This window comes from Camelus bactrianus, chromosome 10, assembly GCF_048773025.1.
Source record: "Camelus bactrianus isolate YW-2024 breed Bactrian camel chromosome 10, ASM4877302v1, whole genome shotgun sequence".
NCBI lineage: Eukaryota > Metazoa > Chordata > Mammalia > Artiodactyla > Camelidae > Camelus > Camelus bactrianus.
This window is the reverse complement of record NC_133548.1, coordinates 22,414,010-22,921,339: the sequence shown is the minus strand read 5'-3', so window position 1 is coordinate 22,921,339 and position 507,330 is coordinate 22,414,010. Positions and strand designations below refer to the sequence as shown.

Genomic DNA, 507,330 nt, shown 5'->3' with positions numbered 1-507,330 from the left:
GGAGGGGTAGACATAATTTCTGGAAAGATTCTCTGACAATGGATAGTTCACCTAAAGCATTGTCACAGGGCTAGACAGGAGTGAAGACTGCCAGGTCAGGGGAGGAGAAGTATCTGCCTCTCCCCATCAGCTTGGTTTGGTGTTGATCTTTGACCTGGCTGGTACCCCTGTTCTCACCTGGCCCTGGAGCTACAAAAAGGAGGCTTACTGGCACCATGGGTTCTCTTGTACCCAGCAGCATGTTGGTAAATGTTTAACATTTGGGTTTGGGTAGAAAGAGGAGAGAGGGGCTGATTTGTAATGTTTGCCAATTTCCGTGGTGTAATATTCCCACTGTAGGCATCTTCAAGCTACCAATGTGCCGTCACCGAAAACAGAGTTGGGAAGAGCTGCGTACCGTTGGATCTCCCAAGCAAGTGTGGGCCAGCTCCGCCTCCTCCCCTCTAATTCTGACAGCTGCGTGGGAAAGCTTCTGGGTAATAACAGTGGCTAATATTTATTAAAAACTTTACTTTGTGTGGGGTATCACTCTAGGCATTTCATACGTCTTATCTCATTTAATCTAATCATGACCTCTGAGGCAGGTAGAAGTCTTATACCCATTTTACAGATCAGAAAACAGAAATACAAAGAGAATAAGAAACTGTTTAAAATCATAAGACTTGGAAGTTGAGGTGCCATGACTTGATCCCTGGTAATTTACTCCAGAGGCATCCTGGTTACCCAAGAGACTCTGCTGACAGAGAAAGTCAGATTCTGAAAGGCTTCTGTCTTCTAGAGTGTGGGAGGTGGCATCAGACTCAAACATCCCAGCAGAAATGGCAGTGACAAACTCAATACAGATTTTTTTATCTTTGAGTCCAGATTTTATTCTCTGTATGTATATTCTAATTATTTATACCCTATCTACCATCAAAAAGATGGAAGGCAGCTTGAAATAGTAATATCTAACAGTTGAATACCTACTATGGACCATTTACTTATCTCACATTTTATCTCATCTTCACAACAGTCCTTTAGAGACAGGAGTTATTCTACCCACTTTGTAGACAAGGAAACTAAGGCTCATTTAAAGTTGATCTTCCAAAGCCTACATCACTAGTAAGTGGCCAAAACAAAGTAAATTTTTTTTAAATCCTCTTCATTTCATTAATGAGGAAACAGGTACAGAGAGGTTAAGTAACTTGCCCCACGTGACATGATTCGTGCAGATGCAAACCCCAGGCCACCGCTGCCAAAGCCCCTGATTGTCCCACCATTCCAGTGGCCTCTTCCTTTGAGCAGACTCCCTGACAACACAGCCAGACGTGATTTTCCTAGAAAGCCCTGTCTGGGTGACTTAGGAAGGCGACTCTGCCAGGTGCCTATTGAAGGACCCACTGCAATTTGACGGCTCAAAGGGCTCCCTCCTAACCTCCTGCCACTTGCACTAAGTCAACGCTTTTTGCTCTGAGAAGCTCATCTCTCGGCTAAGATCAGCAACAAGTGGAAAGCAACATCAAAAGAATGATGAGATTGCTTTCTGAGTAGTGGTGACTACTGCTCTTCTCCTGGAACTTACCCATGGGGACTGAGCTGGATGGGGAGGTGCATCCCCAGAGTGCAGGATTCTCCTCGTGTGTGATGCTAGCGCTGGCTTTTTTGGATACATATGAGACCCAACCTGACTGCCGTGACAGGTGTGATATGGATGAGGTGCTCCCGTTATTGGAGATAATGAGACTTTTCAGTGTCTGTCAGTTACGGAACAATTGATGTCATCAAGTGACTGGCAGCTTCTCAGCTAGCTTACTGCTCGGAGGCAGGGCTGCTGAAACACGGAATGCCTTGAGGAAGTCATTGTTGCTGCTTTGGGAAGGGTTAACACAGCCTTAGCTCTTCCAGCAGAGAGAGGAGGGGGTGGGCTGGGGGTGGAATATGTGTCATATTCAGACACATATCCATAGCAAAACAGTCGAGAAACAGTTTTAAACCATCTTGTTCCTTGTTCTGGTTTGCATATTAATATCTTCGGGATTACTTTCTGCTGCTCTGGCAAAATGTCACCTGTAACTGGGGAGGAAAGGCAGGCAGCGGAGGGCTTAAGTGACCGGGTAGCATGACCTTGTTTTTATGGCCCTTGTTAAGTTGCCTTGTAGGTCTTTGAACTAATTTGGGCATTGATGGTGGGGCAGACCTGCAGGAGAACCGGAGAATCCCCCAGGGTACCTCTCAACACCTCTTTTGCTCCCAATAATAAACACAAGAGACACGGCTTCAAAAAATTAAACATAAAATTACCACGTGATCCAGCAATCTCACTTGAAAGCAGGGACTCAGATATTTGTACACCCATCGACGGATGACTGGATAAACCAACTATGACACTTACACACAACAGACTATTATTTAGCCTGAAAAAGGAAGTTCTGACACATGCTGCAGCATGAATAAATCTTAAAGACATTATGTTAAGTGAGAGAAGCCAGACACAAAAATACAAATATTTTGTGATGTGATTCCTCTTCTAGGAGGTACCTAAAATCATTAAATTCATGGAGACAGAAAGTAGAATGGTGGTTGCTAGGGGCTGGAGGGAGGGGTAAATGGGGAGTTCCTGTTTAATAGGTGAAGGAGTTTCAGCTGCGAAAGATGAAAAAAATGAAAACATTTATACATTTATTACACAACAATGTAAATGTGTTTAATGCCACCCTGCACTGGACATTTAAAAATGGTTAAAATGGTAAATTTTACGTTGTGTATATTTTACCACATATTTAAAAAGAAAGACACTCAGCACACTGCGTGTAGTTAAAGGGCCTACAGAGCTTGGGATTCATTGCCATAATCTGTAAAGTGTCCTACAAATGTCAGCTAAATGTGCACACCTACCTTATCTTTGTTATTCTTTAGGGAGGTAGCATCAGCTTTTTTTGACAGAGAAGGAAATTGAAGTTCAGAGAGTAAACTAAGTTGCCCAGGTTCCATTGCAGTGATGGAGGGTTTAAGCCTTGATCTGCCTGTCATCAAATGCAGTATAATTTACATGCTCCAAAATGCCTGGAAAAAATCCCACTCTTTCAGGGTGTTCATATGTCAGTCAGATGACACTGATTTTACCTGCTCTCTGAAACACGGGAAACCCCAACTGAGAAATACTATAGAATTCATCAGTAGAAGTCTAACATAATTCACAGAACTAAAATATACAGATGCTCTGATAATAGCTAAGGGGAGAGAGACCTGAAGAACTTCCCTAATAAAGATGCAACTATCTGCCATGTGTGGCTTTGGTTGGCTCATAGAAATAGTTTCACAGGATTCAAAGCATTCCCTTGTAATCAAGAGAGCCGTGCCTGAACTGTATTGGTAATAACCGCAAACAACTGGTTGTTGTTCCAAACCCAATTGGAGTAAGTTATGCCAGGTCAGGTCTCTCTCTTGATTTGAAATGGTTACAATGTGTCATTCTTAGTATGTTTTTCTTATAGCTTTGAAGATCTTGGGGATGTGTGTTTCACCCAGGTATTTATGTCCCTCCCCCAGCATTTATATTAGATTGCATTTTATAGTCTAAACCAGACATACATAGTACAGTGGTTAAGATCATGAGCTCTGGGTCCTACTGCCAGGGCACACATCCTGACTCCACTGTTCATTGGTTATCTGACCTTGACCTTGGGCAAGTTATTTTGCTTCTCTGTGCCTCAGTCTCTTCACCTGCGATATGGGCATGATATTAGCACATACATCGTTTGATTATTGTGAGATTGTATTTCTTTATATACATTGACACCCCTCATTTCCCAAATTCCAGTGATATAGAAAAGGTCGAAGACCATTTATCTTCAGAAGTGGACCCGTGACTATTTCAGGAGAGGGAGAGGTAGGGACTAGAAGGTGAGGAAAGGTGGCTTTGAACCAAATATAAGCATCATACATTCTCCTCTGGTACCAATTACTGTGATAAATTGAAGGTGACAAGTTATTTTATGACATAAATGCAAATCAGCATTCACTTCACTGTTATTTTCCAATGCCCTGGCACTTTAATGGTCCCCATAAGTTTGCTTCACTTGCAGCAAGTATCGGTATGTTCGCAGTCAGCCAGAGAATTTATTTTTAGGTGGGGAGCGCAATGAACTGAGCCCACCTGGTGACTTAGAAAAATGGTCACATTCCTATCCGCAAATCATTCACAAAGCTAGTTAGCATTTGAGCCTTTGAAGGTGAAATAACACAATAAACATAGATTTGTCAAAAGGGCTCATTTCCACCTGCCAGACTTGACTTTCTAAATATTAGGTAGGCATTCACACATTTGTGGGTGCATGTGTGTTTATGCCTGTTTATTAGAAAAATAAAAATCTGCCCCAAAATGCAACATTCCCTGCAAGTGGCAAGGTGTTGAGACCTTCTGCTCCTGAACCAAATGCTTGTGAGAGAAGAGGATGGCTTCCCATCTAGTCCTGAGCCGGTGAAGCTTCCGTATACCTGAAACTCTCATGCTGGTGAATGCAACAGGATTTTCACCACTGAAGTTGGCTTCTTATTCTGCCAGTTCCTCCGGGCTGTCATCCCTTCTTTTTTGATGTTGATGGGGCGGGGTGGAGGTGGGGAGGGGACCAAAAAGTAAAAAAGAAAGAAAAAAAAACAAAACAAGACCAAAGCAATTGGCAGCATTGTCACTGTAAACAGGACTGCACCTCCCCACCTGCCACTCTTGTGTCTGTTGGCATTGACAGTGGAAGCTGTTAAATACACTGCCTAATTAATTTAAAATACAACTTCAGAGAGACAGCCCCTAATTGTTAAAAGTGCTTTTATTAGAGCATAAAGATAATCACAGAATTAAGTCATTAAGAGTCATAATAAGGAAACTAGTGCACAAAATGAAACGTGATCCCCCATGTCACCCCCCCCCCTCTGCTGAGGAGCTCGTGGCTACATTGCTTCATTTATTTATTAACCAAATATTTAGTGAGCACCCCTGATGCTGCCCCTACCAGGAAGCCACAAAAAGATCCTACATTCTTAAGATGGGTGGCTTTTTTCCCCCTTAATTTTTCTGTTTCATCCTAGAATTGCTGTTTGACTGTGTGCACAAGTGTGTGTGTGTGTGTACACAGTTTACATTCTGAGATGCAATCAGCATGAAAGGGCAGGGAAGGCTGAGGGAAACAGGAAGTGAGAGACATTTTTTCTGCACGACACAAAGCAAGGAGTCTCTGTAGCCACACCTTTCCTTAAGTGCATTGCATTAGGCATTCTGTCTGACAAGTTGACACTTGGAGACGCAGTGTTATCCCCTCCCCCACCCTCCAACCTGAAACCTGACATTGCTTCACATCACATTAATTTCCCATTGTTTGAAATAAAATGGTATGTAAAGCATGCGTTGCCATGGATGCAGAATCCAACGATGCATATGGAGGTTCCTGAAGCGGTAACTTTGGATCTGCCCAGGGAACAAGGTGCTAAATAGGGCAAAGGAAGACCTGACCCTCCCAAAAAAAGCTTCCAGTGGAACGTTCTTTGGATGCAGCCATGCACTTGTACATTCACCAGCACCAAACTCTTTTCTTCCGCCTGTGTGTTCTCAATTATTTCCTCATCTGGCGTCACTTTCTTCTCCATAGAATGTTTCCAAGGTTTAAGTCCTTGGCTGGAAACTTCTCTGAAAAAGTTCTTGAGCAATATTGTTGTGATTTCTGAGGGATGAAACCAAGGAAGCTTAAGCTGCACCCAACACTTAAGGTTGGGCAAAGTCTGCTAAAGCCGGGTATACTTTCAGTCCCACCTCTAGGCACACACCCAGCAGAGATGTGTAAGTTGCTTCACAAAGACTCCCACTAGGCTGTGATAGCAGCACGATTCACGAGAGCCCCAAACTGGAAATTGCCCAAATGTCCGTCATTATATTCTAGTGCCTAAGTACCAGAAAACGGAATACCAAACAGCAGTGAGGATGAACGGGCTGTAACTACTCACAGTGCGGATGAATCTCACAAGCCGTCTTGGGAGAGGGCACTCAGACCCCAAAGAGGACCTATTGTGTGATTCTATTTATACACAACTTCAAAGTAGGTGAAACTAATCTGTGGTGAGGATAGTGACTGTCTTCAGGGGAAAAGGTCTTTAGGGAGAAAGGGGAGTCTTGATTGGCCCCGGGTGCGAGGAGGCGTTTCTGTGGATGCTAGGAACGTTCCATTTAGTGACTATGTAGTTGTTTGATCCACTTTTTTGTTTGTGTGGTATATTTCACAAAAGATAAAAAGTTTAAAAATACCCTTCAGGTTGGCCTTGAAGTTAGCAGAGGCCTTTAACTCTCTTGGTTCTGTTTGAGTCTGCAGTTTCCTCAGGATCACTTTGGGGGAGACTGAGAGGCCAGTCAAGGTGGTCCATGCAGGGCAGGAGCGAGGCAAGCCGTTCTGCTCCCACCCAGAGGGGATTCTAAGTCCTGACAGCGAGTCGGGCTGTAGCACTGCCTCTATGTCCCTAAGATGCACGTTCTTTTCAAAATTAAGAGTTCAAAACAGCCAGTGGTTATTAACTTTTCTTTAAATTTTTTAAAATAATCAATTATAAGAGGCACTCCCCTTCCAAACACAAACACATTTTTATGTCTTTGAAATGAGGATGTGCCTAACTGTTGATGACAAGAAAGCCTGTGCCCGTGTAATTGGCAGCATTTTACCTTTTTCAGTGGCACATAAAATAATTGTGTCTTCGATTTGATCAAACACAGTATATCTCTTATACAGTGTGATGTTTTCTTATGCTATCTGCACTTCACGGAGAAGCCAGACCCCCTTCCCTGCATGGTTCCAGGTTCAGGACAGCCAATGAGAAGCCCTCAAGGAGGTATTTGGAAGGCAGGAGAGGAAGGTAGGAGAAGCCATCCCCCACTCCCACCCCCACTCGCCCAGATACTGTGAGCAGGCTTGCAGACTGAGATCTGCAGGCAGACCTCAGAGAATCCCCTGCTTGGGGCAGTCAGACCAGATGGTCAGAGACTGTGGAAGGGAAGACAAAGTCTTCCTAAACCCTCGAAGGGTCCTTGACTGGGTCTGAAAATTAAACTGACAAAGACAGATTCACAGGAGAAAGCACACACATTGTACTGATTTTTCACATGGGCATTGGTGCCTTCATAAGAGAATGAAGACTGGAATAAGTGACCAGAGCAGGAAGTTTTTGTATCTTTTAGACAAGGAAACAATATATTTGTGAAGAATTGACAAGACAGAGGAGTTTGGGCTAGGGGTGGTAAATGGTGACAAAGTACCTTCTGGGAAGATAAGGGTGAGTTTAACACGGTTTATTTGTACAGATTTCTTGGTGGTAATTCCCCATCTCTGGTGATAAGACTCCTGGTACAGGGAGGGTTCCTTCCACCTGGAGTTTTCTGATCTGTTTCAAGGAAGAAGAGCAAGGGAGGTCAGATGCCCTTCCTGCTTTGCTGTTTTCTCAAATTCCTTCAATAAGCCAAAGCACCATATTTGGGGGCAGTGTGTCTTGTACCTCACCAGCTGCTTCTCTGACCTGTGCTCCACATCCTGTCTCCCTTCCCCTCAGTTTTGTAAAACTCTAATTCCCTGTATTATAACTCTCCAGTCTGGGAATATATTGAGTGGCCTTTGTTTTCCCTGACTGAACCCCTGACTAGGTAGAACTATATAAACACACACACGGAGGATTCTGCCACCGGGGTGTAATGTCTAGACTTTAACAGTGCTTCGAGGCTGCTGCTAATCTCTGGTCCTCCTCACCTAAGGTGCTGGCTCCCACAACGGGACTGTGAAATCTCTGTAATTCCCCATCCGCTTCTCTCTCTGACTTTACCAGTCATCCCGTGCTTTCTGAGTTCCAGCCAATTTGGACCACTCTGGCTGTCAGTTCTTTGACATATCTCATTCTACACTGACTTTGAGACATCACCCCAGCCCTTCCTTGACCTGGGAGCCTCTTCCTCCTTGGTGCCCCTGCCCCTCATTCAGCTAACATTCATCCTTACAACATTAATTGTCCCTTCCTCAGTGAGGCGTACAGTCTGGTGAGAGTCAGGATTGCAAATAGTAAGTAAAAAGGAGGCAGTATAGGGTATATTGGGAGTATGTTGCAGAAGCCCTAATGTATTCTGGGAGTCAGAAAATACCTCCCGGTTTTTTGCAAAACCAGATCCAAAGAGAGTACTTCTGTATCTCTAGCACCCAGAACCCTCCCTGGGACACAGAAGACACTCAATAAATATTTGTTGGTATTCAAACGTTGGTAAATAATGCACTTCCCTCCAGACAGGTGGGACTCAGTCTTGTAACAGATGAAATTGACAGGAAAGTGGAAGAGAGCATTCACGTATTTTAGGCACTATCTGTGCCCAGTGCTTGGTACCAAGCGCTTTGCCTACATTATCATCTTTTAATCCTTGCAAGAATGCTAAGAGGTAGACACTATTAATATCTCCACTTTACAAATGAGGGTACTGAAGCTCAGAGAGGTTAACTTGGCCAAGGTTATACAGTCGCCCCAAGTCTCAATTTTTCCTCCTCTGTTTTGTCAGTAATTGTTTACGATGTCATATGCCCCTCACACGGCTGGCAAAAATGTCTCAGAAATAGCAACAGTTGATTTCCATAATAATTAAGTGAGGTTGTTTTGAACGTGTCCTGATATTCTATTTTGTCACTTTGACAATGACAGTTTGCATTTCTCCATCGTCGCTTAGCCACTGTGGCTTTATCTTGACCTCTGACCTCCCCTGACTCTTTGAAATTGCTTCATTTCTTTCCCTTCAAAGGGAGCCAGCACTGCTTTGGTCAGGAGGCCCCATAACAATTTTCTTCCAAATCCCTCTTGTCTCAGGCTGTATGGAGGTGGCTGGTTCTCTTAGAGTGCCCCCCACCACCACCTCCCTACCTAGCTGGACTCTAGGGTGCACAGCCTGCCTGCAAAAGCAGGCGGGTACTTAGCAGTGTAGTGTCATGGCCAAGTGCATGTCTGGGCTCTGGAGTCAAATATCTCTTCAAATCCTGGCCCCACCCCTGACTGTGTGAACTTAGGTAGTAAGTTCCTTTCTCTGCCTGTTTACTCCCCTTTAAAATGTGAATGATAATAGTACCCATCTTATGGGGTTGTTGAGGGGATTAGATGATACAGCAAATGCATGTGCTTTGAGAAGTGCCTGGCCCATAGTGAATGTTGGATAAATGTCATGTGAATCATTTCTGATGCCGCATAGGTAAGAGCTTTAGACAGAAGATAAGCAGCTTTACTATATACAATAGCCAAGACATGGAAACAACCTAAATGTCCATTGACAGAGGACTGAATAAAGAAGTTGTGGTATATTTGTACAGTGGAAAACTACTCAGCCATAAAAAAGAAAAAATAATGCCACTTGCAGCAACATAGATGGATCTGGAGATCATCATCCTAAGGGAACTGAGCTAGAAAGAGAAAGAAAAACACCATATGCTATCACTTACATGTGGAATCTAAAAAAAGAAAAGAAAGAAAGAAAAGAAAAAAAGGAAAGAAAAAAGGAAAAAAGAAGATACCAGTGAACTTATCTACAAAACAGAAACAGACTCACAGATATAATAAACAAACTTATGGTTACTGGAGGGAAAGAGGGTGGGAGGGGATAAATGGAGAGTTTGGGATTTACAGATACTAACTACTATATATAAAATATATAAACAACAATTTTCTACTGTATAGTACAAAGAACTATATTCAATATCTTGTAGAAACTTATAATAAAAAAGAATATGAAATGAATATATGTATGTATATGTATGACTGAAACATTATGCTGTACACCAGAAATTGATACATTATAACTGACTATACTTCAATTAAAAAAAAAAAAAGAATTCAAGCAGCTTTATCTCATGTGCAAACTGCCATCCCAGACCTCCTTTCTGTTTTGTTTTGTTTTCCTTCCATTGATGAACTAGAAGCTAAGTACCCCTGGGCTGTTGAGCAGTGGATTCAGGGAAGTTTGGCTCCTAGCAGGGAGCACATATCCTGGTGGGGTGAGACGTTTCTTTGTTAAGTTTTCTTTCCCTCCACAGCCCTATCATCTCTCATCTCTCACCAGAACTCCTGTGGCAGAAAAATTCATTCCCCTTTCTAACTGAATCACAGCTTTAATAAAGCTATTGTATTTGACCACAGGCTTAGGAAACAGTAATATAACATAAGAAGAGAAGATCATTAAAGTTCTATAAAGCAAGCTTTCAATTCCTTCATTTCCAGTGTCCCCGAGCCTTAGATAAAGGATAAACATTTTTTAATCAAAATCTAAATAACAGTAAACCTCACTTTTCATTTCATTTCGAGTATTTTTCCATTAAGTTGAGTATGTGGTGTTTTCTAATTTCCTGTGTAGATTAGATACACTATAAAAGTTGTGTTTGTTTTTTTTTTTTAATTTTTCAGGGCACTTTTCTGCGATTCCAGCACGTGTCTTTGGTAAGGTTGTCAGAGAAGTGAGCCAAGAATGATTAAAATTCTGGAGACAAATTTGTAAGAGAACAAGAACAAATGTGTACTGGGAGGTAAAAGCTCTTATTGGAGAGATAACTGGGTAATCAGCTTGGAAGGACTGAGAAGAAGCAGACATTAATTTTGTGATGCAAAGGGTGATGGTTGTGGAATTTTATTTTTTCAGTGGAGGTCCTGGGCATTGAACCCAGGACCTCGTGCGTGCTAAGCATGAGCTCTACCACTGAGCTTTACTCACTTGCCATCCCCGTGGAATTTTTTTATAGAGAAAAATAGAAGTTCCCCTCAAGCTTTTTGCCAGATGAGAAACAGCCATTAAGGACACAAACATTGAAGCCCCGGGTAGGAACTGGAGTCTCCTCTCTGCTATTTGCTAGCTGGGTGTTCTTGGATGAGGAAATAAACTTTGCGCCTCAATCGTCTCGTCTGCAAATGGCAATAAAAAAAAAAAAAAAACCAACTGTTCATAAGATGATCATGTGCAATCAAGAGGGATAGTGCATTTAATGTACTCAGCACAATGTCTAGCATAGAAAAATTATATAGTTCCTTATTAATGTTTGTGAAGATACTTTTAAATAATACCATATTTTGAACAATGAAACACATCCAAAAGAATTGTCCAAAGGGAATTTACTTGAGACATTTTTAAACAGTCTGGGTTAAAATATAAGGAACCTAAATCATGGGTAAGCCTGGGAGTGGGTCAGCCAACTAGAATTTGACACTTCATCAACATCATCATTAAAAAAAATTTTTTTACTCTATTTTATGGACCCCTGAGATGCACATTTTCCCACATTTTGACATCTCTCGATTGAGAAGTTACAGTTTCTGGCATGTTTTCTTTCTTAGTGCTATATGGAATGATGGTGCATATTCCAACTGATGGCACCTAAGATTTGATGAAATATGGTCTTAAGCACTAAGCTTCCTGATGCTCTGTTCCGAGTAAATAAGCCCAGACAGTTCTGGCTACCAAATAATTTATAGTGTGAGGTGCACAGTGTACAAAGAACACTGAAACAACTAAGTAAACATTGCATGGAAATAGGAGATATGCGGTTCTTTGCTGGCAAAAAAAAAAAAGTTAATTAATTTTTAAAAATATTATTTCATCATTTACTTACTGGTGAAATTTCTTCATTAATACTTTCATGTAATCAAATTTCTTAATTTAATTAATATTTAATTTCTGTGAGCCTTGATTTCTCCTCTGTGAAAGGGGCCTAATAACATCTCTGGAAAGTTGTGGTGAGGGTTGACGCCATCAGCACTTGGCATATAGAAGGTGTGGCTTTCAGGCCTCTCATCCCCTTCTCATAGTCCCCTGCTACCAAACCTGATGTCTCTCTCTTCACTGAGCCTCCTATACAGATTAACCAGACCAGTGTAACCTTAAGAATTTCACCTGAGACGGAGCTCTAAATATCTACTGTTTCAGCTTTTGTTCCAATTAAGAACCCATATTCCACTGCTCCTTTCCCTCTCCATAGGTCTCTGTCCCATGTAGCTGCTTTGACTCACATCTTCTAATCCTCACTGGTAAATCCCATGCTTATTACCAAATAGGATTTCATGAACCCTGGGTACCACAGAATACACACCTCATAAACTCCATGAGGGTAGAGCCATGAGTTTCTCATTCATTGTTGAGCCTATGGTAGCAGGTATGGGGGGATGTAGAAGATTGCTGCTGCTCAGTAGCAGGTCTCACTGGCTAAAGTCAAGGTGTTAACATGGCTGCATTCCTTTCCAAAGGCTCCAGGAGAGGACTTGCTTCCTGGCCTTTTACAGCTTCCAGAGGCTGCCCACATCCCTTGACTCAGAGCCCCTTTCCTCCATCTTCCAAGAAACAGCAGACTGAGTCCTTCTGACATCACATCACTTTGACTAACTCTTCTGTCTCCTTCTATTTTTAAGAACCCTTGAGTGTAGGATATAGCTTGGTGGTAGAGTGCATGCCTTGTATGCATAAGGTCCAGGGTTCAATCCCCAGTGCCTCCATCAAAATAAGTAGATAAATCTAATTACCTCCTTACCAACAAGAATCCTTGTGATTACCCTGGACCCACTTAAATAATCCAGGATAATCTCTCTCCTATTAGGGCACCTGATTAGCAACCTTAGTTCGATCTGCACCCTTAATTCCCCTTTGCCATGAAACGTAACATAGTCACAGGTTCTGAGGATTGGGACAGGGTCATCATCATGGGGTTATTACTCAGCCTATCATGCTATGTTAGGTTTTTCATTAACAAAAATTTGTGGAAGCCTCTGTGCCAGGCATTATGCTGGCTAAGCATTTTGCATGCATTCTCTGCTTTTATCCTCACAATAACCCTAGGGAGGCAGAAACTATTATAGTTCTAATTTTAAACATGTTAAAGCTAAAGAAAACAGAAGTTTGAGAGACCTGCCCAAGGTCACAGATCTAATCAGTAGCTGAGCTGGATTTGAGCTCAGGGTCAGGCCTAGTCCCAAGGCATTATTCTTCATGGCTAGACACTATACTTACAGGTGGTGGAAAATATATCTATAGAAGTGAATGAGCTTAGATGAGGAACTGAGGTTTAAGATTAAAGTTCCAGAGAATGCCCTCAAGTCAAAGTGGGAGTTTGGTGAATGGTTTCTTAATGATTATCCACACTTCCTCAGGTAGGAGTCTTTTCCTTGCCAATGACAAAAGTCCCATCAGGACAGCTTATTGCAAAAAGAGTGGGGCAAAAATGCAGGATTAGGGCTTCAGGCATGGCTGGATATAAGACTCAAATGATCTTACCAAGAATCAGTTTTCCTATTTCCTCTTGAGTCTTCCTCCCTCAGAGCTGACTCTTCAAGTCAGTGAGATAGTAACAGAAAAGACAGCAGCTCTAGCTGTTACACCCTGTTAGGGTTTAAGTTCAACAAGAAAAAAAAATGGATGCCTATTTCTCAAAGTCCCAAGGAAAACTGCAGTGCCCCTCACCGGCTCTTTCAGAGTCCCTGGGCTATCTTTGAAATGACCACTGTGGTGAGGTTAATGCATGTGACAATTGCTTATTTTGGGGTTACGTGTTCTTTTCTGGAGTCGAGGGTGGAGTCAGAATCATTAGAACCATATAGACCAGTGGAGTAGGGGAGGGAAGCTTTTGACTGTAGGTAACATACTCTCTTACCTATAGGGGCTTGTTATTACAATAACAAGAAATCTAGTAGTGGGCAGTTCTCGGTTGGATAAATCTGAAGTTAAATAATGTCAGGGATCTGGATGCTTTTCTGTGGTCCTATGGGTTTACCCCTCATGATCACAGGTGGGTTCCACAGCTGGTTCCACACAACAAGATCCTGAAGTAGGAAGGAAGGGACAGAATTTTCTTCTTACAAGTCTCCTTCTTTTGTTCAACAAAGAATATTTTCTCCAGAAGCCCCCTCATGAGACTTGCCTTGATGGGTTATTGGCCAACACTGTGTCACATGTTTAGTTCTAAAAAAGGTTGTGTCCCCAGACACATCTAACTATCTAGAAAAATTAGGATTCTACTCATGAGGGAGAATAGGGGGTGGCAACTGGGTTGTAATCAGCTGTGCCTGCACCAGGTTCCTGGAGGGAAGTTGGGGTGTTTGGTTACCAAGAGGAGGCTGAGAAGACACTGGGTAGCAAAAACAATGGATTTGTATTGGGGCAAGACTGAGAGCAGAGAGGGTTTTAAATCCTGGCGCGTACTAGGAGCTCACTGGGGAATTCGGAGAGTCCGTAATCCAAACTGAGAAGTAGGATTGCCTTAGAGCTTTAGGTTAAAACGTGGACTGTCAGAACCAGCATGAAACATAGGCATGGCAGTGATTGCTCTGAAAACTAGTCACAACAAGCCCTCTCATTCTGCATCCTCTTTTATAATGGGACTTTGAGAGTCTTCAGGAGGTGAAGTCTTTTCTCCTCCTCTGAATCTTGCCTGGCTTCTGACTTCCTCTGACAAACATTCTACAGTGAAATTAATACTGTGTGACCTCTGGCCTAGGCCTTAAGAGACTTTGAAGCTTCCACTTTTGCCAGCTTCTTGGAAGCTGTCTGCCAGGTAGAGGTCCCGGTCATCCTGCTGGAGGGGCTGTGAAGGGAGAGTGCACTCCCAGAGGATGAGTTCACACAGAACCAAAGCTAACCAATACAGCTGCCAACCAAGCAAGAATGTTCTGGATAGTACAGCTCCAGCTGAGCACCCAGCTGACAGCAGCTGCATGAGTGACCCCAGCCAATGCCACATAGAGCAGAAGAACTACCCAGCTGAGCCCAGATAATTCACAGGATCCTGAGCAATAATGAATCATTATTGGTTTAAGCCACTAGGTTTGGGAGAGGCGTGTGACAGAGCAAGAGGTGGCTGAAACAGGAGATAGGAGTCATCATCAGTTCCCTCATTTCACAGAGGAGACTGAAAAACCAAAGTTAAATGACTTACTCAGAGCCACATGGCTTAGTGGGGAAAGAGGAATAGCAAGAACTCGGATTCCTGCATTCTTAGCCCACTGCTCTGACCATCAAACCTGACATAACTATTGTCATATAGGTAGAATGAGTGCTTTTGCAACAATTGCTGATGTGCATATAATGTAATAGCTTGCACTGAGCTGGTGTTTATTAGGTGCTTGGCACGGTGCTAAATGCATTATCTCATTTAATCCTCACAGGGAGCCTCTAAAGTAGGTCTGATGCAATCCTTTATTTTACAAATAAGTTAACTGAGGTTAAAGAGGTTAAGTAACTTGCTCACAGTCACCCAGCTAAGTAGGTGATGGAGTCAGGATTCAAGTCTAGATCTGTCAGTTTCTAAAATGCTTGCTCTTTTAATCATCACGGCACATAGCTTCCATTGACTCACAAGGGCATTTTCCCAACAAATCAAGTTTTTCTGTCTTGCATGATGCAGTGATTCCATTCAGCCCAACTCTGCATCACATGTCTTAAAGCTGCCTTCAGTTCATTATGGATTTCAGGGTGAAGCCAGAGAAGACAAGTTTGGATCATTCTAAGACTTTATCCTGATTGAGCCTTTTCTTGGAGTCACTAGGGCTCAAGGAGGGAAATAAAAAATCTTGAGCTATTAACCCTCACAAGAGTTACATTCAAGGCACTTCCCACTGTGCCCCCACACACTGTGTACTCCACTCAGGATTCCTGGACTCTTCTCGCCCTTACATTACCTTGTGAAGTGATGGATAAGAATTGTAGCTTTGTGGTTTAGCAAGTTTTTATGAGACTTGCTGAGCAAGGAGAGAGAAAATAAGGCTGGGAAGAGGAATGGGAAATAAGGGATACACAGGAAGGAAGTTGGACACATGAAGGGTAAGATATTGATCTATTATTTTTGGACTAGAAACCCACGGTTGCCTGCCCTGGTCAGCTTATTGGGATGACTACATCCCAGTTTCCCCAGGACAGTTCTGGCCCATGCCTAGTGTCCTAGCATAATTGTCAATAGTGCTCCATTTCACTCTCAAAGTGTCCCAGTTTGGACAGTAAATCATATGGTGACCTCCTTAACCATGTTCCACTCCCAGCCCACCACTTCAGGTTTCATGCAAGAGAAATAGGCACTATTTGCTATGAAAAGTGCTGAGGACCTCAGGGTCATCAGGCACAGCCCCTGACCTCAAGGAGTCCACTGCACAGTAGGGGAGACATGTAACAGCTTTCTGATGTGTGAAACCCAGTGACAGAGGTGCTGTAGGCAGAAGCTGAGGTAAGAGATGAGGCAGTGCATTATGGGTACAGAGAAAAGCAAGTGCAAAGGCACGGAGGTGTGGGAACCCTAGTAACCAGTCCCCTGGAATGGCCAAATGTAAGGCAAGATTCTTCCCCAATTATTTTCCAGAAAAGGGTCATCTTATATTTTTTTTTTCTTCCAAAGTCTATTGTTTGATGAGGTGTTCTCCTGGTTACTTTATTTTATCTTTTAATTTTATTTTACTGAAGTATAATTGGCTTAACAGTATTATATTAGTTTCAGGCATACAACATAGTGATTCAGTATTTTTATACATTATGAAATGAGCACCATGATAAGTCTAGTTACCATCTGTCACCATACAAAGGTCTAACAATATTATTGACTGTATTATATATGTTGTACATTACATCCTGATGGTTACTTTATTTTAAATTTAAAAAATTTATGATCTGGAGAAGAAGACGACTTTAGGGGAGAGAGAGAGAGAGAGAAATTTAAAGATTTCATGTATATTTAGTATTATTCTTTGCCTGGAATATGTTCTCAAAATTGTTAGTGGTCAATGTCAGTGTAAACTGGCCTTTTAAAGGTCATTTTAAAAATAACACATGGCTACATCATGGAGAATACATATATACATACGTATGTAGGAGATGTATATGTATATGTATACATATGTGCATATACATAAGGAGACTTTTTGAAATGTCCCGTTGTCCTATAAAGGGGTTTGGGTATACATGGCTTGTGATAAAAATTCTAGTGGCAGCATCATTCACAGTTTCAAAAAGTTCTGTATTACAAACAATATACAAAACTGTAGAGATGATATATTCTGGAGATCTGCAGTCTATGACTCAGAAAGTGGCTCAAACAATGACAAGGACAAACACTGCTGTCAGAGCTGCCAATGAAGAGTTAAAATATAATTATTTCATGGAATTTGAGAAACAAAAGGAATCAATATTTCTATATTAATATTTTGTGTATTATTTAAGATGTGTTTAACATGTTAAATATAACACATAGACATTTAAAAATTTCAGTTATGTCCCCAAACATTTATAATCATTCAAGTTGGCCATTAGAGCTTTTTTTGGTGGTCCTCTCATGAGAAAATGGGGGACTCACCTTACATTTGGGGTTGCCTTAGGGGTCACATATTCAATGGCTTGCTCTCTTGGGGACCAGATTGTAGAGTCAGGGGAGCAGCAGGAGATGAAGTTGGAGAGGGAGGCATATGGTCAAATCGGGGAAGATCTGGGACATCACATGCCAAGTCTGCAGCAGCCAATGGAAATCTACTGATGGAAGTTCATAAGATCAGTATATCTTAATTCAATTTGCCTTTTGGAAGAATTATTTTGGTGGCAGTGTAGAGGGGGAACCAGAAAGGTAGTAATGTCAACTTATGCCAGAAATACAAGTACACTGGCAGTAGCAATCTCATCAGTCTTGTTTTGTGGTTGAATCCTCAGAGCCTAGAAGAGCGCCCTGCCTATGGAAAGCAATCAAAACTCACTAAATGCATGAATGAGTGGATGAATGAATGACCCACTCTGAGACTACCTGTTCTCATCCCTCATTTCACCCACATCAGACAAGCCTATCTCAAGAGCTGTCAGGATAGCTCTCCCACTTTTGACTGTGTCTATGGCCCTTCTGGTTTATCTGTCCTTCCTGAACTAAAGCCTCTTTTTCCAACCAATTCTACTCCTGTAATGTCTTTCCATTAGAGTCTTTATAATGATTATAGCAATCTGTTACCTTAAAGATTTTTTTTGAAAAGGCACCACTTTTAGGGAGCACACTTAGGGGGAATAAGTCATCTGCTACTTGCCCCTCACCCTCTACTCCTAGTCACTTCATTATGATACCTCCCAAAATATAAATTTCTTCATTTATGGTTAGAATTATAAATTGAGTCAGGATATTGACTGTCTCACGCTATCTACCTCAAACTGTATACAAAGATGACCTCCAGATGGAGTTTAGTGTGAAAAATAAAAACCACAAAGATAAAAGAAGAAGATATTGGAGTTAGGATGTTATGATCCTGGAACAGGACTTCTCTTAAAGAGGATGGATTTGATTACATCAAACATAAGATCTCTATTCAAAAGGACCCCACTATATACAATGTTCTCGGACAGGTGACAGATTGGGATAAGTTATTCACAACGTTTAAAACTGACCAGGGTTAATATCTGGAACTTACAAGAAAATATTGCAAAACCATAGGAAAATGGCAGAGAACTCAATAAAAAAATAGGCAAAAGCTAAAAATAGGCAATTCACCATTGAAATAAATTTCTAAGCCCAAGATGGAGCTGCTCCTGCCTAGGATGCCAAGTCAGCAAAAGGAACTTTTGTGTTCCAGTAAATTCTCCGCTTGACTAGAAACAGAGTATATCCAGTCAGCCAATCCCACACACCAAGCTCTACACTTATTTTCTTGTTTCTTGATTTTTCTCTAAGTAAGCTCAGATATGCATCACCAGCTAATCATGCCATTTCCACGTTGCTACTTCTAGTGCTCTATAAAATCCACTCTTGCCCAAAATCCCTCAGCAAGAGTAGTCCCTGCTTATGAGGCACTGTAATCCTCCAATCTATGGATTGTTTTACCTCGAATAAAGTGAGGTGGGAAGCCTCCATAAAAAAGACCAGCAGGACCCCCAGGCAGGGCCACTACTCTCCTGCCAGCACCATCTGGTTCCCTGTCCCAGCAGCTCTATCTCACTTTCTGCCTCTGAACCGGCTTACTTCTAGTAAAGTGGAACTTACCTCTAAAATTCTATTGGTTCCCTGAGCCAACTCCTGATTGGTCCATTTGTAGTACTTCATTTGCATGGAGCTCACTCCTGATTGGGTATTTCTCTCCCTCCTGATTGGTCCATTTCTACAAAGCTTGTTCCTAATTAGTCAACTTTTGTTATACCTTATTGCATATGATGTTGCAAAGTGTAAACTGGCAGCCTATAAAAGCCTGTGTAAACCCGCAGATGGGATCCAGAGCTTGGAGTGTTAACTCCTCTGGGCCCGCTGGCTTAATAAGCCTGAGTTCTCTAACTCTCCAAGTGCTGCTTGGTCTCTTGCCCGGATCCAGGTGGCTGTAACTGAGCTGTAACACTGATCTGTAACACGTTTTTTCTGCAACAAAAGGACATCAAACTTGCTACTAAATTGCTTCTGTTTTGTAGTCTGACATCACATAGCAGGTGTATAAAGAGCTACTCATCTTTGCTAGTAACCCCCAAAATGCAAATATAATATCACAATGAGTTATCACTTTATACCTCTTAGATTGGCAAAAATTAGAAATTCAGATAATACCAAACGTCAAGGAGTAGATATCCAAGATTTTAATAATCACAGCACTCAGTGAAAAAAAATGAAAGAAAGAGAAAGCATTCTTGAGCATCACATGTGTAAACACAGAAATAAAGCAATAGAATACTTTTAACAGAAATGTTTATTTAAGGACATTTATCAAACAACATTAGAGAGAGATTCTGTGGAAAGAAGTTGGAGAAATGGGAGTGGAGATTGGAGATAAAGGCAAAATAAAGTTAAATCAAAATGAAATGAAATAACAAAACTGCCTTACAAGGGCTGAAGACAGGTTATGATCTGAAGAGTAAGATTAACTAGCCTATGTGCACCCGCGTTCCAAAATAAATACGTAAAAGGAGAGAGCAAGCCTCAGGGAGATTTCCCCTCATAATCCCTGATTTACAAGGGCAGCGCACTAACCGCTGATATACGAAGTCTTTAATTAGTTCCTGTCCATAGATGACTGATTTTCTGACTGGAAAGGAAAGACAAATTTAGGGGTTTTGCTCACTCCCAAAGAGTACTGATCTCACGGATGATTAAGTGTCTGCCCTCATTCTCTGCAGCCCACTCAGATTAAAGCCAAGACCACCCCTAAGAAAACATTCCCAAGGAGAGAAATTTGAAAGACATAATTTTGCCAAAAAGAATTAGTATCACCCAGGGATTAGGGAGCTGGCTTGAAGACCAGGAAGGAAGTCAGAGATTAACTCACAATTGACTGGATGTTCTTTCAAATAACCCTCTTGGCATTAGTTTCCACACTGTCAAAAATAGACAAGGACTTTGTAGAAAGTATCTGAAGAAAAAACTGGAAACAAGTCTCAAGGGAATCTTATGAATTCTTGTGGTGAATGAAATGGTGGCTGTGAAAATGAGATATTTTTTTTTATTATTATTATTTGCTGTGGTGACAGAAACTATTTAACACTATTTGGCAAATAACACACTAAAAGAGTGTAATTAAAATATCTTGATCATAGTTTACCTAGGGTTATCTTTACATATAGTTATTTTTTAAGAGGTCGGGTGTTTAGAGAATTATAATATTAACAAGCAGTGAACCATTCACTTATAAGAACTGGGTGAAATGAACATGTTCAGAAGGGCGTTGGGCCCAGGAATCATTTTGGTATCCATCTCCAATAGGCTTCTGAGGGACCGAAAGAGAGTGGCCCAGCAGCAAAGTCTTCCTTCTTTCTATTCTGGCAGGGCTGCGATTGGCCAGGGGATATCGTATTTCACTGCACTGACCTTAATAGGATAAGATGTTGGCTAATATGATAACAACATGAGATGAGATTTAGGAGATCTCAGGAGCTTAGAGCTGGGGAATGAAATCAGTCACTAAAGTGACAATCTAATTACATAAGAACAGGATCAGCTGAAGGGGGCAAATACCTTCCCTTAAGCAGTGGACTTAGAAATTCCACCCCGTTCTCTTTTCAACTTCTAGAGGTTTTTCTGAAATTGAGTGTACTATATTATAAATCTTACTAAACCCGGTTTGTCTCTTTGGAACAGGTGAAAGAGATAGAAATTGACTTCATAGACGAATGGTAAAGACAGGTAACATTAGTAGGAAGCAGTTAGGCAATCTGGGGGTGTCACCTATTCATACTGCAGGTGGATATGTTAAGACTGTGTCAAGTGGATCTGAGTTTTAGCTACCTTATGGTGGGTAAGCTTTACAAAATTTCTTCACCTCCCTAAACCTAGGTTTCCTCATGTGTAGAGAGTTCAAATGTCTAATAAGAGCTATCCTTCACACAATTAGCAGATACCTATTTATTTTAGGAATACATGATTTATTTCTCAAAGTTCCACATGTACTCACAAAACAGTCTCAAATGCCAACTGCCCTGTTCATCACATGTACTGCCTGCTGAGTATCTTGGAGATGGCTTACAGCCATTGCTAACCACAATGAGAAGACAATGCCAATGCCAAGTGTGGTAGCCCCAAGATGATTCAAGGTTTTGGGGTAATTTATTATGCATTAATAGACAACTAATATATATTTTGTTATGAAGAGTGAGGTGCTTCCATAACAAAAACCTAACCTAAAATGTTGAACTGGCTGTGGAACTAGACAGTAGGAGGATCTGGAAGGACTTGGCGGAGTGTTAGTGAAAGTCTGAAGAATCTTGAAGAAACTGCTGTTAGAATCCTGATGGCTTTTGTGAAGACTGTAGATAAAGGCTAAAGGAAAAAATAAGGAAAATGTTATTGAAACTGGAGAAAAAAGGGGCCTTGTTTTGTAGTGGCAGGAATTTAGCAACACTGTCATCTGCAGAACAGTGGAATGTGGAAAGTAGAAAATTTGTCTAATTAATTGGGTGTTCTAGCTCATTCAATCATTCAAACAATAGGGCTTTAAAGAAGCTTATGAGTGTTGTGCCTCAGCACAGAACAGAACAAACAATTCCAAAATTTATATGGACCGTAAAAGACCCTGAATTGCCAAAGCAAAAAAAAAAAAAAAAAAAAAAAAAAGAACAACACAACAATAATGACAACAAAAAGACACTCCTCCCTCCCCATCAAAGATCCTGGACACAAAAACATGTTAAGACAATAAAAAATTGTTTTCATTGAAAAAACATTTTCTAAACGTGGTAACATTTCATTTGTAAAGGCTAAGTTATTTCCTCTTTAAACCTGAGGAGGTAGAAATAATCAAGCAAGAAACACTATGCACTGGGTATCCTAATGTTGATGTTTGACTTGACATTTGTTCAACATTTTTTTTCAAATGATCTGGAGAAAAATAAATATTCGTATGGAATTGGAACAAAACAAATCTTTGGATTTCCCCCCCTACATTCTGTATAACTGTTCTGGTTAATAAAGGTTAATAAAACAAAAGACTTTTCCCGAAATAAAATATCTGACAAAAGCTGTACAGAAATTAAGCATTCATTAAATGCAGAGATTTTAAAACTATTTTAGATGATTTTTACCCCACCCAAGCCCCTGGCTTTTTTGTGACAATCAGTTGGAAATCCTAACTCAAAAGTGTCTAAGAGAATCAATGAAAAACAGACACTGTCCCATCTCCCTACCTTCTTCTCAGCCACATCTTAGCCTCTCCCAGGATTAGGTCAAAATGTTCATTTCCTTTTCAAGTACAAATCAAAAGCTCTTCTACGAATGGAGAGACACAGATATGGGATAGAGGAGGGGGATTGCTCACACTACCAGCAGCCAGCCAAAATGCCCAATGTGCTAAAAATGTTTAAAACATCCTTCGAAGGGTCATTATATGCAATAAATACAATGTGTGCCAATAATAGCAGTTAAAATGTAGTGAATACTTCTATAAGGCAGGCACCTTTATATTTTATCCGCAAAACAGCCCGATGAGGTAGGTATTACCATTATTTCCATTTGACTTTTTTTTTTTTAAGTGGAAAACAGAAGGATACATGGTGGTTAGGCCACTAAGTTGTAGTAACAGGATTTGCGGGCCCTCGGACTATGGCTTTTCTGAATCTGGCTTTTAAAGGGCCACAAAAAGATCTAGCCCGATTCTTGGCACTTTAGTATTGGTTAATAAGTAACGGTCCCCTTCCTTTCTGTTGGAGTCCAATCCGAATTTAGATGATGTCCTTATATAAAGGATAATGACTGCACACTGGAACTCTCAGTTGACAAATACTGGTCTCTCCCCACCTACTTTACCTTCCATCTCAGCCAAACCCAAGGCAAGCTCTCAAAAACAGGCGCACTTCCAGGGAGGGAGTGGAGGAGGTGGGGCCCACCTTAGAGTTTCTGAGTCGCTAGGAGAGGAGGAATGCAAATAGATTTTGCAAACAGACAAAGCAGAGTATTGCTTTAGATCGAAAAAATGTCTGTTTGCTCACCCTGACTGATTCCCTGAGCCTAGGAGAACAAACATAACCCTTCTCCGGGCCCTCTGGAAATCGCAAGCGGTCAGGTTCAGTCTGGTAAACAACACTCTGTCCTGGCACCTTGCAGAATAGGGCAGCAGCGGGGAACTGGGGCGGACAGCAACAAATTGGAAGGAGAGAGACTGAAATGCACCTGTCCACCTGCCTAGTGGCCTTGGAAAGTCAGACGGACACCTTCAGGGAGGGAGGGGAGGAGGCGGGGCCCAAGTCCCGCTTCCGGAGAGCGCGGGAGTGAGCGGGAGACCTCATCCATCTTCCCCCTCCTCCCGGGGATGCTGAGCCCCCGCGGGAAACGCTGAAAAAGGCCATTGCCACTTTAAATGACTCAGGAAGTGAAAGGAGGCCGCCTGACGGGGGAAGGGAAAGTGGAACCGGGGCGTTGCGGGGGCCGGCGGCGCCGAGATCTCGCCGAGGGCAGCGGGAGGCCGAGCTGGCTGTGCGGCGCGGGGGCCGACGGGGGCGCGGGGTCTCCGCGCCGGAAGTGCCTAGCCCGCCAGAGGAAACGCAGCGGGCGCCGAGCGGCCGAGCCGGCGGGAAGGCCCGGTGCTTGCTCCTCGGCCCGGCGGGGGCTCCTGGGAGCAGACGGCAGCGGCACCGCGGCTGCGGGACACGCCGTGGCCACTTCCCGGGACGGGCCCCGGGTGGGGAGGAGGACCCGAGGAGGCCGCGCCGAGGCCAGGCGGCGAGCTCGGAGGCCCTGAGGCCCGGGCCGCGGCACAGCCCCCACATGGCCTCCGGAGGGGGCGCGGCCTTCGAGGAGCTGCCGCACGACGGCACATGTGACGAGTGCGAGCCCGACGAGGCTCCGGGGGCCGAGGAAGTGTGCCGAGAATGCGGCTTCTGCTACTGCCGCCGCCACGCAGAGGCGCACGGGCAGAAGTTCCCCCGGCACCACCTGGCCGAGTACGTCCACGGCGCCTCGCAGGCCTGGGCCTCGGGAGCCCGGGAGCGCGGGGCGGGGGAGCAAGAAGACGAGGCCCAGGTGGAAAACGAGAAGGCCGTAGAAAGCGAGGCTGGGGAAGAGAGCGAGTCTGAGGAAGACAGTGAATCTGAAGAGGAGAGCGAGACGGAGGAAGAGAGCGAGGACGAGAGCGATGACGAGAGTGAGGAAGACAGTGAGGAAGAGATGGAAGATGAGCAGGAGAGCGAAGCAGAGGAAGACAACCAGGAAGAGGGAGAATCCGAGGCAGAGGGAGAAACTGAGGCAGAAAGCGAATTTGACCCAGAGATAGAAATGGAAGCAGAGAGAGTGGCCAAGAGGAAGTGTCCGGACCATGGGCTTGATTTGAGTACCTATTGCCAGGAAGATAAGCAGCTCATCTGTGTCCTGTGCCCAGTCATTGGCGCTCACCAGGGCCACCAGCTCTCCACCCTAGACGAAGCCTTCGAAGAACTAAGAGTAAGTATTGAGCATTCAAGCATAGGCCTAGATGTCAGGACACCTGGGTTTCAACTCAGGTGGTGGCCTCCCTGTGGTCTCATTCATTTTCATCATGTCCCTAAAAAGCTGTCTGTTCAACTTGTTGGGGGGGGGGGCAGTGCTTATTGACCCCTTTTGGTTGAACTCCTTTGAGAATCAGATGAAAGTTCTGGACTCTGACCTGAGAAAAACATGTACGCAAAAACCTAGTATGCAATTTCAGGAAAATTGCAAGCCTCTGGTCTCCGGATCCCAGGTAGAGAGCATTCCTTGGGATTTTGACTCCACTTAAGCCTATTTCCACAGCATCTCCATTGTTGAGACTAGTCGCCTTGACTTAAGGCTCTCGATAAGGCAGTTTCTTTGCTTACTTGAAAACATGGCGAACCATGGTTTAGTCAGATAAATCCAAGCAGGTAATTTCTCTGTAGTGAAAAGACTCCCTAAGGTTATGGTTTTGATAATTTAATGTGTTCCCTGCGTTCCTTTTAGGTTCTTCATGTTTGGTACTTGATTGGAAAGGAGGATGAGAAGGTGGAGGCAAAATTGAGATGAGAGAGGGAGTCCCATGTCCTTCATCTTTTCCAAGAAGCCAGGGTCTTTATCTGTCTTGAACCTTACTGGCTCCCTGGAACAGTGTTTGGAAATATTATAAATATGAGTAAATATTTGTTGAATGAATGAACTTGAAAATGATTTTCCTTTTATTTATATTGTGGATGTTCATAATCAGTGAGAGAGATTGCTGGAGTTTACCAGGGAAGAAAGTTTGAGTGATCAGTTCATTGGTTAATATCATTATGATGCCTTTTGTTTCCCTAAGCAACCTTGCAATTGCTGGCACTGGGATAACAAATACTTTGATAATGAAAATCCTCTATGTTAAGATTTTCCCTTTCTTTTTAAAAAATACGCTCTCAAAGTGTGTAAAAATATATACACAGTCTGAAAAATAATTATAAAGCAAATATGGATGTAACCTTCACCCAGATTAGGAAATAGAATATTAGTAGCAATAGGGAAGCCCATGCTCTTTTTATAGTTTTCCAGTTATAACCATCTCGCTTCCCCATAGGTAAGCCATTATTCTGGTTAATTTCCTTGCTTATCTTTATATTTTTATCACATATGTATGCATTTCTAAACTTAACTTGAACATGACACAATTGGTGTTGTATTGTTATCATGCGTTCTTTTGGCTTTTGCCTCATTTTTTCAAAACACTGTGTTTGTGAAATTCATCCAGTGGGTTCCTGTGGTTTGTTTATTTTCATTGTTGTATAGAATTCCATTTTACAGATATGTGACAAGTTACCTATTTTGTCAGAGATGAACATTTTATTTCCAGATTCTGGAGCTTCTGGTTATTATAAACAATGTTGGTGTAAACATTCTGTTCATGTCTCCTGCTGCACATCTACATATGTTTAAATAGAATATAAACCTACGATGGAACTGTTGGGTCATAATATTATGCATATCTTCAAAGATGCTAGATGTTGCCAACTGTTTTCCAAAGTGGTTGTACCAGTTTGCATTGCCATGAAGAGTGAGAGTTCTTGTTGCTCAGTGTCTTCAACACTTCTGACTGCGGAATTTCAAATTTTTTTTAGCCTTATAAAAATGTAATGGTATCTTCTTGTGGTTTAAATTTGCATTCCTCTGGTTGTTGATGACCTTGAGACTCATGTATTTCTTTTGTAAAGCACTCATTCACGTCTTTTGTTCATTTTGCAATTGAGTTGTCTTTTTCTCATTAATTTGCAGGCATTTTTGTATATTTATTTTTGACTTCTGTTTTGTTTATATAGGTTACAAATATCTTCTCTAATTTTTCATTTTCTTTTTTTAAAAATTGTGCCTTGAACAGAGAAGTTCTTCATTTTGATATAGTAGAATTTTATAAGTAATTTCCTTTATAGTTAGTACTTTTTGTGCCCTGTTCCACTTATTGTTGATTTTGGGGTAGTGGAGATAGGGGCTCAATTTCATTTTTTTTTCCTGTCAGGTAGCCAATTGCTCTAGCAGCATTTTTGGAAAAGCCTGTCCTATCTGCATGATCTGCTGTGCCACTTGTCATTTATCAAGTGCCCATATGCGTGTGATGTGTTTCTTGGCTCTTCTGTTTTGTACCATTGATCTGTTAGTATATCCCTGTATAAACAACATGTTTTCTCAGTTACCATAGCTTTGTAACATATCTTAATATCTGGTAGAGCACATCTGTCCACTGTGTTCTTCTAGAAGAGTGTCTCAGTCAGTCTTGACCTTTTACATTTCTTAGAATCATACCATGAAGTTCTATTTAAAAAAAAAAGTCTGCAGGACTTTTTTTGTATTGTACTGAAATTATAAGCCATTATATGGAGAATTAATACTATTACAAAATAAACTCTTCTGATTCATTTATTTAGGTCTTTTGTATTGCCTCACAGTAAAGTTTTATAATTTTTTTCCTGAAAAATCTTGTACATCATTGTGAAATTTATTCCTGGATACTTAAATTTTTATAGTATTGTTAAAGATGTTTTTAACTTTTGTTTTCTAATTGTATATAGGAATATGATTAACTTACTGATTTTTGTATTGAACTGTCCACTTAATTCTAATAATTCTAATTCTAATAATGAATCTATAGGTTTATTGTACACACATGACCATATTATCTGCAAGAGGCACAGTTTTTATTTCTTTCCAGTCCTTATGTCTGTTATTATTTTTTCCTTGCCTTAATGCTTTGGATAGGACCTCTATTATAACATTGAATAGAAGTGATAGTGGGTATTTATGTCTTGTTCTTAATTGAGGGATAATTTTTAGCATTTCACAAGTGTGGTAGTTTTTTCTTCCACAGATGTATTTCATCAGAGTAAGAAAGTTCCCTTCTAGTCCTAGTTTGTTAGGAGTTTTTCTTAATATTGAATGGATACTGAATTTCATCAAATGCTTTTTCTGCATCTGTGGGGTGTCCATGTGATTTTACTCTTTTATTATGTTAATACGATTTGCATTAATTGATATACTTATTAAACTAGATTTAAAAATCAGTAATATGTTCACATGTCTCAAAAGCCTCTCACCTTTGCCCCTTTCACCTGGTTCCCCCAACAGATATTGGTAACCAGTTTTACTAGTTTTTTGCTTATTCTTGAAGTGTTTCTTCTTGCAAGTACGTGTGTGTGTTATTATATTTTATAATTAAAACAACTTGGCATTTCTGGCATAAACTCAACTTGGTCATGATGAAGTATCCTTATGTTTTTGAATTTAGTTTATTAGTGATTTATGTAGGATTTTAAAATTTATATTTGTGGGAGAAATTAGCTTGTAAATTTCTTGTACTGTCCTCATGAGATTTTGCTATCAAGGTTATATTGGCTTCATAGTATGAGTCAGGATGTATTGTTTCTCACATGCTTTCTCTCTCTTTTAATGCTCTGGAAGAGTCTGTATAAGATTGGAATATTTCTTCCTGAAATGATTGGTAGAATTGACCATGGAAGCCATCTGGAGCATCTGGATAAGACTCTGTGTGTGTGTGTGTGTGTGTGTGTGTGTGTGTGTGTGTATACTTTGTTTTGTTTTGTTTTTTTGTGTGATATTTTTGATTATAGATTTTTTTTTTTGATGGTTAGAGGGCTGTCCAGGTTGTCTATTTTTCCTTAAGTCAATTTTGTGAAGTTATATTTTCCTAGAAGTTTGTCCATCTTGTCTAAATTTTCAAATTTACTAGTATAAATTTGTGAATCTAATCCTCCTATTATCTTTTTTCATAGTGTAGCTATACTCTTCATTCCTTTAAGAAAAGGAAGCATGTTGATTTATAATCTGTCACTGATAACTCCAGTATGTGAAGCTTTTGTGTATCTCTCTCTGATAGCTATTGTTTTCAGTGGTGTTTTTCATGTTTCTTTATTTCTTTTTGTGCTTGTTATGTTTGAGTAGCTTCTCATTGCCTTTAAAAAATTATTTGTGGGGATTTCCCAAGCCTTGGCATGACACTGTATTCTTCGAAAGAGGATTTGAGTTTGCTTCTGCTAAGGCCTAAGAATACAACTTGTTTAGAACCCCCTTAAACTAAGTTAATTGCTTGAGATTTCTTCAACCAGATTTTCAAGAGGTGCCTGCCCTTGTTGACAACCTCTTAAAGATTTTTTTCATCCCACTCTGCACACCTCCACCCCAACACTCGCCTCATTTTGTTCAGCTCCAAAGCTTCACTCCCCACAGTCCTCTTTGGAGGGTAAGATAGTGGCAAGTTTACCTTAGTTTGTCTTTACTCTGGGTCTCCAAGTCTGTATGGAAAGGGTCCTCTTTATATTTCCCACTCTGAGCATGCTGTAGGGTTTGCTTTGTATGACTTTCTTTCCCTTCTCACACCTCACTTTCTGCCTATAATCAAATGTACAGCCCAGTTTCTTGTGAGCACAGTACATTTCTTGTAACTCTACTCAGATGAAGAGCTGCTTCCTGTGCTCTGCTTGTGTTAACATTGAAACAGTGTTACTTAACTATAGACCTTGTTAGAATTTCACTGATTTTTCCTCTAATGACTTCTGTACCAGGGTCCTCTGGCCGCATTATATTTTCTTGTTTTTGATAATCGTGATAATTGTGAGGAGTGCTAGTGAGGTATTTCATAGATTGTCTCTCAGTTTGGATATGCCTGATGTTTTTCTTATGGTGAAACTGGAATTGTGGGTTTGGGGACGATGTAAATTCTCTTTTATGTTTTTTTTTTTTTTTCGCTTAGCAGTATGTCTTAGAAATCACTTCACATATCTACTCATTTATTTATTTATTATAGCTGCAAATACTGCAGTGAGTGTTACTCGTTAAATTCTTAATTTATGAGAATGCCTATTTGGTTATTTTTAGGGTACTTTTTTAAAAAATGCCTCAACTCTGGAATGCCTATTTAGTTATTTTTTGGGTACTTAAAAAAATTTTAGGGGGGGAGATAATTAGGTTTATTTATTTATTTTTAGTGTCAGTACTAGGAATTGAACCCAGGACCTCAGTACATGCTAGGCACACACTCTACCACTAAGCTATACCCTCCCCTCTATTTGGTTATTTTTTAAAAGATCCATTTCTCTATCTTTTGGGGTCTGATTCTTGATTATATAGCCAAATTTTCATGATTCTTCTCATCTCTCATAATTTTTCAACCAGTAATAGATACTGTGTTTAAAAGAACTGTAGACATGAAAGTATTGTCTCCCTCCCCACCCAGAAGGAGCATACCATTTACATTGTTAGGCAGCTAGGATGAGGGCCTGATCATTTTGAGCCAATAAAAATTTGAAGTTGGTCAGATCTTGGCTATAGCTTTAATTAGTTTCAGTTCACCTCTGGTTTCATGTATTTTGAAGGCAATGTGCATTTGCTTATTGACAAGAGAGTAGGTCTCTTGGAATGTTAAAAGTGGCTCAGCATGATGATGGTGAAAGAAGAGGATCTTTGTTACACTGCATTCATTCATTCAGCAAGTACTTACAGAGCACTGGCCAAGGGCAGGTGCTTTCTAAGCACTGGGAATATAGCGGTGAGCAAAAGGGGAAAAGTCACTACTTGTATTGGGGCGTACGTTGTATTGGAAGGAAATAAAAAAGAACAAATAAGCGAATAAACATGTAATAAGTGTTATGAAGAAGAAAATGAAACACAGTGTGGGATTAGAGAGGGACAGGAAGTATCCTAGTTCTGCCACTTGCTTTTTGACCTTGGGCAAGTTAGGTAACAGTTTGCCCTTGTTTCTATATTTCTAAAATGGGTATAAAGTTAAGATTAAACTAGTGTTTTTGTGAGAATAAAATAACTTACTTTGTGATAACACACTTTAACAATGCTTAACACATTGTAAGTGCTCTTTAAATTTTAGCTGTTATTACCATTAATTGGAGGAGTCTAGTTAAATGTACAAGTTTAGAGTTGAGAGGAGTTTGAACAATTGTGTTTTGATACTTAGTCCCAAACCGGGCTGTAAGTGACCAATGTTGGTGGTAGAAGGCCATATTGTTCCCAAGGGCTGCTGGTACTTTGAGTAAAGCAAACTTTGAAGTAGTCTAGAATGGACAGAAAACCAGGGTGGCTGTACAGCAAGAGGGGATTAGGGCAGAGGCCCCTGAAGGCTATGCCAAAAGGACTAGGGTAAACACCTTGGAGGGATAAATTTAACCCTTAATTACTGAAGTGACTTTTAAAGTACTGCCTTTCTTCCTGCACATGTTTCCAGTTTGGCTCCAGAGGATTTGGTCTCTAAAGGATTTTGTGGGTCCAAATTTGAATTGAGCCTGTGCTCTAGCTTTATCATAGAAATACAGTTACACAGCCCATATTATGATCTCTCATCTGGGTCATAACTTCCCATCTCAGAAATTCAGGTTTCTTTCACCGTGACCATAATTTCTGGTTCTGAAAATGGGTCATTGGGTCTGACAAAAGAACTTGATCTAGTTCATGGATATTTTCATATGAAAATTCTTGTACTGTCAAGGGAATTTGCATCCTTAGCAACATTTAATGAATCATTTTTGTTGAACAATGTTAAGTGCAATTAGATATATTCAAAACTCTAGACCAGTAGTTTAAAACATTATTTTGAACATAATCTATAGTAGGGGAAATATAGTTTACATTGTGGCCTAGATTACAGACACACACACACACACACACACACACACACACACACACACACACACACACACAGATATACCTTTAACTAACTCAAATGGAACACTGTGTACCTTACTGCATATGAGGTGTTCTGTTTCTGTTCTGTTCAAAAAAATTTCTGGAGTCTCTCAATAAATTGATTTCATTGCACAATAATGAATGGGTCATGTCCTATGGTTTTAAAAGCACTTGTCTAGTTCACTCTAAGATCACCTGAAGAAAAGGTGGAGTCTTGTAAAATGGCAAAAGGAAAAGTGGTTGACAGAGTTCAGCAAGTACTTGTAAGTATCTTTGTAGTTCTTAACGTGGCTTTGTTACGGACAGATCCAAAGGTTTTGAAGCCACACCCTTTGCCCTTGAGTGTGACTTTGAGATAGATATTAGGGGAGAAGAATGGTTAAGTGATAGTGGGGGAGCTGTGAGGGGATCTAGTAGCAGCGTGGTTGGAGGGATATAGGCACATGCTCAGACAGCTGTGACGCTAGAGGGGCTGGAGGTGGAGGTGTGCCACTGCTGTATCTCCTAATGGCCAGTGGCTCTGGCTCTGTGGTCAGCTCGTAAGAAGTAGCGCTGTAGGGAGGCAGAAGGTTGACTGCTGTAATATCCCTATTTATATTTTTATTATTCGTATCTGAAAGTGCCTTCTATTGAAACTTTGAGGTATTGGCTACACAATAGTTGAGTCAGTGTCTTATTTATTTGTATAGAATAAGACAAAAGCCAAGACCAACATAAAGGGAATGTCTTGGTGTCAGCTGAAGCTGCCCCAAATGGTTCATAGAAAATTAAAATGAGGCTTGCAATTCTGGGATTCTCCATCTCAGTCTCCCCTTCAAAATCTAGTTTCTTTACCTATAATAAGTCTGGGAAGTATGCAGTGAAGAGGACGGTCAGGGCCCTAGCTTTCGTGGAGTTTACCCTTTAGCTGGGGAGGACGGTAAGATAGAGTAATTGGGAATGGTATTACATACTACAAAAGCAGTAAGTCAGAGTAGTGAAGGAGCGAGTGGTGTGACAGGAGGGAGCTACTATTTGATCATGGAAGGCATCTTTGAGCATATGACATAAGGACAGACACCTGAAATGTGAGATCTTGCTAAGATCTAGGGAAACCCTTCTACTGTATTGCCATTTAGTGCTTTTTGCCCAAAAATCCAGTAATTCATAGCAGAGATGTTTGGTTTGGTTCATACAACTCTTTGTAAAGGGATTAGATGGCTCTTGAAGTGAGAGGAGTAGCGTAGTTATAGCAGTTGTAATGCGCTGTTAACACAGGTGAAGATACTATTCTATGGAGGGAACATGAGCTTATGGAGATCTCTTTTACAACAGCTCAGTTTTTCAGGGGATTTGACATTCATGGTGATGTAATGTCATTAAAGAGAGCCTAGAGGGCTTCTGTAGTGTTAAATGGATGGGAAAGGCCATCTAATTGTGTTCTTATAAGGGCATGGACTCTTCCCACAATCTTCATTATTAAAATTACACTTCATAATCTAAGAATTAAGAAGAAGTCTGGGAGAAGCATGGTTAAGGCAGAAAGAATGGTGAATGCAAAGGCTCTAAGGTAGAGGTGAACTTGGGGTGGTGAGAGACAGCAAAAAGGTCTTTATGGAGTAGAGTGGAGTGAAAGAGGAGTAGGAAGTATGTTAACAAAGTAAACTGTGTTTCTCGCCTTGTTGCCACATTTTAGAATCACTTGTGGAAGGAGATTCTATAAGAAACACCTGTGATTGGCCTCATCCCAGCCATAAATCAGAATCTTTAGGGATGGTCAGGTGTTTTGTAGAATATCTTTCTATTGGAATTTATCTTATGTTCATCTCATGGTTAGACTGGAGTTACTGATTTTGAGGAGGAAGACCACAGAATTAAGGGTACATACTATCAAGATGACTTATTGTTGATGTCTGGGAGACAGAGAACAGAAAGTCCTCTGGCACTTTCTGTCTCTGACTCTCTTTTATGTCATGTCCCATGAACAAGGATCATATAATGTCTGTATTATACTATAGGCTTTTCAGGGGAAGGTTGCTGATGCAGTAGGCATAATATTCTTAAGCTCCTCTGGGGATAAAGGACTGTGTGCCTGTGGTACCACCTTTTCTTGACCACAGCCCATGACACGGAGGTTGCCCTTCCTTCCCATTGTTAATACCCACCTTTTCTCTTCCCTTGCATCTGACCCAAGACTGAGAAGCCAGAGACTGATCTGTGTCAGTGTGTCTTCTGCTTGAAGTTACAGTTCAGCCTGGGATAACTAGCTTAGTTTTATGCTCCTGTTCCTGTGGTGTATTTTAATATCCAGAGCCTAACAAGGGGCTAAACTTGTGTGACAGGAAGGAGCACAGATGCTCACAGGTCTCTCGGAAGAGGAGACAGTATAAACAAAGAAGGGGTGAAATAAAAACTTTAGTCCTGATATATAGAGTAGAGATGAGAATCCTTTGTGTGTTTGTGTTGTGTGTGTATCACTACAATAGGGATCAAACCAACATGGCATTAGGGGATTAAAAAATCAATATTGATGCCCTCTCAGATGTCAAAAACAAATCAAGAATGGAAAGATAAAACCAAACAAACAAACCAGATCTTCCAAATGAACTAAGTGCTCGATCCATAACATGGCAAATAACCACGTGGGTAATGACTCTGATATACATTCTGATGTATTAAGTTATTCTTGTTGAACATTTAATTATAAGTTAAACACACTTCAGATGTATTTAGCTAGTTTTTGACTGGGTAACAGTAATCTGCTATTTCAATTGAATACTAGAGAAAACATTTATTCTATTATGTCTACTGTAGCATATAGTTAGCTTTATTGTCAAAACTGATATTTTTAAGTTAATTTTATTTATGTGAATGATTTTTGAGTACTTATGGTGAGCTGTGTGATGGATATTGAGAAGATTTCTGACATTAGGAAGCTTACAGTCTTTCCATGTGCTTATTTGTGTGTAAATATTAGAAAAGAGGTACAAATAGTATGACATAGGGGCTCAGAGAAAAGAGAAGTTAATTTCAGCTGGAGGCATGGAATCAGGAAAGATTTCCTGGATGAAGTGGTATTTGAGGTGGACCTTCAAAGATGGATAGGATTTTGCTAAGTAGATACGGCTGAACTGTGAGGCAGCTGTCCCCTGTGTTCCCATAGCAACAGCCTGTGCACCCTTATTATAGCATTAAATACAGTATACTGTATCAATATTATTTTTTCACATGTCTCTGTCCTACATGGGTTATAAACTCTTCTTCTAGGGTTAGGACTATATATTTTTCGTCTTTGTGTTCACAGCACCTAGCACAGTGCCTATTGGAGAGTAGACGTGCATGAAATATTTGGTAAATGTATGATACGCAGTATAATCTCAAATAGTCCCAGGGCATCAGTGAAGACCTGAAAGAGACAGTATTGCATAGTGATTTAGTATGTCACTGTTTACATTAAGTTCAGCTGCATTTAAAATAATGAAATAATTTGGAAAAATCCAAAATAAGAGCAACTCAAACAAGATAGATGTTTTATTTCTCTCTTGTGTAGAGAAAGTCTGGACATTGGCAGTCTAAAACTGGTATGGAGGAACCATGAAGTTACTAGGAATCTAGGCTTTCTATCTCTTCTCTGTCATCCTTAGGGTCTAGTCTTTGTCATGGACCAAGATGCCTGCCAGCAGTCTAGCCAGTACATCTGAGTTCCAGGATAGCAGGCATAGGAAAGAAAGGAGGGCACATCCCTCTATTTTAAGGGAACCCTTCAGAAGTTGCACACTTTCCTGCTTATGTTTTATTGGCCTGAGTTTAGTCCCAAAGTCTTACCTGGTTATAAGGGAGGATGGGAAACAGTCTTTTCTTCAGGCCATGGTGTGTCCAGCTAAAAGCTAGAGTCTGTTACTAAGGGAAAGTGGGAGAATGAATATGAAGGACCAAGCAATCTTGCCTTAGTTGGCTTTGCATTCTATGGGTTTGAGTAGCTCTGCTACTTATCAGCTGTGTCATGTTGGATAATTCACTTAGTTTCGTGAGCCTTGGTTTCTTCGTCTGTAACATGGGTGCATTAATTATTTCTCCTTTTTGGGTTGTAGTGAGAAACAAACAAGATCATACATGTAAAAAGCTTAGCACAATGCCTAGAATATAATAATCCCTCAGCAATTAGTGGCTCTTACTCTTATTACTGTTATAGAGCTATCTGATGTTCTATGCTGAGTTCAATTCCAGATCAGTTAGTCTGGCAGAAGTAGAAGTTCAGACACCAAGTTTCTTTGGGTGAAAACTGTTCAGCCCCCACTCCTTCTGTTCCTTCTGCCTGCTCTATTCTGGTGGGTAGATAGGCTGGTGAAAAGCTTGTCTTCAGAGGAGAGGCTCCTGTATATTTCAGTGTCCTGCTGGTGCCTTATGCACTAGCTAACCAAAACACAGCTGGTAGGTCTAATTTTAGGTTCACAAGTCTTGCTGGTTGTCCTCTTTAAATTCTGTTTTACATTCTGAACTGTGGGAAATTTTTATAGAAGCAGAGGGGAGGCAGGGGCAATACACCCTTTACTTTCTGGTTAGAAAATAGCCTCCATTTTCTTTCCAGCAGGCAGTTGGGGGAGAGATGGTATAGGCACCCCTGCTGTTCTCCTCTCTGTACTGGGGCTGCGTGAGCCCTGGCAGGGTATAAGCTGTCTGACTTCATGTGTGTGAAGAATGGAAATGCTAACCTTTAGCTGAGGTTATAAAACTAAGGGGGTCTAGAAACACTTCTCTGCTGCTGAAATTGTGAGGCACTTTCCACAGAGGAGAATAATAATAATAATAGTTATTAAGTGGCTTTAGGTCACTTGATTCTTATTCATTATTTCAGTTGATCTTGATATAACTCCCACAATAAGCCATGCTATGCTGATTCTCATTTTAGAGATGAGAAAACTGATACTTAAAGAGGTTGAGCTTTGCAAAAGATCACCTAGTTAATAATTCAAAAATCCAGGTCTGACCCCAAAGTACATTTTCATTCCCCCATCCCATTTTGCCTCTACTCTCAGTTATTCCCACTTCCATTTAACATTTCTGAGTTGTGCTGATGTTTATAATCTGTATGAAGGTATTTAATAAATACTTTCTGAATATCTTAATCAGACTATTAAAACTATTCTTTCCCTTCTATCTGGGATTTTCTTCCTAGATATTTTACAGAGTATTTTGGTTAGTAACAGATTGTTTTGTTCATTTTTTCCATTCAGCACTTCTCTAGCTCAGTACTTGATATTTAGTAGTCAGTCACTCAGTATATTGTTACTCAATTAATAATAACAATAACAACAATAACTAAAATTTATTGAGGTTTTTCTATGTGCCAGGCTCTACTATAAACTTCCTTCGTATTACCTCACTTAATTTTTACCACAATTCTTAGAAATAGAGTATTTGTTAAAATATTTTTATGTACTGTTTGAAGTTAGTGGCATGGTGTTTTTTTCCTTTGATCTATTCACTTAATCAGGTGGAGTATTTGGGGCTGTAGAGGATTTAATAGTAAGTCGCCAGTCTCATGGAGCTTTTATTGTCTGAGCAAAACAGACATAAGCAAGTTAAACAGTAAATAACATTTCAAATAACGATAAATGCTGTGAGTAACTAGGGGAAGGAGAAGAGAGTGACTGGGATGGGGGAATGGGAGAGAGGCTGTTTAAGGATCTGAGGAGGACTTTTTTGAGGTTGTAACCTGGGTATAGTTAGAACCAGTGGTGGGAAGATGGGGAGGGAGGCATAGTTGTCTGAATAGAGAGGCTCTGAGATGGAACAGGCTTACTGAGGGATAAAAAAGATGGCTGGAGTATAATGAGTAAGGGTTCCAGGTTGAGGAGTAGTAGATGAGGTCAGATTACCAAGTAAGCCATGATAAAGATTTTGGACTGCATTCTGAGTAGCCATAGACTGTTTAAGCAGGGGAATGAGTGATCTGATTCATGTCCTTAAAATTTCACTCCAGTTCCTGTGTAGAGAATAGACTGTAGGATGGTTGAGTGGGAGCAGTGTTGCTCCTTGGACTAGGAGCAAGCAGAGAGTAGTAGAAATGGTGAAGAGTAGTTATATTTGCCATACGTTTTAGTGTTAGATCTGAAGAGACTTGTTGATAGGTTTTCTCAGTCTCCAAAATGATTTTGGATCTGAGGAACTATATAAAGATGGTTGCCTAACATAGGAGTGGATTTGGAGTTGGAAAATCAAGTCATGTGAAGAAGATGAAGAATTTTGGACATGGTGTGGTGATACTGAAATTCAGTTTCATTTCCTTTTGTCAAGACTTGGCTTTCTGATTGGATGCCTTAGAATCTTCCAATCCTTTTATATTGCTTCTCTCAAACAGAACCTTTTTGTGAAAATGACAAAGTTGGATTGATTTTTTTTTTTAAGCATGATACCAACACAAGGGCAGCCAATATTCTTTATGAATTCAGCATCTCCTGATTTTTTGTAATATAGAATTCAATATTTAGGAGCCAGTTTAGATATTTAAGCGATTTATACTGACACATGACTTTTCTTTTGGTGCCCAGGTGGTTATTGGCGTTAGACTAGACTGACTCCCATAGAAGTACAGAGACCGATTGTCAAGAAGTACTTCTTATTCTTATGCCACTTTACCAACCATATTTCACCTTTGTTTCTGCTTCTTGCCCATATTCAAAGGATGTTTATGTTAGAATGAGCTATATTTCTGTGTTTTGTAGTGAATGGATGAACATGTGTTTATGAGGTATTCTAAACTCCTCTGAAGGACATTCCAACTTTCAGATACAAGGACCCTTAGAGTTAGGAAACTTTCAGAAAGAGTTGCTTCCAGGGGTAGCAACTTTAGATGTCTACAGGGACCAGAAAGGTAATGTAAATGAGAGAAGCCAGCCAGGGCAACTGTGGCCACCTGGAGAGAGCTTGCCTTGCCTAAAGCAGGTTAATTGCTGCTCAGTTTCAGCAAAAAAAAAAAAAAAAAAAAAAGAGTTATGTAGGGTGTAGGCTGTGAATGAATTTGTAGGTTCTGATTGGGTCCATTTTCTTCATTTAAAAATTGAGAGACAAACCCAGAGATGTAAAATGACTTTTCCAAGCTCATACAGTGATTAGTAGGACTGGAACTAGGAACTAGGAATGGAATCTGGGTCTCCTTTCTCTTTATGCAATGCTCTTTACTCTAGGAAAGTTAAATTTTAGGGGGACTTTGAGGAAAGCTCAAGTCTCTTTTCATAGAAAAGTGCATGTACATTCCAAATTTTACATACAGTTTTGGGGATTTCAAACTCCCTGAAGTCAGTATCAATACATGAACCCTAGGTGAAGAACCCTCTTTTATACTTGTTGGTTCATGTGTTTGCTTGTGAAGGGAACAGTGCTCAGTGCTCCAGTATTTATACTTAGGCAAACTCATGGAGAGAGGCGCTTGAAGCAGAAACCTTAGGTCTGTCTTCCCTTCCTCCCTCCCTCCCTTTTGGTGTACTGAATCTTAATTAGACAATAGGGATACATATATGTAAGTTTAAGACTCTTCCTACTACTATCCCCACTAGTCTTTTCAGTCATTGCTTTTCTGGTCTTTTACATACATATGCATCACTCATAGAAAATAATAGTTTTATTTTTTTAATAAATGATATAGTATGCATTGTTTTGCAAGTTTATTTTTTTAATTCAACATTATGTCTTGCCTTGTACCCAGGTACATACAGATCTACCTCATTCTTTTTATTTGCTGTCATATCCCATAGTTTGTTAATTCCATAGTATATCTAGCCACCCACTATTGATGGATGCTTAGGATGTTTCCAGCTTTTCAGTATTACAAACAGTGCTGCAATAAATATTTTTGTGCATGCTTCCTTGACACATGTGTTAGTGTTTCTCAAGGGGAGAAAGTGAAAAATGGGCTTGCTAGGAGTGTGATTTCAAAGTGGGTTTATGATTTTATATCAGCAACATATGAAAATCCCCAACTTCCTCAGTCTCTCATCACTTGGTATTATCAGATCAAAACTTTTTTTTCAGTATGATGGATAAGAAATGATACCATAATTACAAGTGAATTTGAGCATCTTTTAGATGTTTTCATGTGTTTATTAGCCATTTCACATTCCGCTTATGTTCATACTATTTGTTGGAATTTCTTTTGTGCTTTTTGGCTTTTTCTTATTTATAGGAATCCCTTATGTATTTTTTCGTGTATTCTTGATACCAGCCTCTTCTTTTGTATAAATCTTTTTCATTTGGACCTTTTTGATCTTGGTTTTGCTACTGACCAGCTGTGTGATTTGGGTGACATCGTTTGCCTTCCACAGAACCATTTTTCTCCATTATAAAGTGAAAATACACTGCCTTTAATGTCAGCTAAAGAGTGTATGAGCTCCGTAATTTTTGGATCCTCATTTGATTTCTACCAGCCATTTTCTCAGCTGTAAAGTGAGAATACACTACTTTTTAGGCTTACTGTGAAATGCCAATGAAAGAGCATATGAAAGCGCTTTGGAGAGTAAAGAATACCTTCAAATGTAGGCAGTTTGTCCTTTCTTTGGCTTTATTCTGGTTAATCCCTAGGAGTTAGCTTTTATGAAGCATCCTACGTCTCAGATTGATCAGACTCTGAAGGGTGGGTGTCACTACATAGCACTTGTCTTGTTTTAATCTACACTGTTCTTGGGGGAAGAAGGAAGCACATAAACACCTATGTACAAGGCCTCTTGAGGTGCAGAAAGTGACTGGGATGTGAGAAAAGAAGGGAGGTGGATTTGGGGCCAAAGTCCTCCATTTGTACTCTTGCCCCAGCCCTGCAGCTGTCAGATGCAGGTCTGCCCAGAAGAGCCTTTCCTTCTGGCCAACTGCATATTTGGGGGGGGGGGTTAACAAAAGCCATTGGGGAAGATTTACTTCACCACCCATTTAGAGGCTAGCTCAATATAGGCCCCAATTAATCTTTGAGAATAATTCTCAAAGAGAGCAGGGTGGGGAGATAAAATGGGTGAATTTCTTGAAGGGAGAATCTGTACCTTTCTTCTGTCCCCTGAGTAGGCAGTGCTGCTGATGCTTTGTGAAAAGGAGGAAGGATTCTGCTGACACACTGTATTTTTATGAAAGAAGGCTAAGGGTTCCCTTATCTCACCACACAAGGCATATCTGCCTGCAAACAGGCTGTCTGCTTCTTAGGGATTCCTTCGTCGTCCTGTTCTGAATGTTTTTAAGACACAGTTTGGTGCATTCCTTTCTGTTCTCTAGAGCCAGGGGGAAAGTCATAATACATCAGGGCTCTCGCTGAAGAGCTTGAAATGGGCGCTGGCAGCTGGGATGTGGGGGAAGAAAGCTTTCTAGGGACAAGTGACCTGCTTGTTCAGCCAATGGGAAGCAGGTTAGAGGAATGATATCACCAGACAGGCTGTATTGTCTAATCATCTCATAAAGCAGGACTGTGTCTGGCAACTTAACCCTTTTTTTAGGTACTTCGGGTCTCACCCACTCCCTGGTATGTGACCTCCAGATTCCTTTTCCTTTGTTGGCTGTGGTACCAGAGATTAAAGATTTAAATTGGTGAAGCAATTTGGAGAGTTCTAAACCATTATTTTAAAAATACAAAGTATTAAAATTTAGACCCACAGAATAGGAATATCAACAAAGCTGTGTTTGGCGAGCACATGTAAAGCAGATATGGGTCTTTGTCGTGTTACATCAGACTTTTACTGTATAGACTTGAGAGAGAAAGGAGATTCAAGGGAAAAAAGGGTTTAGGCTTTAGTCTATTTTAATCTATGTGTTGAGGTCTTACTAAGTATTTCCTGTTTTGGAGGAATTGGAATTATCCACCCAAATTTGGAAGATATCACTGATTATGAGGCCAGTTTTGAAGAACAGATATTGTAGTGTTTGTTTATATTGTACTTCTTTATTGTCCCTTCCCCCCATAAAAATGGCAGTCATTTTACTTCTTCATACTTCCTTTCCACCACTGGTAAAATGAGGTTGATGACCCTATCTTTTCCACAGGAGTTGAGGTAAGAAAATAAACTAATTCATGTGACTTTAGATTATGCTATGCACATGTATTAGAGCATTCATAAAGATTGCATATTCATTCATTCATTTGTTCAGCAGAATTTTTCAAACATCTTCTTGATGCTGGGCACAGATACAGAGATAAAAGATGTAGTTCTAACCCTAAAGGAATTTAATATATTGTGAGGGAGACAGACAATAATAATAAAAATGTCTCATACATCTATTGTCTCTACCATGTGCCAGGCTGTGTTCAAAGCACCTTGGCATATATGAGCTCGTGTTATCTTAATACAACCCTATGAAATAGATACTATTATTAGCTTCATTTTACAGGTAAAGAAATTGAGGTGCAGAGTGGCTAAGTAACTTGCATAATGTCACACAAATCTAATGGTAGATTTGGGACTTGAATCCAGGCAGTGTGGCTTTAGTCTTTACTCTAAATCTGTGCTAACCAATACAGTAGTCAGTAGCCATGGATGGCTTGGAGCTCTTGAAATGTCGCAAATCCAGATTGAATTGGGCTAGTGAAATATACACTAGATTTCAGAGACCTAGTATGATAAAATACCTCATGTTGAAATGTTACAATGGTAATATTTTGAGTATACTGAGTTAAGTAAAATATATTAAAACCAATTTCACTTAATTTTTGTGACTACTGGAAAACTATAATGCATATGTTGGGTTGCATTTCTGGTTCCCATTACATTTCTATTGGACTGTGCTGCTCTAAATCATTACAGTGCAATAATAACAACAATAATAATAGGTGACATTTATTGAGCACTTACTATGTGCCACATACTGTGCTGATTGCTTTTACAAACACCATTTCAATTAAGCCTCAAAATAACCCTGTTTATTATCTTCATTTTATCAAAAAGGGAAAAAGTTTTGAGAAAGTCAGTACTTTCCCTGAGGTTAGTCAGCTAGTTAATGCAGACCCCAAATTTGAAACCTTTTATGTCTGAGTCAAAAACTGCAGCATACACTGAAAGGAGCACACTGAAATATACTGAAGTGATTGGAGAGGTGTGATTGTGTCTGGTGTCTCAGTGAGTGGGACCTCTCCAATCACACACATATACTTCAGCACACTGAAGTATAAGTAGTGGAGAGAGTCCTCTCTAGACACACACACACACATACACACAATAAATTATTGTTATTGGATTGTCAATTAAATCTTGGGGCATTTTCTTTGTTTTTATTTTTATAAGAATATTTAATATTGTATACTTTATTTGGTATGTAGACGTTTAAAATAAAAATCACCAGGTCATAAAATAGACATCCTGGATGGAAATCTCTTTTTGCAAAGCTCCAGCCCTTAGTGAACATTGGTATAGTTGAGCCCTGAAATGAAGCAGTGAGTCAGCCTATACAAATTGCATTTAATTTTCATTCTAATTGTTCTCTCAGGTCACTGGGAAATTTATGTCCTGCCCCTCTTTGTCCACAGAGAAGAGGAAGAGGAGCAGCATTGCTCTTTTAAGTCGTTTAGTTTTTTGGCTGATAAGAAAAAATTGCTTTCCATTTCACTGTCCCATGAAATGCTGTTTGTGTTTGAGAGAGCAACAAAATACTGTTTAATGACCCCAACTTTTCTTTCTTCTAGAGCAAAGACTCAGGTGGACTGAAGGCGGCTATGATAGAGTTGGTGGAAAGGTTAAAGTTCAAGAGCTCAGACCCTAAAGTAAGTATTGTTTTAGAATTAATTAGGTATTGATGCCCCAAGTATTTCATTCTCCTTGAGCTAAATTCAAGGGATGTTAATGGCCATCTATCTGAACATTGCATCAAGGTCTAATTAAGCCTGCCCATCAAAAACAGTGTTCTAATATCTAGAGATAACTCATCTATTTTTCCCTTTCTCTATTTTATGACTTAACAACACATAATCATTAATTGTTTCCTCTGAACTGCAGACAAGTGCATTTTTAATTTTCCTTTACTGGGCCTTTGAGAGTACTGGCCTGTGTGTCCATTAAATCCAGCCAAAGGCATCCAAGATATAATCAGCTTAATGCTGGGGACTGGAATAAGCTCAGCCCTATCCAGTTCAGTACTAGCGTCTTGTCACACCCCCACTTACAGAAGCCAGTTGCCACTGTGCATGCTTTTGTCCTCATGACCTGGAGTCTGGTCTGGGAAATAGTTTAAGCTTCCTGCTTTCTCTGCAAGATGTTGGGGGCTGTCTGATTGATATTCCGGGAGACTCCATGCCAGGGTTATACCAGGGTTGGGGGTGGGCTGGGAACTGAGCATGCCGGAGGGATTATGACTAACACAGCCTCCCTTCTCCTACCCAGACACTTGCTGTGGCACTGCCTGGTATTGGTGCCAGCTGGCTCTGCCTGAGAATCAAATCCTCTCACAGTTAAATACGGAAAGGAGCATGATTTTGTTTGGCTTTTTGTGTTGGTTTTTTTTTTAATCTCAAGATTTTTATGAGAGAAATAAGACTAGCATTTCTTGAGCACTTACCAAGAGCCAGGCACTGTGCTAAGAACCTTACATGCCTTTTTAAAAAATTTGTAGTAAAATATACTTAATGAAGTTTACCATTTCAACCATTTTTAAGTGTACAGTTGAGTGACCTTAAGTACATTCACATTGTTGTACATCACCACCATCTATCTCCAGAGAACGTTTTCCATCATCCCAAACTGAAACTGTACCCATTAAGCACTACCTCCTGTTCCCCCTCTCTTCTTACATACTTGTGATCATTGCAGTAACCTTGTAAATAGCTTTTATTCTCATTTTATTGATAAAAACACCGAGGCTCAGAGAGGTAGGGCCTGTTGTCCCCAGTAGAGTATAATTTAGAGCTGAGATTCAAATTCTGACTGCAGTGCCTGTGCTCTTTTATATGATGCTGCGAGCACTGGGCTTCATCTCTTTTCTGCCGTATAATCACATTGTGCCTCCGTCTTCTAATCCGAAGCACTGAATGAGGCAGAGCCACAGACAATGACAGCCTCTTCAAAAGGTGGCTGCAGTTACCAGTCTACATGATAATTTTCTCTTCGTACAGCATTGAAAGTATTGGGACGTTGGTAATATTGCTTGTCTTCTGGTGTAGTTAGGGACCCAGAGGTAGGAAGTATCTTGAGAGGAAAAAATTGGGGTAACCTTTACCAATTTTCAAAGTAGAAAGACCCCTTTCCCCCCTCAAAACTATTTATACCAAAGTAGTTTTCCTCTAGTGAAGATGAACTAATTAATTATTAGAGACAACAAAGTTTTTTTTTTTTTTAACTGAGTTTCTCTGGTTTCTGGGACAACAGCTATCTTGTTTTTTCTCTTTCTGCCACACCCACATGCTTATAGACAGTGAAGAGTGAGAGAATGTGTACAAATCACACTGAGTGGTTTCTGTGCGTAATGATGATACAGGTAAAGTGCTTTGGGATCCTTTATGTATAGTACTTCTGATGGGAAACTTGCCAGAGGTGAAAGAATTGAGTGGTCCCAGGAGAGCAACCTGTGGAAGCCTCAAGATTTTCCCATGATGTATCATAAGCTAAAGGATATTCACTAAGGCCACACTTCACCTTGGATATGTTTATACACACTTACTTTTCTTTTATCTTATCTTTATCTCACCCTGTTTAATTTTCCACCAATCTATTTTATTTTCAAGCCACTTTTTAGTCTACCATTTGTGTATGGAATTTTTACCTGGAGCCAGCTTGAAGAAGGACCAACATAATTGCAGAATGATTGCCAGATCACAGAGGGGGTGAAAAAAGGGGCTAAATAAATGCATAATTTCTGCAACAAGGAAAAGTTTCCCAGAAATAAATTGGTGTCTTCCAAAAGAACCTATAAGTTTTTAGTCTGTTCTGTTTTCCCTTCCAACCCCACCATCCCCTTTTTAAGTTGGCCTATTTAAGAAGGGCAGAATCTCTCAGGCTTTATGACTTGTCACTTCCTGGCACAGCAGCTTTACATAGAAGCACTGATTGACTCATGGAGCACTGAACACTGTCTCTGCCTCACTTCCTCTAGAATTCCCTAAAGCCTCGCAAAGCTTGATTAGTCCAGACACTGAGGTCTGCTGGGGACTGAGTTAATTTTTACCTCTCAGTTTTGCTGGAGAGGGGTGGAAGATGCTTAGATTAACCATTTTTCAAAATTATAAAATAATATATGCTTATAGATTAAAAATATGAATATCCATAGAGGAAAACTAAAATGAATTTCCCTAAGTTAACCACTATTAAAAGTTTGGCATGTAACTTCTAAACAGTTTTTCATATGGAAATATACTTCTAAGATATTTTACAAAAATTTTACTATAGCTGTGGTTTTATTACACAGAATATCTTCAATATTCTTAAACATTTTATCAGTAATTCGGACTTCTTTAATGAGATGCCTCATTTTGTCCAAAATATTTGTCAGACACCCTCTTTTCTTCAGCTTGGTGGTTCTTAAACTTCAGTGTGCATGCAGATCACCTAGAGGACTTGTGAAAATGCAGTCCCGGGCCGCCTCCCGGCGTTGCTGACTCGGTTGGCCTGGGGGAGGGGGCCTAGGAACTGTGCTGTTTTTCCTGCCCGCTTGTGTTTTTGGGTTTTTTCATTCCTTTCAGCAAATAGCCAGAAGAGCTCTTGTAAGTAAGTCCAATGATTTCAACCTTGAAAAAAATGAAATACATAGAAGTCTAGGCTTAGAAAACAGATCAGTTGAGCTGAGGTAGCAAAGGAGGAGTAAGGAAGGGTAAAGGGAGGTAAACTGAGTCATCAGTCCCGGCTGCCTGAGTGGAAGGATTCCTTTAAAGGTTATGTCCAACAGAGAAGTAGCAAAGCCAAAAAAAAAAGGGAAAGGAGTCCTGGTCAGGTATTAGGATGATCAGGGCCCATGCTGTGGTCCAGGAGTAGGCTGAGTTCTAAAACCAGAGGGACAGCAGGAGACAGCAAATCCCAGCCACTAGGGCCGAGCCTGAGGACAGGTATGAGAGCCAGTGGTGGCTGGCAAATAAGGCACAAATCCAGATGGGGTTGTGCGCTTGCATGCTGCTGTGGTGAGCCCTGCTTTAAAGGGTACAGACCTCCAGGGGTGTAGAACTTGCATACGGTGGAAGGAGGTTATTTTTAATAACACTCTTTATTTTGTTTAATTGAAAGTGGTCTATTAAATAATCCTAATATGTCTGACATGATCCAGTTTGCAAACTCTTTTGTTCAGCCATACTTTTCAGAAACATCTGTTGCACAAAGCAAGATTTTAGTCTCTAGGTTTCTTACATTTGTGCTAGATTTTAGGGAAGTTAAAAGATGTAGTTAACTGAGGTGTGTACATGTGTATATGTCTGGACCTGGATTTTTAGGAAATTTAATGCGTCTGAGTTCTTTACAGCTTTCCTTTGTAGTGACTATGCAGTTATCTTTCATAGTTTACCCAGAGGAAACTGAAACTTAGAAAACACATTGATTCCCTTCCCTTCCTTCCCCCTGCCCAGTCTCCCAGGAAGCATTGAACCAAAAGCATAACAAGCTAAGCTCACACTAACCTGTTATTAGGCAGTTAATAATAACCACTTTCCTATTATGTATTGATTGCTTTTCTTTCCATCTAAGATGCACCATTCACTGATTACTATCGCTAGTGTGCTTGAAACAAAACAGTTAAAACCACATTTGTGTATCTTGAATTCATACTAATTTAATAAGAAGTGATCCTCAAAAAAAGCATCTTAAACTTGAGCCACGTGGCTCACATTTTTCTGTCTGACTGGAGTGGGATCTAATCATGCTAAGGCTGTCTAGAACATAATCAGGCTCTTTTCCTTCTTCTTTTCTCCAATCTCTAAAGATATTCCTACTGAAGCGTGAAACTAAAGAATGTCTAGCAACATGAAATCAGTTAAACAGAACTGAGAATTGTTTTCCTATTTTATTTTTATTTAGCATTTAATAACTGCAAGAGAATTTTACAGTCCTTTTTAATAGCTGATATCACTGACATGGAACACAGCCCAGTTCTTCACTCCTGGGCTAATCAGACTGTTGTTAAAATGATAGGTTTTACATGTACAAATAGTGATGGATATAAGCAAAACCTAACTTGAATTCTTGGTGTTAGTGTCCTGTTACTCACCAGAATCAAGTCAGGTCTCGTGCTCGTCCTTGCCCTGCCCTAAGATAAAAGTATTCACTGGGGCAGTGTTTATTCAACCGACTGAAACAGAGAACTGAGATGCCTCAGTTGTCAAGCTGATTCATCCAAAAGTATTCCTTTGGTTGGAGGGTTATTAGAATTATTGACCTATTTCTTCACTTTGCATTTTAAAAAAGAAGTTGTTAAGTAGTAATCTTGGAAAGCATGAATTGTGTTTATTTTATCTCTGTATTCTCAAGCCCTTCTAGCCTGGTACCTGGCACATAGTAATAGCTACGCATTATCTATTACAACAACCATATGAAAAGAAATATTATTTGCCCTGTTTTATGGATAGGCAGTCCAAGACTAAGGGGGTTAAATAACTTGCTAGTAAGCGATGGGATCAGGACTTAACTTCAGATTTGTCCTACTTTATGTTATGCACCCCCACACTATTGTTGAACCCATGGATGAGTAGATACTTATACATAGAGCCCGTCATCCCTAGCAATATGACTGTTATCTTTGCTAACTATTTTCTCCTCATACCCTTCTTTTTTTTAATTGAAATATAGTTGATTTACAATGTTGTGTTAATTTCTGGTGTGCAGCATAGTAATTCAGTTATTTATATATATAAATTCCTTTTCATATTCTTTTTCATTATAGGCTGTTACAAGGTATTGAATATAATTCCCTGTGCTATACCGTAGGACCTACCTTGCTGTTTATCTATTTTATATATAGTAGTTAGTATCTGCAAATTCCAGACTCCCAATTTATGTCTCCACTCCCCTTCCCCACTGGTAACCACAAGTTGGTTTTCTTTGTGAGTCTCTTTCTGTTTTGTAGATAAATTCGTTTGTCTCTTTTTTTTTTAGCTTTCACATATAAATGATATCATGTGGTATTTTTCTTTCTCTTTCTGGCTTACTTCACTTAGTATGACAATCTCCAGGTTCATACATGTTGCTGCAGATGGCATTATTTTGTTCTTTTTTATGGCTGAGTGGTGTTCCATTGTATGTATGTATGTGTGTATATATATGTGAGGACACCAGAGTAAAGGTTCTTGCCCAAGGTCACCCAGGCAATTTCAGCAGAGCTGGAGAAGGTTGACAGCTTTTAGTACTATAGCTCTGTAGTTTTCCCATAAGAGTAGTTTTGTCCATTTGACAAGGATATGGAAAAATTGGAACCCTCATACATTTCTAGGAGGAATATAAAATGGTGTAGTCACTTTGGAAAACAATCTGGCAGTTCCTCAGAAGGTTAAATGTAGAGTTGCCATATCATTCAACAATTCCATTCCTGGTGTATACCCAAGAGAAATGAAAACACCAATGAAATGAAAACACACCAGTGTTCATAGCAGCATTATTCACACTAGCTAGAATGTGGAAACAACAACGTGTGGATAAATGAAACGTGGTATATATGTGTAAAGTGGAGTACTGTTTGGCACTGAAAAGAAGTGAACCACTGACACATGCTGCAACAAGGGTGACCCTCAGAAGCATCATGCTGAGTGAAAGAAGTTATTCACAAAAGACCAAGTGTTGCATAATTCCATTTATATGAAATGTCCAGAAAAGGCAAATTTTTAGAGAAAGAAAATAGATATGTTGCTTGGGGCTGAGGGAGATGGAGAAATGAGGGGCAGTGACTACTAAAGGATATGAAATTTCTTTTTGTGGTGACGAAAATATTCTATTGATTGTGATGATGATCACACAACTCTGAGTATACTAAAACCACTGAATTGTATACTTTAAGTGGGTGAATTGAATAATACATATTATGTCTCAATAAAGCTGTTGAGAGAGAGATTACTGTCTGAATCACTTTTTTCAGCCCTTTACTTGAATTGTCATAGTGAATAGTCTTTTTTCTTTCTCCTTTCCTCTTCTGGATAGGAATGAGGATCAGAAATCTAATGTTAACCTCTGTCAGGGAGAGGAAGTATTTTACAGTTATTAAAAGCTCAAACTGGTAGCAAACTGCACTGAGACACATCCCCTCCAGAGTTGATAACTAATAAAGTCGTGGGCAGGTCCTGTTCTTAACCTCTCCATTTTTCAGGTTTTTTTTGTTTTTTCAGCTGCAAAATAGATGATAACAGTACATACTTCATTGAGTTGTTAGGAAAATTAAATGAGATAATCCATTTAAAATGCTTACTACAACATCCTGTAAATGGTGGCTGCTACTAGCTTTTTCCTGGTGCTCAGAACCACCACTGTTTCCAGCAGAGGGGCAAGGGTACATGGGCGCAGTTTCCCTCCTCGCCCATCTCCGCTCACCTGTCTCCAAGAGTTCAAGAGACCTTCCAATCCTGGTGGAGAAAAATAAGCCACCTGTTTATAACTAACTCAGTTCTGCACTTTGATCAGTTAATACTTCCAGGATCAGTGACCCTTATGGATTGCAATTTTTAAAGGGTCATGGCTACCTCTTTGAGTGATAATGACAAGCAAATAAGTTGAGTTATGTCTCCATAGTTGAGACCCCTCGACGTTGCTGTGTGGCTCTGACTGTGGGCCTTGCCTGCTGCTGCCTTGCCGGTGTTAGTTCAGTGTAGCTCTGTTGCTCATTCAAGTCAAGGCAAATATATCTTCCTTGGGGAGTGTGCAACTGTGTGTCCATATATTCCCAATAGAAACAAGAAATCAATTCATAGAAGCAATTATGTTTATTGTTATGGAGAAAACTCTCTAGTTAACAAAACTGCCTGGTGCCAACTAAAGAAATTAAAAGTCACAAAAGAAATCACGTGTGGCATTTAAGAGACACATTGGGAGATATAGCCTCACTTTAAAGTAAACACCACTGAGATTCTGGTTCCCTTTCTACTTCCCTTTCTCCCTTCCCCTGCGGCTTTACCCTTTATCTGTTTTCTTCCTAGTGGAGCCCCAGAGCTCCTAATTGAAGCACTGTAACAATTGACTCTAGGCATTTAAAAACCTGGGTGGACATGGTCTCTGAGCTGCCTGGTGGGCTAGAGCATTGTTAGAAATCAAAGGGATTGAGCTTTAAATGGCTTAATAAAATTAACACATTGTGATGTCCTTCTCCCCCTACTCCAGCTCCTCTGCACTGACAGGAGCTTGATAATATACTCTCTGCCAAAGCTTAAAGGGCTTATTATGTGGCCAATGTGAAGAAGGGAGTGGAGCTGTCAGGACTCCCCCATAGCAGCCACGCTTCACATTTCCAGTGCAGGATTGTATTTGACGTTTAATTTAGAAGCCTGGATATCTAGATATAAAACTTTACTGTAATAATAGTGATAAAAACCACCCAGACTTTAAGGGCCTCCTTCTTTCTTATCCCCCCTTTCCCCCTTTCCTCTTAGTTCAAAACTTGGGTTTGCTCGAGGAGAAATGTGGGTTTTTTCTTTTTTGATGTCTTAAGGCTAAAGCTACAGAATGCAACTCTCAGCCAATCAGGTTTATATAGATGCCTGTATGTATATATGAATGTAAAATTTGAAAACCAGGCCTCTCCCCTGATTGACTCTGCATTTAGCCAAAGGGCAGAATCCATCAGGTCTCTACAGTTGTGTAGAGAGCTTCATTCAACCCAGTGTTCCAGTTAATGACCATCCATCCCTTGGTTGAATGGCTTTTGTTTACTTATTGAGCAGGTGAAATAGACTTGATGATATTGCCTTAATTCCTAACTCAGTCTATTAGTTAGACATTATAATCCCCATTTTACAGATGAAGAAACAAATATTCAAAAGGCTTAATGACTTGTTCCAAGGCCACAGGGCTAATAATGCAATAAATTGCCTTTCTATGATTGCTATATGGAATTATTAATAGTTGTAGGAAGTTATTAACTTTTTGCTTATAGAAGATGGGTTTGGAAGAATATACCAACATAGAGTTTGTTTAGACTTCCAGGGGAAAAAGATTGAGTGTGCCATGCTTTCCTTTCCTGTTATGATGAAAGAGCGCAGACTTCAGAGCCAGATAACCTGAGTCCATATACTGGTGCTCATCACCTCTGTGACTTGATTTGTCTGAGCCTTCAGCTTCATCTGTAAAATGGGACCAGTCATATTATGTTTTTAGTAATGAGCCTTTAATGCTCTGTGTGTGTGTGTGTGTGTGTACGTGTGTACTTACGTTTGTATGTAAGGGAGGGAAAACCATGAAAGGGAGGAAATTCAGAAGAAGCATATTGCAGGGTCATACGCATGGAGCTGGTGAAGAACACGCAGTACAGTACTTAGGCTCGAGTACCAAAACGTACAGTCTCAGGAGAAGCACTCTGACAGATAGAGGAGGGCTGCAGTGTCCTGACTGACATCTGGGTTCCTGTCTAAGAGACTGTGATTCTGAGAGTCAGAGCTTCAAGCCAAGCCAGAGACTGTCTAAGGCAAATCTGAGGTCTGAACACCAAGAGGGAGAGAGCTTGAGGGTATGTTTAGTTAGAAGGGCCAAGGGTGGGGTTTGAAGTCAACATTAGAAAGCTGGGGATTCAGGGCCAAGTGGAGTTGAGAAAGGAGAGAATGCTAGCCTAGGACAAGTTGGAGGTCACATCAGAATCCTAAATAGTTTCTTCAAATCACTCAGAAGCTCTTTGTGACTTGGAATTTTGCTTCAGCAAGCTACTAGTGCAAGGTGAGTGGGGCTGGGTTAAAAGGTCTAGGTGAAGGGGCAGGTGGAGCTTAAATGGAGCATTTGGGTCTAGAGAATGGGTACAGTTGCTTAGTGGAAAGTAGTGGGAAGGGGATGCAGGAAGGGGTGTTCATAGATACAGGGCAGACCTCCCCAGCCAGATTGTGGCAGAGAGGCAGATGTGGGACGGCTTCTGACACTCAGTCACAATATGTTGACTGCCATATGTGCAAGACCCTAAGCAAAGATGTCATAATTTCTCCTCCAGATATTAAGTCAAGAGACCTATTATCTGGTGGAGAAAATAAAACAACTCCGGAGTTTAGAGCCTGGGTGGTTGTCTAAACCGTGGTATCGTTGAGGAGGAAAGGGGGAACAGGACAAGGTCTTAAGGGAAGATATTAAAGAACAGTGTGGTTAGAAGGCAGACTATGTAGTCAAACTATGTGGGTTCAAATTCTAACTCTGCCACCTACTATGTATGTGAATTTGGACAAGTTTCTTACCCTGACTGTATCTCAATTTTTCACCTATAAAATTGATATAATGATAATTGCCACCTCATGGTATCATGATGATTAACTGAAGTAACACATATAAAGTGCTTAGAATATTGCCTAATATGTAAGTGCTTCAAATATTAGCAATGACAATGATGAGGAGAAGGGAGAGGATTCAGTTTGAGGCTTGATGCTGTAAGTAATAGAAAAGTGTCCAGGTGGAGATACACATCAAAAGGAACTGTGGGACTGGAGACCTAGAGAGAAAATCCAGGCTTAGCAGCCATCTCTGTGGGGGTGGTAGTTGAATTGCAAAGATGGGATGAAGTTGCTAAGGAGGAGGGTTTAGAGAGAAGGTGATTTTGCCCCCAGAGGACATTTAACAATGTCTGGAGACTGCGGTTGTCACAATTGGGAGTGAGGGAGCAATGCTACTCTCATCTACTACATAGAGGCCAGGGCTGCTGCTACATATTTTACAATGCACAGGCCATTTCCCTCCACAACAAAGAGCTATGAACTCCAAATGTCAGTAGTGTTGAGGTTGAAAACCCTTGGGGTTTCTCAATCACAGTCACCTGGAGACTGTGTAAAATTGCAGAGATGAAGCTGATAAACAGAAAGCCAGAGAAGTCCAGGGTCACAGAAACCATGGGAGGAGAGAAGACTGGGGGCATCAGCAGTGCTAAATGATACAGACAGATCAGCACTGAGGGCAGATGGAGTTGGGGACTAGTGGACTCCTAGTGCTAGAGGAGACTGGCCAGCAGGTTTTATGTGACTTTCTAAATAAGCCTGGTTAAAGGTAGGAGAGATGATAATCTCTTGATAGGGCAGCATTGCCAAAGGTAAAGGAGGGTTCTGCATTCTTTTTTACTTCTTATTTTGACTATGTCACCTTAACAACTTCTAGCTCAGATTCCTGGTCCCCTGATATCTGATCTTGTTTTCACAACAAATGTGATTAGAAGCTAACTTGGGTTAGTGAATTAGCTCCAAGAGTGTAAAATTTGTGCAGCTGTATCATATTAGAGATCAATGGGAGACTGAGTTTGGCTTTTCATTTTTAGTAGCTCAGGAGCCTGAGGCCCTGAGAGATTCAGTGACTTGTCCAAAGTCACACAGCTGGTTGATTCTGGAAGACAGGTCTGACTAACATCCAGGGTCTCTGACTTCCCATTCCGAGTACTCTCATCTGTGCCAGGTTGCTTTCCAGTGGTCTAAATCCTCGTTCTCAGAGGCTCATTTTTCTTTTCAGAAGGAGGTTACTATATTGAGTGGTTGTCAGAGGTTGATCCAAGGTGAATCTTTGCCCCATAGCTTACCTGCTGCATAACACTGTTTACATGTTGTCACCATTGTGGGCTTCAGTTCCCCTAACACAAAATGAAAATATTGTTGCCTACCTGAGAAATAAATCAGAAACACATGGGATGCTGCACGCATATGGTAGCTCTTAATATTTTCGTTATCGTTATTCATAAAATCCTGTCTTTGTCACAGAATAAAAGGCAAGAGAATGCCCAGTGACAGAAGCTAGGCCAAAGTTAAGCATGCCTTCTGTTTCACCCAGCCTTGCTCCTAACTCCATCTCCTGCTTTATGATCAGAGCAGTATCATGAGGGTTGGTACTGCCATGGTTGTACAAGGTCCCGAGGCAGCTGTCTCTTATATTTTGATGATGTTGGTTTGTCATTGATGAACCTGGGTATTTCTCAAAAGTGAATGACTTCACACTTAAGGTCACTCACTGGACCAACTAGTTAGACATTTTTCAGCATTTTGCTCTTCTGAGGAGCTCTTCTGAGGATGACTGAGAGTCCCATAGAGGAACCCTCAGATGACAGTAGCAGCATGTGCTCTCAGTGCCTAGATATTGTGGCAGCCATTATTTTAATGGGCTTTAGTTGAAAAGGACTTGAAAAACCTTTGATTTGTTGTAGAAAAGGGGAATTAGATTAGGAAGGAAGGGTCTGGTATTAATTGGGAAGACAGAGAATAAAATGTTGACATGTTTGGGACCAAGGTTTAAGCAGAAGAATTATCCTGCCTAGCCCTTTGGATGCTCACCTCACCCCTAAACCTTCTCTTGGCTCCATTCCAGTGGCTATTTAGTTTTCTGTTTCAATTGTATTAATTTTTAAAAATAAACTTTATTTTTAGAATAGTTTCAGATTTACAGCAAAACTGAACAAGAAATAGTTCCCATATACCCTCTCCTTCCACATACTTCACCGCCAATTTACCACACCAGAATGGTACATTTTTTTACAATCAATGAACCTACATTGACTCATCATCACCCACAGTCCATAGTTTGCATTAGAGTTCACTCTTGGTGTTATACATTCTGTGGATTTGGGAAAATGTATAGTGACATGTTATCTGCTATTATCATATCATACAGAGTATTTTCACTGCCCGGAGAATCTTCCGTGTTCTACCTGTTTGTCCTTCTCTCCCCAAACCTCTGACATCCACTGATCTTCTACTGTCTCCACAACCTTTTCCAGAATGTCGTATAGTTGGAATCATAGTGTATAGCCTTTTCAGACTGAATTCTTTAAACACTTTTTTTAAACATTGAATAATAATCCATTGTCTGAATGTATCAAAGTTTATTTACCCACTCATCTACTTAAAGACATCTTGGTTGCTTCCAAGTTTTGGCAATTGTGAATAAAGCTGTAAACATCCATGTGTAGGTTTTTGTGTGGACATAAGTTTTCAGCTGCTTGGGGTAAATACCAAGGAGCATAACTGCTGGATTGCATGGTAAGAGTATATTTAGTTTTGTGAGAAATTGCCAGACTGTCTTCCATAGTGGCAGGACCATTTTGCATTCTCATCAGCAGTGAATCAGAGTTCCTCTTGCTCTACATCCTCATCAGCATTTGGAGTTTACATAGTTCAGATTTTGGCCATTCTAATAGGTGTGTAGTGGGATCTCAGTGTTGTTTTAATTTGCATTTCCCTAATGATGTATCATGTTAAGCATCTTTCCTATGACTATTTATCATCTGTATATCTTCTTTGGTGAGATACCTGTTCAGGTTATTGGCTCTTTTTTTAATCATGTTGTTTTCTTATTGTTGAGTGTTAAGAGTTCTTTGTATATGTTGGTAACAGTCCTTTATCAGGTGTGTTTTTATAAATGTTTTCTCCCAGTCTGAGTCTTGCCTTCTCATTCTCTTAACAGGGTCTTTCTCAGAGAACAAGCTTTTAATGAAGTTCAGCTTATCAATTATTTCTTTCATGGATAATGCCTTTGGAATTGTATCTAAAAACTTGTCACCACCCCCAGGGTCATCTAGATGTCCTCCTATGTGATCTAGGAATTTTATGGTTTTGCACTTTACGTTTAGGTCTATAATCCATTTTGAGTTAATTTTTGTGAAAGATGTAAGATCCATGGCTAGTGTCATTTTTTTTGCATCCGTCCAGTTGTTTCAGCACCATTTGTTGAGAAGACTGCGTTTTCTCCATTGTATTGCTTGTGCTCCTTTGTTCAGGATTAACTGACTACATTTACGTGAATCTATTTATGGGCTCTCTGTTCTGTTCCACTGATATATTTATTTGTTTTTTCACCAGTACCACACTCTCTGGATTACTGTAGCGTTATAGTAAGTCTTGAAGTTGAGTAGTGTCGGTCTTCCAATTTTGTTCTCCTCCTTCAATATTGCATTGACTATTATGGGTCTTTTGCCTCTCTCCATATAAACTTTAGAATTAGTTCGCTAATATCCACAAAATAACTTATTGGGATTTTGATGAGTATTGCATTGAATCTATAAATCAAGTTTGAAAGAACTCACATCTTGACAATATTTAGTCTTCCTATCTATGGACATGGAACAACCTTTACATTTTTTTCTCCTTTGATTTCTTTCATGATAATTTTCCTCATATAGATTTTACACATAATTTGTTAGGTTTCTACCTAAGTATTTCATTTTTGGAGTGCTAATGTAAATGATACTGTGTTTTTAAATTCAAACTTGTTTGTTGATGGTATACAGGAAATTGATTGATTTTTATATATTAGCATTGTATCTGGCAACCTTATTATAATTACTTATTAGTTCCAGGAAGTTTTTTGAGGTTCTTTTGGATTTTTTGCATAGATAATCATGTCATTTGTGAACAAAGGCAGCTTTATTTCTACCTTCTCAATCTGTAAATCTTTTATTTCTTTCTTTTTTTTCTATTGCATTAGCTAGGACTCCCAGTATGATGTTGAAAAGGAGTGGTGGGAGGAAATGTTGCCTTGTTCTTGGTCTTAGTAGGAAAAATCTGGTTTCTCATCATTAAGTATTATGTTAGCTCTAGGTTTTTTGTACATTTTTTTAAATGAAGTTGAGAAAGTTCTCCTCTATTCCTAATTTGCTGAGAATTTTTATCATAAATGGTTGTTAGATTTTGTCAGGTGGTTTATATGCATCTGTTGATATGATCATGTGATTTTTCTTCTTTAGCCTATTGATGTGATAAGATTATAGGAACTGATTTTCAAATGCTGAACCAGCCTTGCATGCCCAGAATAAATCCCACTTGATCATGGTATGTAATTCTTTTTATACATTGTTGGATTCAATTTGCTAATGTCTTATTGACACCTTAACTTTTTCTTTGAACCATATTTCTTTTAAAAAATTACTGTTCAAGAAAAAAATAAGTGTTGCACATTACTATAGAAAATTTGGCCTGGAAAGTAAAAAAAAAGAAAAGTACTCTTAATTCCAGCACTCAGAGATAACCACTCTCCAATATTTTGGTGTATTTCTTATCGTCTTTTATAATAGAAATAATAGCAGCAGCAGTAAATATCATTATTACTTCATTGAGTGGATATTTGAAGTAACTGGGGAATAACTGAGGTAGAGATCCCATGGCATTCTATTAACAAAATGAGAAAGGAGGTAAAGAGGATACAAATGACTGCTTTTGTCTAGAGGCTTCTGAAGATGAGAAAACTGGTTTAGGGAAGAGATTAAATGTTCATTTTAATAGTCTTTTCTCTACCCTTCTTGATACCCCACTGAAAAATCCAAGCAATTCAGGCTTCTCACCAGGTTATCAGGAAAATGTTTGACATCACTCAGCATGTTGGTAATAGATTGTAGTTTATAATTCTTGTCTGGTATGTTTCTAGGCAACTGGATAATTTTACAAGCCTTGGGAGTGGACAGTTATCTTATTCACAAATAGTGGCTATTCCACTCATACACAAAAAATACAGGAAATGGGAGGTCCAGCCATCCACTGAAAAAGGACTCTGTCCTCCTTGTTGACAAAGCTCTTGCCTTGCTTGCCCTCACTGCAGCCTGGCAGAGGTTTGCAAGGAGTTTTCTTGGAGTAAAATGCCAGAGTAAATTCTGCAGGCTATACAGAGGCCTTAACTTTGAGATTCCCTACCTGAAAGTCTCCATGGACACTGGCATGCTGAAAGGGTCCTGTGCTGTGGGAGTGAGGACAGATTACAATATTCAAAAAGTTTCATTTCCTGCCTTTTTACTCTTCTCTTTTAGAATAGTGGCCATTCAGAAGAGAGAAAGGGGAGTAAAAATGGACTTTTTGACCTTTGGGGGAGGGATTTAGAGTCTTCACACTCTACGTCATGCAGTCTACAATTTTGTTTAGTCACTTTTGGAATGGGCTTCTTTAAAGTTACTTGCCGGAAATTTGGCTAAAAGAACAAGTATCCCTGAAGGCTTCAATCAGTGTGGATATGGATGCTTTTCTTTTGTGTAGCTTCCTGCTCCTGACCCTGTTCCATCTTTCTCAGTTCATCTCATTAACACTTTTCTGGAACAAATTTTTCTTAAGCCATCATGCTTTCTAGCTAGTATGCTTGTTGTTTTTATAATCTGCCTGTAATAGAAAAGTGAATAAAACCTTGGTTTCCTGCAGGCCAGCTAGCTGGGAGTTAAGGGCTTCAGCCTACGTCAAACACACTGAATGGTGGTGTTTTTAAGTACAAGCTCTTAATTCCGAGTTTAATATGTTTAATTATGTATGTGTAAAGTGCCAGTCTGCATGCCTCTTGGGTCAGGCCTAGCTTAGAAATGTTAACTATAAGAACGTCTAGAAAGTACTTAACTCTTCACATGTACACCCTTTATTCCAAGATTCACTTGGAGGGGAATCACTTCCTAGTGAGGATAACAACAGAAGCAACCTGTTAACTGAAGAAAAATATCAGTTAAAAAGAAACAAATTTAAAGAACCTGAAGCAGGCAAATGTACACTGGACTGGACTGGGCCGGAGGAAAGTTGGTTTCTAAACGGGACTTTACTACTGCATCTCTCTGGGGCCTTTTTTTTTTTTTTTTTTTTTTTTTTTATCTGTAAAGTTGGACTCAGCTCTAATAAGAAAAATCAGATGTTTACTAGTTAGTTCTCACCATTCACAAATAAGTGCATATTTTTAAAAATCACAATACTGTGTTTAAGTAATTTTAGTAAAATACTATGTTTAAGTAATAGCAGCTTTTTACCCTAATGCAACTATAACAAAGATATATCAACTCGCTTGTAACCTAGGGCTTTAAAGCTTTAACAACTTAGGAGCCAATCAGTTGACCAAAGGAAGCAAACTCTTTTTTTGGTTTCATTTGTATAGAGGACCCAGGTGAGATTTTCCTGGGGAGCACTACCAGTGCCCTAGGAGGTGCATCAAGGAGGAAGGGGAGATTTTTCTTTTAACCAGAGTAGATTTACTTTTGACTCTATTTTACGTTGGGATTCTACATTAAGTCTCTGCTTAGGGAAGGGACGTTCTATGGCTTTGACAAGATTTGACAATTACTAGTAGATCTTATAAAAAAGAATTATTTTACATCACCAGTTTTATCATTCTATGATACATCCAGCCTTTTGGGAGCTGTAAGATAGAGGCTGAAGAAGTTCTAAGAAGCCTACTCAAAAGTTAAGTCAGTGGCTCCCAGCTAGCAGGTGCTGATGTGAAGAGTCTGCTGCTCTTGGAGAACTCTGAAGTTTATAGCAGAATGGAGTTTTGATGAGGAGGAGGGGAAATGAAACCTGAAAGGGAGTATGGAAAGCTGTTTCATTCCTGCTATTGTTAGGAGTTCTTCCTCCAGAGTACTCAACCTACCACTTGCCCAATCTTCCAGGGACTCTCTCCTTTGGCCTCTGAATTTAAATGAATGCCAAGACCCAGAAGTTGATTCTTACGATTTTGAACTAGGTTGGAGAATGCCTGTTTGTTGGCTAGTAGGGAGCAGGAGTGAGAAGAAGGCATATAAAGCTTTTACAGAGTAAATTATTCTACTTTCACTTCTCATTTGTGGCCTGATCTGTATAAAAATAAACTGCACAAAATAAAGGTTGAAAAACCTGTGTAAAGCAAAGGAGAGTAGAGATTTTTAAAAAACCATGATTTATTAACCTACTGCAGTGGGGTCCCCACCTTTCCTGACTGTAGTGTCAGCTTCCTAACTTCAAATCACATATGTACGTGATGTCTAGTCAAATAGGCTGAGAGTCAGTTCTTATTATGTTCTCCATTTTAGTCACCTGGAAGAGATTTTCTCAGGCATTCAGAAAAGTTCATCCCTTAGCTAAAACTTCCTAGGTTTAGTCTCCAAGAGAAGAAGAGAAGGTCCTAGTTCTTGTAAGTCCTAATTTATTTCAAAGGTAGAGATCCACTGATAAATAATCAACATAAAGCATAACAGCCTTGAAATATATACACTAAAAATAAAAAGAAATTATATAAATAAACGCAAATCACAGTTCTCAATCTGATAAAGAACTTGCAGAGTCATTAATAACATTTAACACTCCCCCTCCCCTTTTCTCTAGCACCAGGGGGAGTACCTGCAAAGAGTATATGAATTTCTGAGGACTTGTGCCACTTAGTCACTTGATGTGTGAAAATGTCATACAGGCCTTATTTTGCATTGACGTTTTTATGGCAGTGTTACAAAAGCTACTGAAAGTATCAAGCCTCTTTCAATTTTTAAGAGGCTAATAAAAATGGCCTTATCTTCCCCTCTCCTATAGTCTTTCTCAGTCTTCTTTTTTAAGTTTTCCCAGTTTGACTTAACCTTCTGACAGACTATTAAAGTGTACAGAGCCATAAACTGGGAGCAAGAAGATTGGAGAACTCTGTCTCCTACGAGTTTGCAGCTAAGGCTCTTTCCTTATCTGTAAAAGAAAGGTGTTCACTTAAAAGACAATTGCTTTCTCTTTCAGCTCTAAAATTCTCTACTGGCTTTTCTCCTTTTGTCTACTGTTCTTCCTTTTCCCTGTTCCCTACCTCAGCTACCCAACATGCATAGCTGTTTAAAAATGCTCATAAAATAAACATGATTGTGAGGAAACATCAAGAAGTGTAGTTACTGGCAAAATGGAGAGTTTAGAGGTTCTTATGTGGGTAGTTCATTACTTTACTTGCTTTATGCCCTAGCCAAATACAGCCGAGAGTCATATTTTATGTAGTCTACACAGTTATTGCAAGATAAAACAATATATTTTCACCCATCAGAGAATAAACATTTAAAGGCTTGATATTATCCAAGATTGGTGAAGGTGTCGGAAAAGGCTTACTTTCACACATTGTTGTGGGAACGTAAATGGTGCATCTTTTTTGGAGGGCCGTTTTGCAGTGTTAATCAGTACTTTTAGAATATATATAAATTGACTCAGTGACTCCAGAGGTCTCTAAAGAAATTCATATGCAAATATTAAGAGGTATGGCCATGATGTTCATTGCTGTATTGTTTATGAAAGCAAAAATTTAGAAATATCTTGTGTTTCCATTAAGAAGAGAAATATTTAACAGATGCATTTATCCTTTTATCTCTTTGTATAAAGGTACATATCTGTATATATCCATATCATACAAATGTTAAAAATAATACGAGAATGAAATTGATTTGTAGATACTAACATTTTTTTAGTAGAAAAGCAAGACACAACCATATGTTCACCATGATTTATTTACATAAAAACAACATAATTGTCTACATACATACAGGTATACCTTGTTTTATTGCACTTCACAGATACTGTGTTTTTTACAAATTGAAGGTTTGTGGCAACTCTGTTAAGCAGTGCTATTTTTCCAACACTTCGGTTCTCTGTGTCACATTTTGTAATTCTCACAATATTTTTCAAATTTTTTCATTATTATTATATTTGTTATCATGCTCACTTTGGCAGCACATATATTATGTTGATCTGTGATCAGTGATCTTGATGTTTCCATTACAGAAAGATTATGACTTGCTTAAGGCTCAGGTGATGGTTAGCATTTTTTAGCAATGAAGTATTTTTAATTAAGGTATGTACATTGTTTTTTTAGACATAATGCTGTTGCATATTTCATAGACTGCAGTACAGTGTACACATAACCTTTGTATGCACTGGGAAACCAAAAAACTCGTATGACTCTCTTTATTATGATACTTTATTATGGTGATCTAGAACAGAACCCACGGTGTCTCCAAGGTATGCCTACATATGTATATAATTAAAATAGAACAATGACTGGAAGGACATGTATCAAACTATTAATAGTAATTACCTTCTGAGGAGAAAAATGGTATTGGGATGGAGAAAGAAAAGGAATTTCATTTTTTATGACAGATACTCAGCTATTAAATTTTTAAAAAGTAATCATGTATTACTGGTATAAAAATAAACAAAAGAAAAAGAAAAAAGGAAGGATAAGGATTTACTAAAGAGTGAAAAAGGCAAAAAGATTAGCAAGAAATATATAAAAAAAATTAGGAACAATATTCAGAGGATATTTCCAGAACTTCAAGATCAGATAGGACCCATGGTTGTTTGTATTTTGGTCAGGGCTGCCTAGCACTTATAGTAACAGCTCTACCTTTCCATTTCTTTTTGTGTTCAACTTATTCTTGTCTGTGTTCTCCAGGTAACCCGGGACCAGATGAAGGTGTTTATACAGCAGGAGTTTAAGAAAGTTCAAAAAGTGATTGCTGATGAGGAGCAGAAAGCCCTTCATCTAGTGGATATCCAGGAAGCAATGGCCACGGCTCATGTGACTGAGATACTGGCAGACATCCAATCCCATATGGATAGGTTGATGACTCAGATGGCCCAAGCCAAGGAACAACTTGATACCTCCAATGAATCAGCTGAGCCAAAGGCAGAGGTAAAAGAAAATGCCTATAATGATTAGTAGCAGGAGAAACAGGAAGACACTGATTGCCATGTTTGTCAACTCTGGAAATTCCCTATTTTGGTTTCTAAACATGAACGGATTGAAAGCTTAGATAGGGCATACGTGTTTAGACCAGTGTGTAAACCAGTATGGAAGTATTAGCTGCTAGGGCCTGTGCTCAGCAACTAGGCCTGGCAAAATATGTACACCATGGCAAATACTGTTTACAGTTACTGGGGGAAGCCAGAAATCGGAGCCAGAGAAGAAGACAATTGACAGATCCCAAATTGTGAAATGAACCTATAGATAAAGTCATCAAAGGGATGAGAACTGGGCTGCATGAGAATGTCAGGAAGTGGAGCATAAAGCAGACCAAAATAAAAGATTTTTGACTGATTCTGTGAATAGTGAAACAGTGCCTCAGGCTGGTTTTTATATGGAGCTAACTGTAAATTGGAGGCATAATTGTTGGATTAAGAGGAGCATGTGGGCTAGGGCATTGTAAGGATCAAAAAAGTGTGAATGAAAGACAAGATAAATATTGAATCACTGTACATATTTTAGTCACTACACTCATTGTTATTTTGTAACAGGAATGAAAGGGTCTTAGACATTTTGCTGAACAACATACTCAAACATTCAGAATCTATTTCTAAGAAAAAAAATTAAGGTGGCCATTTAAAAATACATATAATATTTTTATATTTCAGCCACTGAGGAGAGGCTACTGTTCATCAGGTTTCCTACCATTATGTTGAAAATTCTGGTCAAGATTATGCCAGATAGGTTTAGGGTAGGCCCTTCTAGAAGAAAACCTAGGAGAGTCCTGTGAACTTTCCAGGACAGCTGCTGACTCAGTGAGTTCAGCCTTAACTAACAGTTTTGCCTTGGCCATGAGAGCCTAGCCACAGACTGAACCAGCCAGCAGAAGGGTCAAGCTATGGTCCAGGAGGCAGGCAGTGTCTGTGCCGTCCTGACAGGAAATGTAAGAGACCACTGGACAGTCATCTTCACTCATCTGGGGTTCTGGATTAATTTTTATCAGCGTGTGAAAAGAATGGAACAGCTCTTGTTCTTTTCATTTCATCCTGCCCAGGATTAAGAAAGTGTGTGCCTAAATATGTTTCTAGATAGGTAAGAGAGCACTTTATATTTATCATTTCATTTAATCCTTATTTCAGCATTCTTTGTCTCCATCTTACAGATGGGCTGTTGAGATGCCTAGGACGGCAAACACTGACCTGTGTCATCTAGTTAGCAGAAAAGAGAACCAGGATTCAGTCCATCCTTTTCTCATGCCTGTGCTTTTGCCCTACTGTATGCTGAATGCCAAACCTTCTGTTTGTATCTGTGAGAGGAATGAGGAGAATCGGTGTCCTAGACACCTTTGCATTCCTGAGACCTTTCACAGTGCGCAGGTGGTCACCTTGTGCCTTAATTAACAAAAAGTTCAACCAGAGTTAACTCAGAGGATCATTGCCGTATCTCTGTCCCCAGATCCCTTCACATTGCAACTCCCACATGTATTCTGTGGATTGATTAGGTTGTTCTTTCAAAAACAAAAATTTAATTTTAAGAGAGATCTCCCTCTCTTTTATTTTCATTTCAGATAATGAATTTAGTCCCTACCCAACATTAACTGCCCTTTAAGTACTTCAGCAGCTCAAGTGCACTATGCTTGTTAACTCTGATGGAATTACTCTTAGGAATGCAAAGATGACAAGGCCTGAGGACTAGGCAATGGACAAAATAAGCTATGAAAAATGAGAAGTAGCTTTCAGCTGGCTAGAGCTTTTACACAGAGTAGTTACTGTCTCATGGCCTCTCTCTTGTTCCAGCTAATCTGGTAATTTATTGATTAGAGCAGATTTCTAGTACCTGTCTTTCACTCAACAGAGGAATTCTTTTCTTCTTTTTACAAGGTATAGATTTTTTTAAATCACCTGCATTTTTAATTTGACCAAAAGATCCCCCCAATGTTTTATTATGAAAATTTTCAAATACATAGCAGAGTTGAAAGGATTTTACAAATTATACACATATACCTCCACCAAAATTCTGCCATTAACATTTTACTGTACTCTATTCATTTTATATACATAGCTGTTTTTCTAACCTTCTGCTCCTCAATGCATCTTATCTTTGATGTATTTAAAAACGAATTGCACCTTCTGGTTCTGAACAAGATCCACTAATCGCAGCAAAAATTCCTGGACAAAATACTAAGTCACCTACCAGAAGACTCTTAAAAGCAGAGAAAAGATGGCAGACTGACCATGTCCAAGGACCTTGGGCTATGAGGAACCACACAGCAATGAGTTCCCTGGAAGGATAGGGCAGTTTCTTGCTTCCTTTACATCCTGGCCTGGTGCCCTACAAGCTGGGAACAGTAATGAGCACCGACAAATTTAACCATACCTGCCTATCTGGTGGCCAACACCATGAATAAAGCTGCTCCCATTCCCAGCCCCAATTGATACCGCAGTAGTGAGCCAGTGGGGTGAAAATTTATTTTATAGCCTTGCCTGTAGTAAGAGCTGTCATTCTTCTTCCATGGAACCTTTAGGTAAAAGTCTAACTTCTGCCTCTTCCCCTGCCCCCCTCAATAGTGAGTGGTGCCCACCTCCCCTGGAGCCTAAAGGTGGAACTCTGCTTTTACCCCTCCCTTGCAGTAATAGGTAGAGAATAGTATCCCTCCTCTGTGGGGACTGTAGGTGGAGCTTTAACACCTCCTTCCCACCTCTGCAGTAACTAGGCAGGGCCCCACCCCAGCTGAGTCAGTGGGTGGAATCTTACCTTCCCCTCTTGCTTTGTAGTGATGAGGTGGTACCCCTCTTCCTCCTGAGCTAGCACCATGGAGACTATAGAATGGAATACTTTCATCTGAGGGGGCGACCAGAAAGAATAACACTGCAGAAGTTTTATAAACTAAATTGACATTTGAACCGCAAGACACAAAAGTGATCTAGGACTGGACCCAAACAGGTTGACTACCTGCTAGAATAGATTTAATGAGAATCAGATCTTATGATGTCCAGGATATAGGCCAAAGCTACTCTTTATACCAAGAACCAGTGAAATCTCAACTCTAATGAGAAAGAAAATCAGTAGGTGCCAACACCAGGATGACACAGATTTTGGAATTATCAGACAAGGATTTTAAAGCCACTAATAAAAATGTTTCATTGAGCAATAACAAACACTCTGGAAACAAATAAGAAATAAAAAAATCTCAGCAAAGAAGTAGAAAATATAAAGAAGGACCAAATGAAATGTTAGAACTGAAAAATGCAATTGACTGACATGAAAAATTCACTAGACTCACTCAGTGGCAAATTGAAAATAGCAGAGGACAGAATCAGTGAATACTGATCCAGTCTGAACAACCAAGAAAAAAGAATTGAAAAATAATTCAACTGTTGGAAATGACAAAGGAAAGAATTAGTGAATTTTGAAGACAGATCAATACATATCTGATCTGAACAACCTAGAAAAAAGATGGAGAAGTAATTGAATTGAGTCTCAGGGACAATAAAGAAAGATCTAACATACATGTCGCCTGTGTCCAGTAAGGGGAGGAAAAGGAATGTAAGGCTAAAAAAATTCAGGAAGTAATGACTCAAAACTTCTGATATTTGGTTGAAAGACATGAACCTACAGATTTAAGGAGCTGAATGAACCCAAGTGAGAATAAACCTAGAGAGCCATACTGAGACTTTAAAATCAAACCTCTAAAAACTAAGGACAAAGAAAAAGTCTTGAAGTCAGAGTTGCCAGAGAGAAATGACACATTGGATATGGGGAACAATAATTTGAATGACTGTGGTACATGTAAGAGGTCTCTTCTATAGCTATTGAAAAGATTGTGTAGATTTCTACACTATGCTGTTATGTGGTTGATTACTTCAGTTGATTTTATATGATTGAATCAGTGTTGTTTTCCTGCGATGAACTCCCAGGTGGTCATTATTATTATCTGGATTCTATTCATTAATATTTCAGTAAAGATTTTCACGGCTGTGTTCAATGAGGGATATTTATTTGTAAATTTATATTTTTATGTAATTGTTAGGCTTTGGTATTAGAATTATGCTGGCCTCAGAAAACTAGCTGAGAAATATTTCCTCCTCATCTATTTTTTGGAGGAGTTTATGTAAGATTGGTGTATTTCTTCCTTAAATATTTTGTAGAATTTACCAGCAAAACCACCTGTTCTGGAGTTCCTTAATGAGAAGGTTTTTGATAACCAATTCAATTTAACATAGAGCTATTCAGATTTTTTCGTCTTATTTTGAGAATGTTAAAATTTTATATTAGTTTTAATTTTAAAGGAGTTTGTCATTTTCATGTAAGTTGTTTTAGTTTTTAAGTATAAAGTTACTCACAATATTTTCTTATTTTCCTAGGTGTCTGTAGCCTCTAGAGTGATAACCCATTTTTCATTTCTGATATTGATAATTGGTGAATTTCCCCTTTTCCTTGATCAGTCTAACTAGTATTTTATTAATTTTGTTTGTCTTTTTAAAGAACTAACTTTTGTATTTGCAAATTTTACTCTTTGCTTTCCATGGAGTTTACCTTGTTCTTTTTCCTAGCTTCATAAGTCATGGATTTTACTACTTTTATGTAAATTTTTAGAGCTATGCATCTCCCTCTAGTCACTGCTTTAGTTGAGTCATACAACTTTGAGTTGAGTCATGATGAACTTTGGTCATGTGTTTTCATTGCCATTCAGTTTGAAATATTTTTTCCATACAGTGCTCCTAGATAATTGTGTTTTAACACCCAAAGATAATTGAAAAATTGTGTTGAGGTTTAATTATGTCATTGATAGTTATATAACTCATATTAAATTTAAATTATATTAATTTTTGCTTTCCAGATTATAGTTCCCATAAGACATGCCAGTCAAACAAAATGCAGAGGAAGCTTCCACCATCCCTATACCCTCCTTCCTCCACTTGCCCCACTTCTCTCTCATTAGAGTGCGGATGATTAGTGCCCTTACCAATACTGCAGATTCTGAAATCTGCTAAGAATGCTCTTTTTGTCCAGCCTCCAGTGTATATAATCTATTTTAAATCACTTTTTGGGCAGCAGTTGTCTTTCATAGGCTTGGGCCCTACAGCCTCCCTTTACCTCTGGTTGCATTCCCAGCCCCTCGATCCCACACCATTGCCACCCGACATGTCCTGCCCAAGACACATACATACACATCCCCATTTTATCTTCTGTTGTCGGCCTGGGAGAATCTTGCTTATCCCTCAAGTGGCAACATAAATGTCACTTTCTCCAGGAGAGGCAGTGTTTATCACTTCCCTTCTGACTTTCAAAGCATTCTGTTTGTGTCTTGGGTAGAGCCGTTAAGACATTTAGTCATAATTCATTTTCTATCTGTTTCTGTCTGTTTCTCCTGCTCCTGAATGGGAGCTCCTAGAAGGTTAGATCATTATGGGTTATTTCTCTTTTACCCTTAGTACCTACACATAATAGCTTCTTAATGAATCATACTGAATTGTTAATGATATTGATAATAACCTTTATTAAATACATTCTGTATCTTAGACACTGTGCTTGACATTTATACATATTATTTCACTTAATCCCCACACGTATCCTGTGTTACAGGGACAATTTTTACCCCTATTTTACAAATTAGAAAATTGAAGTTAAGAGAGGCAAAATAATTTGCCCAGTGTAACAAAGCAAGTAAGTGATGAAGTCAAGATTTAAACGCAGGGTATCTGACTCCAGAGCTCATTCTCCTTTATACCTATAGGATCAATCCATCAATCAGTTCATCAATCAAATAAATTCTCTAGGAAGTTATCTGCAACTAGGAGATATAGTCTTTACTGAGACCAATCCTAAATGACTAAGAGGAGGATGTAAAAGATACTCTGTCACTAAAAGGATGAGTGAGGTCCCTTGGAGAACGCTTGAGTATTTGAAAAATCTTGTTTGGTCACAAAAAGAGGCTCGAATAAATCTGCTGTGATCACTGGTAGAGTTAGGTTCAGAGAATACAGTGCCTGCAAAAATCACCTTCACACATTGTTTTGGTGAAGAGTGAATTAGAAGACAAAAGCCATTGTTTGGCTGAAGAATGATGTGGCTCATCAAATGCCAGAACTACCCTTTTACAAAGAAGACCAAGGTCCAGATTAATTAGCTTGCTCAAGGGCACCTAGCTAATACATAACAGAGCTTGGACTAGAATTCCAATTTCCTGAGTCCCAGTTCAGATCCTTTTGCACCATAGTGTGCTCTATATTAGAGTTTCTGTGTTCATATTTGGAGAAAAAAATGCTAGGCCAAGTCAGAAATGAGTCTTTGAGGGAAACAGCTTGATGCTTTTGGAGCTGGTCAGCTTTTGCCTAAGACCTGCTGCTATTTTGGGCTCTCAGTTTGCTCAGAACTGAATACTGCCAGCCATACAAATAAAAAGGCAAGGCTATTATTTAGGCCTCCTAGGTCTATGCATTCACGTCTCTGCTTGCAAGGGCAAATTATTAGTTCATCTCTGCTGGGCAGTTTGAACGTAGGATTATATTAGCCCTTGTCTTAGCCCTTAGATGTCTACCGGTTTGTCTCTGTAGCAATAAATGCGCAAGCCTTGCTTTCAGGTTAGGAGAGAAGAGAAGAGAAGGAACTGTAAATCAGTCTCCACTGATCCCAATTTCTAATGCTGTTTCTTTCTGTTTCTTTCAGGGTGACGAGGAAGGACCCAGGTAAGATCACATTATTGTTGCTTGTCTGTTCTCAGAATTGAGGTAGAGTGACATTTGTGGCCTTTTAATGCCCCGTGAAATATGGACAGCCAAGGAACAGCACAGAAAAGGGTTCTCCATCTTAAGCCAGGGCTTTGAAGATCTTATTTTGTAAGATTCTCATCACCCTCCCTATCTATGCCATTTCCTGTCTGTAACCTTCAGATAAAGGTAGGCTTTAAAGTATGTAATGACAGCAACTTTGCTTTATTCTTTAGCACATTCAGAATATCTTGTTAAGAAGAGTAGGCACTATATTTGAATGGTGATTAGGTATCAGGCGGACTGACTAGATAAACTTTTGCATTGTTCTTTTTTGATTGGAATTGGATTGCTTTTTTTAATGGACTCTACATCCAATATTCTTTATTTCTGACCTATAACATGTTTGTATCTGATTCAAGACACCTATGCAGTGAATCCAAGGTCATAGGTATACAAAATTTTGTTTAGAAAAAAAAAGTGTTCCTTTTTGCTTCTGTATCACTGTATGAAATTTAAAAGTACATTTTATTATTATTGCCCCTGTCTTACAGTGAATCTGGACTTTGGTTTACTTAACTTGCTATCATTCTGCTCAGGCAGTGAGAACAGGCCCTAGGAAATGCTATAGCTATGCCATAAACACAGTTGAGGGGCATTTGTACCAAGTAAAATGTATGTCTGGATGGGTTCCCTGTCACTTAGGATACAGGACTGTGTAGACTGGGAGGTACCAGAAAGGTCTTCCAGGCCACTGCTATTCAAACTTCAGTTTTGCTAGAAACGTCCTTCTTTCAAATGGACTTTAAGTAGAACTCCAGTGTATACAGAACATTTTTTTTCTGGTTAAAGTTGGGGGCTACATCTACTGGTGAAATTTCTCACTTCCTTTCAACAGACCTGAGGGACTGCTGCAGAAACCTGGGGTTCCTCAGAACTCAGCTTGAAAATCACTTACCTAATTCAAGTTTCTCATTGAAAGATGCTTAACAAATTGTCCTAAAGTTACCTTACTTGAGCCAGGATTCAGCCGTTGTTTAGTTTTATTTACAAATCAACAAATATGGTTCTTTCTTCCTTTCTCTCTCCCCACATCCTGAGCCCCTTTCTTAGTGCCAAGCGTTGTTCCACATCTGCATCGCCTGCTGCTTCCCTCCCTTGGGAACTGTGGTTCTCAGCCTAAATCTAATTCCTTGTCATTTGTGGCTAAAGCTACAGGTGCCCTACTTTAAACCTACAGAGCTTCAGGGAGTCCCTTCAAACTCCATATTCCAGCCATTCTCAGGCCCCCTCTGTGTTGTGGTTCATTTCTTTCCTCTCTCCCTCCCTCCCTTCCTTTCTCATGACCCTCCTGTGTGTCAGGCTCTGTGCTATGCACGGGGTATATAATGATAACTAAGACAGATATGGTCCCTACCCTTGTGGATGCTAAGTCTAGTAGGAGAGATAAGCAATTAACTGGGTACTTATACTTTGGGGGATGTGCTATGATTAAGTGAAGTTTAGTCTGCTTTAGGGAGAGCTCCTAAGTCGGTCTTGGAAGATAAGAGGAGGCTTACCGGAAAGGTTATGTATAAATGAAGGTCTGAAGGGTGAGAAGGCAGGCAAAGCAGGGGCAGGGATAGGGCTGTTCTAGGTAGAGGGAGCAGCTTGTGTAATAGCTCCAGGCAAGAGAAGAGTGGAGGAAAGAAAGCAGAGTCCAGATCATTTAGCGCCTTACAGGCCTCCTTAAGGTATTTGAGCTCTCTGAATTATTTCCTTGGCACTCCACCTCTTCTACTTTTCAAAACTAGCTCTGGCTTCTTAAAATCCAGACCAAACAGAGCCCTAGACCTTTTATTCCCCAGAAAGAGATTTCAAATAAGACCAATAAAAGAAAAACCCCTTAGCACAGGTGTAATGTGCAAACTCCACAGGATAGAAATGGCATTTCTGTCTTGGGAGATCCTGGCTAGGATAGATGCGTTCATCTTGTCTCTGTGGCCACATGCCAGAGTCAGGTTGATTAGAAGAATACAGGGACCTTACGAAGAGATGAACTCCCTTCAAAGATACTATTCAGTGTGAGGTACTGACTTTAGAGTTGAATTGCAGATTCCTTCATGTCATTTTGACAAGACAGTGGTAAAGCATGGAGTTTCTTTACTAGCAACCAAGATGTCAAGCTGTCTTCCTAGAGCCAGGCTGCCATGGATGTCAGTAAGGATTCTGTTGGACTGGAACTTGAGAGAACCCTTTTTTGGTACAATGAGCACTTGAAAAGCATGCTCCAATCTGGCAGAAAGAGGAAAGATGAGTCAAATTTTCCTTTTACCCTTTAAATTCATACTTACTGGTTCCATTCAGTTTGTGTTGAACTACCACTTGGCTCAGTTTATTTCAGTTAACACTTCGGGGCAGATTGCCTTTGATCTGAAATTTCTCTCATTTATGATATACACTTTACCATCTGAGTAGGCCAGCGTTTGTTCCAAAGGCTTCTGTATTGCTGACAGTGTTAAATGAGCATTTGACATGTAAGGGAGAGAGACAGAAGCATGGGTCTGCCTGCACAGGGCATGGAAGAGGAATGATTCTGGAGACCCTGTATACCAGATCTACTTGGATTTTCAAACCTGTGTCTCCTTCGCGAGCGTTCTTTCCACACTATCTGCACAGAAGTCCAGGGAGAATTGGATTCCAACCACCCTCCATGGTGGTAGGAACAAAGGAAAATTCCTATCCTTTTGAAACATGTTTGTCTGTAATAGATCTGTGTTCTCCTCCATTCCTACCAGCTAGTCTCCCTGCTTCTTTTTTCATTCAGTTTTGACTTTCCAAGCTGTTTGACATGAGGTGGCCAACTATTTGTGCTTTTGGTTGTGTCTCTTCCTTGTTCTGAATTTTAATGTGTAGTTATCCTGCTAATTTACAACAATGATAATCATAGCTACCATTTATTGAAGGTTTACTGTGTACAGTGTTTTATATATACTCTCATTTAACCCTCATGTAAACCTTATGATGCAGTATTATCCAACCTGTAAAATGAGGAAACGAATGCTCAGCAGGATTAACTTGTCCTCCATCACACAGCTGGTGGTAGCAGAGCTGGGGCTTGCATCTAGTCTGGCTTCAGAGCTCATGTCCTCAGCCACCATTCGGACTGTCTCCACGCGGCCAGTGCACTTGTCTCCATGCCCTGGAATGAAAGGCAGGAGGATTCATGCACACACCTCAGAGGATCACTTTGGTCTTGTTCCTCTAACCTCAGAGTTCTTCTTGCTCTCACACTGAAATGCTGTGGTGTCTCTTTTCTACAAGCTACTTCTCCTCTCCTTAGCCTCTGTCATTCTAAGGGGATATTTCTTCGTCTCATTTTCACATAATGTCATCTGAGGGTTAGCAGCAAAAGGGGTGGCTTTTAGACTCCCTGGGGAGCTGGCAACCAAGCCTTCCTTTGACCCTGCAGAATTAGCTGCCTATCACCCCTCCACCCAGGAGTTTACTCTTTAAATCCATGATACAGTCATACAGATGACGAGGATTCTTAGAGGGCGGAGGAACTAAATCTTAATATGTAGAACATGGATATTAACCACTGTAGAGTCATCTTTTAAGAGGGTGTCTTTGAAGCTCAGAGTGATTTTTTTCGAAGCAAAAAAAAAAAAAGCAATTTACACCTTTGGCAGCAATTTTCTGACTTCTGTATGCTATTATGGTAGATCTTGTGTTTGCTCCTTCACGGATTGGCTCCTTCCCTACTCCTGCTGGAGCCTGCTGAGAAGTAATATATATTCAAGGAAGAGGGGTGGCAGTGGGGTCTGCTGCCTTGAAAGCTGTTGTATAGTGGGAGGAAGCCAGAGAGTGAAGGGCCCTTAAACTCTTGTGCTCAGAGGAGAAAGGAGCGAGATCAATATTAAATTTTGATTTGCTATTGAGATTTTCTGTGATTTTGTTTAAACTAAGAGGAAAATGGCTTTTTAGTAGTAACAGCCATACTTAGGACTTCTGTAGAATTTTTCATCTTCAGAGCTGGCTCTTATTCAGGCAAAAAGCTCCTGCTGAGATCAGTGTGAATCTGACCCATGCCGATGCTGTGATCAAACAGGCAGTTGAGTTCTGAAGGAGTAGGCGCTCAGGGAGAGTCGGCAGACCTACCTCCTATTCTTGGTCGGCCTGGGATGACTGTGTGACCTTGGGCAAGTCATTTAACCTCTTTGCCTCTTTGTAGTCTGTTTTTATTTGCCCGTAAATACTAGCTTTTCTTTCCCCCACTTCCCACTCAGTTTTTTTGAGATACAGTTGTGTGGAGGAGTACAACTTACATTAAATGTGGAATGAAAAGAATCTGTTTATAGATTCTGTAATTTGGTAGATTTTTTTCCTACTCTTCTCAATTTTGTTTCTTTAAAAATTTTCTTGGGGCTGTATACTAGGTACTACCCCCCCCCAAATAATAACCATTTGTTCTTAGATATGGCATTTCTCTTCCTGATGACTTAGTTTGTAGAGATAAGAGGGATACTAAGTCAGTGATACACTTAGGTTTCTTTTGTCCTCTGATTGCAAGTTTATGGTTTGGTTTTTACATTATCTTCATTTCAGAAGACCTAGCTGGAAGCCAAAGAAAATGGCTGATACTTGTGACATGGAGTAGAACTATCAGGAAGTGGGATTCTAGCATATAAGTTGACCTTCAGTGCAGAATTTCTTAACTGTCATGTTTTCCTCTTATGGAGCCTGAGCTGACTTTGTTTTCCCCTGCTGATGTGGACTGTTTATCCTCTACTCACCCAGATTAAGGATGAAGCCATGCTATGCACTGTATTGCCTATCTATAGTAAAAGCAAGCCTTCTTTCTAAAGTAGTTGATTTTCAGATATTTACCTGTGAGAGTTGCAACTTTATGTTATTTTGTGCATATTGGTCTATAGAGAATCCATTCACAGCTGGAAAATTCAGCAGGAACGTCTAGCTTATTCCATCTGCCTCACATTTGGAAATGCTGGCTAGGAGCAGCCCATATTCTAGCATATATCTTCCTCCCTTTTCTAGATTCATAATGCTAAGAAAAAAAGGCCCAATATGAAGGGACCTGGATGTCACTTTGCATGGTGTGGTTTTACACTGATCAACGTTTGTTTACCATCCAGTATGTAGTTATGTTGCTTGGCAGGCTTACCTTGTTTGTATCTTTGACCTCAGAGCTTATCAGGGTAACATTCACTTCTAGGAGCTCTGTTTCCTAATCTCTTTAGCAGGAAAAATTAAAAGAGGAATTCTTTCATTCATCTGTTCCCAAACATTTTCAGCTCTCTAATGCGTTGCCAGGCCCCATACTAGGCCTCAGAGATATGAAGATGATAAAGACTTTGTCCCTAAATTTAAAAATCCCAAAGTCTAGGTTGACAGAGAGAACTAAGTAAACAATTTTAATTTCACGTTTAAGTGCAATATTTATTATAATTATAAATTGTTATAAAGAAGCATTTATTGAATGCCAGCTGCGTGCCAGGAAGGATTTAAAATATTTACATATATTATTTACTTCTCACAACAGTCCTAAATAAGTGGTTAATACATTATCTTCATTTCTCATCAGAGATGAGAAAACTGAGTTGCAGAGAGGTTATACATACACGAACAAGGTCACACAGCTAAAAAGTGGTAGAGCCGGCATTCAAACTCAAGTAGTCTGACTTGAGAATGGGGACTTTTAACCACTACACTATAATATTGTCTATAATAAATATGTTGAATGTAGAGAAGGGTACAACTAACTCAGAATAGAGAATCAGAAAAGATAGCATTTGTGCTGGACCTTGAAGGATGGGTAGGGTTAGGCTTTTCTAGATGGAAAGGGTAGGAAGGCCATGCAAGCACAGAGACCAGCATGTCTAAAGGCTCAGAAGAATGAAAATGCATGTGCAGTATGGGGAATGGTGAGTAAGTGCATGACTGGACTGGCAGGAGATGAGACTGAAGGGTGGTGAGTCTACCTTGTACAGGGCTGTGTATGCCATTTGAGGTACCAGAAGGTTTGTACCATTTCCTGTTAGACTTTCCCTCTTGGCTACAACATTGTCCTACCCATAGAAGAAAGGAACAGACTTCTGAATGTTGTTACATCTCCTGAGTTGTTATGGGTGAATTGTTTGCTTTCTCAATGCCTCAGTTTCCCCATCAGGCAGCACATCTTATTAATCTTAAAGGATGAATATTTTATGAAGCATTAAAAGTATTCTCCTTTTGGGTTTCTTTGCGACAGAAGAACAAGCAACTGAGATAAAGTAGTTGCCAAAGGAAATTGTTTCGTTTGATTTATATCTTATTTATACCCTTGTTTTGACAGCTTCTGCCTGCTTTTAACTTAAAATCAAGTTTGAAAAGTAGATATCTAGTTTCTTCTAAATTAATGGAGAAGGAATACAAAGCACCAGTGTTCTCCAAGTAGATTTAAGGCTATAGATATTTTTTAGAAGCTAGTCAAAGAATTAAATTGATGTCACATTTGTCCCTGAGTTAGATCCGGTGCTGAAGAGTCTGGTTGGCGCCTACTTCTCTTCTGCCTTGTTTGTCTTCTTGGCCATTTTGGACTGGCACTAAGCATAATAGATTTAGGAAGTCACAGAACTCCAGTCTGTCTTTTAGAAAAACTCAATGTGATGTCATTGGTTATGTACCCCTTACCTGTGGCAGCCACAGCAAAATTGCTGTTAGTGATGTCTTTTTCATTTTAGGAGAAATCTACTGAACTCTAGCATCTTCTCACTTCCTCTCAGTGAGAGGCAGGCAAGGGGTCAATAATTCCATTTTCCCAGTAGCTTCCAAGGATCTTTCCTTTTTTTGTAAGCTCTATGTGGCTGAACTGCATTCACCCATTTACCCAGAAACCAACAGCAGGTATCTGTAACAGATGCTGGGAGCAGAAGCTCGTGTGTGTGTGTGTGTGTGTGTGTGTGTGTGTGTGTGTGTGTGTGTGTGTGTGTTTGGTTTGGTTTTTTCTTTTTTCTTTTTTCTTTTTTCTTTTCAAGATGGTATGAACTTTAGAGTCAGTGAGTGCTGGTTTCTTCAAAATTAGAACCGCAGGGAGGTCACTTCAGATCGTTAAGAAAGGTGGCCAAAGGCTGAGATAAAGCTAGGGTACCCTAAATGGTGAGGTCTTCGCCAAGGACTGGTTATTCATGTGCCTCTCTTGTTTGGACCCCGGACCTAACTGTCAGTGGTTGTTGGTTCATAAAAGAAATACTTCTTTTCCACACACGGCAGTTTTAGGGAAGAAAAACACTTTCTTATATAAACACCTCATTCCCCCTACTCCTTAGCACCACTACCAATTGTTCCCTGTAGGTTGCATTGTGGTTGTAAAACAGAAAAGCATTTTGTTTCCTTGGTGAGCACATGTCTTCTTCCCCTGTGGTTCTATCAATTCTATTTAAAGTAAAGTGAGATTGAACATGAGAAGAACAGTACAGAGAGGGAGGAGCTGACAGAATTACAGAGAAGGCAGGCAGAGAAGCATTTCTCACCCCCTTGGCTGCTAGATACATCTTGGTCTAGATGCTGTTAGGCAGTGTGCTGTTTTTTTCCCTACCTGCACAGGTACTGTCACTCAGACGAGGACCAGTTAAAACTGACCAAACTGCCCAGTTTGCCCTGACTTTCAGCATTGTACAGAATTAACAACTAGACAGCTGTAATAGTGATAACCTGCTTATATGTTGAACATTAAATAGGAGTTTGACCTAAATATATTATTTCAAAGCTTTAAAAAAGACTATGAAATATAGTTATTCTAATCTTCTTTTTACAGATAAGGAAATTGAAATTACAGCAGGTTGAGTGATTAAGCCATGGTCACACAGTTAGAAAATGACTCAACGCAGATTAGAACCCAGACCTGTCAGGCTTGACACTCTGTGCTTTCAACCACCACACTATACTCCCTTTCTCAGGAGCTGGAGGATTCACATCTTCCAGTATCTTGTCTGGGAATACGTAAAGGTAATGGATGGAATTAAGACAAGCCAACAGGGATTTGGCATTTTTATCAGAAAAATTTTTTTGATTTTCTTAGTTGAATGCCAGCAAGCAGCTTGTATGAGACGGAAGTTGAGGTGGAGCTTGCCAGGAAGATGCCTAAGGTGAAATGAACAGGAACTTCTCTCCCCAGACAGGTAAACATTAGTTTACTCCCTGGCTTTCGTGGAGCCGGCAACTGCCATCGCCTCTTCTCAAAGAGCCACTGTTCACCCAGTGGCAGGTGCAGGCCAACTGTTGTCATGACAACGGCAGGAGAGGCAAGCAGTTTAATTCCAGAACTGATAATTAACTAGGGGCTGGGGTGGAGGTGGGGAGAGAAATGGGGGGATAATTGTTTCAGGAGGGAAAACTTAGCAATTACCAGCAAGCTGCATAGATAGAAAGGCCAGGCACAGATGCTCCAGCCCAGCATGCCCCTAAAATTCAACACTTATCCCCTCTGGTTAGGAATTTTTGATAAACTAAAGTGAAGGGTCGAGTCCCCAGCAAACTGAGACTCTTTAAGGAACCAAATGAGGAAAGAGTAATGTTAGTTACATAGGCTATGAAAAGAAGTGCAGGGGGCCAGATAAATGACTACCCTAAATGACATCACCCAGCCAGAAGCAATCCAGAAATGCTGTCTAAACTCTGCAGGGAGGATTCACGCTTGGGGATAAAACAGGACCCACAAAGCATACCCGTGGTGAGTTTCTACTTCTGTGCATGGAATGGTGGGAGAGTGGCTTATTAGAAAGAAAATAAAAAGAGGACTTACAGAGGTGATGAACTTGTTCAGATACTTGATCATCATAGCTCTTAGCCTGTCAACCGCTCAGAGATGGTAATACTGAAAGTACGCTAAGCATTCCACATGGTTTATCTGTCTCATTTAATCCTTACAACAGTCGAGAAGGATAATGCTAGTATTATTATTATTCTCATATCAGACTTAGGTACGTTCAGTACCTTGCCCAGGGTCACAGAGCTAGTCAGTCAGTGTACTGAATCCTATCATCCTATTGATTTGTATTTATAAAATAAAACCTACACTACTCTATAGGAAAGTCATGGTCCCAGTCCAGAATAAAATCAGACTTAAGTAGATATGAACAGTTTACAATAAAAAGGAAAATAATATTTTTTCTAGTAGAATAAGGCAAGCTACAAAATAAAAATTACTGAATGAGCAATATTGGAGAATATCCTATTACGCTTTTGAGATCTGTTAGACTCACGGTTCACAGATTAGCCCTATGTCCTGAGCTCTGACAGGTGAATTAAGTGTGAGTCATGATTTCTTCCTAACTTGTTCTGTTGGCTTAGGGCAGGCTAAGTCTTGGAGGAGGCGGGACTTGGTGACATTACACAATGCAAAGTAACTGTCCAGAATTGCTCTAATGATCTGTTTTCACCAAACTTCCACAGTGTATGTATTTTTCATGGGGAGGATACTATAGTATATAGCAAGACTCTCCTACATCCCAGATGTGTGTGTGTACAAGAGAAAGACAGAAAGAGTTGGTAGTGGAGAGAGGGAGAGAGTTTACTTTAAAACAGCGAGTCTCAGCAGAGGAGAAACGTGGCATTCATTCAGCAGTATTTATAGAGCACTTACTTTGTTCCAGGCATTGTCTTTGGTGCTAGGAATATAGTTTTCAGTGAAACATTCAAGGTCTATTCCCTCAAAGAGCTTACAGTCTAGAATCTCAAGTAGGGATTGAGGAGTGTTAAGTTGCCTGTAATTGAAAAACACATTTTAAAGAAGCCCCTTAGTTCTTCTCTTAAAACAGAATAAAACTTGCCCAGTCCTTCTGGCCAGTAGGAGAATGCGTGGAAGGTAGAGTACAAGAGAAGTATAGGTTGCTAGTCACTACTTAAAACTATGAGCTTCCCTTCAATTTCCAGAGGTCTGACAAACTAGTAAGTTGATGTTGCCTTTGCAAGTGAAACAATTAATATCAAAATTTGGGAGCTCGACTGACACAATAATTAAGCTGGAAAATGTAATTTTGTCTGCATAATGGAAGTGGGATTATTTCAAGAAGATCTCATTAGTGTGCTGTTCATCTACAAAGAGCACTGTAACCTTTCTCTTATTAGATTAGTGCAGGGTCATGATGCAAAAGGCTGTTGGAATAATTCTCTGTCTTTTGTTCTAAGAAAATAAATTAAGCACTGTCTAGAAGTCTAGATATGGAAATTGGAATCACTGAAGACAGAAAAACAATGTGGCCACTCATTCTGTAATTGACATAATCTTTCATTCTGTAAGTTTCACTCCTTTATCCATTTATTTAAGAAATTTTATAAACTGTCTGCTATGTGCCAGGCTGTGCTATATGTTGGAACTGTCATAGAAATCAAAACCAAAAACAGTCCTTATTTTCATGGTGCTTACTGTGTAGTGATTGGTCCCTCCTCCACATTTCAGGGCCATGGTTGTTCTGTGTCTGCTCAGCTCTCCACAAGCTCAAAGAATCAGCACACTGCTAAAAAGATGCATGTCATGTGCAGTTATAAATCCCCCATACAGGGCTTCTTAGGCATATTAGACTGAACACTGATTAGCTGAGTTGTTGACTTAGTCTTCTAAACTAGGGTTTTATGGTCCAGTACATTTGGCAAATGCTGCTTATTTACCCACCTCTTACAATTCCACAGGTACCTCAGTATTATAAAGGCTTTGAGCAGTTCAGTGATAATGAGACCTTTTTACTTTGTTTAACCCAGCATTCCCAAACTTATTGACCATAAAGATCTTTTAATCCCTACCACATAAATTTCCTTTAGAAACAGTATTCCACTCTTGGAGCAGTGTGGTGCATTATCCAGTAGACGCTGAGACCTGTTGTTGATGATTTGCTGTCCAGGAAGAGGGTATGAGAAACATAAGGCAATGTAGTAAGAGTCCACATCTCTTTGGTTGCAATCTCTTCATTATACTTCAGGAAACTAGGACTTTGAACCATTTCTCTACTGTTATTGATGTAATGTATTTCCAGTACAAATGGAAGTGTAGTTATCAGAGGTACACATTCCTGGGGAAAGAAAGCCTAGAGAGGGCCACTGGGATATTTTTTTAAATTGACATGAAAATGAAACTTGGATGTCTATGATACCATTCAAAAATAAGATATCCATCATAAATAAGTTTTTTGGTTTTTTCCTTTAAATAACATAGTTTCTTTCACTTATCAACAGTAAAAAAGTTGTAGTACCAATGTATGCCAAGCACACAGCACTTTGCCTACTACAGAGTAGACCCTCAAGTATTGGTTGAATGAATGACTGAAAGGGACAGTGACAAGGAACATTACCAAATACAAAGCAATACAGAACAGTGTCATTTTCCCAGTTTTAAGTCATTGTATAAAGTGGGCTTATCCTTTTGTCACATAATAGTGCCCCTTACATCTAATGGCTATCACATGCTTCTCACAGGTTGGGAGGAACCAAGAAAATATAATATAATAATAAAGTATCCTGCAGACTGTTAAATACTGCATCTAAGGGATAGTTGTGTTGTTGTTGTTGTTGTTGTTGTTGTTTTTACTAATGATCATGGAAGTGCTCAGCATTCTGTGTGTTAGAAATTTCCCTGATAGGACCATGCCCTAATGACAAGTGGATCATACACCAGGATCGCAGTATTCTGACTTAAAGGCCAAGAGAGGAAGGCTATGAGATTAGGATGTCAGGCCTTCAATAGAACCTCTCTGTCCCTCAGTTTTCTCATCAGTCATCCAGGGCTGTAGTACACAATCGGTCTGTAGGATCAAGTGAGATAGTGTATGTGAATGACAGTACGTAAGAAATACAAATAAGAAATGTAATTGATGCTTTATACCCTTCAAAAGTACAAGCATCAAACAAGCAAAATAGAACTGAATGATGTAAAGTTAAGCCTTTTCATAATGGCATTTGCTAAGACATAATTGTATTTACAACCTGAGGTTCATATATGAGTTATTTAAACAAACATTTATCAGAAATAACAAAGGAAACAAGATTACCCTTGATTGAGCACCTTTGTCATTGACAGGGTATATACACAGACATCTCACCTCCTTATTCGAACAAACCTGTGTCCATCGTAGAACAAGTTCCATTTCTTATACACCTAGCATTTCACAAATAAACAGAATAGTGCTCCTTCAACCAGCATATGGCTCCTAACAGCACCTCTTTTTCTCATTTGCTGTGGCCTCTTATAGGTCAGGGTGTATGAGAAAAACTATGAACTTGAAGTCGTTGAAGTTACTTACATCTCTTGCTAATTTGGTGACTATGAACCAGTTTCAACTTCTTAGAGCCTGTTTTCTGATTCACAAATGGGATTAACATGTTGCCTCCTCCTCCACCATGGGTGCTAGTGAGGAGCACATGATAAATCTGTGTTGAATGATTTTGTGAATAGTAAAGCACCATACAGATTAGTTCAGTTATTGATAAATTATGTTAGAGGTAGCAACAAAGATACAGTTTTTTGGTTAACATTTAGCATGAGATACTAAGGAATAGACCTTCCGGCACTTGCTCACCTAAGGCAGGGTATGGCTTTAGGCAAGACTCCTAAACACACCAAGTTTCTGGTTCTCCAGCTCTAATTTCAAGCTGTTATCCAGCACTTCCTTGATTGAAAGATGTAATGGAAATGGATCACAAATTATTCCTATGGATCACAAAGTCCCATTTGTTTTGCAGACAAGTAAAAGATGCTAAATGATGTGTTAAAGTTCACTCAGCCAGTAAGTTGAAGAGCTAAGATTCAACCCAGTTCTGTCTCACTCCAAATCCCACATTTTCCCATTATGCCTCTCTGCCACCAGATCTTAGAGCCTGTATGTTTAGTCCAATAATTTCTAGTTGGGCTCTTCAGATTCCAAAAGGATCTATGAAGATAGAAATAAAAGTCTGTGAACTATTTTCAGCATTTCAAAAATTGTAGTGGGGAATCTTACACTTACTTGCAACAAGGCAGAGTTATGTTAGCAGTTTTCCCTCCATGGTGACCTAATTTGTCAGTTATTGATTATTCAGCTCATACAAGAAAACTAATGAAATATTCAAAGATGTTGTTTGTTAGACAAAGAGTTTTAAATTCTGAAGCCCTAAGGAGGATACACGGGTCTTTGGTGGTGAAAAGATTGTGAAATATAGCCTAATCCAAAAACTGCAAACTGATGGGTCATCAGCCAAATCTAGCCTAAGGATGTGTTTTGTTTGCCTCATATAGTATTTTTTCAATGTATGAATTACTGACCAGCATTTAAAAATTAGAAGATTTCACATCAAAAAGCAGGTTTCTCCAGCTTCTTTTGAAAACTCAAAATTTTTGGCAGTACTGGATCTACGTTTAACCATGCCATTGACCAGCTGGCTCCTTAGATGGGGCATGCACTTCCCAGTTTACCAGGCTCCACCTGGCCCAGTTTATTCACTTCACTCATTCATATTATCTAGCAGGCCCCTTTAAATATTTGAGTCTGTGATGTCTAAGCTAATCCGGTCTCCTCATTTTGTTGCTTGGTTAATAGAGTTAAACCTATTCCCTAGCTGTAATCACTCATACCTTTTGTAGTCTGTACAATTTTACGTCTTGGGTTTCTTATTATGTCGTAAATTTGTCTTTCATGCAAACTCATCTATTTGTCTCTACTATATCTTTGAGGACAGGAACCACATTCTCATTAATATCATTCTCATTATTGTTTGAGGGGCTGGCAACACAAAGAAGAGTTGAGATGGAGCTTCTACCCCAAGAAAGGTCATATAATCTAGCCTTGTTTCTTTTTAATTCATGAAAGTGTCTAGCACCCTGATAAATACCAAGTGCATGTTCCAGACCTACTTGCCAGAGTAATGTGGTAACAGAATGGGATTGGTGTCAGAAAGACCTAAGTTAACGTACTGGCTCACCATCTATTGTCCCCATAAGTTTAACTTATGAAACTCAGTTTCAGTTCTGTTGTCTGTAAAATGGGGATAATCATAATGCCTGTGGGGTGGAATGAAGATTGAATGACCTGATGCTCATAAAGTGTTAGGCACAGCACTTGCCACTTACTAACTGCCAGGCACTGCTAGGGCTAGACATGAAATTGGCACTCAGTTAGTGCTTTGTTGAATTAGCAAATGAATGGGTAGAATAAATTGTAAGGCATTAAATGTGTTCAGATGGGTAAATAGCTGTCAAAGAAGATGTCACCAAAAGTGTCTCTAGCAGGCCTAGAGACCACAGATTTCTGACGGCTTTGCTCTGGTTTTGATGGGGCTACAGGAAACACATGTTGTGGCAGAGTCAGTACCCAAAGCTGTCTTTAAAACAGATTTACTTAAAAAAAACAAAAAAAAAGCAGATTTATAATCTTACCTCTGTGGCTTAACATCAGCCCCAGTTTAATGTAAGTTCAAGTAAGGTTGAGAAGAGAGAAATAAATTTCTAATAATCTTGCGAGGTAGACTCACGCTCAGTGTTTTGAGAATATACTCAGGACTTCAAAATTGGCCTGTGGGCTAGGCTCCGTGATACAGCAGGTTGAAATTGTCTCTTGTGAGGAACGATTGTGGTTGCTAAACTGACTACTAGAACGGGAAAAAGCATTAGACCACTTTCCCGGGGCTCCTGGGCTGCTTCCTCTTTTTACACCCTGAAGGGACAGGCAGAGGGGAACTAACTTACTTACTGTGTGCCATCACTGTCCCATTTAATCATTACACTGATCCTCTGAAACAGTTTACCATTCACATGACAAAACTGAAGCTCAGAGAGATTAAAGGGCATGTTCCAGTTAGTAAAGGGCAGAACCAGAACTCTGGCTCTTTCCATAACTCCACATAGCCTCCCAAAGCCAACCCACCACTTCTGAGGATTCATGATGACCATCAACCCCATCCTCAAAGCCACTCCCAAAGGGAAATTCAAGTAAAGGGCAGCAGAATGGAGGTACTGCATGAACACACACTGCCCACTTTTTTCTTAGTCATTTTCAGCACCTGTTTATCAGGCACCTCTATTATGCCAGGCACAGCTCTTGTTGCTGAGGATACAGGGTGAGCAAGACAGATGAGATTCCCTCTCTGATGGAATTTAATTTTAGTGGGAAGAGATAGACAAAAAGCTAGTAAACCACTAAATGAAGAAAATAATTTCAGATAGCAGTGTTAGAAAGGAAATGAAACAGGGTGATTTGATAGAAGGGGGCTGGGGAGAAGAAGCTGCTATAGATAAGATGTTCAAAGAAGGGCTAAGAAGGTCACTTTTGAGCTGAAACCTGACTGAACAAAGGAGCCAGCCAAGCAAAAATGGGCCCAGGCAAAGTGGGTGGGAGTTCAGATTGAGGCTGGCTACTGGGGACTGCACAGAAGACCACTTCACCTTGAAAAAACCACTTTCATTTTTGTATTTTTTTTAATATAATGCGCTTAATATAGAGTGTGTTTCTGATTTATCATCTGAATGGTAATATTACGTTGTTTAACATTACTGTTTTTCTGGGTATTTTGGCAATGGGGTTAGTAATCTTACTTCAAGAAGGCTGTGATCTATACAAGTCATGGAGACAAGCTGGCTTAATAGGAAGAGAGAGGGCGCGGGATTTTCTATCTGTTTTCTGGCAGAGAACCACATACCTTATCTCAGCCTGGTAAGGACCTGAATACGGCAGAGTCAGCGGGAAGGCTCCAGAAGCCCTAGTCACACAGACAGAACTCAGACACCTAGGAAGGGAGCTGCTGAATGACATGAACATTTGTTTTGGTGCCAAATAGCATTATTCTTAGGATGTCTTTAGTTATCACAAGGGTAAATTCTGAAACAACAAGGAAGGAAGTAAAATTATTTTTGTGTAGATAAGCATGGACTAAATAAATACACCGCAAAAAATAATTTAGGAGGTAGGCATAGGGGAATGTCATGAACTCAAACAAGGATCAAGTGGAGTAACTTAAAACAATAAGTTAAGAAGGTAAATCACTGCCTAAGACCTATGCTTTTCCAAGCTAGATACCCTGAGAATAATAACAGGAATTAAAAAGCTATTTGCAGTGTTTCAAAAATATGAATGGATAATAAGGCTACACAGGCTATCATTTACTTCATGCCCTTTCAGGTCATTCTTTCGTTGGTTTATTCAGTATTTCAGCAAATCCTTAATGAGTTATCTGCTGTGCGCCAGGTATTATGACAAGTGCTATGGAATTTGTTAAATGGCTAAAATAGGGATCCTTGCCTTTGAGACGTTTTAACCATCTGGTGGAGCAAAGAGACAAGAAAATGGATCGTTACAAAGCAGCATAACATGTACTGCTAGGAGTGTTTGTGGAGGCTTTAAGTCCAGAGGGTGGGAGAAATGCTAAGGATAGGGTGTTGGAAAGCTTCCTAGAAGAGCTATTACTAAGTCTAAGTTTAAAGGATATGTGTAAATTAGCCACGCAGGTTCAGGGGAATGAAATTCCTGGCAGAGGAAAGATCGTATACTTATATATATATAGCTTTTTTTAGAGGGAGGTGACTGCTGGCTTTAGTTTAGTGGCTAGTGATGTCAGTACTGCCATGTGCCTCTGAGACTCCCTGGGCTTTTCCTTTGTGCTTACTGCCTTATGACTGAAAAAGGGCTGCAGCTTTGGGTATCATATCCATGTTCAAGCATGAAGAAGGGGTCAGAAGAAGGGCCGTGTCTGTATTAATCAAAGAGTAAGCGCTTTCCCAGCCAACAGCTCCCCACCCACCACCAGAAGACTTATCCTTCTGTCAGGGGCTTGAACTCAGCTACATGCCTCCATCCCCCTACTGCAGTACAGGCTTGGTATGTAAATATTTAACCCTTCCACACCCCAGAGTAGAAAGCAGCCAGGAGAACGAGTTGGGAATGACTAAGTCAGCCAGTCAGTAGTGTCTGCCAAACACTTTTCATTTCACTTGCTCTTCATAGTAAGCTCATGCGGTAGGGAGAGCAAGTGTTATTAGCTCTACTTTACAGAAGAAGAAACCGAGATTTGGAGAGCTAGATGATGCCTAAAATCACAGAGCTGTACATTTATTTAGTGATAACAAAAAGCAAATGAAAGCTAATGTTGATTGAATGCTTATTATACACCAGACTCCAGCTGAGCACTTTACATGTGTTCTCCCATTTCCTCCTCCTGCAGTCCTGTGGTGTAGCTCTCCTCATGTTATAGATGAGCAGTCGAGGTATTGACATAACTAAGGAGATATTGACATAACTTGCCCAGGATCACAGAGCTAACATTTAGCAGATCCAGAATTCAAACCTCAGTTCTCCAGGATGTCAGCCTAATGCCCCTCTTGCCTCTCCTCCCTTTAAACTGTCATAACTTTCTCCCTGTGGATCCAGTGAATGTGCCATCCCACTGACATTGCCCAGAGCCCTTGAAGCTGCCCCATGCCCCTGTTGCTCCTTTTAATTTATTTGACCCACTCCTGTTTCTTCATTATTACTTTTACGGACATAGAATCCAGCAACACACTATTTCAAATGTCCTGCCATTATGAATGCATTTCCTCTCATTGTAATAGCACCGTCCATAATGAACACATTTTGTATCTGTGCAGATGTCACTGGTATTTTCAATGCTCCATTCTAATTTATGTTGGAAAATGAATACTTAAAGTATTGCCCAGGCTCCCATTACTCCAGAGAAAATGAGGGACACCCTGTGTGTGTGCATATGTTTTTGCATTCATGCAGCAGATAGGATGTTTGGGTCAGAATGAATTGTGTGCCTGAAGTGGGAGTCTGGCCCTTTCCTAGAAGGGCACATAGGAAATAATGTGCTGTGTGCATCAGCAAACCTGTGCAAGCAGGTTTCCTTAGGAGTGGAAGGACCTACTTAATGGGCACAAGTTACAGTCAGATGTTGTTAGAAAGGCAGAACAGAAAGCCTTGCTGATTTAGGGGTCCAGGTTTAGAAGCACCTCAAGATTTTCTTGCCTTCATGTGCACAACCAGCAAGGTTGATGTGCTTGGTACCAGCAAATCACCCCATCAGTCAGCCATACATGGTCATAGTCTTTTTGCGTTGAGGATGAGTAGTGAGACAGGGCAACCAGGGAGCAGAATGTGTACAGTTTGAGATTAGTTATGTGACCTGATCTTTATGGTGAGAGTCTGTGAAGTAGAGGGATGGTAATAGTCACAGAATCTGAAATGCCAGGTTGTAGTAGAAGTAGCCCCTTCGTGGAGAGAGGCTGGAGTACTCAGCTATCCAAGAAGTGGCCTTCCCTATGCATGAAACAATATGTGGGCCAAAAGGGTCTAGGCATTTATCCTGACTATCTGCAGGCAGTTCTTGGAGTAATATGTTTTTAGATATATCCATGCCAAACATATCTTTTCCGAGGCTTGGGATTTCAGCAGTTAAAGGGTACCTGACCAGTATTATGAATCCTCATTCACAGGTTCTAGAAATTAAAAAGGAGGTGATGTGGTTTACAGAATGTAAGAATATCCTAAATTTCTATAAAATCCTGTGTTTTTATACCATACCTATTCCAGCTAAGTCTTTTAAATATGCAGGAGTTTCCCCTTAGTAAAAAAAATTGGCTACTCAGTTTAGGATCACTGACTCAGTAATTGCAAGGCAAATTAAAGAAGGAGTAGAGGTTGCAAATTGAATTTAGAATGGGTTTGGGGGGGTGGGGGGGGCTTGTGTATTTGTACACATATATGCAATGCGCAGTATATTTGGGGGTCTGGAAATGTTTGTTTTTGCCTTTAACAAAAAATGGCAAGCAAGACTCTTTTTAAAATTTGGCTTGGGGGACAGCAAAATTTCTTTCTATGTCTCTAAGTGATCTAAAATCTCACCAGCTTTTTATTATTGAAAATCTACTATCAAGAAATGAGGCTGTAGAATTTCAGTATCTGTCCTTTTCTGTTGCACAGGGAATGCTTTTTCCTCTGAGTCTCTGGAGCTTTAATTTTTACACAGTGCATCACCTGACTCTTTTGTCAATACCTGAAAGATAGACTTGAAAGAACTAGTTTCCCCAAATCTACCTAGAAATACAAGCCTAGATAAGACAGTGCAGTAAGCTTAAAGAAGTTATTGTTCTTTGCTTCCTTTATGCCAGAAAGCTCCTTGCACTTGTCCTATACTGAAAAGTTTACTATTTTACAGGAGGTTCTGTACAACCAAATACACTGTTTGGGAGATTAGTTAAAACACGAATGAATCTAGCTGAGTTGAATCTTTGAGCCCCATATTTTCCATTCTCGCAAATTCAATGACAGTAATAGCTTGTATTCTGTGAAAGAAAAACAGTAAAACAGTAAGAGAAAAATCGTTCACCGTTTTCTCAGGGGCAGTGATTAGAAGCACAGTTTACTTTTACCCTGGGGCAGGGTTTAGTCTGACTTCAACCTAGAGAGCCTTTCTGAAAGGGGTGCAGAAATGAGGATGCAGATAGAAGCTTTCTCCTGCAGCAGTGGCTTCGGGTCTCCATGGACAGAGAGCAGAAGGTGATGCAGCTTACCACTGGAGCAGCTTTGAGTCAGAACTACAGGAGATAAAACCCTTAAAGAACCTCTGGGTCTTTGTGCCCTTGTTAGGGTCAGAGTGAGGAGCAGGGGCGAAGACGCAGTGTCAGCCTGATTCTCCTTCAGTTCTCTGCTCCTGCTCAGCTAAGCTGGCTGGCAAGCCAGGGAGCCAGCCTGAACTGCCCTCCTGAGGAGCGCCCATCTTAAAAGAGTTCCTCTAGCGAATGTGCCTTTAAGGGACTGTATAACTAGAAGCAAAGCCATTTGCATTAATTCACCCTACACATGTCTTTTGCCTCCTAAAATGCTCAGGGTTCCTGCCATATGTATATATAGCATATTTCTAGTCTCTAAATAGCTGCGCTTGTAGTCTGCTCTAAGATGATTGAAAGAAAGGGAGGGGACCAGCCCGAGAGAATATGGCTCTCTTTCCTCAACTCACATTGTCTGTGCTTCCACTGCCATTCTTTTCTTATAGTTGTTCTTAGCTGTGAAACAGACTGAAGATTTTTTTTAAAAGTGTTCAATGATAAATAGCTTCTACTGAATGAGAGCAAGTTGATGCTAAACCTATGTATTTTCCAAAACTGTTTACCTGAAATAAAACAGAAATTACATTAGTAGCTATCATTTATAAAGTATTTAACTTGTGCCAGATATAGTATTAAGGACTTTAATGAGGTGTCTTATTTAGTGTCCACAGCTACTCTATTACATAGGTTTTATTGGATCCATTTTACAGATGAGGATACTAAACTCTGAGAGGAGAGTGACTTTCCCAAGGTTATATTTTTCGCTTATCTCAGAACCCAATCCTTCCCTTTTAGATAATTATTGACACCTAGAAGATTGAAAAATGATTCCATCACAGACTCAGTTAGCCCACTTAAGATAGATAGGTTTACTCTTCCTTTAATCAGGTGGACAGGAAAGGCCACTGTGAGGTACGGACCACCATACTACCTAATTAACCCAGCAGTAACAACAGGGTAGGTCAGAATGATGCAGACCTGGCAAGGATTCACAGTTCAGCCCAACATTCTTTTTGGTAGGAAGAACATTGGCTTTGCAATCAAACCTGAGCTCCAAGCATGGTCGAGCCACTGACCTCTCTGAACCTCAGTTTTGACATCTGTAAAATGGGGAATCATCATGTCTTCTCTACAGAGATGCAGCCCAAATTGGATGAGAGACTATATACAAGTACCTATTGTAATGCATGCTCATTGAATATTTTTTTAAGTACATAGTTGCTTAAAAATGTCATTTTACTCTGTATTAGCAGAAGGTTTCCCAAGGCACCCTGAAGTGTTTTGGCCCCAGCAGGAGCGTGGTTGAAAGATACAATGTTCTACAGTTTCCCAAAGGAAGGCGGCCCGTTCTTTAGAACCAATTTTGCTTTTAATGACCTATTTTTTTTTTCCTTCAAGATAGGAGACGGACTGATGCTTTCCTTTCTGCCCTCCCTATCCTATACCTCCCCAAAGTATTTTCTCACCTCCCTTTGTGATTTCTTTAAGTGCTTTTAATGGCTGCTTGACACTAGAAAGATATTCCCAGCAGGCACTCAATTTGTAATCGCTGCTTGTTGCTTGATGTGAACTTGTGGCTGACCTCTGAGAAAGCAGTGGGGACTGGAGGAGGGAGCCCGGCTCTGCTCCAACAAAGAGAGATGATGGGTCCCTGAGCAGCTGGCAGGCAGCGGGAGGAGTGGCTCCAAAGATTCCTCTCACACCTTTTGCCACCTCTATCCAGTGTGTCTGGAAATATGATCAGTAGAGGATTATGGGATGGGTAAACTTCCACATTCTTAAACAACACCAATCAAACACAAAATGAAAGCAAAGATAACGAATACAGGGCAGCTAGAAGTACATTCAGCAGTGTCTCTGTGTTATTCCTCTAGAGGTGTGCGGTCCCTGTGTGAGCATCCTGCACACACTAGAGCCAGCCAGCCATTATCCCACAGCCGGCCACCTGGGGACCTAGACGGCCTCCCACTTTTTTTTAACTTTGTAATTGTGACTGTCTTCACCTAGAGGAAGGTGATTGAGGTACAGGAAATGGAGGAAGGATGGAAAGCTCTTATATCTTCATTTCACAAATCTTAGACCCAAAACTGCTGATCAGAATTGTAAGTGGTAAGTCACAATACATGCCTTTGAGCTGCTGCTTGCTGTCCAGACAAGGAGAAGGCAAGCATCCTATCAGATTAATAGCACCACAGGAGACACCTGTGGTAGCAGGGGTCAATGCCAGGTTCATGGATTTCACATTGAGTGCTTCATGGCCGGTCTTGTGTGATGCTCTTGAACCTTTCAGGCGCTTCGCCCCAAACCACACAGCCAGGACTGCCTAAAGGGGCTTCCAGAGCCTGCCACTGTTTATGACCTCCACCCTGAACCTTTCGGTCCTGCTGACCTTGCATTCCACTCTTAGCCTTCCTGGACCTTTTGAGGTGTGGACTTTGCAGTGAATTACCCTGTTCACAGACGTGGCTCATGCTCTGACTGCCACTCTGCCCCTCTTGCCAGCTCTGGCTCCAGCCTTGCCTCCATGGCATTTTTCAAGCGTGTTTTCTTAATTAGGCTGCTCCTAGCACACCTGGCCTCACCAGCCTCAGGATCCTCCATTCTCCCAGTCCCCCATGAACGGTATAACCGGTAAGTTCCCTTTGGCCCTATAGGCAGAGCCCCAGGCTCTGAGGGTCCGAAGGGGAATGATGAGTAGTCTCTGTAGGCTGGACGGGCCACACAGCCTCCTGGAAGACATAGACTTGTAGGCTGGTTATGATGTGGGTAGGGAAAGAGGGGGTATCGATATTCCAGGCTGGAGCAAGAGAGGTCCTTGTTATGACTTGTTAACAGCTGTTAAAACCGTCAGTGTGAAGGAGGAGTTTAGAACTGGAGCTGCCACAGAGATTTAAGGATTATCTGTGGATTTCAATGCTATTACTGTTCTTTACCAGAGGAGAGGGGAGGAGGGAGTTGGAATGAAGGAGAGAAAACAAAGCCTCTAGTATGGAGTGATGTCAGATTCATGGAGTTATTCTGCTCTCCTCCTCCAAACAATTTTTACATTCCTCCGCTAGACCCCATTTGAGAGTCTCATTTTGACCCCTAGCATCAGTGCCCTTTACAGCCACGTTGTGAGCACTTGTGCCATTTAAAATGAGTAAGAGCTAAGTAGGTGATCGTATCATCTTTCACACAGACCAGTGATTCCTGCGTCGGTTACTAGGCCCCTATGGTTCGTCTAACCCCATTTCCAAAGCCTGGTCTCTCAGTTGCCACCCGAGCACCTTTTCCTGCCAGGCTCTGAGCACTGTCAGAAATCAGACTTAGGTCATAGCAGCAACAGTAACAAAATGGTGATTCTGTGTGGTAAAGACTGTGTTAACTAACCTTATTGTGGTAAACATTTCACAATATACACGTGTATCAAAGCACATTGTATACCTTAAACTTAGTCAGTGTTACATGTCAATGATACCTCAATAAAGCTGGTGAAATAAAAAAGAAATCAGACTTCAGAGAGATAGGAGAAGCAGTTTGAGAAAAAAATAGAGCTTTCTCTTTCCAGCTGAACATAAAACAAGTAGTTCCATAGGCTTTTCTTAAAGTCTTACATACAAATTTATCACCTTCTTTTTGACTTCTTTCTTCTATCTTGTATATATTTCAGGCAAGGGCCCTAAAAATAGTTTTTAGAGAGGAGTGGCTTTCTTGTCTCACAGCAAATGTTTTTTTAATTTAAAAACAATCTCTAAAGGAATTCTCTCATCTCTTCCCCAAAGTGGTTAGCTGAAATACTAATTTTGTTGTCATTCCATCCCTCCCACCCCTCTGTGCTGGGCTGAGTGAGGACTGTGTAGAGTGTTTTAAGTAGTGAGTGGGTAGGTGGGTGGGGAAGGCAAAAGATGTGTACACTGTTTGTTAACCTCTAATGCTGGTGTAGAAGAGCCATCTGAGACACTTACTGTCCAGCATAAAGTTTAATTCCAGCTGGGACTCAGAATGTGGAGCCTGAGAGAGCATCTAATCCAGGTCAGAAGAAGGGAAGAGCACCATGTGTAGTGAAAGTCTGGCCATCCAGGCACTGTCTTGCACACCATTTCATGAGAGGAGTGGCCTCTTAACGATCACTTGCCACATGCCATTGCCTTTATGTTCATAAAGAGCCTGCAAGCCATCCACGCTGTTTCACCACTGAGGAAACCGAGGCTGGCGGAGTAAGTTTTGCCCAGGAGGACCTAGGTAATAAGTGGAAGGACTGGATTCAAACCTTGGTTTCTCTGTGCTCTTCTTGCTCCTCTCAGTTGTAAAGCCAGGGCTGAGAGGCTGACAGCAGGGAAACATCTAGATTGCTGACAGGTGCCCTCAGCTTTGCAGCCTAGAGGGTAACTGAGCCTTTCGATACTAAGGGGAACATTCCCCTGGTGCCTGGTGGGGTGTTTGGATTGTCTGCTCTGCTGGGCCCTGTAATTGGGCCAGTGGGGAACTCTTTCCAGGTATCATAAATAAATCTTATGACATCTGATCTGTGTTGAGACTGAGCCATAAACAAGTTCTTCTGCAAGTAAGTGAAACAGGTCTGAAGTGGTAGGATTATGTCATTTCAGTCACAGCAGAGCTGGCTTCAGGAAAACCTAAGAGGAGGCAGAATGTGTCTTTAATAATCTTTATCTGCTTCCTTCAGCATCCTGTACTTATACCCTAGTCCCAGCTCTTTAAAAAGTATCATTTCTTTTTCCCCAGCAAAACTTCACCAGCCATCTCGTCCCATCAGCCTCTAAGATGACAGCTGTCTCACCCAGAAACTCATCTGTGCTCAGGTGGTTTGTGGGGATCCCATGGCCCACTCTTGTCTTGTAATATCTACTGATTTTTAACTCTAGAGGCTCAGCCCAAAGTGCCGTACCTTAGACTAAAGGAATGTCTTTGATAAAGTCTTTAGACTTAATGGCTTATAGGGAGATCTTTTGGATGTGACAAAGGCCGTGGCTGCTTTTTACATGATGTCATGTTGGGTATCTATTACTTCCTCCAGTGCCAAGGGCAGCCCTTCGATTCAGAGCAGTGGGCTTTGTTCAGGCTTGAGATTGGGCAGTTATTAGCTAAAGGACGTAGACCCGTAATATTCAGTTCCTCTTTTCTCACTTTACTTTGGCACTCCTGTTTGGTGTGTTCACGTGTTTTGGGTCATCTTCCTCTCTTCTGGCTAGACTAGTGTGCTCTCTCATCTGACAGCACTGACTTGGAATCCAGGGAGAGCCTCTGGTAAGATTGGCTGAATGCATATTGGATGTGATGTTCGTCTCCTCGGCTGTCTGCATCAAGCAGCATTCCTCCAAGTAGGGGCAGATTCCTACAGTCCAGACCTGTTGGCTGTAACATAAGCCTTTGGAATATTGGGGGCGGGGATGGCTTCCTTAATTTCTTCTCCATTTCCTGGGGAGACTCATAACAAGAGGGTTTACTGCAAGGGCAGGGATAGAACAGCTGGGAACCAACCTCTAACTGAATGGTTCACTTTCACAAACATCTCCTCAGTTACGCTCATCTCAGAGAAGATGTGCTGGCAGAGATGCCTCAATTATTAACTCAGCACTGGAAACCTCCTTGTAGTTTCCTGTTTCCTTATTACAGAGTCCTCTCACTGTCTTTGGCATGGGCCTTAGACTCTTGTACAAGTGAGTCTGGCTTTGGCAAAGAGGGAGTCCCTGGCTCTGCTTGGGAGCAAGCGTCCATTCACTCCAGACCCCCAGCATATACACTGACACCTGCATTCCTCTTCCAGGCTGAGTCTCAGACTTGTGCTGGTGATACAGTCACATGTGAGCAGCCTGAAGCCTGCCTCCCCGTCCCCCCCACGGGATTTATATCTAGTTACCACTGGGTGTTTGGTTCTTTCCCCCTGAAACATCTGTTTGTGCTGCCTTGGGGAGTGTCACACAGAACTCAGGCTGAGTATTTTCATCTAGCTGTCATTCACGCTTTGGCTTGTTAGCAGTGAGTAGATGCCATATGGAGCCCTGACACGCTCGTCGTCTCCTGATCTTGCCCATCTTAGGAGACGCCTGAAGCATGGCCCATGAAGATGAGCCCGGGGAGCTGCTGCTGAGCTCCTTTTTCTCTCAGTGTACCCTCTCACACTTGATCTCTAGCCATTCTGAATTGTTCGCAGCTCCCTGAACATGCCAAGCCGTTTTGCATCTTCAAGGATTTTTTCAAGCTGTTCCTTCCACTTGGCATGCCCTTCTTCTGGCCCAATAGTCGTCCTGGAAAATACCGATCCATCTGTCAACATTGTCTTTTCTGACTCTGGAGGTGGAGTGTACTACTTCTTCCTCTTGTCATTGCACACAGACTACTTTCTCTGCCAGACTGAGCTCCTGTCTGATTCCCCTCTGTGTGCCCATCACTGGCGAGGAGTCGGGGCTCAGCTGTGAGGTGGAGGAGAAGGAACTGACCTCGGGGTGAAGTATAGAAGAACAGCTGGGTTTGGGGTGCGTGCTCATTACTTTTTAGTAAGCGTGCTACATGTTTTACATCCATTCTCTCCTTTAACACTCATATCAGCTCTAAGGGGTAGATCCTGATACTTCCCTTTCCTGAGTTGGCCCCCAGCACACAGGCACCCATCATTCTCTGTCTCAGCATCTTGCATTATTTTCCTCATAGTACTTTCCACTGTCTGAAGTTATGTATTTGTTTATATTAGTTGTCTCCTTCACTAGAAAGTAAGCTTCATGAGAACAGGACTTTGACAGTCTTGTTCACTACCATAATGCCAGCACTGATTACAGTGCCTAATATAGTGAATGCTCACTGAATATTTGTCCACTGAAAGAGTGGATGAATGAACGACTCCCTGTTTAACAGATAGGGAGACTGAGACTAGGAGAGGTTAAATAGCTTCGCCAAAGTCACAGGCTCAGAAGGGCTTGGCTGGGAATTCTGGTCCTACTCCAAAGTGGGCGATCCTAACATCCTATACTACCTCCTTTAGACATTCTCCTAGTGCTCCTAGGAGAGAGGTCGGCTTTCCTGCTGGACCTGCCTTGAAGGTTAGCCTTCCCCCTTCTCACTTCACTAGCTAAATCCCTTCTCCTCGGCCAGGGTGAACTGTGAGAGATACTGTATGCCAGCCACCAGTTGCGTCCAAAGTGCCAGGCATGTTGTTAAACACTGGGGATAAAACAGTGAACGAGGAACGGATTCAGCCTGCCAGGAGTTCAAGTGGCAACGACTGACATTTACACAGCTGTACCGTGGCTCACTGAGTCCCTGAACGCGTGGAGACTGCAAGGGCAGAGCAGGCATCTAGCCAGACCACCTTCATCCCTGGTTCCCTGAAGGCAGACAGGGAGACATTAGCTCAACTTAACTCCAGTTGTCTTCTCTAGTGGGGTGGAGTGAAAAATCAGCTGAGAGCTTGAAAGATATTTTTTGTGCAAGTTCATTAAAACAGTGAGACCTGGGTGCCTTTCTCCTCAGGACAGATGGGACTGAAATTGAAACCAATGTCCGACCCAGAGAGACTCTGTCCTGAGTCCAGGGAATGGTGTCTTGGTGGCAGGCCCTTTCACATGACTGTTTGCTGGAGCTCACAGAGCCAAGGCGCGAGTCTGAGGGGAATGGCTAACTTGCAGCCAGGTTGCTAGAGGGAAGTCGCAGACTGGCTGTAGTTGAAAAAACTGGAAACACCTGACTACAACTTTTTAAAAGAGATATTGTGATATCCTGTAGCAGGAAGGTAGTTTTCTAGTAATTGGTTTAGAGTTTGAGTCTGTCGAGACCTTGGAAAAATCTTTAGTGATGAGCAGAGGTTACCACCTATGCTACTGGAAGTGAGGCATTACCAGTAACCTCCTGGATAAATGCAGCCATGCTGCCCTCACTCAGCACTGAGTCCCCCGTCCATGGTTACAAACAGGGGCCAGGCCCTGCTTGTCGTTCCAGCTCTGCCGGCTGTGGGACTTGGGATGCGCGTCATTTCTCTGCTTCTCACTCTTCTCATCTGTAAAATGGAGTGGAAATGCTATCACACAGGGTTATTATTATGAAAACTGAATGTGAAAATGTCAGTGAAGTGATTAGTTCCGTGCCAGGCAAGTAATAGTAGTATCCGTTTGGTGAGTACTTACAGATAGCATTATCCTCATCTTACAGATGTGGAAGCTTCAGTTGAAAGAGGACTTTCACCCAAGGTCCTGCTGCTGATGTATGCTGGAATGAGGTTTAAAGCCGTGTCCCTGATTCGTAGTTGTGTGCTTTTCTACTCTGGCATGACCACAGTAACCACGCCCGCTCCCATATCTGGAGCCACACGTCCGCTGACATTTCATCTGTGGGAAGGAGAGGAGCAGCGAGTCAGCAATCCTTTATTCCTTCCTGGCCTGGATGACTCTCTCCCTCCGTCGACCACTAGGGTGAGGGGGGAAGGTTGGAGTCTTGGAATCCAGGCCTACCCTGAGTACAGCTCACAGCTGGATTGTAGGGGGCTGGAAGTTGCCAACGTGCAGCTGTTTTATAAGGAAGATGAGAACATTTCCTCTTGGAGGTGAATTGGTTCTTCAAGTTTCCTTGCTTGGGGAGGGCTGAACATGAACTTGCTTCTGCTTTGTCCTCAGTGACACTTGTCCATCAGACACAGTCTTACTTTAGCAAAAAGGCTTAGTCATTTGTAAGAGTAATCATTTATGATACAGCATTTTAATCCGTACCAGGTGCCCCAAGTGGTTATATGTGCGTGGTGATGGAAGTGACAATTAGGAAAGAAATGGAGCCTGGGCTCACCTGTAGAGTAAGCTATCCATGAGATTCTGCAGTATCTCTAAGACCAGCAAGTTGCCCACAGTTTGCCTGGGAAGACTTGGGATGTTTCTAGAGCAATAATTCTTTATGGGGTTGTTTTGATCACTCACCTGTTCATTCATTTGGAAGAATAGTGTTGAGGATTCACTGGTGCCAGGCACATTATCAGGTACTGATGATACAGCAGGGAACTAAATAGTTAAGTACCCTTACATCTCAAAACAATTTTAGGCAGTGATCAGTGCTGTGAAGACCATACACAGCCTAATGTAATAGTACAGGAGTGAGGTGGCTACTCTAGGTTGCTTGATCAGGGAAAGCCTCAGAGAAGGTAACATTGGAGCTGAGACCTAAATGTTAGGAGCCAGTCATCCCAAGCCATGAGAGGGAGAGCTGTTTAGGTGTAACAGCAAATGCGAAAGCCTTAAGGCAGGAATAAATTCTGCTTACTTGAGGGGCAGAGAGAAAGCCAGTGTGGCTGGCAAGTGGCATGAAATGGGGTAGAGACGGAGGCAGGGGCCAAACCATGTAGGGATTTCTGGGCCATTGGCCTTATTCTAAGGCTCTAGAAAGCCATTGAAGGATTTTTAAGCAGGGCAGTGGCATAATCTGTTGCACATTTTAAAAATATTACTCCGAATGCAAACCTACACAGTAGTGAAGTTAAGTATAGAAGTAGGAAAACCAGTCAAAAGGCAACTGCAGCAGTTCAAGCAAGAGATGGCGGTGGCAGTGAAGAGGAACAGCCAGACGTGGGGTGGAAGTGCGGTGGGAGTGGGTAGAACTTGCGGTGGACCCAGCTGGATTGGGGATGGTGCTTCTAGGGTTTTGCACACAGTGGTTGGCACGTGTAAAGCACTCAGTAAATTACAGCTGTTGACTTACTGTTATTAGCCAACGGCCTATTATCAAACACCAAGAGGACAGGCTTGAGAAGCAATCTTGAACCCGTTCAAATGACAGAAAGATGCCTACGGTGCATGTGTGCCAACAGTGTTAGCTCTTCTCTTTTGTTAATAAATGGCATTCCGAGAGAAAATGGGGCTTGCAGGTATGATGGTGTATTCAGGAACCAGAAACTCTGAGTTTCAGTTAATCTCACTGCCATCAACATCAACTTAGCTTCTCTTAGCCTTGATTTCTTCATCTATAACTATAAAAGGTGTTGAGCATTTTCTGGGTGCCAGGTACCATGCCAAGCTCTTTCTCTATATATTCGGCACTTTCTCTATATATTGATCCTCATTTAATCCTCCCAACAACTCTTCCAGGTAGGTACTAAGTTGTCCTCCATTTCTAGGTCAGAACACTGAATTCAAAATCCCACAGCTAGTAAGTGGCAAGGCTGTGACTCAAACCTAGGTTTTTCTAACTCTTAAATCCACATTCATAACCGTCTGTGATACGAGAAGTAGGTTTTGAGAGTTGGTGTGCTTCCAGTTTCCGACTGTCTGCAACTTCCAGACCTCAATTTAAGGTCATGGTGGAACTCAGAACTACTGAGAACTAATATGGGATACTTAAAAAAAAGCCTCCTATTTATACAGAGATTAGAGATTAGTGTCAAGAGTGTATTTATTTATTGATCCTTTCTCCTCTCCCTTTGGTAAGGTACAGCAGCTGAGGCAACAGGAAATTTGAAGTCCAGCATTTTATTAAATCTTATGTTAAAGATTTCTGTGGAAGGAAACTGCTTGAGAGAGATTTGGTTTCCATTATTCACTTGCCAAGAAAAGATGAGGAAACTGGGTCGGGTGGATTTCCTGAAGGTGCAGGAAGCAGGGAAGGTAAACCCTTGGGCTATTTTCTGCATCTAACCTCCCAACCCCCTGGAGTTGCCTGAGCCCTAACAGAGTTTGGGAAAGGTTCTGGTTCAGCCCTCACCACAGGAGGTCGTCAGTTCTGTGAAAGCCAGCAGCACTAGGGGAGGGGAGGGAGGTTGCGGAAGGCCAGCAGAAAGGCAGAGAAAAGGGAAAGCTTACAGCTCCCATGGCATTTTCCTCTTGAAGTTCAGCAGTAAACCGAGTAATGTCATAGAAGTTATTTCATTGAGGAAAAAAACACAGTCACACACACACACAATCTTATACCCACAGACACTTTGAAACTGCCTTGTATTGGCCAAGGGTGTGGGAAAAATGGGCATTCTCACCTATTTGAGTAACGATTGTAAATCAGTACAAGGTGATTTCTGGAAGGCAGTTTAACAATAATATATAAAATACTTTTAAAAATATATATCCTTTGCTTGTTGGAGAAATATCTGATTCTAGGATTAGGGCAGGAAATATACAAGATGAGCCTAGAGCATTTTGTAGTGCCAGAAAGTAAGGAGGTGCTCCCCCAAAACCTCAAAACAAACCTTACATTGATGGGGTGTGTCGGGGCAGCAGGCCCTGACTTAAAGGGCTCCCAAAGGCCAAAGCTGAACAATTTGAGCAACAAAATAAATAAAGCAGTATGGGATTATAACCCAAAGTGTAAAAATAAACATCCATGAGTCCATATGATATAAATAAATGATTAAATAAATGAATGAATGAAAGAGAAAAGACAAATCTCTTGTTGAGAAGAATTTCAAATAATTTATGTAGATACTCCACCTTCAAGGATGGGGAACACGACTCCTCACCCCTTAGGTGTGGTTGCCCATCGTGACTTCCTTCCGAAGATACAGTATGTGAAGGAGGAAAAAGAGTAACTTTACAGTGGAAGAACCTTCACAAACATAACCTCAGCCAGGTGGTCGAGGTCGGCATCCACAATCCAAGTCATATCAACGGTGTGTGCCCTTGATGGGGTGCGATGAGCACAGCGCTTGGGTTCTGTAGTTTTCCTTTTCAAGGCCTGTAACCATGCCCAAATTGTGAAAAACACTAGACAACTTCCAGGTGAGTGACATTCCACAAAATACCTGACCAGTACTCCTCAAAACTGTCGAGGTCATCAAAAACAAAGTCTGAGAAGCTGCCACAGCCAAGAGGAGACTAAGGAGACATAATGACTAAACGTAACGTGGTGTGTTGGGTGAAATCTGGAGCAGAAAAGGACATCAGGGGAAAAGCTAAAGAATCATAGAATGCAGACTTCAGTTAATATTATTGTACCAGTATTGATTTATTGCAATAAATGTACTATACTAATGTAAGATGTTATAACAGAGCAAACTAGATACTAGAACCCTCTGTACTTAATCTTTGTAATTTTTCTATAAATCTAAACCTGTTCTAAAAAATAAGATTTTTTAAAAATTGCCCTTTGACCCAGAGATTTCCCTTCTGGGAATTTTCTATTCAGAAATAATTAAGAATGACCCTGCAGATTCATCCACATGGATATGTGTCACAGAGTTATAAGTAATAGTGAAAACAGAAATAATTTGTGTCCAGTGTTAAGTATGATAAATCCATACAATTTAACCATGAATCATAGTCTTATAGAAATACATTTCTTGATAAGGGAATGTATTCATGATTGCTGTTGAATGAGAAAAGTGGATTATGAAAGAGGTTGTGAAGTATATATTTTTACTTCTGCATAGGAGGGATGTAGTTGAATATATTTCAGTGTGTTAATGGTGATTATCACCAGTGGTTAACACTGTGGGGTTTTTTCTTTTTATAGAAGCGATACTTGTTTCTTACAGAAAATACAGATCAGCAAAAAAGAAAAAGTTACTTTCTGAATTAAAAAAAGAAGGCTGAAAATGATTCCATTGTAAATCCAGCAGCAGCAGTAGCAGAAGATTCAGTCCTAAAGAAGAGAGCGCTGAGAGCAGATGGGACACTGGCAGGCTAACAAGCTTCCCGTTAACTTCTGTTCAAGTGTCTCCCTGTAGAAGGGCACTGCCTGAACAGGCCTGCTGGCACCTTTCCATCCTCCACAGAAACAGGCCGCTACCCACACCGCCCCTGTGGAGTGCAGGGAGGGAGGCCACCTATGCAGACGGTAAACAGGTTGCAAGGTGCATGGAGATCAAACTTAGGCCTGTGGTCAGTGTGGACCTGCAGCCACGCTGGACACCCAGGCCTCTCTCAGAGGTGCCTACGTAGGTCTAACAGCGGCAGAGGCAGCTAAACCCAGTGTCTGTTTCCTTCTGCTTCTCCATTTATCTGGCACTTTTTCATCTTAAAGAACTTCCCTGTACCTTCCAACTCATTACAACAACCTACCTTGGAGGTAGGTATTATTTACCTATTTTGCAGATAAAAAATTGAGCCTCAGAGATCTTAAATGGCTGTCACTTATCATGTGGGTAACCAGGAGTCAAGATCAAGTTTACATCTCTCCTCTTAGACAAGTTTCATATCTGAGGGTTCTGGAGTCTGTATAATTTAGATTTACCATTTATAAGCTGTGTACCTTCAGCAAGTCATGTAGTTTCCCTTGGCCTCAATGTTCTCATCTGTAGGATGGAGGTAGTAATTGCTATCCTAAAGCTACTTTAGGGTTTAGTGAGATTGTGCATTTAAATTGCTTAACACAGTGCATGGAACATTAAGTCAGCCATCTGACTTGCTGAACGGGAGACAGTCCATGGGAAGAAGTATAATGTGAGCTATGGGGAGGAGAGCCCTTCTCCCAGTTTCCCGTGATTTGCAAAGGAAGATGCAGCAAGGCTGGTGCCACCTTAGACTTCGAGAACCATGATGAATTGAGGAATCTTGGGGCTCTTGGCCATACCAGAGTTTACTGTATGAGGGTCCATACTAGGTACTAGTCAAACAGTACGATTCATCAACCTGGCGTGTGGGCCCTGCCAGAAGAAGAGGTCAGAGAACTTGGAATGTTGAGGTCAGCCTTCAGATTGAGTTGGAGAGGAATGGGGAAGGAGAGGCACACAGGAAGCAAGAGAGAGAAAACGGTATAAACTAGAGCTAATTCACTAGCTCAGCAAATGTGTGAGTCAGAAAGGAGCTTAGCTTTTGTATTTCCTTAAATTTCACTTACAATGCAAAGCATCCTAATTTCCCAATTGAGGAAACTGGGTCTCAGAGTCACACAGCAAAGCTAGGACTAGAACTCAGAAGTCCTCTCATGTTTTTCTCAGTTAACCCACGATAAACTGAAGACATTTAACCTTATTTTGTATCTGTATCTCTTTTAAATTTATACTTAAATCTATTAAAACTAATTTATATTAGCTCCACAGGTAGCAGCTAAATATGTAAGTTTGGATTCCTTACAGCCCAGTAACCCCTCACTTTCAGCCGAGGCTGCTGGGACAGGTGACGTGGGAGACAGAAGTGGCAGTTCTGCCCTGTCGAGTGGAGGAGTGTTTCGGTATTTGGCCCATCCCCCAAGCTGGGCTGATCACATACCCTTACTGAAGCTGGGCAGCCACAGCTCCGATGGTGAATGGAGACTTTCCAATTAGTTCTTTATACAATACTTGCACGGCTTCACTTTTGGAGACTACTCCATCTATCTTTTTGAATCTCAGCTGAATCTAGGCTTCCTCCCATGTTGATACTTCTTAATTTCTCCATCCTCTTGAGTGAATAATCCTTTTATAGCAATAATTAATAAATAGCCAAGGTTTCAGCAGTAGGAGTAATGCCAAATCAAATTAAGTTGTATTATATTCTCAGGAAAATAAACTATTTAACTTGGAAGAGCAGAGGACCTACCACCTCATTTAACTTCCTCTCATAAGCCTCCATCTCTGGGGACAGAAGCTGAAAAACTGAGCTGCCAATCCATGTGGACTGTCTAAAACTTGTCAGGCAGTGAAATGCTCCTTGATCATAATAATTTTATCAGCAGGTGTTTAGGGGCTGAATATGATGGGCCTTGAGGCATGCCTTGAACAGCTGTTCAGTTTCACAGGCACCACTAGACAAAAAGGATGTTCCTGAGGCCATGTGCCCACCTGACAGAGGGGTCACAGCAGTCTGCTGGCTGGGCTCCCAGTCCCGTTCTGTCACCTAGACCCCTGTCCCCACCCAGGGAACTGTTAAATGTCACACCACTCTCCCATCACAGTTTAGGGACTCTCAGTTCCTTTAGCTGAACTTTTTGTTCTTACACCCCCTAAAATAATTTAGAAAAGATTATATGCCTCCTTGCCCATTTTTAAGTTAACTCCTGAAATCATATATCAAGTTTAGATAGTTGGAAAGGGTTTGATTTCTGACATACTATACAATATGAGCTTTATATACATTTCTGTCAAAATTTTGGCACTACAGATTTAGCTTATTAAATTTGCAGGCAAGATTTACTATATAATTTTGTTGGCAAAGGTGGTTTATATGGTCAAACCATCCAGCCAGATCAGTCTTGCTGCCTGTCAGATCCACATCTGATTACATATTTTCAATTAAATATATTAGTATACACTTCGTGACAACCACCTCACTTCTGAATGTAAATTCTTAGATCTGTGGAGAGACAGATAAGGGCACACAACTTTGCCAAGAGTTTATTACCTGCATGAAATAAGGGATTATATCCTTTACTCTTTCTTACCCTGCTCTCTTAGGACTCCTCTCAGAAGTAAGGAGTTCTAAAATTGTCCCATGGTGAGGTTCAGGAGGATGAGGGGTATGTATTTCTCTTCTGAAGCGGGAGTAAGGTGATTGTAAAAGTGAGAGTGGCTGAGGAGAGAACCTGTAGATCACAGACACGTTCTAGGAAAGGTCAGTTTTAGGAAAGAGTATATATAGAAGGTAAGGATCTGAACATTTATTTCCTTTGAATCAACGATGACCAAATACCTCCTGGACAGCCGTTAGGTACCACAAAGCTACGTGTACCCCAGTTTTAAAAGCACTGCTTTTAGACAAAAGAGCACTTTCAAACTAGATCAGCCTGTGACTGAGGCCAGTTAGCTGGGCTTCACTCAGTATCTGTCCTCACCAGTGTCGGCAGGAACTGCCTTTTCTAGAGACTTGTCAAGTAGGAGGGTCAGAATCATGGAACTCAGCCTTTCTTTCTATTCAGTATCTGTATGTCATTAAGTCTGAAGTTGTCATTAGGAAAAAAAACAACTCTCCAAGCAAGCAAAGAAGGGCACTGTTGTGCTCCAGAAATTTAAGGACATTTTGGGACAGGAGCTCACTTGCTCTGGAGCATAACATTTCAGATGCCAGAAGAGCAACATTGAAGGAAAGTTAGGAGGAGGCAAGTGTAGATTCTGGAAAAGAAGGAAATCAGGTTGAAGAAGGGAGCCAACATTTTTAGGCATTTATATTGCATAAAATACATAAAACTTTCATTATAACGTTGTAAGATATACAGTGTTACTGTGAGGAAACTGAGACTCAGAGAGGTTGAGCTACTCACCTAAGGTCCCACAGCTCATTAGTGCCAGAGCAGGGATTTGAACCTAGTTTACTTTGGTGACTTCAAAGCCATTATATAATGCTGCTTCTGTCATGGTAAATACCCACTAGAGAATTGGCTGTCTATCTGATACCCTTAGTTTATTCTCAAAACAGCAGTAACAAAACAGACACTTTTAAAATTTCAATACCTTATAATTATAACTCCAATTATAAATCTGAGCGTGAATGGTTGATGTTTCAGAGGATGGTAAGTGGCTGAGTTAGAAGGCTGTGTTTCTTCTCTTAGAGAAAGTAAAGACTCCTATTGACTAGTTAAGATAAAATCTTATTTACACAGACCAGCTTATATACAGAGTCAAGAAAGAGCATTCAGGAGATGCTATCTCACACTAATTAGACTGTGTGACCTCCAGGAGAGACCACACACAAGGTGAACAAAGCTCTATGTTACAGATTCAGTTACTCGTTTTTCTTCTTCATTGTGAAAAACAGGTTATTAATTATGAAAATGAATGTTTTATTTGAAGCTGCTATTCTGGACAGAAATAATTTTCCATCTCCCCTTCTCCCCCATCCCTCACCTACTAGGCTGTAAAGTCCAGGAGGACAGCTTGTGTGATTTCATCTTACTCATTGTTGTGCTTACTTTCATGCCTGACAGAGTAGATGGTCAGATTAACCAGTGATATGCCAGGATCCCAAGGTCTCATGCTTTTAAACTATGAGGGGAGCTATATTGTTCAGCCCAAGAACAGATCTCTTTTAGGGTAATGAGAAAAGATTTCATCAGGCAGGGCTTCTGATCTCTTCCCCAAGTCAACTCTACAAGTCTTATAGTAAGGGACCTGGCAACTCAAAAAGAATTTAGTTTATCTATAATTTCATTATACTCAATTTTGAGGGGTTGTTAACCTCTTTGTGAATATGATGAAAATTATGGCCTCTCTCAGACGAAGGCAGCACAGACAGAACTTTTGTATACAGTTTCAGTAGGTCCATGAACCCTTTAACTGTTCACGTCAAGTTAAGAATGCTAAAGAGTGAACCGCAGTTTAAGGAGAGGGCACATGCCTATGCTAGACCTCTCATATTTGAGGGAAAATTGACAAAGAACACTGAGCTTGCTTTGGATGTAATACCAAAGGGGAGACTGTGGCGCCAGTTCCAGCTGTGCCTTGATTCTGGTGAGACACTTTCATGAAAGACTCTTTGTTCCCTTTGGGACAGATGCCACCAAACAGTGTTCCTTAATGAAGGTCCACTGTCCAGCCCTTCCTAATACTCACCCTTCATCCCATGATTAGACAATAGGCAGGAAAATGGAATGGAAAAGGGCAGAGTTTGGAGAGTGAAGGTTTCTGAGTTGGTTCTTTTGGCTCTTAGAGTACACTTACCTAAATTTCAGGCTCTGTGTTTCGAAATGTTTCCACCCTTAGCAGAATTAGTCCATGTTTGTTTCCTAGAATATTTGCCCTTAAAGTCTTTCCCAAATGGATGTGAAAAGGCAGAGACTTTACATACACAGATAATCCCTCATGAGATAAAAAGTTTCTAGGTCATAGCTGGGAGCTACTTTCCTCTTCCCTAGCTCCTGTCTCTACCAGAGGAGGGAGAGCGTCCCTCCCTCCCTTCCACACACCCCAGCTTTGTCCACACTAAACTGATCCTTAAGTTTTAAGGAAACAGAGCTCACTATGTGACTGAGGATTTTACATCTCTCAGAGCTTCACTTTTTCCATCTACCAAATGGGGATAATAGAAATCGTAATAGTCTCCACGTGCTAGGCTTTCTGTGAGGAGTATTAGAAGGAGTGGATGGGGCGCGCTCAGCCCAGTGCCCCGGCACAGGGTAAGCACGCAGGCAAGTTGGGTCTTCTTATTGTTCCAAGGACAGTAGCCTCTAGAAGTGGTAGAGAAGGAGAAACCTGGCAAGTTTGCTACTTTTGTCCTTCTGGATGTCCTTCTGAGTCTGTCTGGCCCTACCTTTTTCTTGCCCTAGTTCCTATATTGACAATGTTCTCTCTTAGAACCAAGCTAGGGAGGCTCTAATCCTAAGCAGCTGAGGTTGGAGCCATGACTCTGGGACTCACAGCTCATTTTTTTCACCACTGAAGTATCACTGACGTCTAGGATACCCTGGTCAGGGCAGTAACGACTGACTATTCCTTTTAAATCCTTCCCCCTTTGTTTTTATTCCTCACTCCTTTTTTTAAAACAACTATTTACTGAACACTTCTGTATATTCCCAGCACCATATTAGTGCTAGATAAACAGTAGTTAATAAAATAGACAGGATTGCTACTCTTTTATGCTCTGGTGGGGCGTGGAAGGGAGAGTAAATAGCAAACTAATGATTCACTGGGTATGATAAGGACTATGAGAGAAATAGATGGAGACAGAGAACAAGCAGGGATCAGACTTAGAGTGCCTTCTCCGAAGAGGTGACGTGAACCCAGCGGCAGTCCCTGTGGCGTGAATTGAAACCTTGGTTTTATTCCTAGTGAGAAGTGCCATTGGGTATGCAGAATGATAGCTTCTTTTTGTTTTTCTCTTCTAACAATAGGTGACTTTAAGGTTTAGTGGAAGTCAAACTTTTTATTTTTACCAGCAATTTATTTTTTCAAGCTAAAAAACATCATGACCCTCACCTGCTCCTTTAAATAGCTATTCACATACTGTGCATTTTATATACATTATCCTATTTATTCCTCCAATAACCCAAGAAAGTAGGTTTTATTATCATCATTATCTCTGCAGTCAGAGAAATCAGAATGTAGAGAGGTTAAGTAACTTGCCTCTGGCCACAGTGCCCAGCAGTGGAAGGGTCAGGGCTGGAATCCAGGTAAGTCTGGCAACAGAGCCTGTGCCTTCAGTCAGGAGACTAGGCAGCCTCCCTTCTCGTGATGTCTCAACTTACCTGGTTCTCCTTTCCTTTGTAGTGGTGCCAGTGAAGAAGAGGACACATGAAGGCCTGCCATCCCCAGTGGAAAATCATCCCTTCCCCGTGTATGTATGTGACAGCGTGTATGTAACGGCTTCTGATTCCTGATTCCTGTGAAAGCTGCCCAGCAACAAACGTACTCCACCAGATACGTCCCCAGATCCACAGCAGGCACTGTCTCTCCAAGGGAAGACCAGTTTTAACTGTTACTGACTGTGCTTCTCATTCTCTTGTCGTGGTAGGTCAAGGAAAAGTGCCCCTTTGATCAACCAGGATCAATTAAAGGGTCTTTCAGGTAATCCCTCAATGGCTGCTTTGAACTTACTCAGGAAAGGCAGCCCCTGTAATATGGTGTACCCAAACAGTATCACTTCATTAGGAAGGATCTGGAATAATCTTGAAGGGTGGTCAGAATTTATTTCTCTATCTGCTAGTAAACCCCACTTTATTCATATTGAAGCATGAAATAAATGAGGGCAAAGTAGGACCAAATCAGCCCATGTAGGTAGTCTCTAAAAGTCCAATTACACATCTGTGAAAATGTGGTTTCATGAATTAAGATGGATGGCTTGAAAACAGAGAAAGAGTTAAAAGTTAGAAATATATAGAGGTATTTTTAGTACATGAGGTTATCCAGGACTTCAGATTCATAATTCAGTGCTGTGGAAATGAAAAAAAAAATTGAAGAGGTAGAAAGGAAATGACTGTTTAAAAAAGCCGGGGAGTTGGGGGGTGTTGGGGAACCAAAGAGAACTGATTAAAAGTTGAAATCAGTATTTCTGAACTCAAATTGCCTGAATTTCCAAAGTAATCACTAAAGGATCTGATGGAACCTGACTTAATTTGTGTTGATTCCTAGGCTTTATGGGTCTTGTCACAACATGAAAGGCTAGAATGTGTATTACCCAATGGGAGATTTCAGTGTAGGTTTTTGCTCCCACTCCTCTAGCTTAGCCTAACTTGGCTGAAATGCCTTGGGGGAATTCTTGGCCCTCTGTGGTGTGCCAACCAAGCTCCGCCTCCCAGCAGGTACATCTTCCTTTTACTCCAGCCAGGACCCCCTTCCCCTAGCACCCCTCCCCACAGACCTCCAGGTCATCTCCCACACCCTAGCTCTTGCCTCTTAAGTAGCATGAGCAGAGACACACCGTGGTTGGACTCTGGCCTTTCTGCCCTCCCAAATCATACTTCCTTACAACCACATTTTTTACTCTCAAGCAAGCTGTGATGTACCAGGGAACACAAAACTGCAAGCCAAAAAACATGCATCCCCTGAAACATCAGTTCTACTCAACAAATGGTTTGGAGTCAGAGAATGACGTTATTTTTGGATAAAATGAGCAGTTACATTATGAAATAGAATGTTCATACACATAAACAGTGAAGATAAAATGGGAGATTTCACAGAGAATTTTTATTTGCAATTAGAGTATGTGTTCCCTTTCCCCTGCCTTTAGTGGTATTTTGGTGTTCACTTCTGAGAAGTACAATTGGAAATATATCCAAGCAGCCTTGGGGTTTCTGCTGACTCAGGGCCTAGACTTCAGTGCCTCTGAGGCAGAACCAAGGGAGTCTGCACTGGGGGAATCCCTCTCTGCCTGCCCGCCCGCCCGCCCGCCCGCCTGTGACTGTGTACCTATCACAAAGCTTTAGGGCCAGCTGATGTGTGTGTGCAGGATGGTTTTGAGGCAAAAACAATACTTAACTGAATGAATCCTATTTATATCATTGTTCAATCTTGTGCATGCTATGAAATGATTATTTCTTTGAGGCATGTATGCTTCTGGGTTAGGATTACACTAGCTCACTAACATGTCAGGATGTTGGGACTGAGGGAAGTGTGGGCTGATTTTTTTTTTAAGTACTTTTCTCTCAAACTGGTGGCCAACAAATGGCTAAGACATTTCTGGTGCTTCACCTTTGTGCTTGCAAAGATGGGAGAATTTGGCATACTGCTAATTACAACCCCAAGCCACATCCAATGAAACTACTCTTAAAGGACCACTGGCCACTCTTAAAAGAGCTTAAAAATCAGAAGATTAATAAGACTTTAGGATTTAGAAGCTTGTGTTGTCTTTCCCCAATAATTATTGTGTAATCTCCAAGTAGTAGCCTTATCTTAGCAGTGGATAGATCATTGGCTCCTCTGTACCTGATCATATGTTATTACTTTAAATCAGTATTTGGGAAACCCACGCATTTATGCAATGGATATGAACGGAAATATAAAAATACGTGCTAGCCTGTCTCAATGAATTATCGTATATGTAATCCTCAAGGAAAGCACTTTTGCTTTTACTTAGAAAGGATTCCAGATTTGCTTTATGGGCTCCTGCTGTCTTCAGCACCTGATAAAACTTTAACCAGGGAAGCATTAAACACAGTGCAGCAGCTTCTGCCCAGGCTCCTGAGTTCCTGCTGGCAGCATTTGTCAGTATAAGAACTAGGATGCTGCCTGCAGTGGCACCAGCTTCTCCTAAAGTTGGAGCATGTTGCTCAGCCTTACGCCCCAGTGTGACGAGGCTTCCCTCCTGCCAGGGCTGTGAGAGTTAGAGTGCTCAAAATTGTGTCCTGACTAGCTGAAGACTGGGTTTGTAGAAATCCCTAGAGAGAAGTCATCTAGGGAGGCAGGTAAAGAATGTCTTCTGAATGAATTGGATCCTCACAGCAATCCCTGGCTGCTTCCCAAAGATTGGGTATCTGGAGGCCAAGAGGGGGTTTGTCCTTTGATTTGATGTCATTAAATCCAGGGCACATCCAAGAAATGCTTAGAGTCTTTGCTCTGACAGCCCAAAAAGGGAAATGACTTATATTGAGGACCAACTGTGAGCCAGACCCTGTACTCAGGCCCCATTTCTCAGATGATAGTACAGATTTGGAGGGCAAGAGTCACTTGCCTTGAGTTACGCAGCTAGGAGATACTGGAGCCAGATTTTGTACCCAGCTCTTCCTAACTCTGTGTTTGCCTAAAACACGGGGAGGAAAAAGGCTGCAGTTTGCCCCACTGCAGTCTGACCATCTCACTTTATGGATTCTTTTTCAAAATTACATTTCATGGCTTGTAGTTCAGGCTCTGAAATGGCGTTGGGGTAGCCTTCTTCTTCCACTTTAGCAGACACATTAGGTACACATTGCTAACTTGAGCCTGCCCCCAAGAGTTGGGGTGAGGGGGGCCTTTCCTTTTTGGTGTCATCCCCCATAAATAAAGTGTTTCTAGGCTTCCAGGTATAGAACTTCTCAGAAATATGGAAAGCAAAGGGTGTTCTGCTAACTTGAACTGAAAATGTCTGCTGCTACACTGCTGCAGAAAGGAAGTCTTCATATTTTAGTAAACCTAGCCAGTCTGTGCCCAGTGAGGATGTGGTCATTCAAAGTCCAGTGACTCTAGACTTTCCTACTAATACCTGATGTGTGTTTGTACACACACACAGAGATGATATGTGTGTATGTGTATATACACACATACATACACACATGTAATTTAACAACTAAGGGAAATTCAAAGCAGCCCCCTCATTATCTCGCATACAACTGCAGAGGTTTCTGCCAGCCCTGATTACAAGTGTCACCAGATAATTGGAGCTTAGGAGCTTGCTTACAAGATGCTTACAAGAAGAGCAACTCCTTGGCAAAGGTTGTCAGCTCCTAAAGCACTGAGCCAAAGTGACAGCCCTGAAGGAAATTGCACTCCAGACCTACTCCAAGATGTCTAATGATATGGGAAATTTGGATACCTGACCATTTTGGTGATCTGAGAGTCTGATCACTCCAGTCAGGCCTGTGGGCACAGCTGCAGAATTCACAACTGGTAGGATGGCAGGGCAGGGCTCTGGAAATCCTCTCCTCCACCTAGAAAATACTCTCTTGCCGATACCTGAAATTTCACGCTCATGTAATATCTATCTGTTCAGTGCATGCTTTTCCATAAGAAAATCAGTTGCATGTTTACTGTGTGCCTAGCACACCTGGAATTTTCTGTTTAAAAAACAAATCTATCTCATTATGGATGGACTCAGCCCAGCTCTGAGAGAAAAGAAGGCCTATAGGGGAGGCTTCAGATCTCATTAATATTACCTTACTAGGCGGTGTTTCTGAACCCGAACTCCAGCCTGTTCTACGAGCCATAAGGCCCATGCAGCCCTGCCCTCTGGGGGCCTGCCTAATAAAACAGTAGCATTTGGAATTTAAGAACACACCGGAAACAGCAGGACAAGTGTCAGAGCAGGAAAATAAAAATAAATTAAGACCCCTGTGGGTATAATGGTGCAAAGAATGCCACAGAGCCCATGCTGGGCTTGATATGACCTTGAGGGGACAGTAGATTTATCCTCAGTGGGAGTTAAACCTGCCCAGTCTTTCTGTAGTGACAGGCCACTGCGTGGGTGGGAGAGCCAGCAAGCCCGCTGTCCTCTGCCTGCTGTCCTGTGCAGTCACATTCCCTCCTCAGTCATCGTCCCCTTTCACCCTTTACATTAAACAAGGGAACACTAAATCTTTCAAGGGAATTACACGTTTGAGTTAATGTTTCAGTATATCATTTTCATACTGTAAATTATTTTGTAAAAGAGATTTACCGCTATCCCAGAATGTTTGGACTCAGCGCCCCTGTGCATTTGGAAATCAATAAACTATTACTGGAAATACCATTTGTCTCTCAGAGTTGTGCACAAAGGACCCTGCTAGGTGTAAATATTTATGACGATCTGCCTTCTTAACTGTGATAATGCTGGAGATGATGGTGTTTTGGGTATGAGAGTTGGGAGACTTACTCGCTCCTGACTTCTCCAGAGTGGCTTTAGGAGATCTCTGGGAAGTGACAAAAGAACAGACTTAAATTCATTGTTATTTAGAGAGGTGTTTTCTCCTCACAGTGAAATGACTCATGCATAGGTTAAATTTTCTGAGCAAAGTAGGTTATAAACTAAAGAATTCTGGGTCATGAATGATGTTTTCAAATAACATTAAAGCTTGGTAATTTAAATTAGCCAGGGGGAGGTCAGATTTTAATTTTTACTGTATTTTCTAGGAAAAAAAAAAAGTCTTCATACAGCAAATTACAGTTAGGCCAGCAAAATCATCTTTGTGGAACCTTAGAAGTGCATATTTGATATAAATGATGACAAGATAGAATTAAGCTATAAATGAAGCAGTTCTAATCTAGTTTGTAATATTAGGAGCAGAGGATGCATTAAAACCAAGAGGCAAAATGAGAAGACTCAAGATAGTAGATACTGTGTGCATTAGAAAGTACAAGTCCTACCTAAAGGCATTAAAATTCAGTCTTTAAAAATCCATCCTTAGAACCCACCAGCAAGTGTGTCTGGAGGAGCTGCGGTTTATGAACCCTGCTCTGAAACAAATTTGTCTCCATCCATCCCCTTTAGTTAGCGGGGGGCTATGTGAACTTCAGAGAAATTCTTCAAGATAGGGTGATGGAGCGAGTCAGTCAAGGTCACCCAGTGAGCCACGCTGATAAAGCCAGGCCAGCAGACTCTCTGTCTCCTGTAGCAGTCATTAGGCCCTGCTTCCTCCCTCCCCAGTTGCCCAGGAGACTTCTGCCTGGTGGGATGGGATTGCCAAGCGCTGTAGCACTTGGGAGGCTCGGTGTTTTAACGAACCACAATGTGTTTGGAGGTTTTCTCCCCTACTTCCAGGTGCCAGTATCTCAACACCACATCCCATTGCCTCAGCCCTTTCCCATTTTATTGTCTTTCCTTCTGAAAGCTACAACTCTTTGTTTCATTGATCTTTGCTTGGTCCAACTTACAGGTGGCCCCATTTCCTTTGCACTCATAAAAGCATGAAGTTGCGGCTGGTCTGGAGTATCTCCTGGCCTTAACAAGGCACCCGAGGTAGGTACACCCAGCCGAAAGTCAGGCTGCCAGTATTAATAAGAGAAGAAGATGTCACAGAAAAGAAAACAAAAAGAAAGGCTGCTTGAAGTCAATAACTGGCTCTGCTGAGTATCTGCACTTATTAAGTATTGCAGCCTCCAAGTTAAATCACTCATTTTGTTAATAATAATAGCTACAATTTAGTAAGCTCTTTGTCTGGGCCAGGCACTGTCCTAGCTGCTTTTTATATTATCTTATTCGATTCTCATAGCACTAATGTTATCATCCCCTATAGTCAGGAATCAGAGAGTTAAATACTGGGCCCAAGGTCAAACCCTAATAAACGAGAAGCCAGGATTTAAACCCAGGTCTAGCAGACTTTGTGCCCCTACTCTTAATCTCTTCCCTCCTTCCTGGCTGCACTGATTCCACCTTACGCTAGTAAATAGTATCACCCACCACCCCCCTCCCCACGTACACCTATAGTTTGGCCTTGGGGCAAAGGAGTTTGCCTTTTTTAGGCCTTGTTTTGTACAGTTTGCAAAATACAGTGTTCAGTGAGGGAAGGAAGGCTAAGGAGAGCAATGAAATCCTCTTCTGACCTGAAACTGCGCTTTTGGAAGGAGGGAACGATTAGACTTGCTTTATCTTTTTTATTTCAAGGCCATAAATAATGAAATCACCAGAAGACGCAGAGCCATGGCTTCTTTGGCCATAGTCTTAGAATCCCAAAAGTCAGCCAACTCTGGCACTGAGTCTGTAATTTAATTAAACATCTTGAAGGTACCTCCAACAGCTTGACAGTAGTCCAGCTTCATATTCTTGGAAAGGGACTGCGAAAGGAGCTTGTCTGTTCACCGAGTCGAGCCATCATGGCCACAGCACACCATTTGCCTTACAAAAATGGGCCACAACCTTCACACCATTTTAGGGAGTCAGTAGCAACTCATTTACCCAGGGATCAGCCATCTGTCAGCTTCACCTATCCCTATTTCTTGAGCATGGAATCCACAGGAGTGGTTTGACAATGAGTAATTGAGACAGAACTGGGAAAATCTGAAACCTCTGCCGGGCCCTTTCAAAAATGACTGAGAACTGGAAAGTAAGCAAACAAGGCTTCTGACCAGTTGAAATAAATACTATGAAGCACCCCCGTAAGGGAAAGGCCACGTACCTGCCCATAAAGCACCCACTCAGAACCTGTTTATTCCTACTTCACACGTAATGCTAAATGTCTGATGTCTGGTTTCCAAGCTTACAGCAGATTAAATTTAAGGGTGAGAAATAGAATTCTAGAGGAAACTTAGGTCAATAAGGAAAAAGAGCTGACAGCAATAAAGAAGACAAGACATTTTAAGTAGACTGAAGAGCTCAAAAAGCACTGTTTTAGGGGGACACATAATACCAAACATAGCTCTGTAAACACATTACAATTTTGAAATACCTATCATAGAACTATATAATTTTATTCAAAGTGCTGACCCTGAGCATCACACCTAAAGAAACTAAATTGTGCTCAGAAGAAAGAAAAACATTTGCATATCAACCATTTTAGAAATATTTGTATCACAAATGGTAAACAAAACAAAATCAAACCCCCTTTCCGGAGTTAAGAGGAATAAACCTTTGAGTATGCAGAACATTTAGCTAAACAAAACAAAACATCCCACTACCTGAGGTTTTATTGTTCCAGGAGCCTCTTGTTTTTCATGGCTTTGAGAGTGACTTTCATGCTACAGTGCTTTGTGTAGAATGTCATGAACAATGGAAGTGCCAAGTTTCCAATGTGATGAATAAAACTAATAACCAGAATACAGGTCAAATTCTGTTACAACAAATACTGCTAGTATAAAAATCATTTAAGCATCCCTGTTATCTCTAAGCCTCTGTCAATTAACTACCCATTTATTTCAAGCAGTACTCATTACAGCAGAATTGGGGTGTAATAAAAAGAAACGGGACCCTCACCACAAGTTGGGTGTAACAGTTTAACCTGTAATAACAGGTTCTCACTTGTATTTCTCCTATTCTTTGCTGCAAGGAGAATAAACCTTGTGTAGACGTAATACCAGCCTAGGAAGCTGATATTTAGTAGTTGTTGCTAGGAGAAGAGAGAATTCAGAAGCAAAGGACACATGGAGTTGTGTGGCAAACTCTCACTAGGGAATTTGGTCTCCATGGTCACTTTTGACCTGCATCCACTTTGGAGCCATCAACCACAGAGTCGCTTGCTTCTAACAGTGATGTAATGCATATATGAAGCCCTGGAATGAAGACATGATTCATTTCCCGTGGATCACTGAACACTTTGTGGCAACTTGGCCCTGATCTAATGACCCTAAGATAAAGACGTTTAGAAGCATGTGACTAGAATAATCCTTTCTCCCAAGATGCACTGCTTTCAACACTGCGTGATTGTAAAAGCACACGCCACATTGATTATATGTAGAAGTGACCTAAGTTAATCAGCTGCATTCCCATTGGTATACAGGCAAGGAGTTTTCCCTGCTTATCCATCTTTTGCTTGTGGTAACGATGAGTTTTGTCATTTGCTATAATTTTTTTTTCTACTTTCTTTTTTTTTTTTTTGCCTTTTTTTTCTTTTACTTAAACACTTTTCTTAAATGACTACATTGCAATCAATATTTTGTAACACCCTTAGCAGCAGAAGGGATTAAATCATAGTTCACATCTGAACAGTACAATCAGCAATAGGAAAGGAGTGGGGAGGGTGAGGGAAATTGTCCACCTTTTCCTGATGATAATGCCTGGCTCAGACCCCAGATTCACATCATGCTCCAAAGAAGTTCATAAATTCTGGGCACCGCTCAGCCCGAGGAGGCAGGCAGCAGCCCTCGTACCTTGGGGTGAGATGAATGGTCTGTTGAAGTCATGCCATTACAGAATATGTTCACCTCTGCTTGCTTTCTCCCCAAAGCCAGAGTGTAGCTCCACATTTACATGTCCTAGGCCAGGGGATCAGGCTATGAAGAGCCTGAATGCTTTGCTTGGCTCTTGAAAACATTGATTCCAAGTGTAGTTCTCTGGCCTGAAGGAATATTTGCTGCCTCACCATTTTTATTAGGGCATCTGGAAATTGCAGGTGTTGACTGGAAGTAACCTTTCTGTGTCTGGTTTCTCTGTACACATTCAGGCTTCTGGGACCTTTTGACCCAATTGGATGGCTGTGTCCTAGTAACACATTCAGCCTGTTCCAAGTGTGAAGAGCCACGATAGATGAGTAAGATTGCGGTTTGGCTTGGTGGGGGGTGGGGAGGGGCGGGTGGTGTCAGTGGGGTGATTATGGGTGGAGACGATCATAAACTACCGATAACAATAAAAATGGGTATTTTCTCAGCAATTAAACCAATTTCCTATTTGCTAACAGGTGAGTTCTCATCTATTTTCCCCAAACTCCTTTTTCCCCTGGAAGATACTGGCCTGTCTGGTCAAAAAAAGCGCATTCCTTCTGAGACCACACTTAGCTCACTTACGGCCAGAGTATACTTGTCTGTTAATTTACTCAAAACTAGGTCACCTTTTAAACCCCTTTCCCCACTGGCATGAGGACAAGACACGTGGAAGAAGAATTAGGTTACCTGGGGGTCCACTGTTGCCTATGGTTAAGTGGTGTACAGAAGCCAAGGTTTCTAGAATGTCTTTTGCCATTTCCCAGATGGTGAGAAAATCCATTTGGAGTGTTTATGCCCCTCTTGATAGCCAAGCCATGGGCTTTCTTTTATGTTGTGCTACCGAGGTTAGTCGCTGCCTTCACAAAAGATAATTTTGCATTTCATGATGACTGACTGACTGATAGTCACTGGAATAGTCTCAGGAGGGGGTGTGCACAGCTGCTGTGTTTCTTCGGGCCCGGCGCCTTGTCAGATGGCAAACTTGCAGAACAAATAAGGCGCTGGCCTCGTTCACCAGGCAGGCAGAAGTGATCCAGAGTTCAGGCTTCCCTCGCCTTTTATCCTCCCACCCTCCTTCCTCCCCTCCTCCGCCTCTTCTTCCGGTCTCTCCATCTGGAAACCATGAGCCTCATGGATTCCAGGCATAAATTCTCAGATTTCAGATGTTTGGGAAATTTCTTTGCTTGGGTCATTCTTTCAGAGTAAGAGAATTCAATTTGGGAGGAAACACAGCTGAGACCCTTCCACAGAAGAGAAAGTAAATAAGGTGTGGTGTGTATCTATCGTCTCGCCAACTCAGCTCCAAACCCACACACAATGTCTCATTTGAGAAAAAATATTGAGGTTCCCTCCTGGGAGGGAACAGAGTAGAAAAAACCAAATCTCCACTCACAGAAACATACTGCTGTCCCTGCTGAGGTGTAAACATGACTGGCATCAGATAACAGGATGGAACTGATGTTGTGTGTGTCGTTGAGGAAGAGGGGTGTCTCTGGAGGTGAGGCCTCAGAGTGATGGAATGAAGTGAAAAGTACAAATGTAGCCTGAATTGTTAGGGAGAAACTGTTAACGTTATGAACCACTTAACCCCAGTATTGCATCTCCAGGAAAAAGCAATGTGTGGTCTTCTGTCTTTGGAAAAATGGAATGACCTTCCTCCTCGTGCTGGGTTTTAGAGGCAGACAGACTTGATTCGAGTGCTGGCTGTGTCCCTAACTAACTCTGAGGAGCTGAAGGAGCAGCTGGACCTTTGGGTCCTAGTACAGTGCCTGACACACAGGAGGAACTGAGTGAGTGGCAGCTTGTGATCACTGTGTATCGTGACGACCATCGTCCATCAAGATGGAGTCCCCTGAGGGCTGTGGACGGTGCCTGCCCCCTGCAGCCCACCCTGGCTTGTCCACTTGGCCTGTCTGGAGCCTCTCCAGGGCTGCTTCTCAGCTCTCTCTGCCATGCCCTCCCAGTCACACTTTCATATCAACTTTGTAAGTGAGTCAAATGATACGTATTTATTTGTTCACATGGTTACTGTCGGTGCCTTTTTGGAGCTTGTATTGTTTGTTCACTCCTATATTACCAAGGCTGATAAAATTGCCTGACCCAGAACAGATGTTCAAAAATACTTGTGGACTTGCCGACTGACATCTTGATAGCATCCGTATCCAGAGTCGCTCCAGATATTACATCTTGATGCAGAAAACTGGGAGACACCTTTAGCTACATCTACCCCAGCATGAGTGTCCAAAGCACGTGGTGCCACCAAAAGGTATCTGCTCTTCAGGAGAAAAGGGAGGAGAGCTGGGAAATCTAACTGCCATCCCGGCTCGGCCACTAACAAGCCGGGCAACTTGCCTCTAAGTACCCCTGAAATGAGGGGTGGAGTCAGCTAGATGGGAGGATGTCTCTGGCTCTTCCAGCTCTCACATTGTAGGCTCTTAGCAAAGCGAGAAGTGACAGTGGGAACAGAAAGATGCTTCCTCTAGGAATCCCAGCTCTTCTTCCTCTGTGTGTGTGCATATATGTGTGTGCATGCACAAGCATATGTTCACGCGTGTGGGGATGAATATGCATGTGTATGTATGTGCACAGACACGTGTGTATGTGTGCACAGATACACTAGGGCTGGCCATAAAGGTGGACTTTATGGAGAACGACATTTCTCCAAATGCTTTGGACTGAATATTCAAGTTCCCCAAATTCGCGTGTTGAAATCCTAACCCCCAATGTGATGGCATTAAGGGGTGGGGTCTTTGTGGAGTAATTAGGACACGAGAGCAGAGATCTCACGTGAGGATGCAATGGGAAGTCAGCAGTCTGCAGCCCACAAGAAGCTGACCAGGACCTCAGGCTCCCAACTCCCAGCTCCCAGAGCTGCGAGACATACATTTTTGTTGATGAGCCCATCCAGTTTGTGGTCTTTTGTTTTAGCAGCCGGAGCAGACTAAGACACCTGATGTGTAGAAGCCATGACAAAGATGTCCTATAGTTGAGTGAGCTGGGAAGTGGAACAGTGGACACACAGCTTTCTTTCCTGTGGGACTTCTCCGAACTTTATATGCTCAGTTGCATTGTGGAACTCTAAGAAGGGAATGAGGTATGGTTTTCCTGTGTTCCATCTAACAATTTTAGGAAACACCTATTTAGGGATGAGTCCAACTGACCTCATTTAACTGCTGAGAAAACTGAGGCCCAAAGAAATTAAATTGTTTGTCTAAGGTCATACAGCTGTTGGAAAACCTGAGTTCTTGTCCAGATTTGGCCACTGTCTCCCAGAGAAGAAAGTCTGTTTCATGACCCAAGAGCATACATTAGAACATTCTAGGAGGCACCCCAAGATTCCTTCTTTGATACTAGAGGGGAGCATTGCATAGGCGGGAGTCCTTCGTCTTGGCCTGCACAGACGTCAGCATTCAGCACAGTGCAGGCTTCCTAGTCAGGGGGCGCCGTCTGGAATGTGGGGTGCAGCCCTCGCGGGCTGTGCTCTTCTCTCGCTCTCCCCACCCCCCAGCTCTCTCTGTCTGTGTATGGTTCTCTCTCCCCCTACCCCATCTCTCTGGCTCTTTCTCTCTCTCTCGCTGGGTCTCTCCCTCCCCTCACCCTGATTCTCTTTTCCAGGCTGCATTCTGAGGTTACTGTCATGGTGAGTCAGGGCAGCACTGGCCGCTTGGCTGAGACCTCTACACAGCAAAACACCAAGCACCCAGTGACGGTGCTCAGGGAGCCTTGTGCAATGGCAGGCCTCTTTATTCCAGCTTAACAGCTACATCCCTTTTCTGGACTAGGAAACTGAAGTGTCAGCTCATTAAAAATGGGTGTTTGTGCCTGGCCTCGTGCAGAGTTGACCATGATCGTTCTCAGGTGCCTTCCCTGGCACTTTAGCATTGAAACTTCAGGTGCATCAGTGTGACCTGCAGGAGCAAGGGGGTGGGGGAGGCCAGTGAACGTGTGTGTGTGTGTGTGTGTGTGTGCGCATGTGCAAGACACGAGAGGGAAATGTTGGGCACATCAGGAAAAATGAGTTGGCACCCCCTCCAAACTGCTCTTTTTTGACTGTTAGGTAAGCTTATTCAGAGGACAGGGTGGTAGGCACCCGCTATGAGTGTGGCGTGCAGGTAGTGGTGGGGGTGGGGGACACATTGGAGGCTGTGCCCCCCACCTGCATACCACACTCATAGAAACAAAAGCCCTGACCCCCCCTTTTTAGAAAAGACCATTTAGCGGCCATCTGTTGTTATTCCAGCTTACTCTTTTGGGGGTCTCATTCCCTCCCACTTCCAAATGGCTTTCAGAGTATTTCTTTCCACTCCACACAATTATTTCCCTGAAAGGAGTTCTTAAAAAGTACAATTTTCTACCTCATTACAAGTCTAGTGAAATTTTTACACCAGCCCTCACCCCCCAACAGACGGGTCCTATGTCATGTGTTGTGTGCACGTGTGTGTATCATCAGGCTGATGATTTAGTGATGACCCTGTTCCTAATATAGGAAGTGTGCGTGACACCCTCCATGTGGTCACAGGCTGTCCCCTACAGAGTTCACGCCCTTCCTGGTAAAGAAGAGACGCAGGGCGGTATTTTCTTAGGGGATTATTAGATCCACTGGAATGTAATAAGAGCAATGGGCAATGGTAGAGAATTAATATCCCCACTTGCTGGAGCAGCTGTCTTCCCTCTGCCTCCTCCTTAGCCGCCTCTGACCCTTTCTCTCCCAAGGACAAAGGCATGTCATCCAGAGGAGCTCAGGGACACAAACATGCCTGGAGAAAGCCACTGCCTGAGTGGTCCCCAGTTCCCATCATACTGTTTCACACCTATCGAGGGGTTCCGTTTCTTAGGAATGCACAACACCTGTGGCCTTAAACCATCCCGTTTCTAGTGCTCTTAGCCTGACACAATAGAACACCAAGACAGCCAGTTAATTGGGGGGAAAAATCACTTCAACCAGTTGTTTGGCAGCGATTAAACAGAACAACTACTAGGTCAGTTGAATGATGCATTTTACAAAGAAGTTTTGTAGGCACAGCTGGAATGAAATCCTCTTGTGTCCTTGAGCTTGATGTCCTTGTACCAACACCAAACTCAAAGATTTGCTAATGAAGACTCAAGACGGTGACACTTGAAGTTGGATTCCTTTCCCCACAGTGGTGGCCAAGATCACCGCCCATTTTACCCAAGCTCTCTTTCCAAAATAGAGGTAGGTTCTCCTTTTTGTGAAATAATGGATCAGACTGCCTGGGTCTGGCATTTACTAAGTCACTTTAAACAAGTAACTTACATGCCCTGAGTCTATATTTCCTCATCTGTAAAATGAGGATAATAATAGAACCTACCATTCTGGGCTAATGTGATGACCAACAGGATGATGCATGCAAAGTGCTTAACACAGTATCTGGCACATTGTAATCCCTCAAGAAATAAGATAGTTATGATTAATATTAGCATTATTGTTATAAGTTGATAAAATTTTGAAAGGAAATTTGGTTGTATCCAATCTTATGTCTAGAAATCTCTCTAACTGAAATATGACACGTGTACAAAGCTTTTTGCAAGAGAATGTCCATGTAGCATTGTTTTTAATGCAAAAATGTGGTAACGACCTTGTATCCATCAACAGGAGACTAGCTAAGTATTTGAGAGTTCTTCCATGTAGAGGACTACTCCACAGAAAATCCAGGGTGGGTTCTCTCTGCCTGCTCAGCACAGCCAACAGTGCTTTTGAAAATCACTGAGGCCTCTGTGTTTAGATTGATAATCAAAGCTTTCCTTCCTGCAATCACAGAATATTCTCTGGGATGCTAATGAGATGATGATTCTGTTTTACGAGGAAGAGTGGATTTGCATCACTCAAGCCAAACTGAAGAGGCACAAGCCCTGAAGAGGGAGGAATCGAGGCACTTAGCTGAAAGATACCCTGGTTCCTGGTACAATTTCATCTTCTTCCTGTGACCTTCAAGTCATGGGGCCACTAAGGTGGACCAAATGAGTTAAGGACCTGACTTCTGGCCGTTAGAAACCCTCCTCAGCGCTTTCTACCATGAGAGGAAGAAAAATTTATCTCCCAGGCCATGTTAAAATCGAGAAAGTGGAATGACTTTCTCCATCTGTCATGGCTCCAATCCCTTAGTCTGCTCCCTGGGGTTTACCTGTTCACTGTGGCCAAAAACACTAGCTTGGGAGTTGAGCCAGGCACCTCAGCCATCTTGCCGCTTTGCTGCCTCTGCTTCTCCAAAAATGAGTCCTCATTCCTTCTGTGTCTGATTCTACCACCGGGAGCACTGATCAAGATCCTCTTCCTCAAAACCAGAGCTCTGCATTCTTCATCTGAGCTTCCTGTTCTGTTTGGCTTTTTTCTCTCCATCCCTGGGCTTCTCTGTGCTTCCTTTCCCTGGACCCCATTTTCCTTGCAGGGGCAGGCCCCATTTTATTTTAGTTTCACGGAAGAAGAGGAGGCGCACACAGACCACCAGAAGAAAAGAATTGTCATTCTGGGCGCTCCTTATACCTGCAAACTCCACCACCTGTTATAGTGGCCCCATCGCATATATCCTTGAGCACTTCATTTTGACCTTGACCCTTCAGATTTTCTTCCCCCTTGCCTTTTAGAGGCAGAATGAAAACCTCTGCCCTGCCCCTGCCCCCACCCCCACCCCAGAGGTTAGACTATGTAATGAACCCTGAGTTTGAAAGCACAGTGAAAAACAAGTGATACACTACCTGCCATTAGCTATGAAGAGCCAGCTCATGGGACAGGCAGATTCAAACCCCAAACTGCCCTGAAGGGAGACTATGCCCCCTGGTTACCTCTTAAGAGCCATTGTTCTCCATTGTACGTCAAGCCTGACCTTTCCTCTTGCTTCCATTTTGACAGACTTCTTGGTGAATATTGACACCTACACATAAAGTGAGGCAAGACTGAATCCTTGGAACCTCAGCTCTCTTGCTCATATAGCCAATTTCTCCATTAATAGGAGCTGGAGATTGTTTCCCCCTGCAGTACCAGACTAGGCCAGCAGGGGTCTGACATTAGTTGCTTTTAACCCAGGACGACTGAGTCTCCATGGTGATGGCTATGTGAACTTGAACAGGAGCTAACAGCCATGACTTGAGATGGCAGAACTCATAAGTATAAATAGTGATTCCATTTCTGTAGTAAGACTATAAAGAGTTCAGCCTACAGGGCATCAATTTTCCTTATCCACAGTGAAGGCTTGGTTTAATCCAGTTTTCACGTTTACCCAGAAAATACGTTCTGTGAGGGAGCTGCCTTAATCCAGGAGCTCGGACCTCCCAGATTTCTGTCTGAAACAGTTCGCCAATTGCTCAGTCCCTAAAGAAGATGCATTGAGATCCAAAGGTGATGTTAACTTAAAAAGACAGTGTCTAAAAAAGCAAAGTGTCTTCAACTTGTAGACACTACTGTAAAGAAAAGCATAAATTTAGTATTTCTGGATCTTTTTTTAAGGTTGGTATTTCAAACAGTAAGTCTTTACATTTTCCTTGAATATATTTTTATTGTGGATGATAATTAGTTACAATAATTATTAAATACCTAAGGAAAGTATTGTGCTTTCCAGTTTTCAAAGCCCTTTCACACATTACCTCGCCTGGTCCTTTATTACAAGAAAGAAATTATTAGTCTCATTTTACAGCCAATAAAATTGAGGCTCAGAAAGTTAAAGAGAGTTGCCTGAAATCACGCAACTAGTGGTGACAGAGTCAGCAATTTTCCATGCCAATGCAGCAATTAAAGTCCACGTAGACTAAAAGACTTTCACATGTGCAAGTATTTATATAATGCAATTCTATTATGAATTGTACCTTTTTCAGTAATTAACCTGATTTTACTTATTAGCATCTATTTATATCTTACAGCTATGCTGGAAAGTAATAATACTGTAATTTCCTTAAATTATGAAATACATGCTTTTCATTAAGTTGCACATTCCTTCCCTTCACATGGCCCTATGCTCTGCTCTGCTCTTTGATGAGATGGCAGGAAGTGGCAAGAATCCAGACTCCCAGGATTCACAAAAATCTCCATATCTTCAACAGGCTACCTCTGCCAGACACAGAAGACGAAACTATTTTTTTAATCATCAAAACAACCCGAAGAGCTAGGATATTATTTTTCCAGATGAAGAAACAAGCACAGAGGCTATGACATGCTGGAGCTGAGATTTGTATCCAGGTAGCCTGGCCCGTAAGGGGTTCACAATCGCCGTGGGCACCAACCTCCAGAGGCACAAAGAGGTAGCAGGAAGGACTCTGGAATGTTCCCGCAAGGAACAGGGTGGTTGTGAGGACTAAATGAAAAGGCGTAGGTTGCTATACCTTGGAGAATAGGAGAGAAATGAGACAATTTTTTGTTTAAGCCATGAAATAAGGATTTAAAGGAACTTTATAGACAATATTATGATTTTGATGCTAACCCCTCTGAGCTGCTTTAGTTCTCTCAGAATCTCACTTCACTTTCTCCTCTCCCTTTTATTTAGAGGTTTAAGGACCCCAGACACAATTAAGGAAAGACACCTTGAGCGCAGTTATCTGTGGCCTCTGCGGCCTGAGAACTTACTCTATATGGAGCATTTTGCAAAGTGTCTCTGAAGTGGGTGCTTCAGGAAGTCTGTCTAAGCAGGGTACCGCAGCCTCTGCCCTCTCCTCCCATGGGGCAGGAATATGCCCCACCTCCCAGCTCCAGAGAGGGGCTTAATTGGTCTAAGGGAAGTCCCGGCCCCTCTGTCAGTGAGTGGTTCAGAGGAGCGTGTGAATTGCTGGGGCTCTGGGAGATCTCCTCATACCTAGGAGATAAGCCATGAGAGAGGCCCCAACTCTCTTTTTTCCCCCAGGTGGTGTGTAAAAATTAGTACGTGGGACCCTCATTTAAAATGGAGTCAGGAAGCCAGAAGAGGGCGCTCTCCTGTCCTGGTACTCAGGGTTAGCTGCATACCCCACAGAAGGAAAGTGCAACTACTGGCCTACCCCCAAGAGAGAATTTCTCCTCGCTCAGCAACAACCCAGCCAGTGAGCAACCACAGCTCGGCCAACGAACGTCTGCTCTTCTCCAATGAACCTTCATTGAGAACGGCCCCTCCCAATTCCCCCCTTTCCCCTATAAAAGCAGGCTCCCTTCCTTTGTTCTCTGGGCAGGACTGTGGTTCACCACAGATTGTGTGTCTCAAATTGCAATTCCTTGCAAAATTTTGCTGGTAAAATAGCTTGCTATTTTAATAATTTTAGGTCAATAGGTGCATGGATGTGACCCAGGCTCCTGAGGAGGAAGCCAACCTAGAGAGGCAAAACAGAAGACCGGGCGACTTGGGACAGACCTGCTATGACCTGAGCCCAGGATGCTCTAACTGGCATAAGGCTCTAACCCCCACAGCAACCCCACTAGGGAAGCCTGGTTAAGGCTTTCTGCAAATGAAACCGAGGCCAAAGGAGGTAACAGAAGTGCCTTAAAATGAGTCAGCCACTGAGCTGGAGTTCAACCCAACCCATATCTGTCTGCCTCCAAAACCTGGGCCACCCTTCCTCACACCTACCTGTCACTTGTCCAGGAGGAAAGGAGGTTAGAGCAGGACCTTTCTGTCCTTGTCAAAGCAGGGACTCACCCAACCCAGGCATTCTTCCTTCCCTCCTCCCCACCCTTTTAGGGCAATTTCTTCTCCTCAGAATGCCTTTGGCCCTCCTCTCCCACCAAGGACATTCCTTCCAACATGCAAAGCCCACCTCTAGATTAAATTCCTGCTCTGCCCTTGAAACACATTACATTTCCTCCAGCCCATATCAAGCTCTCTCTCTCAGCTGAACTTCTAACCTCATCATCTGTGTCCCAGCTTTGGTGGTTCCCCAAGTTTGTGTCATTCTTTGGGTTTTGATTTTTCAACATTTAACTCTTGATACTGGCCGTCATCAGGTCTTCCTGGGACCTATTTCTGGCTTATGTATACATCTCCTTATCTCTGGGAATGAGGTCTGACATCAGGGGGTACTTCCTTCCTGCTGGGAGCTGTGTTCTCTGTTCCTTTGTTTCCATTGTGCCCTCCTGCCCCAAGTGCACTGGTTTTCCATCCTTTAGATCTTTACTCAGGCCACCTCTCCTGCTTGGAATGCTCTCCTTTCTCCGTTTCTACCCAGTAGTATATGACTTTTTATGTCTTATCTTCTTTGATGACCTGGAGACTTGATGAGGAAAGATCCTAGTCATTTTCATCTTTCTTTATATCCTCACAGCCTCTAGCACACGGCCTGGCCCACAGGCGACATTCAATAAATGTTTGTGAAGTGGCTAAATAAATAAATGAATGACTTTTACTCAAATACACAAAGACTGAACCTACATATATTTGCAGGATCTAAGAAAAAGCTCTTCTTTGGAATGAATCTCCCAAGGAGGTAGTATTTTTACAGCCAGTGGGGGTCCCATACTTTTTAAAGCTATTTAAATGACTGTTGGTCTCTCTCCTGTATGTTAAATAACACTTTCATTTTGGTGCTTGCCCATAGGCAGTTGCAAAGCATAGCTTTTTTTTTTTTTTACAATCAGTAACACTGATAAATTAAACCCAGGGTGTGCACATGTGTGGTAACACCACTCACTGCACTCCAACAGGCTCAAGCAGCCTCACGCCTCCTGTATCCTCTGAGCTAAATTCAGCCAAATACTGCTGGGTTTGTTGAGGACGAGGGTGAGTTTTTGGTGGTGAATTGAAATCCACAGACACCTCCAAGACCTTGTTGCACTTAACAGCTTTGACCTTCTCTCCTGAGTAAGTGTTAAGGAGCAGGAAATATGGGACACTGAAGTCTGGCTCACTCTCCCTGCCTTAACCCCAGCCAAACAATAACGGGAAGTCGAGAATACTCAAAAGGCACAGAAAGATTCGCAACCACCTACTTCCTACCCCTGCCAGCTCCTGACTTAAAATAATCGTATGAAGTGATTCCATGTTTTAAGGAAGTCCTCCTGCAGAAGCAGTGTTGCCTTGTGGTGAAAGCATAGGTGCTGGAAACAATTAGACCCGAGATCAAGTGCAGACCCTGCCACTGTGAACGTGGGGGAGGGGTGCTGCAGTCTGCATGTTTGTGCCCTTCCCCCAAACTTTGTATGTTGAAATGCTAATCCCCAGTGGTGATAGTATTAGCAGGTGGTAGCTTTGGGAAGTGATTTGATCATGAGGGTAGAGCCCTTGCAAATTGGATTAGTACTCATATAAAGGAGGTTTCACATGTTTCCCTAGCCCCTTCCATCATATGAGGGTACAGTGAGAAGTCTGGTGACCGAGAAGAGGGCCCTCCTCCAACCATGCTGGCATCCTGATTTGGGCCCTCCAGCCTCCAGGACTGTGAGCAGTAAGTTGCTGCTGTCTATAAGCTTCCCAGTCTGTGGTGTTTTGTTACAACAACCCGCAGGGACTCCGGTGGACATTGGGCAGATTCCTCAGCCTCTCAAAGCCCTAGTGTCCTCATCTGTGAAGACCTCCCTCCCAGGTGTTGGCACTGAAGCTGTAAATGCAGGGATGTTCCATAAACAGTAGCTCTCAGGACGTGCACAGCCTCTGGCCCTCTTCCTGCTGGAATCTCATCTTGCAGTCAGAGTGGATACGGAGCCCCCTTCTCACCTCCCTCCCTCCCCACCCCAGGACAGGAAAACCACACGGAGAACTTGTCCCTATATGCGAGGCTCTTTCCCCTTCCTCCTCCGGGTGTCCACTGCCTGTCACACTGCACATGCCCCCGTGGCTCTCGCTGTCCTCCCTCAAGGCACTGCGGGAGAGCAGCTCAGCACATGGGCTCTGGAGACAGATGGCGAAGTCCTGAGTTCCGGCTCCTTTGGGGATGTCTGTTCTTTCCCACTTGCCTTGAATTGGCCCACATCCCAGGGAACCTTTCAGTCGCAGGCAAAGCAGGACATTTGGTCATCCTCACTCTACTCCTTCGTGGGCTGTGATCTTGCCTAACATTACCTTTCTTTCCACACCTTGGGGATTTGAACAATTCCACAACCATCTTTGATGACAGAAGGAACGAAGTATGTGCCTGGAGCATCCCATCCCAGAAATTCAGACACCACTCAGGGTCTGTCTGACCCTCTGAGCCCACCAAAGGGCCCACCCTGGGAGGTCTAAGCCCCCATTCTCAGGCAGAGCTGCCCTTGAGAAGCTATGAAGTGCCTGGCCTCAGGGTCACCTCTTCCCTTCTGGTGGGTGGGAGCTTTGACATGACCATACCAGGGCAAGCACTCCTCTGACACCGTCCCCTGTATTTCTGAGTACCCCCTGCCTTTAAACCTCAACTCCCTCTAAGCCAGAATGAACCCAAGAACAAACGAGGCCAGTGGAGTTGAAGGAAATGGGGAAGTTTCTCCCCAGGATACCAGGTGTAGGCTGGAGGTGAGGGGAAGGTGAACAGAAATGGGGCAGCTGCTCCTCTTTAACGAGAGCAGAGCGGTTGTCTGCCCCAGGAGCACACCAACAGCACTAATAAACCTGAAAATCAATCCTTGTTGCTGGGTAGGGGGTTGGACCAGGTCAGCCGGCAGCCCAGGCTTTATGACTGGACACCCTACGGGGAGCCTTCCAATTCCCCTTCCAGGTTGACATTAACATAAGAGGAGCAGCCACCACGTGGCTGGCTGTGCCAAGTGACTCCTCCCAGGACGGCTTTTCTGCTTTTATTGCTCAGCACTTTATAGTTTGCTGGAGGTTTAGAATTTTGAAGCAACTCTTCAGGATAGACAGTATCAATATCTCTACTTTCCAGTGAAAACAAAATCTAGGCCTAGAAAGTCAAAGGGATTTTCACAACGTCTTACAGCTTGTACAAAGGTAGTGATTAACAGCAGTAATCTTTCAACTTTTCTATCTCAGAGCCCTATCAGAAAAACGGTTCTGAGCAAATACCCCCAATATATATGCATAATTTATTTATAAATATGGCCATGACTATTGTATTGATAGAGTAAGTATGTTATAAAACATTAATGAGATCATACATATTGTTAGAAGGTCCAATGTTTGCTTCTCTCACTCCAGTAGATGAGCTTGTATCATCAATGAAGTGGGCATTTTGGAGACGCAAACCGTACCAGAGCCAAGCAGGCAACATAAATCAGTGAAGTGGACTAAGTATAAGAGACCCAAAGGTACAGGCAGCTGATTCTCAGCCTCCATGTTGGGCACAATAGGGAGTGGTGGGGACTGTGGCAAAAGGGACACCAATCCTTCGTTATAAGGAGGCAGCTGTTACCCAATTTTAGTCAATCATTGCCTTGTGAGAATGTGAGCCCAGGATTTCCAGCCTTCCAGTTATTCAGCAGAAGTCAGAAATTCAGGCTTTTATGTGAAATTGTAGAATTTAAAGATGTTGACCACTGGTTTCATTTTTTTACAAAAATACTGGGATCCAAGGGGATCAAAATCAGTTTTCAGGCCTCCAAAGGCCAACTACTGGAGTAAAGGAAGGAGCATGGCCTTTGCAGCCAGTCTTGAGTTTGAATCTACCTTTAACAGGTAATTTAATCTCCTTGTGCTTTTGTTTAGGGGCCAGAGAATGGAAATAATAGTAAGTGCCTTTGAGGGTTTGCTATGTTGTATATGAAGCATTTAGCACATGCCTGGCACATAACACTGGCCCATTTTATTGTGCCTCCAATTCTAGTGGGGCCCCCTTAGAACTCAGCCCTCCTGATTGCTGACCCAGTTCTCTTCCATTTTAAAGAGAAAATCTCCATCCCTGGCATCCAAATTCCAATCCCGCGCTTTGCAGAATTGATTCTCCCACCCAGAAAGGCAGTTCTTTCCTACCCTGGTCTCATCATTCCTGAGTAGAATCTGGAAGCCAAAGGAATGAGCAGGCTCTCCTCCCTAGCAGGCTGGGGCAGGAGGTGGCGTGGAACCAGTCACGAGCAATGGAATGAGAGTCACACAGCCCGAGCTGTAGTCCTGGCTTGGCCACTAACAAGCTGTGTGAACCTGGACAAATGACTGAGCTACACTGAGCCTCTGTTGTCCCATTTAGGAGTGGACACAGTAATATCCACCTCAAAGAGTAGTCATGTGAATGTAAACATTGTGCGGGATAGTCTCTGTCTGCTCCACCCCAGATTCTCTCCACCCTCCCCGGCTGCTCTGTGCCCCTGAGTCTGATCTCAATAGACTGTTTCAGCGGGGCCCTGCTCTGGTCCCCAGCTCAGCAGATAAGATACAGCAACCGGTGAGCAGTGGATGGGAGGAGAGTGTGAGGTGTTTATTCCCCAGCTCCCTCTGTGCCGGGGCCCCAGTCCGGGGCAGTGGCCAGTGGCAGGTCTCCTCTATGGAAGGCCACAGCCCTTCCCAGGCAGTCCAGTCCTGTAGCTCCAGCTCCAGCCAGAGCTCTCCTCTTCTTTTGGAATTCTTTCCCTTCCTCCATCAGCCCAGGGGTGTTAACAGCTCCCCAGCATCACCAGCCCTGGGGGACTTCACTACCCGCGTTGGTTTCTCTCAACCCTGCCCACACCTTTGTGGGTCCCTCACCGTGCTCTCCTGAACTACCCTGATTGGGCCATCTGTCCTGCCAAGATCCTGACCATTACACACATATAGCACATGAGTTTTGCCTCTGAGCCTTGGATGTGGAAGGCACTCAGTGTTGCCAGAATTAATTTGAAATCATAAGCTTTTCTGCTTCACCCTCAGGCTGCCAGAAAATCCAATTGTATAGATCCCTCGCTCCCTGAGTGCCCCAGCCCACTGAAATCCACACTCATTGATGGGCAATTCGCTAATTCACAGAAGTTTGCCACGCAGCTGCAGTGACCCAGACCCTGCACCAGGTCCTGAAGCTCCAGGTGAGATCAAGCAAACAAGTAACTTATAGTCCCATGGGATTATGTGGGACCTGCTCCCAGGGGTACAACCTCTCCACAGGCCCCCATGAAGCCAGCAGACTGGCCAGATCTCCTTGTGGGTATGAGGATCCAAGGGTACCCTCTTGGGGCTTTATGAATTAGTAGTTACTGTTTGCAGCCAACACCACGGGGAAGAGTGCTGGCTAATAATATATAAGCATAAGTCATCAGGATGGGGCTCCCAGGGAAGCCCTTGCTTCCTTTATGAGAAGAGGCTGGCTCCACTGGTGTGAATCTTTGTTCTCTTTCTGCCTTTTCCTTTTGATGCTTAAACAAAGATGTGGCATTTGGAGGTGCAGTGATCACCTTGGCACCACGAGACAACAAGCCCACACTCGAAGGGCAGCAGAGCAGAGAGACAGAAAAGGACTTGTTCTTATGATGTCACTGAGCGGTTACATCAGTCCAGACCACCTAGCTCAGGGTTTCTAAAAGACAAGTAATCCCTTATTTATTTGTTAAAGACACAGGTAGGTAGGCAGTGTTACATACATTCAGTAGAATTCATGTCTGGAGGAAACCCTCAAGATTGTCTGTTCCAACTCTTTCCCTCATAATATGAGGAAACTGAGGCACAGTGGGGAAGGGAACTTGCCCCAGATCACACAGCCCAATTTGAACTCAAATCCCCCAGGCAGTCCTAGTCCACCCATACAAACTCCTACAACCTGTGCAAAGGTTTGTGAGCTTTGTGTGTGTTTCCACTGTGCCTAGTGTACAGGCCCTTTGGAAATAGAGCTCTTCTCTTTTGCTCCTGATTGGTCCCCTAAAAAAAAAAAAAGCTGACATGTAGATTCATGAGCAATAATATTGAGCTTAATATTTTCAGCCTCTGGGTTTTGGGGAGGGAGCCGTTACACAGCAAAACTAACCAATACATCACATTTATGGACCATTTACTATAAGCCGAATCTATGCTGAGAGCTTTACGTAAATACTTCATTTAATTCTCACTAGTGGCCCATGAAGTAGATACTGTCATCTTCATTTTGTAGATGAAAAAACGGAGATTTAGACAACTTAAATAACTTGCCCTAAAGTCACACAGTAAGAAGTGGGTCCAGGATTTGAACCCAAGTGTTCTGACTCTAGAACTGTATTAGAATTTCCTTTCTTTCAGTAGCTTTTGCCTTTTGCTCCTCCTAAAACTGGTTTGGCTCCAAAGTCTTAGTAGTTTTTTTTTTTTTTTTAAAGATCTTGTCTCAGTACCCAGAATCTCTTGGGGGTCATGGTATGAATGACTTTAGCCAGTGCCTGAGTGGACATTCAGAACAAGCCTGACCTTGCCAGCAGGTTTAATTCCTGTCTTTCCCACAAGTCCTGTTGGCTCTGCCTGCAAAATCTACCTGATCTGTTCACTTCTCATCACCTCTTTTACTTCCAATCTGGTCCAACCCACCATCCCCCTTTACTTGGATCATCTCAGTATCCTCTTAACTGGTCTCCTTGACTCCACTCCTCCCCACTACAGCCTTCCTCTCTATCAGCCTGAGTGATTGTTTGAAAATCAAAGTCAGGCTGTGACAATCTGTACTTCAATACCCTTTGTATTCACTTATAAGAATAAGATACCACAGAGTGGGTGGCTTAAACAACAGAAGTTTATTTTCTCACAGTCCTAGAGGCTGAAAAGTTTAGGATCAAGGCATGAGCAGGTTTGGTTTCTTCTGAGGCCTCTCTCCTTGGCTTGCAGATGGCCACCTTCTCACTGTGCCTTATGCGGTGTTTTGTCCACACACATGCATCTCTGGTATCTTTTTGTGTGTCCAGATTTCCTCCTATAAGGACACCAGGCATATTGGATTGGGGCCCACCCTAACAGCCTCATTTCAATTTAATCATCTCTATAAAGTCTGTCTCCAAATACAGTCACAATCTGTGGTAGAGGGAGCTAGGGCTTTAACATGTTAATCTGTGGGGGATACAGTGCAACCGTTTTATAGCACCTTTTCATGGTTTCCCAACAAACCTAGACTAGAATCCCAAGTAACTAGCACGTTCTCTAAGGTTCCATGTGCTCAGGGCCCTGCCACATCTCTGGCTTCCTCTCCCTCCACTCCCCGCTCTGCTCCATGTGCTCTGGTCGCACTGCCCCCCACCCCAAGCTCCTTGTACCCACAAAGCACGCTTCTGCCTGCAGGGTCTTTCACTTTCTATTTCCTCTTCCTAGAACATTCCTTCACCCCCAGATCTCTTCAAAGGCTTACTCTGCCCTTGCTGTTACTTTGCCCAAATGCTACCTCCATAATGTTCTAGCTTCTTTATTTTTCTTTGAAACATTTATTGCTATCTGCCATTGTCTTATATTTGTTTATTGTTCAGCTGTCTGCCTTTACCACCTGAATATCAGCTCCATGAGGCAAAGACTCCATATGCTTTGTTCCCAGATATATCTCCAAAGCCGAAATACAGCAGAGCTACACACAATATAACACCCAATAAATGTTTGAAAGAAAGAAATTGAAAAGAATGAATAAATGAAAGAAGTAAATAGAATGGAATAAAATGAATTGACTGAGGAAATTTTTAAATAAAAGAAAACCCCATGCAACTTATAAAAAATTCTTTTTCGTGCCACTGTGACCTCTGTTCTTAATTCCAATGTTTGACCTAAGAGTTAACCACTTATCTTCTGGAAGCTTCTTAAGCATCCCAGGACATTAAGCAGCAGGAAATCTCTCCCAGGTTGTCATCAACTGGCCCTAAATGTAAGCACTCAGAAACTTGCAAAGGTTTCCCCCCTCTTTATCTCCTTTCTCACCTACAACTGACAGCCCCAAGCAAAGATGCACCCCGCAACTTTGGCAATGAGACAGGTGAGAAACTAATAGGCAAAAAGATTCTTTCATTACGGGTAAAGAAATTCAGATCATTTGAAGACAGAAAAATGGAGAAGGAATGTATAAAAAAAAAATCATGCACTCGTCAAATGAACAGCCTAACGTATGGTTCACTGCAGTTCTGAGTCGACCCATCGCTCTAGCCCTAGTGGCAGCTTATGAATTGCAAGCAAGGGAGAGGAAGTGGGAAGTAAAGAAAACCAACATTTTTTTTTATTTCAACAACTGTTCTAATGGACTCAAGATATAACTGCCTCCCCTTTGGGAAATCAAACCCTAGTCTCCAGAAAAACAGGATCTAGAAGTACCACTCTCAAGGGTATTTTGACACTCTCTTTTTTCTGGTTCTATAGATGCATTTGATGGGGAGAATCTGATTGAAACCTCACAACAAACATGCAGGGAAGAGATCTATCCTATTATTGGTGAGGAAGCTAAGGCTCAGAGATGTGAAGTGTTCACAGAGACGAAAAGGGGCAGCATTTGCACTGAGGTCAAGCTGATTCAAAACCCTGTGATCTTCCCAGTACTGACCAAAGGGGATAATTTCATTTCAGCCCACATCAAATTTCCCAAGTCTGTGGAATTTGAATTTCCCTTCCAGTTACAGTCTCATTAATTCAAGAACCTTTATTGATTGGCTCCTAGGTGCCAAGAACTGTGCTTTGCTCAGTGGCTTCCAGAGAGTGACAAGTGAATGATAATAATGATAAAATATAAGTGGTGAGACAGGAACTCCTAAGGGTGTCAACGCTCTTTCTCAAATTGAGTTACTTTCTCACTATTGAATAAATTGTAATTTGAAAAGCTGGTAAAAGTGCCTTCTTTTGGTGAGCCAAGCCGATCAATATGTGCCATTTAAAATTCTCCTTTCTGCTTTTCTCCTATTCAGGCAGGCTGGAGAAAAAACAAGCATTTAAGGGCTGAGACTACTGAGCTGAATTTCTTAATGGAGTGGTTTTTTTTTCTTTTTGGAGTGATTTGTTTCTGAAGAATAGGCAGTCTAGGGCCTGCTAACTGAACTGTTTTCCTGGAGAGAGGGGAAGTCGGGGCTTGCCAGATTCCTGTCCAAGGTCATGGGGGAAGATGGGGGAGGGGGAATAGCCCCTGCAGGAATCTGCATTCCCGCCGACTGGCCCCAGGGACCCATCCCTGACAGCTGTTGTAAGTAATGATCAACCACAAAAGCAGATTTCTAGAAGAGTAGGTACCTGTTATAGGACACACATTCACATACAAAACTTGGAAACTCTGGCTCCAAAATCTTAAAAAGGGTTATTTCTGCCTGGTGGGACTGAGTGAATTCTCTTCCTTTCTGCTCCTCTATAATGCCTCATTTTTCTTCTGTAGTCTTGTATCCCTTACAATCAATAGGTGTCACTGAGGTACTAGATAGACTAGAATTGAGGTCCTTGGGCTACTCCACACACCCTTTTACTCTCTTTCCACATTTCCCCCACCCTCTCTTTCCCCTTTCATTCCTTTTTTAAAGTGATGATTTTTTAGAAATTTAAGAAGTTCTCCCCATCTCCCCCATCCCCCACCTCTCCCACCGCCCATCTCCTTTCCACTTCACAAGGATGAGCTGCCCCCTCTCTTCTCACTGCCTCACTGAGAATGCAGGGGGTTCTAGAGGATGAAAGGAATCTGTCCTACCCTCAGCCACATGTCTGTCACTCGGGTCCCCCTGGATGTTTCACTTAGGAAGGGACTGCCATGGGCACAACAAGGGTAAATGACAATAACAGGGGTGGTACACGATAATAAGGCCATAAATCTATGCTCCACAATTTCCTTTTCTTGAGCTCCAGGAAGAGTGGGGCTGAGTCAAGTGCCCAGGATCACAGATCCAGGGGATGACCTTTGAAACACAGAGATGTTTGACAACTTGCCAGTTTCCTATTTGTCAAAAAGGAGAGAATAATATCTCTGTCTCATAGGTGTGTAATGAAGAGCAGATGAAATAATGGATGCAAAAGTGTTCCAAAAGGTCAAAGTCCTACAGAATGACTCACCAGGCCTAGTAAGTCTCTCTTCTTAATTTCTTTCCTATCTGTCTTCTCTCAGCTTCCCCTGGGCCTGCCCTAGTCTAGGCCATCATCATCCCATCCCTGCTCTTTTGGGCTCCCTGTCTTTACTCTTTCCTCACCTCGGTCCCACCTGTACACTAATGCCCAGCAATTTTTCTAAACCCCACAATTCAGCCATGTGCATCCCTCTCCAAAAACTTTTTAACCAAAACAAAGCCCCAGATTCTTAGCCTAGTGGTGATAGGCAGAGTTCTAAAGCTGACTCAGTTACACTCATCCTTGTATAATCCATTCTCCTTTGTGTGGGTGGGACCTGTTAATAGGGTGAGATTTCACTCCCATAACTATGCTACACAGCAAAAGGGGGATTATCCAGGTAGCCTTAATTTAACCAGACAAGCCTGTGACAAGCAGAGCGTTTTCTCCAGCTGGTAGCAGAAGAGGAAATCAGAGATTAGAAGCATGGGGAGGATTCAAGGACAGCCAGCAAGGAAGCAGGAACTTCAGTCCCACAACCACGAGGAGCTAAATCCCACCAGCAATCTGAAGGAGCCTCTGGATGAGAGCCCAGTCTGGTCAACACCGTGAGTTCAACCTTGTGTGTCCCTAAATAGAGACCTCAAATGAGCCTGCTTGGTCCTCTGACCTGCAGGACTTTGACAGAATAAATAAGTATCCTTTTAATCTGCCAAATTTTTAGCAATATGCTATGTAATGTGTTAGTCAGTTCAAGCTGCTTTAACCAAATACCATAGACTAGGTGGCTACAACAACAACAACAAAAAAACTAGGTGGCTTAAACAACAAAAAGTTATTTCTTACCGTTCCGGAAGCTGGGAAGTCCAAGTTCGGGGTGCCAGCATGGTCAGGTTCTGGTGAGAACCATCTTCCTGGTTTGCCCGTGGCTGTCTTCTTGCTGTGTCTTACAATGTGCAGAGAGAGAGCCTCTCTCTGGCCTCTCTTCTTGTGAGGGCGCTAACCTTATACCTGAGGGCTCCCACTCTCGTGACCTAATTACCTCCCAGGCCCCACCTCCTAATACCAGCTGGCGGGGGTTAGGCCTTCAACATAAGAATTTTGAGGGAGATTCAGACTTTCAGTCCTTAGCATGCAGCAATAGAAAATTAATTCGTTGGATATTTCAAGGCCTTAAGAGTTCTTGTTCAGTCTGCTTCTCCAACCCACCTCTTAAATACAAGCTCTGGAGTGATTGTGGGTTTCAAAGCTGGACTTTTATCACTTGTTGACTAGTTACGTGGCATCTGTGTTCTTCCATCTCCTCACCTATATATTTAGGCTATTTATAGAACCTTCCTCATGAGATTGTTGGGGGGATTAAGTAATCCAGCAAAGCACTTTGTACAGTATCCAGCAAAAACTAAATGCTGGGTAAATAATTTTTTGTGTGTGTCGTTATTATGTTCCCTGAAGATGTTCCCCTTAAGTCAAATGGGTTTATTTATTAACCTAGGAAAATACACTATTTCCCTGGCTCACTTCGTGCCTCTTTCCCCCCACTGCTCTACCTCTCACATACCTATCTTTCCAGACCTTGCTCAGATTCCTCCTTCCTCTGTAAAATCGTCCTGGATCCTTCCAGCTCATGGTGGATTGTTCTTTGTGTTAGTGGCTCAAAACCCGGAGAAAGATGTAAATATTTAGACTATCTCATACCTGATCACTTAAAAGGGTGCTTTTTACTATAAAAGAAATACCTGTTTGTTGGAGATAGTTAGGGAAATCCACAACAGTTCGAGGCAGGAATTAAGTCATATGATTAGTATTCTCTTCCGGTCTTCCTGTGTTTGTTGCTTATAGATATAAAAACATACATATAAACAGTTGCTTGCTAGAGAATAAATCTCTGCCCTAGTCCACCCAAGGTGGTGCATCTGCCTGAAAAGAGATTAGGGTGTGTTCACAGAAGGAATTCAAAACAAAAGTAAAATATGACATTCAGCTTTAGTCATGCAAAATAGGATTGTGCAGAAAACCCGGGTATTAAGGGACACTTTAGCCAAGGTTCTTGCATTAGTTTTCTATGGCTGCTGTAACAAATTATCATAAACGTAGAAGTTTAAAACAGCACAAATTTATTTTGACAGCTCTGGGTGTCAGAAGTCTGAAATGAGTCTTCTGAGGCACAAGGTGTGGTTAGGGTTCCTTCTAGAGACCCCAGAGGAGGCAGTTCCTTTCTCTTCCAGCCTCGACAAGCACCCACATTCCTTGGCTCATGGCTGCAGCACTCCAATCTCTGGTTCCATCATCACATCACCTCCTAGCTCTAACCCTCCCGCTTCCCTCTCACAGGGGCCCTTGTGATTCCATTGGGGCTCACCTGGAAAAGCCAGAATAATCTCCTCATCTGAAGATGCTTAACTTAATCATATTTGCAAAGTCCATTCTGCTATGTAAGGTAACATAGTCATAGGTTCCTGGGATCAGGACACAGGCGTCTTTCAGGGACTGCTCTCCTACCCACCAAAGTACCCTAGACAATAGAGCCTCAGGTAAGGATTACATGCTGACAGTCTTATTGTGATGTAGGAGCTGTCAGTGGAAAGAAGGAATTTATCTGTCAGGTTCCCTCCCATCTTTTATTTCCCATCCATCAAAGGTTGCCCCACATGGAGTGGCGTGAATACCTGCACATTTCCAAGCTGCTTCATTTGAGCCCCTCTGAGAGCTCTTTGGGAGGCCAGATCCTGTGTGTGGTATTGTATCTGAGTCCAGAAGTGCTGGGAGGAACCAGGGATTCTGTGTGCGTTTGGTCAGCCTTGGGAAGCCTGCAGGGAAGTGATGGCCAAGACAGTGCAATCAGGTGAGGGGCCAGGCTGCAGGTAGAGCCAAGAGTCTGAGAAAGCAGGTGAAGTGAAGAGAATCCGAGGAGGTCCCTAAGATGTACCCAACACATCTCACGCCTCGAATCCCTCAGATCCTTCGGACCTTCCTTTTATATCCTCTTCCAGATTATAATATGAAGCATGCAGTTACTTTTTTGAGAAAAAGAAGTCCTCGCTTCTCCCTGGGAGGGGAGGTAAAACTCTAGTGAGTCACACTGTGCCTTCATGGTTATGGCCAGTCTGAATTTCCAGTACAACTGAAGGCAAGAAGACTAACAGAGCAAACTGCAGTCCCACTGTGCTGGTCCCATGGCCAACATTCACTGTTCCATCCTCCACCGCCCCTCTCACCCCTGGCCTGCACTTCTCCTTGTCTACATCCCTAGAGCTTGGCCTGCCCCATCTGGGGAAATGGGAAAAGATGATCTGACACCAAAATTTTATTCTCCCCCGAGAGACTCCGCTGGGGTTGGAGCTCCAATCTGGAAAATTGGCTCTGTGTCGTGTCAAAAAGACAAATCAGGCTCTCCCTCGCCTGTCCCCTGCAGAGATGAGGTTGCAGTGTCCTGAGGCACAGGAGCTTAGGGCCAGGCACACCCACCTTCTGCAGCTCAATCATTAGCAACCGTTTCAATCATGGTTCCTGCTGGCTTAGTGTTGCAGGACTAAAACAGGTCTGCAAACAGGAACAGTCAGCAGATATGCCGTGCAGGAGAGAGGGGGTCAGTGAGGGCTCCTGCAAGGAGGTGTTCGGGAAGGGACTCAAGGGTGGGAAGCCGTTAGCGAGGTGGTTCTTGTAATAAAGTTGTTTTAGCAGTAGCCACCATTCATTGAGCACCTGTGTGCCAGGCGCTGCGCTATTCGAGGCCCTTTTTAAAAACAGTTGATAGGAAGAGCAACACTGAAATAACTGGGGGACCTAAGAGAAAAACTGCCTCTACTTTAGTCACCTAATTAAATCAGTATTTTAAATTTTTTCCAAACACATATATAGTTCTTTCTCATTCCTTATAACATTATAGATATAACTTAGACTATTAATGTCTACAGTTTTGCTTTAATGTTTACTATAAATAGTATTTGCATTTTGGAAAATCAGTTTCTCTTTCTCCCGACTTTCTCCTTCCCACACTACAACCAGACTTAACCGCCTGAGAACATCTCTCTGCATCTGTCTCTATGTTCATTGAAAAAAACAACAGTAGTAATAATAACGGCAGACACTTAAGGCTTACGACAAGGGAGGCATTATTGATTTAACCACATTTCCAGCTGTAGCTCATTTAATCCTCACAACAACTTTATGAAGGAAGTACTAATGTTATCTTCATTTTACACATGAAGAAACTGAGGCCCAACATACACAAAATAAATATAAACAAATATGCAGATACAAAGGAAGTTTTCTGGTTATTTAAAATATGTAAATAGGAAAAGTGGAACACAGCACACACTTCACTGCAGTAGCGTTTGCAGAATAGTCTATCACTGCCATCTCTCCAGGTCAACAGGGCTCACTCTAACTAATTTTATAAGAGCAGCACAATGCCCCATTGTTTGACTGTACCATCATTCACGGGCCCTGCTGATGGGCATTTATGGTGTTTCCATTTTTTTTGGCCACTACAAACGATGCGGCAATAAATATCCTAGAATATAAATCCTTGGATACCAGTGCTTTTATTTCTATAGGGCCGAGTCTGTGGGTGTTAGTGCTGAATCTGGAATCCTCCGTGTGAAATGATAAGCATAGCCGTGAACTGAGCCAAAGCACCAGGCTCTTGAAATATATGAGCTCCCCGGAGGTCAGGGAGAGAAGATATACCATTTATATAGCCAAGGGGATGGTAGCCAAAGAAGACACACAGCCAAGGGGGTGCTGAGCTGGCCTCCTCCTGAGCCAGCTCAGGGCCCAGCCTTCGCATAGACCCCGTCAATTCAGTTTCCTTGCACATCTCCAGGGCACACAGAGCTGTGGCAGCCATGCTAACCTGAGTATGGAGGTATCCACCTTGTAGCCTCAGAGTGCTCATTCCACAGAAAGAAAGGGAAAAAAAAAAAACTACTTACCTCCTTTTTCTGCTTCTCTGAGAACTCCTGTTACGCCCTGGGGGCACCCACATTAGACTCTGCATCAGATCCTGCATTTTTACAGCTGCCTTGCTGGGTAAGGATAACATTGTGGTGAGGGAAAACAATGAAAGGAAATGTAAGAAATAAATGAGAGGCCTGACAAATAGTGGTTGGAGAGAAGGAATAGCTGTTCTTGACTTGCCTAGTAGAAGAGAAGGACATTTAAATAAATATTTACAGTAGTCTGATGTGTAGAAAAACATGTGTATATTCGAGTAGGAAGTATCTTCAAGTAACAACAAAATTTTAAAAACTGATTGTAGTAACTGATAGGGTTTCTTTTTCTCACGTAACAAGAAGCCCGGAGGTGGGCAGCTGCCGGGTCAGCAGCTCAGCAATGCCAGGTCCAGTGTCTGTGTAATCGCTGGGTCAAAGGGATGACGCATTAGTAAGTTTGCTCGATGTTCCCAAATTCCACTGTATAAGGGTCATACCATTCGCCTTCTCTAAATACAAATATATTTTAGACAAAAGATAAATATTCCTAACAGGTTAAAAAAAGATCTAAAAATTGAGAAGAAAAACACCAACAACCTTAACAGAGAAAAGGGCAGAGTATATGAATGGTTTGCAGGGGACCCCAGTGTAAAAATATGGTAAGATCTCAACTTCCTCCGAATATGAAAAATGCAAGATAGCACTATACTGAGAAGTCATTTCTCAGCTATCAGATTGGCAGGAATCCATACTCCAACAGCATATTCTGTTAATAAAACTTTCAGGAAACAGATTCTCTCATAAGTTGCTGGTGGAAGTGCAAAAGGATACAACCCCATGGAGGGGAATTCAGACCATCCAGTAAAATTACAAATTCAACTAACATAGCAATCCCACTTCCAGGAATCTATCTCAAAAAGTAAACTGGTGAAAAAAAAATACAAAATGATACAGTATAAGGATATCCATTGCCAATAATTGTCAATAGTGAAAAGGTGGAAACAATCCAGATGTCCATCAACAGGGCACTGGTTGAATAAATTATGGTGCATGAGTACCATGGAGTATCACACAACTGTAAAAATAAATAAGAAAGATCTCTATGTACTTATGTGAAATAGTTTCCAGGATATATATTGTAAAGCAAGTTACAGAATAGTGTATAGTTATGCTGTCTTTCATTTAAGAAAGGAAGGGTATATGGATATAGAAACATGTTTGCTTATCTTGTCAAAAGGTAAAAATGAAAGGATAAACCAAAAACCAATAAAAATGGGGACCTATAAGTAGAGAGAAGGAACAGGATAGATGGGCAGGGATGGAACTTAACTGCATGTAACTTGTATAATTTTGACTTTGTAGCCATGTAAGTGTTTTAAATCAAAAATAAATAAAGATGAATAGGAAATATATAAATGTTGAAAAATGGAAACTCATGAGAGTAACTGCATATTAGGCTGGTGGTTTAGCCACCTAAAGAAGAGTTGTTGCAAATGACTCTATAAAACAGTACATTAACACTATGTCCTTAAAGGGATATGTCCTAAGGGCTAAAAAGAACCATGAAGAAATCTTAAAACTGCATTAGTGGTTTATCAATCAGGATGGACTAGATTATGTTCTATTGTAATAACACACCCAAATCCTGGTGCCTTCAGCGACAAGTTTCTTTTCTCCCAGCTCCACGTTTATTGTATGCTGGCTGCAGCTCTGAACTGTCATCTCTCCTCTGTGACCCAAGCAGGGGAGGAGCATCTGTCTGGCATATTTTTTCAGTCACCGAGGCAGAAGACAACTTCCTGGAAGTGACCATCACTCTTAATTCCACTCTAATTTTATTGGCCAAAGAAAGTCACATAATCTGAGCTCAAAATGTCAGGGATATATAATCCTCTGTCAGCAAGAAGCACTGCAGAGGCTGGCAGCAAACATAGGTGAACAGTAATGCAGTCCAACACAGACAGGGGTATGATTAGTATTTTTATTTTGAAACTATCACTTGCATATTGTAGAATCAAGACAAAAGTACTTTTGACAGTGCCATTATGGAGATTTTCAGCACAAAAGACAAAGACAAATATAAACGCAAATAAGTTAAGATGCTGTAACCTTACACTTTAATTGGAAATACCAATATGAACTCATAATTTATCTTTCCCAAAAAGAGGAAAACATCCTAGCTGTCCAATGAAAAGGTTTAGAAGCAACAGCAACCTTGTAGCAATGAATACGTCTTGTGTCTGAATTGTGATCTAAATGCCATTTCCTTCCTAAAGGACCCAAGGGTGCACCTGACCTAGTTTACGTGTACCCTAGATCTGCTCAGTCCTGCTTACCCTCCTTACTCTGGGCCTCAGTCGCTTGCCGTGCTTCCTGGCCAGAGCATCCCTGTGTAGGCTTCTGCTGTTCCTGTGATTGTGAAGATATGGTCACTGTTGCTGCTACTACAACCACTAGAGTAAGGAGAGTGCTCCACAGCACTGACTGATGGAGACAATAATGCAGCTGTGCACGGCCTGAATTAAACCCATGTAAGTTAAGGACTCTCCGGCAGCTGTTTGGAGGGGCCAGTTAACACCACCTAGATGTGTCAGAGTATAACACCATTTAGCACAAACATCAAACAAAGATACAAAGTGAGAAGGAGCCACTAGATAAATTACTTGCCTTTCTTTCTTCCTGGCGGATTGTTCAGATGTGCAAAAAGTTTGTGATGATGTCCAACCACCAGTGTTTTTTGTTTTTTGTTTTTGCAAAGCTCAAGGCAGCTCAGTAATTACCCCTTAGTGATTACTCTCCCTCCTTTCCTGCCTCTCTGCATTTTTCCACGTCTCTTGCTTTCCTGGGATCATTTGCCCCAATAAATTGTTACAGCATAAATATTTGCACCACATTCTATTTTCTACCAAACTCAAGCTAAGACAGTTGTTGCTAGAAGTGGCTCTTAAGAAGCAGCCCCTCAGGATGGGACTTCGGTGTTGCGTTGTCTGCCTGCCTGAATGCAGGAAGCCTCCCATTGCTATTGGTTGGTGGAGCACCTGATAAATAGTGATATTATAATGACTAAAGCTGTCACGTGTGGATAATGTTTATGAGGTGAAATGTTCAATTATCAGGTGACTCTGCCCTTGATGAATGGGGGTGTTTACAATTACAAAGATTGTGGCGTGAGTGACTGCTTTGGAGGGCATTGGAAACTGAAAAAAAGAAACTCATGAGCCCAGGCCTGTCCACCGCCACCTGATGGCGCACTGTGCAAACCGCTTTCATCTCCTACCCTTGCAGGCCAGGCAGTGCTGAAGATCAGACCAAGGATCTGATTATAAAGGTCAGAACTGCAAGGATACTAAATGTGCAACCATAATAAATATGTTACACCAAAGCCAGAGCCCTGATGGGGAAAGAGTGGGGATCTAGACATAGGATGGGGACATTGGGTGGGCGAGCTTCAGGTTCTTGAATCTCAACACTCCTCAGAATTACCCGGGCTGGGAAAATAGTCCCGTTCCTTTTATCAGAGGAGAGCCTCCCCTTTTCTCTATACTGGAATAATCAGGGACCTCACCTGAAGGAAATGCCTCATAGAATAAAGTTTGGTGTTCTTAAGACCCTCTTCTTCTCATCTTACTGTTCCCAGGCTAATAACCAGGGTCGGATCCCAGCACAGTCTGAACGGGGAATGATAATCCTCACTCCAGGAGGAAATTGCCTGCACCCAAAATAAATTCTAGGAACTGGCTGAGTGGTACCAACAGGAATCAGGAAACACACGTGGGAGTGGATCTTTAGGATACTAGAGTAGGAGAAGGGGCAGGACATGGGGCCTAATGTATGAAGGCAGCAACCACCCATGATTTGAGGCACACAGTTTTGACAAGGCTATTTGGAGCCAATCTAGTTACCTAGGATGGTTCCTTGAAACTTGGACATGACAAGGGCATGCAGTAAATGAGATTAAAATGTCAGAATTTCCTTGATGGAAATATTGAAGAAGCCAAAGGATTTAGGGCAATACTAATGGGAGAATGGACTTATGATGTAAGACTAGAGAACCCACTAGCGGGCTCTGTGCTCCTGGAGGACACAGACAACGGCTCATTCACTACGGTGATAGAGATTTCAGTAGTGAGAGGTGCACTGGCATCTTCGAAGGCCAGGTTGACAGTGGAGCATATTACCTTAAAACTAGACTTTCTAGTATCAGTAGGAATGATGGGATTCTGGAACAGCAGAAACCATGTGGCAGCACCTAACACCAGGGGCAAGAGGCCTGATCACAGTAACTGGCAGAAGGCCAGAGTGGCATTCAAGGCACCTTGACCCACAGAATTTTGTGGCATTGGCTGGTAGACTCTGGTGTTTGTAGTGGTAAGGCAGATGAAGGAGAGTGTTGTTCAATTTTTATAATGAAAAAGTACTGGGAGCTGGAGAGCAGGAGGCTGATTTCAGCAGCCCCAGTGGAAAATACCTGTCCCTCATCCAGTTTCAGATCTAAGTCAGTTCACAAACCCCTAAGCCAGAGATGGAGGGGCTGGGTCCCCTTAAAGCAGAACCCTGTGATGCAAGTATATACAGGAAATCATTCTCCAATTTTTCCCCAAAGAGACCAGTTGCCTTTTGCCGGGGTAAGTCTCTGGACCCACTCCTTATTTATTTCTCTGGTCCCCAATGACAGCTTTGCTTAGAATGCATGAATGGGATGAATATCTTTAAGAAACCCTTCACATTGGTTCCATGCTGATGGAGTAAAAGCCATTTTTTTCAGAAGGGCCATGTGGAAGTTATTCCTTGTCCTGGCCAAAACAGTAAATCAGAAGCAATATGTTATTTTGAGAGGAGTTACAAAAATTAGTGCTACTATCGAAGACTTAAAGGATGTAGGGAGAGTGGCTCCTATCACATCTCTACTCAGCTCACTGTTCTAGCCTTTGCAAAAACCAGACACATCTTGGAGGGTGGTGGTGGAGAATGACTGTAAACTTAATCAGGTGGTACCCACAACTGCAGCACAGCTGCTGTGCTGGTTGTGGTATCTCTGACACTTGATATGTGGCTGTTGACATGGTAAATTATTTTCTCCTTTATCCCTAATAATAGGAAGGTCAAAAGCAGTTCTCTTTTACATGGCAAGGAAAGCAATAGACCTCTGTTGTTCCTCTGTTGAGAGATGTATTGGAGCAAAAGAGGCAGGTGCCATGGGCGTCTGGACCACCTGTTCGCGTCGTTTACTTGTGCCGTCTGGATTTGGTAAGGCCAAATCCCGAACGTATCATTTTTATCATACGGGTGGATTAGTGCTATATCCACCCAACCTTATGACTCATTGGCTCTGATAATACTCAGATCATAAGGAACATTTGTGGTTACATAGCCAGTTGGTGTCCCATGGTCAGGCATTTAGTCTCTGATAGAGCCCAGAATCAAGGCACAGCCTTGCTGCAGAACTGCAGGGGTCTGTGCTGCATCTCTTGTCCTGGAGTTTGTTTGACACCCCACCACATCTTGATCTGCCGCAGATGCCTTTAGTACTACCGGAGTTGCTGAGTCATATAGCCCAAGTGTCAGGGAGGCGGGTACTCCTGCCCGGACAAGCTGGGGAGCTCTTCTTGGCTCTGAGCCTTGCTTGAAACTGGCATCCCTCTGAATCACCCAGTAGGACTTGGACTTAGCTCTAGAAGAATGAATAGAATATTGACTCTAGCCAAAAATGGGCTCCTTCCGCATTATAGCCCTACTTAGTGTTGGCCCCCAGAAATAGTGATGGAGGAGACCCCCCAGTGAGCAGAACTGCCAGCAGTGCATTGGCTTAATGTGTGGAAGTGTTGACTCCTTGTCAATAGTGAATGGCTTAGCTTATTGGTCAGGGGCCTGGAAGGAAAAAGACTGCAGTCCACTTACCACCTCCAGTGTCCCAATCCTGCAGAGTGTCCTAGCCTTTTAGTTGACATTTCACCAGGCCATTCCACCACTTTTTATCAGGCTGATCATCCCTGAGTGTTGAGGGACATGGAAAACTGCATCTTTTTTTGAGCCCAATGTGTCATACCTGCTTGGTAGTAAAATGTTCTCTTTGGTTCAGTGGTAAGGTGGTATAGAATCCCATGATGACAGATCAGGCTTTTGTCAGGCCTTAGATGGTGATGGATGGTGGTAGAGATCCTGAATAAGATCAGGAAGAAGGAAGTCTGGGGAAGAGGTACATGAATGGACTTACGAGCATAAGCACAAAATATCTAGCTGGCATCAGCTAGCCTTTCTCCTTGGCTTCTGCAGTGCTTGCAGAGTGGGCCATGAACACAGCAGCCATGGCGGCAGGAAGGAAGGGTATCCATGGGTCCCAAAACATGGAGTCCTTTTCCTCAGAGCTGCCCTAGCTTCGATGCTGAATGCCTAACATGAAATCAGCAGGAACTGACTGAGCCCTCATTGCGGTCCCATTTGTGGGAAGATCAGCTAGCCTCCTGGTGGCAAGTAGATCATATCAGATTCCTTCCATTTTTGAAAGTCATCCTTCCTCACCAGAGTCACCACCGACTCAAGATATAGGTTTGTGTTCTCTCTCCACAGTGCCTCCTCCAGCACCACCATCTGAGAGTTGACAGGATGCTTGATCTATTGACCTAATATCCTACACTACATTGTCCTTGACTAGAGAAAACATTTTACTACAAAGCAAATGCTAAACAGTGGGCTCAAAAACTATGATACACTCGTTTTCCACATATCTCATCAGCCAGGAAGGACCAGCCTGACAAAAACTGGTGAAAAAGCCTGGTGAAGTCTCAGTTAAAAGGCCAACTCAGGGACTCCTCAACACTAGGTGGAGTGTACACCCTGAGCCAGAGCCAGTCTACGGTGCTAACGTGCACGGGTCCAGAAGCCACGTGGTGAAAGCAGTCTTGGCCTTCTCACCCTCACTCCCAGGAGACATGCAAAATTTTAGCTTCATCTTACCACTATAGATCCTGGTGGACTGTGCCTGGGGACCCAGACAGGGATGCTTTCACGAGTAATAGTAAGGATTCCACTGAATTGGAGGCTGTAGAACGTCACAGGTGGTAGAGGAGTGAGATGGTGAATATATATTTTGACTGTTGGACCAACTGTGGCAGTGGGGACTGTGGCTTGGTTTCCTAAACATCTTTAGGTCTTTTTAGGAAATTGCAACTGAACATTACCTTTAAAAAACTGGACTTGTACTTCCCCTCTCAAGAAAGAAATGGGGACGATTTATTTTGTGTGAGATCTGGTTATTATAAGAGGGTGATAGTGTGTGTGTCTGAAAGGCAGAAGAGGTGGAGGTACCAGACCCAGTTAGTGTCCTAGCGCACATCTCCTTAGCCCATTTATATCAATGCACCTTGCACGCTTGCCTTGCTTCCTGGCCAGCGCAGCCCTGACAACTCATACTGTTGTCCTGGTTGTAAAGCTGTGCCCACGACCACTGCCCCCAGCACACACTGAGGAATCCCCATGCATCGCAGTGACTGGCAGGGAGAGGCTGCCTTCACCCCACCCTGACTGGTCTGGACACGTGGAGACTCTGGCTTCCTCTACAGCTGTGATGGGAGCCAAGAAACACAACTCTGGGGTGCAGAGGGGGTCATAGCGTGTGAGAGAGAGCAAATGGGGAAAATACAGAAGATGAACTTTCTCCCTTCCTCCCCCATCAGCAGGCTGTTCGGATGTACCGTAGTTTCACACCTCCTGTCTCAGGAGGTTCTGTCCAGTCAAGCAACTGGTCGTGTTTTCTGTGAAACTATGGGGATGCCCCGCTCCTCATACTCCATCTCCCCTAGCTGTCTCACTTCCTTTATTCACCGTCCTTGTTTCCCTGGAACTGCACTCTTCCCAGTTAAATGTTAGCGTGTATGTTTTTGCCTCAGCCTTCTACTGAACCTGGGCCAAGACGTAGGGCTTCCTGGGAAAATGACTGATTACCAGTCTGGAGAAAGAATACACACCACGGGCCTGGGACATCTTGTTATGTGAAAAAGCAAACACTAATGGCCTCATGTCAAAAGGACACAGAAGCCAAGATGAAGGGGCTCCCACTGGCTGAAGATGGGGCAATTTAGGCATCAAAAGAAATACTGACTGCAATGGATTTAAACATACAAATATTTTCTGAACCATGAGTTCTTCATGATACAAAAAAAAAGTCATTTGTAGCCAGTTCACCAATTCAGTCTGAAAGTTGATCAAGAAAAAGAATTATGTATCTATTCAGTCTTTGCTATGAAAATTATACTTCAGGGGCACTAAATAGCTGATGAGCTGAATTTCTTCTTTATAGAAGAATGCTACCTAATACATGCAGAAGGAGTGAAAGATTTAGAAAATCACTTGTGATGATTAATTTTATGTGTTGACTTGACCAGGCCGTAGGGTGCTCAGAGACTAGGGCTGAACATTATTTCTGGATGTGTCTGTGAGACGCTTTCTGGATGAGATTAACACTTGAATCAGTAGACTGAGTCTGCATTGGGGAGGGCCTCATCCAGTTCATGGAGGGCTTGAATAAAACAAAAAAAGCAGAGGAAGGAAGAATTCATTGCTTCTGCTGCCTGACTGCTTGGGCTGGGACACTGGTTTCCTCCTGCCCTCAGATTGGGATTTACACTACCAGCTCCTGTGGGTCTCAGGCCCTTGGGCTCAGACTGAACGACAATGACAGAGCTTTCCAGGGTCTCCAGTTTGCAGATGGTAGATCATGGAACTTCCCAGCCCCCATAATCACACGGACCAATTCCGCATAATAAATTCCCTAATCGACTATGTTTCTTTGGAAAACCCTGACTAATACTTCACCATTTTGCAAATCTGAATGAAATAATAGATTTGGCAATGATTATCAATAAACACTAACATAATTAGATAAAAAGTCGATAGGAAACTTGTTAGTGGAGAGATCGGGCTGACATATCTGAACCCAGCAATCATTCTCAACATCGGAGAAAGCGAGAGAAGCAGGCATTCTCTTCCCGTGATGTGATGCAATAGCCGGCACCACCCATGGATACTGAGCCTGAGCCTAGCCAAGCCTTTAAATCTCACAATCAGCTTACAGGAAATTCAGGGGACATGGGAACAAGTTAACCAACAATACAATGATTCCATCAGGCAAACCCAGAATGGGAGAAACTCTACAACAGGACAAATGACCCAGTTTTTCCAAAAAAATAATTGTGATGTATGAATTTTGGCTCCTGATTGGAACAAACCAACTATTAAAGGACATTTTTTGAGACTACGGGGAAGTTTAAATCCAGACTAGGATGGGATGGTGCTATTAAGGAATTTTTGTTAATTTTATTAGGTAGGATTTTTTTTTTGATTAGATGTGATATTATTATAGGTATGATAATTTTATTAGGTATGATAAGGCATTGTTGTCATGTTTTTAAGAATTTCTTATATATTACAGATGCATATTGACCTACCCTTGGGTGAAATGATCTGATTCCTAGGGTTTTCTTTAAAATACTCCAGAAAAAAAAAGTGGGAAGATATAAATGAAATAATGGGAAATGTTGGTAATTGTTAAAGCAGAGTGATGGTACATGGGGATTCATTACACCATTCTCTCTACTTTTTCTTGTATGTGCTGGTTATTCTGCTTTTTGCCTCTAGATCTGTTCTCTGTTCTTCTTTGCATTGCTCTGTGCCCTAAGAGGCCAATCTTGATAGATGGAATCCCCCAGACTTCTGTGTTCGCCGGTTTCTGGGTGGGTTCAGCCACTGGGGGCCACCATCAGCAAATCAGCAGTGGGAGAAGACAGCAGTCAGGGCATTTATTTCCCCTCTTTTCCTCTCTGCCTCCCTGAGGTCCGAATAGCTCTATTCTCCTGTCGTGGTGGCATTAGTGTGCTAGGGCTGCCATAACAAATGACCACAGGCTGGGCGGCTTAAAAGGCAGAAATCTGTTCACTTCTAGGTCTGGAAGCTAGAAGTCTGAGATCAGGGTGTTGGCAGGGTTGGTTTCTTCTGAGGCCTCTCTCCTTGGCTTGCAGGTGGCTGCCTTCTCCCTGTGTCTTCACATGGCCTTCCTCTGTACATCCCTGTGTCCGTATTTCCTCTTCTTAGAAGGACACCAGTCGTATAGGATTAGGGCCCATTCGAATGACCTCATTTTAACTTACTACCTCTTTAAAGACCTTCTCTCCAAATACAGTTACATTCTGGGATAGTGGGGTTTAAGACTTCAACATGTGCAATTTAGGGGGGACACAATGCAGCCCATAATAGCAGTGGTCAGCATACTGCTGCTGTAATGAGCCAGACAGTAAATATTTTAGGCTTTGTGGACAATGCATTCTCTATCACCACTATTTAACTCTGCTATTGAAGCAGAAAGCAGCTACAGTCAACATGCAAATGAATGAGCACCACTGCATTCCAATAAAGCTTTATTTACAAAAACAGGTGGCAGACCAGATTTGGCCACAGGCCCTAGTACACTGGCCCCTGAATCTGATGACAGCTCCCGTTGGTCAGCTCTTTTCTCACAGGTTCCCTTCTCAATAGTCTCTGCCGCTTCAGGCCAAAGGGTGGTAACAGCTCCCAGTATTGCTAATCCCTGGGTGCCACACTGCCCCCCACCCCGGTTCTATGAACCCTGATCACACTTTCTTTACCCCTTTCATTCAGTTCTCTTCAGCTAAATGCCTTTTGAGTGTAACATTTGTTTCTGATCAGGACACTGTCTGAAATAGCGTATGTCTGAAATTTCCCATAGAAGAATCATGATGAAAGGAAACAAAAGATTTGAGGTAAAATTGATACGCCTTGGTTCTTGGCTCTGTAGACGAGGGGCTGGATGGAAAATCTGGCAGGCCTGCAAGGTGAGAACCAAGGTGGGGTCCATCCAGGCACGGAATAAGCCCAGGACCTGACCAAGCCAAGAGTCGGGCCAGGTGACAGTCCACCAGCCACGGGCTTCCCTGGCCACCACCTGGGGCCAGGCATGGACAGTCACCCTCAGCAGACCCAGTGGAAGGAGACTGAGGCCACCCCCTCCACCTGCTGCCATGCTTGCGACCACAGTCCTTCTCCACACGCCCAAGCACTCTCAGAGAGGAGCGGGCAGGGTGAGACACTGAGAGGTTTGTTATTTATTTGTCTGTTTTACTAAAGAGGCTAACCATGACTTCTAAAAACTGGCATCGAACTGAGTTGACAGGACTGGACTAGACATTGTTTTGCCCAGCAGCAGCAGCCTGTGAAAAAAAATCCGAGTAGATACGGACAAAGAAACTACATTTTCTCTGTGCCCCCAAGAGAAATGTGGGTAATTTGGGGACTGGCTACAACTGTAATAGGCCTGTCAGCTCAAGCACTAGCTAGAAAAAGGAGACTGAGCGTCTCGGGCTGAGTCCCAGGTGTATCAGATGCAAAGGTTCCCGGGTGAACCCGAGAACCTCAGCCGCCAAGCAAAGCTTCACGGAAAGGTGGAGAGGCGGCTGGCTACCCTCCAGGAGCCAGGCACCAGCCCCGCCTCTTTCCTCTTCTTTATGAATGGCGCTCTCCTCATGTGTTCCTGAGGAAATTGCACAAATTTCCCTGCCTTTGGTGCTGGCTGGCAGTGCAGCTGTGTGTCCCCGTTCACCTGTGTCCGGAGGCCACGGAGGCAGGAAACCAGGAGGATGAGCTCATTGGAAGGGGAAGCCATCCAAGGTGAGGGGCAGAGCTGAAGGGCATCATTTATTTAGGGGAGAGTGTGGGTCCCTCCCTTCTGGAGGGGCCTCAATCCTGGATGTGTTCATAAAGGTGTATCGGAAACCCCTCCCTTCATCCAGAACAGTCTGGTGGTGAGAGGCCATCAGGGGCCTTGGCTGAGGCTGCTGGAACTGAGCGCTGTGGGCTGGCGGCTTGTAAACAGTGGTTTATTTCTCAGAGTTCTGGAGCCTGGACACCAGAGATGAGGGGGCCAGCAGGATCAGGTTCTGGTGAGAGCCCTCTTCTGGGTTTTCAGGTTGGGTTTTCACATGGCAGAGAGGGTGAGAGAGCTCTCGGGAGCCTGTTTGATCAGGGTGCCCATCCCATTCATGACAGCTCCCTGGAAGCCCCACCTGCTAATACCATCACGGGGTGGGGATGAGGGGGTTAGGATTTCAACATAGGGATCTGGGGAATCACAAACATTCAGTCCGTAACAGAGGAATGCAAAAGAAATTGTTAAAAGCAGCTAAAATTAGTTCACTCCTTCATTCAACCAGGGTGTACTGAGTGCTGACTGGAGCAGGTTGGTGTTTTAGGCACACGGGGTAGAGTGATGAGTAAGATGACAGGGCAGGTGTGAGATAATGCACCGTATGTAGGTACGTGTATATATACACACATGTACATACGTATATACTTTGTATGTATGTGCATGTATATATATTTCTATATATATACTCATATACCTGTGTGTACAATGCATATATAACATGAGTAAGGATGAGAGCTTTGAAGAAAAATAGAGCACAGTCAGGGGAGAGAGAAGCTCGGGGTCAGTACTCTGTTCTGTGTGGCAGCATTAACATACCTTTTCTGTAAAGGACCGGAAGGTAAATATTTAAGACTTTCTGGGCCATATGGTCCCTGTCGCCACTACTCTGTCCTGATTACCCCACCCCTTGGGGCTTTGAGGAAATTACTTAACCCTTGTGGTGCTGCCATTTCTGTGCTATAAAATGGGACTCAAAAGAGTGCCTACTTCGGTTGGTTGTTGAAAGATTCCATGAAATAGTATCTTTAAAGTTCTCGGCACCAAATAAACATGAAAGGTTGCTTCTTTTATTGCACCTCCCACTCCCCAAGTCTGCATGTGAGTGGGGCTATCAGGTCCCAGCTTCGCTGTCCCTTCTCTGCCTTCCAGTCCTCGGAGTCAGGAGAGGCCCAACCCCAGAATGACAGCCTGGTCTGAAGCAGCCCCTTGGAGGAGAAGGCAGACTGACTGCCCAACCCCGCCCCACACAGACTCGTCTTATTTATGCTCTCACAGCAATCCTCCTGTTTGGTAGAAAAGGAGACTGAGGGTCATGGGTGACGAGAAGTGCTCAGTCTGTCTCCGTGACACTGTTCTGTTTGACACATCATGATGCCTCACGGACACAGAAGGGTTCCAGTAGAAAAAGCACCGGACCCAATGGTCCCGAGATGGCAAAGTAGGGGTCCCTCCTCTGTTGCCATTCCTTCCCTGCCAGCATTTAATCTGCCCCTGAGATTCCCCAGGATTTGCAGGCTCATGCCTCTCCCATGTCCTCGCCTGCAGCATCTATGCAGACCTTTCTCTGGCTTCATCCTGCTCCATCCAAACCCACCCACTCTGTGCTCTGTATCCTTTTGGGCCTCCTAATCTGACTAATACATTTGAACTGATGAATCATAAAAGCTTATTTGACAGTGGGAAGAACTCCCAGGGAACATTTACATTTCAGCTAGGTTTTCATTCACTTGCAAAGGGACAAGTCCCTGCAAGGTTGTCAGCCACCTTGGCAGCCCCTCTGAAGATATTTCACTTTGGTGAGGAAGGGGAGAGGGAAGCTTTGTCCCATTTTGACAGATGAGGAACTGAGGCTCAAAAGGTTTATAAATGTAGCAATGCCCTCCTATTTAGGCTTCGCCAAATTATATGCCACTTAAAGCAGGAATATAAATGCTATCACATATATCAAGCATACAGTACAATACGTATTGTTTATCTGCCCCTCCCCCTTTCCAATCCACTAGCTTCAAGCTGGAAGAGTATTTAGGTAAAGTAAGGAAGGACAATTGAAGCAGGACACTGAGGAGGAGGCGTTCCAACTGGAGATGGAGAAGATGAAAAAGAAGGGTTATTTGCACAGATATATTACACACTCGCCATATCACAATTTAGAATTTGCCAAACCTAATCCATTTCCCATAAATCCATTTGCTGACATCTAGAACCCCTACTGAGAAATCTATTTCTGATCTCCTTTTGATGACTTATTTAATTCCCAGTGAGCATGGCCCAGTGGCAAGATATTTCCAAGAAAAGGGAGGGGAACCTAATTCTCTTCTTGGTTTAATCTTGTTCTGGAACACTTGCGAAGGCTCAAATCCAAGGAGAGAGAAAAATACTCTCCTACTTCAGGCAGCACAGCAAGGACATAACGAGAGTGAAAATCTCCCTGTAAAAGGAGGCAGGCACAGACGCGCTCACATTAGCACCACTTTACAAACTTGTAATATGCTTGAACTTGGAGGGAAATAGGAATTTTCAAGGGCCAAGGGCGGGTGGAACAAAATGAATGTTTCAGTCTCATCCTGTAAATGATGAAGAGGAAGTATACTTTAATAGTAAAAGAGAGATGGATGGATGGATGGATGGATAGGTGTATAGTTAAGTAAGTGAGTATGAGTGTGGTGGGGGGGGGCGAGTGGCTATGTAGATACAAGGATGGGTAGACAGATGGGTGGATATATAAGTGGATGGGTGGGTGGGTGGGAAGAAATGGACAGAGGAATAGGATGGTTGGGTGGATAGTTGGATAAATAAGTGGGTGGATGCGTGTGTGTGTGTGTGTGTGTGTGTGTGTGTGTGTGTGGTGGGTAGATAGGTAGGTTACTGGATGTGACGACAGTATAGCCAGATAGACAAGTGGATAGGAAGAAATGGATGGATGGATGGAAAGAAGGGTAGGTGAATGGATGAGTGGGTGATGAATGGGAAGATAGGGGAGCTTGGTGGCTAGTTAAATCCTGCTCATGTTTGAGTTTTGTCTCACCTATTTGGTACTCGAATTAGTTCTCATTTTAAAGCACAGAAAAATGTACCTAAAAATCTGGATTTTTGGCCTCTCCTGAAAAATAAGCAGCTCTGGCAAAACTGGGCCTACTTTCCTTCCTGGCAACAACTGAGTGGAGCTGAATCATGGCTGCCCGCTTTAGATGGCTCTGCAGGCTTCAGTCCACCAGAGTCCCCACCACCACGTAAGCTCTGATAACTGCCAACCTCACTCTTTGACATTATCTACCTGCCTGGTAGGCATTTGTTAATTCATCAAAGGACCCTTTAGTAAGCAGGCACATGGTAAGTTTATTATTCAGTGACCCTGCCCTCACGCCCCTGATAACAGGCTCTTCATGTCCCTTCTCATTACTTCCAGTGTTATAATCCAAACCTTAGAGGAGGGAGATGGAGGTCCTTGCCTCACTGCACACCTCTTCAGTGTGGAGATCTAACCTCTTAGCATAACATTGAAAGCATTTCAGCATCCAAATTCCCAGCTACGTATTCAACCATGCACATAAACCAGTCTATCTCCCACTGCAAACTGAAATATCTAAACTGGCTTTCCCCTTAGGCAGGGCATGAGCCAACAGTTCTTTGCCTTCATTTGAGCCAACAGTTCTATTTCCTTGGCCAAGAATGGCCCACCACTCTTGGTCTGTTTGGTGAACTCATCTTTCAAGGCTCAGCTCCAGTATGGCCTCCTCCTTGAAGCCTTCTCTGACCACCCTCTCCGGACAGAACGAAATGGTCCCTTCTCTCTATCCGCCTCACTTGGACAATTATCCAAACCCAGTCCCATGTGATTGTCTTTCCCAGGAACCACACCACCTAATCTGGATCTCAGGGCCCAGCACAGTTTCTAGCCATAGTTGGTCTCCATGTACATTTGCTGCTGAATGTGTCATTAGCTATGCTGCGCTCATCTGATTATTGAGATTATCAAGGAAATGTTTTACCACTGTAGCCACTCAGGCTGTGCACTGCACACCTGCAGGGAGCACTGACGTAAATTAAATAGGAATAGCTCCCCTGGATTGTGCATTCCACAGCAGTGTTGGTGGACCTGCCCCACAGCCCATCCTGGTAGGCAAACCACAAGAACAGAATTACCTCCCCACCCCCACCAAAGTCCATCAGTATGGATTTTTTTACTTATTAGATATGTGACTTTGGACAAGTTATCTAACCTTTCTGTGGCCTCAGTACCTTCATCTGTGAAAGAGGATAAAGACTCCCTTCTTAATAGGGTAGTGTGAGAATTATATTGAACAGTGAATCATCATCACCTTCTTCATTACCAACACCACCACCACCATCATCACCACCACCACCACCATCATCATCACCACCACCACCACCATCATTGTCATCATCACCACCACCACCACCACCACCACCACCATTGCTTAGAAGTTCACAATTACTCTGATCCTAGACTACAAAGATTTATTTGACCCACATGTTATACGGCCCCTGGAGATGTGTGTAGGACTAACTTGGATGCTCCCCCTCCTGCTTCAACAGTCCATGGAAGTTCAAAGCCCTCACTAGGATTTCTCAGATTCCCAGGGTTGGGGGCAGTTATATTCTCAAGACTCTTGCTTCTGTTTGTGCCTACTCTGGTCTGTATCACTTTGAATCTGATGTGAAACTCAACCCCTTCCTCACGCGCACACACACACACACACTCCTTCTAAGCATTTATGGGTATAGCAGATTTTCCTCAATCAGGGTGAGTTGGAGGGGAGAAATGGAAGAGAGTTTAACTGCAGACTTGTAAAGAACTTCAAATTCAACATTTTTCATGCTTTAAAGTTCCCCAGCCACCATCCCAGGAGAGACCTGTCTCCACCAGTCTTCCCTACACATTCACATGGTCACGAGCCTCCCACTTTCTCACGGGCACACCTCTCCCTGCTCCTCCCTGAAACAAAGGAACGATTGATCTCCTGACCTCACTCAAAACAGTTTAGCTTTGTCTTCTGTCACCTTGGTTCTCGCCAACACCCATGTTCCTGGAATACTGCTTCCAACTCAAAATAATTTATCCCCCAAGAGGAATTCTGGGGCCAGTTTCTAAGGCACTAAAATTTCCATCTCTGTTACACTTGAGCAGAGCCAGCTTCCCAGGCCTGCAACCATTGCACATACACAGAGAACTCAGGAGGGTCGTGCTTGGGATTTAATACTATTCGGTCACTAGCTTGAAATTCTTAATAATTTCATATTTAAATGTGTGTTTTATAAGTAAAGGCCAGTGGGTCTTCACTTTAATGAAGCTTGGAGCCTAAGTTCAAGTATGGTGCCCCCTCAAACCACCTTCCTGCCTTCTTGGGACAGGTCCTCACCTGCCTACTCAATGACCCCTGCCACCTGGCCTCCTCCTCCCCACCACGGCCCCATGACTGATGCCGCCTTTCTCCTGGGGTGTCCAGAAGGCCCACACTTACTTACATTGATCAGCTCTTTTGAAGGTATCACAACTTGGCATGTAAAAGATGTTCTATAAAACTTGTTTGTTTTACATTTCCAGGTCAAAGAGCCTACTGGTCCACAGCCCCATGTGTGGACCTCTCCAGGCTTCTTGGCTTTCAATTCTCCCGCTTCTGAGTGGCTCCTCTGTTTCAGCCAGGAGCTGATAACATGGTCCTTCCTCCCACAAATACCCCAAGTTGTCTTCTGTCAGTTGGGTGTCACTTCATCCAGAGGCCCTGACTTGAGTCAGGGACGTCTACTACTCTCCTATTAATGCATTCAGTACAGAGCTCCATCTTCTTCCTCAGAATCCTGCTCGTCTGTCATTTGGCTCCAAGCCTTAATTTCTGACAGCCTCTGAGATGTGTCTACCATCTCTTTTCAACTCTGACTCCAAAGGTGGAGTTTACCAAACTACTCTTCCTGCCCCACACCCATCCTGCCTTCCTTCTCCCCCACAACAAAGCTGAAGCCATGCTCTTCCCATCCTCAGTTCAGCCCTTCTTCCTAAGAGTTGGGCCCACAGTTAGTGGTCTGCACGAATGAGGTTGTCCAGGCTAGGGAACCTCTCAACTTCACCCCTTTGTACAAGATTCCGGTTTGTTTGACCCCGACCCCGTGTTCATGGAAGCATTTCCTCATACCCTACCCCCAACCCAGGTAAGTCTACCCTGGCAGACAATCTTCTAGGAGTCCTCTAGGTCACCTGACTCATCCTTTCCTAGATGTCTTTGGTTGAGGACAGTATTACCTCTGCATCTTTTTCCCTCCACCCAACCTACCTCTTTTTCTCAAATTGTCAGGAGACCAACAGCCTAAGAACTTGTTCAAGGGCTATAGGGCACTGGTCTTGACTCTCCTCCCACAGGGTCTCAACGTAGCACTGAGTGGGGCCCTTTTGAATCAGATAGAGCCAGGGGCATGGAGCCAAGTAAATGAATAGACAACACCCTTGACTTTTAGGAATCCCAATTCTCCAGTGGAGGTCTGTTGCTTTAATCTGTGCTTGATAATTGTCTGTGATGAGTTTGCCATCTTTTCCAATAGAGGGGAGGACTGTACTTACACTCCCTTTCCCACAGGTGCCTAGAACAGGGAGGATTACCAAAGACAGACAGCCAACATGTAGGTCTGTGCGTGACCATCACTGCCTAGCCTCTGCTTCTGGTAACTACAGAGATGGCTCTTTTCATCGTGCCCATCTTCCACTTCATGTGAGCCCTGGGGGCTGCCTGCCTGGCTGCTGGTCTACATATGGGATCTAAGACAGACTAATCAAATAGCCCATCCCCCTAGCCATGGTAATTTCCCAAGTCAGTGGGATATGTGACCCACACAGACCAATCAGGGCCTTCCCTGAGACTTTATATGTGGGCTCTAGGAGAGAGAAGTTCTTTTCTTCTGCTGGAGTTTCCAGCTAGAGAAATGGAAGTCTAGAGCTTACATGGTCTGAGAGCAGACCTCCCTCCTCCTCTTCCTCCCTTTTTGCCACTGAAATGTGTGAATGCATCAAGGGAAGCAGAGTTTGGAGCTGGGAGGAGAAAAAGATGGCAGGAAGGATCAGAGAGAGAGGGAGAACAAGAAGAGCAGAAGGCAGAGGGAGGGCCTCCGGAGCCCAGCCATGCTCGTAACCAGTTCCCCTGCCTCCTCTGATCGAGCCTCAGCTACTCTAGCTCTGCCTCTCTCCTGGCCCCTTTAGCTCCTGAAACCAGGTTTTGAGGTCAAATTCTCCCAGTGAGGGAATCTGACTAGTCCTACCCTTGACCTTGCTGGACCCAAGACTGCTGCATAGACTGATGATTAGCATATGGACTGGCTGTCCTTTGACGAGGTGACCGATCCCCCTATGACCAGGGAGATGGGAGTCACAAGGTGCCACAGGGGGCAGTTTAAAGGAGGTAACCCCCAGAAAGGAGGTGGAGACACAGCAACGTTCTGGAACTGTGGCTATAGACTGCTACCAGCCAAGTAAAAGTTGCATTCTTTAATATTTAGTATTTATTGATTAATGGGTGCAAAGCACTGAGTTGATCGCCTGTAACTAACTCACACAGAGTCCTCAAAAATCAAGGGAGCTAGACATGAGAGGCAAAAGTGATTTCCTAAAAAAATTCAATTTGTTTTGCTCTCTGGGTCTGATTTCCTTTTGGGTTGACCCTGATTTCCTTAAGATCTCCAAACCCCTAGACTTGGCCTGCATCTGCAGCCACCTCTGCAGCCCAGGCCCACATCCTGCCAAGAACAGAGAGCCTGGCTCCGCAGTGAGGTCTCCCCGGGACACATTAACCACTGTCGGGGTGTGAAAGATGATCAGCCACTAGATTAATTCCTCATAAAATACCACTTAGGCCAGAGCAGTTTAGCTAAACATGTGGTCTTAAGAATAATACAGAGCTCCTCTTCTGGCTCCAACAAAGAAGAGAAAGGCAGGGCTGCAGGAGTGTAATTGTGCCGGGACATGTAGGGCTGCTGTCAGGCTGGCTGCCTAGTAACGTGAGGACAACACCATTGCAATGAGAGGGGTGAGGCTTCCTGCCCGCCACTGGACCTTCTCTCCACCTGCTCCCCCTGCAGGTTCCTTTAGCTGAAGTGGTCATCAGTGGGAATCTCGAGGTTTCCACCCTCCTACTCTAGGGACAAAACCCAGCCTCTAATCTCTGAAGACTTGAGTAAAAGATGCCAGGACTGTGGAGTGTTGAGAAATGCTAGGTGAGGTGAAAATGCTTTGTCAGAGGAACAGTAATGATAACACACAGGTCTTTATTTCAGCACAAAAAGGAGCATGATATCCACTGCTCTCCCTCAGGTGGCCTCTGCTCTAGCTATGCCGGTTTTCTCAGTATTCTTCAAGCACAGTTGACATGCCCCCACCTCAGGACCTTTGCACTGGCTGTTTCCTTTGCCTAGAACACTTGCCCCCTAGATAACTGCATGGCTTGCTCCTCACTTCCTTTGGGTCTTTACGCAAATATTACCTTCTCCATGAGGCTCTTCCTGGTCACTCTATTTCAGCCACTCCAAACTGTTGCTGGTCTCCTTCCTTGCTTTATTTTTTTCCTCCTTATCCCTGATTATTATTTACACTTGATATACTTTACTATTTAACTTGTTTATCTGTTTCCCTTATAAAATTTAAGCTTCATGAGGTCAAGGATTTTTTTCTATTTCACTCACTGCCGTATCCCCACCAATCACCCTCTTTGTGTAAGATCCCAGTTGTACCGTGCCTGGCACATAGTAGGTGCTCAAAACCTACTTGTTGAACTAATGAATCCATTGGAATGAGCCCAAGTTTAGAATCAGATCTGGGTTCGGATATGTGTTCAGCCAGTTAGAAACATTACTTCTCTCTGGGTCTCAATTTCCTTATCTGTAAATTAGGTATAATATTTATTCTTTAGGGTTCAGAGGAAGGGTCATGAGATAATGCATGTAAAGGACTGAGCACAGTGTCTGGCTCGGAGTAGGAAGAACACAGCCAGCAGTTATCTTGCTCTTGCAAGAATGTAAGTGGTTGTCACTACCCAGAGAGTGAGAACATTTTAAACAGAAACAGAAAGAAAAAGGAAAACCTTCATATCGCCTGGATTGGGGATCAGGGGCAAAACAAACCTCGTGTGCAAAGAGGCATGGGTATGTGAGCCTGAGTGTGTGTGTGCAAGTGCACGGGCACACTCACATGTATCCCATTCATATAGAAGTTAGGTTTTATGGGTTTTAATACCCATCACAGTTATTCCAAGCTCTATCTTTGGATGTCTGTGTGTGCAAAAGTATTGTGAACACCACATACATACACACACATGCTCAGCACACACATGCACGCACAAGGGGGTCCCTCTTCCCCACCCCCATCTCCAAGGGAAAGGCTCTGTAGTAGGGCAGCTACTTTACTGTTGATGGCTTGGAGGACTCAGGAGAGAAATTGCACCATTACAGCCACAATTGCACTCAAGTTCCTTGCTAGGTGTTCCCGGTCCAAGCATGGCTCGCTGTCCCTCCTTCCTGACCCTCTTGACAATCTCAGACCAGTCCACCTTCTGAGTCTTCTTGAAGGGACTCATTTTTTCAAGACACAGGACCCCTCTAGTGGTCTGGCTGCAAAGCGGAGTGAGGGCGCTGCCTGTTCCAGCCTCAGGCATCATGGACAGAAGACACACATTGAGCAGGAGAATCATCATGGAGCCAGAGTTCAAAAAGACAAAGACTTCCTGAGGGACTTCCCTACCATAGCAAGGCACCCCAAGGTCTAGAACAAGAGGCAGCTTCAAGGGCAGAGCAGCATCTGATGAGAACAGCTGGTGTGGCTGTACAGCCACAAGCCTCTCCATCCCACCCCATCCTGCCTGCCCTGCCACAGTGAAAATAGCGTCCTGGGAAGTGCACCAACTTCAGAATCAGGCGGACTGGGGATTGGAATCTCAGCTCCAACACTTAGTAGCTGGGAGAACTTCAGCAAATTACTTAGCCTCCCTGAATCACAGTTTCATCATCTGTCAAATGATCTGAACTATAACTCCCATGTAGAGTTTGGTGGGCAGATTTAAATCAGCGCCACCATGTATTGCTGCTCAGGTTGTGCACTGCACAAATCCAGGCATCTACCACAAGGCTACAAAGTCAACGAGAGCCCTTGGATTGTGCAGGTATGAAATAATGTGTTAAGAGCACCTGACACAAGGCCTGGCACCTAGTAAGTGCTGAATAAGGTGACCAAAAAATCAGGTTTATTAATCATACTTTTAATTCACACATACAAAAAACCCAAAAACCATGTAGCTTGCAGCTTGCCTAATCATTTCAGAGTAGAAAGTTGTAGCCATGGTAATTTGTGAGGCAACTTCAGTGGTGACGGGGATATGATGTCCTCAGGAAATCTATTTTCATTGTTTCTTAGAGCCCAGAACTCTAGAAGTTGGTCACGGCTCTCTGCTTACTGGATATTTTCTTAGTGAGCAATCAGATTTCTTGCGGTGCCGAGATGTATGTGTTCTTGGAATCATTTGGTCTTAATGAGGTGAGGTTTGATTTAAGTGGAGTGTAATTGCCTTTCCCTATTAAAATAATGTTTTTTTCCTTAAATTAAAACATAATACATAATTTCCAGTTAAATATGATTGACCTTTAAAAAAGAGCCTCTAGACTCCCAGATCTCCAGCCTCAACTCACAGTCCAGCAGAGATCTGCCACAGTCTCCGCTCTGGCAGAGATGGGAGATGTCCTTTCTGGTGAGGTCAACTTGTAGAAATGGGCACAGCTAAGACTGGGAGAAGGTGCCTACTAGCACGGGATGTACATTCTGAAGGGCTGGGACCTCCAGCACACTGCCCCCCTACCTGGATCCTGTATAGCTGACTGCCAGATTTAACCCACCCCACTCCAGACAGCAGCCTCAAGTGTTCCAATTAGCCCAGAAAAGTGGCTTTAAAATATGAACTGGCCAGATCTTACCCAATCTGCCTACAGTGAAGTCCAGCATCTGGCAAGTCACACCAAGAAGCAGAGAAATTCCAAACAGCAGCTCAGAGCCTTTCTCCTAGATGTTCATCAGATATTGAGGGACAGATTTCTGGAAGGCAGAGACTAAACAACAATCCAAAAGAAAAAAAGAAAGGGAGGGAGGAAGGCAGAGAGGGTGGGGGAGGAGAGAGAGAGAAAGGAAGGACGGAAGGGAGGGAGGGAGGAAAATGGAAGGAAGGGATGGAGGAAGGAAGGAAAATTAAACAATTCAAAGCAGGAGGCAAAATATACAATTATTTTCCCCAAAATTCATATTAGTAGTCATAATGAGAAGATGTTACAAGTATAAAACAAGCACAAGGGCTCAAATAAGAGAAGAAGAAAAAGAAAGAACATCTGGACATTAAAAATATTAGCACAGAAATAAAAATGCAATTGATAAATGAGAAGATACATTTGAGGACACACCTCAGAAACTCCAACATAAGAACAGAGGTGAAAAATAGGAGAAAATGATGTGGTCTGTTTGGAGGTCCAAGTCCAAACAATCAAGAGAGAAAATGGAGGGGAGGAAGACGTAATAGAAGAACATTTTCCAGGAGTAAAGAAAGTAAGTTTCCGGGCTGAAGGGGTTTTCAAAGAACCTAGTATAACAAAGGAATTCTCGCACCAAAACTTCATATCACCATAAACAAAAGGAGATCATAAAGGCAGACAAGGAGAAATAGTTAGAGGTCAGAATGGCCTTCAACTACAGAACAAAGCTTTTAAAATTCAGAAGGAAAATGACTTCCAACTTGAATTCTATAGCCTGCCAAATTATCAATCAGGAACAAGTATAGAATAGATACATTTTCAGAAATGCAGGGTCTTAAAAAGTTTACCTCCTATGTACCTTCTTAAAGAAGTTACTGAAGGATGTGCTCCATCAAAATGAGGGAGTAAACTGAGAAAGAGGAATGGAATCAGCAAGTCATCTACCCAGCACAGGATGAGGGAGAAAGGGAATTTTCAGGAGGATGGAAAAAAGACCAGGGAACCAGCTGTACAGCAGCTGGAGACGAAAACCAATCCAGAACAGAGCAGTAGAAGAGAGGTGGTCAGGCAGAGTGACTCTAGGAGTAAAAAATGAAAGTGGTAGATTCTCTGACACGTTTGACTGTGCGAGGAGACATCTACAGTTGTACAGAAGATGTCACCAGAAATTTGAACACCAATTTTTTGAAACCAATTAAGTGCAAGAAAAATAAAACATCCTACAATGGCCTCCTATAAGAACTATTAAATTTTTCTCTCCACAATGTCTCTTGACAAATTATACCACTTTTCAGACAACAAGCATTTTCTGTCTTTCATTTTATTTTTACTTTTGGGATAACAAAATTTCACCCCGAAGCACCCTAAATATATATGCCATAAAGAGTGATAGTCTGACATTATAACTGTAGGCAATGGAACATTTGCCAATTGATTCAACAGTTTCCAGTCAGAGACCGGTGTACTGGACAAATGTGAGATACTTACTCTGTTTGGATGAGCCCCAAATACTTTGTTATGCAAGGACTGCCAAACATGGAAGGCCTTCTGCAACCCTTCAGTCTATGAGGTGTGCACCCTCTTTCCTTGTGCTTCCGAGCACTCTCATGTTTAGCCTTTATTTAGTCCTCGAAGTGTTTTATCACACTCCAAATTAAGTACAGCTTGCGTGAAAGATATCCAGAAACCCAAAAAGTTTTGTGAAAAAAATGACACAGCAAGAACACACCTTCTAAAGAATGACTCCTCCAACTTAAGTCTCCTCTTCCTCCTTTGGTGAATAAAATAAAATAAGCCTTTGTTACATCTCTCTCAGATAGATAGATAGATAGATAGATAGATAGATAGATAGATAGATAGATAGATAGATATCAGACAGACTGATAAACTTGTTCATTTAAACTTGCTTTTATTGTTCAATTGATTAATTTTTCCACCTGTGAAAACTGTTTGGGCACCTGGGGTTGCATTGGGATGCGTCAGTATTTTCCCCATTACAATTAATGGAAATTTTTCCCTTTCATTTAACAGCTTTCCACTGAGTGGTAAGGCTTTCAGGATCAAATTAAAATCTGTAAAAGGAATAGGTACTTAGGAAAGGAAGTGTAAATACAGTACTAAGCTCAGCAGTGAACAGTATTTACGTGGTCCTGATCATGAAAACGACAGATATGAATTTAATAAAAGACGTGATTTAAGCCACATGGGGAGGGTGGAAGAATTATGAGTGAAGGAGCTGTATCAGAGTTGAATCTTCACCTTTCTTATTAGGAAATCAACATGTGATATATGAATCTGAAAAATCAAGAATAGCAATATAAACTAGTGACTCAGAAAAACAGAAGTAAATGCTCGAAGCAGCATCTGAAAGCATGCCTCTGGAAATGAGGACTGGGGTGAAGAGAGGGCAGGGGCTGTTTATTGTAAGCTTCATAGGACTGTTTGACTTTTTAAAGCAGGCAATAACTTTGATAAAAATTTAAATTATATTTTTAAAGGTAATAAATATTCATTAGCAAAAGCTTAGAAAATACAAATATGGAAAGAGAATAAAAGCCATTCATATCAACCCAGAAAAGCCACTCGCAAAACCCTGGTTTTGAAATTTGAGTCTTTCTTCTACACATACACATATGCACATTTTTTTTAAAGTGCAAGATTGAATTGTTAATATTGTTTTGCAACATGCATTTTTCTCGAAAAGTAACTGCAGGAAATTTCTCCATATCAGTATTCATCTACTACATCATTTTAATGGCTGTATGTTCCCCATCATATGGATATACTGTAATTTATTTAGTTCAACACAACATTAACCACTAATTGTTCAATCAGCCTAATCCTTCCAACAGACAAATATAACTTAAGGTTATTTTGGAAAGATGACAAAAAAGAATTTACTCTAGGTTCAAAATTTGTCTTCAATAATTCTATTTTGCTTTACTAGCAAAAGAGTGAGAGATTTTACTCGCTTTGAGATTTTCCCTTGACAATCACACTGTTTCTTCTTGAAGTTTTCTCCTCCATTATAACTGTAAATGGAATGCATATGTGGTGGATGGCTTTTCTTGCCTGCCAGTGTCCATTTTGTGACTTTAGGTAACAGCACGTCAATTTTCCCTGGTGGAATCCCCGTTCCTTCCTTCCACAATGCTCAGCCTGTGTGGTTTGGGTGAAACTGACCCCACCTTCCAGTCCGGGTGATCTCAGCCTAGTTCTTCTGGCCTCAGTGAATGGCTCAGGGATGGACGTGTGCACAGAACTGATTCAATGAGAATCAACCCCAGAACTTTTACTGGAATCTTTAGAAAAGAGGAATTCTCTTTTTTTCTCATGGAGATGGCTGAGCTGAGAAAAGTGTTAAGTCTGGAGTGGCTGGAGGCCATTTGCCATTACAAAGGGAGAACCTGACTCAGGATAGAGCCAGAGAGGAAGAAAGAGGAGCCAAGAGATGCAGAAAGTCAGATTCCCCATGACATCCTTTGTGCACCTGGATCCAGCACTCCCTCGTGGTCTCAGCCAAAGAGCCGTATAAATGAACAGATTTCCCTTTTTCACTCAATCTTTTGAGCTGGGGTTCTGTCATCTGCAAGTGAATGTGTATGTTAATAACACAGACTCAAATAATTCAAACAGAGCAGAAGACCATAAGGTGAAAATTAAGCATTTTCTTCCTTCCCCTCTCAATTTTCAGTTTAAACTCCCCAGGGGCAGTCAGTCCTTACAGCTTCTTACATATGCTTCCAAAATGTCTGTGCATTTAAAATATACCAATTTTTTAACTTATGCAAACAGGATTATACTATCTATTATTATTCTATAATTTGTGTTTTCTGCTTCACCATGAGGTAAAGGACACCTTCCCTCACTGCATCCAGACATTTAGTTAATTCCTCCTAAGACCTGCAAAGGATTCTATTACCTGGACATGCCACACACCCACCAGGCCTATATTGAAGGCCACTGGGTTTCCCAGTTTTTTACCATTAAAAACAAGCTGTGCTGAGCATCCTTCTTATGTAGTTATAGGAGGCAAATCCACAGTGCTGAAGAAGCTGGTGCTTCTGGTCCCTCATTACCCAGAACCCTCCCAGGGGATACATTTAGTTTGGTTTGGCGGGTTTGTGTAAGTCACGGCCAGCTGCACGGTGTAAGAATAGCTTCCAGAAATACTCCTACTGCCCACAGTGCCAACTCACAGGGGTCAAGGTACAAAGGTACAGGGCCCTAGATCACGGGTCAGTAAAAACATGTGTGAGGCTAACAGGACAGAACTGTGTAGGGAGTAGAAGGGAAACGGTCTGAAATGCACAGAGCCAGAAGCTAGTCTGTAGAAGTTTCTTCCAATCATCAGAGGTATGAAAAGGGTTTTGTTTCTCACCAAAATCTGCCAGAAACCTACTGGATAATGTAGCATATATATACAACTATAAACGTACCATATATTTATTTCTTTTTTGATGGGAATCATGGGGAATAGAATATATCAAAATTTCTGTCTTTGTAATGCGCAAGTGTCTACAAATACTACAAGCAGTGAGGATGCCTGTGGGCAGTAGCATGTTTTATGCATCAAAGCTATCAATAATAAAAAAAAAATTCAATTTACCATGCTATAGGACCCAAGACTGAATTATCTTCCTGTTCTCTTTATTAAAAAAATTTAAAATTGTCATCGTAGAAATAAGGAGTGATCAGAGTATACAGCCAAAATTAAAACGTAAGAGAAAAAACATTATGAGGGTGCAACAGGCAGTTAATTTCTGAATTTTGTGATGGGTAGGGTATTTATCAGCTTTTTAGATTTTGCAATTTTTTTATAATTTCTCTTCTCATTATAAACAAATATTCACATTTGTGCCTGACTTGTATATGTAATTTTTTTTAAAAGAGGCTCTCTAAAATTGCTTGAGCTTCAGACTACAAACCTTGGACTCATAGCTGCACAGTGGCTGAACGTATAGGATCTGGAGCCAGACTGCACAAGCTTCAGGTCTCAGGTGAGCCATTGCTATAGACTGGATGGTTGTGGCCCCCGAAATTCGTATGATCCAATGAGATAGAATTAGGAGCTGAGGTGGATCAGAGGTGATTAGGTCATAAGGGTGGGGCCCTCATAAATGAGATTAGTGCCCTAACAACCCAGTTCCTTGCCCTTCCATCATATGAGGACACAGCAAGAAGGTGGCCCTCTATGAATCAGAGAGAGAGCTCTGATCAGAGCTCAACCACGCTGGCACCTTGATATTGGGCTTCAGACTCCAGAACTGGGAGAACTACATTTTTGTTGTTAATAAGCTATCCATAGACTGGAAATTCTGTTATAGCTGCTCAAATGGACTAAGATGGCCACCTACCAGCTCTGTGATGGTGGGTAGGTTACTTCTTCTCTGTGCCTCAGTTTCCTCATCTGAGAAATGGAGATAATAGCTTCAGAGGGTTGTTGTGAGGATTAAATGAATGAACACCTACATAGAAACTAGAACCTAGCAATCAGCAATAGTCAATAACAACTATGGTCATTCTTATGCATTTGTAAAGATATCTGAGCAGGATAGGTTCTTAGAAGTGTAAGTGTATTTATGCCAATTTTAATGAAGAATGCAAACTGCCCTCCAAAAGCAATGCCAACTTACCCTCCCACTATGTACGTTGTGACATATGTCAGAGCTGCGGAGTCAGGAAGCCCATTTCAGATGAACCTATGGCTGTGGTTCTTACCACATTCCAGACTAGTCCAGTTCCCTGAACCTGTCAAAGTCAAGTTGGTTGATGGCTGCTGGGAATGGTGGCCCCTGCTCCCAATTAACCCATCCTGTGAATCCTATGAACAGTTCACATTTACCAAGCACCTTCCCTTTATTGAGCTCAGTGGCCCTGTAGATTAGGCAGAGTGGGCAGAGGTTGTTCTTTTATGGAAGATGAAATTGTGGCTCAGAGAGGTAATGGACTTATGTGAAGTCACCCCAGCAGATAAGAAGCTGGGAGAGGAGTGAGAATTCAGGTCGTCCGAAAGCCTAACGCATTTCCTACTGTACCTTGTTGCCTCTCAAAAATTTTTACATTAAAATGAAACATACTGTTTAAAATGAAATATATGCACAATGAAATATACCCTGTTCTCCAAGTTAGTTGTGAAGAGCAAGCATTAAGGCTATATTATGTACTAAGAGTGCACTTCTTAGAAAAATAAATTTAATTGCAGTCTCTCGATTCAAATCAAATCCACTCTGTTTTAAACTTTCAATTATGGTAAGATATAGCTGTAGAGAATGTGCTTCCCATCCTAATTTGAGACCTCAGATGGCAGCTCTGGTACTTCTATCTTTAAAAACCTACCTCACCCATCCCCCAGACTTCATATCTTTTCTTCGACTTGCCAAACAAATCTTCTCCAAAAAATAGAACTGTTTAAATGCCTAAGGGAAGGAAGCGAAGAGCTCAAAATTAGTCTGTTCCCACATGTTCAGGCTAATTTAACTTTTCTCACATGACAAATTAGAAAGAAAAATAAAAATTTGCATAGAAGGACAATTAAGAATAAACTAGAGATGTCCTCTGTCCCACATTAGGACAGGATTCCATAATTTGTTTTTGCATGGATGGAGTAAGGTTCAGGCATGTGGGAACGAATGAGTGGATGCTTTTGTTCTCCAGTGTCACCCAGCAAGTAGGAGCTTAATCACAAAGTGAGGATCAGCCCACGGTGAGCTGTGCCTCAGGTCTGCTCTTCAGCAAGCTGGGCTGACTACCATGTAAGTGCATCCAGCTGCATGCGGTCTAGCTTATGCAAAACGTGAAAATGCCCAGGATCTAAGAAAGTGCGGTCAAGAAGACAGGTAGATAGGTAGATAGGTAGGTAGGTAGATAGATAGATAGATAGATAGATAGATAGATAGATAGATAGATAGATAGATAGATAGATAGATAGATAGATAGATAGATAGATAGATAGATAGATGAATCGATGAATTAACAAGAGGCTTCTCAGCAGGGGGATTTATTTGAATACACTCCCAGGCCATCTTCTAGCTCACCAACTCTGGTAATTTCCAGTGACTATCTCCTTCCTCAAAGCTCTAAGAATACTCAAAGGACCTGCTCTGTAAGTATAATTATGGGAGTAAGTTTCCAACGTGCAGGACTTGGTACACAGGAGCCACTTACTACTCCAGCTGCCACAAGAAGTTTCTTTCTCTCCTTGGCAACACAGAGATGCATACCCGTAGACAGAGATTCCCAGCTGCTGACAGCCTTAAATTAGCCAGATATTTGCCTCTCAAAATGAGCTTTACAAGAACTCCAAGGTCAACGAACCCTGAATAAGAGCTGGCAAGCTCCCTACCCACTTCCTGCTGAACCAGGAGAAGAGAGAAGATACACAGTGGGGTCTGAAGTTGCGGAGCATCTGGTTATAGTACCAGCTATGATTTTTTCAAATAATAGGGAATAGAAATTATTCACAATTGATTGGCTTATTATTAGGTTGTAGGCGTTCTTTATATAGTCTAGATTCTTTGTCAGATTGTAGAAGCAAATGTTTTCTTCTACCATATGGATTTCCTATTGACTTTTTAAATGGTATTTTCAATGAGGAAAAGCTTTAACTTTTTTATAAGATCCAATTTATTACATTTTTCTATTATGGCTAGTGCTTCCTGTGTCTTTTCTAAGAAATCTTTGCCTTTCTCAAATTAGGGGTGATATTCTCCTATGTCTTTTCTGGAGGCTTTATAGTTTTAGCTTTTAAATTTAGGCCTATGATCTATAGTGAACCAATTTGGGGGTATATCGTAAGGTGGCATCAAGATTCATTTTTTCCCCATATAAATACCCAATTATTCTGGCACTTAGAAAAAAAAGATTTTTCTTTCCTTATTGAATTGCCTTAGTTTTGATATAAAAACTTAATTGGCCATTTATACTTGGATCTATTTCTGGATTCCCCAATCTGTTCCATTGATCTGTGTATCTATTCTTATACCAACACCACATTATCTTGATTACTGTAGCTTTATAGTAAGATTTGAAATCAGGTGGTGTAAGTCAACCAACTATGTACTTTTTCAAGATTAGTTGATTATTCTAGGACCTCTGCGTTTCCACATAAATTTTAGAATCAGCTTGTCAATTTATACCCTCCCCCCAAAAAAGCCTACTGGGATGGTAATTGTGATATTTTTCTATAGATGAAGTGGGGGGACCTGACATCTTAACAATGCTGAATCTTCCCATCCTTGAACATGAAATATCTATTTATTCAGATCTTTAATATTTCTCAGCAGGGTTTTCTAGCTTTCTACATAAAAGTCTTATATAGATTTCATTATCTTTATCCTTAGGTATTTAATTTTGGGGATGCTAGGTAAATGATACTGAAGTTTTCATTTTTTTCCCAACTGTTTGTTGCTCTTTTATATAAATGCAGTTGATTTTTGTTTATCGACCTCTTTTCTTGCAATCTTTCTAATGTTAAACAAATCTTGCATAGCTAGAATAAACTCTACTTGGTAATGAGGTATTATATCCTTTTCATATATTAAATTTCTTTAATTTAAGACATTTTGCATATAGACACAGAAAGGATATGGATCTGTAATTCTTCCCTTGCAATGTCCTTGTAATGTACTTAATGTCCACAGCTCCTTATTTGAGTTACATAGGTCTCATAACATGTGTTTAAAACTGTTCCCTCCGCCACAATGTTCTGAAAAATTTGTATATTATTGGTATTACTTCTTCCTTAAATATTTGACAGAATTCACAAGCGAAGTCATGTGGACCTGGACTTTCCTGTGGCAAAGCTCTTAATTACAAATTTAATTTCTTTAGCGGATATAGAGTTATTCATATCTTATACTTCTTATTTTTTGACTTTTACAGTTTGTGTCTTTTAAAGAATTTATCAGTTTAACTTAAATTTTCTAGTTTATGGACATGAGATCGTTAGACACAGTCTTTCATTTGTCTCCCAGTGACTGCAGAGTCTGCAGCGGTGTTCTCCCTCTCACTCCTGGCACTGGTGGCTTGTCTTGTTTCTTTTTTTCCCGATTAGCCTAGCTGGGAAGGGGGGGGTTGTCTATCTATTTTGTTGCTCTTTGCAAAGATAACTTTTGGTTTTGTTGATTTCCTCAATTGTTTGTCTACTTTTTATTTGACTGATTATTATTATTAAAATTATTACTCATTACTTTTTATTACACTCTATCATTTCTTCTTATTTACTATGTGTATAATTTATTCTTTCTAGTTTCTTAAGATGGAGGCTTAATAGATTTTAACCCTTCTTCTTTCCTGGTGTAAGCATTTAAGACCATCAATTTTACTCTAAACACTTTTTTTTAGCTGAATCTCACAAATGTGATGGTTTTGTCATCAAGTCAAAATATTTTCTTATTTTCTTGTGCTATCTTCTTTGATTCAGGGGTTATTTAGAAACGTTGGCTTAATTTCAAAATATCTGAATTGGCCAAAGATCTTTTTTGTTCTTGATTTTTAATTCTCTTATTGTCAAAGAATACCCCCTTATGATTATAATCCTTTGAAATTTATTGAGATGTGTGTTGAAATGTGTTACTGACTGTTCCACGTACATTTGAAAATAATACATACTCTGCAATTGCTGATTAGTGTTTGATAAAATGCCAATTAGGTTAAGTTTGCTGATAATCCTCTATCTTTCCTGATGTTTTATATTTTATATATTTATATAACATCTATCAGTTCTTGAGAGAAGAGGGTAAACCTCCTCGACTCTGATTGTAGATTTGTCTGTTTCTCCTTTCAATTCCGTCAGTTTTGCAAGCGTGCATTTCCAAGCCTATTATTGGGTGTATACACATTCAGGAGTTGTACGTCTTCTTACTGAACTGACTTTCTTGTCATTATGTAATGTTCCCCTTTATCCCTAGTACTGTTCTTGACTTTGTCTGCTAATATAGCCCCACTCTGTTTTCACAATTAATCATTACATGGTTGTCCTTTTCTATTCTTTTCCTTTTAGCTTGTTTGTGTCTTCATATTTAAAGTGTCTCATAAACATCATATAATTGGGTCTCATTTTTTAATCTGGTCTGGCAGTAATTGCTTTTTTATTAGATTGTCTAGTCCATTTAGATATAATGCACTCAGTGATTTGATTGGGTTAAATTCCACCATCTTGCTATTTGTTTTTTCTTTGCCCCATTTATGCTCTCTTTCTTATTTCCCTCTTTTTCTTCCTTCTTTTGGATTAATTAAATGTTTTCTACCTTCTCCTTTCTATCTTCTCTATTGGCTTTTTAGCTATGCCTCTTTGTTTTAATTTTAAGCAGTTGCCCTGGGAATTAAAATAAGCATACTTCAGTTATGACAGTCTCCCTGTGATAATGAGTTAACTTTATACCACTTCACATATAATGTAACCGCCTCGCAAAATATGCTTTCGTTTTCCCTCTTCCCATCCCTTGTGCTGCTGCAGCTACGCACTCTGCTTCTACACAGATTATTTACCTCACAATACTTTGCCGCTGTTTTTGGTTTAAGCAGTCAAGTGCCTTTTAAAGAAACTACAAAAAAATCAGAATATCTGTTATAGCTGTACGCCACATATTTTCTATTTCTCATACTCCTCTTCGTATACATCTAATATCATATGGAATCATTGTCTTTCTGCCTGGAGAACGTCCTTTACTATTTATTGCAGTGCATGCCTGCTAGTGATTAATCCAACTTTTGCTTATCTGAAAATGTCTTTATTTTACCTTGTTTTTTTAAAAACACTGTTTTTGCCAGATACTGAATTCTAGGTTGATTGAGAACTTTTTGTTTTTGTTTATTTTTTATTTTAGTACTTCAGCAATGTTATCCCATTATCTTCTGACTGGTTTTACATCTAAGGAGAAATCAGCAGTATTTCTTATCATTATTCCTTTGTATGTAACCTATCTTTTTGTCCTTTGGTTGCTTTTTAAATGTTCTTTATCTTTGGCTTTCCAGCTATTTGATTATGATAATACACGGTATGGTTCTCTTTGTGCTTATCTTGAATACATTTCGTTGAGTTTTCACTTATCTGAATGTTGATATTTTGCCACCTAATTTGGGGAAATATTGATCATTATTTCTTCCATTTTTTTTCCTTGCCCCATTTTTCCCCCTGCCCCATTTTTTCCCCTCTCTTCTCCTATTAAGACTCCACTTACACTTTAATACTGCTTAATGTTTTCCCACAGGTCACCAAGACTTTGTTCATTTTTAAAAAGCCTTTTTTCCCTCTCTGCTTCAGTTTAGATAATTTCTGTTGATCTATTTGCAAGTTCACTAATCTTTTTTTTTACATTGTTCAATTTCGTGAATTTTTCATTTCATAAATTGTGTTTTTCAGTTCTATAGTTTCCATTTGTCTCTTTTTAAAGTCTCCCTTTCTCCACTGAGATTTCTATATTGAGATATCCATCTTTTCCTTTAAATTCTTGAATTTATTTGCAGTGGCTGCTTTATAATCATTGTCTGCTACTGACTACATCTGTGTCATCTCTGGGTCTGTTCCTATTGACTTTATTCTCCTGGTTATGGGTCATGGTTTCTTGTGACTTTGCACGTCTATTAATTTTTTGGCATGCTAGACATTATGAGTGCTACAACGTTGAGTTTGGGTTATGTTGTTTTTTTTGAAAGAAGGTTGCATATTAGTGTGAGTATTACTTTGACAAGTGTTTAATTTATTTGTGGCTCATTTTGATCCTGCTGAAGCTTGTTTTTAAGCTTCGTTAAGATGGGTCAAGAATAGTCCATGTGCTAGGACTAGAGTAGCCCTGTTCCTTGGACTGGCCTCTCTGGGGTCTCAGCTCAGTGCCCAGAGTGTTCAGTAACATATCTACACCGAGACTGGCCAGAAGCCCAGTGCCCCCCATCACTGTGTAACCTCGAGAATCTCCACCAGCTCATCGTCCCTCAGTAGCTATTCTTTGCCCAGCCATACAGGGTCTTGCCTTGCACATGTGCAGCTTTGTATTTGGCCAACGCCTGCAGGTGACAGGAATGCAGGTTTCTGGGAAAACTTCTCTGTTCAGTTCTTTCCTCTTTAATACCCTACCCCAATTCCTGTCACCTCAGCAGCCTGAACTCTGGACTCTGTTGACTCCACCCAGTGAGTCCACTGCTGTGTTTTAATATCTAGTTTCCCATGCTGCCATTTGGAACGTGTCCCATGGCAGAAAAGCTAGACTGAATGTGGGACTTACCTCATGTGTTTCCGTTGCTTAAGATTCACTGGCCGTGTTTTGTTGTTTTTGTTGTTGTTTTGCAAATCTTTACAAGCACTGAGTAAACCTCTTGGCACATACGAGGTGCTTAGCAAGATGATTTTTAAGGAGTAGGATGTGATTCATTTGGCTCACGTATGTGCTACTTCTGAAATTGCCACAGGCAATTCAAATGGCCTATCCAGAGAATCAGTCTCCATCTTCTCCACCCACTCCTGCTCCCGCCTCGGAGTAATCAACTTTCTCTTCAGAAGCTGGCAAGCAGTTTTTTGCACATTTGGGTTCCTTAGTTTGTAAAGCTTTGAGCATTCAGAGAATGATCAGAATTACATTCACCCACAGTGAAGATGCACACTGTTCTCTGGGGAATTTCGTATACTTTTTCCAAATCTGCTAAATGTTCTCTGGAAGAATTACTGGTGGGGAGGGGAGGCTGTGGATAACCTTGCATAAATCATCATTCAGAATGTATCTTTGAATTCCTGCATATAGTTTCGCATGGTACCAAGAAAAGAGCTTCTGAGGTTGTTCAAAGAGAGATGCTAAAGAGACGAAGAAGGCAGCTCTGTGGGAACTCCGGGGAGGGGAAACCCAGACTGACGAGGCTCTTGGGCAAAAGAAATCCCCAGCGAATGCCTCCTGGCTCTTTTTATTCACCTCAAACACCCTGCTCTGTCTCATCTTCCTGGGGCCCATTTTCTGGACCAGTGAACCAAATGAAAAACAGGCCATTTTCTTTTGTTTCCATCTTAACTGGGAAGATCAGGTCTCCAAAGGGAGGATTATTTCAACACTGCTTTGGAGATCACATTTGGATTTTTCACACTTCACCATTATCTATCATTCTGCTCCCCACAACCACCCCGTGTACACACTATATAATCAGTGACATCTTTCCTTCTGCAAAAGATGTGTCATTTGGCTTTGTGGCCTAATGACCCCATTCTTGCCTTAGAGACAATGAATGGACAGTTTGAGTTAGGAATTCCTGTATTTTGGCCAGTGGAACTAACCCTCCAAGATTTCCTGTTCATCAACGGGCACCGCTCTCCCCAGGCTTGCATTTTGGTTCAAAAGCACAAGACAAACAAGGGATTGAAAAGACTAAATATGTGAGAGTTTTGAATTTTCCTCCGGGGGGAAGAAAACCAACAAGTTATGATTTTCCTCCAAGCAAACAAACTGTTTTCCATATGTTTCCAAGAGAAAACTGCTTTTCTGTTATTCTGCATGTTCCATGGATGATTCCAGTGGGGGGATCCTAGGAAGCAGCGCATTTTCTCTGGCTGCAGGGAAAAATGTGTTTTCCAGCTCATTCTCTGGAGCCAGGAATGAGGAGGAGCAGGGTTTGGTTTTTGCAGGCTATGAGGGCCATTGGGTGGGGCCCCAACGAGGCCTGGCCTCATGAGCCTGGGGAAGCTGCTGTCCCATCCTCCTGTCCCTGCCCCTAGGCTAGATGAGGGTGAGGGGCTGTGCCCACTGCAGAAAGATGAACTAGAATAACATCTGCAGTGTAACCTCTGGACTCTAGCTCCTGGGGCACCTGTAGCCCCCATCTAGCTCAAACCATAGAGCAGGCGACCCTTCAAATTCTTGCTAGAATATCAAAAACACCTGACCTTGTCATTCCCCTATTTCAGTACCTTCAATAGTTCTCCTGTTGCTCTTAAGATCAAGTCCATACTCCTCAGAGTTTCTCATAAGGTTGGTTCTCAGTAACCAGATTCCGCTGTAACTTTACCTTCATCTCTCACTATTCCCTCTTCAACCCTCTCTCCACTCCACTTCCCAGACCCCCACCCCTTTCTTGCTTCCAGCACACAAAGTGTTTGCAGTCCCTTGAATGCACTGGACTCCCTTTGTTCCTGGGGACACCCTTCCTTGCTAACTCTTGTTCGTACTTCCAATCAACGCAGGATTGCTTCCTCCAGGGAGCCTTCCTTGCAGGCTGGGGTAGGTGTCCCTCCTTGCTGCCATAGTTCACCATGTTTACCACATCATAGCTATTCATTGACAAGTATTACTGGACATGTCTGCGGAGCAGCAACTGGGCTAAACTCTGGGGACACAGTGGAAAGAAAACAGTAATAAACAAGGAGACAGGCAAATAAGTGAGAAAATACCATTGTACTAAGTCCTGGGAAAGAACAGGATATAGAAATGGAATATGAGGAGTGAGATAAATGCCTATGCTATTTTACTGACTTCCTCTTTACCTCTCTGTCTCTCCATTAGACAGCAGTTCCTCTAGAGCAGAGATTTACATTCATCATCTCTCTTTTTTTTTTTTTATCACCTCTTTATTTCTAATGCACAACATAGGATGTGGCACACAGAAGGCACTCAATAAGAGTTTATGGTTTGAATCATAACCATTTTCTGTTCCATTTCTAGGCCTATTTTCAACTCTGCTGGAAATCAGGAATTTCACATCTTTTTCCACGAGGGGTAAACTGGGTAATTAAAGGGGCAAAGAACAAAGACACTGGCTCATTTTTAAATATGTCCTCAAATTCTTTAACACTCCCTCAAAAGATGCAGCCTAATTCCTCTCCCCTTGAGGGAGGGCTGGTTTTGGTGACTGACTTCTAATGAATGGGATAGTGCAGAAAGGATCATGTGTTCATTTTGAAGCTAAGTCATGAAAGATACAGCAGCTTCCATCTTTCTCTCTTCACCTTGCTTGTGGGAAGCCAGCTGCCAGGTTTTAAGATGATCCAGCAGCCTCTTGGGAGACCCACATGGCAAGGAACTGAGGCCTCCTGCCAACAGCCAAATGAGTGACTACCTTGGGAACAGATCCACTAGTCCCAATCAAGCCTTCAAATGACAGTGGCCCCGGCCAAAACCTTGGCTGCCACCTAATGAGAGACCTTAAACCACAGCCACTTAACTAAACTGCTCTCAGATTCCTGATCCCCAGAAACCTACAGGTAATAAATGTTTGTTTAAAACCACTCACTTTGGGAGTATTTTATTATGCTGCAAAAGATAGTTAATATAATTTGTCTGCATGCTTGAATGTATGCAGAAAGACAGAGGAGTTAGCTGGGCGTCCTCTGCGAGGAAGGGCTCTTCCATTCCAAAAACGAAAGGAGGCTTTGTCTGCAAAATCACAAAGGTAGTTATTATTTTTTTATCCTTAGGGAGACTGGGCCTATTTTGGGGTCCTGGGTTTCTAGCTTTCTCCATGGCATCTCCTTATGAATGCAAATGAGCTGTGAACACAAGGCAGGCATGTCATTTCTTACTCACGCTGCCTGAAAACTTTCTATGTGCTTAGCACTGCGATAAAGAGCTTTGCATATATTGATTCATTTAAGCTTCACCACAACCCTGTGAGGATTATTGTCCCTGCTTTACAAATGAGGAAACTGAGGCACTGAGCAGTTAATTACCTTGCCAAGCAGGCTTTTAATGGTGGAAGAAAGGCCCTGACAATGACGGCCTACACTATGACAAGCATCTTAACAGACGCTTTAATATTATTTCACTTAATCCAAAAACAAATCTGCAAGAAATAGATTAAAGCCCTTCTTTAATTATAGTTAATTTACAATGTTATGCTTGTTTCTGGTGTATAGCAAAGGGACTCAGTTATATGAAAAAGAATATATAGAAATATTCTTTTCCATTATAGGTCATTACAAGCTATTGACTATAGTTTCCTGTGCTATACAGTAGGACCTTGTTATTTATCTGTTTTTTATATAGTATTTTGTATCTGCTAATCCCAAACTCCTAATTTATCCCTCTCCCCTTTCCCCTTTGGTAACCATAAATTTGTTTTCTATCTCTGAGTCTGTTTCTGTTTTGTAAATAAATTCATTTGTATCATATTTTAGATTCCACATATAAGTGATACCATATGATATTTGTCTTTCTCTGACTTACTTCACTAAATGTGATAATCTCTAAGTCCATCCACGTTGCTGCAAATGGCACTATTTCATTCTTTTTTATGGGTGAGTAGTATTCCATTGTATAGGTATAGATATAGATAGGTATATAGATATATACCACATCTTATATATAGATATACACAGATATATATATATATATATATATATATATATACACACACACATACATAAACACACACACACCCCACATCTTTTTTATCCATTCATCTGTTGATGGACATTTAGGTTGCTTTCATGTCTTGTCTATTGTGAATAGTGCTGCTGTGAACACTGGGGTGCATGTATCTTTTTGAATTAGAATTCTATCTGGATATATGCCAGGAGTGGTATTGCTGGGTCATATGTTAAGTCTATTTTTAGTTTTTTGAGGAATCTCCATACTGTTTTCCACAGTGGCTGCACCAAATTACTCCCCACCAACAGTGTAGGAAGGTTCCCTTTTCTCCACACCCTCTCCTGCATTTGTCATTTGTGGACTTTTGAATGATGGCCATTCTGACTGGTGTGAGGTGATACCTCATTGTAGTTTTGATATGCATTTCTCTGATAATTGACAATGTTGAGCATCTTTTCACGTGTCTGTCAAAGTCCTGTCTTTTAATGATAAAAATGAAGCCTAGGGAGATTGACTTCCCTATATCCGCACAGGTGTGGCAGGTGTGGGTTCAAAGTCTAGGCCCAGCTGTCTCCAAAGTCCTCTTTGCACAGCACCCAGCTGCCTCCTAGTTCCTGCCACCTCGTCGCCGCTCTCAGCTTCAGATGTGTGCTTGGCAAATCCAGAAAAATCACCCAGGTGCTGGCCAGCTCCCTAAATGGGGAATGAGGTGACAGCCCTGAATTCACACATCCCCACGCACCTCCAAGTAGCTGCTCCCTGCACCCACATCTATGCCAATGTGCTTTACGGCAACCCTGGGTAAGAGATGAGTGGGCAAAGCAGGCAGGGAGCATGCAGGATAAATGGGATGCAATAAAACCCAGCCTGTTTTTCTTCAAGGCAGGAGTTCAGTAAATCCAGAGGCACCAGTGCTTGTGACACTCCTGAGGCTGAAGCTGCCACCAGGCTTGGCTTTGCTTCTTGGGACGCAGCAGGAATTCAGAGGAGATGGACAGAAAGCTCTCTCCTGACTATCAGGCAAGGGAAGAACCCCATCTACAAAGTCAGACAGGCCAGCCTCAGGACAAATCATGAAATGAAGGAAATGTATACCGTGTGTCCGTCCGCCTGCCTGTCTGCATAGGTGGAGAACCTGCTTCCCTGTACAGAGCATGCACTCACTCATCTGTGTCAGTTCCCTCTTCCTTGCTCGAGGCTTCATCCCTAAGGTTTGAGACATGCCTCTGACTTAATGTGGAAGTCAAGGTGGCTTCCTCATGAGCTAGAAACTGTTAGGTCTCCTTACGTTTCTCTTAGAAAATGGTTTGGGGTCTCCTCGTGATACCTGGGATGGTTAAGTCTTCCCACAGCACAGCAGGAAGAAGAGAGCTATGTGGTTCAAACTTGATCACCTGGAGACAGAGCTAGAAATACAGACTGCAGTTTCACAGGAGCAATTCTGATTCACTGGGTGCCCTGTGAGTCTGCATTTGTAAGCCATCTGTTGATCACAGTTTGAGAAGCTGAAAGAAAATTACCGTTTAGAGTAGATCCATTAGCCCTGGATTAATAACAGCTCCAGGCAGAGTTTAAAAAAGCTTCGCAGTGAGGGGGTTCAATGCATATTCATCATGCTTTGAAAAATGATTAAGATCCTGGTTATCTCTAACCAGTTGAACATAAAATTTTGTATTCTAAGAAGACAATGAAAATCTAAAAAAAGAGATGAAGGTACAACTTGTCTGCAAAATCAAAAGGGTAGTTGCCTTTTTATAAACACTGAGCCTGTGCTTAGGGTCCTTCAGTTCCTTCCAAGAGCTGGTTTTGTCCATGTGTTGTTTACATTTGTGGTAGACAGAATTTTGGCCCCCATGACCTTTGCACCTGGCATTACATCCACAAATATGTTATGTTACATGGGAAAAGGAACTCTGCAGTTGGAATTACTTACCAGTTGACTTTAAAATAGGAAGATTATCCTAGATTAACTGGGTGGGCCCACTGCAATCACATGAGCCCTTCAAAGTAGAAGAGGAAGGCAGAAGAGAAAGTCAGATTCGAAGAGCAAAAGTGATTTAACATCTGTTTCTCACTTGAAGATGGAGGGGCTGTGTAGGAATGAATATGAGTGGCAGCTGACAGCCAGCCAGCAACAAAGATCTCAGTCCTACAACCTCAAGGATTCTGCTAACACCCTGAATGAATTTGAAAGTGGAATCTTCCCCAGAACCTTCGGATAAGGGTCAGCTGCCTGACTTCAACTTTTGAGTACACAGAGCAGAACCCAGAGGTGCCTACGTGGATTCTTCATCTACAGAACTGTGAGATAGTAAGTGGGTATTGTTTTAAGCTGCTAAGTGTTTGTTACATGGCACTAGAAAGCTAATAATATCTAAGTGCTTTTATTTTTTGAATGTTTTTGTCTGGATTTTTTGTTTTGGTTTGGTTTTTAATAGTCTAACACTTGAACTCATTGCTAGATGGTATCTCACATCCCAGCTCCCTGCGTCTCTTTGAGGACCATGTCAGATTCCACTTCTTGCAGAAAGCTTTCCTCAATGGAGTCATCTTTTATCATTGGTAGTGATGATCTTTGCCAAAAGAGTCCTATTTTGTTGGTAAATGAAAGTTAAGGATGGGGTAGAGGCAATAAAGGATTGAATGTATGTATGGGGACAGGGTTAATGTTTAGGGGCCAAACAGAAAGATAGGCTAATTCATTCATTCATTCAAGAAATATCACCTGAGCATCTATTATGTTCCAGGTAGTCTTCTAAGAGCTAAAGCTATACTGGTGAATAAGACAATATGACTATTTTAAGACTAACAACTTCTTGAATAGCATAATCACACTGAAGGCAGTGGGTGGGAGAGAAAAGAGCGAACTTAAGTTAGTTTGGAAAACAGGATTATGGTTATATTCTGTAAAGCTAAAGACAAAAAGAACTGTGTGTAAATACTGTACTCTAGTTAAGTAAACGTATTTCTTATAAAGGGTATGGGTTAGGAATTCTGAAACTATTTTATGTGTGTATAATGTTTGAGCAAATAAATAAACACATTGTAGATCATGACAGCCAGGTATTTCACTATCAGAAGATAAAAGTTAGAGAAATGGGAAGGATTAAATGAACTCTGTAGTGTTGAATAGAATCTATAGTATCAGCATGAATTCATGGCTTTTAATAAACACACACACACAAATGCATAGATATGTGTGTATGTGATGTGTACATACTACTTCTTGAAAGAGCCTAGAAGTAATGACACCCTAGTAGCAATAAGCACATCTAGCATCAAGATCTAGTACCAGCCTATAATTCAAGGAGCCAGGGAGCCTTGGAAAAATGACTGAGTCTAGGGCTTGGACAGGAAAAATACAAGGTAAGCAAGGAGCATCATATGGAACCAGAAAGGAAGGAATAGCACCCCCCCCCCCCAAAATAAAGGGATGGGTGATGTTGAAAAGGCACAAGAACCAACTTGAAAGAGCTCCTCTTGATTAAATCTGGGACAATTTGAGGAACAAAATAAATATGAAAGAAAGAGAATATAACCCATAGAATAAAATAAATGTCTACGAATTCTTTTTTGGGAAAGAAAATTAAAGAGCTTTATTGTGAGGTAGATCAGGAGGGAGACAGAAAGCAGGGGGCTCATATCTGTCTCCCCAGTCTGCTATTTGGTCACACTTTCATGAGTTAGGGGAGGATGGATTGGCATGTGGGAGTGCTGGTGGGGCAGGTTTTGAGTTTAGAGCTTTGGAACCTGGCCATTTATGGTGAAGGGGGCTTCAGCACCCATCTCCCTGAACAACAGACTCTTCGTTTCTGAAAAAGTTTTAGCATTCCAGTTCCTGTCATGTCCCAGCCCTTTGGTTCCATGGCGGGAAGAAAGTTTGGTTCCAGTTGACTATGAACCTATATTGGTACACCTGAATAAATAAATGGAAGCAAAAGGACAGCCTTCCTTACAGCAGAATTTCCAATTAATGAATTTGGAAGGAATTTTAGAAGTAGAAAATTATTACTAGGCAAACAGCATACTAATACTTATTGTAGGCAAGAATCAACGAGGGATTCTAAAGTTAGTGGGTGGAAGTACAATGAGAAATAGTATATTTACATAGTCTCAAAGTATCTCCCCACGGAATACTTATTTCTTACAAAGGGAAAACTAGTAACTTTTCCCTGGAGAATCCTGGCACAAGCCACCTTTAACCAAATGATCAAAGTCAACCTGGACATAATAAGACATATCAACATCATGTGCCTTCTGATGTGACGCACTGAGAAGCACAAAATCACATCACAGGATTCTTGCTACTTCCCAAATGCATAACGTCAACTAAGGCTGAGCAAAAAACTACAGTATCACGTACTGCTGAGGATGTGAAGAAACCGGAACTCTTATATATTGCTGGCACAAGCGCTTTGAAAAACTGTTCGGCAATTACTCATACATACAGGTAAACACACACTTTCCATACAACCCAGTCGTTTCATGCCTAGGTATTCATCCAAGAGAGATTAAAGCTATTTTTATGGCATTGTGGAAAAAACAAAACTACAGAGATTAGCAACAGGTAGTTGCCAGGGGTTGGGTTTGGGGGAGGGAAGAAGCTGACTACAAAGGGAATTTTAAGGGATTAATAGGACTGTTTTATATGTTGATTGTGGTAGTGGTGACATGACTGTAAATATTTATCAGAATTTAGAACTGAAGGCTAAAAAGAGTAACAAAAAAATCCCAACCAATAAATCAAAACTTCTTAGAGACCACCTTTATAGTTACTAGTGCTTAGAATGGTGTTAATGATCATATGAAAACATCAGACCAACCCCAATGAAGCACATTTTACAAAATAACTCTTCAAAAGTGTCAAGGTCATAAGAGAAGAGGAAAGACTGAGGAATTGCTACAGGTTGAAAGAGACCGAAGAGACATGACAGTTTAAGGCAATGTGGGAATTCTAGATTGGATCTTGAACTGCAAAAAGGATAGCACTAGTGGACCATTAGCAAAATGAGATTAAGGTCTGTAGATTATTAGTTAATATTATTGTGACAATATTAATTTTCTGGCTTCAGTAATTGCACTATGATTATGTAATGTGTTACTATTAGGGAAAGCTGGGTGAGGGGTACACAGGAACTCCATTATTTTTGCAAGTCTAAAGTTTTTGTAAGTCTAAAATTATTCAAATTAAAGAGTTTAAAGGCATTAATAATTTCTGTTAATCAAAAGATTCCAGAGACTGTAAAAAGGCAACCTGCAGAATGGGAGAATGTAATTACAATATACCTACCCAACAAAGAATTCATTTCCGTAATAGATAAAGAAGTCTTACAGATTAATAGGAAATAAAATAAGTATATATAAAATACATTAGAAAAAGGACAAAAATTGTTCGGGGTACTTCACAGAAGAGAATATCTGACTGGCCAATAAATATAAAAGGTGTGCAATTTCATTAGTCACCATGAATATGAAAAATAAAACCACAATGAGAGATGCCGCTACACACTTAACTGAATTGCTGTAATTAAAAGGCCAAAAATATCAAGTGCTGGCAAGGATTTGTATTAATACTGGACTCTCACACCCTCTTGGTTGGCGTGTAAATTGGGACAATCTACCAAAGGTAAAAATATTTATGCCCTGTCCCCCAGCAGTTCTGCCCCTATGTATACAGAGCTAAAAATATATATGTATATAGCCCAAAGGCACGCACAAAAATGTGAAAGCAGTACTATCTGTAACAGCCCCAAGCAGATACAAACCCAGTGTCCATCAACATAAACTGTGGTGCAGTCACACAATGGAATAGCAGGCAGCAGTGAGAATGAAGACATGACCGCTATACGTGACAACACAACTGAATCACACAAACATAACACTGAGCAAAAAGAGGCAAAATTCATCTGTGATGACAGACAGATGATCAGCTGTTACCTTTGGGGAGAGGCAGGTAGCGACTGGCAGGGGGAAATGGTGACTGAGAGGGGGCAATGGTTACGTGGAGGTGTTCACTTTGTGAAAATGCACTAAGTCGTACCCTTATCTGCATGTTATATTTACAAAATGTTTACTCCTTAAAAATCTTTCAGAAGGCAAATAATAGAGAAAAATAGAAATGTTTTCATAAAACTACTTAAAAGTCCCTTTGTTTTGAAGAAAATACAATTGTTCTATGTGAAGCACTTCTCTGTATGGGTGGAAGAAACGCCTGGAATAGACCTTTTTAAATGTCAGTATGATGTACAATCCGGGACCTCTAGATGCTAACACAGTAGTAGCAACTAAACAAATGCCAAAAGCAAGCAGACCGAAAATTAGAGAAGAAACTGGCCATACACATCCGGAGAAGCAAAAACAGACAGACAAAAAAAAAAACAAAACCTAGTTTCTAAGAAATCAAATTGGAGAAGTGAAATACACATTTTATATGATAATCAAACCACCCTGCCCACGGTGAATTCGGAATCTGCCTTCTCAGAGTGAAAGCCACGGGTTACCATGAGAGGCAAGGATAAAGAAAGGAAGAGATACATTGCATAACGAAAGGGCATCAGAACGAATAGAAGATAATTCCCTTGGACATGAAATGCAATCAAGTCAAGACCCATATTTTATCTCTGCTGGAGGCAGTCTTATTTGTTAGTAAAGTACTGGGATAATCAACCATTGTTCTCCCTGCCAAGACTGTCAAAACAAATACAAGCTTCTTTGCTCAGTGCTAAAAATGTCTGAGCCTTTAGAGAACAGCTGCGCAGAAAGCAATCTTGTTCAATTTCGCCACATTTCTCCCCAAGTATTAGGCTGTCCGAACGCAACCCACATCAAAGCATCCCAGACACCCACTGCAGGGACAGACCTGTCATGCGAACACAGCCTATCAAACCCAAGCAAGCAGAACGCACAATGAAAGCACTTTAAACTTGTCCAACTCCACGTCTAAAGGAGCAAAGACTTTGAAGCATAAAAAAAGCTACTCTAAACAAATAATTTCTTTGAGTTGCTTTTTATAAACACATATTTTAAAAATGTTGGTCTGCTTGCAAAATGCTGTGTCCTGATAAGGCTCTGGGATCATTAGAAAAGATTCATGATTTCTTGGCTATACATTTTAACACTGGATTGCTCAAGGGACACCTTCTCCTAAGCATCTTCAAAATTAGTCTCTAGCTATTAAGTCAGCTTTTATTAAAGTATGTCTTATTTGTGGCTTTGTGATTTGTATTAATTAGGAGGTGCATCAATTAGGATGCTTGGGGATGCAAGTAACAAAAAATTAAGTCCACTGAACTGACTTACACAAGATTTCTTTTACCAAATAACAAGAATCTAGGGTGTAACGTACAATGTGATGACTACAGTTAATAATACTGAATTGCGTATTTGAAAGGTGCTAAGAAAGTAGATCTTAAAAGTTCTCATCACAAGAAAAAAATTTTTAAACTATATATGGTGAGAGATGTTAAATAGACTTATGATCATTTTGCAATATAAACAAATATCAAGTCATTATGTTGCACACCTGCAACTAATATAATGTTATATGTCAAGTATACTTCAAGTTTTTAAATAAACAAACAAAATAAAACAAGAATCCCAGAGATAAAGTGGTCCCAGGTGGATTAACACAGTAGCTCAAACGGGTTATCCAAGGCCCAAGTTTTTTCCATATTTCTGCTCTCTTATCCTCATACTAAGTCCCCTCATGGTTGTAAGACAGCTGCCACAGTTCCAGGCATCACACCAGAAACTAAAGTGTTAGGAGAATAGGAAGTGTTCCTGTGAGTTTCCTTTTATCGGTGAGAAACAATCTCTGCAGAAGACCACTCAGAAGATTCCTCATCATGTTTTATTGGTCACAATTGTGTCACACGCCCATGTCTAAGCCAAAAGGGATCACAGTGCAACCATCAGACTAATTTACTTTCAAACATAGGGGTAGGGTGACCTTTCAGTGAACGATATGAGGGCAGAATGGACACCCAAATATATGGGGGATCCTGCCAGCTGAGAAGAAAGGGAAACAGGCTGTTAGGCAGGCAACCATCTGTGTCTGCTACAATTGGGAAGCAGGGGAAAATACATTTAGCTTAATTGAATTTTTGGCTTAACTGTTGGATATGCCGAAAACCTTTTAGATTGTGACCGTAGTTATTGAAAATTATTCTGAAATGTTAACTCCCTTTTTCCCCTACTATGTAAAGTAGAATGACCCTCCTTTTCTCCCACCCTTTGAGACTTCCTCCTTTACCCTCATCTACAGGATGGCAGGAGTAAGCTTTAGCATCCATGTCTGTACAATGGGCTCCTGCTTCCCTGGGCAGAGATGATTGGAGCAGAGGTGTATACAGTGGACCCCAGCTGGACCAATCAGCTTCTCTTCCCTGTGAATTTGGAGCAGGGCACCATCTGATTACATCAGTTTCTTTACATGGTTGGGCCTGTACCACAAAATCTCCAGAACTGTCTGGCAGCTGTTCTTCTGCCATTTGGGATGTGAGAAAAAAAAACTGATGTTTGGGAAGGTGAAAATGAAACAGATATACAGAGAGAACAGATACACATTTGGGCTCCATATGTTACCTTGAAATCCCCCCACCACACACACACATCCCAATCCAGATCCAAGCTAGCTTGAGGTAGCTTACGTTACTCGCAACCAAAGAGTCCCAACCCATACGTGAGAACACAGCGTCCCTTTTCCACGGTGACTGAGGATTCCGCAGCATTTGAGGGTCATTATTAAGAACTTCCAGTTCTCATTAGTCAGAACTCTATGTGCAGGAAACAAGACACTGAGTCACACCTGTCATAAGTTCACCACAGAAGTTGCTACAAAAGTTGTCTTTGTTTGGTGGAAATCCTCACTATTGGTTCAGTTCCCAAAGCTTTCATTCTTTTCCCTAAAAAAAAAAAAAAAAGAAAAAATATTTAAACAAAACACTCTACAGTAAGGACAACAATTAACTGTGAGTGGTGTGTGTTGTGTTGTGCATTGGAGAGGCAGGGAATGGGACGAACACATATTGAGTTCCAGCTGTTTGCTTTCCATGTGTTGTTTACTTTAATCCTCACCACATACTATGCGGCAATCACGGTAAAACCATTTTACCGACGAGGAAGCGGAGTCTCAGGGAAGCACTTTGATTCTGTGAGGGTTCATACGGCTAGAAAATCAACGGAGGAAGATTTTAAAGCCAGATCTGGGGAGAACCAAAGCTAATGATGTTTTCACTATTCCATGTCATCATACAGGAAAAAAAAATGTACCTGATTGGATGTCCTGTTAGGTCGACTCTGATTATCAGACTTTTGACTCTGGCTGTTGTATTTGCCGTACTAATACTGAATATTATGTATTTCAGGGAAAGAGACAGGAAGGATGACCGCCTAGCACCAGATCTATTAAGGATACTTCTGCATTTTCTAAATTAATCATTGCCACATCTGCTAGGAACAGAAGACCACAAGTTTTAACACCGTATCTGTAAAGGTGGAAAGCCTGGAAGCCAGAGAAGGTAAGTGATGGGTACAGATCGTTAGCGGGACTTAGAAGCACTTCGTAGCCATCTGGTTCTGACTATCTCAGTAGGTGTACATTCCTAAGCTGTTGATTTTTCTTGACTAATTAAAGCTGATTGGAGTTCTGGAGTTTGGCTTTGTTTTTGTTTTCCCCCATCTTCCACATACTCGAATTCACATGCTGTCTTGCTGCTGCCAATTAGCAGTAACGTTGGGAGGCGAGTTAGTCCCTGCTGTTCCCAGCCTGTGTGGGAACCTGTCAGAACGAGATTAGGTAGATTCAGGCAAAACCGTACCCTTCCATGTGGTTTGTTCCTAGCAAGACAATCGTGAGAATGTTTAGCTCAAACTCTTCAAACTCCTCAGAATTGTCAGACATATAAAGCTGCCCATCTGGAATCTCTTGCAAATGGGAACCAAATTTGTATCCATTCCTGCTCCTGTTCTGTGGGCCAGTTAACCCTTCTCCACACTGGGAGTGTTGCCTTTGTTTTATTCGGATTTAAAAAACAAAGCAGTTGACTTGTTTTTCTTCATTACAAAGAAATGTCACATGCTTCTTTTGACGCAGTCCAACATTACAGACTTAAAACGTAGAAAGGGAAAATGTGGCTTGGCGTCTCCAGTACTGTTGGTAGCCCTTCCTGTAAATCTTGCCAATGTCAAGAATATCTTGGGGAACGTAAACTACAGGAAAACTCCCATTAGTCAAAATGCCCAGAGAATGGGAGATTCCGGGTTATCTCAGAGTTACCCAGAAAATCCTTTTCACATCAAGCCTTGATGATGAAATCTTACTGAAAGGTATGAGTCGAATTTCCTGCCCTCAGAAGCACAGTTTACTCTGAATGTGATTTAGTGCTTTTCTGGTAGTTGAGGGTCAGGCTGGACCTCAGGCTAAACATTCTGGACCCCAATTCCCATTGTCTAGAAGACAAAACAGGAGATTGGATAGAATTTGTACTTGACCCCAGGACTTGTTTTTGAAGATCCTTGAATAAGCGTCTTCTTCCATGTATTTTGCTCCTTTTCCCTTGCACAGGAAAAAAAAAAAATGTCTACAAAACTGGGGAGTTTTGCCTATACAAATTCCAGTAAAATCTGGATTTTACTGAATTTAAATTTTTTCACTTAATCCTAATGACAGATTCATCTGAAGTCTCAGCCATCAGAGTTTGGGACCATCCTCCTCCCCCTGGGCTCAGGCCCAGCACAGGTGGAACTGGAGGAGAAGGAAGTCCCTCCCCCAGTAACCTCCCCTCCCCCCCAAATAGAGAACAGAATGGCAGGGGTTCTGCCTTTGGTCATTTCTCCCCAGATCATCTGTCACTGTCTAGACCAGGGTTTTTCAACCTTGGCACTACTGACATCTTTGGTCAGACAATGCTTTGCTATAGGAGGCTGTCTCGTGCACTGTAAGATGTTTAGCAGCATTTCTGGCCTCTACCCACTAGATGCCAGTAGTAACCCCACCCCCACCCCCTTAGCTGTGACAACCAAAAATGTCTCCAGATATTGTCAGATGTTCCCTAAGGGGCAAGATTCACGCTCCCTGCCCACCCCCGGCAGTTCAGAACTACTGGTCTAGACAGAGACACAATTATTCTTTTTTTCCTCCTCTTGTCAAGATTATGAGTTTTCTTGACCTTGCCAAGTAATTTCATAACATGTTTCTCGTGCTGTTTCACGGAAGAACAAAAATAATTCTCTGATGAACATAATATTTTGATTTGAATTGTGTGAGACAGGCCTCATTAAAACAAAACTGCAGGTTCGGCTTTGTTTTGAGCAGGCAATAGATTTATTTTCTGACTCAGTTCTGGTTTTGATTTTTAAATACTGAATTTTCACCCTTTCCTAAATTTCCTTTGAGGTCACTGTCATTATGGACATCAAATCAGTGCCTTAGCCAGAGCCAATGTTCTCACCTTGTACTGTCATCCTCAATTTCATATCTGCATCCATCTCAGAAATATTTCTACTCCTTTTGCTGCTTCCTAATGCTTAAGAGATTTTTAACTCACTGTTTTTTTAAATCCCTTGTTCCCTCTCTCCAGTGGATTGAGTTACATTTAAATTAGACTGTTCTCATTCAGTAGATTTCAAAAAAATTCTGCTTAATTGGTGAAATTTGGGGCTAGTTTTATACCCCCAATTTTAAGCTGACAGAGCTATTTCTGCTACAGAAAGAAGGAGGAGTTAAATTGTTTTGGGTAAGCAGGTTTTCTGTATGCTTTAACGCTGCAGTGAAAGTCTCTGTACATAAATCTTTGCACACACATCTTGGGAGCCCTTTCAGCTAAAACTTGAGAAGATGAGCACAGGGTCAAAGGGTATGAATGTTTTAAGCTTAAAACATATTGCCAAATTACCTCTGGAAGGTAGTGCCCATTTTCAGTCTCTTTATTGGCAATTCTCTTGAAGGGCTTCCATCTTGTTCTGTCAGCCTCTGGGCCTATAAAGACATTTCCCACGGGACATTCTTCAGACACATCAGTGTAATCAGATCCATCTCAAGATATCTGTCAACAGCCTCCCTGGGCCCATCTCAGATCATCTGTCAATGGCAACTCTAATATATTTGGGGAAGATGCTGATGCAGTTGCCAAAAACAAGCCTGCAATTGAATCAGGTTTTCCAATCAGTGAAGTTGCAGGATTGATCTGTGTAAATGACATGTGACAATCTTAGTATAATATCCAGAGACTCCAAGAAGGAATGTGTCCTTGTAAATTTAAAGGCGGCTGCAAGAGAGGGAAAGTGGCTTACCTTTCACATGAATTCTGTAGTGCTCACACCATCTCAACCATGTAAACTTGGCAGCAAGAACTGATTGCCAAGCCTTGGCTTCAGGCAAGACTGGAGAGGAAAACACCGCTTTGATGCAGGGCTGTATGACTTAGAAAGGTACAGTGATGGCCTCTGACTCTCACACATGCAACTGGTACCTTGAGTGGGTTTGTATTCCATGCTGCCAAACAATCTCTGACCATAAGTGTGATAACTTCTGTGCTCCCAGGAGATGGAAAGAATCAGCTCTCTTACAGTGTATGAAATGGTCTGTAAATTGGAAAGCACTATACATGTATGAGTTCATAGCAGTTGTCACTGTATTGTTAGGAACTCTTAGCTAACTCTGAGATCCAGAATTGAAAACATCTAGAATCTATCCATTTTACTTTGGATGTACAAAACTGTAAGAGCCAGTGATGACCTGATGTCATCCCCTCCTTGGCTACTTGAACTCTAAAGAATCACAGAGCTCAAATCAGCCTGTAGCTTGCAAGAGATTGATACGTATTTCAAGCATTCACACGGCTAGTTGCCTCCACCCTCAAATGGATGAAGTGTCTTCTTTTCTCTGTACCACTGGCTAACTGTGTCGCTTTTTGAAGTGTCACAAACAAGCACGGTCCCCAGGTATCCAGTCTGTTCTTTAGCTCCCTGGACCACATCATCCCCTTGGCATCTAGTCTGAATGAAACAAACCACCAAAGCCAGAGCAGACAGAAACCACAAGGAACACCGAAGAGACAGAGCCCGGGGCCCACCACCTTGCCAATAAGGCAGACTGGAAAGGCAGGCCTGACCTGAACAGCTTCTCACTATAAATAACTTTAATAAGAACGGGCTGTTCTTAGCCACCCTCAGACAATCTCAAAGTATCTTAACTGTGTCTCCTGCATGGAACTTGTCAGAGATAAGAATGGCCTGAATTCTTTCTGTTATTGCCAAAATGGGGATTAAAACAGCTAAGATTTCTAAAGTACTTTTACCTAGGTTACCTCATATGGTTGTTCCAATAATTCTACAAGCCAGGACTCTTAATGTCTTTCAGAGAAGAGGAAACTGAGGCCCAGAGAGGTTAAGTATCTCACCCAAGGCTACACAGGAAAGAAATGGCGAAGCCAGGACATGAACCTCAAACTGTCTAACTTCAAGGGCTCTGTTCTTTCCATTGGAACACACAGACCCTTGAGTTAGGACATTTTTCCTGGCTTGGCTTGTGAGATGACCTTGTACCTGCAGACCCGCAATCTTCCATCTCTGCCTCAGAAATGCTGTTGAGCTGCTGGAGGAAAGGGAATGGGAAGAAGGTGGACCACAGAAAGATATGGTCAGAATGAGAACTTAAGAGCCTTCATCATATGGATGAAAAATTACTATTACAAAGCATTACTATTACTATTACAAAGTAATTAAAATTACTATTACAAAAATTACTATTAAAATTACTATTACTATCAATTTGCTTATAAATTTGTGCAATTTCTATGTGTTTGTTTTTCTATCTAAATGAACCCATTCTGTTCTACATCAACTTAAATACTTTGCCCGTGTCTTCCTACCAGTTTTTGTTTAGTCTCACACTCCTAGGACTTGGGAACCCTGACCATCTATGTTACATCTAGAACTGAGAATTGCCTTTCATTTTCCTTCAATCTTGAATCAGTGTGGAATTCAGAAGCAGCGTAGACAACTCAAGAGTGTACGATTGTGGCAGACACAGGCTGCCCAGTTAGGGTCCCATTTCCCAGTCTTCTCTGCCTCTAGTGGGACCCACGCGACTAGATACTGCCAAGAGACTGTGAAGTAGTTAAGAAGCAGGTGTGTTCCTTCCAGCTCCCTCTCTTCCCCTCCACCTGGATGCAGAGAACTTTGGGGCTCATGATTCTCAAACCCAACTATACATCACAATCAACTGTGAAAACACAGATTGCTGGGCTCCATCCTTAGAGTCTTATTCAGCAGATCTGGTTGGGACCTGAGAAGATGCAAGTCTTACAAGTCCGAAGTGTTGCTGATGCTACCTGTCTGGGGACCACGCATTGGAAACCACTGCCCTAGAGCAACGTCTTAATGAAATACTGGGTGCACTTTATACTTCTCTGGTGGCGGGGTTGGGGGGGCAGTGTTTTAAACATTTTGATGCCCAAGGTGCTATTTAAACCAATGAAATCAGAGTCTCCTAAGATGGGACCCATGGATCAGCATTTTTGACGCTCAGCAGGTAGTTACAAAGTGCAGTTAGAAGTTGAAAACTGTTGCCTTAAAGTGGAGCCTTAAGATGGAAGGAACATGGGTTCTTAAATCACTAAGTGTAGGAAAGAAGCCTGTCAGTGAGGAGTATCCACTTCAAACTGTTATATGAACAAGACATGAGCTTTTATTATGTTAGGCTGCTGAAACTCTGCAGATGATTTGCTACTGTAGCCAGTGTAATCCTAACTAATATGATAATGGTAACTATTAAGCTTTCAGAAATTCTCCTTTTGCCTCCTGCCTTGCTCTCCTCGGAGAAGGAAAGTAGTGATCTGACTGGTTCTAAGACACTTACTGGCTCACATTTTCTAAAGATGACATTTCAACAGAAATAAGATTATAGCACATGTCACATAGGCAGAGTCTCCTTTTCTCTCTTCCCTGTGACCTGAATAGCAGGGCAGTTCTACATTCCCCTCTCTCCACCCCTTCATTTTCTCTCTCCTTGGTCAACGTTCCTCCTCCTACCCAGAAACAGATTCAGAGTTCTTGACTCCGCCTGACAGGTGTTAAAGTAGCCAGATGAGGCCCAGGATGGAGTTGCTCATGCTAAGCCCCATATCAGCAAACCAAAACTCAACTGAGGTTTGAGGCTCAGCTCTCCTGGAAAAGGAAGGCCCAGGTCAACCAATCAGGGCCTTCTTGCTCAGTACAAATACCTGACACAAGTCATCTGCTCCAAGACTTCCTTCTGCTCCATATAGGGAAAGCAACTCTGCTTTAATTAATCAGTAAATATAACTACATGTACACAACTCTTTGTAGCTCCTTTCCAGATGTTAGATTGGATGCTGTTGGATTCCTGAATGGATGAATAAAGCCAATAAGATCTTTAAAATTTATTCAGTTGAACTTTGTTAACACAGGACTTGGGCAGCCACTGAGCAAATGTTCTGGGCAACGGTGACACAGTGCTCTATCCCTTCCCTGATGTATGTCAAAACCCAAAAGTCAAAATCAAACCAAACCAGTACAATAAAAAACCTGATCCAACACATATCAAACTGGTTATATCTGAGAATGAAATTGAGTGACGAGGAGAAAGAACATGAGGTCCATTCTTACTTACTTGAATTTACCTTAAGGTTTTGGAGCAAAGCTCACTCTAAAAGTAGTGCTTCTTACAGCCTGCATGGGACACTGCAGAGAGAGAGGTTGGTGGGCCAAGGCACGATTCGGGTGATTCTGGGTCCCCTGACCAGATGTCTTCATCCTTTTACTGATAAGATGTTGTGACTGAGATGGTAACATAAGCACTTAAAAGGCATAGTGAAAAAAAAAAAAAAAAAAAAAAGACATGGATGATTTTTTTTGAGAAATTCAACCCATGTCCGTGTTCACCTTAAGGCACACCCAGCAATCACTTGAATAAAATGGACAGATTTCCCACCCCCCATAAAAGTGTCAGTGTTTGATGGAAGGGAATGGAAAGGCCAATGGCTCTAAATACATATTTTGCAGGTTCTGCCTTCTCATGATAAATGTGGGGGGACAAATCCCTCAGAATTGCTTTCCTGGCTGAGGAGCTGTGATCCGCATCGTCTTTGGACAGCTCTTATTCTCAGGGCTTCTTCTCAACTTCCCACAGTGAGAAATAAACAAATTTCTGAGTTGCAAGCAACAAAATCCAACCCAAGATTGTAGAAACCCAAGGAAAATTTACTGAATTACGTAATCGAGTGTTTGGAAACAGAATTTGCTTCAGAGATAGCCTGATCCCGGGCCTCAAGCACGGTCCTCAAGATCTAGTGTCTATAGTCTTCCCGGCTTGATGGTATCTGAAGATAGGCACTCCCTATGGGTAGCGAGATGGTCACCGCGTCTCCAACCTCACACGCCTCATCCCTAAGCCCAGCGAAGATGGAGCGGGAGTCTCCTTCCCAGAATTCCCAGGGAGAGTTTCACGGCCTCTCTTACTTGCTCTAGTTAAGTCACATGATTATCAGGGAACCAATCGTTGGCAGCCAAGGAAGTACAATGCTCTGATTGGCTTAGGCCTAAATCACATGCTCTATGACTGGGCCTCGGGTCTAATCCTTCTAGAATCACATGGCTGAGACGGGTAAGGTTTGGTGGAGTTGTCAAAAGACGGGGGAATGGATTTTGGGTGGTCAAAAAGCCACGGTACCCCTAACTACCTGGGTCAACTCCAGAAAATTCTTCAATTGTTTACCCCTAGAATGCAGTTTACCGGGCACGTCTAATTTGCTGCACAGCTTTTCCGACGAATGGCAATAAAAGGGGACATGGAAGGGGAAAGATGGACGCAAGAATAAGCCTAAAAAGAGACCAGAGCTCAGGGGCAGAGATTTCCTGGGAAAAGAAGAATACGACTGCTGGAATGAAGGCTGTGTTACCCGCTGTGATTGTCATTTCCCCAGGCAGAGCAGCCCACGACACAGGAACTGGATACTAAGGGTTGGAGATAATCTGTCCGAGGAGCCTCATCAGGCGAATGCTTCTTCCTCTGTTAGCCCCGGGCCACTTCTCTTTCTCCACTCTCTTGACACACACATAGATCCTTTTATGATGCTCCATGGAAACCAGAGATGGAATGAATCAAAAGTGGTCAGAGGAACCATTGTCCTCCCTTGTAAAATAACCGAACCCTTGTTAATTTGTTGCCAGCCTTATATTTCTCCCGGAGAGATCCCCATTGGATGGAAGCTGTAAACAGGAAACTTGAAACCCTCAGTCATCCTTTGTATTACTTACTGTTTGTGGGCAGCTGCAGGGGATTTGCCATACAGTGCTTGAGGGATGAGGGGTGGGGGGTGGGCAGCAGAGGTTGAATCCTAGTGGGGAGATGAGCAGTTTATATTTCTAAGACGGAACACTCAGAGGAGAAACTTTATTTCTTCAAAAACAAAGTAGAAATGAGACTCAGAGATAAGGGAATAAGCATTTTTGGTAGGTGACAGAATTGCCAAAAAGGTAAAAATAATTTAGTTTTCCTTGGTGTACAATTGGCAGGCCCCCATGCTGTGGCTAGAAGGAAAAATAAAAACCCCTTAATTTACTATAGTACAGCTGAAGATGGATTACTGCTACTGAGAATACTGAAGCATTGGGGTACTAGAAGTAAATTGCAAGGCAGAGCACACTTCAGAACTGCTTCTGCCCACGTCCAAGGGAACCAGTATTACAAAGATGGTTTCCAGTGAGGGTTAGGAACTAGAATACTGGTGTCAGACTCTCTGGGTGTGAATCATAGCTCTCACACTCACCAGTTGTGGGACTTTGGAGAACTCACTTAACCTTTCTTTGCCTCAATTTCCTCATCTGTAACATGGGACTAATAATAGTACCTACCTCACTGGGTTATTTTGAACATTAGATAAGTTATTATTTGTAAAGTACTTAGAACAATGACCAGCTCATGGTAAGTGCCTGTATGTATTAGCTATCATTATTACTAACCGCAGAAGTAAACGTAGCAACTTAATATAACATTAATTTATTATTGTATTTTCTATATTTCTTTATCCAGGGCACAGGGCAACCTCCCTGTGTCAGATAAGGGCTGATTCCAGCACGAGGGTAATTCCTTATTAAGTCTGTGTTTCCTTGGGAGTCTGGGCCCCATCATCAGAGTGGGTGCCTGTGTATCCAACCTGACCCACCTCACCCACATCGGAGAGTCCAGCATCAGCACCGTCATTCTCCGTACTTGGATCTGCCTCTTACCAGGATGATTAATGACTGAATGTCCTCTGAAACTCTTCCCACAGAGGTATGACCTCAACCTTTAACCTCAGAAGTTTCTTCATGGCTGAACACAATGGTCAAATATCAGTGTAGTTCTCGTATTCTGGAACTTTTAAGTATAGATCCCCAAACCTAGGTTATTTCCCCTCCTTTGGAATGTAACCCCTATGGGATTGGTGCCTTTATGCTGTTTGTTCACTGCTGTAGCTCTGTCCAGAACCAGGTAGGCACTGGATTTGTTTGTTGAGTGAATAAATGGATGACTGGATGGAGTCAGCCTTCGCTTTTACTACACATAAGACATCAGCCTCACAGTCCATGTTGGGTTTTGCCCAGTTCCATTTTCCCAACAACGATCAATGCATGAGGAAGCTCAGACCGGCTGCAGGTTTTTTTTTTTTTTTTTTTTTTTTTGCAGGCTTCTTGGGTCTCTAATCAGTAATTCTGAGTAGCTAGCCACCCCTCACCCCCTCATATACCCAGAAAAATAAATTAAGATGTAGTATAAATCTCTTCAGGGGAAAAACATTTTCTTCAAATAAAAAATAAAATCAAGCAATATTACCTGTGAAACAGACAATTTACCAAATGAAACATTTCTCACAGTAGGGACCAAATGGATTACTGGGTACATTCAATAAAGACCGAGGTGTTATCTTCTAGGTTATTTGATTCTGCGGGGTCTCTGTACCTTTCATCGCCCTGAGCTGTTTTATAGCTTTGTAAGTGGTAGCTATCAACACCAATGCAAATAATTTTTTCTGAGGACACATGTAAGCGTTTTCTGTGACTGCTTTAAAAATTACCACAAATTTGATGACTTACTGTAACATGAATTTATTATCTGATATTTTCTGTGGGTCAGGAGTCCAGTCACCTGTTAGCTGGCTTTTCTGCCCACGGTCTCAGCAGGCTGACATCGAGATATTGACCTGGTCTCATGTGGGGCTTGATTCCTCTTCCAAGATTACTGGTAGTTGGCAGAGTTCATCTTGCACTTATAACACTGAGGTCCCTGCTTTCCTGCTGGTTGTCTGTTCTCAGCTTCTGGAGGCTTCCTGCCATTCCCTGCCAGGTGGTCCTCTCTGCTACTGGCAGTTTGCCCCTCAGAGTCCAGCAGAATCTCTCATACTTCAAATCTCATCTTTCAGGAAGGATGAGTCCAGTATCCTTTAACGGTTTTGCTTGGTTAGGTCAGGCCCACTCTGGCTAATCTCCTTTTTGATTAATTCAGAGTCTCAAAGATTTAATTACACCTGCAAAATCCCTTCACTTCACCTTCGACACCTAATAGAATGTCATCATGAGAGGAAATCTGTCACAGTCGCAGTCCTGGCCATCCTCAAGGGGAGGGGACTATGCAGGATGCATATTCCAGGGGGCAGAATTCTGCCTACCACAACATGCAAATAGGTTTTGAAAATCATCACCCCCATCCTCCCTCAAGCCAGTTTTGCATCTGTTAAGCACATTTGTATCAGCCTACATGTGTATGGATCTGCTTTTTGAACACTCCCTTGAGCCCATTGTATCATCTTACTGGTTCCTTAATTAATGAGTCAAATACAATCTTTGACACATGTTCATTTTATATCTGTATGAGTCATGATTTTTTAAATATTATCCTTTAATATCACTTTTTTTTCCTTTTCCTGATTTTGATTAATTTTATTTATTTTTTTTAATTCTAGTATAGTAAGTTTACAAAATTGTGTCAATTTCTGGTGTAGAGCATAATGTTTCAGTCATATGTATACATGCATATATGTGTTTTCATATTCTTTTTCATTATAGGTTACTATACGATATTGAATATAGTTCCCTGTGCTATCCAGTAGAAGCTTGTTGTTTATCCATTTTATATACAGTGGTTAGTATCTGCAAATCTTGAACTCCCGATGTATCCCTTCCCACCCCCTTTCTCCCCAGTAGTCATAAGTTTGTTTGTATTAATAGGTATTTTAGAGTTTCTCTTAAAACCATGGTTGTGTTGCTTACTTTCATGTGCATAACTAAAGGGCTGTTTCCCTTTTCCAGAAATTATCCCAAAGTAGTATTCAAATTGTACCTCTTGAGACCTAATACTGTTCACTTCTTTGAAAGCATAATGTTCTAAATTTTACTGATTTCACTTTAAGTGACTTAATCCTGGCACCCAGTCACACCGCTACTATTGCCTTAGCATTAAGAGGGACAAGTAACAGCCCCCCGCCTTACCAGCCCTAGATTAACTTCCTTGTTAGGAACAAAAAATATCAAAGGGCCCTGCTGATACTTTCTCTTGGAATCTTGGGATCCTAGGATTTTGCCTCAGGGATGGGCGGAGGGTTTTCTCCCCTCTGTGTTCAAAATGATGCACTTTTCTTATCACTAGCCATGACTTTGAGGGGAAAAGATGTGAGTAAAATTAAGGATTACCTATCTGTGCTTAACCTGGTGCCCAATGTATAGTAGGTGTTCAGTAAGTGACAGCTCTCTGCTTCCTTTCCAGCCAGACCGTGAAGAGTAGAGAGAGAAGAGGTTTCGGTTCCCTGCCTTATCCTGGGGTCAATCTCCTTGAAGGCAGGGCAGGTCTTTCCCAAGTGAGTATGGCTCATAGTCCACTCCCACTTGCTTTCCTAAGCAAGGCAAAATCTTGCTTCTGCCAACTTGTCATCCCACTTAAATAATACATAATGGCTGTATCAGTATCCTGTCTTCTCCCAGTCACTACACTTTGTAATGTGTAAACGCTTATTGGCATACAAAAGCAAACTACATCAGCTGCTGTAAAGTGCAAGGAATGATTCTGATCAGTCTGGCAGAGTATGAGGCCACTGGAATTGTATTTTGCTTCCCTCTTCTCCAGTCAGGAGCCAGGCTGACATCCTGGACAGTCATAACCAGACGATTTTCCTGTCCAAGTTTGAAAAGGATCCACCCAGTCTTTGTAACTGGTCCCCCAGTTCATCCCCCATGCTACCTCCCTCTCAAGTTCCCTCTCTCTTTGCCTCTGCCTTCAACTGCAAAGGCTGTATTGTCATAGTGTTTGCCTCCAAAGCCATTAGCAAATATTGAGTATGTTTCAGCAAAGTGTGTTCTGGAGAGACAGAAAACCCACATGACTGCCTTTATCCATTTTTCATTATTATGTGGCAAGGGTGAAACAGCAAGCTAATATAGAAAAAGCATTAAAGAGGGGACTTAAGATAGGTGAGGACGTGTCGCGTGCAATGTAAAACTTGAAAAGGCATTCAAGTGTGAACAAGGGAAATCTTTGAAATTGCTTCCGGATCCACTGTTACAGGTTACGTTGTCTGCTAGCTGTATTGATTATTTTTATGTAATTTATTTGTTAGCATTTCTGCTAATGGACACTTCTGAATCATCTTCTGCATTTAATGTATCTAATACCCATTGATCAGGTCATTGGCTTATTGGTTATCTACTTTGCTGCCTAATGATTCTCTATGATTGCTTTTTTCATTATGCATTTTTATTCCAGGAGCGGTTTCAGTTGTGTCCCATTACGCTAATGGAAATTATTGATATGGAAATTACTAGGCACTGAGCTTACGAATTCTATGATACACAATAGCATTGCATTTCTTCAAGTGGTAGAATTGTTCCTGTGTAATTAGCAGTAAATATTGACATGCCAGTGAAATTAATTAATTAAACTCAAAGCAAAAGAAGAAGTAATATCTTTAGAAAGGAAAGGAAGCACCAAATATTTTGCAGTGCTATGTATACTTTGGTAAAAATAAATACAGCGAGTTGGGTGTTTATGCTTAACACTTTGTGTTGAAAATTCTTCAGCATCCCTAGTTAAACATAAGAATATTTTTGATTATAGTTGCTGTAAACATACCCACGTTGCAGATAGAAAAGTTAGCCTCAGAGTAGCTCACATCTGCATTATGTTGTCCAGTATGGTAGCCACTAGCCTTATGTGGCTGTTGAACATTTGAAATATGGCTGGTGCAAATTAAGATGCATTGTAATTATAAAATGCATACTGAATTTTGGAGACTTAGTGTGAGGAAAAAGAGTATAAAATATTAATATTTTATTGATTATATGTTGAAATGATAATATTTCGGATAGTCAATAATAATAAAACATTGAAATTAACTTCATCTCTTTCTTTTTTCTTTTTTTCTCTCAGTGTGGCTTCTAGAAAAGTTTAAGTTATATATGTGGTTCACATCATATATCCTCTGGACAGCACCAGTCTTAAGTGGGTAGTGTTTAGTGCTGTGCTGTCCAATAAGGCGTCAAATAGCCCACATGACAGTTCTATTTAAATCTAAATTACTCAAAATTAAATACAAAATATAGAATATAAATACAAAATTAAATACCAAACTTAAAATTCCGTTCCTCCGTTGTCCCAGGCACATGTTAAGTGCTCTTGCCAGGTGTGGCTGGTAGCTCCCATTCTGGACAACACAGAGAAGACTTACCTCACCCTAGAAAGTTCTACTGGAAAGTGCTGGTCTAGCACATCACTAACCAATTGGAATTGAGAATGCCTCTCCGCTAAGCCACTGTCCATCGAGACTGTAATGAAAATAAACTTGTCCTAGTAAAGGTAAAACTGTGCAAATAATGATAGCATGTGGGTGGCAGGGATGGTTATTAAATAAGGTATTTGTCCTTGGAAGTTCTCATCTCTAAGTGCTGTGCAGAATATAGCTTCAGAGACAAACAAGCTTCATGTCAGCTCTAATCCTCTCTTTGTAGGGGTCTGGTATCTGAGGTCCAAAGAAGCTAGGCTACTAAACAGGGTCTGTGGTCTTAACAGCCAGAGAAGTCCAGTGTTTCTCCCCCTGGGCTGCTGCTCTGAGGTTAAGAGAATAATGAGAACAGTATGTTTGTTTAGGGGTTCGGGGGCTGCAAGATGGGGAGGTCACAGATTTCAAAATAAGCACTTAAGGGGAAATTGCTGTAAAGTCAAGAGTGCAAATTATTCTTAAACCAACCCTTTCAGAATCACAAGCCAAAATTAATTTCTTCAGTCTCTCTTTGATTTTGGCTGTGACCTCTTCTTAGAGCCAGAGAAGGCCCAGGTGTGGTTGGGAAAGTATGAGAAGACAAAGGAGGAAGTGAACCAGAGTTTCTCATTTTCTTTCTTTGGTACACTCTCTTTCTCGTGACTGGGGGGATGAGTGTCCAAACACATTTATTTGGCTGTGTACACGACGGAATGCCTCTGTCATTTTGTGTCCTTTATTCTCTTTGTCCAGAAGTGAAGATACCAAGGGAGTGATTGTCCTGTTTTCAGAGAAGGAAACCGAGGCTGTGAGTGATTAAGTCCACTGTCCAAGGTCACTTGCTGGTTAGTAGCTAAACCATGATTTAAACCCAGGTCTCCCTGAAGCCCAACTCTGTTTTACATCTAAACACCTGTCTGGGGCACCCAAGTGTTGGGAGCGTGCGCACCTGGGATTCCCTGCTACCAGCATTAACGTGGGTATAAATGAGTTAATACTGTCGACTGTTCCGAGATGTGTTACTTAACCTGTGAGTGTCTCCAAGGACTGGAGTACACAGGCTAAGAGTCTTTGTTTTGTCACTGATAAATGATCCGCAGGCCCTTAATCCTGGTCGCGTATTCCTCATTTGTAAAGCTGTTGGCATGTTTGCACTGAGCACATCCCTCACTGCCACCTTACCTTCCCCTGGCAGCGTGGGGCTGGTTTTGTTTCTTTTTTTCTTTAAGATTTTATAAAGCTTGAGTATAAAATGGGAATGTTTTCATCAACGCTTAAGCATCTTTAGTGGTGCTAATTTCTAGAATTGAAATGTTCCTCTCTGGCAGTTCAAACCCAAAGTCCTCAGCAGTGGGGAGCGGGGGCCAAGAAACAGGAAACCGCTCTGTTTCATTGTTCATGCTCAACAACAAAAAAAATTAAACTGCCTAAAAAGTGCAAGCTGGAGAGAAGTTCTTAGACATTCTCTCCTCTGAATTTGAGTGATGGTGATGAACATAGAAATGTGATGCTTCTCTTTGTTCTGCGTTTTTTTTTCCCTCCTAGTGCCGGGCAGCCACGTCTTCGACCCCTGGGGTGACCCACGCCACACTGTGCAGTGCTGGGAACGGGACCAGCAGGTCACTCAAGTCACCTTCGCCAGCAGCTCACCTCCCGGCCCTCCCCTTGGGAATGGCGTGACCAGGGGGTGAAGAGCTGCCCTGGGCAGCCCCACGAGGCCCTTTTGCACAGTCCACTAGAGAGCTTAGCACTCAGCCAAAGTCTGCAGGAAGCTTCCCGTGGTGAGATTTTTTTTCTGAGCTACTTTCTGCTGTTTTGTATCCCCATCCCTGTTTTAGTGTCTGTTTTTGTTTCCGAATTATTAGAAGGCATGAAATCTGCCTTCTCCTATGGAACCGGCAGGATGTAAATAGGTAGATACTTAATATATCAGAACAGCAGGCCTTTCCCCTCACTTCTTGCCTGTGGCTTTAGGAGCTCAGTAACCTCCTTTTGTCTTTTGTCCCTCAACCCTAATCACACCTGAAAGACCCTAAATCCTCTTTGGATATGCCGACTTTTTTTTTTTTTTTTTAATTGCATGTAGCTGACACCATCCTAGCCTTCAGATCAAGAGATTACAGACACTGTAAAATAACGGAACGAATTCAACAACTAACACTGAGTAAGTGCTTATTCTCTGCCAAGTGCCTTATGATAGATGCCTCATCCCATTTAATTCTCACAACAGTCCTGAGACAAGTGTAATCATCAGTCTTAGTTTGCAAATGGGAAACAGGCTTAGAAGGATTCTGTAACTTATCCAAGGCCACGCGTGTGGCTCGTAAGTGGCGGGGCAGGCATTCCGGGCCGTGTCATGTCTATCTCAAGTGCCTCACTGCGCAGAAGGCCAGCTTTCCAGACTGCCTGCGATGGAACAGGGGGACATTCCTCAGGCTGGCCTCCAGGCTGACCGAGACTAGAAGACCAGGCGCATTCAGGTAGCTCTCATTATGTGACATAGCTCTGTATTTGAAAATCATCGTGTTAGTCCTGGGTAAGGTAGGCAGTAATAAATCCCAAGGGATTAGTGGCTCATTTCTTGCTCGCACAGAATCCAGTGTGGAAGCCCAGGTTGGGTGGAGACGGAGTGTGTGTGCCGATATTTGACAGCCTGGGTGGGAATTCAGGCACCAGACCTGTGAGGGAAGAAGCTTCCAGATACTTCTCGCTCTTAACATTGTAAGTCGCCTCCAGCTGGACACATCTTCACTAAGGCCCCAGACATTCTGGAGGGAGAGCTAAGTTGTCCCCTGTGTCTTATCTGAAGTCCTCTCCACGGAGTGTGGGCACCTATTAAAATGACTGTTGTTTGTTTCTGAATGGGTGGATCACCTCAGCGCACACGTTGGATTTGCACATGCTGCAGGGTACACCTTTCACCCACTCAGCATCTATTCACTGAGCACATGTTGGGAGGCAGATGCTACTCTGGGCCTCCATCAGTGAATGAAGTATCTAAAGACATTTGTCCTCATGGTGCTTCTGTTCCACAGGGGAAATAGTTGCTGGTTTTTCCAGACTTATTTGAAGTCTGTTTTTCTAGGAATAAAAGTAATGTTTGCTTCTTCTATAAAATTTGAGAAATACATGAAATGTTTAAAAAATATAAAAAATCCAGTAGAAAATGGCAATCGCCATGCAGCAATATAATGCCTGATTACTTTCTATTGTATTATCTTACACACAAACACACACACATATACTCTCCAATTATGTATTCAGTCACATTATGTATTCAGTTTTGTATCCTACTTTTTTCCCTCCCATGTAGAGTGTATGGCAAACTTAGTCCATATTTGGGCTGCTTACAACTAAATACCTGACACTGGGTGGCTTATAAATAGCTGAAATTTCTTTCTCACAGTTCTGGAAGCTGGGAGATTCAAGATCGATATACCTGCAGACTGGTGGTCTGGTGAGGACCCAGTCCCTGATTTAGAGATGGCAACTTTTTGCGGTGTCTTCATGTGTAGGAAGGGGTGAGGAGGAAGCTCTCTTGGGGTTCCTTTATAAGGGCACTAACCCATCCATGAGGGCTCCACCCTCATGACCTAATCACCTCCCAAAGACCTCACCTCCTAATACTGTCACCTTGGGGATTAGGATTTCAACTTTTGGACTTGGGGATGGCACAAACATTCAGACCACTGCACGGGCTTTTCCTCATGTCACTAAAATATGATTTTTAATGGCTGCCTATTGTTTCAGCGGGTAGCAATACCAACTATTTAACCATTCTGCAACTATTTTACATTTCAGTTGATTCCAGTTTTTCACTGTGATAAGCAACGCCTTGAAGAACCACCTTATATATGAATCTTCAGCTGCATCTCTGTTTGTTTAGAATATAATCAGAGAAGGGTGATTACTGGTTCAAAGGGTATGCAAATCAGGCTCTTGATAAACATTGCCAGCTTGCTTTCCAGAGTGTTCACACCAATTTACATTCTCACCTATATTTTATGAGATGCTGCTCTCCTGCCAATATTTGGTATTAGAGTGTTTCTAATCTTTGCCAATTTGTTACACTGAAGCATGCTATTTCATTTTAAGACTGGTTCACTGCCTAGGTTGCTCAGTAATTACTGGGATTTGCTTAAACCTGAATTTTAATCCCAGCCCTGGCACCTTCTAATAAGATATGTAACCTCTCTAAGCATCAGCTTTCTTTCCGTCAAATCGTGATAGTTCTTCTGACCTTTTGGGATATTGAGTGAATTAGATATATTTAGATTTATAAACTGTTTAACACTATGCCTGTCACAGGCCAAATAAATGGTAGCTATTATCATGGGTGTGACAATTCAAAAGTTACCAACACGCAAATAGTTCAAGCCTGTTTTCTTCCCTCTACGTCTTAATGGAGATTCTGATTTTGCTCCACTGTATTTCTTTCCCTTCCTTCTCCTCTGAAGAGGGGCTGCCATTCTTTTGGGCTTTTGTGAATTAGAACTAGGCGGAATGAGACAAAAAAGGACAAAGAGATGCACTGACCAGGGACAGACCACCCAAACTCAGTGGCTAGTGATGATGTTCATTCTCTTGCTCATGGATTTGGTATTGGCCAAAAGTAGGCTGGTGGTGGCTGGGCTCAGCTGGGTGGTTCTGCTTCAGGATTGGGGCTGCCTGAGCTTGGCTCCAGGCTGTGAATGGGTTCAGGTCGGCCCCAAGTTTTCTTGATCTGGGCCCAATATTGAATGAGCAGGATGTGTTCTCACGGTAGATCACGAGAGCAAACCAGGTCAAGTCAAAACCCACAGCAAATTTAAGGTCTCTGCTGCTGTTACACCTGCTGATACTCCATTGGCCGAAGCAAGTCACTTGGCCCAGCCCAACCTCAGTGGGGTGGGAAGTCTCCTCCCCCACCATAGGAAGGGGAAAAGAGTAAATATGTGCAGAACAGATGGTCATAAGGAAGGTTTCCAGGATATTTCAGGAAGAGGGTGCTAGACAGTGTGTGGTATATATGGAAACTGGAAGAAAAGAAATCATGAGGCATGTTGGGTGTATGTGAGATTTTACAAATCAGAATCCTTTTAATTTCCGAACGTCTCCAGTTAAGAACTTATAAATTACTTTTTGTCTCTCTGGACTGGGCTTGATCAAATGGTACTTCCCCTAGGGACTGACCTTACGGTGTAATGGCTTCCATGGTGTCACAAGTAGGAACAATTACTGTCTCTTCTACTGTCACAACCCTACACACCTCTTCCTCTTTGGATATCTTAGACCTTTAAAGCATTCTCTGAGGGTTTTGGGGGTTTTCTTCTTCTTCCACTAGTAGAAAATTATGGATAGTGGTTTCCTAATTCTGATTTACCCAGCAGAGGTCCAGTCTCCACAGGAACGCCTCCTTTCCATCTCATCTAAAGTAGGACAGACATCAAGTTTCAGAAAACTTGGACAGGGGAGCCCAGGAGCAAAGAATGAGAGTACCAATTGGGTCTCAATCATGGCCCAGAAACTCTAAATTCACCTACAGAATCTTCCAGTGAAATCAGGTTGACACAGGGCGTGACACTGGTGAGAAGAGCTCTAATGAGAGGAACTGTGTCACTGTGGCGGCTTTATGGTCTGTGTAAAAAGCCTCCCCTTGCCTCCCAGGAGACCATTTACCTGGAACCTGACAGCAGACTAATGTTTCTGAGCTCCATGTTTGCTTAGCTGTCTGGATGGCTGGCACATCATATGCATAACATTACCCTACATTCCCAGTAGGTTGAGGGACTTGCTGATAAATTCACCCCCAGTTCTAATTCTCATTCACACTGACTCTCAGTAGACCAGCTGAACAAGGCTCCGTCAGCTCTGCTCCTCTCTCTAAATGTCTGTTGATAACTTTACCCGTAGCATTTTTGTTTCGTTTCAAAGAAAGCAGTGTTCTTGACCTCTTTTTTAAAAATCCATGCTGAGAAGAGTCATAGACTGCATAAAGGATTGCATTAAATAATTGGTCCTCAGCCTTGTGAGAGCTGTGGCATGGGACATCAGTATCCATTGGGCTTTCATTGGAATAATGGGCAACAAATGTGCTTTTAAACATATAGTATATTTGAGTGTTTGGGGTAGAGAATTGTCTATGATTCTGTCTCTTTAAGTTGTTAGAAGGCATTTTTAAGAGTTTTTAAATATCTGTGGCCCTATTTCCATAATAAGAAGGGAATATATATACAAAATCTGCTCTGCTATTATTTCTTCCTCATTCCCATCCCATCCACAGAAGGTTGCTTTGTTTGTTCTTTTCCAAAGTTTCATTATAGGCAATACTTTCACATGGTTAGTTGCTTCCAGCTCGGAGTTGGATAAAGCAGGTTGGAATCTTCAGCCATCTCCTGTTTCTGTGACCTTGCATAAGGTACTTTCCCTTTCCTGCCTCACAGTTTCTTCTTCTGAAAATAAGGAAAAGAATAGGACCTACCTGTGGAATGGCAGGTACCTGGTGTATCAGAAGCCTCACCACTTGGCCCTGGTAGGATCTGGGCTGTGGCTGTGGTGGGCGGCTTCCCCACACACTCTGGCTGGGCCCAAACTCTGGTGTCACCCTGGCTCTCAGCTTTGCTGCCTCGGGGTCTTTTCCAAAGTGGGGCAACTGGGAAGCTCAGAGGGTTAACGCTCACCAGTGGGGGACAGGAGTCCATGGATAGATGTCTTGGTCCCCAAGTCAGAGGGATAATTTGAGGTGTGGTCTCCTCGGATCCCAGAGAGTCCACACTGGGTTGAAACTCAGTTGCTGATTGTGTTAACCAGCTCCACAAATGCACCTTTCACTGACTTTCCCACTGGCCGTCGTCCCCCTGTCTTCCTCCCTACTGCTTCCTGGGATCACCTCCCACTAAACTCCCTGACCCAAGTCCTTGTTTCAGGCCCTGCTCGGGGGAATCCCAACTAAGAAAACACTCAATAAATATCTGCTCTTATGATTTTTGCGGAAAAACTTTTCTATCCTAGGAAGACCAATTTTGGAACTTAAATTCAAGATGCATGTTGAGATTTTTTTTTCTCATTTGCTATTTTATTTAAATGGAAAAATATACAGACGGATAAACATTGCCTCATTTGGTTACACATTTAGCAAATCCTGTGCAATCAGATTGTCCCCTCAATATTGGAAACTGCTGGTTTCTGTGCTTCCCTTTCTTTCCAGCCACTTCTCACTCGTGCTTTGGGGAGGAACTGGGTGGCGGGGGTGATGTAGGGGGCGCTTGGGGTCTCAGTGTCTTTATCCCCACAGGCGGCTGGCTGTATTGGTTTACGCTGCCTGACTCTCAGCCCTGGTTCTCCAAATTGGCATTCAGTTCTCCAGACTCTCTTACCCAATCCATTTTTGATCCCAAATAATGGCCTTGGCAGATCAACTGAGCAGGATGAGGATTCTAGCCAGTGACCTGAGAACTCTTTTTTTCCCCTCAGGGCAAAGTCAACTGGCCCATAACAGTATCAACCTCTACTTTGGCTTCATTGGCTCCTTGCTGAGAGATTTGAGCCAACTGGCCTACGTGGACAGGTTCTAGCATTACCACGGCCTGATCTTTTCCCCCTCGGAAGTGGTCATTGTAATTACCCTGGCATCTTGCTGGGATCAGACTCGTGGTTATGTGGCTGGGAGCTGAACCTGGCCAGGGGGTTAGCACACCTCGTGAGATGGGCTCCTGGGGGCAAAAGTCCTTCCAGTTCTCTTTTAAATTCAGTCCCTCCTTGGCTGGGCCACGAGGGCACAGGCATCGCCAAGGTGACTTGACTTTGTGTGTCCTGGAGTTTATTGCCTTTTGCGTGTGCGGTGCTGTTTCATGCTATTATGATTTCTGGTAGGTTTGGCCTTGATTTCTGGCTTTCTGTTGTTTTTCCAGCTGAAATGTTTTATTCCTTCACTTGGCCATTTCACGAAGCTTAGTGAGGACACCCATCCTGCTCGTGGATGGTCATTTTAGAGGGTGTCGCTGCTCGCAGCTTCTCCTCTTGCCCAGCCCTGGTGAGGGACGAGGCCAAGGATGAGCTGCAGCTCTGGCGCTTACTGACTGTAGGACTGTGGGCTTAAACCTTGATTTCTCTGAGCCTTTGTTTCCTCAACTATAGGGTGGAAATAAAGACAGGACAAAGAGATCATGTGAATCATAGTAGGAAGCAATTTAAGTAATGTCTTCGTTCCTTTCGGAAATATCAAAGGAACTCTTGCCACACTTCAGCCCGAGTTCCCAGCCTGAGGGAGCAATGGTTTGGTGGGGGAAATGACACAATAATAGACAATTGAGATACAGACTCATAAATCCTGCAAACAGGGATAAGTACCAGATGTTCCAAGAGCACACAGGAATGAGGCTTAACTCAGTCTTGAGGGCTCATCGAGGGCTTGTTGGAAGACATGTATGAAGACAGTAATACTAGTTATGAGTAGTTGGGTGCTTACTTAGTATGCTAAGTACTACCTGATTTAGATAACCTACCTAAATCCTATCTTATCTTAACCTGTCTTATTAGGATCTTAACCTCGCTTTTATAGTTGAAGAAAACCAGCTCAGAAAAGTCAAGTAACTTGACCAAGGACACACAGCTAAGTGGCATGGTCAGACTTTGCATTTAAGTTTGATTCCAGAATTCTTGCTTTTAACCACTGTGCAAATCAGTTCATGCACATCCCTGCTTAAAACCGACCATTGTGACTCTCTGTTGCTCATAGGATAACTACTAAACTCCTTAACATGCCCCAAATCTCCTGCCCACTCCTCTGGCCTCAGCCTTACCCCTGTCTCTGCCTCCAGCCCCCACAATAGTCCACCTGAGCAGAAGCTGACGAAGTTTGAACTTGTCCTGTGGGCAACAGGGAACCATAGAGGTTTTAAGCAGAGTGGCAGCAAGACAAGACCTGAGAAGGCCAGTTAGAAGAAGGCTGAAGCAACTCAGGCAGAGGTGCATGGGGATCTGAACTGTGGGAGGGCCAGGAGGGACGGAGAAGCATGAATTGGATTCGGGCGAAGTAGATAGAATCTACAAGTCTAGGTGACTGCATGCTGGGGAGGGAATGAAAGTCCAGGCTTATCCTCAGATTTCTGGCTTGAATAACAAGGGAGAGGGTGCTAGCTATTTTCAAAGAGCTATGATCAGTGTCTGACAGAACCAAACAATACGTATAATTCTACCTTGTTTTCATTACATGCATGTTGAAGGGGCCTGGAAACCATAAAAAATTTCCCTTCCCTGCCCCTTTTGTTCTTTTTCTTCCAAACTGGTGTGGGAATTCACTGAAGATTAAAAAAAACCATCTCTGCCCCTGTCCCAGGGCTGAACTAAAAACCCACACAGCATCAGCCCCAGATTAGGCAATAAACAGTGCCCCAAATTAAGCTTTTAAACATTAAAATCAATCAAGCCCAAAGAATCTAGCTTGAAATGAAGAGGTGTTTAAAAGAAGTAGGCTGAGGTGCACTGAGAAAAACAACTTAAATTATTAAAGCAGAGTTTTCATGGTACAGGGGAAATGTTCCAATAATGTCAGATTAAAAATGTAAATCTATTTACCTTCCAGATGATTGTTTTTGAGCAGTCTTATTAAAATCTACTGCTTGCCTGTTTGTCTATGAATGAGAGTTCGTTACCTGGGGAAGAGGATCAGACCTAGGCATGCTGGGAACATTTTCTCCCATTTATCCATGAGTGAGTGTCTCCTATCACTTTTGGCTTGTTAGTTAATTACTGCATAAATTTCCCTACTGAAAATGGAGCTCTTATTCAGTGCTGGGTTCTTTTCAAAACTCAAGTGCCAAATGTTCATAATGTTTTTAATGACAGTTTCTTTCCTGTCTATTCATCTCCCCCCACCCACTCTTCTTGACCCTGTGGTGCATTTGTTATATTGAAATTATGACATTAAAATCACTTTTATTTCAGTTGGCTGGGATGACTAGAACATAAAGTTAAGAGGGATTGAGTTCCTCAGATGGAGAAAGTGGGAGGAAAAAAGTTTCTTTCAAGTCAATGATCTTCGAGTGGGTTTACATTCAGTGACGACAAGGCAAGCTGACAGGGTCATGTATTCATTCACCAGATAAAGTATTACCTCTATCAATGCCCTGCAAAAGAAAGATGTTGTGAACCCCAAATGCAAGTAACATATGAAATTTAAACTTTTCCACAGAAGCAGAAAGAAACCAGTGGAGTTAATTTTACTATTATTTTATTTAAACCTGTATATCTAAATACTATAGTTCAACATGTGGTCAGTGTAAATATTATTGAGATTTTTACATTCTTTTTCATACTGTCCTTGAAATCCAGCATGGGTTTATACTTAATGCCTCTCATAATAGCCACATTTCATGTGCTCAGTGTAGCAGCACCCAGCCATGTGTCGCTGGAGGCTACCATGTTGCACACTGCAGATCTGTGCAATGCGAGGACAGTTTTTTCCTCTCAAATTGATAGACCAAGAGTAGGTTTACACATTTAATGAATCTAACTTTTTCCTCCAACTAAGAAAGAAAAAAAACAACAACAACAAACTGTGCCTGTGATGAAAACTGGCAATGTGGCCCTGTTGATAAATTGCAGGTTAAATTCTTTTTCATATAATTGTTCCTTGGTTCCAGGACTGGTCACAAATGAAAAATAACCCTTTTAAGGGTGTAGACAAGTTCATTCAAGAGGCAGTAAAACTGAGGCATTAAGATAAATAACAAGCTGCATTTTTTTTTAATGAGGGGTAAAATTTTCATCCTTTCAGATGGTACAAATTTTTCATTAATAAATGTCAGCAGATCTCTCTTCCTCAAGCTAGTGACTATATTAAACATGAATTACAAGAACTCTGTTGATTCCCAGCAGTATTTTTCTGTAGATTAGTATGACAATTTAAAAATATATCTATACATTTGGCAGCTTTGGGATGACTTTAATTTCTAGCCAGGAGAACTCTCATGCTCAGCATTTTTTGAGGGTGGGGATTACTATAATTAGCTGCATCCAGAAATGTTTTCTGGGAGTTGAATTGTATTACATAATATATCAAGTTCTATTTGATGGGCTGCACATCTTTACCTTTCTAGTCCCAAACCCAGTGAGCACATTATTTTTCAAATACATTCCGGGTTTTGTAAATTGGGAGTCGTTTTGCTATTGAAGGCAGTGAGCTTCAGCATGGTATTCTGGGAAGCCTTTGGAATCAGAAGGATCTGGCCTCAAATCTCGTTATTTTGGGCCAGCCACTTAAATTCTCTGCACCTCAGATTTGACATCTGTGCCAAAGAGATCTTAAGATCTAACTCAGAGATTGTTGTGAAGACAAATGTGAACACAAATGTACGATGTCTGATATAAACACTTGATTAATGATAATTCTCTCCTGTTGCCTTTTTCAGGTTAATGAGTAAGTTGGATTCAATGATGTGAATTTTCACAGATTCAATGTTTAAGGTAAGGCTTTTGTATTAGTTAGCTACTGCTGTATACCAAATTGTTTCAAAACTTAGTGGCTTAAAACAACAAACATATATAATTTTCCAGTTTTTCTGGGACAGGAATCTGGGCACAGTTAGCTGAGTTCCTCTGTCTTAAGGTTTCTCATGAGGTTGTTAGTCAAGCTGTCAGCCAGGGCTGTGGTCTCATCTGAAGGCTTGACTGGGGATAGATTTGTTTCTAAGTTCAGTCATGTGGTTGTGGGCAAGATTCAGATCTTTGCGGGCTGTTGGATTGAGGGCCTTGATATCTCACTAACTATGGCTGGAGGACTTTATAGTTCCTTGCCATTTGAGCCTTTTCATAGGGCAATTATAAATTGGCAGTTGGCAAGAGAGAGAGAGTGGGGTAGGGGGAAGAAAGAGAAAGAGAGGAGCCTTGGTGTTGCAGTAACCTACTTTTGGAAGTAGCATCCATAATTTTTGCTCTATTCTCTTTGTTAGAATTGAGTTACTAGGTCCAGGAATACTCAAAGGAGAGGATGACGTTAGAGTGTGAATTCCAGGAAGTAGGATCACTGAGGGCCATCTCAGAGGTTGCCTCCTGTGAATTTCTGTTTCCTGGTATTACTTTCTCCTCTCATGTAGGTCCCTCCTCAGTAATACAAATATGAGCTGAACAAGCCAGGGCTGTGCCGTGAGTCAGGAACTCTGCTGAATACTTCACAGAGCCCTTATGATTCTGGGCATTGCATTACACGTCACTGTGCTATGTGCCCATCCCCCCAGTTGGACTGGGAGCTCTGTGAAGATAGGAAAGTGTTTGCTCACTGCAGTGACCAAGTCTAGATCAGTATTTGACACATTTCTCTCAATAACTGTCAAATAAGTACAGGAATCGATGGTTGCTCTTGCTTCATGCAACAACCCTAAGAAGTGGGTACATCTGTTGTGCCCATTTCGCAGAAAACTGACACTTGGAGGTAAAGTGACTTTCTTAGCCTCACAGAGCTAGTAAGCTAGTAAGCTAGGGGCCCAGGTGTATCAAGCCAGCTCAAAACCTGTTCCTTCAGTTATTTGACTTTGTGGACTCCTGATAATATGTAAGGGCAGACAGTGCCTGTGTGCATGCGTATGTGTGTGCTGTGCATTGCGTGTTCTGGAAGGAGAGTAGTCATCTTCTTCCACCAGGCAGCCTCTCAATAGGCAGATTCCACTGTCCATTATACTTGGGAGTGGACAAGCCTTCTGTGACTGTATCCTCAAGTGAATTTCTGTTTTCTTCACATACTAGAGAGAAGAATGAAAATCAGTGAATGAAAGGGAGAGAACAGGGCAGGGACTACAGAGCCCTTGTGAAGCCGTGAGCCACACAAGTGACTGGGTGGGGTGGAACGTTTCCTGTCATCTCTCTGCCTGATTTTTATGAAGCTAATGCCTACTTGTTTTCAGTAAACTTTTTGTAAGTAAAGTTTTTCCTAGTATTTTTAGTGTCCCTGACTTTCCCCCTCTTGTTAGTTCCACACACATTCTTACTCTTCTCCAAGTTAAAACATTTTTTAAAATTTGAAAGGTGCCTAGGTGCTTTGGGAAAAAAAGTAATGGCAATGAGAATAATTTAAAAATATGATAACAATAAAACTAGCATTTGAGAGCTTATTATGTACCAGGCAAAATTCAAAGTGTTTTCCAAGTGTTAAGTCATTTATAAGGTCTTGCAGAACTATTAAGTCAATCCTATGGATGGCTTTCAGGGCAGAAGTACTAGTTATCTGTTGCTGCATAGAGAATCACCCTGAAAGTTAGTGGCTTAAAACAGCAATAAACATGTATTATCTCTGCCAGTTTCTGTAGCTCAGGAATTTGGGAGTGGCTGGGTGGTTCCAGCTCAGGACTTCTCATGAAAGCCAGTCAGATATTGGCCCAGGCACAGTCATCTGAGGGCTTGATCAAGGCTAGAGGATCTGCTTCCAAGATGATTCATTCCGGTGGCTTGCAAGTTGGTGGGAAGCTCAGTTCCTCCCCATGTGGGCCTATCCACAGGCTGCTTGGGTGTCCTTACAACATGGTGGCTGGCTTTGCCCAGAGCAAGGGCTCTAAGAGAGCAAAGAAGAAACTGCTATGTCCTTTGTGACCCAGCATTGGAGGTTACCCACTGTCAATTCCAGAACATTTGTTGGTCACACACATCAGCCAGCCCCATTCAGTGTGGCTGGGGACCACACAAAACTTGGATACCAGTGGCCAAGGATCTTTGTGTGCCATCTTGGAGACTGGCTACCACAGCAGCTGCCTTGTAGTGTGAACTACAACCACAACCACAACCACATCTACCTTTTCTTGAGCAATTACTATGTGCAACATGCCATGCCAAAGACTACATACAGTGTCTCATTTAGTCTTGACAGCAACCTTCAGATCCAGGTGCTTTTATTATCCCCATTTTACAGATAAGGAAACTAAGGCTCAGAGAGGCTAATAACCAAAGTCACAGAGCTAGTGTGTGGCTTCTGATAGAATTCTAAAGAACTGGGAAGGAGGACAGTAATAAAGTATGAAGTATGGTTTTACCTCCTGCCCAGCTTATATGGTGAGGAGGTTGGGAGTGATTCAATGTAAGTACAAAAACAACCATTGGATGTAAAGAGGGCTTTACATTGTCAGAATGATTTCAAAGACATTAATCTATTTAAAAGAAGTGAGTGTGTATGTAAAAGGGAGAGAGACAGAAACAGACGAAGACAGAGACAGAGAGACAGAGAATGGGAAAGCAATCCAGGCATACTAAATTATTCCTAGAGTAGAAGTTCACATGCCCAAAGGAACACAAGGACACAAGAACGATGGCCCTGGGTCAGGCCCATTGTCCATATTCTTAATGTCTGGAGGCAAATGAGCAGCTGTAGGAGAAATTATTTGCCTTCTTGTATGTCATTATCAGAGGCCAGGGGCCTCACTGCAACGTGCTTCCTGGAGAAACGCACATACCCACACATGCCAGAAATCTGCATAAAATTTTAGGAGGTTTAAATTCCCTGAAGCCCATGAGATAGTCTCCCTAAAGTTCATGGATTCTAGGATAAAGCACCCTGATGCTAAATCTTTTGGAGAATTTCTCTATTTATGTTTTCCTTACTTGACAAACTACTTTGTAATATGGAACTTGCTAAACCTTTCTACATCACATTACATTTTCTCATTACCTTGAACTGTCATTGGTATTTTTAAATTTTGACCTGATCCACTTTAGCCTTCGTTTCCAGACCAGAGCAGATAATTAAAAAGCAAAGGCATTGAATCTCAGTATCCTCCAGGTTGTCTCCAGTGTATCCCAAATCTGATGCAGGAATCTGCTGTGCAACCTCCCTCACCTGCAGTCCCAGCCCCCACACCCTCCCTGCTCCTCTAAACAGGTACAGCGTGTATACAGTCAAGTTCACTTGTTTTAGGTGTGGGTTTTAGAGATGCAGTTATCTGAGTTTTGACAAATGTATTAAGTTGTGTAACAACCACCACAATCAAGATGCGGAACAGTCCACTGCCCCAGAAAGTTCCCTCGGGCCCCTTTTCACTCATCCTTCTCCTTGAGGCCGGGATTGTGGTTAACTACTGATCTGATTTTGGTCCCTACAGTTTTGCTTCCCTCCTCCCCACCTCCCCCACCGTTCATGTCTTATAAATGGAATCAAACAGAATGTACCCTTGGAGGCCGTATTCTTTCTCTTAGCCATTTTCTGAGACTCATTCATGTTGTCGCATTCAATGATAGAAGGCAATTTGTTTATCCATTCCTCGTTGATGGACATTTCCAGTTTGTGACTATTATTTGCACTTTTTTTTTTTTTTTTTTTTTGCTTTGGTTTTTTTCCTGGGAGGGGAGGGGCTGCAGAGTGGATCACTAAAGTGTCATTGATTCTTCCTCCGTCTAAATCCTTTGGGAATTGTCACCAGATCAATCGTGGAGCCCCGATTGCACTGGAGCAGCTGTTCTTTTTGTATTTGGACTTTTGCTTTCACACTTACTTTCCTTTTCTGCAAATTGAGGCCCAAACGTTCCCCTGGTCTCGGCAGACAAGATCCAGAAAGACCCAGAGGAAATAACTCACGGGGCAATGCTCTGTGCCTTGAGGGTGTTAGCTTCCCTACTTCACGGGTGGCTCATCACCAGTCTCCAAATCACCTAAAAGCTTATTTAAAAAGCAGAATCGAAGGCTCCAGCCCATACCAACTGCGTCAGAGCCAGCATTTTAAGATCCTGGTGCGTCGGATGCATGTGAAAGTTTGAGAAGCACTGTCGTATTCCACTCTCGCTACTAAAAATAAAATACATACTTTCTCATAATATTTAGCCCTTCCTTCCAACTTTTTCCCCTCTCCCTGGAGTAGAATCACTTTGTAGTTAAGTGAAGAACTCAAGTTTGGGTCTGAGGAGATGGTGAGCGCTGCATCCTCGGACGTTGGAGGTGCAAAAGGGGGAGGGAAAAGAAAGAAGCCAAGAACAGAGCACCGGCTGTTACGAGATCACCGAAGCCAGAGGGGGCTGGCGGCGAGAGGTCTCCAGGGCCAAGTCCTCCGCGGCCCCCTCTGCGGCCTCTCCGAACCTGGACACCAGGAGCAAGACGCTGGCACAGCGCTCAGCCGGGACGCTAGCAAAACTTCGCGGAGCTGCGCCGGGGCCGGCCGGGCCGAGGAGGGCGGGGCGGGCGGGAGGAGGGACAGCGGGGGGCGGGGCCAGCTCGGCGAGGGGCGGGGTCAGCGCCGAGGCCGCGGGGGCAGCGACAGCGCCGGGCAGCGGGAGCGGCGGCCGCGCCATGTGGCTGCTGGGGCCGCTGTGCCTGCTGCTGAGCAGCGCCGCGGGTGAGTCGGGGGCGTCCGGCGAACTTTCTGTGGGGCGCGGGGCGCGGGGCGTGGCAGCCGGGCTGCAGTCGTGCCCTCTCCCCGTGCCCGGGCTGCGTCTCCCCGCGCGGGTGTGCACGGAGGGCGGACCCCGGCGCCGGGCTGGCCGGGACCCCGGCGAGGGGCCGCGGCGGGGTGCGCGCGATCCTATTGTGTGGGCGTGCGCGCCGGCTTGTGGTGTGTTGTGTGTGCGCGGGCGGGGCTTTGTGTGCAGTCCCGCTCTGGGGAGCCCGGCAGCTGCCCCGATTGGGCGTAGCTGGAGAGGAGAGTGTGTGTGTGTGTGCGTGCGTGTGCGTGCGTGTGTGTGTGTGTGTGTGTGTGTGTTGTGTAGGGGAGGAGGAGGGGAGGAAAGAGGAGAGAACGCTTCCCTCATCCCATCATCCCAAACACGGGGCGCTCGGGGCTGTGATAGCCTCCTCAGGGCCTCTTCAGGGTCTCTTGTGTGCACCGCATGCCTCAGTTTCCCTTCCTGGACTGCTGGGCGGCTGGTATCGCCGCTTCCTTCCATTCCTCCCTAGGACTGTGGTGTGGGCAAAGAGAGATGAAGCAGGGCCGGACCTGGGAATTATTAATCTATCGCACTGATTCTGGGAGCAGAACATCTATTTAAATCATCTGCTCACTCCCGTTCGCCCTACAGTGAAGGCCGTGATGGGCGAGGTGCCCTGGGAAAGGACCCTGGCTTCACCTGCTGGCCCTCTGATGAACCTGGCATCGCCATAGCGTGTGCATCCTGAGGTCCCCAGGAGCAGTGTACTGTTCCCAGGAACTTTCCTGCTGTTTTGGGCATGCTCCCTTTCTCTGCCCTGTATGCTGGCCACAGCTGTCAGCTGCCCCTCCTGGGGTCAGCAGGCCCTTGGCCCCCTGATGTTTATTTGTGAGCCGCTGATGCCCAGAAAAGTGGGTGACAGGGCCCAGTGAACTTTCTTCAGCAGAAACTGGCTTACCTGACGTTTGTGCCATCCACGTGTCTAATTAATGCCTGATTTTCCTGAATGCTAACTACTTGCTATGAAGGTGTCTTTGGTGGTGTGTTTACTGGGAAAGTTGAGGCTCCCTTAATTCTGAACTTCCACCTCCCTGCCAGGTGTGCACTTGGAAAGAGAAATCCTCCTTCCTTGAAGTCCCTGGTCCTAACCATCTTCAGAATCCACTGGGCAGCCTTCCCCCACTCTCAGGCCTATGACATCATCCCCACGCCTCGGACACTCCCGTTTAGATGTCTGTGGGTTTGCTGTGGCTTCCAGTGAGGGTGGAATGCTGGTGGCTGCTGTGGATTTTTAACCAGGTCTGGGTCAGAGTACCCTGTTGCTCCTGAACTATTGGGCCAAGTCAGGGAGAGAGTTCCAAGGGGGCGCTGGCAGTCACAGGTAGGCATGAGTGAGTATTTGGAGGCTGTTAGGACAGGCAGATTTCCAGGACACCTGGGACACAAAGACTTGCCCAGATTCATGCTCTCAATTTGCATAACTGCGTGTATCCCCTGATAACACCCAAGTAGGGCAGTCTGGAAGCCAGGTCTTGTGGGTGTCCTCAGAGAGCTGCTTGTGGCCCAGTAGAAACTGTTATTTATTGCATCTTCCAGTTGGTACTTGGTTGCTTTAGTTGAGTCTCCATCTCTGTAAAAATAGCTGTAAAGTTAATTTTGTCTTTCTCTGGTCAGCACTGGTTATTTAATATGTGTGTGTACATATAAAATAGGGCTAAAATAAGTAAAATAGTTGTGGGGGCTGACACAGGTGGTGGTTTTCTGTTATCTGTGGTCATCGAGCTTGTGTGGCTTTGACTCACCTTTTACCATTAGTTGCTGGTTTAGAAACCTCTAGGTAGGTTGGGGTGTGTGCATTTTTCGTGTTACATTAAACATCGTTTTTTTAACAGGGATTCCACTTTTACCTGAAGTGTTACTAGAAACAGGGCTGGTCAGTGTTCCTGATGCCGGCTGGGTGCACCTGGGCTCCAGTGTGGGGTTCACAGGGAGCCCAAGACCCTACGCCTCTACCCCTACATCCTATGCCTCAGTCCTCTTCTGGGAAGTTGGTATGAGAAAGGAGGTTATAAAAGCCGGTGCTTCAAATTTCTGTCTCCCTTTGATAGTCTGTGAACAAAGCTGGGGGTCAGAGTGGAGCCCTAGTCGAAGTTCCGGGTCTTTGTAGGCCTGGAGGAGCACTGACATTTCAAGAGCAATTTGGGGTCCTTTGTTATTCAGGAATCTTCTTAAAGGCCTTGTGTGTGTGTGTGTGTGTGTGTGTGTGTGTGTGTGTGTCTGTGTGTGTCTGTGTATGTGTGTGTGTGTGTCTGTGTGCATGTTTCTTCCTTTGTTTTTATTGTTCATATTAGGGAAGTGAAGCATTGATTTTGACCATTATTGTTTTTTTAATGTATCCTGTGATAAAGACTCAGCCTGTCTGACGTCCAGTTTTCCTTCTCAGGGTGGACTTGGTGGGTTTTAGTGGTGGGAGGTGGGGCGCGTCTAATGGTGGCCAGACCGCTCACCTCCTTCCTGGCTGACCTTTCTCGTCGGACTCCCTGACATTCTCTGTCTGTCAGGGAAGAGGCTTGATTTCCCCCATGTGTGTCCCAGGAGTGTGGGTGCTGACCTTTTTTCCTGGAAAGGTCTGCTTAGTGTTGTGAATGGGTGGGTTTTAGCAATTTTTTTTTTTAACGAACTGAAAGGCTTCGTGCAGCGCAGGCCGGTCGATGAGACTGTGTGCACCAAGTACAAATAAACACACCTCGTTGCTTTTCGTCTTCAAAGAGATGGACGAAGGCGCCCTACTGGGGTGGGAGGTGTTTTTTCCTGACAGTCCACTTAGGCCTTTCACCTTGTGATAAGTGAGGGAGAGACGGGGATGTGAGTAAGCAGGCAAGGGCAGGGCGGTGCGTTCTGGGCCTCCAGGACTGGTGGAGATGTCTTGTTGTCACAGTCACCTGGGTGACCTGAAAATGGGCTTGGATTGTCACCTTCATAAAACAGTCTAGAGAATTTGGGAATGAGGACAGTTTCTAATCAAATAATTTCCTATGAAAGTTGCAGCCCTTTCAAACTTGCCTCTTTTCATGGACAAGGAGAAGAAAGGGAAGCCAGTGTTTGTGGACCGTCTCCTGTGTGTGAGGTGCTTTGCTCCCCGTTGAAACACACGGTCCTGTTGAATTGTTCCAGTGGTGTGGTGTGACGGGAAGTCACTTTGTGGTTCACGAGAGGTCATCTACACCCAGGGTGCTGGATACTAACTCAGGTTTCTCTCAGCCCCCACCTGTGCTTTCTCGCCATTTCCAGGCGTCCTGTGTGGCGCCTCCACGCCTTTCCTCGGGCGTACGTGCTTCTGTGAATTAACAGCCCATGAGCTTGTTTCCATAAACAGTCCCCCTTCCCAAATCCGTTCACTCTGTGGTCGCAGCAGTTGGTATTCATGGTAAATACATAAAATAAGTCTCAGACCTTGGGTAAAGATGGAACTTTCAAAATAGCAGCAGTATTTTGGCTGTGTGCATGGGAGAGGCACGCCCCGCAGGGAGATACCGCAGGCCGCCGAGCCATTTCTTGACCTGAGTTGTAGTTACACGGGGGTTCATTTTCATTCGTTGGGCTCTATATTTACATTCCCCCCTTTTCTTATTGAGTTGTTTTTAAGCTATGAGATAGCCTCAGGGGCAAATCTATTTTTGGCTGTGGAGTTGTCCTATTTGCTCTCTTTTCCTCTTTCTTTCTCTCTTTGGAATATTTTGGAAATGCACTGGGCAATCCTAACTGGGCAGCTGTTTTTGCCACTGCGTCTATCTGACAACTGGGGAGGTTTTAAGATGGCAGCTTGTGTGTGTGTGTGTGTAAGTGTCTGTCTTTCACTGTATTTGTGGTGAAAGAATCTACTCTCTGGGATCCTAAGGGGTGCCCTTAAAAATGCTTGCTTGGGAGAGCAGCCAGGTTCTCTGAGGGTGGAGCATTTGCCTGTCACATCACCTGCTTGATGTTTAGTATTGCCCGCCAGGGTACATGGACTTTTGTGACAGGGTGACCGCTTGGTCAGAAGAATGGCAGATGTTTATTTCAGGTAGGATTGTTAGGGCTTCTGGACATGGCTGCAGGGATGGGGCTCATCTAGTGAAGCCCCCTCAGCCTCGGAACTGTCAGCATGTGGGCTGGGTACTTCTTTGTTGTGAGGGGCTGTCCTGTACGTTGTAAAATATTTTGCAGCATCTCTGGTCCTCGGTGCCAGTAGCAGCCTCCTCCTACCTGCCTCCCTGTCTCCCCCAGTTGTGACAACCAACGATTTCTCCAGATGTTTCCAAATGTCCTCTAGGGGCAAAACCATGCCCCTTGAGTACCCCTGTTGAGAACCCCCAGTGTGTGTGAGTTGCCCCTTCGCCACTCATCTTGAGCATTCTTACTGCTCATCCACCAGATGCCATGGCTCAGGATGGTCTTCTCCTCCCAGGGGCTTTTTCGTCATCAGGTTTCTGCTTTCTGTTTCTGCAGCCTCACAAGTTCAATGTGAAAATACATTCTTAGCTAGAAACGACCTCAGCACTGGCCTTTCCCACTCGCTTCCCCCTTGTGTCATAGTGAAAGCAGGTAAAGTTTGAGATTGTGGATTTGGTTCCCTTGGGAGAGACAGGCTGAGAAAGCAGGTAAAAGGCAGGTGGCGGGTGACACCAGAAGCCACCTGCTTCCGTGAGTAACTGTTAAGCTTGGAAGTTTCCCTGGCCCTGTGAGCTGGAGAAGCTGTCTGAAAGTTTGCCTTGGGAGTTGTGTGTTGAAATTTCCACCCTGAAAGTCCCCCTTCCTCTGCCCTACAGCGTAGTCATTGTTCTTTTTGGTTCCCCTTCCCGCCCCACAATTCCTCCTCCCTTCCCATCAAAAGGTTTTACAACTTGAGTTCTGTCCGCAGGTGGCTGGGAGCAGGGTTTGTCTATGCCAGCGGCCAGCTGGTTCTGGAGAAATTTTCGTCCTCTGCTTTCTTCTCTGAAGTCTTTTGAAAGTTACGCTCTGCGTCACTTTATAACTCTTGGATTCCTTTAAGACACTTTGCCTGCCAGCTGTCCTTCTCCTTTGTTCAGTGAGTGTCCAGCCTTCCTTGAGTTTCTCACTTCCTCTTCCCTTCAGACCAGCAATGCACATGGTCTGCTGCTGTCTTCTTTTCCTGTGAATTTGCAGGAAGAAAGGAGGTACCAAGAGAGGGGTGCTGGGTTTGAAGGGGAGAAGTGCCCTTTGCCTTCCATCAGGCACATGTGCCTCAGGTCATGCCCTCTTCCAAAAGTCTTCTCCAGGGAGGAGCCCTAGCTTCCAAGCATGAGAATATCATTTTCCCTTTTGTCTCTGGGTACCTTGAAAACTATTCTCGAAGCTTAATTTGACTGCTCACTCGTGTGGCACCAGCTCTGCCACCTCAGGGCGCCGTGCCGTGGTCTAGCAGGGCACGAAGCTGGGTAGAACTTGTTCTTTGCCCTTGAAGGATGGAATGATCCAGTGATGGAAATGGGGTTGTTTACCTCTGTCGTTATCTGGGAAGAACAGAAACACTTCTCCCGCAAGTGGTGTTTTGGAGACGCTCCTAAATGTGAGACATACTGATGGATCTACGACCTTCATGGGAACAGAGCTCTGGGGATATCACAGGGCCTCAGCAAAGATGGATAACCTGTCATTGGGGATGTTTAATGGATGGGTCATTCTTGATCAGGTTTCAGAGGTGATGACGCACGTCCTAGCTTGCTTCTTTATCTTTAGCTACCCAGATAAAATGCTGGGGTACGTATGTTGGTGTTCTCAGGCTCTTTTTGCTCTAGGCTTCTGAGATTCTAACAAGACATTTCTTCTGTGTCTTTAGGCAACAACTTTATCGTGTCATACTGCCTACAGACACATATATGTACATACTACATATATATACACGTGTATACATGTATATATACATACCTTGGTATATATACACGTATCTTGGTGTATGTATATATACATATCTTGATATGTACCTATATATATCTCCTACCTCTTTTAGTCTCTAATCCTACTAGATTGTAAACTCCTTAAGGGTTAGGATCCTAAGTTAAACATCTATGTCATATTTCTCAGGAAACATGGACTGTAATAATGGCTACCACTCATTGAAGGTTTGTTCTGTCTGGCAGGGTGCCAAGCCTGTACATGTATTATTTCACTCTAATCCTCTTGAATTAAAAATATTACAAAAATAATGCATTGAATACATGCTCATTATAAAAATTTCAAGCACATTAGAAGTCGTTACAATAAAACATTAAAATCTTCCTTCATCCTCTGTTTACATTTCTCTCCTCTTTTCTGAATTACTACTAACTGTCTAGTACATATCAGTTCAGCCCTAAGATGGATTTATACACACACACACGTGGGTACATAGAGGTTAATGAGCTCATACTTGTCTATTTTTGTAGTTTTTTTGACTTGCTTTTTTTTTTTAACTTAAGTACTGTATTTTAGTCAGTTTTACTTGGAGCTCCGCGAATGGGTCACCCCTGGTTCCTGCTGTTTGGACATTCTGATTATTGCAACACACTTGGCATTTTCACTCACCTTCCCTTGTGTTTCCCAGTTTGTGAGTGGCACTCTTTTGCTTCTATCTCAGAAACAAAATGTGACATAGTTTCAGCTATTTATGGAATCTCATCTTCTCTTAAGTCCTTTAAGGTGCTTGCCTCATGCTTTGCAAGAAAATACGAGATTGCAGTCATTCTCCAATGATAGATACTTGCTTCACTATTTTCAAAGGCACACTGTTTCCTCGCCTCTTTGTATATACACAATGCTTTTTCATTTCAATGCAAAAGTTTAGTGTCATCTTTTAAAAGACATTCTAAATAGCAGGTGAATTCAACCTCTGTCTTACCAGCAATTCATGGAACTGGCCAGAAGTGATGGCACGCATCAACAGCTGTGACCAAATTCACCCAGGCATTGCCAGTGACCAGCAGATCGCAGCTGCTGCTCACCCTGTGCTCTCATAAGATGCTACTGGCTGTGGGGCACATCTTGATTTCAGACATGTTACAACATTAAAGGTGAATCAGGCACATCCTGATCTCATAGATGTTACAATACCAAAGATACTGGTCTTCTTGGCCACCTTTCTTTTAATTCTTCTGTAAGTACCCATTCTTTTAAAAATATGTGTGTGTGTGTGTGTGTGTGTGTGTGTGTGTGTGTGTGTATACTGTAATTTATTTATTTCATGCTTCCTCTGCTGATGAATCTTATTTTATTCTCACAGCAGTTTATTCAGGTAGGTAGTGTGCTCTGCCATTTATAGAGGGGGAAACTACAAGAATAAGGAATTTTTCCAACCCCACAGCCAGTAAAAGGCGGGGCAAGTAGGTCTGCACAACTTAAACCTTTGCCCCGACCACCGGCCCTACTGCTTTGGCGTTGAGTAGACACTCAAGTTCATGTGTGTAGGAGGAAGGAAGTGCACCCCCTGGCCTGTGCCAGAGAATTCCATCACTGGGTATGGTGTCAGTATTGACTCCATGCTTATTATGTTGGCTGAAATGCCCTGCTGGGGAGCCATTGGGCTGGAGGTATCTCAAGTTGATTTTATTCAAGTGGCTTGTCTTTGGCAGATGGAAACTGAAGGTTTGCTGTTCCCCCCTATGGAGAACTTGTTATTGTAGGCATTTAAGTTGGCCTTGGTAGAGGCTTGCTTTAGTAAAGAAACAGTAACAACAATAAGAAAATTATTTCAGCACCATGAGGCTTGCCTTTGAATATATTCTTAATGGAGAATTTTTTCCCCCTTTGATGGAAATATTTTGTTGGAATACCAACCAAAAGCAATTTCGTTTTGGTCAGTACTTCCCTCAAATAGGGCTGGGTGCCAAATAGAAGGGCCCACTGTTTATAAAGTCTAGAAATAGATTTTTAAGACAAAAATATGGTGCTGATTATCATGCCCCACATAAAAAGAGAAATTTAAGTTTTTTCTTACTTCCTCACCCTGAGCTTAAGCTTGTGAGGTTTACCCATAGGAGAACTTTTTCTGACCTAGTCGTGGGTGTTACTTATTGTGGAAGGTGAAATGTTAGCGTACTGCACTGGAAAGGAATCAGAGGTAGGAAGAATTTGCCCTTTCTTGTTACCCCAAACCCCTTTCTTGTGGGCAGTAAGTCCTGTCTTGTAAGGCAGCAAGGCTACAGATCTGAACAGCGTTAGAACTAAAGGCAGGCCAGCATGGCCCTCAGGATTCCAAACCCTCACTCCCAAGTTATCTCCTGAAAACTGTCTCTCTTTTTAATGAGTCATTGTGATACCAGGAGACTGTATGTTGGGTGACTTTGCAGGTGCTCAGCTCCAGCTGTGATTTCTGACAGGCAAAATAGTGCAGTTTCAAGACCAGGGTTGACTCTGGCCTGGAGGAGGCCACAAAAAGGGAGGGCAGCCAGTTAGCTGACTCTGAAACGAGCCTTCAGGAACTGGGTGCTGGAGGGGCATGGTCTTTATGAATAACTTGATTTAGAAGACTTGTGGACCCAAGATGCCAGCATTCCGAGTGGGACACTCATGTGTCTGTTGGCAGAGAGAGATGAAACCATAGAGGGTGTGTAATTTTATTGCATTAAAAACCCCTTCTCGTTATTATAAGGCCCGGTGAGGTTAGCTTTGGGGATATCACAAGTGTGCTGTCTTTGATGACCTTACTGGAACATTTTCCTTCAGCTTTTGCCTTGAATCAGGGCAGTGTTCTCCAGGAGTCATTAAACTAATTGGACATGGCTGAGAAATGAGCCCTCGTCACACTTGTAGCTCCACAGTCCATTGGGAAAAAAAAAAAAAGCCTCTCAATTGGTTTGGAAAATTCTAAATTTAACTTGTTTTTTATTATGAAAATAAGATAGAGGAGTTTGGTGATGATGGAAGAGTGATTAGTGACGTAGGGTGTTTCATCAGAAAAAAATTGCATCAGAAAAAAAAATCCAAAGCTGGTAAAAAAAAAAACCAAAAACTGTCGAGGCTAAGAGAAACCAGAACAGAACTGAATGAGGGGTTTCAAAAACAGATTTTATAAAAGTTGGATTAAAAAGTACAATGGTGGGGAGTCCCTCCTGCTGGAAGTGACCTGGTGTAGCAGGACAGGAAAGAGTTGATGCTAATTACTGTATTTTTAAAAAAAACTTTTATTTTTAATGATTTTTTTTTTTTGGTGGAGATACTAGGGATTGAACCCAGTACCTTATGCTTGCTAAGCATGTGCTCTCCCATCCCCTGATGCTAATTACTGCAAAAAAGATAAAGTTGGAAAGAATGACTTGCATCAGGAATATCTTGTATTAATGGACGATTGAACTAACCTTGTAAATGTTATAGAGAAACTATACATGTTGGTGGAACCTATGAAGGGCAGCCGTGATGCCGTAGGGAAAGATTTAGCATGCCCAAAGTTCAGTTATGTTACCTGAGTAGAAGATAATGACAATCCAATATAAGTTAACAGATGTTGAAAATACGATGAGAATGCTTATTGCTTTTGGAGAAGAAATGCACCAGAGGGATTGGAGCGGATCAAGAGTTGGAATACGTATTCATGGAAAGGACCACTGTCCAGCATTGAGGGGCAGTCTGGGATCTTTCAGAAATACTCATAGAATGTAACGCAGCAATAACCCTGAAAAGAAGAAAGAACACTCCCATTCTTGTGTGATTAAAGTTCCACGAGGCAGGATGGGGTCTGCTGTGTTCTTTGATGTCTGTCTTATTTGCTGTGACACCCCAGCACCCGAGTCAGGGCTTGGCTTGGGGTCAGTCACACAGTCGGATTTCCTATAAGTAACCTGGAAGGCATGGAGATGATCACTAAAGATAAGTGACTGTGACTTTGAAAGGGGGAAGCAGTTGAGGGAAGAATGAAATTTAGACGTTGCCCTTTGGTGACACATTGTTTCTCCTCTAGATTTTAGGACAGTCTCATTCAGCTCCAAAGATCTGCAGAGTTCTTTACCAGAGACACCTGTGGCTCAAAAAAAAAAAAAACAAAAAACAAAAAAACAGAAAAACCAACCAAACAAACAAACAAACAAAAAACAAAGAGAAAGAGGCCTTTGAGAGGGAAATGGATTATAGCCATCTTAAAATTAGATGATAAATTAGACAACTGGGGGTCTAGCATGTGGTATGTAAAAAGGGCTTCTGACAGGTGAATGAAAACTGCTGTGCACCTTGATTCCATTTGAAGAGAGTTTACATAGTTGACTTCAAGGAATAGGGGAAGTTACCAGGAGGAGTAAGTGAAAACAATTCTGCCTTATTTAATAATCAGTGTTAAAAACATTAAATAGTAAGAAACTTAAGATTATCTTCTGGTCTAATTTAAGGAAATAAAAATTTGCTACTGAAACCACACAAATGATTCAAGGAAGGAAGTGTATCAATAAATGTAATCTTAGAGGGAAATGGAGGATGATGGAAATACATCAGTTATAAGACTTAAATGTACAACAGAATGTCACTAAGTTTTGTGGGGAAAAAAATCACTTATCTATTCATTATAGGAGACATGGTAAGAACCAAGAAATACAGATAAAATGAAAAGTTAGGGAAATAAAATCTTACATGCAAGGGCTATTTTCATGGTATCAGATAAGTAACTGCATATAGCATTTGCGTAGCATTAAGCATTTAGGTAGATAAACAGGGTTACTGCAAATGGCAAAAGGTTCATTCAGCAAGTCTCTGATAATCCCACATAAAAAGACTTGAAGAATTAGGAACTTAATGAAAGAGTGTTGAAGGTTCTTTGAGTATCAAATTAGCAAGTGCTTGCCAAATTTTGGAAGGTTAAAATATTTAGAGAGTACATAATTTCAGTGTTTCAAAGAAAAAGTCTATGGCAATAGGGAAACTCCGAATCTGAAATCACCCTCAGTGATGTGTCTGCAGTGGGGGGTTGTATGTGCTTCCTCGGGACACCCCTAGGGGCCTTTCCTCCACACACCTGCTCCCTGGGTTCATGGAAGTGTTTGCTAACGGAAGCTTTGGGGATAAAATCTTCCCTGCTAATGAGATGAGAAGGTTCATTAAGCTTCAAGTTGGGCTTAGTCTGACACCAGAGGCTGCCCCGGGGAGCGTCTGTGGGTGGGGTGGGAATTCACAAGGACAGTTTCAGGCCTGCCGCATGGATAGGAAAGGAGGCTTTGCAAAAGTGATTGAGAAGAAAAGTGTATTTTTGCTTTTATATGTTAGTAACCGTTGGTATCATTTAAATTATTAGAGAACATTTTCCTGGTTGAGTATAGCGTATTTTCTCCTTTAAGATGATAGTATTATCGTGGGATTGTCGTGTAGAGCTTTGTTGCTCCAAATGTGGTCTTCAGGCCAGCAGCGTCAGCATCACCTGAATCGGAACCTGCATTTTAACAAAATTCTTGGGTGATTCGGCTCGCGTTGAAGTTTGAGACGCACTGACCTGGTGGCTGAGAACACAGGCTTTTGAGTGAGCCAGCCAGGGTTCAGATCCCAGCTCATTGCCTTGGCTTTGGCCAGGTTTCTTCAGCTTTTTCACACCCACTGTGTCTTCATCTGTTAATCGGGATAATGATGGTCCTTACCATGTAGAAATATTTCAAGCGAGATAAGGCATATAAGGCAGCTCACTTTTATTACCGCTCACTAATGTAACTAAATGTTATTTCAATCATTATTCAGGTTTATTGTAAAAATTTGGACAAAAATTGAGAAAAATACAACTTATAGTTCCACAACCTGAAGACTGTTAACATGTTGGTTTATTTTCTTTGATTTTTATGTAGTTTTGATCATACAGGGAATATAATTTCATATCCTGCTTTTCTTTTTCAGTTGGGAATAGAGCATAGACGTTTTCCCTTGTTAAACTAATGTGGGAGAACAAATGGTCTAGCATTCCAGGACGACTGGGTATATTTTTTAATGCTGGCTATAAAAATTCTCTAAACCAACCAAGACAGCAGCGTGCTCTCCGCAGCTCGTTTCCTTGTCTCTGCATCGGGGATGCTATTACCTGACCTGCCTGATTTTACCTGGTGGTTGCTGAGGATCCTTTGGGAATCAATGTAGATGAAAATAACTAGTAAGAGATAAAATCCTGTTCACATCTGTGTTACTGTAAGTGGTCTCCCTATGTAGGAAAACCCTAGAAACATAATTACTATGGACTCCCCAATTCTACTGCTAGGACCCTCTCCTAATTAAATAGTTTGGAACACGTACAGAGTTTCAGTCATGAGGATGTGTGCACCAAGCCTTGTTTTAATGGTGCAACGCTGGTAAGCTCACAAAATGCTTACTAGGAAGGGTGAGTTATCACTTCAATAGGTTAAAAAGTATCCTGGCAGTAAGAAGGATGCTCTCCAATACGAAATCCTCTCGCCACCTGTGACTACTTAAACTGGTTAAGATTAAATAGAATAAAAAATCAAATTCTTCAGTCACCCCAGGCATAGTTCAAGTGCTCAGTAGCCCCATGTGGCTAGTGGCCACCTTGCTGGGCAGCCCAGATGTGGAACTTTTCCATCGTTTCAGAAAGTTCCATTGGGTAGCACTGCTCCAGAAGAGTAATTCTTACATGGAAAGACAATTCTTAAGAAACAAAGTGATTCTGATTTGCAGCATGTGTGTGTTGTAAGTTGCCCCTTGGTGCTTGGGGCACAACATGGCATTTCTTCATTTTCCTAAATTCAGTCAAATCTGGCCCTCACTCACCAAAAGCTGGAGATTGGGTGTCCCCAGTTGTTGAATTCTGTGGGTCTTCTCAGCACCCCTGGGTGCCTGACCTGGTCATTGACATTACTGTTATTTTTTGTTCTAAAGCCTGTTGCTTAGTTTTGGACCTTCTTGCCTACCAGACACGTCAGTCCACCCCTTCCCAGGAATGAACTCTCCCCCACATTTTACAGCAGTGATTTACACGGGTTGCAGGGAAAGTAAATCACTAAACCCTCCCCCTTTCAGATTAGAGGAAGACGTTACTTTTGGGGAGAAAAAAAGGCCGAACCCGTACTACATTAGTAATCAGTAACAAGAAGACTCCCCTCCACATGTTTGTGTGCTCCGTCTGCTTCTGTCTGGTTTGCAGACCCTAGTGGATACTGGGCAGTGACGGACCCTCCATCCTGCCCCTTCCAGCAGCATCGGGCCTCTAGGCACACAGGCCTCTTTGGGAATATCTCCCTGCCTTGCCAATGGGGTGAAATGATACAAATGACCCTTGGCCTGACTTCCTTGGCGGATGGTATTGGTACACACGTGATCCCTGTTTCTTGTTGGATTTCCAGCTTGACTGAGAAGGGAATGGCGTCTCTCAGCTCGCTCCTTTCCCCACAGCTAAACGCAGCCTTATGAATACAGTGTGTAACCTTGCTTGCTGTCGGGTCCTACTGTTGATTTAGGCTTTGCCCGTGTTTGTACAGTTTTTCAAAGAAAGCTTCCGACTGACCCTTTAGAACCCTGCTAGTGAATTTCCTTGTCTAGAAAGGTGTCCTCCCATATTCAGCCCCCAGCACAGAATTAATCTCACTTCCTTTTTTTATTCAGTGTATCTCTATATTGCAAAATGATTAGCACAATAAGTTTAGTCATCATCCATCACTTCACATAGTTGCAAATTTTTTTCTTGTGATGAGAACTTTCAAGATGTGCTCACTCAGCAACTTTCAAATATACAATATGGTATTGTTAACTATAGTCACTGTGCTGTACATGACGTCCCCAGGACTTACTAATAGTAAAACTGGAAGTTTGTGCCTTTGGACCACCTTCACCCATTTCTCCACCCCACTACCTCCTGCCTCTGGCAAACACCAGTCTGTTCTGTTTCTATGAGTTCGGGTTTTTTAAAGATTCCACATGAAGTGATATCATACAGTATTTTCTTTGTCTGACATTTTTCACTTAGCATAATACCCTCAAGGTCCATCCATGTTGTTCCAAATGTCAGGATTTCCTTCTTTTTTATGGCTGAATAATATTTCTTAATCTCACTTCTTAAACAGCTGCCTCTGCCTTGCTTTTGGTCATGTTGAACTTCACACGTGGTATTCCCGTTTACTTATGTTCCTTCCCTATTCTTGAGTGGTTCTTAAACCTAGATGACTAGAAGGGTATCCTGGGTGTGTTAAAATATATGCTTTTTAGTTCCTTTAAATTCTGACGTCTCTCAGGTATCATAAAAGAATGAAGAATAATATAACAAATATGTGTACCAATCACACAGATCTGTCAGATTTTTAACATTTGCCATTTTAATTCAGATTTTTTTAAAAAGAAAAATGTATTACAGATGCTATCAAAGATTGTCCTTCATCTCATGACCTTCCCCTCTGCCCAGTCACTGCTGTCCTCAGGTTGGCATATATCCTTTCTGTCCATGTTTTAATCTTTTACCAAGTGTGTGTCTCTACCCAATGCAAAAGTATTTTAAAGGGTACACAAATGCTATCATTCTGTGCGTACATTTGCAACTTACTTTTTCCATTTATTCTTGTAATTCTGAGGTCTGTCTGTGTTGCCACAGGTAGGTATTGTTTTTTAACTCTACAGAACACTTCTGTATTGAAGAGGGTGTACACACCCTGTGGGGCCATCATGCAGAGTAAGTGACTGATGGTAGTTTTCCGTATGGTTCTGCTCTGACTTCAAGGGAATGAACAGCTTGCTTCTGGGAGGTTCATTAAGTTTCCTGGGTTCTCTGGAGCACCTCGTTTTAAATGAGTGCCAAAGGTGAATGAAAGAACTTCAAGGATTGTGAAATAGAAATGCCCTTCCTCTAAGTACATTTAGAGGAAGACACACACTGTTCCCTTTTCTGTTTAAATAATTTTCACTTATTTGAGAGATGGAGGCTGTGAGAGGAATGGAATGAAATTGAACTCTCTCTGGGCTTGAGTTATTTGCATACATAGGGCACCATACAAAGGCCATCTAGTGGACTAAGACACGAAGGGGCATGAGGAACAAAAAGAGGGTGAAAGGCTGGCTTTGTAAAGTAAATAAGTAACAATGCCACATGGAAGGGGTGACCTGAGTGACGGGAGGGAAATAACGTGGTAAAGACTAAACCAAAAGAAGACATAATCAAAACAACACTGAAGTCAGAGTGCAAAGTTATAAATGTTAATGAGAGAGCAAAGTAGAGTTGTGTACTGATGGTTAACCAGAACTGTGGGGCGGAGGAAGGCTGGGCCCAAGGACAATGGATTTAAAGCCCATTGGATTAGATTTTAATTGCCATCCACTCTCATTCCCTGAGATTTTGGGATGAACGTGTGTGTGTGTGTGTGTATACATGTATACACACACAGCCTTGTGTGTGTGTGTGTGTGTGTGTGTGTGTGTGTGTGTTTATTTGTACACATATAAACATTGCCAGCTTTGGTTCTAGAAAGAAATTCAGAATTGGATGTAGGAGGTCATCATTACTATATCTGCTTATGTATTTTAAAATGATCTACTGGGGATGACATCACTGGCTTCTTAAAACAATTGCTTATTGTTCACTGACTTGTAAGGCACTGTGGCAGGTACTGTTGGATATACAGAATTTCCCTTGACCTTAAGTAATTGAGATGTAGCAAGAGAGGGAAGATGTGCAGATAAGTCTGAGTAAGGCATGCATAGGAAGGTGGAGAATGATGCAGTGAGGAGAATGGCACAGACCAGATGCTGCCTGAGTTCAGACGAATACCACACTTCTGGCTGCAATGGATAAACAAGGATCATGAAGGAGGTCCCTGATGTGAGCTTGGAGGAAATGGTGGAAGAGGTCTGGAATTCCAGGCTGGCATGGGTGGTGTCCCAGAGGTGGGAAAGTATGGGACGTATTTGGGGAGCCACAAAGATTACAGTTTTGCTGGAGTCCTAGGAGCAATGGGAGATAAAGCTAGAAAGAGGTCACGTCTACTATGAAGACTCCTTCTACTAACAGTGTTCCTAGTTAATGGCACTTACTGTGTCCCAGGCACTGTGGAAAGTGCTTTACACACATGGTTTTATCGATCCTTTCAGGATCCCTGGGAGATAGGGACTGTCACCATCACATCCTGACCCAGTAGGAGACTGATGCTCAGAGAAGCAGAGCAGTTTGCCTGGACTTGGGCAAGAGCTAGTCTGTGGACCCAGGGCTTTTCCAGCTCCAGGGCCCATGCTTTGGTCAGTGGGGTAGTGATGTCCACAGATGCCAGTGAGAGCGTGGGCATGTGTGGTCAGCACTGAGAAGCCTTTGCCTTGATCAAAGCTGTTTGGAAAGGCTGGGGTTGGCCTTTGTATGGAGGCTCTGGTATATCTGAGTAACGAGGACTGTCCTGGGCTGTCAGGTGCAGGAAAGGGCCTGGATTTGGAGACTTTGGAGAGAGCAGTTTCCCTTGGCTGGTGAGAGCAGAAGCTGGGTTTGGAAATTAGGTGAAAGATATTGAGCAGGGGAGGAAGTGGAGGCAGCCATGCACCACTGATGGGCACAGTCGGGTGGGTCCCATACTTGAATTTATGGACTGGTCAGATAATGAAAAGTAAACAAAAAAGGGTTGGACCTCTGATGTTGGCTCACCTTTTATTTGATTGAATGAGAACAATGAAAAAAAATCACCTTTTATCTTATCACCACCATTTTATAATACAAATCACATTTTTTAAAAAATTGAAATATAGTTGATTTACAGTGTTGTGTTGGTTTCCGGTGTATAGCCTAGTGATTCAGTTTTATATATATATATATACACACACACACACATATACATATATATATATTCTTTTTAATATCTTTTTGCATTATAGGTTATTGTAAGATATTGAATGTAGTTCCCTGTGCTATACAGTAGGACCCGGTAGTTTATTTTATATATAGTAGATAGTACATGTTTTGTTCTTTTGCTGTTCATTGTAGTTATCATTGCAGTTCCAGTGTGATTTTCTCTTTTCTATAGATTCTTGCTTCTTTTCTATTTAGAAAGGCTTTTCAGTGTTTCTCCTTGGGTAGGTTTAATATTGCTGTATTCTTTTAGTTTTTGCTTGTTCTTCTTTCTCTCTCCTTCTGTTCTAAATGATAGTCTTGCTGGGTAGAGTATCCTAGGTTGTGAGTTTTTATCTTTCAGGACTTTGAATATATCTTGCCACTCCCTTTTGGCCAGCATTGAGAAATCACATTTTAATACAGCAGTGCAGGAGTGGCTCATCCTCAGAACAAAGGGTGGTCCTTTAAATGGGATAAGTTCATTTCTAAGAAGAGCTGCAGCGAAGATTCCTTCAGTTTCTGCTTTGGTTGCTGACCGCTGAATGCTTTGTGACAGACCCAGATGTTCTTGCAGCACACATCTGGGGGCTGCTGGTGGAGGCTGTCCTGTCCAGAGGTGTGACTGCAGGGGAGGGAAGCTATAGGGCAGAGACTGTGGGCACAGGGAGGAGGTTGGGAACTGGTGTTCAAGTCCATGAGTTTGTAGGACTTAAAGAAGGGTTTTCTAGGACAGGGAGTCCTGACAATGTCAAGAGGAACTGGAGAGGGCTCCTGTCACCGTAGGAGCTGTGGGCCATGCCAGAGAGAGGGGAGAGGGAAGAGGAACAGAGGGGGCAGCTCTGACGTTTACTGAGCACCTGGCGGGGGTGAGTTGTGAGAGATCTCTCATGTAGTCCTCATAAAAAGCCTTTGGGAGGCAGAGGTACTGTTGTTCCCATTCTGTAGATGAAGAAACAGAAGCTGCAGTTGTTTGGTGTGCCAGAGCCACCTCACGGCCATGTCGCAGAGCTGGGGTTCACATGCTGTTTGGAACCTCATCCGTGACTTAATTTATTTGGAGGAATAGTCGTGACGTGTTGAGGCACTTCTGTGCTTCCGTTCGGGCCTTGCTGGCTGTCCTGTGACTTGGTGACTGATTCAGGCACTCACATCCCTGAAGCGCAGCCTCAGTGCCTGGCATCTGGCAGATGGGACTGTGTCGATGTACGGATTTCCTAAAAGCATCTGCCCGGGCACCAGGCCCTGGCTCAGCTTTCATGACTTCATCCGTGGGCCTTGGTCATGGAATCGTGTGCCTCACATGAGGGTGGCAGCCGGGCTCCGGTTTCTGCCCCTCAGGACACGGAGATCCCCCATGTTCTAAAGCAGCTGGGATTTGAACTCTGGCTCTGCCTTCTCAATCCAGGCCCTTCTCCGGCGTGGCCGTGGAGCTTCCCCCAACATCAGCCTGAATCCCCTGGGGGCCTTCCCGGAAAACTCTTAATGGAACCTTTGAACCACTGCCCAACGACGGTTTTCAGATTTTCAGCCATTTTTCTGTTTTAATGGAAGCTCCGTCTGGCTTGTTGGTTAATGGGTCCCAAGTTCTCCCAGGCCACTTACTTCCTAATTTTCAAGCATTGTCTGTGTAGAAAACCCATCCTGCAGGAGCTTATGCCTTAATGAGCCCAAAGTCAATCTCAAGTCATGGACAGCAGCTTTGATCGTGGCAATGGGCATTTGGGTTCCACCGAGCAGGGAGTGGGGGCCAGCTCTGCTGGTCATTGCTTCATCGCTCCCTTGGCTGCACTGTCTGCCCAGCTCTCCTGGGAAGGATTCAGCCTCAGTTCCTGGGTTCTGTCTCCCCACCCGGCCTGGGGAGCTGCCAGGGCCTCGGGTCTGGACGTTTCTGCTCAGCTGGAAGGCAACCAGATGTTGGACACAGAGGCGCACACCTTGGGTTAAGCCTTTTCCAGCAGCCTGTGTGGCCTCTTATTGGCGAACCAGCTCCTCCTCCTCCTCTTCAAAGGCATGTGGGGCCCACGTGTGGGTGCAGGTTTGCTCAGAGACCCACTGATAAAATATTTGCATAGAGGACCTGGTACCAAGCCCTGGTGGTTTGTTTTTAAAAGTCTTAACAACACATCAGCCGTAAGGATGCTGGCTTGTTTGCGTGTGGTTTCTAGCTTGTGGTTTTTGTTTTTACGAGGAGTGAGGAAGTCGGCCCTGATCTTCTGGGAAGGAGGCTGCTGTGAGCAGAAAACTGCTCCCTTGTGTGGCTCACGTGATGAGATCTCCCACTTGTTGAGCACGTGGGTGCCCCCGGCAGTGTTGTGAGTGCTTGGCGTTCTTATCTCTTTAATCCTCTCACCATCTTCTGGGGGGGGGGTTGATCTGTGTCTCCCCAAAAAGATATGTTCAGGTCCTCACCCCTGGTATCTGTGGATGTGGCCTGATTTGGACACAAGGTCTTTGCAAATGTAATTAGTTAAGATGAGGTCCTACTGGATTAGGGTGGGCCCCCATTCCAAGGACTGATGTCCTTAGGAGGAGGGGACACACAAACACACACAGAGGCAGATGACCATGTGAAGACAAAGGCAGAAATTGGAGTGATGTAGTATGAGCCACGGAACGCCAAGGATTCCGGCGACCACTGGAAGCCAGGAGAGGGCAAGGAAGAGCTTCCCCAGAGCCTCCAGAGAAAGTGTAGCTCTGCCTTCAGGAGTGGGCAAGGACAGATTTCTGTGCTTTAAGCCACCCAGTTTGCAGAAGTTTGTTCAGCAGCCCTAGGAGACAGCACGGTTGGAATGACCTAGCAGGAAATTAACTCCACTTTGCAGATGCACAAACCAATGCTCAAATGCACTAAGCATCCAGGCCCAGGTCACCAGCGTGTACATGGAGACAGAATGAGGAGTTGTGTGATGAGGCTGCTGCGCCCACGCTGCCAGGATGGGGTGGTGACTCTGAGGCCTGTCATCTCGGACACCTTCGTGGGTGGTTAGAGCTCAGCGCAGGTCACCCAGTTGCCGTTTAGATCTGCTTTCATCCTGGATTCGGCTGGAAGTTTCTCTGAGTATGACTCCAGGGGAACCCTTGCTTTTGCTGAGGGGACATAGGTGTTATCTGTCCAGGGGATCTAAGTGTGGGGTGGGGGTGTCCTGTCATTTCTGTGACATGACATGTCTATCCTGGGAGGCTCCTAGGTCATCATGGACCAAGCCTCGTGCTGCAGAGAGGTTAGACAGCTTGCCCCAAATCTGTCAGCGGTTGGAAAAAAGAGGAGAATCGTAACAGAAGGTGCTGTTCTTCCTAATCTCTCTAATCCTGTCTATTTCCAGCTGTGCTTTTATCTCTGTCTGATCTGGTCCCCCTCCTTCTCTGCTGGGAGGGGGAGAGGCAGGCAGGGGTCACGTGATGGAAAGATTTTATTCCAAAGGCAGTGGGACATCAGTGAAGGTTTTTATCGAGGTGGTGCAGTGACCTGTTGGATATTGTTGTGGGCTGAATTGTGTCCCCCGACCACTCCCAAATTCACATACAGAAACCCTAACCCCTGTACCCCAGAATGGGCACCTTGACAGCTAGAGATAGGGCCTTCCAAGAGGCAATTAAGTTAAAGTGAGGCTAAGGTGGGCCCTAATCCAGTCTGAATGGTGTCCTTGTGAGAAGAGGAAAGTTGGACACAAAGAGAGACCAGGGACGCAGGCACACAGAGGAGAGGCCATGGGAGGACTCAGCGAGGAGGTGGCCGTCTGCAAGCCAAGGAGAGGCCTCAGGAGAAACCAGCCCTGCCGACACCTTGATCTTGGACTTCTAGCCTCCAGAACTGTGAGAAAATAAACTCCTATTGTTGAAGCCATTCAGTCTGTGGCGTTTTGTTCTGGAGCCGAGGGGACCCAATAGCCGTTCCAAAGATGAATGGAGCAGCAGTCGGGGAGCGTGGGTGGGGAAGTGATGTGGGCATCCAGAGCGGCTGGGAGCTCGCAGGGAGGAGAGGAAGGTGGCCTGGACGAGGGTGGTGGCCGTGGAGGTGGAGAGAAGTGGGCGGGTTACAGAACAGCGTAGAGGTGGAGGCCACTGGGGCTCGTGATCGATTATTGGGGTGGGGACAGGAATCGGGGAATGAATCCAGGAAGACCCCAGGTTTCTGCCTGGATGCATGGTGGCTCCGTTCGTGGGGACACAGGGAGCCTTGGAGAAGCTGCGGGCGTGTAGGGGCGTGGAGCCCGACCTGTCTGTGAGAAGATGTCTTGGGTTTTGTATCTGGAGCTCAGAGGAGAGATGTGGGCAGTGATGGAGGTTTGGGAAGTGCTGGCACCTGAGGGCACTTAAGTCATGGGCCCCAGAAGACAGCACCTGAGCAGAGGAGAGCTGGACCTGATCGAGCTCGAATCTCAGGACTCCAGCTCCTCGAGGAAGACGCCGCCCAAGGAGATCAAGAAGGCGGCCGGCCGGCTCACTGTGCTGAGAAACGGAGGAGAAGCGTGTGTCAGGACAGCAGCTGGGGCGCAGACAGAGATTGGGGATCTTCAGTGTGGCTGTGTCAGGACACCTATCGAGGGGCATCATAAAGGAGCAAGAACAGGGGACCAGAGGAACCACAGTTTCATCATGGTCTGTTTTTAAATTGGTATTATCTATAATGGTTCAAAATTTGAAGAAAATACAGTGAAAAAGTAGTTCCCCCTCTCACCCCTGCTGCCTCACTATGCAGTTTACCAGTTACCAGTTTTACTAGTCCTCCAGCCCAGAGGAAGCCAGCCCTCAGACCCCTGTGTGTTCTCCCAGAGGGGGCTGTTTATGGCTGTGTAATGTCTATAATGTCTAACATGTGACATATAATATGTAGACATAGGTTTATAGGTAGCTATATATAATGCTTGTCTAAATTATCTATATAAATGGGGTGTGTTTAGTCTAAATTTAATTTCTTTATATAAATCATAGCGTATCAATCATGCTATTACACAGTTTGTATCTTTTTACTGATTTGAGTTTTGCTTTGAAAAAGAAATACAACCATGTGGCTTAATATTCATAAGGTACAAAAAGAGCACACAGTGAAAAGTCTCCCCCTCACCCTGTCCCCAGCCACCCCCAGTCTCCCCCCTGGAGGAACCTCTGCTTTGTTTGTTTGTTTGTCTTTTGGTTATTGTTGCTGTTTGTTACTAAATATGTTTCAGGGATTTCTATCAGAACAGAAGGAGCTGCTGCATTTATTTTCATGGTTCATGGTATTCATAGTAATTGTGTTACGTGGATACACCATAAATTATTTAACCAGTCTCCTGGTAGACCAGTCTGTCGGTGGATAGGATGATTTACATCCTTGCTATGACAGGCAATGTTATATTAAATAGCGTTCTACATAGGTTATTTAAAATGTCCATAGAAGTAGAATTGTTGAGTTGAGGAGCAAAGTGCATTTGACATTTTAGTAATTACTGCCTAACTGTCCTTCAGAGAGGCTGTTCCAGTTTATCCCCACTATGTGCCAGTTTGCCCACTGCTTTCCGACCCACTGTGTTATCAAACATTTTATCAGAGTCATTATCCCATTGTATTACTCTTATAATGAGAGAGCATCTTTTCAAAATGTTCTTTTCTTGTGGATTTGTAGGAGCTACTTATGTATTAAGGAAATTAGCCCTTTGTGATACAAGTTACAGAATATATTTTCTCATTTTAGATTTATTAATCCTTTTCTAGATTTGAAAAAATTCTTCTGGATTTTACGTCGCTCTTAGGCCTTCCTCGTTCCAAAATTAAAAATTTTGTGTTTCCTCCTTTTGATTTATGTTTCTTATTTAAATCTTTTACCCACCTGGAGTTTATTTTGGTGTCATGTGTGTCACGGACCCAACGTTATTATTTTCCAGGCGGCTACCTATTTCTTCTAATCATTTATTGAATAATTCCTCCTGCCCACTGACTAGGCCTGTATTACTTTCCTATTGCTGTCTGAAAATGGCACACATTTGTTTTCTCACGGTTTCTGTGGGTTAGGAGTTGGGGCACGTCCTGGCTGGGTTCTCTGCAGGGCTCCAATCAGAGTGTCAGCTGGAAGCACAGTGTCATCTGAGGCTCACCTGGGGAAGAATCCATCTGCAAAGCCACATGGTTGTTAGCACCATTCACTTCCTTGCAGGCAGCCAGACTGACGCATCATTTTCTTGCTGTCACTCTCAGTTTCTTGTCATGTGGGTCCTCAACATGGCTTCTTGTTTCATCAGATCAGCAAGAGAAAGGGGGTGCCGTGCAATCTTCTGTAACATCCCATCTCCTTTGCTTTGTCTATAAATCAGAAGCAAGTCATGGTCCTGTCCACGTTCAAGGGGAGATGATCACACAAGGACACAACACCAGGAACCATGAAGGGGCCTTCATAACAGTGCTGCCACCCTACCTTTTTACACTTTGATGTTCCATGTGTATTTGAACTCATGTCTGTGACCCCACCAACTATTAAGGACTGAGTAGAGGAAGAGATACCTGCTCACAGATGGGGGGGGGGGGGAGGTGGGGTGGAGCTGTGCTCGTCTTTTCTGAGTCCCCGGCCTAGGAGCCTGACCCTGGCCAGTCGTGGACTCTGTGTCACAGAGACCCTTTGGCATCTGGCTCCATTCCTCGGCTGAAGTTGACACGAAGACTCCCTACTGCCTTTACATCCACATCATCCTGCGTCTCCGGGCTGAGATAAGCTAGCAGCTGCTTGGGTGTCATGGAGGTTTGCGGCCTCCCTTCCATGCACTTGGCCCTGAAATCCTGTGCTTTGTTAGAGACCACACTCATGTCAATGACTGTTACTTTCTGGCTGCACCACTGCCTCTAGATGCAATCATGTGTGTTGCTGCAACTTGAAAATGTTACCCTGGTAGGATGCGGTAATAGGATAAGCTGTGGGGTGTTTCCCATGCTGATGGATTAGTCCCAGTCCTTCTCTCTGGAGGACAAGAGCGTACACAACAGGCCTTTGGAAGGAGGATGGAAATTCTAGCAGCTGTGTCCTCTCCACTTTTGTTTTCCCCATACTTCCCGAAGTCAATTTTGTAATTTTGTTACCTATAGTTTGTGGCCAAAAAAAAAAAAAAGCTCCCATTCCCTTTCCCAAAAGTCATTATGGCTTGATTGGCCTGCAAGGAAGAGGATTTAAAAAGAAATTAAGAGATGATGGGTTAAAGGAAGTTAACAAAAACCCCAGCCATAATGAACTGTATGTGTGCTGGTGCGCTAACGGTGCAGTCTCTGGCACTGGGCTTTGTAGGGTGGAGAGAGGTGGGGGATGCAGTGATTCTTGGTCGGGGAGGGGAATGGAACCTCCGGCTGGGCTGGGCCGGGCCAGACAGCTGGCCTGGAAGCGGGGGGAGCAGTAGGGGTTTTTGAAAAACTGGAAGCGTATGAAACTAAAAGAGATTTTGTTGCTTGAATATGCTGAGGGTGGTAGAAACTTCTCAGAGCATGTGAGCGAGGAATTGAGCTCTCAGGCCCAGGAGAACGGTCCCTTAGAGGATGCCTTTGGCCGGGCTGGAAAGTCAGTGGATGAGAAGGGGACCATTCTGATGTCCGGGTAGGAGGAAGCTGGACAGGTGCGGAGTGGAGGGATTTCATTTCCCTGAGAGTGCAGGGTGCTGGAGAGGGCCTGAGTCTTGGGCCCTGAAGTGGAAATGGGGCAGTCTCAGAGTTGGGGAGCATCAGAGTAGATTGAGGTGATCCTGGCAATAAACCTGCCAGGGAGTTCTTTAAGCTTGTTGTTAGTGAATCATCTTCTGCTAGAATTTGAACTTGGAAGTGTACACAGTTAGATCCTTATGTCCCTTTGCAATTAAAAAAACATAGTTATAAGGATTAACTCTGTGAGTCCAGAGATGGGGGGGGTCAGTGTCCTGGTTAGAAAAAGATTTGGTGGTGACAATGTGGGACTTACAGGTGGTGGGGCTGGGAAGTTTTGGCCCTACAGCAGGTGATGGGAGCTGGCTCAGGGAGTCTTTGAAGGAGGTGGTATACAGAAGAGATGGGGTGGGGGGGTTCCAGAAGAATGGAGGAGGGGTGTTTCTTGGAAACATGACATGGACACACTCAGGAATGAAGATGCTGATGTATTCTGTGTACACTCCTTTCCCCTCTCCTGGGCCAGTGGGTGAATTTTGTTTCTTTTATCATCAGGTTTACTATGTTCCAGGCATCATGTTAGGCACCTGAGGATTCTGAGTTGCATAATGCAGTCTTCTCTCCAGGAACTCAATGGAGTGGGTTTGGGAAAGACAATTTCAGGCATCTGAGATGCTGTTGGAATGAATGGAACTTCTTTCCCAGAAGAGTTTGTTTTCGTTGGATTGTGTCATGTGGCAGGATGGACAGTGACCTGAGTGGTGTGTGTGTGTGTGTGTGTGTGTGTATGTTTAGCTGTGTTGCTTTAGCTTTTTATTTTTCTTGGCTTCTTAGAAATAGGTGTGCTTAAAACTTATGTTTTGTTTGGGTCTTACCGGTCTTTTGAAACTGGAGCCGAAGTTAGTAACTTGCTTAATTAGCTTGAAAAGTACATAGCTCAGATAGGTGGTATTAAGCCCCTTGAGTGGCTTTCAGAGCTTGCTGGAGGTAGGTAATTCAGAGTGGCTTGGTGACTTCATGTTATCAGGGATCCAGGCTCTTTCTCGTGTGTTCCTCTGCTAACTACTTCATGGCCCAAGATGACTGCCTGAGTACCAGCCATGTCATCTGAATTCCAGTCAGGAGGAAGGAGGAAGACACTAAGCAGGATGAGCTTCCTCCTCTTAAGGATCCTTGCTGGAAGTCAAACCCAGAACATCTTTTTACATCCCATTGGCCAAAACTTAGTCATGTGGCCACATTCTGCTGCAAAAGAGATTAGGTCTGATCAGGAGTCCTCTTAATAATTAGAAGAGGGAAAAAACATAATAGGGGATGTATGCAGGGGTTAATTATGAAGGGGATAAGCAACAAGGTCCTACTGTACAGCACAGGGAACTATATTCAATACCTATAATGAAAAAGAATATGAAAAGGAATATATGTGTATGTATGACTGAATCACTGTGCTGTACCCGAGAGATTAACACACTGTAAATCAACTATACTTCAATAAAAAAATTATGAAGGAGAAAGGACCAAATAATGGAGTTTTACTGTTTTTTTTTTCTCCTGAGTTTTACTTCTGAAAACTTATGTTAGGGTAAGAAGGGATACAGGATGGCTTTCTTCACTGAATTGTATATCACAGAAAACACATTCTCCCAGGCAGCTTTGAAAGAGGAATAAGAGGTACCCGGGGAGAGTCCAGGTAAGGAGAGACCGGATGAGGTGCTTTCAGGTGGTGGAGTCAGGGACGACAGGCACTGGTTTCCAGCCTGAACTTCACGCCCACAGAGGACGCGCTGGGTTGTGGTGCCAGTGTGCAGGCTGCAGCTTCTCACGTGGGTGCCCCATGCAACATGCTGCAGCCGGCCTGAGGTCTTTTTATTGATGGAATGATGGCTTGTGATTCTCCAGAGTGATGCAGGGTAAGCTGGCCAGTTTAAAGTAACTAGGAGCTCTGGCTCACATTTTGGGGGAGGAAGGGAGGGAACACTGAAGCATCTCCCCCATTGCATCAAAGGTGAAAATCCAAGCTGCAGGCCTCTGGGAACTGGATTCCTGCCTTCCTCCAGTCTCCTCCCCCTCCAGGTTTGCCTGCCTGCCTTGCAGAGCCACACTGTGCAGTCCTTACCCAGGGCCGTCCAGGTGGTCCAGGCGGTCCAAGGTGGAGCGGCCTAATCCTTTCTGTTTGTAACATTCAGGTGACATGTGCCTGGTACTGATGTGTGCCAAGGGTTTCCCTGCGTGGTGCCATTTCCTTCTTACTGGTGCCGTTGGAGCTGTTGCTCACACATCTTTGGGTCCCTGGCGCTGCTCTGCTTGGCCCCTGTGATGGGGCCCAGTGCCCTAGACGTGAGGGCCCCTCTAGGTGGAGTCCAGAAAGTTTCCCTGTTTTCTTAGCCTCTCTGCCTCACCTAAGCAGGGGGCCCTGCTTTACCTAGAGCAGATTATTGAGCTGGAAAAGACAGCTGAAAGGTAAATTGATCACCAGCTGAGCCTGGAAGAGTCAGCTCATTGAAACATTTAAGTTTTAAACACCCTCCTTCAGAGTTATTTCTCTCACAGTCCTAGTGCCTTGGGTGAGAGGGAGGGAGAAGGCCTATTTTAGCTTAAATGATTGCTTTAGCTCTTTTTTTCCTTCTTTTTTTTTCATTGCAGTATAGTTAATTTACACTGTTGTGTTGATTTCTGGTATACAGCATAGTGATTCACTTAGCCATATGCATGTGTATTCTTTTTCATTATAGGTTACTACAAACTATTGAATATGGTTCCCTGTGCATTAGTTCTAGATGGCTTCCCTGAATTTGGGCACCAGGAAGCAGGTGGTATGGTTTCTGATGTGAGCACACTGCGGCTGAGGGGACCTGGGAATACCGGATGGGACAGCTCGGTGGTAGAGTTTGGCCACAGGTCAGACCAGGCAGAGGGTGTTCCTGAGAGGGTTTACAAGAAAATACCCAGCTCTGAAGTTCCTCAGTTCACCACTTAATCATCTTGGCTAGTGTGGGGGTCCACCAACCTCTGTCCTTTGTGACCTTGGGAACTGCAGTTGCATTAGTTGGCCCTGAGATTGACCGATTGAAAGGTACCGGAGTCTCCATGAAGGTACGTTGTAGTGTTTTGGAGCTGGCTTCCTGAGGGCAGGCGTAGCCTAGTCCCCAGGCAGTGGGTGGTGATGGAGTTAGACCTCTTGGGTTGGCAGAGCTTTCTTGCTTGCTTGATTGATTTAACACCATTTGTCTTTTTTATTATAGCCATTACATTTTTTTATTGATATGTAATCGACATACAGTATGTTAGTTTCAAGTGTACAACATAATGATCTGACCTGTGTATGTATTGAAAAATGATCATCATGGTAAGTCTAATTCACATGCATCACCGCACACAGCTACAAATTTTTTTTCCCCTCATGATGAGAACTTTTAAGATTTACTCTCTTAGCAACTTTCAAATATACAATACAGCACTATTAACTTTCATCAGCGTGCTGTACATGACGTCCCCAGAACTTACTTATTTTATAGCTGGAAGTCTGTACCTTTCGACCACTTTCACTCATTTCGTCCACCCTCAACCTTCTGTCTCTGGCAGTGAGCAGTCTGTTCTCTGTATCTGTGAGCTTGTTTTTTTTTTTTTTCCTTTCTTTTTTTTTAGATTCCACATATAAGTGAGATCATGTCGCATTTGTCTTTATCTGTCAGGCTTGTTTCACTTAGCAAAATGCCCTCAAGACCTATCCATGTTGTTGCCAACGGCAGGATTTCCTTCTTTTTTGTAGCTGAATAATATTCCATTGTGTGTATATGCTACATTTTCTTTATCCGTTCATCCCTTGGCAGACACATAAGTTGCTTCATTGTCTTGGCTGTTGTGAATAATGCTGCAGTGCATATGGGGTGCGTGTGTCTTTTCAAATTAGTGAGCTCTACATGAGTGCTGAAACTGGGTGTGCCAGACCCCCTGGCCCATTTGTTTTAGGTCATTGTTAGTCCTTTGCCTCTTCTGAAGGTGTTAAGATAAGCAAAGTTAAATTGAGTCAAGTTCCAATTCTTTACTATGTACCACGCTTGAAAGAGAATTTATAAGATACACTGGACCTTGCAGCTTTGTGCAGAGGAACGTGGTGTCATGTGTGGGACAAGTTCTTGAGCCAGTGGCTGCTTCCTGGCGAGGGCTGTCCTGGCCCCTTGATGTCAGCCTGGCTCTCAGCTATTTTTGCCAGATCTGTCCTCTAACCTTCTAATTAGCCAGCTGTTTATCAATGAGGAGTTTTATCAAGACTGTTAGAGAAAGGTCCTCTATCCCTGCCATGGAAATGTCTAAGCTGGTTTTGAATGTCCTGGTCTTTAAAATAACAAGGTGATGGGAAATATTAAAAAATGGAGCCTCTTAATTGAGCCTTAATTTCTATTGAAGCAGTTTTATAAGCTTTATAACTGTATTCAGTAGCTCTCTAATGATACCATCAATTTGCATAATGCTGATTATCCAGGCAATTCAAAGTAATTTATGGCTATATCTTCATTAGCAGCTGGCAGGTGTTATTCCCACTTGATTGCTGGGGAAACTGAGGCATCTTTGACCCACAGAAAGTCAAATCACAGAGAGGAATTACACTCGGGTTTTAGGATTTACTGGCATTTCCCCTCTCCTGTCACTACTGTCTCTATGGGGACGGCTAGGCTCTTGTTAGGAAACTAGTCTACTGGCTAATTGGTTAGCTGGTTTGCATTGCTCCTTTTGGAAGTGGGATTACTATTTCTTTTTATATATATAAAATGGAAATTGTTTCTCTTGGCTCCCTTGCTGGGAAGGTTAATGAGTGATTGTGAACTTTGTGAAACAGTTTGGGAGAATGACAGTATGAGAAATGTTATTTTATTAATGATAAACTTGGGTTCTGCTTTTGGGCCTCATGCAGGCATTTTCCAGTTTCCTAAATGTGGATGCCACAGGCACTGATCAATCTTAGTCTGCTTCCTTTCTGTCTAACCCAGCCAAGGACTTCTTTTTGAAAATTTCCATCTGAACCAGATGTTTTATAATAGCTTTCTACCAAACCACAATTATTCAATGATAGTTTGTATTGTTAAAACATTAACGAAAGAATTTATAACTGTGAGAGATTCCATTTGAGTTAGTTATTGTTGCCACACTAATGTGTTTTGATTTCAGCCAAGAACAAAGACGCTGGATGTGCAAATGGCCATTTAGGCAAATGGACAAGTTTGGTTGGTCCTTTTGAATTAGTCCTGGGAATTCTTGGAATCCCTGGCCCTCTGGGGGCCTCGGGTTGGGAGCTCTTGTTGAGGATCTCTGGGCCACTGCTAATCCCAGGAAAGTCAAGGCATTATCATGTGGGTTTTGGTTTTCATATCGGTGGAGAAATTTCATATACAAAGAAAAAGAAACAAAATGTAGAAGACCTTTCTTTCTGGGGCCCATGGTCTACTTAGAGCTATGGCTGGAGGCTTTCAGTTCTTTTTCCTCCACGTTCATGGTCGTTAGGTTACACTGTGGGACACACAGAGGGAAGTGGGAAGGCAGAGTCAACGGGAAGGAGGACTTTACTGTGAGAGCAAAGACTCTGCAGGCAGAGCGACTTGGGACCAGACCCAAGCTCTCTGTTTCTCAGCTGTGTGACTTTGGCTCTGTCACTTAACCTCTCTGATCTCGGTTTTTTTCATCTGCAAAATGGAGGCTGTCACTGCCTCAGTGGATTGTTGTGAGGATTAAATGGAATAATGTTGCTAAAAAAGGGGTGTCCTAGGCTAACACCCAGTAGGCTTATAATATTAACAACAGAAAGTAACCTCAGATCCTATTGGTGGGTGCACATCCTGTTGAAATGATTTGTTTTTATATCCTCATATTTTTTAGGAGTATACTTCTCTGATGTTCATTTAGATGGTCCTAATCCTGTGACCTTCACCTCACCGTTGGGGGTTTCAGTGGGGCCCTCTCTCAGCCTGCAGTTTGCCAAAGCCACCATTGGCATAAACAGCCCCCTGGCAGGATGGCCTTGGAAATCCAAGGGTGCTTGGTCTCCCACCAAGTTGCTCTGACTTCTGCTGTGAGCAGGAGGTGGTGGCAGCCCTGCTCAGCCCAGGCTGTGACGTGCTGGGTGGGTGGGTGTTTGAGGCACACTTTAGTTTCATTATCGGAAAATCTGCATGTCCCACTCTTGGTTCTTCCAGTGAAAGGTGAAGAAAGGTCACTTCTTACGTGACCTTGTGACCTGGGAGTTGGAGTTCCCTGTTTTTTCCAGCACCAGTTTTGTTTCCCTAGCTCTTCTGGGTTGCAGTAAGTAGTCCCACATTCAGGGCCTCTTTTGTAAACCCTTTGAAGATGAGGACCGTATCTACCCTATATTGGGTATACTGGGTTAAATAAAATATATTATCAAAATGAGCTTTCACTGTTCTTTTGTCCTTTTTTTATAATGTGGCTACTAGAAACATTTAAATTACATATGTGGTCTGCAATGTGTTTCTATTAGACAGTGCTGGCTACAGCCGTCTCCCTGTATTTATGTAATAGACTGAATGGACCTGTCTGGTTATGTGGTGAGTTGAAGGCTGGGGGCAGGGGTGAGTGGGAAGCGCTCTTATTGGCCAGGGTACCAGTAATGCTTTGACCCCTGTAGGGGTGTGTAGGGAGTTGAAAAGGGACACTCCCCCCCAAAGATACAGCTGCCCAGAGCCTGTGAATGTGACGTTATTTGGAAAAAAGGTCTTTTCAGATGTAATTAAGTTAAGGATCTTAAGATGACATCATCCTGGATTACCCAGGTGGGCCCTAAATCTAATGGCCTGTGTCCTTATAAGAAGGAGAAAGAAGGCCATGTGAAGACAGAGGCAGAGATTGTAGTGATGTGTCCCCAGGGACTGGTGGCTGGCAGCCTCCAGAAGGAACCACCCTACCAACACCTTGATTTTGGACTCTTGTCCGGAGACTGAGCTTCTGTTGCCGTAAGCCACCCAGATTGTGGTAATTAGCTCCTGCAGCCCCAGGAAACCAGTACCTGGGGCGGTGGCATCGCTGTATCAGATGGGGCTGGGGAGGAGCTCTGAGGAAGAACTGGAAGAAGCCAGCTCAAAAGCAGGCTGGGTGGTTAAATCCACTGCTGTCACAGAGCGCTGCTCCACCCGACGGAATTATTCTGGAAATCAAAAGTGACAATAATTACAAAGTGCCTAGTACGGTTTCCGCAGTGAAGGACGTTGTCACTGTTATGCTGAAGGGTGGGTGCCCTGCTGTTGTCCCTGGCCTTGAAGATGAGGTGGAGGGAGGCCTCCTTTGCCAGTAATCCTAGTGGTCTGAGGATATTTGGTGTCTAGGCATTTTGTGTGTGGCTTGTGAGGCTGCCCTCCAGGTTTTTTGGTTATTTTCCCATTTGTTTTGTTGGCTAAGGCAAAGGGGGCACAATTTGCTAATTATGAGGATTTTTTTTTTTTCCTGCTTGGTGAGAAATCAGCTTTTTGGTGCTCCTTAAGTACTCGAATCAGAGCCCTCATTTTTGGGAAAACAGCATGATACGCTGGTTTCCTTCGGCATTTGGGGCTCCCACCAAACATTTCACAAGGGGCCTCACGTGAATACAGAGAGGGGGAAGAGAAAGAGCATTTGTTGACTGTCTACAAAGCATGAGGCGTTCTGGCACAGTTAGTTCGTCCTGGGTAAGGCAGGTGTTATCGTCTGGTTATCTGTGGGAATCCGGGTCTCTCAGAGGCGAAGGGACCTGTCCAGGGCACCCGGGCAGTGGGAAATCTGAGAGCCCCAGCCAATCAAACCAATCTTCCGGCATCAAGAGAGCTTGTCTCTGAGGACATGGTTACATCACAGCTGACGTGTAATCTGGGCTGCCTTGTTTAGATGGGAGTTGGGTGGGGTAGGTTGTAGGGGATGTAAAATCTGGACTCCTCCCCTACGACGTGCACACCCAGGCAGGCCAGCAGCAGCCCCTGCAGGGAGTATTTTGGAAATCATTGTTGTTTTCTTGCTGCTGCCCTCAATCGCCCTCTCACTGACTCTGGATTCTCCATCGCATTTGTCGCTTAAGTTATTAACCTCTAGCCTTTTGGGTTTTTTCTTTTAGGTGAGTGAGGAGACACAGTGGGCACCAAGGGAAAGGGTGTTTCTGCATATCCTGTGTGGTGACCTTGCTGAGGTGGGGAGACTTTGGGGAGAATGGGATGTCACTGCTGAGAGTCTGCCCTGGGGCCTTTCAGCCCTTGGACTCCAGCCAGGCTTCGGGCCCCCCAGGGAGGGAGGCAACAGTGCGAGATCCGGTGGAGTTCAGTGTGTGGTGTGTCCACGGATGGAGAGAGGGACCGAGCCCTGATGCCGGCGTCTGGAGGGACAGGTCCTTGAGAGGAGAGCTGTACTAATGAATCTGTGTAAGGATGTTACCCTTCTCACAGGAGACGTTTACACACCAAACATTTGTTGGTGCTCATGAGGCTCCAAGTCCACGTAGCCAGGGGCCACCAAGATAAGACAAAAATCTCTGCTCCTTACAGAGCCATCCTGGGTGCGGCTGGAGTGTGCGTAGTTATCTCTAGGAAGAGGCTCTGTTCCGAAAACAGCACTTTTCATGTGCAATGCATCAGATGGGTTAGAGGAGAGGGGATTCTTTCCTTCCTTTCCTCCCCCGTTCCTTCCTTCCTTCCTTCCTTCCTTTCTCCCTCCCTCCCTCTCTCTCTTTCCCTCCCTCCTTTCTTTTTCTTTCTTTCTTTCTTTTTTCTTCCTTTCTTTTTCTTTCTTTCTTTCTTTCTTTCTTTCTTTCTTTCTTTCTTTCTTTCTTTCTTTCTTTCTTTTTTCTTCCTTTTTCTTTCTTTCTTTCTTTCTTTCTTTTCTTTCTTTCTTTCTTTCTTTCTTTCTTTCTTTCTTTCTTTCTTTTCTTTCTTTCTTTTCTTTCTTTCCTTCCTTCCTTCCTTCCTTCTTCCTTCCTTCCTTATGGCATCCCTTTGGTAGAGGAGGAAAGAAATCATTTGAACAGAAATTGAATTATATATTATAAACTACCTGCTCCCTGCCCCCCACCCCCAAGAATATTCTTGTTGTTCAGGCTCAAAGAACTATATAGTTTTATCTTGGAATTTACCCTCTGAGGGAGAGCCTGTAGCAGGCCTCTCTCCCGGCTTCTGGTGGTTGCTGGCCAGCCTGGGCACTCCTTGGCTTGTAGCTATTTCCCTCCCATCTCTGCCTCCATCTTTGTATGGCCTTCCCTATGTCTCTGTCCAAATTTCCCTCTTACAAGGACACCAAGTCATTGGATCAGGGTCCACTTGGACCCGGTGTGGCTTCTTCCTAACTTGATTACATCTGTAAAGACCATCTTTCCAGATAAGGTTGCAGTCCCAGGTCCCGGAGGTTAGAACTTGAATGTGCCTTTTGCGGGGGACACAATTCAACCCACTGTAATAGCCTAGATGCAGTACTAGCACAATAAATAATACTTTCCATTACTCTTCTGAATAGAGTGTTTGGGAAAACCTACATGGAACTTTCTAACTGAATTTTGCTGTATTTTTTAGACTTTGAGGTTTATAGTATCAATAAAACCAGAATATTTTCTGTTTTTTTTTAAGGTAATGCACAGCTTTTATTTGCAATATGATGCTCTTCTATGGTCTGTATAAGAGCTGCCATGCATCTCAATTACAGAATATGCTTGGCATTTGGGTTTTGAGTGACTTTAGCCCAGCGCTGTCAAGGTTTCCTTTGGGCACTTCTGTCTTGCTTAACGATGCAAAACAGAAAATGCACACAAATGGTTCCCAAAATGAGTCCTGGCATTATTGCTTCTCTTACCTCGGGGGCCCCAAACTACAGAAGCTTATTCACTGCAAGGCAATGAGGGCTCTAAATCTCCTGCTTCCATATATTACATTTCATATTACACTCGAACATGGTGAAATTAATTGTCGCCAAGGCAGGGAAGACAGGAAAAACCTATAATGGTTTGTCATATTTTGCAGGCTCTGTGAGGGTCATAAATTTAAGGCATTATAGGAATTGTATTTATTCCTTAGATTTCACAAATTTGTCATGTTCCCTTTCTCTGAGGATGACAAGTTCTTCCAGACAACAGGATCTCTGATTTTGAAGTCAGACAAGAGGCAAGCATGGAGATGTTCCCAGCTGGCTGCGAAGCCGTCTCTCTCAAGCTTCTTCGGTTAAATGGCTGTTAAGAGCTAAATTATTAACGCAGGCTTGCTGGGGAAGGGCGCTGCTTGTGACCGCTGTCTCTCTTCCATCGGCTCTTTAATAGTTGCAGTTTTAAGAGTCAGATTTCATATGGAGCAGTTCATAAATTGAATAATGTGTGTGTGTGTGTGTGTGTGCGCGCGCGTGCTGGAAGGAGCTCGTGGTAGCCTCTCACCGTATTTTTGAGTGCCCTTGTGCCTGAGACCTTGTGATGCGGAAATGCACATCTCGGAATTGGATTCATCTTGGAGCGGGCTTAAACAAGGGAATTCGCCCATTACTGAATTCCACTGATGGCTCAGCAACCTCAATCAGCATGGAAATGTCCTCTGCTTCAGTCCGTTTGGACAGTGAAGATGCATAGTCCAATGAAATTCACTGAAGTGATGGGCTCTTAATGTCACACTGAAGCACTTTTGGCCATGGATTCTCAGTGGCTGCATCAGCAGGAATGCAGCCTTGATTTGATGGCCTTTATTTCCTTTTCCAAAGGAGAATCCATGAAATTTTTTTTTTAATCACAGAATGAATGGTATAACTATCCCTCAGTAACCCTGTAGCTCATTGGTTTCAAACTTTTGTTGATAGTGACCCATGAAAACATATTTATACGTCCACACACACATTTGTACGTAAATGGTTCATAGCAGTGTTATTCATCATAGCCCTAAAGTGGAAACAACCCAAACGTCTGTCCATGGATGAATGGGTGAATAGATGTGGTGTAGTACATACAGTGGAATACTATTCAGCCATAAAAAGAAATGATGTACTGGTAATTGGTACATCCTGACTGAACTTTGGAAACATTATGTTAAGTTGTAGAAGCCGGACATGGAAGACCGTACATTGTATGCTTCTGTTTCTATGAAATGCCTAGAACAGGTAAATCCATGGAGGCAGGAAGTGGATTGGTGGTAGCCGAGGGCTAGGGTGGGGGTTGGGAGGATATGGGGACTGACTACTAATGGGTAAGGGGTTTCCTTTTGGGGTGATGAAATGTTCTAAAATTGATTGTGGTGACGTTTGCGTAACAGGTATATTTGCATAAATATATACTAAAAGCTGTACACATTAGGTGAGTAGTTTGGTATGTGAATTATATCTCAGTCAAACTTCAAAGTCACATTTATATTCCCAATTATAACATTTATATTAAACTTAATTAAAACTTCCTCTCTCTGTGTCTGATACATTCTGATTTATCCCAGTCTTCTCCATTCTGCTTCTTTAAAAGGTGGCTAGACGTGACCCACCACCAGACTGACACCAAATCCGCACTTTTATAGATTGCTCTCCCTGTGACAGATGAAAACACTGAGTCCCAGAGCGTAAGCAGGGAGTGCAGGGGTGCACGGCTTGTAGGTGGCTGAGCTGAGACTACAGACTGGGTCTTCTGATGCTCATTCCACTGTGTTTGCCAAGACCTTGGGTGTTCTTTTTAAAAGACTGAGTGGAATTTGGGGTTAAAAAAAGGTACTGGCCATGAATAGCCTCCTTGTAAACACCTTCTCATGGGGCTTGGGGCGGAGAGAAAGCTCAGGACACAGAGAAGGGCTGACTGCAGTCTCGCATTGAGCCTGGTGTTCAGCCCACGACACACGGCATGGCCACGGCATGTTTACTTTTCAGGCAAAGGTGCTATTTTCTGAGCATTGCAGAGTAGAAGCATTAGGAATTCCTAGCTGCCTGGCTTCTAGCCCTTCTACTGAAAGTAAAATTCAAGGTAGGGGATGATAGCAAATTAGGAAAATACTAACAGGCAACTGGGGAGAAGAGACAAGCTGGTTGTTCCCCTACAGCTCTTGCATCAGCCAGCTGGTGGCAATTCATTGTGCCCTGAGCACACGGCCCTGGCCAGAGATGCAGAGGACAGAGAGTTTTTCCCGGGTAATGGATGGGGCTGGGATGGGGAGTGGAGGCACCCAAAGGCCCCGGGTTCGTCTGGGTGTCTGGTGCCTTCTCTACAGGTTTGTTTTTGAGGACTGAGGAGCTGATTCAGCCCTACTGTCCCCTCCCAGTTCTATTGAGAGGCCATTTCGTGGCCAGGGCTGTTTTTTCCACTCAGTTTTGCTCAGCATTTGGACGGAACACTCTACCTCCTTAGTTAATTATGTGCATAAATATTTGCTCCTTCCCAGCAAGACCATTTCCTGTGTTAAAAGGGACTCACGTGGATTGCAAGGTTTTTTTTTTTTTCCCTCCCATTATGAATTTAGTGCTGGTGAATGGGGCCCACCTCTGGGACAGAACACCTCCCGTTTAGTTAGGGGTCTGGAATGGAGGTGGGAGGAGGAGACTGATCGTCCACTGGTCTGACCTTCAATGAGATTCCCGGGGTCCTTTCCTGCTTAGGAGGGAATCACCATTGGCTGGTTTTTGTGACAGCAGTGAGAGCCCACTGTGCACGGTTTTAATGTGGGTGGAGGTCTATTTCTTGATCAAGAATTGATGTCCTCTTTGGCCTGCTTGAGAAGGCAGGGCAGGAGCACGCTGGAGGGAAGCAGAGCAGCAAATACAAGTAATAATCAATAGAACAATAACAGTAATTGGGTTAGGTTTAAAGTCTCTCTCAAATTCTCCCGACATCCCAAGCCTAGAGGCTGAACACCTGCCCAGGTTGGGCAGACCCGCCCCCTCCATTTGCCTGTCATGTGACGCTGGGGATGTTGGCTCCCTTTCTCAGCCTCAGTCTCATCAGTCACCTGCAGATGGTGATATCCTTGCCTCATGCGATGACACAAGTACATGTGTAGCACCAACACTGCAGGATGGCCCTGAATACGTGCTCAAAAATGATAGCTGTGTTTATGGTCAGGTGATGACTTTTCTTATCCCCGTTTGACAGAACAGGATGTGGAGGCGCAGAGAACTCATGTCACTTGCTCAAGGGTCACAGCTCCGAAGGAGTGGGGCCGGGACCTGAGTTCAGGTCTGTCTGAGTCCGGACCTCATGTGTTCACCACTGTGTCCTAGCTTATCATCTAGTGAATGGTTAAAGAGGTCACGTTTAGAGAAGTCACCACGGCGATGGGCACTGGACCTTGCTGCCTCTTCAAATTTGCAAGTCTTCCCAAAGGGAGTTGACTCACACAGATGACCTTCAGGGTGTTCACTGGAGGAGGACAGTGTCACACAGCACGTGGGAGTGGACTGGCCCACGGGACCGTCTCTCACGTCCCTCTTCCTTTGTTCCCGGAGTCACTGAGGCTGAGGCGATGTTCCCCAGCTCCCTTTTGAACTGAAGTCCTCTGGGCTGGCTTTTGGTTGTGTGGATTCCTTTGTCATCCAGTTTTCATCCTTCTGCGCACGTCTGTTACAGATACAACCAGTCCTCGGTGGATACAGGCCTCCCCACCCACTTCGGTGCCTGCAAACATTCCTAGGGGCTAACAAGTATTGGATGCGCTCAAGAAATAGAATAAACACATTAATACAAGGTTGGTTTTCGGAGGCCCTCCCGCCAGCCTCCTTTCAGCCATAGCTGATTCTGTCTCTATCAGACTTGTGTGCTCAACTATGTGAAATCACTTACAGCCTGTTGGGCAGGCTGATTAAAAAACAAAAAACAATAAACAATACACAATGCTGGAATGAACCTCTGGAGAGGATTATCCTGGGTTCCCTTGGAAAATATCCTCTGTGGCTCCAGGGAGGTCAAAGATGTGCGTCTGCGAGCCTGTTGTTTGCAAAGGCGGTGGATCTCTAGTTGGGCCGTGGTCTGATGGCTCAAGGAATCCTGTGGACTCTGTGTAGTAATAGTAATAGCAATTTAAAGTAGGCTCATTACTGGAGCAGTTACTGCTTTTGTTCAGAGTGGCCCATCAAAGTCAGGCCCTATTAAATACAGCAGTTTAACTGACACTTAGCATCTTTAGGGAGACAAATTATCCTTTGGCCTGGTCACCTCTGCTGGGAGATTTGCTTGCTGGTATGAACCCTGGGACGGTAGTTCAGGCAGATGCATCTGCCCACGGAAGCCCACGTCACACATTTGATGAGGACCTCCTCTCTGCCGAGCACGGTGAAGCTTGGGTGTTTGAGGAAAACGGAGACGATGTGGGCTCTGTTTTTAAGGGCTCACAGCTCTCATTCAGTCATGAAATACTCTTTGAACATCTACTGCATGCAAAGCCCTGTGCTTGGCATGGCCCAGGAGACAGAATAATGGCAGACCGTGTATGCCTGGGGGGCCCTTACAACCTCGTGCAGAAGGACAGACTTGGAATCAATTAATAGGGCACAGCCTGCAACTGAACGCATGTTCTGAGAGGGGCTGGAAGATGCCGTGAGCACGGAGGAAGGAGTGGTTGGTTGCATAAGTTGGACTGATGAAGGCTTTGTGGCAGAGGCGACCTGATCTGATCCTTGAAGGATGTCCTCGCTCTTGAGAGTCAAACAGATTAACTTTAAAGGAGCTTAAAGCATGCTACTCCTTAGGGGCCTGGAGCAGAGCCAGAGGCTGCTCCCTCCCCATCTCTCCTGGTGCCTGCTTGGTGGTGCCTTCTTGGTGTTCTCGTCCTGCCCACTGCTCCCTCCAGCTTCCTGTCCATGCCATCCCAGTCCTGTCCCCATCACACCAGTGGGGGTTTCGTTGGAGGAAGTGGGGAGACATCAGGTGGAGACAATGACACAGTTGGCTCTCAGCGTGAAAATGACCAAGGGGGAAAGAACTTGGGGACCCAGGGAGTGGGTCGGATGCTGCTGTGACGGTCCTGGTAGAGTGGATGGGGGCCAGAGCCTGGAGGGAGGGGGTGAACCAGACACCCTGCGGTGAGGCAGCAGGACCCGGGAGGGACAAGACGTGGGTGATCACATTCCGGTAGCGCCCTTCCCACTGTGCCCTTTGCTCTCTAAGGCGATGTTGACTGTGGAAGTGGTAGAACTGGTTTACCCAGACTTGAGGGCTGTGTGCTCCAGCTGGTCAGTGGTACCTGCTCTATCAGCGAGCTGCCCTGGTTGGAGTGAGAGCTTGCGGAAAAAAACGAGGAGGTGGTCTTCTCCCAGGGTCTGACTGGCCAGGTGAACGCCCACCACATTTTGTGATGTGAGCATTCCGCAGGCATGCTCGGAACGTAAAGTGTCTGCTGTATTTCCAAGTCACCCATTAGGGATGCCGCCTATTACAGAAAGAGTCTGTAGCGGAATTCTTTAATTAATGAGCTCCATTTACGCGTTACTCTGTAGTTCCTTTATCAAAAATACCTTCTAATTGAATTATTAGGGGAAATGGTCTCTTGAGAGACAAAGCTAACCTACTTTGACTTACTTTTTGACAGTTGGGCTCTGTGATGGTCTCTGCCCCCATTAAAATTCTAAAAAAGGACATTTATTGCTATTCTTATTGTTATTTGTTGTTAAAACTACAGTTATTCAGAAAGAAGAAAATTTTTAAAAAATCACCAATAATTCAGAAAAAATCAGGCATATTATTCCTTCTTTCAGACATGTTATATATGTGAGTATGTGTATATAGTTTTCAAACTTTCTTTTTCCTTTTATATATGGCAAACATTCTTTGTTCATTAAAACATTTCTATTTTAGTTTATCCTCAGTTGCCTTTACCCCAACTCTGTTGATCAGTGTACTTTTTATTAGCTTTATTGTCTGTAGTCTGTGTTTATGTTATTTGTCTCCCAAATTAGGGTGACTGTACTAATGCTAGTTGCTGTTTTTTGAAACCACACAGCACCCCCTCCTACCTGCGCTGCCCCGCTTCTAGGGAGGATGTTTTCGCCGCAAGTCACCAGTTCTTCTGCACCGGTGTTAATGGCTGTACTGAATTCTGTCCAGTAGATGTTCCATAATTTATTTAACTACTCCCTAATTTGGGGCATTTGTGTTGTTTCCAAGTTTTTGTTTATTATAGACATCACTGTTGATACCATGTTTGTAAGCTCTTCTCTGTGCACAAATGTAGTCATTTCTGTGGATTAGAAAAATTCCCAGAAATTCCACACCTGTTTGTTTCCCTGGTGTTGAATGGCCAGGAGCAGAGATTGTCCTCTGGAACTGGTTCCTGCAGAACGGGACCCGATAGCTCACTGCTTCCTGCCCATCTTGTCTCTTCTTCCCATGTCGCCCTTATGACTAGAGTCATAGCTGGTACTGCCATGCGGGAGAAGAGCACATGACATAGTTCCAGAGAGCGCCCTGGTACCCTCAGGCAGCACCGTCTCCTCCTGGTGCTTCCCCCACTTAGCTCCAGCTCTTTGTCTTAGCAGCCACCCAGGGTCCCATTGGGTCTTCCTAATGCAGGCATTGGGGCCCCTCTCAGACTGGGGAGGGTCCACCAGCATCTCTCCTGCCTTCAGGACAATGAGTCTCACTTCCCAGATGGGGTCCCAGAGGGTCTTGGCTTTCTTAGGTGGGTCAAGGGCCCCTGGGGCATATCCACCCTATTGCTTCCCACTGTCTAGTAGAGAAGAATTAGAGCGGGACCACCTAGGCAATAAGGTGATGTTTTACACAACAGACGCTCACTGCCGTCTTACAGATTTATTGATGGAAGGCCAGCCATTTCCTGTACCACTGAGTCAACTTTATTCATTAGCTCTCTGGTGTAGAGTAACCTTGGGTCTGTTATTAGGTTACCATACACGTTTTTGTTAGGTAAAGCCACATGCATTTCCAATTAAGACAAAGAATGTGCAATTTCCTGAAGTCCGGATTGAGGTCATAACCTTAGGTGCTCAAGAATTGCAGGCTTAATTAATCCACCAAATTATGATGACTAAGGGGAAATGTCCTGTCAATATTAGATGTGACGCGATGGCGATCTGGCTGTGCCAGGTCACCCTTCTGATGGCCAAGCCTGATCTTAACTTACCTGGCTGGTTCAGGGAGTGTCTCCTATCAGAGTGAGTGCATCCCCTCTGGACGCCCGTCACCTTCTCCTCTAATACCCCCTTCCTGTGTCGGTGCAGACAGACTGCATATAGATTTTGCCATTGTGGGAGTGATGTGTCGCTTTTCTTTCACATTACCTGTGTCTTCTCAGCCTTGCTTCCCTGCTGTAAGGTGGACGTTCTTTCAGTCAGGACGCCTCTGAGCTTTTCAAGCGGAGTGGCCTCGGAGAGACTTGCTCCAGCCACATCTTGCTTCTTGGAAGGAATGGGATGTTTTCAGGGTCTCTGTCCTTCTTCTCAAGAGTCACATTCCAGGGAGGGAGCAGCTGTTAGTTCAGCTTGGATCACGTGACTTCCCTTTGGCTGGAGCATGCAGGACCCCCGGTTATGGTCCTGTTACATCGTAGCCATTGAGAGACGGGTAATTCCAGTAAAGCAGAAGGAGAAATGGATGCTGAGTAGCTTGAACAATACCCACCACCTGTGTCTATAGCGGTGGCCTGAAAACAGCCTGCTCGCTTTCCCGTCCTGCTGGAAGCAGGGCTCCAGGACCTCGTGGGGAGCACCATGCCGTGTCCTCAGGTCCCAGCAGTTTGGTCTCATTTAATCCTTTCCCTCCTTGAATCACAAAGGCTGCATAGCTATTAGAGTGGCAGTTAATGCACAGATTAGGATCTTCGTTTAGAAGAAAAAACCTTGAATTTAGGAGGTACACAGAGATGTGCATAAGTTTTGGCTCTGCTACTCACTAGCTGGATGGTCTTGACTTCCGGCCTTGGTTTGCTTCACGGGTGCAGTCAGGAGGATGGACCACCTCCCGGAGTCGTTCTGAGAATTAAATGGAGCAGCCTCGGTGAAGTCACTGAGCTGTGTGCCTGCGACAGGAGGCTCTGAATGAACAACGTGTGGTGTTTTCTCCTTCCCCAGCTCCCCGACGAGCATCTGGGGCCTGGCTGCCCCTCAGCAGACACTGTGGCTGCCGGGATTTAAGAGCATGAGCTTGAGGGTCACACACAGACCTGGTTCCAGGACTCTATATGATTATGTGACCTTGGGCAAGGCAGTGCGTCTCTGAGCCTCGGTTTCCTGTTCCGTAAAGTCGGCGCTGGTGTCATTGCAGTCACGCGGCTGTAGTGAAGGGTCACGTGCAAATGTAGGTTTTGTGTACTGAGCTCAATGTCTGGTGGAGACTGTGCTTCATGGCCCCAGATGGGCTCTCCTGATGGGCTCACACCTGGGGATCCAGACTCACTTCCGGCCGCAGCGCGTCTGCCCTGCTGCGCTGGTGCCCGTTCTCCTTCCTACAGGCGGAGCAGCACTTCTAGCTCCGGAGGGAGGCCGGTGCGGCTCTTACACACCACCCTGCGCGCAGAGTCTCAGCCCTCCCTGTCCAGTGCTTGCATCTCAACCCCACACAGTTACTCTCTCTCAACCTGTGCAAAGAAAGTTAACAATTCTAACTCAGGAGCTTTGGAAAAGTCCCGCCTCCCCAGCAAGCATTATATATTTATGCTTTAATCTTCGTAGATTCCCCCGAGTCGCTCTCAGCTCTCCTGGACGTAGTGCCGTGCACCCGAAGTAATTAATGCACTTTCTATGCGCGAGGGAACATGTAATTTGCAGGAATGTGTGTCAGGACCCACCCTGCTAAATTTATACCCTGTAATTTGCAACGTTTGCTGGCACCACGTTGGCAGATGGGTGAGTCGAGCCTACCTGCTTTGCAATTATATCTGCTGGCCGGTGTTGCAGGATTGAGTAACTGGGGAGACAGAGATCTCAATCGTTTAAGTAAATTAGAACCGGCTCCTGGGACCCATCTGAGATCACCCTCTGGTAGAGGAGGCTGGTGAATAATGTTTCCTTTGCACAAGCTTGAGAGCCTCTGATAAGGGCCAGGAGAGGAAGAGGCGAAGACACGAGTCTGCAAGCTTTCCTGGGAAGGGTGGACCGCGGGCCCCGGAGAGGGAGGGGTGGACCACGAGCCTCGGAGAGGTGTCTCTGCAGCGCTGTACCCCCGCCAGGCCTCTGGAAGAGGAAAACAAAATTCATGTAACAGAAATGTTTTTATGGTCTGTTTTATGAGCTGCGTCAACCCTAATAATTGGCTCTGGGGAGATTCTTGTCAGTTTTTAAAACTGGTAGTCACTTCACAGCCTCTGTGGACTAGTGATTTTTGTAGAGTCCTCATAAAGTTTCTGTTTTGAGAAGGCTACGGGAGAATCTTGTGGCTGACCTGCAGGTTTCTTGTTCTGCAGGGTGCTGGGGCAAGGGGGTGGTGGTGAGACGACAGGGTTTTCCCATAGTCATGTTTTTTGGGGCCAGATGGACGAATCCAGCAGAAGATAAAACCAAGTGGAGGCAGACCCAGTCGTGGTATAAATCCCAGATCCTCAATTACTCCACGTGACCTTGGGCAGACTGTTTCACCTCCCTGAGCGGCCTTTCCTCATTTGCAAAATGGAGCTAATGAGTCCTTTGATTAAAGCTGTTATAAATATTAGATGTTCGTAAAGGCATCTAGCACATGGGAAACACTCAATAAATGGTAATTATCATCAGTGCCATTTCTGTTTGGGGAGGGCATATTATTTATCAGCTTGTAAAGAACGCTTGGCCACACAAATCAGGCAGACTTGGTAAACAAGTTGGGCAGAATCCTTGATTCTTTCAAAAAGCCATTTGTGTGTACACCCTGGGGCCTGCAAAACGCAGTTTGGATGTAGTGGGTGCTGTCGACGGGAATGAGGTTGTGGCTAAAGAAACAGCTCACTCATCCCAACTCCAGGGTCCCTTGAAGCGGGTGGGAGTCTCCTTTGGCCTTGGGACCTCCGGAAGGCTTGAAAAATAGAAGGAGGAATTTCGAATTTGGAGGGAGAGAGGTTCTTTCCCTGGGGAGCTGGTTGTGGTTGGGGACCCGAGCTTTAAGTGCTCCTGTTGCAAGATGAGGTTTGTAAATTCATGGACAGTTCTGTGGGCTTCCCAGTCCTGCTGGGTGAGAAAGAGTATCTCCTGCGTGTGCACGCGTGTGTGTGCGTGTGTATGGTGTGTGTGTGCATGTGTGCCTGTGTCTGGGCTGGTAGATTGCACCTGGGAAAGGCCGGTGCGTAACTGGCTAAATATTAATAAGCGTATTCAAGAGAACTGAGGCCTTTGTTTTGTCTTCATCAGAAATGAATCCGTTCTTACTGGCTGTGTTTCTGCAGGAAGCGGTGCTGCGCGAGGAAGAAACGCTGCTTTGTTTTCCCTGTAGGCTTTCCAGCCTGGGCTTCTGCTTCCTCGGAGCCTTATTTTTCGAAACATGTTTTTACAGCATAGTTACAACTCTGGAGATTACGGCCGTCTCTTACAACTTTGGTTATGAAAAGAGTTTGTGTAGTGTTTTTATTTCTTCTGATGGACCATTTTCTCACCTTCTTTTCTTCCTCCTGCGGGACGATGCCAGATATCTCCCTCCTTTGTGTCTTCTTTGTGTCCAGCTCTCTGAGGTCAGGGCCGAGCGCCACACTTTGCTTCCTGGTCATCCTGCTCCCTGGTCTCCAGTGAAAGGATTTTGTTCTGTTCTGATGTCCCATCCTTTCTCCAACTCCTATCTGTGCCTGCCCCTACCTATGTCTTCCTGGAACTTCTGTGAAGACTTCCTTATGTCAACATCACTTGGTAGGAAACTCCCTCTTCTGCTCTGAGACGGACCTTTATTTTTTGTTTCCTTGCATCAAATGCTTCCAAACTACAGTTTAGGTCCCACTGGTTTGGGATCAGACATCACCTGCCAGGCTTTTGATGAATTCCACTTGCAGGATTTGGTTGGCTGTCCTGGTCACCTGGCTGAAAAGAAGGCTAAGAAAAAAAGTCCAGAAGACAGCCCTGCATAATGTTTCTCTTACAAACCTGAAAAATGAGTTTCTACTAGGAAAAGAGACAGTTTTTCCTCCTGCCAAAGTTTTCTCTCGAAGGGAAAAAAGTGGGATCGTGGGATCGGAAGGATGAAATGAAACTCTTTAGGAAAGAATGGCTCTCCATCCCCTATTAAAATCCCTGCTGGGCACCCTCCTAAGTGTGTTGGTGCAGTTGAAATGCAAATGCTGTTTGTTCTGTTATTGATTTGCTCATAGAAAGTAGCAGAAATTTAATCCATGCAAAAAATGCTTGATTCGTTTCATCTCCTGCAAGAATTTCATTATCATCATCATCATCATCATTATTATTATTACAGAAAGGAGCACACCAAAAAAGGCAGGTCTAGAAAAACACAGTTTTTCAGAAAGCTAGTTTTATTCTTCTTACTATGTAGTTATTTTCCAGAAATCTGTTAACCAGGATCAGGAGTTTTCCAGTTTTGCGTCCACAACCACTTATTATTGCCTGATTCTACTCCTTGCTTTTTTTCCTCTGTTGTTGTTTTATGAAGATTTGAAGGAAACTGCTCTGAATTGTTTACAGAGTGCTCAGCACCTCCCCTCACATCCCACCAGCATCAGAGATTGAAAAATATAATCCACTCCGATGTCCTTGCATCTGGGTGATCCGAATGCTCAAATTCGAAGCCCGGGGTGGCTTTTTTTTATTGCTTGTTACATATTTGGGATTGCCTGCCCCTTGCTCCAGTGGTGCAGGCTGAAGGAATACAAAGTGCAGCATTAGCCGGAGCAAAACATATAACTAGGACAGTGGATCTGCTGCCAAAAATACCATCTGCTGTTTTCCGAAGCCAAAGATTGATGACTTGGGCTGTCTCCTCCTTCAGCAAATAGTCACAGAGACTCAATACTCAATATATTTATTTACTTTAAGTTTGACCAGCTTTTCGTGATATTTCTTGTTAGAAGAGGGACTATAGGATGGAGTTACAAAGTAAGCCCAACTCTTTAATCTCCAAACAGATGCCTCAAAGTCTCCAGTAGCTGCCAATAGCAAATGCTTACTGTTTCCCTACCCCAGTGCCTTCCTAGGGAGGGCTGCCAGGTTCACCGACCTGAAGTGTTACTCATCTTGTGTCACTCCCCTGCTTAAAACTGGTGGTGTTGGTTTCTCGTTGTGTACAAAGTAAAGTCCAAACTCCGTTGTCAGGCTTTGAAAGCTTTTGTTCAGCCTTCTGTCCTTTGTTCCTTATGATCGTTTGCTTTCATGCCTCCAATTGGCTTAACATTTTGTGTGGAACACAGGTCTACATTTTAACCCTCTGCAAAACCAGCCTGGTTGAAAACCATTCTGTGAAGCGTTCCATGCTGCTTCCTTGGAATACATTTCTCCCTCCTTGGTGATTCCTAGATCCCATTTTCTACTCCTGTCTTGTGGCATTTATGACCCCAGCTTCCGTCATTACCGCTGTTTAGGTGCACACACCTCTCTTCTGGTCAACCGTAGGCTTTGAATGTGCCCAAACCTTGTAGCACCCCCAACTTTGAGTATATTAGGTGCCCAGTAAGTTCTTTGTGGGTGAATGAATGAATCAATTAGTTGAATGATTGCGTACCATGAACCAGAGCACGCAGTAGGCAGCAGGTACTCATTAACAAAAGTATCTTGTCCTGTGGCGCCTATGCGGTGGCAAAATGTCATTGTCCAGGAGGACACTGGCTGCAGCGGTTTAGCAGTAAGAACGCAGGGGTTGCCCACGTAGAACATTTTCACGTCTGGATGGTCCCCCAGCACTTCAGATGTATAGTGGAAGAATTTGTGTATCAGAAGTTCTGCTATTCCAATAATTCTCAAATTAGGACCTTGAAAGGGTGGAAAGAGAACTATAGCAGTGGTAACTAGTGTTTTCTTCATGATAAGGTGGTCTGTTTTTGCTGTTTTGAGAATACACTGGTGGTAGAGAAGAAAGAGTGCTTTGGGGAGCTGGATCGACCTTGATTTGCATCCTACTTCTCCTTTCCTAGTTTGTCATCTTGAGCCTCAATTTCTTCACCTATAAAATGGGGAAAGAAGCTACTCAGTAGGGATGCAGTGTGGATTAAGTAACATACGAAAAGTCCCAGTGCAGTCTTTTTTTTTTTTTTTTTTTCCAATTGAAGTATAGTCAGTTACAATCTGTCAGTCTCTGGTGTACAGCACAATGTCCCAGTCATACATATACATATACATATACATATACATATACATATACATATATATTCATTTTCATATTCTTTTTCATTAAAGGTTGTTACAAGATATTGAGTATAGTTCTCTGTGCTATACATAAGAAATTTGTTTTTTATATATAGTAGTTAATATTTGCAAATAGTGAACTCCCAAATTTATCCCTTCCCAACCCCTTCCCCCCTTAACTTTAAGATTGTTTACTATGTCTGTGAGTCTGTTTCTGTTTTGTAGATGAGTACATTAGTATCTTCTTTTTTCTTTTTTTAGATCCCACATATGAGTAATAATAATATGGTATTTTTCTTTCTCTTTCTGGCTTTCTTCACTTAGAATGACAAATCTCCAGGTCCATCCATGTTGCTGCAAATGGCATTATTTTATTTTATTTTTATCGACTGAGTAGTATTCCATTGTATAAATATACCACAACTTCTTTATCCAGTCATCTATCGAGGGACATTTAGGTTATTTCCATGTCTTGGTTATTGTATATAGTGCTGCTGTGAACATTGGGGTGCGTGTATCTTTTTGAATTTGAGTCCCCTCTGGTTATATGCCCAGGAGTGGGGTTGCTGGATCATATGATAAGTCTATTTTTAGTTTTTTGAGGACTCTCCATGCTGTTTTCTGTAATAGTTGTACCAGACTACATTCCCACCAACAGGGCAGAAGCATTTCCTTTTCTCCACACCCTCTCTAGCGTTTATTATTTTTGGACTTTTGAATGATGGCTATTCTTATTGGTTTGAGGTGATACCTCACTGTAGTTTTGATTTGCATTTCTCTGATAATTAGCAATGTTGAGCATTTTTTCATGTGTCTATTGGCCATTTGTATGTCTATATTGGAGAATTGCTTGTGTAGGTTTTCTGCCCCTTTTTGGGTTGGGTTCTCTGTTTTTTTGTTAAGTTGTATGAGCTATTTATATATTGGAAATTAAGCCTTTGTCAGTTGCATCATTTGCAAATATTTTCTCCCATTCTGTAGGTTGTCGTTTTGTTTTGCTTATAGTTTCCTTTGCTATGCAAAAGTTTATATGTTTAATTAGGTCCCATTTGTTTATTTTTGCTTTTATTTCTAATGCCTGGGTAGACTGTCCTAGGAGAACATTGCCAAGATTTATGTCAGAAAATGTTTTGCCTATGTTTTCGTCTAGGACGTTTATAGTGTCTTGTTTTACACTTAAATCTTTAAGCCATTTTGAGTTTATTTATATGTAGGGTGTGATGGAGTGTTCTAACTTCATTGATTTACATGCTGCTGTCCAGCTTTCGCAACACCACTTGCTGAAGCCAATGCAGGTCTTAATACATAGTGAGGGCTTCACAAATGTAGGTATCACGTGTAAGAGAAGTTTGTGTGGTGGCCTGTCACTGGCATCATGAACATGTGACTTCATAGTCTGCAGAGCTGTCTAAAATTGCTTTTTGCCGCTGCTGTCCCTGAAGGTCATTTCTTACTGTTGATTATAATTATTTAGGTTGCCTTCCTTCTATATTCTAAGGTTGGAAATTCTTCCTTCTATACTGACTAGAGGTTAGGAGTTCTGAGTGCTGTATCTCTATTTAAAGATGTGAACCTCTGGGAATTTTGAAACTGGAGAAAATACCTGTGGATGGAAAAAGGGGAAAGAAAAAAAAGCCCTGGTGCTTAGGGGCAGAAAATGGAAATTTATGCAATGTTGAAATTCTTATTTCTCCATTATAGTTCTGAAGTTACTTGTCCATTATGCAATATAAAAAAAATCTGCTATGTGTACATTGGCTGGCCCATAGATATTTATATTTGCTATCCTTAGAGCTAGAAATGCTGTTCTGGTTTATCAGTGTGGACATTCAGAATGGTATTTTGTTTTCTAAATGTTTCTGAGCTTTCTTCCCTCTTGTTCTTTAAGCAGCACAGAGGAGAGGGCCTGAATCAGAAGGGAGTTTGGTAAAAACAGACATTTCCCTGAAATTGTGTGCTTGCTAGCAGGGCCCCTTAGCCTCTTGGCAGCTTGCTGGTGAGTATGGACTTTGAAGAACAATTTCTTTGGATGGTGTTTTACGAAATAGCCCCTTCTCTCCTCACGAGTTTGTAACCCCCGAGGGAGTGTTGGCGGTTTTCCCTCCTGGTGAGGAGTTGGGGTGGCTGATGGTGATGGTTATTTGAAGTCTTCCTGCCCCTCCTGACCAGTTTGGCCGACACACCCAGGCTGGAGCCCTCGGTGTCTCGGTGCCTCGGTACCTCGTGTGTGTGTGTTATCTGCTAGGATCTGGAAGGCCCTGCAAGAGAGCTGATGCCGGGCTGAGTTTGCTGGCATCCCTTGTTTCCTTAATAAAGACACTATTTTTGTGAAGTCTTCAGTTGGTTCTTTCTTTTCAGGCTTTCCTGGTGTGATCTTTGGATCTGGGACTTGCTGCTGAACTATGGGTCTGTGATTCTTGGGCCTGGTGAGTGTGGCTTGAGATGTTCCTTCCACACCTCACCGCCTTCCTGCTCCTGGGGTCTGAGCTTTGAGCCGGCTTTTTCTGTGTTTACCTAAGTTGGGGATTTTTCCTGGTTGTGGGGAGGTGGCAGGAGATTGAGTTGCTCCAGGCTGAGGTTTGGACAGAAGCTGTTTGTTTTGTGGGAACACAAGAAGCTGATCTGAGAGACAGACACCCAGACAGAGGGGTGCTTGGCAAGAATGGAGTGTACCTGTGTGCGGAACACAGATGGGAGGTATCAGCAACCTGGACTTTGATGAAAGGGCCGTAACAACATCGTGGGAAGTGATGGTCCCTGTTGTGCCAGGCAAGTCGAAGTTGCTGGAAGGATGCAGCACGCGGGTGTGGGCTGGTACCCCGAGGATGTCTGGAGTGCTCTTGGAGTCAGACTCTCCCCTGGGCAGGGTGGGTCTCCTTGCCTGCTCTGGCTTCAATGCTGTGCCATCCGAAGGGACAGCCACCTTGCTGGTGAGCCAAGATCAGCCTTCCTTTCCTGGGGTGGAGGCTCCTCTCCCTGAACATCTGGGTGTCTGTGGGGTGACTTGGCACAGGGCCGTTTTGAAAGCTTGATTAGAGCCAGGGAGAGAGAGGGAGAGAGCAAGCCAGATTCAGACTTCTCACTCCGCCTCAGGCAGAGATCAGCATTCACTTGCCTAATTTGTAGTTTCATCGAATATAAATCACTTTGGATTGCTTTTCCCTCCATATAGTTTTCTATAAACTTAACATTTTCCTTCTTGTTGAAAACAAGTGAAAACCCTTTTTATATTACAAAAGAAGGGGGGAGCCCCTAAACTAACTATATGGAAAAGTTCATTGAGGACCCAAGTACCCCTGATAGCCAAGAAGAGCCCCTGAAGGATCTGGGGGGTGAGGCTGAAGGGAGCCAGAGATGACATTGGCTTCGAGGAGGAGAGGCCCGGCCTGGTTGAGACTGACTCTTTTTGGAACAAGAACTGAAGTGGCCTCGCAGACTTTGCCAGTGCTCCCTGGAGGCTTGTCCTCTGGCCAGGTTCGGTGGAGGGGCCCAGAGAGCCTTGTGCCAGGCCTGAGAAATTTGCATGCCTGGGGTTTATCAGGGTGGGTCTGATGCCATTTTGAGCATTGGAGAAAAGGAGTGGGACTGTTTTGGTATTAGGGGGAAATGAGCAAATCAATTAAAAATAAATGCTGGACATTCTATTCCCCCTCCCCGACACTGCCAGTCCCCCAGCCGTCACCAGATCGTGGCACTGTGGCCTGTGGACTTGGCGTGACTTTGACCATGGGTTTGCCGATGACTAAGGCTGTAGAAGGAAGAGAGGAGAGGGTTCACTGGAAACAGACAGAGAGGGTGCTGGTGAGCCAGCAAAAGATGTTCATTATTTAAGTAAACTTTTTATAGAAATTTAACCTACAGACTGAAAAGTGCACAGATTAAGCAGGGGGCTCATGACTTTTCATGAAGCAAATACACCTGGGGAACCGATGCTTGGGTCGAAAAAGGAGCATTACCAGCACCCCAGAACCCCCATGGTGCCCCTCTGGCTTCCAATGTCATGGATGGTTCCTTTTGCCTGGTTTTGAAACTGACAAGAATAAGAGCCTCTCGTTCCTTTTGCTCAACCTTAAGAAACATCTGATTTCCGGCTCCTTTTCCAGGAGGCGGGTTGTGGGATGACCCTCCACCCACTGAGGTTGTGAGGACAGCTCTGAAACCTTGGCGACCAGACGCCCCACCAGCCTGCGGCTCTGGGCTCCAGTGCTCTCGCTCCAGGCGCCCTTGAATGAGCTCTTATGTCTTCCAGCAGAAAGCGTGGCTTGCTGCCACCTAGAAGACCCAGTAGCGCGGAGGCAGGAGTCCGGAGCAGGCTGTAATTGCGGGCTCACAGTGAGCCGAGCAAGCCTTGGAGAGACTCGCCACATTCCTCGCAGAGGACAAATGAGATTTATATCCCTTAATCAGAGTCAGGGCCCCCGGCACTCCCTCCCACACCAGGCCACCGGGGTGGGGGCCTCTTGCGGGGAAAGGGGCTGGGCAGGAGGGGCCCGGAGAGGTGGCCATGAACTCTTTTGTAGAATATAGTTGTGCTCAAAAGGGAGTAAAGGGAATAGAGCCCTTAGGTAACTTCCTGGAGTAACTCATTAAGAAGCAGCCACCCCCAGGTTTTTGCAAATGATCCCCTATTCAGTTTAAAATTAAAAAAAGAAAATATTTTTAGTTTGGGCCAATGGTCGGGCTGTCAGTTTCATAACTATGTAAAAGGACTCTTACCCAAACTTGTTTCTCTGGAGTTTTAAGGAATGCTTTTTCTTTTTTGTATTTTTGTAGATTCATGAATAGGATGACCTTTTCCTTTTGGCTTTTGCTTCTTAAAGGAGTCAGTCTTTTGTGTGTGTGTGTGTATTTTGATAGTGAGCAGTGCTGTGCAATCCCGCCCCCAAATCATCTTGGTGACTCTTCTAAGTTCTCCAGGCGTATTTACTGTGGCAATATTTTTAAGAAACTCATTTTGAAGAAAAGATGCCAGTAGAAGGGATAATGCATGTTCTAAAGGACCTCTCGATTTCTTCCCTGAGTGTACGTTCTAGGACCTGGCAGATACAAATGTAAGTTCTGGAACCTGTGTATTATCACGGATGTCTCTAGAGATAAACAAAAATAGATTTATGTAGTATATATTGTTCTGTAGCTTGCTTCCCCCTCCTGCCTGTGTTGATACTCTTCCATGTCACTACGTTCTGGCTCCTGGACTTTTTTTTTTTTACCAAAGGCTGCAGTGTTCTAAAGGGTATGCCATATCCTATTTACCTGTCTCCCTCTTGGTAGATGTTTAAGTTCTTTTAAGTTTTGAGCTTTTACAAATAAGGATGTAAGGAGAGAAAGCCTTCTGCATGTGTCTCTATGCATTTATATATTCCTAAGGATAGATTCCTAGAAATGGAATCAGTGAGTCCAAAGGTAAGCTCGTAATACTGGGCTCTGCCAAGTGGCCCCAGAGAGCTCATACCAATTTCTGCTCTCACCAGTTTTAAACAGTGGGCGCTGTCCTCACATCCATGCCAGCTCTCAGTATTCTCCATCTTGTTAGCTTTTGCTGCTCAGATTGTTTTAAAACATGGCACTTCCACTTGCATTTGTCTAACTACCAGTGACGTTGTGCATCTTTTTTCCCTTGTTGCCCAGCCATCTGCATTTTTGACATGCTTGTTTATTTCCTTCATCCATTTTTCTCTTGGTGTGTTTGCAGTTTTCTTATTGCTTTTTAAGGAGTTCTTTGCAAATAGGGATGCAGAGGATTGTTTTGGAGGACCACATTTAGGGAAAAGAATCATCTCGATTGGCATTCCTGGCTGTAAAGTGCCATGAAAGATCGTAGCCCGTCTTCTTTTTGGCACTGGTTAGAAGCTTTGGTTTTCTGTTTTGTTTTTATTTAATTAGGTGTAGATTTTCCTCCTGGCTGGAGAGTCCCGGCTGTCTGTAAATGCATTATCTTTGGTGTGGCACAGGACGGGTGGTGCTGTGCCCTGGAAAGTGAGCGGCGCCAGGCAGGGGTGGGTTGCCTGTTGGAGCTGATTAGTGTGGATGTTGAGCGCGAAGCTGAATCCCTTGCCTCATTTCTCTTAAAGACCGCAGTCTCTCGTGTGTTTAGCATAAAGGCGCATGATCGACAGAAGTAGAGATGGGGAGAACTGGAGCTGCGTTCCTGGCATTTCCTAGATCAGGGTTGCTCCCTAAACTCTCTCAGCAGTATCGGAGCCAGTATCCTTCCCTCCTCGTCCGGAGCCTGTGGAGGGTTGCCGCCTTCTGTATTGGTCAACAAACTGGGCTGTTTGTTCAGAAGAGGCCAGGGCTGCCAGGGCTGGGAGTAGCTGGTGGCCCAGGTCCCCAGCACTTCCGTAGCCGTTGATGACAGAGGCAGACCCTTGACAGACCCCTTTAGACCCCTACATCCCGCCAGGCCACCCTCACTGTCTCCAGTGGCAGAGGGCTCGCCGCTTTGCCTACTCTGGATGAGAGTCCCAACCCCAAATGCCACTGTCTTGGGTGCAGCTGTCACTTCTCCCTGGATACGGAAAGAAACAAACAAAGGCCAAGTGTGTAGGGTGCTGATGGTTTGGGACTCACTGCGGGGAGAGGGGGAGTCAGCCTGCCTGTGGATGGAAGCCGAAAGGCTTCACTGAGGCTGCCTCCCACCCAATACAGAACAGAAACAGAAGGGCTGACTCTTACGGATTTTATCAGCAACTAGATGCACCCGGGCCTGGTCCTTCTCCCCCAGGAACGTGTGTCCAGCCTTGATGTCTTGTGAGCCTGTTCTGAGCGATGGGCCACCACTGAACGTTGGTTTTGTCTCACAGGCTGCTGTGTCAGATACTGCTGCCAGCCCGTGCCCTATACTGAGTCCTTGTGCCCAGGGTTTCTGGAGGCCAGCTCTTACCTGCCGAGGTTACAGTCTAAAGTATTGGGCTACATTTGAATTTTTACTTGGAGCCATGAAGAATGGCTAGTTTAAGCTCAAGCAATCACTCAAGCCAGAAGTGAAGATTGCTTTGTAAAAAAAATCCCAGGGTCCATGGACTTCCTAGGAAGGAGAAGAAGAATCATAATACGAATACAAGTATTTTGGGACCCTGCCTCCCCCATCCCCATTTTTCAAATAATCAAGTTGAGATCAGATCATTCTCTGAGCATAAATAAACCGGTTTTCTTCCCATAAATCTCAAGCCACATACAAATGTGGACTGTCCACTCAATGGAGGAATAATTTTAACTTGCAGGAATAATCCACAGACAGTTGGGTGAAAGGCTCTTCATGAGATTATAGCACATCCATATTTCCATCCACCCACACACGTTCTGCCCCCCTCCCTACCTCCATCTCAGCAAACATTCTGTCCTCGGCTCTGGGCTACATTAGGACACTTTCCCTCCTCTGGTGAAAGTTGCTCATGGGGTTTTGCAGGAAGACAGGCACACATACAATGGAGCATTGTGATAAGGGAAGAGATAGAGGTTGGCATAAGTTCTGCTGAGGATTCTGATAGGAGAGCTTGTAAGGTGACCTGCATGGAGGAGCCAACTGCTGGGGAGGTGGACTGGCCAGGACACCCTGGCCTCCTGTGCTGACCCCAGGACCGTGGGCCTTACCCTTCATGGGATGGGGCCATGGGAGGATTTTAAACAATGAGGGCTGTGGTCAGATTTGTTCTACAGTTATCTGAAGGGTAACTTTTAGAGATCGAGACCGGATCTTGGAAAGCCAGCGAGGAAGCCATTAATGCAAAGCCGTAACGGCAAGAGAGAAGGGTTTGAACTAGGGTTGTGAGTGGTAGGGATGGTGAGGAAAAATGGACATGGAAATACTTTGCACTGGTTGATGGATGTGGGCGGAGGTGAGGGAGAGGATGATTGGCTGTTCTACCAACCGAAATACCAAGTGATGCACGAGGGGCAGGTTTAGAAGACAAATCCAAAGTTCTGTTCTGGATGTGCTGAGTTTGTTCTGGGACAAAAGTATCTTGGGCAGTAAAGGATGGAAGTATTCGGCCGTGGATGGGAGATGGAATTGAAGGGAAGAGAGCTGAGTTGGAGGTTGACCTTTGTGGCAGACGAGACCGCTTATCCAGGGAAGATGAATCTGTTGCTCACGCAGCAGGAGACACAACTCTGGAGGCGGATGAGGAATGGTGGAGGGAGAGGAGCCTCCAAGGTGACTGCGGAGGAACGGTCTGAGAGCCAGACGTGTGGGGGCGAGGGAACAGAGAAGGTGGTGTCAGGGAGGCCAGGGGAGTGGAGTTGTGGGAGGAGAGCGCCATCCCGGTGGCCCACTGCAGCGGAGTTGTGTGTGAGACAAAGGCCGAAAGTGACTTTTGGATGGGGCAGTTGGGAGGCTTGGGACGCCATGGGTGACTTTGTGAGGACAGGTCCAGGAGAGCAAAGCTGGCAGGACCCAGCTGGGTGCCAGGGGACTGAAGATCATGCAGACTGTAGGGGCTGAACCTGTGGAAAGCTTAATCACGGTCTCGGCGTTCACCAAGCCTTTGACTTCTTTCCCGAGTCGGTGCCGAGCTGCGCCCGCTAACAGCGCCTTGTACTGATCTGAACTGCAGCCATGCGGTGGGACCTCTTCAGGATATTGAAAAATCGTTTTCTAGTGAGCAGCTCTCATCTCCCAGTCTCTCATCTCAGCCGCAGGGATTCTATCCTGTTCAGTTTCAGGTGGATCCTTTTACATTTGAGATCTCCTTTCCTCTAATCGTTAATCATGTAACTACATTACAATGATATGTCTTGTGTAATGACGTATTCTGGACCTGCATTACACCTCGTCTTTATATAATAGTAATTCCTTAATAGTGAATAATAATACCTTTAACAAATGAACTCTGGCTAATTATATGGCCTCTGTCTGCATGCTATCATATAAAATGTATGAAAATCCCAGAAGCTTCCACTGAATTTTTAGTGTATATATATATTTTTTTTTAATTTACTTATTTATTTATATTTATTAATTTTAATTTTATTTTTTAGAGGGGAGGTAATTAGGTTTATTTATTTATTTTTGAAGGAGGTACTGAGGATTGAACCCAGGACCTTATGCATGTTAAGCATGCACTCTACCATTTGAGTTATATTCTCGCCCCCCTCCCCCAGTATATAGATATATGTTTTTTTATAAGAGGTTTTCTGATGCAGATGATAAACAGTGAGAGTTGAAATGTGTTCAGGTATGGAACTGTGTGAGTCCAATATCAAGATGGACGAAACAGCCTTTGATCACCCTGGAAAGCTTATCAAGGATGTGTTTGGTCCATCTCCATTTTATAGATGAGCAGACTGAGGCACAGAGGACTGAAGTCTTTTCCCAAACATGGGAGAAATGGAGTTAGAATTCAAAGTTTGTGCAATAAATGCTGGAGAGAGTGTGGAGAAAAGGGAATCTTCCTGCACTGTTGGTTGGAATGTAGTTTGGTGCAGCCACTATGGAAAACAGTATGGAGATTCCTCAAAAAACTAAAAATAAACCAACTATGATCCAGCAGTCCCATTCCTGGCATGTATCGGGAGGGAACTCTAAATGGAAAAGACATATGCACCCCAATGCTCATAGCAGCACTATTTACAGTAACCAAGACATGGAAACAGCTAAATGTCCATTGACAGATGACTTGATAAAGAAGTTGTGGTATATTTATATACAACAGAATACTACTCAGCCATAAAGAAAAATAAAATAATGCCATTTGCAGCAACATGGATGGACCTGGAGAGTGTCATCCTGAGTGAAATAAGCCAGAGAAAGAAAGGAAAATGCCATATGGTATCACTTATATGTGGAATATAAAAAAATGACACAAATGAATTTATTTACAAAACAGAAACAGATTCACAGACATAGAAAACAAACTTATGATGATAGGGTAGGGGGAGGCGGGGTTGGAGGTATAAATTTGGAGTTTGGGATTTGCAGATACTAACTACTATATATAAAATAGATAAACAGCAAGGTCCTACTGTATAGCACAGGGAACTATATTCAATACCTTGTGATAGCCTATAATGAAAAAGAAAATGAAAAGGAATATATATATGTATTTATGTATAACTGAATCACTGTGCTGTACACCAGAAATTAACACAATTGTAAACCAACAATACTTCAATTTAAAAAAAAAAGAATTTAGGGTCTGTGGGCTCCAGGGCTGACTTGAATGAGACCAGCTCTATAATCCCTCTTTCAGTTATAATTGGCTTTGTTTTCTGGGCCATCATAAACCTGGAGATCCTGAACAGGTTAGTCCGCCTGGTTTCAGCCCTTGTGTTTACCTGATCCGACAAATCGCTTGCAAAGGTGAGTTACTCACTCTGAAACCGGTGCTCATTCAGACGTGCAGGCTGAAGCGAGGGCTCCAGCAGTAAGTACTGCTTAATTCTGGCACTTGCTAGGTGTGCAAACATCATTTGCTCAAGAAGTCAGCTAATTCCCCGTGATGGAGGGCCTGTCATTGCACTGAGCGCTGAGGGAGGGTGCCTGCTTGAGCAGATTGTGGGAGCGGGACGGACCAGTTTAATGGATTAAGCTACTTAAGAACATTTTAAAAGATGCACCCATTAATATGTCTTCCCCTCTTGTTTGGTGGTAGCAGGCTGGCGTTTTTGATCTTCCTGGCAGAGGTCCCCTCCTAATCGGAAGTGATAAGCCAAACAGTCATTCATTTGCTGAGACATGATGGGAGATTGTGGCTCATCGGAGTGAACCAGAGAGCCCTGAATCCATAGGGAATGCGAGGCAGGTCTGACTCGTGGCCCTCAGGAGAGTGTGGGACCAGACATCTCTGCGGATGGCAGAGGAGGTCGGAGTTCTAAAGTGTGGAGGCAGGAATTGAGTCTCCTCCTGGGGCTGGAACCTGGATTCTCTGTCTAACTCCAGCCCTGCCCTCTGAGAGGCTGGCTGACCTCTGGGTCTTAGTTTCTTTGATTTTAAGAAGGAGGAACTACCTTCAGTACCTGCCTTGCAGGGATGTTTGCAGTTCTTCAGAGAAGGAGCTCTATGTAAATCCTGGGTATTATTTTTAAATGCTGAAGAATGTATCTAGGACAGGCAGATGGTGAGTATTTGCCTGCCGTGAGAACTGGGGGTGTGTCCACAGAAACAGGAATGAGTGAGTCAAGAGCTGGGAAGGGACTTGGATGTCATCTGTTACTGCCTTATTTTACACCTGGGGGAACTGAGGCCCAGGGAGATGGAGCCCCACACCCATATCCCAGCAGTGAATCCCATGTACCTTTCTCTTTGGCTGGCTTCATAACCATGTGATTTGGAAGGGTTAGTTCATGGTTATAGTTTGGCTGCCATTAAAGAGCCCTAGGAATGATCCAAGGAGGCCTAATTATTTCTTAGGAATGTTGGATCTTAGACTGTCACATTGTTACAAGGCCCAAGTTCATACTGATTGCTGTAGGACAGGCCAGTAAATCGAGGGACAAGTTGTTGGGGCAAGGAATAGTGACTTTATTCATAAAGCCAGCGGACCAAGAAGATGGTGGACTCGTGTCCCAAAGAACCATCTTACCTGAGTTAGAATTCAGGCTTCTTTTATACTAAAAGGGGGAGAGGGTGAAGTCAAACATTTCCTGGTTCTGGTCAGCCTCTGGAGGGGACATGTTTGTCCTTCTTGCAGTCATTCACAGGTGGGCCTGGTCAGGATGTTTCCTGTGAGCTAAACAAAGGTGTTTTAGCTTAACATTCATTACCTGAGAGGCAGGGTTCCCAGAGATGGGCCATTATGTATAATTTAAGCTTATAGGCAGTACAGTATCCCTTTAGTGATTAACTTGTAGCAGAAACAATAGAAAACAAAAGTTAAAGTAAAAGAAACAGATCCAGTATGGAGTCAGGTTTGTTCTTCCCTAGTGCAGTATGTTAGAAAAGACACAGCCAGGGTCGCATTGTGAACCTTAGCTATGTTCTTAAAACCTGGGGACTATCCCCAAAGTCTGCTTATTTGGACCTAAGTGACCTTTGCCACCCTCATCGGTGCAGAGAGGCAGAGAGAGAAAAGGGACCCAGCCTTGTCTGAGTTACCACTGCAGTTCCAGCTCTGTGAAGACGATCAAGGATGATATGGAGGGCAGGAAGGGGCAGCAAATACTAATACTGTTGATTAAATGCCGAGTATATGCCACCCACTGTTATATTTAATTTATCCCTCTATTTTATATCTATCTGTTTATACACACATATATATATATATACATATAATAGGTATTATTTTATATCCGTCCATCCCTCAACAAACCTGACAGGGAGATAGGGTCACCTGTTTCACAAATGGAGAATTCAAGCTCAGAGAGGGTAACGCACTTGTCTGAAGTCACACAGCTAGTCACAGTGATAAGCGAATGGGCCATTGGGTGATTGTGCTGGGGCTTACCGAATCAGCCTTGGCTGCCCTGGCTCACTCCCCATTTGCTCCGCCCCCTGCAGCCTGTGTTGGTGGGGAGGCAGATGGCATGGACTATTCTGAGAAAGATGGCTTTCCCGTGGCTTTTTCCCACCCCGACGTTGCAGGGAGTTAGTATTTAAAAAATATCTGACCTTCTGGCTGGGCCTTGCTATTTTTATTTCTGGAATGTCATGCTTAATAAGTTGGGTGGGTAAATCTGTCTTGTGAGATGTGTTTATTTTTTTCCTCCACAATCCACTTCTGCTCTACAACTGTTGCTGCCTTTCAGAAAATGATAAGAGTTCACAATAGACCAAATCTCTCAGATGGATGTCCTTGCATTTTTTTCTCAATACGAACACTTGCTCCCTTTTATCTCTCCTCCTTTTATAGTTGATGGGGATTTTGATGCTAGAACATTAGCAGTAAATGGTTCCATATGTCTTTCATAGACTTCCCTCAAATATTAGCATAATATTTGTTCTTTGTAACGAATTTTATTAATGAAACTTTTTTTAAGGTTGAAAAAAAGGACCGAGATTAACAGAAAGAAAGCCTGTGTGCCTTCTATCCCGCTCCACTGAATTCTCTGATATTTTGTCAGATTGAAACAAAGAACTCTTACAGTTGAAGTTCATTGTGTGCCCCTCTGATCCCATCTGACAGAGGGTAACCACTATCCTGCGTTTGCTATTTTCCTTTCCTGCACGTTTTCAAAAACACTTTCACTTCTGGATGTATTCGTTCAAGTAGTATGTTTTTCAAGCTTGATTAAGTGCTGTTCTGCAACTTGCTTTTTTCATTAAGCATTAGGTTTCTCAGATTGATCCATGGTGATTCATGCCACCCCAGCTCATCAAACTTCTGCCTTGGGGAGTATTCCATTGTGTGAATGGACTCGAGTTTTTGTCCATTCTCCTTTTGATGAACGTGTGTCTTGCAGTTTTGTGTTACAGCAGTGCCACGGTGAATGTTCTCTTGCCATTGTCTTGTACGTGCTCCCCCCCAGGCCTGGGGGGTGTCCCAGAAGAGGACTGGCTGGGGTAAAGTGTAGGCACGTCTTCCACTTTACTGGGAGTTGCCGAATTGCTCTTCCAAGTTACTTCATCACGTGCAGCCTGTGAGCTCATGTTGTACCCCATCATCTCGCCACTTGAGAATGGCAGACTGCAAATTTTTGCAAGTCTGATGGGTGTGAAAGAAAACTTCCTCGTTTCATTAATCATTCTCTGATGACAAGTGAGGCTGAGATTGTCTGAAGTGGCTGAGTTTTCTCCTCAGTGAACGTATCTGTTCATTCCTATGCCCCGACCAGTTTTCTATTGGGTGTCATATTTTTTTTTTCAGTATTTTTAACCATTTTATTTATTTATTTTATTAAAAAAATTTTAATTGAAGTATAGTCAGTTACAATGTGTCAATTTCTGGTGTACAGCACAATGTCCCAGTCATGCATATATATATATATATATATATACATATATATATATATATATACACACACACATACATATATTCATTTTCATATTCTTTTTCATTAAAGGTTATTACAAGATATTGAATATAGTTCCCAGTGCTATACAGAAGAAATATGTTTTTATTTATTTTTATATGTAATAGTTAACCTTTGCAAATCTCAAACTCCCAAATTTATCCCTTCCCACCCCCTTTCCTCTGGTAACCATAAGATTGTTTACTTTATCTGGAATTCTGTTTCTGTTTTGTAGGTGAGTTCATTAGTGTCCTCTTCTTTCTGTTTTTAGATTCCACATATGAATGATATCATATGGTATTTTTCTTTCTCTTTCTGACTATCTTCACTTAGAATGACGATATCCAGGTCCATCCATGTTGCTGCAAATGGCATTATTTTATTATTTTTTATCGCTGAGTAGTATTCGATTGTATAAATATACCACAACTACTTTACCCAGTCATCTGTTGATGGACATTTAGGCTGTTTCCATGTCTGGGCTATTGTAAATAGTGCTTATTTAGAATAGACTTTGATGGTAGGGGACACTAACTTTGAATCTCAGTCAAATATCACCTTCCCCATTCCCCCCAAAAAAGAATTCCATTCTATTCATTTATAGATCTGTGTTACAGAAAATTGTTCTCAATTATTATAGTAATATTTTGAATTTCATCAATAAAAATTTTGTGGAATATTGTTTCTTCTGGTCTTATATAAATATCAGTGTAATATGTGTTATTTGGCCTCCTGATCTGCACAACCTAAAATATTTATTATTTAGCCTAAAAAGTTTGCAGACCCCTATTCTAGCTGTATGTCATTGGGCAGGTTACTTCTTCCATCTGTTTCCTTGTCTGTAAAATGGGCATAGTGTCTATTTCATAGGGTTATTGTGAAGGCAGAAAATGAGAACGAATGTTAAACTCTTGCCAGGTGTTAATAGCTTCAATAGATGTTAAGTTTTCCTTGGTGAAAAGTCAGTGATCAACTTCTTAAGGGCTGTTAAGGGGCGCCTAGGAGGGATAGCAGCCAGGGTTGGGTGGGGCTCAGAGCTCACCTTGGAGAATTAGCTTCAGGGGTAACATCTCCCAGTGTTGCTATCCAGCCCGAGCTGTGGACCTTGGACCTTGCAAGGGCTGCATCCTGACAGCTCTGCAAATCCCCACAATGTTAATGCCCCTTGGACATAATTTTCCTCATGAAATGCAATGAAGCATAACTAAAAAATGAAATTAACAGCTTCGGGCCCTTAATAAGGCTATAAATACAGTACAAAAATAATTTATAAAGCTATTTCCTGGTGAAGAACTGTCCTTTTCCTAGACCTCTTCACTTTCTCTTTGCTTGCCTTATTAATACAAGCTAGCCACTGGCTTTCTTTGCTAACTCATCTCAAGAAGGAAACAAGGCATTTGTCATTTTGTAACGGTCGCCGCTTCACAGTCAGGCAGGCTGTGGGAAGTGTGGATGCTGAGAGGACAGCTAGGCTCACTCACTGTCCCAGCGACTTCCTCCATCCATAAACTGTTCCTGCAGGAAGATGACACCCGATCTTCCTTCAGGGTCAGTGTAAATATAATACACTGTATTCGTAAATAGGAGATCTGTGTAAATAGGAAACCTGTGAATGCCGAGGGTAAGCATTCTGGGGCTGAATCCATGAGCCATTTTATAACTTCTCACCAATGTCCCTGGGCTATATCTTCCTTCTACAGGTGAGTAAACTGAGACTGAGGTTCCTGGAATGAGCTCGCAGGGTGGGCAGGGCAGTGTGTAGCGTCTAGACAGGGCTGGAGACCGGCTCTGCTTACGTGCTTGGAGACAGAGGCTCATCATCCTCACTCCAGCTCAGACATCCACTCATGGCTGCTCCCACCCCCCCACCCCTGCCATGACAGCCAGGATGCTCCCCAGGGCACAGCTCTTGTGGGAAGCAGTTGGTTTGATGAAAACCAAATGGCTCTGGGAAGTGCTCAGGACAGACGTCTCTGGTTCCATTCGACAGCGGTAACCACCACTTGGAGCAGTCTGGGGTTGAAGGGATTTTCCAGGGATGTTTACAAACAAATCGTGGCAGACCCGCTCACTTGGTGCTTTACATGTGCCCGTGCGTGCAACGTGTGCGTGTGTTTGAAGGAGCAAGTCAAAGGGAAAACAGATTGGTTTTCAGTGGCCTGGTAACGTTATGTTTGTTGGCACCAGACAGTGGGAAGAGGTGTATTAATTCTCCAGGGAGGTTTTAGGGAAGATCTAGTTGGGATCTGCAAAGTGGAACTCTAAAGCCGAACGTGTGTCTGTAAATGTGTGTGTGTGTCTTGCTTTGTTGTTCATGGAGCCTGCAGACCGGATGGTCCAGAAGTGGAGGATAAAAACGAAGGTGATTGGGCAGCAATCTGCAAGCAGGGTCTGTTGATAGTTTGCAGATACCAAGTCTGTATTGCATCACGATAAGGGGTGACCTCAGTGGGAGAAGATGAGCGGAGGGAGGAGGAGAATGAGGAAGTCTCCAGCCGGCGGAATAGAATTCCCATTGCTCAGCTGGAAAAATCAGCATTGCCTACTGCCTGTTCTTCTGTTCCAGGAGGAGCAGGATGCAGCAGCTGTCTTGAGTTTTGGCAGTGCCCCCTCATCACATAGAAATTTGTGGGTGCCAGAGATTTTGGAAGAGGCTCCTGCAGCAAGCTGCATGCTTTTGCCCAATGGGGGAGGATTTGGATTTTTTTTTTTTCATTCTTGGTGCAGATGGTGTAGTTATTTTAAGTAAGTGATGTGCTGCTGCAGTGAAAATGGGCAACTCTTTTTCATTTTTCAGCTTAATGAAAAAAGAGAAAGGAGAAGGAGAAACCTTAGCTAGCCAACTTCGTGCTAATGCTTGTCTTTTTTGGATTCTAAATGTGTCCCAAGACACTGAGATGGGATAAATATTTCAGCCACTAGAAAGTCCTACTGTCGGGCTGAAAAGATTTCTAACCTCTTTTAAAGCAGACAGGGTAGTAATTTATTTGCACAAATCCAGACACCCCCATGTCCCTTATTTTTAACCATGTATGTTCAGATCCTGCTCACCTTCTAGGGGTTTGAGGCAGGGGTAGATGGAACTTTCCAAGGAAAAGTGTGAGAGATGGGGATAAATCAGTAACTAAACACTTGGTTTTCTTCTGAGAGTGATCACAAATATTTGTTGAGAACCCACTGAGCGCTAGGTGCCCAGGATGCAGAGCTACTAAGCAAAGCAATGCCCTTCTGCCTTTGGGAGTGTGAAGTCTGGTGGGGAGATAGTTACAGATTCATTGGTAAGCACAAGTTGGAATGAGGGAAAACAGAGGACACCACCAGAGTGAAAAACAGAGGAGCCAGCTTTAGATTGAATGTCAACGAAGAAATCTGAGGAAGTGATACGAAACTCAGGTCGGAAGGAGGAAGTTATTAGCCAGATGCACTAGCTTGCTAGGGCTGCCATGGCAAGGTGCCACGGAGACTGGGTGACTTAAACAACAGAAATTGATTTTCTCATGATTCTGAGAGCTGGAACTCTGAGATCAAGGTATTGGCAGGGTTGGTTTCTTCTGAGGCCTCCCCCCTTGACTTGCAGACAGCCGTCTTCTCCCGGAGTCTTCATGTGATCTTTCCCCTGTACCAGTCTGTGTCCTAATCTCCTCTTTTTATAAGGACACCAGTCGGATTGGAGTAGGGCCAACTCTAATGACCTCATTTTAACTTCATCACCTCTTAAAAGGCCCTGTCTCCCAATGCAGTCACATTCTGAGGTCCTGGGGGTTAGGACTTGAACATATGAATTTGTGGGGGGGACACAGTTCAGCCCTTAACACCCTAAACACCAGGTGAAATGTGCACGGAAGAATCGTAGTCAGTGGACAGCGTGTGAGGGGCACTGACTGCGGGGAGGACATTGTGTTCTAGGAGGTGGCTGGAATGAGGTTGTAGAGGTAGGCAGGGGCCTGATCACGCCGGACTTCGTAAACCATGGCAGGAGTTTTAGATTTATTATGTAGAGTTAAAGGAACCATCAGTAGCATTTGAAATCTCCCTCTGCTATGAGGAACTGGGCTGGGGGGTGGTGAGAAGTGAAAGTTGGAAGGTTGATATAAGCCGGGATGTCTCAGTGGCTCTCCTGACATTTCAGGCTGGGTGCTGCTTTGTTTGAGGGGCTGCCCTGCGCAATGCAGGTGTGGAGCCACACAACCGAAAATGTCTCCAGGCGCTGCTGTACGTCCCCTGGGGGGAAAAATTGCCTCCTGTTGAGAACCACTGGTTTAAAGGGGGCAGGAGGTCCTTGTGCCTTGGATTGGATGGTGCCAGTTTAGTGAAACACCTTAGATGGGTTTGAGAAAGATTTCTGAAGACAGAGTCAACAGGATTAACCTCTCTTTGTCTCATGCTTTTTTATTTTATTTTATTTTTTATTGAAGTGTAGTTGATTTACAATGTTAGTTTCAGGTATACAGCAAAACGATTCAGTTACACATATATATTTTTTTCTTTTCAGATTCTTTTCCATTATATGTTATTACAAGAATTGAATATAGTTCCCTGTGCTCTGCCGTAGGTCCTTGTTGTCTATCTATTTTATATATAGTAATCCCAACAACTCACGGACAAAGAAAACAAACTATGGTTACCAAAGGGGAAAGGGCAGGGGAGGGATAAATTAGGAGTTTGGGATTAACAGATGCTTCATGCTTTTAGTTTGGTGATATCATCAGTTCCCTAAAGCACAAGGCTCTGCGCCCCCTGCATGCGTGATGGAGTTGCTCAGATGCGCGCAAAGAGTGCCTCTCTGGGCTATCATTCACCCCCTGGGGACTCGTGCTCCTGCCGTAAAGCACTGTGAGCCCGTGGCTGGCAGGACCCCCTGTGACTAACCCACGTGGTTTTTAGTCACCCTTCTACTTGTCAAGCCCCGCCAGCCGCTCGACTCGCAGAGCAAGCTCTTTGGAATCTAATCTGGCCAATTTTCTGGCTCCAGAAACCTGTTTATCAGAATAAGATTTCACAGTTTCAGTGACTTTTCCAAGGGGGCTTGCCTTCAAGGAGCTAGCTCTGCAAAAGCAAGTGTAAATGATTTCCGAATAAAATGAAAGCAGTTAATGTTCTGGAGCCACGAAGAGTTCAGTGCTTGCTGGTGGAGCCCAGAGCAGCTGTTAGGAAAGAGGTGAACCGTGTAGGTTTTCGGAGTTGTGTGTGGTGTGTCATGCCAGGATCCAGCACCTGGCTGTTCTTCTAGCCTTCTCTCCTGTGACCCACCCCCTTCCAGCGTCTTGAGCCTCTGCCTAGAGGTGGTGGGCTGGTTTCACGTCCTTTTCAGGGTTGGTGGTGGTTTTCTCAAGTCTGGTCTGATATTGAGGATGGGCTCCATGGACAGAGTCCTGTGATTAGTGATGTCTGACTTGGAGGTAGAACTGGGGAGACAGGAGGATGATATGTTCGCAGGTCCTATCAGAGCTGTGTGTTTTTTAATTCTGTACCCTTTGTGCTCTGGGCTGAGCCTTCCCGCCCTGGTCCTTGCCGTCTTTCTGTGGGCGTGAAGGTCCCTTAACATTTCATCTCTGTATCTAGCAACACTCACTGCAAATATCACCTCTTTCTTGTGACCTTTCTTTGATGCCTTGAATTTTGACTTTATCTTAAGAACACTGAGGAACCATTCAGTGGCTTTTTAAAGTCAAGAAGTGCCATGATCGATTTACTCCTTAGAGAAAGTTCCCTCTGATCACAGAGGGGGATTGAGGGGGAAGCAGGGATCGCTTGTGGCAGTGGCCCTGGTAAGAGATGGCCATTTGGGCTGCTGTCACGGCTGCGGCAGAGGAGACTAGCCTGCAGGACTGGGTGATTGGCCATCGCAGAGGGTGCCTGAGTGAGGAGGGGACAAGGGAGGTTTTGTAGGAGCCTGGTGTGGGTAGTTGGGGCTGGATGAGGCCCTCATGTAGCTGCTCCTCTGGAACTCTTTGGTGCACCATGCCAGCTCATTTTCGGTAGGGTGTTTGTGTACTTTATGAATTCAGTGCAGTGGGGCTGACGGTCTGCAAGGACTACTCATGGCATCTGGGCTGATGTGGTACTGCTTCCTATGGCTGCGTCCTTTCCGGTTGGCTGCCCACTTGTTCCAGTTGTAAAATATTTTTAGTGTCACCCCTGTAGTACTTAAGCCATACAACAGGATGAGAATTCATTTCTCCTTGGAGAAGTCAGGGAACACTTCAGAGGGAGAGTGACGTGGAAGCTGTAAGCTAACGGGTGTGTAGGGGTTTACCGGGAGACCCGGTGGGTTGAAGGGCATTCCAGGTAGAAATAATGGTGCATGTAAAGGACAGTGGTGTGAAAGAAGCTGTGATGTCAGGGGTCTGGCAAGGCTGGTGGAAGAGGACCATGGACCACGGGCCCTGCTCTTCTCCCACTACCTGCAGGCAGGTCTGGACACCTCTCCTAGGACGTGGTGATTACGTCATTAGTGTACCCTTGTACCTTTCCAGCCCAGAGGAAGGAGCTCTAGCTTCCATCTCTGCATCTTTAGCATCTAATCCAAGTGTCTGGTCGTAAATGTTCAATAAATGCTTATTGAAGACTCAGGAGGGAGCCCTGGAGGGACTGGCCTTTTTTTTCTCATTTTCTCCTAAGACTGTTTGACTTCCTTATGGCTCCTGACCTCCCGGCCGTTTATCATACGGCTCAGATGGATCAGGTTGATCAGATTCGGGCCCCTTGACAGTCTGCACCTGGGTCCACTGGTACATGAATCCAGCACTGCTGCCCCATGGTCTTGGCCTTCCTTGTTTGCTTTCCAGCCTAAGAGCTGGCTCTTTGGGGTGAGGGCCTTGCATTCTGTAACTGTGTTCAGTGGGGTTCAGTCTAAACCTTGGGGCTCAGTGCCAAACCTCCAGGAACTCTTGGCAGGCAGTCCAGGGACCCTGGTACCCTCGTGGGGGTTAGAAGGCGTAAGCTGAAGTTTCAGTCTGGCCTTTTCTCCCCCTGTGACCTCAGGCAGGTCAGTGTTGTGGGCTGGGGCCCCAGTTTCCCAAGGCGAAATTATCTCCCAGTGTTCCTGCTGACTTGGCCCAAGTTCAAGGATTCTGTGATTAGAGGGCCACAGAATCTAAGACCTGGAAGAAACCTGTAGTTCCCACTGTTGGAGGCTCTGGGAGTCCCACGCTTACTTCTGTCTTGGAACTTTCATTTTTAGCCACTGTTGATGACCAGAAAAGAAAGTGTGGGTTTTTCCAACCAAGTTTTTTGACAGAGGGAGAAGAAAGGATCATGAGCACCCATTGTGGGCTAAGCACCAGCTCTGGGCTTTCCCTCTGTTTATTTAGTCGTCTCAGAATCTCCAGGGGTGGTTTAGGGCAGATTGTGAGTCTATTTCACAGATGAGGAAACTGAGGTCCAGAGAGGTGAAGTCACCACCGGAAGCCTCATGTACACACCTGTGTTGAACAAGAGCCTGTTCCGTTGTGGGGGCGTCGGGTCCTGGCCACTTTGGCCGCACTGTCTGACCTCCCTGTCCCCTCTCTCCTACAGAGAGCCAGCTGCTCCCTGGGAACAATTTCACCAACGAGTGCAACATTCCAGGCAACTTCATGTGCAGCAATGGCCGGTGCATCCCCGGCTCCTGGCAGTGTGACGGGCTGCCCGACTGCTTCGACAAGAGCGATGAGAAGGAATGCCGTGAGTGGCCCTTTCCTGGGGGCTTCAGGGGTAGGGACGCAGCCCTGGGGCTTCGTGGAGGAGTTCTGGGTCTGGCTCAGCCCTGCACACTCTGCTACAGTCTGAGGGGCCGGGGCCCAGGGCCAGCAGTCCTGCCCTCTCTGCCTGTGGCTCTGTCTCAGAGCAGCATGGCCTGTGCAGAAACGGGGGGACAGAGGACCCTTCCACCAGGTTCTACTCACCCCCACCCTGGGGTCCTCTCACTACCTTCACTTTACACGCCAGAATTCTGAGCCCCCAGAGGTCACGTAGCTTCAGCATCTCCTAACCAGCAAGCAGCCGACTGGAATTTGAACCTGGGGCTGCCTGACTCCAAGGCCCCAGCTGGAAACCACGTACACATGTTCTACTTTGTGCAGTGGTCTTGACGATGAAATAAGCTGGAGCGTCAGGTTAAGTACCCAGCACGGAGTTGGTACCGACTCGGTAGTAATTTGCTTCCCTCCACCTGCTCTCTTCTCTACCAGTCTGGCCTGGGCATCAGCTTTGAATGGGCACCCTCAGGGCCGAGGTTCTTTCTCATCCTCCCCACCCCTCTCCTTCTTCAGCCTCTTTCCTGTTTTGCGCCCCTGAAATCTGCGTGGGATTTGGGTCAATGGTGATCTGCAAGAAAGGAGGCACCTGGGATGTGAGCAGAGGGGCGTCCAGGGTGAGGAATGATCATCCTCCCTGCCCCGAGGAGGCGTATTTCTCTTCCTTGCCAGAGTTCGGTGCTGCAGGGTGAGCTGGGCTGTGGCCGGCGGGCCGGCAGGAAGCACACCCTGGGGGCGCTGGGCACGGGGTTGTCTGGTGCCCGGGGACCACACAACTGGACAATGATTCTTGGCTCTTTCCTGGGCTTTGGGCACCAGGCCACAGGGCCTCTCGGAGCAGAGAACTATGTGTTCTGGCTCTAAATCTTCTGTCTTTCTGGAAGCCAGCTGAGGAAATGAGGAGAGGATGATAATTTGAACTTTTAACATAACTGTTACTGGGATTTGAGGCTCAGTCTGCTGACGCACGGGAAGGAGCACTGGGCTTGGGCCCCACCTCGAGAGCCAGTCCTCTGCTCTCGTGATGTGCTCCCTCTGAGACTGACCCCTCTCTCCTCTGTCCAAGGGGTCCTGTCTCCCTGCTGCCTGCCCCGACTCTGCAGGGAAATTTGGGGATGGGATGGGCTGCGTATGTTACCTTGTGGGAAATACTTCATTTTGTTGGTTGTGGAGGGCTTCTTCTGAATAGCTCGTTCTGCATAATGCATTTTTAATCTCGCAGAATTGGAAAAAAAATATTAGGTGTATTTCAGCTTTCTCTGTTTCTAGCCTGGCTTCGAAATTGCTAGAAACGGAACGTTTGTAATTTGAGTTTCAAATGAGATAGTATGTGTCAACCCTATAATCTGTCCAGTTGAGAGCATTATTAAACCCTCTGAATACGTGAAACGATCATTTTCAGAATATGGTGTGTATTTGAACTCCAGTAAATGCAGATTGTCTTCAGCGGAGTTGGGAAAAGCCAGCACAGGACGAGTTTGTGACGGAATGTGGGACTGGGGGTTGCGAGCTGAGTTTTTATTCCCAGCTTTGTCGCTTGCAGCTGTGTGACAGTAGCATCCTCTGTGACATTCTGTGTCCTCTGCCAGTCCAGTTCCATGATTTCAGAATTCATGCATAAATGGGAAGGGCTGGTGGAAAGAGAAATAAAAAAGAAAAAAGATGGTGTGGGCAGCTGCCTGGCATGGTTTGGTTTGGTTTGGAACAGGCTCGTCTTGGCTATTCTCCATTATTTTTTCTCTTCGTTTCCAACCCTTCACCCCCGAGTGTAGTAGAGACTTAAGTGGCATTTATTTAGTCTTTTGATGAAAACACAATTTTAAAAAAACATACATAAACACATGCATTAAAAAACCCTCTCCTCTGCTGCCCTTTTTTTTTTTTTTTTTTTTTTTTGGTCTTTAAGTTATAAAGACAGGAGAACACTAGAAAGTTTAGGGAGGGAGGGAAGGGAAAGGGGGAGGGTGTAGCTCAGTGGTAGGGCGCTTTCTTAGCATGCACAAGGTCCTGGGTTCAAGCCCCAGTACCTCCATCAAGAAATAAATAAGAATTTAAAAAAAAAAAGAGGGAAGCAAAAGAAGTTCTAAAGCAAATTCTTCTTGCATTTCATATTTCTTTCATATCCCGTTCCAGTCTAGGACTTGAGGGTGTGAGCCCTGGAGAAGGACTATGTCCAAATCCCAGCTCTCCCTCCACCGCCCCCCTCCCCCGTCCCCCCAGGAAGTGTGATCTTAGGAAAATTACCAGAATGTTCTAAACCTTAGCCATTGGGAGGATCAAATGAGAATTCCTTAACCTCCTGGTACGTCAATTCCTTCCTCTCCAAAATGAGATAATCAGCCTCTAAGCCGCACTGCTGTGCAGTTTTAATGCGTGTTAAGCACACAGCACAGTGCTTGGCTCTAGCGAGTGACTTATAAACATTCACTGTCATTGGTCAGTCTGCACAAAGTATGGTCGTTGTCCCGGGGACGTGTAATTAGTAACCTGCTTTTTCTACGTCACTTTGGAGGCCTTTTGCCACGTGCCCATGTACGTAGCATATATGTAATTGCGGTTTTGTGAGGTTACCTACGAGTCCATCAGGTAGATGTGCCGTAACTGAATCATTCCTCTGTCGTTGAGTGTTCAGGTTTCTTTTGCTTTTTAACTTCTGCTGATCAAAATGTTTAGGGTCCATTAAGGAACTTATCCATACCCAGAGGGCAGAAATACAGGATGGTTTCAACTAGAGCCAGGACGGGCCGCGCTGAGGTCCTCAGAGTACCATGTGGACCATCTTTTCAAGGGCTCCCCGAGAGTGGCTGATTTAGAATTCGTGCCACCTCCTTCTGTGTCTCACTCAGAAGGTACAGAGCCCTCTCGCTGGTTCTTTGGAACAACTTGGTACTTAGAGGAAGGGGAGTGAGGTGATGGCCTCAAGTGCCCTGTGAAGTAGCTCTGGCATTCAGAAGAGAATACACTCAAAGAAGGGGAAAGTCTTGCCCTTTCCAAAGGGTGAGAGAGGGGCCGGGAAAGGTGCGTCTTCGAGGATGCGAGGCGGAGAGCATCTCTTCTGTATCCAAAGCAGAGGAAAGATTTTCATGAGACAGGAAGCAATGTTTTATTCTAAAGGTAATAAAGTTCCATACTGTCAAAACTGGGGGAACGGGGAGGAGAAAAACAGAATCCCACATAGAGTCTTTAACAGATCCACACTTGGCATCTTAGAAATTTCCATTCAGGCTTTTCTCCGGGGTAATCAGCGTGGGTATACAGCTTTACATTTTGATTTTTTTTTTCACATAGCTTTACAACATTTTAACATTTTCCTATGTTTTTTCCCCATATTTTGATGTCATTTTCAATGTTTAAATAGTGCATTCACTTGGTAGAATATCATTTATTTACTTATTTGGCATTTACGTTAGTTCCAGAAAGTATTATTTTTTTTCCGGTTCATTTAGTAGTTGAAAACAATTTACATATTTTAATTTTAACTTTTTTATATTATCTCAAGAGATTGAATGTTCTCCCATCCCCCTGTTGACTAGTTGTATTTCCCACTTTGTGAAATACCTATTGAAGGACTAGAATAAATTTCCACCTGGGTGGAGTCGTGAAATTTTCCACCTTAAGAGTTTTGAGAGCAGAGGCTTGTTTGGGATAGTCTGAGTGTATTTCTGTTCTTGGTTAGTAGAAGGCTCTAAATGATCGTTTTATCCAAAGGAGTTTGGTTTTTTTTGTTTGTTTTTTTTTTTTTTTGGTAATAAAAGGAATAAAGATATGTTTTAGGGCCACGTAGCAGTTCCATGAAAGCACGGATTGTGACAAGGGTGATGACACGCCATGACTTGGGCTTCTTTGGGGGCTGTCCTGTCCCAGGCACTGGACATTAGAGAACCCATGGACTGTCACTAGCCTGATGAGGAAGGGACTGCTGTTACCCCCAGAGGGGGAGACTGAGCCGCAGAGAGATGATGCAGAAATTGCCGGCTGTCCCAGAGAGCAAGTCCTCAGAATCTTCCTCCATCAGAGACCAGCAGTAGGATCATTCAGTCCTTCTCTGCAGGGATCTGTGTTATTCTGCTGAATGGGTTTGCACTGTATGTCATCACCACTAACCTGCTTTTGTTTTTAAAGAACGTTTAGAAACCTTGATAACATCTTTCCATAGACAGGCACACCTTGGAGATACTGTGGTTTCTGTTTCAGACCACACAGTAAAGGGATTCACACAAGGGTTTGTGTTTCCCAATGCCATGTGAAAGTTACGTTTACACTGTATTGTAGTCTCTGTTCAATAGCATTATGTCTAAAAAATAATGTCCATGGCTTTAATTTAAAAAATACTTTCTTACTTAAAGACGCCAACCATCGTGGGAACCTTCAGTGAGTCGTAATCTTTTTGCTGGTGGACGGTCTTGCCTCCATGTTGAGGTCTGTTGGCTGCTCGGCGTGGCGGTTACTGAAGGCTGGGGTGGCTGTGGCAGTTTCTTAAAATAAGACAATAATGAGGTTTGCTGCATCGAGTGGCTCTTTTGTGAATGGTTTTTCGGTAGCGGCAGTGCTGTTTGGTAGCATTTTCCCCACAGGACTTCTTTTAAAAGTGGAGTCAGTCTTCTCAAGCCCTGTCGCTGCCTTATCAGCTTAGTTTATGTCATATTCTAAATCCTTTGTGTCATTTCAACAGTCTTGACGGCATCTTCACCAGGAGCAGATTCCATCATGAGAAACCACTTTCTCTGCTCATCCATAGGAAGCAACTCCCCATCTGTTCAAGTTTCGTCATGAGGTTGCAGCAATTCAGTCACATCTTCAGGCTCCACTTCTCATTCTAGTTCTCTTGCTACTTCCACCACATCTGCAGGGACTTCCTCCGTGGAAGTGTTGAACTCCTTTAAGTCATCAACTTTGGAATCAACTTCTTCCAAACTTCTGCTAATGTTGATATTTTGACCTCTTTCCATGCATGATGAATGTTGTTAATGACATCTAGAGTGGTGAATCCTTCTAGAAAGTTTTCAGTTGACTTTGCCCAGACCCATCAGAGGAAGCACTATTTGTGGCAGCTATAGCCTTATGAAATGCATTTCGTAAATAATAAGATTTGAAAGTCAGAATTACTCCTTAATCCACGGGCTACAGAATGGATGCTGTATCAGCAGCTTGAAAACAACATGAATCTCGTCCATCTCCATCAGAGCTCTTGGGTGACCACGTGCATTGTCAGTGAGCAGTCATATTTTGAAAGGAATCTTTATTTCTGAGCAGTAGGTCTCAGCAGTGGGTTTAAAATACTCAGTAAACCATGTTGTAAACAGATGTGCTATCATCCAGGCTTTGTGCTTCATTTGTAGAGCACAGGCAGAGTGGATTTAGCATAATTCTTAAGGGCCCGAGGATTTTTAATGCTAAATGAGCGTTGGCTTCAACTTCAAGTCACCAGCTGCATTAGCCCTTAACAAGAGAGTCTTTCTGCCCTTTGAAGCCAGGCACTGACTTCTCTCTAGCTATGAAAGTCCTAGATGGCATCTTCTTCCAATAGAAGGCTGTTTTGTCCACATTAAAATTTGTAGTCACCTTCATGAATTATCTGGATCTTCTGGAGAACTTGCTGCAGCTTCTGCATCAGCACTTGCTGTTTCCTTGCTCTTCCATACTATGGGGATGTCTTCTTTCCCTAAACCTCATGAACCAGCCTCTGCTGGCTTCATACCTCTCTTCTGCAGCTCCCTCAGCTCTCTCAGCCTTCAGAGAATTGAAGAGTGTTAGGGCGTTGCTCTGGATTAGGCTTTGGCTTAAGGAAATGTTGAGGCTGGTTTTGACCTTCCATCCAGACTATTAAGACTTTCTCCTTATCAGCAATAAGGCTGTTTTACTTTCTTATCATTCATGTGTTCATGGGAGCAGCACTTTTAATTTCCTTCCAGAACGTTCCCTTTGCATTCATTCACAACTTGGCCAACTGTTTGGCTCAAGAGGCCTGGCTTTCGGCCTGTCTTGTCTTTCAACTTGTCTTCCTCACTAAGCTTGATCATTTCTAGCTTTTGATTTAAAATGAGAGACATGCATCTCTTCCTTTCACATGAACACTTAGAGGCCATTGTAGGGTTATTATTTGGCCTGATTTCAGTATTGTTGTGTCTCAGGGAATAGGGAGGCCCGAGGAGAGGGAGAGAGATGGGGATGGTTGGTCAGTGGGGCAGTCAAAACATGCACAGCTTTTATCAGTGAAGTTCACTGTCTTTTATGGGTGTGGTAGGTGGCTCCCCATAACAGTTATAATAGCAACATCCAAGATCACTGATCACAGATCATCATGACAGACATAATGATGAAAACATTTGAAATATTATGAGAATTACCAACATATGACACAGAGACACAAGGTGAGCAAATGCTGTTGGAAAAATGGCTCAATACGGGATTGCCACAGACCTTCAATTTGTAACAAACTCAGTATCTGCAAAGTGCAATAAAATGCAATGGGGTAAAACGAGGTATACCTGTCAATGATCTCTGAAATGGCTCTCAGTCCTGGGAACCTTCTGAAAGAAGACAGTGTCCTTTATTATTGCCCCTTGCTGTGATAATAAAGCAGTGATCCAAATTTCTAGAACACACGTGTGACCAGGGATCAAGAGCCTTAAGGTGCCCTGCCAGCTTTGTGTTGGATTGCAGCTGCCACCTCTCTGTGTTCTAACCAAATGGGGGAGAAACCTTGGAAGGCTGAGATCTGTGTCACAAGGTGGTTCATTTTCTTCTTTGGAAAATTACACTGATTGTTATCTTTGACTAGGCATGTCTAGACTGTTAAAGACTCAGGCCCTTTGTGTGTGTGTGTGTGTGTGTGTGTGTGTGTGTGTGTGTTGGGAGGGGGGTGGAGATGGGGCTAAATTCAAAGATCTTGTCAGGTGATAAAATTTTAATGAATTTCCAAGTCCAGAGACATAGAAAAGTGGGTACAAAAATGGAATTTGAATTTTATTTGCTTTTAGTGTTCCTAGCCATTTCTTGAGCACGACTTTTAATTGCTCTTATGTGATGGCAGATATCCAAGAGGTCGGGTTGAAAGGGCAAGTTTGGAATAATGATCACCAGGAAATATAAAAGAGGAGGAAAGCCAGGGCAGAAACGCTTCCTTTCCTTTTTATGGTTTTTCCCCTTGGTCTGCCTCTAGGTGGCGCCACATAAGTTTTCTTTTAAACCTGGAGCTCCAGGGCAAGCAGAGAGGGAAAAAAAACCCTGGATTCTGAGTTATTATCCTTACCAAACTTTAGCAGTGATTCAGCTATTTCACTAACGCCCCTAATGCTTGGCTCACATGCAAAATGCCCCAGGAAATCGGAGGTTCCACCTGATGGATACAGCTTGCTGCTTCCTCTTTTAGTCTGTCTTTTCGCGGAGTGGGATGATGACAGCTGATGTGCCGGGAGGGCAGCCTGTAGATGGATTGTCGGAGGCAGCTACTGTGGGATGTAGGCCTTCACTCCAGCGGGTAAAAAGCAAAACTGACCCAACACTATTGTTATGGGTTTAATTGTGTTCCCATCCTCCTCCAATTCATATGTTGAAGTCCTAACCCCAGTCCCTCGAGTGGGACCTTACTGGGAGATCAGGCCTTTATAAAGGTAATTGGACTAAATTGAGGGCATTAGAGTGGGCCCTATCCAACATGTCCTGTGGAAAGGGGGAGTCTGGACGCAGATACACACAGAGGGAAGGCGATGGGAAGACAGACAGAAGACGGCCATCGACAAGCCAAGGAGAGGGGTCTGGAGTAGATCAAGCCAACAAGAGGGGCCTGGAATGGATCCTGCCTCACAGCCCCCAGAAGAACCAGTCCTGCTGACCCTTTGCTGTAGGACGTCTGGCCTCCAGAACCAAGAGACCCGTTCTGTTGTGGTACTTGGTTACAGCAGCCCTAGCAAACCAGCCCAGACGCCTACTCCCTCTCGTTCTTAAAAAATTGTTAAGTGGTGATTGACGGCTGTCTCACAGCTGTGCCACAGGATGACATTCTCAGACATCCTGCTTCTATTTTTTTCCTTTAGAGCTTGAGAGTAAGAATCTCACTGTTGTGGGTTGAATTATGTCCCCGCAAAAGGCATGTTGTAGCCCTAACCCCCCCGCACCTCCGAATGTGACCTTGTTTGGAATGGGGGTGTTGAGGATGTCATTCATTCAGATGAGGTCATCCTGGAGTCGGGTGGGCCCTTAATCCAGTATGATCCAGTATGATCCAGTATGACTGGTGTCCCTATAAGAGCACTGTGAAGATATGAGGGACGAAGGCCAGGTGACAACGGAGGCAGAGATGGGAGGGTTGCAGCTGCAAGCAAGGACTGCCGAGAATTGCCAGCTGCCCCCAGAAGCTAAAAAGAGGCAGGGAAAGATCCCCTCACCCCGCGTCTCAGGCGGGGTGGGCCCTGCTGACACGTTGAGTGCAGACCTGGGGCCTCCAGAAATGTGAGAGAATACATTTCTGCTGCTTACAGCCCCCGGTTACGGCAGCCCTGGGGATCTCACACACACACTTCCCAGGGACGGCTCAAGTGATCTGGGCTTCCGTGGGCCTGCCCAGCCTGGTAGGTGTGGACCTTCTTTTCTCAACACCCTCCACCGTGGTGCCCAGGCCCCTCTGGGAGCCACGCTGTCTGTTTCTGCTGGGGCCACACTGCCTCGTCACATGATTGAGATGCCCCATTTTTCCTCCAGGTCTTGGATCCGGCACACTGTTGTTAAATGCTGAATTTCAAAAGCCTTCTGAAGACGCTGAGCTTCAGAAAACAAAACTGGCACTTACAGGCATCTAGAGGACATCACTGTGGTTTAACGCTGTGTCCGTTAAATGCTTCAGAATGAAAACTCAGTCCTTCACAGCACTAGTCGTCCGGAAGGACTCCAAGACCTGTGTGTGTTAATGTTGCCTCTTTTCTAGCTTAAGTCATCTTGTTTGTTCATGTATTTGTTTTTAAACATCTCAAGCAATTCCAGGCGTGGCCCCTACTTCACTTAGTTTCTTTAGCCTCAGACGTAAGACCATAAATCCTGTGGTTAGGAACAGGGGCTTCGGGCTCAGCCTCTATTTATGACCTCTGAGGCTCTAGGTACCAACTTACCTTACTCTACACCAATGTCCCTACTCCAGGGGTGAGAGTTAAAACACTTAGCAGGTGATATGTTCAGGCCATAATCCAGGTTCAAAATAAGGTGAAGGTCAGCTCTGAGGACCACAGGGCATTGCTGTTAGTCTTAAACCATCTAATGTACGTGAGGCTGGGAGCTGGGGGACCTGACCCGGGTGAAGCATTCGGTAAGTGCTGACTGACATCATTCCCTCTTAAGTGCCCGTGATGTTATCCTCAGCCCTGAGTATGCGGTGACGTTCTGGTCCTGCAGTGCTAGATGTGACTGCTCCAGCTCACCAGCTGCTCACGTCCCCCAGAACCACACACCCCCTCTCTTCCAGCTCTCGCTGTGAGAACCAGAGCCATAGAATCCCCTTCCTTTGCTGGGTCAGTGTCTTCTTTTCACTCAACAGAGGCTTGAACACACAGTCATGAGCTCTTAGGAAATTCTCTTTAGCTTAGAGCTCCAGGGAGCTAGCCAGACACCGAAGCCACTGTACAAGGAAAGAAAGCAAATATTTGAGGGCTTGGGGTGAGCTGGGAAGGCTCTTTGGGTCACGGGGAGGAGGGGGTTGAAAGTAGCTCTCCTGCCTTCAGCTGGGAACCTGAGTCTTCCTGGACCCACGCTCGGCCCCCACCTGCCGGAGCCATCCCAGCTCTGCCTGAGTCCCGCACAATTAAACCGCTAAGTGGATTTTGATGATGGTATTTTGCAGCATCGCTTGAACAGTCTCCTAAAGTCTCTGTCTTAAAATTCTGTTGGCCTGAAACCAGCACCGCTCCCTGCAGCCTCCAAGGTCTTGGACTTGCGAGTTGCAGCCTTCCGGGTCCTCGACCCCCTCCCAGATGTGCCCTTCGTGCCCTGTGCCGATGGTGAGGAGACTCGCGGTCCAGATGTTGGGATGGCAGTGTCAGTTCCCAGGTAGTCACCTGACAGCTACACAGGGACAGTTTCCGGCTTCTCAGGCTACACTTGACCTTAACATGAATTTGACCTGATGCTTGCTTTTCTAAAAGGGACCCTGGTCGCTGTTTGAAGATGCCAGCAGTTTTACCCTAGGTGGAGAAATGCAAAGTGCTCCAAAACGTTCTGGGTAGGTCAGTTGCCTGGGGCAGCTATCACAAAATGCTATAAACCAATGGCTTAAAACAACGGAAATTTGTTCTGTTGCGGTTCTGGAAGCTGGACATCCAGAATCAAGGTGTCCACAGGGCCGTGCTCTCTCTGAAGGCTCTAGGGGAGGGCCCCTCCTTGTTTCATCACTGGCATTCCTTGGTGTCTTAGACTTGTAGATGCAGCTCCAGTCTCTGCCTCTGTCATCACGTGGTGTTCTCCTTGGGCAAGTGTCTCTGTGTCCAAATTTCCCTCTTCTTAAAGGGTACCCGTCGTTGGATTTAGCTCCACCCTCATCCACTGTGACTTCATCGTAACTTGACTGTATGTGCACAGACACTATTTCCAAATAAGGTTCCATTTTCAAGTTTCAGGACACTAATAACCTGCCACGCCAGGTGCATAGTGACAGGACAGAGTGCCTGCTAGCCAGCGTCCACCCCAGGACCAGGCCTTCATGCTCAGCTCCCTGGACATCCCTGTGCTGGCTGGGTTCTCACTGCATCCACGTGGGGGTAATTCGTTCTTACTATTTTGTCCCTCCCCTTATAGCTGATGGTCATGAGGAACAGGACCAGGTGTGTCAGTAGAATAGTAGTTGGAAAAATCTAGGGAGAATGCTCTAGATAAGAAAATATAAATAAATTAATTTAAAAAAATCAGTTATATGTAGTCTTACTTACATGACCTGGCATCTTGATTTGGCTACTTCCGTAATTTTAAAAAAAAGGTACTCTGAACGCTCGTTAGTGTGTATGGCAGCCTGTGAAAGTCCAGTGCCTTGAAAAGCCACAGGGGTGAGGAGGTGCTGTAACCAAACTAATGCCTGTAGCTCACTGACTTCCAGCCCATCTGGGAGGAGGCTGAGCTGTAAGCGTTTTTGTCCTCCAAGGGGCCATGAAAAAACATGACTTCGTTGCCAGTGTTTCTAAACCGGGAACTTGCACATGAAAATTGGGATGATTAGGATTTTTTGGAATTGGATTTAGCCTTAGGATGCTCCGCACTCAGAGAACCTTGTCTCCACTCTGTGTCTCTCCTGTGTTTCACCCTCTTGCTCATTTGACGGCCTCCAGTGTTTCTTTAGTTCTAAGGTGCACGATCTTTTCACATTGTCAGGTCTCTGAAAGTGAGATGCCTCTTGTAATCAATGGGGTGAGAAAACACGGGCACTAGTTTAATTGGCAGAGTCTTTTTCTTTCTTAGTTATACGTAAACTAGAGGCATACCTTGCGACTTGTGGTGTCTTAGAGTCAATGAAATTGAGAGTATTTTCTTGGATTGTTAGCATATGGCGTTTCAACCCCACATGCTGACATTTCAAGACAGGTAACTACCACATGAGTCCATTTTCCTTGGGGCGCTTGCCCTGCGTGAGGATAGAAGGCAGGTCAGAGTGGGAGGTGCCTGACTCTGGGGCCACGTGGCCTGAATTGAATCCTGGCTCTGTCACATGTAAGCTGTGGGCCCTGGGGCAGGGTACTTAGCCTCAGTTTCCTTAAATCCCATGGAATTTTTATGAGGATTAAATAAGCTGAAACCTGGAAAACCCTTCAAACTGCTGCTGGCACATAGTAAGTGCTCAGTGACCGTTAGCTGTACTCTTATTGGCAGTGTGGAGTCACATTTCTGGTTCAGATCCCAGCTTGCTACTGGCTAGTCACTTCCCTTCGGAGCCTCGGTTTCTTCATCTGCAAAATGGGAGCAGGTTTGGAAAGGGGACTTGAGAGTCAGGTGTGCTGATGTCTGGCACATAGCGGGCACTTAATCCGCTTTTCTATCTTCTCCCTTCCCGAGCAGTGCGTTATTCCCTGAAAGGAGGCGTCTCCAGGGTTGCCAGAGAATTTTTGATCCTGGCTCCCTCCAGCTTTTGCAGTCATCAAATATGGGCTAGAAAATGCTCCCTAGATTCTAACAGCTTCTCAAAACTAAGGAAGGTGGACCATTCTATTTCAGAAATACCGTGAATGTTCAGATCAGCAGCACATTAGTCAAATGAGCAGTCCCCTTCCCCAGACCGTTTTCAGAAGACAGAACCCAGGGACCCTGTGTTGCCCTGTTTTGAGGGGTGCCGTGCTATGCGGCAGCCTAGGTTGAGGGAGCCCATGCCAACTCCATTGTTCTCAAGCCCTCATCATCTCTCTTGGAAGGGAGAAGAATCAGACTCTCTACCAGAGGTCCTGGTGCCCCCTCCCTTGGAGCTGGGACAGGAGACCCCAGACTCTGGTTTGCAGGAGACATTGAGCCAAGTCTTATCTCCCCCTAAGCCTCTTCTGGTTTCCTGGGTCCCTCCCAGGTGATAATGGCAACTGCTGTTTGGAACCTGCTGCTGTCTTGGAAACTACCAATTTAAATACCAATAAAAACACCAGCTGAGAAGTTAGTGGCATGGTCATCCTCAAGTCATCTTTTAAATCAACTAACTCTTTTGGACAAATACTGGCCTCACTCCGTCTGGCCAGTCCTCCCTGCCACTTCCAGACAACTTTGTTATTACCAGCTCTGCATGCTGCCTTTTCCCCGCCTGCAGGGGGAGAATCTTAATGAAGCGCTCGGCACTGGGAGGGTTCATGTTCTTGGGTCCCTGGAACGCGTGCAGCCAGGTTGCCTGGACCCTGTCATTCAGGCAGTGCTCTCGTTGCCAGGACTTGGCTGGAACTGCAAGATGTAGTCAGTGGTAACACGCTCCATAATTGCTAATAAAATTTAAATGGCTGCAAAATCACAGAACATCAAAAAAAAAATTCTTTTTCCCCTGGCACATCCAGACAAATCTTGCTGACCCAAGTGAGGCCGTGAGGCTGCAAGGCTGCATGCAGTCTTTTTATTTATGTATTTATTTATTTTTATGCAGACTTGCACTTTCGTCTGTGATGTAGCTAGTTTGCAATATCCTAATGGCTTTTTTTTTTTTTAAATCAGAGACAGATGAGAAAGTAATAATTAAAAGAAGAGGATGCGACGCATTCATATCATTCAAACACGTGACCAGAAAGTTTCGTTTGCTAGTAACACTTGAAGGCTAACTTCTGGACTGTTTAGATGGGGGTAGAGAATCTTTGAGGTCAGAAGGTGACTGTATACCCCTCTTAAAAAAGGATTTCAGAAACTTCTAGCTTTTCACAGGGTTACTACCGTGTCCTTTGTTAAGATCCCTGCGAGAGGAATCCCATAAAATGTAGGGAATGCCTTAGGGCTGAAAAGGCTGTCAAGGCTGTCGGGTTTTCTAGATTCAATAGTTGGAAGACAAGGGACTGACATGGGTTACACGCAGGTGCTCCGTGTCCTACAGCCCGGAAAAGCTTCAGGTTAACTCCACATCAGAAGACCTCTGTGACTCCTTTGGAAAGGCGTAGTTTGCGTGTCCCTGGGTTGTTTATTTCTGTCCTCAGCGCCCTTCATTTTGGGGAGGTGTGGGTGTGGAGACAGGTGATCAGTGTCTCTGATTCGCTATGCAATTTAAATATGTGGGGGCACAAGACCATCTTGGTTCCTGCTGTCTCTTGTCCAGGGCAAGGGTTGTTCATTTGCTTCTCCAGTTCCTTTGGGATCTAATGGTAAAGGCCGTGATCTTCACTGACTTCCTGAGTGAAGAGCGAGCGCCTTGGGGAGGTGTGGGGCCCTGCTGGAGGAACAGGAGATTCTAGCGAGGAGGCTTTCGTGGCGCACTGAGGCCATCGTGTACCCCAAAGAGCAGTCTGGGCAGCCCTCTTGCTCGATGATTTTATGTATATTTTTTTCTTGGCCGTTTGGAACCTCTGGCTGATGAGCGGGGAGCCTGCCTGGGGCTGCGCGTGCTCCCGCGTCTGCTCCAGCCCATCACCGTGGCTCTGCTGCACATCTTTATGCCTTTCTCTGTTGAGCTCCTGGGCACAGCCTGCTCCTGGATGCTCAGCCAGGTAGTCTCACTGCTCTCAGTGGCCGGGCAGCAGCCAGGCAGCCAGGTGGGAAGCCGAGTGAGGCCCTGTCGGATGGCAGGGAGCTGGTGGTCCTGATGCAGAACATGACACATCTCCGCTGCTCACTGTCTGGCATTAAAAGCCAAGCGGGGTTGTACCCAGCTCCTTGGGACTGAGGACACCAGCCAGTCTGATGCTGGAAAGGGGTGAGAGAGAGAGGTCAGCTGCTGCCCACAGTCAAGGTGTGTTTCCAGGGTGCAGCAGTAGTGACAGTGTGGGTGCTCAGTGCACCCTGCCCCATCCCTGCCACCACTCAGGACCCCCTCTGAGCTTCCCCTGAGGTGGGAATGGAGGTGAGGTACCGCTTTTCTCTGTTACCCCGTTTAGCCTTTTCTTCTCGGTGTGCTGGGATGTTAGTCCTAGTGGTTACTTGAGGAAGAACCCGTATGGCCGCCCTGACTTTGGGGATAGGACCAGAGAAGCCATTAGGACCCAGGCGCTGCCACTGTGTTATTCAGGTCTGTTGTGATGCAGATGCCAAGACAGGGTGAAGCGTCCAAGAAATTTCTTGCGTGTGGGGGGCAGGGGAAGTCAGGGAGAGTGGAGATGGGCGTTGGGCATTTGTGGAAGGAGAAAAGGAAGGAAGCCTCATGCGATGAGGGCCACGAACAGTTCAACCAGGTCCCCAGATGTCCTGGAGCCGAAGGTACCTGTCGGAGGAGTCCCAGTCCTCGCGGGGATGTGCGGGTCTCAGCATGCCTGCCATGCCCGGCCAGTGGGGGAGAGCGGCCTGCAGGAGGTGTGGCTTTGGCTCAGTTGTGGCAGCAGGTCCAGCTGGGCAGAACCTGGGACCGTCAGTTGTGCTCCCTGCACCGAGAGCTGGTGGTGCATTTTCCTGACCCCTAGAGCCGCTGATGAGCTCTGACTGTGTATTTGTTAATACACTGAACAAACATCTGTGGAGCACCTACTGTGCACTTGGCACTTGCTGATATGGGAGCAGATGGTGAACAAGGAAATCCCTGTCCTAGGAGAGGCCCGAGTCAGCAGAGGCGATGAAGCAGGGAATAGGGTGTGACCCACGCTGGGAGCGTGCCATGGGATCCCACAGGAGGGACCTCTGTGTCACCGGGGGCATCCAGAGAATGTTCTAGGAGAAGCCACTGTCTTAAGCTGAGACTGGAAGATTCAGGATGAGTGAACCTAGCAAGAGGTGGAGAAACTTGCATGGAAAGGGAAAGCCTAACAGGTCAGAGAGAAGGCGGTGGGTGTTCAGGTCTGCCGGTTGTCATTCCGGTGGCTGTTGGGGAGGAGGAGCGATTCTCAGGGGTGTCTAGAGCAGTCTGTGGTGGGGGGCAATCGTGTGGGGCTTGTGAACCAAGGGAAGGACGTCAGCTGTGTGTCTAGGGGTCAAGAGACTGATGAATGGGTCACATCAAGCTCTACCACTTCCCAGCTGTGCGACCCTGGGCCAGTTACTTAACCTCTCTGTGCTTCAGTTGCCACATCTGTAAAATGGGATAGAGGTAGTTCTGTTTCCTGGGGTCACGAAGATTGAATGGCTGTCTGTGAGGCTCTTAGAACAGTACCTGTCACGTGGTGAGCATTCAGCAAATGTCAGGTGTCGCTCTTGTCATCACTCCATGTGTTCAGAACTGTCCTCAGTGCCTGTCAGCTGTCATCGGTCGCCAGGCTTATCAAAACAACACAACTAATACATTTTCTGAATGAATGATGGATCGCTTGTGGTGTTATCTCCACGGCTCAGCAGGAAGTTGCTCTGAGTAATATTGCCAAAAACAAAAATGAAAAATGAAGAAAGAAGCCTCAACGACGAAGTTTTCCTTGAGTTCTCCCTTGAGCAGCAACGGAGGGAGGCTGTCAGCTGTTCCCCACCGGGGCTGCTGGGCTCTTAGGCACAGTCCTTAGTCAGCGTTTCCTACAGCATGCTTGGTCGGTCGCCCGACTCGTGGTCAGTGTAGATGTGGGGACAACTCAGAACCCGCTGAAACAGAATGCCAGTGAAGCCCAAGAACCTGCACCTCAACAAGCAGCCCAGGGGAGTCTTGGGCCCGGGAAGTTTTGAGACGTTTTTGTCCTGTGATGTAACTAACAGTCTCATGAGGGAGGAAGTTACTTAGGACGAATCCTGCTCTGTCAGCCTCTTTCCCTATCAGGGGAGAGGGGATACCCGACAGAGCACCCCTCCTGAGCAGCCCAGGCAGGTAAGGCCAGCTAGTGTGCTGGCCTCCAAAGCAAAGCGTTTTGAATAGAGAGTGTGAAGTAACGTGCCGGCGATGTGCTCAGGGTTAGTGCTTTGTTTTGCTTTTGAGGTGCTTTCACGTATATTGTCTCCTAAAGAAAGCAGATGGATCGCTGGTGCCATCCCTGCACTGCCCATGAAAGAAAATGACTTTATCTGAGCCCGAAATGCAAGTCCCACCCAGAGGTGCCCGGCCTTTGGAAATCTCAACAAGGAACGCCGACAAGATTTAATTCCCATTAACAGTGGGTGTCTCTGGGAGGTGGGATAATGGATAGCTGCCCTTTTCTCACTCACCGTAATTTTTGCACAGAATGTGGTGTGCTTCCCAGTGCCCAAGCCTGGCACGAGCCTGCCTGGGTTTGTCCTGGTTCCTCTGCATACTGGGCAAGTTGTCGAATCTCTCTGTCCCTCAGCTTACGCATCTGTAAAATGGGGAATAATCAAATGGTACCGACCTCATAGAATTTATATGTATTTATTATACCTGTTAGGTGTTTAGACAGTGCCTGACACTTACTAAGCTCTTGAGAAAAATTAGCCATTATTATTACTACTGTCATATCTCTACATCCCTGCAACAAGTAGTTTTGGGGTGATTTTAAAAAAGTGTATAAAGAGGAAGGCTGCCCAGATCATAGAAGCTCACGCGTGAAGGTCTAAAAAATCTGCCCTGAAGACCAATAGGGGTTCAAGAGGATCCAGCCCTGTGGTTTGGGGTCTGATTTTTTCATCTCTGCAGTGAGGGGTGAGAGTCCCGTCAGTGTATCAGCCTGTGCTTCTTGGGGTGCCAAGGGCTAGTGCCCCCGGGGGAGAGGGGGAGCAGCAGAGCAAAGGGGCTTTTGGATGCGGACCCTTCTCTCTCTGAGAGCAAAGTTGCTACATGTCTCTCTCCTTTTTTAAAACCTCTTGGGCTTTGCATAAGAGTTCATTTTCACAGAGGGTCTGCTATGGACCGAAAGAGTCAAATCCCACTGAATCAGATCCCGAAGAAGTCCCTTTTCCCTGCTTTAGGCTCGCCTTGACATCTGTGATTCCAAAGGCAGCACTGTAATTGTCCTTTTCCTGAACAAAGCTCACTTCCAACTATCATAGCATGGGCGTTCTCAGAAATTTATTTCTTTTAATGAGCCCAGATCTGCTTTCTGGAACTCTTTAACGGTAGCAGCGGGGCGCCTGAGGTGTTAATGAGTTCCCTGTTTTTAGAACCGCTCAGGCTTAGGGTGATTTGAAGTTCCGGCATCACCGATTGTTTGCTGTCTGGCCGGATGGGTCTCTCTGCCTGCAGAGCAGGGGACATGACGACATGGGCAGAGAGGTTTGGTGCCGCGGGTGGTTGGTGCCAGGGACACCACTGCTCTGAGCATCAGCGGTGACCAGTGAACATCCGCTTGCCGTCCCCAGGCAGCAGAGTGGACCTGTCTTCGGTTGCAGTTTCCAGGCCCTCTGTCTCCCTCCAGTGCTGTTGACCTTGCCCAGGGGGCGTGTGCTGCTAGGAGCCAGGCTTTTGCAGTTCCCGCAGGGGCTGGGGCTGCCTGGAATGGTTGATTCCCCTCCTAGAAGTCGTGCATCCCTCTTTAAAACAGTCGCCCTACAGCTAGCGGTCAGCCACGCCCTCGGTCATGGCCCTGGACGGGGTTCCTGTAGAGCCCGTCAGGGCCACACACTCCCATTGCTCTGCTGGGCAATTTCAGAAAACAGCCCGCGGATGGTATAATCATGCTCCGGTACAAACCAAACCTTGGCAAGTGTGAACGATGAAAACAATACGTATGTGGGACGCGCGCTGCCCGTGCCTTCTCTTTAATGTCCCAGTTCTCGTGCCAGGTTTCCCCTGCGTGTTCTGCATTTCAAAAATATTTTGTTTTCCATTCCAGACAGTGGGAGGACAAAGGCAGATTTGTTTCATCACTTAATGTGCTAATTCTGCCAGGCTTTTTCTCCCACCGATTAGCAGTCCTCCTGAAAGTGTTGTATTGAAGGCTGGCCTTTAGGAAGATTACAGAGGAGCAGGACCGTATCTCCCCGGTCTGTGTATGGCTGCAGAGGACACAAGTAACATCACAACACAACAAACACTTTAGAAAACTAAACGGTGCTTCTGTGAGCGGCTTCTAGGGTCGGCTGGCGTGCCGCAGCTGAGCAGGATAGTGGGGCAGACCTGATTTTGTTCTTGACCCTGGGTGAAACTTAGGGCATGTGATTTTACTTTTCCGAGCCTTCCTTTCCTTCTGAGTAGAAACCTGCCCTCTGGCATCTGCCTAGAGGTGTTAGTTATTTACGGATTGACATCACCCAGTTTTTTTTACTTCCCTTCTGATGGAAGTATAGAACTGGAAGAGCAGCAGAGGCTGCTCCTTAGGAAGAATGAAGATGGATGGATGGATCAATGTGTGTATATATGGATGGATGGGTAGATTGTTGTCTAAAGACAGAGACCTCTTGTTTTATACCTGCATCCCTGCCCAGAAGCTTTCCCACCCTCCACCCCAGGCTAGGTAGATTCGCCTTGTCCCTGTTCCCTTACACTTGTGAACAAGCAGATACAGTAAAGAGCATTAGGTACCATCTTCCAGGTGACACTAGAAGCTTCAGAACAGCCAGGAAAGGCCCTGCATACATCTTGATCATGTTATCTCCATACCAAACCATGTCAGCTCCTGGCACAGGAAGGATGCTCAGTACACATTTTTGAATGAACCAGTGAGAGAACCATGACTCTTTATAAGGATGTGTGATGGCAGATCCTTGCTTGTCTTCTTGTATCCCTCTCACACTGCTGCTCCCCCAGAGCTGGTTTTCCCTTACCAGGGAGCCAGATGGGAATGCTCAGCAGGAACAGGATTCTTCCCACCAGTAACACGCACATGCACACACATGTACATTCACACGCACATACGTGCACACACAGTCTCTCCCTCAGGACATTTAAAGGGGTCACCTGACGGGTTTGCTTTAACAGCCTGACCTCCTCTCCTTTTCTGAGTCCCCCATCCTAATACTTCCTTGTTAATGAGTCATTCTTCTGAGGGTATATTCCTCCAGGCACTTTCTCTTCTCTCTGGGTCCCAAGGGATGTGGCCTTGGACTTCCTTAGCTGCAGTTTTCTCCTCTAGAGGAGGGGAGGAAGGGCCCCACGTAGGGGGAGTGCCCGGCACGGGGGTTGGTGCAGGGTGAGGGCTCAGTAGACGCTGCCTTGAGTTTGTTTTAATCCTTAGTAATAGGGAATATGAGTAGTAACAGCAGACCTCCAGCGGCTCCCAGGTCGCCCATGGAAACAGCTGAGACTCGGAAGTATCTCTGGCCTGGCCTCTCCCTCCGTCCCCTCCCCAGCTTCCCTGTCTCACACCCCTGTGCCTTTGCACATGCTTCTTCCCTCTGTGCCTCTGTCCTCCTGGCACAGCCTTGGAGCCTCTAAGGAGGCCCCCCTCCAGGAGCAAAGGGCCGTGTCTTCCTTTGTGATTCTGCTCAGTCTCAGGGCTCTTCTGACGCGTGAGCCTTGCTGTACCAGCTTGACATGCTTTTCTGTCTGTGTCCTCCTCGGACTCTTTCAGTCAAGGCTGCATCCCTGGCGCTGGGTACGGCTGATGCTCACTGTGACTGACACTCGTTGTGGAGTGAGTGAGTGTTTGAGTGACAGTGGAATCCAGAGCAGGCCTGCTGGTGTGGAGGGCAAGCCCTGGGACTGCGTGAGATTATGGACAGAGACTTAGGAGTCACCCTTGGGGCCTCTCTTGGTAAAGAACTGCCTCTTCTCCCTAATCTAGTCCATCCTCAAGCCTGGTCAGCTCTACCCCTAAAGCGGGAGATCTCAACCAGGGGTGATTTTGACCCCCAGGGTCATTTGGCAATGTCCGGGGGCATTTTTGACTGTCACAGCTGGGAGTGCTCCTGGCATCTAGTGGTTGGAGGCCAGGGATGCTGTGAAATGTCCTTCCGTGCACAGGACAGCCCACCTACCCCTACTCCAAAGAATTCTCCAGCCCAAATGTCAGTAGTGCCGAGATTACAACATCCCGGCCTACAGGGTTCTGGGTCCATTCATGGCTCTCCGTCCTCCCCACTCCAGCATGAGGTCAAGGCACCCTTGTCACCCCCTAGGATGGTCTTCCTGGCTTTGCCTCCACGCCCTCCATCCATTCTCCACCAGGCAGCTGGGTGATCTTTTATAAAGACACATCAAATAAAATCACTCCCCTGGAACGCTTCCCATCACACTTGGGCTCGAACCCCGACTCCTTAGCCAGGCCGAGGAGGCCCTCCCTGACCTGCCTCCTGCTTTCGCCCACCCCGCCAGCACTCTGCTCTGGCCCCACCCTGCCACCCTTCTTTCTGTTCCCTGTTTCCAGGTGTGTCCTGGAGATGGGCTCTCTGCCCGAGATGCTCTCCCCTCATCTCTGCTCGGCTGGTTCTTCTGTCATTGAGATTTCACTGTAACTGATTCTGCCTGATGACGCAGACTAACCACAGTGCCTCACTGTCACGCTGTCTGACATCTCCACAGCGCTTGGCGCCTTCTGGTTTTAGTTGTTTGTTTTTTAGAGCTCCCCTGCCTGGTGCAGGGCTGTGTTCACCCCTGCTTAGAACAATGCCTGGCACATAATCAGTTATCACTGAACTGTGATGGGAGTAGGAGCAATAGGAATAGTTATACAGCGGAGCCTAAGCACTGCGCAGAGGGATTTACTCTGAATCCGCACATCATGTTCATTTTACAGATGAGAAAACTGAGGCACCAGAAGTTATATAACTTGTCGAAGATCACGTGTCTAGGAAGTGCAGAGCTGAGATTTGAACTTAAGGAGTCTGACTCCAGAATCTTAATTACGCCTCAGTACTCCACCACACTGCTTGTTGAGGAAATGAATGTGGAATACAGGTGATACATTCACACCCCTTCTTCCTGGGCTTGCGGCAGGAGGGCAGTCTTTGCAGGATTGGGATTTTGTCTAATCTGGCTTCAGATTTTGTGACTCTCTCTCATTTTGTGACTTATGTCTGGGTTATGAGGAGAGAGTACCCCCAAATCTTATCTCATAAATGGTCAGCTTTTAATGTTCTGGACCCTTCTCTCCACACTCACCACCAATCATGTTTCCTTCATTGTTTTGGCCACCAGGAAACTCATACTAACATTTGAGCCCTGTTGCTCAGAATCGTGTCCTATTTTATGAAACACGTTCTGTCTACTACCTTCTTTTCTTTTGCTTTCGCCCATAACATCCTGTTTTCTTCATTTTGATTTCTTTTCCTAAGCCAACTCAGTTTAAGAATTGAGATGGAGCAGAAACAGACAAATGTATATGGAAAGCATGTCCTTGGGCAAGTTACTTAATCTCTCTGATTCTCCGTGTGCTCTGTACAATGTTGGGAATCAGTCCTGCCTCCCTGGGTTTTGGTGGAGTAAAGATTGAGTAAAGCCCACAAAAGCCCAGGGGCACATAGTGAACATTTCCTGTTTCTTCTTATTTACTTCCCTCACTTATAGTGAGTGTGAGGGAATCTCGTGCTAGTACCTGGCCCAGCAGAGGCGCTGGAAGGCACCGGATGGTTGAATGTCTTATCAGATCACTCCTATCCGCTACTAACCAGGGGGCTCCATTACAGAGACCCACGGCAACTGACAGGTGGTCATCTTGTCCTGTTTGGGGTGACTATTTCCACTATAGTAAAATGGGTTTTTGAGCAGCAGAAAGATACTAGGTCTAGTAGGTGGGAAAGACTCCACCACCGTGCAGTGGGCTTGTGTATAAAGTCTAGGCGGACAAATAGAAAGCATTTACTGGAAAGAAAATGAGTCAGGCTCCCAGGAACTTTTTATTACCATGGCAACAGGGTATTTAGCCAGTCCCGCTTTGGCTAGAGTGTACTGTAGTAGTGAGGAATGTCAACTGTTATGTCTCAATTGCTTATTAGCTCATAAATGGCCCCGTTTACATACTAATTGTTGCTGGAGAAAATAACCCTATTTTAAAATGACCCAGTCACTCATTTCTTGGTACTAAGCCACTTTGGGGCTTTAACTAACAAAAACAATAATTATAGCAATGAAGGCTCTTAGCCTTACTGGTGCCCCACAGCTTCTCATTTAATCCTCACAACCACATCGTAAGGTCATTTCATCATCCTATTTTACAGATGAGAGAGTTAAAGCCCAGGCTAGTTAGGTAATGCCCAAGGTCACAGTTCTGGGAAGGAGTGGAACCAAGATGTGGACCCCAGGTCTGTCTGATTCCGGATCCTTTATCCTTTACCATTAACACAGGGTTGTTTCTTTCTTTAAATTAGAAGAGGCAAAAATTCAAGAGTATTGACCTTTCCCTAGTACAGGGTTCTTCCACCTCAAAACCGTTGGCATTTTGGGCTAGACAGTTCTTTATTGTTTGTTGCGGGGAGGGCTGTCCCATGCGTGTAGCAGCACCCCTGGTCTGCCCGCTAGATGCCTGTAGTACCCACCCCTCACCTGCCGGTGTTGCCATACGTTGCCTGGGGAGCAAACCAGAAGAACTGGGGAGGAATTGAGCTAATTTAGTACCTCCTTGGAAAAGAGCAACTCTTCCACCTCTGACGTCACCAACCCTCCTAGATTTCAGGAGTTGTTAGGAAGTTTTGCTTCTTTATTTACTTGTACTCAGAGTGCTATGCCCCTCATGGCCAATATTTAATTTTAGAACATTTTCATCACCACCCCCAAAAAAACCTTCTGTTATTGATTTCTGATTTCATTCCACGGTGATTGGAGAACACGCGTGGTGTGGTCTCACTCCTCTTAAATGTACCGAGGTGTACACACATTGGCCTCACATTTGGGATTCCCTGGAGGATGTTTCGTGTGCACCTGAGAAGTGCATTCCCTGTTGCTGGCTGGAGAGTTGTGTGGACGCCTGAGGTCTGGTGGGTTTATTCAGTGTCCTTCGTGCCTCCTGATTCCTTGCTGATCCTCAGCCTTGTTATTTGGTCCATTATTGAAAGTAGGGTATTGAGTCTCCAACTCCTACTGTTTCACGTCTGTTTCTCCTTTCAATTCTGTCAGTTGTTGCTTCGTGTGTTTTGCAGCTGCTTTTAGGTGCATATATTATGTCTTCCTGATGGTTTGACCATTTCTTTGTCTATAGGAACATGTTTTGTCTTAAATTCTATTTATTTGTCTGATATTAATATAGTCACTCCAGCTCCCCTGATTTGGGGTAGGTTTTTTTTTTAAAGACCCTCCTAGGTTGTTCAAATGTGCAGTTGGGTTTGAGTGTCTCTGCTCTTAGAGGATAAATTAGAAGCTGAAAATTGATATTTTGCCTTTAAAGTCAGCCCACAGCTACCAAGAGGTGATATCTGTGGGATTATGTGAGTCCTGTGACTGGTGCTGAAAGCATCATAGAAACCTCTGGATGCCTCAGGGAAGACCTTTCCTGGAGCAGGATTTGTGGTGGGTTAAGTACTGTTTTTTTGGAAACGATTGTTTTCCAGTTACCTCACTGCAGACGAGAATGTTCTCTTGCTCAGCCTGTCAGAGCAGCCAGAGGCTGCCTCCCTCCCTCCTTGTCTGTGCTCTGTTGACATCACCCAACAGAGGATTGGGTTTCGGAGTGGAAGTCCTTTTGTCTGCAGGTATCACCACGTTTAATCCTTACATCACAGGCCTTTGTCTGGTGCTCTTTGCCGGCGTTGTAGTAACAATGGAGTCAGAATCTGAGCTCCCAGGTTCCTCTGTGGGTGTGGATGTGCAGGGGGGTGCCAGGTGAGAGGGACTGTTGGAGACACTTCTCGGAGGCTAGTCAGATGTGAGCTTCCTCTTCACAAGTCTGAAGTTAAAGGATATGCACAGAAATGAGGGTGTTTTAAGAAGGAAAACCTCCAAGTTTATCAGGGGCCCAGAGGGGGCGGGCGAGGGTGAAGGCTTTGAAAAGTAAAACCTTTTGGCAAAGATGACGCTCCTTGTCCTGCAAGATGGAAGGTGATCTAGCATGAATTCTTTTTCGTTTTTATTCAAACCCGAAAACTATCTTTGATTCCTACATCTCTCCCACTTTTTCTCTCTTTTTTTTTTTACTTTCTCTTCTCGAGTCTTAGGAATTGTCCCTTGCTATCACCTTTCACGGAGCTGGAGGATGCCTTTTTTATAGTATTCTTTTTAAGGTGGAAACCTTTCTGTTCCATCCGTGTCTGCTCCACATCTGCTCTTAATCCCAGGGACCCTGATCCACTCTCAGGAAGTTGTTCCTCCAAGCGGTAGAAAGCCTCCAGAAGCTAAGTTATCTGACCTGCATTTATTTATTATCGTCTTAGAGCTTTTTTTTTCCTCTCAAGATTTGTCTCTAGAAGAATCAGTTGGGAATGTCTTGGTTTCCGCTTGTAGACTCTGGAATTTTCATTTCATTCATACGTGTGCACACAAACGTACCTTCATGCACTTACTATGTGCGTTATAAATAGCCAAAGTAAGTCACCTGAAAAAAACTTTAGTTTCTAAAATAATGTCCTAATCCCACACATGCTAACCTGTTTTGCCTTTTTTTCCCTGTCATTCTTAATAATAAAATTATTTTAAAGGGCAGTGGCAGGCACTTTGAATTCCCAGATCGCTTATAGTGTGTTTTTCCCTAAAAACCCAAAGAATATTACGGACTTGGCTCACTTCAGGTCCCTCGGGGCTTTGGGGGAGTGAGGGGGATATTTCCTTGACTTACAGAGCCCCATAATATCCTTGTGAGTCCATAAAAGTTATCTTTATAAAAAACAAACCTGGAGAGGGAGTGTATAGCTCAGTGGTCGAGTGCATGCCTGGCATGTGTGAGGTCTCGGGTTCAATCCCCAGTACCTCCATTAGGGAAAAAAAAAAAAAGAATAAATAAACCTAATTACCACCCCCTCATACAAAAAAAAAACCCTGACACATCACTTTTTATGAAGATGCTGCTGGTTCACAGGATAAGTGTCCAGACTCCTGCCTGCATCTCTCGCAGCCTCACCTCCTGCCACGTTCCGTGTTCTGGATGCTCTCTGACTCCTCCAGGTCTCCGTATAAACCACATCCTGTCACTGTTCAGGTCATTCGTTTTGCCTGGAATGCCCCCACCCTTGTTCTGGAATAGCGCTGCCTTGTGTGCTATGCTCCCTGGTCCCCAGGCTGCCTGAGCCGTGCTCTCTTTTTGAAGTTCGTCTTGCAGTCTGCCCATCCCCCACATATTTTTATTTGTTGAATATAGTTGATTTACAGGATTTCAGATATATATATATATATCTGTTTCAGATTCTTTTATAGGTTATTACAAGGTATACAGTAGGCCCTTGTTGTTTATCTATTTTATATGTAGCAGTGTGTATCCATTCCCTGACATATTGATTAAGCATCCATTGCTGGGTAGAAACTGAAAATAATAGTAATAACTAATAACTATAATAATAATAGCTAATACTGTGTGATAATACTGTATAATACTGTATAACACTAAATACTACCTACTCTATTTTATAGTGTAATATCATGTAATAATAGCTAATATATAACATATACCGTAGCAGCTAATACAGCATGAACTCTCATACCTAATAGTATTTTCCAGAGAAAGCTCTAAGCAATTATTATCTTATCTCATTTAATCCCCACAGCATCTCAGTGAGGGAAGTACTGTTCGTATCACCATTTGCTAATACAGACATGGAGACGCAGAGAGGTGAGATGACTTTCAGTGCATCACGTGGCTAGTAAGTGGTCCCAAAGCACTTGGTTCGTTCGGTATTTGAACCCCGGCAGGCCGCCGTACATTTCTACATTAAGTATAAGACAGTAGTGAAAGGCAGGTGTTTGTAAGAACTTACATAGCTCTTACTGCATCTCGTGGCAGTTACCTGTTTACTGTCCTTTTCTCCCGCTCTTCCGGGCCAGGGGTTCCTTAGCGAGGGGCTCCTTGCTGGCAGAAGTTGTGTTTGATTCTCTTTGCAGCCCTCACGCGTGGTCCGACGTGTACCATAGAGAGACTCTGAGCGCTGATGTTAATGGAACCAACACCTGAAAAAGTAAGGCCTTAGCTGGGGTAAACGTTCCTTTGATTTCCACCTGGTTTTTCTCAGGGCCATCCGTGTACGGGAGGAGAAGCCGTCTGTGGAGCCCTGAGCCGTGTTAGGGCAGGGAGGCTATTATCAGATCCCTACTAGGTGTCAAGCATTACGCCCTATTCTTTACACGCAGCAGCTCTTACTGAGGTCTGTGCTCTCCTGTGCCCCCTTTACCGATGGGGATCCTGAGGCCAGTGGAGGTGAAGTGACTCAGCTATTATGGGGCAGAACTGGGGATAGAAACTCAGACTCTCTACCCGAAGCCCTCCTCCCCTCTTAGCCCCAAGGCTACAGACTTCCTATTCTTGTTATAAAAGGGGAGATGTTTATAAAGAATTTTCTCGCAGAGCTCGTTCAACTAGATGCTTTCTGGCTCTATTCATACTCCTCTTACCTTGTGGTCTTTTGCTCTCTCCACCACCAATGTGTATCTCTCGAACAGCCAAGATGACATTTTAAGAAGAAATAATACATTGTGATATCTGATCAATAAAGCAGTGGCGTCCTCTCCAGTAGTCGTGTGGAGTTGAGCTGCTGGATGGCAGAGGGCTGTTTTTCGGCTCAAGCAACAATGAATTTGCAAAGGCTTGGATTCCAGGCCTGGATTTGGCTTGCTGGGCTGTTTATCATCTGCTTTTGGACCATGTGAAAGGTTTCTCTCCCTCCCAGACTTCTTAGAGAATCCAGAGATATATTGCTTTTTAAAAGTCTGTTATTTTTATAAGGCTGTTTTGCTTTCTTGCCCTCCACCATGAAGTCATTTTTGACTTAAAAGGAACCATAGTTTGACTTTTACAAAGTGAACCAGGGGACTGAATATAGTAGCGACTTCAGATCCATTGCTTTTTGCAAAGTTTTTAGCCAGCAGTGGCTGTGTGTGGGTTTTCACACTGGGTGTGTGTGTGTGTGTGTGTGTTGATTCCAATTCTGTGAATTTTATAATTTGATTTTCCCCCCTGATTTATGCTTTAGTGTAGCGCTTACAATTTGCACATCTTTAGCGTGAGCGGAATGACATCTAGCTTATAGCACATTTCTTAGGGGAAATAGGGGTTTTAGTTGTTTTAATTAAAGAAAAGATACTGGGTACTCTTACTGATACGAGAAGCAAGTTCAAATTGACCGCCTTTCATGTCTTCCCTTACCACATCGTTCCTGCCTCCGAGCCTTTGCACGTGCTATTCCCGCTTCTGGGAACTGTCTTCTCTCCACAATCCCACCAGCTACCGTGGTGTAGCCAACTTCTTTGGTGTATCCTCGTTCTTTGAAGTATGACACAGTTTGTGAGTTAGTATTAGTGGAATGAGGGGTCTCTGCGGATGCTGACTTTCCTCTGAGAAGGCTTTTCGGACATCAACCTCCTCCCCAATTTGAGATTAGGTGTCCTCTAGCTCCCCCATCTGAGCACTTGTGGCACTGCACGCGGAGGCTCAGTTACCTGTCTGTATCCTCTTTGTGAGTTAGGGAGCACTTTCTCAGTGCCTGACAGAGAGTAGGATGCTCAGAAATATTTTGTTCTTTGCCAGGAGACGGCAGCAAAAAAAAAAAAACTGTTGGCCGCTTTAACCCTGTTTCGTATTGTGCACAGGTACAGTGTAAATCCTTAAAAAGTGGACAGATCCGGTTAAGAGTTTTGAAGTTCTAAAAGGGCCTGTTTGCTAGAACAGCAACCATCTGAATGTGAGTCCATAGCTTTTTGTGGAAAGCAGAGTTATTTTTGTATCTGGCATTTGAACAGGGGAAGAAGAGAGAAACTATTGAAATGGGGCAAGAGCACAAAGAGGTTTGTGGTTTCCTTGTGGGTATTCTTCACATGGTAATTACACCATCTGGGATGTGAGTGTTAAACTTGACTCGAGGGAGCAGTGGTCAGAGCAGACCCCACACTGGCCCTGTAGCCAGAATTCTTGGAGGAGCCGCTGGTCTGTGCAGTGGCAACGTTGGGAAGAGAGAGGAGTGGTGAGGTCATTTGCTCTCTGGGCATAGACATAGGTAGAATCTGTGCAAAAAGGGTGTTCACATTTGAGTATCCATTGGAATTCACTGTAGGCTTAATAAAAATGCAGATTTCTCTAGAGGAGGGGCCCAGGAATCTGCATTTTCACAAGCATCCCTGGCGATCACTAGGTGGATTGCTGACCCGCTCTTCATGAAACTGCTTTACAAGGTGAGAAATTCTGGAGGAATACTGACAAATGTGACAGCCCTTGGAGCGAGAAGCTGTCCTTTGTTGGGGCCCTTAGACAGAGGGAGAGTGCATCCTGGAAAAGTCAGCTCAAGGAGCAGCTCCTGGAAGGAGGGACACTTTGCATTAGCCTGAGATTAGTGTAACCCAGGGAAACCAGTTCCAGCAAAGATGGATGCTCTGCACCCAGTGCCAATTTGAAGAGATAAAAAGAAGAGTCATGGTTTCCTTGACTGCACAGGAATGTCCCCTACTTTGCAGAGTAATGAAATACCCAGATGTTAAAATGAAGAGAGACAGAGATAGATGGAGAATAATAGCGCACCGGCAGCAGTGAAGGACCAACGTAACACACACACAGGGGAACCTTGGGGTGTTCTCAGCCTGTGCGCCTCTGGGAATATCACTGCCAGCAGGGGAGAATCAGCCCTCCTCGGACGGTCCAGAGCTGAAGGCGTTTCCTGTAGCCGTCTGTGGCCAGAAGACAGTACCAGTTCCTCAGGGAGGAGGCAGTCGATGATCAAAAGGATGCCCAAATATGAAATATGCGTATCCTTTGACCTAGCGGTTGTACCTTAAAGAGATATTGTACAAGTGGGGAAAGTAATACATGCATCTGGAATGTGCACTGTTTACTGAAAACACCCCAAATATCCATCAGTAATGGGACTTATGGGTACAAAAGATGCAGTAAAATTACCCTTAGCCATTAAAAGTGATGGTGTGGACCTGAGGTCATCAACATGAAGAGATGTCACACTATATTAAGTGACAAAAGCAGGTTTCAGAATAGCATAGTATCTTATGGGTGCATTGAAGCAAAACTGTATGCTTAGGTTTCTATGGATTAATTCAGGCAGTAATTATTGAGTCATCTGTGTGCCAGGCACTTTTTGGGGCCATTGGAGGTGGAGCAACAAACAAGATGATGGTCCTTTCCTAGTTGGAAATGAAGTGCTTGGAAGCAGCAGCATGGACATCCCCTGGGAGCGGGTTAGGAATGCAGAGTCCCAGGCTGCAGGCCAGACCTGCTGCATTTTAATGAGGTCCTGGGGCTGTCCATTTGCACACGGTGGTTTGAGAGACCGTGCTTCTGGGGCTTGTTTACCAAAGTAGCCACAGTGGATTTCCCTGGGTGGCAGCAATTTGGGGTAATTTTTGCATTGCCTTTGTTTCTCATTGTTTGAATTTTTTTCACAGTGAGCTGTCTTGAGTTTATAAAGCAAGGATGTTAAATTTGCAGAAGAGCCGAAGGCTCCTGCTTTTGGCTCTGTGGACTGTTTCGGGCATACACTGGCAGGATCCTGGAGCAGGAATCTGAGGAGGGTAGAGGGTGGAGGTGGCTGCTGTGGCTCGTTTGGGCAACCACAGAAGTCCGAATACCCACAGCTGTGGCTGGAGCTGTAGCCACAGCCTGAGAGATGCTGCAGGTCTGATGAGCTGAGGTTTGGCTGAACAGAGAGGCTCTGACATTGCAACCCCTGCCTGACTCTTTTGTGTCCTTACTATGTGGGAGACTCTGGGCCAGCGGCCATCGACAGCAGCCCAGGCTGCAGTATCCATCATCCCCCAGGACCAGTGGGCATCCCTGAGCCCTTCCTGGGCAGACTGGGAAGCATAGACATGATGCCTGATGAAAAGCATTTATATCCAAGGCTTGAGAAGTTCTGGCCGTGTGGAAGGGGGACTTTCAGTGTCCTGAGCCCTTTCCTTGGGGTCTCTCCTGAGTCTGATCCCTGATGAAGGGTTTGGCAGGGTATGGCCCTACAGCACCCTGCATAAAGCATAGTGTAGTTGAAAGAATGTTGACCCAGGGGCATGAGAACTGGATTCCAGACCAGTCTGATCCTAAATTAACCATGTGACTTTGGGCAAGTCCCAAACTGCCTGCCTCCTTGGACCTCAGTTTTCTCATCTGTGAAATGTGAGAATTAGTTACTGAGTGAAGCCGTGTGGACTACCGGCTGTGCTCCAGATGTTCTGCAAAGAGCAGGTCTTTGTTCTGAGGGTGTCACAACCTGGTGACACGGGACGTCTTTGGTTCTCCTCTCGTTCTGACATGATTCCCAAATATTGTTCCACGGACTGTGTCCTTCCTGCGTTTTGGATGATAAAGCAGCTTTTCGTTGAGGGCGATAGTGAGTAGAGGTGATTGCTGATTTATTTATGTCCTTGCTGGTTAAAAAAAAAAAAAACGAAAGAGACTTGGCAATTGTGTTAGTCCTTCCTCCACTCCCATCTAGTTTCAAAAAATGCTTAATTTTACTGACCCATGAAATCCAGAACTGTGACAACCAGGCTCTGAGGAGAGGGAGGACTCGGATCAGGAAGTAACCCCCCTTCCCCCAAGAGAGCCCTGAGCCCTGTCTTGCTGCAGGTGAAGCTGCTGCTTTGAAAAGTTTATGGAGCAGGTAGGTCCTGGAAGAGTGATGGATTCCAGTGTCCGGTGGAACAGACTCACGCTGCCTTTGTCAGCGTGGTTTTAGATATGGAGTCTTCTACCTTCTGCCAGGGGCTGCTGAATTTCATGCTGATATCTCCCCTTCGTGGAAATGGGGGCGAGCTGGGGATAATCAGACTTTGTCCAGGACCCCCGCATCCCCGCCCGAGCCCCACAGCTGGGCATGCAGGCAGGGAGCAGCCGACAGCTGCGGTCGGCAGCCGGCTCCTCTCTGAGCCTCTGCCAGGCGCTCGGCTGGCCGCCTGTGATCTGCCTCGCGGTTGCCTGAGCAGGCATCTGCCGGGTAGATGTAAATCATAACAGGACAGGCGCCCAGACAGAGACAGCAACTGAGCATCACTGACAGGGCTGGAAGTCTCGTTAGTGATTCCTGAGGAGGGTGCAGGGCCAGGGCCAAAGAGCTGCTTAATTGAATGACAGCTAATTCATTTGTAATTATTCGTATTCTCTTCTTCTTTCTCATAAAGTCTAGTCCTTTGGAGCTAAACTGGGCCTTAGAAGTATCTAAGGAGGCAGTAGATTGAGCGAGTCAGGTTTGAGCCCCGACTCTGTTAATCAGCAGTGTCAGGCTCCTTCACTTCTGGACCTCAGTTTTCTTACCTGTAAAATGGGTTTTTGTGAGCAGTAAATGAGATGATCGCTGTGAAACACAGGGCACAATGCTCAGCCCATACTGAGCATTCAGTGAATGATTACCCAGCCCCACTCTCTCCTTTTATAGGCTCACTTGTATATTCGGCAGGTATTAGGTACCCGTGGTGGGCACTGTGTAATGCAGCTCCTACGAGAGTGGGCATGAAAGTATTCAAGTGATTGTGTGTTCATCAGTCAATCAGCAGAACACAAAGCCGGTGACCTCCCTCCTATGAAGGAAAAGAAAGAAGCAGCGTAAGGGTTAGAGTGCTGGATGTGGGAGTCGAGGTTTCCACTGTAGACAGTGCCCTGGTTAAGGAGACCTAAATAAAGTGAGCCACGCTGACCCCTGGGAGAAGGGCGCTCCAGGCAGAGGGAACCGCAGGCCGCAAAGGTCCTGAGGCAGGACTGTGCCTGATGGGCTGGAGGAGGTGCTAGGAGGCCAGCGTAGCTGCAGCACAGGGAGTAGGTAGGCATGAAATTGAACAAGCCCCCTAGAGCTGCACGATGCTGTGATAGGGGCTGTGGGCTTTTCTAAGGTGCTGGGAGGGCAGTGACGTTCTGAACGGAGGAGTGACGTGTTAAGTTTACAGGGAAATGCTCTCAGGTCAGATGTCAGAGCCTACAGGCAGCCTTTCTTCCCTGATCTGTGAAAGGGTGATGGGAGCAAGGCTGTCCGACCCTTTGATTTGAGCATCCATTCCTGGATCTTGCCTGTGACAGTTATTACCGTGGTACCTACTTTAATGGTGACTTCCTATTTCCCACATCTATTCTACGCTTATTAATTCGAATTCTTCTGTAAGGAAGGACTTTCCCTTCTCCCTCATTCGCATATTTATTCAACAATTATGGGTTCAGCAAATCTCTAGATTACAATCCAATACTATTGTCGTTAATTTTGTTGCTCAAATTGTTCTACCTGTGGCCATTGGGAGTTCCTGCAGGTTGACTCCTGTGTCCTTTTGACACACCTCCATCATATTTTGGGCCCTTCTTTACTTTCTTCTGGCAACACAAGGTACTCCAGGTTCATCTTGTATTTTCCCCCGAAGTCAGTCACTTCTCCAAGGAGCCCTGGTTCTCTTTATTGGATAATGGTGTTTAGAAACCAAGATCTGAGTGCTGCCTGTGCTCATTGCTATTAGGGTGTATTGCTTCTCATCCTTCTTAGCAGATGGAGCTAGGAAATGTATGTATGCACACTAACCCATGCACACACACAGACCTGTATTTCTTTCTGCCTGTTTATCTGTCTATCTGTCTGTCTGTCTGTCTATCTATCTATCTATCTGTCTTTATAAACCTTGACTTCTTACTGATGCCTTCAATTCCAGTCCAAAGCCTCAGGGTTCATTTTGGTCTCCTCACTTTCCTCACTTTCCTTATTTGTAATTCCTTCCTCGGATAACGAGAAACCTTGCTCTTATTCTCTGTGCTCTGCTTACTAATTTGTTCAGTCCTAGTATAAACACAAAAGGGGGTTTCAGAATTACTGATTCATACCCCTGTGAGAAACAATCATAACTAGAGTGTTTGTAGACAAGTCTCTTTTCCTTTAGCTTCATAGAATCCAGGCAAATGCTTTCCAGAGTTCCTGAGGCTCCTTTTCTTCCCCAGCTCCTCCAGTGAGGTGCTGCCATTCGTCTGTACTACTGTTATGTTCACTTGTTGCTGTTTATATTTCATTTCGAGTCCCCCCCACCCCGCCTGCCCCAGCACACACATGCAGTTGGTTTTTCATGGTTGACATTTGGGGTATGTGGAATATCAGTATGGTTCTAAGAGCCAGAGCTCTACAGATGGATTCAGACAAGTGTACACCCTTCTCATCCCTGCTGTCTTGTTCCATTCCTGTCTCTCCGTCCTTTTTAACCCTTTCCCACCTACTCCCTGTAGGTAAATGGTCTCTTTGGTTTCTGGTTCATTCTTCCTCTGTTGCCTTTGCACAGATGACCCAACACGTGTGTGTTTTCTTAGATCCCCTTGTTTTACTATATGGAGGAGTAAAGTACCGTAGACACTCTTTTGCACTTTGCTTTTTTCACTTGGTAGTATCTTCTGGGGCTCACTTCATACCAGTTCATAGAGATCTTCCACAATGAGCTTTTTAAACTTCGGTAATCAGGAAAAAATATTTAGCAGCCTAAGGATCAATTTTAAAATTCTACAAGCCTGGTGATGATGATGATAAATAGGATAAGCTTTACCATTAATTGAGCATCTACTGTATACCATGCTCTGTGCTAGGCATTTTGTGTAGATTTCGCACTGAATCCCTTCTAGAGCCCTGTAAGGTAGATATTACCTCCAGTTTACCGGTGAGGAAACAGAGGCTCAGTAATATTTAGAAACTTGCCCACGGTCATAAAACAATAGAGCCACAATTCGAACCTAGGACACCCTCTCCCAAGCTTGTGCTTTGTAAAGAGCACACCAGCACCATTACAGAAGTTTCAGGTTAAAACAAAGCCTCATGGATTTTTAAAACCTAGGCATATCCCAGCCCTTAAAACTCTGTTGATTGTGTGTCAGCCTGCTGCCAAATTGGTATGTTACTGATGGTAGAAACATGAAGGTAATTTACTGCTTATTTGTTCCGAAGAAATGGTCCTTCCTCCTTGAGGAACATGGGTCCTGCCCCTAAAGACAGGAGATAAGAGGGATGCCCGGTGGGGCCTGGTGCCTGAGATGCAGCCGTAGATCTGGTCTCACCTTGTAATCACAAACCGGGGCAGCCAGCACCATTAGCAGGAAAGTGCATTACCCCACAGGGTGGTGTGGGTAACAGGACCGTCCATCAAGCCTGAGTTACAGCAGTTTCTGTTAAAACTGTTTGTACAGAAGGAGTGGAAGAAGGATTTCTTTGAGCAGGAGTCTGGCTTCTGTTGTGAGAAGTGACAGCCTCTGGCAGAGAGGCAACACAGTTCAGTTGGTTGAGAATGTGGCTTCTGGACTCTGAGTGTCGGGGGCCTCACCCCAGCAGCAGATTTTCTAGCTGTGTAACCCTGGGCAAGTCACTTCACCTCTTCAAAGCACTTCTGTGAAATGGGGTGAAGAACCACAGCCATCTTTGTCGCCCCCCCCACCGCCCGAGACCACCTCCAGTTTCAGTGATTTACTGGAAAGATTCATAGAAGTCAGCATACAGTCAGACCCTCGGCTGAGATTTATTACAGCAAAAGGATACAAAGCAAAACCCCTAAAGGGAGGAGGTGGAGGAGTGAAGTCAGAGGAACTGAGCCCAGGCTTCCAGAGCCCTCTCCCCGTGCGCGCACACAGGGGGCACTTGATTTCCCCCAGCAATGGGTGTGGCATCACCTGTGAAATGTTTTCTACCAGCGAAGCTCTTTGGAGACTCAGTGCCCAGGCTTTTTACTCAGGGCTGATCACACAGGCACCCTCTGCCTAAGGTGTACCAAAATCCCAAGCCCGCAGAAGAAAGGCAGGTGTTCAGCATACATGCACTGCTTGCATGAATACTTTAGGCACAGTGAGCTATTCTCATGAGACAATGGCGCAGACCTTCCTGAGATCCAAGACCCCAGATGCAGGGATCCAAGCCAGGTCCAGCTTTGCAAACAAGCCTTTCTAAAGATAGCAGCCTCAGGCCTCTTAGGTTAATAGCTCTTTTCTGCTCATCATCCCAGAGGGTGGCTGCTGGGTGGGTTCAGTGAGATGCTGTAGAGCACTGGGCACACCGTCCAGTTAGTAAACACTCATCAAATGTAGAGAATTACTTTGACAGTCAGGGTATGAATTTTGAGTGGTTCTTCAGCACCTTAAGAGCAAGCTCCATCCGTCAACCATCTGCTCACCCATTCATTCCTCTGTTTGGCACATTTTGATTGACCCCTGCTGGTGTGGGGGCTGTGTTTGGCCACTTTGGGTCCTTTGAGCGGTGACTGGCCACTCCCTTCCTAGAGGGTGATGCATGTGGGCTTCCCATCTGGCTGGGTCCTGGAGGTGGGTGGTGGTGGTAAGAAACCTTGGGGACTTCAAGGTAGATGTAAAAGGATTCCACCGCACAGCTCTGAGTTAGCGGGACGGGGATGCAGGGGTCGGAAGCCGTGTCCTCCTGATGTCTCACTGCTTGTCTTGTTTGTCCTCCTGCAGCCAAGGCTAAATCAAAGTGCGGCCCAACCTTCTTCCCCTGTGCCAGCGGCATCCACTGCATCATTGGCCGCTTCCGGTGTAATGGGTTTGAGGACTGTCCCGATGGCAGCGATGAGGAGAATTGCAGTAAGTGCTGGGGGCTTGGGTACCACACTCCCCTGTTCATTTCCGCCGTACTGGCCTGCTCATCTTTGTGCTTCTTATACCCATGGACTATGGCGTTTTCTGTCATTACCTGGAATCTATTTGTTACCACTTGTTTCTTGTGTGAATGTGCAAATGCTCAGCTCCCGTTTATCAGAGACTGACAAGTGCACCGGGCCTGGGGCATGCTTCATTTTCAGTTCTGACAATAGCTCTGCAGATGCAGATGTGTTTTCCCCATTGGCAGATAAGGACTCTGAAGTACAGAGAGGTCAGTGAACTCATCCAGCGACACACAGCTCATCAGTAGCAGAGCCTTTTCTAGACTCATTCAGATACTCATCTGATTGACTCTCTGACTCGACATCCCATGTTTAAGTGATTGCTTTCCTTCTCACTTTGAATTCTTTTTTTAAAAAATGTTTATATATTAATTGTATACATATTATAAGAATATGCTCTTGGGAAAACATCCAAACAGTGTAGAAAGCTAAAGTTTTCCTTTACTTGTGACCACCCCGATTCCTTTTACCTGCTGTATAATATTCCATGGTATCATTACACAGACACACATACACCTCCTCTTGTTCTCTCTGCCCTACTTACCTCTTAGCAGTCTTGGTGTGGAAGCTCACTTCTCTCCCTTGGCCTGGATACCTGCAGGCCCTTCCTTGTCAGCATCTCTGGGTCCAGATTCTCACTCAGCAGCCTCAGTCATCTTCAGGTGTCCCTTTCCCAACATTTATACTGTTCCAGCTCCTGCAGCAATTTGCTTTGTACCTGCTGCTGGTCCTTCTGGTCACTGCTCACTGTTTATCCTCTTGCCTTTCCCCTTACATGTTTAGATAGCTGGAGCCCTCCTAACTATAGTTGGCTCTGGGCAAATTTACACTTTTACTCTCTGCACTTATATATTTTAATACCCTTTTTTCCTTCTGATTATTGTAAAGAACTTGCAAAATATAGAAAAGTACAAAGAGGAAAACAAAACTGCCTTAAAGGAAACATTGTTAATATGTGGGCTATTTTGTGACAGTCATCCACCCTACCCCATCTCTGTCTGTCTCCTCTCTCTCTCTCTCCCCCCTCTAGTGTGCTTAATTGCAATGTCTTCTTTATTGTGACCATTTTCTCATGTTACTAATTTTTTTTTCCAAAATATAAGTTGTAATGACTTCACTGATTGTTTTGATAAATTGATTTTCCCTTACCCTGTTGGTTCTATTTTAAGTCCCTAAAGAGGAGGGTGACTGTCTCCCGTGTTCTTTATGTCTTTCCAGGGAACACTCACTGTTACACCCTCCCAGGAAGGACCTGGGGAGTTTATAACTCTCCCCTGTGCCTTCTTCTCTTGCCATATTTCATCTTCTGGGTCTCAAATGGCAGAGATACAGCAGAGCAGCTAGACTGTTGAGCGGTTGCTAGCGTGGCTGAAACCCACCACAGCAGGGAGGAGGCACATCACTGACAGGGTAGGGGTCTGACTCTGGAGCTGGGGTCTGGCCTCAAATTTGTGTTCTGCCCTGGGGAAGTGTGAGTCTGGGGCATCTTACATAGTCTTCTTACATCATGGTTTTCTTTAAAATGGGGGTGCTGACAGCCTGCTTTCTGGGTTTGTTGCGAGATTTAGATAATATCTGGAAAGTGCTCAGTATAGTGGCTGGCCAGAGTAAGTGACCTTAAAAATATACAGTGGCTTAAAACAAAACTGAGTGATTAAGGGAAAGACCATATTTATTAGGATTTTGCCTTTGGCTTTGGATGGCTAAAGATGTACTTACAAGCATACCTCCGAGATACTCCGTGCTTGGCTGCAGAACACCACAATAAAGTTAGCATTGCAATAAAGCAAGTCCCGTGAATTTTTTGGTTTCCCAGTGCATATAAAAGTTATATTCACACTATGCTGTATGTAGTCTGTTAAGTATGCAGTCACATTCTATCTGAAAAAAAGCAATGTACATACCTTAATTTAAAAACACAAAACAAAAAAAACAATTACAATAGTAACATCAAAGATCACTAGTTACCCATCACTATAACAAGTATAACAATAATATAAAAAAGTTTGAGTTACCGAAATGTGACACAGAAGCACAAAATGAGCAAATCCTTTTGCAAAAGTGGTGCTGAAAGACTTGCTCGAGGCAGGGTTGCCACAGACCTTCGATTTGTAAGCAAAAAAACCCCACAATATCTTCCAAGTGCGATAAAGTGAAGCACAGTAGGTGAGGTTTGCCTGTATTTCATTTCGTCCTTTTGTGTGTGTCAGCTTGGTCTCAGCTTCCTGCTGTCCAGGGGATCTTATCACGTAAGGGGGGAGTTTTATATAGACCGTCATCCATACTGACTAGAGAGTAATCTGGGGCAGGAAAAGCAAGTGTGATGTGTCACAGTCTGTACCTCTAAATGATTGTGCCATCCCAGGTACTCGCTGCCATAATTACAGACCCTGTGCGATGTAAATGCTTGGATATTGGTCTTTAATTGTCTAAACGAGTAAATTACAGCCATTCTAAATTAGGTCAGTGGGGATTAAGCCAGCATTTTCCTCTGGCATATCTGCCGCTTGAAAAGAGTGGTGCTAACTCACTGTTTTGAAAGCTGGTTAACAACAAGAAAGAATCAGGCACTTACCCTCCCATTCATAAATGAATTGTACTTCTGCGTAATTAAATAGTTGACTTGAGAAAGTTCTTTTTTATTGAAGAATACCAGCTAACGGAAGAATGAGAGAGTGAGAGTCTGCCTGTTTTGTAACCTGTAGTGGAGAACTGGATCATCAATGGCGGCTAAATCCATTAGATGGAAAATTGATAGGAAGCTTTGTAATGGGTGTATCAGGCTCCTGAAACCAGCAGTCAGTCTTCTCACAGACAGCTTTCAATCAGTACGGCACCACTTCAAGCGGATTTTAGAAACCTCATCGGTCTGTGGATCTCTTTATGTGATAGCTGTCTTAGTACATCTGCTCGTGTTAACAACCCCCAAAATGTTTTAAATTTTGCTTTAACTTTTCAAATATATTTTAAGGCACTCCAGAGGACAAGAACAGTCAATTCTATTTACCCAGATATTTACCATTTTGGTAGCTCTTCCTTCATTCCGGATGTTCCAAGTTTCCTTCTGGTATCATTCTCCTGTCTGTAGGACTTCCTTTAGCGACTCTTTTAAAGCAGGTCTGCTGGCAACAAATTCTCTTAGTTTTCCTTCATCTGAGAATGTCTTGATTTCACCCTCATTCCTGAAGGATATTTTTACTGCATGTAGAATTTGGAGGTGACAGTTCTTTTCTTTAAAACACTTTAAAAATGTACCACTTCCTTCTGGCTTTTCTTGTTGCCAGTGAAAAAGTTTGCAGTTATTTTAATTGTTTTCCCTTAGAGAGTGCATCGTTTTTCTCTGGCTGCTTTGAAGGTTATTTTTTTGTCTTTAGTTTTCAGCAGTTAGATGATAATGTGTATGGATATGGGAATTTCTTTGAGTTTGTCCTGTTTAGGGTTCTCTTTGATCTGTAGGTTTTTGTCTTTTACCATATTTAGTACATTTTCAGCCAGTCTTCTCTCTCCCTCTTTTTTATTGAAGTCGAGTTGATTTACAATCCTCTTTCTCTTTTTCTTATGGGTTTCTGGTAACAATTTTAGGTCTCTGAAGCTCTGTTCATTTTTCAATTAATTTTTTTCTTTTTATTGCCCATATTGGATAATTTGTTAATCTTTTGTTAGGTTTACTTTTTCCTCTGTCATTTCCAGTGTGCTCTTCAGCCCGTACAGTATGGTTCTTTTTTATTTCGGTTACTATATGTCTCAGGTCTAAAATCCCCTCTTGGTTCTTCTTTATATCTTGTGGGGGGGTTTTGGAGGGTTTTTTTTTTTTCTGAGACTTTCTATTTTCCATTTGTTTCGAGAGTGTTTGTGATTGCTTGTTAGAGTATTTGTATGATAGCTGCTTTGAAGTCTTTGTCACAAAATTCCAACATCTGCCTTATCTTGGTGTTGGTGTCTGTTCATTATCTTTTCCCACGAGAGCTGAGATTTTCCTGTTTTTTCTTATGCCAAGGAATTTTGGATTATATTCTGGTTATCTTCATGATTATGTCTGGCACTTTGGGTTCTGTTTAAATCCCCCAGAGAAGGTTTATATTTTTGTTTTAGTGAACAAATGACCCTGTTGAGTCCAAGCCACAAGTTCCTAACAGTCCTCTGTGGAGTGGTTGTAGCAGTTTTCAGACTATTTTTGCAGTGCTGTTTGATCTGTCCTGTGTGTGCACCTCCCAGTTAGTCTGGTTCTCAGCATCTTTGTCTTGCTGATTAGGTCCAGATCCACACATGTGCAGCCTGGGGATCAGCCTAGGAGTCAAAGAGCAAACTTTACGGAGTTGCCTTCCCGAGTCCCTGTCTCTCTATGATCTCTCTGATGTTTGCCCCTTTCCTGGGACTCTGAGAGGGGGAAAAGAAGGTAAACTTACCACCAGTAATAGTTCATATTTTGGTCTTCTTCCCCATCTGGCCTGCTCCAGTTTACTTCTCAGAATTTAAAAATAGCTGCTTCATGTATTCTGTCCAGGTTTTCCTTAGCTGCGTGCAGGGGGAGAGCCAGGGTGCAGTGTGATTGCTACATCTGACCTGGAATTGGAACCTCTCACAAGTCAGTTTTAGCATTACAAGAAAAGACACCACTAGACATTATTTGCCCTCTGATCTGACTCATCAGGAACACACATCACCACTCTATGGTATTTCTGCCCCCAAACATCCAACCTGAATCTGATTAAGCCTCTAAACCTGTCTTAGTTCAGGCTGCTGTAATAGGATACCGTAGACTGGGTGGTGTACACAACAGAAACTTACTTCTCACGGCTCTGGAGGTGCAAGGTCAGAGTACCAGCATGGCCAGGGTCACGCTGAGGGCCCTCTGTCGGGTCGTATCCTCACGTGGCCTTCCTTGGTGGGTGCACACAGAAATCCCTCACTCCTCCTCATCTCATAAGGGCACTTATCCCATCGTGAGAACATCGCCCTCATGACCTCATCTAACTCTCATGTCAGCCCAGTTGATTCTGCGTCTCCTCTTCACTCCTCAGCTGATACGTGGGTGGAAGCCTCAAGGGCTGGGCCGTACATCGGAGGGAGGGGCTGGGTGAGCAGAGGAGGGGAGGACCCTTCCACCTTGTGCTTCAAAACTCCATCAGCAAGGTCTCCTTAAAGGCTCCTGTGTGACCTGCTTCCTTAGGGAGACATTCCTGGCCAGGCCAGAGCTGGGCTGGCCATTCTCCTGTGTGTTCACACACCAGCTTGGAGCTTCTCCAGATGAATGTCACCTAATCAGAGAGGCCTGCCCTGAACACCCTATAAAAATGCCTCCTCTTCTCCCCAGTCTGTCTCCTTCCTCTGCTTCACTCTCCTCTGCATTTATCGCCACTTTTCCTTTATTTTCTGCCTTCTCTACTACACCGTGGTGGCCACGAGATGGTATTGTTGTGTGATTCACAGCTGTGCCCCCAGCGCCAGGCGTATTGTCTGGTTCAGCCCTAGCACGCGGTAAGTACATGTGGAGTGAATCACTCTTCTCGTGCTTTACCTGCAGTGTGCATTCACCTGCCTGTCTCCCCACTAGAATGTAAGCTCTTGAAGAAAACAATCTGGGTTTTCTTTTGTCTCCAGTGCCTAGCAGCATGCTTCTTTTAAAAGAAACAGTAAATGTCTGTGGAATGAATGGGTCAGGCAACTAATCAAACAAAGTGTTAAAGAAGAAGACAGGCAGTCAGGATCTAGTCTTCACACGGGGGTGTCTGGATCCTCCTCTGTGGCTTCATATGTTCCCCCCGAAGGCACATTTAGGCTGCACATTGTTTATTCACCCCAGCTCCTACCTTCTTTCAGACTCTCATTCTCTCCACAATTTCTGTGCCCAACACCACGCAAGATGCTGCAGGGGACGTGGAGACAGGTCAGATGCAGGCCCCTGGTGTAGCTGGGATGTGACTCCAGGAACGGAGACAGAGAAAGAGTCACAGCCAAATACTCACAATGTGGGTGGACGGTTGGGAGGACCGTGGGGACCACTGATGGGAGAGATGACTTCCCTTCTGGGGGTTGTTGAAGGACATGGACCTAGAGGATGGGTACCATTTGAAAGCTGGCCATACAGGCCCATGGAGTATTGTATGCTCAGGGCCCAGGCAGAGGCAGGGAGGTGTGCAGACTGTGCAGGGCATAATAAGCTGACGGTGACCGAGCACTTACTGTGAATATGGTGCATCTCTATATGCTTTACATGTGTGATCTCATTTTAAGTTGATGATATTATGACTCCCTTTTGTAGGTCAGGAAATGAGACATAGAAGGGTTGAATAACTTGCCTAAGGTCGCATCGGAAGTGGCAAAGTTGTCACATACACCTGGACAGTGAAAATACGGGGTCTGAACTCCTAACCACTATACGAATGTGTATCCCCAGGAATAGTCGTTACTATAAGCATATATTGAGCACCTGCTGTGGGTCTCGTGTGAGTCTCCATTATTTGGGTGCATTATCTCACTTGATTTTCACAATATCCTAAGATACGGGCACTATTTTTATTCTTATTTACTGGTGAGGAAATTGAGGCCGAAAGAAGTTAAAGAATGTTCCTAACATCATGTGGCCAGTGAGTGGTAGAGCTGAAATTTGAACCCAGGTGGACTTCACACTCTCACCGCTAATCGTTACAGAAAAATGTGCTTGAAAGGGTGGGCTGGGGTAGGTCATGAAAAGTTAACAGTCTGGTTAATAAGCACTAAGGATGTAATGTACAAGATGATAAATATAATTAACCCTGATGATGTTATATATGTAAGTTGTTGAGAGAGTAAATCCTAAGAGATCTCACCACAAGGTTCTTTAATTTTGTAGCCATATGAGATGATGGATGTTCACTAAACTTATCATCATTTCATGGTTATATTTTGTGCTCATCATTTCATAGTGTGTGTAATTCCAATCATTACGCTCTACACCTGAAACTTACACAGTGCTGTATGTCAATCATATCTCAATAAAACTGGAAGGGAAAAAAAGAGAAAAACTAATCATCTGGGATTGTATCTTATACCCAGTGAGGAGCAGCTGATCCTGAGCTGAGTGCAGGGTGAGGAGAGGGAGGTCAGGCAGGTCTGGATTCCGGGGAGCTGGGACACAGTGGTCCATCTAATGGAAGTGGATCCCTTGGGACGGGGAGGCTGGGGAGAGAGGGGAGGATGTCTGTTTCAGACATGCCAAGTTTGAGGTGAGGGGCATTCAGGTAGAGGTGCCCACAAAGCATCAGGAGGAAGAAGGTTATTGCGGAGGGAGGATTTGGGGAGCCATCCTCAGAAGGGTGGTGGTTGAAGTGGTGAAATTGGATGGAGGCAGGCGGTGGAGGGGACAGAAGGAGGCCATGCCCAGGAAGCCTTTACACGGAGGAGGAACCGAACTGCCATGAGCAATGAATCAGAGTCGGCCACTGCCACTGCCTCTAGACGGGTCCTGAAAATTCAGATGCTCTGGGGTCCTTGGAGGTGGGAGAAGGCAAACGGGACTGAGGGAACCTTTGCCTCCTCCTGCTTGACCAGAGCGGCAGCCCCTCCCCTCCTACAGACTGGGAAGAGGTGCTGGTTCCAGAATGCGCTGCATGTGGGTCACGCTCTGTCTCGACGGGCCAAGGGCTGCTGGGAGAGGTCCTGCTGAGCAGACTCTGAAAGGAAGGCAAGAACTTGCAGCTGGCCACAGAGAAGCTGCTCTTCTTTGAAGGCTGGGCCCGCCAGCATTTTCCAGGCCACAAAAGGAGCAGTGCTTGTTAGTGGGTCGGATTATTTGCAGAGAGGCTTGGGACCAGGTGTCCTCTGTCCTGGAACAGAGGAAGTCTCGGGGCAGCTCTGTCTCCCCCAGTTGCCTGGTTCCCAGGGAAGTGGGGGCTGGGAAGACAAGATCCCCATGGAGGCCACGAGGTTGGGGTGCTTAGCAAGGAAGTGAGTGGGAACTGTGGTGGGATGGGGAGCAGATGGAAAATGGGGGCTTGTGGTGAGGAGGTTCTCATTGATGTGTTCTGTCAGGAACCCTTTGAGGTGGAAGGGGGGCCAACTTCACAGACTTCAACTGGATTAAAGGCGACAGTTCCTACGTCCTGCTGGAGACAGACTGTTTCATTTCCTGTCTTGAATCCGGTCAGTTTGCTTTTGGATGACTGCAGTGGGCCCTGGGTCCTCTCCTTCAGATGTGGTTGAAATAAATGCCTCCAGTTTAATTAGCCACGGAGCTTAACCTTAACTCACTCCACCCTCCCTCTGGTGGGAGAGACAAGTTCTCATTCCTGAGGATTGCGGGCAGGGAAGCAGATTTTTGAACCCCTGTGTTTGTTGTGGTAATAAGAGCTGAGGATCTTTGGAGTCGCAGTTGAGCTTTTGAAGTTAACTCTGCAAACACTGTTCTCCATCCCTATTGAAATAAACGTTGTAAAATACGATGTTTCTCTTGCCAGTTAATTGAGTAAAATAATGCATTTCTTCAGTGACTGGGAAACCTTAGTAAGGACAAAGAATACATGCATGTGGTGCACATTAAATATTGCTAGAAGATACAGAGTCATGACGTCCTAAAGTAGGAGGCATTTCCTGGTCAGTTTATGGGCTGTCTATTGAGCAGCTACGTTTCAGGGTCCTGGGTGAGGGTCCAGGGGACCACAGGAACCGCTGAGACCCGCCCCCTGGCCCCCAAAGCCCATTCGGCGGGTTCACCGTAGCCCCATGGACTCTGGTTCTGAAATTTGGCTAAGCCTGGTAAATGGAAGAAATGTAGTGAGACTTCAGCTGTCTGGGGCCTTGAGGGAGATTCTACTCTGGGTAAGCGGGTCTGCCTGATAACGGAACATGTGTCCGTGGTTGACGGGGATCCCCGGATTGGGTTGCCTCTTGGCTTCATCAGTGTCTACGTCTGTCTCTGTTGGTGACATTGCAGGGCTGTTCTTAGGAACGTTAGTTTTTAGACTGGGCTATAATGCAGGGTTGCCTTGGCCCCTTTTAGAACTTTCTGGTTTCTCTTGAAACTGTCTTAGGCTGCTCTGCTTTGGGGATTCTTAAGTTGGCTTTTTATAGCTTTTTGATCTCCTCTCATGATTGTCAGTTTTTATTTCTTGCTGGCAGTTTGCAGGGGGGGCAGCAGTTCCTTGGGAACCAGAACACAAACCTTGTTGGAATTTGCATAAATGGAGAATCAGTCAGCCTGGGGGAGGGGAAGACTTGAGGGTCCTGTGAGGGTGCCTCTAGCACTTGAAGGGCATGAACAGCGGGCTGTGTTTTGATGGGTGGTTTGGAGGCCTTTTTCTGGCTTACTCCCCAGAGCGTTCCTCTAGCATCCTCTGCCTCTGTTTCTCTGCCCTGCATTGGGTGGTAGGGGGAGAGGGTGTTTGATGAGGAACTGTTGACCAGGAGGAACTCCAGGTGTGGGTGTTTACCCGTGTGTACCTGTGTCCTCTGGGCAACTGGACACCTAAGCGTGAAAGACACTGAAGACAGGGGCTTGCAGGCCAGAGAGAATTTTGTGGGAAATGAGTAAAGGAGAAGGAAAACGAGTGATCACTGAAACATTTCTGCCCGACTAGACTCTTAAACACTTGTAATGGAGTCTTTCAAACATACTGAAAAGGAATAATAAAATTGAATGATCACTTCCGTTCCCAGCACTCTGTTTTAAAAATTATATTATCTATTACTATTTTTGTATCATTATAACTGTATGAACCATAGTTAATCATACTATATTATACTATTACTAATACATTAGAATATTCTAACTATGGCAAATAATACTGTGTTGTGTATTTGAAAGTTGCTGAGAGAATAGATCCTCCAAGTCCCCGTCACAAAAAAGATTTTGTAACCATGTGTGTTAACGGGTGTTAACTAGACTTACTGCGGTGATCATTTCCACAATATATACGCATATCAAACTGTTCTGTTGTACACCTGGAACTAATACAATGTTTATGTCAATTATATCTCCATGAAAAAGATCTTGGGGGAAAGGGGGGTGGGAAGGGATAAATTTGGGAGTTTTGAGATTTGCAGAGGTTAACCACGATATGTAAAATAATAGATTTAAAAAACCCACGTTTCTTCTGTATAGCACAGGGAACTATATTCAATATCGTATAATAACCTTTAATGAAAAAGAATATGAAAACGAATATATGTGTATATATATATATGCATACTGGGACATTATGCTGAACACCGGAAATTGACACGTTGCAACTGACTATACTTAATCTTACTACCATATTGCCTTATTTGCTTCAGATTTTTAAAATAATAAAATATTACCAAATAGCATTTACAAGTCTGCAGTATGCCCCTCTCTGATCTTATCCTCTCCCTTCTGTCCTGGACTTAGGGTTGTTGCTTCCAATGCAAATTTCAAAGTTTTCTGTATGTACTGTTGCCCCCTTCAATACTAGGTAGCATTCTTTTGCATAGGTAACTTCATCAAAGTGGCACGACGCTACACTTACTCTTTCATAGCTTCTGTATCTTCTATAACTTGCATAGACCTTCTGTAACTTTCCCCCCACTATTATATTTGTGAGATTTATCCATCTTGGCTCTGGTTCATTCATTTTTCACTGCTGTTCAGCAAAGGTTGGCAAACGATGGCCCCTGGGCCAAATTGGCCCATGACCCGTTTTTAAAGTTACTTACTTTAAACGTATTTACTGCCTGTACATCAAATTTTATTGGAACACAGCCCTGCCCTTCGTTTATGCATTTTCTATGGCCGCTTTGCGCTGCAGTGGCCAAGTTGAGTAGCTAAGACAGAGATCAAGACCTGAAGGTGAGCAAAGCCTAGAATATTTACTATCTGGCCCTCTACAGAAAAGTTAGCCTCCCCTGCTGTCGAGTTCTGATGTAACAATGTAGCATGTGATATCTCTCCTCCTGGGGGTGAACATTTGGGTCAATTCTAATATTTTTATTTTCCGAACAGTGCTTCAGGAAACGTTTTTGTTTGTTCAGGATTCTCCCTGGAGTGTGTAGCTGGAGGTGAAATCACTGGGCCGTGGGGCATGTGCACCTTAACGTCACCAGGTATTACTAAATTAGTCTCTAAGGTAGATCTACCAGTTTGCACTCCCAGTGGTGGTCTGTGAGACTTCCTCTCCCTCCCCATCCTGGCCAGCAACCTGGCATTTTAAGACCTGAAATTGTGCAAGTCTGATGTGTTTAAAGTGCTGCTTTATTACTGGCGACGGTCAGCATTTTTTCACGTTGTTATTGACCGTTTGCAGTTGCTCTGATAGAATTGCCTGGCCGTATCCTTTGCCCACTTTCCTGTTGAGTTGTTTGTCTTCATCCTTTTGAGTTGTGAGAGTTCCTTCTGTATCTGGTACTAGTTCTTTGCATTGTATGCATTCAAACCAAGTATATGCACTCATTCTGTGCACTGAAACTGGTTTTCAGTCCGACTGGATTCTTCCAGAGCTGCATGTTAAGGTATAGTCAGTTCATCTTGAAGATGTGTGTGATGTGGATGCACACATACGTACATGTATACACATATATATGGTGTGTGTGTATGCACACGCACACATGTACACATGACTATGACTTCTTTTCCCTGGGAAAGTTTTTGAGGTTAAAAGGGTCCAAGGCTGAACAGAAGTAGATGCCAGCGGTGTCTGCAAGCCTTCCTTGCTGGGGCAGTTTGGGCGGAGGGAACGTTCACATAAATTTGTAACAGCCTCAACTCAGAGCAATTCCAGTGCCTTTCCGAGGCTGTCCTGTTGAGTGAGCTGATTTTCACTGGCACTTTGGCTGTGTAGACATGACCCACAGGGTCCCCAGGGAAGCCAGAGGACACCATGGTGGGATGCTGACAGGTTGGGAGGGCTCTCTTGGACAGAAACCAGATGTGACTTGTGGTTTCGGGTTTCCCCATTTTGGTTTTGGCTGAAGTCAGACCTTGGTTTCAGCCTGACCAAGTGGAACCATTCTTTGGCCCACAGCGACTTAAATAACTAAAACTTCCATTTTGGGGCCAGACTACTTTTGCTGGCCTTTACACCAGTCCATCATCTTCAAAACTAACAGGGCTGGCCTCCCCATCCCTCCTCTGACCTTTCAAATCAAACTTTCTGAGTTGAATAGTTAAAAAATTAAATCTGCAGTCCTTCGAGGTTAAGGGCCCCGTGAAGTTTGCCGTCTGCAGCTGTGACCTCTGTGCATCTTGACAATGGCTCTGTGAAGCACGCAGGGAAGATAGATTACAGCTGCCATCCTGCTGGTGAGGCCCACCCAGAGACGCTGGTGCTGACCTGTCCCTGATCCAATAGCACCTTCAGGGCTGGGCCTGGCTTCCTGGTCTGGTGCTCTTTGTACCACATGTAATGCAGGTGCCGGCTCAGTTCATATCCCGAGATCCCGTGGCAGCCCCTCTTCAGTATCACCACATCACCCTTTCAGGGAGGCCCACACTCTCAGGGACCCAGGCAGACATAACTCGGGGAGCACATCTAACATTTCCTGAGCCTGTGCTTTGTGTCAGACTCTGCTCTGTACGTTTTCTCTCATATCATCTCATTTGATGCTCAAATGAACACTGTAAGCAGCAGGGCCAGCTTCATGGACCCATGACCAGCACAGGATCTGTGCTTACCTTAGAAGCACACCGCACTTGGTTTTATGCCAAGCACTTATCTCCTTGAATTTTTAAATAATTTCTGAACAATTGACCTCACTTTTCAGTTTGCCCTGGGCCCCACAAATCATGTAGCCAGTTCTGTACACAGATAAAGGAACCAAAGCTCAGAGAGGTGAAGTAAGCAGCCCAAGATCACACAGCCGATCAGTGACGGTACTGGGACTTCGGTGATTTCTACTTTGCTGCTTCATTTATTGAAAATAGAGCCCTGGACCTTGCTTGAATTGCACTGCAAGGAGTTGGGAAGCAAGGTAAATTGCACCATAGAAATGGTGATTTTCTGTAGAGATCTGCTTCTGTGTCGTTAAGTAGTTTTGTGTTGACCTCTTGCTGGCCAGTTGCCACCTTCTTCCTTAAGGGAAGAGACCATTTCTGTCATTTTTTTAAGGTTCCTGAAAGTGCCTGGAACAGGCAGCCGCTCAGGCTGACCCAGTAGGTTAATGGGCTTCTTTGATTGCAAAATAGGGATGTAAACCACTGAGCTCCCCTTGGTGAGCCGTAAAGGTACATGAGGACCTACGAGGCTGTTCCCTAGTTAGGGAACCAGAAGAATCCAATGTAGCTCATGGATTTGGTCATGCCACCACTCCCTCAGTGGCAGAGGTTTGTGGATCCCCAGCTCACCTCCTGCTCTGGTTTTATTCTTCTTTGTGTGTGTGTCTCTTACGGTACCAACAATTCCACTCTTGAGTCTCCTGGGAGATTCAGGTTTTGCCCAAGATCCCTCGGAGGCTGCTGGCCTGCCTGGAGGTGGACCAGTAGGGGTGAGGCATGGCCCTCTGGCCATGTTGGTAGGGTTACAGGGCACCAGCATTGCGACTTGGGAGAAGGAACTTTTAGAACGGGGCCGAGTAAGTCCTGTCTGATCCAGGTCATTCATTGCCTGGCCAGTCTCCCAGGATGAGCTTGGAGTCACCCGTCCTAGAAGATGAGATCACTGCTTCCTAGGCAGGACATACCCCTGGCTGGAGAAGGTTCTGGCGGGATTCCGAGGGGGACTCGCTCACCTCCCTGGTGATCTGCTCTGTTTTCCCTTCACAGCAGCAAACCCTCTGCTTTGCTCCACCGCCCGCTACCACTGCAAGAACGGCCTCTGCATTGACAAGAGCTTCATCTGCGATGGGCAGAACAACTGTCAGGACAACAGCGACGAGGAAAGCTGTGAAAGTTCTCAAGGTAGGAGCCCCCCAAGCTCTAAGAAAGTAACTAACAACCCACGCCACCGTAACACGGGAGAGAACAGCAGCCATGTCGGTTTCTGCCCCTTCCCTTGCAGCCCTCATACACGTGGCTTTAACCATCACACGCCTGCCATTCTGTGTTTTGTATTTCTCATGCATTAAATATCAAATACACATTTTCTCTTCAAAACTGTCATTTGCCCAACTGCACTCTACACTGTCATGGTGCTCTCCAGCGATTTTCTAAAGTGTTGCATTGTTGGGGGCCACCTAGGTTGTTTCTTTCCATTGAATGACTTCTTCAGGGATGAATTCCGCAGAGTGGGACATCTGTTCTGTGCGTGACTACACCTCGCCGTATAGCTGTTGGAAGACTGTTTCTTTTCACTTTGCGCTGCTGCTGGCATCGTCTGCGCGTGTCAGATGTACAGGAAGAGCCCAGCCAGTCCCTGCTGTTCTCTTCTTCCCATTTTTGCTAAGTTAGTAGTCATGGAATGATAGCTCCCCAAATGCTTTCGTTTGCGATTCTCTGATGACGAGCAGAGTTAGCGTTTTCCCCTGGGTGTTTGTTGGCACCTCTCTTTCCTCTTGTGTGGATTGCCTCCTCCCCTCAGCGCTCTCAGCCTCGGTGCTGTGGGGTGGGGGCTGAAGGATGCATTTGGGGGAGGGGAAGATGATCTTTTTAGGGAACTCAGAAGGACACGGGGGTTAAAACTGGGTACATTTCTTTACTTGTTGACTCTTTTCCAGTAAATATATATGTATTTATTCAGTGATTAGAAAAAAATACAAAGATTTTAAAATGCATGTCAATGTTAAGGCATCCTAAAAAGTATGCATTTGTAATGTTGTCAACTGGTACCATCCATATGCAATATTTACTTTTCTCACTTAATATTTCTTTGCTGTGATCCACCCACGTTATTGAGTGTTGGTAGAGTTCATTTGCTTTGACCGTTATTCAGTATTCCACTGTACGACTGTACCACAATTTGTAGATTGAATGATACTGTAAAAGAGAAAAGCAGGAGAAAGATGGTTATTTGGTTAATTCATAGGTTGGGAGGTAGGATTGATGGGATAATCTTCCATGAAGTTAGATGCAGGTTCCTTTCAAGGTCCTTTTGTTTGGTGCTTATTATGTTATTAAAAGCGAATGAATGAACAAAGGGCCATGCGTAGACTGCTGGTGAGAGTGGGCCACAATTAAAGATTATGATCAACCCAAATCCATAGGCCTGAGGTCCACAGACAAGAAAAGACAAAATGTGTATCAACATGAACTTTGCCAAAATGTGTACAGAGAGCAGCTCTGGGAGGTGAGTCTTGGGTAGAGTCAGCCTCTGATTGTCCTTGCCTGGAAAGTCCCCTCCTTGTGCCTTGTCCTCACCAGTGGTTCTCGAAGTTTAATCCCCAAACCAGCAGCAGCAGCATCACATGGGAACTCTCTGGAAATGCGAAGCTCAGACTGCACCCAGACCCACTGAATCAACCCTGACGGTGGCTCCAGAAATCTGTGTTTTAACAAACCCTCCAGGTCAATTGAGTGCACGTGAAAATCTGCAAATCACTGTCACCCACTCCCTTTACAGAGGTTTCTAATCTTGGCCATTTGCCTGGGGATCTCTAAACTTCTGATTGAAAAGCAAGGGGTTTCTAGCCTCGATATAAAGTTGATTTCTTATAAACCAAAGCACATGGCAGGACGCCTCCTCTGCCATAAGCCATTGGCAGTGATAAGAGAAAAACAGCCACAAAGTCAAGTAAATATTAGCTTAGATGGGAGGGATGGAGAAAAATTTCCTGTAAATATTATTTCTTATATAGTATCTTATATGTTTACATATCCTAGACTAATGGTGCCCTGAGATGTTCAGGAAAAGGACTTTCAAGTCTGAAACCGGGAAATTAGGGAATCTGTCCTGATGGTTTTGATAGCACCCCCCCTGCCCACAGCATGCCTATCCCAACGTTCGGCTGAAGCAGATTTTTGCTTGTCTTTAAGAAGAACTGTCCCTCTGCAGGCTGGTTGAAGTTAGTATTTCTCAGCCCAGCTCCTTTTTCTCTGTGTGTATCGTGCTCTCATATTACAAACATGAGGTGTAGGAAGAGTTGGTGATGGACACCTACACACGTTGCCCAGCTCTTGGCACAGTCTTACATGGAGCTCAGTCTTACTTGGAGCAACCTTCCTTAGAATCTCAGCTTTGTGCCTTCCATATGCAAACGACCTCCTTTTAGAAATAAGCTCTGTTTGCACATTCGCTCAGAAAACTAGTCCCATCAGTGCGTGGGTAACAGCTGTCGGTTACTGTCAGTATTACAGCCCCTGAGCAAGGATGCCCAACGTGGAAAGGCATCTCCATTAGCTGACCAAGAACAGGGAGCATGTCTTTTTTCCCCCTTGAATCCCTTAGATCCTACCTTGGGGCACAGTGCCTAGCAGCCTAGTAGATTCAGTAAGTGCTGAAGACTAGAAAAGATTTCCTTGTAAGGTATTGTTATTAAGCTGTGTTTAATTTGTACCTTATGCAGTATTATACTGTATTACGTGCTTACGTTATGTGGGTTCATGTATCCATGATCTATTAAAATAATCATAAGTGGTGTTATTATTATTGTTTAAACAGGGCAGATGATTCTGTCATTCCCTCGGTGAGCCTGAGATGGGAATCTGGACCGCCGTCTTCTTGGCCGGTCTGCAGTTCTGTACCTCTCTTAATGATGTCAACGTCTTTTTGCTCCAAGTGTGATTCTAGTATTGAAGAGTATGCTTTTCTCTATCCTGTAGCTTCTAAAATGCAGACCGATGGCTAATTTTGGTGCTTAAAGGAGCCCTGGTGTGCCAGTGCTGGGGGAGGACATGACTTGTACTGGTCTTTTGAGAGACCATGGTGTCTTCCTGAGGAATTTCAGAGGCATCTTGACTAGACAGCATATCGCCTTATACCACATAGGATTTGACCTACTGTCATCTTAATAATAGCGAACATTTATTGAGCCCCACCACTCCCTGAATACCGTGCTGAGCAGCATCTGTGCATGAGCTCATTTGGTCAAAATACATCCTATCTGCTTCTGCTGGCCTTCCAGCCCTTGAAAAATGCATCTTTGCTTTCAACTGATGTGGGAAAAGGAAATTATATTTTATAATGTTTCTTTTGTTGGGGTGGAGAAAACTGGCCGCAAGGCAGGAAATGGGGTACTTGAAATACTTTTCTTCTCATTGGATGAGGGTATGAAAAAGGGGTGTCTGCACTGAGAGACCCTGGCTTTATGGATGCCTCTCCCACCTCGTCCCCTATTCAGTTCCCTTCCTTACCCTTGGCCTTGAAAAGCAACAACAAACTCCGCCTGGACTTGGAGGCAGGAGCAGGACCACAGAAGTTCAGCCGTTACCGTACCTTTCGATTCCAGATGGGGTGTCTTAGAGACCAAAGAACATTATGGTGGCATCGAATTTTAACTGGGGCTTTGTTGATTGGAAGCCTGACCTGTTACCAGATAATTCCACGAGCAGTGAATTTGGAGCAGGCTTTGCATGTGGCTTTCTGTTGCTGGGAGGGCGCATCTGAGGGGCGGCAGGTGCTGCCCGGCCAATGTTGGGTGGCAGCACTCAGGTGGCTTTCAGTATGTTGGATTCAGTCCTAATTGAACAGATAGATTCTTTCCAGCTTTGGCTAACTGAGTGTGGCAGGCAGCCTTCAAGAGTCCCCAGCTCCTCGGGTTCATGCCCTGGTATAATCTCATTCCTTTGCCTGTGAACTAGACTCTGTGACTCGTTTTTGGTTTTTTTTCCCCCAATTGTGGCGAACTATACATAACATAAATTTTCACCATCTTCACTATTTTTATGTATATGATTCAATAGTGTTAAATGCATTCACCTTGTTGTGCAACCAATCTCCAGAACGTTTTCATCTTGCAAAACTAAAGCTCTGCACCCATTAAACAATCCCCCATCCCCACTCCTCCTCCCAACCTCTGGCAGCAGCCGTTCCACTTTGTTTCTATGAATTAGACTATTCTATATGCCTCACGTAAGTGGAATCACACGGTATTTGTGTTTTGGGAACTGGCTTAGCTCACTTATATAATGTCTTCAAGGCTCATCCATGTCGTAGCTTGTGTCAGAATTTCCTTCCTTTTTCTTTATGGTTGAATAATACTCCATCTTACATCCGTGGCACGTGTAGTTTACCTGTTCGTCGGTTGGTAGACACTTGAGTTGTTTCCACGTTTTGGCTATTGTGAGCAATGCTGCTGGGAACCTCTGTGTACAAACCGTGGCTCGCTTTTAACAAAGAAAACAGCAGCAGAAGGGATGGGATGTCAGTTCCAAGGTGAGATCACAAAGAACTCTGCATCTGCTTGCTTATTCTCTCCTGCCCACTCGGATGGCAGCCGGCGGCCGTGTCGTGAGCTGCCCTGTGCACAGGCCCACGTGGCGAGGAACTGGCTGCCGGTAGCCACACGAGTGAGCTCGGAAGTGATCTCCCCCTCAGTCCAGCCTTGAGCTATCTGCGGCCCCCATAGACACCTCGGTTGTGCTTGGAAGAGGCATGAGCCAGAGCTGAACCACTCCTGGATTTCTGACCTGCAGAAGCTGTGAGATAATAAATGTTTGGTTTTTTTTAAGCCTGTAGGTTTTGGAGGAATTCGTTATGCAATAATGGAGAACTAGTACCATGACTGCCTGTGACATGGGCCCCAGTTCTGATTGTCCTAGTCACAGAGAGCGTATGCAGACTCAGGGGATGCTGAGGGGTCAAACCTTTGGAAGGAGATCAAACAGGGTGTTTATCAGAGTCACCATCACGTTAAGCACTAGCTAAATGTCAGGAACCTTTCCAAGCATTTTACTTACATTTTCCTGCTCAGTCCTCCCAAAATCCCTGTGAGGGGAGGATCCTTTCACAGAAAATGACCCCCATTTTCTAGATGAAGGACCCGAGGAACAGAGAGGTGGTTGCATCTTTGTGCCGTGTCCACACAGTGAGTGAGCCGTGAAGCCCGGATGGGCACTCAGTCCTTCAACATACAAGCTAATGATCTCCATCCCCCGCGATGGTGCCGCCTGGTATCACTAGACCGGGACCCAGAAGCCCAGGTGGTCGGTCCAGCCTTGGTCCTGTGAGCTGAGGGGCGAGGGAAGGGTGGTATATGAAGGCTGGCACATTTTCCTCTCTTTGTGCTCAAGTTTTCCTTTCAGTAAGAAAGATTAATGATGCCTGCCCACCTTCCCGCCTCAGGAGGAGTGCTGAGAAGGCAACCTCGTCTGAAGACGCCACCAGTGCCAGGATAGTTAATTGAGTATTTTGGCAATTGGGCTGCAGGTTCTTTATCTTGCTGGCTGTATCCTGGTGATAATGCTGGAGGAGAATTTGGAAAGCTGGCTGTGAGGTTTGGCACCTCACCAGAAGCTAACAGTGATGGCTTTGTCCTCTTCTGTAGAAGTGTGTGTGTGTGTGTGTGTGTGTGTGTGTGTGTGTGTGTGCCAGAGAGGGAGAGACAGAGAGGGCGAGAGAGAGAGACAGAGACTAAGAGGGCAGTCCTTACGGCACTTCTGTCTGGGGCGGTAATAGGATGTCCCCATGTGCCAGGACCTGAGCTTTGTTTTTGAATAGAGAAGAGCTTTATATATATTTGGAAAAAGAAAAAACAACAACAACAACAAAGACACCTGTACCCGAGTGTTCACAGCAGCACCATTTACAATAGGCAAGGCATGGAAACAACCTAAGTGTCCATTGACAGATGACTGGATAAAGAAGTTGTGCTATATTTACACAATGGAATACTACTCAGCCATAAAAACAATAATGCCACTTGCAGCAACATGGATGGACCTGGAGAATGTCATTCTAAGTGAAGTAAGCCAGAAAGAGAAAGACAAATACCATATGATATCACTCATATGTGGAATCTAAAAAAAAAAAAAAAAGACAAACGAACTTATTTACAAAACAGAAATAGACTCACAGACATAGAAAACAAACTTATGGTTACCAGTTGGGGAAGGGATAAATTGGGAGTTCGAGATTTGCAGGTACTAACTAATATAAATAAAATAGATAAACAAGTTCATACTATATAGCACAGGGAACTATATTCAATGTCTTTAAGTAACTTATGGTGAAAAAGATTAGGAAAATAAGTGTATGTATGTTCCTATATGACTGAAGCATTGTGCTGTGTACCAGAAATTGACACAACATTGTAAACTGACTATACTTCAATAAAAATATATTAAAACAAAAACCCAAAAAACAAAAGAGCAGTCAGGGATTAGGGGATCCAATCCCAAATGTCACGACCTGGAATTTGATGGGCAGTCAGTATTATTTACCACAAAACTCGTGCCACCAAGCGATGCCATGAGCATCGTTAGAGTGGCCCTGGGAAAGAATGGTCACCCCGAAATAGTTCATTTGGCTTTACGTAGAATAAATTGCTGGAGGTATGATTAACAGGAAGAAGGCGAAAGCCTTTTTTCCACTTTTAATTTGAGAGTTTGAAAGCCCAGCTGGGCAGGAGAGGCGGAAATGCTCACTTCGTTGGCAGAACCAGAAGGAGGTCAGGAGAGGCTGATTGTGCCTTTCTGTGCCTGTGGGGCTCTCTTCTCGGTAACTGAGTGTTTGCATCACAAAAGCCTCCTTTTCTTTATCCACTGCAGTAGGAGTTGGAGGATTTCGGAAATGGCCCTCATTTAGAAGTAAGTCAGAATGATTCTCTACCCGGGACAGTAATTACCTCCTGATCTTGTAGCCATGTGGTCATCTTCAGAGCTGTTTCTGTAGCCTCCGCCATTCCCTGCGCACATCCCTGTCTCTGGTTTCTGCCTCCATCGATCTCTCCATCTCCCTGGCATATGGTAGATCCCGCCTGGACACCTGGCAGAATGTGCCTCTTCCGGAGACGGATGGACCAAGTTTCAGGACAGGAGGACCAAGTGTGGAGCTTCCTGCGACTCTGAGAGTTTTCTGAGTCCTGGGACAAGTCATGTTGTGCTGCCCGGTGATGCAGGAGCATTTTCCTGTCCGTGCGCGGCTTGTGGCCTCAGCTCCCCACCCAGTACCCTTTTACTGTCTTGATTCCTTCATTTTCCTTCAAACACAGACCGTTTACAAGTGCCTGCAACTGTCCCTCCCGCCCCAACCCAGGTTCTGGAAGAAACGCAAATCTAGATCAGGTCAAAGTTGCTCATGATCTGCAAGGGAGAGCTAACGCCCTATGGATGATCACGTCGAAGTGTAATCAGCGCTGTCATACAGTAAGGAGCAGCCTGCTGTGGGGGACACGGGGACAGGACTGGGACAGTGAGGAGTGACTGTTTTTCCTAGGTGAATATGGCAAGACTTCAGAGAAATGAAATCTCTGCCCAGTTGTTAATGACAAATAAAAATGGACCCTAAAACAAACACGAGGCTGGCCATCTAGCCAAAGGGAATGGCATATTCAGAGACAGAGATTCTAAATGGCTGGAGCAAAGTGTGCATGTGTGTGTTGGGGGGGGGGGTGCATGGGGGCCGTGAAGCTGCCAGGTAGGTGGAGGTGGGCTTGTGGAAGCCCACCCCCGTAGTGCTTCATTTGGAAGGTGGAGCCAGAGGAGGAAAATCAGGAGAAATGAGATGCTCCATCCTGGTAAAGGGGTGGGTTATCATTGCCGGCAGTAGGACTTCTGATTCTCCGTGGGTCTTACAGAGCTTTGCTGTCCCACCGGCAGGGGAAATCGAATTGAGACTTGGAGATATTGTAAATGAGATTGCAGAATAATAGATACTGTGACTTCTCCAGGATGACAATAGTTTGAGAGGTTAAATGGCCACAGGCTGGCTGTTCCTAATCCCCTACCCTTGACTGTGGCTTGAAGATTCTCCCTTGGGTTATGCAGTCCAGTAATTATGTTTTCTTTTTTTTTGGTCCCAGTTTGGCTACCTGTGGCCTGTGAAAGGTGAAAATGTGTCCTCATGTTGCAAAAATCTTGCCACATCCCCCAAATGCTTCCAACACCTCTTTCTGGCTCCCACCTTGTTTCTCTCTGGAAACTTAATAGGTTCTCAGTCTGGTTAACTGATGGTTCTGGAATGCCACAGAATGACACGTAACACATTCCCCTTCCATGAGCTCTCTTCCTTGAGATCTCATGCTGTCCGTGATGTGTGCGCTGCTTGTTTGCATCGGTAGGTCAGTTTTTATTAAAGGTCACCTTCTGCAGAGCACACTGCCAGGTGCTATGAGAAATCAGGAACATTTCTAGGAGCTGCTCTATTCTCTAGTAGCTTATTTTTCAGTTGGAGAGGAAGAGCAGGAATACATCACCACTCCTTTGATCAACACTGCTGACTTGAGAAATGTCACATTAAGCCCAGGCCTTTGAAAGTATGTACACATTATGCTCCATATATTCTGGGTGCCAAGGTATAGTAGGTTTGTTGTATCAGCTGCCCTGCCCTCAGCGCCTTCCAGGCCGTATACTCCACTCATGACCTTTGGAAGGATTAGCCCTCTAATTTCCAAGACAGTTCCTAACCACCTCAGCCACTTGACCCAACTAGGCTTGGACACCTGACCCACAACCAGTCAGTCAGTTCATGGGCTGGCCAGCAATGAATCAGAAAGACTCTCTTAAAGTCAGACACTCAGGGTTGAATCAGCCTTAGGAGGCTAAGCAAACATTGTGTAGAAATAGGACACAGCCACATGGAAGCCACAGTTGGGAAGGGCAGAATTTATAGTAGAGGGTGCTGGTCTGCCTAGAGGAGACAGCTAAGAGGCCAGAGGTGGCAGCTCCCCAGGAGAGATGGAGAGAGTATTTGCTTGGCTTCCCAAGTCCGCTGTAGCTCCCAGGAGACCCACTGTCTCTGTCTTTCAGTGAGGCCTCTGTGCTCTAGAGCAAACCTTTCCCTTCATTTGAACAGGCTTGAGTGGGTTGCAAGTGATAATTTACTGAGAATGGTCAGTGTCAGTCACTCATGGAATCATAGAAAACTTATGTACTTCAGACAATTAGGAGGGACGGGGAGGATGGGAAAGGTAGGGAAAACAAGATGTGAGCAAATTCGGGGGGATCTTTATCATCTAGTTTCTAGTGTTTCTTTTCTGATTCTAACATTAGGTTCTTAGTTTAAAAGATTTGAGATGGTCCAGGGACTATGTATTAGTTAGGAAACGGGCTGAGCTGCTCTAACAAAGAGACCCCCATCATACAGTGGCTAAAGTAAGATAGAGTTTATAGCCTTAAAAAGTGCCTTAAATAAGACTCTCACATATAACATCCCAGAGATGAGCAGTCTGAGCCAACAGGGAGCTCTGCCCTCCTTAGAGCCCCCGAGGCTGCTCCAGTGGTCACTATTTCCCTGACATCAGGAAGGAGGAAAGGTGGGGAAACCAGGATGAACCACTTCATCTTTAAAAAGATGAGTTGAAAGTGCACATATCACTTCTGTTCCTAATCCAGTGCCCTGCACTTAGTCACTTGACCATAGCTACCTGCAAGAGAGGCTGAGAAAGGTGTTCTTTATCATTATGGACACTTACCTGCCCAGCTAAAACTCAGGGGGGAATATTCGGAAAAGGCAGAGAGGGGAAATGGATAAATACTGGGGAATAATTGGCCATAGTCTCTGCCACAGTCTCTTTTAAACTGAGCTGCTAGTTCAAAGGTTGGTTTATGCCAGCAGCATGTCCCATACATTTTTTGCACTGACCACCACCAGACCACAGACTTTTATCTGCATAGCATTAATTCCCACAGCCTGAGAGAGAACACTGTGTGTGTGCTCTGCCTCCTTGGGCTCTCCCACGAAACAGGTCTGAGCTGGGATGTTCTGCAGGGCCAGCAGGGAAAAGCGAGGGGCACACCCAGCGGGGGCAGCCCCTCTGCATCCCCGGGTGTCTAGTTGAAGGGGGTTCTTCGCGCCTCTCTCTCTTCCTTCATGGTCTCGTTTATTGTAAGCCTGTTGTGACCCTTTGAGAGCCAAGCTTTTACCTTGATTTTGGAGTGTGATCATAGTGATGGTTATTCTTCAGATGGTAGGAACATGACTTTGATTTTGATTTTTTCACAGAAGTCAGTGGGCCTCAGAGGTGGGTCAGTTTGCATCTGAAGGAAATCTCCAAGGACAGACGCTTTGTCCTCATTAGCTGCCTTCTTAGGCAGTCTTTCCCACGTGGCTCAGAACCTTTTATAGATTTTCCCTCAGACTCTTTTGGTCTACCAGATCCTGCCTGTCTGCTTTGCTTCTGGAAATGAGTATCCGGGGAAAGTGTCTGGTGCCTCCCTCCTCCAAGTCGACATCCCCGTGCCGTCTACAATGCAGTTACTTCTCTCTTTCTCCCAGCCTGAGTGTGACGGTGTTAAAGTGCGTCCACAAGTTCTTTTGCATCTGTCCATCAGAAAGTGGAACCTGTGTCCCTGTCCCTGGAAACCGGCCAGCTTTTGTGACAGTTTTGATCAATAGAGTATGAGAGAAGTGGTGATACAGGACCTTTATGGCTGGGATATAAAAAACTATGCAGCTTCCTCCTGGCCCTTGGAAAGCTTCAGACGCCATGTAAATCACCCAGCTGCCCTGAGGCCGCCATGTTGTAAGGAAGCCCGAACTAGTCTCTCTCTAGAGAGAGACCTTGCAGGGGCCTTTGGCTGCTTCAGCCACTGTCTGATGACAACAATGTGTGAGATCCCGAGCCAGAAGTACCACTTCTTTCCTGAGTTCCTGAGCCACAGAAACTGTGAGAGGTAATAAAATGTCGCCATTTTAATCCATTACATTTGGGGGTGATTTGTTACACAGTTGTAGCTAATTGGAACCTCAGTCAATCACAAGGCATCTCCCTGGGCCATTAATCTGCACCCGGAAGTAAAGAAGTGGGTTGGCCCCACCCTTCACTGGCCCCTCATTTCCCCAGACGGCTTTCACGTGGCCCTCGTGTTCCTGAGCTCTTGCAGAGATGGTGTTGCAGACGTAAACAGGAAAGGCTGCCGACCCCCAGACTCTGCTGTGTCGTGTCTCAGTCACACAGAGCTGCTCCTGGTCACCCCACGGTCACATCAGCCACATTCGTGGAGGCTGCTTAAGGCACTTCTGACGGAAGCTGTCCCTGACCCACCACCCCCTCTCAACCTGAGACAGAAACCTGGGTGGGTGGGGGCAGGGGGTGCTTTACTTTCTCTACCAGCTCTGTGTAGGAATGGAGGATACAAGGAGAACATTCGACAGGAGAAAGTTAAAAAAAAAAAATCCATCAAGCTTCGGGTATAAAATTAGGATCCAAGACCTACATTTCCAAGACCTCCCCGTCACCTCACAACAGTATCAGCCACGACACGTTCAGATCCCAGACTTTGCCTAGGGTCTGGCGGCAGCTTTACCAGTTAGCTGCTCTGTGACTTTGAGCAAGTTCCTTAACCACTCTGAGCCTCTTCAACACCAAGATGACAGGGCCTGCCTGCAGTCTGGCTGGAAGGAGAAGTGAGAGACGGCTGCAGAGCTGGTAGCTCAGGGCAGGGACTCCTGAGTGCGGGTTGCGTTGCCCAGAGGTCAGCATTCATCTCTGCAGCCAGCCACCACCATAGCTACCTTTCCGTCTTTGGAGAAACACTAAGTGTAAAAGAATCAGGTGAGCTCTCCAGGGTACTCCGTCTCTGACAGCTAACAAGGTTTTCTCCTTCCTGCCTACCAGCAAGGAGCCAGGCCCCGGGCTTGGCTTCATCTGGCATCTTGCTTTCTGGCACATGGGAGTGGAAATAGCACTGGAATGTTCCAGACTGTAAACATTCAGATACAGGTGGGGTGGAGCAGACCCTCTACTAAGGAGGCAGGGGTGGGGGCGGGGGTCTCAGGAGGGGGTTCTGTTGTCTGAAGTGTCTCAGTAATAACTTCCTTGGTTATGTCCTTGGGGAGCTGTCTTATTGGTAAATAACAGGAGGTTTCATATTAACCTTCATTTATTCAGCAGGTCTTACTGAGTGTTAGGTGCTAGGGGTGCATCACTGAATAAGCAGGCCCCCTGCAGTATGGGCTTCTCTCCCTTTCTAAGGACCGACACCAGTTGAAAAGCCACGTGTAAATCTTGATTAGTCTGGAAGAAATTACTTGGATGATTTATCAGGAAGAACAAAGACTTGCCTTCTGATTGCAAGAGTAATCTTCTGGAGCGAAAGTTGTGAGCTCTAACCTGGGAGAAAAGGGAGAAAATAAATCTCTGGAGTGACTGATCATCCTTTCTGGGCAAGCACATTTTGAGATGTTTGGAAAAGACTAGTCCCCTCAGACTAATTTATGGCGTGTTTTCTATTAGAATTGCAAAAATCTCACCGAGGGTGTTAAAATATGACTTCATGTCATATTTAATACATGCTATATTTAAAACTGGGATGTGAACTGAAATGTGAAACAAAAACTGGAAGGAACTCTACTAATTTGCTAGGTTCTGAACTAATCTTGCTTCTGCTGTTGTGGTTTTTTTGTTTGTTTGTTTGTTTCCATCATTGTTCCTTACTGTTGTTCGTTAAGAGTATTTTGAATCAGAACCACACCATGAATTTTTAAAATTATTCAGCTGGATTGAACCCGAAGCGTTGCAATACCCCAGGTGGAACTGAACCAGTGGTTGTCTGGGCCCTGGCTCCCCACGCAGTCTGACAGTGTGACAAGCAGAGTGACACCCGTGGCTGCAGCGGTGGCCATACGACTGAGGTCCGCGTGGGCTCTGCCAGTTCAGGGGCAGCGTCAGAGTGAGGGGAAGTGCCTTAGCGGCACTGTTCTCTGCTTGGTCAACCCTTTAGCTCCCAATCTGGTAGTAAAATTAAGTTAATTCTGTAAGATTTTTGTATCCCCCAAGAAGAGATCTGGAAAGTGGAAATGAGTGTGATCAGGGTTCTGTGGAGGCAGAAATTATTAAGGAGGAAGGCAATATGGCCAGTGGCAAGAAGCATTTGGAGCCAGAAGAGTTACCCTGGAGAACTGTAAGGGAGAGGGGAGGGCACTTCAAAACACTGATGGTAAGTTTCAAAATGATGGGGCAAGGAGTGGAGACATGATTGGCACTGAATGGATGGGGTCAGGGAAGTTTAACACCCTTCATCGTGAGATGCAGCCTCACAAAGAATCGTGCCCCCCTCCTCCCCAAATACCATTAATGCTCTGCTTTAGAAACATTACACAAACTCTTTGATTTTATAAAGGAGAAAGTGGAGGCCCAGAAAGTGATGCGATTTGTCCAAGGTCACACAGCTTGGAAATGACAAGACTAGACAGGAACCCAATTCTTCAGACCCTAAAACTCAGGTCTCTTCCCATTATGCTCTTTGTAAGGGGTATAAAAGAACTGAAGACTTAGTAGTTAGAGGGAAAAAACCCTGCCTGGCACTGTAAATGACACTGGCACATTATGTGCTGTGCCATTTGTCACAAACACATCTCCCAACAACAGAAACAAAAAAATGAGAGTGTGTGTCTGAAATACCTTACTTTCCGCCAATCAGAAGCTCTAAACTGAATCCTATATTCAGTTTGGAAGTCCTGAACTCCACTGCAGGGGGTGTTAATTGAAAGTACATTGGTTTGTTTGGGGATTTTTTCAAACAACTTTATTGATGTGTAACCCACATACTGTACAAGTCACCATTTAAAGTGCTCAGTTCACTTTAAATGGACGCAAAGGAACTTATCTACAAAACAGAAACAGACTCACAGACATAGAGAACAAATTTATGGTTACCAGGGGTTAAAGGTGATGGGAAGGGATAAATTGGGAATTTGAAAATTGCACCTCTTGGAGAGTGATGGAAATGTTAGCTGTCTTGATTGTGGTGGTGGTTTCATGGGTGTATATACGTCTATCAAAATTCATCAAAGTGTACATCTGAAATATGTGTAGTTTACTGTACAGGAACCGTACTATAATAAAGGTGTTAAAAAATAAAATAAAGTGCTCAATTCAGTGGTTTTTAGTATATTCATGCAGTTGGACCACTGTTTAATCTGAGAACATTTCATCACTCCAGAAAGAAACCCTATCCCCATGAGCAGTCATCCCACTGACCCCGAGCACTCCTCCCTCCACCCTCCTGTCAGTGTTTATAGATTTGCCTTCTAGGCATTTCATGTAAGTAGGATTTTATAATATGTGCTTTTTTGTGACTGGCTTGTGTTGCTTGTTGGCATAATGTTATCAAGGTTCCTCCAAGTCCTAGCATGTTTCAGTACTTCATTTCTTTTTATTGCTGAATAATACTCTGTTGTATGACTGTATCACATTTTACTTACTTGCACATCAGTTGATGGACATTTGAGATATTTTTACTTTTTGGCTCTTATAAATAATCCTGCTGTGGACATTTGTATACAAGTCTTGTATGGACCTACGTTTTCATTTCTCTTGGGTATATGCCTAGGAGTGGAATTGCTGGGTCATGTGGTAACCCTATGTTTAATTCTCTGAGGAACTGCCAGACAGTTTTCCAAAGTGGCTGCATCATTTTACATTCCCACCAGCAGGGTTCTGGTTTTTCCAGATCCTCACCAACACTCGTCATAGTCTGGGTTTCTTGTTTTTATTATAGCCATCTTTGCGGTGTGAAATAGTATTTCATTGTGGCTTTGATTTGCATTTTCTTAATGACTACTGATGTTGAGTATCTCTCCATGTGCATATTGGCCATTTGTATGTCACCTTTGGAGAAATATCTGTTGAGATCCTTTACCCATTTTTAAGTTAGGATATTTGTCCTTTTATTGTTGAGTTGTGAGGGTTTTTGTATCTTTCTCAAACAAGTCCTTTGTCAGATATAAGATTTGGAAGTATTTTCTCCTGTTTTGTGAGTTGTCTTTTTGCTTTCTTGACAGTATCATTTGCAGCACAAAGGTTTTTAATTTTGATGAAGTCCAGTTCATCTAGATTTTTCTTTTATTGCCTGTGCCTTTGGTATCATATCTAATAAACCATTGCCTACTCCAAGATGCCAGAGATTTATTCCTATGTTTACTCTAAGAGTTTTATAGTTTTGGCTCTTACGTTTATAAGTCTACGATCCATTTCGAGTTCATTTTTATGTATGGTGTGAGTCAGGAGTCCAGATTCATTACTTTGCCTGTGAAAATCCAGTGTCCCAGCCCCGTTTGTTGAAAAGGCTATTCTTTCCCCCACTGAATTGTCTTGACACCTTTGTCTGCTTTGTTTTTAATAAACACACTACCTAGACTCCATCAGCTATATTTTTAGCCTGGGGACAAGTTACAAGTAGTGTGTGACAGTCCTTTCCTTCTCAGGATTTATATGCAGTTAGGATGAGCCGAGAAACACACATGAATGACAAAGCTGATGATACAGCAAACATTTCTAAAAATCCTTCCCCACTGGATGACTTCATAATACCATGTACCCCTCCTTCATCAAGCTGGTGGCAATCTCCCCCAGCTGAATAATATTTTTTACTCCACAGGGAGTGATAGTGGTCGCCCTAGTTGTACTAACTGGAAACTATCGTATGAGTGTTTACTATGTGGCAGGCACTTCTCTGAACACTTGGTACATATCAGTCATTTAAACCTTGCAAGAACCCCATGAGGCAGTAACTATTATCCACATTTTATCAGTGAAGAAAATGAAACCCTGAAACTGTCACTATTTGTGGATGACATGATTTTATATGTAGAAAACCCTCAAGACACCACCAAAAAACTATTAGAAATAATAAATGAATACAGTAAAGTTGCAGGGTACAAAATCAACATGCAAAAATCTGTTGTGTTTCTATGTGCTAACAATGAGCTAGCAGAAGGAGAAATTAAGAAAACAGTCTCATTTACAATTGCAACAAAACGAATAAAATACCTCGGAATAAATTCAACCAAGGAAGTGAAAGACCTGTACACTGAAAGGTTCAGGCAGGGAGAGCTGATGTCTGTAAAGGAGGAAAGTGAAAGGAATTGAAGAAGATGTAAATAAATGGAAAGATATTCCATGCTCATGGATTGGAAGAATTAACATTGTTAAAATGTCCATATTACCTGAAGCAATCTACAGCTTCACTGTAATCCCTATCAAAACCCCAAGGACATTTTTTACAGAGATGGAACAAAAAATTCTAACATTTATATGGAACCACAGAAGACCCCAAATAGCCAAAGCAATCCTGAGAAAAAGAGAACAAAGCTGGAGGCATCATACGCCCTGATTTCAAACTGTACTACAAAGCCATAAAAATCAAAACAACATGGTACTGGCAGCAAAAGATACATAGATCTATGGAACAGAATTGAGAGTCCAGAAATAAACCCACACATAAATGGAGCAAAGAACACACAATGGAGAAAGGATACTTTCTTGAATAAATGGTGCTGGGAAAGCTGGACAGCCACATGCAAAAGATTGAAACCAGACCATTATCTTAAACCACACTCAAAAATCAACTCAAAATGGATTAAAGACTTGAATGTAAGATCTAAGACCATGCAACTCCTAGAAGAAAACGTAAGTAGAAAGCTCTTTGACATGGGTCTTGGCAATAGCCTTCTAGATATGTCTCCTCAGGGAAGAGAAACAAATACAAAAATAAACAAATGGAACATAATCAGACTCAAAGGCTTCTGCACAGCAAAGGAAACCATCAACAGAATGAAAAGTCAGCCTACCAAATGGGAGAAGATATTTGCAAATGATATGTTTGATAAGAGGTTAACACCCAAGATATATAAAGAACTTATACAACTGAACAACAGAAAAACAAACCAACCAATTAAAAAAAGGGCAGAGGAGCTGAATAGACATTTTTTCCAAAGAAGACACACAAATGGCCAACAAGCATATGAAAAGATGTTCATCACACTTTCAGTTACCAAGGGAAAGAGTGGAGGGAGGGATAAATTGGGAGTTTGAGATTGGCTGATACAAAATACTATGTACAGAATAGATAAACAACAAGGTCCTCCTGTATGGCACAGGGAACTATATTCAATGGCTTGTAGTAACCTGTAATGAAAAAGGAGGGGTGTGTGTGTGTGTGTGTGTGTGTGTGTGTGTGTGTGTGTATAACTGAATCACTATGCTGTATACCATAAACTAATGCAATATTGTAAATCAGCTATACTTCAATTAAAAAAAGATGGAAACGTCACTAATCATCAGGGAAATGCAAATCAAAACCACAATGACGTATCACCTGACATCTGTTAGAATGGCTATCATCAAAAAAGCAAGAAGTAGCAAGTGTTGATGAGGAGATGGAGAAAAAGGAACCCTCATGCACTGTTGGTGGGAATGTAAATTGGTTGCAGCCACTATGAAAAACTGTATGGAGATTCCTCAAAAAATTAACACTAAAACTACCGTATGATCCAGCAATCCCACTTCTAGGTATTTATCCAGAAAATACAAAAACACTTATTCAAAAAGATACATGCACCCCTCTGTTCCTTGTGGCATTATTTACAGTAGTCAAGATGTGGAAACAACCTCCATACCTATCAGCAGATGAATAGATTAAGAAGACATAGTGCATATACATACATATATATATATATACACACACAATGGAATACTGCTCAGCCATAAAAAAGAACAAAATCCTGTCATTTGCAACATAGATGAACCTTAAGGGTATTATACTAAGTGAAAGAAGTCAGACAGAGAAAGACAAATACAGGATTTCATCCATATGTGGAATATAAAAAATGAACCAAAAAGCAAAATAAATGAACAAACCAAACCAAACAAAAACAAACATGTAGATAAAGAGAACAGAGTAGTGGTTATGGGAGGGTAAGATGGGGGTGGAGAGGGTGAAATCTGTCAAGAGGGTCCACTGTATGATGACGGTTGGAAACTAAATTTTTGGTGGTGAGCACGCCATCGTATATCCAGAAATCAAATATAATGGTGTACACGTGAAGCTTATATAATATTCTAAACCAATGTTACCTCAATAAAAATAAATTAAAAAAAAATAACTGTATAAGGACATAGATGATAAAATGCTGAGTTTATTCTTCAAAAAAACACCCAAGTTGAGATGTAAGAGACCCAGACTGCAGCTTAGAAGGGGGATATGTCACTATGTCACCATTAGTGTGAAGAAAAAAAAACCTGCAGAGACCAGATATGGAGTCTTTGGAAGGACTGAGAGGAGGAGATGGGGCCACCAGATAATCTGTGTGCGGATTGCTCAAACGTCACAGTTCATTCCCTTTTGCCCTTAATAAATAGTTGAAGAGTTCTTTAAAAAGAAAAAAAAGAAAGAGAGAAAGAAAGAGAGGAAGGAAGGAAGGAAGGAAGGAAGGAAGGAAGGAAGGAAGGAAGGAAGGAAGGAAGGAAGGAAAATGAGACCCAGAGAGGTTAGTTAATTTGCTCTGAGTCACTCAGCTAATAAGCGAAGAGGCCAGATTTGAACCCAGCAACCCAGCTCCGGACACCAGTCCACACTTTCAACATCTTAACAGTGAGACTAAACTGCCTCTCCCATCCACACTTCTATCCCTGGTCCCCAGCATATCCTTGGCACTCAGTAACCATTCGTTGAATACACAATTGGATGAAATGAATAAACAGCTAGAGGAGAAATTGAGACAAAACAGCAGTGGCCATGGGAAAGGAGGGTTGATTTATGGGAGAAAATTAGAGGACTGGATCCGTACAGATAGAGTTTGCGTACATGGGGGTGATGACGAAGCCAGAAGGCGCCCTGGGGGAGGGGAATTGTCTAACGTGGTAGCAAAGGCGCCCTGGGGGAGGGGAATTGTCTAACGTGGTAGCAACGGGGAGGAGGAGAGAAGGGGTGGTGAGGTGCAAAGTGGGGGCTGGAGTACAGATGAGGAACCACAGAGCTTACCTTGCAGCCTGCAGAATGGTCTGTGTAAGAAAAGTGCAGAAATGCCAGCAAGTCAGCATGTACACCAAAAGCATCGACCCCGTCACTTGAAGGGTGCTGGCGGGGGGCTCCTGTGCTCGGCAGGGTGCAAGGCAGACCAGCCAGGGCTCACCTGGGGTCAGCAAGACATTGATGGCTCTGAGACGATGGTGCAGCACGTGTGTCAAATTATTATCGTTTTGGCAAACTATTGCTTGTCGTGGAATTCGAGAGAAGCCGTATCTCAGGAGAGAGACCTTGGCAGAAGCTCAGGCGGGGAGACCCGGAGTCTGTAAAGGAGAGCGGGATAGGCTGGACGACGTGACTGATGCTGGGAACGCTTGGCTGCTTTGCTTCTCTCACGGTCCACGAGCCAGAAGGTCACCTCCAGCTGGGAGGGGTGAGGCTGTGCCAGGGTGAGACCGCAGGCAAAGGCATGAGACAGCCTTCCGTGAAAACGCAGTGCCCACCACCTGGGAACCATGGAGATAATAGCAATCACCAGTAGCATCGCCTGCTCTCTGACTGCCAGGCACCGTTCACTAGCGTTTTGCACCACATTGGACCCTTTGAGGAAGTTTCTTCTATTGTTGTGATCCCCATTTTACAGGGGAGGAAGTGAGGTTAGGGAGGTTATGGGACTGGCATAAGGTCATTGTGATGGTGGATTTTATGTGTCTCATTGGTTGGCCCAAGGGATGACCAGAGGGCTCGTAAATGTTTCTGGGTGTTTCTGGAAGGGATGAGCATTGAATTGTGGACTGAGTAAAGCAGATGGTCCTCCCCAGTGTTGGTGGGACGCAGCTGGTCCTCCACAGACAAAAAGATGGAGGAGGGAGAAATTGACTCTCTCTGCTCCAGCTGGAGCATCCGTCCTCTCCTGCCCTCAGACTACTGGACATCGGTGTTCTTGGTCTCGGGTGTTCAGATTCAGACAGGGATGTACACCCCTAGCTCCCTGGTTCTCAGGCGTTTGGATTTGGGCTTAACTACACCACTGGCTTCCCTGGGCCTCCAGCCTGCAGAGGGCAGCTCGTGGCACTTCCCAGCTTCCATAATCGTCCGAGTCAACCCGTCAGAGTAAATCAGTCTATCTGTCTATTTATTGATCAGTCGATGGATCTCATCTCCTATTGGTTCTGTTCCTCTGGGGAAGCCTGACTGTACTGTCATCCACTAAATGGCAGGGCCAGGATTTGAGCCCACACTCCTGTGACCTCAGAGGTGAAGCTCTTCTTAACTACTGCATTCTAAAGGCAGAATCCCTGCCTGCTGGGATCTTACAGCTTGGTTTGGGTGACCAAGTGAACAGACAGGAAACGACAAGGAGGGGCTGTGCCGTGTGCCCACGAGAGCGAGCGAGGGAACCTAGATGGACAGCGTGGAGACTCTGGCCAAGAGGGAGCTGTGGTCAAGAAAGTGGACACTCAGGGTGTGGAAGGAAATGGAATGGGCTCGGTCTGCGCACTCAAGGGTGAAGAACTGATGGAGTAACCTCTCTAAGACTCAGTTTTTTCCTTTGAAAAATGGGGACAAGACCCATCTCCTCATTTACTGGGATTAATCAAATAAAACAGTGTTGGTGAAGAGCTTAGCACAGGGCTTGGCATCTGGGAAGCACACAGTAGACAGTAGCTGTTGTTATTCATTGTTGCTCTGGTTTTTGCTGGTGTGATTATTATGCAACCACTGTCTTAGGTGCTGGGTGACCAGAAGGAATAAGACCCAGCCCCAGCCCTTGAGGAGCTTAGAGAGAGTCCAGGCAAGGAGAGAAACAGAGTGTTGCCACACTGCTGGTGTACCTCTCTGTGCACGCCCCACTCCTGACTGTAAGAACTCAAGCTGATACCGTCAAACAAGAAACCACCAGTGGCTGTTGTGAAATGTACCTAGTGTGATAGGTGCAGCATGAGAGTTGGGTGCAGCCTGTGGTTTGACAGGCTTCTGCTGATGCTGGCCAGGCTGGGCTCCTTTCTGTGCTTGGGGCTCAGGTTTGCTCTACCTGTGTCTCTTGCTTCTGGGAGGAGACCTGGGCTACCCAGGGCATTTCTCATGGAGTCAAAGATAAGAGCCCATGTCGAGCTGTACAAGCATATTTTAAGCCTCTGCTTGTGGCCCAAACTATAGTGCTGACAGCCGGAGTAAGTCACATGGCCAAGCCCAAGGTCAGTGGTGCGGGAAAGGTACTCTCCCTCTAGTGAGAGCAACTGCAAGGTTGCGTGGTCAAGGGCACGGGTGCAGGAAAGAGTGAAGAATTGGGAACAGAGATGTATTTCACACTGAAGTTTGGAGGGGGAGGAGGCTCTGGCCACAGCATCTGCCCCTCAGCCCGACAGATGCCCTGTTTTCCAGGAGACGTGCCTGGCCATGGCAAAGCACCTCCCCGCCTTAACCCTCAGTACCAGCTCCCAGCCCCCAAACTCCTGAAGGCCTGCTGCTCCTGAACTCTGGCTCCAGCCAGCGCTGCCTTTATTGAGTCTGCCTCTGAATCATTATTTACATGGACAGTAAAATAAAGCTTAACTCAGAATTACCGTAAGGCAGCGCACCCGAGCAAAGCCGGCATCTGGACCTTCACAGCTGAGAGCCGACTAAATAAAAGGGGGAGGGAATAAAAAGATGAGTGGCAAATAAAATGTCAGGGGATGCTTAATTATGTAAAGGTTATGCGTCTGCCTGCATAATTGTCTACAGTGGCTGGTGGCAGCAGCTGGTGGAGGAAACCGGTCTTCAGATCTATTTATGTGTTTATCTGGTGCCTGTCACCGTAATGGCTACAAGCAGTATTGATTGCAAATTAATTTTGCCTCATTTCTTCTCTTTCTTGGCTCTACCTTTGCTACTGCCTCCCTCACTGAGAGAGGAAACTTATTGAATAAATGGCAAAAACTTGGGAGTTTGGGGAGATGGGGACAGAGTCCACCAGGAAACACACAAACAAGCTCTTATGATATGTCCAGCACTAGCCCCGTGTTTTTTTTTTTAACATGTGTAGCTAACTTATCTCATACTCACAACAATTCTGTAAGGTAGGTATTATTATAATTTCTGTTTTACAGATGAAGATGTTGATGCCCAGAGAGGTTAAGTATCTTGAAAAAGTCACACAGCTTGGATGTAGCCTTCACTTAACCATGACCCTCCAGATCAGGCTCTGCCAGCTGGAATTTGGGGAGTTCCTTCATGTACTTGGAGTGAAACTGAACTCTTCACCAAAGACTGCAGTGCCCCATATGTTCCAGCTCCTAGCTGGTCTCCAAACATGGCTTTTTTCTAATGTTCTCTGCCTCAGAACTCCACCCTTGCAAGGATTGCAGCCTCCCTGGTCACTCAGCAGGCTGTCCACCCCTCACCCTTAATAGTCTTGCTCACAGCATCCTCTGTGTTTCCCCTGGGCAGTTGTGAGGTTTGTCAGGTCTCCCCTCCGGGCTGTACGTTCCTTCCAAGCCAGGGTCATACTTGTTTGTTCACCTGTGTGTTCCCAGACCCTGGGAACACAGAGACAGTGGAGTGCTTTAGAGCTCGGGAAGTGGCTGCCTGGTTCAGATCCCAGCTCCGCCCCTTACTCTAATCTGTGTGACCTTAGGCCAATGACTGTATCTTTCTGTTTTGTTTCTCCGTCTGTAAAATGGAGGTGTTGACAGGGTTGTTATACGGAATGAATTAATTAAGCCATGAAAATGCTCATAGTACAGAGCCTTATACACAGTAAGCATTTGGTCAGTGTTAACTGCTGTTATCGTCATTATTCATATTATTCTTATTATTATTGGTGGCACATATCACGTTAGAATGGATGATGGATGAACGTTTATTTGTAGAAGGGGAAACGGAGGCCTCAGCGGGTCAGTGGGACTGTTGGTGGGCTCGGCTTCCCCACCCAGCTCTCTCTCTGTGCCTCCTGGCTCAGGTGAGACGGCCCCTCCGAGGCGACACAGTGATGGCAGGGTTTTTCTTGTGTCCTGTGCTGCCTTCCACTACCGAGCACCCAACTGTCCAAACCCAGTCCTGCTATTCAGACTAAATAGGTTTGGGAGACTAGCCTTTGTGCAAAGATCTGTAAATCCATCTGGGGCGGCAGACAGGTCATTTCATTGGTGAGAATGATATGTTCCTGCTCATGCAATGGACAAGGTGTTCGAAGGCATGTGGAGGGTGTGGCTGGTGGGCTCCGTGGTCCTGTTCCACCCCTCCAACAGTGCCCACCCCCCTGCTAGTCCAATCTATTATGCAAGGCTGGCCACTTCTCTTGGAAGGCATCTGACAGAAGAAGCTATAGGCTTATCTGGGGTCCAGTCAGTGACAGACAAAGCCAATTTGGAGCTGCCGTGCATGGTGACGTACACGTGCCATGCCTGTCCTCATCCTTCACTTGCAGTCTATTTTGGAGAATCTGGCCCTGATTTCCTCTCTCTTCCTTGCCTTCTGCTGTCCAGATTCCAGCAGGCTGCCAGCAGGAAGCTTTAGGACGCTCCCACTGCTCTCCATTCCTTCCTTCTCCTCCCTCCTGTTGGCCTCTGCTGCCTGCTCTGTCCACCCACCTCTGCTGGCTTCTCCGTGTAAGGCATCGCCCCTCACCCTCCAGCTCCCAGGTGTGGGCCTGCTCTTCTTGGCAACCCTTTTGCATCTCCTGTCCTGTGACTTGTTCCTAAATCGAGGCTCATACCTGCTGAGAGCAGGGTTTCCTTTATCCCAGTGCCATCGCTCTTTCTTCCCCAAATGCTCTTATTAGAGAGAGTAGGTTATTGTTGAGACCCTGTCAGCCTTATTTCAGCCACTCCCAGCTTTCAGAGAAGTTGGGGAGCCTGGCCCTTGGAGGGATCACGAATGGGAGCTGGCCATTGGCTGTGGCCTTGGGGCAAGGAAGTCTGGTGCCTGCCTGGGTCATCCACTGGGGCTGAGAGCCTCATTTAGGTTTTCCAGTGGGACCTCGTTAACATAGCCAATGACGGGAGGCTGGGTGGTCTGAGTCGCCCCTGGGTTTTTAGTCTCCAGGAGCTCCGGTGTTCCTGGTGATATGTGGCATGTCTGTGACTTTAATTTCCTTTTTAATTTCTGTTGAAAGGAAGAAAGAACTCTGTCAAGCTATGATCTGTAAAGGACTTATGTTGCAAGACCAGTGGGTGTCTTGAATGGCTGAGTAATTTGAACATGTGTAGCCACCCAGGGTGAAACCACTGTTGAGTGGGTCCTGTGAGCTCGAGTCTGTAAACAAAACTGTGCAGGATCAGCCTGGAGGAAAAGGCACCAGATGTGAGCAGTGGTCATCTCCAGTGCTGGCTCAGTGAGGAAGTCTCATTTTTTTTTCCCACTGAGCACATTACTTTCATATTCTAAAAGAAAGATACACATTAAAAAATAAATAACATCCACACTCCTGAACACTTGATCTGGTGATATCTCAATAAAGAAGACTGGAAATAGGGCTGGCAGAAGCTAAATATACAGGTTTTGAAGACGATTTTTATTTTTATGTATATTAAGAAAATATTAATACAATAATACTGCAGGTTTGCATTGGAGTTTGGGATTGGCTAAACGAGGGTTTAAAAGAATATCAGTTACGAATAGTTTATTATGAAAATTAGAATCAGAAAATAAAACAGTGCTAGAGAGGAAGGGGGTTTTGTGCTTATATTTTTGAATGTATGCTGTAGTGCTGTTTAACCCTGGGCTGGTTCCTTGATCTCTCTGTGCCTTATTGTCCCATCTATAAAATGGCATAAAATAGTACTGGCCCATAAGGTTATTCTTAGAATGAAATGAATTAATGTTTGTGAAACTCATAGAACAGGGCTGGAACACAGCAATTACTCGATAAATGTTGGCAGGTGCTGGGTTACCGTTGTTGTGGTATTTAGACTTCTGATTACAGGTTGTGTCTCCATTTCAGAAGCGGCAGCAGTGGTAAAGTTACAGTAGTGAATTAGCCAACACAGATAGAGTTCTGACCACATCTGAGCCACCATGCTTAGCTTTTTAATTAGATGATCTCGTTTGGTCCTCACATCTACTTTGTACCATTTGCCCTGTTACTCTCTTCATCTTAAAGGTTAGGGTGCAGGGGCTCAGGGAGGTTAAGTAACCTGCCCAAGATCACAAAGTGTATAAGAATTTGACCTTGACTCGAGAGCTCACGCTCTGAATCACTATGTTCCATTACATTGTCTTATATTTTGTGTTCTCCTATAGGTGCCTAAGGTACAGTTTTTGCTTTCTCTGTCATTTGTTCTGTGGGTCCGAGGTCCTCTAGTTGATTTTAATGCCCTTCCAAAGGGATATGCCAGGAATTTCTCCCACTGTGTCCCCAAAGCGAGACCAAGCCACCTCCTGGTGGATATCCCTTTGGGGGAGGCAGGAGCTGCCCCACACCCACTGATCTGAGGCATCTGGCCGCAGGATGGTCCTGCTTCGAATGCTGTGAATTGATGGCAGAGGGCTTTGAGAAATGTAAAGCAATTACATGGCTTGCAGTTAAACTCAGAATGAGACTCAGACGTTGGATAATTAATTTCCTGTTTGTAGCACAGCGTCTAGGCAAACAGTTCATCAGCATCTGTGTAAATACCCACCCAAAAGGGGTCAGGGACCAGTGAGAGGGGGCGCCTCTGCCTCCTGTTAGCTGGAGAATGTTGGTCCATCTCACTCATTTAAGAGCGACTTATACCCTGCCTGGCTCTGTGCTGGGTGCTTCCACAAATACTCACCTGTCAAGTGCATGCATGTTCCCCTGGGGCCCTCGACTAGAGATGCCAGAGGGCTCTGAGGAAGGGCTGTAGAAGCCTGTGGGCCACAGAAATTGGACTGTATCCCAAGAGCAGGGAAACCCAAAGGGCACGATCAAATTGGCACCCTGTGTTTGCAGGGTGGAGCAGTGATAGGCGGACACCAAGATTCATACAGCGAGACCCTGGCTGGGAGGCCACCTCTGTAATCCAAATGGAGGCTTTTGGTGGTCTGCCCTGTAGACGGAGGGAGTGGACAGACTGGAGAGAGGTTAGGGAGGCGGAAGTAATAGCAGATTTGATGTTTGTGGGGAAGAGAGGGAATTGGACCCTGTATCCAGCCTGAGAGATTTAATGGGTCTTCCTAGATAAAACTGTCCAGGTTATCACGTGAGAAGGAAGAGGGGTTGATTTAGAAGGGTAGGTAGCATTAGTTCTCTGCCTACTCTGAGCAGAAAGAAAACAACCCCTTCATCTATGTATCTATCTATCTATCTTGTCTGTCTGTCTGTCTGTCTGTATTGTTCACTGCTGTATCCCAACCCCCCAGAACAGTGCCTGGAACACAGGAGGCGCTCAGTAAATATTTGCTGAATGGACAACAATAGTAATGGCTAACTTTGATCGGCTGAGACCCTGCGCTCACAGTTCCCTGCATAGTGGGAAGACAGGCAGCGAGCAAGCAATGTTGTGTGTGATGATTCGTGTAAGGAAATGTGTAGAACAAGCTCGGTTCCCTGATGAAGGGGCGTTCAGCTGAGGCCTGAAGGGTGAGTAGGAGTCTGAAGAGAAGAGAGAAGTTTTCCAGGTGGAGGGAACAGCACACGTGCGGCAGGAGGTGAAGAGGACGCGGCCTACGGGGTAGGACCCAGCTGTGCAAACCGGGAGTGTGGAGAGACCGGTCTGGGAAGGGCTCCTGGTCCCGGAGGCGTCGGGCGGGGGGAGGCCGGCCTTAGACCTAGATCCTCGGGGGAGTGGGAGGCTCTTAGAGGGTTTGAAGGGCAGTTGAAGACAGGAGACAGAAGGCTGGAGGCAGTGCCCCCTTGCCCAGGTGAAGTCAAAATGCCTCTCAGGCAGGCTTGTTCTCCCAGCCAGGGCGGCCCTGAGCCTGCACTGTGACATGCCCCGGCTTTCCTCTTCAGATGCCTCCAGCTCCCCTGTTGTTCTCAGCGTCTCAGCCCCGATCTGAGCGCCTGCTCAGGCCCGACACTGCCTCCTTTGTGCAGTGGCAGGTTCAGGAGCCATGATCATTGTCATGCCCACTGGGCAGTGGTGGAGCCCAGCTTAGAGGCTCACCCAGGTTCACTGTCGTGGGTGGTGTCAGAGCTGAGTGCACGTGCCCTCTGTCCTTTTCATGGCCCGGCTTTCCCTCTCCCAGGACTGCAGGGTCCTCACCCTGCCCTGTGCTGGTGCCCAGTGGTCCCAGACTTCCACTGGAATCCATACTTGCCAGTCCCAGCTCACTCGAGTGGTGGGAGACCAGAAGAGCAGCCCTTCCCACCTTAGTAGGAGCTCAGGAGGCTCTGAGCAATTCCCTGTCCCCCGGGCTCTCACCCACCACCGTTAGTCCATGGTTCAAGGTGGGTCTCGCCTTTCAACACAAGTGAATTGCAAATAGGGAGACTCGAAGCAATAGCAGATGCATTGAGAGCTGGTCTGGGGCACAGGACCTCTTTCTATATGAGAATAACCTGCCTCACAGTCTTCTCAAAGGTGGGGACGTTGGCCTTTACACGAGGTGAGTTTGTCATAAGAACTGGGGGCCGAGCTGCCCAGTGGGGCCCTACATTGTCTTGGGGTCTGCGAGTTTGTAAAACAGCTACTTTTAAAGTTGCTTTGGGGTGGAGGGCATTATACCAAAGCAAGAGATGGTTACTAACTGCATTTTTGTGATTATTTCTATGAATGATAATACTGTTCCTGTTTTGGGGAATGATTGGCCTTTTTTTCCTCGTTCTTTTTTTTTTTTTTAATTGTGGAAAAACATACATAGAATTTACCACCTTTATCATTTTTAAGTGTACCGTTCAACAGGAAGTACATTCACATTGTTGTGACGATTATTTGCCTTTTGAAATCCAGAAAAGAATGTCTGGGTCTGTTTTGTCCAGGGAGGTAAAAGCAAGCATAGAGTGTCACTTCGTGACTGCTGCTAACATTCGGATGGTTGGTTCCAGTTTGCACAGTCTGTCCCACATCTTGCTTCCGTGAACCAATCTGGGGACTGCGGTGGGCAGATGAAGGGCCAAAGGAGGTGGAGGCTTTGAGCATGTTCTAGTGCCATCTAGTGTCTGTGGGGCCTTGTGCCCACCTGGCTGAGGCTGTTGCGTATCCTCCCCAGCTTTGGTCGGGTGGCAGCTCTATAAACCCACATGGCTTTAAAAGAGCACCAAGGAGATGTTTGTCTTTTTAGATCAGCTGGTATTTTTTTCCGGCTCTGATCTCTTGGAAACTTACAAGTGAAATCTGTTTCATTAACAGTCGGAACAATTTGTCCCTTTAAAGCTCAGACAGGGTGAGATTAATATGAACCCAATATTAAGCCATTAAGCATCAATTTGGCAAACCTATTTATAAAGGAGTGCTGAAGACAGAAAATAAAGAAGGCTGCATTACGGGGCTCTGTTGCCAAGTCCTCTCTCCCTCTCTCTTTCTCTCTCTTTGGAAAATGTGACTAAGGTGCCAGTTTTTTTGTGGGAGAGAAGGGAAAAAAGAGTGTGTGTGTGCTCGCGCACACGCACACCCATCTGCACATGCCTGCGTAGGTAAATATGTGCTCGATCATGTCTAGTTATTCTTAATGGTAGTAATAAGAGGAATAATGCAGTGTAGCCAGACTCATATAATGTTATGTCTGTGCCCAGTGCTATTCTAAACATTTTATATTTAAAATTATTTAATCTTGATGACAATCCAAAAGGTGTAGGTGTGATTGTCTCCCCATTTTATAGATGAGGAAGCTGAGGCACAGAATGGGTAAGTAATTTGGCAGAAGTCACCAAGTCAGAGCGAATGTTCTGTGATGGAGACATTTCTTAGAAACACGCACATTTGAGTTAGGGTGCCAGGCGGTGGTGGGTTCCCCTCGCTGCCCTTTGTTCCTCGGGCAGCCTCTGGCCGTGGCTGTTGCCTCTTGTGTCCATGTGTCACTTCTGGTCCTGAGCACCTCCCGGCCTCGTGCACAGAGAGGGCCCAGGTGATGCTTGTTGAGTGAATGAGGGTTTGGGCTTGTTTTAAGGGGCTCAGGCTCCCAAGTCCACGGCTGGGAGCGGGAGTGTGTTGTGGAGGAAGGCGCCCCATCGTGGAGTCGGCAGGTCTGAGTCCCGTCCCCAGTTGTGCCGCTTACCTGCCACAGGACTGTCAGTCAGAGATTTCCCTTCCCTCACCTGAGTTCCTCCATCTGCGGAACAGTAAAATGAGGTTTTGAGTGTGTGGGGTTTTTTTAAAGGATACATCAGGTAATGATTATGATAGCACCCTGCCCAGTAGAATTTACCTTCATTTACTTTTGATCTGGAAAGTTAATTTTACTTAAGCTCTATTCACGTGCTCCTGGCGTCTCTTGCTGTGATGGTACGTGTGTCCTGTCGCCTAAGAGGGTTGAGCTCATCTTCTGTTTGGAGGATGGAGTGGTCCAGCTCTGAGGGGACACAGTTCTTAAATGTCTCTTTTAGGTGGAAGAACTAAAAGCTGAGAAAGTTAGCTTTATTACCTCTTTGCCTCTTTCGGATTTCTGTACACATATATGGACACATACCTGCTACATACGTTCACATGTGCACAGACACACATGTCTATATGTATTTCTATATACACATACATACACACAACACACCCCCACGTGTATGCACACATAACACACATGCATAGCAAGCTGGGTAATTTGGGATGAGGTATAACAGGAATGGTGATACGACCAGGACATCAAACATTTGGACGCCCAGGCAGGCTCTGGGAAACACATTATGTTTGTCTGCATATTACCCGCTACAGTGCAAAATTATAATATCAGCATCTTATGAAAACTGTGAGGAGGGAGATCCTGAGAAATTTCCTGCAAGCAGGGGATAATAAATCGCGATGCATTAACAGCCCTCATTATTGCAATTTAAGATGTATAAAGTGTCACTGCTCGTCTCCTTAATAAATTAACAGCGTGTGTTGTAGTTAGGTGAACTAACAATATTAATAAGCCCTTTCCTAGGTCCCTGTAAAAACTGAGTTCCCCCAGCCCTGTTTTTTCCCGTCAGGTCTTAGCTGCCTTATCAGGGATTCGCTCTCCGTGGGGTATGTAATACTTGTAATATTTTTGTGTCTGGGGGAAGTGATTTCTTAATCCAAAGGTTTGAGGCTCCAAGGAGGATTTCTACATATAATCGTAATGGCAGCCTGGGAAATGAGATGTTTTCGTTTGGGGGAGCCCTTGTGGATCCCTTCTCAGATCATGGAGGAGGCAGCAGCGTAGGTTTTGCAAGCGCGAGCCCAGGCTTGCTGTGGAATGGTAGGAGCTGCTGCAGGAGCGCCTGCTCCTGACCCTCATGGAGGAGTGGACTCATCCATCCATTCCCTCGTGGGCTCATTCAGTTACAGCTGGAACCTCCCATCTGGCTGGAAAACCTGTCATTCGACCCAGAGCGGGATGAATAGCTTGGAGTTGGCAAGATGGTGGTGGGTACCTCGGGTGTCCTGGGGACCCCGGAGAGCGTCAGAGGCCTGGCCCCGTGATGGTGTTAAATGGGGCAGAACACTAATTACTTGTTCCAGTTCTCTCTGCTTCTGGTCCCCTCTCCTCTCTCCTTGCCTGGTCCCTCTCCCTCCCCAGCCCCCGACTCTCTCAGCACCCTCATCCTCTTGATTTTCCCTCTTTCCCACCTCCTTTCCCTCTCTCCCCCACCCCTATTATAGAGGCAGTAAAACACGGGTGATGTTTGATGGACAGTTGGGATGCCCACGGCTCCCGTCTTCTTTTGACTCAGCCCAGGGATGCAGCCTCTGCACTTGTCTATGCAAATCATTTAAACACAAGGTCTTAGAAGCACACGGTTTTGCTGTGGCTTGTTCCTGTAACCAGCTTACTCAGGTTAAAGCCAGAACTCCTGGAAAATAACTGGGAAAAGTTAGGTTGGACATTCTAGTTCTGCGCCATCTGATCCACGAGGGACCCGTCGCCAGATTTTGTCCTTTCCTGGGTAGAGTCTGGGCAGATCAGAGACAGTTGTCATTTCTGGCCCTTTAATCTTGGGAGGGTGACAGCAGTTCTGATCTTCCATTCCTCTTCCTGCCTTCCATTCTCATGCTGAGTCTTTTCATTTCCCTGAGGGTCCAAAATAACTTTTCCATGCCATCTCCCACCCACCACACCCCATGCCCCCCCAAAAAAGTTCTGTGACTTAACAAGTATAGGAAACATTGGGTAAAACCAAATTAAACCATTTTCTTTGTTTGGGGACTGTTTCAAGCCTTGGATGCACTTGGGTGCATTAGGAATCCCTAAGTGGGGGAGATGGTATCTGGCATTTCCCAAAAGTATGCAACTGCAGAATTGCGTCTTTGATTTACATCTGGATGGATGCTGCCCAAAGTCTGGCTCCCCAAGGCTTTCCAGTGTCATCCTTCAGGATGAGCTGTCCCTTCTGTTACCCAGTTCACCATCTGTGCCCGTGAGCCCGTGCATGCTGGGTGAGTCCCGCACTCTCGTGCTCTGTGGGAGTTCCCCTTCGTGGATGTGTTGCCGTGAGCCAGCTGACCATCTTCAGAAGGATTAAATGGAGGCATGTTATCGCGAGTGCCTCCTGTGCACCCTGTATTTCGCACATGCTCTCTTACGCAGACTTCGTAACAACCCTGCAACATGGGTAGACTCATCACCCCGACATCCCAGATGTGGCCACTGATGTACAGAGGGGTCACCTAGGTTACCCAGCGCCACACAGCCAGTAAAAGCAGAGCCAGAATTCAGCATAAACATTAAGAAAAAGTCCATGGAGCAGAACTGTCACACTGAGCCTAGGCTGTCACTGGCCAGTGACCTGACCTGAAGTTGACCAGGGAACAGAGATTTGCGATGGGACCCTTCTCATGCTGTTCGTGTGTGTGAGTAAGGGCTGTTTCCCCTGCCGCTGCTGCCACAACGCTGACACCTTTGGCTGCCCGAACACCTTCTAAAGTCCAGGACGCAAGTCAAACACCTACACGTTTGATGTTTGTCTCCCCGACATCTAATGACATAACCATGTGAACTCATTGCACCTGTACCTTCTCCTGTCAGAATTAGCAGATCCTCTACAAGTCTGGGGACTCTGATTAAAATCAGGGGGAACGATTCCGCAGGCAGAACATCCCTTTCTGGCAGCCCCAGAGGACGCAGCGTCATCACAGCAAGCCCCACATCTACAGTCAGCCCGTGTCACTTAAATTGGTTTCCGGGAGGGCTTAGGGTCACAAGAACATGGGGCAGAGCTAAGCTGGCATTAACAAGTGCCTCGTGCTCATGGAACACATTGTAGATCAATACACTGTATGCTCCAAATTCAAGTGATAAATGAGCACCATTACAACCTAATTAGCAAGACCCATATTTTTGAACGGATAAATAATAATTCCACCACATAATCCTAAACCACGTCTTGAAAAACAATGACATTCGCACTGTCCTCCCCTGCTGCACAGATGAAGGCAGAGGGAGCAGAGCCCCCATTTACATATTTATTTGCTCCGGAGATGAGTAGCTGTTTTGTCTGTATTCACAGACCTGTCTAGAGCTGGGCTCATTATTTTTTAAGGTTTGATAATATTAAAGCTTTCGGACTTGAAAAAAAAAAAGGGAGAGGGGAAAGCCTGACTACCTCTTGTGGGTGGGATTTCCCGGACTGCACGTGATTCGGGGCTGCACCCTCACCTGGGAATCTGTGGTATTTGAGCAACACCAGCTGAGTACTTGACTGAAGATCGCGGCATTGGGTCCAAGGCCGGCAGTGATGCCTGCTGGCTGCCCACTGCAGAGGACCATCGCCTTCTGGGCAAGAACATGGGCTCTGGAACCCCCGAGACCTGGGTTCAGATCCTGACTCTTAACCTTTCTTAATCTTTCTGTAAGGGAAGTCAATGAGGATGATTCCAGGACCTGCTTCCTTGGGTGGCTGAGCGAATTCATGCAATGCTATATCCAGTGCTCAGCCAGGGTCCAGCCCGGGACACAGGCTTGGATCTATGTTAGTTTTTATAAACAGTTTCTGTAGACCTCAGGCTCATCTTCTGTACAGCAAAGCAGGCGGACCACGTCATAGGTTCCCCAGATGGGGTCCTCAGGTTCCTAGACCTCCATAAACATATTGAGGGGGTGGCCCACGAGGCACTTTCAGTCTGAATTAGAATTGCCCGATTTCTTTGCTCTTGGCTGGACTCATTTCAGCTTCATAGCAACGCCTTCTTATCTTGTGCGGATCAGAGGCTTGTGACTGGCAGTTACTTTTGTTCGTGATTAATAAAAAAAAATGGAAACCTGATGAATTAGTACCTAATAATTGCATTGTGGTGATAGATGTTGCAGCCAGGCTGCCTTCACACATCTCGCGTGAAAAGTGCCTGGCGTCCAGAAGATGGCACCTGCCAGGACGTGCAGACCCTGGGGGCTGGCGGGACCACTGGACGCTGACGAGGACATGTGGGGGTGGCAGGTTTGGAACCTTGGTCTGGATGCTATTTCCACGTAGCCTTGTCTGCTTCTGTGGGTTTAGCCTGTCTAGAGAGTGTGGCCTTGTGATTCAGTGGGGGCCCAGGCAGCTGTCCTCTGACCTCAAGTCATTATTTCAATAGAAATTATGACCATTTTTACCTCTTTGCACACTTTGCCCGCCCCCTCCTCTCCCACCCATCATCCCTCAGTTTGTGGCCTTGTCTTGAGCTGCAGCCCCAAGACTGGGGTCAGCCTGCCATCCTTGGAGATGCCCTGGAAACTGACATGTCTCTCATTGGGCTGAGCACCATGCCATGGAAAGGTAAATATTCCCTCTGGCAGCCGTGAAAAGAACGGTCAGTAGTGGTGAGCAGGAGGAGGGGATGATTTGGTTTGCCTTGGACAGCTGTGTTTGTTACCTCTGAATGTGGCATGTTTGTTCTTAACAAATACTGACCTGGACAGTTCACTTGTGAAAGAGGAAGTCTGGGCACCGTGAGCTTAGAAGGAGACGCTCACCGATTCGACAGGGTGGAGCAAATCAGAGCATCAAGGGCCCCTTCTCACCCTGGAGGAAATCCTAACTGTGTGCATGAAAAGATGTGATTAGGATTTTCTTGTCATCGTTATTTCTAATGATGAAAATAATTCCAAACAACCTAAATGTCCATCACTAGGGGATGAGAAAAATCGTATGTTGGAATACCGCGCAGCACTTAAGTTTTTAAAAAGAGCAACTTTGATTGATAGTATGGTAATAATACAACTTGTGTAGACTTTAAAAAATAAACCAATACTGCATATTGATTGCAGATATAAATGTGTATATGAAAGTATTAAAAATGGGCTTTGAGGTTGCAAACAAACTCAAGAAAATGACTACCTACAGTCAGTGGGGTTGGGGGTAGACAGACAGTGCAGTCAAGAGGGGCTGAACAAGGAGACCTTTGCTTTATCTGAAAGATATTTTTTAATTAATGGAAAGAGATAAAATCCTAGCTAGTTGTAATTCTGGATGTGTATGTGTGTGTGTAATTTTTTTGTCTTTTTCTGTGTGTTTTTAAATGTCTCCACCCTTAATGGAGATCGGTATGTTGCGACTCCTGCCTCATGTTGTACGGCTGTCATGAGGCTCTGATGGTGTTAATAGATGTGAAAACACTCTCAACCAGGATAGAAGGGAAAGGTAGGTAGCGTTTATTTAATAAGAATAATCACCTTCTGGGCTTTTCTCTGGTCCTTGGCTAAGTAGCGTTTGTAGCTTTCGGAGGCCTGGGAGGATTTGCAGTGATTTACACTCTTGGTACCTTGAAGTTCATGTTCATTTGTTTTGTAAAAACTCCCCAGAGCGCACACAGCAGGGATAAGAGTAGAAAGAAAGCAGGGATTGGATTTTTATGTGCGTCTTGGGAGGCTGGGGAGGATGTGGGAGCAGATGCTTCCCGCCGGAAAACGGAGACAGCTGTCCTGCCCGAGGTCCAGGGTTTGATCTCCCCAGCAGTCACGTGCTCTGAAGCAGATCCCACAGACCGGTGCACGCAGTGCCCAGAATTCAAGGGAGAGGAGAGATCGGTGGGGTGAGGGGTAGGGAAGCGGCCAATACTGGGAGACAGGGATGGGGGCGGAAGGGATGTCGGCTAACCGATTCGGATGAAGGGTGATGTTCCTGTAGTGGTTTCTATGACAACACGTGGACCGAGCTGGGTGTCCCCAGCCGGAGGAGACAGGCATCTCTGCATAGATCTCCTGCCATTACCTGAAGAGGTAGCCAGCTGGAGCAGGCCAGGCCACTGGAAGTCAGCGGAAGTGCTGGGTGAAGGCAGGCTGAGACTCGTAGCGTATGGCCTCATCTGCATTTTTGAGGGCAATAAATTCTCATTTAAGCTACAATATTGATCTGCTCTGGGAAACTGCAGCATCAGTGATTTTTTTTTAGCCATACAATTGGGACCTTTCCCTGAATCTCAGATAGGATGTGCAGGGGCTAATTTGTTTCATTTTCTGATGAAAGTAAATCTCTGTTGCTCGCTCGTAACCCTCGCGCCTTCTTTACCCTGGGGGAAGCCATCTCTCAGAGGTAGGGGTTTAGGGACAGACGGTGCCTGCAGCCCCCACAGTCTTCCATCAGGGCCACCCTGAGTGCAGGGACACCCTGAGGTTCACGCCTGCTCTGTGGCCTCTCTTGTGGTTTTCCTCTGGTGAAGGGGTGGACTACAGTGTAGGCCTCGTCCAGACGTCCCCTCTGGGTTTGTTCAGTGAGCTGCGGAAGAGCTAGACAGAGAAAATCCATCTGTCTGTGTGTGCTCTGGGACTCTGCTGTCCGGCTGTGGTCGTAATCACTTTCAGTGTTCTAGCTCCTGGTGGAGTTCTGCCTGGTACAGCCTGTACACCGCCCACTTTAAATGTGGCTCATCATGCCCTGAATGTTGGTTACGCAGCCATTGGTCGAAGCTGATGAGAATTCGCTTCCTTGACCCACGGCGCACGGCCCCGCTGTCCGGTTCCCGCCCTCTTGTCTCTCCACCTGATGCCTACCAGATGCCTACCAGAGCCTGGGTGGGTGGGCAAGGGGGAGATGCTCATATCACACCCACCACCCATGCACGCACGCCGTGATGGAGAAGCCCCCACTCAGCTCCAGCCGGGCACTGCCGCGGAGGAGGGCCTTTCTGTGTGGCTGCATCTTCCAGGTTATCAGAAGGACGCTGAGGTTAGAATTCTTGTGTGAAAGCTCTTGATTTTTAAGTGCTGGGATGAAAATTCAAAATCTTTTAATACACTGTGCAACCACAGCAAAACTCAGACCCTGGGCTCATGGGGGAGAAAGGCCAAGCTACCCCAGTGGGATTTAGGGACCGTTAATACACATAAGAAACATTTATTAAGCATCTCTCGTGTGGTGGGCAGGATGCTAAGTGTTTGATTTTGCAGATTGATCCCCGCAGTGAGGTGGGTGGTATTGGCTTCACTTTACAGATGAGGAAACTGAGTCTCAGCTTGGGGACACACAGGAGCGATTGGAATCAGTGTCAGAACCCAGTTCCCTTCCAGAGCCTGTGACCTGGCTACCCTATGCTGCCTCCTACAGCCTTGCTTCCTCTAAAAGTCACAGAGCATCCCCTGGCCGGAAAGGACACCCAAGCCTTCACCTCCCCCCACCGCTAGTGGTGGCGGACCTTTTGCAGAACGTAGATTTGCCAGAAGTCTTGGCTGCTGTTGTTAGTCCAGAAATAACCTCACTGGGCAGGAGAAACCTGTAGCTGGGAATTACGTATTTTCCTGCTTCCTGTTTCAGCCCAGGGAGGACGCTGCCGGAAGAGGAGAAACCAGCATAAAGACTCTGTCTTCCCGCCCTCCTAAGCCTCTTTGCCCGGGTTGCCATAACACGGCACCCAGAGTGTATGGCTTCACAACAGAAACTTACATTTTCGCAGTTCTGGAGGCTAGCAGTCCAAGCTCAAGGTCAGCCTTCTCCTGAGGACTCACTCCTTGGCTTGCAGATGGCTGCCTTCTCTGTGCCCTGACATGTACCTTCTTCTGTGCGTGCAGGTGTCTGGTGTCTTTCTTTTTCCCGTGTGTCTACATTTCCTCTTCTTACAAGGACACCTGTTGGATTGGATTAGGGCCACCCTAATGAGCTCTTCTGAATCTCATCACCTCTTTAAAAGATCTTACCTCAAGTACGGCTGCTTCCGAAGTGCTGGGGGTTAGGACCTGAATGTGCGAATTTGGGGGTGGTCGGGACACAGTTCAGCCGTAGCACTAAGTAAGTAGCCAGATGGACTGGAGCTGGTGAGAAGCACCGAGAGACCCAGATTCTTCAGACTCAGCCACCAGCTCCTCCTTGATCACATCTCAGCCCCAGGTGCTCAGCTGTGAAACTGAAATGACGTTCCCCTGTTCTCACCTCCCCAGGTTATTTTGAAGATCAAATGTCTATCACATGGCAGCAAGGTCTGGTTCTTAGCGGTTGTCTTGGGTAAGAGGGCAGATTGCTTGTGCATTTTTAATCATTTTTTCTTCTCTTTACAAAAATAATACCCACCCACTCATCATCCGTCTCTTTTACATATTTGAAACCATCCTATAAATAGTTCTGTAGGCTGCTTTTACTTATAACTGTATGTTAGTTTCCCAGGGTTGCCATAAATGACCACGACCTTGGGGCTTAAAACAACAGGAATTGATCCTCTCACAGTTCTGGAGGACAGATGTCCAAAGTCAAGGTGTTGGCAGGGTTAGCTCCTACTGGAGGCTCCAAAGAATTCATTCCATGCCTCTCTCCTAGCTCCTGGTGGCATCCAGCATCCTTGGCATTTCTTGGCTCAGAGAAGCATCACTCCAATCTTTGCTTCCGTCTTCATCTGGCCTCTTCCTGTGTGTCTTTGGGTCTCAAATCTCCCCCTCCTTACTCCTATATGGGCACCAGTCATTGGATTTAGGGTCTACCTTAAGTCCAGGGTGGTCTCATCTCGAGGTCCTTGACTCAATTACATCTGCAAAGACCCTGTTTCCAAGTAAAGTGATGTTCACAGGGACCAGGGGTTAGGACTTGGACATATCTTTTGGTGGGGGGAACACAATTCAACCCATTACACAGTGTCATGTGCATTTTCACAAGTCGTTAAAAATTCCTAAAACAGTAAGTGTTTTAAAATATCCCGTATGGCTATGGTATCATTGATTTAACACCGCCATTTACTTCACGCCAGGCTCCTGTGATCCTGACCCCTTACATCCCTGAGAAGCGGTACCTGGCTTTGCACGTGCCCTACCACGTGCAAAGTGGCGAGCTACTAGTTTGAACCTATACTACCTGTTATTTTTATTTCTTTTCCTTTTTTCCATCAAGCATTTTTTATTGCTTCTTTTTTTCTTATTCCATAAGTGGTACATATTTGGTATAGGGATTTTTAGAAAATACAGAAAAGCAAAAAAAAAAATTATGAAGTGGGAGCCCCGGAGACAATGCTTTCTTTGCTTTTCACCCCTGTGTTTATGTTTTCACATCTCCCAGTCATTTCAGGGCTTTGGAAGCAGAGGGGAGATCTCTGTGGACCCCTGCCCGCCCCCCATGCACTCAGGCTCTGTTCCTTTCTGAATTTCTCTTGTGACTCTAGGAGCATCTCGGTTCATTTAGTAGCAGATCCAGCTCTTTTGTTGCCTCAATGGGATGTGGGTGCCTTTATTGTTTTCCTCTTGCCGCCTGCTTTGGGGAAATTATTCTGACGGTTCTGTTTACCAGTGAGACCAGAAGGGAGAGCTTCAGCCTGACAGCAGTGAGGAGCATGTAGAACCAGAGGGTGGAAGTCTAGAGGGGGTCTGAGGAACGGCCAAGAAGAGGAAGGAGAAAGAGCTGTCTTAGGATTTTCTGCTCTTTCGAAACCTCAGTTTTGGTGACCCTTTTGAGCACATGCCGCCACCAAGGACCTGAGCCAGGATTGCTCCCTCCCAGTAAGGCTGCAAAACGATATCTTCAGAGTTCTGAGAGACATGGGGAATTCAGTTGTCTTCTGCCCCCACAGATCGCCGACCTCGTGAAGGATGTGGTTCCCTGGCTTGGATAGGCAAAAAGTGTTGGTCATGAATTGAAATAACATTTTGTCCGGAAGCTTTTGTGATAGATTGTGGTGGAAAAAGCTCTAGAAGGGGCAAGTGAAGTGAGTGAAATGGACCCTCTTTTATTCCTTCATCCATCCATCCATCCATCCATCCATGTAGCCAGCATTGGTGGTCCCTCCTCTGAACCAGTCCCATGCTGTACACGGTGGTTGTAAAGGGAAGTCAGATCTGGGCCCTCAAGAAGCTCAGAGTCTAAGAAGAGGAACAGACTCGAAGGCCAGCTGTTGAGTTCTGTCAAGTACCAGGGAGGTGCACAAGGGGAGTGTGTAACTCCATTTGGGGGGCCCGGGCGTTATGCCTTTTTACTTGATTTTTGGGAACAAGCAGGCACTTAGGACTGGGTGGGGGAAAGACATGGAACGTCCAGGGTCCCTGACAGAAGGTAAGGAGGTGAAATCCGTCAGCTGGAGCCTATAAAAGAACAGAGGGGCAAGAGAAATAAATGCCAAGACTGTCCTGGGTAAAATTAAGTTGGCAGAAAGCGGGAGGGAAAACGGAAGGAAAGTAGCAGCATGTAGTCAGTAGAAAGGGAAGGACAAAATCACCCGATTTGGAAGACCCTGGGAAGACAAATGATTCGAGAGACACCACCGTCTTTGGCCGAGACACTGACCTTACACAGCGATACCAGCCGGTTGGCGAGAGATGAGGACGGGAGGGAGTTTGAACCTGACCCCTGCCCCTGTTTGCTTGTTAAAACCGTGAAAGCTGAATGTCTGCGTCTGTGCTGGTGGCCAGGGTTCCGTGCCTCGCAGCATTCCACCGTCCAGCCTCGTTCATCTCAGACAGCAACTGGGAAGAAAACCAACACCTGGAGTCAGTGATGGGGGCGGGGAGGAGGGTGGCAGCACAGAGCCCGAGCATCCCTGGGGCCGGAGTGCTGAGGCTAGCACAGTCCTTGCCGGGGCGGGGACAGCCTCCTGGAGGCTCTGCACCTGTCTCCACGTGTCCCCACATTGCTGGGTGAGGAGTGATGGAGTTGGGGAGTGCGGCAGGCTGGGGCGGAAGGAGTGGGGAGTCCTCTCCCATCCCCAGAAACAGCTTTCGTATAGTTAACCACCGGGCTGCAGGCTGGTGTCATTTACCTGGGGACGGGGTGTGGTGTTGCATCCTCTAGGGAAGAGCAGTGTCGCCCCCTAGTGGCTGTGTCTGTCTTGGACACCACCCATCCCTGGACCAAGAAAGTTACTTGTTGAATCAACGAAGCATGAATTGCTTTTAAAAAATCCACTGTTGAAACTGAATGCCTGTGCCCTAATTCTGGGCTTCTTTACCTCCTGCCTTCGCATAGCTTCCTGATAATGAGTTTCCCTGACCCTCATCCTCTCTGCCTCCAACCCATTTTTCTCAAAGCCTGGTCACAACTGTCTCGCTCTCTCTGCCAACAGCATTAAACCAAGCTTCTTGCTCCGTATCGAACATTCTCCAGATCCGATCTGTTCACCACCTGTACCCACTTCTTGGTTAAACACCTTTCGCTCACCCTCTCCTCTCTTCCTGGAGTGCCTCCCTGGTCTCAGCCAGGCGGAAGAGTTCCCGTTGTTCACATTCTTATTCAGATGGCTCCTTTTGGTGAACCATAGTCACACCTAGGAATGGCTCTGAATTCTGTGATGGCTCAGACAGTTGGAATTCTCTTAGGGTGTTCCCTGCACAGCAGCCCCACTGACAGTAATAACAGCACCACTGTGTATGAGCCCTTATTACGCAAGATGCAGGGCTGCCACCTTGCACAGGGGGTGCCGTGCACATCAAATAAATGCAGGACAGAGGCTCTGCTGGCCACGGCACCAAAACCTATATAAATAATCTCAACCCTGAAAGGTGGGTGCTGTTACCTCCATCTTACAGATGAGGAAACTGAGGCTACGGATGTTAATAAGTTTTTGTTCAAAGCTACATAGCCAGTGAGTGATGGGGCTGGGCAGTCGTTAGCTCAGGTCTGTTTCCAAAGCCCGTGTTCCTTCCAGACATTCTACTGCCTCCCTAATAGATGCTAAATGCCATGAGGCCAGGGTCCCAGATTTGATCCCTTTGTAACCTTCTCCCTCCTCCATGGAGCTTACTGAATGTTCATTGACCGAAACTATTAATCCTGTTTCATGCCAGCTACACGCTAGTGTCTGTCGAGGGGACCCTGGTATTAGCATGGATTCAGCCAAATAGGCTGGACTTTAAAATCAGCAAATAGAGTTGAAGGAAGGAGAACACACAGTTCCTCTCCTGAAAAGCCAGACCTCTGAGTACTATTTTCCTGTCTCTTGGTAACACTACAGGGAAAGTCTGGGTGGCAAACTGAGGGCCTGGGGTGCCTGAGGACTTCTTAGACTTGACCCCAGTACCTGCAGGTGGGTGACTCGGAGGGACTGACCCTCGAAGTGACTGGTGTCTTACAGTGCCTTAGGTGGCCACCACCTCTCTTCCCAAACCAGCCTGTCGAACTCCCCTTTCCTGTGAGTGAGGTACAGACTGGAAGAACTGAGCATACTGAATTTCTAAACACCCACTGAGGGAACTAAAACCACCACTTGGCTGAGAAACGCCCCCTCCCAACACACACACACACACATGCACGCACGCACGCACACACGCACACGCGCCCCTTTCCTTCAGCTGAGGAATCCACAGGTGTCTCACCTCATGATACGCGTGCTCCCAACAGCTGTGTGGAACTTGAGTCATTTTCTAAATTCTCCAGGAGATTTCCCTGTTTAAAGGAAGCCACACATCAGTCATAAAATCAGATTCTGTCAGAGGTAGAGTCTCTAAGGAACCTTGGAGGATATCTGCTTTAGCCTCCTCGTTTTCCAGAGAAAACCAGAGAGGTTGAGTGACTTGGCCAAAGTCACACAGCTTATTTGAGATGGGAGTTGACTTTAAGTCAAACAAAACCCAGAGTTCTCTGATGCTTGTATGAGTGCTTTTCCCTCTTCAAAGCTCTTTTTAAAATAAAGTTACACTTGCCCTATCCACTCCCACCTCTCCCTTCCCTCCTGAAAAAATCTATAATCTGTTTAATAAATTTGACAGTTCTTATATCAAGAGAGGTCTCCTCTAGACTTCTGGCTCTCCCTGTTTCAGACCAACCCCATTTTGTGTTGCCCTGACCACCAGCTCTTCTAATAGAAAAGAATTAAATAACAGGCTTGGGATTATTTTTTTTTTTTTTGCAAGGGGAGAGTAATTAGTTTGTTTGTTTGTTTGTTTATTTATTTATATGGAGGTGCTGGGGATTGAACCCAGGACCTCATGCATGCTGAGCACACACGCTACCACTGAGCTATACCCTACCCCCTCCCCGGGATTATTTATCCTTAGAAAGGTCTGCTTGCGAAGTTGGCCCTTGCCCAGCACCTGGGAACTTGGATCTGGGGAGCGTTCCCACCACCCTGACTGCAGAGCGGCTAACTGTGTCTAAGCTGTTTGTGCAGAACTTCTGCTTTTCTTCTAGGAGTCTGGAACTGTATTACGTGCTAGGCAGAGGGCGCCTGCGTGAGCAGCCCCCGTTAACAACTCCGGGCACTGAGTTGCTAGTGAACTTCCCTGATACCCAGCGGTTCACGTGTGTTGTCACAACCCATCGGTGGGAGCTAAGGGAGCTAAGTGCACCCTGTGTGACCGACCCCCTCCCACCAGGGAGTGGCCTCCTGAAAGCTTGCATCTGGTTTTTCCTGAACTTCCCCCCATACACCTTTCCCATTGCTCATTGTGCTTTGTGTCCCTTCACTGTAATAAATTGTAACTGTGAGTACAACTAAATGCTGAGTCCTGCAAGTCCTCCAGTGACTCACTGCATCAGGGGTGGGGGGGCCCATCACACGGGGAGATGAGTTCTCAGCCAAGACCACAGACAATGGTATTTCTTCTCTTCAGGGAGGCAGGAAAGATTAGGGCTTATGAATGAGGACTTTGGGTCCTGATTACCCTGGTTCTCATCCTGACTCTGCCATGTAGTGTGTGTTTGAGGAAAGTCATTTCTCCACTCTGAGCCTCAGGGTCCCCAGCAAAGGGGGTGTTAATACTGGAGGATTCAGTGAGATGCCTGGCAATCATTGTGGGCTCCCCTGTGCAGAGCTGTGTTGTCCAAGCTGCACCCTCACTTCTGAGAACGGGGATTCCAGCAAGCAGTTGGCCTACAGCAAATATTTGTTGAAATTTATGCCGCGGGACTGAATAAATGCCACCTTACATTGCTGCAGGAAGCTGATGGGTCCAGGAGCAACCGGAGATTATTGTCAAGCGAAGTGAGTAAATTTCCTGTAAGTTTCTGTCTGACTGCTGGCTGACATCCGGTTGCTGTTGAGAAAACCTTTAATACTCTGGGCCAGGAGAAGGCCGGGGGTGGGGTGGGGGCGGGGTGCGTATCTCCACTTTACCCAGACCTCCTGCCCAGTCTGCTGGCTCATCTACCCAGACCTAAGAGCCAGCCCCAGTTTGTCTCCCAAGGCACTGAGGCTTCTCTCTGGATTACCTTGGTTTATCTATTTCTAGATCAATCTGTAAAGTTGTTGTAAATGTAGACCCAGTCATCAAGTACATGATCTAATTAGCCAGACTCTCATTTGGAATGGCTAAGTGGAACATCTCCACATCACAATCCCAGTGACCCACTTCCCAAATGCTCCCTTTATGCCATGCTTTTCTCTGCTTCTTGAGCAAAGGAAAGGGGAGGGAAACAGCCATTTGCATATTTATTTGCTCCAGTGGTGGGTGACCATTCACCTTCCCTGCCACAGGGAGTTTCTCTTGCTCGCCTGCTTGTTGATGTTTCTTTTACAGGATAAATAATGTGGAAGTGTCATCATAGACCAACAAGAGGCAGGCCAGCCATGGGAAGGTGAAATTTACTGCCTCCCCCCAGTCTAAGGACACAGTCCTCCTGAATTTTTAAACATGCGTTGGAGATGCACTTTTAGCAGGACACCAAACAGGAGGGCAGCTGGAGGTGTGGAGAGCTCAGACGGAGGGTCAGGGACCCTGGGTTCTCGTTGCATCTCAGCCACTGAGTTGCCCCTGAGGCTTTGGCTGTTCCTCCTCTGTAAGCGACGACTTGATCCAGAATGTTCCGTCACATCTCTGGCATTCTTTCAGAGTGTCAGCGCACAGAATCCCAGTTTTGATCTCTGAGAGTCAAACTTAAGCACGAGGCAGACTTAAATGCAAAGAATGTGCTCATTCTGCCACCACCAGCAGTGTCCCCAAGTGGGGAAATGGTAACTCACCTCTAGTGTCCATGAGAAGACTAGACCCCATGTGACCCCATCAATTCCTTTTGAGCCCAAGTAGCTTTCCTAAGACACCGCCCTTGGACCCCCCACCCCTCCATCTACAAGCAGCTCCACCTGTCGTTACATGAATTTGGGAGACACTGTCCCACTATTAGAAATCACATAAGAGATTCAGAGAAATCTTACTGAGAAGTAGAAACCTATGTAACATTGTCTACCTCGTGCTTCCTGGTCTTAACTGCCCAAAGAGCCCATTCTTTTCCCCTTTTCATACCACCTTTACCCCTCTGTGCAAACCCATTCTGGAAGCTGTGGCTGCACTCAGACAGGTAACTTAGTTGGGAACCTGCCCATGTCTCACCATCCAGTTCCCATTGGTTAATTTTCTTGGAGTCAGTGTCACAGTGTTAAGGATCGCATGTTTGTGTCCCCCACAAATTCGTATGTTGAAACCTAATCCCAATGTGTTGCTTTAGGAGGTGGGGCCTTTCAGGGGTCATTAGGTCAGGAAGGTGGAGCCTTCATGAATGGGATGAGCGTCCTTGTGAGAACAGGCCAGAGAGCTAGCTTGCTTGCTTTTCTGCCACGTGAAGACACAATTAGAAGTCGGCAGCCTGCAGCCCAGAAGAGGGCCCTCACCAGACCCTGACCGCCCGCTGGTCTCGGACTTCAAGCCTCCAGAACTAACTTACAGATAAATGTCTGTTCTTTATAAGCCATCTAGTCTGTGGTATCATATTGTAGCAGCTCAGACTAAGACATGGAGGACTGTCTGTGTCCATCTGAATGGCAGCCCTGAGACAGAATTTTCCATCAGAAACCAGCCGACCAGCAGCTGCCCCCTGGCCCCACCGCTGATCCCTCTGAGGTGCCCTCCCACTGCCAGGCTCAGTCTGCCTGTCTGTGTGCCCCTTTCTCTCCCTTCTTTTCTCCTTCCTTGGACCCACACCTCTTCTTCCCCACTTCCCCATCCTTCATCCTCTCACCTTCCCCTTAGTTTGCATTCTCCTGGGAAGGGGACGGCATTGACCTCAGACCTGCGGCTCTTCCAGGTTCGGACTGGTATATGTATTTGCCATCATTGGGCTTCTCACTGATCAGGAATTAATTGGTGGCTGAAGGGCTCCTCGGAGTGAATCTCAGCTGTCTGGGAAATCTGCTGATCTAGAAAGATTTCAGATGCTGTGAACGGCCCAGGGAGCGTGCTGTCAAGTGTTTCCTTTTTCCGGCCCTGCTCTTGGCACTGTCTGCGTGTGATTCAGCCACTCTGCTCTGTGTCCTTTTGGTGACATTTATTATTTATTCGGGGCCTTTGAAACTATGCCTCAAAATGTCATTAAGGATTCTAAATTATTTGATTTTCTTTCTCTTTTGTTTAAGAACTGTAATTAAAACCTTTGTTTTGAGACAGCTCGCATAAGTGGTGGCTATGCTGACTTCCGCCTCTGCTCCCTGATTCATTTTTGCTGCCTGCTTTCTCCTCTGGCTCTGATGTTTAGAAAAAGTCAGACTGGTGTTCCTTCTTAGCTTTGTAACCTTGGACAATTGCTTAATGTTTCTGAGCCTTGGTTTCTTCCTCTGTAAAATGGGCTTGCTAACACTCACCACACAGATTGTTGGTAAGAATTACATGAGAGAATGAGAGAATGCAGAGTACTTAGCACAGTTCAAGAGTGTAGTTGTCTGTAGGGGAAGAAAAGCTTCACCCTTTTAGGTAACTTACAGGGGCCTGCAAATTAAATTGACAAAAGACAGGTTAACAGGAGGAAGAAAATTACTGATGTTAATATTTTTAATTTTATGTGCACAGGGGATGCACAGAAAAGAAATGCAAACTCAAAATAGTTTTGTTAGACGTGGGGGCTTATATACCACTTTAACAAAGGGTGACGAATTGTGGAGAAGTGACTAGACAGTGGGAAAGAGATTTGGGCTTCCAGGGGTGGTAAACGGTGGGAGGGTAACTATATGGGGAACTAATGGTAGACGGAGCTATTTAGTGAGGTGTGCTGATGCAAACTCATCTCGGTGCCATCTCTCTCCCTGATGATAAGTTCTCCTCCTGGTATAAGATCAGGGGACGCCTTCACAAGGGGAACTGAAGCCACCTTTCCAGAGGGAAATTGATGCCCTGCTTTTAGGTAGGTAGAGAGCAGGCAGAGAACCATGTGTCTGCTGTCTCTCACTTGCCTTCAGCTCACAATAATCCTTATGCCAAAGTGGCATATTGGGGGGGGGGGTGCATATTCTGATCCCCTTTATTCATCACTTTAGGAGAAGGAAGGGGCCCCTTGTTCGACTCCTGTATTTCCAGGGTGTCTCTGGCTTGTAGTAGATGCCCAGGAAAGTTTTTACAATGGAAAATAGACGAGTGGGACATGCCTATTGTGAAATCCTCTACCAGAGCCTGGTCTGGGCCCTCGTAAGTCCTGGGCCCGTCTTCCTCCTGGCTTCACGGCGCTGAACCTGCCGCAGTAGCCAGGCGGCCACCCTGCGAGGTTCTGTGGAGGAAGGAGCACTGAGCTGGGAAATGCTTTCCTAGGTAAGTCATTTTCTGGTTCTCCGTCTCTTAGCCATTTCTACCCTGGCCACACATTAGAATACTCAGGGAGCTGTTTGTACAGTGCCAGGGCCGCCCCTAGAGACTGACTCTGCTGGTCTAGGGTGGGGCCTTGTGATTCTAATCTGAATCCAGGGTCAAATCTTTTAATTGCCTTTAATCCAGGAAAACTGAGTGGAGATTGTTAAACCTTATCGAGTAATAAGCATTTGAAGGAGTAACAGGGAACCCCAGTAGGCTGCGTCTTAGTTGGGGCTCAAGATTGAATCAGAGCAGTGGACTATCTCTGTGGGGTGACACCTCCCCACTTTAGGAGCTGTTTCTACATCTACACTGTCAGTCCAGGTTTGCTCATACAGCCAACTCTGCCCAGCAGAACCCTAGGCGGGGCCAGGTGTCTTGGCAGAATGTGAACCAGGTGGTCCAGGAACCACATCGCCCATTTGTCATCGTTAGCATAAGCTGAAGAAGCTGGGCCTTACCTCATCATTGCAGTAAACAGCAACTTCCCCCCATCTTTAAAAAGACACACCCATCTTTAAATACACACGGACTGGGTTTTGTTTGTTTACCCACACAAGCTTTTCTCTTGTGGGGGAGGTTACGTGAGAACTAGTCTCAACACTCACACTCTGATGTGGCATTATTTGGAAACAATGACTCGTTCATCAGCCACCCCCTCCCCATGCTTGCCACCCACATGACTGGTGGAGGATGACAAAGGAGGAAGGTCGCCATTTGTCATCTTTAGCGCAGTGAGGTTTCAGAGATTGTTAGCATTTGATTTGTAATGTTTTCGGAAGGCAACATAAATCACATTGGTAATTTTTTTTTTTATCGTGTAACAGAAAAAAAAGAAAAAAAGGAACGTCTGAATCCGTGTGGGAGAGTGTGCGTGTCAGTCGCAGCCTCTTTGGATCTGGTTGAAAAGCTGCAAATATTGTTTTCCACGCAAAGTGTATTTGGGGTTGATGATGTCGCTGTTAGTACAGATCTCCTCGGGGGCTCTGAGTAACTCTAGGGGGAGGATGGGAAACAGAGCAAAGGCTGTAATTTTTCAGCTTGGAATAGAAGTAGCGATTTGAAGCAATTTAAAAAATTCTGTGAAGGGCAATCTGTCGGTCTCCTTCTGGAAATAAGAGGGCCTTGTTCAGAGGCTCTTGGTGACGCTGTAGGAAATGATGGGGTCTCCAGATTTGGCACAGTTTCCTGCCCCCCAAAGCCATTGGTAGGACCCCGGCCCCCTACTTCTGCCCCCTCATGCCTTTAAATAGGAACTTTAATAATCCCCTGCTTAGTGGAGGATCTATTACAAAAGCTAGAAATGAGTTGTCCTGGGGACTACCCAACACACGTGGTGTTGTCGGAAAAGAAAAAATTAGGAGAGTTGACAGGAGAGTTTACCACATTGCCGCTGGTGAGCAGTTGTGCAGTGCCTTTGTTGATTTTTAAAATTTCTTTTGATGAAGTCATCATTTTCTGAAGTCCCAGCTGAGCCATGGGTCCTTGGCCAAGGAAACAGCTGAACACTGGTTAGGCCATGTTTCCCAGCAGGCTGTCTGGAGTTAGACTCTGCTTTGTTGAGCGGGGAGTCATGATAAGGAAAGGGAGCCTCCCCCGCCCCCGTATTGTGCGTGTGTCTGTTATGTGTGTCTTAAAATCTAACAGAGTGGGACCTGCTGGGGCCATGGGTAGGACGACCCCTTGGCCGGGAAGCTGGGTGTCGGTCTTTGGAGGAAGTAGAGTGTCTCTATTTCAGTCATTCCTGGGATAGGCAATGTCTGAGGAGTAAGGAAATGTCTTCATCTCTCTGGTCTTCATTTTTTGAGCCCGTGTTATACAGAATCCAGATTTCTCAAGGGAGATGCTCCCAGGCTCTGGGGACAGAAGGCACTGCCACATGGAGGCAGATTGGGGTTAGTAGAAGGTAGCCTGAAAATGCTTTCAAGGCATTTTGACACCAATGCACAGCAAGAAATACTTTTTACATTACAACCAAGTGTACAGATATGAATGCATTCTATGTGTAGCCCACAGATGGGTTTAATATACACTATTTCCTTCTGTTAATTTTATGCTGGCCCTGTCCCACTGTGTGAGGTCTACTTAATATTTGGTGCTAACCTGATGTTTAAAAAACACTGTAGTAGGGTATTCTACATGGAGGACCTCAGCATGTGAGTCCCGAAAGCTGCCTAGAGCATTCCCAGAAAGGAATTACTGTCAGGGTTCATTCCCTTTGTGTTCCATTGAGTTTTAAAGAGTAATCCCCCTGCTGTTTCTCAAATACATCTGGGACTCTCTCACCCCAGGGTCTTTGCACTTGCTCTTCCTTCTGCTGAGAACATGCTTCTTCCAGATATCCTAAGGTCCATCTTCAATTCTTGAGCAGATGTCTGCTTCTCAATGAGTCGCCCCCTGGTGGCCCTCTTTAAAACTGCAAGCCATCCCCTGCAAGGCTCCTGCTCACTCTTTATTCCACCGCCCACATTCCAGGGCGTTTTTGGTTATGGTTTGGTTTTTGCGTCATGCTTATTACTTCCCAACAAACAATACAGTCTATAATTTATTTACTATATTTATTGTCTGCCTCCCTCTGCTAACTTGTAAGTTACGCAGGAGGGTTTTTTGTTGGTCAGTATATCCCCAGCAGCTGAAGAAGTGCCTGTTACGTGACGGATGCTCACTAAAGACTTAGTTGATTAAGTAAGTCAGTGAGTACGTGATTAATCATTACTGCCTCTGATTGCGACTATCTTGAATTGAGGAAATTAAAGGAAAGACCGAGTCCCCACTTGGTTTAGAATAGAAATGAGGATGAGCAGTGAGACCAGGAGATGGGGATGGTGGCAGAGAGTGAAAATCCCCTGGGTAAAGGGGAGATCGGGGGCCAGCATCGAGGTGACGTGGTCCTGTGACCTTGCCCACAGGGAGAACCTGCCCTCACTCCCAGGGGCCCAGGGCTGATTAGGGGTCCCCGTGACTTCCTCCCATCCTTTCCCAAGCCCGAATCTTCCACTCCTTGAGCGCCCAGTGGCAGATCCTCCGGCATCTCATCGGTAGTGCCCGGCTATAGGGTTTTTGTTGGGACCCCCTTGAAACTCGGTCCCACGTTGCTGCAGGTTGCTCTTGGTTGATAAGACCATTGTGGGAGATTTGTAAATCCATCGCTTTCGTGGCTGTGACTGAGGCAGATAAGCAGCGGTCTGGCAGAAATAAAAGCATCTTCCCCCCACTTCCCCTTTTCTTGCCTGAGACACAAAGAGTAAACCTGAGTCTGTGTGGTGAATGAACGTGCTGGTGAAGTGAAAAAAATGATAAAATTCCAGCTCGCCGCTTTATGGGAAATATTGCAAGCCGCCCCGCCTTTGTTCTCAGACCCCTGCGTTCTTTGTGCAGGCCAGCCGCCAGGGCCTTTGCCCCCAGAAACCTGGAGGAAAATCATACTCACTGAAAGCCAGCGTGATTTTCCAGCCAGAGGAGATAAGGCTCCTGGGGAGCGTTTTTCCGTGAAGGATGCCAGTTGGGCCAAATCCTCCTTGAAATATTTAATTATAAGATACATGAATGCATATCCCAGCAGTTCTTTTTTTCCCTTTTAATCCATATTTAGCCTTGCAGGAAGGGGAAAAAAAACCAGTTCCTGGGAGTTCATCTTTCTTTTAATTAGGCTCTCAGAGGTCAGTTTTTTAGATGTTTTTATCCCATTGGTCAAGCTAGGCACTCTGAAGCTATCTGAATAAAGCAATGTTGTCTGATCCTCGTTATGGTTATCATTTATAGTTACTGGTTTTCAGTTCAAAAAATATTTTCACGTAGAAGAAATCAAAGGGGGTGCTGCAGAGGCACTCGTGACCTGCCCCACGTGGCACAACGACTCGGTAAGAACCCGATGGAAGTTGGATCTTTAATCTGGAAGGTTTCTCCATCTCCACCCAGCGAGGGCTCCCATCTCTGATTTCTCTTTCCACTAGGAGGGGGAGCGGGGAGCAAGAGCTTTGTGGGTGTCAGGTCCTGCATGGAATGAGCCTTTTGTAAGTTACCCCACTGACTCCTCCCAGGAATCCTGCGAAGCAGATTCTGCTGCCCCGTTTTCTAGTTGACGACATGGAAATTCAGGGTGGTTTTATTGCACGTGGAAACTAAGCCTTTGGCGTCTGAGCCCCTGCAAGCAGGGTGAACTTTAACGTGTGGCACAGAGGCCACCAGTATGTGGATGTATTTATAGATAGAAAAACAGACAAACGAAACAGATGAATCTTGCTCTTGTGGAGTCACCTTCTAAAGATTCCTTTGGGGATGGACGAAGGGATAGTCTAACAGCCCTCGGAGGCCTGCTCCATTTCCATTGCAGGAATAAAGCTCGCCCTCGTGCTAAAGGGCTGGAACAGATGCGTTTGTAGACATGCACAACCTGGGCTCCAGCCCAGGGACATTGGATTTGGCCAGTGAATTTGGCCCCTGTGGCAATACATCTCGTGACATAAAATGACTGAGAACAGGTGCAAGTTCTTTGAAGATCAGAGCCCACGTCTTAATCAGTTTTGTGTGCCCTACTCTACCTTCTACTTCCTGGGTGCCTATAGATGAAAAGTTATCGTGAGCCTCTCTGAGAATGAATTAACATCCATCAAGGATCGTGCAGTCCACAAACTTAGAGGCATCCAAAAATAATCTCCCCTGGCGAGATCTCTGAGAAGCAGCAATGAAAGAGCTAAACGGAAACGATGAATCTTTCCATGATCGTTTCATACGGTTACAAGTAAGTGGTTCTGGAAACAAGATCAATGGAGAGCTGTGTTTAGCCTTGGTGTGCTAAGCAAATTTGCACGAAATATAAATTCCTCGTGTGGTGTTTTTCAGCCCTACTGTGAGGAGGAGAGTGTTGGGAAAAAAAGAGTTGGAGGAGCATCGAAGCTATTTTTGAAAGTTTAATCTACATTTTTAGAAAGATGCGCTTTTGAAGAATTGGAGTATCAATCACCTCCCACCGGCAAGATTCTTCATCAAGGGAGAAGTGACAGCCCGTCCGATCTTCCTGGAGTTTCTTCAGATCACATTATGAAAATGGGTTTTGTTGCCTGTGCATCACGTGTGTGGAGAAACCCTTCCTTGGCGTGCCTCCCTGTGCTTCCCCACCTTGTGTACAGCCTGAGATAGACTTGTTGAGTGTGAAGGGAGAACCTAGGCAGAATGTTAATGCAGAGAAATTGACCCATGAGCCGAGGCCGCCCTGGGCTGTGCACGTGGTGAAGGAGGGGAGGCCCGGTCAGCCTGTGGCTCTGTTCCTGCATTAGCTTTGATGAGCTAGACATTGTGTGCAGAATGCATCGAGCGTCAGCTCCGAGCCCTTCAGCCGGGAGCCAAGCGATGGCCCTTAGGTCTACAACTTCCCTCTGACACTACTTCCTTAGCCAGGGGCCTGAGCTTGGCTGATGGTGGGCCCAGTGAACACTTGATTTGCAATGGAAATCCACAATTTGATATGGAATCTCCATTTTTTTTTAAAGGTGTTGGCTAACATTATAGCTTTTCCCCACCGCCTTTTCATGGCAGTCTTCCCTTCTGGAATCTTTCAAATGTGAGGGATGAAAAACAGTGTTGTCGTTAGAACTGGATCCTCCCAGGGGGCTCAGCAGGTGTGATGTTAAGCAGGACAAATAAGGACCCAAGAAGCCAAACAGCATCTTCCTCCCCAGGTAGTTAAAACGGAGATCTGCTCACCGTCTTGCTATCACGTGTCTTCATGGGTGTCTGATACCAGGAGAAGCTGAGAGTTAAAACTGGAGGCAGAAAAAGCAATGCAGACAACTTAGGCAGGAAGCCAGGATGGATCAGGAAAAGGTCTGGAATAATGGAAGGTTGAAGATAAGCCGTTTTGGTGGGTTTCCAGCACGGGCAGTTGCCTGCATTAATGTCTGCATGAGAACTTGCTTGTAATTGGTAGATGGATTGCCTGGATATAAATGGAGCCCGAAAAGAACCTACTCCCTTCCAGCAATTAAACATTCCCCTCCTGCTTTCCCCACTCTCGTTATTCCGCAGACCCTTTCTCTTGCAGTCATAGCACAGAAGTGCATTATAGCCCAGCCTGGTTGGAATTCGTTTATGGGCTCCATGCTAATGAAGTTTGGACTTAACTTGTGAGTAGATATAATACAGTGACCGGTGTGGATAAGTAAATTTTGGAGAATCCTCTGTAAGATACCTACCAACCAGATGTGGGGGGGGGGGTCCTTTTAAATATTTCTTTTCTCAACGGGATGGGAAAGGCAGGAAATCATTCCTTCCTGCCCCCTTTCCCACCAGACCACTGCCACACCCATCTGATAACCCACTTCAGTGTTTAGAACGCTTTTCCACAGAGGGGTGTGTGCGAGGTGATTCTCTAGATTTCAAGTAAATACTTTTTACCTTAAAGAAAAAGAAGAGCTTTATACTTGATAAATGGATTGACAGAGGATCGTGTGTATAACATCAATCAAGATTAGGGGAATGTGTTAAAAAATGCATCAATAAGAATGTTGGACCACCGGACTTCCAGCATTTTTATTAATGGTTTCGAGCACTGATCGAGACACCCAGATTTTGCTCCCTTTTTCACTTTATCTTTACTGCTGAATGGCTTCGTTTTTCATTGCTTTCATCCGCATCCCGCCCAAATAGGTTACAAAAATAGAGACGGCAGGCTTCTGGTGAGAAGACAGGAGGTCAGGGAAACCCCTGAATTAAGACCCCACCCCCACCCCCCACCGCACTGCCCTCCGTGATCTCTCATTTCACAGGAGCCAGCGTTGTGATTGAGTCTCGTGGGTCTCAGCCGTGCGAGGTCCCCACGCTGCTCATCCAAACTTCCCCCGGCAATTAAAACTGTAAAGATGCTTTCCATGAAGCATGGGGGGCACTGGGCTTGGCTGTCACTGGAGGCCCGGTTCTCTGTCTTGCTTAGCCTGTTTAGGGCACCCAAGTGTTGCTTTATTTGAAATTGAACAAGATTCAGGTCCTGAGAAAATATATCAGTCAGCTCACCGCTCAAATGAAATTGTTCCCCCTATCCCTGCGCCCTGCATATGGCCTTCGATTGCTTCTCATTCCGGAAACAGATGGCTTGCTTCAAAACTTCTTGCTTGAGCAGGGTCAGAAAGCTAGAGATGATAGCTTTCAAATGCACAGAGTTGCCAGGAAAGGAAGGTGCTGCGACTGGAGATGCTCTCTGGCAAGGAGAAACGTCCCATCTCGCTCACGCCTGTCCCTCCCCTGCGTCTGTTCCGCAGTGCTGCACAGTGGATCTCCTTCCAGTGAATGAGCTTCAGCGAGTGGAGTGTCTATGACAGCTATTTGACTCATCCTGGAGTCTAGTAGTTTAAAGCTGACAGCTCTGACTCTTCGTATAACTTCTTAAGTGCAGTGTTTTGGACAGATATAGACGCCTTGCAAGCAGGCAGCGGGCCAAATTCCCTGTCCCAGATCTGGATGTTGGATTCAGAAAGCTGGTATTTACAAATACGTCTCAGCATGAATCAGCCAGGATTCCACTGTTACTGTGTGGTGAAAGGGGCATCATTTAATATCTTACTTAGACAAGTGACGTGCTTTTCAAAAGCACAGTAAAATCATGTTTCCATTATAAAGGACACACACTCACTCTGGAGCATTTGGATAATACAGAGGAGGGGGAAATTCACGCATATTTCCTCCATCCATGAATAATCATTATTAGCAATTGGTGTCTTTCCTCCCATATTTTTTTCTGTGTGTATTTAGTGGAGGCTTTTTGTTCTTCTAACCATGGTAGTAGTTATTCAGTTCTGCATCCTAGTTTTTCCCTACTTGTATTGATAAGTGTTTTTCCGTGTTGTTATAAACTCTTAATAAGCACTCGTAATGATTGTGTGATGTTCTACCGATCGGGTACACCTTATTGTACGTAGCCACACACCTAGTGGCGAACATTTAAGTTTAATCATTGAAGTGTTATAGGCAAAGCTGTAATGGGCTATAAAGCTTTATTTCATAGTTTGGATTACTTCCTTAGGATAGATTTCCATAGGATTTATGTCAGGTACGAACACTTTCAGGGCTCATTGCCCTTACATTACTAAATTGTTTTCCAAATGAATCATCTCTTTTTACACCCCCACAAGCAATTGGACAGAACTTTTTCACCACATCCTTGCCAACATAGGATATTATTATTTCTTTTAAATCATTTCTACATTGCTAGGCAAGAAATAATATCTAATTGGCTTTAATGCCATGGCTCCCTTTTAAGTGTTAATTGAGGCTTTATTGGGGAAGACCCTGCTGCGTTTTACATAGTTCATGGAAATTCTAGGAAAGTGCTCTTGAAAAAGGAGATAATTTATTTTCATTCTGCTTTTTCAAAACGCTCATCTTTTCTTTTCCCCCCACCTTTAAGTCACTTTATATGAAGAAGTATATGACCAAACTACAGGGGCAGGGAATTAATACTACAGAGATTCTAGTGTTGGAGGCAGCCACCTAGTTTTCAGGCAATAAACACTCTTACCTGGATTTTAATTTTTTTTTTACTTACATGGTTTAGTCAGTAACCATTAAGTGCCTACTGTTTACAGTCTGTCCTTCCTTCCCTCCTTCCCCTTCTCCTTTCCTTCTCCCTTCCCGCCTCCCCTTACCCCCTCCTCCATCCCCTGACAGCGTAGGTGAAGGTCTGACAGAGGGAAATTAACTGGCTAATCCACATGCAGCAGCCCCTAGTTCCTGCTCCTCTTCCTGCTGAACATGATTTATAGCTGTTTGGCAGAAGGTCAAAATCGGATTCCTCAGAGTAGGGGGTGGAGGGGGAAATACTTGATTTCTTTGACACGGTTCATTAAAAATTCATACATATGGATCTGAAAATGAAACATTTCTCCATGTCAACGTGAGTTACGCTGGGAGCCTAGAGCAAGACTTCAGTATCAGACAGCGTTCCCAAGTAATCACGTCAGCCTAGCAGGGCCTCTCGATGACGCTGGAAAAAGGAAAGGTGATCTGGGCTCCGAATGGTAGAAATGAAAATTTTCTCTCTTTTGCCTAAGGGCTTTCCTTATAAATAGAAGCTGGTTTATTAGAAAACTTCTCTATCTCACAGAGCCCACTTTACTCATTTATTCTTTTGTCTGCTCACTTGACAAATATTTTATCTGGTCTCAACTATTGGTAGGGTGCATCTTAAGGAGACGTGACTTATTTCAGAATTCCCAGCTACTTCTATCTTTCTTAGTTCCTTTCCCCTGACCCTTTACTTTCAGGTTGTCTGACTTTTACAGTGTCTAGACTCTAGACCTTTTGTTATAAATACCGGAATGGTTGGAAACACGATCTTCTAGCCCAGTGCTTCTCAAACTGTAATGTGCATGTGAATCATCTGGAGAACTGTTAAAATGGAGGTTCTGATTCACTAGGTCCAGGGTGGGGCAGGTGAGACTGCATTTCTACCAAGATCCTAGGAGGTACCATTGCTGCTGATCCAAGCTCCACGCTTTGATTAGTGAGGTCCTAGTCCATGTCTATACTGGCTAAATAATGTTCCCCCCAAATTCATGTCCACCCAGGACCTGTGAATGTGGCTTTATCTGGAAATAGAGCCTTTGCAGATAAAATCAAGTTAAGGTGAGTTATTAGTCAGAGTTCTCCAGAGACACAGAACCAAGATCGATCGATCGATCGATCGATCTATCTATCTATCTATCTATCTATCTATCTATCTTTTAAGAAAGAGATTAATTTATTTTAAGGAATAGGCTCACTTGACTGTGAGAGCTGGCAAGTCCAGATCTGCAGGACAAGCCCCCAGGCTGGAGGCCCAGGGAAGAGTTGATGTTGCAGTCTTGATTCTGAAGCTCTTTGGTGGGAGAATTCCTTCTTCCTTGGAGGACATCAGTCGTTTCTCTTAAGGTCTTCAACTGATTGGACAAGGCCCACCCATACTGTGACAGGGAATCTGCTTCACTCAACGTCTTCTGATCCAAATGTTAATCACATCTAAAGAGATAACGTCACGGCAATATCTAGACTGCTGTTTGGCTCAAAGTTAGGAACCAGAGCCTAGCCAAGTTGATACATAAAACTATTTTCATCACAATGAAGTCATATCAGATTATGGTGGGCCGCAAATCCAATATGACTGGTGTCCCTATAACAAGAAGGAGATTTGGACACAGACACACAGGACCATGTGAGAAGATAAAAGGCAGAGCCTGGAGTGATGCATCTACAGCCCAAGGCATGCCAAAGATGGCCAGCGACCACCAGAAGCTGAGAAGAGTCAAGGAAGGATTCTTCCCTAGAGCTTTCATGTCTGTTCTTTAAGCCATCCCATTTATGGTCACTTGTCCCGGCAGTCCTAGGAAGCTAGTACAGTGTCCTAAGTAATAGGCCAACGACAAGCCTAAGAACATCATCACAGATGCTGGGCTTTGCTGGTAATTTGCTACCCTGAATGCCTGTCCCAGGGTCTGGAAAGTGCACAGACTGAAGTGTTTCATCCTGAAGGGAAGTTCAGAGCTGCCGTGGCTGGGGGTGCATTGGTCAGGACTCGCCTCTTCTTTCCTGGACTCGCAAGTTGTCCTGGAAATGCTCATCTGCCTCCTCTTCTCCATTGTCTTCTCCCTCTGCCTCCGGTTGTGGGGCAGCTGGGTGACAGATGAAGAGGAGTTAAGTCTGCTTTTCTTTGAACAAACTATACTAATTAAAATGTCCCCCACTGGGATTGCCATTTGCCATAAGTAATGCATATTTCATTAACATTCGCTTTAAAAACCAACAAGATCATAAAGTGAAGATTGCTTTAGCCTAAATACTGTCCAGATTTAATATGCATGATATAAACTCCCGGCGTAGCAGCGAGCTGGAGCAGGCAATTTTTGGTGCCTCGCTGATGCTTGTTTTTAACGGGGGGAGAATCGATAGTGGGTGAGGGTTAGACTAACAACAGGAGCTGTCAAGAACCGAAGAAATAATTTAAGTTATAATATTAACAAAGCAACATGGTTGTAGGGGAATGGGGAGACGGTATTATTCAGGGTGTTTTTTTGTTCCCTGCCTCGGGCACAGTTGTTGGCATTTTAGAAGGAGATAGAATCAGGAGGTGTTTTTCTGCTAGAGAATGTTTAAGTAAATGTCAGTTGTGATCAATAGGGTAGCCTCCACAAGGAAAGCCTCGCTGTAAATGTCATTCATTTCACTTTTTAGCAACAGTTGTGTGTGTATGTGTGTGTGTGTCTGTGTGTGTTAGAGCTGAAATCTGAAAGCAGGGAATTCAACTTTAGCCAGAGGGTATCAACCCAAATCAGTGGTGAGGAAACAAAGTTACCCTGGAAAAGCTGAGTTCCTTGTAACAGTGATGGATAGCATGGAGGAACCAGACTCCTAGGTATTGTGATTTCTTGACTGTCTCTTTCAGCAACTTAAGATGTCCCTTTGGGCCGCCTCACGGTGGAGCGGAGACAGAACACGAGCCACATCATTCTTTGAACTTGAAAATGACGCTTTTAGAAGAGTACGGACATTCGGGTTGAAGTGTAGCTGTAAGGACTGCCACAGCATGAGTGGCTCTGTTCCCATGGGTACCACTCGTCTGCTTTTTGACTCTGCAAGAAGCATCTTCTAGTTAATGCCTTGGCTCAGTGCAAACTCTTGTTACCCAGTGTCAGCTCGACCCTTACTAGTACTAGTACTAGTATGAGGTGAAGCACATCCTTACTAGTGATCTCCTGTGGGTTGGTGGCCCATTTGCAACCACAATGTTAAACCATCCTCGTTCTTAACTCCCAGCCACATCTTGCAGAAGCTCGTGCCTCCCACTTTATGAAGAAGATGAAGGCTGCCCAGTGTGAATTTGTTCAACTTCTTTTCCACCTTAGAATCTCACTTTGCTCCTGCCCCTCGCCCTCCACCCTTGAGGATCCTCTCCTAATGGAAACTGTCACCTTCCTTTGCCTTCCACGGTTCACATGCCAACTGGTCTTCCCACCTCCTCATTCTCTGTCAGGCCAACCCATCCTATGCTCAGTGTCAGATTTGTTCTCCTCAGCCTCACCTCCAGTATCAACTCTCCCGCTCAGACCCCTTCCAAAGACCACCCTCCACCCCCGCCACCCTTTGCCTTTTAGATGGAGAGTAAGCTCCTCACCCTGGCATTCAGAGCTTCGACTCTAATGGATTTCTTCACACCTCCCCACCCCCCGTGCCCCTGCAAGACCTGGCTGTCTGTCCTTCCCCAAACGGAGCTCGCCGTTTCCCGCCTTCCTCTGGCCAGTGCTTTTCTCTTTGCAGGGAGTTTTCTGCCTGCATCTCCACTTGCTACAAGTGCTCCCATCCTTCAAGACTCAGCTCACATACCACCTGCTGCTGAATCACGCTCTGCTTCTCACGTCCAAGCCCGAGACCGTCCTGCCTTTGAACATCCGCAGCTTTTAATTCATACTGCTTTCCCAACACATAGCATGTTGGGGTGCTTATATTCCTTTTCATTTCTTTCCTTTTATTTTTTTCACCTATTTGATGATAAGCCTCTTGAGGTCAAGGGAAGTAAGAGAATGCCATATCACCTGCAGTCCAGGTCATCTTCCTTAGCGATCATAAACCCTCCTTAATTGTGAAACGGGCTGAACTCTCAACAGGGCAAGTTCTGTCTGTGTTTGTAGCTTAATTCTTCCTCTGGCTTGAGCAGTGCTGAGGCAGGGAGACAGAATGCCCTGGCTGAGAAGGGAACCCCAGGGCACTCACTCAGCACAGATTCCTGGGCTTCATCTGTGGAGATTCTCAGTCAAAGGGTGGAGCCCAGACACCTGCCATTTGAATAGGCATCTCAGAAGCTCATTGCAGCTGAAAGATCTCTGAGGAGCGGCGGGTGCAGTGCACCATGTGGATCTGAGTTTGAATCTAGTTCTGCAGTTTTCTAGCCCTCCAGGGGCTTACATTTGAAACAGACTAGAAACAGAATAACCAAGTAGGAGGTGGTGCAGGGAGCCCTGTGAGGCTGGAGCAGAGTGAGGGAGGAGCTGAGGAGGAAAGGAGGTTGGAAGCAGGTGATGAAGCCTCGGGAGGCAGAGCAGGGGCTTTGGCTTCTACTCCAGGTGGAGTGGAGCCTGTGGAGGGTTTTGAGCAGAGGAGTGAGGTGATCTAACTCATGTTTTCACCAGGTGTCCTTGGCTGCTTGATGAGAATAGGCTGTAGGGGGCAGCGGTGGACTCGGGGGATCAGCACAGTGGGCATTATTGCAACAATCCTGGTGACAGAATGGCAGCTGGGACCAGGCAGTAACAGCAGAGGGGGTGAGAAGCAGTTGGATGGAAAGGGGTGATGTTCTGAGAGTGGGGTCAATTCGAATTGTTTATGGGTTTAATGTAGACTGTGAGGGAAGGGTCAAGGATGGCGCCAAGGCTCTGGCCTGAGGAAATGGAAGGATGAAGGCACCAAGAACAGAAATGGCGGGTGGGGGTGCGCCTCGCAAGAGGAACAGACCAGGAATTCAGCTGGAGACGTACCACCTCTTGAGGTTCAGCATGGCCTCAGATCTCCAGGACGGATTGGAAACTCAGCACCACGTCTGGCCGAACATTAGCTTTTTAAGAATACAGGACTCAAGTGGAAAAATAAGTCTTCTTTGATAACCCCACTCCACAGGGATAATTATTTTTCAGTTTTTGCTGCTGTTGTTTTGCAGATAACATTTTTCTACATGTTATGCATACCTGGCCCTGAGCTAATTAAATGCTGGATAAGCATCACCCCTTAATAAGCTTCTTATTTATTTATTGCTCGAGTTTCCCAGATGAAGAAATGCAATCAGGTGGAGTAACTTTCCCACGACCAGGAGGCTAGTGAGGGCAGGGGCTCCTGGTAGGTCTTCAGACTCAAAAGCCTTAACCCTTGACCATCATCCTGGGAGCGAGTGCCCCAGACTTGCGTGGAGGAGGCTTTGCAACTTCTCCAGCATCTCCTGCTGTGGGGTTGGATGTGAGCTGTTTTGTGTAGACCTTACCTAAATTGATTTAAAATGGACTAATTAAACGTGGCCTCTTTCAATAGACTGCCGTAGCTCCAATTACAGCTTTCCTTCTCTCCTGAGAAGGCAACCCAACATTGTTTTGAGAAGTTGCTCAATTATTAATGGTCAGGTAACACTTTGAAAATGTAAAGTGTCATTAAATTGTTAATAAGACAGTCCTGAGGGGGGATAGTTGTCGATTTTGCCTGCCTGCCTCCCTCTCTCCCTTTTTCCCTCTCTTTTCTCTCTTTCTCGTGCGCGTGCGCGCACACACACACGCACATATTCTTAGCTCACAACTGACCCAGAGCATAAGAAATTAAAAGTTGGACTAACTGATCATAGCTGCTAGTTTACGTCTTATCTTGCCGTCCCTGACTTTGGCCCTGGGACTTTGATCTAGGCCTGCAGATCACGGAAAAGAGCCGGTTATCTAGACAGGAACCGTGGAAATAGATGGGAACGAACCATCACAGTGAGAAGGAGAACTAAAGGAGAGAAATTGATCAGCTCTAAACAGGAGGTGGCTCCCTATCCCTCTGGCTTGGAAATGATCCCCAGGATGGAATTATGTCCCGGCTGTGAAGTTGTTGCTTGTGATCCAGCCCTTTCCAGAGAGAATAAATGAGATTTGAAACTATATAACGTTGATCTCCAAGACGTGTGCTGGTTTGTGGGTTTCAGAGCTCCAAGGCGCCAGAAAATGGTAGAAGACACTAGGAAGTAAGTGGGGGAATGTAGGCAAGAAGTATAACAGCCTTGAATGACCTCAGAATTCCATCCCCCGGGTACAAAATGTTGCCACCATGCCAGCATTTTTTTGCTCCCCTGTTTACTTCTACCCCAGCCTGCCCTCCAGTAAGAAGACAAGGAGTGGGTTCCAATTTGGCAACGTCTGCTGCCTATTAGTGTATCTGCACTCCTGGGAGGCCTGCTCCGCTTGGCTTCAGGAGGTCCACAAGCCTTAGCTCCACTGGGAATAGTGGACAGTTGCCAGTCACCTCCAGTTCCTTGTTGAAGCTCTCGCAGACCCCTGACAATGCAGGGGCAGGACCCCATTCTGGAGGGAAGAACATGATAACGAGTCACAAGGCTTTCATCTGCCATTTTCTGCTGCTTTGGGAACGCATTCCCGGAGTTACCAGGGGCCATGTGTCCCAGTTTAACAGTGCAAGCTTTTAATATGTGTTAGACATTTAACGTTTGTAAGGCATATGCAGAGCCTGATATTAAGCATTAGGCAGAAGAGCCAGACTGAGACAGTGGTGCCAAGAAGCGAATGTCTTTGAAGAAGCAAAAGGAATTTGGAGAGAAAACAAGAAGGAATTCTGTAATGTTAGGACTACTGTTCAAGAAATGGATGCATCAGTTATCAGTAATGCTTTCCGGTGTTTGAACACTTCATGCATGTCACCCGGAGCTTAGATGGTGAGATGCCTGTGTTACCGGTGCGGAAGGTGAGACACAGAGAGGTGAAGTGAGCCAGCCACAGACACACAGGGGTGGTTAGCTAACTTTGGAGAGACACTTCTCACAGGCTGGAGAGAGAGAAAGCCCAACAGCATGTATGGTTACCAAAGCCCAATTTAAGCAACGGCAATAAATTTACGCACACTTGAAGCAATTTGTTTTTGAAATTTTAAATGTCACTTGCTTTGGAAAAATAGAATTACTGGGTTTCAAAACATGTTTTGATTTTCCTGTCCAAACTTCTATTGAATTCAAATAAAGCACATTTACCATATTCCACAGAGGAAAATTACATATTCTGCCCAGCTGTTCTGGGTGGGAATGCTACAGTCAATGAGAGGGGAAAAACTTAATCTACTTTGGAAAAAAGAAAAAAAATAGTGACTTCTGAAGTCTGCCACCCAGAAGTCACTATTCCAATACTTCTTAAAGTCTGGATGGCCGCCACACCTAACATTATATGTTCCTGAGACCCAGCCTAGTCCTGAAGAATTAGAGTAAGGGGAGAGAGCCCCAAAATCTATGTGTTAACAATCTCCAGAGGTGATTCTGTTGCCCCATAGTTTGAATTCCCTTTAGATTCCCTCACTCCATGTCCAGGAGCCTCTTATCTGTGTTTTCTGGTTTTTGGTACATCTCTCTGCTGCATTCCGAATAATTCCTCCTGAGCGATCTTTCAGTTCGTTTATTCTGTTTTCGTCTCGGTGCTGTTAAAGTGGTCCATTGAGTTTTTAATTTTAGTTACAGTATTTTTAACTTCTCGATGTATTTATTTTTTTAATGTATTTGGTCATTTTTTAATAGCTAGCTGTCCCCTGCAGATGGATGTATTCAAGCCTTTTCTTTTATTTCTTTAAACATAGTAAGCATGTTTGCTATTTGGTCTGGTAATTTTAATATCTGCAGTCTTTGTGCCTGTTTCTGATGTCCGTTTGTTTCTTCTGGTCTATGCATGGTGCCTGGGTTCTTCAAGTACTTGGTATTTGGGGCTGTATTCTGCTCATTGTCTCTGAAATATTACTTATGGGGACTCATTCAGGGGTATGAGATGCCTTTCTTGAGAGAGATTAGGTTGGCTCCTGCTCAGTGCCTGGGAGCACTGCAATTCAGTGTCATCCCAAACCAAGTTTATAAGGTTCCCTAGACCATCTAAGTAATGCAAACTCAAGGTACACAGCCTACGAGAGGGCCGCCCACAGTGACAAATTCCTCCACCTCTCTCCTGTTGCACCTGTTGCAAGGATGACCTTCCCTGAAGTTCCCTTGGCAAAGGGGAGGGGATTTACCTCTGGTTCACCTTTACCCCAAGAGGAGCCCTGGATCTTGACTTCAGCCTTTGGCAACATACAGGCTGTTCCAGGCCACCATTGCTCTCGGGAGAAAAGTTATCTCAGTTTTCCAGATGCTTACCCTTTACTTTTTATCATGTCTTCCATGAGCTTAAGATGTTTTTATAAAAAATATTTTCCTCCAGCATGGTAAGTTCCTTTTTTTTGGAGTGGGAAGGTTGGTTGGAATAGACAGCCCGCCAAATTCCCAGAACAGGACGTCTGTCTCTCTGTGGCGTTTAAGAGCCCTGCCCCTGTCCACTTCAGCCCCATTAACAGTGACACAACAGAAAGCTCTGCTACTGCCTGTACTTGCCTTTGCCCAAAACTTCCGCTTTATTCTCCCTAGTATCTCTAGAGATCTCAGATGTGATGGCCCAAGTCTCAAAAAGCAACAGTTCCCTTAATGCCATAAAAAAGACCAATCAGTACTTCAAGAAGGAGGTCAACGGGATGCTGTCAAGTTGAGACTCCTTAACTGCTGGGAATTCAGGGGGCAGGGAGCACAGCTGTTGAGAGGAACTTGGGCTCAGCTTCCCTCTCCGATCACCGTGTGCTTCGGGACAGAAAATGCAGCTTGCTGAATGCAGTGGCACGGGGTGGCTTGTGTTCCCCGCAGAGACTGATAAATGCGAATTGGAAAGAGTGCTCCAGCTTCCGTTATTGAAAACTGGGTAGACAGTCGGTACCAGGGCTCTGCCGCCTCGTTTTCATTCCCGCAAACGGATTAATTGGCCTCTTGAGGTGAGATTGCCACGGGTTCTGAAGGATGCCTCTCTTGGCCGCATTATTGCTCGCCCTTCACTCGGCTCCTGAAAGTCGCTCTTGGAAACACACACGTTCCTCTGCACCTGTGAAGCCTGATTTATCAGCCAACTCCTCAGAGAAGAAACAAGATTAAAAAAAAAAATCTTCTGACTGTAAAACACTGCTATGCATTATGTTCTGTTGGTTTTGTGTCTAGACAGAGCCAAGAAACCCCTTTGTGGCCCTAGCAATACCTGGAGATGACTGTATATTTACCTCTTTTTAGAAGAAAGATGAACTCGACAGAGGCCACAGAGTCTGGCAAAGAAAGCTCTTACCAAGAGGTCGGGAGATGACACTTTCAATCCTGGTTCTGCCCGTCTTTCCCAATGAGAAAAAGCATGGCCTTGCAGGGTTCCTGTCCTGACACTGTCACTCACTAATCCTATGACCTTGGGCAAGTTACTCACATCTCTGCCTGCGTTTGTCACCTATAAAGTAGAGATAATGATCGGACCTCTCTCATGGTGGTGTAAAGATAAATCATGTAAATTGCTGAGAATACAATGCTTGGCTGTAGCAAGCACTCAATAAATGTGAGCTATCATGATTATTACACTGGCCCAGAGCGATTATACGCAGGTCCTGTCAACGCCTGTAAAACAGTCCCCTGTTCCCATGAGTCACGGGAGCTAAGAGCTCCCATTTTGAAAGGGGAAACTACCTGTGGCAGCTGGCTTATCTGACAGAGCTGGTCCACCTCCAAGGATCTTCTCAGCTTGCCAGACTGCTTGCGTGTGTGGTCTAGGGTTATCATGTTCCTTGCCAAGAGACACGGAGTTCCTGAGCCAGGAGACACCCATATTAGGAGCACACAGAATCAGGACATCTCTGGAAGAAAAGAATCAGAGAGAAGACTAGATAGCACCACCAGGCAAGTGCTGGTTGGCGATTAGTGAGATGGATGGGGTATTAATCCCACACCGAGCAACGCCTTGACCCATCGCAGGCTCTTGGGGTTGGGACCGTGACGCATTCCTGCATTTGACCATGGCCAAGTGAACCCATCCCCTGCAGATCCACACATCTGCATCGAGCTAGGAAATTGTGTTACAGATCCCCCTCATGGGTTACCTGGGTACATGCCTTTTTTTAGAAGTCACTGATCTGCACACTCAAGATATATGCATTTCACTGTAAGGAAATTACATCGTTTTTTAAAAATGAGTTTGCCTTCCCCTTAAGTTGGTAGTGGAGCTTGCCTAGATGGGCAGGTGGTTGACATGGCCTGAAGGGGATCCTTTTTGGTTACCAGCTGGGCGGAAGGTCACCTGTTATAAGTTTCTAGCGGAAGCAGGTGGCCTGCCCCTGACTCCTGCTGACCCTTTCTTAGCATCTTCTCCACCAATGATCTTTCCCTGGCTTCTTACTATCTTTACTGTTCTTCCCAGATTCCATTTTCTTTTTTTCATTCTTTTATGTATAATCTTTTCTTTTATGATTAGAAATAATATAGGCATGTGATTAAAAAAATTGAACTGTTCAAAACTGTATGAAGTAAAAAGTGGAAGTCCTTCCCCACCCGCAGTTTCATTCCCCAGAAGTGACCACCATGAGTGGTTTGATGAGAATGCAACCAGATCTTTTCTGTGTATATATGGTGTGTATCTATATAAAATAATTACGTAGCTAGGTAGATATATACATACGTACGTGGTTTTGTTGTTTTATTATAAGGATGGAATCATTCTCATGGTTCTGCATCTTGCTTTTATTACTTAATGGTGGGTGTCTTTTCATGGCATCCCATATAAAGCTACCACCCACTCTTTTTCAATGGCTATAATATATCTGTTATTTGGCTATATTTAACCACTCTTTTTCCTGTATTTCTGACCTCGATCAAGATGGATGTATATAGCTCAGCTGAAGACAGACCCTTGTGGAATGGGCCTCCAAAAAAGAGTCCCATCTCACGCATCCCTTTTCAATCACATTATCTTGGACATTTGTTTGGGGTAACAGGGAGCCCGGGTGTCGTTTGGCAACTGATTGGACAGTGTTGGTGGAGGGAGAAACACTATCTTGTGTTGTATGTCTGCATGACTAGAGGACGTTCTTTTAAACGTCAAAAGGGTGATTTATAAGATTACCGGAGACAAACCTCTCTCCCCTGAAGACAGGCCAAGATAACGTTACATTAAATTTCAGGAGATGAAAGCGAGGTTTTAAGTAACAGGAAAGCCTGTGTTTCTGTAGTGCTTTATGCTTTTTGAAGTGCTTTCAAAGTCATTATCCCGTTTGATCCCACTTAGAACCCTGAGAGTGTGTCAGCCTGGTGGTTATTATCCTGAGGCTGCAGATGAGACAAGGATAACAATGAGTAGGAATCAGAGCTGGGATTAATCCCTTTTCCCCTTCTCCTAGCCCAGTGCTCTTTCCTCACTGGAAACGCACCACAGGAAGAGACGCCCAGCACAGACACCCAGGACCGCGTCAGCATCACTTACCTAAAAGCTCAGGGGCCCTGCACAGTTGAGGTTTAGGGGAGAAAATGATGTGACTCCCTACCTTCAAGGCTTCTGGTTCAAAGTGGCAACTCAGACACACACATTTACCTCTGCTGCGTCCTGAAAATCCATCCAAATGATATTTTAAAGGGTAAACCTTCAAGGACAAAGAAGAGAAGAAAAATCAGCAATGGAGATGGCGAAGCTGGGGAACACGGACGAGCAGGAACTGACTCAGTGGGCTCAGAAAATGGAATCCTCGGCAGGCACTCGGGGAACCAAAAAGCAACTACATTTACTTCCAGAAGGCCTGGGGACTGGCAATATGAGGTAACTCTGGAAGCAGAGGTGGCGGTGGGGCTAGAAACAGGCAGATGGGTTGGAATTTCGTCAGGAAGCTGTCAGGCTCCCGGATCTGCTCCCTGCCCGACTCAGCCAGACGACTGCCCCCCACGCACCCAGGCCAAAGACTGGGGTTTCTCTCTGGTGAGGGTAACGCAGAGGGTCTCAGGAATACCAGACATCAAACACAGTGGAGGATGGGGGTACTTCTCTGAGAACAGATTTAGTTTGACAAGTTGACATAATGAATGTTGAAACCACTATCTTTTTCCTCAAGTCATTTTCCAGAACACAGTCAGCCAGGCTCTGGAACCTTCCAGTCACATTTAAAAAAGCCTTCTGTGGGGGAGTCTCACTGGTATAAGGGATTGGAGGTCCCCCATGAGACAGCCCAACGGAGTCATCTCATGGTGAAGCCTACAGTCAACTGTCCACAGCCAAGAGCATTTTAGTGCCGCACACTGAAAAATGAGTGATCAGCCAAGAATCACCAGACACTTGGAGAAAGCCTTGAATACGACGAACATTAACACACACACATGCACAGACACACACACACACACATGCATACACACGCATACACACCCATAGGCGCACACACAGGCATACACATGCGCGCGCACACACACACACATAGATGAAGTGAATAGCTCCTTAGAGGAAATAGGGTATATAAAGAGAAGAAAACTTAACAAAAACAAAAACCTGAAAGATAACTGAAGACATTGCATTCCTGAAATAAAAACGGGATCCCCTTGTCCCTTTTCAAGAAGCAAACAGGAAAGAACTCAGAAATTAAAATACGAAAAAGCCAGGACATAAATTTGAGGATATATCCCAGAAAGCACAAAAACACAGAGAAATACAAAATAAGTTTGAAAAGACAGGAAAAAAATCAAGGACATGATTAGATTTACACCTCAATAATAGGAATTCTGAAGATAAGACAGAAATGGAGAAATGGAAGGAAATTCTGAACCCAAGGACAGTTTTCAGATGGGAAACTGTCCACCGAATGCTCACATCCGTGAATGAAAACAAACTTCACCAAGCCCATCAGCATGACATTTCACAACACTGGGGCAAAAAAAGGATCTACCAGCTTCCAGAGAGGGCATTAAAAAACTAAATACTTAAATAAAAACAGGTTTCATACAACAGTTCCAGAGTCAAATGGCACCAGATGTCATAATAACATTGGACACAAGTCAACAGCTCTGGGGTGAGTAATTTCACGTTCTGCGCCATAAAGACATTTTCAGAAGTGAGAAAAAAAGTGACTTCCAAACAGCCCTTTCAAGAAACTACTAATAAATATGCTCCCAAAACTAAGATAGTAAAGCAAGGAAAAGGAAGACCCAGGTTGTGGGAAATCGGGGTCCAGTGCAAGTGAAAGTGGAAAGGGGCTCTCCAGAAGTGCATACACTACTTAATGGATTTGGATGTACTGAGAGGAGCTTAACTGAGCTGGGAAGCCTTTTTGCTGGGATTAATGAGAAATATGTAGACCCTCATATCCGATGGAGGGGAAAGGGCTATAAGGGAGACAGAAAGGGTTTCCAGGAAGAAAAGTGTTTAAAGCACAATATGCTGTTTTGATGTGTCAGTGAATAACATTTTCATGGCCAAGACAGCAACAACGCCAATTATCTAAAATTACTATCTAACTAGGGGCTTGAAAGTAGGCTTGCGTGTGGTGGCAGCTGAGAGGGAGATAAACTTGAGCTAAATCCTCGTCTGCCAGAGTGGGAAGTCGACAGCCAATTCCTAAAACTGACAGATCGCGAAGTAGTGCAATGCGTGTGTTGTTTAGAGACACACAAGTGAACTAGGAAACGACTAAACAAGCTGGAATGACTGCTTCTGGGAGAGGTAGGGTCAAAGAATGCTATTTCTTTTATCAAGCCTCATACAACTATCTGACTCTTTAAATTGTATGCACATGTTCCTTTGATAAAAAAAAATGGCAGCGGAATTTCAAGAACGCGCTGGTAGGAACAATCCGTCTGTAGCAGTACTTGTTCCTTAAAAGGGCTGTCAGAGAGGCTCTTTCAAGTACCTCCAGCCTCGCCCGGGCACGAAGAACACCTCTGTACCCTGACTTGTCTCCCAGTCTCGGGTCCACCTTAATGATGCAAACACGGATGCCATGGAGACATTTCACGACTTTTTTCTCAGCAGGGTAACTGCAGGATGAGTGGCTTATTGAAAAATCCAAACCTGAGCATTTTGGTCTAGCACACACCAGCAGAGGCAGCCGGCGTGCCCTCTAAGTGGGTTGGGGTCACACACAAAGTGTCGCAAGACCCCTTTATGGAGTAAGTTATAATTCCTGGTTTTCCTGCCCTGGTTTTCACAGCAAAGCCAACCACATGGCACGTATCTGGGGGACAGGATGGGGATTGCTTCCCTTTTCTCCCATCCCCCTAGGCAGCCTGGATTAGGTCCGTTGACTGTGGCGCCTTCCTTTACAGGCTCCAGAGGCAGAATGTTACCTGATTCATCTTCCCGGCCCCTGTGAGGGTGGATGACAGATGCTCCTTCTCTGAGATGGGGTTCTGCCACATGCTACCAGGTGCAGAGCCTGGCCAGCCAGGGCCACAGGGACCAAACACACGTTCTCATGAGGGCAGTGGTTCAGAGCGTGAGTTTTGGAGCCAAGCCAAACTGGGTTTGAATCTTGAGCTCGCTTCTTATCAGCTGGCTGTGACTAGGACTGAGTTACTTCCCTTTCCCCAGCGTCTCTGTTTTCTTTAAAATGGGACAACTGTAGGACCTGCCGTGTGGAATGAAGGAATATGTGAGTTCTGAGAACAGCACCATCACATTTTAGCTATTTTCTCAACATTACGGCACCTGTGTCGTATTGGGAAAGTCACTGGATCTCTCAGAGCCTGACTTTCCTCTTTTGCAAAATAGGGTAGTACCACCTCCCCTGAGATTTGTGAACACCCTGAGAGCTGGCGTAGATAGACCGCTTAGCCCAATACATGGCAGGTGGTGAGAGCTCCATTCACGAAGGTAATTATTACTTCCCTTCCTGTGCATCTTCCCAGCCTCTGCCCTCATTCACGACTGCCTTCCTCTTGCTTGGCCATAAAATCTCTTTCCTGACCCCTCTGAGTCTTTCTCCCTTTCTCTCTCTGCTGTAGCTCATCCTCCAGTTACCAGAACCATTTTTCAAAAACACTGCTTTTATCACTTCCCACCCCCGCTGAAGGGCCCACTGTGGTTATAAAATCCAAACACCCCAGCCTGTTATTTAAAGCTGCACACAGGTGCCTCCTCCACCGCTCTGCTGCTTGGTCTGTTTTCTGTCCAGGTGACCTCCTTCTTCCTCGTCCACTCCCGTGTCTGCTGCCTCTGAGGGCTGCACACCGTCCCGTGCCCTCCTCGGCTTCTCTCATGAGAGCATCATTTCTTTGAAGAGTTGGTTTGAAACTCACGTCCATCAGAAAGCCTTCTCTAATCTCTTCTTTATGGCCTGTCCAGCAGCACGAGTGGCTGTAGCCAGCCCTGATCTCATGCAGTTTCAGGTAAATTTTCCCAGCCAGGAAAGCCACTGAGTCCCTTGGTGGGAGAGAGCATGAGGTTTTGGAGTCTGACAGATTTGGATTCAAATCTTAGCTCTGCCACTTCCTAGCTGAGAGACCTCAGGAACATAGTTTTACTTCCCGGTGTCTCACTTGTAAAATGGGAATTTATAAAATGGGAACAGTGTCATTATTCGCAGTTTACAGATGAGGACATTAAGAGACAAAATAATGAGTGAGATCATTATGTAAGAACTGTATAAACCCCTTGGTAGCACATCTGGCATTTAGTTGCTTCCATATCAATTTTCTTCCCTCTTTTGTTTCATATGTGCAGGTTTCATTGTTTCACTACAGCATTGGCTCCTTAGGTCCAGAGCCTGGATATTTTGTCATGTAACATACCCTCTGTATCAGTCAGTATATGCTATCCAGTGCTGCTGTAACATCCAGGCCCCAGTCTTAGCCTTTTAAAACAATAGAGGTCTATCTCTTGCTCACCCTGCATGTCCATTATGGATCAGTAGAGAGGCTCTTCTCATTTTAGTTACCCAGGGAGCTGGGTTGCTCACATTTCATTGGCCAGAGCAAGTCCCATGGCCAAGTCAAACTTCTAAGGGGACGGGGACGTCTAATCCCACTGTGTATCTGGAAGGAGAGAAGTTCAGGGACATTGGTCAGCTACCGAACGACCATCACATCCTCCAGGAGCCGACCCCCAGCTTCGTATGTGAAGATTCCTGTTTGAAAGCCTGGTGGCACTGCTGGGTGTATGGTTCTCTGCCAGGCACCGGGAGCCCTGGCAATGAGGTACAGTCCTGTTCTCCATGGGTTCTTGGTTCCCCTGCTGCCATGCACAAGCTTTGCCAGAAACCCAGAACAAACTCAGTTGTCTCAAGATACAACCATTCTTCTAAGCCCTGAGGACACACAAAGAAGGAAGCTTTATCCTGGCTGAAATTATGACCAATATTCCAGGACCCTAGTTCTCTGAAGTTCAGGAATCCTCGACTTATTCGTTCATTTATTCATTTACTTGACAGATACTGTACTTATTGAAAACCCACTGTACGCCAAGCATTATTTTATTTACAGCGATACAGCAATTAACCAAGGCAGACCCAGTCCCTGCCTACTCAGACTTGGCAACTGGACAGAGAAGGCAGTAAGCTACTCTGGCTAGGAATGGGTTCTGGAGTCAGACCACCCCCTGCCCTGGGCTTCCACCACTTCCTAGCAACCTTGGGCACGTTCCTAAACCTCTCTGTGCCTCAGTCTTACCATCTGTGAAGTGGGAATGATAACCATACTTCAGTTATAGGATTATTCTATAGGACAAATGAAATAGAGAATCCCTAGAAAACACTGCATAAAGATGCTGGCATACAGAAAGCCCTGGGTAAATGTTAGCCTTGACCACTCATCGTTGCCATCATTAATAACCAGAGTATTTAGGACAGATGGTGCAGGAATGGCAAGATGTTGAGCCAGCGGGAAATATTTTGCATTTTCCTGTAAGAACCATACTTACATGGTTGTCTGTGTGGCACAGAGTCCATGAAAGCCTGTTTTGTGTGCACCTGAAGCACCCCTGAATAACACCATTGCAGTCACACCTCAGCGCTGTTTGTAATACTGAGCAGGATCCAGCTAATCCCCCGTGATTGGCCATTCGTGTGGTTCCAACTGATCCACTATTGTTGCCTCTGAAGTCCCACCGTCTAATCCCTTTTGAACCAATTCAAGTAGTTTTTCCCTGTGAAGGTGCAGACATCGGAAAGAACAGCTGAATATAAATGAAACATTTTTAAACAGGGAGAAAACAGCTAATACTTCTGAAAGCCAGACTGAAGGACGGCAGAGCAGCTCCCTGATACATCAGACCAGCACCTGGGTACGCTTCTTTGTCGCCAGATCTTGGTCACTGTTTCTCGGGAAAAATACATGCTAAGTCCTACTCTCAGCCACCCAGGACGCTTGACCAGGCAGTGACATGGTGGGTTCGGCAGGAAGGACAGCAGAGCCAGAGAGAGACCACTGGTAATTCCCCATATGTGCAGAAAATGCAGACATTTCTAGGTCTAAAATTACTTGTGTTGAGGATGGGCAGGTAAAGGAAGGAAGGAAGGGATGGCATCCTGGCCACTGCTGATCAGTCAGACATCACCTGAATCAAGGACGTACCTGTGCCACTGTCAGCCCCTCCCAACCTTTTGCCGATATGTTCACCCCCCCAAAAAAACTGTACCCCATCCAAAAAGCTGGCCTAACTAAATCCTGACAGATTGCTGCTCTGTTTCACAGCTGCCTGGTAGCTGGGATACATCTGGCTTTACTGAGTTATTTAATGTCTTTGGCAGGAGCCAAAGAATGGTAGAAATGGAACTGTGTTCTTATCTTCCTCTAGGACACTGGGGAGTTGGAAAAAGCCTATTTTTATTCCACTGGATTTTAAACAGATGAGAAGAAGAGGGTGGGAAGGCTCTTTGGCAGCCAGCGAGTGTACTTTTGCACTCTGTTGGCAGGGCACGCGGTCAGCGCAGGGTGATTCCTGTCGGCTTTGAGATGGGGTAGCAGTTTAACCATATCAAATGCTTAATGAAGTGAGGCCCCATCTCATCAGTATTCAGGGTGGCACTGACATGACTTACACTAATCCTGAAACAATAAGCTATAAGGAGACCCTTTCTTCTTGGTCTGAAACGAGCAGAACAGCCTGGTTTCTTCCAGCTCTATCTCCCGCTTTAACCTGGAATGATGCCAGTGTGGGGGGTTTCACCCTGGGGAATTCATATCATGTGAAAAACTTAAATCAGGTCTGTCTGCCGGGACACACGGTCCTAATCCATTAAATATCTCTAGCTGACAATGCACATGGGTCCTCCAGCTCCACAGACCGTGCAGATATAACCGCGTCTGCCTGCCTTTCTGGGGAGGAATTGATCGCTCCCTGTGCCTGCACGGTTTCACCCAAATCCTTCACTAGCATGCAAGGCGCTTGGCATGTCTTCACCTTAGTGGTGGTACGTCACCCGGCCTCTAAGGCCGGGTTCTCTTGCTGTGAGCCTGGGAAGGTTTCAGATGAAGGATTGTCTTTCTATTTCGTTAGCCACTTATGAGGAACCAGAACCCCGGACTTTATCACATTATGGGAACTTGTGTCCAGAGTCTGGAGAAGGACATGGCGCCCTGTGCATCCTTGCTCCCTTCTGGATTCAGGAGAATTAAAACACTGGGGCTTGTTTTCATGAATGAATCCCGTGTGGAACATTGTTCTTCAAAGTCAGGCACTGCTGTCTGAACAGGAAATTTCCTTTCCAGAGAGCTCTGATCTTTCATCACTCTTTCTTTCATGCTGCTGAGTCATTCCCCGGGGGGGGTGGCTTTTGACTTCCCTTCATCCAAAAAAGGAGATAATGTTTTTAGGATTCCAAAAAGGAATGCACGATCGATCTTTCATTTAACAAACCTTTATCGGGTGCCCCTGGGTGCTGGATTAAGTGCTGGAGAAAAGGGCAGTGCAGTGTAGGTGTTCTGAGCACGGACCCAGGAGCCCAGGGGCCTGGGTGCAAATCCTGCTACAACTCTTAGTGGCTGTGTGGGGTTGTGCCGGGCACACAGCCTTCCTGTGTCATGGTTCCCCCATCCGTTTGGTAAAACAGGGATGTCAGCCCTACTTACCTCCCTGTAGAGTCTTCAGAAGAGACTTGGCACTTAGTGAGTACTGTGTAAGTGTCTGTTGCCACCGCCACCTTTGCTACTGCAAAGATATTAGACATTTTCATTATTAGCATCATTACTGTTATGAGATGCTGGGAACAAAGTTGTCTACAAAAACAAAGCAAAACAAACCAGAATCCACCATGGTCCCCGTCTTAATGGTGCACAAAGTTTCCTGGGGGAGGCAGGCACTACACACAAGTTCGTAGTCAAATTATAACTGTAGTGTGTGCTGTAATGAGAGAGAGAGAAGTAGTTCCAGGTGAACACAGACTGGAATCGTCCTAATCAGGAAGGTCAACAAAGCCTTCCCTGTCAAGGGGATGATCGACCTGAGATCGAAGGAAGGGGAGGTGTTAGTTCATAACAAAATGATTAATTCAGAAGATATAGGAAAATACAAAAAAAAAAAAATCTGCCCGTAATTTACCCATCCAGTGATAACCTCTGTTAACATTTTACTCTACAGCCTTCCACATCGCTTTTATGAATGAATGGAAACACAGGCACACGCGTTATCTCATCCACAAAAATGACATCCTGCTCTTATAACATACATGCTTCTCACCACTGTGCTTTCTTGCACCGAGCAATATACCTTGGACCTGTCAGGACCCAATTCCTGAGAGCTGGGAACCACTCTGGACCTTTCAGCTCAGTTATGTACCTGCTTCCCTCCAGGCCCCATCCCTCCCCTCCCCTCCTGCGAGGCAGCCCTCCTTAATCCCACCTGCCAGCTCTCGTCACTCCCCCTCCCGGGACGGTCTGCAGGGCTGCCTTACGGCACCCACTTAGAGGCTTCACACTCCCTGTGGCATATTCTCCTGAGGTACACATGGTATCCAGAAGCTTCATGGCTGTATCCGAACACCTAATTTGGGTTTCAAACCAACGTTTATGGGCTTAATCTGGAATGGGAGCCTCTGTTTAACATGTGGAGGAAAAATGTGTATACTTGCACATCGTTGTATTTCTTAAACCACTTCTCATATTTTGGGAGCCTGAACTCTAAAGAAGCCCTCTTAAGAAATTTTCTCCTTTGATCATAAGAGTCTCAAACCTTCGGAGCCTCTTGGAGGATGAATTGTTTGCCCTGAAATTGCTGAAGACTCAGGTTACTGAAAGTCACCTTCAAAGGAGATCATTTTGTGGACTCAAAAAATAAAAATCAGTGTCCTTGTGCTCTGTAGATCGGTTTCCACCTCTTTCTCCTCCCCATCTACTACTCAGTGACAGGTTGGTTCATTCTTCTCCTCTGTGGTACAATTGAGGACATGCCTGGTCCCTGGAGGAGGGCCCCTGTTAGCATATGTGATATACATTCTGTCTCATTCCAGGTGGGGTGACAGCAGCTGCTTATCCTGTGTTTAGCCCATCCGGCTTCCTCTGTGTCACAAAGATGTGTCATCTCTTGACTTGGTTTTCACTTACCTTCTCCTTCGTACTCTCACAGCTTCACCTTGCATCAGTCTGAGATGTGTGACATGAATGACCAAGGTCACTCAGTAAAACTGTGCAACCGTGCCTTCCTCTGCTCTGCCTGACATGAAACACCATAGACTGGGTGCCTTAAACAACAGAAATTTGCTTCTCGTGGTTCTAGAGGCCGGGAAGTCCAAGATCAAAGGGCAGGCCAGTTCCGTTCCTGGTGAGGGGTCTTCTGGCTTGCAGACGGCTGCCTTCTTGCCGTGTCCGCACAGGGCAGGGAGAGCGAGCGAGCTCAGTAGCCTGCCTTTAGGAGGGCTCCGGTCCTTTGATGAAAGCCCCACCCTCGTGACCTCATCTAACCCTAATGGCTCCTAAGGGCCCCATCTCAGGTACCATCACAGTGGGGGTTAAGGCTTCAGTGTGTGAATTGGTGGGAGACACAAAGTATTCAGTCCATAACAAACAGGTTTCGAGACTTGGTGTTAAGAAAAACAGATTATTAAGAGACTGTGGTTGGCAGAAGGGTAAAGTCTCAACTGTCAAGATGGTAGCGCATCGGGAGGAGGAGGGAGAGGCAACGTGGCATGGTGGTGGAGAATGAACGACACAGGTACCAGCTCCATGGTTTACTGGGGGTGCACGCGTGAGAGGCAGTCTCTCAGAACTTGCCTTTACTTCTCTGTAAAAAATGGAGCTGGTGACGCTCACTCGTGGGCTTGTAGCAGCTAGTCTTTATTCAGTCAGTCAGTCAGGAAATAACTACAGATTGACTGACTGATTATGTGTGATGTGTCAGACACTGTGTTAGGTGCTGAAATTAAATGAAACCCATCTGTATTTCTACAACCAAGTGCAAGACAGGGTAGGCACTCAATCAGTGATTCCTTCCTGGTCCCACACAGAAGAGGTCACAGAAATAGGATTAATGGGAGTGACTCAAAAGGAGCTGGGGGGAGGGAAATAGCTCAGTGGTAAAGCGTGTGCTTAACATGCACCAGGGCCTGAGTTCAATCGCCAGTACCTCCATTAAAAAAAAAAAAAAAAAAAAAAAAAGGCTGCTTTTGTTAAGCATGAAAGCAAAGTATCCTGGACACCATGTTGCAGGTGGGTCCCGAAAATGGGTACCAGCAGAGACATTTGAGGGTAGAAATGGGATGGGGTGATATTGGAAGCCACATGCTTGCTGTTCTTCTTTGGAGGCTGGAGATGCAATTACTGAATGTAAAATGATAAACCCACAGCCAGAAGATAGCCAGACCACTGCAAAGTCTCTCCACTCATTGCGAGTCTTATTTTTGTGGCTCTGTTGTAGAAAAATAATAGAGATGTGACGCTAGAGGCATTTATGGGCTCAACCTTTTATTACAGCTTGACATGGACAAGCCTGCGTCCGGGTTAGAAGTAATCATGTCGCATTTTTAATGCCCATCATAAGTCAGAGTAACCAGGTTTGCCGTCACGGCTGGTGGTGGGTTTTTTGGTTGTGTGGCTGTTGGGTGGTGGGAGTTTTTTTGTATCTTTTAAATTAACTTTCAATTAAGTTTCGAAAGGACAAAGTATAAAATTAACTAACTTGCAATTAATTTCTACAGAAATTATGCAAAAATTCTAGGCATGTGAAAGACGTGAAGCGTGGAATAATTAGTCATGGGTTTTTTTCACTACCGTAATTACGGTGATGAATATGTATGAGGCCGTTTGGGGAAGGAAAGCACAGCAAGCAATCGTATTTAATTAAGCTTTTAGCTGGCTTAGCTTGGGGAGCCTTCGTTGTGTTTTAGTCTCCTCGAACTATTAACAAAGTCTCCCCAAAATAGCCCCCAGACATATGAAAGAGACAGTCACAGATGTGTTTTCCCTCAACTTTTCTTTTAATTTTGTAGACTTCTAGCTTTCTTGGACCTTGGAATGGGTACATCGTTGTCCAGGGTGTGGTCTGAAGAACACCTTGGATTACCACGTTTATGGCGAGTAAGCATAGCCCAGCCCCAGCGCCAGCAAGGCCACCTTGTTTCCGTTCAGCCTGCCATCTAAGACCCCTCGCTGGGCATTTCTTGGGGCATCCTCTTCTCTAGCGCAAGATACAGGAACTGGGTTCTCACAAGAATATAGCGGTAATAACCACGCCTCCTGGGTCAAGCCGTTGCTGCAGGCCATCAGTGTACTGGGCTCTTGACACGCATTATTCTCTCCCACCCTCCTAGCCACCGAGATCTGAGACTCCAGGAGCCTGCCCAGGGTCACTTGCCAAGTAAGTGGCAGAGAGAGATATGAATCCGGCTCTTGTTGGGGTGCAGACCTGTGTTCTTTGCCCCTCATTCACTCCCATGTTTCTTGGAATGGGTACATCGTTGTCCAGGGTGTGGTCTGAAGAACACCTTGGATTACCACGTTTATGGCGAGTAAGCATAGCCCAGCCCCAGCGCCTTTTTTCCCACATGAGAAAAAAAGGGGAAATCCTTTTAGTCCCCACTTTAGGCTGTATGTGGAATTCATTCAGTGACCTTCCCCAGGCCGCCCTCCTGCTACAGATAGACATTCTGGGGGTGTCTAGGTCAGGAGATCAAGGCCCCCAGCAAGAAGCTATGAAGAATAACATAGCAGAGGCGGTGGTGATGGTGGTACCAGCAATTATGGCAGCAAATACTCATTGAGCCCTCGGACTGTTCACCAGCCACTGTGTTGCGTTTGTAACGAGGACCATGTCTGATCTTCACAAACACCCATGAGATGGCCGCTATTTCCCCCATTTTACAGATGAGGAAGACTGAGGCTCAGGAGTTTAAGTAGCTGGCCAGGATTGCAAAACCAGGAAACAGTAGAGCCAGGGTTCAGACCTGGGTCTGTCAGCCTGCAGCATCCATAGTCTACACTGGACATCAGTGCATCACCTTCTCAACCAGTGTCCCTGGGCAGCCACCCACCAGGTCGGAAAACACGGCCCCACAAAGCAGCCTCCAGTTTTGCCCCCAGTGGTAAGAGCCGGAGGCTGAGTGCTGGAAATCTTGGAAAAATTCTCCTCTGGCTGCAAATAAGGTGGTATTTGGATGGTTGTAAAGAACTTTCTAGACTCTGAAGAGCAAAGACTTAGAGAAGGGTAAATTGTGTCTAACTCTGCTCAGTACAGGGTCTTGTGTTTATTTAACACAGAGCACTTTTCCTGTGGTTCTGTTTCCAAATGCATAACCCCCAAAAGGCCTCCTCACCTTTGCCTCTTTCTGTCAGGCTGGGCTTTCTTAAGCAGAGACTTTGGATTTTTGAAGCGTGCTCTTTGAGCTCGGTGGTTCCTGTCTGGAATAGTATGTGATTTCTGAAGGCAGTTACAGCTCACCAGGGGGGCAGGGATGGCCCACTTGAATGCTGTTTCCCCGGCCCTTGCCCAATTCTCATTAAGCTGGATGGCTTTAGTTAAAAAAAAAAAAAGAAAAAAAATCCCATCACAGACGCACATACCAGACTGCCATTAGCAGAACCGGGGAGAACCTTGCGCCAAGTGAAGCAATTTCCTCATTCTGTAATTAAAGCAATTTGGGGGCTGAATGTGTTTATGGGCAAACTTGCTGAAGTGAGACAGATGCGTTTTTACAATGTGCACGTCGAAGGAAAATCGGACTCTGGGCAGAGCATCCTGGGTGTCTCTCCATCACAAATACGGCGTTACAGGTGGGTCAGGCCTGCGACAGATCTTGATGCTTTGTCGGGCGTGGCGTTGAGATGAGGAAATTGAGGCACAATGTCAGCAGTTTCCCAGAGTCGGAAAGCCAGCTGGCCAGTGGCCAAGCTGGTCCAGGCTCCCTCCTCCTCCTCCTGCTCCCATGTCCCTCCTGGGATGTCCAGTGGAGCTGAACTCATGGGGCTTGTGTTCTTCTCCAGCCACTTTTTAGTTTTATTTTTGCAGCAATCTGTGAATAGCTAACAGCCCCAGGCTCCCGCTGCCTGTCCTTGTGCGCCCCCAGCCCTACTGCACAGCCCCGTCTTCCCTCCAGGCTTCCAAATCCGTCCTTCTCTTCGTTAATAAGTGACCAGACTTCTCTGGAACTAAGATTTATATTTTCCAAGTTCAGCTGGAGCTCAAGATCAATGTTCTGTTCAATTTGGATTTGCCTTCCTTTTAAATCTAACAATTCTTATGAATTTAGGATAAGGTAGCAAAACTCTGGTCCCTTCTTGGTGTCCGTGGACATGGAGATTCCTAAGATTCCTGCTGTCAGCTGGCCTTAGCCCACAGGTGGCTGTCAGTGTGAGAAACCAAAGGAAGCTTGAAGCTCTTCTCTGCACAGAGTGTGAAACCCCAGTGCCCTTTTCCTTCAGCGCCTCTGTTTCCTCCTCTGCTTCTTGAAAAGCGGCTTTCAAGGAGTAGGGCAGTCAGAGGCTTCACAGGACTAGCCCTGTGATTGTTTTGGCCCCAGTGGTGTCCACATTGAAAGGCTGTTTATGCAGCAACTTTTAACCCCAAAGAGAACCCATGATCGTGGACACACCACAAATGACAGTATCTTTAACTTAAGACCTCAGAAGGGTCTTCTGAACCAAAGGATGCAGGAAGGTTTGTAAGATCTCCTCTTATTTCCTCAGTCTTCATAGAGTGAAAAATGGTTAAGAGCTTGTTTATCTGCCATCAGACAGGATGCTTCAGAATGGCACCAGCTTAAGTCTGTACTGTTGAGACCACAGTGGGAGTTTGCAGTCATGACTGATTATGAGGTTTCCTCCTCTGAAGCCAATAAAGAAAAAAAAAAATACAATTAGCCAAGCCTTCCTTTATCTCCCTCATGTGCGTGTTCAGTTAGTGCAGCTGGACATAGATGCTGTTGCAAGAGGAGCTTTGCTGGGAATGAGAGGGTGGCCAGCGAGCCCTCAGGAACCAGGAGTGGAATATTAATTGCCTTGAACCTTGTTGATGCTCCTGCTGGAAATTTCTGCTCCCTGAGTCTTCAGTAAAGGTCTGAGGTTGGTATTGACACCAGTGTCCCCTTGGTGCTCTGTGTGGAAGCAACACCAGGAGGGGCATTTGATATGTAAAAACAGTGGAATTAAGCTAGAGGCCCTCAACTTTTGGTCAGGAGTTGTTTAGTTCCTCTAAACTTGGGGATTCTGAGATTGGAGAGGAAGATCATAGGGAGTCCAGAAAATGAAACCCTTGTTAGAGAAAGGAACATCATTCATGAAACACTGAGCAGTGGTAATAATGCTGCTAATAGCTAATACTGTGTGTGATAAGTGCTATGACTGCCAGGAGTCAGTAGCCTAAACCCATCATTGAAGGCTTATTATTACTTACTGGTTCCACGGATATTATAGAGCACGTAACACACGCGTGTAAAGCTGAACTTAGTGTTTGCAAGAGGGAGAAACAGATTATAAATGTGACCGAGACAGGAGTCCAGCTCTCAAGAAATGGAGGGTTGTCTTTACGGGAAACTAGCTCTCTCAGCAACCCTACAATGAGGGAGGGAGTGAGCTGGGCCACAACACGGATCAGGTGAATCACAGGGGGAGGCTGAGGCAGAGGAAAGTTATTTCTAGTTGGAGAGCTTGGGGGAGAAGTCAGGGAGGAAGTGGCTCAGTGACCATCTGAGTCTTGAAGGTCGGCCAGGGTGTGGAGAGCAGGTCGTGTGGGGAGGAGCATAGCAAGCTAAAAAACAGCAGTCCTAGGAAGGAGGGACTTCTGAAAAGATTTACCTGTAGAGCCTTGTAACTAGTAAGACTGCAGTCCACTCTGAGCTCTCCTAAAGCATGATTTGATTTTGCTCTTTGTGCACAAGGAGCTCAGGCTCAGGGTGTCTCCTGAGGTCGCAGGTATGCTTTTGGCTGGACTGTGGTCTCATCTGAAGGCTCGCCCAGGAGAGGATCTGCCGTGAAGCCCATTCAGGTAGTTGTTGGCAGGATTCCGTTCCCTGTGGGCTGCTGGAATTCACCAGCAGGTGGGCTGGAAGCCTCCCTCGGTTCTGTACCATGTGGGCTTCTCCATGGGGCAGCTCCCATCATGGCCCTCGGAGCAGGTCAGCAAGAGAGTGAGAGAGGGCATCTAAGACAGAACAGAAGCCACTCTGTTTCACAGCCTGATATTAGAAGTGACAGCTCATCATTTCTGCCATATTCTGCTCATTAGAAGTGAGAAAATACAGCACAGGGAACTAAATTCAATATCTTGTAATAACCTATAAAGAAAAAGAATATGAAAAGGAATATATGTATGCGTATGTATGACTGAAACATGCTGTGCACTAGAAATTGACACAACATTGTAAACTGACTATACGTCAGCTGGAAAAAAGAAGAAGGAGAAAAGAAGTCCAACCCCAGCTCACCCAAGAGTGAGAACCCCAGGAGGCCAGAGCCAGAAGGGCCACCTTAGAGGTTGCCCACCACCCTGGGTGAGAGGGGCAGAGCAGCAGGACCCGGGGTCATAGGAACATGGGGCTGCTCAGGGAGAGCCTCGTAAGACTTTGTAAAGATTTAGGTTTCAGTTTAACAGTTACTGAAGTGTGAAGTGACCCATCCGTAAGGATTTTTCATAGTAAAAGATGATAATAGGAAGCGATTGGAAATAGATCCAAATGTCCATCAGATGAATTTTAGTTGAACAAATGATGACACGTCTCTATGAATATCATGTTACAAATAGCAGCTATTCGGTAAAAAAGAGTCAGAGTTGATTCCAGGCCTGGGGCTGGGAAATACATGGACGAGCTTAAAAAATCCTCCGCCAAAAAGTAAACAAGTAGCCAGACAAACAAACAGACAGACTCATGGGGGTGTTTTGGGAGGTGACAGGAGCCAACCCGAAAGAGCTCCCCGTGGCCACAGTTTGGAACAACTTGAGCAACAAATGAAAAAATAATAGGACTGGATTCCAGCTCAGAGAGCAAAATAAATATTCATGAGTCCATGTGATGTAAATAAATAAATGGGAGGAAGGGGCAAACCTTCCTAACAGAAAGATTCCAATTAATGAATGTAGGAGGAAGGAGAGAAATAGAAAATCACCATTAGGGCAACCCAGTCATAACTGCCGTGGGCAGGATCCAGGGTGCATGCTGAGATTAGTGGGTGAAAGTTTAAGCAGAAACAGGATATTTGCATAGTTGCAAAGGATTTCCTCCAAGATAGTAATTAACTAGGAAAGGAAAAAATAGTAACCTTACAGTGTAGAATCTTGGCGGATACATACCTTAAAATAATCCAATGATCATGGTGAACATCCTCAGTAAGTACACAGCAGGGATCCTCTGATGGGACACACTGAGAAGAGCCCATCACCGCTGTGATATTCTTTGCAGTGATATCTGTCTTCCCCTACAAAATAACTATGAAACCTCTTCGGTAGCGTCAAGGTCGTGAAAGACACGGAAAGACTGAGAAACTGTCACAGGTTTATGCAGACCAATGCGGTGTGGAATCCTGGATTGGATGCTAGGCCAGAAAAAGGACATTAGTCGGGGGAAACAGGCAAAGTCTGAGTACATCCTATCATGTAATTAATATAAATGTTCCAAGGTTAATTCGTAGTTTTGACAGTCATTCCGTGGTTAGTTAACGTGTTAACAGTAGAGAAGACTGAGCGTGGAGTTTAGGGGCACTCGGAACTGTTTTTACAACTCTCCTGTAAATCTAAACTCATCTCAGAATTTAAAAAAACTTTTTAAAGGAGAGCCTGGCATATAGTAAGTCCTGTATAGATGTGTATTAAATAGGCAAAATGGTGCTTGTTTTTTTAAAAAATTATGTGCTAATCTTGTTCATTAGGTGAAAAAAATTTAATTACCATAGGGTTAAAAATAATAGGTATTTGCTAATATATGCCTGGACTATTTATGGAAGCACACACACACACACACACACACACACACACACACACGCACACACAAACTGGTACCAGTGGTTGCGTCCAGGGAGGGGAAGGTGGTGTCCAAGAGACAGAAAGGGGAAACAGACTTACTTTTGTCTACAAATCCTTTCCTTCCTGTTGAGTTTAGAATGATGTGTATGTTGCCTATTCAAAAAAATACATGTTAAGAAGAAAAATCTAAGCAGCCGTGGTAGCCCTGAGTCCAGGGGTGCCTGTCCGTTGCCCACTGACTCACACCCTATGGCAGTGCCCAGAGTCCCCAGGCGCCCGGGCTGGCCCCCAGCAGACGTTCTGTAAATGGTTAATGAGAAGCGGTCCCTCCGCTGCGGGCCTAGCACAGGATTCGTCTTCCTGTCGCGTGTGGACCCCTGTGGCGCCTGTTACTCCTCTGCCTACGGAGGCCAACTCGGGCCCTCTGTCAGTGACAGAGCTTTGATTTCTTCCCTTACTTGTTTTAACACAGCCCCATTAATGTTTAAAAATGCTTGCCCAAGCTCTCCGGCCTGCGTTTGGTGTCTGGAGAGCGATCCACAGGGACACATGGCTTCTAAAGTGGCCCTGGGGATACATGGTGATTATTTTCTCTTTGGAGTCAGGCAGGTAACTGAACCTCCACTGGCCCAGACCCTGCAAGTTACTCATCTGTTATGGAAGAGCCGGGTTCAGAGACCCGCTGCCCCGGAGGCCCTCGGGTGTCAGAATGGGGCCTCAGCACCTTGTCTTGGAGAACATTAAAAGCTCCACCCTGCCTTCATCTCAGGAGCAGAAACACGAGCCAGCCAAGCACCTGTCAGAAGACAGGCCTGCACAGTCAGGCAGTGGTGCCCAGGCACCCAGGGAGGTGGTGGTGGCAGAGAGCAGACAGATTTTTTTAACCATTCAGGTCTTTCCTATCCAAGATTGAGACCAAGTTTGCCATTCCCTCTAGGGACATTTCCATTGCCCACTTCTCAAGTTAAAAAAAAATCCAGAGCTGGAGAAGACCCAGCTGGGGAGGGGTATACTTGAGTTCGTCCTTGGTTTCTGGATTTCGCCATTTCCTGTCTGCAGTGGGTGCAGCCGCATTACCGGGACTGCCACATTTGGGATGTTAGAGTAACTTCCCAAAGAGTCTGTTCGCTGGATAAAAGCAACTAGCGTTCCTCCTAGCGCATTGCTAATTACAGTGTTGGATTCAGAGTTAGACCTGTGTGGCCAGTCAATGTTTTTAGACTTTGTGAGCCCTAGAGTCACTTGTCAGAACCCTGAAACTCAGCCTCACGAAAGCGGGTATAGACAGTACATAAATGAACAGCTGTGGCCATGTTCCAATAAAACTTTATTTATAAAAACAGGCAGTGGGCCAGACTTCACTGACCCCTGGGCTAGAGCATGGGGTGCCAGAAGGTAAATGGTTCAAGACTGGGTTGTGGAAGAGTCAAGGGCCCCATCAGAGAGGCCTGTCCAGTCCGTTGTTAGGAGGTTGGATTTTGAGTACAACAGCATCGTATTTGCTTCCTAAAAAGAGCCTTCTGGACACTGTGCAGAAGATGGATTGGAGGGGAGCAAGACTGGAAATTGGGAGGCCAGCTAGGAAGTTCTTGTGATAATCCATGCAACAGAGGATGATATCTTGTTCCAAAGTTTAGAAGTAGAATTAGCAAGACCTGCCCTTGGACATGAGTTGGCCGTGAATGGAAAAGGATTGGATGTGAGTGGAAAAGAAAAGGCAGGGGCAGGGCTGACGCTGGGACTTCCAGCTCTAGGGTGGCTGGGGATGCCATTGTGGGGCCAGTATTGATGATATTTGTTTTCTCACCTCCGCACTAATGAGATTTTATTTGTAATGAGAATGGTTTGCCTGTAGTAGACTTTTCCTCTCCCCGGTTTTTAGGGTTAGCGTTTCCCTACAGTGCTGTTTTTTTTGTGATTCTGTGGTGCTCACAGACTGATCTCTCCCTGCATCCCACGTGAGTGAGCAGTATTCCTCTCTGGCCACTGACGCTGCAGGCTTACTAAACCAATGTATTACAACTCGCCAAGCCTTATTACCAGACCAGAAACCAACTGACCATCCAGTTCAAAGAATGTCTGCTAAGCATTTAATTTTGCAGCTCCCACCAACCACTCCAGGTAAATAGACACAGTAAAGCGATAGAAATAGTCATTCTGTGAAGCCCTCCTTGTTCAGCAAATTCCCGGAGGCACGTATATCCATTTTAAGCACATTGCCTGCAGGAGCGGCCCAAGATGTCTCAGGCGGGAGCCGGGGTTGGCTGAAGCCACTCTGTGCACAAGCGCCAGGGGCCCTGGAGTTCTCCCCTTTGATGGTTAGAGCGATTAGAACATTGATCCAGCGCTTGAGCTCATTACCACGACACACGCCCCTCCCCTGCTGACTCCCGTGGGCTTTTGCTTCTCGTGTTCTGCAGAAGAGGACAGGCGTGGCGTAGAACTACCGTCCCCTGCTTACTGCACTCTTCTCTTGACCTTTGTTAAGCTGTTACACAATTGAGCAGAGTTCGAAAACGGCCACCCGGGCCCTGGCTCCCAATTACTTTCATCACTGAGTTTTGGTAGCAATCTGAATTCCTATTTCTTTTTTAGAAATGCCCTTTTCTACCTTAAATAGCCAATTAAGTTCCTTACTCTCCAGCCGATTGTGTAATACTGCCCTGGGCCTCTTTCTTAGCAAAGAGGCCGTTAACCACCACCTTACCTGCTTCTCATTGGTGCCCGTCCTCATCAGAGGCAGAGAGCAGCTCTGAGGATGTGCAACAGCTCTTGGCAGTCTTCTAAGAGCTTGGATCCTTGAGGGCTGTCCTCCATACCAAGCCACCCTCCTCCAGGTGAGCAGCTTGTAAATTAGGGGCCGCTGATAAGAGCTGGCTGTCTCAATAGCACTTGTTGAAAATGCAGGGCCTTTCAGGGATGCTTCCTGTCCCCTCTGCTGAAGGGTGTGCAAATGTGAGGGCGAGGAGGACGAGAACCCCTGGGGTGTCTTGGCATAAGAGCCACTAAAATTCCCAGGGAAATGTCCGCTCATTCTGTCTCCAGCCTTAGAACTTTCTCATCTCTTTTTCCTCTCCCATTTTGAATTTAGTCTTACGGTGCATGTCTCCTGGCTCTCGATGGTCTTAGGGACCTAGTTCCCTCCTGGCAGATGGATCCCTGTCTAATTTCCCTCTGGCTCCAGGCCAGGATGCCTCCTGCTGTGGCCCGTCTGAAGCTGGGCAGGCTGGCAGCAAGGATTTTCCCATCACCCTCCTTTTGGTTAATTTTAGAAACTTGCGTTGCCATGGTAATGGTTCAGTGGGGTTTTTGTGGTTCTCTTTTGATTCAGTCATTTGCCGGTCTGCCCTTTAAATTAAACTTTTTCAATCCGCATCTAAATTGGGACAGCAGATGTGCTTGGAATAGAGATCCACAAAGGCGCAGTAGCCCCATGGGATGTTCTTTTAAGAAAACAGGGAAAAGCCGGGTGGATGCAGGGATGCCTTTGGTTTACAATGGCCAGGACAGTTCCTGGAAGCTTCCCTGCTTGAGAGAATGTGTCTGCAGGCTGGTAGAGGTGATCTTCAGGGAGCCTGGATAGAAGCGGGGCCCCAGGGCCTCTCCCACATGAGCGTCCTGGGGTCAGGTCTCTGCCGTTTTGCTTCTGGAATCCCAGCAGCAAGCGCGAGACCCCGCCCTCCATCTGGGCTCCCTAAGTGATAAATGAACGTGCCCCCAGCCAGACATCCCTCCTTAACTCTCAACACAACCCTCGGAAGCCACAGCCTCCCTGTCCGTAAAATCCCAACTTTCCTCCCCACCTGCCTCTGGGTGGTGCTTCCTCTTCTCTGCCAGTGAGCTCAGGTGTGAAGGAATCAGAGTCTTTGCACAGATAAAAGAAAATCACAGAAGCCAGCTCACAATCAGTTCACTCAGCTTAGATTTAAAACAGTAGTCTTTAGTGGGGAATGTGGACAGCTCACTGGTAGAGCATGTGCTTAGTATGCACAAGGTCCTGGGTTCAGTCCCCAGTACCTCCATTTAAAAATCAATCAATCAATCCCTAAAAACAAACAAACAAAAAACAATAAACAAATAAGACAGCAGCCTTCAGTGTTCATGTCAACTCTGGTGGGGTAAGGTTTTCATCCCAATGTTACAGGTGAGGCTTAGAAAGTTGCGGTAAATTGCCCAGCATCACTCACGGGGTCTGTGGCTGAACCAGAACTCTGAGCCCGTCCATCGGACTCCCAAGTAGGCTGACCGTCGTGCACACCGCTTGTTTTTCACTGGCTGGAGCTACTGCATTCATACCTACATCTCACTTCCCTCCGTGAACTGTCAGGTACCTGATAACATTAGCCGACTCACCACCCCGAGGCAGGGACTTCACCTGCATCAGCTCTGAGCCCCACAGAGATGCTGCAAGCTGAGTGTTTGTTGCCCTTACTTTATAAATGGGAAGAGTGAGCAGTAGACTTGCCCAGGGTGTCACAGGGACTCAAGCAGAAGTGGGATTGGGGCCAGACCCAGGGACATGGGTCGGATAGCCTGTGAGAAACTGAATACACAGACAGACAATGGCCAGGCAGACCACACTTAAAAGCAGAACTCTGACCCACAACCTCCAGCAACCAGCCCGGGAAGCCAGTCACCCCGTAACAATGGGCCCAAAACACCCAAGACTTGATTAGTAACTGACAGTTTCCCAAATTTTTGTCCCTACTTCCAGCTTAGCAGCAACCAGAGAAAGCCAAATGTACTCACATCCGATGCCCTGCTTCTAGTCAGCCCTGCTCCAGCTTCCCCGGCCAGCAGTCTCCTGTCAGAGCACACCCCGATCATCCCCTTTTACCCACTGGAAAGCCTCCCACTCCTCTGCCTGCCTTGGAGTCTCTGCCAAAACGCACTGTTGGAGGCTGACTCCCTTGCTACCGCAGTCTCTGAATAAACAGCCTTGGCTTTTCTCGTATGGTTGGGTTGGTTCATTTCTCCATCAGGGTGAAGTGGGCGTGGGTGCCTGTGCAGAGGGAGGGTCTATGGGCGTTCACTGCAGCACTGGTCAGCCCGGGGCCAGAGGGCAGTGGGTTGTCCATCTACCACCCAAGCCACCTGCCTCCTGCGTGTTGTCAAACATGTATAAAGCAGGATGTCACTGGGGTCCAGCAGAGGGAAGGGCAGTGTGTGAGGGGAGCAGTGAAAGGAACCATTTCACTCCAACAGTGGGGACAGTGGAAGACATCAGGAAAGCAGTGGCCTTCAAGCAAAGGCTGGGAGAAGGGTAGAGTGTGCCAGGCTGAGACGGGGAGGGAGGGTGAAGGCCGCGGCCCAGGAGCAGGGGGCCCTGCACTGATGCTCCCAGTTGACCAGTCTCCACCCCCCTCCTCCACCCGACGTGCACCACGGACCATGCATCAGCTAGGCCTTCTTCCCCTCCGGCTTCCAGAAGGTTTGGCCAGTAGGAAGCACCAGCAGGAGGCTGGAGGTGGAAAGAGAAAAGGTCAGAATAGCTGTTCCCCAAGACCCCGTCTGCAGGCTGCAGGTTGGCAGCAGATGCATTCCTCCCTCAAAGATCTTGGGTCTCGTCTCACCTGTTTCTAGAAGCCACATCCTCACTCCTTCGGGCCTGAGGCTGCAAACAGCTTCCCACCGTCCCTTTATTAAACCCTTCTTGTCTCCCCTTTGAAACCAGGAGGCTCTGAGAGCCAGCTTTCGCGGGTGGTAGGCACTAGGCTGGAAATTGCAGGTGTGTCTGCAGAACCCTGAGTCCCTCATTCTAGCGGGCACGGCCAGCATGTGGGACAGCAGGGACAGGGAAGCAGTAAGAACAGCGGAGGAGAGGGACAGAGCCACGGGGTGCAGAGCTCTGAGTATCAGCATGAGGAGTTGGGACCTTACCCTTAGGAAGTAGGAAATTCAGAAAGGGCTGGGAGTGGGGGCCGAGTCAGGTCAAGTCTGCAGGTCCCCACAGGGTCAGCCTGCCCGGCCGGGACTGGCCTTGTCTCAGCCATGGCGGGGAAGGATGCTGCGTGTACTGGGTCCACGTCCCAGCGCTGTGAGGTGGTGGGTCTTGAGATGGTTCTGGAAAAAGGTTACATTGCACCCATTTAATTTGTGAGAAGATTCTAGAAGGGTGGGATGTGGTTTTTTTGTTTTGTTTTGTTTTTTACAGCAAATCTGAGTCTCCTCTGCAGTCCCAAGCTCAGCCAGCTGCCCATCAAGTAACAGTAAGAACCTTTCAGCCACGGGGGCAGTTTCACATTCCCCAGAGCAGATGGCCTCTGCTGACTTGATGAGTGGGACCTGTCCTCAGACCATGTCTGTCTCCAGTCAGACTGGGCTCTGTCACTTCCTGCCTGTGTGACCTGGGGCAAGTCACCTTGCTTCTCTGAGACTTACTTTTCTCACTGGGAGCTGACTGAGATCATGGCACGAAGCATGTCGGGCGCTTAGTCTCACGTGAAGGATGCACGTGGGTGCAGCACCCTGAGACTGAGACTTAACAGAGCCACAGAGTTAGAGCCCCTCTGCCACTTCCCCAGCACATCTTTACAGATCACCGTGCTCGGTGCTGGGGATATAGTGACAAGTGAGCAGAATCTGCCTCACACAGAGTAATGTCCCCATAGGAGAGAGGTGTTATGGTACAGATACAGTGAACAGGTGGTCATTGCTGTGAAGGTATATGAAGCAGGATAGGGGACGGGGAGGGATGGCAGTGGCCCCAGAAGCCAGCCAGTAACACTGACCTAGGAGCAGAGACTTGGGTGGGATGGGGTGTACGTGATGCAGATGCCGGGGGAGCAGCGGGCACAGAAGGGCAAAGGCCCTGGGGCAGGCGCGTGCTTGGCATGTTCTGAAACCACAGCAAGGAGGCCGGCAGGTCTGCCGCAAAAGGACCCAGAGAGGGCAAGAGTGAGGGTCAGAGTGGTAACAGAGGCAAGATTATTAGGACCAGGAGGTCCCTGGTGAGAACTTTGAGGTTTTATACTGAGTATGTGGGAAGCCACTAGGGTATTGAGCAGGGGTGTGACATAAGCAAATGAATTAAAGTTCTAGAAAGAGCGTCCTGCAGCTAAGGGGGAGGAGATGGTAGAGAGCAAGGGTGGGGGCAGGACAGAGGTGATGGGCCGGGATGAGGGTGGCAGTGGTGGAGGGTATGAGACGGGGGCACTAGGACCCAGGCTGGTTTGCAAGCCCTGCTTGGGATCAGGTGTGTCTTGAGCTCCCCTTTGAGGACTCTGTCCTGCCAGCACTGAGACCAGAGCATAAGACCCTAGTGTGTGCAAACAAATAGCCCTTACCCCCAGGGTGCAGGGGCCCAGATCATCATGTTAAAATTATCTGAAACCTCCAGAAGCCACGCATTTGTTCCTGGTCCATAAAATTCCCCCTTGGGAGTCCCGCGTGTAATGCTTCTGTTATCAGCCGTTTCTCCTAAATTATTCAGAAAGTTTTCTGCACTCAGAAGCTCCCAGTGTGCACGCTCAGCATCTCCCTGGGTAATAAGGTTTAACAGACATAGCACCGAGGAACTGATTATCCAGACTGTGACAAACTCGCGGGTTGGAGAACAGACTCAGGGCAGCCTTGGGCCCTTAGTGCATTTGAACAGGATCAGCTCCTGCCGACTCAGTCTTGTCAGGTGCCAAGATGGCAGGGGGTCAGACAACCCTTCCAGTGGATGGAACCTCTCATTTCACATGGAGGAGCTACTCCTGGTGCCTGGCAGACTTCAGTCAGTGATGGTTATGCTGGAGCATAACTGGTGTGGCCCGGGAGGCAGGTGCCGCTGCTGCCCAGAGGGAGAGCAGCGCTAGGCCGTCACTTCTCAGCTTCTGCTTCTTCAGTTGGCAGCTGCAACCACATCGCTTCCTCCAACAACATGCCCAAAAGCCAGAGATGCCCCTGTGATTAGTGAAAAGACAGCTTCCGGAATGTTGGGAATGTGATTATTTGGAATATGAGGTATGTTCTGTCCATCTCAGCAAAGCATCGAGGTTGGTGAAATAGCCACGTCCTCTCAGGAAGCATCACAGTGTATGTTTACCTAGTAAAGGCTCTGAAAAGTCCTGTAATGATAGCTGTCACTGTTAACTAGGGTTTGTTGAGTATTTACTGTATGTCAAAGTCCCAAACGCTTTTAATGTATTTTCTCTTTTTATCCATAAAACAACTCTGTGGGGTGAATTCTGCTATTACCCTGTCACAGATGAAGATTTTGAGGCACAGAGAGGTTAAGTAACTTGTCCTAGGTCACACAGCTAGTATTAGTGACACTTACTAGTCACTTATCGTGACAAAGCCAAAGATTGAATTTAAACCGTTTAGTTTCAGAGTCTGCACTCTGAATGACTACAAAGAAAGTGGTTTAATTTGTCTAATCCACTTTTTTTCTATTCTAAGTTTTCTCATACCGCTTTGACCAAGGTACTCTTTTTCACGAAATACCTCTTGCCATCTCACAGAAGACATTTCAGAGTATATTGATCAGGGTATAAGATTGAGACTACATTAGAGTTATTGGAGAAAGGAGTCCATTGCACGAGCAGTAAGGTGGGGTGACAGCTGAACGGAATAAGGCGGAAAGAGGAGGGGAGGGCACAGAGAACTACCTGAGATGGTGTGGTAGCTTCTGGCATCAGACTCCTGGACACAAATACTAGTTGTATCACCTGTTTGCTGTGTGACCCTCAGTAAGTTACTTAACCTCTCTGGGCTTGAGTTTCCTCATCTGTAAAATAGGGTTGCTGTAAGGGTGAAGTGAAATCAAGCCTACAGGATGAAGATTAGCAGCAGAGGGCCCCGTTCTGACTCCTTGGCTTCAAGGTTGCCCTCCTCTTCTTAGTCAGTGTTTGACTTTCTGTAAATGAAGAGATTGTGGATGACCATGTTTCAAAGTCAGTTTACCGATGTCAAAAAATACTTGTGGGATACCTACTGCATTCACAAGGTGGCATTTGGCTCTGAGTAGGACTCTGAGAAGGAGAGAACCTAGCCTCTGCCCACCAGAAACTCCTCTTCGTGGTGGGAGACAGGTGGGAACATGAAAGAAAGTCATGGGTGAAGAGCAGGGACTCTGGAAGCAGACTGGCTGGGTTCTTCCCGGTTCCTGCACTCGCTCGCTCTGATAATAACTGTTAATGATAACCGAGGTGCACGGAGGACGTGCGCAAGTGGCTTCACCTCCCTGGGCCCCCATTTCCTCATCTGTGAAGTAATCTACCTCGTAGTGTGGTGTATTCGTTCCCCAGGGCTGCCAGAGCAAACTGCTACCCTCTTGGTGGCTTAACCCAACAGAAATTTATTCTCTTCCAATTCTGTGACCAGAAGTCCAAAAGGCAGGTACTGGCAGGACTGGGTCTTTGTGGGCTCTGAGGGAGAGTCATGTCCCTCTCCTGGCTTCTGGTGGCTGCGCCCCCGGCTTGGGGGCTGCAAGACTCCAGTCTCTGCCTCCGTCTCCGCGTGGCCTTTTCCCTTGTCTGTTTCTGAGTCTTCTCTTTTGTCTCTCATAGGGGTGCTTACCACCTAATTCATGTCAAGATCTTTACCTTAATGATATTGCAGAGATCCTTATTCCACCCAGGGTCACATTCTCAGGTTCCTGATGGACAAATCTTTGGTGGGGGGACACCATTTACTCACTACACAAGGTGTAAGAATGACAAAATCAGGGTTCACGTAAGATACTGCTGATAGGATGAGCACGCAATGATATATTTTTTTCTTTTTGTTTCTGAGTTCAAAGCAAATATGGGTGGTGGCTGTTAGTATTATTTGTATTATTATTGAGTTCACATCAGGAGTTGGGGGTACAGGTCACAAAGCAAAGAACGTTTTATACTCCAGCCCTGGACTTCTCTCCCCTCTGGGAGTTGGTGCTGGAAAGCCAAGGCGGGGAAGACCGCATAGTCTGAATGCATGGCTGGGGAGGGTGACGTGAGGGTCCTGGATCTGAAGAATTTTACAAGAACAGCACAGAGCTGGGTCAAGTTCCAACTGAAGAGAGCACTGCAGAAGGGTTGGAGATAAAGAGGCTCAAGATAGTAAGATCCACAAGGAAGTTTCTCTTCCTGGTCCGGGTCTGGATCTGGCTGTGCTGATGGAGACCGGGAGCGGAGACCAGAGAAGCCCTGCACAGCAGCAGTTGAGCACACTTGGTGGCTCTGCATGGACAGGGGAAAGGAGAGAGTTCAAGGCAGCCCTGAGTGTCCAAAGTCCGGAAACCAGATGGCCAGGGAGATGACCAGCCTCTGGCAGTCCGTCCTAAGAAATCATTGTACCAGTGACCACAGACTTGTTTTAAACCTCTGTGTTGGGCACTGACTCTAGGAGGGTAGACAGGCAAGCCTGGCTGTCCCCTCATGGCTCTTACGGTCGGGGTGGAATGATGGTGTAGCATTGTTTGTCATAGTGAAAGAAAAGAGAGGAAAAAAAGGAGCAATCAAAATGTACATCAGTAGGGGTTGGTTAAGTAAATTGTGATATACCTATAGGGTGGGAGTCTACACGGCTCCCCCCTTTTTTTTTAATTGAAATATAGTCAGTTTACAATGTTGTGTCAATTTCTGGTGTACAGCATAATGTTTCAGTCATACATGTAATACATTAATTCGTTTTCAGATTTGTTTTCATTATAGGTCACTGCAAGATATTAAATATAGTTCCCTGTGCTATACAGTAGAAAAGTGTTGTTTATCTATTCTATATATAGTAGTTAGTATCTGTAAATCTCAAACTCCCAATTTTTCCCTTCCCACCCTGTTTCCCCTCTGGTAACCATAAATTTGTTTTCTACATCTGTGAGTCTGCTTCTGTTTTGTAAATAAGTTCATTTGTGTCTTTTTTTTTTTTTTTTTTAGATTCCACATATAAGTGATATCATATGATATTTCTCTTTCTCTTTCTGGCTTACTTCACTTATAATGATGATCTCCAGGCCCATCCATGTTGCTACAAATGGCATTATTTTATTCTTCTTTATGGCTGAGTAGTATTCCATTGTATAAATAAACCACAACTTCTCTATCCAGTCATCTGTCGATGGACATTTAGGTTGTTTCCATGTCTTTGCCATTGTAAATTGTGCTACATAGCTCCTCTTTAGCAAAGGCACTCATGGGTTAGGAAAGATGTCCATTTGCAGAAATACCTGTATAGCATGAAGAAAATGTATGTGTGTGTGTGTGCACGCATCCATGCGCATGTGTACACAGAGAAGAGTTCTGAGGGATCCCCACTTTGGGTCAACAAACTAAGGCCAGTGGGTTGAATCTGACCTGCTGCCTCCTTTTTGTTTGGTTGGTTTTTTTAATCTTCCATTTTATGCAACACAACAGTTTTTGAAGCAATGTCTAGATGATTTCTAAAAATAATTTTTGATCTATAAAAATAGAGTTATATGGTTATTCAGGCTTAGTGGAGATATTCAGGCATTCTTACACATAGAAGATCTCAAGAAATAAAATCTTCCTAAAACTGAATTTAAAGGACACGTACAATGAAATCAATTATAAACTATAATCATTGTTTTCTCTACCTTAACTGGAAATTTTAATAACTGTTATCTCTTCTGTTAGAGGATTATTAATCTGAAGTCCATTATTCCTGAAAAAAATTTTTTTCCTGTTAAATTCTGCTACATGGTCATATACTTACTTATGTGTATAATACAGCCATAATTCTCAAAATAAGAGAAGATAAACAATGTCTTGGAGAAACTATCATTTCATAGACAGAGAAATAGATGGAGAAGTCTATCAAATGATAGTTTCTCAGTGCTTGGATCTGCTGCCTGTTTTCGTAAATCAAGTTTGGGACACAGATACACTCATTCATTGGTGTACGGTTTGTAACTGCCTTTGCAGTACAAAGGCAGAAGCTGAGTGGTTGCGACTGAAACTCTGCGGTCGACAAAGCATAAAATATTTACTGTCTGGCCCTTGACAGAAAAGTTTCCCAATCCCTAATCTACACCAAACTGTGAACTATGTTTTCTTTCCTAGTAGGTGTGTGGAGGGAGGGAGAGGTTGTCTGTTTTGAACATTTCTATATTACTTTAAGTTTTCATTTTAATGTGTTTTTATAATCAGAAATAGAGTTCAGTTTGGAAGAAAAGGAAGCACGCGAGACTCACACTGCCTGATTTTGAGACTTGCTATAAAGCTGTAGTTATCAGCACACTTCCTGGCATGCGGATTGGCATGTAGCTCAATCAAACAAAATAGATCATTTAGAAATAGACCCAGCCGTGTATGCTCAATTGATTTTCAACAGAGTTGCCAAGATAATTCAGTGGAAAAGGATAGACTTTTCAACAAATGGTACTGGAACAATTGGCTATCCAAAGGGAGGGGGAAGAAGAACATTGAACTTCACCTTGTACCACAAACAGAAATTAACTTGCAGTGGATCATAGATGTAAATGGAAGAGCTAAAGCTATAAGACATCTTCTAGGCAAAGATTTCTTGGATAGAATACAAAAAGCACAAAACATAAGAGAAATAATGAATACAACAGACTTCATAAAAAAAACTTGGACACATCTTCAAAAAAGACACTGTAAAGTAGATGAAAAGACAAGCCACAGACTGGGAGGAGATGTTTGCAAAACACAGATCTGGAAAAAGACGTGTCTCCCAGAACATCTAAAAGACTCTTACTGCTCAATAATAGGTAGTCAACCCAGTTTTAAAATGGGCAAGAGATTTAAAAAGACGTCTCGCCAAAGAAGATGTACAGATGGCAGATGAGCACATGAACAGATGCTCAGCATCATTTGTCAGTGGGAAATGCAACTTAAAACCTCGGTGAGGTACCACTACACACCTATGGGCATGGCTGAAATTGGAAAGGCTAGCTGTGTCATGTGCTGTGAGGATACGGGCGACTGGGGGAAAGCTAAATACTGTAGCCACCTTGAAGAACAGTGTGATGGTTTTTTTTATAAAGTTAAGCACACACCGGGTAGGGGGGGTGTATAGCTCAGTGGTAGTGTGTGCTTAGTGTGCAGCAGGTCCTGGGTTCAATCCCCAGGACCTGCATTAAAAAAACAAATAAATAAATAAACCTAATTACCTTCCCCCCCCCCAAAAAAAAGAACAGAAAAAAAAATTTTTTAATGTGCAAAATAAGTAAGACAACTCAAAAAATATTTTTTTTTTAATTTAAAAGAAAAAAAAGTTAAGCACACACCTCTCATGTGACCCAGCAGCCTTACCCCTCAGTATATACCCAAGAAATAGGACAACGTATGTCAGCACAAAAACCTACACTCCAGAAACTGGAAACAACCACTTACCTCCCTTACCTGGTGGACAGACAAACAACTGTGATGCATCCTTACAACGAATATTGCTCCACAGTGTAAAGAGAGGAAATAGCAGTGGTCAGAGAAACATGGGTGAATCTCAGCAGCTTTATGCCACGTGAAAGAAGCCACACACAATAGGCTACTGGCTGTATGATTCCCTTGCCTGACTTTCTGGAAGAGTTGAATCTCTTTGCACAGAAAGAAGATCAGTGGTTCCCAGTGGCTGGAAAGCTTTGACAGCTTGTTTGTGATGGCAGTTATGCAGCGGCTGCATTTGGTTATACCTCATCTAACTACGTTTTAAAAGGGTATGTTTTAGGGTGTGCCAATTACACCTCAATAAACCTGACTTTTTAAAATACTTAATCTGGAGAAAAATTTTAAAGTAAATTTTTTTTAAAAGGCAGTTAGCTGAGTGTTCAGGAGAATGAGGAGGTGTCAGTTTGAATTGGGCAGAGAACATTCCAGGGCAGGAATTCTGGACTCCACAGGTCAGGCTGGAGGCGCCGGTGCTGTCCTCGGGGAGGGCTCTCAAGCGAGTGAGCAGTGCTGAAACATGAGCCCCCCCGGAGCCTCACACTACAGGGAGAGGAGGGAGGGAAACAGCCAAGAAACCTAGACGCTCCATCAGTCCAGGCAAAGCCAGAGGAAGAGACAGTAAGCTTGTTTTTTGACTGGATAATACAGTACAAATAATACAAAGCAGAAAAGCATAAACAGTGAAAAGTGCATCTCCCTCTGGCCTCCCTTCCCTCCCAGGGGCTACCAGGGGTGCAGTTCTGTATGTCCTCCTAGAAATATGCAAAACACTCTCTACTGGACTTTTGTTTTCACTTACTGTGATAGCTTTCAGTTCATTTCACATCAGTATATATAGAACTGCCCTAGTGTGTTTTTAAATAGGTGTGGCACTGTGGGGTATACCAGTTTTATTTAGCGGGGCTGCAACTGAGAAATATTTAGATCTTTTCTGATATATTTGCTATTGTGGACAATGCTTCAGTGAATACTTTTTTAAAGAGCTATTTCTTGTTTGTGTGAATATATCTCTTAGATTCCTGCTAGTGGGATGGCTGGGTCAAAGGATGTATGCGTTTGTTATTTTGATCTGTATTGTTAAGGTATGTTTGTTATTTTGATCTATGTTATTAACCCTGGGTAGGATGAGTTTACCCTCCCACCAGCCATGCATGGATAATAAATAATGCCTATTTTCCCAAGACCTGGCCCACAGAATGTGAACTCAGATTCACCTCTGCCAGTCTGAGAGGTGACTCGTGTGTCCTGTAAGGAACTTAGTTTTGCATCTGGAGGATGGAATTGTTTCAGAAGCAAAAACTCCCCAAGTCCCAAGTGCCAGCTGCTTGTCGACCCTCCATGAGTCCAGATCGCACCTCTGTGTGAATTAGAAAAAGGCCCTCCCCCGCAGGACATTGACCATCTGCTCGAAAACTGTCATGATAACTACACACATCTGTGGTGACTCTGAGGCGATAGGCAGCCCTGGAGTCGTGGGAGGACAGCCCACTCTGCCATGAACAGCCCCCAGAGCCCCGGAAGCCTGAGAGCACAGTGGTCCCTGGTAGTAACCGGACTGCCTGGAATTCACTCAGTCAAAGCCGCAGATACAGAGCAGCAATTCAGGCTGTTTGACAGTGGATCTCGAGGGCACTCGCTTGAGGGACGGCCTGGATAAGTGGGAGCTTCATTATCCATGGATTATGCACTTGGAACTCAGGTCCCAGGCAACTCTGATATTAGTGATTTGGCCAGCGGGCTCATTAAGCTCTTAAGAAAAGTGAGTCTAGTTAATGAATTAATGCAAGATGACATTTTACACACAGAGCAGAAAAGAGACCATGCACCACTGAGTTATGTAACATCATAATTTCTCAAGCAAATGTGATCAGCGCTTCTCGCCTGCCAGAGTGGGCCGATCTCCCGCTCTCGGAGGCGTAAGTGAGACTCGGATCCAGAGGCATTTTCCGTTCCATTCATTAAGAGCTGCCTCTTGTATTCTTAAAACCTCCAGTGGTTATGTGGCAGTCAGTGTTTTACAATCTCTGGGCCCATTTGTTCTCCGTGTGAAAATCCGTCCACTTTTTTCTTTTAAGAAATACATCTCTCTGGAAAGGAATACACTCAGTTCTTCTCCTCTCCCTGACTCTGCCCCCTAAAAGGGGGCTCTCCCCGCCTCTACCTCTGGTCCAGAGGAGTTGGTGAGGACAATGGAGAGGATGAACAGGAAGAATTAGCATGAACTAGGCTGGGGTGATAAAGAATCCTGGAAGTGGGTAGTGGTGATGGTTGCACAACCATGTGAATGGACTTCAGTGGCTTACCTGCACACCCAGAAATGGTTAAAATGGTAAATTTTGTGTTGCATATCTATTTTACCACAATAAAAAAAGAAAAGAGAATCCTCTTGCGCTGTTGGGTAGGAATGCCAATTGGTGTTTTCACTATGGAACATAGTATGGAGATTCCTCAGAAAATGAAAAAGAGAATTCCACTTCTGGGTATTTATCCAAAGAATACAAAAACACACTAATTCAAAAAGATATATGCATCCCTATGTTTATTGCAGCATTATTTACAGTAGGCAAGATGTGGAAACGACCCAAGTGCCCATCAACAGATGAATGGATAAAGAAGATGTGATACGTGTACACACACACACACACACACACACACACACACACAATGGAATATTACTCAGCCATAAAAAAGATGAATTTTTCCATTTGCTACACCATACATGTACAACCCCATGAGGGTATTGTGCTAAGTCAGATGGAGAAAGACAAATACCTTATGACTTCACTCATATGTGGAATGTAAAATACAAACAAACAAAATAAGTGAGCAGAGCAAACCAAACAAAATACGTAGATGCAAAGAACAGAGTTGGGTGTTGGGGGGAAGGAGAAATGGATAAAGGGGGTCAGCTGTATGGTGACAGATGGAAAATGAATTTTTGGTGGTGAGCACACTGTAGCATATATAGAAGCTGAAATATAATGCTGTGCACCTGAAACACATAGTGTTAGAAACCAAGGTTTCTTCAATACGAGAAAGGAAGAAAGAGGGAGGGAGGGAGGGAGGGAGGATGAAAGGAAAGAAGGAAGAGAGGGAGGGAGGGAGGATTAGTATGAACTGAGTACAGACCCTTGCCGGGCCCTTTGCTCTCAGCACTTTGTGTGTATAGTGTGTTTTAACTACCCGCCCCCCTTCCCCTATAATCCCAGGAGGTGGCTACTTACTCAGCACCACTGCCGTTTTGAAGAAGAGGCATCTGAGGCTCATAAAAGTTAAATAACTTGCTTGCACTGCTGCTGGAAGCGATGGTCCCAGGATTCGACCCCTCAACTCTTGCTGGAGATGATAAACCTAAGAGGCTCTTTTCCTTTGGGCCTGAATTCTGTAACACGCACACACAGCTTTTAATTATTTAAGCTGAGAGCAGGCAGAACTCCAGCAGAACCCCTGAGTGACAGCTAATTGTCTCCAGAAAAACCCAGCACTGCCTTTCTCCCATAACCGTCTGCAGCACACTTCTGCCTCTCGTCTGGGATCTCATTTGCCTCTTTCTCATCATTGCAACAGTGACCAATAGGAACTTGGAGAGTCTTCATAACTTTTGGCCCAGGTTTGAGTGTGACTGGAAAGAAAAGTAACACAAAGCCTGCAGCTTGAGGGGAAAGATCTTTCTTCGTCTCAGAGTAGGATTATTTGGAGAATCGGAAACTATTTATATCAGGAAAGCAGAGGAAATCGTGTGTTTCATAGCACATGGGTTTTTTAAAAGATTTTTACTGAAGTGTAGTTGATTTATGATGTTGTATTAGTTTCAGGTGTACAGCAAAGTGATTCAGTTATATATATACATATATCTCCTTTTTCAGATTCTTTTCTATTATAGGTTATTATAAGATGTTAACTGTAGTTCCCTGTGCTATACAGTAGGACCTTGTTGCTTATCTGTTTTATATATAGTAGTGTGTATATGCTAATCCCAAACTCCTAATTTATCTCTCCCCAGCCCCACTTTTCCTTTTGATAACCATAAGATAGTTTTCTATGTTTGTGAGTTTGTGTCTGTTTTTTAAGTTCATTTGTATCATTTTTAAGATTCTGCCTATAAGTGATACCATATGACATTTGTTCTCTGACTTACTTCACTTAGTATGATCATCTCTGGATCCATCTGTGTTGCTGCAAATGGCATTATTTCATTTGTTTTCATGGCTGAGTAATATTCCATTATGTATATATCCCACATCTTCTTTATCCAGTCCTCTGTCAACAGACACAGGTTGCTTCCGTGTCTGGCTATTGTAAATAGCATAGCACATGAATTTTGAAGGAGAAACATCTGGGTTCTAGTTCTGACTCCTCTGTGTGGTTCTTATGTGCACTGAGACATTAATTCACCTCTGAAGCAATTTGCTCGACTGAAAAACAGGAATAATAAACTAACCAGAACACCTACCTTACTAGGGTGTGTGAACACACAGATTTTTTTCATTGAGTTGTGTGTATTTATTGAGTGCTGACTATGGGCCAGACACCATCCTACGCTGGAGATCGTGATGAACAGAGCAGGTGCACTTCTAGTGATGAGGGACGAGGGAAGGCTTAGCCCAGCCCAGGACACAGGGCCCGCTGCCGCTGCTCTGCCTCACGTCTACACACTGGCCGCTGTGGACCCACTAAAACCTCCTCACTGCTTCCGAGGTTGAAGGAACACAGGGGGTGGCCACAGGCTTGCTCACTTTGGCTGCATGAAGATTATTCTTCCAGCTGGGTCACAGCGGTGGGGAGTTTGTGGCTCTTCTGTAAAGGAGAGGAGTCTCCCACTTTCAACGAGGAGGGGCTGCTCTGGTTTCCAGGCCAGCCTGGACCTGAGCACGGTTTCTAGGTGTGTCCTGCTGACTGGGAAGCCCCTTGCCAGAGTGTCTGGAGTGCAGCTCATTAGTACATGTGGAGAGGAGGTACTGGCAAGCTGAGGGCTGGGACGGGTACCAGACCTCCATCCGAGGGTCCGAGGAAATGCCCGCCGATCACCTAGCAGGTCTTGTTAGGGGGCTGCCGGGCAGAGTATTAGGGGCGCAGCTCTGGAGTCAGACCACTGGGCCCAAGTGAGGCACGGCTCCTTACCTCCTAACCCTGTGACCCTGGTCAGGGGATACAGCTTCTCCAGGCTTCCTTTCCTCACCTTAAAAAGAAGGCAGTTACAGTATGTATCTGATGGAGTTGCCAGGAGGCAGGGAGATGTGATAAAGACGTGTAGGTATGTCTCGAACACCCCCAGGGTATCAGCTTTTGTCATAAGTGCTTGATAATCATTCACTCATTTCATGCTCACAACAGCTCAGTGAGGTGGGGACTAATACCATCCCCATTTCACAGATGAGGAAGTTGCAGAACAGAGAGGTTGACCACTTCCCAGAGGGCACACAGCCAGTTAGTTGAGGAGATGGGGTTTGAACCTAGTCTGGCTCCAGAGTCCATGATTTTAGCCTGTGCTGTGCTGAATCTGTCTTGAAAACGTGGCAAAGGGCCTGGGATAAAATGAGGATTTTGCTGACATAATGAACCCCAGGCACACACTAACCAGTGTTCCTCATGTGTGTTATATTATCAATTTCCAGAGAAATACTGATGTCCGCCACAGGAACTATCACTCCAGTTCTCTCGATATTATATTCCCCGGGGCTTTTTTTTAAACAACTTAATTGAGATATAATTGACGTAACAGAATGTGCCCACTTTGTACAATTCAGTGAGTTTTAGTAAACATATCAATTTGTGCAGCCATCACCATATCCAGTTTTAGAGCATTCCCATCAGCCCAGCACGATCCCTGGTGCCCATCCCCAGTGAGTCCCCATCCCCACCCCCAGCCCCAGGCAACCGTTCATTGACTTTCTGTCTCTATAAATTTGCCTCTCCTGGACATTGCGTATCAATGGAAACACATACTATGTAGTCTTCTGTGTCCGGCTTATTTTGCTTAGCTTAATGTTTTTGCAGTTCATCCATGTCATAGCATGCATCAGTGCTTTCTGTGGCCAAATGACATTCCATTGGATGGCCATCCCACATTTTGTGTATCCATTCACCCATCAGTGGACATTTGTGTGGTTTCCACTCTTCGGCTGTTGTGCATCGTGCTGCTACAAAGACCATTGGCGTGCACGTCCTGGGACTGATTTTGAGGCAGATGGGTGAGCCAGCTTGATAACCTCTCTCCTCTTCTCTCTCCTCTGGGGTTTCTCAGAACCAGGCAGCGGGCAGGTGTTTGTGACGTCGGAGAACCAGCTCGTGTACTACCCCAGCATCACCTACGCCATCATCGGCAGCTCCGTCATCTTCGTGCTGGTGGTGGCCCTGCTGGCGCTGGTCCTGCACCACCAGCGGAAGCGGAACAACCTCATGACGCTGCCAGTGCACCGACTGCAGCACCCTGTGCTGCTGTCTCGCCTGGTGGTCCTGGACCACCCCCACCGCTGCAATGTCACCTACAACGTCAACAACGGCATCCAGTACGTAGCCAGCCAGGCCGAGCAGAACGCGTCGGAAGTGGGCTCCCCGCCCTCCTACTCAGAGGCCCTGCTGGACCAAAGGTGCGTGCCGGATGGGAGAGACGGCGAGGGGAGGGCATCCCATGCAGGAGTGGAGTATGCAAGTGTGCACACACCTGGGCTCCTGGTCTTACCAAGAGCCTAACTTCAGCTGCTGAAGGCAGCAGCAGCATCTGACCTTTACTGAGTCCTTGCAGAACGATTCACATGTATCATCTTAACTTAATCCTCTCAGTGGCTCAGTGAGGGAGTTCCTCTCTTTGCCTCAGTTTTACAGATGAGGAAACTGAGGTTCTTCATCTGAGAACGTACAGATAGATTCCTGGCCAGCTCAGAGCCCTGCTCCTCCCTGGTAACACCTCACAGACACATATTCAGGCCCCTGGCCAGCTCTGGGGCCTCGCCTGCTGCTGCAGAGTAGTGCCCGGTACACAGGAGAGATTTGGTTCCCATTTGAATGAATGAATGGATGGGTGAGTGAGTGAAAAGTTCCTTAACTTTGCTTGGCTTCATCTAGAAAATAAGGGGGGTGGGTGTGGAACAGAGCACTCTCAAGCTTTGTCAAACAGTAGAACCCTCATTACAGGAGGAGCTGTACAAGAACCCCAACATACAAAGTCAAAAAACAGGGTTCTATAGTTGAAGAAGGTTGTGGACCTCAGTCCTGCCAGCTCAGCCTTCCTCTCTGCTTTGGTAACCTCCAGGGCATCCCAGAGAACCCACTCGGAAGTCCCAGGACTAGAGCCACCTAAGTCCCCTCTGGTGCTCAGGGTCCCCTGCCCTGCCAGCCCCCTGCCCCACATCCCTCTTCCGCTGAGCCCTGGACTCACCTGTGTGGCAGGAGGCATTTTGCAGGTGGTGTTCACAGGCTAACAGGGCTCCTCCTTCAACCCTTTCCAGTGGCAGCTCTTGTGTGATTTAATCTTCATTTTTACCTGCTCATGAGAGGTAAACAAAGCTCCAGGGGGCGGTGCTTAAGGACGTCTTCCCAAATAAGTGTAAGAACACAAGACCTCACAGTGTACAGCAAGGGGAACATTGGTGAATCTAGAGACAGAACGTCCAGGTTCAAATCCCAACACTGCTTCTTACTAGTTGTTCGTGATCCTGGGCAAGCCCTTTCAAGCCCCCTGGCCTCAGTTTCCTCCCCAGTAGGGCTCCCTCCTAGCATGAAATAAGGTAATGGGTGTGACGTAGGTGGCACAGTGCCTGGCTCGCAGTACGCCTTAGCAAATGAGAGTTGGAAAGTAAAATGTCTTTTAGGTTCTTTCACTGTGAGCAAGGTCATTATTCCTCCCTCTACAGACAGGGAGACTGAGGGTTCGAGAGAATGTCCTCTCACTTACCCAAGTCCTCTAGCCAGGCAGGGCAGGCTTTCAGAAGGAATCCCTGATTCTGTGGACTGTCAGAGGAGCCATCGAAACGCCAGGCTGGCCGCATCCCTGTCAAGCCACTCAGGATGAGCTGAGGACGGGCTTGGTACCTCCAGCTGAGCCCACCCGAAGCATGTGGTTTTGGCGCTGCCCAGTGGGCACAAGCCAGCCAGGGCACACTGACTTTTTTTCCATTCCCTTTGTCTTGTTGCAAGCCAGTGGTTTTCGTAGACCTTGGATTGCCTCTCTCCTCGGAGGGAAAATCTCATTCCTGACGTCAGCAGACTTTCAGAAACAGGCAGCAGTTGGCATTGCCTGCAGTGCCTGGGCTTCTAACGTGTTCTCTTCCCTCTCCTCTCCCACCCCGCCCCGTCCTGCCTTCTGCTTCGCAGACCCGCGTGGTACGACCTCCCTCCGCCGCCCTACTCTTCGGACACCGAGTCCCTGAACCAAGCCGACCTGCCCCCTTACCGCTCCCGGTCCGGCAGTGCCGACAGCGCCAGCTCCCAGGCAGCCAGCAGCCTCCTGAGTGTGGAAGACACCCGCCACAGCCCGGGACAGCCCGGCCCGCCGGGGGGCACCACTGAGCCCAGGGACTCCGTGCCCAGCCAGGGCACCGAAGAAGTATAAAGCCCAGTTATTCCAAAGTCCACGTGGGTTAATCTGCTCTGACTTGTTACCACCCTAACAACCTGTGCTCGTGGGAAGCTTCTCAGGGTGCCTCAAGGAGCGATTTAGGGTGTCAGCTGTCTCTCCTTTCCTCTCGCCCCCCTCAATTTCAGGGATGTTTTCTGGAGAGCGACCTGGCATTGTTCTGGCCTCTTGGTTGCCAGGATGTATGGTGCATCTTTTCTGGGCACGCTTCCTCTGGGGCCCAGGATCACAGCCTCACTCTCCACATCGTTCTTATGTTACTGTCGGAATCTTGCTGTGTAGGTGGCGTAAATTTGCAAGTGGCAGGCTAGCGCTATATTTAGGTAGTCCTTGAGAAAGCAGTGTTTGTGCCATATTGGGTGTTTAGAAGGACAGAGGACACTGGACCACATTCTCTGTGGGCTGCTACCTGATATCTCCGTTTGGGGATTTGGGTTGGATGATCCTACCAGGAGGCTGTCATTGGATGGCCACCCTGGCAAGAATCCAGCGGGAGCATCAAAACCCACCTTGCACTGGGATATACATTTGCTCTTGGGTCAGCAGAGGCAGGGGCCAAAGAAAACTGTTGCCCTGGGTAATGCCCTTCAGAAGTCAGCAGTGTCATTTTGGTTTTCTGAATGACTCTGAAACCATCTACTCTGAAGAGATTCCAGCTTTTAAAATTTCCCTGAGAATCCTCATTTTGAGAGCTTTCTCCAGCATCATGTATCAGCCTCATCCCAGAATAAGGCAGGGAGCCCTCGTCATGAGTTTATTCGAGTTCTCAGCTCCTAAAATGCGGCCTGCCAAGAGCATGGGTCTCCTTTGGTCCTCAGTCCTGTCCTTGGTTTCTGGACTGTCACCCTCCCACTTGTGACCTGCCTGTAGCCAAGGGATGAGGACTAAACCTGAGTTGGCCAGACGTCTGATCTGGGCTGTTTGTCCCCGTAAACCACGCCAGCCTGCCTCGCCCATTCTTGCAGCTTCAGCTGTCACCTCCTAAGTCTCCCTAAGGCTCAGAAGCCGTTTTTCCTGTGCATTTGGCCCTGGGGACACTGTGGTTCCTAACGCACGTGAGAACCTGAGTCAGGACCTTCCACAAGAGCTCTCACTTCCTGGGCTGCCCTCATCCCCCCTTCCTAAGGCCCAGCACCCCGACTTAGAACTAGGGTTAGAGTCAGAGTGACGATCAGGCCTCTCGAAACATCCCATAGTTTCTCCTCTGAGAGACACAGACAATAAACAGTTTGGAGTCAAGATTTGCCATTCGGACTTTTTTTTTTTTAATCTCTTAGAAATGCATTTGAAACAGTGTGTTTGTTTTTTCCCTTCTAGTTAAGGGACTATTTATATGTGTATAGGAAAGCTGTCTTTTTTTGTTTGTTTTTCCATTAGCAAGGTCCAAACAAAGATACAGAAGGAGATCACGCCTTTGTCCCGCTGAGCGCTGACAACAGGTTCCCCCAGACGGACCTGTGTGTCAGGCATCTGTGTGTTGTTGCACTTTGAGTTATTATTTATCGAGTTCTTGAGGGCTGCAGAAAGAGGGGCGCCCTTCTCCCTCGGTTCACAGACTCTGTGTTTACGCTAGCTTTCCTCTTTCTCTGTGCCCTGCCAGCCACAGCACCCCCTCGGGAAGTCATGGGTAGAAATGTAGGCGTTATTTGGCAAGAAGCCACACTTGACTCCCGGCGGGGACAAAACTGGAACCAGGTGGAGCCACTCCGGGCCGCTGTCACCCATGCAGGGCTGCCTTCCACGTGTCCAGTAACCCCTCTGATGCTAATTCAGATGGAGCCTGCAGGAGAGGGGAGGAAGTGGCATTCAATGATCCTGTTCTGTAGACTTTTTCTTTTCTTTAACCAAATTCAAAGTATGTTACAAAAAACCTAGCCACTTGGTGGTTTTGTTTTTTTTTAAGTGAAGAAAAGGAACCTAGTTGCTGACATCTTTCATTTTTAAAATAACGAGATGTTTTCTGAGTAATCCGACGAAGGAAGAACTTTTGATGGGAGCCGGATTACGTTAGGAACGTTAGCCGGCTGAATATTTCACCTCCTGTGAGTCAGAATGGCTTCGTTTCTTCCTTTGGTGGGTCCCTGCTTCTTTCTGGTGCTCTGGAAGTTGTCAAGAGGAAAGGATTCTAATTTCAGTTAATTGTGCAGTGAACTAATCTCACACACTTTTCAGCTTCCAGGCAGCTTAGAAAAGACAAATGGTCTTAGTAGATAAGGAGAGCCTCTTAATGTTGTTTTTTAAAACAAACACAGGGACGTTTTTATTATGGATTTGATTTTTTTTAATGGTTGTTTTTAAAAAGATATAAATAGGACACCAAAGCTGTAGGGTTTTTGTTTGGTTTGGTTTTTTCCCTCTACTCAAGATAGCAAATAAGTGGCCAGCAATATTTTTTAACTCATTCCAACCATGATTATTTTTTTATACGTTGCCTAAGTCTCTGCCAACCAGAAAACCTGCTCTGCTTTCTTTTCTCAAATGAGATCAACGAGTCCTTTTCATTTTAGCATTAAAATCGATCCACTGTGCTCAATCGCTCATCACCTGTCTTCAACTCCCTTGACATTGAAATTGACATTTTAAAAACATGCAACTAAGTGGTTAATAAATAGTGTGTGATGTTCAGAGTTGATGTAAACTGGAAAGGTTGTATGTGGTTGCTTTTGGGGTTTTGATTAGGTTTTGGTTTTGTTTTGTTTTTTTTTAATTTTATACTTTCAAATAAACTTGCAGTTTCATTCTTTCTGTTGTGGTTCTTAACCCACTTCTCTATGGTGATATAAAGAGCGGACAGCCACGTTTGTCATGGTTTCTGCAATGGATTTATGCCCTAATAAAATGAGGAAAAGGAACAATATGGATGGGACCTCAAAATGTGATGGGCGTTTAAGGATTCCACAGCTGGGGTGGTTGGAGTGTGGAGGTAAAGCCATGGACACCAGGTAGTGTCAAAGGCCCTGGGGTGTCAGTTCAGAAGGTGGACTTTAACCAGGCCCACTCTGCCCGTGGGCACTTCACTACGGCACTGTTTGAGGGAAAGGGGCAAGTGGCTGTGATAACTGAAACAGATTCCAGCCACGTGTTCAGGGGCACGCTCTAACTCTGGCACAGGTGTGCTGCTAATTCGTTTGGAACCACAATGGCTCTAACTGGCCCTACCAGTGATGGGGATATCTTTGTCCTCTTATAAGTCTCGTTTTATGCTACAGGGACAGCTGCCCAGGAAATCAGGATCCCCAGAAGGTTACCACCACCCAGGAACAAAAGTAACCTTGGTCTTGATCAAAATTGAAATCTATGTGGGAATCTAAATGCAAGACCTACAGAACCAAGATGTAGATCATGTATTGGTGCCTAGATGTGTCAAAAGAAGACTCAGCTATCAGAGAGTGGTGTCCCAAGTATATGCCAGGTCATGTCCTGCCCCAAGTGGTCCAGCATAGACTCTCCCAAACAATATGCCCCAATGGCCTGTCAAGATACTAACTCCTTCACCTCTCAGCATACTATTTTTTATGGGTGCTAGGATGAGGAAACGATCCAGAAACACTAATCTAGAGCCGAGATCAGTAAACTTTGTGTAAACGGTCAGATAGTAAGTGTTACTGGCTTTGCAGCCATATGGCTTCTGTCGCAACTTCCAGAGCAGCCATAGACAGTACAAAAATGAGTGGGCGTGGCTGTGTTCCAATAACTATTTGTAAAAGTAGGCAATGGGCTGGATCTGGCTGGTGGTTTAATCATTTGCCAACCCCTGACCTAGAGGATCACGCCCACATTGTGTTCATGGAGCCAAAGCTAGGGACATTGTAGGGGGAAAAAAAAGCTGTGTTAATGTCTAGCCTGGAATATTGGAACTCTTGAAATGGCACCAACCTCCAAAAAATTAAACATGGAAGAACTTAGAAAGCAGGCAATTCAAGGACCTGTGAAATTCATTTTAATTGACCCTGTTGGCTGTTTTCCAGTGAATAAAGAAAGACAGGATTGAGAAGAGTAGAGACTTTCCCAGGGAGGTCCTCAAACTTTGACTCAACACTTGGGTTGAATGCAAAGGTCTTAGTCAAAAAACTACTCTCAGTAGAGGTTCTCTGAGATGATAAGTTAACACCACTGTCTTTTAGAGCAAAATTCAGGGGGATGGATAGTCTGGGAGGGAATGTCCATCTTCTCCATTTCGCTTGCCACCCTCAGACAAGGCAGTAGAGTCAAAGAACAAACTATGTAAGAAAGAAGGAGCTGCAGTGGCTGCCGTGGGAGTGTGGTAAGTGTGCCAAAGGGAAAGAAACGCACCACATGAGACCTTCCGGAGAAATGTCCGTTCAGTGAGAAAATACACCGGCTCCCTTGGCATCCTGTAGTGAAACAGGTGAATGGGAACATTAAGAGAACCCCCAGCTGTAAGTGATTCCACTCAGACGAGCGTAATTGCGTTAAAATTTGGAAGATGTATTAGCTAATGCAACCGCGTCCAAGGGAATGGAACTGTTGGTTTGGGGCAGGGCTGAATCCAGTTGTTTAACAGTTGTCATTAGGCATCTGTTTCGCCCTCTGTAACTTTTGAGTCTTGCTTTACCCAGTGTTGACTTTAGCTTTACAAAATGCCGTGGGGGAAGGGAGGTTAAAGCTCAAGTGGAAGAGCGTGTGCTTAGCATGCATGAGGTTCTGGGTTCAGTCCCCAGTACCTCCTCTAAGAATAAATAAATAAGTAAATAAACCTAATTACCTCCTCCCACCTAAAAAAAAAAAAGGAAGAAGAGAGAGAGAAAGAAAGAAAAGAAAGAAAGGAAGGAAGGAAGGGAGAGAAGAGAAAGAAAGAAAGAAAATGTGGTGGGAAAGAGGGTCCCAGAAGGTCCAGGTTCATGATCTAAGAAAAAGAGATTCTCTTTCAGAACTAACAGGAACTCCTTTCAATGGACCTGATGGTCATCCTTGGTCATGTGGCATTATTGTATGTGGGGACCAGTCTCTTGATTTACAGCCCCACCTGAATTACGTGGAGTGGGGGAGGGACAATTCTTACATGGGAGGGGCTGGTGGTATAGAGCCTCACCAAGGAATAGGACCTACACCTGGCTGGCACAGCTTCTAATATACATAAGAAAATAGCATACAACTACAAGCTTTAGGCAACATTGTTGCTGGAGAACAGGTTCTTGCCTCCTGCAGGAAACAATTCAAGAGCGAGGCACAGTAAAGTGAAAGCGAGTTTATTTAGAGAGATACACACTCCACAGACGAGTGCGGTCCGTCTGACTCAGAAGAGAAGCTTAGGAGATGCACACTCCATAGACAGAACGTGGGCCGTCTCAAAAGGTGAGAGGGAGAGAGACAGACAGGTGTGGGGTGTTTAGTTTAAAGTAAAAGACATACACTCCATAGAGTGCGGATGATACTGAGGGATTCCTAGACCAAAGAAGCAAATAGGAACTTGGGAAGGAGCTTTGGGGAGTATACTCAAAAATGAAAATTTAATTTGGACCAGTGTCCATGATTATCCATGAGTCGAGAGGTGACTCGGTTTAAGAAATAACACACTGGAATGTGCAGAACAGCTCCACTGAAGTGCTACTTGAACACGTGCCCACCAGGTGATCCTGCGTCAAGCGTTACTCTTTTGTGAAGGAACTGGAGCCAGTCCTTCTTCTTCAAGTGTGTTCCAAGCGTGCTGGTCTGTGAATCAGCTACGGGTGCACAGGTGTGCCTAGAGACTTCCTAGGACCACAGACCCTGTTTGGAGAGGATGGCACCTCCGGTTCAGAGATGAGGAACTGACATCTCTCTCAAATAAGGAAATGAGTTTTAGAGAGATTATAGCAAGAGAAGGTGTTGGTTTCTTTGTAAGTGAAAAATAAACTGTTTAAATAACTCATCCCTCCTGTTACAATCAGTTGCCAGGAAGTGACCAAATGTGTGTTTGTCTTGACCCCAGTTGCTGTCTTGGCTTAGCTCTAATAAGTGTCTCTTCCATGAAAATGATGTTTATGTTTGCCCAGTGTATCAGCTGGGATCAGTCTGATTATAGGAATAAGGGGTTGAATACGGAAATTAGAGCTGATGTAGGAAAAGCTGGCAGCGTGATGGCCTGGAAGTCTATGGATGGAGCCAGACACAGTTACTAACAACACCAGCCTGAGCTTGGGACGGGTGGAGAACCAAGAAAGTGCAAGGGAGACCAAGAAGGCACTACAGTAAGTCCAAGATGGTCCCTCAGTGACTTACCTCATAGAGAGGACTGCGAAGTCACGTGGCTGATCACCCCAGTCCAGAATAATGACTCTGCTGCACTCCTGCCTTCAAATCTCACATGAGCTCCTTTCCTGACATGGCCGCCCCTGCGGTTACACAGGGAAGGTGATTCCAGGAAGCATGGTTCCCAGCCTGTGATGAAGGTGGGGCTGTGAGGCATCCAGCCCACCCGGGGACCATGATCTTGGACCAGAACAGATACTCTCTCTTCCTGGTGGCAAGATTCTTGTTATACAGCAAATTGGACTCAACGAGTGTTGGACCTTAATTTCTTTGTATTTAATGAGAAAGGGGAATTTCATTGTCGACTTTTAATTTTTCTAGGCATATCCAATAATCGGAGTTCATAGTTTTCAAAACAGGGATGATTCTATTATATTGCTTAGTATAATCTCTGATCAGCCGTTTGGACAACTTGGGAAGTAGAAAAGAATGGCTTTATTGTTACTTTTTTTAATGATCTGAATGAACTTTCTACTGCCCACTGTGGGCTGCTGGGAGACATAAACGGACAGTTGTGGGTGTTGGGTGAGCAACTTCAGGAAGATGGGAGGAGTGAGATGCTCGACTCCTCCCCTGAGAAAAACGGCCAGTGGGCTGACCACAGGTCTGGCTGTGAAGCCAAATGAGTCAGAAAAGACATTGGAAAAGTGTAACTTCTGGCCCCTTCCGTGGTTTCCCTCTCTCCTGCTTCCTGACACCTTCTCACAGGAGCAGATTTACTAGGTTAGAGTAAAACCACGTGAGAATATCAGTTGGGTCACATCAACCCGAGAGCAGATTGCTCCAACAGGGAACCAGCATTTCAGAGATTCCAGGAGGAGGAGTCAGCCTTGAGAAGAGGCTGCACACCCGTTCTCCCTCCTACCCTTTCCCTCCCTTCCTCTCCCTCCTCTTCGTCCCTCTCTCCCCACCCAACCCTCCCCACTGTGTCCTCTCTGTCACTCTCTGTTCCCTGGTTAATGAGTTTAGAGACACAGCTCATCATGCTCCTTGGACAAGCAGGGTGGCCGAGTGCCCGCGGAGTTTAATCTGTCGTCCCAGTTCTCTGAAGCTTTAGACTGGGAAGCAGAATGTAATAGGAGACTCTCATTTTGATTTTAGTTAATAGCTGTGTTTTTCTTACCAGCCTTTACTGGGGAGGCCTATCCAGGACTTGGAAAATTTTCTGGGCATCTGCTGCTAAAACTGACATCTCGATGTTCTCTTTGGCCCTTGCCGCTGAGTTTGCAAACCAGCAGCCCCCAGGGGCGCAGTCAACCCAGAGAGAGATTTCAGTTGGCTTGTAGACTCGTCTCTTGAAGTATTTGAATCTGTGGCCAACGATTACCGTTCAGGAGATTTCACATAAATATCAGGATGTCTGGCTTCTTTTAAAGAACCGGGAGCTAGAGCAGCGTGGGGCTCCCTGCCCACGTGTCGAGCGTGCCAGAGCTGAGGAGCAGCTGTGCTGTTCAGACGGAGCATCTCTTCCTCGGGGCATCACACCCACCCCTTCTCCTTGCTGTCTCCCATCCAACCCGCGGCACTGGCTGGACCGCTTGCCCGGCCCCCAGCCCACTTGTTAGAACCTGGGGGGAGCAAGGCGGAGGAGGAGCTGGCAGCCGACTTCTGACAGTCACCGACAGTGTCTTTCTGGAAGAAGCAAGCACTCGAGATTGACAGCCGCCAACTCTGCCACTGATGGCTCGCTTTCTGGGCCTCCATGGCCCCTTCTGGAAAATGAAAGCCCGAGTTCTTAGGATGGATATTTGTCACCTTTTTTTGTGTGTGTGGTAAAGTATGCTTAACATACAATTTACCACTTCAACCATTTTTCAGTGCAATGTACAGTTCGGTGGCAGTAAGTACATTCATGTTGTGTAACCACCACCACCACCCGCCTCCGGAACTTCTTCATCTTCCCCAACTGAAACTCTGTGCCCACTAAATAGCAAGTCCCCATTCCCGCTCCCCAAGCCCCTGGTAACCACCGTTCTACTTTCTGTCTCTGAAGTTGACTATTCTAGGTACCCCATGCGGGTGGAATCACACCAGATGTGTCCTTCTGCGTCTGGTTAATTTCACTTAGCATAGTGTCCTCAAGGTCGATCCATGTTGCAGCATGTGTCAGAACTTCTTCCCTTTTTAAGGCTGAATATTGTTTCGTGTTATGATTGTCCTCTTGGCTGTAGACGGATATTTGAGTTGTTTCCTCTTTTTTGCTATTGTGAATAATGCTGCTCTGCCCATGGGTGTACCAGCATCTCTCTGACTTCTTGCTTTCATTTCTGTGGGGTCAGGACCCCAACATGGAGTTGGCTCAGCGTCTTTTGCACATCCTACCTAGGTCTGGGAACCCCCTCTTATGAGTCCTGCCTTCCTGAGGAAGAAGTCAGTAGCCAGTTTCTGCAGGCTGCTTGGGAACTAAGGCCCAGACACGGGACGAGGCTCAGCCAACAGGACCCTCACTTAAAGACTTGCATTTGAAAGATGGTAACGTGAAGAAGGAGGCGCCTTGCAGAACTGGTTCTGAGGGTGGCAGAGGAAATTGAGGCTACAGATGCGGCAAGACATCTTAAAGCTTCCCGGCCTTGGTGGGGCCAGCTGTGGTTCCTGCGTCAGGAGCATCTGTGATGTTTTATCTCTGGGGTATTATTTCTCCCCTCACAGCCTTGAGCCAGATTCTCTATTCCTCCCAGAAATTCTCCAGGCCACTTACTTAATAAATTCCTTTTCTGTTTAAACCAGCAGATTTATGGTTTGCAGCAAAGATCCTAACCGATCCAGGACTCAGTGCAGCTGCAATGTGGGGCCACAAGACTGGATTTAGGGTCCATTGACCTGAGGTCAAGGGTCCACTCAGCTCCTGACTCTCAGCCTGTCCTCCCCAAGTCCACCTGTCTTACCAAAGCTCAGTTTCTTTCCTGCCAAATGGTTGTAATTGCCTTAAGGACATCTTCAAGCAGCAGTGAGAAAACCATGCCATTTTGCACAGGAAATCCGTGGGGAAGGGCAACAGAAATTTCTAACAGGGAGTCATCTTCTCGTCCCTTCACTGGGGATCCAAGCTGCCTGGCTTGGATATGTATGTATGTATGTATGTATTTATTATTTTTTTTAATTGAAGTACTGTCAATTACAATGTGTCAATTTCTGGTGTACGGCACAGTCCCAGTCATGCATATACATACATATATTTGTTTTTATATTTTTTTCATTGAAGGTTATTATAAGATATTGAACATAGTTCCCTGTGCTATACAGAAGAAACTATTTTTTAAAATCTATTTTTATATATAGTGGCTAACATTTGCAAATCTCAAACTCCCAAATTCATCCCTTCCTACCCACTTTCTCCGGTAACCATAACATTGTTTACTATGTCTGCAAGTCTGTTTCTGTTTTGTATATGAGTTCATAGCATCCTTTTTTTTTTAAGATTCCACATAGAAGTGATATCAAATGGTATCTTTCTTTCTCTTTCTGGCTTACTTCACTTAGCATGACGATCTCTAGGTCCATGCATGTTAAATCTGCCCTGGCTTTTAAATGCTAAGCAGTTGGGGAACCTGCATCATGCAGACCACTTCAGCAGGAAATCCTGAGGGCACTTGCACCCAGAATTTGAAGAAACTCATTCAAGTGACCCTTTTGGAAATTTCACGAATTGGTAGAGGCAGGGAGATTTGTAAAATGAAATGGTCCAAATGGCCAAATGCAGAGCAATGATGCTGATGAGAAAGAGGATGATGGTAATTTTATTGGTCAGTTTTTATGCTGAGCACTGAGCTATCATTTGCACTGTCTCATAGAATCCTCTGAATCAGGGGTTGGGAAACTTCCACTCACAGGCCAGATCAGACCCACCATCTATTTTGTAGGTAAAGTTTTACTGGGACACAGCTGTGTCCCTTCATTTACTATTTCTGTGGCTACTTTCATTCCAGAGCTGCGGAGTTGAGTGGTTACAGCAGAGGTCATGTGGCACCGAAAGCCTAACATATTTGCTATCTGATCCTTTATAGAAAAAGTTGCTGACCTTTGTGATAAATGAAGTATGAGAGATGGATATTATTATTCTAGCCACTTTCCAGATTGGGAAGCCGAGGGCCAGGGATATAAATTCCTGTTTCAGATTTGAGCTCAGAGACCATGCTACAACCACTAAGTTTTAAACTTCTCCGTCATTTTATGGCAGTGACGTCCCCTCCTCTTCCTTCTCCTTTCCCTCTGGGGAAATTGGGGCACAGCCCTCCAACTTGAAATGACAGCATCAGCCCTGGACTGAAGGTCCACTTCCTGCCTGCAGGCTCTCCATCACAGCTGGATGTTGCTTCCCTAAGGGTTATGTGCTGCCTTGCTGCTCTTAAACTCACTCAGTTCCCTAAAGCCATGGTGCTGTCTATCTGGTAAGTGGTTGGAAATCTGTGCTGGTTTGGGAGATGAATCCAGGGACCCTGGGGGAAATGCAGCTTTACCAGGCAGGGCTGGCTTTGTAGAAACTTTTCTCTGGAGCATGTGTTTCCAGGGTTTCAGCTCATGTACCGTTGGTGTCTCTGCACCCCTCCCTCCAGTTCGGGAGCCCTGAGCCCCAGAAGATGTTTTGGCATTTTGCTCTGCTTCTCACCTGAGACCAAAGCCTACTTGGGATGGGTTCGTCTCTGACCGTGAACGACCACAGAGTGTGGAGAGGGGTTCCCTGGGCCGGGCACCCACTCACTGCCTGTTGTGTAGAACTCAGGAATTGGGGAACCAGAGGGCAGCAACCGAGGAAGATGGACAGCTCCAGCCATGCCGCCTGGTTCAATCGCTTCCTCCCCTCTGTGGCTTTCCATCACCTCTGCCGTCTTAACTCTGGTGTCTGTGTGATTCATAAGGCATTGCAAGACTGGGGAAGACAGGAACCAGTCTGGAAACCCCTGCTGGATAGATCTGCCAGGAAGAGGTTGGCCCCTTGGTATAAAGCCTGAGAGAGTGAGTTTGCACCTAGGCTCTGCTCAGAAGCTCGTTTCAGGCAAATGATCACTGATAGAACGGTTCTGATTTGTAAAATGAAATGCCCATGGCTCTCACTACCACTCAGAATCGTCTCATTGGTCACTTCAGGGGGTGCCAGAAAGACACTTTTCACATCTAATTCCTGAAGACAGGTAAGCCTGTGCCTGTCCTGGCGTTGGTGTCCCCAGGACTATTTCCGGGAGTTAGACTCCTCCCCATGCCTCAGCAAGCCCACCTGTAAACTGGGAACGCAGCTGGCCAGCAGCCCGGGGAGAATCCCCACCCTGGAGAGCCTTGGTCCCAGGAGACAAGCCTGGGGCAGGGCAGCTTTGGCAGCAGGAACATCCTGCCTTCAGAAGGGAAGGGGGTGCTTCTGCACAGTCTCTCAATAGGCCTTATATCTTGAATAGATTGCATGTTGGAATTTAATTTGGAATCCCTGCTGTTTCCTTGATGAACGCAAACCACACTGCAATTAGAGTGATGAAGCAGGCTGCTGCCACCCCTGATAAGGAGAAATCTGTCTGAGCAAGGAGGGAGGGGACCGGCACTTGGCAGGTGGCTGGTGGGCTCACGCTGGGTGTATTCTCTGCACCTCCCCCCACCAAGAGAAAGGCCCTCAGGGATGAGGGTTGTCACTAACCTTAGCTCAAGGGGCAGGGTAGAGGAAGGCTCCGGGAGCTGGGCAGGCTTGGGTGGGGTGGGGAGTATTCTTCGTTTGCATCCATGGCTCATGGTCCACGCAGCTCCCTGGTAACCCTCGGTACAGCTGATTCAACCCCTGACTCAGGACAGGTTTTTGTTTTTGTTTGTTTTTCTTAATGGAGGCATTGGGGATTGAACCCAGGACCTCATATATGCCGAGCATGCACTCTACTACTGAGCTATACCCACCCCAACCCCCAGCCTGATTCAGATCTCAAAATCTCACTTCCTCCGCCATCTCATATGTGGAAGGAAACATACATTTATTGAGCGCTTGCCACGTGCCAGGCATCGGGCTAAGTGCTCTCAAGGATGATCTTATTTAATCCACTAAGCAGCTTCCTGAGATAGGCGCCCTCATCATCTCCATTTCACTGCTGAGAAACCCGTGATGCAGAGAGATTAAATATTGCACATAAGGTTACACAGCTCAGAAGTGGCAGTAGGTAGGATTTGAACCCAAGGGTCTGGGTCCAAGTTCGCTCTCCACCTCACCCGTGCATTCCCCAAGGCCCCAGCCTTCCAGAGACTGACGTGGTCTCTCCCTGATCATTTGCTACCTCCTCCAGTGATCCCTGCACCTACACCCCACACCCCCATGTTGTCTCATCGAAAGGGGAATCTGTTCTCTCCACCCCCTCACTGGCTCTTCCCCACTGGCGGAGGACTTCCTTTTCTGATGGATGAGTTCAGGAGAATCAGCTGTCTGAGGGACCATGTGAAGCAGGTGCAGGGAGGGTGCCCCACCTTCCCAGTCGTCAGGTGCAAAGCAGACTCTGCAAGGGCCGCTTCTGGAAGCCTGAGCCAGGTGTTTGCTCTCCTGCCCCAGCTCCTCCACCTGAGAAGAGACGGAATAATCAGCATAGCCCATTTTATGGCGGGGGAGCAGGTAGAGTTGCTAAAAAGTCTCATTTGGATCTCAGATCTGGGCTTCACACACTTAAAGCTAATTTTGAGCCCCATTTTGTTCAGTTCTTTGTAGTGATATCCTCCAGGCCAGAATTCAGGAGAGGAACAGAGGGACTGATACCTCAAACCGAAGCCTTAACTCACAAGCACCAGAGCTGAATATCCATCAGCCTGCAAAATTCCCACAGCCAGGCGTCTCCAGCCCCCGTGGGTCTACCATAGATATTGTGGGCCACAGCTGCTTCTGAAGACAAACACACAGTGCATCTTTGGAGGATATGCAGAGGGAGCTGGTCCAATACTGGCTTCATTGCTGGGTAGGATGGCACTGGATCAGTTAGGAATGCTTTGGGCTGCAAGCGACTGAAGATCTGACTTAAGTCATATTTTTTATTTTTTTTTTCCTTAGTAATAAAAGGCTGGCATTCGTTCAATGGTTCAAGGATGTCAGGGCTGGTATCTTTGTGAGTCTTCTGACAGTTCCCTAATGCTTTTGCTCCATAATCACTAGATGTCCAAGCAGCATGTCCAAACTTAAGGTGGGGAAGATGGGAGAGACGGCACCAATCACTCTTGTGCCTGTTACCTGGAAAGCAAGTTTTTTCTAGGCCCTGCAGCAGATTTCCATTACATCTCATAGGCCTGAAATAGTCCTGTTGCCATCCCTAGCAGTAAGGGAGGCGGGAAAAGAAAATATTTGGCATTTCTAGTCTACAGTGAAGTTGGGCAACAAAGGAATAAGTTAGGTGTTGACTTAATCAAAGAAAAGACTCTGTCACCACTACCTTTCTCGGATTCACTTGGCGGTTCCCATTGAACATGAGCGTGGAAATAGAGTTGGTTTGAACTGAACTTCAATCTCACTTTTTCTCTTCTAACTCCCATGGCAAAATCAGCTCTTTGGAGGAGCCTCTGACTTCTCTGTCCATCTTTGGTGAAACTGGGGGCCTCGCAGGCTAGTGCTGGGACACGGGGAGCTCACTAGAGCACTGCATGTCTACGTATCTATGGACAATGATGACCAATGATGGTGGTGATTGTGATGAAAGTAGTCATGTGAGGTTGGTTCTAGTATTATCTCCATTTTACAGATGAGAAGACTGGGGCTTGGGAAAGTTGCACAACCTCTAAAGTGACACCACTGCTAAGAGCCTGAGGTTTTGGTCACTGTGCCGTATCACCTCCCGAATTCACCTTCCAGGACCAGAAGACAAACAGTCAGCAAATCTCCAAGGACCATGAAAGCCAGAGGAGGAACGTTCTGAGATTAATGATCCTAGCGGTGCCACCAGTGTCCAAAATCTGTTGTGTGCACAGTATCAGTGGAGTTACAACGTGATCTGGAGAGGCAGCAGGCTCACCACACACTCAGCCTTATCCCACAGCTCATTCGTCACCCTCAACTCAAAGGCATTTATCATGATTAGATCCAGCCCAGCCCCTGTGGTAATGGATTTTTTAAAATAATGCAAATAGAAAACCACATCTCCCCTGTGGCTTCTGCGGATCAAGATCTGGAGGTCAGCATCATTCATTCATTTAACAAATATTTATTGCATACCTACTGTGTGCCAGAAAACTGTTCAAGATGCTGGAAGTCCAGCAGGGATCAAAATGAATAAACCCCTCTGTCCTCCCGGACTGTGTATGTCTCTCCTCTCCAGAGAAGAGGCAGAAAATAAACAAAATACATAGGTAAGATGTAATGATTGTTACGTGGTGGTCCCACACTCCTAGGAAAGGACTAATTATTCTATAGCCATGGATACCAGTTTCCACCAGAACAAATTTTAAACCTATTTGATCCATCAATGACAGTTCTGTAATCTTGGTACCAAATAAACCAAGAGTTGTTTTAAACTTGATGAATGGATGAGTGACAATCCATTTCAGTGAACACAACTCTGAAAGCCAGACAATCAGCAACAGCATCATGGCGTGGAAGCAGCCAATTGCTGGTGGACTCGATTCCGTGAACACACTGCTAGGGCTGACATCACCTCATCCCTGCCTCTAAAACCAACACGACCCCACATATACTCTTTCCAACAATGCTGCGGAAGACCAGCAGTTTGCTCTGCTCAGAGAAATTTGCCTGATCAGCCTGGCTCTTCCTTTACTTAAGAAATATTTTCAGATTTTGAGTGGTGGTCTCCTCCTTTAATAAATCTGGAGGTCCCAAGGAAATTATTTTGAAAGTCTTCAGTCCACCAGGTGCCCAAGTGTAATTACGCTATAGATTTCCCTGACATGTTTCATTAAAATGTCTTTGCTGAATTTATTTTGTTATCTTAGGATTTGTAACCAAATTGTTCTTTGTACAAGGAAATTAGGCCTCACTCGTTGTATAATTAGAACTTTCTTTGGAGGTGTTTCATTTGGTGAATATTTTTGTCATTAATCTGCTTATTCTTTTCCTCGTTGCTTTGCTTTTGGTTTTGTTTGTCAATTTGTACGAAGTCATGTCTTGTGTGTTTTTGTTTTGACCTAGAATATCTTGCATCTGTTGGATGCATAGAGAATGCTCCACAGAGAGAGTGGGACGCATAAGCTCCCATCCAGTCCAACCCAGCCACACCAGACCACCCCAGCCGGAGGTCCAGAGACCAGCAACCAATTTATGCGAAAGTGATGGATCAAATTCTGCTCTGGGTTCCCTTCAAAATTTTATGAGAATTCTCCCTGCCTTATCAATTTGTAAAAGAAGGTCACTTTGTTCAGTCAACCCCAAGGTCAATAATTGTCAGCTCATTGATTATGTGGCTTCTTCCTAGCCTTTGTTTGGCTGGGGACTCTGAAACCCCATTCCTAAGCACACAAGTTTTTGAGCAACCAGAGTGGCCTCTTTGTCATAGGTTTGGCCGTGCCAGAGCCTCAGCCTCCTCCCGGCAGAATTCCCGCTTCTCACATCAGTTTGCATTTAACTGGGTAAATGGCAAAAACAACTTTTTTAACTTGGTGTATTAGTTTGCAAGGGTGATCATAACAAAATATCAGAGATTAGGTTGTTTAAATAACAGAAATGTGCTCACAACCCTGGAAGCTTGAAGTCTGAGATCAAGGCATCAGCAGGGCTGGTTTCTTCTGAGGCCTCGCTCCCGGGCTTGTAGATGGCTGTTTTCTCCATGGGTCTTCACGTGGTCTTCCCTCTGCATCTGTGTTCTAACTACCTTTTTATCAGGACACAAGTCATATTGGATTAGGGCCCACCCTAATTATCTCATTTAACTTAATCACCCCCTTAAAGACCCTCTCTCCAAAGACAGTCACACTTGGAAGTGCTGGGAGTTAGGATTTCAACAGGTGGATTTTAGGAGGGCACAATTCAGCCCCTAACGCTTGGAATAACTGATCATTTGGAGGAAGTTTTGACATGTCAAGGTTAGAAAAGTAATGCATTTAACAATAGTTCTAGAAAACTATGGGAAAACATATTAAAAATTCAATAGTCAGTCACTTTGTATGGGAACAGGTGTTATGAGGCTTCTCGTGGCGTTCATTTCATAATGTATGCAAATGTCAAGTCACTATGTGGTGTGCGTGAAACTAACATAATATTGCACATCAACTATATTTCAACTTTAAAAACTCAAGTCAGCTTCTTTGACTGATATGCTAAGAACTCAAAAAAGAAAACCAGAAAAACAAAAAAAACCCCACTGACTCCAAGACAGTCTGTCTCGATGACTTTCTATTTCACCCTTGTCCAAACTTTCAGAATTCTATCCTCTTTTTACTGCCCTCTCTACTTTATTGTCACCACCCACTATGCCCCCTTCTTCCTTCTGCTCTCATTCCTTACTTTCTAAGTGAGTTTGTCTCAGGAAAAGCACAATAACATTGTAAAATATCCCCTTAAAATTACTAGAGCAGAAGGCACATCTATAGAAGCTGAAATTTAACCACAGTCTAGTGCTAAATTGAGGACCATAACTATAGCATTTTTGTAAACCTCAGGAAGAAAGAAATTCGTTGTAGGAGTCAGGATTTTGCTATACTGATTATCCTGGGCTACCAGATTTATACCAGCTAGTTCACTTAATTCTTATCCGCTAGTTCACTTAATTGTTAGTCCCTCTGGTGAGGGACAATGTTCAGAGCAGTGGAGGACGACAGATAAAGAGAGAAACTAAGTGAACCAGCTATGCCACGATTTTTTAAATGGCCCTGAAAAGATAAGAAAAATTTAAAAGCTACTAAAATAAGGCCATTTCAGAAGACTTTTCCTTAGAGGCAGCCGTGTGCTGGTAAATATTTAACCACCAGCTCTCAACCTAGAAGGGGAGCCACGAATTGTAGCATCTGCAGATTTCCATGGTGTAAATTCTCCCACCCTGGCCAGTTCCAACGGAACACCATGACATCAGCGAACACAATACCGAACAGAGAGGCTCCCGAGAGCCAGTGTAGGCCAGCTCCGACACACACAGCTTCTAGGCGGCTTGGACAGGTTTGGATTTGCAAACTAAGTAAGGAATCAAGAGGGACTCCGGGAAACTTCCCATAGTATCCTGGGTAGACCTACAGCCGAAATCAAGAGAGTCTAGTCTCTGTTTTTTAGTGTCCCCTGACCTGAAATAAGAGATTCAGGAAAACAGCAAATTGGAATGGAAAATTGTTCATTTGGACATTTTTTTAAACAAATAATCCTGTAGGAATAAGTAAGATAAAAATGGAAACAAATGTCTGGCTTTCTGGGTTAAGCCGCTGGTCCAGAGACCAAAACGTGCTCTGTGTGCTCAGAATGCAGTCTGTTGAAAGGATCACCTGCAAATGTTGCAGGATCGGAAAGATGCCCCCATGATGTGTAGAAACTGAAGAACAATTTGCCAAAATATGTCCCTTGATGCCTCTCAGGCAGAAACTAATACCCAACGATTCCTGCTCTTCTTCTAAACTCCGCATAGAGCAAGCATCTGCTGTCTCTGTCTCCCTGGGTACCTCTGAGTCTTTTCATGTGGTTTAAGTGAAGCTGACCTCAGCTCCATCCCCCTCCTCCTTCAGGCTCGCAGGTCCCTCGGATCAAGAACTCTAGCCCCTTGATTCAACAATGGGCAAGTGACCCAACCTGTGTCCTTGCTTGCCAGGATTTTCAGGAAAGATGGCATCTCTTCAGTGGAATAAAGCTAGTTGCTAAGCTTGTAAGCCAAATGATAACTTATCTCAGTATCATTTCGACCATTATTTCTTAATTGCTGCCCCTTTCTTCATTCAGGTCCTCCTGGGCTGGGTATTTGGGGCCATGGGGCCAGCACTTTCTGAGAACTTCATCATGCTTCAAGGTCCAGAGGCAGGAAGAGAATAAATGTCCGTTGAAGACCTCCCCGCTTGGGCCCATATCCACAGAGGGGACTGCAGCTCCCAGAACCCCTGGCCTCTTGTGCCTGGAGCACCTGTGCTGGGAGCTGCGGCTTCATTGCCCAGGGACAGGGTAACTGACCCTCTGAAAAGAGGCCTTGGGCCAGCAGATACCAGGGATAGTGAGAAGATGACTTGTGTTGGGGCTGCATCCTCCTTCTCTCTCAGAGAACAGTCTATATTTTGCCCTAAGGTGCCCCCTGGGACCTCACATTCGGCTCTGGGCCCCTGAAGCAAACTTGAGCTGCCCATGGGTTAGAAGCTGTCAGCTCCTCTCCCTGGCACACTCCCAGGCTCCTAACAGTGCCCGAGTGACCCCTATCACTAGCGCCTAGGAGGCTTGACCCCAGGGGCCTTTGACTGTCAGCCAGAGCCGGGACACAGAGCCACCCAGCAGGGCACGGGGAAGAGGCAACGCATCTTCCCATCCTTCCCCAGACCGGCTGTCTCCTGGGGAACACTGAACACCCAGCGGAGGCCTCCAACAGGCAACAAAGAGAGTGTTAGGTAGTTTAGATAGAAATGAACACTGGACGGGGGCGGGGGGGAGCAACCCAGAAAATGGTAGTGTGTCTGCAGTCAGGAAAAGGGACTCCAGAAATTTTTACTTTCTCTAAATGAGGGCCAGTAAAAGAAGCCAGTTAAAATCAAAGCGCTGGCAGCTGCGCATGGGAGGGGGCCCTGGTATAACTTGACCCAATGAACCTGCCCAAAAGGGGATGGGCGCGCCAGAGCGCAGGGAACCCAAGTAGTCAATCAATCAATCAATCATCAAACCAGGATATGAAAACAAGAAAAACAAGGAGCTGCACCACGTTTCCTCTCTCGGACTGGCCTGCTCCCTTCTTGGAAGTGTACTGTCTTTCACTATATATATATTTTTTTACTTCATTAATAAAAATCTTGCTTATATCATGCTTTTTGTCTTGTCAAAAATTCCTTTCTTTCGGGTGACTAAGAACCGAGGTAATTCTTATTTTCCTTTTCCTGGTAACAAAAGCATCCCTGTTGAAAGAGTTCCTTTACAGCTCCCACCCCAGAGACTATGTGGCTCCTCAGAGAGTAGTTAGGAAATCGAAGACAAAAGAGTCGTTGTTTCCATCCTGCACAGGCTACCGGTGAGAGGGGGACTGGGCGGTTTGTTGCTGCCTCCACACCTCCAGTGGGCGCCCCGCACCGGTCCCGGAGAGGGCGGAGCAGCTCGCTCCCTTGGGGCTCTGGTTTGAGGGCCCTTCCCTCTCTTTACCTCTGTGCTGCAGGGCCTGGGTGCCTGGTGGGCCTGCAGAATCTGTGACCGCGTCACCCTTGTTTGGTAGAGGGGGGTCCCAGGGTGGGTCTCCACGTCTCCAGCCGGCAGCTCTGAGAGCAGGGCAGTTCCAGTATGAACCCCCAGTTGTCCTTTGGGCTACATCCCTGAGTGACTGAGGAAGTGCTCCCGGGGAGCCTTAGGGGTGGGAAGAAGTCAGGGGGGCCAGACAAGCCTGGGACTGAATCCAGCCCAAGTCACCTGAGTGTGACCTCGGATAAGTTCCACCCCACTCCACAGCCTCGGCACCTGTAATCTGCAAATGTGCAATAATTTATTCACAGTGCATCAGCCCTGACCTTGAAAGGCCCATCAGGGCTGGACATAGGGCTGGGCACAAACTTTAAGAAGGTGCCAGAAAGCTCAATAACATAAATAATATTTAATGCAATATTTTTTAAAAATCAAACTGAATGCAAAAGAATCACGGAGCAAAAGGTTACAATTGTAAACAAAGACAAGGCCTGCTCAATAATGGTCATGAAGATTAGCAGCCTTTGTGAGATGCTTCCAGGAGGCTGGAGAGGTAGGTCATGGTCGCAGGACGAGCTCCAGCTCAGGTTCAAGTTCAAGTGCACCATGCTGGTTTGCAGTGGTTAGACATACAGGTGTGGGGGACTCACAGACACAGGCCTGAGTCCTGTCTTCACTACTGACAGCTTTGGGGCCTTGGATAACATTACTTCACTCCTCTCTCTTCTAAGCCTCAGTTTCTTTTTTATTTTATTTTATTTTTTATTTTTTTGAAGGGGGGAGATAATTAAGTTTTTATATATTTATTTATCTTTAATGGAGGCACTGAGGATTGAACCCAGGACCTTGTGCATGCTAGGCACGCACTCTACACTGAGCTATACCCTCCCCCAAGCCTCAGTTTCTTGACGCGTGAAACAGGAATAATAAAGCTATCTTCACCAAAGGGTGGTTGGAACACGGGACGCCTGACTCACAGTAGGCGCTCGATCGTACTGTTTGTCATTACGGCATCGTTGAACATGCAGCAGAATCCACATGAATAACTCCCTTGGCTGGGCTGAGGATAAAGCACCCTGGCATTTGGCAGCTGCCTGTGCACTGCCTTTGTGCGCCCTCCAGATAAGCTGTGTCTGCCGGGCTCTCTGGTTAATCGGATACACAGCTGGCCTGGGAGCTGCCTCTACTGTGGCGTCTGCTGCCATCTGGATATCAGGGGGAGCACGAGAAGAGGCCGGTTGCCCAGGCAGGAACAGTCTGCTTGCTGCACACTCTTGTGGGATGCATGGTTTGGGGCAAGGAACAAAATACCATCTCCAGGGTACAGCCAGCCACTATCTGCCTCCCTCCTTGGCCAGCAGAGAGCACAGGGCTTTGGCCCGGTTTCAACCAGTGAGCGGCTCTGATGGCTTTGGTCTGGGGAGAGCTAAGAGTGCAGGTGACCCCGACAGCACAAAGGAGGGCATTCGCCGTTTGAGGTGGATTTTTTCCTTCTGATGCTTCTGACGTCAGAGGCAGGAAGAAGGGCTTTGAACAGGAGTTCTGAGTAGTTGACAGCGTTAATTTGTTCGCTTATTGAGCTGCAGGCACTGCACTCGGCTCCAGAAGGACTAACTGCAGGGAAGGACAGGCACCACACTGGTGTTTGCAGGGCTCTCAGACGTTAACGTGCGTCAGGAGCACCTGAAGGGTTCATTGAAAAATGGTTCTGACTCAGTAGGTCTGGGGTCCGGCCCCCAAATTTGCATTTCTAACAAGTTCACAAGTGCTACTGGGGCTGCCGGTCTGGGTACCACATTTTGAGAACCATTGACGCTGCCTGGGTTTGAGTTGAAACCAGCTTGACTGCTTACTTGACTGTAGGACCTTTAATGACTTGGTCTCTCTGCGAGTCAGTTTCCTCATCTATGAAATAGGTAAATAGGGATGATAATGACAGTACTTACCTCACGGGTTTCACGTGAGAGCCAGAAATCTATGCATCTGAAGCGCTCAGAGCAGTGACCCACGTACAGGAAGCACTTAATATGCATTGGCTATTATGATCTGTAATATTTCAACATTTTTCAATGAGCAATATTACATAGGTGCTTTTATAAATAAAGAAAGATGAGTAAGAAAAGATTCCTATGTATTTATGCATGTACAAAATGTTCGCATATGATTTCAAGGGGCTCACAGACCCCCAGAAGTTCATCCTTCTTAATGCCCCTTGTTTAGTAGATTATAATAACTATGTTGCGTGAAGTGTGGCAGGTAATTTACATTCTAAATTACTTCATTCAGTCCCCACAATCACTGGATAAGGCATATGATGACTGCCTTACCAAGTTCCTACCTTACAGGCAAAATAATTGAAGCTCAGAAAACTTGCCAAGGGAGTGTGGGAGTCAGGATTTGCACCCAGACCCATCACACTGCCACTGTTCGCTTCCTTAGAGCTAATATGTCACCAGTTTATCTTGAAGAAGTAGGCTGAGCAATGTCTAGGTGCTCAGCCCTCGAGGAGAGAAATTAATGTTGCTTTTGACCTCAAAGAACTTCTATCTAACTAAGGAATCAAGAGGAACATACAAATATGCAAACAGTACATAATTACAGGCCGTGGTGGGTGTAAGAGCAGGGATGAGGCTGCCTGAAGCAAATTCCAGTTCTCATTTTTACTGGCTGTGTGACCTTGGGCGAGTTACTTAACTTCTCTGGATCTCAGTTTCCTCATAGGTTACAAATGGGAATAATAGTTAATAATAGTTCTTACTTCACAAGGCTGTTAGACCATTTCATGTGTGAATTCAATACCTTAGCATCTAAAAGGCTCAGAATAGTGTCTGGCTCATAGTAAATGCTCAGAAAGATGAGCTATTATGATTCTTCCTTCTCAAATCATCTGGGGATGGAGGTCAAGGACAAGATAAAGGGACAAGGTAATAAAGAAATATGTGACTCCTGACTCAACAATTCCGAGGCAGAGCTGGTGTTAAACGTCACTCCTTCCAGGCTCTGGCTCGGGTGAGCGTGTGGTCTCACAGGGGCAAGGGCTGTGTCTGTGATGCTGTGAGTCACCAGGCCAGGGTGGGCGCCCTCACAGCCGCCTGGCACGTGCCTCAGCTGACTTACTCTGGAGCCCTGTTCCCACACCCCCGCCCCCGTTGCTTTTGTTCAGTTCAGACAAGCTCAGGGGTTCCTGAGCGGATCTTGCCTGCCTTTAATGGGTGAGCAGCGAGGGAGGTGGGGCTGGGGCTGAGGAGCCTGGCGTGCAGGCAGATGGAGGGAGGCGGGGAGCAGGCAGGTGGAGGAAATCAAAGGGCTCCACATCAAAGGAGAGAGGAGCCACCAGCAGAGGATGCTCCATCCTCTGGGACCAGGCGTGCGCTCTAACTCGTGAATCTCAGTTGAGTTTCGGAAACCAAAACTAACGGGCTGCAGGACCTCCCGCTAAACGAAGGTGTTTGTTGAAAGAATTCAGGAATGTGACTAAGACATAGCTCCTGGGGAGCTCTGCAGAGACAGGAGTTCAAGTTCTAGAAGGCGGGACACAGCAGCAAAAATGACAAGGTTCTGGCTCTCCTGGAGCGCTGCTTCTGGGGCAGGAGACGGACACCACCAAACCAGATCATTGCAGCAAGTGATACAGGACAAGGGCAGGGCGCCTGGGGGCCTTCCTGGGACTGGGCTGTGGAGGAGGCCTCTCTGAGCTGGTCATGTCCGGGCTGAGCCCCAAGCAGCCACAGTCGGACCTAGGGGAAGAGCGTTGCGGGGAGAGGGAAGAGCGGCTGCGAAGGACCTAATTCAGAAAAGAGTGAAAGGTGGTTGAGGAACAGCAGGGAGGCGGGCACAGCTGGGGCAGAGTGAACACAGCACAGGGGCCCCCAGCGAGGCTGACAAAGCCCGCTGTTGGTACGAGGAGCCTGTGGCAGGTCCAAGTGCAGGAGTGCTCATGACCCCTGATGGGTTTAAAGTGATCGTGGCCACCGGGTAAAGAATGGATTTCTGGGGCAACAGTAGAAGCAGGGAGGCCCGTCAGGGGGACATCAGGAATCTCTGTGAGAGAAGCTCTTCTCCCAAACTCGTGTTGGCTGAACAGGAGGAGCAGGCTGGAGCTGTGTTGCGACGAGGAGACAGAGACCTTGCCGTGCACTACATGTGAGGGGTGAGGAAGAGGACCAGTTACTTGGGTCTGGAAGTTTGGGACTAAGTCCAGGGGGCTGTCTGCCTGTATTGGGGTCCACTCTGCGTTGCTCTCCACCCCACAAACTAAGCAAGCAGTTGGAGCCACAGAGCCTCAGAGAAGAGAGCCTCCCCTTCCAAATCCCAGAGGACAAGCACAAAGGCCCCTGGCCTGATGATGGCACAGCACGGGGGTCCGAGAAAAGGGGGGCTGGTCGCCGCCGGTCCTGCACTGTCCAGCAAAGGAAAGGGCTGAGGAGAGTCCCTGGTTAAAGTCCCATCCCCAGCATCCTGGGACTCAGTGGCAGGCAGGATTGGGCAGCTGATGGAGGCCTTCTTTCTGGACAAGTGCCCCTCTCATTAGCACAGAGCTTGGAAGCAAGAAGCTTTGGGAGGACTGGAAAAGGGAAGTGTATTGGCTCAGGCCAGAACATGCATGTCATGGGAACCAGAGTTCTGTGCCATGGTAGCCCCTGGGGCTTGGCAGCCTCAGCCCTGGGAAAAGTTATTGGTGTAGCTTCAGCTCCTGGGCTGGACAGAGCGCAGAGATGCCCGTGGGACCCATGCACCTGCAGCAAAGTCCAGAGGGGCCTGGTACCCAGAGGATGTCTGAAGGAAGCACAGATTATCTCGGATTACCCTCCTTGCTGCTGCCCGGCCCTCCTCACTACCCTCCACTTCCTGCAGGTGGGAGCACCAGGAGGGGCACTGAGGACCACATAGAGGTACCGTGGAGCATCCCTGGCGACCACTGTGCTGGCAAAGAGGACAAGTGAGAGAAGGAGAAGGGGCTCCTGACTGATGCCAACCATCCAAGACCTGGTTCTCCCTGGGGTAGCAGCCCCAGACTGAACCCTCCCCTCCAGATACACGTCCATTCACTCACTCACTCACTCAACCAACAATATTTGAGATGCCAGCAATGTAGCCAAAAGGAAAGATGAGGAAAGAAGGAAGAAAAGAAGGGAGGGAGGGAAGGAGGAAGGAAGAAAAGAGGGAAGAAGGGAGCAATGAAGGAAAGGAGTAGGGCTCAACTACTGACTGCATGTGTCCCCTCACATTCCTATGTTGGTATCTAGCCCCAAGGAGATGGTGTTAGGAAGTGGGGCCTTTGGGGGATGCTTAGGTCATGAGGGTGGAGCCCTCATGAATGAGATTAGTGCCATTATAAAAGAGGCCCAGAGAGCATCCTTGCTCCTTCTACCATGTGAGGACACAGTGAGAAGATAGTTGTCTATCAACCAAGAAGCAGATCCCTGTCAGACAATGAATATGCCAGCATCTTGATCTTGGACTTCCCAGCCTCCAGAACTGTGGGGAATAAATATTTGTTGTTATAAGCCCTCAAACAGGCTGCATCTACTGCACCCATCGCAGCATTCATTGTCTGTGATGGCCACAGGTTGGTGACAACCTAGCTGTCCATCTGTAGGAAACTGGCTAAATAAACTCTAGTCCATCCAGACAATGGAATTTTATGTGACCTAGAAAGGAATAAAGAAGCTCTTATATACTGATAGGAAAAGGTCTTCACAATGATTATTAAGCAAAAAAAAAAAAAAAAAAAAAAGTGAGGTGGATACAGAATGTTATCTTTTGATTAAACTTTTGGCTTTTTCTGTAGAGTCACAGAGTAAATATTTTAGCCTTTGCAAGCCACAAATAGCCTCTGTAAAATATTCTTAATTGTTTCTGCTTTGTTTATTTTTCTTATAACCCTTTAAAAAATGTCAAAACCATTGTTCAGTCACTAAAAAAATCCACAAATGATAGCTGCTGGAGAGGGCATGGAGAAAGGGAGCCCTCCTACACTGTTGGTGGGAGTGTAGTTTGGTGCAGCCATTATGGAAAACAGTATGGAGGTTCCTTAAAAAACCAAAAATAGACTTACCATATGATCCAGCAATCCCACTCCTGGGCATACATCTCAGGGAACTCTAATTTGAAAAGATACATGCACCCCAATGTTCACAGCAGCACTATTTACAATAGCCAAGACATAGAAACAACCTAAAAGTCTATCCACAGATGACTGGGTAAAGAAATTGTGGTATATTTATATGATGGAATACTACTCAGCCATAAAGAAGAATAAAATAATGCCATTTACAGCAACATGGATGGACCTGGAGATTGTCACTCTAAGTGAAGTAAGCCAGAAAGAGAAAGAAAAATACCATATGATATCACTTATTTGTGGAATCTTAAAATATGACACAAGTGAACTTATTTACAAAACAGAAACAGACTCACAGACATAGAAAATAAACTTATGGTTACCAGGGGGAGAAAAGGGGGTGAGAAGGGATAAACTGGGAGTTCAAGATTTGCAGATACTGACTACTATATATAAAGTAGATAAACAACGTTCCTCCTGTATAGCACAGGGAACTATATTCAATATCTTGCAGTAACCTATAATGAAAATGAATATGAAAATGAATATATGTATGTATATGTATGACTGAAGCATTGTGCTGCACACCAGAAGTTGACACAACATTGTAAACTGACTATACTTCAATAAAAATAAATAAATAAAAATATATGTTCAGATGGGGGAAAAAAAAATCCATCATTTGCACTCAGGCTATATCCCTGTACACATAAAACAGGCTGAGCTGGCCTTGGCCTCTGGGGTGAGCTGAGCTGCAGTTTGGATTAAAGGGCGGGATGTTTGTATGGGCAAAATCTATCTCTGGACGGATACAAATGAAACTGATAACATCAGTGGGTCTGGGAGGGGACCTGGAGACGGGGGTGTGAGAGAGAATTTTCATTGTGTACCTTTTGATAATTTTGATCGTGTGAATGTATTACCAATTAAAAGAGAAAAGAAAATGAACCTTGACACTAAAATGGAATCTTCACCAGCGTCCCAAACAGCCATGCCCACGCCAGCCAGGTGAGGCCAGGTGACAACGTCTGGTGCTCAGTGTTGAAGTGGGGCCACTCCACCCTCTGAGTGGAGCCACCCCAGTGGGTTGATGAGAAATACAAACAGGTTCCGGAGTTTGCTGTGGAGAAGCTCATGCTGCTGGGAAGGACTGTGTCCTTGGAAAAGCACCTAGAAACCCTCAGCTCCTTCTCCAAACTCCTTTCCCTCCCCCAGGCCTCTCCCACCACAGAGGCTGGGTTTATGCCTGTGGTCAAGGCTGAGCCTGGAGGCCCACACCCAGGGCCACACACCGGGGCTCGTAGGAAGTGCCTTCTGAGGACACTGAGCTGGAGACTCAGAAACGCCTTCCTCAGTCCCGGCAGCTGCCTGGTGCTGGGCTTGAAGGCCGGAGCAAGACACCTTGGCCCAGAGCCACTTCGCCAGGAGCCAGCAGGGATGAGCTTAACCTGCCGGATGAGCGTGTCAGGGTGGGGAGCAGAGCAGAGGCTGGGCCAGTGGGACCCCTTCCCTGGCGGGGCTGAAGGCTCAGTCAAGGTCTCTAATGGGGCAGAGAGCGGGTAGTTGGGCAGAGAGCCTCCTCCCACATCCAGAGAGGCTTCCCATTCACGGGGACCACGACCCTGGGGCCTTTTAACAGTCTTGCTGCATCTTTGTAATATGACATGAATGAGGTGGGCTTTCTGGTCCCAAGGCACATGCTTTCTCTCAGCTCGTCAGGAGGACATACGATGTGCCACGAGGTGCTGGAAATGGAGTGTGAACTAGATGGGCGTGGCCTCTGCTCTCAGGTCTGCTGATTTCAAGGACTTGTTCTTTTGGAAATTCTCCTGCCGCCTGGCCCGAGTCAGCACTAGGGGATCGGACCTCTGCACACCCCTTCCCAGCCACCCAGCATGGTGAGAGCAGGCCCTACTGATTTCAACTTGCTCCCTTGGCTTCTTGGTCCAGAGTTTAATCCTCATTATGGTTAAAAAAGGAAAACTTAGATACCACAGAATTGAAGCCCTGCCTCGGATCGTGAAGAACATGCGTCCGATATCCCTTTTTCTACCTCCCAGGTCAGCGCTCTCGTCTGTGCGGTAGCACCCCTTCCAGTTTAAGCCTTTCCGTCTGATTCCCCACGGCCCTGACGAGGAGGCCGGGAAAGAGGAGCTGAAGTGAGGAGGTGAAGAAACTGTAACAAGGCTCGTGGATTTGGGGACGTACACTGAGGACAATGGGAAGCATCGCCAGTCCAAAGCAGGGCAGTAACACCACGGGTCTTCAATGTGTTTATTATGTCCACTTAACAAATATTTATTGAGTGTATCCTCTGTGCAGGCCTGGTCTGGGCTCTAGAGACAGGGGGTGAAGCCAGACAGCCAAGTTTCTCACCCTCATGGTACTTTCCAGTGGGGAGACAAATGATGATAAATAAATAAGATGTTATATTGGGGAGTGGGGAGGAAATAAACAGGATTCTGGGATTGAGAATAAAAGGAGGAACCCTTTTTAGAGAGAATAGACTGAAAAAGTCTCTCTAAGGAAGTGACTTTCTTGCTGAGATCCTAAAAGATGGACAGGAGCTGGTCTTATAAAAACCAGGGGAAAGCATGTTCCAGGCAGGGGTGGGGTTGGGGGAACAGTAAGTACAAAGGCCCTGTGGCAGGAAAGAGCCTCAAGGACCCCTGGAACTGATGGAAGGTTGGTGTGATGAGGAAAGTGACCTGAGATTGGGAGACAAACTGACAGATGTCACCACGCTCAGAGGCTACCAAGAAAGAACGGTGCCGTGAGTGCAGAGATGAAGAGAAATGGATCCATGCAGTAGAACTGACAGGACCTGCTAGCGGGTTGAATGGGGGGAGGATCGGGGCAGCCTCAGGGAGAGGGAGGAGGTGATGTCTCCCACATTTCTGGCTGGAACTGTTAATTTGCTGAGATGGAGAAGCATGGGGAAAGGAGGAGAAAACAAGATCAGATTACTTTCTGGAACGCATTGTGAAGGGTGGGTTAGGGGAAGGCCAGCCCAGGGCAGGGAGCCCAGGTAGGGGCTGATGATGAGGGAACCTGGGGCAGGGACCATGGCGGGGTGGGGGGGAACCCTTGTCCTTGCTCAGCAGGCAAACTAAGTGAAGAGCATCTGCCGCTCCAAATGCCCTGGGTTTCTGTCTGCCAGGTGGCTGAGCAGGCCAACCAGGGGGAGCAGTTCTTTTTGGAGAACATTGACGTGAAGCTACCATATGGCGAGGAGGGAAGGCAAGTGATGTGGAAAATGGGGTCATAAGAGAGACCAGGAAGAGGCTGCAGCAATGCGACATCTTCTGCAGCCAGCTGTTCGTCATGGAAGGGGAGCACTGGACATCCATCATCTGTGCCAGGGACAAGGCGGTTCCAAAACAGATGGCCGGGCAGCCACACCCATGCCCCTGGCTGACCCAGAGGTGTGCGGGGCAAGGGGTGGGGGAAACAGGGTGACCTCCCCGTGAGGTTGAGGATGGAGTTTTGAGAGAGGCCACGGGCATAGCAGGCTCTGGGGTTTCTGCCCTCGATGTCACCATTACTTCCCCGAGAGCTGGGTTCCAGGCTGTGTGGCTGAGACAAGCTCTCCTCTCCTTGGCCTCACAGTCCTCCAGCGCTGCCCCTTCCGGCCTCGAAGGTCAGCCAAGGTAGCCTGGATAGGGGCTAGCCTGGCAGGTGGGGGAGAAGGAGGCATATCCCCTTCTGGGCAAAAGACGGTGGCATCTGGACACAGGAAGTGTTAATCAGTAAATCCTGGACCCCGTCAGGCATTCATTCATTCACTCAGTCTTTCATTCATGCCTGCACACATTCAACAAACACTAAGCATCTACCACGACCGGCAGTGTCCCAGGTGCTGGAGACAGAACGGTGAGCAGGGCCCAGCCTCTGCCCTGGAGAGAAGGCAGATCAAGGCGCCAAGCCCTCTCGCCACCCCTTTCTTCCTCACCCAGTCCCAGCTTCCCTTCCTGATGCCCAGGGTTGCCCTGGCGCATCACCGAGCACCCACTCCCTCCAGCTCCTGGACTGCACGCTGCTTATTCCGATTTAAGCGCATTTCCTTAATCTTGTTTCATGAGACTGAAATGGAGGGAGAAATCAGATTGTAAAGAATACCCAACGACGTTTTCCTGAGTTTGGCCTTTACGCTGGGAGCGCGGAGAGCAGTTAAGCATTTCAGGTGAGCGGGTGGCATTAGATTTCCATTTAGAAAGTCATTCTAAGTGAAGTAAGCCAGAAAGAGAAAGAAAAATACCATATGAGATCACTCATATGTGGAATCTAAAAAAAAAACAAAGCAAAACAAAAACAAACAAACAAAGCATAAATACAAAACAGAAAAAGACTCATAGACATAGAATACAAACTTGTGGTTGCCAAGGGGGCGTAGAGTGGGAAGGGATAAATGGGATTTTAAAATTGTAGAACAGATAAACAAGATTATACGGTATAGCACAGGGAAATACACACAAGATCTTATGGTAGCTCACAGAGAAAAACATGTGACAATGAATATATATATATGTTCACGTATAACTGAAAAATTGTACTCTACACTGGAATTTGACACAACATTGTAAAATGATTATAAATCAATAAAAAATGTTTTAAAAAATTGAAAAAAAAAAAGAAAAAGAAAACACCTGCAGCAACGAGGAGGCGGGATGGGAGGCCAGGAGCAGAGGCTGGCGGGACGGGAGGTGGGAGAGCATTTAGGAGGCCTGAGGGACCAGAGGTGAGGAGGGCTCCTCGCCACGCCCCCCACCTGTCACAGCCACCTGCTCTCGGAAGAGAATGGCAGAGTCTTCCGGCCACCAAGGCTCTGCCCTGGCAGAGGCATCAGTATGTGTTTGAAGTTTAACCATCATTGACTGGGCAGCTTCCACTCTCAGACACCTTCGTGTATAATTAATCCCCTCCAAGCTGCATGGTCAGGAAAAATTAAACATAATCTCTCTCTTTTTTTTTTAGGGATGAAGACACTGAGACTTGACTCCAAGCTGACCTGACTTCAAATCCTGGCTTCACCACAAGCCCAAGGGTTTAGCTAGAAATGTATGCCGTACAGGCCTGATGGCCTTTGCTATTAACAAAACCTCATTCAGAAAAGTCGTATCTACCGGACCCCAGGGGCGGGGTTTCTGGCACCCACCAGCCTGAGCAGAGGCGATGAGGAGACAGTGGGTGCTTCTGAACCTGGGGCCTGGGAACAGTCCTGAGTGGGCTCCCTGCCACCAACTCCCTCCTTCTCTTTGTTGCTTTGGGCCTGAGGGGGAGAGCTCTGTGGGTGAGGGGGCCTGGGCCCGGGGGCTTCCTAGGCAGGAAGCTTCTCCCTTTGCCAGAGTTCTAGGAGAGGCCTGCCCACTACCCGCCCTTCCCCACTCTTTCCCGTCTTTGTTTTCATTAGCCCCGGGTAGGACAATGTGGAGAGCAATAGCGCCATCTGCTGGGCATAGTGGGCAAGCTCCAGCTGCATCCAGGTGAGGAGTAGGCAGAAGTCCCCCTGCGGGTATGGCTTTTGGGCATAAGAAGAATCTCGGGTCAACAAAGGAGATATAACAAGTGACAAGCGAGCTCTTCCATACGAGTAACCCTGGGGACAGAACCCCATTTCAGCCGGTGGCAAAAAAACTCAGTACCAATAGGAGCTGCCTATTACCTGTGCACTTAGGTGATGGGGATACAGTGGTTAAACTGCAGTGTGATAAGACAAATAGCAGGGGAAATACAGGCAGAGAAGACAGGCAGTTAAGCTGACTTGCTAGGTCCCTGTTAGGGGCTGCCCCGAACCCAGAGGGATGCGCAGGAATTAAGCCAGGAGAAAGGAGGACATTCCAGAGAGAGGGCGCAGCAAGGCCTGGGAGTTTGTGCTGCCATCCCGCTCAGGCCTGGGCTGGGCTCTTCTTTTCTTCTCCCTCCAGCAGCTGGAGAGAACTCAGCGCCTTCACTTGGAAATGCTGGTCCCTGAATTCTGTAATGGTGGCAGGAGCTCAGAGTGCCAGTGTCTGCCCTCCACTCTCACACTGCCAGCGGACTCCCTCCTGCTCTTACCCGGGGGCTCCTACCCCATCCTCCTCCTACCCAAGCGGAACCAGCGTGCTATGAGGCATCCCCACGCCCACAGTCTTGAAGTCAGTCAAGGCCAGAAAGCATGGTGGCAAGAGAATGAAATGGTCCAGAAAGAATGGAACAGGTGGTGAATTAGGGCCCAGGGGTCACAGGGCCCTCTGCAGGTGTTTGGATGAACTGCTCTGGGGTGAAAGGGGGCACTACTGAGTTAGATTTAGGAAGAGCAATTCAATTCGATGTTAATTCCATCAGCCTGCCATTCTGACCAGTTCTATATAACTCAGCCATCATTTACTAATACAGTCAAATCCTGTGCAAGTCTGTAAAAGAAGGTGGGACACAAACGAACATTTATTGGGGCATCTCCCGTCTGTGAGCACTGGGCCAGCGACTGTGGACACCAAGTTGAGGGGACATGGTCTTCATATTCAAGAAGCACCCCCACCCCCACCACACACCCACCCTCATGCAGCCTTTCTGTTGTGCTCTCTTCCTCCGTGAAACCTGCTCCCAGGAAAGCAACTGATAAGCTGAGCCACACTCAGCTGTAATCAATCGAGAGAAGGCGTTTATGACTGTGTATCAATCGTCTCCCACTATCCAGTCTCTCCTCCTTTATTTGAGTAACGAGCCCCACTGGGTCCCCGCCCTGCGAGTTCTGGCTAGACCCACGGCCAGCCAGCCACTGTGCTTCCCAGCCTGCCTTGCAGCCAAGCGTAGGCCCCGGGATTGTGACCAATGGGATATGAGTGGAAATATGTGGAACATCTTGGTTACCCTCTCCTCCTCCTCTTTCCCTTCCCCTACAGCCTTGGGGTGTAGGGTGAGCAGGCTTTGCTCACAGGGATGAGGACAACACCTGGTGAAGCAACAGGACAGAAGGACCTTCGGTCTCTGGACCATCTCCTGGAGCAGAACCATCCTACCTCCCCAAACCAGCCCAGACTTTTACATGAAAGAGAGAAACTAAATTTCTTTAATCCATGGAAATTGGGCTTTTCTTAAAGCAGTCCCAAATCAATATCCTAATACAGTGACTCTCACTCCTGGAACTCGAATAAGCCAAAGGAATGCCTGTTGTAGAAACTTTATCAGTTCCCAAAGTCCTAACCAGAGGCCATCTCCTGAGCTGAATCTGTACTGACCCCAGAATCCGCTGATACCCCGAAGCATCTCTCAGTTCATTGATGATTCAACTTACTGGGACAGGATTGTGCTTCACTGAGTGGTATGTGTCTGAGGTCACATGGCTAGTGCAACACTGGTACCAATAGCCAAGAAAGTCCCATTTTTCAGCCAAGGGGTCAACTTTGCAGTTGACTATAAATCTACGAGATGCGTCACCTGAGTAGTTATCTTATCTCGTCTTACAGACGAGGCATGAAAGCCCATCAGAGCCTTTCCCAAGAGCCCAGGGCGAGTGGCAGCTCAGCCTCCCAGCCTTTCCTTTAGGGGCTCTTGACATCTCCTCAAATGAAGAACAGTCCCCTCTCCCTGGAGATTAGGGTCCTCTGGGACCTACCAGGAAATACCTACTAAGACATTTTTTTTCTTTTTTAAAGCAGTTGTTAAAAGGATGATTCGATCACAGAAATGTGAGCCCTAAAGAAAGAAGGAAGTTATACAAGGTCAACATCATGCAGGTGAGAGAATGTTCAGGAATTATCAGTATTTGGAAGTCAGCAGTTACAGGTTCAAAATAGTTCCTATAAATGTTCAACTGCTGGAAAATTTCCGAAGTGCCAGACAGCCAATGGTTTCTAGATAAACATATTTTTTAAATGTAGTAAGAACCCTCTCTCACTTCTGATAACATCTCAGTTTGACGAAAAAAATAAGGAAGGGCCTTTTGTACCACACTGGACTCACTTCCTGGAAATCTGTGAATACCAGACCACAGAGCTTGACTAATGACTATTAGCCAAGCTGTGCCCACTGTGTGTGTTTAGAGAACTGGCTTGTGTGGGAAAGACCCAAAGGTCTGGTCCTCACATCACTGCCTCTGGACCTGAACATCACCAGAAGTGGGATGTGGGAAGTCAGGACTGATGAAGGAGAGAGCAGAACGTTGTCTGATGAAGGGAAAAGTTCAGCTCTCTGTGAAGAAGCCAATTTTTCTTTTTCCAGAATCGAGGCAGGAACAGAGAGAGCACAGGCCTTTGAGCTGAAAGACCCAGACGGAGTCCTAACTCAGCCCTGGTCCTCTCTGCGCTGACTCCTCCGGAGGAAAATGCACAGATCCTTGAGGAACGACGCTCCCCTGACTTCAGCGGGGTAAGGTGATGAGGCGGTAAGGTATTTGGGAGAATGTTTCACACGCCTTCTAGTGCCACACAGGTGATGAGGTTTGTCATGAAAAAGGTGCCAAGATGGCGCATGCGTTATTACTCGTAGCTCCTGTTTGTAAGTACAAACCAGTTTAGGCAGAAAGGAATCTGGTTCAGACATTGGGGACAGTAGTTACCAGAGCTCAGCTAAAATATCCCATCTTTCTTCCTTCCTGGCATACGAAGGACTGATGTTCTCTGCACTCTTTGAAATTGGATGTGACCATGTGACCGTCCTGTCCCTCCTGGGCAGAAGCTCTAAGTGTAGGCATGCAATCCACCATATTCCCTTGTCCTGCCTCCATGACTGGGGGGGCATGGGTTGAGATGAAGATTCCACCATCCTTGGCCCCTTAGTGACTCAGGTGAGCAGAGAACTTGCCCCTGGTCCGCTACCTGCATTGGCTGGGTCACGAAAATAAACTTGTGGTGTAAAAGCGTCTGCAACCTTGGGGCTCTTTGTTACCACAGCATAACCTTGCACTGACTACATTTTCTTATTTTCTGTATTCTTGATGCTCCGGCATTTGGGGCCTTGATCCTGGAGAGACTGACCTCCTAAGGCTAGCTGATTCCCAGAGGCAGCAAACAGCTCCCCTGGGAACATACCTTTGCTACACAAACCAACCAGTACATAGCCACACCCCCAACTATGTCTTCTATCAAACTCACACACCCAGCCGGGATTCCCTCTGCCCTGAACCACCCCAGGACCAGGTACTGGACAATGAGGGGCCACCCTGCAGCCCAGGTCCTGCCCAAATCACCTAAACTAGCCCATCCCATGCTCACTCAGCGTACCTACTCTGCCTCCGCCATTCCATCCTGTGAGAAGTCCACTCAAGGCTTCGGGCCATGCTACTCCCTCGCCTTCCCTGCCTCCTGGCCACCCTGGTCCTTCCCCATGTGGCCCTGCATGACGTTCCAGGCCTCCCACTTCTAGGGATATGAGTATAAACTTCTTCCTTTATGACAATCATTTTTGTGTTTGCCATCTTACAAATCCTGGTAAAAACAAATCCTGGTTCATTTTAACACAGATGTGGCCCATCCTGATGGATACACTTGGAGGAAGACTGGGAATGGCATCAGGCACATGATTTTCTCCTCCTCCTCCCAGGACCCGTGGGTCCTGCTTTGCTCTGGGCTAGCCCCTCCTACTGCAGTGGGCTTCTCTCTGTGGGAAAGGGGGACTCAAGTATCTTGGCTTCACTCTCAGAGCCGAAGGGCAGGAGGTGGTCTCTGCTAACAATTCCAGCAGAAAAAGTCATGGTCAAACATCCTGGGTTCAATCCCCAGTACCTCCATTAAAAAAAAAGAGTTTGAAGTTTTTTTCTTGACTTCCCTAGTGTTTCACTGGGGGGGTGGGGGGGATATGGGGAGAGCTGAAGTAAGATTTCTCATCTCTACTTCAGTTCCAGTATTTTCCAAATGGAGCTAAAGTCGCAGAACTCCAAGTCCCTTGCAGAGTCCTGTGTGGTAGAGAAAGCAAGAGAAATCTGAGCCCGGGTCCTGCTGAGGCCATTTACTCAGCAGGGGACTTAACCTCAATGAGCTGATTTCCTTGTCGATAAATGGAGGGCAATAACGTTCCCTGTCACACCAGCCCTGTTACAGGAGCTGAGACAACAAATGCAGAGAGCTTTCTCCTTTCCTTCCCGTTAATAGTCAAAGCTAACGTTATCCAGCTCTTCCTACTTGCCATAACAGGGCTAAGTGCTTTTTGGTACGTTGCATCATTTAACCTCCACAAAAGCTCTATAGAGTAGGTACTATTATTATTTCTATTTAATTAAAAAAAAACAACCCTCAAGTGGGCAGGAATTGAGCCCGAGTGCATCCTCTTAACCCACGGCCCTACCTCCTCCATCCACCTTCCCACCCCATCTGCACACACCACCAAGAAGCCACAAAAACAGCACTGCGAGAGCAGGCTGCAGGCGCTGCTGCTGGCTGATCTGGGTGAGGAAGGCGAGAGCCGTACCCCGGGCCCCTGTGACGTGTCAGGCACATGACAGCAATGACCCCGTCTGAGTAAACTTGGGGACCACTTCATCACAGCTCTTGTAACGAGCACGGCTGACGTCCACCTTGCTTTCTTCCGTTCTGCATGACAGACGAACGCATGGACGGTGGCAGGTCACACCGTGGTCATGGGCTCAGCTCGGAATGAGGAAGTGGGGTCAGCTTTATGAATGAGAGGCAGCACTGGCTTAAGGCAGTGACCCAGGCTAAGGGCAGAGCTACAGAAGCATGACCAGAATCATCTAGCTTTTAGAACTGTTATTTATTTCCAGTCCCTCCCACTTCCTCCCCAAGTGGCTGCATTACATCAAGGAAGGGGCTTCTGGCTTCTGGCTTCTGAAAGAGAGAATGAGCTCCCATTTCAGACTTCCTATCTGGACAGGTGGTCCAGCAGGGCCGGGGGAGCTCGGGAAGGCTCTGGACTCAGGGCAGGGTGGGCACCCCGTGGGGGCCCTGCCCTGCGGGATCCGCCGGGCTGCTCCAACAGAAATGCAGGAACAGCTGGCATCACCCGCTTGATTCCCTGCACGTGTTCCAGAGCTGGAACTGAACTAATCAGTGCCACTGCTGGAGAGGAATTATTAAGACAAGTGCCACAATATGGGCCTGAATCTTCCAATCAGCCGGGCAGAGGCGGATGACGAAGCAAAGCCTCCCTCTCACCACCGTGGTGGTGACTAAGTCCCACCCGGGAGCCTTTCAAAGAGAGCGGCTTCTGCTCCTCAGCTTCGGAAGGAGGGAGAAGATGAGGGAGGAGAACGGCACAGGGGCCTGGCTGCTTCCTCCTGGTCCAGCTGCGCCTCCTGGATGGCGGGTGTCCGGCCCCGGCCCCTGCCGTAGGCGGCGGCTGGGGGGCAGCCACCTGCGGGAGGCACAGCGCCCATGAGCAGCCAGGCGGCCATGCTCACTTGCTGGCCACGGCAGAGAGCTGGTCTCGGATGCGGCCCAGCCCGTCTAACATCGTGTCCAGCGTCTCCTTACTCAGCTCCATGGTGACCGTGGACACGGGGGGTTTGTCCCCACACAGACTGGGATCTTCCTGGATCTGGAAAGAGAACACTCTCTCAGAGTCAAAGCTGCCTCTCTTCAACCTGCGAGCCCTGCCTGATCTGGTGAACCTCTGAAGAGAGGCTCTTTGCTCAGAGTCCTAGCCATCAGCAAATGGGGAGAGGTGGAGAGATGTCTCAGGAGCTCAGGGCAGGGATCAGAGAAGCCCAGGCTCACCTGCCCCCCAGCCCCCACCTCTCAGCATCCGAGTGAGAAAACACTACCGGGTTCATGCTGGTACTTTAGGCCCTGGACGAGGGGCACACTGACTCCACTGGGATGCAGGGAAAATAGTGCACTCTAGTTACATGTATTCATGTCTTGTTTTGTTTTTTTAAGTAAGCCTTACTGGTGGTTAAAAACTTAGCTGTTAGATGCACCCTTATTTTTTCATTTTCTCATAGGCATTGAGTTTCAGGAATCTGGTTAAGTGAAGACAGCATTATGTTACCGAGTTTGAACTAAGCAAACCCTAAACATGAATACGTAGCTTAAAAAGAATTCCTGAGAAGGACTGTGAAGTGAAGGTAACAGCATGGTGACAGGAGACTGCAGAGCTGACACTCCTACGGGTCACAGGAGCCTGGGTCAGCAAGCCACAAAAGCGACAGCCCCCTCCTCCCGGACAGGAGGTGGGCTAGAACGCGCCGCAGTCACCGAGGCTGCCATCGGAAACAGGAACACTCGCTCCTGTAAAGCCCAACTGTCCCGAAGTGTCTAAGGTAACCTGCAGGTACTGGAAAATTACTTTTAACATTTATGTTTTATGTCTGCCTTATCATTTTAAAATTTCTACTTTCAACAGATGTTTTACTATGACTGTATGATGTTAATACAGTAACACACATATACTTCCTAAATAAACACTGCATTTGAGGGTGCTACGTTTTTTAAATTTATGGGGTTAGGGGTCCTCAAACTTGGGAGACTGGCATTTTTGCTGGCCCCTTCTCTCCCCCTGATGAGCATGACTGCGGACGTACCTTCATCTGGAGCAGGCAGGTGGGCACGGCCATGCGGCTGACGCTGTCTGAGGAGGTTTTGATGTCCACCCTCCAGTCCAGGTCGACCAGGCGCGGCAGAGAGACTGTGGACAGGACAGCTCGGCTCAGTGCCTGTACCACCTGTGCTCTCAAGCCTTTACTCAGTGACAGGCAGCTCTAAGGGCTGCACTCATGTGGTCCACACAGCAAGTCTCTGAGGGGGACAGGCAGGTGGGGTCCAGACCTCACAGCAAGCCCCGCACCTTCCTGACCACGGCTCTGTGCCCCTGAATTTGTGCGGATTCGTGGTGGGCAGCACCTCAGGGCTTCCGCCTGAACACACCCCCCTCCAGATGTCAGGACGCACTGAGGAACGACCCGAGGGAGACAAATGAGGCTGTGGCTTGAGTCTTAGAAAACGTAGTTTTGACAATAGCAGGCAGAGCTTTTGTTTGAGAGAGAAACAAACGTGGCTTGCATACAGGTTCTACCATCTGTCTCGCCTCTGAGCCTCTGTCTGCTCATCTGCAAAATGGGAATGATTGCAGCCTAGCTCCCAGGGTCGTGGGGAGGACCAACTGAGATGATGCAGGGAGAGTTCTGCGGCCCTGTGACTGGCCCAGAGTGAGCTTGGTGACCGTTTATAAAACACCTACTTTTATTCAATGTTTTGCACTAAATTCAATTATGGTTAATTTGTTTTTTAATGGAAATGTAGTTACTTTCTGCTTTGGAATTTTTTTTTAAACATGGCTATATTATATTAATTTTATAATCAGAAAAAAATTTTTAAGTGGAATTAAAAAGAAAAACATAAACACTGTTGGGTTTGGGACTAGGTAATTGACTTTGATTTTAGTTAAAAACTCTAGCCACCTGGCAGATTTATAGCTGGGGCTGGGGAGGAGGGGTAGGGGGAAAAGGCAGGCTTCCTGGTACTCACTCTGATTTGTCTGGGCTTCACCTCTCCAAGTAGATCTGTTTAGGAGGGAAAGATGAGAAAAATATAATGGAAAAGGGATAAAAACTGAGTCTTCTGATAATGAGAGAGTCCTGTGGGCCTGGGCCTCTGACCCACCTCCTGACAGGAAAGGACCACAAAAACACCTCCCTCCCAGAAACAGTTTTTTGATTGTTTTACAAAACTGAGTGATGTTAAGACCCTAAGTGCTCTGAGTTTCCGTGGCTTAGGAAAAGAAAAAAGAAAAAAAAGGCTGAATGCATTGTAATCTCATTGTGCTGTGGTTCTCAGAGACAAAACAAAAGATCAACTTATCCTCTTTTTACTGAGCATCTACTACACAAAGTACGGCATCTTATGCGAAACACATCCAAACAGGCCTGTCTTATGCTACAGCAAATCATGCCACAGTGAGATGCCAAGCAGAGTCAGAGTAAAATGTGGTCATGGAGGAGAAAGTTTCTAAATAAACAACGAAAACCTTGGTAAGTATTATTACTAGCGGTTATTACTATCAGGGAGATCTGTTCAAGCCTGCTGCTAACCAGCAGTTAATCAGTTCTGCTTAAACTGTATCCTATCTGAAAGGATTTGCCCAGCCAGAAAATGTACAGATAATTCACAAAAGAAAGAAAAATAACCAAGAACGTCTGAAAAAGATATTTGACATCACTAATATCAAAGATACATAGATTGAAATGAGGTACCATTTGCCATCTGTGAAACTGGAAATAAAAGTAAAAAACAAAAATCCCTCAGTGCTGGGAGCGGGGACTCATGTCCTACTTCGGGAGAAGGAGCTGGTGCAATCTCTTCGATGGCTAACTTGATAAAAAAAAAAGCCAAAACCTCGAGATTACCACTAACCAGTAAGGAAATAATTAAGCACAATGTGGGCAAAGTTTCCTCAATGAAGTGTTCACTAAAGTGAAAACTGCCAGTAGCCTAAGTGTCCGATATGAGGAATGTCTTAATTAAATTATACATAATTCCTTCATATAAGGTAGTATATTTAACCATTAAAAAAGATATTGAAGGTCAGCATTTATCGTCCTGAAATATCATTAATGTTAATACTGTTAACTGAAAACAAGCAGGTTATAAAACGGCACGATCCCATTGTGTTAAAATCAAAAACAAAACACCAAACTATCGCTATACGTGTAAGTGGAAGAAAGAAACCAGCCCTGAGAGGTTTTCCGTTACGGAATTAATCCTGCTCACCCTCTGGGTGGTGGGATTATGGTTTTATTCTTTTTGCTTACCTTTGCTTGCTTTTCAAGAATGAGCGTATTTTTTCTAGAACAGGAATTAAAAATATGAGCATTATAAGGAACTCTCAAGAAATTAGTAACTTACACGTGTTCTAGGATGATTTTTGTCAGCAAGTTTTTGAGGTTTTGGTGGAAATTTTCAGGAAAGAGAGCCAGAATCGCCTCGGCGGAGGTCAGGTCACGGAACGCCACCAGCCTGGTGAGGCGGTGCAGGGCCTGGAGCAGCTGCGGGATAGACAGGGAGCCCTGGGCGGTGAGCAATGGGACGGGAGGCAGGCGACAGGGCTCCATCCCACTCCTCCCACCCGCCGCCACAGCCGGCTGGGAAGAGGGCCTGCCATATCCCGCCACAGTCATTCAAACTGAGTCCCATGAGTCCCGAGCCCACAGGCATGGACGCTGATGCACCTGTGCCCCAGGCCTGCCCCCAACTTCACCTGCTGCTTTAGAAGACAGATGCAGCTGCCTGACGGAGGGAGTTGTCAACCTACCAGGCAGTCTCTGCTTAGGGGCAGAGGGTTAATAAATCCCCTTTCCTTGTGCACAGACTGACCTGAAGCTAACTGTCTCGCTTGTTCCCCTGGTAATGTGAGAGAAGCGGAAAGTCAGCTGAGTTACTAGGCAACGCTGCATCAGTCTCCGCCTCTGGACCAGGAGGCCGGTGTAAACACCGGGGCCCAAGCTCCGGGTTCCCTGAGTGTGGCCGCACACTCCTCGCCAGCACCTAAGCTGTGCTTACTCAGCTGTCGCTAGAGGTACCGGCTCCTGTGGAGTTTGGGCTTCTAATCCAGGGTGTGTGTGGAGTGTCCTGTCACTGTGCCTAGGCTGTCCCCTGGAAGGGCCAAGAGAATAAACAGCTCCAGGCCCGCTGGGCGGATGTCCTGTGAAGGAGCTGCCCTGCTAGGATGCTGGGTTCCACCCTGAGTCCTTCTGAGTGACCCTGTAGCCAGGCGTGGCCTGTGCTTGTCCTGTGAGTCTAACACTGTTGAGCTGAGCCTAAGAAGACTCTCCGCAGGGAACTCGCTGTGCCTTAGGCTTTCTCAGGTGACACGGGAGGTTGCTCAGCTCAGAAAAGCACAATCCAGAGGTGACAGGATGTTAACCCTCCACTGGTGAGGGGTGGGAGTTAGTGGATAAAGGCCCCACCCTCCCTGCCTTCAAGGTGACAATGCTGAGATGTGTTCCACGTGGTTTCCTCCAGGATCCCAAGTGCAGTCGCCCCCAACAGTGACCACTCATGAACATACCATTTTATCAGCTCGTCTCTCCCCCCTGTTTGATTTGCCTCACTCCTTCCTTTGTGCTTTCTAGAATCACCTCCCAAGTAACTACCTGCAGCCAAGTCTTTGCTTCAGGGTTTACTTTTGGGAAACCCAAACCAAGTCTCCAACTCACTTCCATAATCTTGCTTCTGCCTTTTCCTGTTCTATAGCTGACTTCAATGAGCAAAGTTCCAGATTTAAAGTAATAATAATGATAATAATGACAAAATATCCCTGTCTGGATGAATTCCTGTTTTAGAAATACAGTTGCCCTGGAAAGGTAAGGCGGTGGGTGCTGCATAACCTGGGCCAACTCCCTCCTCCTCTTGGCCACCAACTGAGCTCAGGTGAGGTCCAACAGCACATCCTCCCTAATCACACTCAGACCTCAGAGCTTCCGTGCAGAGATCCCTGCAAAGTCTGCCTAAGCTATCTAGCCAACAATTCATCAGCACTAGCAAGTTCCAGGCCGGGAAAGAAAATCACAAAATGGTTGGCTTTTGTCCACACTGTCTAGGTAACAAGTCTGAAAAGGAAATGGTCAGGCGCTCTGATTCTGGGTATAGTTTTCCCATCCATGCCTCATCTATCACAAGGAAGTGAAGGTTCAAAGACAAGAGCTTTTAAGTTCATCGACATTTGAAAAAAAAAAAAAGAGATCTATTTTAAGTTCGCTATAATGTCAACAGACGTTCCGGGGGAAAATTTCCTTGGACGTGGCAACGACAGGGACGTCAAGGAAGAGACTAACGGGCGGAGAAGCCAGTGGCCAGGGGTCACTTCTGACCACACTTACTTGTTCTGCCTCCTCCTGGGTCACGGACAAGCTGGAACACGTAACATCCAAGAGTTGTTTCGAGTCAAGGGCTGATCTGGAAAAGCTCTCTTGGCACAGCTGTCTGACAACATCTTTTGAAGAGGCCTATGATTAATTCACAAATGGAAAAAAACAAAAACAAAAAACAAATTCAGACTCTAAAAATACATGTTTTAGAACATAATATCATCTCAGTCATGGTGTGACACCTTTGAGACTCAAGATTTAAAGGACCGTGGGACGTGTCCATCTCTGGGAAGATGGAGCAGATGTACTTTTCCTTATTTTTCCTGCTGAGCACAACTAAGCACCCTGGGCAAATACAGGAAACAAATATAGGATGACTTTTATAGGGGGAGGGGAGAAAATGGACCCACTAAGGACCTCATCCTCATGACCAAGGCAGGACATGGTGGTGAGTTCCCCGGGTTTTCCTCCTGTTCGTATATCCCAGACTTCCAGCGGAAGAAGGCCACCCAGAATGTCAATGGGTGAAAACAAACAAACTCCAACAAATATTTGCTCTCCCTAGCCAAAGAACAAGAAAGGGAGGGCTTAGGAAGACAGTAAACTTTTAGACAATAACTGCTCTACTCCACTGAAATACCACACACACACACACACACACACAAAACTGTGGCCCCACTCCCACCTATGTCAGCAAAGGCTAAGGGGGAACACAGACTTCTCCCCTTGTGAGGCTGCAACAAGGCATTTGAACACTCTCTTCAGCATGGCGTCAGAGAAGGCCAAGGAGGGAGAGCTGGACCTCTACCCCCACCAGTGGGTAGCAAGTTCCACCGCCTCATGGTATCAGTGGAAACTGCATGGAGTCAGAACTTCTACCCCTGCCCAGTAGTAACAAGGAACCCCTACTTCTGGGTGTCAACCAAGTAGAGGAGCTGGGCTTTTATCTCTACTTGGTAGTGTGAAGCAGCAATCCCCTTGAGCCCCTCCCCAACCAGAGCAGTGTCAGAGAAAGCCAGCCAAAATAGAAGATTCAAGTTAAGATCCAGAGTCTCAGAATATAATAGGAAAATGTTCACACGTCAACTGAAAATCAGTCAAAAACCAGAAAGGCCCCAAACTGAATGAAAAAAGACAGTCATTAGATGCCAACATCAAAACAATAGACGTTAAATTTATCTGTCAAAGATTATAAAGCAGCCATGGTAAAAATGCTTCAACAAGTAATTACAAACATGCTTGAAACAAATAAAAACCCTGAAAGTCTCAGCAAATACACAGAAGATATAAAGAAAAACAAAATGGAAGTCTTAGAACTGAAAAATACAGTAACTGAAATAAAAAGTTTGGTAGATTAGCTCAGGACCAGGATGGAAGGGACAGAGGAAAGTATCAGTGAACTGGAAGACAGAACAATAGAAATTACCCAAACTGAGTAACAGAAAAAATAGAGCAAAAATAATGAACAGAGCCCCAAGGATCTCTGAAACTATAACCAAAAAATCTAACATTCATGCCATTGGAGTCCTAGAAGGAAAGGATAGAGAGGGCAAGATGAAAAAAGTACTCAAAGAAATACTGACTGGAAACTTTCCAATTAGCTAGACACATAACTGTATACATTCAAAAACCTAAGCAAACCCTAAACCGGATAAATCCAAAGAAGCCCCATGCCAAGACACATCATAATTAACCTTCTGAAAACAAAAGAAAAAAACCCCTGGAAAACACTGAGAGGAAAATGATAGCTATTAAGGGAAAACAATTAGAATGACGGCAGATCTCACATCAGAAACCACGGAGGCAAGAAGGAAGTGGCACAATATTTTTCAGATGCTGAAAGAAAAGAACTATTAACCTGGAATCTATACCCAGCAAAAATATTCTTCAGGAATGATGAGGAAATCTACACATTCTCAAACAAAGGGAAACTAAGAAAATGTGTCACAAGACCTACCATAAAAGAATGACTAAAAGAAGTTTTCTTACCAGGAAGGAAATGATAAAGAAATCTTAGAACATCAGGAAGAAAGAACACAACAAGCAAAAATATGGATAAATACAGTAGGTTTTCCTTCTCCTCTTACATTTCTAAATTTACTTGAAAGTTGAAGCAAAAATTATACCACTGTCTGATGTGGCTCTAAATGTATGTAGAGGATATATTTAAGACAATTATATTATACATAAGGGTAGGACTCTAAAGGGACGACTTCATCCTACCTGGTAAAATGATGACACCGATAGATTGTGACATTATGTAAATACATGTAATAAGTTGAACAACCACTATAGAGGTTATAAAGAGAGATGCATTTGAAAACACTACAGATAGATCAAAATGTAATTCCAAAAATGATCAAATGGTCAAATAATCCACAGGAAAGCAGTAAAAAGTAAACAAAGAGAAAAAATAGAAAATAAAGAAATTAAATGGCAGACTTAAGCTCTAACATTTCAATAATTACATTGGCTCTCAGTGGTCTAACTGTACCAATTAAAAGACAGAAACTGTCTATGTCTAAAAATAAGACTCAGTTAAATGCTGTCTACAAGAAACTCCCTTCAAATTAACTTTACAGGACAAATTGAAAGTAAAAAGGTATATCATGCAAACATTAATCAGGAAAGTAATATCAGATAAGGTAGACTTCACAGCAGAGGAAACTACCAGAGTCAGAGAGGGACATTATATAGCGATGAAAGGTTCTGTCTACCAAGAAGACATCCTAAATATGTATGCACTCAGCAAGAGAGCTGCAAAATATGTGAAGCAAAAACACAGAACTGAAAGGAGAAACTGACAAATCCATAAATATAGCTGGAGACTTCAACACCCCTCTTCAACACCCCTCAACAACTGATAGAACAACTAGACAATATTCAACAAGGACACAGAGGAACTCCACAACACCATCAATCAATCTAATTGAAATTTACAGAACACTACCCAGTAGCAACAGAATATACACTCTTTTCAAGTGCTCAGCGAACATATACCAAGATAGATGATATTCTGAGCCATAAAACAGACCTCAACGAATTTAAAAGAACTGAAATTATACAGAGTGTGTTCTCAGTGACCACAATAGAATCAAACTAAAAATCAGGAAGAGAAAGATGACAAGAACATATCCAAACATTTGGAAACTTAAACAACATATCTCTAAATAATACCTCTAAATAATCCATAGATCAAAGGGGAAGTCTCGAGGGAAAGTTAAAAAATTACAATGAATGCATGAAAATGAAAGAAAAACAACACACCAAAATTTGGGGGACAGTGCCAAGATGGTGCTGAGAGGGAAATTTATAGCATTAAATGCATATATTAGAAAAGAGAAAAAGTCTCAAATCAATGATCTAAACTGTCATCTCAAGAACCTAGGAAAACAAGAGAATAATAAATCCAGAGGAAGAAGGAAGGAAATAACAAAGAGCAGACACTAATGAAACTGAAAATAGAAAAAAAGGAGAAATCAATGGAACAAAGAACTGGTTCCCTGAAAATATCAATAAAATTGACAAACTTTCAGCAGAACTGACAAAGTTAAAAAAAGGTGACACAAACTACCAATACCAGGAGTGAAACAAGGCATATCACTACAGATCCTGCAGGTTTCAAAGAAAAAAAACTACAACTCTATACACATAAATTTGATGGCACAAATGAAGTGAAGCGATTCCTCAAAAAAAAAAACCCACAAATTACCACGACTCCCCCAGTATGAAACTGATAACTTGAATAGCCCTATAACTATGATTTCCAGGCCCAGACAGTTTCACTGGGGAATTCTACCGAATATTTAAAGAAAGTATTAACTAATTCTAGACAATCTCTTCTAGGAAACAGAAAAAAAGAGAACACGTCCAAATTCATTTCATAAAGTTAGTATTATTCTGATACCAAAATCACAGACTATACAAAATAAGCAAACAAAAGCTACAGACCAATACTCCTCATAAAAATAGATGCAAAGATCTTTAACAAAATACTAGTGAGTAGAATTCAGCAATATATAAAAAGGATTATTCACTATAACCAGGAGGGATTTATTCCAGGGATGCTAAGCTGGTTCAATATTTAAAAATTTATGAAGTCTATCCACTTAACAGGCTCAAAAGAAAATCACAAAAGAAAATCAATCAATGCAGAAAAAGGAGTTGACAGAATTCAACATCCACTCCTGATGAAAATGCTCATAAAATTAGGAATAGAGGGAAAAGTCCGTACCTTGATATAATGCATCTACCAAAACCAAAACAAAAACAAAACAAAATCTAGAGATGACATACTTAATGGTGAAAGCTGGGAATAAGGCAACAATGTCTGCTCTCACCATTCTTAATCCACATAGTGCTGAAAGTTCTAGCCACTGAAATAAGGCAAGAAAAAGAAATAAAAGATATGGGGATCAGAAAGGAAGAAATAAAACTGTCCCTATTTGCAGATAAAATGATTGTCTATGAGAAAGTCCTTAGAAATGTACAAAAAAACTACTAGAATAAGTGAGTTCAGCAGTTTGCAGATCTAAGATACACATACAAAAACCAGTTGTATTTCTATATACTAACGATGAACACTGGAATTAAAAGTATAATATCATTTGCAATTGCCCCCCCCAAAAGGAGAAAGCTGAGGTATAAATCTAACAAAACACGTGCAGGACTTGTATGCTGAAAATTATACCACACAGATAAAAGAAATCAAAGGTCTAAATCAATGGGGAGATACATCATGTACATGGATTGGAAGAATTCAACACAGTAAGATGTCAATTCACTCCTCAATGATATACAGGTTTCACACAATTCCTATAAAAATCTCAGCAAGATTTTTTAAAGGTATATCCAAGATCATTCTAAAATTTATATAGGAAGGCAAAGGAAGTAACATTTTGATAAAGAATGACATAGGAGGATTCCATCTAGCAGATTTCAAGACTTATTATATAGCTGCAGCAATCAGACTGTATGGTATTCTCAGAAGGATAAACAAATAGATCAATGGAACAAACCAAAGAACCCTGAAATAGACCCACACAAATATGCCCAACTGATTCTTGACAAAATTGCAGAAGCAATTCAATGGAGGAAGATAGCCTTTTCAACAAATGGTACTGGAACAACTGGACACTCCCAGGCCAAAAAAAAAATTCTCAAACTGTCTCACACACCTTATACAAAATTAAGGCAAAATCGATCATGGACTTAAATGTAAAATGTTATATAAATGTAGAACTACAAAACTTTTAGGAAAAAATAGGGGGAAATTTGGAGATTTTTACACCAAAAACACAATTCATTAAAAAATCACAATTGATAAAAGGAAACATTTTTGAAAAATTGTATTTTATCAAAATTACAACTTTCTCTCTGTAAAAGCTCCTGTTATAGATTGAACTGTGTCCCCCTAAAATTCATATACTGAAGTCACAACCCCCAGGACCTCAAAAAGTGATCTCATTTAGAAATAGGATTGTTGCAGATATAACTAGTAAAGATGAGGTCATAGGGTGGACCTTAATCCAATATGATTAATGTCCGAATTAAAAGGCGAAATTTAGACACAGAGATGCAAACAGGGAGAATGCCCTGCAAAGATGACCGCAGAGATCTATAAGTCAAGATACACTAAATTGCCAGAAACCAACAGAAGCTAGGGGAGAGGCATGGGAAAAATTGTCCTCAAAGCCCTCAAAAGGAACCAACTTGGCTTACACCTTGATCTCAGGCTTCTGGCCTCCAGAACTGCGAGACAATACATTTCTATTGTGTAAGCCACCAAGATCGTAGTACTGTTACGGCAGATCTAGCAAATTAATACACCCCTATGAAGAGGACGCAAAGGTAGCTACATACTAGGAAAGAATATATGCAAATCACATACCTGACAAAGGACCACTATTTAGAATATATAAAGAAACTCAAAAGTTAAAAAGCAAACAATGCAATTAGAATATGGGCAAAAGATATAAAGAGAGATTTCGTTGAAGAAGACTACAAATGGTAAATAAGCACATCAAAAGATGTCTAACATCCAGTCTCTTCAGCAAGTGGTGTTGTGAAAACTGGATAGCAGCATGTAAATCAATGAAGTTAGAACACTCCCTCACACCATACACATAAATAAACTCAAAACGGCTTAAAGACTTAAATATAAGACAAGATACGATAAACCTCTTGGAAGAAAACATAGGCAAAACATTCTCTGACATTAATCTTAGCAATGTTCTCCTAGGGCAGTCTACCCAGGCAATAGAAATAAAAGCAAAAATTAACAAGTGGGACCTAATTAAACTTATAAATTTTGCACAGCAAAGGAAACAATAAGAAAAACAAAATGATAACCTACAGAACGGGAGGAAATATTTGCAAATGATGCAACTGACAAAAGCTTAATTTCCAGAATATGTAAACAGCTCATACAACTTAATAACGAAAAAACAAACAACCCAGTCCAAAAATGAGCAGAAGACCTGAACAGCAGTTCTCCAATGAAGACATACAAATGGCCAACAGGCACATGAAAAAATGCTCAATATTGCTAATTATCAGAGAAATACAAATCAAAACTACAATGGGGTACCACCTCACACCAGTCAGAATGACCATCATTCAAAAGGGTGTGGAGGAAAGGGAACCCTCCAACACTGCTGGTGGGAATGTAGTTTGGTGCAGCCAACAATATGAAGAGTCCTCAAAAAACTAAAAATAGATTACCATATGATCCAGCAACCCCGCTCCTGGGCATATATCTGGAGGGAATTCTAATTTAAAAAGATACATGCACCCCACTGTTCATAGCAACACTATTTACAATAGCCAAGACATAGAAAAAAGCTAAAAGTACATCCACATATAACTGTATAAAGAAGTTGTGATATATTTATACAATGGAATACTACTCAGCCATTAAAAAGAATAAAATAATGCCATTCTCAGCAACATGGATGGACCTGGAGATAGTCACTCTAAGTGAAGTAAGCTAGAAATAGAAAGAAAAATACCATACGATAGCACTCATATGTGTAATCTAAAACAAAGATTAAAGGAGAACACTATTGAACTCATCTACAAAACAGAAACAGATTTGCAGACATAGTAAACAATCTTATGGTTACTGGGGGGGAAGGGAGTGGGAAAGGATAAATTTGGGATTTTGAGACCACTATATATAAAAATAGATTAAAAGAAAAACAAGTTTCTCCTGTATAGCACAGGGAACTATATTCAATACTTGCAATAATCTTTAATGAAAAAGAATATGAAAACAAATATATGTATGCATATGCATGACTGGTGCACTATGCTGTCCACCAGAGACTGACATATTATAACTGACTGTACTTCAATTTAAAAAAAAAGATGTCTAATATCATTAACCATTAGGGAAATTCAAATTAAAACCAGAATGATACATACATAAACACCTATCAGAATAGTTCAAATAAAATATAGTGATGCCAACAAAAGCTGGCAAGGATGAGGAGAAACTGGATCATTCATGCACTGCTGTTGGGAAAGCAAAGTGGTACAGCATCTCTGGAAAACAGTTAGGCAGTTTAATAATAGTAATTTTAAAAACCCTAAACATTCAACCACCAAATGATGCAGAATTGTACTCCTGGGCATTCATTTCAGAGAAATAAAGGCTTAAGTTTATACAAAAACTTGTACACAAATGTCTATATCAGCTTTATTTGTAATAGAGCTTTATTTATAATACCAAACAACTGGAAACAACCTAGGCGTCATACAATGGAATACTACTCAGGAATAAAAAAGAAAGAACTACTGATACACACAGCGTGGATCAATTTCCAGAGAACTGGGCTCAGTGAAAAAAAAAAGCCAATCCCAGAAGGTTACATACTATATGATTCCATTTATATAGCAATCTTGAAATGACAAAATTATAGAAATGAAGAACAGATTAGTGAATGTGAGGTTAAGGGAGGGGAGGGCAGGGGGAACTGGGTGTAGCTATAAAAAGGCAAACATAAGGAATCCTGTGGCTATGGAAATGTTCTGTATCTTGATTATCAATGTCAGTATCCTGGTTGTGATATCATACTATAATTCCGCAAGATGTTACCATTGGGGGAAACTGGGTAAAGGGTAAATGGGATCTCTGTATTATACAACTGCCTGTAAATCTATACCTCAAAATTAAAAGTTTATGTAATTAAAAAAAATAAACTACATAGGAAAACAGGAATGAAAATGAATTAACTATTACTACATAATGGCAAACAAAAGAAGCCTGACAAAAAAAGTATGTATGCTGTATTTATCCCATTTATGTGAAGTTCAAACGTGGGAGACATTAAATTGACATATTAGAAGTAAGGATAGTGGTTACTACTGAGGAGAGTGAGGTAAGTAATGAGGAAACAACAGAGACTTCTGCGGTACTGGTAATATTTCATTTTTTCACTGTGATGGTGGCAATAAAAACATTAAATGATGTACTTATGATTTGCACACATTTCTGTATGTGTGTTACAAATTAATAACAGTAAAAAAAAAAGTATTAAAGAAAAAAAGTCCACATGACGAATAGGGACTGGGACAGGGGTGGGGGGCAGAATGGCTACAATGAGGGTGAAAAGGCACAGGGCTGGGAGCTGAGAGCTTTAGGTTTCCAGTCCCAGCTTTGTTACTTAATTTATTAATTCATATAACAGCCATTTATTGAGCACATGCTGTCTGCCAGGTGTTGAGGAAACACTTCTTGGGTAGATATTTGTGAATAACAGAGTAGATGCCTTTAGAAATGGAGAAGACAAATGAACACTGGAGAGGTGGTTAAAACAAAAGAAGGAACATTGCATGGACCAATGATGTGATGCTGTGTCACGAACTGCCGAATGTAATTAACTCAACCCTCTTCATCTAGAGTTTTAAGAGAAAGATCCCTCATGGATCTCACATTCTTGTGAGAAAGACAGACAACAGGCAAACAGAGGCATACTGTCTGTCAGCAGGTGACACGTTCTACGAAGGAGGAGAAAGCGGTCGCTTCTTCTACAGAAGTCAGAAATCAAGAAAATAATTCTAATCCCCTAAAAGCCGTATGACGTACATCCCTTCCAACCTCACAGGTTTTCAAATGATTGTCAGGAGACCGTTTTCGCCCTCACATAGGTCAAAGCAAGTACAAACCCCAGGACTCAGGCGAATATAGAACGCAAACTTCACTCAAGGGACGGAAGCAGACGAGAAAATCTATATAGAGTGCAGAGGGGAACCGGCAACGCGGATCTAGCAGTTACCACCCCAATACACCAGTCCCAAAAGTCAGCCCCACAGATTATTAGCAGGGGACAGCTGTACAGCGCCTTCAGGTCCATTGTCTTCTTTCCCCACCATCCTGTCAAACGATATTAATTTTGTTCCAGCTTTCAAAAAGCTCGGAAAGGCACAACGACTTGCAAGAGGTCACACTGAGAGGTAGTGGCAGAGTCGTGGCTCCAAATCAGGGTGCACTTATTCCCAATTCCTGCTTCGTCCAAAGTCTTGAGGACAAATACAAGCCTCACGCTGTCCCCACCCCTCCCATTTACCTTCAACAAGCTCTGGAGCGCTGCAAAGTTATCAGCCGTCAGCGCGGCCATCTTCCCCGAGTCACGTGATCGAGGCACGCGGAGAAACGCGGTCACGTGGCTCCGACGGCCGCGCCGGGGCATGCTGGGGGATGTAGTCCTTCAGGGTGGAGGGAGCTGCCGGGGTTGCGGCGCTGCAGGATGCGGAGGGGCCTGGTCTTGAGTGGGCTGTTCATCGAGGAGTGGTCATTGTACCCGGCCTATTGGAGTTAAAATGTGGCTGTGCATATTGCAAGTCTTGGAATTTACGCCCCACCCCGCCTATCTCGAAGAATGTAAAATTGCGTTCTCGTGGTTTCCTTTCTGTCTCTGGGGTAGGTGGGAGCTGGTATAATTAACCTTATCCAGATGAGGAAACGGTGTTGGTGACTTTGTCAAATCCTTGGGGAGATCGGTTTTGAAGAGCGGGTAAGGAAGTGTTTGGGAGAGTGAGTAAAAAGGGAATTCAGTAAAAGATTACCTAACTAGGTTCCCGTTACACCTAGCGAGGATGGGAGGTTCATGGAAATGATTTAATTCATTTATTCAACAAGATAATTATAATGAATGTAAGGATGATTTTGAGTGGGCACTACAAGGGGACTCTGATTTGCCCAATTATCAGAGGTCCTACCTTGTAAAGTCCTGGAACTTGGTTTTTAAGAAACAACCTACCTCTTCTGCCTTCCAAGCCCCAGCCTCTGACATTTTCCTTATGTACCTTTAGTATCTAGTTGGCTCTTTCTTTTTCTATCCCCAGTTCCTTAGTAATAGTTGGCCCAAAACAGGTTCTGGTAAATTCAAGCTAAAGGAAAAATGTCTAATTGTGAATGTCCATAAATTGGTAAGTTTCTATGGTCATTTGTTTTTCTGCCTCTTCCACCTCCCCCTCCTTCTTTTCTCACTCCCATTTTCTGTGGGGGATGTTGCCCAGGCCCAGGAAAATAAACCCAGGTTGTCTGAGGATGAAGTCCTACCTGGACTAGAAGATTTAGACCCACAGTGTCATGGAGTCCTGATGCCAGGTCTCTTTCTTGTCGTCTCCCTCTCCCTCTCCTCCCAGGACCCACATGGCTTGATTCTTGTTTCCTGCCATCCATCCCTCTAAGCTCTAGGTTTACTTCTCCCTGTATCCATAGGGCCAGCCCAGTGCCTTGAGTGAATCCAATGTTTGTTAAATAAACAACAACCCCTCAAAAGTGGTTAGCCTCAAATGACCCTCTGTGGATTTCTGCAGGGAGATTCCCTTCTTATTTGCAGGTCTTTGCCTTCTTGTCTGACTGTGGGAAGATGGGCAGTGTGGTAACCAGCCTCCAAGATGGCTCCCAATGACCCCTGCCTGGTATTAGACCCTTGTGCTGTCCCCTCCCATGTTGTGCCAGGATTACTCTGCGTGACCAATAGCAAGTGGCAGAAGTGGTGGTATGTCACATCTATGATTAGTTAGAAACTAAGTAGTTTAACTTCTGCAATTAGTTAACTGCAGCTTCTGGGTAATCGCTTTTTCCTGCTCTCTTTTTCCGAATCTCTTGCCCTGGGGTAAGCAAGACATCATGTTGTGAACAGTCCTCTGGAGAGATCCATAGGGTGAAAAACTGAAGCCTCTGGCCAGCAGCCAGCTAGACTAAGGCCTGCCCACAGCCTCATTACCGAGTCTGGGAACAGATTCTCCAGCCCTGGAATGATATGAGGCTCCAGGCAGGGCCAGGCAGGGCCAGGCAGGGCCTGCAACCCTGCACCATGCCATCCCATCTTGCTCAGGCTGCCCGGATTGCCACCACCATGCTGCAGTTACAGGTTTGTCTGTGGTCTGGAGAGCTTCTGGCAGCTCCTCAACCATAAATATTTGCAGGGGAAGGAACAGAACAGAATGTTAGAGTTCATTTCCATGATTTGGTCTCACTACCTGGTTTTTGTTAGGTCTAGTCTGATTTCTGTCCAATTCTGGGAATATGAATCTGTGCTTACTTTCATTTATTTAATAAACTTGCTATGTGCCAGTCTCCTTCTAAGCCTCTTATACATACTGATTTATTTACTTCCCCGAACAATCCTATGTGACACACGTACAGAGTACTTTTGTTTTCCCCATTTTACGTGTAGGGAAACTGAGGCACTGAGAAGTTAAGTGACTTGTCCAAGGTCACACAGCTAAGTAGTGGCAAAGCCCAGATTCAAAATTAAGCACCCTGGCTCCAGAGTCTGTTATTGATCACCAAGTTGTACGTGTCTCCTTGTCTTCCCATAGTTGAAAACTCATGCTTCTTCTGTCTGGATGTCTGACTACCTTCCCCAGGGGGCAAGAACTATCTAAGGGTGTTCCTGGACAATCAACCCAGTGGTATGGTGAGCAGCAAAATACTGGGTGGAAGGGGTGCCTTTGGCATTAGAAAAAAATCCAGGTTCAATTCTGGGCTTCTGTGTGCTTCTGGCAAGTTGTATCATCTTTCTGAATTTCAGTTTCTTCATCTGTAAAATGGGAACAATAGTAATAAAAATACTTTTGACCAGTAGAGGGAGCTCAAAGATGACTTATACCGGAAAGGGAAAAGGATTATTTGTATGGAGACTCCTTTCTAGCCATTGGCAGCGCTCACAGGCCTGGGACAGCCCTGGACAAACCAGGCTTGTTCCCCTCATCTGAGCCCTGAACCTTTGAGGAAAACTGTCCTTTTAGAGCACTTGTCCTGTCTTCTCCAGTGGGGCTGTTGTAAAGAGAGCAATATGGATACAGAATTTTTTTTTTAACAGAAGGTGATTAAGGGCAGCAATCTTAGGTTTGAGGATCTTTTTTTGGTAATAGCTCTATTGAGATGTAATTCACATACACAATTTACACACTTAAAGTGTACAATTCAGTGGATTTTAGTGTATTCGCGGAGTTGTGTGACCATCACCACCGCCAATTGTAGACAAGATTTATTACCCCAAAAAGAAAAACTCTACCCTTTAGCTATCATTTTTCTAACTCTCTTCATCACACTCAGCCCTAGCAACCTCTAATCTCCTTTCTGTGTCTATAGATTTGCCTGTGTGGGACATTTTATATAAATGGAATCTTATGATATGTGATCTTTTAATTACTTTCTTCCACTCAGCCTAACGTTTTCATGGGTCATCCGTATAGCCTGTTAGTAATTCGTTCCCTTTGACTGCTGAATAATTCCTATTGTGTGGATATACCACATTTTATGTACTCATTCATCAGCTGATGGTTATTTGGGCTGTTTCCACCTTTGACTATCATGAATCTTGCTGCTATGAACACTCTTAAACAAATTTTTGTGCAGATTTATGTTTTCATTCCTCTTGGGGTGTATATCCAGGACTGAAATTGCTGGGTCATATGGTAACTCTATGTTTAACTTTTTGAGGAGCTGCCAGACTGTTTCCCAACGTGGTTGCACCATGTTACATTCCCATCAGCAATGTCTGAGGCTTCCAATTTTTCTCCACATCCTCCCCAACACTTGTTATTATATGTCTTTTTGATGATAGCCATCCCAGTGGGTCTGAAGTGGTATCTCATTATGAGCAATCTTGTTTTGAAGCTACATTTGCATCACAAGCACATTTAGTCACGTAGACTATGTGCATTTGAGGTGACTGGTGGAGATTATGGGGGCTTATGCCCTCCGTCTGCCCTTTGGTCCCACCACTAAGTTCAGGCTGCATCAGAGGAATGCCTGCAGGAGGCGGACTGGGTCAAGGGGCCTGTGGCCCTTTAGAGAGAACCCCCCACATTCCCTTGGTTTCCCATTTCCTCACCCCCATTGCTTGGACTGAGATGAGGGCAGGTGTCCAGGGAGACAGAGCTGCTCATCTTTTTTGATCTTATGCCACCTGCTCTAAGTCAAGGAGTGGATTTGAAATGGCCCAATCAGCTCGCTGGGAGACTGTAGGCAAACTGAGGCAAGAAGATCTGAAAATGATAGATGAGCCCTTTCTTGGAAACGAAGCGCCTTCTGTGTCCAGATCAGGTATCTCAAGCTGCATGATCTGAGGCTCACTTTGCACTAACAGTGTCTCAATGAACAGGATTTTTCAAAATTGGAAAATTCGGCATCAAAATCCAGGTTTCTGGCTTTGCTTTGAAGACTGACAGGCTTGGCCATGCTGCTGCCACCTTTCTGTGTTGCATCGGTTGCCTGGAGCTGAGCCCTGAACACTGGCATGGGCGCTCGAGTCCCCATTGTCCCCACTGTCCCCACTGCTCCCTGTTGTGTCACAGTTGGCCCTCTCCATGCATTTGTCACCTACCTTATCCCTGAGAGTGTTACTTGGCGCCCAGCTTCCCTGAGGGACCGACTGGGGCAACCTTAGGCAATAGTAGGTGGCGAGGCTGAATTTGAGTATTTGAGATCCTGGGTTTCCAGCCATCCCCACACCTTCTCCTCATGAGTCTAAGCAAGTCACAGGCGTAATGTGGGCATCTAACTTGTCATTCATGCTTCTCGAGCAGTTTCTGTACGCCAAATACTGCTCTATGAGCTTTATGTGTATTAACTCATTTAATCCTCACAGTAACCCAAGAATAATCCCAGCTTACAGTTGGGAAAACTAAGGCTCAGAGAAAAAAATTCACAGTCCCATGGGTAATTAGTGGCGGAACCAGGATTTAAAGGCCGGAGCCTCGTTTTGTGAGTTTGCTCCTAACAGAGGGTCTGGTCTGTTACAGGGGGTCGGATGGATGTTACTACATAATGATTCATCTGACCTTACCAACTCCAGCTGACATGCCGGGACTGATGCCCGGCCATGTGCGCCCTCATTAAAGCTGGGACCTGGAGTATTTAAAGAGAGGATATCTGTGATTCTTTTCAGCTCTAACTTGTGGCAAGTCTCTGAAAACTGGTAAGAGAAGAGGAGAGGGAGAGGCTGTGCACACAAGTAGGGGCTGCAGGACCCACTCGTGCACAGGTACCTGACTGGCTGTAAGGTCTGTCAGGGACTTCTCTGAACAATAAGATTAACAGCTTTGATAAGGGCAGGATTTGAGACCTGTCTGCAAGGGTACTGTGAGATGGACTGTGTCCTGGGGCGATGAGTTTTGGTAAGGTAAACACACATCAAGAGATGTTCTTTTATCCTGCAGAAATGTAGGTATCCGGAGTTGTCCAGTGGTGGGGAGTGAGGGTTAAGGTGTTGGTAGGCTCCAGGCACACAGAGAGCCCTGGGGTCAGGGTTTTATGACTCCTGATAGTGCCAGCCGGCTCCACAGAAAGGGGCAATTGGCAATTCGCTATGCCTGGAAGGCTAGCACAGACCCAGTTGGTCACACGTGAGGAAAGGGCCCCTGCCCCCATTACGGAGCACCACGGGCTGGGAGCCCGAAGTGGCCCTCCCAGCGCTAACTGGCCCAGCGCTGTGATTAGCCAAGTCCAGAGTGCGCCAGACCCAGGAGGGCACTGTGGCCTCATTTCCCATCTTCCCGTCCCCAGGAGTAACACCGCGGTGGCTGGTAACACACAGCATTGTCCTCACACACACAGGGGCTCTTTGTTTCCCCAATACACAGAGAAGAGGCTGTAACAAGGGCCTTGAATTGCACTTTGCTCTCGTTTCTCCAATGTTACACTTGGTTTTTTTTTTTCAGTTCTGGAATCAGCCAAACAATTATTTCCTGTGGGGTGGAGAGGGGACAGCTTTTCATCTTTCCCGCCTGCTCCCCTCGCCAGTCCTCAGGGCCCCAGGCAGTGGGGACTAAGTGGAGACCCAGGCCCAGGGCGACCTGGGGCCCATGGAGGTGTCACCTTTTCGGAAGGCTGAGAGGCCATGGCACCTCACCTCTCCCTTGCCAGGTGGCACCTGCCCTCGAGGAAAGAACCAGACCAGGTAACACAAGAGAGTGGCTGAGAGCTGCAGGTGGGGGCGGGGGCTGGATGTCATGGCTGAGGGTCCAGCCTGGGACGGATGGGTTTCTGCTTCCAAGACACCCTGCTTGCTTGAGAGCCGCTGTCTGCTAGTAAACAAATTAAGAAGCAAAAGCAACTGAGGTCACGTTCTGCAGCCTCTGGAGCAGGGAAGCACTCTTCCTGTCTGACCCCCATTCAATGCCTCTGATGTCTTTGGGTGGCCAGAAACTAGGGTCCACGTGGGTTTGTTGAGATGACTATTCCTCTGCTAACAGCCGCCATAATTAAGCTCTAACTTCATGCGTTGTATGTGTATACACAGGACCACGTGTGTCTGGCTGTACTGATAGTGACTATAGCAAACGCTTCTACAATGTGCTTTCCATTCTTGCTTGATTGAAACCCAGGCTGTTTGGTTCTAGAATCTGTGCTTTTCATCACCATGTCTCTTGTGTAATTTTTTTTTAACAATAAACCAAGGTTATTGCAAGGTTTCACTTTGAGGGGCAGCAACCCATAATGAGAACTTTGTATACTGAGTCCCTTGCCCTGTGTCAGGCAAGGTTCTAAATGTTTTGCATCAATTTCCTCGTTTATTCCACATAGTAACTCTACGGGATGGGTACTTTTATCATCTCCATTTTATAGATGAGGATATTGAAGTACAGAGATGTTAAGTAACTCGCCGAGGGTCACACAGCTGTCAGGAAGCAGAGTCAGGATTTGAGCTCCATTCTCTCCGGAGTTCTGCATAAATCTAAAGCCTGCCCTGCCCTGTGGCTGGTTTGGAGTTAGTCTTCTTCTCTGGGACATGAGGGTGGTGTCCTGTCCCTGACTTTATAGAACACTGACACTTAAGTTGTCAGCTCCAGGAACGCAGAAGCTTTTCCATGGTTTGCCTATGGTCATTAGCGTTTGCCTTGCTTGAAGAAGATGGAATTGCCTGATGGTGGCAGGGAAGGAACCTGGAATGATAATAATTGCTCAATAAATGCCACGTCTTATGTGGCCAGAGATGGCTAAGCTGCCACGTATGAAAGAGGACAGATGTTAAATAAACAGGACTCCCTGGTGTATTCAGGAAGCCAACCTCATTTTTGTCTATCATTGCCCCTAAATTTTTTTAGGGGGGTGCCCCACTCTTTGCTTGCCCCAAGGATGTAAATGAAGGCAGGTCCCTGATTCTTCTGATTATCCTTCTGGTTCAAACACTGTCTCAGTTCAGTTACTGATACGTCCAGGTCTGTGCACTAACCCAGACCTTCGAACTACGTTCCAAGTGGAGACTCCTCTTCCTCCTGCGACTGGGCCTGGAGTTGAGAAAGGGGGTCTGTGGTCATTTCTCACTTCCCACCTTCAGCTTCCATCTGGCTGGCTGAGGATTCTAACCCCTGGTGGGGAAAGGAGGATGGAGAGGAGTCGAAAGTTCTCAGTTAACACTGTGGGAAGCTGTGGGTGGGTCTGGTAGGCCTTAAACCCGATTCTTGGTCTCTCAGTATGATTTTGTGGATATTTCAGAGAACACCCTCCTTCCTCATCTTTGGGGATTTCTAAACTGCCGGTCCCTTGAAGCAGATGCCTAAGACCTTTTCCATTAGTCCCCCAGTGTCTGAGCAGTCTGCGTTAGTTTGTTATGGCTGTCCAAAAAATACTACAGACTGGGTGTCTTAAACAACAGAAGTTTATTTCCTCACAGCTCTGGAGGCTAGAAGTCCGAGGTCAAGGTGTGGGCTGGGCTGGTTTCTCCCGAGGCCTCTCGCCTTGGCTTGCAGACGGCTGTCCTCTCCCTGTGTCCTCACACGGACTTTGCTCTGCATACGTGCATCCCTGTCTCTCTTCGTGTGTCCATATCCCCTCTTCTTAGAAAGACACTAGTCCTGTGGAGTAGGGACGGGGCAGTTGGGACTGGGAGGGGACCCACTGCTCACTCCAGAATTCCTGCTCTGCTCTTGCACTGTTTCCATCATCCAACCCTTCCTTGTGGGCTGGACGTGATCTGATCAGGGGGAAAGAGGTTTCTTTCACAAGTCCTGCGTAATGGTGTCACAGCTTACTTTGGAATACACCACCCATTGTCCAGTGGCTTCAGCACAAAATGAGACTATAATTGTCTTTTTTCATCTTGCTTTCATTTAATTTTCATAAAGATTCCTGTGAGAAAGAGCATTATCCACATAGAGCTGAAGAAAAAGAATCTGCAGCTCTGAAAGTTTAGGGAACTCACCCGAGGCAGACTGTTCTGCTGGTGGAGAGAGGGGCGGGGTGCAGGTTCCAGCTTTCATCCACTTTCCTGACTCTTCTCTGGGCCCTCACCACTCCGGGTTCTTAAAGCTTTTGCCTGCCAGAGTTTGTTCTGTGCTGGTAAAAATTTCCTTCTAAGCAGAATTGATAAAGGTAAAAAGGCAAAATCCTTGCTTGTGCTCCAGTTGTAATGCAGGGGCTGGTCCCATGGGTGACAAGTACCCCCCAGAACTCCCAGAAATACAGTATGAGACGGACTCTGGGTACCACGGGGTCTCTGCTTGAAAGCCCTGCCACCCCCGCTTCCACTGGTATAACTCAATCAGTGGGATAATGATGGAGGGGTGGAATATGTTTTTCTGTAGAAGTGCATCAAAGCAATATTGGGTTCTGAAAACCTTACCCGAGGCAGAAGGGGCCATATCATCTCACCTTCTGTCTCCCAGGAGGCACTTTACCTAACAAAAACTTTAAATTATATAGATATTTATTTTTAAGAAATCGTTTTTGTTTAATTTTTAATCATTTTGTTTAAATATAAAAAGTCCAAGCCTGCTGTTGCCCATCCTTGCACAATTTCTTAGGAAAGAGGGAATGACAAACGGGCCTGATGGCTGTTTGGAAGTTGTGCTAAGGCTGTGTCCAGGGTCTGCTGGAGGCAGCCCAGGGGCTGGGCTGGGATGAGCTGGGGCTGCAACTGACTTGGACCAGGGAAGAAGGAGAGTTGGATATTCCTGTTCATCTACTCAGCAATTTTTTTAATGAACAACTATTATGCCCAGGCTTTAGAGGACACTCTGCCAGGAAGGGGTGGGTCCTTGAGGAAGCTTGGGGAAAAGTGAGGTCCGAGCTTCACTCTGGGTTCTCAGAGGAAGAAGAAACGATTGAAGGAGGGTGTTTCAGGTGGAGGGTCTGGAAAAGCATCGTGTGCCTGGAGACTGGCCGATGTTCTGGAATGGACAGAGATCAAGGGTGGGGGTGCAGGAAGTCAGGACAGGAGAAGGAAGGAGCTGGGAGCTGCCGGCTTATACCTCAGGCTGGAGGGGAAGGCTGGGCTGGGGTAGGAACCCAGAAGGGCTTTGAGCAGAGAAGTGACCCAACTGGGTTTGCCTTTCAGAGCGATCTCTGAGGCAGGACAGGGACACACTGGAGCAGTGGAGGTGTCAGGACTACGGGAGTTGGACAAGGGAGGGTGAAGGGCCAAACTGAAGCCTTGGCCTCAAGAATGAAAAGGGGAGAGAGTGTGGAAGCCGCCTAGGCCTCTAGAAATCTCTCTCTGGTTTTTGACTTGGGCCACTGAAGAGATGCTGCGCCATTACTGAGGCGGGGGGTGTGTGTCTGTGTGTGCACACACGTGTGTGTGGAGGGGGACAGCTGGGCTGGGACTGGAGGAGGCTGAAAACCTTGGCAAGAGGAAGTAGGACACAGTGAGGGGGTTGTTCTTTCAACTAATCCCTGCTGAGGGCTGAGTGCTGGGGTGAATGAAGCAAAGGACACACGTTCCATTCCGCTCAGAGCTCACAGCCCCAGGAAAGGAGCAATTCAATTGCAATGTAGCAGAAAGACACTAACAGGGAATTAGGGAGGGGCAGGGGAAGCTTGGGTATGGACCAGGAATTCAGCTGTTAGAGAATGATTCATTTTTTGGGGTGTTATTATGGTATTATAGTCTGGATTGGAGAAAACACCCATCAGCTTTTTCCCTTTTTTGGAGACGCAAGTGGAAATGTTTAGGGTTGAAAGGTCATGATGTCTGTAATGTACTTGGAAACAAAATGAATATATATAGGGAGAGCAAATACGGTGAAATGTTATCCATTTGGGGGAGTATATGAGAGTTCATTGTACTGTTGTAGCATTCTTTTGGCTTTTGCCTTTTCTATGTGAAATCTTTCATTAAAAAAAAATTAAAAATATAAAGTCGCAAGTGCATTCATGGAAAGTAAGGATACTGTGGGAACACCAAGAAGGGCCCCTAATTGGATTTGTTGGGTAAGAGAAGCTTCCCAAAGAAAATAGCATCTAAGACCTGAGAGATGAGTGGTCGATGGTCAGGGGGATGGGGAAGACTTGTGGGAGGATGTTCCAGGTGGAGGGAACAGCATGAGTGAAGGCCTGTTAGCCTGTTTTGCTGGAGGAACAGAAAGACATTTAATGTGAGTGTAGAATTTGAAGCATCAAGAGGTGAAAAGGGAAAGGCAGCCGGTCCTTCAGGGCTGTGGGGTGGGTAGCAGGGCTGGATTTTGTCCTGACGCTGATGTAAGCAAGGAAGTTGCCTTCCAGAAAGATGTCACCAATGAGTATTGAGTTGTCAGCATCCAGCAGCCACTGTTCTCAGCACTTCATCTATACTAGTTCACTGAACCCTCACTGTACCTTTTCCAGGGACTTACAAAATTAGCATCTCTGTTTTAGAGATGGGGCAAACAGGCACAGCAGAGTTAAATAACCTGCTCAAGGTCACAAATCCGGAGGAGCCTGGAAGAGTGGCTCTTAACCACCTGGCCACAGTACCGCTCAAGTCCAGTCACTGTCCGTGTGAAGAAGGAATGGGCGGAAAGCAGGGAGACTGCTCAGAAAGTGGTTGCCCGCACTCAGGCCTGTGGTGATGGCACCTGGCGCTACAGCAGTCACAGTGGGGATGGAGAAGATGGACAGGGTAGAGCTATGCTGGAGTGAAGTCGACAGGACTCGGTGACTGAGCAGTTGTGTGCAGGGGGAGTCCAAGATGGTGCCCAAACCCAACCCCACTGAGGACCTGCCCCATCTTGGCCCGAGCAATGGGGCGTAGTCAGAGAAGAGAGAGCCTCTTCATAAACAATCGAGAGGGTATTCGCACACCCCTGTATCCCCTTCATCTGTGAGGAGCAGCCTGTTGTGCACCCAGCTCGAATCTCTCCCTCCCAGGTCTCTGCAAACCATTGGTTCCGGTGCCACTTGCCATTTTCACAGTTTGAATTTTGTCACCTGCAACTGTTGTGCTCTGAGGTCGGTCCTGCCCCCGAGGTTTACTAGCACAGTTAGGCCACAGCCCTGAGTCCCTCTCCTAACTGTCTCCCAACCCACTCACCACCCTGTTAGCCTCGAGTGATGGGATGTGAACACTTGTGCTGTTTCACCAGACG

General features: G+C 44.7%; 3 protein-coding genes across 13 annotated transcripts; 2 read left to right on the top strand and 1 right to left on the bottom strand.

Annotated features, from left to right (window-relative positions):
- Positions 1-23,836: 23,836 nt before the first annotated feature.
- Positions 23,837-216,360, top strand: LOC123619588 (tripartite motif-containing protein 44). Of its 6 annotated transcripts, XR_012509622.1 has the most exons (21): positions 23,837-24,851; positions 43,195-43,272; positions 62,729-62,968; positions 69,689-69,708; positions 108,285-108,351; positions 114,056-114,138; positions 117,275-117,361; positions 169,311-169,419; positions 182,784-183,013; positions 190,068-190,220; positions 198,758-199,000; positions 200,770-200,845; positions 201,467-201,557; positions 204,204-204,295; positions 204,996-205,231; positions 205,537-205,614; positions 205,836-207,372; positions 212,249-212,396; positions 213,013-213,140; positions 214,841-214,895; positions 216,171-216,360. XR_012509622.1 is itself a non-coding variant. In XM_010964671.3 (5 exons), exons 1-5 carry the CDS (start codon positions 24,180-24,182, stop codon positions 108,310-108,312), a joined length of 1,038 nt encoding a protein of 345 aa, XP_010962973.1. In that variant the 5' UTR covers positions 23,838-24,179; the 3' UTR covers positions 108,313-112,932. The 6 variants fall into 6 exon arrangements, 1 of the variants encoding a protein (XP_010962973.1); XR_012509623.1 differs by lacking the exon at positions 169,311-169,419; XR_012509624.1 differs by lacking the exons at positions 169,311-169,419; positions 182,784-183,013.
- A 3,259-nt stretch (positions 216,361-219,619) lies between these two features.
- Positions 219,620-446,984, top strand: LDLRAD3 (low density lipoprotein receptor class A domain containing 3). Of its 6 annotated transcripts, none has more exons than XM_074372168.1 (6): positions 219,620-219,733; positions 288,646-288,792; positions 324,701-324,826; positions 338,600-338,731; positions 441,913-442,258; positions 443,982-446,984. In XM_074372168.1, exons 1-6 carry the CDS (start codon positions 219,688-219,690, stop codon positions 444,217-444,219), a joined length of 1,035 nt encoding a protein of 344 aa, XP_074228269.1. In that variant the 5' UTR covers positions 219,620-219,687; the 3' UTR covers positions 444,220-446,984. The 6 variants fall into 6 exon arrangements, with proteins under 6 accessions (XP_074228269.1, XP_074228268.1, XP_074228267.1 ...); XM_074372167.1 differs by having other exon boundaries at positions 338,597-338,731; XM_074372166.1 differs by having other exon boundaries at positions 288,646-288,822; positions 338,597-338,731.
- A 33,470-nt stretch (positions 446,985-480,454) lies between these two features.
- COMMD9 (COMM domain containing 9) lies at positions 480,455-496,226 on the bottom strand. Its single transcript, XM_074372165.1, has 6 exons — positions 496,092-496,226; positions 486,535-486,660; positions 484,562-484,701; positions 483,185-483,219; positions 482,242-482,345; positions 480,455-481,256 (listed from the first exon to the last, which is right to left on the bottom strand). Exons 1-6 carry the CDS (start codon positions 496,212-496,214, stop codon positions 481,116-481,118), a joined length of 669 nt encoding a protein of 222 aa, XP_074228266.1. The 5' UTR covers positions 496,215-496,226; the 3' UTR covers positions 480,455-481,115.
- Positions 496,227-507,330: the final 11,104 nt, after the last annotated feature.

What these genes read in the sequence shown, in the direction of transcription:
- LDLRAD3 (XM_074372166.1), top strand. Translation starts at nt 219,688, where the DNA reads ATGTGGCTGCTGGGGCCGCTGTGCCTGCTGCTGAGCAGCGCCGCGG. An exon ending in CTTTCCTGGGGGCTTCAGGG is followed by an intron (nt 288,823 to 324,700) that starts GTAGGGACGCAG and finishes GTCCTCCTGCAG; the next exon opens with CCAAGGCTAAATCAAAGTGC. An exon ending in GAGGCCCTGCTGGACCAAAG is followed by an intron (nt 442,259 to 443,981) that starts GTGCGTGCCGGA and finishes TCTGCTTCGCAG; the next exon opens with ACCCGCGTGGTACGACCTCC.
- COMMD9 (XM_074372165.1), bottom strand. Translation starts at nt 496,214, where the DNA reads ATGCCCCGGCGCGGCCGTCGGAGCCACGTGACCGCGTTTCTCCGCGTG. An exon ending in CGCTCCAGAGCTTGTTGAAG is followed by an intron (nt 486,661 to 496,091) that starts GTAAATGGGAGG and finishes AATTAATCATAG; the next exon opens with GCCTCTTCAAAAGATGTTGT. An exon ending in TGAAGCCCAGACAAATCAGA is followed by an intron (nt 482,346 to 483,184) that starts GTGAGTACCAGG and finishes TCCTGTCCACAG; the next exon opens with TCTCTCTGCCGCGCCTGGTC.
- LOC123619588 (XM_010964671.3), top strand. Translation starts at nt 24,180, where the DNA reads ATGGCCTCCGGAGGGGGCGCGGCCTTCGAGGAGCTGCCGCACGACGGC. An exon ending in AAGCCTTCGAAGAACTAAGA is followed by an intron (nt 24,852 to 43,194) that starts GTAAGTATTGAG and finishes TCTTTCTTCTAG; the next exon opens with AGCAAAGACTCAGGTGGACT. An exon ending in GGTGACGAGGAAGGACCCAG is followed by an intron (nt 69,709 to 108,284) that starts GTAAGATCACAT and finishes TTTCCTTTGTAG; the next exon opens with TGGTGCCAGTGAAGAAGAGG.